The sequence below is a fragment of the Schistocerca piceifrons genome, chromosome 1 (genome assembly GCF_021461385.2).
Source record: "Schistocerca piceifrons isolate TAMUIC-IGC-003096 chromosome 1, iqSchPice1.1, whole genome shotgun sequence".
NCBI lineage: Eukaryota > Metazoa > Arthropoda > Insecta > Orthoptera > Acrididae > Schistocerca > Schistocerca piceifrons.
The window spans coordinates 265,846,252-266,411,556 of NC_060138.1; the positions used below are offsets into that span (position 1 = coordinate 265,846,252).

General features: G+C 42.8%; 1 protein-coding gene, 1 long non-coding RNA gene and 1 pseudogene across 3 annotated transcripts; 1 reads left to right on the top strand and 2 right to left on the bottom strand.

Moving 5' to 3' along the window:
- Positions 1-56,554: 56,554 nt before the first annotated feature.
- LOC124785867 lies at positions 56,555-480,431 on the top strand. 2 transcript variants are annotated; one of them, XM_047254217.1, is made up of 4 exons: positions 56,555-56,833; positions 463,992-464,159; positions 469,843-469,959; positions 478,460-480,431. In XM_047254217.1, exons 1-4 carry the CDS (start codon positions 56,687-56,689, stop codon positions 478,544-478,546), a joined length of 519 nt encoding a protein of 172 aa, XP_047110173.1. In that variant the 5' UTR covers positions 56,555-56,686; the 3' UTR covers positions 478,547-480,431. The 2 variants fall into 2 exon arrangements, with proteins under 2 accessions (XP_047110173.1, XP_047110172.1); XM_047254216.1 differs by lacking the exon at positions 56,555-56,833 and adding an exon at positions 201,094-201,356.
- Positions 435,645-435,761, bottom strand: LOC124727008 (annotated as a pseudogene).
- Positions 480,432-511,350: 30,919 nt separating the features above from the next.
- LOC124805165 lies at positions 511,351-535,887 on the bottom strand. The gene is made up of 3 exons (XR_007017400.1): positions 535,412-535,887; positions 520,181-520,391; positions 511,351-511,543 (listed from the first exon to the last, which is right to left on the bottom strand). It is a non-coding gene; the product is annotated as an uncharacterized LOC124805165 (long non-coding RNA).
- Between the last annotated feature and the right edge of the window lie 29,418 nt (positions 535,888-565,305).

A 565,305-nucleotide genomic window follows, 5' to 3' on the forward strand; every position in this document is an offset into this window, starting at 1 on the left:
TGCGGTTACCCTTGACGCTGCATCACAGACAGGAGCGCCTACGATGGTGTACTCGACGAGGAACCTGGTTGCACGAATGGCAAATCGTCATTTTTTCGGATGAATCCAGGTTCTGTTTACAGCATCACGATGGTCAAATCCGTGTTTGGCGACATCGCAGTGAAAGCACATTGGAAGCGTGTATTCGTCATCGCCATACTGACGTATCACCCGCCGTGATGGTATGGAGTGCCATTGGTTACACCTCTTGGTCACCTCTTGTTCGTATTGACGGCACTTTGAACAGTGGATGTTACATTTCAGATGTGTTACGACCCGACCCGTGGCTCTACCCTTCATTCGATCCCTGCGAAACTCTACATTTCAGCAGGATAATGCACGACCGCATGTTGCAGGTCGTGCTCGGGCCTTTCTGGATACAGAAAATATTCGACTGCTGCCCTGCCCAGCACATTCTCCAGATCTCTCACCAAGTGAAAACGTCTGGTCAATGGTGGCCGAGCAACTGGCTCGTCACAATACGCCAGTCACTACTCTTGATGAACTGTGGTATCGTGTTCAAGCTCCATGGGCAGCTGTACCTGTACACGCCATCCAAGCTCTGTTTGACTCAATGCCCAGGCGTATCAAGGCCGTTATTACGGCCACAGGTGGTTGTTCTGGGTACTGATTTCTCAGGATCTACGCACCAAAATTGCGTGGAAATGTAATCACATGTCAGATCTAGTATGATATATTTGTCCAATGTATACCCGTTTATCATCTGCATTTCTTCTTGGTGTAGCAATTATTAATGGCCAGTGGTGTATAAAACCACCAGTTTTACTATATGGGCTGGAAATATGGAGAATAGATAAGTAGACGGGGAGAAAGATAAAAGTTTTGAAAATAAAATCCTGCGAAAGATTTGTGGACCAGTGTGTGAGGGAGGACAATGGCGAAGAAGAAAGAACAGAGAGCTCAGGGAGCTATCAATGAACCGGATGTCGTTGCGGAATCAAAGACAAGAAGACTAAGATGGGTCGGCCATGTCTATAGAAGAAAGCAGGGATCTTTACTGAGAGAAGAGTCAGAGAATAAACCGGAAAGACGAAGACCTCTAGGCAGGACGAGAATGAGATGGAGAGACCAGGTTGCTAAGGATCTCCAGGTACTGGGGGCAAGGAAAGAAGATGCCGAAGATGGAATACTCTGTAAGAGGAATACTTGACGAGGCCAAAAACCGACTGCGGTTTGTGGGGCCAGGAGAGAAAGATTAAGAGTGAGACAAGCATTCTACCTATGAAACGACTAACGTAAGGAGTGGATGAAGGTAGTGGGTATAGCGTCCTGACGACGACTATGTTATTATAGATGAGGGGCAAAATGGAAAAGGCAGTCGGACGTATACTCTTCGGTAGGACTATCCTGGCTTTCACATTTAATGACTCATGGCAATGACGTAAAACCTAAAGTATGGATGGTGTAACCGAGGTTCGAACCCTTTTCCTCGAGATTATGCGTCACCTCACTCGGTGATTAATAATGCTCTTTCAGATATTCTGTGTCTCCACTGAGTTATAAATTCGAAAAATGTCTTATGTCCAGCTCACTAATAAGTAACATTGTACCAAAGAAAGAAGATTATTCTTTCATATTTTACTGTTACAACAAATGATTCTATAAGCTTTGTTCTTCGCTCTTTGTACTTTATTTGTTTACACTGGTCCTTTCTTGGTGACAGTGGTTTGCTGTCTCGTTAACAGTCACTGCTACACGCTAAAATGCTGCTAATAGTAGTGAAGATGCTGTAGCTCTAGCCTATGAAAGAAAGAAATCCTAATTATTGTGAGAAAAAGCCATAAACTTTAATATGCCAAATAACAACGACTTTTTGTGTGCTACTTTATGTGAATTTGTTCGTTCATTATTAATAAATATTTTTTTCGAAAAAGAAAAAGAATGCAGATGATCTCTGTACACATCTTGGCTCGCAGCTCTGGCGGTTGTTTCGCACATAGGATTACTTCTTTTGAATTATGATGTTTGATAATTGTCAGGCGCTGGGCTAACCAATGTCAAGCTAAACTTGTGTGTCGATCGAGTTTTGTCATCTTATTATGAATAACTTGTTGCAGCCTATAAAATGCTAGGTTATCCTGTTCGTCGAAGACAGGAGAAGGTAAAGTTTGTGTTATTGCAATAATTGTTATTAAAGTTACCAGGGCGATCTGGCTCTACTAAATTTCATGATTTCACTAAGAATTCTTCATTTCCAATTCTGAAGCGCCAAAGAAACTGGTATAGGCAATCAAACTCAAATACTGAGATATGTATACAGGCAGAATACGGCACTGCTGTCGGCAACGCCTGTATAAGACAACAAGCGTCTGGCGCGGTTGTTAAATCGGTTACTGCTGCTACAATGGCGGGTTATCAATATTTAAGAGAGTTTGTATGTGGTGTTATGGTCGGCGCACGAGTGATGGGACACAGCATCTCCGAGGTAGCGATGAAGTGGAGATTTTCCAGTACGACCACGTTACCAGCCTACCGTGAATATCAGGAATCCGATAAAACATCAAATCTCCGACATCGCTGCAACCGGAAAAAGAGCCTGCAAGAACAGGACCAACGACGATTGAAGAGAATCGTTCAACGTGACAGAAGTGTAACCCTTCCGCAAATTATTGCAGATTTCAGTGCTGGGCCATCAACAAGTGTCAGCGTACGATCCATTCAACAAAACATCATCGATATGGGCTTTCGGAGCCGAAGTCCCACTCGTGCACCCTTGATAACTGCACGACACAAAGCCTTACACCTCGTCTGGGCCCGTCAGCACCGATATTGCGCTGTTGATGACTGGAAACATGTTGTGGAGGCTCTGTAATGGTGTAGGGCGTGTGCAGTTGGAGTGATATGGGACCCCTAATACATCTAGATACGACAGGTGACACGTACGTAAGCATCCTGTCTGAACACCTGCACCCATTCATGTCCATTGTGCATTCCGAAGGTCTTGGGCAATTCCAGCAGGACAATGCGACACCCCACACGCCGAGAATTGCTACAGAGTGGCTCCAGGAATACTCTTCTGAGTTTAAACAGTTCCGCTGGCCACCAGACTCCCCAGACATTAACATTATTAAGCACATCTGCGATCCCTTGAAATTTGCTGTTCGGAAGAGATCTACACCCCGTCGTACTCTTACGGATTTATGGACAGCCCTGCAGGATTCATGGTGTCTGTTCCCTCCAGGACTACTTCAAAATTTCTTGGCGCAATAATTTACCAACAGAAAATTTGTAGAAATTTATTTTATGAATTTCTTATGTGCAGTACATACATACATTAATTTCTGCAATACATACGGCTGTTGGTAAATTATTGAATCAAGAAATACATGCCAGCCGTTGTCCCACAGTCCATAATGGATCAACAAAGACTTCAAACATTAGTTGAGTCCGCCGGCCGGTGTGGCCGTGCGGTTAAAGGCGCTTCAGTCTGGAACCGAGTGACCGCTACGGTCGCAGGTTCGAATCCTGCCTCGGGCATGGATGTGTGTGATGTCCTTAGGTTAGTTAGGTTTAATTAGTTCTAAGTTCTAGGCGACTGATGACCTCAGAAGTTAAGTCGCATAGTGCTCAGAGCCATCCATTAGTTGAGCCCATGCCACGTCGTGTTGCGGTACTTCTGCGCGTTCGCGAGGGCCTTACACGATATTAAGCAGATGTACCGGTTTCTTTGGTTCTTCAGTGTATTACAGACGCTTATAATTTCTTCGTTTCTTCAGTTTTCTTCTTATCAATATTTCACCTCTGTACAGAAGTTATCAGCTATGTACTGAAACAGTGAGCGTTGGGGACAAAGAAGAAATCACGCACAAATTCTCTGAGAAAGTTTCTAGTTAGCTGGCTTAGTCGTTAGCTTGTTCTGATGTGTTATGAACTGTCAAGAGTGTGTATCTTCCGGATGATTGTTGTGCTTACTTCTGTTTTATAGCGCAGATGTGTTGTTATGATTAATATGGAACGAAAGGAAGGGAGTGGATACTACACATATCCTACTTCTCTCCCTACCTACAGAGTCTAATGCCTTCATTCGACAGACGGGTCATCATCAACGATGTTGGTCCATGACTTTACAACATGCTGTAGAGGTGTTTACGATTTAATCCAGAAGGTGAGTAAAATAACTCTCCAAACCTCGAAGCATCTTTGTTCTACATTAAAGATACAAACAAAAGTGACAAAAATTATAGACCAATAACACTCTTCAACGTAACGTAAAAGATGTTCTGTACAATTATCGCCAACTACGTGAAAAAAGACATTGAAGTTTAATCAGACAAAGGAAATCCAGAATTTAGAAGTGGATGCAGAACAAAGGAACGTGGTGAATGAAATCATAGGACTGAGCAATGAGAATGAAATAGCATTTTTCTTTCGATTCACTGATTCTGAGAAAGTGTTGTACTGAGTTGTATTGCATTGAGTGTCGACATAGCGTGTATTATTAGCCTTTGACAAACAAGGCATTCGTTGAAGAATATATACCGGGTGAGTCATGAACTGCATAACTCCGAAAGTATGATATTAGCTGAAAAGTTTGTGGGACATATGTTGCATGGGACAACGGGTGCCATAATATGACGTTGGTTTTCTGTTGCTCGGTGGGATCGCGTCAGAGATATGAATGACAACTTTGTTTATTTTCTGATAGCAGCTATCGAGACGAATCCAATGATGTGTAACTGTAAGGTCTTTGAAGGTCAACGAAGGTCAAAAAGGTACCATGAACGTCCATTTACAGAAGGTGTTCGAACTGATCACCATTGGTATCAATGCAGTGCCCCATCTTCTTATCATGGACTGAGTGGTATTCCTTATCACTTCGGCACTTATCGAAGCACTTACTCTGACAGTTCTCTCTCGTATATTGTGCAAACAATCAATATTCGCCGAATACGGCGTATCCTTTCTAACGTGCCATTGACGTGTAAACACCATTCGACGGTTTCACAATACAACACCAACAGGAACGGTAAGACTAGCATCTTCGAATCAAGCGAATGTGAATTATGTATTCCTTCGAAGAACAAGTCGATATGCTTCTCATGTACCGAGAATGCCAATGAAATTCAGTGAGAGCTCGAGACGTACACGCTGAAGGATATCCTCAACGTACTCATCCTGCGCGTCGTACGTCTAAATATGTTTGTGATAAATTGGGAGCAACCGGATCTTTAACGCATCGGAAACATGCCCGACAAAGGAAAGTTACTAACGAGGAAAAGGAAAATGGTACTCTTGCCACTGTGGTCCGAGATCCCTGTGTTAGTTCGCGTCAAGTCTGAGCCAGAGTAGTGTTGTTCGTGTACTGCATCGCCATAAATATCATCCTTACCATATCAGTCTCCACCAAGAATTAACTGGTACGGATTGTATGCGTCGCATTTAATTCTGACGAGGGCTCAACTTCAGATTCAAAGGGGTGACACATCTATTAATTTGATTTTGTTTACTGACGAGGCTACATTCACAAACCTTGAAAACGTTAATTTTCATAACATGCATTATTGGGCAACTGAAAATCCACGTTGGCTGCGGCACGTTGCACACCAAAAACCGTGGTCGGTAAATGGCTGTGGGGTTCTGGAGGACAGAATTATAGGCCCCTATTTCATCGAAGGAAATCTTAATGGTAGGAAGTACACCACATTCTTGCAAGAAACATTAGGTCTGTTATTGGAAGAAATACCTTTAGGAACAAGGAACAGAATGTGGTATCAACACGATGGGTGTCCGGCATATTTTTCGATAATGGCCAGAAATGAGTTGCAGAGACAATTCCCAAATCGGTGGAATGGACGCGGAGGAGATGTGTCGTGGCCGGCTCATTCGCTAGACTTGACGCCTCTGGATTTTTTCTTGTGGGGATTCATAAAAGACATTCTTTATAAAGACGATCCAACCTGCAGATATGCCAGAGAGAATTGCCAGAGGATGTGCTTCGATAAGTGCCGATATGATAAGGAGTACCACTCCATCCATGATGAGAAGACTGTAGCATTGCATTGATACCAATAGTCATCACTTCTAACACCTTCTGTGAATGGACGTTCATGCCACCTTTTTGACCTTCGTTGAGCTTCAGAGACTTTCCTGTTACACATCATTGGATTCGTCTCGATAGCTGCTATCAGAAAATAAGTATCAAACTATGAAAGCACTCAACCAAAATTAAATCCTTTTATTCTGTGAAAGTACCAGTGATAAGATTGACTAAATTAATTATTCAGCAAACCTGCATCTGACTGCGTCTGTGAACTTGTTTCTTGCACTATTCCATTTTGCCAGAAGGTCAACATGTATTTGACTCAGCAATCAAGTCTAAGAGAATAATGCCGTTTGTGCACTGGCATTAAGATGGTACTGGAAAATTAACTTTTGGCCCTGATGTTTACTTGGTTCTTTCATTGGTGGGTAACTTTAGTTTACTACTCATTTTCTTATTCAACACAAGCAAAGGATGTGGATTATGATTCAACCAAGAAATTTCTGTCATTAAATAACAGGTTATTTGCCATTACTACTTTGCCCTTGACGGTTACTTTGCTTTCATCTTCTTATGAAAAACTGGTTTTTAAGTTCCATACATTTTGAACCACGTCAACAAGACGTTTCGTCATTTGAGACGAGTATCACAGTTTAATACATACAGCCACAACACTTCTGCTCATTTTTGTTATAAACTACGACAGCAGCGCACAAAGCGGACGGAAACCTTCACTTCTGAATACGATATTGAATGAGGGGGAATAGTGTCGTTTGTAGCGGTTTGTAACATAGTTTTTGCGAAAGGGAACATACGTAGTGCTACGAAAATCGGCCCGAAACAAAAAATGACATCACATTTGTCGCGAACATATGTAGTGCCATGAAAATCGGTTCTAAATAAAAAATGACACTACATTTGTCTCTACAGTTTGCTAAAGACGCTGATAGGTATGAAACAATACGTTACAGGACAGCTTATTTGCGATTCTCTTGTAACGTACTGGTATTTTCTGAAGAATGTTGTTTTCCTTCAGGAACAAAAGAATTACTAGTAAACGGTAGAAAATCTGATCTTTTACAGAAAGATGTCGCATCTCTGCTCAACAACGTGTTGTTTTCTTCCGTAGTGTTTCACCTAAACTGCTGATTGAGTGACATAGAAAACTTGTATGGAATGCAATACTTCTATTATGTAACATAGCAAACAAGCCACCACTACTGAAGCTGAAGGTAAAACCACACAGACGTGCTAACAAACGTCAAAAGAAATAAAACTGTTTCCCAACACAGAAGAAACAAATTCCGCAATTGTTTCTTAATCTGATGCACAAACGGCAAGAATATTCAACACATTCGCTTTGGAAGCAAAAGTAATTACATTTACAAAAACATTAGTGTAGAAGAAAGTCGAGTGAAGTGTCAGAAACTGCAAATAATTAGACTCAATACGAAATTTACGTGTGTCAAGGAAAGCGCTGGATAAGTTGTAAGTAACGTCACTAAATCAGTGACAGTTGACTCTTTTTACATTTATATCACAATCATTCATGTCACTTCATAATTTACTAAGGCTTGGAACACAAAAAATATAATACCACAATATCCTGTTAATTAAGCAAAAAATAATTAGAAACAAATAATGATCTTACGTTGGTTTTCTCGCCTCTAGTGTCGTTCCAACTGTCAGACGATAACAATTTCACAGCAGTGAGTGTGGCGACTGCATATGTCACGCTGTGCTAATATAGACCTACACATTATCAAAGAATTACAAGTACGTTTCAACGACACAGGCTTATTCGAACAAAGAGCCATCGCAGCAGAGAACGTCATAGAATTAGTTGTTGTAATTTTGTGTCTCATAAGGAACACTTCAGGCTACAATAGATGCAGTCACTAAAGGAATTCTGTGTCCCGAGAGCGACCAAGAAGACGAACGCTGTTCTCGTTTTTCCAGTGGTGACACGTTCGTTGCGTCGCCGATCGAAAGCTGTGCGCTGCCGCGCACGCTAGCTGTTGCACGAAGAGCTGGGGGTCCTTGACCCACAGTAGTTCACTCTTGAATCAATACACGCTCTTCCTTCGTTTCACCGTCACACGAAGTGTAGATAAATACACTAACTTCCACTCCTCCCTCTTCCTGTTTCTCACTCTCTGTATCTTTTAACCTGCCTTGGAATACTTGTGCAAAATTTTTAGTGCCGAACTATGCTTTTAATGAGAGCTTTGTGGCCACTAGATAGCAATATTGCCCTAGTCGTCATCGGTTATTCGGATGAGATGTCTTTTGATAATTTCAGATGCTATCCTAACGAAACTGGAGTAATTCCATTTCTGCTCATTGATTTTCTTGCTGTAACGGCTCGACACACACCATATTAAGAAACAATAATGCTTAAGTTAAAAGTGCATGTTACGGAGGGAGAGCAGATAGTTTAGAAAATTCTGCTCTTAAAACCGTTGATCTAAAAATATATGAAAGAATCTATGATTGCAACTGGGAGTCCACTATCACATGTAGAAACTCCAACGATAATATAGACACAAAGGTACATATATAGTGGATCTATATAAGCTACACTCAATCGGTCGCGAAATATACTGCATACATAATACACGAAGAAAAGCGGCACCGAAAGCAATAGAGCTGGAATGGCTTACACGCAAGCAACATAATACAACACCCTAAACTAAGAAAGTTATTAACAATAGCGTGCTGCGGTAGTAGCACCCAACACTGTAAATATACTGGGTGATTCAACGAGAAAGAAAAGATTTCAGGTGTTTATTACAGGAAGCTACGAAAAACAGAAATACATTGCGCATGTCACTGGATAGAGCAAGGTTCAAAATTTTATGTTCGCGCAGATACTATACCATACACCCAAAAAAACATCGAAACGGTAGTCCATTTCACTCTACACACGAATCAACAGATTCTCGCTTACTGAATCGACAGCTTCTAAAATTCGATTTCTCAGCCCTTGAAGAGTACCTGCCGTAGGTGGGGGAAAGACTGCCTTTTGTGTACGCCCACAGAAAAAAGTTGCAAGGTGCGAGGTTTGTTGACCTGGGAGGTCGAGAGCAATGAACAAGATCTTGTCCATCGCTTCCAATCCAACATTGTGGGATGGTGTTAAGATAACGCCGCACCTCTCCTAAATCATTTGTACAGATAAGGAACAGCAGAGGGTCTTCGACACTACCTTGGGGAACCCCAGAAATCACTTCTGTTTTACTTGATCACATTCCTTCAGTTACTAGGGAAATGTGACCTCTCTGACAGAAATCACGAATCCAGTCGCATAACTGAGACGATATTCCACAAGCATACAGTCTGATTACAAGCCGCTTGTGAGGATAGTGTCAAAAGCCTTTTGAAAATCTAGAAATATGGAATCAATTTGACACCCCCTGTCGATAACACTTAACACTTCGTGTGAGTAAAGAGCTAGATGTTTTTCACAAGAACGGTGTTTTCTAAATTTGTGTTGACTATGTGTTAATAGACCGATCTCTTTGAGGTAATTCATAATGCTCGAACATAATTATCTTCCAAAAGCCTACTGCATATCGACTTTAATGATGTGATCCCGTAATTTAGTGGATTACTCAAATGCCTTTCTTGAATATTGGTGTGACCTACGCAATTTTCCAGTATTTAGGCATGGATATTATGTCGAGCGAGCCGTTGTATATTATTGTTAAGTATGGAGCTATTGCATCAGCATACTCCGAAAGGAACCTAATTGGTATACAGTGTGGACCAGAAGACTTTCTTTTATTAGGTGATTTAAGTTGCTTCACTACTCCGATGATATCCACTTCTAAGTTACTCATGTTGTCAGCTGTTCTTGATTCAAATTCTGGAATTTTTACTTCGTCTTCTTTGGTAACGAAATTTCGGAGAGCTGTCTTTAGTAACTCTGCTTCAGCAGCACTGTCATCGATAGTATTTCCATTGCTCTTGCGCAGAGAAGGCACTGATTGTTTCTTGGTACTAGCATACTTTACATACCACCAGAATCTCTCGCGCGCGGGATAGCCGCTCGGTGTAAGGCGCCTTGCCACGGTTCGAGCGGCTCCCCCCGTCGGAGGTTCGAGTCCTCCTTTGGGGTTGGTTGTGTGTGTTGTCCTTAGCGTAAGTTAGTTTAAGTTAGATTAAGTAGTGTGTAAGCTTAGGGACCGATGACCTCAACAGTTTGGTCCCTTAGAACTTACCACAAATTTCCAAATTAGCATACTCTCTTCGGGTTTTCTACCAGGTTTCGAGAAAAAGTTTCGTTGTGGCAACTATTATAAGCGTCTCGCACTGAAGTTCCGCACGAAATTTCGAGCTTCCGTAAAAGATCGCCTATCTTGGGGATTCTGCGTTCGTTAAATTTGGCATGCTTTTTCGTTGTTTCTGCAACAGTGTTCTGACCTGTTATGTCTACCAAGAGGGATCAGCTCAGTCGTTTGTTAATTTATTTGGTATAAATCTCTCAACTGGTGTCGATACTACACTCCTGGAAATTGAAATAAGAACACCTTGAATTCATTGTCCCAGGAAGGGGAAACTTTATTGACACATTCCTGGGGTCAGATACATCACATGATCACACTGGCAGAACCACAGGCACATAGGCACAGGCAACAATGTCGGCACTAGTACAGTGTATATCCACCTTTCGCAGCAATGCAGGCTGCTATTCTCCCATGGAGACGATCGTAGAGATGCTGGATGTAGTCCTGTGGAACGGCTTGCCATGCCATTTCCACCTGGCGCCTCAGTTGGACCAGCGTTCGTGCTGGACGTGCAGACCGCGTGAGACGACGCTTCATCCAGTCCCAAACATGCTCAATGGGGGACAGATCCGGAGATCTTGCTGGCCAGGGTAGTTGACTTACACCTTCTAGAGCACGTTGGGTGGCACGGGATACATGCGGACGTGCATTGTCCTGTTGGAACAGCAAGTTCCCTTGCCGGTCTAGGAATGGTAGAACGATGGGTTCGATGACGGTTTGGATGTACCGTGCACTGTTCAGTGTCCCCTCGACGATCACCAGTGGTGTACGGCCAGTGTAGGAGATCGCTTCCCACACCATGATGCCGGGTGTTGGCCCTGTGTGCCTCGGTCGTATGCAGTCCTGATTGTGGCGCTCACCTGCACGGCGCCAGACACGCATACGACCATCATTGGCACCAAGGCAGAAGCGACTCTCATCGCTGAAGACGACACGTCTCCATTCGTCCCTCCATTCACGCCTGTCGCGACACCACTGGAGGCGGGCTGCGCGATGTTGGGGCGTGAGCGGAAGACGGCCTAACGGTGTGCGGGACCGTAGCCCAGCTTCATGGAGACGGTTGCGAATGGTCCTCGCCGATACCCCAGGAGCAACAGTGTCCCTAATTTGCTGGGAAGTGGCGGTGCGGTCCCCTACGGCACTGCGTAGGATCCTACGGTCTTGGCGTGCATCCGTGCGTCGCTGCAGTCCGGTCCCAGGTCGACGGGCACGTGCACCTTCCGCCGACCACTGGCGACAACATCGATGTACTGTGGAGACCTCACGCCCCATGTGTTGAGCAATTCGGCGGTACGTCCACCCGGCCTCCCGCATGCCCACTATACGCCCTCGCTCAAAGTCCGTCAACTGCACACACGGTTCACGTCCACGCTGTCGCGGCATGCTACCAGTGTTAAAGACTGCGATGGAGCTCCGTATGCCACGGCAAACTGGCTGACACTGACGGCGGCGGTGCACAAATGCTGCGCAGCTAGCGCCATTCGACGGCCAACACCGCGGTTCCTGGTGTGTCCGCTGTGCCGTGCGTGTGATCATTGCTTGTACAGCCCTCTCGCAGTGTACGGAGCAAGTATGGTGGGTCTGACACACCGGTGTCAATGTGTTCTTTTTTCCATTTCCAGGAGTGTATTTCTTTGAATTCAAACCACATCTGGTTTACACTTACCGTTAATTTGGAAGGAGTGGAGACTCTCTCTCAGAAAGGCGTGAAGCTATGATTTTTTGAACAGATATATTTTTTGTTTATTTTTGATGGTTTCGGCAGTTATGGTATTCATTCACGCTACGGCAACAATATTTTAAGTGATTAACATTGCAAGGTCATTGGTTAATGTAAGCGAGAGATAGGCTATTGTGAATGTGAAATGATGGTACATCAATAACCGGTGTAATCGCTAGAACGTTGAATTCAGACATGCAATCCCATGCATTGAGTTGTACAGCTGCGGGATTTCAGTTTGTGGGACGGAGTTCCATGTCTGTTACACTTCGTCGGTCAATGCTGGTTGTGGATGATGCTGGAGTTGTCGTCCAATGATGTTCAATATGTGCTCGATGCAGACAGATGTGGTGATCGAGCAGGCCAAGGCAAAATGCCTGCATTGAATTACAACAACGATATGTTGGCACCCCCCCCCCCCCCCCCTCTATGAACCATTGACCTTGCCGTTGGTGGAGAGGCATGCGTGCCTCAACGATACAGATAGCCGTACCGAAGGTGCAACCACAACGGAGGGGTCTCTGTTGAGAGAGGCCAGACAAACGTGTGGTTCCTGAAGAGGGGCAGCAGCCTTTTCAGTAGTTGCAGGGGCAACAGTCTGGATGACTGACTGATCTGGCCTTGTAACACTAAACAAAACGGCCTTGCTGTTTTTGTACTGCGAACGGCTGAAATCAAGGAGAAACTACAGCCGTAATTTTTCCCGAGAGCATGGAAGCTTTCGAAATGTGGTGCTACAGAAGAATGCTGAAGATTAGATGGGTAGATCACATAACTAATGAGGTGGTATTGAATAGAATTGGGGAGAAGAGGAGTTTGTGGCACAACTTGACAAGAAGAAGGGATCGGTTGGTAGGACATGTTCTGAGGCATCAAGGGATCACCAATTTAGTACTGGAGGGCAGCGTGGAGGGTAAAAATCGTAGAGGGAGACCAAAAGATGAATACACCAAGCAGATTCAGAAGGATGTATGCTGCAGTAGGTACTGGGAGATGAAGAGGCTTGCACAGGATAGAGTAACATGGAGAGCTGCATCAAACCAGTCTCAGGACTGAAGACCACAACAACAACATATGTTGGCAAGCATTATCCTGCTGGAAAACGCTCCCTGGAATGCCATTCATGAATAGCAGCGCAACAGATCAAATCACAAGATTGAGGTACAGATTTATAGTCAAGAGCGCGTGGTATAAACACATGCTGTCCTACGACATCGCACCCCAGAACCTAACTCCAGCTGCAGCTCCAGTGTGTCTAGCACACAGTGAGGTAGGTTGCAGTCCCTTATTTGGCCTCTTCCTAACCAACACATGGCCAGCACTGGCACCGAGGCAGAACCAGCTTCCATCAGAAAACACAACAAACCTCCACCCTGCCCTCCAATCAGCTTTCGCTTGACACCACAGAAGTCGCATTTGGCGTTGGTTTGGAATTAGTGGAATGCACTCTGCAGGGCATCTGGCTAGGATCTGTCCTTGAAGTAACCGATTTGTAAGAATTCGTTGTGTCACTCTGGTGCCAAATGCTTATCAAACTACTGCAGATGCAGTACGATGCGGCAGAGCCATAAGCCGAGCACGATGGTCGTCCCTCTCGATAGTGCTATGTGGCCGTCTGCACCCCATTCTCGTGACCACCGGTGCCAGCAATCATGTACACTGGCTACATTTCTGCCAAGTCTTTCTGTAATATCGCAGAAGGAACATCCAGCTTCTCGTAGCCCTATTACACGACCTCGTTCAAACTAAGTGAGGCGTTGATAGTAGCGTCTTTGTCGCCTTAAAGGCATTTTTGACTGATATCAACTCACCACGTTCAAAGGTAACTAACCCTCGCGACCGCTGCAGTGTGTATTTAAAGCAAGCCTAATTTGCACTGTACGTAGTGACGCTACTAGCGCAACTCTTATGCGGCGCAAAATATGAATAGACATCATCTTTCAGATAAAGAATCACGCCTACTAACTTCCGTTTATGTCGCACAACGTCTTCTTGGTGTTGAGATTTTTTTTTTCCCCATTAGTGTAGTTTGTAATAAACAGCTGAAATCGCCCAGTATGTCAAATTAGGTTCTCTATGTGTTCATAATATAGATGCCTCTTCTTTCCAAGATTAAATTAATTAGCCTGTTCATTGCACTGATTGCCCTGACAACGACATAAGAGCTGAAAGTGGCCAGTAGCAAATAAAAATAACTTTTACAGTCGTGAACTGAATCATGTTGTCCTTTCGAAAATCTTATACGCTTATTGTACCTTGCAGAAGACGTTCTAACACAGTGTCATTACGCAATATGTCAGTAGCACAGCGTTCTCTGGTAGCGGATATCTCTCGCTCGCATCCCGTTGCAAATCCTCTCCACATATAGGCAAAGGAAGTGTAGGTCTCTGGATCTCCTTGGAACAATTACGAGGAAAACGTGAGTGCAGTTCCTCCTACCGACACTCTTTTGTTTCTTGTCGTAGAGAGGCGCCAAGGACACAGGAGGCAGAAAAAACTCTCCGTAGCTGCGTCAGAACTGAAACGTACGACAGCATGATACGAGGATGCGATTTCGCATTCACAGCGTGCAAATCGTGGTCAGTAGATTTTGCGTCAATACCCCAAGCCTCCAACGTCTGGAACCCGAGCGAGGTGCCGCATTGGTTAGCATACTGGACATGCATTTGGGGGGGGGGGGGGCGGGGGTGGGGCCGAATCCCCGTCTTGGCAGCCAGTTTCAGGTTTTCTGTGCTTTCCTTAAATCGCTTAAGGCCATGCCAGCATGGTTCCTCTGAAAGGGCACGGCCGATTTCCTTCTTCGCTCTTCGTTGTCAAGTGTCTTAAAGAGTGGGAGTATAAAGCGCTGTTAACAACATATCCATCGTGTTCAGGCTTTGAGCCAGGTGGTGGTTTTGGCGTTTCGAGGCAGAAGTATCTTTTTAATGGAATGTGTGTAACACTGACGTCTTTAGCAGATGTTATTACTCGATCCAGTCATGTTAAGGTGAACAGCGCCTATGTTCGACGTCAATGTGCAATAACTACTCACAGATGGCAGCTGGCAACACTAGCAGTGGAGGGTATATGAAGTATGTCGGGGGAATGCGAAAAACTGTACATTCATTGTTGCAATGAGGAAACGGAATGATCTGAGGTCCAAAAGGGCATGATCATTGGCTTTCAGGCCAACGATGGAAGCTTTTCCGAAACGGCTAAGTTTGTAAACTGCTCGCGGGCCGCCGTGGTTAAAGTATATCGTGCATGGCAAAAGGGTCCTACCCAAAACTGACGCACCACGGGCCAAGATGGCAGGAGTGAACGACAGCTGTGGAGATGTGTCCGGGCGAACAGACGTGCAACTGATCACCCAGATCAACCAAGGAGCTATCAACAGTGTCACAACGACCATCCAGCGAACGTTGCTGTGTACGGGCCTGCACAGCAGACGCCTGGTTCCTGCCCCCCCCCCCCCCCCCCCCCCCACGCTAACTGCTGTTTATCGGCGATGAAAGCTGGAATTTGCCGGCCAGTACCACAACTCGACGTCAACAGAGTGGTAACGGGTGGCCTTTTTAGATGAATCACGTTTTGTGCTCCACCCGACGGATGACCGTTGGTGTGTACCGCGTGAAACGTTTGAAAAGAAAGAAAGAAAGAAACACCCTGCGTGCTTTATGGACTGGGAAATGTTTTCATGCGATACCCTGGGTGATTTCGTCATCTTGGAAAGCACAGTGGACCAAGATAAGTATGCCTCTATCCTTGCGGACCACGCCCACTCCTAGATGCAGCTTACGTTACCTCATCATGAGGGCATCCATCAGCAGGAAAACGCAACGTGTCACAGCTCGCATTGTACGTGCGTCATTCGAGGAGTAGCAGGATGAGTTTAACGTCCTCCTCTGGCCACCAAACTCTCCGGATGCAGACTCTGTCTAGAATTTGTGGAACCACCTTCTCGCATTTTGTATTCTCAACCGAGAAACTTAGCGCAACTGATCACGGCCCCCCTGGAGTCGACATGACTCAACATCCCTTCCAGCGGCTTCCTGCATATCTCGCAGAGGTCCTTGCTGCTAAGGTTTGTTATTCAGGCGGCTCTTGATAGGTGGTCACATTAACTTGTCAGCATAGGCACATAGGGAACACACACGACACAGATTTGTAAGTCCACGGTATTGATGACAAGTTGAGAAAACCGTCCCGAATCACATATGCTACAAAACGCCACTGTTTTCTGCGCATGTACCCCGACATCAATATGCACACGTATACAGGCCGCACAACGGGTTGGCATAATCGGATCAAGTGGTCGAGCAGCTGCTGGGGTGTAGCCTCCCATTCTTGCACCAGTGCCTGTCGGAGCTCCTGAACAGTGTCGTAGCGGTTTGAAGACGTGCAGCGATACGTCGATCGAGAGCACCTCAGATGTGCTCGATGGAGTTTACGTCTGGAGAACAGGCACGCCACTCCATTCGCCTGATATCCTCTGTTTCAAGGTACTCCTCCACGATGGCAGCTCGGTGGGGCCGTGCGTTATCATCCATCAGGAGGAAGGTGGGACCCACTGCACCCCTGATACACCTGACCTGTTACAGTTCCTCTGTCAAAGACATGCAGGGAATTACTTTCACCAATCATAATTCCACCCCACACCATCAAACCACGTCCTCCATACAGGTCTCTTTCAAGGACATTAAGGGGTTGATATCTGGTTCCTGGTTCACGCCAGATGAAAACCCGGCGAGAACCACTGTTCGGACTATACCTGGACTCGTCCGTGAACATAACCCGGGACCACTGTTCCAATGACCTTGTACTGTGTTCTTGACACCAGGCTTTACGGGCTTTTCTGTGACTAGGCGTCAGTGGAATGCACCTTGCAGGCCTCCAGGCAAATAAACCATGTCTGTTCAGTAGTCTGTAGGCTGTGTGTCTGGAGACAACTGTTCCAGTGGCTGCGGTAAGCTCCCGAGCAAGGCTACCTGCAGTACTCCGTGGCTGTCCGCGGGCATTGATGGTGAGATATCGATCTTCTTGTGGTGTTGTACACTGTGGACGTCCCGTACTGTAGCGCCTGGACACGTTTCCTGTCTGCTGGAATCGTTGCCATAATCTTGAGATCACACTTTGTGGCACACGGAGGGCCCGTGCTACGACCTGCTGTGTTTGACCAGCCTCCAGTCGCCCTAGTATTCTAGCCCTCATAACGTCATCAATATGTGTTCTTTGAGCCATTTTCAACACACAGTCCCCATCAGCACGTCTGAATACGTTTGCACACTTACTCCCTGCACCGTACTCTGACATGCACCAACAAACCTCTGCGTATGTGGACTGCTGCCAGTGCCACCGTGCGACGACCGCTAGTAAATTGCACCGCATGGTCATACCCAGAAGTGATTTAAATCCGGAAACCGCCCACCAGAGCGTTGTTTCACCATGTATCAGCATTATCCTTAATTTATGAGCATGAGTGTAGTAACAGTCTAGGCAATGAAAAAAAAGACGTTGCATTCTGTTTTCGGTGCGTGTATGAGCGATGTGTTACACAAATATGTGCAACCACACAGCGTAGATGACTTCAAAACACGAGTTATGGCTACGCGTTGTGTTATTTGACATTACTGGTGAAATGTTAACTATCGAGAAGGACACAACCGGATTCAAATTATAATCCGCTTCCATTCAAATATCAAGAATCTCATCGAGCACAGTGATACCGTCCGACTCATAGAACCACTTAAAAAGTGTCGTACGCTACTACTCTACTTAACGAAGGAAGGCTCTATAATTAAATATGGAGGTGGGTGGCAACGTGAAAAATAGAGAATACAATGAAATACAGGATTTGATTAAATACGCTGAGGGCGATAAAATTTGCAAGTCCCAAGTCACTGGATTGCTAAAGCAGGTGAGAAACATTGCAGAATGTCGACAGGGAGAAGGAAATCGAAGACATCAAGAGTCCTGTGACAGTTTTCATAGAGTTGTCGCTGTCATCCTTTCTTTACCGAAATCCTTAAGAGAATACACTACACTTAGAAAAGACTGGGAGACATGGGAAGATGTCAACTGCATGACGTTATCGTTAGTTGACAAAATAAAGTACAGCAAAGTATGCTTAGGACCACACACAGCCTAAAATCACAATACAAGAGTGATGAACTGTAGGCTGTAATTCCAAGATGGTAGAGAAAATGCAGTATACGACAGCAGTTTAATAGAAAATCAGTGGAATGTAAGAAGGAAGAAAATAATGAAGTTAGTACATGACAGTCTAGATACTGCGAGAGCAGGGTTTCGAAAGGCAAAGATAATTCTGGAAATTCTTCAGTTTAAGAATGTTTGAAGGAAATACAACAATGCCGTGAACGATATAGTATAGCCTGCTTACGAATGAATTTTATAGGTAGAGAAACTGGAAAGAAAATGAGCATAGTAAAAATCGACGCGTTTCAGGGTTAGTTTAAACGTGACTTCAGAGAAGTGAAAAGTAAAGACGAGGAAGCACTGTTAGGTGCAGGAAGAAAAGGGAAGGTAGATGGCAATAGCGCAAAAAACATCGTTACTGTGGATTATTACTGTGTGCTGGAAGAGGACGAAGAAGTTTATGTGAGGAAGTGGACAAAACAGTAACGCAGTCGACTACACTGAATCATTGGAGCTCCAAGTCAGCAGGGGAGCGCAAGATTCACAAGTGTTTACTTGTATTTTCAGTAAACTGAATAAGACTGGTGCAGTTCACAGCAGTCACATCTCAAAATGGATCAAATGGCTCTGAGCACTATGGGACTTAACATCTGAGGTCATCAGTCTCCTAGACTTAGAACTACTTAAATCTAACTTAAACTAAGGACATAACACACTTTCATGCTTGAGGCAGGATTCGAACCTGCGACAGTAGGAGCAGCGCGGTTCCGGACTGATGCGACTAGAACCGCTCGGTCACAACGGCCGGCAGTTACATCTCTACAGAATGTGCAAATGAACAGAGAGTCACAGAAATAACATACGTTATTCAGTTGGTAGACGTAGTCCTTCATCAAACACATAGAGAATTTCTGTTCTTATCATTTTCTAGATACAAGAATATGGCGGACGTTACGTATGAATCGGCTCTACCCCAATCAATTACAGCGGGTTCACCACATCCGAGTCGAAAGTAGACGATTGCAGTTTTGTCGTTGGCTCATTTCTAATTCCGTGAATATGGTTTACTGAGAAGCTACATTTCCTCCTAACTACATTCGTCGTTGCATCATTTGTAATTCACCGAGTAATTCAATGAATATAGTTTGCTGATGAAGCTATATTTATTTACTCGTGACGGTATCAATAATGCTCGTAATTCACATTGGTCATTCGGCAGAAGTTCACGTGCTTTTGTAGAGGCATTTACAAGAACGCCTCTCTGCAAACATGAGCTGTGGTATGATAGACAATCAGAGAATGAGCCTATTGTTACCGCCCAATCTTACAGATTCGTATTATCTAAAAAGTCTGGAAAACGAGGAGATTCCTTTGGCTACAAAAATTGCTATATTCTTCCAGCATGACGGAGCTTCAGCACAATCTAGTCATTAGGTGACCTGTTGTAAGTAGGCTGTTTATGTTTTCTTATTGGTAACGCCACGTAGCCCTCTGTATGAAATTCACTGGCTGTGCTGTGTGCAGTCTGTGGCTAGTTTGCATTATTGTCTGCCATTGTAGTGTTGGCAGCTGGATGTTAACAGCGCGTAGCGTTGCGCAGTTGGAGGTGAGCCGCCAGCAGTGGTGGATGTGGGGAAGTGAGATGACGGATTTTTGAGAATGAATAATCTGGAGGTGTGTCCATCAGAAACAGTAGATTTGTAAGAATGGATGTCATGAACTGCTATATATATTATGACTATTAAGGTAAATACATTTTTTGTTCTCTATTAAAATCTTTCATTTGCTAACTATGCCTATCAGTAGTTAGTGCCTTCAGTAGTTTGAATCTTTTATTTAGCTGGCAGTAGTGGCGCTCGCTGTTTTGCAGTAATTCGAGTAACGAAGATTTTTGTGAGGTAAGTGATTTGTGAAACGTATAGGTAAATGTTAGTCAGGGCCATTCTTTTGTAGGGATTACTGAAAGTCAGATTGCATTGCGCCAAAAATATTGTGTGTCAGTTTAAGCACAGTCATGTATAATTTTTCAAAGGGAACGTTTCAATGTCATCTAAAATCACATTCCCAGAAAGGTGCATCAGAGAAATGGTCATTTTTCTTAGCCAATAAGGTCCCCAGACTTCACCCACTTACATTTTCGCCTGTGCGCACGGTTAAAAGGCAGAAAGATACAAGGCAGAAGTAAACACAAGAGACGAATTGATCTATCGGTTTGTGAATAACATGCCCTTGGAAAAGAACGCCAGGACGACCTCAGACGAGGTACACGTGGGAACAGGAGCATTCGAAAATGCACTGTTGTTGGATGTGGAATTTACGCAAATGATCTTTGAATTCACTCATCTGTCTTTCCGTAACATCTTCTGTGACTATGTATCTCTGTAACAAATAAAAATAGACACATTTTGTATGGAATATTTTATTCGAATTAGTCTATACTCAGACTCCGTCCACCGGCCCAGACGGGTCCGTCGGTACCGACCGATCGCCGTGTCATCCTCTGCCAATGGCATCATTGGCTGCCGTACGGAGGGGCGTGAGTAACCGCTCTCCCGGCCGTTGTCATTTTTCATGGCCTGAAACCGTTACTACTCAGTCAAGTAGCTCCTCAACTGGGCAACTGGCCCCCTGAGGCTAAGTGCATCTCGTTCCAGTCCTTTCGCCAAGGAAAAAAAAAAGAATGCTTGGAAGAACCGGGAATCGAACTCGGGTCTTCCGAATAGCAGTCAGCCGTGTTGAACACTTTTTTTTTACATGCCAAGTTGGTTTATTTGTCACCACAGAGTACAAAATAATGCCACATATTATAAAGCTTTCAGCGGAGCAAAATGTGGTGTCACCGCCAGACACCACACTTGCTAGGTGGTAGCCTTTAAATCGGCCGCGGTCCGTTAGTATACGTCGGACCCGCGTGTCGCCACTATCAGTGATTGCAGACCGAGCGCCGCCACACGGCAGGTCTAGAGAGTCTTCCTAGCACTCGTCCCAGTTGTACAGCCGACTTTGCTAGCGATGGTTCACTGACAAATTACGCTCTCATTTGCCGAGACGATAGTTAGCATAGCCTTCAGCTACGTCATTTGCTACGACCTAGCAAGGCGCCATTATCATTTGCTATTTATCTTGTGATGCATGTACCGTCAGACCGATGTTCACCAATTATGGATTAAAGTTAAGTATTCCAGAAGCTACGTACTACGTTTGCTACTATAAAGACCTTGTGATTTGCCAGACCTCACGCCATCCTGCGTGAGCTTAAACGCGTGGCTTTCGGCTACCTCGTAGTGGCTTGGCTGTCTCGCCAAGTCACAACACAAAACATACACATAAACTGTATCGTGGCCAGAATATAATTAGTCTATTAATATTCAATCATTCATGTATTGTCTCTATGAATAATCATAATAATAAGGCTTCGGGCTCCTCCTTGCGTTGACCGTCGCCCAGGTGAACACTCAGTACAGTGAAGGAGAATTCCTGTACCGCGCGAAGAACGATCGTTAGCTTGTGTATCAATTGTCCTTCCGAGCTGCAGCTATAAAAATGTTTGCTCCGGACCGGAGATGGATTAATTAGTCTACGTTACCACATCCTAAAATGTACACAAGTGCAGAAATAAAAGAGGAATATATGCTGAACGAAGTGCAAAACAGGAACGGAAAATTAGATTTTGAAGTCCCTTCGACATGGATGAAGATTAGTTTGGTATCAAAAAATCAAAATAAACCAGAGGACAAAACTGATCACGCTTTCAGTTGGGTGCTGTCGCATCCGTTTCGCTCTCAAATCATGCAACGGACAAACACACAAGCTTAGTTTCAAAATGATGGGGCACAACAGCCAGTCGTCCTTTCCCGTCGGACTTTATTAAAGAAAATATGGATTTCGGTTTGTGGCTAGCTATTATCAATGCACTACTTCATAGTTTCAACATATGTCCTAGTTCGTCAGTCCCTTATTCGGGCTTCTGCCACAGTTCATTCAAGACGACATGGTAGTTTAGTCGCTCTATTCTTATTGGAACTGGGAAACCTTGTACGCGTAACCTGTGGCAATAATTTTGTCGAAAGATACATTAGGTAGTATTAAAGCCTTGTGTATAGCCATATTGCTTATGGGCAAAGCGAATCACAATGTTGCGGATTAGCGATGTCGCATAGAAACGTTTCCAATTTACGTTTCCATACTGCCCAACCACTATCCGACTGAACACCTCGTTATCTCCGTTGTAAATATTGTAAATGAGCTTCCACAGCATGAATGTACGTGTTCGCGACAGAAGATGTGTGGTGCCGGCTCAGACGTCATCCCCTTCCCAGAGCTAGTATCCAGGACATCGGGGACTAGTTCCAACAGGTGGTACGCCAACTTGTCTCAGAGGAGAACACAACTGCGTTCCCATGGAGTAAGTGCATGTATGGAAGCCAGACTGGTGCAATGTCATACTGATAACTAGGCTCATGAATTCAGAATGAAATTTTCGTTCTGCAGCGGAGCTTGCCTGATGTAAAACTGTGTGCTGTATCGAGAATTTTACTCGGGACTGAGCCGTGAACGGCTCGCGTTTAGCTCATTTATTGTTTGTCATCTTCTATTAAGGAACTGCCGCCTCGTTTTCTTAATCAATTTACTGGTGTCACTAACTTCCTGCCTTACTTGCCCGTGAGCAGCAGCAGCGTGTATCGATAAGTGCACTGTCGTATCATCTCTGGAGCGACAGATAGTATTTCCGGGTCGTCGTGTGTCTGGCAGTCAGTTGGAGACGGATCAGCAGTGCAGTCGGGACGTAGCAGCAGTGAAGTCGGGGACGGAGCGCCGGTGAAGCCCCGACAGCCAGTGCTCGACGACCGCTGGCGACACACATCAACTGTTCGACGGAGGGAGATTGGGGCGGGACGATCGTTGGTAGGTCGTTCGGTCGGTCGTCTTATCGGCCGACGTATACCTGGTCCTTTCACCGTTTCCGGGTCTGTGCAGTTGGTCGGTTGGCGTGGAGCAGTGAGGAAATCTCCGCGGCGCGTAGTTTGGCCAGGCCCGCTGGCAGCCTTTATGCGGTGTCGGAGTGTGTAGTGCTGTTCCATTGCTACGAGGTTCGTGGCTCACCGATCCAGGACATGAAAGTTGAGTTTTGACTTAATCTACCAGCAAGTCACGACTGTTCACATTGTGTTGTTTGGAGTTCGTTGTCGGCTGTTGGGATATTCCCGCGAGCAACAACGTGTGGTTTCAAGTTGGCAAATTTTAGCCGCCCTCCGGTGGAGCTTAACTGTACTTCGTTATTTGAATTGAAGTGCACCAGCGGCATCTTCTGCTTTGTTGCCGTTAACGTTCCGGTTACCTGGCCTGGCCGTTGACGTAAATTCTGGCAGTGTATTTTCCTCATCGTGTTGCCGCTGTCTAGCATGGTGTGTAGTTTGACAGCTCAATGTATAATTGGTGTGGGCGCCAATACCTTCTACGTTGTTCCATTGAACTCCCTGTTGTGTGCTGGTCGGGTGAAGAGGAGGTTATCTTGTCGGTGGGTCCGTTGATTGTCTGTCGGTTGGGTTGTCGTCGGGTCGACAATGGTTGGGCCGACTGCCTGTCTCACCTAAGCGAGCGTGAGTGTTTGAGTTCCAGGCCGACCCTCGGAACTTCTGAGCGCCCTTGGGTGTACTGCCTTTTCTTGTTTGTTCTTGTTGTTTGTACTTGTATGGCTTGTAGACGATTTTTAGATTAAGATTGTTTTGCCCTTAAGGCGTCATATGGTTTGGGCCTTCAGCCTAATTTAAGAACGGTTTTACGTAAAGCCTTTGGCATTTTTTTTTTTTTAATTAACGTTATTGAATCTTCAGTGTTGGGCCTTCAGCCGATTTTGAATTTAAGTTGTTTGCTCTTAAAGTGTCAGATTCTTTGGGCCTTCAGCCTAATTAAGGAACTGTTTTAAGATAGGGCTTTGCCTTTTTAATATCTGATTTCGGTTGAGCTTTAAGTTTTTGGCTTTCAGCCATTTTTAAATTAAAGTAGTCTTGCCCTTAAGGCATGAGATTGTACGGCGAATTCAGCCACTAATTAAGTTCCAGAACTAAAGATGTGTTTTTTTAAATTTTTCTTGGGTCTTGTAATGTTTGATCAAATAAAACATTGTATGTTCGAGTGTAACTGACAGCCGTTTGTTTTGGCCCCTTTCCACAACTTAAACTACCTGTCCTGTCCTGCGGGTTTATCGGGGCGTCTCAGGGTACTTTGCCTTTCGTGGGCAAGTGCTCTAACCGAGTCTGGAAGGTAGGAGACGAGGTACTGCCAGAAGCAGAGCTGTGGGAAAGACGGGTCATGAGTCGTGCGTGGGTAGCTCAGACGGTAGCCGGCACGGTAGCTCAGCGTGTTCGGTCACAGAGCTGGCTGATCTCTGTAATAAAAAAAAAAAATTGAGTGAAGGGATCAACAACGAACTTCAGAGGATGTTGTGGGACGTTCACTACGAGCAAATACAACGAAGAAAAAAAAAAAAAAAAAAAAGAAGCGGTAGAGCACTTACCCGCGAAAGGCAAGGTCCTGACTTCGATTCTCGGTCCGGCACACAGTTTTAACCTGCCAGGAAGTTTCACTTTGTTTCCTCCTTACCTTCTGGTGTTCCAGTTTTGTTTACTCAGGCCATGTAACACATATAGCGGCGGGCAAAAATATGGGAACACCATGCCTAATACGCAGTAGCAAAACTGTTGCATTCAAAATAGCTTCCAGTCGTCTCGGAATGGATAAATACAACTCCTGTATGGTTTTCAAGGAAATCTTATACCATTCTTCCTGCAAAATATTGGTAAGTTGAGCTAACGATGAGGGAGGTGCACAGCTATCACGCACAGTTGTCTCCAAAGTACGCCATAACGGCTCAGTAAGATTGAGGTCTATGTGGCCAGGTGAGATGCGATAGTTCGTTCCCGTGCTCAAAAAACGAATCCTGGTCGATGCAAACTATCTGAACAGGGGTTCTGTCGGCTTTGAACATAGCATCACCGTTGGGGAACAAACCCATGGGATGGACCTCATCATCAAAAGTAATCACATAATCTTCGGCAGTAAAGCCATCTTGCAGCGTACCCACGGAGCGCGTGGAATACCATTATACGTCTGCCAAAATTATCACCAAATCTCCGCCATATTTCACTCTTGGGACATGAACTCGGCAGGGAACTGGAAACACTGAAACAAGACCCATCCGACCAAATGACTCTCTTCCAGTGCCCCGTAGTCCAGGTTTTATGGCTTCGGCCCCACATTTTCCTGTTAAGGGCATTTGCATCACTGGTGTGTGGTTTTGGAATTCCAGCTCTCTTTGGAATTCCCAACTTATGGAGCTCCCTTCGTGTTGGTTTGGTGATGGCATTCTGTTCGGAAGTGACATTTGCAGCCGTCGTCCTCTTATGTTTGTTATAATCCTCTTCAATGACCGTCCGTCATGATTACTCAACATACACTTTCGTCCGCGCTATGAGTTCGGGGATAATTTTTTTCTGCTTTCCCTGTGAGCGGTATAAATCTTGGATACGGCGCCTCTGGAAACCGCAAACACTTCGACTAACTTGGTCGCGGAAGCACCAGGCGTGTGAGCACCCACAATTAGCCCACTTTTGAATTCACTTCGCTCCGACATAACGCGTAACTCAGATGTGACCACAAGTAACACTTTCAGCACACTGAGGTCACTGCACAGTGCCGTTTGTGGTCAAATACAACAGCGCAACCTGCAAGTTTGACTGACATCTGCACTTACGCTCAGACATGTATTTCTCGCGGTGTCGCCATGTTTACACTCCACCTCTGTAATAAAAACGCTTTTTAGGCAAATTCAGGATAGCAAAAGGAATGAAACAACCAAGCAAATTTTACCTGTACTAAATCCGTTTAAGCCGGCCTGTGTGGCCGAGCGGTTCTAGGCGCTTCAGTCTCGAAACGCGCGACCGCTACGGTCCAGGTTCGAATCCTGCCTCGGGCATGGATGTGTATGATGTCCTTAGGTTAGTTAGGTTTAAGTAGTTCTAAGTTCTAGGGGACTGATAACCTCAGATTTTAAGTCCCATAGTGCTCAGAGCCATTTGAACCATTTTGGAATCCGTTTACAATACTTTGCTGCAGTGTATCATTGACGAATAAAGTTATCTGTAAATGGTTTTCCCCAGCTTCAAGAGTTCCAGAATTCGCCTCTAGATACAAATCATGCTCTGGATGAAATGGCTTATGAAAGAAATCTGTTTTCCGAGAAATCTAACTCACTTCAAATTGCCAAAATTGCATTGACCACTCTTTTAAAAGCGTTTGACCGGGGATCACTGGGAATATTTGACACTAGAGAATGCGGGGGGTTGAGAAGTGAATGCTGATTTAATTCATACAAACAGCGCAGTGGGAAACTCAGTCGAATAAGGCCATATAGAATAACTGCGCCTACATCTTTAACGAGGGCCCTCGCTGCAGTATTAATTTTTTTTTTTTTTTTCATTTCAAATTTTTGTGTTGCGCACCGGTAAGTCATCTACTCATGGGACGTGAAAACACATGGTTCAAATGGATCGAAGCACTATGGGACTTAACATCTGATTCATCAGTCCCCTAGAACTTAGAACTACTTAAACCTAACTAACCTAAGGACATCACACACATCCATGCCCGAGGCAGGATTCGATCCTGCGACCGGAGCAGCAGCGCGGTTCCGGACTGAAGCGCCTAGGACCGCTCCGCCACAGCGGCCGGCATGAGGATGAAGAGCTGGTGAACCCATAGAGTGGAATTCCACTACGAAAGTTCACCGTTTCAAAATGGTCAAATGGCTCTGAGCACTATGGGACTTAACTTCTGAGGTCATCAGTCCCCTAGAACTTAGAGCTACTCAAACCTAACTAACCTAAGGACATCATACACATCCATGCCCGAGGCAGGATTCGAACCTGCGACCGTAGCGGTCTCGTGGATCCAGACTGTAGCATCTAGAACCGCTTGGCCACTCCGGCCGGCCCGTCGTTTCGATTGTACGATATAATGCTGGTCTATTAAGAGAGGGTCGTTTTGATACAGTTTGTCACACTCAAATAAAGACATTTGTAGATAAACCCTTTATACTGTGTGTACCATGTACGGAGGTCCAACTGTCGTGTTACAGCCGTTGCTTAGTTGATAGTGCCCATCTACTTGCAGTTTTTTCTCCTTTCTTTTTCTATAATATTCTGAGTCTTTCTTATTAATTTGATGTAAGTATTATTTGCAGCAGTTGATGTTATTTATTACAAATAATATATTTGCTGCAATTCTTGTTGCAACGGCCAGTGGCTAGACTGTTTCCCCAGTGGGCAGAAACCTTAACACAACTGCCAGTCCTTGTCAGAAAGTGAACACAAGGTACAAATTGGAGGTTTTTTGCTCTTACGAAGCTTTGTTTAAAATATACTGTCCCTTGGTTTTATGGATAGCCTCATGTTTATGTCTTGCGGGAAATATCTTTTTCAATAACGGTAAGCGGCTTCGAAAATGTCAATTCTTCCATTCACATGAAATTACGAAACGAATCTGGAGCTTGGAATCTATGTGATAAAATGTGTTACTTCATATTCGACAATATATAGATATTATGCATCGGCAAACTGACATTAGACACTATACTTTAACTATGTTCAATTTAAAACTGAAAATGGGATGAAGATTCAACTGAGTTAACGAATAACTTCATCTAGTACGTATGTCAGGTTACTGGTCAGCATTATTCGCTGTTCAAGCCATCGACAAGTCCAGAATCTTCTTCGTGATTTCCCCCGCTTCTCTTCGACAATCGCTAACACGGGCCCATTTTGGTAACTGTGTGTTTTACGCGCCACATGCTGAAGACTGGCGCTGGAAAACGCCGAAGTCGCAAATCAAGATGAGCAGCACGTTCCGTGATGTGCAGCAGATCGTTTCAGAGCTTGCAGCAACTGAGTCGGTCACCACGTCTGGCGCGCTTAGCGTTGAGAAACACGTCCCGTTTGAGGACGGCCTGAGACTGCGGCCCTGCATCGGGCTGGGGTGTCGGCACCAATGCAGAGCGCCCGTCCAACAGGTGCCCGCAGCGGCTGACCGTGCGCTGTAAACTGTACACCCACCGACAGACCAGACGCAGGCAGCCACGTGAGCTAAGAATACGCACCCAGCGGCGCTGCCAAATTTTGACTCGTGCTCCCGTTTCTCCTCCGTCTGCTTCTGCACACCTTCCTGCAACAGGAGCACTGGGGCAGCCGGCCGCATTCAACTGGCCCGCCACTCTGCTCTGCGAACCCCTTGGATGTACAGACGCTCGCTCGCTCGCACATGAAGAGGCTTACACCTCGGCTGGTATGAAGTATTAGCGCTACTGGGGGGCGCTTCACCTTCGGAGTTGGTGAGTTGTGTAGGAAATTTCATGGGGGCTGATGTTTTCATGATGGTGTGCTTAGTTTTTTTTTTTTAATAGGTGAAAGAATAGTTACAGGGATAGTAGAAGAAGCAGGAAAACGAACGGCCCAATTGGCTGGCCGGCGTATAATTTAATAATGACAGATGAAAGGATAGTAGAAGCGACAGTGAGAGAGTGAGGAAAACGAACGGCCCATTGACTAGCCGGTAGGTTATAAGTAAATGACAGAATAAAGGAAAGGAGGTGGGACAGTAAGAGATAAATGAAAACGAACGGCCGTTGTCCTGGCCTCATCTTCGTGGCGGCGTCGGTGACGGCGGTGGCAGACGGTCATGAGGTGAGGGGAGGGCGGGGGGGGGGGGGGGGCAAAGAGAAAGAAGTCAGATGTCAGATAGTGACAGACAGAGAAGTGAAATGGGAAGGGCCTGTAATGATTAAGCCGACATTGGGGGAGGGGATCTGCAGACGTGTGTGATATCGAGGTTTCATGTTCCTGGTGAATACATTAGAGACTTAAATTCTTGTAGAAGGTGTAGGGGCCTCTTAGCACGAGCTACAGTGCGGGGGTTCATATGAAAACGAAGTAAATGAGATTCTCCTACTGCGTCCACCTTCCTGTCCCCCCCCCACCCCTCCCTACCCCCCGGAAAATTTGAAAATTTAAACTTACTCCCCACTGCCAGCAATAAATTGGATTCAAAGAGATTCGAGCCATTTATTCCCTCAACAAAGAATTTTGTATCCGAATATGCAGTGTACTTGTTAACAACACATGAGAATTAATCATTCACCACAATGCCCTTTTTCGAAGTCCCTCTCTTTGATATTAAGAACAGGAAAAAGTCGTTTAACAGTTGAGAAGGAGGGAGGGGAGAGACTATTTCGACTCCATCACAACGGCTGATGCCGGCAGGCGCAATTTTCCGTTACAGGAGCACATCTGTTTTAGCCTCGCCCTTAGCCACAGGTCTTGGAGAGCAGACAGGGCGCATCTGCTGCAGTTTTATAAGGCTTTCATGCAATTGGGGCTAAACTAATATGCAAAGCGTGTGGGTAAGTGAGACCTTCTTACCTGAAAAATCATTGACGGTATCCACCAATGAGGGGATCAGACTGGCGGCACTTACAGGACCAGCACAAAACTCAGTCTCTGTGCTGCCGCTGGGTTAGTCCAAACTGCTCTGAGCACTATGGGACTCAACTTCTGAGGTCATCAGTCCCCTAGAACTCAGGACTACTTAAACCTAACTAACCTAAGGACATCACACACATCCATGCCCGAGGCAGGATTCGAACCTGCGACCGTAGCAGTCGCGTGGTTCCAGACTGTAGCGCCTAGAACCGCTCGGCCACCACGGCCGGCCTGCCGCTGGGGATCGACCGTTCACCATCTGTCGGCAACTGCCCATGATGCGTCAAGCATGGAAGATCCTCGCTGCTGTCAATTCACCAGCATACCACGCTGTTGGTCGTACAGCTATGGCACGCCTTTTGTCCAGTCGTCCACGAGTAGAAAGGACGTTTCGGATCCTCGTGGGGTTTTCCCCCCAAATTTAGGGGAAGATCGATGGAAAGGTTTTTTTTTTTTTTTTTGCAGGGGCTTCATTTTTACGGTGGGATTTTTTGGGGGGACTCTGTGAGAAAGACAGAAAGCACGCGCGAACGATAGTGGTTGAGATCACGGAGACTAGAGCAAATGAGTGTTCCGAGCGTGCTTCAGCAATGGACACGAAATCCGTGCCTCTTGTGGCGGCGCTGTGGTCGGCAACATCTAAGATTTATGTGTATGTAGACGGGGCTACGATGGAAATGGTTTACTCTAGTCTCCAAGGCAACGGGAAAGAGCTTCGTACCGCGCAAGCGTTGAATGATATTGTACTGCTATTGGCGGCAGAACACAGAACTATCGAAATAACGGATTTCCAGTACGCTGGTACTACGTATTCTGCTACCCTGTACACACTCCTTCACTCTATTCTCCATGGTTGAAATTCTAACGTGGGCAGGTACCTGATGGCTTGTGTAGCAGCATATTCTACTCTTTAAAATTACAAGGTAAGTTATAATTGCCTTTCTAAAGTACCACAAAATGAACAAGAACATTAATGAATAACAATTGGTGCTTATATTTATCTTAGAATGCCAAAAGAAAACACGAAACGATATCAACAAAAATATGCGAAATGTTGGGAGACTGATCGAGAACTCAGAGGTTTGTAGCTAAGCTTTTTTAAAATTCGTATAAAAATTTTACATAATATGTCGCATCCTAGTCGAAATATTATATTCTCCTTATCGTACTCTGTCCGAGAAAAAGAATAACCGAATGCGATCACGGAAAATCTAAATTGAAAAGTAAAATGAGGTTAGGGAGATAACCTAATTTCCGCAGTCAGATTGTGTCCATCGGTCATTGTTTTGCAGCAATACGTAATGAACAGTCATGTAAATGTTGATTCTTTCGATAAATATTTATTATGCAAGAATTTCTTCAAAGCTGCCAGATCAGGAGACCAGCCAAGATATTCGCAACTCTTTCTTAAAACAGGTAAAATAGTTTAAGTACGTCAGTTGTCAGTGTGTTTCAGTTCAGTTTGTGGAATGTCTTTGAACAGTAGCTTGATTTAGCAGTGATTGACTATTACTCCAGGTGCTGCACATTAATTTTGTTCAATTTACATGTACTTGCTTGCTTGTGTTTCTACATAAGTTCGTTAATCTGTCTAGCTTACGAATGAATCATGGGAATATTTCTATCGGCACGGCATTTTGAATATTTTCATGCTTGAACTCGTGACGTTTGATATGGAGGTGGTGTCAAAGTTCTTTTTAACTAATGTTTTTCATTTATTCCGTTCCCCAGGCAGTTGAGGTGGTCTTTTCAGCATTAAAAAATTGTCTAAAACTTGTCAATCTGGTTTAATTTTGTACCAAGGTATTTCAAGATTGTGATTCCGCTGGAGAAAAGCGTTTTGGAAATATAGCCAAATTTTCAATGGCTCTATTCACGCTGCCAATATCAAACGCAAGTGTCGAACGTGCTTTTTTGACGTACAGTGTAATTAAAAATAAATTACGCAATAATCTGTCTCTTGAAGTACTTCAGAGTATCATGATGGTAAGATCTACATTGCAAAGAGACTGCGGTTCATGTGTCAAATTCGTTCAGTTCACTCGTATGCTCTAATTATTCAACGTCAATATGTATGATCACAAACACGAAGGCAATAGTAAAACGCAACATGATACTCAATCCTTTGACGAAAATTCGATGTTTTGTAAGTCGAAATCGGAGCACATTTTTATCACTCCCGAAATATTTTTGTTTTATGTTAAATTAGAAGAATTCGTACTATGCGTTATTTTTTCCATTATCATTATTATCTTAACTTTCAGATTTACTAACCTCAAAGTTAGTTAACAAATAGCATTACTACGTTTTTCAAATAATGAATCAAACATCCCTACATAAAAATGTCTATTTTTATATCAATTGACATCATCAAAACGTTTAAGAATTAGTCGAAAAAATTCGCCAGTGTCTATCATAATAGGGTATTTCGATTATAAGTTGTGTTGTATAAAATACAATTATGTAAATAAAATCGTCATTTCATCCTACCCGATGTTTTTTATTAATAGTTCAATGTTTCTATCAAACGCAGATGTCTATTTGGAATTTTATGGGGTTCGAAAGAAAATTTAGGGGGATTTCGAATTGATTCTAGGTGGAACTTTGTGTAGGAGTTGGCAACACTGGCGATTGGAAAGCAGAGTGCGCTGGAGTCGAGAGCAGTGTGGAAGTGCAGCAGCGTAGTACAATGGCCAGCATGTTCTTCAGCTGCAGTAGAAGAGGATATCCAAAAGAAGATGGCAGGGAGGAAGGATGATGGAGAACTTTGGTTAGGCCAGTACAGTGCAGAGCATAAAGTGAGGTGTGCTTTTGTGTGTGTCATAATTGCAGACGGTGGGCATTGGTAGTTGTAAGACTTTTGACTGACGAAAATAGAGTGCAGCAGTGTGCTCAGGAGTCAGTGAAGTCATCCCGGTGTTCTTTGTTGTTGTGAAGAAGCACATCAATGCTGTGAGGGATTTCATTGTGCCAGAACTGTATTTAAGTTTATTTTCGTGGTATGGCCTTGGTGCTATCTGGGTGTAGCACTATTGTTTTGAATCTGAAATCACGACAAAACGGTTCTGAGGTCGTTATGTATTACTGAAAAGTCATTGTATTTTTGGCTGGTGTATGCGTTCTCATTGTAGATTCTATAGTAGGTTGTATATATGAGTGACTTGTTTTGTCCCTTCTATTGCCTGTCTGGGGAACAATGGAGGTGTTGGTAGCAGTGGACTGTAGGTCATGTTGGTCAGCCATTCCTCTTATTGCTATTTTATTTGATGTCCTCTTGTAAAGTCTTTTGTGGCTAGTAAAAATATTGTTTTATCTACATAATATTTGCCTGCATCTTAGGATAAGTTTTTACTACGTATTATTGTTGTCCACTTATAAGACAGCATTAGTTTATTACTGTGTGGCGAGTAACTTTTATTTTTATATGCCATTTTCTATCTATAGTTAATTATTGAAAGGGATTGGGTGGAAGGGTTTGCCATATTTGTATGTGCTCTGCTATTGTAAATTACTGTTTACTGAAACGAAGATTAACACAACCCCTAGCCAAACTTCACGCCCACCCAAATCCTGGGACATAGTGTTGGTGGCAGGCCATGGTTATGAGTTGTGCTGCGCAGTGCCTGGGGTTGCCTTAGTGTAATACTTTCTGGGAATCGTGTTTTTCACTCCTTTGTTGCTTTTTGGGCATGGGCGTGAGGCTACATAAAGATGAATGGCATATAGTTAGTCCTTCGAGGGAAGGCAAGTACTGTGGCCAACTATCCAGCAGCTATGCCAGGTGTTCAGGAATCCGCTAAAATTGCTGTTGGGTGAGAAGCTGGACGTGAGTGAAGAAATAAATAGTATTCAGTTGTCTCTGACTGAGTAGAGCTGGCGCTGAAATTTTTTGAGACTGCAGCATCCTCTCGTTTCCAGTCGTGTGGTTTATAGGCTGGGACTACGCCTTATGTGAATAGGTTAAATGATTTAATATTGAGCCGTGCGCGGCTCGTGTTCATCCAGTTTATTGTTTGTCATCTTCTCTTACGGCACTGCCGATTCGTTTTCTTATTCCATTTACTGGCGTCACTAACTTCCTGAGCGTCAGTCCGGAACCGCGCGACTGCTACGGTCGCAGATTCGAATCCTGCCTCGGGCATGGATGTGTGTGATGTCCTTGGGTTAGTTAGGTTTAAGTAGTTCTAAGTTCTAGGGGACTGATGACCTAAGATATTAAGTCCCATAGTGCTCAGAGCCATTTGAACCATTTTTAACTTACTGACTTACCTGCCCATGAGTGGCAGCAGCAGCGCTTATCGATAAGTACACTGTCGTGCCATCTCTGGAGCGACCGGTAGTATTTCCGGGTCGTCATATGGCTGGAGTGGAGTTGGGAACTCAGTCGGGGCGCAGCAGCAGTGAAGTCGGGGGCGGAGCGCCACTGAGCTGCGGACAGCAAATGCTCGCCGGCCGCTGGAAATGTCCGACGGAAGGAGATTGGAGCAGAACGACCGTTGGTCGGTCGTTCGGTTGGTCGTCTCATCGGGCGACGTGTATTTTGTCTTTTGACCGCTTCTGGGTCTCGTCACTTGGTCATCTTGCAGGACGTGGGTCAGTTCCTTCCTTGTGGAGAGATGTCGTGGCCAATGGGCAAGAGTTACCTCTGCATGGATGGATCCGAGTCAGGGTGCCCGGGTCGCCGTGTCCCCCAGTTCAGAACGGACATGGAGTTGAGTCGGATTGGAGCTGGAGTCAGCTTCTAACAGCCAAGACTCGCCCGACCGTCGCCGACACACGTAACTTGAGTGGGAACTACCTGGGTTGGTCGTTCTCCTCGGACGACGTGTATTTGGTTGCCGACCGCTTGTGGAAACTCTGTGTGTCGAATTGATTCGTCCTTGTTGTTCCACAGTGATTGCTTTTACGATTGTTCGAGTTCTTCTGCAAGTGTGTTTACGTCGAACTGTGTGTAGCTTCTGTGATTTCCACTGAGCACATGAATGCTATCTGCGTACTGGAATAGGCAGTTGGTCGGTTGCGACACAGGGAATTGATTAGGTTGTTGGTTGGTTCTTCAGCCGTTCCTAGGTCGTGTTGCAACGCGATTGTTTAGTGATACGCTTGGCTGCCTGTCTCACTTAAACTGTGGTTACAGTTTCCTCCCCAGGCCGACCCTTGGAACACTTCTGAGCACCACCTTGTTGATTGTGATTGTCATTTTATTGGTCGCAGGTACTGTGCCAGTTCTTCAGCCGCGTATTAATATTGTCTGTTTTAGGTTCAGAATAAGGCCTTCAGCCGAACTTCATGAGAACTATTTTAAGATCAGGCCTTCAGCCGTGTTTTATTTAAAATTCTTGTTGCTCTGTTTTTAGGCCTTCAGCCGCGTTTGTTTCAGAATCTGTGACTTTAATATGTAAATCCTTGTCTGTAAGGTTTCTCTTTAATTATGTTGAATTCTTGAAACGGCCTTCAGCCGTGTTCTATAAATGTTTATCTTAAGGTGGTCTTTAATTATTCGTGTGTAATTGTTTGGGCTTTCAGCCGACAAGGTACTTCAAGTTTTCTTTAGATGTTTTTCTGTGAAAAAACTTATCTTTAAAGCCTCTTTTTTTATGTAAAGAAATTTTTTTTATTGGGCCTTCAGCCGAAGAATTAACTTGAATTTTCCTTAATAATTTCTAAAAGCTTGGCTTTTAAAGAATTTCCTTAGCTGAAATTTTACTTAAGTAAGGCCTTCAGCCGTTACTCTAAATTCTGGTGTTTTAAAGGCAATCATTTAAACTTATTCTGGAGATGTTACTTGGGTCCTCAGCCGTGAATTGATCTTTGTTGTGTTAAAGAGAAAACTCTGCGTTGCCTTGAGGAAAAAAGTTGTTTGTGTTCTTGTATAACTAACAGAATTGACCTTGGCCCCTTTCCATAACCTGATCCGCACTGTCCTGTGAAAGCAGATTTCAAATATTCTTAAATAAAGGGGGGAGCAGGCAAGGAGGTCTTAAATGATATGTTGTCAGCGTTATCTTAACAGAACTGTGGACTGAATCTGACAGGGGTACGATACTAGGCAGGGGATCTATAGGCAGCATAGTTGGAATATAGAAAAGCTAAACAGCTTCGAAAATTACCTCATCCACTAGTAGATATCATGAGTGATTTTGAGTTCTCCATAGGTTTGGTAACAGGTATGGTAGAATGTCTATATTAACTAGTAGTTTTAATGAACAAAATCAGGCATTTGCATTGAGTAATGTGGAAATGTTTCAAATGGTATACCTACATTTTAGTGTAAGGAATAGTGAGTGTCTTTATTGGCAAGGAATCAATTGCAAGCTTCCCTGAGCCTTTGTGTAGTAGAATGATGCTGTCACGGGACTTGTATGTTCTTTATCTTGTCTTATGGATATGACGACTGTTTTTCCCCATACCTTAAATGACTTCATCGGAGTGCGAGCAGAAGATCGCGCCTTTGGTGACTGTTCTCTATAATTTTGTTTTAATTGATGCCTCACTGTCAGCTACAATTTTATTCTCATCGCATTTGTAAATTTTGTTTTATTTGGAATGAATGTCCAGGGGTTGTCCCTCCCTCGTGTGAGTTAGGGCTGGAGCCAGTTTGGTAGAGCGGAGTTGTAACAATAAAATTATTTTGCGGCACACTTCTCTTCCTGCCCCCCACCCAACTGGTCACACCTGCCGTTGGTCTTGTCTTACCAGGGGTGGCGAGAGAGCATAGCCGGCACCACACCAAGCTTTGTGGAGGTAGCACAAGACAGCAGTTGGCAGTTGGAAGTATGGAGCTGAATCTGGCACACCACCTGGATGCCAGCGCCGAAGACATAGTGCAGAAGTGAGTGACAATACCGAGCTGCATCGCAGAGTGCAAGTCATTATCTTGGCAGCAGAGGTTGTTTGCAACAGGTGGGCTGGCCCACGTTGTGCCGGACCGAGGGAGTTGCAGCTGTGGAGCGGAAACAGTGACACAGGCTTGAGCCAGCACCGAAGGCCGATGTGGGCAGCAACGGACAAGTCGTGGCTCACCAGCGTATCTATGTCGGGAATAGTTTTCCTAAGCTGCATCATACGTCATTGCTGACCCTTTATCTGTGTATTATAGGAAATGTGGTTCTGCCTTAATAGCGTAGGCCTGGCTGACTGCATATGACGACGAAGCGTGGCATGAGAACTTGCTTGACAGTATTTACACAGCAGTAGCCGGCTCTTCCCACATTGCACATTGCTTTCCAATTTTAGTACACTTCTCGGATTCTTTTGTGAAAGGTTTCACTGAGAATATTTACAACCGCTATAAAACGGTAATTGTCTTTCCAAGAGCCGGCCGGAGTGACCGAGCGGTTCTAGACGCTTAGGTCTGGGACCGCGCTGCTGCTACGGTCGCAGGTTCGAATCCTGCCTCGGGCATGGATGTGTGTGATGTTCTTAGGTTAGTTAGGTTTAAGTGGTTCTAAGTTCTAGGGGACTGATGACCTCAGATGTTAAGTGCCATAGTGCTCAGAGTAATTTGAATTTGAATCTTTCCAAGAGCTATTGAATGTATTTACAAAAAATGCACAGTTCCATTAAAAAATACACGTTTCGACGACTCGGTGGATACCAGATTTAAGAGCATAGTATCAAATGCGGAAAACCTCGTTTCGATATCTGGAACCGTTCACTGCTAACTGCGTCGACAATTGCTCACAAAAAACATCTGGTGTCAAAATTGATGATCTTTTACAGCACAGTAACAAACTGCCAGTGGATCACGTTTATATTAGCGGAGAAATTCATAAATAGGTCACTGAGCCAGTACTTCTCAGAGCTGCCGCAGTTTTCTATATTCTCAGCTACTCCACTAAAGCAAACGTATTTGTATTTAGAAATACGAAAATTTACTTGCTATGGCGATTCGTGCCAGGACCTAAGTGTAGGACACACTGGCCAGACCTCTGTTGCTTAAGTGTGACTGGCCCAAAGATTTATCATGGGACGCATTTTCGAAACGGCAGAGTGGACTGGCGGTTCATTAAAGCCACCAGGGAAAGCAGACACCGGGGAAACAGAGTGCCATAGAGCCAAAACCTGCGTGAAAGTGCAGCAGTGTTAGGTATGGGGTGCACCTGGCTGTAATGCAGACCTCATCATTCTGTGTTAGCAGCCGGTGTCTTGCTTCTGACGTCCAGTAGAAGATGGCAGCTCATAGACCGAAACCAGACTGCAACATTAAGTCGACGGATATGAAAGAGAAGTGGTGATTGAGAAAGGAGCGAGACGGACTTGTAGCCTACCCACAATGTTATTTAGTCTGTACTTTGAGCAAGCAGTAAAGGAAATAAAGAAGAAATTTGGAAGGGAAGTTTAAGTTCAGGGAGAAGAAATAAATAATTGGCAATTAGCCCATGACATTGTAATTCTGCCAAAGACGGAGACTTGGATAAGCAACTGAACGGAATGGACAGTGTCCTGAAAAGTGGTTATAAGATACACAAAGCAAAATTAATGGAATGTAGCCGAATTAAATCAGACGCTTCTTAGGGAATTAGTTCAGGAAATGAGACGCTAAAAGCTGTCGATAATTTCTTCTATTTGGGGAGAAAAATAATAGATTATGGCGGAAGTAGAAAGGATATAACATTTAGACTGCCGATAGCAAGGAAAACATTTCTATAAAAGACAAATTTGCTAACACCAAAAATAAATTTAACTGTCTGAAAGACTTTTCTGAAGATATTATTCTTCAGTATAGCCTTGTATGGAAGTGAAACGTGGACGATGAGCAATTCAGACAAGAAGAGAGTAGAAGCTTTTGAAATGTTGGGGTACAGAATAATGCTGAAGATTAGATGAGTAATTCGAATGAAAGAATGAGGAGGTAGTGAATAAAATTGGGAGAAAAGAAATTAATGGTACAAATTGATTAAAAGAAGGGATCGGTTGACGGGACACATCTTGAGATATCAAGAAGCAGTCACTTGGAAAATGAAGCGAGGTATGGAGGGCAAAAACAGTAGAGAAAGACCTAGGCATGAAATAGTAAGGAGGTTCAAGTAGATGTGGGTTGCGCTAGTTATTCAGAGATGAAGAGTCTTGCACAGGATAGAATGGCGTGGAGAGCAGCATAAAACCAGTCTTCGGACTGAAGACCACAACAACAACAACAATAACAACATTTTGTATCAAAATGTGGTAATGATAAGCTACTACGTTCTTAGCCAATGGAATTAAAATTGCGAAGTCCGACTGGAGAAGCGTAAGTTTACGCGAGAGACAGTTCTCCCGTCGAAATTCCAGCCCAACGAACGAGTTAAAATGGTTTATAAAATTTTAGTATCCGAGGGCGGATGCTGCACGAATACGGAGTCCTTTTCTCATATCCAAGTAAACATGCACTACAAATAATTACCCAAATAAAACAGTACAGACTTACATTAGTGATTTTAAGCTACAGTTAGGGATTTAGCAGCACACGTAAAACGCAGAAAGTCTCAAGCGCGCAGTTTCTCCCTGAACTCGATGACATCACGTCACGGGTTAGGGGGCCGCCTGGGAGCGGCTGTAATACGCCTAATGGCCTTCCCATCTCCCACCGGCTTGTCTCACAGTTACACAGCAGCACTGTGACGTGTTCGTGAAGGCTGGATCAATTAGACTTTAATAAACGAAAGGAACGCAAGGGATCCCGTTTATGGCAAAGGCAGCAAATGTGATCACTTCTACAGGCTAGTCATTTTATCTAGAAGCCATTAGCATGCATTATAATGACTTTGGAAACCCAAGTTCCTTACCACAAGATGCACCACAGGATTTGAAAGGAAAACTTTTCATTCTTAAAATGTCCACGGTCCATCGTTTGCGAGGGAACCTCTGATATTGCATGCAATGTGGCAACAGTGCAGGATTGGGGGCATGATTTGCGTTTATCCCACAGCTCACAAGCGTTCTGGGAACCTTGCTGCAGCAGCCGAATTGTAAAGTTGCAGTCGTGGTTGCCAATGCTTCAGAATTCGAAGCTTGCCAATTACAGTACTTTTATTTTTTAAGGATTTTCGTTGTAATTATATTCAATACTACGCATGAATAGATTTTGGTCCAGGTCTGCCCATCGCACAAACTTTTAGGAAACATTCCTCATACGTAGAGGAGTAAAGTGTGTTACATGGACTTAGGTCCGAAAACGCTTCTTCCCTTGTTAGACCTAATTTTATAGTTCATCTCCTAATCCCACAGATCACGAAAACACACAGAAACGGAACGTACCAGCACCGCATGAAACATTTTCTTACATTAAGTGTTCAAAATGCCTTCTTGGTTGCGTTTGGTTGGATCACCGCTAGTGTTTGCTGTTCCAACTGAACGAAGGTGATGTTGACATGTGACACACTTCTTTGATTGTGTTGACATGTGAGTAACTTCACTGCTTGTGCTTATATGCGACTAACGTCATTGCTCTACTAGCATCAAGCACACAGTATCATCTATTTTAGCCTTCATCACGGATTGTGCAATCATGTAGCATCAGCTGTTTAAGTGTTCATCAGCGGCTTGATTTCTGGTACATTGCAAAAGCAAGTGTACTCAAATGCGGTGTTCGCAGATGCTCATTTGCTCTACGGATTAACAGAAGGGTTACGGCCGTGGCGTTCAACGTTTGTATCGAGTTTTCCTGAGCTATGGTGCCCCGAAGTGAGGACGTATGAAACAGCTGATCGTTGTCTTAGGGAGCATGGGACGTTTAAGCCTACAACTCGCGACTGGCCTAGGACGAGGACACCTCAGCTGGAGGAGGAAGTCCTTCAGTTGACGACAGCCCTAGTGTCAGCGTAAGACAATTAGCTGCAGCAAGTAATGTTGACTACATGACTGTCTGGGAAGTGTTACACGAGAACAGTGTGAGGAGTCACTAGCATAAGCTGATTTTCCAGCACGAGTACATTTCTGTGAATTGTTCATTCAACAATTTATTTATTTATTTATTTATTTATTTATTGTTCCGTGGGACCACATTTAGGAGAAGTCTCCATGGTCATGGAACGAGTCAATACATGAAATTATAACACGATTGTAGAAACAAATAAAAGTAAATATAAGAAACAAATTCAGGCGACAAGTCGTTAGTTTAAATAAAGAAAATCAAGAATGTAACACTGGAATTTGCTTAACTTTTTAGCTCTTCCAGGAGCTCCCCGACAGAATAGAAGGAGTGAGCCATGAGGAAACTCTTCAGTTTAGACTTAAAAGTGTTTGGGCTACTGCTAAGATTTTTGAGTTCTTGTGGTAGCTTATTGAAAATGGATGCAGCAGAATACTGCACTCCTTTCTGCACAAGAGTCAAGGAAGTGCATTCCACATGCAGATTTGATTTCTGCCTAGTATTAACTGAGTGAAAGCTGCTAACTCTTGGGAATAAACTAATATTGCTAACAACAAACGACATTAAAGAAAATACATACTGTGAGGGCAATGTCAAAATTCCCAGACTATTGAATAGGGGTCGACAAGAGGTTTTCGAACTTACACCATACATAGCTCGAACAGCCCGTTTTTGAGCCAAAAATACCCTTTTTGAATCAGAAGAATTACCCCAGAAAATAATACCATATGACATAAGCGTATGAAAATATGCGAAGTATACTACTTTTCGTGTTGAAATGTCACTTATTTCAGATACTGTTCTAATGGTAAATAAAGCGGCATTTAGTTTCTGAACAAGATCCTGAACATGGGCTTTCCACAACAGCTTACTATCTATCCATACGCCTAGGAACTTGAACTGTTCCGTCTCGCTTATAACATGCCCATTCTGTCTGATTAAAATGTCAGTTCTTGTTGAATTGTGGGTTAGAAACTGCAAAAACTGAGTCTTACTGTGATTTAGCATCAAATTATTTTCCACAAGCCACGAACTTATATCATGAACTACATTATTTGATAATGTTTCAATATTACACACAAGATCCTTCACTACCAAGGTGGTGTCATCAGCAAACAGAAATATTTTTGAATCACCTGTAATACTAGAAGGCAAATCATTTACATAAATAAGAAACAGCAGTGGCCCCAGCACCGACCCTTGGGGAACGCCCCATTTAACAGTGCCCCATTGGGACTGAACATCATTACCACTCTCAATATTGCGGAGGATTACCTTCTGCTTTCTGTTCTTAAAGTAGGAGGCGAACCAATTGTAAGCTACTCCCCTTACTCCATAATGTTCCAACTTCTGCAGTAATATTTTGTGGTCAACACAGTCAAAAGCCTTCGTTAAATCAAAGAAAACACCTAACGTTCGCAACCTTTTATTTAATCCGTCCAAAACCTCACAGAGAAAAGAGACTATAGCATTTTCAGTTGTTAAGCCATTTCTAAAACCAAACTGTACATTTGACAGCAAATTATGTGAATTTAAATGCTGCAGTAACCTTGTATATACAACCCTCTCGATAACTTTAGCAAACACCGATGGCATAGAAATAGGTCTATAATTGTCAACATTATCCCTGTCTCCCTTTTTATAAAGTGGCTTCACTACCGAGTACTTTAATCGGTCAGGAAACCGACCACTCCTAAAGGAAAAGTTACAGATATGGCTAAGTACTGAGCTAACATACGTGGAACAATACTTCAGTATTCTACTAGATACCCCGTCATATCCATGAGAGTTCTTGGTCTTTAGTGATTTAATTATTAACTCAATCTCCCTCTTGTCAGTATCATGGAGGAGCATTTCAGGTAACAGTCTCGGAACACTTTTTTCTAAGAGCGCTATATGATTCCCTGTTGGGACTAGGTTTCTATTTAGTTCACCTGCTATATTCAGAAAGTGATTATTAAGTACTGTACATATATGCGACTTATCAGTAACACGGGCGTCCCCACTACGCACTGATTCTATATTCTCGACCTGTCTCTGCAGACCAGCCACTTCCTTTACGACTGACCATATGGTTTTAATTTTATCTTGAGACTTAGCTATTCTATCTGCATACCACATACTTTTTGCCTTCCTAATAACTTTTTTAAGCACCTTACAATACTGTTTGTAATGGGCTGCTGCATTTAGATTTTGACTGTTTCTAACGTTTTGATATAATTGCCACTTTGTTCTACAAGATATTCTTATCCCTTTAGTCAGCCACCCAGGCTGCCTGTTTGTGCTAGTACCCTGTTTTGAACGTTCTAACGGAAAGCAACTTTCAAAGAGCACGAGAAAAGTCTTGAGGAAAGCATTATATTTATCGTCTACTGTATCAGCACTATAAACATCTTGCCACTCTTGTTCCTTGATAAGGTTTACAAAAGTCTGTACAGCAACTGGATCAGCTTTCCTAAGAAGTTGGTAACTATATTTAACATGTGTTGCAGCACAAAAATCTTTTAGACTTAAAATTTGTGCATCATGATCTGAAAGGCCATTCACTTTTTTGATAACAGAATGCCCTTCTAATAATGACGAATGAACAAAAATATTGTCTATGGTTGTTCTACTGTTCCCTTGCACTCTCGTTGGAAAGAATACGGTTTGCACAAGATTATATGAATTAAGGAGGTCTTCCAGCATCCTTTTCCTTGCACAATCACTTATACAATTAATATTGAAGTCACCACATAGAACTAACTTTTTGTATTTCCTATAAAGTGAACCAAGAACCTCCTCTAGCTTTAGCAAAAATGTTGTGAAATCGGAGTCTGGGGATCTATAAATAACAACAGTAAGAAGTTTAGCTCCACTAAATTTAACCACACCTGCACAACATTCAAACACCTTTTCAGTGCAGTACTTTGAAACATCAATTGACTCAAATGGGATACCGTTTTTCACATACATGGCTACTCCCCCACACCGCAAAGAGCTCACCATCACGTTACTGAAAATGTGCTGTTCGTGGACGAAGCTTTGTTTCGTTGCGATCATCCTCACGAAATTGTGCAATCACCTGATCAACAAAGATTTTCTGTCAACGTTTGGGCCAGAATTTTGAACATTTCATTAGGTAAAGTGTTTCACACTGCGCTGAGACTTTCCTTTCCTGTGTGTTTCCCACGATTAATGTGTTGAAGAGTTGTAGAAACCGAGCTTTAACATGGAAGTAATGCGTTTCCGAACACATGTTCATATAACATATTTTGTTCCTACGCGTGTTTCCTAAAAGTTCGGTCATACCGTTTGGTTACACCCTGTATATGTGACACATAAAGATACAGTACAATACATATTTCAACACTGTTGTAAGTATAACCGCATATTACAATGGAACATACTGAAAGTCATGGGATCAATATTGAAACAAGAAAAATTAGTTTAACGTTCTATCAGAGATGACGTTATTAGAGCCGGAGCGCATGTTCGTATTTGGGAAGGATTTAGACTGGGTCGTTTTGAAAGGAAGCCTCCCGGGTAAGTCCTTCAGCAATTTAGAAAAAACCACGGTAAAGCTAAATCTCGAAAGGCAGACAGGGGTTTGAAGCGCCCTCCTCTATAATTTGCGTCCATTGTTTTCACACTGCTCGATATCGACTCACATTTAGCGTCCAGGATGATTTTCGTCGGTGTCAACAAATGCTACTGAACGCTGAATCATGTGTCTGCGAATATTGCGCGACGTGTCAGTGCCAAAGGTAGTCATGGCTACTTCGACGAGTTGTGTTAGCTCACATACAGTATCTGGTTGGTTTCTGACGAAGCCTCAGAAGTACTGGTTTCAGTTTTAAATATAATTTATTTTAGCTTTACTCGGCTCGACGTACAGCAGTTTTACCAAACTATTATCAGAGGTTTTCACGCAAACGAAAGATCGTTAAATATTTAGAGGAAGAGTTCTTTTGCTTTAAAATTCAACGGAACATCGCATGGCAAGAACTTGTGTGAAAATTTCAGAACATGATGTATGTAATGACCGAAGCAGTGCTGTACAAAACACTGTGTTCATATTCTACAGAAATTGATCTCAAGTGCTTACCCAGCCTTCCTGATTTCTGTCCTGTTTTTCTCTAAATCAAATCTATTAAATACCGAGGTAATTGATTTCACCAACTTTTTGGACATCACGAACCAGGAAATACGCGATCTGGTGTATATTATTTTCTTTATGTTAGGGATTGAAATTCCATGAAGTCAAGATCGCACATTACTAGTTTCGGCTAATAATCTAGCTGTCTTTAGATCATAAAACATTCTTGATTAGTGTTGGTACAATTACGGCTTCATACATCGTTAAAATCTTTCTTAAAATGACAAGATCAATACATGCTGTAATTAAAAACAGTTTTTTATCGTTCGTGGCTAGTGTAATTGAACAATAGTCACAAAAAGGCGTTATGCCATTACAACTTTGTATTTGACACAGTCACTATTTACATCGTTCCGTAACAGAGAGCATCATATACATGTTGCTGTAACGTGGGACATGTAAATGGCACAGCAGCTGATACCAATTACGACGTCGAAGAAACGCAACGTTCGGCATATATATAGTATACATACGTATGGCCGGCACTGTGGCGAAATGGGGATGCCACAGTCAATAGGGGAGTCTCCATTTCGCCCCAGTAACCGGCCACATATGTACTTGCTATGTACAGGGTGATTCTAAAGTCACTATACATTTCAGTGATGTAGTAAGTCACTATACATTTCAAATGGTTCAAATGTCTCTGAGTACTATGGGACTTAACATCTGAGGTCATCAGCCCCCTAGAACTGAGATCTACTTAAACCTACCTTACCCAAGGACATCACACACATCCATGCTCGAGGAAGGATTCGAACCTGCGACCGTAGCAGTCACGCGGTTCCGGACTGAAGCGCCTAAAACCTTTCGGCCACCGCGGCCGGCTACTATACATTTCAGTGACATAGTAAGTCACTATACATTTCAGTGATGGAATATTTGTTTTTTGCAGGTACTACGACAGAATGCTAACCATAGAAGAACGAATCGTTGTTGTTTCTGCTCGTCTTCGTGGAATAACGTATGAACAGGTGCGGACAGACTTTGCCCGTCAATTCCGAAAAAAATAGGCCCCACCAGGCTTGCTATCAAGACCCTAGGCAATAAATTCCAGCGTACTGGTAGTGTTGCAGATGAAGAGAGTCCAGCGAGGCCGGCCATAACGCCAGACACCGTGCAAAGTGCGCAGGATGCGATCACACGTAGCCCTTCTGCATCTACCAGGAGACTTAGTAGGGAGCTTGGTATTTCTCAAACTACCGTATGGAGAGTTTTTCGTTGCAAGCTGCACCAACGTGCGTACCATATCCACGTCGTACATAAGCTTGAAGCGGAGGACTACACAACCAGACAAGCTATGTGTCATGAGCTGCTACAAGCTGTGGAAAATGATAATTTGATGCAAAATGTCTTGTTCAATGATGAAGCTACATTTCACACCTGTGGACATGTGAACAGACACAACTGCAGGATCTGAGCAGACGAACAACCAAGTGTGCTGCAGGAGTGGCAACGGGACACAGCAAAAGTGAACGTGTGGTTAGGGATAACGAGGTCAACAGTGTACGGGCCCTTCTTCTTCGCGACCGTAGCAGTCTGCTCCCTTTAATCCCACAAACCAACTTTCTTCTTCGCAGAACAAACCGTTACTGGAACCACGTATCTAGATATGTTGGAACAGTTTTTGGAGCCCCAGTTGATATCTAATGGGATTATGGATACTATTGTTTTTCAACAGGATGGTGCACCACCCCATTTTGCCCTCGTTGTTCGGGATTATCTGAATCAAGCATTTCCCGGCCGATGGATTGGTCGTGCCTCTCCACGGATGTGGGCACCCCACTCTCCTGACTAGACACCCTTAGACTATTTTTCATGAGGGTTTATCAAGTCTAAGGTATACCTAGTGAAGAGCCGCAGCACTGAACACTTAACACAGCGGATTCGAGCCGCAGCTGGTGAGATTACACCAGATATGCTTGGGCATGTTTTTCGATCTACAGTGGAGCGCTGAGGAGGGGGGGGGGGGTGCCTAGACATTGGTCACATTGAAATGTACTGAAATCATGTCCTATTGTAACGTAAGTTGCAGTGCCATTTTACATATTGGTTAATAAAATTTGGTTAAGTACAAAATGTATAGTAACCTTAGAGTCACCCTATATATGCCGAATATTGCGTTTCTTGAACTTTGTAATTGGCATCAGCTGCCGTACTATTCACATGTACCATGTTACAGCAACATATATATTACTAAATGACGTAAATACTGACTGTGTCAGATACAAATTTGTAACATCATAACGCCTTCGTTTTATGACTATCGTTAAAGTACACTTGCCACAAACTATGAAAAGCCGTTTTGAATTTGTCCTGTATGGATTTTGTCATTTTAAGAGGAATTAAACAATGTGTGAAATCGTAGTCGCAGCAACACCAATCAAGAGTGTTTTACGACCTGAAGATTGCTGGATTGTTAACCGGAATTAGTAATTCCATCCAATAAAGAAAATTTCATGTACGATCTTGACTTCATGCCTTTTCAGCTTCTAACATAAATAAAAAATAATTTATTTTACTTGAGCACCCCTCTAATTTCCGGTATCCCTGGGTATTGAGCTATTGTTTGGTAAGGTAAGAAAGAATACATATTACTGCTCCACATGCTTCGACTAACTGTAAGGGGTCTGTGTGATATCTGTGCAGCGCACTGGGACGCACTGGGTGGCACTGTGTGATAACTTATCAGCTCACGCAGTTCGAGTGACAAGGTGCTGTGGTACTTGCTATCCATAATAGCGTTTACGTGGGCACGCCTGCGTGCAGCGAAACCGCAACGGATAGCAGCTGCTCGCAGCGAAATTAGAGAATTTTTCAAATAATATACAACTTGCTTCCCTGGGTTATCTTACTGCTTGCAATTACACTACAGTGACTTATCACTCACTTTCATGTTTTCTACTCTGTGCTCGTTAGCTCTTGTGTAGTCACTAGATTAACATATTGTATAAGTTTCCAATTGACTTGTATTGAGTTCATCATACATGATGAGTAATAATCTTATAACTGTAACTAACCCAAATTCATTCCCAGGAAACACTGCATGTCTCGTAGCGAAATTTGTGTGACCATGCAATTATCATTTACTTCACTGTCATTTACTTCACTGTAAGTCTCAAATTGAATCCATACTTTTACATTTCCAAAAGGTTTTAGACACCTTTCTCCACATGCAGTTTCTAATCAGATTGCGTGGCTATGGATTATCGTCAAAGGTGTGCGGCTGGTTTGGCGATTTCCTGTCATAAAAGACACAGTTCGTAGTAACTAACGGAAAAGCATCGACAAATAATGTCTGGCGTTTCGCAAGGATGTGTTACACGTCCTCTGTTGTTTATAATCTATATAAACGATTTAGGAGACAATCCGAACAGCCATCTTGCATTACTTGCAGATGATGCATTTATCGTCTAGTAAAGTCATCAGAAGATCAAGGTGAATTACAAAATGATTTAGGCAAGACATCTGCACGGTTCGAAGACAGTTGATTCTAATCAAGTGCGGGGTCATCCACATGAGTACTAAAAGGAATTACCCTGCGAAACTCCAAGTGTGAGTGAGCTTAACTGTATAAAACTAGTTGTAATGCAGGCACACCCTTAAGAACGTATATTGGAATAAATATACGCACCGGAATGATTAATGGTATGAAACATCACGGCCCTAGCAACGAATCGTAAGGCGGGAAATACGTATTTAGTCATTCAAAAATATGAAATATGACCAAGGAGAGATTATCTACTCGAATCAAAGAGATGATTTAAATGTACTCTTTAGTGTATTACGAAGGAGACATCAGAATGAAGAAGCAACTAAATAAATCATTAAACCACAAAAAATACCAACATTAACAAAGAGAAGTAGGTAAGTGAACTACCTGTTGGCAAAGTTACGTGGTAGCGGTCGGAATTAGCTCTAGATCGTATACCTGAGTTTGTGAAATTTAATTTGACCTGCCTACACACCAATTGCAGTGATTACTTTGTCTGACCGGAGATAACCAAGCCACGAAGAATGCGCTGACGAATGTGGGAAATTGAATCCGAACATGATTCTAAATGTCTTATTTGCGATGGTTCTAACATGCCGAAGCTGGAAGCTATGCTCACCTTCACCGTCGGTGCGATATGAGCAGATCAGTGCTACAGTGTCTGGCTGCCATCAAGTACGTTGCCAGAAGGGCTTTGCCGAGGACTCTACCACTGGACCGTACTCTGCTAATAGAGTTGTTCCAGTTGAGAATGAAAGCTGTGGAGTATCAACGTGTTCAGTGCGAAGGCGAGAGACGAATTCCTTCTCTTCCAGTCAGCAAAGAACTGACTGCTCTCTTATTCCCACCAGGAATCTCGGCAACTATACCAGTTACGCCAATGGCGTGTGGTTCCTTGTAACAAAATCTCCCGCCAGAAAGGCCAAACTTCGAAATCTAGTTCTTTCGATTTCCTCGCCACTTCTGCTAAAAACTTCGCACAACGCGTTATATTCTCCTGATGTCACATCAGTTTCACCAGTCTGTGCCCCCCCAAGCACCAGTTAGCCTCGCATCGCAGGCACAGGGAACAGCTATAAACCTGTGCTCAAGGTTTTCCGTCAACTCTGCGGTACCTTCTGAACCTGTAGCACATGAGATCTGTTTCGGCATGTTTTTTTTTCGACAGACAGAGTTTTATCAACTGACTGTACTTTTCCTAGCGCAGCCTGGACGCGCTCTGCCTGCAACTCATAGTCCGGAAGAACCGGTTTCAGCTAGGCCGACCAAAATGGATAGTGGGATAAACTGCGCAGTAGACTGGGTGCTAGTATGATGCTAACCTAGGCGACTTTACCCGAGACAACGGGAGGGGCCGCTTCTACCTGTCGATCCTCTTGCTTGTTACGAACGCACCCTCGGCCCTCAGGTAACTGGTCTCGGCGTGTCACTCTCCTGTCCCATATACTCAGTCCATCTTAATACAGAATGTCACCCAGAAAAGCAGCTGAACTAGGCAGCACCAAGTTAAATTAAACATTGTTGAAAAGAGGAGATGAAATCAGCGCATAGAACCATTGCAGTCGCATTTATCCGTATCAGAATTTATATTATCAGACCCTGTCTAAATCAGCTCGCATACAATCGAATTATTTATCAAATATGAATGAAAAGAGAGATGTGCCCAGTACCTTGGTGTTTTTCATCGTACAGAAAAAACTTCCTAACATATAAGTTTATATTCGATGTTAAGAAATGCCTCTCTTTCAGAAACGATTTTCTTGCTGTTGCCAATCTGCATTTTATATCCTCTGTACTGTGGCCATCGTCACTTATTTAGGTGTCCAAACACCAAGCCTCGTCCACCACTTTTCGTGTCTCGTTTCCTAATTTTAATTTCTCAGCATCGCCTGATTTAATTCGAGTACATTCATTTACTCTTGTTCTATTTTTATCTCTGTTCAGTTATCAATTTCTTTTGAAGTCACTACCTATTCCGTTCAATTGATCCATCAAGTTCTTAGCCGTTTCTTGTAGAATTACAGTGTCATCGGCAAACGTGGAAGTATTTATTTATGTTTCCTGAACTCTAATTCCCTTTCCAATTTTTTTCTTTCCGCGTAAATGTTAAAAAAAGAAGCACTGCATTATAATACGAGGTGCGACAATAAAGTAATGAGACTGATGTGAAAAAAAAGTTGCTTGCCGTTTTAGTCAAGTTTAGTGTTGTTTCCTACAAAGTAGTTCCCTTCTGATTGCACACATTTTTTCCAGCGCTTCTGCCATTGATGGTAACATTTCTGGAATTCATCTTCTGTAATATCCTCCAAGACCCTCGTCACAGCTTTTTGGACATCTTGTGTTGTTTGAAAATGATGTCTCTTGACCGCCGTTTTAACTCTTGGAAATAGAAAAAATTCGCACGGAGCGATATCTGGTGAATAAGGTGGCTGTGGTAGTACTGAAATTTGTTTTGAGGTTAAAAATTGCTGTACTGACAGAGCAGTATGGGATGGCGCATTATCGTGATGTACCGAATCCAATTATCAGCAATGTTGGCACGGACACGAAGAACTCTTTTACGAAGTCTTTCTAAAAATTTTTTGTAGTAATATTGGTTAACTGTTTGCCCAGGAGGCACCCACTCTTTATGAACAATTCCTTTGGAATCAAAGAAGCACACAAGCATGCGTTTCACTTTTGACTTTGACATGCGAGCTTTTTTTGGTCTGGGTGATCCCTTTGAGCACCATTGCGAACTTTGGCGTTTTGTCTCTGGATCGTACTGAAAGAACCAACTTTCATCACCAGTGATAACACGGCTCAATAATTGTGGATTGATTTCCGTTTGCTCTAACGGATCGGCTGCTACTTTTTTCCGTGCTTCTCGCTGTTGTGGTGTGAGATTTTTGGGGACCATTTTTGCACAAATCTTTCTCATACAAGATCTTCAATTATTATTAGTCGAACCGTTTCTCGACTGAAGTTCAGTTCTTCTGCAATCATTTTCACGGATAATCTTCGATCAGATCGTACAAGTTCACGTACCGTGGCCAAGTTGACATTCGTCCGTGAGGTTGATGGTCGTCCATTGTGGTCTTCATCTTCAACATTCGTTCTGCCTTCACTAAACATTTTATGCAAATGAAAAACTTGAGCTCTTGACATAACCTCTTCTCCAAAAGCCTTCTGAAGCTCACCGTTAGTTGTCATTGCGTTTTCACCCAATTTAACGGAAATATAAATGGCATACCGTTGCGCAATGTTATGTGATCCCATTTCCGTGACGAGAAACACAAACACGTGATAACTTATTACAGCACAACTCACGACTGAGCAGATGCATCGATGTGCTGCTTGGACTAGAAGCAGCTTATAGACCAAGGTCAAAGATATTGTGCCTACGCAAGCCTGCAGGGTTGCCACCTCTTGCAAAGAAAATCAGTCTCATTGCTTTATTGTCGCACCTCATACAAAGAGAGAGAAAATGTCATAGCTCACCTGACAACAAGCTACACTGCCAAATAATACAAATATCATATGAAGACTGTATCATTCCTGCTCTTGGCTCTATTACTTTATTCCTATATATTACACATCCTTTGAGCTATGCTGTAATCGCAGGTGTATGACGTCATAAGCTGGGAAGATGCAGCTGTGACCGGTGCTGATGCCTTGGTGCTGCGTTCGTGGAAAACTGCGCTAGCAGAAACTACTTGCATTCTGACTGGCTACTGCACTGAAAGCTGGTGGCGTTGATCCTCCTGTCTGCACGCGCAAGTCCGCTAATTTTCATTGGTTTATAATGACCAAATTAATCTCCAGATATAGTCTAAAATAGCATGGGAGATCGTCTCTGTACAGTGCTATTATGACGTAATTAGAAGTCGTTTCAGAGGTAATTTTAGGTAAATAACCGACAGAGTAAGGAGACACGACTCACCTCATGCGTCATTGGCGGTGTAGCGATTGACTGGCCAGCAGGGAGGTTTGTTCGAGCCAGTCAGTGTTAAATCTGATGGCACGGCAGTAGGAGCTGCGCGGTTTAAGTTCGGTTTTGCGAGCAAAGCAGATTATTTTATGGGTTCAGGAATGTTTACTTTGCCATGTGATACATGATAATGTGCAAAAGTGATAAAGGGCTAAGTTTTGACCAATGAGATTGTTAAGTGATTTATCACGGGTTCACCCAGCATTGTAGAGCTCAGCTTGATATTTTCTCTGTCAGGCTAGGTTTATAACAAAAAATAGCCGGCGTCCGTACAGACGTCCGGCTTACTTATTTAGATGAGATGAAAGTCTTAGCATCTTTCAATGTAATTCTGTAAAAGTCTCATCAAATGCAACAGACTCAAGACTTACGTGTTATTCCGCGCTGCGACAACATTTCGTATAGACGGAAGGATGAACTATCAGATTAGCAGTGTCTTGTACTAATGCGACAAGATACAAGTATGGCCATTACACGCCCTGCTACTCCAGTACAAAAGAAGGCAGTTATGTGCTATCTATGGTAACACAGAGCATGTAATAGCGTACTGCTTCCATAACCACGTTTCATAAGTAGCTGCGTATTTAATCACTGGTGTGAAAAGGTGTGCTACATACATAAATGTGCCGACCGACCGCAGTGTCATCCTTCGCCAATGACGTTGCTGGATGCCATGAGGAGGGGAGCGAGCTCAGCACACCGCCCTCCCGGCCGTTGTCAGTTGTTCTGACCGGAGCCGCTTCTTCTCTGTCAAGCAGCTCCTGAAATGGCCTCGCGAGACTGCGTGCACCCCCTACTAGTCCTAGCACCAAGGAAAAGTCCCTGGTAGTACAGGGAATCGAAACCCGATCCTCTGCATGGCAGTCAGCCGCCTGACCACTTTTTTCCACTCTCTCTCTTTCGTTCTATCCGTCTGTGTCCTCGTTATATGTCGTCAGCACTTCTGTGCGCATGTCGCGTGACACTTATCAAACGCCATTAATGAAAACTTCAGTTAGGTTTTGTTTTCTCAGAGGATGGCCAGTCGCTTGACCGAATATGCTGACCTTCCATGCTCGCAACCTCTCAGCTACGGAGGCGGACATATGTGCAGGCTACAAAAAACTAACACATACAAAATAGATTGTTTGGAGGAGGTAAAAATAAACACTCTTTTCTATGTGACATAAATGTCGCAGATGCACCTTTTCGCGGCTTGGGGTCCATGAAGGTTTTGACGTTAGTGGTGTTTGGAAATGGTTCTCAAATTGCCATGTGGTAATTATTGTTTCATAGATGTTGGTGAAAACGTCGTTCGTTAGATTAATGCGCCCTGGCATCTGCACGCTAATGATTGTCTGGCATAATCGAATCAAATGGGTTTCAATGGGTACAGATGAGCAACCAGCTCTTCTGGAATGTGTATCGGTGACCTGTAGACCGTATTTTTTTCCTAACAAGCTCGAGGGAGGAAGTTACCGTATCCTTCTCCGTGAAGTACTACCGGAAATGGCGGTAGGCAACGATTGTGATTCCGGCATGACGGGGGCGCACCACTCTTTCTTGATATGAGAGAACGTATATTGTTTTTCCGAATTGTTGGACTGGGAGGGATGCAGCGCTGTGGCCACCACGTTCTCGCAACCTTCCGAGCTGCGGAAGAGCTGGTTATCCGTTTGGCTGAAGCTCCAGCCGTTATTCGTGAAGCGGTTGATTGTTTTCAGCGTGTTAGAACGCAAATGCCTATTGTGCTTAATTGTAAACAGACGACGTTTTCAGGAACATCTCTGAAACTACAGTCTCTGAACATATGTAATGTCACAATTTACGGGCATGCGTGGTGGTAAAATGAGCACCTGTTGACATTTTTATCTCATAAAAAAGTTGATATAATGGAAATTTTCTTCATTAAGGATAGAAACAGAAGTAATTAATTAAAATTTGTGCCACGGCCAGAACTTGAACTCAAGTCTCCTGCTTACTAGGCACATAGTAAGCACTACACCACTGTAGCAAGAGACCTGGGTCCTGACCCTGGCACAAATTTTAATTCATTACTTCAGCTTATATCATCCGCCCCGATAACTGAGTGGTCAGCGCGGCGGTCTGTCACGCCAAGGGGGCCCGGGTTCAATCCCCGACTGGGTCGGAGATTTTCTCCGCTCAGGGACTGGGTGTTGTCCTCATTATCATTTCATCATCATCAGTGGAAGGCAACGGGAAACCACCACTGGAATCACTTCCCTAGACGCTCATGCGTTGGACCTCTCTGACGAGGCTTCCCCCATGACAAGACCTGCCGTAAGGCAGAACACAAAGTTTTTTCAGCTTCTATCCTCATCGAACATAACAGAATGCTAATTTCCTCTAAACACCCTAAAATTCTCTATAAGTACAGGGGTAATCCGAAAAGTAAGGTCTCCTATTTTTTTATATGTACATAGACCTGTTTATCTCTACAATGGTTTACATCAGTTTACAGCTTGAACATTTAGTTATTTTTCGACATAATCACCATTTCTGTGGATAAATTTTTGTAGACGCTGTGGCAGTTTTTGTATGCCCATGTCATACCAGCTCGCCGCCATGCTGTTTAGAAAGTTATGAGCCTCTTCTTTCACCTCGTCGTCGGAGCTGAATCGCTGGGACCACAATTAACGCTGACAGGTACTGTTAGACTCTGAAAAAACTCAAACGGGCAATTCAGAACCGGAGAAGATGAATGTTGAGCAAGGGCGTACACATTCTCCATGACAACGCTCGCCCACACTTCGCTCGGCAAACCGTTGCTCTCCTGCAACAGTTTCAGTGGAACATGATCACCCACCCACCCTATAGTCCTGACTTGCCGCCCAATGACTATCACCTGTTCCCTAGGTTAAAAGAACATTTGGCCAGAAAGCGATTCAGCTCCGACGATGAGGTTATGAAACGATGGCTCTGAGCACTATGGGACTCAACTTCTGAGGTCATCAGTCCCCTAGAACTTAGAACTACTTAAACCTAACTAACCTAAGGACATCACAAACATCCATGCCCGACGCAGGATTCGAACCTGCGACCGTAGCGGTCTTGCGGTTCCAGACTGCAGCGCCTTTAACCGTACGGCCACTTAGGCCGGCGGTTATGAAACGTCCCCTTAGAAAAATTATTGAATTACTGCGCTGATAAACCTCTTACATTATTTGCTTTTCAAACAGCTGAGCAAAACTGAACGTACTGAGACATATCTCTCTTTACTTATTCTGATCAACACTAAACTGACACACAATATTTTTAGCGCAACGCAATCTGACTTTTAATAATCCCTACAAAAGAATGGCCTTGACTAACAATAACCTATACCTTTCATGAATCACTTACCTCACAAAAATCTTCGTTACTCAAACTACTGCAATACAGCGAGCGCCGATACTGCCAGCTAAATAAAAGATTCTAACTATGCTGAAGTCACTAACTACTGATAGGCAACTACTGATAGGCATAGCTAACAAATGAAAGATTTTGATAAAGAACAAACAATGTATTTACCTTAATAGTGTTCAAAAGTCATAATATATATATCAGTTCATGATATCCCGTATTACAAATTTACTGTCTCTGATGGACACACGTCCAGATCATCCGCTCTCAAAACTCCGCCATCTCTCTCCCCACATCCACCATTGCTGGCGGCTCATCTCCAACTGCGCAACGCTACGCGCTGTTAACAGCCAACTGCCCAATGCTACAATGGCGAATATTCGAACAATGCAAACAAGCCACAGATTGCACACAGCACAGTCAGTGATTTTCAAATAGAGCGCTACATGGCGTTACCAACATAAAAACCTAAACAGCCTACTTACAAGGTGAAAGAAGAGGTCATAACTTTCTGAACAACATGGCGGCGAGCCGGTTTGACATAGGCATGCAAAAACTGCCACAGCGTCTACAAAAATGCATAGACCGAAATGGTGATTATGTCGAAAAATAGCTAAATGTTCAAGCTGTAATCTGATGTAAACCATTGTAGAAATAAACAGGTCTATGTACTTAAAAAAATAGGAGACCTTACTTTTGGGATTGCCCTCGTAGTTTTGTACACGCTTTACTTGATTTCGCCGCACCTGGCATCCCCTGCGGGAAAGGGGTGCAATACTGGTTGATTTTCAGCCGTAAGACTACAAGAAGCGCCGCTGATCACTTATTACTTGTTGCCTTCTTGGCGCCCTGGTGTCAGTGCAGCGATGCCAATTGTACTACCTGGGTAGTGGCGGTGTCGGTCTGGTGGTCTCAGGAGGAAAACACTAACAACCGTGTCGGCTGCAGCGGGCGGTTGCGCAAAAGCTGCCCCCTCCCGTGCCTTCCCTGCTGCTGGCCTAGGCAGATCTGGCTCCCCCCCGCTCGCAGGCAGTACCTCGCCTCCGCTGCTGCTGCTATCCTGCCCGCCCGCAGCGAAAAGCGTGTCCGCGAGCAGTGGGCCAGTAGAGGGCAGCCGCGCGCCGCGATAACCCATCCCGTCCGCTCGTCCCGTGTACTGCGTGTTGTAGTGTGCGCGCCATGATGGCCGAGACCAAAGTCACCGTCACGACGGGCACCGCCCAGGTGAACAGCGACCCGGGCCCGCAGGGCGCCAGCCGCCTGCCTTTCGGCATCAACGTGCCCTACTTCAGGACCACGCCCGGCATCATCAAGCTGGTGCAGCTGGTGAGTCCAACTCGTGCTGACGCCGGCGCAGCGGTCCCGAGAAATTCACGCCACGAACTTCGGTATCGATTAGCTGTTACGTGACAAATCTCACAATGCCATATTTCTGGTTGCCGAAGATGATCAGTGTTGAGGTAGCGTGAACAGTCCTCGGTCTAAAAGATTTTTTTCGTGCCTAAATGCGCTTATTTCTTGACGTAGTTCTGCTTAGGTCAATCGACGATGTAGAATAGAATTCAAGGGTTTTTGTACGTCCATCCTTTTAGCAGGAGGTCTCTGGGACGACAGCCGTTTACTATCGTGACAAGTAAATAAAAACACCTACAGCCGTCGTTATGAGTTTATTTTATTTTGTCGCTACCTGTTTCAACGCTTAAGTGCGTCATCTTCAGGCTGTTTATGGTGCGATACAGGTTGATATGACCCCAATGCATACCACATCTGTTGTCAACATGGGGGTATGCATGAGGTATGCATGGGGGTCATATCAACCTGTATCGCATCATAAACAGCCTGAAGATGACGCACAGAAGCGTTGAAACTGGTAGGGACAAAATGTAATAAAATCAAATCATAAGGACGGCTGCAGGTGTTTTTACTTAACTTGTCACGACAGAATTCAACGGAGTGGACCCCATTCCTGAAGAGTGATTCTTCAAAAATGGTTCAAATGGCTCTGAGCGCTATGGGACTTATCATCTAAGGTCATCAGTCCTCTAGAACTTAGAACTACTTAAACCTAACTAACCTAACGACATCACACACATCCATGCCCGAGGCAGGATTCGAACCTGCGACCGTAGCAGCAGCGCGGTTCCGGACTGGAGCGCCTAGAACCGCACGGCCACAACGGCCGGCAAGAGTGATTCTAGACGATAAACAAAATACTTACGTACCGTGCTTGTTTCTCAAATAATAACATTATAAGAGAACTGTATCTGTTACGTGTCAGAGACCGTTGGTGGTTCACAACAGCAACTATTTGCTATATTTTCTTAAAAAAAAACATCGTTACAGTTTTCATATTCAGATGGCTTACATGTTTTCATCAAAACGCGTGAACATCGGTTTAAAGATGAGCTGTCGTGAAATCGCCACCAGCAACATGTATTTTTATCGTCTGTTTAGAAAGAATAATACTTATGAAGTACTTCGTAATTACATAAAAACACTGCCGCCTATACAACTATTTACTGCTCAACAACACTTGTTTTGACTGACTCATATCAGATGGAGAAATAATCTACGTTGTTGCCCAACGAACCTGAATCATAACGAAGAACAAAGTGATTGTGTGCAAACATGAATAACAACAAAAATGTTATTGTTACAAGACAGACGATAAAAGCAAATGTTTCTGGTGGTGAATCCAAGGCAACTCATCAACCCAAGAACACCAAAGCGGGGAAAGTGTTTCATTGCTACTAAAGCGTCGTAGAGTGTGCTATTCCAAGTTTTATTCAAAGTAAGTCATAATTTGTACGTTATGCATTAGTTAATTACAATTATTAGATGTGCAATGGTTTGTTACGTGCGAAATTAAACACAAAATGCCCAGTTTTATGTCCTACAGCAATTGTCAATTGTACGAGGGTTCAGTAACCTACAGTTAATCCAGTGTTCCCGTGTATTGATAAAAACACGTACGCCGTGTGAAGGTGAATGATCAATTCGAAAACGACAACTGTGTTTTTAATAAACAAACCAAAACAAACTTGTGGCTGGTTCTTACTATATACAGTTAACATTTGGTACCTGCCACAGCATCTGGACTCATACTCGGATTCTTAACTTTCGCAGGCAGTGCTTTTACCGACTGAGCTAATCTATGTGCCGGCCGCGGTGGCCGAGCGGTTCTAGGCACTTCAGTCCGGAACCGCGCGGCTCCTACGGTCGCAGGTTCGAATCCTGCCCGGGCATGAATGTGTGTGATGTCCTTAAGTTAATTAGGTTTAAGTAGTTCTAGGTTCTAGGGGACTGATGACCTCAGATGTTAAGTCACATAGTGCTCAGAGCCATTTGAACCATTTTTTCTAATCTATGTGCTTGCTTTTTTGGACGGAGAGCCTCCGTCCGTCCAACACAACCCTTCCTCTCCCCAGGTTTACCAACAATGGTGCCATGCCACAGTTCAGTTCTCTCGAAGCACAAATCATGATTTCTCCTTTCCACACTGTTACTGCATATGAATTACTTCATTTAGTAGCTCTCAGTTAAGCTGTCCTTTCCTGTTTTTAGATCTCAGAAGAGATAAACCGTTAAATTTCTTGCATATGTTCATTATTTTTGTCGTTATTGATGTACAAATATTAACATGCTACTCAGAGTATAAATTTTAGTGTTCCACAATTAATTAGTACACAGCATAGGAGTATATAGTTCGTTAGCGTTACATCTACACAGGTGCAAACACAGAAATGGACTAAAAATGCAATAACATCGCAGGTAATGTAGCATCACCGATGAAGAGCCACATTGTCTGCAGGCAAGCTCTTCACGTTTTCGTAAATGTAGGAGTCACCTATGTCATCATTGACAGCCATAAGCTGTCAGTTTACGCATATATGTCTGTCCAACCATTGATAAGAACTACACATTTACGGATACACCAGTCCAAAAGACACGGGGCTGCAGTTCATAGGGTCGTGCTGATGCACGTTGAGGAAACATTTTGGATTACCACTTGTCCATGCCAGATTCCCCATCGTAAAGAGTAGTACCTAATCTGAGAGGCTTCTTCGACTGTCCAAGCAATACAGACTGTAGTTGGCAACTTAGCACCCAGCAAAGGTCCATGAAAAAGGCGACAGAGAACCGATTACAAGGTGACGGAAACAGTGGTACGAACGATTGGCGTTGTCGAATACGCTTTCTATTAGTTTTTGAATTTGACGCTATGAAATGATTTCAGCAGGTTTTAACTACTATTTCGCCGACTTCTCCCCGCTCCCTTATTCCCTCTCACCGTATTCTCTCCACGAAGTAGCTTTAGCATTATATAAAACAAATTATGGAATGGATTTTTGGTCGCTCACTGTCAAATTTCCCGTAAATTTATGACAACGATGAAAGCTAAAAATGAACTTTTTCTTTATCAGTCTCAGGACAGGAGGTACACTAAGGACATAATAGAGTTTCCTCTGTATGAGCAATTATGTTACTCTGACATTTCGACTACCTAGATACAGTCGAGAATTTGTTTATATACCATGTCAATCTTGACATATTTCAGTATCTGCTACAGATGACTCTCTTGTCTACGTTCTAAGAGTTCTGCTACTCTTAATGCCCTATAAGTAGTATCAAAATGCCCCCTTTCTTTTAAACTTCCCAATGGACGTGCTCCAGAGACATGCTTCTGCCACGTTCTATGTAACAGCTGTTCATGTCATCCTTCATCTATCTTCTTAATTTTCAATATAACTCTGTACTCCCACATTCATGTGGCTCATTTTTTCTTACGAGAGGAGTTTGAGTGACTACGCGATTGAAAGCACCATTAAGTCACCCAGGTCTAGGTTTCCTGTGCCCATTACAAGTTCAGGCGAATGCTGGGCCGGTACTTGCAACAAGGCCACAGCCCATTTGTATCTGGGTGAACTGTTGTTCCTCAGCCTCAGCGAGACGTTAGCTCCAAAGCTGCCTTCTGCCACATTGTCTTCATTTGGAGTACAGGGCCGTACGCCTGCTCCCGACATTCTATTTTACTGAGCTACCCATTTTTTTTTAAGCTGTTCTCCGTTGCGCTGTAAAACGAGGGAATTTCCTTTTTCATTAACTGACTTAGGAACTAACGCAGGCATCTCATATTTCTTCTTTGTAAGACTTCAGTAGACATTGTATATTGAAGAATCTAGTTTGATGAAAGGTCTGCGTCTATACTGTTGTGGCCGAATTTGGGATAGTACGAAGGTTGAAGGTAAAAATCAGTGCCAGCATGCAAGAAGTGCCGATCTTGAAGTCCGCATTCAACAAATGGTTCATCAGGAGCAATCTCTAGTGACCTCTCTCGATAAAATTGGCTGATAACTTTGACCCAGCTGACACCAACTTGTGCTGACTGTGGTGGTGAGCGGCACTTTAGACTTCCAACCTGTTGCCTCTAGAACAATGAATATCTGAAGGCGCTCTCATCTGATGAGCGAAAATAGTCAAATAAAATAATACGCTTCCTCTGGCTATTTATCTCTAAAGTCTTTCTTCTTAGACGCTGTTTCACGCTTCTCTGCGAGGTCGGCGTTGTTATATGGCTTTTCCCGATGTTAGTGGTAGATGGTGGCCAGATTCCCTTCCATGACGTCAATACTACCCCCCTCCCCCAATAACCGCCCTCCAAAACACACACACACACACACACACACACACACACACACACACACACACACACTACGGAATTCGTGTACCCCATCCGTCTGCATCAGGAGTAAATGGCATGTTCAACTGAGAGAAAGAGTTCTAAGTGTTTACATGGCGTGTATCGGAGGCGAGCTATGTCGGCGACTGCTGCGCAAACACTTTCTCCGCTGACGTGTATACCATAATTACTCTACCACGCAAACACTGGGGTTACACTCGTCTGGTGTGAGACGTTCCCGGTGTGTGTGTGTGTGGTGGGGGGGGGGGGGGGGGGGGAGGGGGGGGGGGGAAGGCACTGGGGGCCGAACCGCACAATAACCCTGGGTTCGGTGCAGGGCGGCGGTGAGGTGAGTGGACTGCGGTGTGGGGCGGGGACGAAGCCTTTCCGTCGTTTCTGGGTCCCCAGTTCCACACAATACAATGCAATCGGGCGCGAGACGCGGATAACAGACCGGTAGTTACCTAGTTAGACGTTCGAAACAACCTAAAAACAAAAGCCAGGCTTGTCGGCTCACACAAGCGCCCATCCTTAAATAACGAGTCGGACTTAATACGGGGCAGTCGCGCCTCCCCGTAACGTGAAATCGACGCTGTGATCTATTTTGTTCCTGGGCCGCTGAGATAACGCAGAAGAATCCCACACCGTAGTATTCACCCACCGTTTGCAAGACGGAGGGTATGGCTGATAGAAGTTAAAAGTACGGTCACATGGGATACCAAACGAAATTTGTGACTGGATTGATGGTTTTTTGATAGGAAGGATGCAGTACGTTATCTGAGACGGACAGTAATCGTCAGATGTAGAAGTGTGTTAGGACCCATGCACTACATGGCGTGTATTAATGATCTTCGTAACAATCTTAATAGTAACCTCAGTCTTTTGCAGAGATTATGCAGTTATGTGTAATGAAGGATTGTCTAAAAGAAACTGCCTAAATATTCTCTAAGATCTTGACAAGATTTCAAAGTGGTGCAAAGATTGGTAATTTGCTTTAAATGTTCAAAAATGTAAAACTGTGCTACTGTGCTCTTCATGAAACCCTATAACTATAATACCAATGAGTCACGGTTGGAATCGGCCAAAATATGGTGTAGTACTTCGTAGGGACTTTTTTTTTTATTTCGTGTTATCAGTCTTCTGACGGGTTTGATGCGGCCCGTCACGAATTCCTCTCCTGTGCCAAACTCTTCATCTCAGAGTAGCACTTACAACCTACGTCTTTAATTATCTACTGGACGTACTCCAATCTCTGTCTTTCTCTACAGTTTTTGCCTCTAGTTGCCCCTCTAGTTCCATGGATATTCCCTGATGTCTTAGCAGATGTCCTATCATCCTGTCCCTTCTTCTTGTCAGCGTTTCCCACATATTCCTTTCCTCTGCGCAGATCTTATCAGTCCACCTAATTTTTAGCATCCGTCTGTAGCACCGCATCTCCAATGCTTCGATTTTCTTCTGTTCCGGTTCTCCTACAGTCCATGTTCACTACCATGTTCCAGACGTACATTCTCAGATATTTCTCCCTCAGATTAAGGCCTGTGTTTGATACTAGTAGACTTCTCTTGGCCAGGAATACCCTTTTTGCCAGTGATAGTCTGCTTTTGATGTCCTTGCTCCGTCCGTCATTGGTTATTTTACTGCCTGTGTAGCAGAATTCCCTAACTTCATTGACTTCGTGACCATCAATCCTGGTGTTAAGTTTCTCGCTGTTCTCATTTCTGCTACTTCTCATTACCTTCGTCTTTCTCCGATTTACTCTCAAACCATACTGTGTACTCAGTAGACTGTTCATTCCGTTCAGCAGATCATTTAATTCTTCTTCACTCTCACTCAGGATAGCAATGTCATCAGCGAATCGTATCATGGATATTTCACTTTGAATCTTAATTTCACTCCGGAACTTTTATTTCCATCATTGCTTCTTCGACATACAGATTGAACAGTACGCGGGAAAGACGACATCCCTGTCTTACACGCTTTCTAATCCGAGCACCTCGTTCTTGGTCGTCCATTCTTATTATTCCCTCTTGGCTCTTGTACGTATTGTGTATTGTTTGTCTGACCCTATAGCTTACCCCTATTTTTCTCAGAATTTCGAATATCGTGCACTATTTCACATAGTCGAACGCTTTTTCCAGGTCGACAAATCCTATGAACGTGTCTTGATTTCTCTTCAGTCTTGCTTCCATTATCAACGGCAACCTCAGAATTGCCTCTCTGGTGCCTTTACCCTTTTAGAAGCCAAACTGATCATCTAGCACATCCTCAGTTTTCTGTATATTATTCTTGCAAGCCACTTGGATGCATGAGCTGTCAAGCTGATTGTGAGATAATTCTCGCACTTGTCAGCTCTTGCAGTCTTCGGAATTGTGTGGATGGTATTCTTCCAAAAGTCGGATGGTATGTTGCCAGACTCATACATTCTACACACCAACGTGAATAACCGTTTCGCTGCCGCTTCCCTCAATGATTTTAGAAGTTCTGATGGTATGTTATCTATCCCTTCTGACTTATTATTTGACCGTAAGTCCTCCAAAGCTCTCCTAAATTCTGATTCTAATAGTGGATCCCTTATCTTTTCTAAATCGACTCCTGTTTCTTCTTCTATCACATCAGACAAATCTTCCCCCTCATGGAGGCCTTCAATGTACTCTTTCTACCTATCCGCTTTCTCCTCTGCATTTAACAGTGGAATTCCCTTTGCACTCTTAATGCTACCACCCTTGATTTTAACGTCACCGATGGCTATTTTGACTTTCATAAGAGCTAAGTCAGTCCTTCCGAGGACCGAGCGAGGTGGCGCAGTGGTTAGCACACTGGACTCGCATTCGGGAGGGCGACGGTTCAATCCCGTCTCCGGCCATCCTGATTTAGGTTTTCCGTGATTTCCCTAAATCGTTTCAGGCAAATGCCGGGATGGTTCCTTTGAAAGGGCACGGCCGATTTCCTTCCCAATCCTTCCCTAACCCGAGCTTGCGCTCCGTCTCTAATGACCTCGTTGTCGACGGGACGTTGAACACTAACCACCACCACCACCACCAGTCCTTCCGACAATTATTTCTTTTTCGATTTCTTCACTTTTCCTGCAGTCGTTTCTCTTAGCTTCCCTGCACTCACTATTTATTTCATTCCTCACCGACTTGTATTTCTGTAATACTGAATTTCCCTGAACATTTTTGTACTTCCTTGTTTCATCGAGGAACTGAAGTATTTTTTCTGTTACCTACGATTTCTTCGCAGTCACTTTCTTTGTACTTATGTTTTTCTTTCCAACTTCTGTGATTGCCTTTTTTAGAGATGTCCATTCCACTTCAACTGTACTGCCTATGGAGATGTTCCTTATTGCTGTGTCTGTAGCGGAGAGCTGCTCATGACACTTTTTGAATTACAGGGCACATGTCCTGGGGATACACGTTGTGTCTTTAATGCAATGGTTTCCATTGCCTTCTGCATCCTCATGCCGTAGACCATTGTTGATTCCTCGGCCTTTAGGGGCAGTTTCCCAATCGAAGGACAAAACGACGCCCTGAGCCTCTGTCCGCTCCTTCGCCCTCTTTGACAAGGCCGTTGGCAGAACGAGGGTGACAACTTATGCCGGAAGTCTTCTGCCGCCAATGCTGATTATTAATCAAAAAGCAAGCAGTGGCGTGTTTCAAACCAAGGACTGAGGACGTTTTGGTTACTGATCAAAGACGCTATCCCTATACCATGGTTAATGCAATCGAAAGATCAGATAGGCCCAGTCGTGGATAAAGCAGGTGGTAGATTTTGGTTTATTGGTAGAATACTGGGGAAATGGAAGCAGTCTACAAAGGAAGATTGTTTATAAATTCTAGAATATTGCTCAAGTGTGTGGGACCCGTATCAAATAGAACTAGCGAGGGATATTGAATGCAGACGGAGAAGTGCAGCACGAGTCATTACAGGTTTGTTTGACCCATGGGAGAGTGTCGTAAGATGCTGACGAAACTGAACTGACAGACCCCCCCCCCCCCCCCCCCACGTAGACATAAACTATCCCTAGAGAAAGTACTAACAAAGTCTCAAGATCCGGATTTGAATGATGCCTCTAGAAATATACAACCCCATAGGTATCGCTCAGAAAGGGATCGGGAGGACAAGAGTAGATTAATTACAGCAAGCACAGAGGTATATAAACAATCACTCTTCTCCGTAGGTGAATGGAACGGGAATAAACCCTAATAACTGGTGCAATGGGACGTAACCTGTGCCATGCACATCACAGTGGTTTGCAGATTACAGGTGTAAATAACAGAATTAGCAACGCGGTGCCAAGTAACACGTGTCCTGACTCAGTAGCAGAATGGCCCGAGGCCAGCAGATGGGCCATACCGCGCTACTGTCGCATCGCTTGGATGCGCCGGACGCCTTCATCTCTGTTTGACAGACACCCCAGCCGTGCACAATTTGCGCCGCTGACACGCATTACAGAAGCAGAGGTGACGCGCCGCATGGGATCGTTTGCCAGGTCCCTGAGGCAACGATCCAACCAGCCCGCGGCTCTGACGTCAGAAGCGGCTAGGCACACCTCTCCTGGTAGCGTCCTGCTGCGTAAGACTGACACTCCCTCACTTGATACCGTGTATTCTTGCGCGAAGCGGGATCTGAAGACCTGCAAAACGGTTAAATTAACCAAACAGTGCAGAAAGCCAATAACAAAAATATAGTTGATTACTATTTCTCAAGAAAGGGTCGCTGTCATCTTCCATTTCATTTACGCTTATTTCAGTACCGGGCAACGGCCTTGCCGAAGTGGATACATCGGTTCCCGTGAGATCACCAAAGTTAAGCGCTGTCGGGCGTGGTCGGCACTTGGATGGGTGACCATCCAGGCCGCCATGTGCTGTTGCCATTTTTCGGGGTGCACTCAGCCTCGTGATGCCAATTGAGGAGCTACTCGACCGAATAGTAGCGGCTTCGGTCAAGAGTACCATCATAACGACCGGGAGAGTGTGTGCTGACCCCACGCCCCTCCTATCCGCATCCTCCACTGAGGATGACACATCGGTCGGATGGTCCCGGTAGACCATTCGTGGCCTGAAGACGGAGTGCTTTTTTTTTTTTTTTTTTTATTTCAGTACCAATCTTCGTAGTCGAGGTCACCAAACCAAGCCATTGGTGTGATAACTGACCACTAGGTAACTGGGTCGATCCTCTTGGAAGAATAAATGTTAACAGTGTGAAACTTCAGTTCTTCCCGGCTTATACAACGTACAGGTATCTAACAGGAATTCAGCCGGGTGACGACTAGACAGTCGCAGAGCTTTCAACAGGTGCACACCCTCTCATTTTCAAGACAAAACTGCAGCGAACAAGCGCTGTGAAAGTGAATTTGAAACGTCGTTTTGCATAGTAATTCCGGAGAGATAAACACACACACACACACACACACACACACACACACACACACACCAAACGCTCGCGCCACCACACAACCAAATATGACTAACGCAAGAAGTTATCGATAGTAAAAATTTCCAAGCAACTCGTGGGACAGCATTAACTCTGTCCCTCAGTCTTTTGACAAGGGAGAGAGCAGGATTACACGAAGAATCTCTGCCTCTATGTACAAGGTGACTTGCTGATTTAATCTCGTCTGCTTCATTAGTAGCTCTATCCCAATAGCTTGAAGTGAATGCCAGAATCTCCGTGTTACGTTCCATAGGACAACCGGTAACAAGAAAATTTTCTGCAATTGCAGCTTTGCTCGGCTGTTGTGTGAGTGACGCTTAAGCTCAGTGTACCGGTCCTCCACTGCCCTGATAATCTGACCTGCGGTATATATGACATGCCACAGCTAAAAGGAATACGATAGACACCTGCCTGACGCCAACCAAGATCATCCTTCACGGAACTTTATAGGACCCTAATCTTAGATGGAGCTAGGGAAACGCATTTCACGTCATATTTCCGCAAAATACGACCAGTCTACTTAGAGATTCTCCCCGCGTAAAGTAGGAAGGCGCAGTCCTTGGTGCCAAATCGGTACTGTCATCACTCATCCGGCTGACCAACTCTGACGTGGCCGAGGTACGAAGTACACCTTCACACTGAACCGGATCGTGACAGCTGTTAGCCTGTAGATAGAAATCAATGTGAGTAGGTGTCCTATAAACAGCATGTCCCAATGTACCACGAGCCTTTCATCTGACGAACACATCAAGGTAGGGAAGCAACCGTTATTTTGCATCTCCACCCTGAAACGAATATTCGGGTGGAGGTGAATTCACGTGTTCTAAGAAGTCGTTCAAGTTCTCACTGCCATGAGGCCAAACGGCATATCCCCCACATATCTGAGAAAACACGGAGGTTGCAAAGCCGCCGATTTCAAGGCAATTTCCTCGAAATCTTCCACAATAAAATTTGAAGTAGTAGGTGACAAGAGCTTCCCATCGCAAATCCATCTGTGTACACTTTGTAATGGTTATTGATTAAAAAGTGAGCACATGTCGAAATTGGTTCGTGTGTGTGTGAGTGTGTGTGTTTTATCTTGTGGAATACACTTGCACAGCATTTACTTGCTGGAGTTTCAGGTTGTGCACGTGAAGGAAGTGACGGCATTCCAGTAAGTTATCTGAAAAGTTAAAAGGACATCAGGCATTTTCAGTGATCATCCGTCTGTTAAGATGTTCCCCGCGAAATAGTTGCGTCAGATGTTCCACGAAAACGCTGTCTTGGCCTTTCATTTACACAGAGTGATACGTTACGCAGAACATACACGTAAAGGATGAGATATATGTCTGGCTGAGACAACCATGTCAACATGATCTGTAGGACTTTTGACAAAGTCTGCTGCATCCAAATTCCTCAAGACGGTGGTCTGTGAGAAAGAGGAAATGAAATCATGTCGCCACTGGCGGAGCAAGTGGTTATTCTGTCTTTGGCTCCAATAAGGGAACCAACTTATGCCGCAAATGACAGCAGAGCCCATTGACGATACAGTCAGGAACATAAACCCCGAGAAACATTATAAATTATTAAGTAGACGCACGCATGAAGTACTTAATTTCCACACTTAGTCGAGTGATCTTGCTTCTCGTCCCCCCCCCCCCCCCCTTTCGTTTCCTTCTGACACCAACAGAGTTCTATCATTTTTATTTCGAAGTTAGAACTGGTAGCTGAAGAATCGTGCTCATTTCCTCACTTCCTTTTGCCCCATTGTGATGGGATTTTTCTCTGGAAACTCAAAAAGCAACTAGTCTTTGTGCAAAATGTGATGAGGGGAATGCTTTCCTCCCGGTTCATTCTACTACGCGCACCAAGTGACGAGGTTTACACTGCGCGAAACGAGAGAAGCGAGGGGATTCTACACGCACCCAAAAACAGACTGTAGTCTGCCTCGTCATGAAACCGCCACGCTATACACGTTTCGCGGTGGGGATCACGTTCGCAGTACACGAAACTGTTGCGCGAGACTGCTTCGTACATTCTGAAAGGACTTACAGCTCGAGAGGAGCAGGCTGTACGGCACAACTGGGTTTCACTGTTTTCCTCCCATTTTTTTAGCACATCATCTTTACTTCAAGCATTGGGCCCTTATTTGTTTTGCCTGTTACAGTTCCCATAGCTTCCCCGGTCCCAATCGTTCTTTCGCCTTCTCCCAACAGGCTTACACCATTCTTTCAAGTTGTTCATTCCTGCTTGTATTTTATTGACGATATTAAATATATTCCGCTCTTACTTATTTTCCAGATTTCGAAATATTTTGGATCTTGTGCATCCCTCTACTGCTCTTAGAAACCTCATCTCTGTTGCTTGTATCGACTTTCTTGATGTTCACTTATACAGGGTGCGGCAGCGTTCATAGTAGGATGTTAAAAACACACCATCAGGCAGTAACTGTAATTTATTTATTATCTCTTAGGTCAATTAATAGTTAAAGGTATCCATTTACCAACGTGTAAGGCATTGTCCATTGCGTGGATTACTTCTTGAATATGACTACTGTCAAATGATGCCCCCTCTGCGCAACACATTCATCTAGTCGGCGTTGGGAGCTTTCCATAATTCGGCGTAACGTATTCCCTGGGACATTGCCGACGGCAGTTCTGATGCTATCCTTTAACTCAGGAATGGTGGCACAACGCGTTCGGAACACTTCTCGCTTCAGGTTGCCCCAAAGGAAAAAGTCTGCACATGAAAAGTCAGGTGAGCGAGGCGGCCAGGAAATGTCACCAAAACGGGAAATTACTCTACCGGGAAATGTATGTCGTAAGAAATCCATGAAAATTCTGGCCACCATTCCTGAGATGAAGGATCGCATCAGAGCTGCCGTCGGCAATGTCCCAGGAAATACGTTACGCCGACTTACGGAAAGCTCCCAACGCCGCCTAGATGAATGTCTTGTGCAGAGGAGGCATCATTTGACAGGAGTCATATTCAAAAAGTAATCCACGCAGTGGACAATGACTTACACATTAGTAAATGGCATACATTTAACTATTAATTGACGTAATAAATAAATTACAGTTACTGCCTGATGGTGTGTTTTTAATGTCCTACTACGAACGCTGCCGCACCCTGTTTAAACAAGCATTGGAACTGTCACTGTCTTGTAAAATTTCAATTTTTTTTCATTCTTCGTCTTATTTTTTAGACATCTGTCTATTGCTCCACCTATATTCCTGAACTTAGCTAATTTCTTCTGCCTTCGTCATACTCATGTGTGATGTCGCAGCCTAAAGCGTCAAAATGCTTGTCCTGTTCTATTATTAATCATAATTTTTGTCTCTACAGGACGGTTTTCTTTAAAAGCGACTGATTTTGTCTTTTAATCTGAAATTGTCAAATGATACTCGTCACAAATCTTACTTACTAAACCTATTCCCCGTCCTAGGACATCTTCATTCTCCGCCAACAATGTATAATTTTGCATGTAAATGATGCTGTAACATAGCTTGTAGTCAAAAACAAACAACTTACACAAGGATGCAGCTTTTCGCCTACACTTCTTAACAATTATCAAGATGAGGCAGTTCGATAATTGAAAGAGATTTTTAACGATGGAATTAAGATCAACGGAAATTCTCCCTTGAATTGTCTTTATTTCACACACATGTAAAACACAAGCATAATTTTAAACTGTGTAGCGCCTCTGACGAGTATTCAGCGCTGGATACTGATATGCTGATGTAATAGCTCGACCAAGAAGAGGGTATTCCCGGTTTCAAAGCACTATTGACGCAGAATGAAATACCATATACCATGCTTGTAAGTCACTAGCGTCAATGTTTTCTCACCAGTAGTCATTCTAATTTACCACTGTTCTACAATTACTCGCAGCAACAGTTCTGGTGTGCCGGACGAATACCGGCACTACATACAGTCACCTCTCCCCGTTCTTAACGGGGTTGTAGGTAATTTCCACATAGCGGCATTCGGCTATGGTTCGTCAGTCGAGCTATACAAAGCGCTCACTCATAACAGGCTTACAACTGAAGCAGATACACATTCTTCACCCTACACTGATGAAAGGAATGGCGGCCTACCAATGTACTTCAGTATCTCTCATTACTACCCGCGAATATTTGACGGAATTAGAGTTCGACCCAATAATTAAAAATAACTGCAAGGGGAATATCTCACTTGTATAAAGAGAAGATGTTGCACCATTGCTGCCATTCACACACTATTGTACATTTTACAATTATGTAGTTTACGGAAGGTGTTAGGTCTGATAAGAGAAGTGATATATTCGGTTAAAGCTGAAGGATACGAAACTATTGTTAACGTGGATTCGTTTCTCAGAAACGAAAAAAAGATGACACATCGGGTGTATGATTACGAACGCAATCGAACTGGATTTTTCCTGAGTGTTAAATGATTTTCATGATTAACATCAAAAACTAATTTCAGAGTTGTAACAATGTGAGAGTACCTGCTTCGAATGTACCAAACTGTGATCGAGAACATAAGGTATTCCCATCACGATGAGATGTCTCAAATTTGATCTCTCTAAATGTGTGGGTGGGAAATTAGGGAGAAATTATTATAGCAATGAATCCCCATTATTGAGGTTTAATTTTTATATAACGATATTTATTGTGACCCTATAAACAGATTTTTAAATGGTAACTGTACATATCTAGTTTTTTTTTCTTTCCTGCAGCATCTTCAGGGGCCTGCAACACATGATTTACTTATATAAGAGATGTGTCTACATAATTTTAAACATTTATTTAGTTTTTAGTGTTCGTCTCTTTTCATAAGCTACACCACTTCTTTGACGAGCTTGAAATCTTATTAATTCTACTTAAGACTTTTTACATCGTCTATTTACATCCGTGATGTAGTGCACTGTTTGTTGTTGGTTTGTTCAGTCTAGCAGAAAGTTCCTTGACCATTTGCTCAGTATTTTAAAAACTTTTGCATTCCACGTGCCACCAGCTATGTCTATATCCATGAGTTTCTTGTTATTTTGCTGGCAGTGCTGCCAACTGTCATATTTCGGTGCGCTGACGTCCATTGTTGTTTACGCGGAGCGAATTTTTTGAAAACTGGAAATTTGTGGTAAGGGCTGTGGGACCGAATTGCTGTGGTCATCGGTCCCTAGGCTTAGCCTATGAACGCACTCGAATTTGTTGTTCGCATTGCGTTATGTGTGTGTGTGTGCGCGCGCGCGTGTGTGTGTGTGTGTGTGTGTGTGTGTGTGTGTGTTGGTGAGATATCTTTTTGTTTAGTAATTTTCGTGTATTGGTAAGAACTTTCTTTTACGATTTATTGTAGAAACTAAGTGGAAGTACCCTATAATAAAGATAACGACAGTATACTAATTTATGAACAAAGGTTAGACAACTTACAGAGCGCTGTGTGATTCAGTATAGCTGTGATGATTCCTCAAAATCTGATACTGGCACATCTTGTGTTTCTTGTTCATCTAATAAGTTGTTGGGCCATATACATCATCGACGTCTGCATCAGCTACTTAGTTTTTATTCTCGAGATTGAAACTTCTGTTTATTGCTACATTTCTGTCTCTGTATGGATTTTATTTTGTGGATTTTGTTTTACATCCTTCAACTCTGTAATTTATCCGTGCATTTTCAGTAGATTTTGCCTCCGTTTAAGGTATGGTAGCTGCTTGAACATATCGATGATATCGGTAATCAATTCAGTGGGAAGAACAACGTTCGTTCGTTTATTTAAACATGTACAAAATGGTGCGATAATGCAACTTCGGTGACGTTTCCTTTGCTAAACTTCAGTCAGTTCGTTGTGCCATGATTTGATGTTGACAGATGCCTATGTTACATGGACAGGAAGGAAGACTCTAGGATGCACACTGATGCTTTTCGCGATTGTAAGTTTTGCTATACGGTCATGTAAGCGAGTCTCAGTCGACCTATGAGGCTTGACAACAGCTGGCACTGCAGAACGGAGATAATGCATAAAAGTTGAGTGGGAGAAAGGAGGGGGGTGGAGGTAGGGATTATTCTAGGCTACGAGTGACTCACGACAGTACACGCGCCGAGTCTTCTCCCAGAACGACAGAACTCGTCACGAGGACGACCTTGCAGCAACACGGAGGCTTGGCGAAAGCTGCTGCCTGTTGGTACCAATGGTAGGAAGAGTCACGTGGCAGAGCTATCCCTGAACAATAATTACTGTATTTATAATCTCGCATCCGGTACAACATCACGCAGCAATGAAAATATTTCAACTTACGCTCCAGTCATAGCTTTCTTATTTTAACCATTACGGGTTTCAACGATTACGCCATCGTAATGGCGTGGAAAAGCCTCGTTAACATAACTGTTGTTAATGGAAATTCATCCCATCAGTATGTAGTGTACGTCGTATCTTACACTAGTAATTAGCCCACCAGAAAGAAATATGGTTAGCGTCTTAAAAAAGTGATCGCAACGGAGCTCTGTAGGTGGTGTAGCAGTGGTGCTAGAGGGTCTCGTGATCCTCCACCGCTGACAGTGATGGAGCGACCTGGGTGTACGTGTCAGTCAAAAAATGCTTCAAATGGCTCCAAGCACTATGGGACTTAACATCTAAGGTCATCAGTCCCATAGACTGATCTAAGGACATCACACACATCCATCTCCGAGGTAGAATTCGAACCTGCAACCGTAGCAGCAGCGCGGTTCCGGACTGAAGCGCCTAGATCCGCTTGGCCACAGCGGCCGGACGTGTCAGTCGGTTGTGTGGAGTCAGTGTCACCATGCAGTTGACCGTCGAACGTACCAAATGATTCAAATGGCTCTGAGCACTATGGGACTTAACATCTATGGTCATCAGTCCCCTAGAACTTAGAACTACTTAAACCTAACCTAAGGACATCACACAACACCCAGCCATTACGAGGCAGAGAAAATCCCTGACCCCGTCGGGAATCGAACCCGGGAACCCGGGCGTGGGAAGCGAGAACGCTACCGCACGACCACGAGATGCGGGCTCGAACGTACCGTGTTCAAAGATTTGGATGTCAGTACGCCCATGCTACATTAAGCTTCCTCACACCATAACACGTACACCACCAGTACGATCATGCTTGGTAATGTTCCAAGGTGCACACCTCTTGCCACGCAAGAGTAAGTCCAGCATTGTGGAACATGGTCGTTTTGGTGGTTCAGGTTGTTATCGTACGGGGGAGCATAGTGTTACATGGAGGTACTGGTCTACAAATCTTCCTCCTTTCCAATGTGCGTCTTTCGAGGGGTGCATTCGCCCCTGATCGCATATTAACGGCTGACAGTGCGCGTTCGTGTAGCGCAACACAGGTGCAGGAGCTGTGGCAAGGCAACTACTTTCGGTGAATGGGCTGACCTGCCCGTTCTTCCGCTTTAAAACCCATCGAGGACGTGTGGGATGCCTTGGGGAGACGTACAGCAGCACGTCCAGATTTACCAACCAACAGTGGTCAACCGCGCTGGTGAAGGAATGGGACGCCCTACCAAAAGAATCCCATACCAACCTTATGGCCATCATGGGAGCACGTTGGAGCGTAAATACTGCCATCCATGGTGATCACACACCCTCTTATGAACCACGCCTCGCCGTTTGTAATGTTCTTTGAATAAAAATGACGTTTCTGCTCGTCTCATTGCGTAGTTCTTCGTTACCTTCTGTTCTATATTGCAGTAGCTCTTTCTATGTATGGCTCAAGTTTCATCGAGCTATTTTACCTGGCAGTGAAACATCAATCGGAAGTTAGTTTTACTGTATGTTGCACGCCAGGGTACTTCTTGATATCAGACTAGCGAACCCGACATTGGAACGGCTTTCCCAAAAACCTCAGGATTTACATACCTTTTGGTCTTCAGAAGACGGTTAATGGTGCTCCCACACATCACGACAACAACACTATCCTTAAGCGAATCGCTTCCATTTCCACTTCCTTACAAAGCTCATCACTGTTTTTCTTTGGAGAGAAATCATTCGATATGATCCTGATTATTGCAACTTTGTTTCCTGCCATATTCCCTTTAATTGTTGCAAACTGTAACAGGCTTTCAGGAAACTAAGTGTGTCATGCAACGAACATTTGCTTCCTGTGGTCGAGCTACAACGTTGCTGTCTCAAAGCCGATGTTCTAGGTTACAGTTCAGCAACCAAACATTCCTTTACTATGTTTATTCGATGCAGTTACTGCAGTTTAACTCATGACTTGTGTTCACGCGATATACTGAAAACAAAAAAAAAAAAACTAAGTCAATTGATTATTAATTGAAATCCTCAGCTGCCGACAAGTGTTGTTGATATACCTCGATGGGGACAGCTGAAAATGTGTGCCCCGACCGGGACTCGAACCCGGGATCTCCTGCTTACATGGCAGACGCTCTATCCATCTGAGCCACAGAGGACACAGACGAACACCGCGACTACAGGGACTTATCCCTTGCACGCTTCCCGTGAGACCCACATTCCCAACTGTCCACGATCAATTGGTGTAAGTAAATACAGTGTGCGTGATGAGCGAATGTCTAGATGGCAGAGATACAAACACTGGTGTGCTGTCTGTATGGCGAAGTGGCCAGCTGACGATCTAAAAAAAGAATGGTGAAAATAATGTCAAGAATTTGCACCTGAATACAGAGAATTACATTTGTTTTTTTGGAAATTCATCGAGGATATAGTGAGAGATGGAAAAGATTAGACGAGGACAAATAAGTGCTAAAGTTATAGAGGAGGAACTTGGTGACGCGTCATCATGTTGATGGGGCCTATGGATCATGAAAATATCATTTGATATGTGATAAAATACAACATTTTATTGTGATTCTATTCGATCGCGCCATACGGTGTTCTACGAACAATAACAGTTCATATTATTAGGAATAGAATTATATTTAATGCGTTATCAGGATCTGAAAAAAGCTTCAATCATGTATGTGCTACATCAAGCGATGGAATCGATTCTGCTTACTTCCCACGTCACAGTTCGAAGTTTTTAGTTTTAACACCGACTACAACAATGGCTGTTAGAGAGCCATTGTTACCTAAGGACAATTACAGTACATCGGTACATCGGGAACTGCTGGAATGATTGATAAGGGGTATACTAGCCGTAGTGCTATATGATAAACGTGTCGTGTACGAGTCAAGAACCGTCTGCTTTGAACGTAAGACACAAGGTAAATATTGTACTAAGAAGGAAACATCACCAACTTGACCTCTATTTTTAAGAAGAAAAAAAGACACTACCAGGATATCAGCCGCAGAAACCGATCCTTCTCGAAAATTAGGGCCATAATTCTGATGGTACGCAGCTGACCTTTTGAACGTTCAACTTCTTAACTTTCGCGTGCCGTTTGTTTGTCGCTCACACCGCTCCACTGCAGCTGCCTACCGCCCGAGCGCGAAGTACTGCACAGTGTAGTGAGGAGTTGGTTTGTGAACTACGGCTCTGACATTCGTAACATGCTTTGCTCGTTGTGCCGAAGTGAGCGGTTTCTAACTTGTAGCTGGTGCCATAGGTTGCTTTGCTTTGGACATTTTTATGTTGCAATTCACAAATGAGGTGTAAATATTCGAAACGAATGAGTGTATAATTAAAGAAGCAGCGCACCACTGTTTAATTACTAACATCGCTGTTGTACGTTACCTTCTTTGGCTTTTAAAGCTGGCACTGTCAAAATGAAGTACATCTGTAGAAGATGCGTTATTCTTCAACGCGATTAGGGTGATTAAATTTTAAATCGAAAATGACTGGCTTCATTTCATATTAATTCATCAGCTGCTTACGTTTATTCGTTTTGATTTTGAAACATAGTATAGCTGCACAGTGTCAGTACCTGAATATTGTTAAAATACTATTTAATGTGCATTCTAAGAAAGAAAAAAAAGAAAGAACGTCGCACTACGAAGGAATTATCCTAATGGGACGGAAATCAGTAGATGTGGAGTACATTTACGTACAATCATATAATTACAATGTCAGAAAAATTGGAAGATTTATTAAAGAGAAAGAGCTTTACAAATTAAGTCAAGCACGCGTTGGTCCACCTCTGGGCCTTATGCAAGCAGTTGTTCGCTGGGCATAGGCGCTCAGTTCGAAGTGGAAATCATCACTGAAGAGCTGCTTCACTCAATCAGATTTCAGGCCGAAGACTTGTCAGGAGATGATCCGGACAGCGGTGGGCTGCCAACCTGACTGTCGCCTGCCATAAGGCCCAGCAACCAGGAGTGATGGTTTAGGGTGCCATTTCCTTTCATGGCGCGACCTCTCTGGTTGTCTCCTGCGGCGACCTAGCAGTACAGCCACATTTGCTGCCCTTCGTGACAAGCCACCGTGGGCTTACATTTCAGCGCGATAATGCCCGCCCACACACGGCAGGAGTTTCTCCTGGTTGTCTTCGTGCTTGCCAAATCCGACCTTGCTCAGCAAGGTCGCCCGATTCCTCCCTATTTAAGAACGTTTGGAGCACTATGGACAACCGGCTCGGGATTTTAACGATCTAAAGCTCCAGTTGGACAGAATTTGGCACGATATGCCTCTGGAGGACAGGCGACAACTCTGTGAATGAATGCCCAGAAGTGGACCGAGGCGTTGTTGACTTGCTCAGTTTGTGAGGTTTTTCTCTTGAATAAACTATCCAAGTTTTTCTGAAATCGTAATCATTTGTTTGTCCGTACATGTCCACCACATTTACCGACTTCCACCCCATTAGGACAATTCCTTCGCGGTGCGTCGTTCTTTTTTCTCTTCCTTTTTTGTCTTAGTGTATATGTGCTTAATGTTGACGTATTACGTGCTCATATTACTATTTTTGTAAAATAGCGTTTGTTCCCGAATAAAATTCCAAAATGCGTTGGTCAGATGTCTCCTCCTCCTCTTCCCTAGGTTTCACCATCCTGCAAATGAGAGAGCTCTGGTTCTCTCTCCAATGTACAGTACTTCGTGCTCGGGCATTTGGCGGCTCGAGCGGGACAGAGTGAGTGACAAATAGTGTGCACGAAGTTTAAATACTGTACATTCAGACGATCATAAATGCTTACTGTCAGAATTATAGCCCGGATTTTCGCACCGGATAAATATCTGGGGCTTATATCTTGCTCGAGCGCTTCTTTCTCCTTAAAACATGAAGTCATGTTGTAAGTGAAGCGGAGTCAATGGCCAGCATCTAAGATGTATCGAGCACTGCAAAGTCCCGGAAATGTGAGTCTTTCTCGTGGAGGTCTGTTCTCTAAGACCTGCTGTGGTCCTAGTATATTGTGCTTGAACTGTAGCAGTGGTTAGCAGACTGGACTCACATTTGGGAGGACGACGGTTCCAACCCGGGGCCGGCGGTCCTGATTTAGGTTTTCCGTGATTTCTCTAAATCGCTTCAGGCAAATGCCGGGTGGGGCCTTTCAAAGGGCACGGTCAATTTCCTTCCCCATCCTTCCCTAATGCGAGCTTGTGCTCCTTCTCTAATGACCTCTACGTCGACGGGACGTTAAACACTGATCTCCTCCTCCTTCCTCCTTGAAATGTACCGATATAATGTCTTGGATTTCAAGGGGAGCATATGTTGGTTATTTTCGCTAGTGTGAGTAAGAACTTCTGCTAAAGTGCGGAACTGACGGGCAGTATCAGCACTTAAGTCAACCTCTGCGATATGATATATTTACGCCCTATTTTCAAGCAGTGGGATGGGCATTAGAATCGGATGTGGGACAGACATATGTGGAATGATATTCCTGCCTATCTGAAGACGAGTGGTTATCAATTCTAAACAGAAGTTGTAGCCGCGCGGCCCGTGCGGTCTGGGGGCGCCTTGTCACGGTTCGCGCGGCTTCCCCCGCCGGAGGTTCTAGTCCTCCCTCGGTCATGGTCGTGTATGTTGTCCTTAGTAAGTTAGTTTAAGTTAGATTAAGTAGTGTTTAAACTCAGGGACCGATGACCTCAGTAGTTTGGTCTCTTAGGATCTTACCACAAAAATCCAAAAATATCCAGAAGTTGTGAATAAATAACAACAAATAAACAACTAACATCGTGGTAAGTACATTAATATTCTGATATTGTATACCACAGTAACGCCTACTTCAGTATAGCCTGTAATGGTAAAAACTAATTTAATACTTCGTCTTTTTCAGTTTTTAATATCCATCACAGTACAATTTACACTCTTGTTTCTTCCAACAGTTTTCTCACAATCTGCATTCCGAACTCATACAACGCTATAATCCACAGATTCGCTTTTAGTTGCCTCTTTATCTATCTCAAGTCAGTTTTTGATACAATTAAAGATATTTTGTTATGAAAAAGCTTTCTTTAGCTGCTTGACTTCACGTTCTTTTTGGCCGCATTTTGTAATGATTCTTCAGTAGGCGAACTCTTAAGCTTCATTAAATTGACATAATGCAGGTGTAAAAGGTATTCCACGTTCAAATGCGGAAGTTCGGTTACAAAAATAAGCATCTCACGAAAAATCTTATGTAGTATGCCCACCGCTGAACAACGCTGCAGAAATGATTTTGGCATGTTAAGCGAGAGCCTTTCTTACGTTGCACACCATTAAGTTAATTGTGCAGTCAAACTTTTAGGATAACAAATGATTGCCTATTTTGGAGATCGCAATGTGACTGTTTCGTTGTTTCGTCATTTCATCTAGTTAAAGAGGAATCTCGTGTTTACCATCATGTGCTATTTCGAAACTTTCGCGGAAGTGTGTAGCAGGCAGACGCCGAGAACACAGCAAGAAATACGATCATCTGCATTTAGACGACGTTTGTTTTCCTGTAGAGTGTACTGTGGCCTTGAGAAGGCACGTCCGAACCGTTTCTGCTAACAAATCCAGCTACAATAGCCAAAGGCATTTCCTGCGGCTAGTTCGGCAAAATTAGACCCATTGTACCGATGCAGGAACGTGGCAAAATTGCTAGTCTTCCGTAGTAGGAGAGCACTAATGCAATTCGGTAGTAGAAACGTATAATTTGTAAGTTAAAATTCACAATGATGCGGTGTGACAAGGAGCTGTCTTTTGCTGGAAACATTCATCAGAGCGTCAGTAAAGAAAAAGTGAGTTCCATCTGATACGAATGACGAACTGCAGCTGACAGAGTTGACGAAACATTCTCGTACTTGGTTTCTTGCCTTTCAACGTGACCACTTAACGATTCTGCGACCAAATAAATCTGTAACATCACATATTTCAGATTTCTGTGGAGGAGCAAAAGAAAGTTTTAAATCTAGCGGGAAATAAAAGTAAAAGAGGTGACAGTTCTACTGTATGATGTCAACAGTTCGAATGTGCTCCGAACACCTTTTGACTGATTGTAAGTTTGATTGTACATTACTGCTTTATCACGCATTACACTGTTGTTCGAAACAACGCCATGTGACGAAGAAGAAATCCGTTAGATACTACAGCAGCGGACCCGGCACTACCACGCAATTGCTAAATACGTGTGGGAATTGGATGTACTTCCTAATTTCTTTCTCCCATCCCTCACACTTCTCTTTGCCCATCTTCCCCTCCCCCGTCTCTCTGTTCACTTCCGCTTGCCACCTCTCTCGAACCTTCACTGTTGTTTATTGGTATTGCAAACTGAACCTTGATTGGAAATTGAGGCCGTTTGAAATGAATGGGTAAATCATTTGGGATCGTTGGTATGCAGAGTATGGGAGAGACCACTCCAGCTGCTGGGCATGCGAGGATAGTACCTTCAATGACAGTACTTCACATAATTTTCATCTCCGAGCGGGTAGAATTAAAAATTTTTGGACAGTTCAGATTCCGTGGTAGTATTCTAATAAGCTGATAAGCCATAAATACAACTTTAGTATTTTGTGTTACAACTGATAGCGAGGAAGAAAAAAAATAGCACATTCTTATGTCCACAATTTTTGTTTAGATTATATATAAGGAGAAAATGTATATAGGAGAAGAATTTGTCTAATGGTAAATGCTCTGATGTCGTAGTTAAACCTGTCTGCGAGAGAGAGAGAATGAAACCACCCATTTTCACAGCAGAGCACAGCATTTTTATCTGGCAGTCAGTTTTGACTGGAAGCCTCCCATTGTCGTTTAAAAAATTTTTAACCTATAACTTTAAACATAGCTGTGTGCAGCAACCGTGAAAATATTTTTTTCAGTAAAGACGGACCCCTGGCTGCAACGGATTTTATAGTCGAATTCGACCACAAAATCCATTGCAACCAGTGGGCTGTCTTTACTACGTAAAAAAAAAGTAAAATTTAACCTATGTCCATCCAAATGTTTCTTAGAGCACCTTGTAAAAAGTTGAAATAAATCGATCAAGAATTTTCTAGGTTTTTGGTAACAACGTTAAACGTAATCTTGTCTATAAACAGTAGTAGCGTCTAACCAAATATTTCAGTGCATGTAATTCATAAAATGAAATATCCCAACAGTGCAGAGGCCTCTTGAACTTGGCATCATTTGCTCAGACGTGCCACTACGGATGATAAATGACGAATGATTATGTAAGTACTCCGAAAGTACAAACTGATGTTTCCGTGTACAAATGCACCTATTTATCAAATTACCATTACACATTTTCTACGTGAAGCGAGGTATTGCTTACCAAAATTATTTGTAGCCACTCAGTGTTATGGAGACACTTGCTGTAAATATGACATTTTATTGCTCTCAACAGGGAATTAAACTTAGTGTTTTAACAAGATAGTATACACTTCTGGATACTACATGCGTCTTATTTGGACAACAGAAAGATGTCTACAACGTAAAGAATAAAATTACAAATACAATGTTGTTAATGATACTGCTTTTGCTGGAAGATATGTGTATACTAAGTGCGCTTTCATTATTTTGATTTAGTAAAACAATCAATATTATCTGTTACCACTGCAAGAACAAAATCACAAGAGAGATGGCCAAATTGGTAGTTTATGTGAACACATCTTTCGGTTACATCGGAGTTACCTAAAGAAGTATTGCAGTACTGTGTTGATCTGATAGATAGTTGCTTCAGAGACTGTTTGTGAATGACATAGAGTTCATAACTAGAAAAAATAAATACTGCTCGAATGACGTACAGATCAATGAAACCCCTAACTCCAATATGGCGCACAAAGAAGACCTGCAGGCACGCTGAACAGAGGCCAGAGTTTTACATCCAGATAGTATAGAGCAGGGATGGCGGTTATCGGTGAAACAACGGGTTTTCGGGTACATCGTTTTTTTCTTTTCAGCGCCAGTTTAGCACCAGTTTAAAAACCGCACAAAATAACCGATTTATGAACTAACCGACTTTGGATTATTTATTCCCATTATTTCCTGTAATATACGTAGAAACCGAACAAAGACTAAAAAATTTTGGCTTCCTCGGTTTCAAGATACATAGAACGAGAATATTAAATTAAATACGAAAGTAAAAGAAAACTTAGTCCAACCACTGTTTGCAGCTTTTCGCTATAAGTCATAAGTGGATGAATATCACGAATATGACCAGTATTTTGATTCTAATTTTTTGAAATTCTGCTCAAGATGGTGCTATAATCGAGGACCATAGCACTGTTTGGGTATTACGAATAGTCAGTGCTCAAGGATGAAAACAAGTCTGAAGAACTATATTTTTCATGATAATTCGTCCGTTTCCAAAACAGCACAGACAGGCATATTATGTAGACACAGGGAAAAGATCAGCTACTTTCTACACTCCTGGAAATGGAAAAAAGAACACATTGACACCGGTGTGTCAGACCCACCGTACTTGCTCCGGACACTGCGAGAGGGCTGTACAAGCAATGATCACACGCACGGCACAGCGGACACACCAGGAACCGCGGTGTTTGCCGTCGAATGGCGCTAGCTGCGCAGCATTTGTGCACCGCCGCCGTCAGTGTCAGCCAGTTTGCCGTGGCATACGGAGCTCCATCGCAGTCTTTAACATTGGTAGCATGCCGCGACAGCGTGGACGTGAACCGTATGTGCAGTTGACGGACTTTGAGCGAGGGCGTACAGTGGGCATGCGGGAGGCCGGGTGGACGTACCGCCGAATTGCTCAACATGTGGGGCGTGAGGTCTCCACAGTACATCGATGTTGTCGCCAGTGGTCGGCGGAAGGTGCACGTGCCCGTCGACCTGGGACCGGACCGCAGCGACGCACGGATGCACGCCAAGACCGTAGGATCCTACGCAGTGCCGTAGGGGACCGCACCGCCACTTCCCAGCAAATTAGGGACACTGTTGCTCCTGGGGTATCGGCGAGGACCATTCGCAACCGTCTCCATGAAGCTGGGCTACGGTCCCGCACACCGTTAGGCCGTCTTCCGCTCACGCCCCAACATCGTGCAGCCCGCCTCCAGTGGTGTCGCGACAGGCGTGAATGGAGGGACGAATGGAGACGTGTCGTCTTCAGCGATGAGAGTCGCTTCTGCCTTGGTGCCAATGATGGTCGTATGCGTGTTTGGCGCCGTGCAGGTGAGCGCCACAATCAGGACTGCATACGACCGAGGCACACAGGGCCAACACCCGGCATCATGGTGTGGGGAGCGATCTCCTACACTGGCCGTACACCAATGGTGATCGTCGAGGGGACACTGAATAGTGCACGGTACATCCAAACCGTCATCGAACCCATCGTTCTACCATTCCTAGACCGGCAAGGGAACTTGCTGTTCCAACAGGACAATGCACGTCCGCATGTATCCCGTGCCACCCAACGTGCTCTAGAAGGTGTAAGTCAACTACCCTGGCCAGCAAGATCTCCAGATCTGTCCCCCATTGAGCATGTTTGGGACTGGATGAAGCGTCGTCTCACGCGGTCTGCACGTCCAGCACGAACGCTGGTCCAACTGAGGCGCCAGGTGGAAATGGCATGGCAAGCCGTTCCACAGGACTACATCCAGCATCTCTACGATCGTCTCCATGGGAGAATAGCAGCCTGCATTGCTGCGAAAGGTGGATATACACTGTACTAGTGCCGACATTATGCATGCTCTGTTGCCTGTGTCTATGTGCCTGTGGTTCTGTCAGTGTGATCATGTGATGTATCTGACCCCAGGAATGTGTCAATAAAGTTTCCCCTTCCTGGGACAATGAATTCACGGTGTTCTTATTTCAATTTCCAGGAGTGTATTTTAATTATAAGCTATGAATGAGCTGTTAAGTTGTTCTTCTGTTATGATGTCACAAGTTTGTTGTGGCTCACACTGTTCTTAATCTTCCAAAGCAAATGAAGTATTGTGTTTCCTTGATACCGCAGTTCGTAAAATACTGCCAGACAAGGGATGGTGCGATCCTGTAATAATGTCCGACTACGACAGCGAGAAACTACCATATAGACAAACTGCCATATAGACCAGATGGAACAAGTCTCACACATAACATGTAAATGCGTACCATTCATTAGACCACGTCACATGGTAACAGGTACATTACTGTCTTAGCATAGCTGTACCAATTCTTATGCCTTGTATTTGTTGCTCGTTTCTGTCAGCATTGTTATTAAAATGGCAATGGTCGCTTTTCCCATTTTCGATAGTAACGTTAATATTTCAAATCAGTGGAAATTTTGCGAATAAAAATTACTGGCCTTTTAAGTGTATCTAAAAACCAAAAATTTTAGTTTTTTTACCCGATGACACTAAAAAATACATGTTATAACCGAGACCAAACAAATACCTAAAAATAACGATTATTCAAAACGAAAATACCGGTATCGGATTTATTCAGTCGGTTTTTCCCAGCCGTAGTACAGAGATCACTGCCCACATACCAAAGAGCGAGCAATTGTTGCTTTACAATCGACATACAGAGAAAATTATCTTACATAACATACTTTTATGGAAGTAGTGGAAATTAAAGTAAGTGAACCAAACCTACAAAACTATCATATGCACTAAAACTTCCTGACAAATTAAAACTGTCCCGAGTTCGAGTCTCGGTCCGGCGCACAGTTTTAATGTCAGGAAGCTTCATATCAGCGCACACTCCGCTGCAGAGTGAAAATCTCATTCTGGAATCATATGCACTGCCTGACAAAAAAGTAAAGCACCCAGAATGGCAAGAGGAAGCTAAATGAAACTTCACGGGCTGAGAGAATATGCGATGTTATCTATTAAAAATAGAGTTCAATTTACTAAGAGCTTGGCACTATGAACCATCCATTAGTATGAAGTTGCCATCCTTTCTGGTCTGCAAGCACACACTGATTCAGTTGGGAAGTCGTTACTGAAAGTATTTGTATGGAGTGTAGCCATGTATGGAAGTGAATCTTGGACGATAAATAGTTTGGACAAGAAGAGAATAGAAGCTTTCGAAATGTGGTGCTACAGAAGAATGCTGAAGAATAGATGGGTAGATCACATAACTAATGAGGAGGTATTGAATAGAATTGAGGAGAAGAGGAGTTTGTGGCACAACTTGACTAGAAGAAGGGATCGGTTGGCAGGACATGTTCTAAGGCATCAAGGGGTCACCAATTTAGTATTGGAAGGCAGCGTGGAGGGTAAAAATCGTAGAGGGAGACCAAGAGATGAATACACCAAGCAAATTCAGAAGGATGTAGGTTGCATGAAGTACTGGGAGATGAAAAAGCTTGCACAGGATAGAGTAGCTTGAGAGCTGCATCAAACCAGTCTCAGGACTGAAGACCACAACAACATGAATGGAATCGGTTTTCACACGCACAGAATTCTTTTCAGTTTCAAATAAGTGATGTGGCTTTGAGCTCAGTAGCACATTTAGGTTGTCAGTTTTCTTTGCCAGATTTGTATTTACGATAAAACATACAAAAGTGAAGGCTACTCACTTACAGTGTTCTTTAAGTTTCGGAAACAGAGACAAATCGGATGGGGCCAATGGAGGATGATCGACGACAGTGAAACGAAGTCATCGGATTGTTGCAGATGTCTCAACTCTCGTGTGTGGTCTGGCACGAGAGAGTGCTCCATGTGTGGATAAAGCATTCAAGGCCCCCACCGTACACACGGTTTTGTGTACCGCAGTTCTGCAGTGAATCCCTGTACACGCTCTCTTTTTATAACGCACTTACCCGAGAGCTGCGTCTGTGTTATCAGACTGTTTTCTCTGAGAAGTTCATCAACCCGTCGTGTGCCGGACGCTGTCATCCACTCCGAGCTGTGTCACACACGTCGAGGTTGGCACCAATTTTTTTTCATTACGATCACGAGCAACCCAATGTTGGATATTACTGATGTCGAAATGGTCATCATAGTAGACAGCTTTAATTCTTCTATAGATTTCAGTGGGAGGCAAGTTCTCTGCAGTTCGAAACTCCCTTACAGCGCGCTGTTTCTCTCGCACCGACATGGTTAACTCACACACTGCCAGCTTACACTTTACAGCTCTCAGCCCTCTAGCGGTAGAGGGTTTAAAGTTGGATCAGCGAAGAGAGAAAGTCGACCAAGTAACCAGCATGAGATAATACCTCAACCGACATTGAGAACAAAATAAAAAATACTGAGGCATTACTTTTCAGATCGCCGTAGTAATTAACAGCATCCCGCTACAAATGTGTGTGACTGTAAGGTAGTGCTTGTAACGAAGAGGAAGAAACGGATAGTATCTGATTACAAGAGACGTGGTGGACACCTTGAGCATGTCAAATCCTGTAAGTCTTTAGGGGTAATACTAAGAAGGCTTATGAAATGAGACTATCATGTGCAATCAGTATTAGGGAAGGCGAATGGAAGACTTGCGATTTGTTGGAAGGGTTATGGCAAAATGCAATGCATCTGTAAAGGACATCGCTTACAAGACGTTAGTGGGACCAAATCTAGAATACTGTTGCAGTGTTTGGGGTCTCTATGAAGAATGCAGACAACAGACACTGAATGAATTCAGATACACCCAACTAGGGTCGTAGAAGGTCGGTACACACGAAAGCATAACAGAAATGTATGGAGAACTTAAATAGCACTCCTTGGAAGGAATACGAAACAATTCTAAAAAAAAAAAAAATCTTGTTGGATACATTTAAAGAAAATGTATTCGAAGAAGACACTGTAATGACTAAGCTGTCACAATCGTATACATCGCATACGGATATTGAGTGTGAAAGAGAGTAGGGCACAGTCATTTTTGCCTCGTTCAGCACCTGAGTGGAATGGGACAGAAAATCGAAAATTGGGAGTCTGTACCCTCCGTCTCGCAGAGCACAATGTCTTGCGGAGTATGTATGTAGATGTAACGCATGACACGAACACAGAAAATGTGTACGAAAAAGCTAGACGCTGTTATTTTAATAAACAGGCCTAATGAAAACATTCGTAAATTGGTTTGTGATTGCCACGTGCTACCATACAACCGTTGCCCTCGAAGGCTTCTAGAGTCTGAGACTGTTTGGCTATCGAAAGCAAACGTTAAACATGTCGCCTTAGACTGAACGAAATTGGATAGACATAGCTAGCCTTTGCAGACGGTCGCCGCCATGCTGAATACCAAGTTAGCGGAGAAAATATTACTCACTTCGCCAAAAAAGCACTGAGGATGGTGAACAACAGGTAGCAAGCGGTAATGTGATACTCCACCACTAACCTAAGTTACTGCAGAGAAGTGGTGTGTGTACGTATGCCAGCCCGTTGTATGCAATCAGCGCAGTAAGATGGATGAACGTAAAATGGCTCTGAGCACTATGGGCCTTAACATGAGGTCATCAGTCCCCGGTGAACGTAAAGACGTGACAAAATAACAGAAGGTTATGCAGACTCTTCTTAACCTTACAAACGAACTTTGGCAAGGGAAAGTTTACTAACAAAGTTTAAAGAACCGGCGTTAATTGATTTAATTCATCTGTATATGGACACATACACAGGTGGCGGTAGTATCGCATACACGAAGTAAAAAAAGGCAGTGAATTGGCGGAGCTGTCGTTTGTACTTACGTAATTAATGTGAAAAGGTTTCCGAGATTATTATGGCCGCACGAAGAGAATTGAGACTTTGAACACACAATAGTGATTGGAGTTAGACGCATGGGACATTCCATTTCGTAAATCGTTAGGGAATTCAATATTCCGAGGTCCACAGTATCAAGAGCGTGCAGAGAACACCAAATTCCAGCCATTCTCTGTCAGCATGGACAACGCAGTGGCCGACGGCTTTCACTTAACGATCGATAGCAGCGGCGTTTGCGTAGAGTTGTCAGTGCTAACAGAAAAGCAACACTGCGTGAATTAAACGCAAAAGTCAATATGGGACCTATGACGAACGTATCAGTTAGGAAAGGGTAGCGAAATTTGGTGTTAATGGGCTATGGCAGCAGATGACAGACGCGACTGCCTTTGCTATCAGCACGACATCACCTTCAGCCTCTCTCCTGGGCTCGTGACCATATCGACTGAAAAACAGTGGCGTGGTCAGATGAGTTTCAGGGAAAAAGCGTTAATAACCAATACAGTGGGACATTCCCTCTGCCATGCACTTTCCGGTGATTTGCAGAGTGTAGCTGCAGGCTTCATGCGTTATAGTGGTGATGCACGGTATTCGCATTATGTCTCCTGGAGTGTTTAATGGTTTCTCCATCGTGCTTAAATTTATAATGGCGGAAGACAGCAATATGGAGGATTACTGGCTGAGTGTGGGAGAGGAAAGAGCGTCAGCTACCGATGAGCCACGGCTAGGCGGATTGTCGCACACTCCACACAATCGGCGTGGCGGCAGCGGCCGGGTTTAGCTGTCTATTTATATCAGCGCTGACCACAGTCTGGATACACGCCCACCCGGCGCCACTCGCGGTTCAACGCCCCTTCTCTATTATCTCGTCGTCGATTCCTTATTTCTACGCGAGCAGTAGTTCACGGCTCTGGAGCTGTTTGCTAATACTTTCATCTTCGCGAATACTTTCCTCTTATTAATAAATCCTGGCGACGAAAAGTTCTTCTACCAATTGGATTCGAACGGGTTACTCCAAGTCCAGCACCAACAACTTGCGGGACTAAGGCTGCACATGCAGGTCCACATACTTACAGCTGCTCCGCATCCTTACATTTGTAACATCCGTCCAAAAAGACCATGTCGGAGGTTCATACGCTGCTACAAGACATATTATGTGCCAACCTACCGTATGCTTACTTCATGAACTCCTCGTGTCCACACAACCCATTGCCTCACAACAGAGATTAAGTATTCTAATCGTGGTTGTTGTGTGTCCCAGCCCAGTCAGTGTTCATTTGTACACCAGAGTTTGGCGCCAAATTTGAATATTGTTTACATTTGATCTGTGTGTGTGTGTGTGTGTGTGTGTGTGTGTTTTTTTCTATACGCTTCTGAGCTGTTTATGTTGTCTTCTACGTGATGTTCCTTTAGTGTGTAAGATGGTGAGCCCTTTGCAGAGCATAGTGTATTCATTTACCTTGGGACACCACGTAAAAGACTACGCAAACAGTTAAGAAGCGTACGAAACAAACACACACACACACACACACACACACACACACACACACACACACACAAAGAGAGAGAGAGAGAGAGAGAGAGAGAGAGAGAGAGAGAGAGAGAGAGAGAGGAAGGGAGGGAGGGAGGGAGGGAGAGAGAGAGAGAGAGAGAGAGGGAGAGGGAGAGGGGGGGAGATAAAATGTAAACAAAATTCAAATTTGGCGCCAAACTCACTAGTGGACAAATTAACATTGACTGGACTGGGACACACAACAGCCAAGATTACAGTGTGTGTTTGGTGAAGTGTTAAGTGCTCTTTACGACCAAATTTCTGATAATATGTGTTATATTAACGTGTGCTTCACAACCCATCAGGATGCTGAGAAAAAAGGGCTTGCCACACAAAAACGCAAATAAAAACGAATACATGCGCGAAATATCACGACAAAAATGGTTCATATGGCTCTGAGCACTATGGGACTTAACATCTCAGGTCATCAGTCCCCTAGAACTTAGAACTACTTAAACCTAACTAACCTAAGGACATCACACACATCCATGCCCGAGGCAGCATTCGAACCTGCGACCGTAGAGGTCGCGCGGTGCCAGACTGAAGCGCCTAGAACCGCTCGGCTACTCCGGCCGGCAATATCACGATAAACTGATAGGTTAACTCCCAACAAAATTTCTCATTAACATCGTTCGGTTACAGATGACAAACTACCAGTGCGAAATAATACACAAATGTCCCTGCAAAACCATGCAAACCGAATGTAAAGTTATTAACTAACAGAAACAAATAGTTGTTTGAATTAAATATTTCCGTAATTTTGTAATCATTCAGTAAAAATGTTCACATTACAGATTAAATAAAACAGAAAGCCTCTGATGGCGGCACAGAGGTGCTGAAACATGTTTGGGAACTTTGACAAAACGGTGTTTTGCATAACTGGCGAATCTTACATCCAACAATTTTAACTTCAAACACGAAAGATACTAGAGCTTCAAATCAAAATGATGAATAAAACGATTGCACTTCAATCTTCTGAAACCTAACTGTTCGGAGGTGGGACCAATCACAGTGACCACAGCAGCAGTAAATTAAAAACACTGATAATCAGAATTTCAACGTCAATTTGTGTTAAGATTCCTACTAGGCCAAAAACGGCTCCATTAGCTGTTATCTTCGGATATCTTTTAGAGTCAGGTGCAGAGTCGTCGTTGATAAGCGGTAAAGCTTGGTGACTGTGGACCTTGGTAATGTGAAGTATAATGGAACAAATGATTTGCATTATACAGAAACAGGTATCGTACCACGTAATAAGAAATTTATGTTACAAGTTTCGACTTACAAAACCCAAATGTGTATTTGATGGCGCGATGACGATTTAGATAACATTATTACTATAAGCAAAATTACAGAGAATAAGGAAATGCATCTTTACATGAAGACGTGAGACAAAAGATTATAAGAATGAGATCTTGCGTGCATGAATTACATTGAAAAATATGAAAAACAAAATTACATAAGCGATGCTAATCATTTGCAGCGATGCAGATTATAAACTGATCTCTAACACAATGAGATACATTACTTTGTTACAGTACTTGTCGATTCCTCATAATCCAAACACAATGCCTAACTCACCTATTACCCGTTCTGTGCGTTTCCATTAAACAAAAACATTTTACTTTATTTTTACTCGTGCTGTACCCACCAATTCTACCGTCGTGAGGAACAACCCCACGTGACGAAGTAGAAAATTATGAATTAGATACTGTATTAATGAAATATTTCAGTGAAAGTAATTCGTAAAATAAAGTGCCCTAAACAATAAAGTCGCCCGTCGAACAAAATTGGTAAGGTTTGTTCAGTCATACCACATTGATTGAGAGAATTACTAATGAATTACGTAAGTAGTCGTTAAATAAACTGCTTGACAATTGCTGAGCAACAACTGTAAATTGCTATGTGCCCATGTAAGGCGTGTCGTTCATACGGGTGTGTCCAAGCGTACCGCGGCGTGGTGGAGAGCGCTCTTGTGGATTAAATAAACCAGTAATTATCAGGTTTACTTCAGCATCGCCGGACAGTAAACATTTTTGTTTTATTTTTAGTCTTCCAGAAAAGTTCATACAATTTGTAATTTATTTGCTTCAGTGATTCATTAAATTTGTTTTGAGCAATATTGTTCACTAATATGGTTCATTAAATTAATATTATTTAATAAAGCGTCATTTTTATTAAACCTATTCACAGAATTATAACATTTGGTAAATACACATTCAAAACAGTGCGTAAAAGGTAGGTTTACAGGAGGGAGGCAGGTGATGTAGGGAATAGTAGCTTTCGCTGTTCAGCAAGGAACTCTGGTTTTAAGTGTGCGCCGGGATGGCGTTAGGTGGCTTGCTCAAGTCGAGCACTTCCAAGAATTTCAGATTAAATTTCAACAGACAGTATAATGAATGATCATTTGAAAGTTACTCATTAAATTTTCCCATGCTCTCGCCTTGTTATATAACTGAGAGCCGAGCAGCAGCCTAGAAGAGGTGCAATTCTAAATGTAGTGTGGGGGAAAAGGGTCTCATAAACTTTATCGAAGGCTGCCTGAACCCTATGTAGACTATGTGCGCTACATTCTACCAAAAAACTGGACTTTGCCCGAGACATAAATTAACACAGAATTCCCCTAACAACGACAAATCTCGTGCTGGATTTGGCTCGGAAACAGACCGTTTACTCTGTCGTCCTTATATTCCGTCGGTTATGGATCAGTGTGGCTTATTGTGACACTTCGTACACTGATCAAATCGTAATACATTTAGCCGACAGCAGTGCTAAAGAAACGATGTGCGAGCAGCTACTTCCCTCTGTCATTGTCATCTTATGAAAAGCTGCGCTCCCGCTAATTTACTAAAGAACACCACTCCGTGCAATAGTATTAAAGAATGAGGATTGTATGTCTCAGAAATCATTAACGAGGTGTGTTAAATGCTAAAGAAAACCTATTAGTGAAATAAAAATTTGCTGTAATTGAAACAGAGCAGTAGGTCTAATATTGCTCGGGCACTCAGCACCAACGACAACTGTGGCACATTGATTAGATTTGCTATCTGTCGCTCGTTGTCGGAAATTGAAGAAGTGAAGTTCTGCCGCGATGAGGGGGTGACTATGTTCAAGGTGAGTTCCGCAAGGCACCTGTTCACCAATTACTGTGCGCTTCCGCAGCAGTGTCTCGTTATTCTTTACCGTATCAAATACGCTTTGTGTTTATATCACCAGCGTTAAATTTTACTGTTAAATTCAATGACTTGGCTTTTTCTTTTAGGTCCACATGCGGTATTTAACATCCGTACCTGAGTGTACATCGAGCTCCACACTTCCGCCAAAAGCATCGTTAGTTTCAAGTGTACTTTACTTCCTGGTGGTGATGGGATGAGCAGCAGGTCTACAGCGAATCAATCAGATGCTGACGTGACTGCAGTCTTTTCACTGCTGCAGTTATAATTTTGAAGGAGAATGCTCCAAAGACAGAGCAACAAAGTCTGAGTGAAACTTCCTGTCAGATTAAAACTGTGTGCCGGACCGAGGCTCGAACTCGAGACCTTTGCCTTCCGCGGGCAAGTGCTCTACCGACTAAGCTACCCAAGCACGACTCACGCCCTGTCCTCCCAGCTTTAATTCCGCCAGCACCTCGTCTCCGACCTTCCAAACTTCACAGAAGCTCTCCTGCGAAACTTGCAGAACTAGCACGCCTGGAAGAAAGGATATTGGGGAGACATGACTTTGCCACACCCTGGGAGATGTTTCCAGAATGAAATTTTCACTCTGCAGGAAGTTTCAAATCAGCGTACACTCCGCTGCAGAGTGAAAATTTCACTCTGGAAACTTTGAGTGCTTTCGTCGGAATATAACTATATAAACTGTTGGACTTTTCCATAGCTCCTTTATGGAACAGTTTCGTGTATATATGTTCCTCGTGATACATAACTTGTAAAAGTGTCACATGCCTGATTAAATTTTTAGTTGATATTATCGCCCAGCACCCAACATTACGAGCACGTTCGTCTCGCAGAACACGTACCAAAGTAGGAAGTCACAAGAGTTAAGTAAAGGACACAGAGCCATGCGCGTGCATATGGAAGTGGAACATCATCATAAAAGGCAAAACCGCCTAAACGTGTGGCACCAGTAATCTAAATGGACTTGTGGCGGAGATCCTATCTAGGTGTGTGATGTTATCGTGTGATGCCATAAAACTGTAATAACACAGATTTATGCATTCAGGCTACATCTTTTTATAGAAGAAAATTAACTAAGACATAGATTGCCTGACCATACTGGAAAACCAGGCTCTAGTTTTCAGGTGAGCAATCTGCAGCTACCTTCAAGAATCTACGTTCAGTATAATTTTACCCGATCCAACAAAATTCTTACGTTATAGTGTCAGAAGACTTAAATAATGCTCAATCATAACGAGACTGAGCCATGAAAATTCTCACTTACAGCTATGTCTGTGACCAGATTTACGAACATACCTTAACAATGGTGTACGAAATGCCCTTATAAAAGAAATTTGTTGTTCACAAGGGACAAAGTTGCCATCCAAACGGCTGTGCTTCTCCTGTAAACGTCATAGTGAGCAGTGGTGATAGAACACATCCATAGACTAATAGTCGAATAACTGCTTTACTGAGGGAACAGAAATTAACTAATGGTAAATACCAAAGGAAGAGAATACCACTTCAGCCCAGATACATATAAGTGATACAGAGGAAATCAGACAACAGGATACAATTGTTGCAAAGACGTGCGAGATAGTATTGCTCAGACAAACATCAGTAATCCGAAGAACAAAAAGCTTTTCCTGGTACGTTTATAAATAGTGCATACAGTTCTTCCAAAAATGAAATCATAATGAAATTACGAGGGATGGAACTTAAATAGTGGCAAGTATTTATTCACAACCGATACAAAAGGGTTACATGTTTGCACCTGTTACTGTTCTTCAAAACGTCACCAGCGTTGTGTACAACCCGTTGCCAGCGATGTGGAAGGCGTAGTACACCGTTAGCAGAGCCTGTTCTGTTTATGGTGCGAAAGGAGCGGTCTAAATTTATGGTGATCCTCGTGTACGACTGTGTTGGTGTTATCCTAATGCATTACGTGCCTCCACGGCAGACAGTCACTGCACAGTATTACTGTTCGTTTTTGGAGCATCACCTGCGACCAGCTTTGCGAAAGAATCGGCGACACTTTCTGCGCAAACCACCCATCATTTTGCACGACAATGCGCGGGCGCATACAGCGCAAGATGTGGCGGAGTGAAGTGACAAATCCTGACCTTGGTACAAATTTCCATTTGTCGCTTCAGTTCACAAATTTACTTCAACTACTTCTGCTTTTGTCTCTCTTAAAAAATATGTGTTATGAACAGTATGTAATTGAATTAAAACGTTGTAACATTAACAGTGAGACACCCTATCACACTGAATACTTATTACTGACTCCAGCCTGCATAAAGTCCGGACACGTCACACAGTCAGAAAATTTCAACGGTTTAAGTACAAACAATTTTTTTTTTTACTGTTACATAACTAATCAAGCAGTTTAAACATCGAGAGTAATTATTCAACACCAAGGAGCTTTATCAATTATCCCTATCGTTGGCGATTGTTCGCTTCACTGTTACTATTACTAAGAGAAAGACGTTACGATCTTGAACCTACAGTTGCTGTCATCGCCTGAAGGTTCACTGCCGAGATACTGCCAAGTTTTCTGAACGCCACCTGTCACAATTCCCGAGCGATTCAGCGGTAGTACAGAGTTTGCGGACTACCGAAGTAGAGGTCGAGGACTGTGTTTTCTTACCACCAGAATAACCACAAGCGGCATAGATTGCATTCTAAACCACTGTGCGCGGGCGTCCTGGGACCTCTGCTGTTCCTGATCTATATAAATGACCTGGGTGACAATCTGAGCAGTTCTCTTAGGTTGTTCGCAGATGATGCTGTAATTCAGTGTATAGTAAGGTCATCCGAAGACCAGTATCAGTTGCAAAGCGATTTAGAAAAGATTGCTGTATGGTGTGGCAGGTGGCAGTTGACGCTAAATAACAAAAAGTGTGAGGTGATCCACATGAGTTCCAAAAGAAATCCGTTGGAATTCGATTACTCGATAAATAGTACAATTCTCAAGGCTGTCAATTCAACTAAGTACCTGGGTGTTAAAATTACGAACAGCTTCAGTTGGAAAGACCACATAGATAATATTGTGGGGAAGGCGAGCCAAACGTTGCGTTTCATTGGCAGGACACTTAGATGATGCAACAAGTCCACTAAAGAGACTGCTTTCACTACACTGGTTGTCCTCTGTTAGAATATTGCTGCGCGGTGTGGGATCCTTACCAGGTGAGATTGACGGAGGACATCGAAAGGGTGCAAAAAAGGGCAGCTCGTTTTGTATTATCACGTAATAGGGGAGAGAGTGTGGCAGATATGATACGCGAATTGGGATGGAAGTCATTAAAGCAAAGACGTTTTTCGTCGCGGCGAGATCTATTTACGAAATTTCAGTCACCAACTTTCTCTTCCGAATGCGAAAATGTTTTGTTGAGCCGAACCTACATAGGTAGGAATGATCATCAAAATAAAATAAGAGAAATCAGAGCTCGAACAGAAAGGTTTAGGTGTTCGTTTTTCCCGCGCGCTGTTCGGGAGTGGAATGGTAGATAGATAGTATGATTGTGGTTCGATGAACCCTCTGCCAAGCACTTAAATGTGAATTGCAGAGTAGTCATGTAGATGTGCGTTTCCTCGCTGGGGACGTTATGCTATCGGCAGAGATGCGGCGAGAGGCAGAGAGGCCGTACAGTGCTGCATAACAGGACTAGGTTAGGCCTGGTCAGACAGGCTTCTGCGGCCGCGCGGTCTATGAGTGCATCTGCGAGGGGCAGAGGGATAATGAGGAAGAGGAAGATTGTAGCCGCACGCCCAGAGAGCACGACAGTACTCACACTCCTGTTCCGCATTAACAACGGGGCGAGGTGGCACAATGGTCTCTCTTTTATGACGACTACGTTTCACGTCTTCGGCCTATTCCTCTGTTGAGCTACTTCTTCCAGCGGTTTACCTAAATCGTTTAAGGGAAATGCCAGCTCGGTTCCGTTGAAAATATTACGACCGATTTTCTTTCCCACTCAGAATTTGTGCTCCCTCTCAAATGGCCTCCTTGTCCGTGGGATGCCAATCTTACTTTTCCTGATAACTGCGTAGGCCATCACGGCCAGAATCAATTGACGATGTACAGAAAACTATCGTACCGCGTCGTAATGTAAAAAAACTGTTATAGTTTGTCATTGCTGTTCACTGAGCATGACGTTTCATCATAATTTTAAAAGATGGTTGTTATGATTGGTCACTTGAGACGGAAGGAGCGGGAACTTTATTATAATAGGCTGCTACGCTGGAGGGAGTGGAGATCTACATTGTCTATTGCTTCTTGCATTATTTCCTATGATTGTTGCTCAGCGGCGAATGAGGCATGGGCTCCTGTTATCCCCCTGCTGGAAGCAGGCGGCGCGGCGGTTATTTTCTCGCCGGCAGAGCAACGCGCCACATGTTGTTGGTGCGGCCTGTCGGACTCTGAGCGCTGGAGCCAGGATGGGGCAAGCCTGTATCCACCCTCTCTGTTCTTGTTAGGGTGTTTTATTACTTCCATGACTTCTCTGATCGTCTGTTTCGTCAATGCCGGCTGCTTAGTTAGTAAGCGGGTTTCTTTAAACTTGATTTCCTTGCTGCAGTCTTGTCGGTGGTAGGTCACTACAGACTTGCTATGTCGCCCAAGATGAATGTAGCGTTCATGTTTTGGTATGCTCGTTGCTATCGGACTGCCGGTCTCACCTATGCATACTTCTCCATACTGACATTCCACTTCGTACACACCTGAAGCGTGTAAAGCATCTACTTTGTCTTTCTCGGCCTTAAGGCTGTACATCGACCCACGAAGGAGTTTACCAATTCAGTCGCCGGCCGGGATGGCCGAGCGGTTCTAGGCGCTACGGTCGCAGGTTCGAATCGTGCCTCGGTCATGGGTGTGTGTGATGTCCTTAGGTGAGTTAGGTTTAAGTAGTTCTAAGTTCTAGGGGACTAATGACCTCAGAAGTTAAGTCCCAAAGTGCTCAAAGCCATTTGAACCATTTGAACTAATCCAGTTAGTGAGATAAGTGCGCTGTACGCCCAATCCAACCACTACTCAGCCCAGAAAACTCAGCTATTCGCTCTTTGGCCATCTGTGCACACCGCCTAAGTGATGCTAAAACAACGTACGTGACCAATAGCTACAACCATAAATCGGTCCAGAGAGCCATGGTGAAAAAGAAAAGGAAGCGATGTAGGCAAGACATCGACAAGCTGCAGCCAGCAGCGCCTTTACCTTACACGAAAAATGTCTGACCGGTCTGTTAAATTCCTTCGCTGGGTTCGTGTCCAAGCTGTTTACCACAACAGCTGCAAGATCCAGTATGTGCTAGGCTCCTCGAAGAACAACATGGTCAGACAGGGTGGACACAGGCCTGCCATCCTGGCTGCCAGAGCTCAGAGTCTGACAGGACGCACCAGCAACGCGTGACGCGTTGCCCTGCCGGCGAGAAACTGCCGCCGCGCCACCTGCGTCCAGCAGGAGGAAAACACGCCTCATTCAAGCAACAGTCAGAGGAAACAATGCAAGAAACAGTAGAAAATGCAGATCCCAACTCCCTCCAGCATAGCAACCTATTATAATAAATTTCCCGCTCCTTCCGCCTCAAGTGTCCAATCGTAACAACCATCTCCCAAAATTATGAGGAACCGTCATGCTCAGTGAGCAGCAATCACAAAATATAAGCAATTCCACATGGCTAAAGCATATGAGCAGATCCAGAAGAAGGCCACTGTAATCATGGCCGAAACACTAGTTTCTCCATAATAGTTTTTTTACATTATGACACGGTGCAATACTCATAAAACTTTTATGTCAATTTACTATGCATCGATAAACAATGCCGGCGGGTTCTCAGGATTACCCCCACCGCCGCCCCTCCCCACCCCTCACCACCCTTTTTTCCCACTGCACATTGCATGAATCATGACAACGGTCACATAATAACAACAATCTTACCTTCTACGGATTCAGTGGTAAAGGAAGCTTTATAAATACGACTAACAGATGCTTAGCTGGAACTGGAAAGGGAACTCCATTTAAACCTATATTTAGTCTTTGTCTCTTAGCTATTTCCTAGCCTTCGCTCTCAAAGTAATTGCTATTCTGTCTTCACTGAATGACGCTCGTATCTAATGGTTCTTGGTATGAACTCTGCACTCTTAGTTTTATCTTTAAAAAATAAGCTTTGTCAGTGACGCGGTTTTTCATTTGTGACGTAAGCCAGTTCCACTGCTAAGTAGGGGTACGTATGACCACCACCATCGCCACCACCACCTAGAGAGGTGGTGGTGGTATGACACAATCTAGTCGACTCAACGAGTAAAGTGACATGCTTTCACACTTCGAAATCATCTGCTGATTCTTCTTTCCAATACCTGTAAGTTATTAAAGAACATAAGAGGAAGTAATGAACTTCCACATGCGTGCTTAAAAATAATGAAATATTCTAACTGCCAAGAAAACTTCAAGAATCAGTAATCAAGTGTGCCACCTAGGCCCGGATGATCCCTCTATACTACTCTACGTGCAACCCCCTCACCCCCTCACCCCCACAAAAAAAAATCACCGCACTCCGTTGCACAATACTGTCACCAGGTCCCACAGGGCACGTATAGGGCATTTGCTCTTTTGGAAGATCCTGAAACGATAACATATATTTCTTATTGCATGGCCCCACCACTATTTTTGTGTCTTAAGATGAACAGGTCTTTGCTGCGGAGCCCCAAGGGTAAATAGATATAATCAGCGGCGGGTGTGCCAATACGTCTCTGTCTTCTCCATGAATTTTTCCGCTTTCAAAGCACACCATTTTGCCACCTACTTCCTGTTACCGAGGAACCAGCTTCCGACATCAAAGTTCACGGAGAGATTACAGCTTCCAATGCTATATCCCTTACAAACGGTAAGCGTCACTGTTCATCAACAGACCACCTCAACATAAATGCGCTTTGTGAGGGCGGGGGTGTAGAGATACAGAAACGAAGTCGATTGACTACCGGATTGGTGGTCAATCCGTGAATCCGTGGAGGTGTCAAGCATCTATGACTATCTTTCCGGAGAGATTTAAAGTAGAATGATTATAAAATACATACTCTCTGATCAAAGGGATGTGGACACCTATTGCTGGACAGCAATATGGGTGATGTTCGCAATTCGCCTCTACGACGTCTTGAACTCTGCTGGTGGCACATTCAACGAGGTGTCTGGATGTTTGTTGAGAAGTGGTTGCTCATTATTCCATAAGAGCCGAAACATGAGGATGAAGTGATGTTGGACGTTGAGGTCTGAAGCGAAGCCGACGTTCTAACTCGTGCTAAAAGTGTTTCGTTGCTTTCAGATATGGCCTGTGGACAGGCTAGTCAGTTTAACCAATGTTATTTATCCACAAATCATTCATCTGCTTTGTGACAGTGTGCATTGTCATGTTACCACAAGCAAACACCGTTTCTGAGCTGTTCCCAGTACACAACGCTGTAAAATCTGTGCCTATCCTTCCGCATTTAGCGACTTAGGCGCAATAAGGGAACAACACCCTAATCACGAAAAACACCCCCGTATCGTAACGCCACCTCCGTACTTCACTGTTGGCTCTACACAAGATGGCAGGTAACGCTCTCCAGGCAATCCCGAAACACAAACCCTTTCATCGGATTGCCATGGCTTGACAACGCTCGACGTTCCCTGTCCATCAATTCGTCAGGATTGCCTGCTCTTGGCTTATCTGTGGTTGTTCCTTGGCGTTTCCCCTTCCCAACCACATCACAACGGTCGTCTTGGTCAGCTTTAGAAGGGTTGCAATATCGCTCACTGATATGTTTGCACAGATGACGCCCCGTGACCAATCCACGTTCTAAGCCACCGAGCTCTGCTGACCAACCCATTCTGCTGTTACTGATCCTCTGCTGATCATTTAACACTCCCCACCACATTTAAGACCTGCGGATCTTCCTCTCGTGACATCCAGTGATCAGTTTCGCATTACTTAGGAGTGTCTCTTTACTTCTCATCAGATGGTGTAGACAGGAGAGGGAAGATAACATACTCATGGTTATACCGTCTGGGGTTGATGGAGGAAATGCAGCGCTCTTCGTCAATGATTTTTTTAGCTCCAGTGTGTGTTTGGGGGGGGGGGGGGGGGGAATGTCGCACAGCTCAATAGACGGCAATGGGGAATGGTTACAGGGGTTACTGGAAATGCAGTGTGCATCGGTGAGTGGTCAATGCATTCCAAAATTCCAGCGGGCGTTAAAGTACGTTAAGAGACAGTTTAGTTTCTCTCTAGGACATATTTGGGTTTTTACGCAGGGTACCAAAGTTTTCTTTCCGCGTACCTTCCCCAAACAGATTAAGATTCACAGACTGAAGGGGAGAGGGGTGGAGGGAGGGGGGAGGGAGGGCGGTGAACCTGATGATACAAATTCCCTGCCGCAGGAAGTTCACAGTTCGTCCAAGTGGCTTAGATGGGCAGTCTTCTCATTCTCTTCACAGTAAATGACCCTGTATGCAACGTAAGTGTCCTTATTCAGACGGTAGCGGATCAGTGGTAATGCTCTTTCCTATCATCAGCGATGTTAGACAGTTTTGGATCACGCATCCTCTCAATTACAAAGAACAGCGCTCGCATCGGCCATCATTCCTTAATGCCTTCACGGCGTAAGTTCGCCCAGAGTTTACCAGGGCCGACAGGAAGTCATGACTGACACGTTATCAGTTCCAGCCACTCGAACGCTAAACTTTCTTTCCCGTTCCCCCCACACCCCGCCTACGAGTTATCAAGAGAGCGGAACCGCAAAAAACGACCGCCACAACTTCGCTAGTAACATGCCTGAAATAGCCGCTACGTTCAGCTAGGGCGGACGATTTTCTTTTGCTGTGTCCTCCTGTGCCATACACCTTTATCTTCTCGAAACTGTGTTACCCTGTCGATACGTCTGTGTACAACAAAAGAATACGAGTTATGTTTTACTTTACCAGTTATAAACGATCGGCATCGGTTAACCAGCACTTACATGCAGCATTTTTCATTCAACTTTGTCCATGTAGGCTTTAAACAGTTACGCTTATTTCCGGGTTAATGGATGTTTTATCACTTACACTGATGAGCCAATACATTCGACCAGCTTCTAAATAGCGAGCTGGTTAGGCACTCGAAGGCAATATAGCTCTGATTTTTAGTGAAATGGATTCGCCAAGTTCTTCGCAAGTTTCCGGCGGTATGTGACACAGATGCCGATGCACCGCTTACGCAAATCCCGTAAATTATGGATCGGTGCTTCGTGGGCGCGGCGCTGGCGCCCGATAGAGGCCTGGACGTATTCCATGAAGTTCACATCTGGCGAATTTGATGGAGAAGAAGTGGTGGTGGTGGTGGTGTGTTGGGGCTTATGGACGCTCAACATCGAGGTCATCAGCGCCCTGACACACACTAAAAGGAACGAATGTGGACAGACCTAAGAAAACTAAAGCACACACTCAAAGAAAGCAGGAAAAGAAGGAAAATGCTACATAAGAAAGTAAAACCTAAGGAAAGGGGAAACATAGCAACAAGAATGTCACAGGAAATTGTTATTGGCTGGCCACTTACATAAAATATGGGCGAGCTTGTCACACAGTGAGCAAATTAAAATCCTCTCCCTAAAATCTTTCTAAAAATATTTGACAGGGCACAGAACTTTAACCACATTCGTCCGAGTGTTGCCTAAAAGAGATGGCAGGTCCGCTGGCAAGTCAGCCGCGACCCGCTGGTCAGAAAATAAAACGCAATCCAATAAAACGTGGCGCACAGTAACCTGGACGCCGCAAGCACCACAAATTGGAGGGTCCTCTCGCCGGAGCAGGAAGCCGTGCGTCATAGGTCTGTGGCCTATTCGAAGCCGAGTGAGGAGAACCTCGTCCCGTCGATGGGGCTGAAAGGAAGTACATCACACACGCGTTGTGGGCTTGACTATACGGAGCTTATTGTCAGTCACTTCCAGCCACTCATCCTCCCACCGACGCATGACCCGTGAGCTCAACAGCGAGGTGAGTACGTGCAAGGGGATAGCACACTGAAATACTTGTGGGGCGAGACACGCCTCCTTGGCTGCGAGATCTGCCCTTTCATTCCCAGCAATGCCAACATTCCCCAGAACCCAGCAGAAAGACTTCAACGCGAGTTCACCATCATGCTCATGAAACCACTATAGCACATTTCCGGCCTTCGGATGCCGACAGTAAAGCGATGAAGGAGGTCGGCAATAACGGTCACGCAGTCCACAGCTTTCGTGGTGCCTTCGATTATCGTCACAGATCTCATGGAAGCCCAGGTGAATGTCACACATAGCACAATACTGATCCTACCCGCCTTTTGCGTGGCACGGTTCATGTTTCGAGCAGACGTTCAAATGTGTGTGAAATCGTATGGGACTTAACTGCTAAGGTCATCAGTCCCTAAGCTTACACACTACTTAGCCTAAATTATCCTAAGGACAAACACACACACCCATGCCCGAGGGAGGACTCGAACCTCCGCCGGGACCAGCCGCACAGTCCAGCAGACGTTCGCCTAGGCGAAAACGTAACAGGACACCCTCCACGCCCCTCGACCAGGTAACAAGAAATGAGAGTCATATGACTAATTGTCACGTTTCCACTGATCCACAGTCCGATCTCAGTGATCCCGTACTCATTGCAATCTTAACTGAAGATGTCATTGGGTCAACATGGGTAGACATAGAGGCCAAGTTGTACAACATGCTCTGAGCGATGTGTTCTGAAACACATGTGTTCACACCAGCGTTCTACTCTGTCGTCATATCTCCGCCTGCCCTGCTTTCCAGAACTGGCAAATATCAGAGAATCCAGTGAAATTTTTTTAAATGCTTTATTGAAAACTACCTTGAGCAGTTAAACAGAGAACCGACTAGTGGCGATAACAAATTACACCTTCTGGTGACAAATAGACCCGAACTATTTGAAACAGTTAACGCAGAACAGGGAATCAGTGATCATAAAGCGGCTACTGCATCGATGATTTCAGCCGTAAATAGAAATATTAAAAAAGGGAGGAAGGTTTTTCTGTTTAGCAAAAGTGACAAAAAGCAGATTTCAGAGTACCTGACGGCTCAACACAAAAGTTTTGTTTTAATTACAGACAGTGTCGAGGATCAGTGGACAAAGTTCAAAACCATCGTACAATATGCGTTACATGAGTATGTGCCAAGCAAGATCATAAGAGATGGAAAAGAGCCACCGTGGTACAACAACCAAGTTAGAAAACTGCTGTGGAAGCAAAGGGAACTTCACAGTAAACATAAACATAGCCAACGCCTTGCAGACAAACAAAAATTACGCGAAGCGAAATGTAATGTGAGGAGGGCCATGCGCGAGGCGTTCAATGAATTCGAAAGTAAAGTTTTATGTACTGACTTGGCAGAAAATCCTAAGGAATTTTGGTCTTCTGTCAAAGCGGTAGGTGGATCAAAACAAAATGTCCAGACACCCTGTAACCAAAATGGTACTGAAACAGAGGATGACAGACTAAGGGCCGAAATACTAAATGTCTTTTTCCAAAGCTTTTTCACAGAGGAAGACTGCACTGTAGTTCCTTCTCTAGATTGTCGCACAGATGACAAAATGGTAGATATCGAAATAGACGACAGAAGGATAGAGAAACAATTAAAATCGCTCAAAAGAGGAAAGGCCGCTGGACCTGATGGGATACCAGTTCGATTTTACACAGAGTACGCGAAGGCACTTGCCCCCCTTCTTGCAGCGGTGTACCGTAGGTTTCTAGAAGAGCGTAGCGTTCCAAAGTATTGGAAAAGGGCACAGGTCATCCCCGTTTACAAGAAGGGAGTTCGAACAGATGTGCAGAGCTATAGACCTATATCTCTAACGTCGATCAGTTGTAGAATTTTGGAACACGTATTATGTTCGAGTATAATGACTTTTCTGGAGACTAGAAATCTACTCTGTAGGAATAAGCACGGGTTTCGAAAAAGACGGTCGTGTAAAACCCAGCTCGCGCTATTCGTCCACGAGACTCAGAGGCTATAGACACGGGTTCCCAGGTAGATGCCATGTTTCTTGACTCGCGCAAGGCGTTCGATACAGTTCCCCACAGTCGTTTAATGAAAAACGTAAGAGCATATGGACTATCAGACCAATTGTGTGATTGGATTGAAGAGTTCCTAGATAACAGAACGCAACATGTCATTCTCAATGGAGAGAAGTCTTCCGAAGTAAGAGTGAATTCCGGTGTGCCGCAGGGGAGTGTCGTAGGACCGTTGCTATTCGCAATATACATAAATGACCTTGTGGATAACATCGGAAGTTCACTGAGGCTTTTTGCGGATGATGCTGTGGTATATTGAGATGTTGTAACAATGGAAAATTGTACTGAAGTGCAGGAGGATCTGCAGCGAATTGACGCATGGTGCAGGGAATGGCAATTGAATCTCAATGTAGACAAGTGTAATGTGCTGCGAATACATAGAAAGAAAGATCCCATATCATTTAGCTATAATATAGCAGGTCAGCAACTGTTGTTGTTGTGGTCTTCAGTCCTGAGACTGGTTTGATGCAGCTCTCCACGCTACTCTATCCTGTGCAACTGGAAGCAGTTAATTCCATAATTATCTGGGAGTACGCATTAGGAGTGATTTAAAATGGAACGAACATATAAAGTTGATCGTCGGTAAAGCAGATGCCAGACTGAGATTCATTGTAAGAATCCTAAGGAAATGCAATCCGAAAACAAAGGAAGTAGGTTACAGTACGCTTGTTCGCCCACTGCTTGAATACTGCTCAGCAGTGTGGGATCCGTACCAGATAGGGCTGATAGAAGAGATAGAGAAGATCCAACGGAGAGCAGCGCGCTTCGTTACAGGATCATTTAGTAATCGCTAAAGCGTTACAGAGATGATAGATAAACTCCAATGGAAGACTCTGCAGGAGAGACGCTCAGTAGCTCGGTACGGGCTTTTGCTGAAGTTTCGAGAACATACCTTCACCGAGGAGTCAAGCAGTATATTACTCCCTCCTACGTGTATCTCGCGAAGGGACCATGAGGATAAAATCAGAGAGATTAGAGCCCACACAGAGGCATACCGACAATCCTTCTTTTCACGAACAATACGAGACTGGAATAGAAGGGAGAACCGATAGAGGTACTCAAGGTGCCCTCCGCCACACACCGTCAGGTGGCTTTCGGAGTATGGATGTAGATGTAGATGTAGATGTAGAGGTCCATGTTCGGTGTTGCAGCGTGGGTATCCAACATCTCTTCGCCCTCTCGTGGTTTCGCCTTCCCTCAACCAATTTTCCGAAGATGTTATGACAGTACCACGAAAACAGTCTACCAGCCGCTCCCTCTCTGAGGTGCTCGCCGCCACACGCCGCGTAATAAGAGTCTGACCTTTGTCAAAGTCGTTTGTGTCAGTGGATTTCCTCACTGCGGTCAGCGGCGTTCCTACGCTACCAGGCGACATTCAGTCTCGGGATGGGCAATGGGCATAATGTTTTTGCACCTCAGAGTAAGGCGTGTGTTATGACTTTTCTGCTAGTTTTCCTACTTCCAGCATTAGGACAACTGCATTCGCAGTTTTCCGCCATATTGCAAGGTTTAATTGGATCGATTTGCAAAGGAGAAGGACTGAACGCACTATCGGCGACGAGCTTACTATACACTAAGCTCGTACTAGAGGTGTATGCGGAAGGAAATCGGCCGTGTTCTTTTCAGAAGAACTATCCCACGATTTGCACCAAGCGAATTAGGGAAATGACGGACAAATCTAAGTACGGAGTGCTGGATGCTTATTTAAACATCCGTCCTCCGTATGTGGAGACACGTATCTTCCACTGTGGCACCTTGTACTTCTCCCAGTGGAATGCTTCGATACATCCTTTTAATCCGTCCTGGTACGGAAATGATGAGGCTCAATCGAAATGCTTAAGCTCAGTCTAGATATAGTGGGGTCAGAGAAGTGAAACAGGAAGAAGACAAGGCTTTCCGGTCAGACGATTGTAGGATAATAGCAGCAGCAGCAGCAGCAAGTAGTATAAAGGGAATAGGATTCGTTACGAATAGGAAGGTAGGGCAGAGAGTGAGTTACTGTTAACAATTCAGTGACACGATGTTCTCATCATAATCGGCAGCAAATCAACACTGACAATAATAGTTCAGGTATACATGCCGACGTCGCAAAGAGAAGATGAAGACATAGAGTAAGTATAAGAGGATACTGAACGTTTAATTTAGTACGTAAAGGAAGATGAAAATCTACTCGTAGTTGTGGCCCGGGAGGGGGGGGGGGGGCGGATTGGGAAGCGTTTGTTGGAGAAGAAGTAGAAGAAATGGTCGTAAGAATGAGAGAGGAGATGGACTGACTTCTGCGATAAATTTCGTCTAGTACCACTACACAACAAGAGAACATATACTTGGAAAAGGCCGAGAGGTACGGAAATATTTCAGTTACATCACATTATGTTCAGGCAGGAATTCCGAAACCACGTATTGGATTGTAAGGAGTACCCAGGAGCACACGTAGACTCCGATCAAATGTGTGTGTGTGTGTGTGTGTGTGTGAGAGAGAGAGAGAGAGAGAGAGAGAGAGAGAGAAATCTTATGGGACTTAACTGCTAAGGTCATCAGTCCCTAAGCTTACACACTACTTGAACTAAATTATACTAAGGACAAACACACACACCCATACCCGAGGGAGGACTCGAACCTCCGCCGGGACTCCGATCACAATTTTGTAATGATGAAGAGTAGGTTGAAGTTTAACCCCAAAGAATCAATGCATAAAGAAGTGAAATATGAAAGTACTTGTGGCTGAGATGGTACGATTTCAGTCAACTTTTCGGACAGTCATTTTTGTGGACTGGCCAGAGCGCCAATCCACAATGACGGGTAGCCGAAAGGCACGCGTTTAAGCTCACGCAGGCTGGCGTGAGGTCTGGAAAATGACAAGGTCTTTATAGTAGCAAAAATAGTACGTAGCTTCTGGAATACTTAACTTTAATCCATAATTGGTGAACATCGGTCTGACGGTACATGCATCACAAGATAAATAGCAAATGATAATGGCGCCTTGCTAGGTCATAGCAAATGACGTAGCTGAAGGCTATGCTAACTATCGTCTCGGCAAATGAAAGCGTAATTTGTCAGTGAACCATCGCTAGCAAAGTCGGCTGTACAACTGGGGCGAGTGCTAGGAAGTGTCTCTAGACCTGCCGTGTGGCGGCGCTCGGTCTGCAATCACTGACAGTGGGGACACGCGGGTCCGACGTATACTAACGGACCGCGGCCGATTTAAAGGCTACCACCTAGCAAGTGTGGTGTCTGGCGGTGACAACAACAGTCATGTTATTAAAGTGTTCTTAAAGTTTGAAGCATTTGAGTAAGGTGGTCAGTCAGTGCGTAGATTCCAGGTTTTGTAGAGCCTCGTCGCCGGTTTTGTAAAGGCCTTGTCGCTACGGCAAGTGGAGGCCGAGTTGCCACTATCGTTACGATAGTCTGAGTTAGAGAAACGGCTTCTGGTGCTGTACACCACTAAGACAATTTCTTCCTGCCACTATTACATAGCTATGCTCGAAGGCCAGGTAACAGAATAGGAGAACGAAGATTCTACAACACTCCAACAGATTAGCAACAAAGTCACACAGATCGGTTAAAGGTTTACTTATCTTTGTGACTTTTTGAGTAATGAAGTCTCTAACACCGCATGTACCCTAATGCTCATAAATTAAGGATAATGCTGGTACATGATGAAACAACGCTCTGGTGGGCGGTTTGCGGGTTTAAATCACCTCGGGGTATGACCATGCGGTGCATTTGACCTGCGGTCGCCGCACAGTTGCGCTAGCAGCAGTCCACATACGCAGAGGTGTGTTGGTGCATGTCAGAGTACGGTGCAGCGAGTAAGTGTGCAGACGTTTTAAGACCTGCTAATGGTGAATTTGTGTTGCAAATGGCTCAAAGAACAGATCTCGATGACGTTATGAGGGGTAGAATACTAGGGCGACTGAAGCCTGGCCAAACACAGCAGGTTGTAGCATGGTTCCTCCGTGTGCCACAAAGTGTGATCTCACGATTATGGCAACGATTCCAGCAGACAGGAAACGTGTCCAGGCGCTACAGTACGGGACGTCCACAGTGTACATCACCACAAGAAGACCGATATTTCACCATAAGTGCCCCAGACGACCACGGAGTCCTGCAGGTAGCCATGCTCGGGACCTGGAACAGTTGTCTTCAGACACACAGTCTACAAACGACTGAAAAGACATGGTTTATTCGCCCGGAGACCTGCAAGGTGCATTCCACTGACTCCTGGTCACAGGAGAGCCCGTAAGCCTGGTGTCAAGAACACAGTACATGTTCATTGGAACAGTGGTCCCAGGTTATGTTCACGGACGAGTCCAGGTATAGTCTGAACAGTGATTCTCGCCGGGTTTTCATCTGGCGTGAACCAGGAACCAGATACCAATTCCTTGAAAGGGACCTGTTTGGAGGTCGTGGTTTGATGGTGTGGGGTGGGGTTATGATTGGTGCACGTACACCCTTGCATGTCTTTGATAGAGGAACTGTAACAGGTGAGGTGTATCGGTACGTCATTTTGCACTAGTATGTCCGCCTTTTAAGGGGTGCAGTGGGTCCCACCTTCCTCCTGATGGATGATGACGCACGGCCCTACCGAGCTCCCATCGTGGAGGAGTACCCTGAAACAGAAGATATCAGGCGAACGGAGTGCCCTGCCTATTCTCCAGAACAAAACCCCATCGAGCACGTCTGGGATGCTCTCGGTCGCCGGCCGCGGTGGCCGTGCGGTTCTAGGCGCTTCAGTCCGGAACCGCGGGACTGCTGCGGTCGCAGGTTCGAATCCTGCCTCGGGCATTGGTGTGTGTGATGTCCTTAGGTTGGTTAGGTTTAAGTTGTTCTAAGTTCTAGGGGACTGATGACCTAAGATGTTAAGTCCCATAGTGCTCAGAGCCATTTGAACCATTTTTTTTGCTCTCAGTCGACGTATCGCTGCACGTCTTCAAACCCCTAGAACACCTCGGGAACTCCGACAGGCACTGGTGCAAGATTGGGAGGCTATACCCCAGCAGCTGCTCGACCACCTGATCCAGAGTATGCCAACCCGTTGTGCGGCCTGTGTACGTGTGCATGGTGATCATATCCCATATTGATGTCGGGGTACATAGGCAGGAAACAGTGGCTTTTTTGGCACATGTGTTTCGGGACGGTTTTCTCAGCTTATCACCAATACTGTGGACTTACAGATCTGTGTTGCGTGTGTACCCTATGGTGCCTATGCTGTTAGCGCCAGTTTTGTATAGTGCCACGTTGTGTGGCACCACATTCTGCAATTATCCTTAAATTATGAGCATGAGTGTAGTATAACACAAAAAGGCCCTCAATGGCTAAGTGCAAATATAGGTAAACTTCACAGTACATAGCAAATGCAATTTGCAACAACAGTCTGTTGACTGCTAAGTGTTCACTATACGACGTTCCCTTTCTAAGTCAGCTGTGGACGATAATATATAACCACGTGGGCGAGAGCTGCTGTTCTATCTTCCGAGTAGGCTCCTGTCCCTTGTCGTTCGGTCATTGGCGAATTGTACTCGTCCGGCAGTTGGCCAAGGCGAAGTCGACATCTTCATCCTCTGCGCAGCCCGTGGCGCAAGTGGCGAGTCTCTATGGCACTGGCAGCAGCTCACATCTTTGCGCCTGTGGTTCTTTTGCCCTGGCTGCGTCTTGTTCGGACGACACAGTACCAAGTATGTGCCGGCATATCGGAATGTAATTCGCTAATCTTCCCAAAGACTGTGTAACCTCCCCACAAAATTTTTAAAAGTAATGACAATATTATTTATGAATACTAATGGACATTGCGCTAAGTGTAACCTCCCCACTGAAATTTTAATGACAGAAATAATAAATGAATAGGAGCCAAGAATAACCTCCCTGCAATGAAATGTACTGACAAAGGCAACAGAAATGTGAAATTCGCAATCTGACTCTGGTATAAGCTCCCACAAAAATAATGAAAAACAATTCAGTGCTAATGAAATTCAATTAAACCGAAATATCGGTCTTTGGCCCTGTGCAAAAATCAGAATTAAAGTCTTACCTCATTGTAACTGCTAGTCAAATTTCTGCTCTTATTCTTGCGCACGGCTTGGAGGAACTGCATTGCAAATAATAATATTCCCTTTTTTCTGTGATTTTACTGAAATTTTTCTTTAAAGGAAGTGGAAGTGCAACCAAATCTTTAGTTCAATAAAAAATAAAATTTTTTGAAAAATGCTTTTGAAATAAAAATTATTATTGGGGCACTTGTTGGAGATTAATTACAATAAATAAACTTTACATTATCTGAAGATTACCTTAATTAACAATATACCTCATTCAGCATCTTGACCAGTGTTGCCGACAGACTACATCACACAACCGCACTGGGCTGCTACCACTGACCGACCGCTCTGCATGACGACTACTAGCGTACTGCACGCCACTGAACAGAGCTACTGCTCGCAACAACTACTGACAGAGTACTCGACTGCATAGCGACAACTAGCGAACTGCTCGCAACACTCGCGCGGTCAAGCGCATACTCTCTGGTCAGAGACGCTGCAATGCCTCGCCATCGCTGCTACGTTACATACGTGTTTCATAACCCTCCACTGGGGGGGCAAAAATTTGGCAGCGATGGTGAGTCATTTGGACTTGCCAAGCGCGGCAAAATTTTTCATTAATTAGTCAACTTGTATAACTTACAGAATGTTTAGATACATGAATTAAACGTGGTGCACATGCACAGAGTACAAAACATTTCAGACAAAGACAAGATATGAGTACAAAACATAGTAGCAAATCAGAAAACTGTATATAAAAATTATTTGACAGATAACAAAGTGCACAGGCACTGAAAAAATTCTTTAGCATATTCAGAACAAATAAACAGACTGGCAGAAAATCGTGTTGATAAGTGACATGAGTGTACTCGCACTGGAGTTGAGAACATATTAGCAATTGACGAAATGTATATACAATTAGTAACAAATGACATAAGTGCATACGCACTGAAGTATTGACTATACAGAATAAGTACAAATCATATTGAAAAATGAGAAAAATGCACAGGCACTGAAGTTCAGTAGAAAACATATTAATACCTATCATAAGTGCACATGCACTGTAGTTCAGAACATATCATCAAAATATAAAAAATGTATATACAATATAAAAGACAAGAGTGTACATATACTGTACTTCAGAACAAATCGAAAAAATGTCTTTAGCATTTTCGCAATAAATAAACACAATGGCAAAAAATCATGTCCAAAGTGCACACGCACTAAAAAAAATGTCTTTAGCATTTTCACAACAAATAAACATAATGGCAAAACATCATGTCGACCTGTGACATAAGTGTACTCGCACTGGAGTTCAGCGAAGCGAAAAAAAATGTATAACCCACGAACATAAATGATGTTACCAAAAAATGATTTTCATTATGTGACAAGAATTAGGATAGGAAAGGGAAGGATTGCATCATGGTTGTAGCACTTTAGATTGCACACAGCTGTTCTGAAAGTCCATATCTTTCCACAGAAGTACAACACCAAGTGACACAACTTGAAGTTCTTTTCCCATCAGAATTTATCAGTGTAGCCAAGACACTGAACTGTCGTAGTAATGTTCCATGTTTTCATTTTGGCAGTACATTAGGTACACCAAACAGTGGGACCATAATAACGTCTTCATCGCTCACGGTGGTGGACAGCATGTCGTGTCAACACCACGCTCTTACAAGGCACACCAACGTAGAATTAGTGCAAAACCAAATATAGTGCTCCATGATCATGAGGATGGACAGGACAAATGGACATTGCAGTAATTCAGGGTAGTTAGCCTATGAGGAGAAGGACATTATGTCACATAATATTGACAATTACAGTCTTCATTAGTAGTTTGTGGCATTCATAGCCCAGTTGTTGAACATTTCTGTACCAAGTATGTAGTATTACAGAAAAATGTTCATGAATTATTTTACATAGAATCAGTAGCCTTCTTTTCTTAGTTACAAAGCATTATTAAATAATCGCATTCTTTTCCAGTTACAAAGTATAGCATAGTTAATTAATCATTTGTCATTCCAATAGTATTAATCATTAGCCTTTTCCTAATTACAAAGCATTATTAAACAGTCATATTCCTTTCCAGTTACAAAGTATGGTATCGTTAATTAATCATTTGTCATTTCAATATAGTAAGAATCATTAGCCTTCTCCTAATTACAGTTAATTAATCATTTGTTATTCCAATATGGGAAGAATCATTAGCCTTCTCCTAATTACAAAGCATTATGAAACAATCGCATTCTTTTCCAGTTACAAAGTATGGCATAGTTAATTAATTATTTGTCATTTCAATATATAGTAAGAATCATTAGCCTTTTCCTAATTACAAAGCATTATTAAGCAATTGCATTCTTTCCCAATTATAAAGCATAATTAAGAATCATTAGCCTTCTTCTAATTACAAAGCATTAAGAAACAATCATATTCTTTACCAGTTACAAAGTATCAACATTGAAAACAAGAGCTAATTAATGGCATAATTAATAACAATTCATCGGGTGACATTAATTATTGGCACTCAGTGGCCAGCAAGTATTGAATAGAATCATCATTCAGTATTATTTAGATCATTACGAAGTCATTATTAAGAATCAGTTAATTACAGTCTTAGCATTAATAATCATGGGCATTATAAGTAGTCTCATTACAATAAACAGTGGCAGTTATTAGCCAGTTACAAAGCATTATTTTTATATATTCTTTTTTGTCTCATTAAGAGGTCATTACCCAAGTGACATACTATTCAGAGCTAATCAGCATTACTCAGAACTTTCTCAAACTGGTATCACTACTTGGGACTGGTAATACATTTTTTTTTTTTGTTAGCAATGCATTGCGTTGGGATCGATAATTAATTGCTGAGGCATAACACTGTTTGCTTTTGACCTATTGCTGCAAATGAGGATAGGTAACGTCATTCGTCATGAGTCAGCTGTAGCAAGGTTGTGTAACAAGGCAGTATATGTGATCACATTTATAAATGGTAAACACAAATGGGTAAAAAAAATAAAAATGCAAGTACTGGAACAGGTATAATAAGTAACAGGTTTAGTAAGTATCATGAAAAGCTTCTCCTGAAAAAATACAAAATGGATTATTGACCTGAAAGAAGAAACGCACACTATGCTGAAAAGTAGTGAACTTCGAATTAACAGGTAGTGAAATGTGTATAAAATGTGTTCCATAGCTGTCCTTTCCAAAATTTTCCGTCATCCTACTATGCAATATAACACCTGCTGTCAAAACAAACTGCAACAAATACTTAAATAACTACATAGCATAAACACATAACTTCAACATTATCCTCATCTTTAAAGAAAAAACTTCATTATCCATCACTTCATTATCCATATTATCATAACTTCATTATTATCATCACCTGTAAAGAAAAACTTCATTATTCATAATACCATATCCTTCATCATTATTCATCAGCATTCATTATCATCTGCAAAAAATCACTTCATTACTCATTATACAACTATTCCTTATCTCTAGCATAACAGCATATTCTTCATCATTATTCATCACTAAAACTAAGATGTGTAGTTCAGTCTGACAGCCTGCATCAATCACTTTGTATTCTGAAAGAAAAAATTAGTTAAGACTGCTATTCTATGATGACTATAGTATATTCTTGTTAATGCTTGTTAATCCTGATCCATTTACTCTTCCTCATAAAGTTATTGCGTCTTCTTTCGTTTATTCCGTAGGTGAAATTCCCATTTCTGTTGAATTTATTTCTTACACGCATCATTTCTTTCTGAAATTGATGAACAAAGATTAACCTCTTGCATTTAAATCATATACCCACTAAATAATGACTGGTTTATGGTGACACAATTAAGCATACAGCATAACATGACAGAAAACGTAATATGTCAAAGACATTGACAGTGTTCAAAGTCAAAATGTACAGACAATATCACAATGCAGCAGCAAAATGTAAAACAGTCACGATCTTGAGGTGTCATAGGGCAAAAAAATATGTCAAAGTCGACTGGTGTGTGTTATATCTTAACTATTTTGCAGTGCATACAAACAAAACTGGAATACAATCGTATACACAAAAAATATGGAAAATGTGCACGGTCTGATGTGTAACGACAAGAAAAGCGACCTGCTAACCTTACCTTGCCGGGCACTTGCCAAGAAAAAATACGATAATCGTCAGTAATTAGTCAGGTGAAATAATTGCATTAGTAAATGACATCATAGTGTGTTGAATCATAAAGTGTCTTCATTCAATAAACGGTTTAATGTTTGAGATATGGTGGTTGCCTTTCGATTTTCTGGTTCTCAAAGTTTCGACGTGTACAACATTGGGGTGAGGGATGCTGCGAATCCGATATGGACCTGCGTATAGAAGTTCAAATTTACTGCACTTACCTTTTAATTTGCTGGATAAATAGTGTGTACGTACTAATATCTTCTGTCCAACGTGAAAGTCTCGGCGTCTACAAACCTGTTTTTGCTGTCTTCTCCGGCGCTCTGCGGCACGTTTGATGTTGTTCAGCGCAATGTCAATTATTTCGTGGTGTCTTAGTCGACGACATTTAGGGAAGTTTACTAATTCTTTAATTTTGTTTGGTGGTTCAACGTTTTTCAGTATAACAGACGGAGATAGCATAGTGGATTCATTTGGAATGGAATTAATTACATCTTGGAATGAGAGTATGTGTGTATCCCAATCAATATGTCTTTTGTGGCAGTATATTCGGCACAGCTTACCAATTTCTTTCATTAATCTTTCACAGGGGTTCGAAGAAGCGTGGTACTTGGATATATAGATCGGAGAAATGTTTCTGGCTCGTAACATGCGTGTCCATACGCTACTACGAAATTGAGATCCATTGTCAGAAATTACTTTCATCACATGCCCTACATGAAATAGAGAATGTTTTACAAATGCTTTCGAAACAGTTTTAGCAGTAGCTTTGCGTAATGGAGTGAAAGTAACAAATTTTGAAGTGAGCTCAACAGCGACAAAGATGTAGCAAAAACCTCTGTTAGTTCTCGGAATCGGACCAAAAATATCTACTGCGGCCATGTGTCTTAATTTAACAGGTATAATGGGATATAAAGGAGGAATATGTGAAGTGGTGTCCGATTTAGCTTTCTGGCAAATTTTACAAGACGCTAAAACTCGTCGTATACGTTTCTCCATGTTGGTAAAATAACAGTTCTGTCTCAGTATAAGAAAACATTTTCGTGCTCCGTAATGTGCGTAACTTAAATGAGTGTACCAGATTAATTTGTTGATCAGTTCGTCAGGAATGCATAATAACCAATTGTTGCTGTCAGGATGAGAGCGGCGAAACAGAATGTCATTGCGTACAGTGTAGTGGTTCCTAATCGTAACATTTTTCCTATCTTGCCAAAGGTGTTTAATTTCTTTCCACACATTGTCTTTATTTTGCTCCTTTGCTATGTCCTGTAATGACGATGAAATAAAGTTTTCAAATGCAACTTGCTGAATGTACATGACACTGAAATTTGTTTTGCAGAAGTTGGTTGCTACGTCTTGCTGATTGTTGCCGAGAGAACGCGATAGTGCGTCTGCTATAACATTTTGTGTGCCGGGAATGTGAACTATTGTAAAATTAAATTCCTGTAAATAAAGTTTCCATCTGCTTAATCTGTCGTGAGTGAATCTGGCCGAAAGTAAAAATGGTATCGCTCTGTGGTCTGTGTAAATGGTGGTATGTCTGCCATAAAGAAAGTGCCGAAATCTCGTAAAAGCCCATACAACACATAATGTTTCAAGTTCTGTAACGGAGTAATTTCGTTCAGCAGGTGACAGAATGCGGCTTGCAAATGCGATGTTTTTAATTACTGTAGAGCCATCTTCTTCAATTTCCTGGAAAATGTGTACGCCTAAAGCCGTGTTAGAACTGTCGGTGGCAATGGAGAAATTTCTGGTAAGATCTGGATGCGATAACAGTGGAGCATTCAACAAAGCATGTTTCAAATAACATTCTCGTGAACAAAATTCTGCGTGTCAAAAGTAATGTTTGCGTTTCTGTAATATGCAATCTGTGCTGTATCTGGTTAAAATCTATCGTACGTGTTATTATTTACGGGAGAATGTTGTGGCATATCCACTATATGAACTGTTCTGTTATTTCTTACTGACGTGTTACGCTATGGATGACACCTATTGTCTGTTTCATTCATGATTATTTGTTGTTGCTGATGTTGTTGCTGCTCATAAGATCGACTGTTATTAAATGTACGCTGAAAATTGTGCTCATCATTTTTTTTTTTACGTCTGTCATGATAGTAATTTCTATACGGCGCATTGCGATACGAGTTGAAATAGTGTGTTATCTGTACGTAGTTATTTCTTTGCTGCCATGCGTTACTATTTGTTGGAGCTGGGACTATACGTGCACGCGGCGAAACATTAAAGTTTGCTTGACCTTGTAGACTGCATTGTTGGTTAGGTATGCTAAGCGGTTGACTTTTATGCTATTGTAGCGAAAAACATATATTGTTACCAAAATGTGGTTTGCTATTGCTGATAATTTTACACATACTGATGATTACGATTTTATCTGTAATTTAAGTTCTCGTGATTCTGGAGTGCCTAATGAAAATTGTCACATTCGGTAAAAGATTTGTCACATCGGGTTTTCATTACATATTCTTAATTCTAGGTAGAGCAATAGTTAAAGAGCTATATTGATAGATATAAAGGATAGTAGAAGAAAAGGCAGCAGTGCAGAAAACTAAAGATGAAACAGCACTACTACAGCTCGGGGCCCTATGCTCGCTACGGCACATATTCATTAAAGCGTAATGAATCCCCTGAGGTCAATTACGCACTGCAAATAATTTTTAGCTTTTGTGTTATAGGCAATGGCGGTACAAATTCAGAAATAAATTGCTGTCTGCATGCTAATTCTAGTTTCTTCATTATAGGCAATGCTGTTGTAAATACAAAAATAAATTGTCGCATCTGGTTCAAAGCTAGTTTCTGCATTACGGGTAGTAGCGGTGAATGTACAAAGATAAATTGTCGTATACAGTGCAAAGCGTGTACCTGTGTTCTGTCATTATTAAATTCTTTACATTTTCTGGCGGATAAAAATTGCTCGTAATCTACGTTCTCGTCATTGAATTTGAAAACACGTTCGGGTTTGTGTGTGAATCTGTTTGTCTGCGTCATTTCGGATTTCAAGTTGCATAGCTTTTCAGATTTTAAGTCGCGTGGCTTTTCGGATTTTAAGTCGCGTAGTTGCTGTAAATTGCTCACATTATACACGCTGCGTGAGTCAGACAAATGTTCGCAAAGTGGCGGATTCTGTGACGTATTGGTGACTGAAATAGTTTTCAACTCTGTTACTGTAACACTTTCGTCAATTTGGTTGATCTGTCGTGCAAATTTCTCGTCATCTTCCGTATTCGGAGTGTGTGAAACTTCCACTGACTCTAAATTAATTTCGTCGCGAATCTGTACTTCGTTTTTAGGGCATTCTTCAGTGACTGCATTAATTTCGTGTATCAGTGTTGCGTTTGCTGAACATTGTTCAGTGACTGCATTAACTTCGTCTTTATGTGATTCTGTTGTGCCTACACGTGTGCTACTTAATTCTTGTGCAACAGTGCCAACTTTTTCATTACTGTTATTAGCACAAGTCTTAGTATTCACACGTAATTGTTCTTTAATGTCCTGACATTCCACGGTAACCGTTGTAATCTATTCACTAACTTGTTTGTTCTGTTCGTTAAAGTTGTCGTGTTTTTCTTTCGGCTGTTTAATACTTTCACAAAATTGTTTCGTATCTTCACTCTGTTGTTTGAAATTGCCTGTTTTCTCACTGTTGTTTGATATCTGCACTAAGTTGTTGTTTGAGATCTTCACTCTGTTGTTGTAGCAATCTTACCATAATTTGTTCAAAGCCAAAGTTAGCGTTTATACTCTCTGTGCTGTTTAGTGGTGGATCTGGAACTCTCTCGCTTACTGTAACCATTTGGTTATTCTGAGATTTACAAAAAGGTTTGTCAGTCGGATGTACACTGTCAGACATTATTTCGGAATTAAATAGATCCGTCGTACTTTGAGTATCCTGTTCATTTTCATTAGACAAATTTGTCTGTACGTTACTTGAGTTTTCCAAATCGGGTGTGTTAAACTGGGCAGCGCTCATTACAATAGAGCGTTCTGCGTCATCAATTGTCGTCAAATTAACAGAAGAGACAATTGAGTTCGTTTGTTCATCGTTAAGATAAAAGTCATCATTAATGGTTGGAATGCACTGATTGTTAGTGGACGCAGGATTGTCATCATTACACTGCGTGTCACTAGTACTATTGGTGAAGTTATTTAATTCGCTTATTTCGTTCATAATACCTCGCGATACACTATTCACAGTCTTTCGCGGCATTTTTACAACAGTCACAATTATTCACAAAACAATAAGCACAAATGCAAAAGCAACACACAAATACAATAGAGCAACGAATTGCCGTTGACCTGTAGAAAGAAAGTCACAAGATTAATAAAAGCGTTGCGCCAAATCCTAATTATACTTAAGCAAATAAGAGCAGATATCTGACTGTTGTTCAAAAGACTCTCAACGAAATACGATCCTGGACTGGGTGTCGCCAAGTGTAACCTCCCCACAAAAATTTTAAAAGAAAGAAATGACAATATTATTTAGGAATGCTAATGGACATTACGCTAAGTGTAACCTCTCCACTGAAATTTTAATGACAGAAATAATAAATGAATAGGAGCCAAGAATAACCTCCCTGCAATGAAATGTACTGACAAAGGCAACAGAAATGTGAAATTCGCAATCTGACTCTGGTATAAGCTCCCACAAAAATAATGAAAAACAATTCAGTGCTAATGAAATTCAATTAAACCGAAATATCGGTCTTTGGCCCTGTGCAAAAATCAGAATTAAAGTCTTACCTCATTGTAACTGCTAGTCAAATTTCTGCTCTTATTCTTGCGCACGGCTTGGAGGAACTGCATTGCAAATAATAATATTCCCTTTTTTCTGTGATTTTACTGAAATTTTTCTTTAAAGGAAGTGGAAGTGCAACCAAATCTTTAGTTCAATAAAAAATAAAATTTTTTGAAAAATGCTTTTGAAATAAAAATTATTATTGGGGCACTTGTTGGAGATTAATTACAATAAATAAACTTTACATTATCTGAAGATTACCTTAATTAACAATATACCTCATTCAGCATCTTGACCAGTGTTGCCGACAGACTACATCACACAACCGCACTGGGCTGCTACCACTGACCGACCGCTCTGCATGACGACTACTAGCGTACTGCACGCCACTGAACAGAGCTACTGCTCGCAACAACTACTGACAGAGTACTCGACTGCATAGCGACAACTAGCGAACTGCTCGCAACACTCGCGCGGTCAAGCGCATACTCTCTGGTCAGAGACGCTGCAATGCCTCGCCATCGCTGCTACGTTACATACGTGTTTCAACTGTAATACCGTCAACGTGAGATCTAATGTTATTAATTGTATACCGAAATGTTCAGGAAGAAACACTCCTGGAGTCCTACAATTTTTATCTTACTAAGAGTTCATGTTGTTCAATTAGAGCCGTGAAAACTTTATGTAAACTGATTGTATTTTTCCAAGCATTCAAAAGCAAGTTACCTTAAGGGTATAAGAGTAAGTGGTGGTATACATTGAGAGCAGGAGCGAGCGGTCTGAGAAAGTACACGACAGGATTTCGACAGAATTTAAGAAGTTAAAGAGAAACACTGTCAGATTTGTTCTATGAGAGAGGCCATGAGGTGTAGTCGGATTTTTCGATTGGTAAAAGTAATGCCCGCAACGGTCACTGCACATGCTTCTAATCTCTTATGAAAGATTACGTTTTGATTTTATTTTTACCGCCATCCCCAGGCATGTGCCTGTAATGTACATACCTTAAAGAGAAGTACGATTGATTTGGGTAGTAGGAGTGAAGCACGGTGTACCCGTGGGTAGGTCAGGCGTGCCTTACGACCGCAGGCGGGTCGCCTTCCGCCGACCGCTGACCACATCCCTGTAATTTGGCGGCCACCTCCCATCGATCTGAGTTAAACACGCAGCGCCTCCCACCTCCCTGACATTTCATGAAGTTCGCCCCCACGGGGTAGCCTACCTCCAGAATGGACGAGTCCCGTCGATATCCGCGCCGGAAGCTTTTAGACTCTCGCTCTCCGAGACGGTTGCCCGCCAACAATGGACGCTACTCGCATCCTAGAGTCGAACTCATAATCGGGAGTCTTCCGCCACTAGAAACCAAAGCGGAAGGGTGGGGCGCGGAAATTGGAACTAGGGTAAAGCAAGGAGAGAGGAAACTGCTCACAACTACAAGAATACAGATTTACGTAAATAGCAGGTACTTGAATAAACAAAAACAGTAATCAATATGAAATTGCTTCGTACATCAAACAGCTTTGGTAGCCCCTGGCGATAACAACCCGCTGAGAGGTAAAACGAAATTTATTGATAGGTAAAAACAGGAGGATTGTGTTTCTGCCACGAGACTAAATTATTAAAAAAATCGTTACTGTTACCATTATTTCCTAAGACTGTAATACTGATTACATAAGTTACTCATGACTACATTAATAAGCGAACTAACTGACAACACAAAAACTATGTAACGTCTACTACATTGCTGAAGGGCCTACTCATTATTATTATTATTATTATTATTATTAGAGGCAGTGGTCAGCAAAGCATTGGCATCCTAAAGGCTTCCAGGTTCCGCCAGTTCAGAAGTAGACCAGCGATCAAGTTATTTACACACTAAGTATAGCGCACACATTTTAACTTAGTTGCTTTCAAATGGAGGTGCTGGCTGTGAATGAGGAAAATAACAATAGGGAGAGGAGTGGTGCAGAGGTAAGTTTGCTAGGTAAGTTTGGCCGGCGGCGGTGGCCGTGCAGTTCTAGGCACTTCAGTCCGGAACCGCGTGACTGCTACGGTCGCAGGTTCGAATCCTGCCTCGGGCATGGATGTGTGTGATGTCCTTAGGTTAGTTAGGTTTAAGTAGTTCTAAGTTCTAGGGGACTGATGACCTCAGATGTTAAGTCCCATAGTGCTTAGAGCCATTTAAACCATTTAGGTAAGTTTGCAACAGAGTAGTCATGGTGTGGGGTGGTTACATCGGATCGGGTGATGTTATTTCACGTCTATCCTACCTCTCTGACATGTTGGAGCCTCATTCACGTGTCTTAGAGTGTTACAGCAACATGATTGAGTACATGTTTGCCGAATACACTGACATGATCCTTCTGGATGGCGCAGCTCACGGTAATGGAAGAGAGACCAACTCCATCGCGTACCCTTTTCGCCACAATCACGCAATAGCTTCGAGAAAGGGTACCTTCACGGTCAGCAGGCGACTGTTTTGTTCCAAGGGGACGCCGCAAACTCGAACTAGAAGAGGCCGTACCACATGACGTTGAAGAAATCCCATAAACGAGCACACGAGCAACTTCTTTGGCTATTAATGAATGGAACCGTAAAATAAGTGATGTACTGGGTCACGCCTAATCAGTTGCTTGTAAAAGTGGTCGCATCACCAGCGTATTACCGAGCGAGGTGGCGCAGTGGTTAGCAAACTGGACTCGCATTCGGGAGGACGGCGATTCAATGCCGCGTCCGGCCATCCTGATTTAGGTTTTCCGTGATTTCCCTAAATCGCTCCAGGCAAATGCCGGGATGGTTCCTTTGAAAGGGGACGACCGACTTCCTTCTCGATCCTTCCCTAATCCGATGAGACCGATGACCTCGCTGTCTGGTCTCCTCCCTCAAAACAACCTCAACCAGCATATTTTCAAATGGTTGTAGCACGAAAATGGTACGTTTCTGGGTTCCAGTACAAAATATTACCTAATCACACCCTTCCACAAGTCCTAGAAGTTTGTAATGGGAGTTCCCGAACACCCCGCTATGAAATATGTAAAGGCATAAAATTGTAGCGATATGCACGAACATCTGCCGTTTGCTGTAGGAAACATATATAACGTACTGAATACAAGTAAGTTGAAAGATTTGCGATTGTTCGATTACATGAGTGATGATCAATCAAAGAAAACAATGATAACTGTTAAACTTTAGGAGTATGCCATCCGTGAGACGTAACATGGAACAGCCGTACAAAACGAATTATGAGGAAATCACACGCCAGAACGAATTTTCAGAAAATGTAGTTCACTTACGAAAGAATTGGTTTCGTGCAGTCGGTTCTGTTGTCAGTCCGAGACAGAGAACAAAGAAGAGCGACGCGTTTCGTCGTTGGTTCGTTAACCAGAATGCAAGCGTTACCGAGATGCTCGGCAAACTCTAGTGGCATTGTTTACAAGGGAGATAATGTGCGGATCACGGAGCGTTATACTATGACATTCGTAGTGTGTACGTTCCAATACTGTTCAAACACGTTATTTCATAAGTCCCATGGTGCTCAGAGCCATTTGAACCATTTGATATTTCAACATACGAATGGAATTCAGAAAGACAGCTGCGCAGGTCGTCCCACGCCAAGAGTATCACGCCACAAGAGTGACACATAATGAGAAAAGAGTACATATTCTGTGTTCCCTACAGACACAGTTCTGCTGCGGTGAGGTTAACAGGTTCGTGAAGCTGTGGGAGCGGAATGGTGCCGCAACTGGAAACGTACTCCAAAATTGTAGTTTACGAGACAGTACGATTCTCGGGGAAAAACATGTAAACTACTTATACAAACACCGTGAAATTTCAGTGGTATAGGGATCAAACGGAACATCGCGTCCAGCCATAGTCAAATGCTGCCAGCTGTTTGACCAAGGTTGCACAGACGTAGATGGTGATGATGGGGAAGTCCAGATCTTGTACCATCAATTCAGCAAGTTAAAAGAACATCTGGGGGTGACAGAGATTTTCCATCGATGATAAGGTTCACACAGCGGTTTCCAACTGCCCCGTCACTACCGTTTCAAGTATCTTTGTCTCTCTAAAGCATTCAATGAAAGTTACCTGGCGCGCCTTAGCAATGTGTACTTATTTTCTGAAGTTTTCTCGTACACTTCGTGAAATGGCCATGACGGAAAAATCAGTGTATTACAGACCCTGAGACTAATCGACAGCCGTTCTTTCCGCGGATTATTCCCGAATGGATTAAGAAAAAAAGGGGGCGGAGTGGGGATGATAGTGGTATCTGAGGTAACCTGGTCACAAACCGGTAAGTTGTCTTGCGAAATGTCAGTGTAGGTTTAGATATAGATTGCTTTCGAAATGACTAACTTTGGTATATATGAAACACACTTTAAGAACTTGAATACGAAGTATTAATGTTCCACAATAATATTTACTAGTTCGTTATGAACCGGCTTTCAGCTTCTTAGGCCATCGTCAGATAACGTAGATAGATATTCCACACATAGCTGTACAAAGGTATGTGGCATTTTATGACAACATCGGTACAAAACACAAGCGTGATGTAATACCTAAAGAGCCTCTGAACAAATAAATGGTATATTACTGTATATTCAGATATTAAAACTATGTAATGGCACAGGCTTCTATGTCATATGAACAAACTGTTGAATGTGACGAACAGATCGAATAAATGGAGGGGAAGAAAGAAGTCTATGGAACGTAGGTGTGGAATATCTCTAACAAGCTTATTAGCTAATGGTGAGACGAATAGTAACTGCCTACTACTTTAATAATGGTGAGTAATTGAACTGAGTTTCGTCATTAATGACCAGGTGAGGATTGTTTGATTGGTGTTTATTAATGGCCAGAATTGTAAGCAGTGTTAGTTTTCTCCCTTTAGTTCCTTTATGAAGAACACCACATTTCGCATCATAGGAATGACATTTAAGGCGGAATCTTTCTTTTACAGTCTCCAACTCATTTCATACTCAGTCAGCCTAGTAGTTATAGCCATACCTGATTGACCTACATGTAATTTGCCACACAGATTGCAGATTCTATAAATTTTACTCTGTTCCAAAACTAGAATCTTATCTTTGCCGTTAAACAGAAGGTGGGCAGCAGTATTCCTAGTGTAAACAGCTGGAGTATATTTCATGGCAAGAACCTGTGGAGTCCTACCCACATGCAGCATGGGAGCCCATTGTGTTGTCTGAGATGGATAAAGGAAAGCTGTTATCCTCTGTCTCTTCTTTTTACTATGCTGTCAAACAACGTAGGATTATAACCATTACTGTAAGCTATTTCTTTAGTTATTTTCAAATCATTTTCAAAATCTGGTTTGGTTTGGGGTACAGATAGTAGGCGGTGCACCATGGAGTGGAAGGCTGCATGTGTTGTGTCTAGGAGTCTTGCTTTACTCGGTTCGCTAGACAATCAATCAAACAACTCGTTTGAAAGAATTTTATTACAATTAATCAGATACGATACTTAACTTTGGCAATTACACAAATGTGTCACAAGCAAAGGGCGACATACGAAATAATCAGTCTTTGCAGTGACTGCTGATCTCTGGCAAAAGTCTGTCCTGAACTGCTATCGAAGTGGCTACCGTTGACGCTGCTATCCAAGTCGCTAATGTTGAAGCCGCTATTGAAGCGGGTCGTCATCAGTTGGGCGACGCGCTTACATCCTCTTCACGTAGCGGTCGCTGCTGTCGTGTTGTCGTCCTGGAAGGGAGGTCGGTCAGCGTGCGATTGGCTGACTTCTTCTCACAGCCTTCTCTTCCATGTCGTTCCCAACTGGCGTTCCGGCGCCGTAACAGCATGTTTATGTGTTACACTTTAGCCTGGTGTATAAACCACGCCCTCTGAGAGAGACCACTATGATATAACGAACCCCTCCGTTTCCTTCAGTCATTGGAAACGATTAGTATTACTCCATTCTTATTGACGCAATACTTTTCCTCTTCTTTCTTCTGAGTATTACCGGACCACGATATTATAGCACTTTGCCTCCGTGACCGTTAGCGGAAAAACGCGGTAAAGTGACAGTAAACAAGAACATAGCTGACTAAGAAAAACGCGTCACATTTTGAATGATTTCAAGACAGTTGTGCATATACTGTCAAGTGGTTCAGCGCAATGTCGCAATAAAAACTAACGATAAGCCGACCGAAACGCTCTCACTACTACGTGCAATAATATTATGGTCGTATACGCTAAATACTTTCGAGAAATACAGAGTTACATACAAACCACAATGTAAATTTCTTTTTTTAAACACACACGAAGGATACATCAAAAGAAAGTTGCATTCAAGACCAGAAAGACACTACAGAGGATCGAGGAGCCAATCTTTCGATTATTAACGGCAAAATTTTGTAAATTGTTAACCCGCGTCGTGTTCCTCTTCAGATTTCTGCTTCACAATCGTCGTTTCTACCCTTTTCCTAAAGTCTTCAGTATCGTATGTTTCCGGTTTGGCCTATTACTCTGAAAGTTAAACAACTGAGCGAACGGACAACAGGTATCGACTATCGCTTAAATCATCAAAGTTTAGTGAGAAAAGTTAATGGTTACGAACAACAAATATTATGAGGGTAGCTGAGTCAAGAAATACACGAGGCGCTGATTTCCACTATAATTATAATATTCTTTCAAATCTGCAGATTAGGAATATGGTCTTGGAGAGGAAAGGTTACACGATAGACGAGAGCTGAAAAAAATATTAAATTTATGCAATTCCAATGTTATGTTGACCTGGTGTATGAACAAGTCTTTCCTACATCAACATACATACTTCGCAAGCCACGTATGATGCGCGGCGGAGGGTACTCTGTGCGACAAATAGTCACGTGCTTTTGTTCTGACTGTCTATTTAGTGCGAGTACTAATCTTATCTTCACGGTCCTTACGCGAAATGTAAGTTGGCGGCAGTAGAATCGTCTGTAGTCAGCTTGAAATGCCGGTTCTGAAAATTTTCTCAATAATGTTCCTCGCTTCCCTCCGGTGATTACCATTTGAGTCCCCGAAGCATTTCTGTTTGTTCGAACCTAACGGTAACAGATCTAGTAGCCCGCCTCTGAATTGCTTCGATGTCTTCCTTCCGTCCGACCTGGTGCGGATCCCAAACGTCTGAACAGTTTTCAAAAGTGGATCGCAGTAGTGTCGTATATGCGGTCTCCTAAGAATGAACCACACTTTCCTAAAATTCTCCCAGTAAACCGAAGTAGACTATTCGCCTTCCCTGCTGCAGTCCTTACATGTTCATTCCGTTTCATATTGCTTTGCAACGTTAAGCCTAGACATTTAATCGACACGAATGTGTCAAGCAGCACACTTGTAGAACTGTATTCCAACATTTTTTTTATTTGGTCTATTAAGTATCGCATGAAATAATTTATATACTTCATTTCTCCTTTCGTTCCAGTAATTTTTCATTCTTTCCCTATATTTTTCTCTTCTTCCTTCTGTCCGTATTGCATCCGTCTTTTTCTTTGTCTTCTCCCGGAAGCCCTTCAAACCTTTTACTTTTACTCTGAACCTTTCTCTTTCTCCTATTTCTTCCTCCATTACCTCGATTTCCCCGAGCTCTGCTTTAACTTCTTTTATCCGCGTCATTGATGTTTTGGGGCTTCTGTCAAAGAAGCTAATAATTATTTTTGTTGCCCTGTTTTCATCTAGCCTTTTTAAGTGGCCATAGAATGCGACTGTTCTCTTCTTCATCCCCAGTCTCATATTTTGATCCCAAGATTTTCCTGATTATTTTTCTTTCCTTCTTTTCTGTTTCACCTGACTGTTTGGCTGTACTTAACGTTAGGCATTCTGGTTTAATGACAGTATTGTAGTGCCGCAGTTTTGCATTTATGGAAATAGATTTCTTGTTATACAGATTTTTTGTTAGCTGAAAACCCACGTTGCCCTTGCTTGGTTAGCTGGTTTGTCTAAAGCATTTGGTTGTGTTATTACACCTAGAAACTTAAATATTGTAGCCTTTTTTATTCTGCCATAATCAGTTTACATATATTTCGGTGCTTCCTTCACACCTATCATGTACTCTGTTTACTCAAAAGATCCATGTAGACCTGCTTTTGAAGCTGTATTGTAGGAGATTTATCTGCATTGTTGCGTCTACTATAGATTCAGCAAAGATGGTAAGATCATTTGCAAAAGCCAGACAATGAAAACTCAGATTATCCCCCTTTCTCCCAGTTGCGATTCTCCTAATTCCTTCCTCTGTTCTTTTGCTCCATTCCTTGATTACCTGTTTAGCACACAACTGAACAACAATGGGGACACTCCATCCCCCTGCCTTACACCACTTTTGATCTCAAAAGCCGTGGAGGTTTCGCCTAAAAACTTACTTTTGCATTTTATATTTGCTAGCGTGTCTTTTATGTTTGCCACCGATTTGTTGTCAGCGCCAAACTCTTCAGGTGTTGAATAATGTTTTCCTGTCAATTGAATCACGTGCATTTTTGAAGCCTACAAATGGTTTTTGATATCATTCTCCTGTATCTGGTTATGAATTTCAGATTTAAAAACTGTTCCACACAGGATCGTCCTTTTCTACACCCTCCTTGGTATTGTCCTACTTGTTGACCCACATGACTTCCCAGGGTGTTTTGTAATGATTTTGAAAGAATTTTATAAATCACTGGAAGAATAGATATTCCTCTATAGTTGTTAGGGGCAGTTTTTGTGGATTAGATGAATTAATGCTGTTTTGCAATCTTCTGGTATAGCTTCTGTTTCCCAGATTTTTTGAAAGACTCCATGTAGCTTCTTGACTGTTTCCACTCCTGTAATTTTCCATATTTCAGCAGTAACTGAATCTTCCCCGGGTGCCCTGTTATTCTTCAGACCTTTAATGACATTTTGGATTTCATCCATGCTGGGTGGTCCTGAGTTTGTGTGAGTGTATCCTGGACTTTGTTCTGGAAAGTTTGCTCTTTGTTCCTCACAATTGAACAACTGATTGAAATAGCTTGCTAAACTTTCATAGTTTTCTTTGTTGTTTAGGGTTAATTTTCCCTCTTCTTTCTTGAAGCACAAGGTAGGTGGTTGGTATGTCTAGAGTCTTTGTTTAAAAGTTTTATAGAAATTCCTAGTATTATTCTTTTGGAAGTCGTCTTCAGTTAGTGATAGCTGGTTTCTTTCAAACTTCCTTTTGATTGCTCTTACTGTTTTTGATACTTGAGACTTTTGTTGTTTAAAGCTGGTAAAATCTTCACTTGTTTTTGTGGATTACCATTTCTGCCGGGCTGTTTTTCTTAGTAGGAATGCATTTTAACACAGTTCATTCCAATATCTGTGCTTTTTGCGTCTTTTGAGTTGTGCTATTTCAAGTGCTGTTGCTTCTCCCAGTCTTCTGAGATTATGTTTAGCCGTTCGTGAAGTTTTGTTTCCTCACTTTCAAAGTATCGGTATCCATTTTATGAATCCTATGTCCTTGTCTTGGAGTTCTTGTTTGTGGAATATATTTGATTTTTGTTGTTGTTAAATAGTGATCTGTTTTCAACATTTGGACTAGGTTAAACAGTCTGCTTAGTTCTAATGATCTTTCTACCTTTTTTGTGTGCTGGACTGTCTCCAAAAGTTTTCCCGAACCTTCTTTCTTTTCCAATCTGCTCACTGTAATTCCCTAACAAAATTATAACGTTATTCAATGGAACCTTTGATAGTTCGTGTTCCAGTGATTCCCAGAAGCTTTCAACTTTATCTGGATTCCTCAAAGAGTAAGAATTGAGAGCCTTTCGACTGGGGAATAAAAATCCGCGACCGAATTTACTATTGTTCTGTTTACAATGAACCCTGTTCGTAGAAGTGGAATATTTTTTACCATCTGACTCCAGTCTTTCTTTCATTTGAGAATCCTATAACCCTCTGATTCTATGATGGCTTCATCAGTGAATCTAGTTTCCTGAAAATCCAAGAGCTGTATTTGGTAATCATGTAATCCTTTTATTATTTATTTTAGTTTCCCTATTTTCGAAAGTGAATTAATGTTTAGGGTATCTAAAAAGTACTTCCTTTTTGTTCTTAATTGACATGAAGGGCTTCCCGAGCATTGTGAGTCCTTCACTTTGAATGCTGTTACGGGCTCCCCGGAATCCGATCGCCTGGTTGCGCCGCTTTTTGCGACAGAGGATTTCCTTTTAAGGTTACTTCCTGGGGTAGTTCCATTTGGAGAAACTTCCATCATACCCCTCACATGTGGCACACACGCTGACCGAAAGCCGCCCGATACAGGAAGGGTCACGTCTGGATTTTAATCTGTGGCTTTTATATTGACCCTAAAACCAGGGTTGCCTCTTCCGCCAGTTCTGCCATACAGACGATCTTCATCTCCGTCTTGACTGTCGTTAAAGTCTTCGCCGTTTCCCTGGCAAGGGGTAATCACAGGGTACTACCACCCGGGGCCAGGTGAACCAAGGTCTTATTCCTCCTACCCTGCCCCCCCCTCCCCCCCTTCCTCTCTCAACCAGGTTTGGGACCGGCTATGGAGGAGTTTGTTTTTTCTACTCTGCTGCATTACCTTACATTTTTCTACCTTTAGAGCTAGCTGTCATTCATCGCATCAACTAGATATTTTGTCTGTCTTGCATCCTCGTACACACACTCAACTTCGACATCTTCCCGTTCACCGCAGCAGCATTAGCAAACAGCAGCAGGCTGCTGCTCACCCTGTCCGCCAGATAATTTATATATATAGAAAGTAACAGTGATCCTATCACACTTCCCTGGGGCTTCTTTTTTTCCCATTTTGTTCGTTGTTGATCGTTGTGTTCGGTAGTTGCGGACGTCTCATGACATCCGTTAAAGTTCGTTTGTTGCTCGTTCCACTAAATTTTTTTTATTACAGAGGCCAACCAGCTCTCTGACCGAACACGCTGAGCTAGGCAAGGGCTCTACTGACGATACCCCTGTCTCTGATGAATACTCGATTTCAATATAATATTTGAATTACGCATAATCAAACGTATGAAATGCAGGCAATGGTTTAAGAAAGAAAATAAGCCTTCGAAGTTAATCATAAAATAAGTGCAACTGTGATGAAAACGTAAATAAATAATAAATTATATATAATTTCGCGAAAATGTAAGTGGTCTGTCGGTGTAATATCTAAAGTCTCTAAATACTGCATAAGACAAGGGAAGATGCGGCACTGTTAGAGAATAGTGAATGTAGGCTTCCTCGGTCAAATTCGTTGATGAATTCTTCATGGGTAGCTTCACTACAAGATGTCAAGTTAAATAAGATACTGGCTGTAACGCCGCGCGTAAATATTGCGTTGGCGAGAAAAAAGAATGTGTATCTCTTATAAATATCTGCGACAGAGCGTTGCGATTTGTTATCGGTTAATTCATTCTGGATCTGGCTTTATCATTGTATAAATAGATCTATCATGCCATCTACTATCATAACTTTCTGGAAGTACCGCATCCGGTATTACATTAACACAGTCGGCTGAAACTGTGGCAGAAACACTTGACTGTAGCGGTTTCGCTGGCCACGAGAGCCTCTCTACTTTGAGGAAGTTTTCCAATCTCGTCTGGCCGCTTCCAGTATCGCTAACTAATAAGTACACTTCTCTCCCTCTGAAATAATTCTTTTTTCCATTTCCTCGTCTAATTTCTTTTTAATCCGACGCAGAAGCAGACCAGCATTTCTCTTGACTTCAAGATCCAATTTAGAAACAGCGTGACTTCACTGAACGCCATTTCCTAGAAGTAATAGCTAATACAATGAAGGCTTTCGTAGCCAGACTTTACTCGATTTAAAACTTCCTGGTCATGCTCCATTCACCGATGTTTCATCCTCGTCTAAAGAAGACATCCTCAAAGATAAATCGGCAACTCCCGTTTGCTCTCCATCCACACCTACATTCTGCGAATCACTGTAAATATATGGCGGAGCATCTTCTTTACTGTACAAAAAACAGTTTTTCTTCTCATTTCATTCATGAATGGACTGTGGGAATAATTGCCTTTATGCTTCTGCGCAAGCTTGTATTAGGTAATTTTACCTTCGCGATCACTATTCAGTCCTTACGTAGCAATCTGAATAATATTTATGGAATCTGTCCTGATATCTGGTTCTTATTTTCTAACCGGCTTTTTGACAGATATGCGGCATTTGCTTTGAATTCCTAGAACTTCGAATTTTTTTCAGCATTTCAGTCGTATTCTACCGTCAGTCTAACAAATCCGTAACCATACGTACTGTTCTTTTCATATGCTTTGATGTGTTCTCTGTGTCCTACCTGATATAGGTACCATTCACTTCAATGTTACCGCAGCATCGACAAATGTTTTGTAAGCTATCTCTTCCAGAGAGAAACTGGATTTTACAGATATCTTCCCAAGAAATCACTGCATGCCATAGATAGAGTAAGCAATGTTCACTTTTTTTCCATCGACGAGAAAATATTCGAATTGCATTAAGAATCGTGTGATACCCTCTGTTCAGCTGTTTTCATTGTCTAACAGGCCCTTATGACCCTAGTTGTTTTTGCGCCCTGAAACAAAACAAGCAGTTATCTAACAAGGGGACCAGCAGACGTCTTAATCACGGCTTTTGATGAGTTTTTGATCTGTTAGAGACGGAGCTATCCTCAGGACATAGCTAGCGACTTTTCATGCGAAGGACCCACTTTCCGAGTAAATAAATACACTATGTGATCAAAAGTATCCGGACACTCCAAAAATCATACGTTTTTCATATTAGGTGCATTGCACTGCCACCTACTGCCAGTTACTCCATATTAGCGACCTCAATAGTCTTTGAACATTGTAAGGGGGCAGAATGGGGCGCTCCGAGGAACTCACAGACTTCGAACGTGATCAGGTGATTGGGTGTCACTTGTGTTATATGTCTGTACGCGACATTTCCACACTCCTAAACATCCAGAGGTTCAGTGTTCCCGATGTGATAGTGAAGTGTAAACGTGAAGGGAAACGTACAGCACAAAAGCGTACAGGCCGACCTCGTCTGTTGACTGACAGAGACCGCCGATAGTTGAAGAGGGTCGTAATGTGTAATAACCAGACATCTGTCCGGACCATCACACAGAAATATCAAAATAACAAGGATCCATTGCAAGTACTATGACTGGCGGGAGGTGAGAAAACTTGGATTTCATCGTCAAGCGGCTGCTCATAAGCCACACATCACGCCGGTAATTGCCAAACGACCCTCGCTTGGTGTAAGGAACGTAAACATTGGACAACTGAATAGTGGAAAAACGTTGTGTGGAGTGACGAATCAATGTGGCGATCCGATGGCACGGTGTGGGTATGGCGAATGTCCGGTGAACGTCATCTCCCAGCGTGTTTAGTGCCAACAGTAAAATTCGGAGGCGGTGATGTTATGGTGTGACCGTGTTTTTCACGGAGGGGGCATGCACCCCTTGTTGTTTTGCGTGGCACTATCACAGCACAGGCCTACATTGATGTTTTAAGCACCTTCTTGCTTCCCACTGTTGAAGAGCAATTCGGGGATGCTCATTGCTTCTTTCAACACGATCGATCATCTGCTCATAATAGACCGCCTGTGGCGGAGTGGTTACACGACATTATATCCCTGTAATGCATTTGCCTGCACAGAGCCCTGATCTGAACACCTTTGGGATGTTCTGGAAAGCCGATTTCGTGCCAGACCTCACCGACCGACATCGATACCTGACCTCAGTGCAGCACTTAGTGAAGAATGCGCTGTCATTCCCCAAGAAACCTTCCGGCACCTGCTTGAACGTATGCCTGCGAGAGTTGAAACTGTTATCAAGGCTAAGGGTGAGCGAACACCACACTGAATTCCTGCATTACCGATGAAGGGCGCCACGAACTTGTAAGTCATTTTCAGCCAGGTGTTCGGATACTTTTGATCACATAGTGTAGATGTTGAAATTTTATGCATACCTCCTGTATCCGCGTGGTCAAGTGTCTTTCAACTGAGAGACCCTAATGCAGGAGCTACGTTTCACAGATAGTACGCTGGCGGAACGGGTTCGGAACTTGAACGTGTACCGTCTTCTTTTAGTTCTTCGCTTTCATCGTACAGAGTATCATTAAATACGAATACAATATGTCATGCAAAATTAGTCAAAAATAGTTATCTTCACCGCAATAAGTACATTAATAAATAAATTATAGCAAACTTTCTTAAAGTGTATATTCCGTTTATTACGTAATGGGTTACAGAATAGTCTTGCTATCGCTTGCTGTGTTAAAACAGAATTTCAGATGGTATTTGTCACAGAAGCAACCGAAACACAAATTCTTGTACCGCCATGCCTTGCAGGCTTACGGCCGGGCGGTGTGGCCGAGCGGGTCTAGGCGCTTCAGTCTGGAACCGCGCTACCGCTACGGTAGCAGGTTCGATTCCTGCCTCGGGCATGGATGTGTGTGGTATCCTTAGGTTAGTTAGGTTTAAGCAATTTTAAGTCTAGGGGACTGATGGCCTCACAGTTAAGTCCCATAATGCTCACAGCCATTTGAACCATTTTTTTGCAGGCTCGCGATTTTTCAGATGAGACACCGGAAAATACACTTGGTTTACATTCAGAAAGATCAGTTTCGATGCCAACCACGCGTATTTGAAAATTTTAGTGAAAGCAGAATGTATTTTTATGGATCTACTCGCCAAGCGATTTCTCTGTTAGTCTTTAGCAAGTGGGGAGCATTTTGATTTTTTTCGTGATAATATTAACCTGCCTCTAAAATAAACACCATGGGATTAGCAATGTGAAGTACATTTGGGTGGGATAGCTTTTACGATGCAGGTGCGTGCCTGTCTTTCGTCTACAAAGATTTTGTCGTAAAGTGTCTGATCAGTCTACGCTCCAATCAAATCAATAATGTTAAGAAATTTTCCTTGTCCTACGTACGAAGGAAAGATTTTAAAAACTCTTCATACAGCACGTTCCTGAACGTCCTTGATTTCATGTAGGCCACAATCAGACTTTTTTTTTAAATTTACGAGTCAACGTGTCAACTCTTTTCGAACAATGTGACCAAATTTCTGGAATGGTTCTTGCATACAAGAAAACGTAAGGGAATGTCTTTCGTGACGCATTTAAAGTATACTCTGCTGTGAAGAAACGACTAATCTTGTTCAAATCAGTTTTCGCAGTTTGTTCGGCAAGGGACGTATTGGCTGCCGATTGGCACTGGTAGCCGGTTTGATCGGTATGAATTACATAATCGAGGTCAAAATCAGAGATGAGTACTTTAGCAGTACCTGACACCCGCAGCTAATAATATTTTGTCCATCGTTGAGAACTCCTTGGAGCCGTCCAAATAATTGGAATTACGAATAACCAACGAAATACACATTTGAAGGAAGAGTACTGTAATGACTGATCTGTGAATGAAATTACTATGGCGAAAATAACTACTTTTGAATAATTTTGCATGACATTGTACCTATATTCAATGACATTCTGTACGATAAAATTGAAGAAAAAAATATTGTACACGTACAGGGTTTGGACCCGTACCGCCAGCATGGTAGCCATTTATGATACCTTCCTGCACTAAGCTCGCTCGGTCGAAACTCATTTGACGTTACGAGTATAGGAGGTACGCATAAAACTTCAGCATCAATTTTCTCGTAAATTGGAGGCCGTCGCATGAAAAGCTGCTGCCTTGCTAGCCAGTTAGTCAGGACAGAACCCTCCTCACCGTACAAGAGTTGACCAGAAAGTAAATGCATCGCATTTTTTTCTCAGCCCAAAACAATGCCACGAATGCGAAACGTCAACGCGTCAAGTTTCCGTCACTTCCGACAGTTAGCGTAGTTGCAGGACAGTTTCAAAATGGTCAAAATGGCGTCTGTAAGTGATGTGCGTTAAAAGCAACGTGCCGTCATTGATTTCTTGCTGCAGAGAAAGAAACTGTGCAAAGCCTATGGGGCATATGCTGTAGACAGAAGTGCAGTTATTTCTCGATTCAAAAAAACTTTACCAACAGCCATATATTTTTTTGAGTTATTTTATTTTATATATCAAATGCTAACAGTTTCGGCAATTCAGTATTGCCATCTTCAGACCCCATGCGCTCTATTAACAAGCTTATCGTATGGTGCCACAAAACTGGAATCGTAAATTCGAACTGTTATGCAACTGATTCATGTGAAACGGTGACATAGACTGGTCCACAATATGCAACGGTTGTGGAGACTATCCATGGCTTTCACACCTGACACACCTCGGACTTCAACTTGTTTGGGCCATTAAAGGATGCCATACTTTGAAGACATTTTGAGGACGATGAGTAGGTGATTCACACAGTGGAGCATTGGCTCCACAACCAAAATAACGATTGGTACCGACAGGGCATATACGCCGTTGATTGCCACTGGAGGAAGGCCATAGAACAGAATGGAGATTACGTGGAAAAATAGGGTCTGTAGATAAAAAACCATTTTTTCGTGTGTGTAATTCCCAGGCCGGCCGCTGTGGCGGAGCGGTTCTAGGCGCTTCAGTCTGGAACCGCGCGACCGCTACGGTCGCAGGTTCGAATCCTGCCGCGGGCATGGATGTGTGTGATGTCCGTAGGTTGTTCTAAGTTCTAGGGGACTGATGACCTTAGCTGTTAAGTCCCATAGTGCTCAGAGCCATTTGAGCCGTTTGCAGTTCCCATTACGTACAATAAAGAATTGTTGAAGAAAAAAAGTGGTGCATTACTTTCTGGGCAACCCTCGTACTTATAAAGATCCATGATTAACAGGTCTGATGGTCGCCTTGCAAGATACACGCTATGTCACCTTTTCCCGCGGCGCGCATTATTTTCATCTTCAGTTCTTCTGTTAATAACGTCGCGACTTTCTGTGAACGCATTTCCCTTAGTTGCCTGTTAGTATAGACCATTAAATGACAGCGTGTGTCAATGGAGCTGGATTTCATACGAACCTAATCATATAACGAAGTCTAATTTCTGCTACGACCTAGTCCACACTGCTCTTTGTCGATTGTAACCACCTTTGTGTTGGTCCACCTTTGGAACGCTGTATACCAATGATTGTATATTGTGTGGATTCGCCAAGTCCTTGCCAGGTTTCCGGAGGTATCGCAACCAGATTTCAACGCACAGGTCACTTAATTCTCGTAAATTATGGGTAGTTGTTAATGGGCGTGGTGGTGTTAGTGCCCGACTGCGTCGCAGGTGTGTACCATCGGGATTGGCGAAGATGAATTTCATGATAAAAACCTCAATTTGAATTAACTTTGATGCTCCTCACCCTGCTGTAACACGACTCACGCGCCTTGTGACACGGACAGCTATCCTGCTGGAAGATACCATCGCCGTTGGGGAAGACATCAAGCTTGAAGGCTTGTTGTTGGTCCTTTATAATGTTAAAGTAGTGCACAGCCGTGACTGTGCCTTCGAGTACTAGCATGGGTCTCATGGAATCCCACGATAGTGTCTCCTATGGAATAATACCGCCATCACCGGCTTATATTTCGTGCAGCGTTTCCCCTGAATGACGGCATATCCGGACACCACCATCTACCATGTAGCATAAAACGACCAGGCCTCAAGTTACCACCGACATACGGTCCAGTCTCGTTGATTTCATGTCCACTGCAATTGTGGTTGACGAGGTCGTTGGATCAACATGGCGTCATCTGCTGTGGAGACTCATGTTTGGCAATGTTGACTGAACGGTGCGCTCCAAAACCCTTTTGTCTGCACTAGCATTTTATTCTGACATGATATGTCACAGATCACTGCTGCTTTACACAACGGAAAAGCCACTGAAAACCACGTTTTCTGTTCTAAAGAGCGGACATCCGACATCTTCTCGCCTTTTCGAGGTTTCACCGGCCTCCGACCACTGCTGCAGATATTAGCATCCGAACAGTCGGCAAGCTTCGGATACCCAGGTGCCGTGCCATAACAATATGTCCTTTGTCAAAGTCGCCCATGGCAGCGGATTTCCCACTTCGCGGACAGCAAGAATGACTCTCCATTCGTCTCGGTTCCGCTTACTTTCCTTACCACTTTACCTGTCAGCAAGATTACCGGCCGGCATTCATTCTTGCGATGGGCGGTAATAACAATGTTTTGGCTGGTCACAGTATGTTTCGTATGTACGCTCTCTAGAAATTGGTTTAGAAGTATTCACTGTGTTGCAGGCAGAGCCGGCCGTTGTGACCGAGCGGTTCTAGGTGCTTCAGTCCGGAACCACGCGACTGCTACAGTCGCAGGTTCGTGATGTTCTTAGGTTAGTTAGGTTTAAACAGTTCTATGACCGATGGCCTCAGATGTTAAGTCCCATAGTGCTCAGAGCCATGCGAACCATTTTGCAGGCAAAGATATTCTATAGTCTCAGCGAGCGGGTGGGATGTCAGATACCGCACTGGTAGTAGGCATGATATACTCGTACAGGATGTGGGAGACGACGTGTATCAACACATTTAATCACAGCCAGATGGTGGGTGTCCAGCGTGTGCGACACTGTCTCTGAGGTCATGTAGTTCCTGATCGCATATTGTGTCTCCATGTCAAAGATGTACCATGCCAGCTTTAATTACGTCACCTCAGTCAGTTACAGTGCACTACAACTGAGCCGTGTTTCAGCTTGCGTTCGTAGGTTGGCATCGTGTAATAGGGATAGTGGCGTCTCGTTTTCTTTTCCTGTTTACTGGCGCCACTATGTTTGCTAGCGTTATCTGTCCGAGAGTGGCAGCAGCAGCGGTTATCGATATCTAGTACCCCAGTACTATCTTTGGAAGGGCGTCAAGTGTTTTCCGGATCGGAGTGTATCGAGAGTTCGGTTGGGACGGATCAGAAGTGAGATTCGGCAGCGCGGGGAAATGCCGGGACCGCTGGTGGCACGCAGGCACTGCCGGATCGAGGGGCTGTAGTTGCGAGAGCCACAATCTCGTTCTCCACCGGACCCAGGACATTTGAGTTGAGTGAGCATTAACCCAGTAGTGAAATCTCCACTATTTTGAGATCACACCGTTTGTTCGCGCATTGCTGCTCGCACGGCCGCTGTGACGAAGAGCAACGAGTGGAGTGTTTGGAGTTGGCGAAATTAATTAGCCGTCCTCCACCTTTTATTATTAATCATTGAATTCCTAGTGTTTAGTGATGAAGTTCAACCAGCGCTATTTTTCTGCCTAGTGGCCGCTAACGCCCCAGTTACCTGCCCTGGAGGTTAGCGCATTTTCGCGGCAGTGTACCTTTCCTCGCGTTGCCGCTGCTGTCCGGTAAGGCGCGTAGTTCGACAGCCTCCTTGATTATGGTTCGGATATTTTGTTTCCTTTGGACTACTTTGGTCGTAGTGGTTCCTTCTGCTTCTGGATGTTCTAAACACCGGATTCTGAAGACGCAGTGCTATCTGCCAGTTCTGCCTTGCCTAGATTATTCCATTATTGTGTTGGTTATCAGACGTTAGGTAGGTTTTGCAAGGGTGGTGGCCTGCGTTTAAACTGTCACTAGTTTGAATTTCCATCCGGTTAAGTGAATACAACTCTTGGCTACCTGTCTCATCGTTTACGAAGTTGAGCGACTTTCCCAGGTCGATCCTTGGAGCACTGTCTGAGGCCCACTTCCCTCTTGATTTGGTCGGATTGTTATGATTGTTAGTAAGTCCTTCAGTCGTGAATGCAATCTGCCTGAAGAATTTTTAGTTAGATATTTTCTCTTAATAGTGAAAATTTGATGATTGTCCTTTTTATAATATTTTAGTATTTTTTGGAGAAGATTAATTCGTTCTTAAGAATTTGCTATCCAGGCCTTCAGCCGTAAAATTGTTTTTTGAGTTATTACTATTGGGGCCTTCAGCCGACAAATAAGATGAATTTCTGGTCAATAACCCTTCAGCCGTGAGTGCAACTTGCTTATGAAATTTTTTATTAAACATTGTGTCTTAACAGTCAAATTTGATAATCATCCCTTACTGTCAACCTTATTTGCAATTGTTTTCAAATAAAGTGTACCTGATAAAAAAGGAAAAAAACTGAGCAACCAACGATAACTGAGTAAGACCCCGCCCACACTGAATCCCGCCTTTCCCTAAGTACCACGTCTCAACAACGTGCTGCTGAGAGCGGTCGCTGTTGAATATTACGGATTCCTCACTTCAACAGGCAGGGCGCAATACAACAAATCATTTATTAATTCAGTACTCGACAACAACAACAACCAGGGAACGGTCACGCAGTTCAGATTCTCCTCCTCCTCGTTTTGAGTTATAGCATTTAAAGTACCCCTCGTTCACATACATTGCTATGGGAAGATAAGCGCCACCATTGGACGCTTGAAACAGGAGTGAAAGTCATCTGGACTGATGACTTGCTGTATAGGTCGATAAGCGCCAATATCCTGATATGAATGCATACAAAAGTACGTGGGGACGATGCATCCCGTTAATCAGCATGTCTCGCCATTTCGGCACGTAGTGGAAACATGCTCGTGTGCGGGTTACTAACTGCGGCTGATGTGGAGCCCCTAATATGTTTTGTATGGTCTCCCTCCGTCTAACGATGTCTTGCCCAACGCGTTATTCACTGCCTTGCGTAGTAGTGATGCGGAGGAATTGACATTAGCAGCGAAACAGGCTGTGGATTGGAAGTGGCTGAGAATTCTGAAAGCATAATTGTAATATAGTAGGCATAACATTTATCAAAACCGTCAGTATCGAAAAATCATTAAAATATTAACTAAACTGTCTCGAAAAACAATTACTTAAAAAGAGCACAATAGTAATGAGAGAAACCTTACTAGTTCAAATTCACTAATAACAATATCTAAACACTAATGCCCAAAAACGTGCAGTGACATAAAAGTGAAACTAAATTACTCGTCACCGCATCTTACATCATCTCACGATTCATAAGTGAGTCCTGGCTGTGTGCATTCTAGAAACAATCAACAAATAACTCAAAAAGTTGCTACTAAAATACTAACCTAAGAGGCATATCACATTCAAAACATCAACTACATACCTTAATGTAACCAGAAAGCTATCGTGATGCCAGGCTCAAAACTTGGTAATTTAAGAAGCAATGTTGCAACAGTATTAACATGAATCTGCCTTAAGGCCGTCCCAAAAATAAGCTGCGATCAGGCAGAAGGTAGGCAAGACCTGTGTTCTAACGATAGTGAGTCTTTAGTCGCCAGTCAGTACCCCAACAATGAGAATAAAGGGTGTAAGTAGGCTGTTTAGGTTTTTATGCTGGTAACGCCACGTAGTGCTATGTACGAAAATCCCTGACTGTGCTGTGTGCAGTCTGTGGCTGGTTTGCATTGTTGAAATATTCTCTATTGTAGTGTTGTGCAGTTGGATGTGAACAGCGCGTAGCGTTGGGCAGTTGGAGGTGAGCCCCTAGCAGTGGTGGATATGGGAAGAGAGATGCCAGAGTTTTGAGAGGTTGCTATGAGCGGAGGATCTGGACGTGTGTCCGCCAGAAAAAGGAAATGACTGGATGTCATGAACTGATATATTATGACTTTTGAACACTATTAAGGTAAATTCATTGATTGTTCTCTATCGAAATCTTTCATTTGCTAAGTATGCCTATCAGTAGTTAGTGCCTTCAGTAGTTAGAATCTTTTATTTAGCTGGCAGTATTGGCGCTCGCTGTGTTGCAGTAGTTCGAGTAACGAAGCTTTTTGTGAGGTAAGTGATTCATGAAAGGTATAGATTATTGTTAGTCAGGGTCATTCTTTTGTAGGGATTATCGAAAGTCAGATTGCGTTGCGCTAAAATCATTGTGTGTCAGTTTAGTGTTGATCAGATAAGTAAAGAGAGAAGTGTCTGAGTACGTTCAGTTTTGCTCAGCTGTTTGAAAATCAAACAACGTAAGAGTTTTTCCGGCACTATCGTTCTTAATTTTCTAAGGGGGACGTTTCAGGCGTAGAGCTTCAAACACACAATTAACACAGAACTAAACAGTCACCAAAAGACACCATGGAATCCGTATCAAAGATTGTTAATTGAACGCTCCAAGATCTGAAAGCTTCCTAGTGCAATCCTGTGTATGGAACACTCTTCAAACACAGTCTTCCTGCGATCCAGAAAATTATTGTCTGGGCCCCTCTTCACGTGTCTGGCACCACGCTCTCGGTGTTGACTGTAGTCAGCTGCCACTCAGCTCCGGAGGTGTACGCTTCCAGTCTGGACTGTGCCGCTGCTCTCCAGCAGACTCCTCGACCGACGTCTCGGACCCAAACAACATCACACACCTCACGCTGGTGCGCTCGGCGCCGCTGCTGCCCGCAGAGAGCAGACCATTTGGCAGACAAGACAGCACAGGCTGGCGCGCCCCAGAGCATTCGACACCGCTATATCTCACTAGGGGTAAGATAGATACTGCCTACAGGGAAATTAAAGAGTCCTTTGGAGCAAAAAGAACCACTTGCACGAATAACAAGAGCTCAATTGGAAACCCAGTTCTAAGCGAAGAAGGGAAAGCAGAAAGGTGGAAGGAGTATATAGAGGGTCTATACAAGGGCGATGTACTTGAGGACAATGTAATGGAAATGGAAGAAGATGTAGATGAAGATGAAATGGGAGATACGATACTGCGTGAAGAGTTTGACAGAGCACTGAAAGACTTGAGTCGAAACAAGGCCCCCGGCCGGCCGCGGTGGCCGTGCGGTTCTAGCGCTGCAGTCCGGAACCGCGGGGCTGCTACGGTCGCAGGTTCGAATCCTGCCTCGGGCATGGATGTGTGTGATGTCCTTAGGTTAGTTAGGTTTAAGTAGTTCTAAGTTCTAGGGGACTGATGACCTAAGATGTTAAGTCCCATAGTGCTCAGAGCCATTTGAACCAAGGCCCCGGGAGTAGACAACATTCCATTAGAACTACTGACAGCCTTGGGGGAGCCAGTCCTGACAGAACTCTACCATCTGGTGAGCAAGATGTATGAGACAGGCGAAATACCCTCAGACTTCAAGAAGAATATAATAATTCCAATCCCAAAGAAAGCAGGTGCTGACAGATGTGAAAATTACCGAACTATCAGTTTAAAAAGTCACAGCTGCAAAATACTAACGCGAATTCTTTACAGGCGAATGGAAAAACTGGTAGAAGCCGACCTCGGGGAAGATCAGTTTGGATTCCGTAGAAATATTGGAACACATGAGGCAATACTGACCCTACGACTTATCTTAGAAGAAAGATTAAGGAAAGGCAAACCTACGTTTCTAGCATTTGTAGACTTAGAGAAAGCTTTTCACAATGTTGACTGGAATACTCTCTTTCGAATTCTGAAGGTGGCAGGGGTAAAATACATGGAGCGAAAGGCTATTTACAATTTGTACAGAAACCAGATGGCAGTTATAAGAGTCCAAGGGCATGAAAGGAAAGCAGTGGTTGGGAAGGGAGTGAGACAGGGTTGTAGCCTCTCCCCGATGTTATTCAATCTGTATATTGAGCAAGCAATAAAGGAAACAAAAGAAAAGTTCGGAGGAGGTACTAAAATCCATGGAGAAGAAATAAAAACTTTGAGGTTCGCCGATGACATTGTAATTCTGTCAGAGACAGCAAAGGACTTGGAAGAGCAGTTGAACGGAATGGACAGTGTCTTGAAAGGAGGTTATAAGATGAACATCAACAAAAGCAAAACGAGTATAATGGAATGTAGTCGAATTAAATCGGGTGATGCTGCGGGAATTAGATTCGGAAATGAGACGCTTAAAGTAGTAAATGAGTATTGCTAATTGGGGAGCAAAATAACTGATGATGGTCGAAGTAGAGAGGATATAAAATGTAGACTGGCAATGGCAAGGAAAGCGTTTTTGAAGAAGAGAAATTTGTTAACATCGAGTATAGATTTAAGTGTCAGGAAGCCTTTTCTGAAAGTATTTGTATGGAGTGTAGCCATGTATGGAAGTGAAACATGGACGGTAAATAGTTTCGACAAGAAGAGAATAGAAGCTTTCGAAATGTGGTGCTACAGAAGAATGCTGAAGATTAGGTGGGTAGATCACATAACTAATGAGAAGGTATTGAATAGAATTGGAGAGAAGAGAAATTTGTGGCACAACTTGACTAGAAGAAGGGATAGGTTCGTAGAGCATATTCTGAGGCATCAAGGGATCACCAATTTAGTATTGGAGGGCAGCGTGGAGGGAAAAAATCGCAGAGGGAGACCAAGAGATGAATACACTAAACAGAGTCAGAAGGATGTAGGTTGCAGTAGGTACTGGGAGATGAAGAAGCTTGCACAGGATTGAGTAGCATGGAGAGCTGTATCAAACCGGTCTCTGGACTGAAGAGCACAACAACAACAACATCCTCTTGTCGGACAGTAGGCACCAGACACTGGCATCAAGCTCTGATCCGTCGGCAGCCAGCACAAAGCTCCGGAACCAACCACTCCGGAACGACGACAGCACAGGATACCGCTCCCTCTACGCTTCCTCAGCTGTTTACGACGTCCCGCCAGTGAGCTGCCGCCTCCGGGCGCGGCACTGGCTTCAATTTCCGGCTGGTGGCTGGTCCGACCCCCGTTCGAAGCAAGACTTCAACGCTGTCGCGTTCGCCCGTTTCCCACCTCCCGTCGCGCTGAGCTCGGCTGCTTTGTTGCTTCCCCGCCTTCTGCTGCGATTGACAGCCACCCGCTGCCTTGGGGTCAAATGCGGAGCGGGGCAGCAAGTTATCTACGCCACGTAATCACAGCACGGTGAAGTATCCGTCGGATGAGCATACTCCCACTCTGGTTACGTTTACCAGAACTTGAATGCTTTTTCACAGTTTTCATAGTTCCAGAACAAATAACCATGTTTATAGAAGCTTGCGCGTCTCGCGTTTTAATGTGAAGTACTGTCACATAGAAATCCCGACCTTAATAACGGAAACACTGTAACAAGACTTTATTCGGGCACTCTTAAGTCAATTTGGAAAGTTACAACACTGTCTCGGGCTCTTCTAAAACCGTCGAATCACAATAATCTGACAGTCTAACGAGATAACAGTGAGTAAGAGAATAGCAGTGTGCTAAGCGTCATATCGCCCAGCAAAATCGAAGTCCTGGAGTGAGCGGCATGACGATCATCTTGTATGGCTCATGCCACGAAGAAAGCGAGACCCTGACTAAAGTAGAACTTAAAGCACTCGGTGCTTGGCCCAGTCGCCTCGCTCCGAGGGAACTGGCTCACAGTGGGTAGTGCGTCGACTTAAATAGTCGCCGGGCAGCAGGATACATGGCGAACTGTTGGGTCGGTGCGTAAGTTCGCATTGCTTTTCCATAAGTACAGGGTGTTTACGTGTGAATATCGGGGTTTTAACGCTTTATGATATTTATTATATTAAACTTACAGTTGTAAATGATATGTCAAATGAAAGAGCAACTCAGAGTTTTACCAAGAACCTTATAAATGTTCAACGTGAGCGCCATTTGTCACACGGCACATATCAAGTCTATAGCAGAGTTCTTCCCAGACATTGTTAAATGTGTCTTTAGTGATTGTAGCAACAGCTGCTTCAATCCGGTTTCTTAATTCAGGGAGGCACGCACGCACAATCCTTGAAGAAGCACAAAAGGAAAAAATCGCATGTCGTTAGGTCGGGTGAACATGGAGGCCATGCAAAGCAAGCCCTGTCATTGGGCCCCTTGCGGCCTATCCAACGCTTGGGTACAGTGAAGTTCTACCTCAACCAATTGCGTACTTCGCTAGGCCAGTATGGTGGCGCACAATAAGGTTCTTGGTAAAACTGTTTGAGTTGCTCTTACATTTGACATGTCATTTATAACTGTTAGTTTAATGTAATAAATATTAAAAAACGTTAAAACCCTGATTTCACTCATAGACACCCTGTATAATAAACACAGCAGATACACACAACTCTGAACTTAGTCAGCAATAATATATTCACCTTCACTATCTACAACAGTCTGAAAACGTTGGGGTAACTTTTAGTTTCCGCGACTGTAGAAATTACGTCGTTTTGAGGCGAAGAACTCGTCGACCCATGTTCGGAGTGCATTTTCAACCGGAAGACGGTTGGTCGACAGAGAGCGGAACCGGTGAAAATCTGAGGGTGCAAGATCACGACAATAAGGTGCGTACGGAATGATTTCACAACCCTTGTATAGTGTGTTTTTTTCAGTCTAGCAGAATGCGAGCAGGCGTTATCATGGAGTACCATCGCTTCACGCAATCTTCCTGCTCTTTGTTCTTCGACTGCATATGCAAGAACGAAATTAGAATTACATTAATACCTTCGGCTGCTGACGGGCGCTGGTATATATCAACGGGGACAGGTGAAAATGTGTGCCCCGATCGGGACTCGAAACCGGGATCTCCTGCTTACATGGCAGACGCTCTATCCATCTGAGCCACCGAGGGCACAGAGGATAGTGCGAACTGCAGGGACTACCTCGCGCACGCCTCCCGTGAGACCCACAGTCTCTCCTTATATGTCCACACACTACATTCGTAGTGTCCCACCCCAACACACTCATTACTCGTGGAAGACATTCTTACCAAGTCCCGTAAGAGTTCGGGGAATATGTGTGCATCCGCACAGAAGGTGAAGGTCATGGCCGGTATTGCCAGACACCATATCCATATAAGTATATGCGTCTGCAAGACGTCTCATTTGTTGAAAATAAATGTCAACAGCCATGGTTACACCTCGGGTAAGTAATTCTGCACATTGTTTGCCGCTGTGAGGACAATCCTCAATATTTCCGTGCCCGCTTTCATCACGTAACTGCTTGTCCACAGACTAACTGTACTGCGATCGACAGCAGCATCTCCATACACCTTTTTCAACCTCTTGTGGATGTTTCCCACTGTCTCGTTTTCACAGCACAGGAATTCTATGACAGCACGTTGCTTCTGACGAACGTCAAGTGTAGCAGCCATCTTGAAGACATGCTGTGACGGCGCCACTCACGGGAACAGGTTGAACTAAGTTTGAAAACAAGCGGGAAGGATGTATCTACACATTGTAAAACTTTCACACACGCGAAATGAAAACTGTATCTTTACAAAAGTAGTGTGCATTTCTTTTGGAGTGACCCTCGTACATCGTCGCTGTTCTACCAGATGCATAACATTACCTTTAATTGATGCGCGCCGGTCTTTCTACGCGGAATGCTGCTCTGTTTGGGCTCAACCACTCCTTTCGTTTCCTTGGGTTAACGTAAAGACACCATTTCTCGCCACTACTAACGATACAGGATAGAAATGGTCGGTGTTTTTCACAAGCCAGTTAGTGAGGAGCAAGCGGAGATGCATAAATTGCCACCCAGTAATTTTTATGATTTTGGCTTAGAGCATGCGGTACCCATACACCCAATTTTTGAATCGTCCCCATTGCATGCAAATGTCGCAAGATCGTGGAATGATCACAGTTCATCACATTTGGCAGTTTTCGAGTACACTGGCGTGAGTCATCGTGGATTAATGCATTTAAACAATCTTCATCAAACCTCGAAGTTTTTCCTGAACGGGGAGAGTCACTAACGTCGAAATGATTCTACTTAAAACGAGCAAACCATATTCTTGGCGTGCTCTGTCCAGCGACATTATCCGCGTACATTGCGCAAATGTTTGTCTGCCTCTGCTGCTCTCATCCTTCTAATGAGTCAAACAGAAGAATACGTCGGAAATGTTCCGATTACTCCACTTGGCACTGCATTTTCTGGAGGCGGAGGCGATCTTTTGCTGGACTTCGCTGTCGTAGCTGTGCCGCCGGCGGAGGACGACCCGGTATCTCATTCCGTGCGGCGGTCGTGTTGCTAGCTGACGAAGCTGGCGCTTCGGGGCACCACAGCGCACTGCTTGCCTACTTGCGGTCTCCCAGCGTGCAAACTCACGTTTGTTGCCGAAAGGGCGTCCTGGCCGCAGGCTTTGGCCCCTACAACTTGTACACTGTGTGGCTTCGTTGCATGACGTTCCTGGCTATGGTTGCGTTTTATAAATTATGCGTGTCCTTTGTAAGTCAGGTCTGGAAGCTGGAGAGACTGAATAAGAGTCCCTAACTTGTCGTCTTCTAAAGTTGTGTTCCCAGCGCAGAAGACAGCTCGTCGGTCGTGGGATCTTTTTCGGCGGATCTTGCTATGCTGTCAACTTGAACCTGTGATTGTGCTTTTTATGGGATGCTACCTGCCCAGGTTAGTTTCCATATCGACAGAGGGCAAGATCTGTAGTACTCACAATGATGGTAGGCGACACTTTTCAGTACTGTATCCTGTTTGCTTATTATTTTAAATAATCACACTTTTTACACTGTCCTTTACAAAACTAGACATAGTTTTCTTAATTGTACAGTAACCTTTCTGACAACTTCCGATACAGAGTACGACATGTCCGGCTCTGATGAACGTCCGAAACAGTCGTACACGTCCGGCCCTCCGAAGGACCGAAACAGTCTGACTAGTAGACTTGGCCACTGTTTCTACGTTTCGATACAGTGTATCGATACGTGGAACTGTTTCAGTGTTTCGAAACGGCTGTGTTAAACTGCTTCGAAACAGTTGTGTGTCATACCGCTCTGACTAGGGTAACAGGACCAGATTCGATCTCGAACCAGACACAGAAACTGTATCGCTGGTTCAGTCCACTTATGCTTGGAACGGACTAATTATATCGAAACGGTGGCGTTTCATTCCGCTCTGTCTCGGACGAGATTCGGGCACGGTACAGATACTGAAACACATTTAACGTCTCACTTCATGAAACACATTCAAGTGTGTCGAAATGTTCTTGACACACAACAGCACGAAGCTTAAGGTTTCCGAAAATAAAGCTACGTTTCTAATTGACTGCCATATTCAGAAATGGCGTAATATCTGCTTTATAGAAACCAATAGCCGGCCGCGGTGGCTGAGTGGTCCTAGGCGCTTCAGTCCGGAACCGCGCGACTGCTACGGTCGCAGGTTCGAAAATGGTTCAAATGGCTCTGAGCACTATGGGACTCAACTGCTGAGGTCATTAGTCCCCTAGAACATAGAACTAGTTAAACCTAACTAACCTAAGGACATCACAAACATCCATGCCCGAGGCAGGATTCGAACCTGCGACCGTAGCGGTCTTGCGGTTCCAGACTGCAGCGCCTTTAACCGCACGGCCACTTCGGCCGGCCGCAGGTTCGAATCCTGCCTCGGACATGGATGTGTGTGATGTCCTTAGGTTAGTTAGGTTTAAGTAGTTCTAAGTTCTAGGGGACTGATGACCTCAGATGTTAAGTCTCATAGTGCTCAGAGCCATTTGAACCATTTTTTTTTTTTTGAAAAACCAGCAAACAATAAAATAATGCACACTATTCGCATTCAAAATAATAAAAGTGCGACAAACATCAGTCAAATGACACATCTCTTATAACATACACGTGCTGCAAATATAGTCGAGCTTAATAAATGTGTGAAGATGCCACTGATACACATATCACAAGATCCATTGCTGTGGTGGAAAGAAAACCATGCGTTGTTTCCTACGCCGTTTGAAATAATGAAATGCGGTCTTCGTTACATGTGAGCGCATATTTTCAAAGCGGGGGCAAGCAATAACAGACAGACGATCCTGTCTTTCAAGCTAAGAAGTATCAAAAATGATATTTCTAAACTACAACTTAGAATAGGTACAGTAGATCTGCTCAGAAATGAAACCGTAAAATTTCAGATGATTTTGTGCTTCTCTGACCAATGTGCACTGAATTTGTATTTGACTGTATTTTGTTTAGTCCACTAAATCTTACGTGTAGCTACCTTACAAGAACATTTTTCTCAGATTTGTTGCACACAGAAGACACTTAAGTTCTTGCTCACCGTTCAGTGAGTGTAATTTTTTTGAGAATGTTTATTTATTTATGTGTTCGAGAGTAATCATCTGATTTATGTATGTATATGTTTGTGTGTTGTTATTACACAATATAGGCATCTTAATACTTGTGTATCATAGATAATTCTCAGACAAATCAACAACGGTACTTTGATACTTTTGTTTTTGGCTTTCAGATACTGCAAATGGCATTTCAACAGCAACTTAACTTTATATCTGATTTCCTGGGGAAGTTTGTAGTAAAATGATAATATACCTGTTTGCTCTGAGTACTTGAGGGAACTCCGTATCCCTGTACATCGAACAAACTTCCTTAACAAGAATTGTAAGTGGTGTAGAGCCAGATCTGCCATGATATAGGTATCACAAAGGCATTACACTGTGTTAATTGTTTTTACTCTGGATTTTATACTTCAAGGAAACATACCGAAAACAATGGAAAATTTAACAGTGAGTAAGAAAAGTGTGAGTAGGACACCCATAAATGTTAATTCAGTGCCTCGCTTCCCAGAATGCTATCTCAGTAAATTTTATTCCATGATATGCCTTTTCAAGACCACATTCAGATCATCACTCATAAAACCTATCAAAATGAGGCACTAGAATACTGGGAAACTTGTTTGGCAAAATCTGTTATGTCAAACATACAAACTCTGACCTCAGCCAATTGGAAAATATGAAAGTCACATGACACGAAAGCAGCGCATTTGCTGCAGGAAGTACGAAACTGCCAAGACACCTAAGTGAAATTTTCATACATTCTGCGATATGATTGGCGCTCTCGCACCTCATTTGTGTTTATATGACAATATTTATACAGTAGACACTCTATATGATATAATGTTTAGGCCTATACAATTACGAAACACAAACTGTTTCCTGTTTCGAAACAGCTTTTCGAAACATTGTTGTACTGTCTCATTTGTTTCGAAACAGTTGTGTGTTTGAGTTTGCCCATGTCTACTGACTAGTGCAGCCGAAGTACTTCGTCTCTCGGGCGCGCCAAGGCGACCCGAATGTGTCCAAAGCACTTCGGTTGCAGTATCGTTACTCTTATGTTTCTCAAAACTAGTGAAATTTAATAAACAAAAACGATAAACTCGCAGGGTAACCATGAGAGACTGTCATACTGATAACTGGGTTAAATACAATGAAAAGTATGTAAATAATTATTAAGAGAAGTTAAGCATTTTGGCGCCTAGCACTCGAATGTGCCGACCAAGCAGAGGCAAGTTCAGTACGATTGGCGGACTCTCACACAGGAACGGTACATACTGTACCATCTGTTGCTTGTACCGCACTCCAGTTTTGTACCATATACTACTTCACGTATATTAAGCCACATCAAGCTTGGTCGGCACATGCGGGTGTTAGGCGCGAAAACCATTGTAATGGTAATACAAATACGAGTCATAGCGTTTGAGAGAGAACAGAAGGTAGAAAACATACCTCAACTAAGCGAGGTGAGTGAAAACATAGCTAATATGGAAGTTGCGTTAGAACAGAAACTCAAAACGTGGATTCAACAGGAAAAACATATGGGTGTTGTTCATATTAATGAAGTAGTCAATAATGCTTATGCTTACAAATTTCATAACTTTTCCAGCAAAGGTAGTTTACATCTCCTTGCTTTCATTCGTCAGTTTGAGGGCATCATACCTGACAACATGTCAAAAGAGCGGGAAATCAAATCTGTAGCCAGTCAGTTTGAAGGGGACGCAATATCATGGGAAAACAGGAGCAAGAATTTGTTAGAGATTTCTTAAACCAATACTGGTCCACAAGTACACAAAACACTATAAAAACAGAAATATTTGAAGCTAGGAGCTTTGAAAAACAATGGCTGCAATAGTTATACGGAGTTCTTTCAGCACTACTGGGAAAAGAAACAGTATTTAACTGATCCTTTACGTGAATGTGACTTAGTAGAAATAATAGGTCTCATGTTTCCAGTGTCTGTACAGGAGAGACTAACTAATGTCAACAAGAGTGAAGTTAACAACCTGCTGCATATTATTAGAACAGCTGGACGCGCTTTCAGGCAACAGGCAAGTGCCAGAAGGCTGGCATAAAAACAGGTGGCGTGCAGACTGGCGCAGCGAAATCCTCAGGGGGCAACAGCACTCTTTGCGTTGCTGTGCAGCCGACGCAAACCAGGTACCCGAGTTAACTGACAGTTTACTTCCTTTCTTTTCACGCTGTTAGTTCTCCCCTCTTCGTCATTCTCAACTTAAATCTGTTATCTATCCTTCTTCTCTATTCAAGATAAGAGACAAAAAAAGGACCAACTGAAGTAAAAGACATACTAATTGAACAGTTATGCAACCGATCATAGACTATACTTGTGTATCACAAAAGATAACATGCAACATAAATTTTGCAAAACAAGTACATAATCTAGGCTGTAAGATCTGAAATCATCATCCGTACAGGCAGATGTTAAGAAACACAAAGAAGTTACATATGTAAATATACAGAGAAAACAATCTTCTGCATTTCTTCATTCAGCTAGCTTGCAGCTGACGGAGAGAAAAAGGATGGCGCCAAACCAAGTAAGTGGGCGCAATTAGAACAAACAGTACACAATGGTTCTGAGATGATTACATTAAACTTTATAAGCAACAGTTGGTAGATGGTATTCGAGTGATTACAAGCAGTGATGAGGTTTCCGTTGCAGTACATATAGAGGGTTTATACGGGGGTGATGTACTTGAGGACAATATTATGGAAATGGAAGAGGATGTAGATGAAGATGGAATGGGAGATACGATACTGCGTGAAGAGTTTGACAGAGCACTGAAAGACCTGAGTCGAAACAAGGCCCCGGGAGTAGACAACATTCCATTAAAACTACTGACGGCCTTTGGAGAGCCAGTCATGACAAAACTCTACCATCTGGTGAGCAAGATGTATGAGACAGGCGAAATACCCTCAGACATCAAGAAGAATATAATAATTCCAGTCCCAAAGAAAGCAGGCATTGACAGATGTGAAAATTACCGAACTATCAGTTTAATAAGTCACAGCTGCAAAATACTAACGCGAATTCTTTCCAAACGAATGGAAAAACTGGTAGAAGCCGACCTCGGGGAAGATCAGTTTGGATTCCGTAGAAATATTGGAACACGTGAGGCAATACTGACCCTACGACTTATCTTAGAAGAAAGATTAAGGAAAGGCAAAGCTATGTTTCTAGCATTTGTAGACTTAGAGAAAGCTTTTGACAATGTTGACTGGAATACTCTCTTTCAAATTTTGAAGGTGACAGGGGTAAAATACAGGGAGCGAAAGGCTATTTACAATTTGTACAGAAACCAGATGGCAGTTATAAGAGTAGAAGGGCATGAAAGGGAAGCAGTGGTTGGGAAGGGAGTGAGACAGGGTTGTAGCCTCTCCCCGATGTTATTCAATCTGTATATTGAGCAAGAAATAAAGGAAACAAAAGAAAAGTTCGGAGGAGGTACTAAAATCCATGGAGAAGAGGAGATTAGTGTTTAACGTCCCGTCGACAACGAGGTCATTAGAGACGGAGCGCAAGCTCGGGTGAGGGAAGGATGGGGAAGGAAATCGGCCGTGCCCTTTCAAAGGAACCATCCTGGCATTTGCCTGAAGCGATTTAGGGAAATCACGGAAAACCTAAATCAGGATGGCCGGAGACGGGATTGAACCGTCGTCCTCCCGAATGCGAGTCCAGTGTGCTAACCACTGCGCCACCTCGCTCGGTCATGGAGAAGAAATAAAAACTTTGAGGTTCGCCGATGACATTGTAATTCTGTCAGAGACAGCAAAGGACTTGGAAGAGCATTGATCGGAATGGACAGGATATAAGATGAACATCAACAAAAGCAAAACGAGGATAATGGAATGTAGTCGAATTACGTCGGGTGACGCTGGGGGAATGAGATTAGGAAATGAGACGCTTAAAGTAGTAAATGAGTATTGCTATTTGGGGAGCAAAATAACTGATGATGGTCGAAGTAGAGAGGATATAAAATGTAGACTGGCAATGGCAAGGAAAGCGTTTTTGAAGAAGAAAAATTTGTTAACATTGAGTGCAGATTGAAATGTCAGGAAGTCGTTTCTGAAAGTATTTGTATGGAGTGTAGCCATGTATGGAAGTGAAACATGGAGGATAAATAGTTTAGACAAGAAGAGAATAGAAGCTTTCGAATTGTGGTGCTACAGAAGAATGCTGAAGATTAGATGGGTAGATCACATAACTAATGAGGAGGTATTGAATAGAACGGGGGAGAAGAGGAGTTTGTGGTACAACTTGACAAGAAGAAGGGACCGATTGGTAGGGCATGTTCTGAGGCATCAAGGGATCACAAATTTAGCATTGGAGTGCAGCGTGGAGGGTAAAAATCGTAGAGGGAGACCAAGAGATGAATACACTAAGCAGATTCAGAAGGGTGTAGGTTGCAGTGAGTACTGGGAGATGAAGAAGCTTGCACAGGATAGAGTAGCATGGAGAGCTGCATCAAACCAGTCTCAGGACTGAAGACCAGAACAACGACAACACATATATATTTAGGTTAGGAACAACACATATATATTTAGGCTAGGATGAGTTCAGCCACTGTTAAAATGATCAGGAAAGAGTTTTGGATCGACTGGAGGAGTCGACCACTTGTACATAAATGATAATGAAACATTTTTGAATCGACTACAGAACTCTACCACTTGTATGTGATGAGAGAATAGGAAGGAAATAAGCAACGTGGGAGTCGGCCACGCATTAAGCGTTATTATTAATCCTATCACGATGCAGAACTGTTACTCACACAGCTAATGAACACATGACACGATTCTCATATAGGACACAGACGACAAGTGGTGAGATAAAAATACGCAAAGTACATGAGAAATTTTTGTTATTTTCATAGTGTTTGCTTGTTGGAGCAGCAAAATCCATAATAATCTACAAGCGAATTAAAGCAATAGGATTTGTTTCGTTATTTTTCTCTGCCATCGCGATCTATGGTATCTTTAGTTCTCTCAAAAGACCTGTGAATCTAGTTTGAAAGCCTAGTGAAGCTATTGAATGAACTGCAAATAAAACCTGAAATATAAAATGAGAGCTATTCTCATATCATTTCCATTTTCAATACATAGACGTAAGATAGCGGTGCGTCTAGCGCCGTTATTAACTTGAATGAAAGTGAGCGCTGATTGGGATGTCTCGTCAGATGGGTAATGGCAAAATAGTAATAGGCGAAGCGAGAGTGCACTGACTGATGAGTCAACGTTAGGATCATTAGCCGCACGAGGAGACAATTAAAAAAATGCCCTGTAGTCACCGTAGCAGTAACAAAGACTGTGTAAATACTATTGTATTATGTTCAATGCAACATTGTTTATATTGTAAAACTATGTAACATTTATGTATGAATATTACGTAAGTAAAATCTTGAAGGCAAAGGGTTTCTCTCTGTTTTTCTATGTCTCCCATACAATATGTAGTTTGTTGTTCAATGCAAGAGCCATCACAAAAATTGGGGTTTATAAAATCACATGCTGCGAGTGTCAGTCTTGCTACATTGGACAGACGTGGAGGTCAATCTGCACCAGTCTTAAAGAACATCACAGAAGCTGGAGATTGGAGAAGCCTGATTCAGCCTTTAGAACTTTGCCTGAACAATAACCACAAATACATAATAGATGTACAAGTCTTTCATGCAGAGGAAAAGGGGGCCAGACCCAACCAATTAGAAATTTTAAACATTAAAAGACGTATGTGTATATCCCCAAACCTATAATTAAACGAGAAAACCCAATTCAATTATTCACCTCCTTTACATGAGATCACAACCCCAGGATAAGAGCAAGACTTCGGGCCCCAGTCCATCGTAGTTAAAACGTTCTTGGCTGATGCATAATTTTAGTCCTGTCATTGTAGTGTCATTGCTGAATTGTGTAATAATGTATGTAATCTGTTAAAAAATTGTCATTGACGTAATTGTACATTAAGCTATGGATCGATACCTTAAGAAGCTGAGATGATTATCTTTGCCTTGTCATCATGTTTATCTGTGCAGTATCATCTTTGGGAAACAGTAATATACTTTAAAATAAGCTTACAACACGAAACCGAGGTTGTGCAGTAACATTAATAATAAAATTGTGAAACAAAGCAAAAAACAGTGTTTGTTGAGTTAAATGTCATTAAATCGATCGCAGTAACAACAGGGCATAATAGATTACATCTTAAAAGAAAAAAATCTCTCAGAAGTGATCGACATTGTGCTACGACCTTTCCGCCCACAGTGAGAAATTCATGCGCTTTCCCTTCTTGGAAAATGTTTGTTATATGATTAAACGTCTTCTGTTGCATAGATATAACTGTAATGTCTCCTTCTTTGTAGACTATAGTTTGCAAGGGCAACTTTTAGATCCAGTGAAAAATAGTGGCTACTCGTTTTCCAGTTCAGATGTCTATAAATTAACCTGCATCAATTGCCCATGCTATCCCACTGGTCAAAGAGACAGAGCTATGGGTACAAGTTATAAAGAGCATCTGTTAGGAAAGAAAGGAGAAAACATACACTACCGAGCGAGGTGGCGCAGTGGTTAGCACACTGGACTCGCATTCGGGAGGACGACGGTTCAATCCCGTCTCCGGCCATCCTGATTTAGGTTTTCCGTGATTTCCCTAAATCGCTTCAGGCAAATGCCGGGATGGTTCCTTTGAAAGGGCACGGCCGATTTCCTTCCCCATCCTTCCCTCACCCGAGCTTGCGCTCCGTCTCTAATGACCTCGTTGTCGACGGGACGTTAAACACTAATCACCACCACCATACATAACTCTAAGTTTGCTGAACATTACTGATTGCCAGTCACACTGCAAAGAATATGGAAGGCACAGCTAGTCTTCACAGAGAAGTCAATGGGGTTAGGATGGACTTATGCGAAGAATTAGAGATATACAAACATCTAGAGCGCAGAGATGGAAATTTACTAAACGACCAGTTGCAGCTCACTGGTAGACAATTTTTCGATGGTTTCAAACCCATACTGTTCGTAAAAAAAACTTCATACGACTGCCGGCAGCCTTTGTGAGTGGTTCATTTCCTCAAAATTCTGTTATACCATTTTTGTGCACGCAGGTTCGTTTGTCAGTTTTCGTTCTTCTAATATATTGATGCCAGCCACTGTTGCTACGTTTGCCACTATACAGGGCCCTATGAATTTTTGCTCTTTACTGTCACTATGTTTAATAGCGTGCTTGTGCACTGGCTACTATTTTTCGTACGATGATTTCCTGGAGGCCATATTAATCTGTTTATTGTCATTATACTTGCATTAACGTACTTATATACAGACATCATTATCTTCGTACGATATTGTACTGATCGTCCTATAAGGATCTTGATGTATGCTAGTATATTTTATTTTGTAATTGTCTTTTTCAATAGTTTAATCTATACTCATTTATTCGCATGGTGTATTTCCGTGATTTTGGTAGTAATTTCAATGTGGTTACGCTTGTTGGTTGTTTATGCCGCTAAGTGTACATGTTTATAGGCACATGCGCCTCAGGATTTGATTTTATGGTCCACCCACTGCACTCTCCTTCATGTAGCTATTAACATGGTCTGGTATTTTATGTGACTGATTTTAGTGATGTGACAAGTCCTTGATTCTAGGGGCCTTAACGTCTACAAAGCATGTACAGATCGTTGCCGACACATTTCATGTAGAGATATTAGATCCCTGTACTGATTGACTGGTAAAGTGAAGTTTGTTAGTACTACTTTCCTTTTTTGTTATATATCATGTTGTTTGTGATATCCCTACACTTATTGTTTGTAGTAGTTTCTGTATGACACGTAATATTGGTCCGTGATGTTTTGATTGTGATTTATGTTGTCGCACTGTATGCAGGTTTCTTGTCTTCCTGAAGAATACGGGTTTAAACGTGTTAAGGTTAATTGAGTACAACCATTTACTGCAGCTGATTGGCTGTCTTATTCATCGGCTAGACTAGGTTGTTTTGGTAGATGTTTTACGTAGCTGTAGTAAGTTACTGGTGGAGCTCCAGGGTAGCAGAGGAAGGTCCTGTTGCGATGTTATTCGTTTATTGTACTGTGTTTATATTATCTGATTTTTATGTGCTAGAGATGGAAAGCGTGAATATTGTTCTTTCTGTTGTGTGTCTCGTGCCCGCCTCTATGATACAGGAGCTGAAACAAATTTGAGTTGTAAATATATTCTATTGCTTCGCAAGTTACTTACTTTATTATTGTGTTATGGCCATTTTTACTGAAGCACTAGCTCTGTGCACAACATTGTTTACCTGTTGTTACTAACTGTCCAACATTCTACGGATGCCATTATGTGCGGTGAAAATTAATGATCTTAATAAATGCTCTCATACACTGTCCACTCGCATTAATGTGACCACTTGACAAAAGTCCGAATAACCGCATTTTGCAGCATGGAAAGGTGCGAGACGTGCGGGAAGAGGTTCAGTGAGGCTGCGGAAAGTAGAGACAGGGGTGTGCAGCCATGCCGAGTTCAGTCCCGTGGCCAGCAGCGCTAGGTTTATCAGTTGAGGATACATGTCGCGAACAGCCTGATCTAGTTGTTTTCACAGATTCTCGATTGAGTTTAAATCCATATAGTTTGGTGGCCAGAGTAGTATGCAATGTGGCCCTTCTTAATGTACGATGGCTATTCGGAAAGTAAGGAACGATAGGTCGCGAAATAGAAACCACTGTGAAAATCAAAACTGTTTTATTTGAAACAGTTAGCTACATCTTGCAGCTACTTATCTCCATAGTCACCGATCTCACTTTGACGTTTGTCGTAGCGTTGTAGCAACTTTCCAATACACTCGTTATAGAAGGCAGCCGCAAGTGCTTTCCGCCAATTATCTACGCTGACCAACAGCTCGTTGTCTGCGCCAAAATGTTGTCTTCATAGCCAGCGGTTCATGTGAGCAGAGATGAAACTCATAAGGAGACAATTACGGGCTGTATTGTGGGTAATCCAATTGAAAACGGTGCAGGAGCTTCTTCATTGCCCCTGCAGAATGCGGATTAGAATTTTATTGAAGAAGAAACCGCACGACAGTTATGTAATGTTGGTTGCATAGCTTCAGGCGAAATTTCTCACCAGGCCCTCGTACTTGGAGGGAGACACTATAGTTCTAGGTATCTTTAGGTGCTCCCTGAGTGCTCAGAACTAAGAAGCACGACATAACGCGATCGACGGACATACTAGAGACACCACCCAGCACACCTGTGCAAAACTTCACCGGATTTTGACCGTGGTTTCCATTTCGCAACCGATCGTTCCATACTTTCCGAATAACCCTCGTAGAAGCGCGCGACGTAAGGTAAGCCAGACTTGCTTCCCTACACGCTTAAGGTCCAACCAAGTGCACTAATTTATCGTCCACAGAGCCCTTCAGGTAAGTTGAGTCTTGAGCAAAGCAGTGCCTACCGAATCGAAGCATGTAGGAGAATAGTTTGAGGAACACCGGACTGACATAACAACGCATGCACTCCGCCCTCCCCCCCCCCCCCCTCGCCACCTCCCTCACTCACCCCCCCCCTTACGCTCAGCTCACTTTATCGGGTAGAATCCTAATGTAGTCGGCAAAATACACGGAAAAAAGTAGGGTTCAAATGTGCAAAGGGAAAAGAACAAATAACATGAGCGAAAGTAAAAAAAAGAAAGAAAATTCGTTACACTGCAATACATAGGAAATATTTCTAATATAACATCTCTACATCAAATGTTCAAGACATTCTGCAGAATGTTCTGAATAAGAAAAAATTGTGTGCCAAGTTTATCCCACATACCTTTGGTTCCCGAACAATAACGACGATCGTGGACGCCTGCCGCGACTTGACTGATAAGCAAAAAGCGGACAGTTATTTTCTGAGGAAAAAAAAAATACACGACGGGTGACGAGACTGTTGTCAATATGAACCGACCACAAAATGACAAAGTGCAGAAATTCACGTGAAGAGCCAACGCTGTGATGATCAAGCCATCGTGACGTGCGACTTGAAGAACACCCCAGATGGTTCAAATGGCTCTGAGCACTTTAGGACTTAACATCTGAGGTCATCAGTCCCCTAGACTTAGAACTACTTAAACCTAACTAACCTAAGAACATCACACACATCCATGCCCGTGGCAGGATTCGAACCTGCGACCGCAGAAGCAGCGCGGTTCCAGACTGAAGCGCCTAGAACCGTTCGCTCACATCGGCCGGCGAACAACACCCCAGACAAGAAGAATTTCACGTGGTTATATGAACGATCTGTGCCCTGTACTCGGGTTTCTCACCACCTTAACTTTCTTTTTATTAATTCGGCCTCGCAATTTTCTGGACCGACGGGGTACACTGTGCAAATCTTACACCATATTACACAGAGACTACGCACGCCTCATTTTCTGCTGTGTTACTGTTTGAAACAAGCGTCCATGTCATTTGGCGAAGGACAAATGCTGAGGTTCTGTTATTAAGCGTTAGGCGAAGAGGCGGCATCAGTTACAGTTTTACTAATTTATAGCTGAGATCAAACTCTGATTATGACAGATGAAGCCCGCCCGATTGGCCATGCGCTCTAACGCACGGTTTTCTGGGCGGGAAGGAGCGTCGGTCCCCGGCACGAATCTGCCCGGCGGATTTGTGTCGGGGTCCGCTGTACGGGCCAGTCTGTGGATGGTTTTTAGGCGGTTTTCCATCTGCCTCGGCGAATGAGGGCTGGTTCCCCTTGATCCGCCTCAGCTACAATATGTCGGCGATTGCTGCGCAAAGAAGTTCTCAACGTACGATACACCACCATTACTCTACCACGCAAACATAGGGGTTACACTCGTGTGAGACGTTCCCTGGGGGGGGGGGGGGGGTCCACTGGGGGCCGAACCGCACAATAACCCTGGGTTCGGTGTGGGGCGGCGGAGGGGTGAAGTGGACTGCGGTAGTCGTCGTGGGGTTGCGGACCACTGCGACTGCGGCCGGGACGGAGCCTCTCCGTCGTTTCTAGGTCCCCGGTTAACATAACATAGCTTGTCAGATGAAACAATTATTAGCATTACATAAGTAGTAGGCCTAGAGTACCCCAGTTTCTGCAAAATCCCCGATGTTAATGCGGTGATCATTTTTACATTTGACAAGGTGAAACGTTAACAGACAGTTCACTCTGTGCTGACAGTTTTTCAGTGATTTGGTGCATTTGTCACACTGAGAGTTATTTAATTCATTGCTCCCACAGGAGAAGACAATATATAGTTTAGTAGGCTGCATTTAGTTTTCTGACGATTTTCGACAATGTTTTATTGCGCTTTTCGAAGGAATGGCGGTCGTTCCTGTCCATAATGTCCGGTTCTAATACACAATATTCGTTTGTATTTCATAGCTTTTGTTTGATCTGTTACCTAAAAGACATCAATATAACCTGCATATTACATTAAAAAATGCTGAATATACAGAAAAATTCTTGCAGTGAGCAGTATTAACATGCAGTTGTCTCAGAATCTTTCTCATTCAACGGAGGACCAACCTACTCTTACCATTCAATTAGTAATATTTAGATGCCTACAAACATGCTTGAATACGTGTAGAAGACCATTGGCATCGCCGGCCGGTGTGACCAAGCGGTTAAAGGCGCTACAGTCTGGAACCGCGTGACCGCTACGGTCGCAGGTTCGAATCCTGCCTCGGTCATGGATGTGTGTGATGTCCTTAGGTTAGTTAGGTTCAAGTAGTTCTGAGTTCTAGGGGACTGATGACCTTAGAAGTTAAGTCCCATAGTGCTCAGAGCCATTTGAACCATTTTTTGAACCACTGGCATCTGCTTGCTAAAGATACCCCAAGTTAACTTCAGTCCGTAAATTCGTTGACTCTCGACAATTATTTTTGTGAATTGCTTTTAATACAACTTTACTTGTAGAACGAAATATTACTTCCTCTTATATGCAAAACTGTGGAAGCACTATGAGATCATGCTAGAGCATAAATGCTGATGCTAATCAAGGTGGCAGAGTTGTATTTGACTACAAACGGCACGTATTCGATGTGCTCAGTGCGTTGCTAGTGTCTGTCGTGGTCACAACAGTGATCTGCGTAGTTGTGACATCATTACGTAGGACCAAAGCGAATTCGAACGTGGGCAAATTGTTGGTGGTCGTATGGTGGGTACTTACGTAACCAAAGGCGTCGAGGTGGTTGCTTTTGAGTGTGGTATCGCATCGAAAATTTATATCACATATAGGGGAGGCAGAACATCATCTGATAGTCAAAGCGCGAACGAAACTGTGTGTTCAGGATCGTTAAAGGTGGTCATTGAAGAGGACTGTGACGAAAACTAAGGAGACGACAGCCGCGGAATTCGCTGCAGAACTAAATGTCGCACTCGCGAAACTTTTCAGCATCGAAACGACACGAAGGGAGCGCCATGAACAGGGACTGGCAGGGCGGTGAACTGGAATTTCAAGTGACTTCTTTATATTGAACTCAACGATACGATCACATGACTAGTCGCGGAATTTATTTCCAGCTGACTTACTGTTCAGTTTGCTTACTCTTCAATTTATCGCCATTGCAGTATTTCAGGTAAGGGTAACTTAATACAGTGTTGAAATCTCGTGTAGCGTTTAATTGCGTCGAAAGATACCGAGGGTCGACAAAAATAGGGAACCCAAAAGCACTTTACCATGCCTAATACGGTGTAGGAAAACCGTTGGGATTCATAATAACTTCCAGTCGTCTTGGAACGAATAAATACGGGCCCTGTATCGTTTTCAAGGGAATTTTGTATCATCCTTCCTGCAAACTAGTGCCGAGATCTGGTAAGGATGATAGTGGTTGCCGATTATGTATTCTTCTCTACAAAGCCGACGACAAAGGCTCGATAATACTGAGATTTTGTGACTGTGATGCCCAGGAGATAATGTAACAATTCATCATCGTGCTCACAAAGCCTGTCTTAGGCCACGCGAGCTGTGTCAACAGGGACCCTGTCGCCTAGGAACACAGCATCACCATTGGGGAGAAACATTGTACCATAGTACGCACCACAACAGCCAGAATGCTCGCATAATCCTTGGCAGTTACGTGACATTTGGGAAGTAAGCATGGGGCCAATGGATTACCACGACATGGATGCCCAAATCGTCACCGAACCGCCTCCATGTTTCACTTTTGGGACGTAAACTTGGTGAGAAGTTGGAAACAGTGTAAAACAAGACTCATCCGACCAAATGACTTTCTTCCATTGCCACAGAGTCCAGGTTTTATGGCTACGGCACCACATTTTCCAGTTAGGGGTATCTGCATCAGTGATGGAATATGTGTTTCAAAGTTTTACTGGTCTTCAAAGTAGTCACCAACATTGTGTATAACCCGTTGCTAGTGATGTGGAAGTCGTACGATACTCCTAGCAGTGCCATTTGTGTTGACAGTTCGAGCGGCGCGGTCTATTGCCCGTCGTATTTGTAGCAGTTCTGAAGCGAATCCCGTGAAGTATTTCCTTCAGTTTAGAAATCGAGTTGAACTCACGAGGGCTTAAGTCAGGGGAGTGCAGTAGGTGGTACAGCACTTTTGCAGCCCCATCAGTGAAACAAATCAGTAACAGCTTTCACTGTACGTGCTTGAGCATTGTCCTGCAGTGTTCCTTAATATCAAATCTCCTACTTGGCTAAAATGCCTCTTATCTCCTGTTATAATTTTTTCATGGAGCCAGGTGCAGATTCGACATTGGGGAGAGGAAAAGCTTGGTAACGGAGGACCTTGATAACATGATGTATAGTGCAACGGAATGTTGTGCATTACACAGAAGCAGTAATCGACTTCTAAGGAATGCAGATGTGCATATAATGGCGATATCTCAGCTTAATTACTCTTATTATTATACTAATATTACAGAGAGCAAGAATAGTGGCGCGCTTACGTGTTGCAAGACTTAAGAAAACCAATGAAGAGCACGAGATGGTTCATGCCTCAATTATTTAAAAAATGAAAAACGAAACTACTTAAAGTATGAAACACGTTAGTTTAGCATAGGATATAATTTGATCTCTGATTCTGAGAGAATTTAATTTTTTACAATGTGGATACTCCTCCTCAGCCAGTGCTGATGCTATCGCCCTTTCCATTTAATTCTTACGCTCACAGGTAGATGGCACTATTACCTTTTCTCTCACAGGTGCACAGTAGTGGTTGTTGGAATGGGAAACAAAAGTAAAAGCGGGGCTTAGTTTCCACTTCCTTAACTTCTACGTAGCCTAAGAATGAAACGTTAATTTTTTTGTTATAATATGTCATGTGTGGAGAACTTAGATGATAATTGTTCTGAATTATAATACGTGCAGTTTACATCAGATTTTCCAACTCCTTTTTAAAAAGCCCAGAAATAGTGTTACCTTACACAGTTTTTCTTAACTATCTTCAAGAGACAAAACTAACACTTGCAGTAAACACCTTGTTAATTGTAAGACAAACAACTTTCTTATTGCCAGGAAGCAAATGTGAAAACAGAATTCTGTTAGTGGAAAGATTTTGTTACTACTTTCGCACTAGTCCGTAACTAACGTAATTCCCGGAGAACGTCTTTATAATAACATCGTTTTCCATCGATAGCACAGCCACATTGGTTAGCCTCTCCTGTCAAGTATTCTTAAAATAGCTGTGGATTCTTTCTGTGAAAGGAACGGTTATTACAGCAGACCTATCTTTCGTCTTAAGCTAGAGATTTGTATGAAATATTTATTAATTATTGACAGAAGATAACAGCAGGCTAATGACTGCTATAATTATTACTGTCATTATCAACATCATTATTATCAGCATAGGACTTTGACTTCCTCGTTCGTGTCCAAACAATAAATACGTATTTATATTTACGTAACTCGTGTGACACGGGAAAGTTAAATAAGACACAGTATTAAAAATGTGCCTGGTGTAGACGATTACTGCAGCAACAAGTAATGTGACACTGAAATGGTTAGGAGGAACTTCAGTGGTAATCTACTTTTTAACACATCGCCGAGATTGTTCTGTAGCCTAAACATTCTATGTGATTTGACCATAGTACAGCTGACATTCCTCAACCAAGAAAACTGAGAAAAACCACGAGTAAATACGGACAGCATCAGGAAAGTTGCTCGAGATAGGATGACAAGTGGGCCACTTTTACTGAAAAATGATAATACTCTTCTCTTTGGTCAGGCAAAAATCAAATTGTACTTTAAACGTATAAGGAAGGATGTCGGTGCCTTGCTTTAGTACCGGTACCCTTTAATGGACAAATTCGATCCATCGGCAGGCGGGTTGACGCGATGCGCCGTGTGTATAGAAGCTAGGGATCCTTAATATGGATAGCAGCCTCGATAACATCGTGAATATTCATTGGCAAATAATCGAGCAGGACCATAATTTAGAGGGGGCGAGCTTCTGCCATTTGGTGACAAACTGCCACCAGCCACAGTTAATGGAAATATACAACTCCGGCGTTAAGTTATTGATTACATTATCGCTTCTATTCGAGATTACGTCAAACTGCGTCGGTTTCTTTCCATCGCGCTTGAATTCCTTGGCAGGAATGGCAGAAGCAAAGCAAGCTTCTAGGTAGTAACGCTTTTGTAGGTTCAGCCAAGAAACTTCCAAACGGTACAGGCTCTCTTTTCGGCTGAGCCTTTGCATCAAATCTTCTGCTGTTGCTATTCAATCTCCTGCTTGTCATCAACTGGCACGGCATGTGAACAAACACAGGATTTTTAACTGGGTCGCAGAGGCAAAATGTTAGATTGTGTGTGTATTTCGCCTCACCTAGATTACAGCTTACCCTTTTATTTCATAAACATTACCTTCACGCTGAGAAGTAATGTAAACGAAGGTCTGACTCATTTCAGATGAAAAAAAAGAGAGAAAGGGACGCTTGTACATAAATAACTCTTCTTTAACTGTCACAAAATTCGTGGAATTTCAAAAACAGAAGCACAAACGTTGGTTTTTATTGCTTTTCTGAAGTTCTACAGAAGCAATCAAGTGAAAGATTATTCGTCATGAATTGACTCACTATGTATAAAGTGCACAAAAATATGGTTAAAACAAGAAGCACGAGTAATAAGAGATTTTCGTGGACGTGTAAGTACTAATTTCCAATGAAAGTCTCGAAGTTATTGTGATGAACTCCTTAGCGCATTAAAAGAGAGTGACGCAAAGAAAATTTCTAAAATCTACATGCTTTCGCTCATTTTACCTCAATTTATTGTGAAATGCCATTGAAAACGGTATTTACAGAATAATGCACAGATTTCTTTTCAGTGATAAAGGGATTCTTAGCCAAATGGCTACCGTATCTCTCTCTAGAGTTTAGATCGCAGCACTGCTTTTTTTCCCCCCTGAGTTGTCCCATGTTGTGAACTACAAATCCCATGAGACGTTATACACTATACACTGAGAGCAGTGCTACGTGTAGTTGCCAGATGCTTGAAGAGTAGACACCATGAAGCTCAGGTCTAGCGCTGCAAGTCGTACTGATAGCGTTGTTCTTTTTCCATAGTATCCTTCGTGAAACCGCAGTGTTGCCCCAAAAACGAGGACGTAACTGGGAGAAATCACAGAACGTGAATAGGAAAATCGGCAAATTAAACAATCTTTCGAACTTTAGTATGCAACGTATTTATCAAGCAGAATATCATGTTTATATGCTACTTGTCCTGTCTCGTGCTAATGTTCGTAGATAAATCTGACGTTATTGCAATCTAAGTTGAAATGAATGTTCGGAAAAAATCTACTCCAAAGTTGCAGGTTCAGTATCGCGAAGCAATTTGATGGCTACATACTAATTTAATAATTGACCCCACGCTCTACAACATCAGCTAAATAAAGTTCCCTATCGTGCCTGTTTTCAATTTGCCACTTTATTTCTGTTCAGCATTAGTGTTTGCGTTATTTGCTGTCATATACTCAGAAATAATCTGAATTCACTTCAACATCATTTGTTAATATGTAAATGATACAAACGGATTTGTCAAATCTACATTGCGCAATACAAACGATCACTTTTCGAAACCCTCTGGTCACCTCCCGTTGCAACGCGTAAGTTTGGAATTCAGCCCAAAGGTGGCTACAACATTCCTTTGTAATGCTGCAAAAGCGTGGCACCGTGCAACGTCACTCCAGGCCTCGGCCACGCTTCAGAAGTCAAAGTGTCGACATATGCGACAAAAAAGGCCAGAGTTTGGAAGTTTAGTGACGTGTAAGGTGGGTTAATGATGTCGCATTGGGACAAATTTTCACCAAAATTCTGTCAAACGCAGCAGTGGACCTATCGTACGATGGGGAGGCCATCGCAGCAACTCTTACCCACAATATATCCCTTCTTCTGACGCTGACGCGATGGAGGTTAGAACCGCGACGCCCAGTTTTGTATTCCCGCGGTTGTCTTACGTGCGGCCTACCTAAACTTCTAAGACGCATCGCCGCTCAGAATATACACGAAAAGGCCTCAGGGGGTAGCATAAAGCAATGAAATCATCCCTTCCCTTGAGGCGCCTGCGGTCGAAAACGACAGTTCGCAGAGTGACGAGCAATAGGACAACATTGTTGACTATCTGTCACACTGCTGACGGCCCGTGGCCGCTTCAAACCTGGTATAATGACATAGCCATATGGAGCGCAATGCTGCTGCATTTTTTGCTCTGCTGTATAGCGTGGAACACCTAGGGAACGCTCAAAACCATCTCACGAAATTTGAACTGGTAAGAAACAGCAAAGGATGCTTATGCTTTCCCAGCTCTCCTGTTTTGTGGCCTCCTGTAGCGTGTTCACGGTCGCGTTCCACGTAAATGTAGTGGAATTTGGTACCAATGTGACACCATTAATCTGTAACATTTCTAAGTGTCCTGCCAATAAAACTCAGCCTTTGGTTAGCCTTCCCCACATTTTCTATGTATTCCTTCCAATTTAAGTTGTTCGTAATTGTAATTCCAAGGTGTTCAGTTGAATTTACGGCCTCTAGATTAGATTTATCGTGTAACCGAAGTTTAACGGATTCCTTTCAGCACTCATGTGGATGACCTCACATTTTTCGTTATTTAGGTTCAACTGCCAATTTTCGCACCATTCAGATACGTTTTCTAAATCGTTTTTCCATTTGTTTTGATCTTCTGATGACTTTATTAGTCGATAAACGACAGCGTCATCTGCAAAAAACCTAAGACGTCTGCTCAAATTGTCCCCCAAATCGTTCATATAGATAAGGAACAGCGAAGGGCCTATAACACTACTTTGGGGAAGGCCAGAAATCGCTTCTGTTTTACTCGATGACTTTCCGTCAATTATTACGAACTGTGACCTCTCTGACAGGAAATCACAAATCCAGTCATGTAACTGAGACGATATGCCATAAGCAAACAATTTCACTACAAGTCACTTGTATGGTGCAGTGTGAAAAGCCTTCGGGAAATCCAGAAATACGGACTCGATCTGAAATCTCTTGTCAATAGCACTCAACACTTCATGCCAATAAAGAGCTACTTAATCCACCTTACGGGTCCCGTGCGCTTTTGACCCCCCCTCCCCCCCCCCCCCCCCCCCGCCGGCCTTTTTTTGTCGATACGTCGACACCTCGTTGTTTGAAGCGTCACCAAACCCGATGGTGACGTCACAGTGCACCATTACAGAGGAAGTTTGCAGGCACTTTTAGCCAAATTTCCCCGTCGCAACGGGAAATAATCACTGGGTACAGAAAAAGTGATCTATGTTTTTTTTGTTGTGCAGTGTAGATGCTGGCTTGACCGATAGACAAAATGGGGTCTTTTTGGCATGCGACTACCATTTTATTAATTCCTTTATATAGCTTTTGGAAAAGAACAGCTGCAAGGAATCTTATTTTCCTGCGCATACGTGGAAGGCCCTGAAGAACTGCACTGCTTTCAGGTGCTGTTTTCTTTATAGTAAAGAGCTGTTACCCTAATTCCAAAATTCTCTGTGACATCTATTTCGTAATGAAATCATGCAGAGATCGGACATCGACATCGTCAGTTAAAAAAGAAATAGAAATAAGAACACACGAAGAACACAGGCAGCAAAATAACTGACGACGGCACAAGTTAACGCAATACAAAATTCTGACTGGCAGTGGCGTTTCTGAACAGTGATTTGTTAAAGTCGAGTAAAAATTTTAAAGTAAGAAAATTTTCTGGAGGTATCTAGCATATGACATTATACAGATGAGAATCGTGTTCATCACACACAAGAAAATTATTTTGAAATGTAATATTTGAGAAGAAAGGTGAAGGTACAGGTTGATCGAGTAACGCATGAAAATCGAACAGTTTGGAAAACAGTTTTATGGCACAACATGATTAAAAGACGGATATTTGATTTAATGTGTTCTCAAACATGGAAGAATAATTAATTTTGTGTTGGAAGGTGGTGTGGTTTTGGGGTTGGGGCAGGGGTACAAATTTATGTTTTATAGAAATGAAGTTGCTTGTACAGATTAGAGTTGTATGATAAACTGCATTACCAAGTCTTCAGACAAAAAGAACAAGATCTACTGCACATATTTTATTTTTAATTCGTGCAGCCATTACTACAATTTTATTATCTTTTCTGCAGATTTTTCAATTTTTTTGGATTCTCCAATTACGAATGTTAAATGTTCTCATTCTGGCAGTGCAAATAGGTTTATTTTTCGATGCAGTTCCCTTTGGATCAATCTATAACGTCCAACTTTTTACAGTAATGAAGTACGATTATTGAAAGCCTAAACAATACGTATCTACTGCTGGCACAGCTTACTCGATTCAAGGCCTATTTTACTCAGGATGTTGTTCAGTCCCAACATTCTTTAGATGATGAAACGGGACGACGTCAGAGTGTGTCAAAGGTGGCGCACAGTGTGGACGTGACTGAAAAAAGACCGCATTCCATACCAATTGCACTCCCAAATTCTTCTAGACTTAAGATCTATGTTCATAGTGATAAGTGAAATACAGTGTGTCCATAAAGTCAAAAAATGATAACTTGGAAGTTATCAGCTCTCGGTCCGCGGCTCGTGGTCTCGCTTCCCGAGCACGGGGTCCCGGGTTCGATTCCCGGCGGGGTCACGGATTTTCTCCGCCTCGAGATGACTGGGTGTTGTGTGTCCTTCATCATCATTTCATCCTCATTCACTCGCAAGTCGCCGTAGTGGCGTTAAAGAACTTATGGATCGGCGGCCGACCGCCCCGCGAGGGGTCTCCCGGCCATCAATGCCATATGCTCATCATCATCAGCTCTCGAAGTTTTTCTTTTCCCTTTGTTCTTTGCTGCAGACTAACACTATGGTTTATTACCATAAGACATAAAAACAAAATCATTTACACTCTGAATATTTAATAAACGGGCAAGAGATTGAAAATACGGACAATAGCCTTGGCACCGGTGGGTGGACACAAGAAGGCACAATATCAGACTTCATTGTCGATACGGCCAATGACTGTGAAAAGGGTCAGTGAGTTAAACTAAAATCCCTGGAAAAGCAAGAATGAACACAATACATTCTCCGTAGCGCATGATAGGTACAACCAGCTAGCTGTGAATATTAGATAAGCGAAACGAAACCCTGAGGCAAATTAAATAGCTTCGCGTCCCCCACAACTCTGTGGCTGCTTCGAGGGCTCGTGCTTGGCACTTTTATGTGGTGCGACTGTGGAAGGACTTTTCGTTCAGCAGCTACTCACGCTAACCACGGACCACGGCGCTCCCAACTCTCATTGTCCTTGAAGTTGCCTATCTTCGCATGGACTACTCCGTTAGTATATTTTACTTATTTTTTTCATAGTCCCACACAACTTCTTCCTTTTTTCTCGATTGATCTGTGTTCAGTTTTTCAAGGCCTATCCACTGTGCCAACTTATAACTAAATCTGAGGGGGGTGCGATGGGGAGGTTCCCTTGTCAGTGTTGTAAGGTGAAGAATGTTTTGACTTTGCTCTATGAAACTTAGCTGGTTTTGCCAAACTCAGAATATTACTGACCAATTTTAGCAGACCTTGAGAATTCTGACCAAAATAATTTTCGATATTACAGATGCCATGGCGTTCCGAATTAAGATGCAATGTTCCTTCGGCCATGCATTCATATCCGAAGGAACACGTACTGCGGCGACTACAACCTTTATAAAATACAAGAAATGTGTTCACAGTTGCGATAATGGACGCCCATCAGCTGTACAATGGATTGACGACAACGAAAATTTGTGCTGATTTGGGACTCGAACCCGGATTTCCCGCTTATCGCGAACGGTCACCTTACCATTTTTTTTTTTTATATATATATAAAACCTTTATTAAAGAAAACAATGTTACACATTGCAAATACATACTAAGTTATACATACATGAAGTTATTTGAACAAAGCGGTTTGATCATTTCAATTGCGCTGACATTAAGGAAAGACAACAGAAGATTGTGTTACTGACTAAATCACCAGAAAGAATTAAATTAAGCATAAATACTTGAGAATGGCGGAAAGGAGATATATAATAAAGTTGACTAGCCTTCCAACTACACTTACTGGACATTAATTGAATCTAAGTATTTGAAGTGATCAGATTTATATAATCAGTCGTTCACTGCAAAAATGAACAGGGCAATGTGCCAGCCATTGAATATTACATTTATCGGATAGAATCTTATGGTTTTAACCAATCGATAAGGAGATTTCTATAAAAACTGTCTATTTCCAAATTTCTAGTATAATCCAATAATGCACCTTTCATGATTTGTGTTTGGCACTATTAGACACACAATCTCAATGTCACATAAGTTCTGTACATTAGCTTCTAAATTTCAAAAAACTACTCTCTGAAGTACAGAAAGCACACATCATAAATATACTGTAAAATCTTAAATAGTATCCTTAAGGTAACTACAATACATCACTGTCAACACAGTCTTCTTTTTTATATTAACCAATGCCCATTCTTTCAAATACAATTTTTAGCATATTACCGAACTTTTTCTTGTGATTCGAATAGCTTCTAATTTTGTGGAACTCACACAGCATGTGTACCTTGAACTCTATGATGCTATCGGATCCTAATTTGTTAAGGACGTAGTTAACAAAATTTCCCAGCAACCAGTACACAGCGTTATTTTTTGCTTCTGGGAAATAGCGTGCTTCAGGCCTGTTTATCAATGACAGCGATATATACTCAGGGGATGTTCTTGTAATCAGAGCTATTTGCTCCCGGATCCACTTCCAACTATTCATGTGACCACTGCAAGTATATCGATGAACTACTGTGTCAACTAGATGGCATTGTTGACATAAATTTGTTTCACAGAGTCCGATTGCGTGCAGTCTTTCATTGGTGCTATTTGGCTATGCGCGCACGACTCACGGCCAGACCTACACTTCCATATGTCGTCAACTAAATGTGTACCACCTGCACTCGTACATCCATAATGTATATTCCCATATAGGGATGACATTTAATTTGAAAGTCGTTTACCTGGTGTCGCCGGATAAATGTGATATTGCAGTGCCTTTCTTATTCCAAATTACGACGCAATGTTCCCTTGGATATGCGACTTTCAATTAAAATGTCTCGCCTGTACGGGAACACAGGTAATGCATGTACGAGTACGTGCTATAGACACATGGTTGACGACGTATGGAAGTCAGGGTCTCGCCATGAGTCGCGCTAGGGTAGCCTAATGGCTCGTGATAAGCGGGAAATCTGCGTTCGAGTCAAGGTCCGACACAAATATCTGTTGTAAATTTGTTGTACAGCCTGTGGCTGTCCATATTCCAACTGAAAATACATTTCTTGTAATAGTAATTTTGTAAACAAGTATAACAATTACCTATTCACACGAACATTGTCATGGTTAGCCAATAAGATACGGTGCAGGAAAGAAGGCACAAAATCTCTCCGACTACGTGAGAGAGTTTCAGCGATATATTATTGCCATAATGCCAATATCTCAGGGAGTTCCGAAGTTGTGAAAAAGTATTTATCTTGTTTCATGATTCCCTAGAAAGTTTTAGTCTAGATGGAAAAATATATCAAAAATCCGAGCTAAGTGGTGCAGTGATAAGACACTAGACTTGTTTTTGGGACCATCGCGGCTTAAATCCTTGTCCGCCTTCTAGATGAAGGTTTTCTCTAATTTCCCTCAGTCACTTACGGGATAAATTTCGAGACGCTTATTCGAAAAAAACACGACCGATTTCCCACTCATCCCTGTCTTGTACGTCTTTGATCACTTCGTCATCGACGGGATATTATAACTGAGCTGTGGTCGATTTACTCTAAGATTTGGAATCCGCTTACGTTGTGCTCTGGTTATGTTACTCGACTCAAATTACTTACCTCAATTAATCACAAGCACAACAAAATTACTTAAGGCAAAGAATAAACACTTAAATAGAAACGCAGAATTAATAAGGAAAAGTGATTAAACGAATTGTGTTTTGAATTAAAAAGAATGGTTATATGAAACATTTACAAAATTGATTAAAGAAAGGGAACTCATGAAATTAAATGATTAAAACACTGCATTCAACAAATGATTCTAGATGCGGGAGCAACCAGCTACAGGCTATCACTGAACCTCAACACCCGTCGCACCCACCCCTTAGATCAACATTACAGAACAATTTACTACAATATGGACAGAAATTTCTATAAAAACGGAGAAAATGAGCTGGCCGCGGTGGCCGAGCGGTTCTAGGCGCTTCAGTCCGGAACCGCGCGTCTGCTACGGTCGCAGGTTCGAATCTTGCCTCGGGCATGGATGTGTGTGATGTCTTTAGGTTAGTTAGGTTTAAGTAGTTCTAAGTTCTAGGGGGCTGATGACCTCAGATGTTGAGTCCCATAGTGCTCCGAGCCATTTGAACAGAAAATGAAACAATTACCACACATAAAGTACGGGGTGTTCAAAAAGTCTCTCCGCAGTGCCGTATGATTGTTAGCCGCCCCTGCCGTATGATTGTTCGCCTGCCTGGATTACTTCCCTTCAAGTGGACTCTCCCAACATTCCACTGTTTAGTTTATCTCAAAAACAAAAAAAAACAAAAACAAAAAAAATGGCTCTGCGCACTATACGACTTAACTTCTGAGGTCATCAGTCGCCTAGAACTTAGAACTAATGAAACCTAACTAACCTAAGGACATCACACACATCCATGCCCGAGGCAGCATTCGAACCTGCGACCGTAGCGGTGGCTGTAGCGCCTAGAACCGCACGGCCACTCCGGCCGGCAGTTTATCTCAGCCAGCGTCAGTAGCATCGATGGTGTGTGTCGTTACGTGTTGACGTGAACGTTTTAGTTTCTTTGTTAGTTTGTTTCGTTTTTGTCACTGTTAAAATGCTAACCATTGAAGAGCGTGTGTTTTTAGTCTAACAAGTGTTCAAAGCTGGCGGTAAATACAGTTTCAGTTCGTCAAACATTTAATTCAGTTTTCCCGGAGACAACACTCGCACATCGCGATACTGTTCGAGATTTGATTAACAAATTTCGAAGTACGGACTCAGTGACAGATGCAGCGAGAAGTGGTCGTCCTAGAGTTTTGTCTTAGGATAAACTACTCGATATTTCCGATAAAATGTCCATAAGTCCGAACAAGTCAGTATAAAAACTCGCCCAGGAAATTGATGTTAGTGTCGGAACGGGCCACACAGGTGTAAGGAAAAAATTAGAACTTTTCTTCCCATACAAAGTGACATTCGTGCAAGAACTGAAAAGTACTGATCATGGCAAGAGACTGCATTATTGTCAATGGTTCAAAAATTTCGTTCAACAAAATGGAAGGGATATTCTTAATGAAACGTTTTTCACTGATGAGGCGTGGTTTTATTTATCCGGGTACATGAACTCGCAAAATTCTCGTATGTGGAGTACTGCAAATCCATTGTTTATTCATGAGGAACCACTACATTCTGAGAAAACAGGCGTTTGGACTGCAATTTCTAGACGTCGGATTGTGGGTCCCATATTTTTCAACGTAACAATAAACGGACAACGATACTGCAGTGCCGGCCGGAATGGCCGAGCGGTTCTAGGCGCTTCAGTCTGGAGCCGCGCGACCGCTACGGTCGCAGGTTCGAATCCTGCTTCGGGCATGGATGTGTGTGATGTTCTTAGGTTAGTTAGGTTTAAGTAGTTCTAAGTTCTAGGGGACTGATGACCTCAGAATTTAAGTCCCATAGTGCTCAGAGCCATTTGAACCATTTTTTGATACTGCAGTGATATTCTGTACCCATTCATAGGAGAACTTGTTAAGTGAAATACTGAACGGTTATTTTCAACAAGATGGTGCAACCGTGCATACACCTCGCGTTTCAATGTCACTGCTTGTTGCTGTTTTTGGTGATCGCATAATTTCAAAGAAACTTTGGCCTCCACTGTCGCCTGATCTTACACCACGTGACTTTTTCTTATGGGGTGCAGAGAAAGCAACTGTCTATAAAAACCGTCCAATAGCCATCGATGAATTGAAAACTGCAATATCCACTTCCACTGCTTCCGTTACAGAAGAAATGTTACAGCTTGTGTTTAGAAACATGATTAGACGAACTGAATTGTGTATTCAACAACAGGGGGGAGACTTTCAACATATAAGGTGAAAATGTGTAAGTAAAAATGAATATTCAATGAATTAATAACTTGTATTTCACTGAGTTTCATTTCTGTATATTCACTGTGGCATAAACGCACGCGCGGCTAACTATGATACGGCACTGCGGAGAGACTTTCTGAACACCCCGTGTTTCAGTAAGCCACTGATTTAATTTAAAACACCCTTTAAAAGAAAACCCATCTGAGGATGGGACGGTATGTTGTGGTTAGGTTGTTTTGGGGGAAGAGACCAAACAGCGAGGTCATCGGTCTCATCGGATTATGGAAGGATGGGGAAGGAAGTCGGCCGTGCCCTTTCAAAGGAATCATCCTGGCATTTGCCTGGGGCGATTACGGGAAATCACGGAAAACCTAAATCAGGATGGCCGGACGTGGGATTGAACCGTCGTCCTCCCGAATGCGAGTCCAGTGTCGGACTGTATGTGACGTTGAACCAACAAATAGATAAATAATGAACACCACTTAAACGTGTTAAAATACATGGATTGCCCAAATTTGCAGAGACTGGCATAAACTTCAAAGACGTATCTATAATACGAAACCTTAAACCAGCAATTAAAATTAACAGCTCAAATCTAAACTTCTAAACACTTACACTGTTAGCCGCTCTGTTCTCAAACGAATTACAAGTAGGCACAGTTGTGAATTAAATGTGCGAGAATATTCGTTAAATTCATAACAGGCAAATAAAGTTGCACGCAGCTTGGCGCCCGCTGCTTTACGAGCGTATAATTCAAAACGAATAACTCTGCACAAGTGTCATAACAGCACACAGAAGTATTTTTCTAGCAGCTCATTACAATTAATGCGTAACACTGATTACATTAAGGGCTAGCATCACTTTCAACGAGCTATCTCACGGCGAAGGCGAGAAGTCATTTGCGTGTAAACTGGTCGATGCTCGCCGGTTTCAAAATAGAGCGCTGCATAAGCTCCACCAATAGGTTCCATGAGCCATTTGTCCGTCTACTGTGAGTGATGGACAGCCGTGTAGACAGAATTTAACAGACGTCCCCATTTATTCAAATCCAATCCATCAAACCCGTTTTGGACCGTGAACGCCACTGCACACAGCAGCTATACCAGCCGGCCCCATCAACGTTCGGTGTGGCAATGGACCGTGCCCTGTTTAAGGCCCCACATCATAACTAGCCTGGTGCGACTTCACCCACTCAAAACAGAACTATTAGAGACTGGCTAACATATCATCCAAGCACGAGACAGAACGTGCTGACAGACTCTCCCCGAACCAGCCTGCATACCAAATTTAACTATCGATGGAAAAATTCGCCCGCCTCCTAGCGACCAGCGATACTATGCATTCTAGAGGTGGATGCAAATCTTTGGGATGGACTGCAGACCGGCTCAAAACCATAATCTTCTTCATTTCCTCATTTACATAACAAACTGGCAACGCCCCCTGATATATATGGTTCCGCAGAGATATCCACTAAAGATGGAGGTAATCACAGTAAAACAAGTCTATTTCTCTGACACACAGTTAACAAAATCCTCGATGTATTACGGAGGAAAAATTCCTTTAAGCCTGAAATGAAACAAAATTCGTTCAAAAGCGAACAAACAAACAATCGTTCTTCAAATATAAACGAACTTGAAGTTATCGACTCCCAAAAACGCGTAATTAATCACATCTCTCTTCAAAGACGAGCGAAATCTGAATAAAGTTCAGCATGAACTAAGTTCCTCAGTTCTTGGGTTTGATAACAAATTTAACAAATTCCGCACTCTAGCTGAAGTCATGGAAACAAGATTCAACGTATCTTACAGTCCTACTTCACAGCAGAAACATCGACGGTCAGACAGAAAATCCGGAATGAGATTTTCACTCTGCAGCGGCGTGTGCGCTGATATGAAACATCCTGGCAGATTAAAACTGTATGCCCGACCGAGACTCGAACTCGGGACCTTTGCTTTTCGCGGGCAATTGCTCTACCATCTGAGCTACCGAAGCACGACTCTCGTCCCGTCTCACAGCTTTACTTTTGCCAGTATCCGTCTCCTACCTTCCTAACTTTACAGAAGCTCTCCTGCGAACCTTGCAGAATCTGCCAGGAAGTTTCATGTCAGCGCACACTCCGCTGCAGAGTGAAAATCTCATTCTGGAAACATCCCCAAGCTGTGGCTAAGCCATGTCTCCGCAGTATCCTTTCTTTCAGGAGTGCTAGTTCTGCAAGGTTCGCGGGAGAGCTTCTGTAAAGTTTGGAAGGTAGGAGACGGATACTGGCAGAAGTAAAGCTGTGAGTACCGGACGTGAGTCGTGCTTCGGTAGCTCAGATGGTAGAGCAATTGCCCGCGAAAGGCAAAGGTCCCGAGTTCGAGTCTCGGTCGGGCACACAGTTTTAATTTGCCAGGAAGTTTCAAGTTAGAAAATTTTCTAAGTCGGGTTGGGTGGACGTAAAAATTAAAATCTGGTCACCGTCTGATCGGGGAAGAAAGAAAATTGCAGAAATTGTACCAATTCCAGCCAGTACGTCGTCGATCACACTTAGAGTCTAGGCGGAGTCAACGTGTTGTCCCGGAAGATGGTGGCAGTCCAGAACGAGATGTAGCGGAGATCTCTCTGTCGGTTGCTCGCTGCGGTGGAACAACTCTGCTAAGCTCGTGCGCCAGTCCAAACAGCTGCCGTGTAGGAGGATCCATGCTGGCGTGTTTTTGGCACAGGATCTTGCGGATGCAGGAAAAGGTGTGGTACGACGACGACAACGACGACGACAGCGGCTTCTACTGCCGTCGCGCACACCTCCTGGTGGCCTGGCTTGAATGCTACTGTACTGCTCATTATTTAGTTGCATGCTTGGGTAGCATTCACACAGTGAGGGCCAAAGATATCTGACTCTACCAAGAAGACACCATAATGTTTACAACTGATATGATCACACAACAGTAGTAATTAGTAATTGGTATTGCAGCCACTTGATGTGTTAGGAGTACAGTGAAATTTATTACCTTGCTGTTTAGTCACATGGTTCGATTACTAACAAAATAATGACGCAGAAATCACCGTTAAGATACTTTATTCCGGGTCTGATAATTAACACAAACTAATGTTCGTTCGTCCTACCGATGCCACCAATGATTTTATGCGAGTGTACCATAAATGTTTCGCTACGCGGGTGCCTGTTGGTCTCACGGTATCATATGCCAGCGAAAGTATCTCCAGTCGTGAATTTTAGTCTTAGAGGTTATAATTGTCCTTTAATTAAAATTGTCACTGAATTATGATAAAATCCACGTTTGTTGGTCCTGTAACCTTACCGACGCGACTAATTGATGATCTCGTGACACGACAAACGAATGCAGAAATTTCAGTTGCCATAACACATCACCAGTTTGCACCCGTGGTCTATGTGTAGCGTGTTTGATTAGTAACCCAAAACGACCTGGATCCGTGTTACGAAACTCACCACCGCTTAAATTTTGATTCGCCACTGGTGGCGGAAGACTTCCGGCATAAGAAATCACCCTCTTTCTGCCACCGGCCTTGTCAAAGAGGGCGAAGGAGCGGTGAGAGGTTCAGGGCACTCTCTTGTCCTAGGATTCGGAAACTGCCCCTAAAGGCGGAAGAATCAGCAGTGATCAACGACATGAGGATGCAGAAGGCAATGGAAACGACTGTATTAAAGACAGAAAACGTTTATCCACAGGACATGTGGCCTGTAAATGAAACAGTGTCATGATGATCTCTCCATTGGCAAAAGATTGCAGAATAGTCCCCCATTCGGATCTCTGGGAGGGAAATGCCAAGGGGGAAGTGGCCATGAGAAAAAGATTGAAAAAACATCGAAAGGATAACGTTCTACGAGTCGGGGCGTGGAATGTCAGAAGCTTGAACGTGGTAGGGAAAATAGGAAATCTAAAAAGAGAAAAGCAAGGACCCAGTCTAGATATAGTAGGGGTCAGTGAAATGCAGTGGAAAGAAGACAAGGATTTCTGGCCAGATGAGTATAGGGTAATATCAACAGCGGCAGAAAATGGTATAACGGGAGTAGGATTCGTTATGAATAGGAAGGTAGGGCAGAGGGTGAGTTACTGTGAACAGTTCAGAGACAGGACTGATCTTTCCAGAATCGACGGCAAAGCAACATCGACACGATAGTCCAGGTATACATGCCGACGACGCAAGCTGAAGATGAAGAGATAGAGAAAATATATGAGGATATTGAAAGGTTATTACAGTACGTAAAGAGAGAGAAAAATCTAATAGTTACGGGTGACCGGAATGCCGTTTACGGGAAGGAGTAGAAGAAAAAGCTACAGGAGAATATGGGATTAGAACAAGGAATGAGAGAGGAGAGAGACTAACTGAATTCTGTAATAAATTTCAACTAGTAATAGCGTATGCTCTGTTCAAGAATCACAAGTGGAGGGTGATACGGGAAGATTTCAGTTGGAGTACATAATGGTCAGGGAGAGATTCTGAAATCGGATACTGGATTGTAAGGCGTATCCAGGAGCAGATATAGACTCAGATCACGTAGCAGTGATGAAGAGTGGGCTGAAGTTTAAGAGATTAGTCAGGAAGAATAAATATGCAAAGAAGTGGGATACGGAAGTACTAAGGAATGAAGGGATACGCTTGAAGTCCTCTAAGGCCATAGACATCGCAATAAGAAATAGCTCAGTAGGCAGTACTACAGTTGACGAGGAATGGACATCTCTAAAAAGAGAAATCACAGAAATTGGAAAGACAAATGTAGGTACAAGGAAGTTAACTGGGTAGAAACCATAGGTAACAGAAAAAATACTTCAGTTGATCGATGAAAGAAGAAAGCGCAAAAACGCTAAAGGGAACTCAGGGATACATAAATACAAGTCGCTGAGGGATAAATAGGAAGTGCAGTGTAGCTAAGACGAAATGACTGCCGGAAAATTGTAAAGAAATCGAAAAAGAAATGATTGTCGGAAGGACTGACTCAGCATGTAGGGTAGTCAGAACAACCTTTGAGGAAATTAAAAGCAAAAGTTGTAACATTAGGAGTCCAGCGTGAAATGGTTCAAATGGCTCTGAGCACTATGGGACTTAACTTCTGAGGTCATCAGTCCCCTAGAACTTAGAACTACTTAAACCTAACTAAAATAAGGACATCACACACATCCATGCCCGAGGCATGATACGAACCTGCGACCGTAGCAGTCGCGCGGTTCCAGACTGTAGCGCCTAGAACCGCTCCGCCACCCCGGCCGGCTGCAACGTGAATTCCACTGTTAAATGCAAAGGAGAGGCGGATATGGAGAAGGAGTACACTGAAGCCCTCTGGTAGCGGGAATATTTGTTTATGTTGTAGAAGAAGAAACAGCAGTCGATGTAGAAGACACAGGGAAACCAGTATTAGAATCAGAAATTAAGAGAGCCTTGGAGGACTTAAGATGATATAATGCAGAAGGGATAGATAACTTTCCATCAGAATTCCTAAAATCATTGGGGGAAGTGACAACAAAACGACTGTTCACGTTAATGCGTAGAATATATGAGTCGGGCGACATACCGTTTGACTTTCGGAAAAAATATCATCCACACTATTGTGAAGACTGCAAAAGCTGTCAAGTGCGAGAATTACCACACAATCAGTGTAACAGTTCATGCATCCGAGTTGTTGACAAGAACAATATAAAGAAGAACGCAAAAGAAAATTAGGGCTTGGATGATGATCAGTATGGCTTTAGGAAAGGTAAAGGCACCAGTGACGAAATTATGATGTTGCAGTTGATGATGGAGGCAAGACTAAAGAAAAACCAAGACACGTTCATAGCATTTGTCGACCTGGAAAAGGCGTTCGACAATGTAAAATGGCGCAAGATGTTCGAAATTCTGAGAAAAATTGCGGTAAGCTACCGGGAGAGACGGGAAAATATGTAACATGCACAAGAGCCAACAGGGAATAATAAGAATCGGGACGGTAGTCCCATGACACTCGTTCAAGTTCATAGTTGATCCATTCACTAAGTTTGTTTATAACAGAGAGTAGCTAACTCTAGCAGACCCGTGGTCTAGGGGTAGCGTCTTTGAATCAAAATTAAAACGTCTTCGGTCCCGGGTTCGATCCCCGCCACTGCCTAAATTTTGATAAATAATCAGCATTGGCGGCCGAAGACTTCCGGCATAAGAAGTCAGCCTCATTCTGCCAACGGCCTTGTCAAAGAGGGCGGAGGAGCGGATAGAGGTTCAGGGCACTCTCTTGTCCTAGGGGTGGGAAATTGCCCCTAAAGGCGGAAGAATCAGCAATGATCAACGACATGAGGATGCAGAAGGCAATGGAAATCACTGCATTAAAGACACGTAACGTGTATCCACAGGACATGTGGCCTGTAATTGAAGAAGTGTCATGATGATCTCTCCATTGGCAAAAGATTCCGGAATAGTCCCCCATCCAGATCTCCGGGAGGGGACTACCAAGGGGGAGGTTACCATGAGAAAAAGATTGAATAATCTACGAAAGGATAACGTTCTACGAGTCGGGGCGTGGAATGTCAGAAGCTTGAACGTGGTAGGGAAACTAGAAAATCTGAAAAGGGAAATGCAAAGGCTCAAACTAGATATAGTAGGGGTCAGTGAAGTGAAGTGGAAGGAAGACAAGGATTTCTGGTCAGATGAGCAGCAGCAGAAAATGGTACGTATAACAGGTGTAGGATTCGTTATGAATAGAAAGGTAGGGCAGAGGGTGTGTTACTGTGAACAGTTCAGTGACCGGGTTGTTCTAATCAGAATCGACAGCAGACCAACACCGACAACGATAGTTCAGGTATACATGCCGACGTCGCAAGCTGAAGACGAACAGATAGAGAAAGCGTATGAGGATATTGAAAGGGTAATTCAGTATGTAAAGGGGGACGAAAATCTAATAGTCATGGGCGACTGGAATGCAGTTGTAGGGGAAGGAGTAGAAGAAAAGGTTACAGGAGAATATGGGCTTGGGACGAGGAATGAAAGAGGAGAAAGACTAATTGAGTTCTGTAACAAGTTTCAACTAGTAATAGCGAATACCCTGTTCAAGAATCACAAGAGGAGGAGGTATACTTGGAGAAGGCCGGGAGATACGGGAAGATTTCAATTAGATTACATCATGGTCAGCCAGAGATTCCGAAATCAGATACTGGATTGTAAGGCGTACCCAGGAGCAGATATAGACTCAGATCACAATATAGTAGTGATGAAGAGTAGGCTGAAGTTCAAGACATCAGTCAGGAAGAATCAATACCCAAAGAAGTACTAAGGAATGACGAGATACGTTTGAAGTTCTCTAACGCTATAGATACAGCAATAAGGAATAACGCAGTAGGCAGTACAGTTGAAGAGGAATGGACATCTCTAAAAAGGGCCATCACAGAAGTTGGGAAGGAAAACATAGGTACAAAGAAGGTAGCTGCGAAGAAACCATGGGTAACAGAAGAAATACTTCAGTTGATTGATGAAAGGAGGAAGTACAAACATGTTCCGGGAAAATCAGGAATACAGAAATACAAGTCGCTGAGGAATGAAATAAATAGGAAGTGCAGGGAAGCTAAGACGAAATGGCTGCAGGAAAAATGTGAAGACATCGAAAAAGATATGATTGTCGGAAGGACAGACTCAGCATACAGGAAAGTCAAAACAACCTTTGGTGACATTAAAAGCAACGGTGGTAACATTAAGAGTGCAATGGGAATTCCATTGTTAAATGCAGAGGAGAGAGCAGATAGGTGGAAAGAATACATTGAAAGCCTCTATGAGGGTGAAGATTTGTCTGATGTGATAGAAGAAGAAACAGGAGTCGATTTAGAAGGGATAGGGGATCCAGTACTAGAATCGGAATTTAAAAGAGCTTTGGAGTACTTACGGTCAAATAAGGCAGAAGGGATAGATAACATTCCATCAGAATTTTTAAAATCATTGGGAGAAGTGGCAACAAAACGACTATTCACGTTGGTGTGTAGAATATATGAGTTTGGCGACATACCATCTGACTTTCGGAAAAGCATCATCCACACAATTCCGAAGACGGCAAGAGCTGACAAGTGCGAGAATTATCGCACAATCAGATTAACAGCTCATGCATCGAAGCTGCTTACAAGAATAATATACAGAAGAATGGAAAAGAAAATTGAGAATGCGCTAGGAGACGACCAGTTTGGCTTTAGGAAAACTAAAGGGACGAGAGAGGCAATTCTGACGTTACGGCTAATAATGGAAGCAAAGCTAAAGAAAAATCAAGACACTTTCATAGGATTTGTCGACCTGGAAAAAGCGTTCGACAATACAAAATGGTGCAAGCTGTTCGAGATTCTGAAAAAAGTTGGGGTAAGCTATAGGGAGAGTCGGGTCATATACAATATGTACAACAACCAAGAGGGAATAATAAGAGTGGACGATCAAGAACGAAGTGCTCGTATTAAGAAGGGTGTAAGACAAGGCTGTAGCCTTTCGCCCCTATTCTTCAATCTGTACATCGAGGAAGCAATGATGGAAATAAAAGAAAGGTTCAGGAGTGGAATTAAAATACAAGGTGTAAGGATATCAATGATACGATTCCCTGATGACATTGCTATCCTGAGTGAAAGTGAAGAAGAATTAAATGATCTGCTGAACGGAATGAACAGTCTAATGAGTACACAGTATGGTTTGAGAGTAAATCGGAGAAAGACGAAGGTAATGAGAAGTAGTAGAAATGAGAACAGCGAGAAACTTAACATCAGGATTGATGGTCACGAAGTCAATGAAGTTAAGGAATACTGCTACCTCGGCAGTAAAATAACCAGTGACGGACGGAGCAAGGAGGACACCAAAAGCAGACTCGCTAAGGCAAAAAAGGTATTTCTGGCCAAGAGAAGTCTACTAATATCAAATACCAACCTTAATTTGAGGAATAAATTTCTGATGATGTACGTCTGGAGTACAGCATTGTATGGTAGTGAAACATGGACTGTGGGAAAACCGGAACAGAAGAGAATCGAAGCATTTGAGATGTGGTGCTATAGACGAATGTTGAAAATTAGGTGGACTGATAAGGTAAGGAATGAGGAGGTTCTACGCAGAATCGGAGAGGAAAGGAATATGTGGAAAACACTGATAAGGAGAACGGACAGGATGATAGGACATCTGCTAAGACATGAGGGAATGACTCCCATGGTACTAGAGGGAGCTGTAGAGGGCAAAAACTGTAGAGGAAGACAGAGATTGGAATACGTCAAGCAAATAATTGAGGACGTAGGTTGCAAGTGCTACTCTGAGATGAAGAGGTTAGCACAGGAAAGGAATTCGTGGCGGGCCGCATCAAACCAGTCAGTAGACTGATGACAAAAACAAAAAAAAAACAACAAAAAGAAAGCTAACCCTCTGACCGAACACGCTCAGCTAACGTGCCGGCTATTCCTAGACCACCGGTGATCCGTACCAAATAAATTAACAAACCACGGAACTGATCCCTCTTGGAATACAAAAGGGTCAGAACACTGTCGCAGAAACAATGAAAAAAAAGGATGCCAAATTCAAACGAACGCAAAATCTCCAAGCTTGAAGATCTTGTACAGAAACTCGAACTTTAGCGCGGACATCAATGCTAGATGCTTATAATAGTTTCAACAACGAAACCTTATCTCGGAACCTGGCAGAAAATCCAAAGAGATTCTGGTCGTATGTGAAGTATGTTAGCGGCAAGATACAGTCAATGCCCTTTCTGCGCGATAGCAATGGAAATACTGTCGATGACATTGTTGACAAAGCAGAGTCACTAAACACAGCCTTCCGAAATTCCTTCACCAAAGAAGACAAAGTACATATTCCACAATTGTAAACAAGAGCAGCTGCCAACGTAACTTAGAAGTTAATATCCTCGGAGTAGTTGAGCAACTTAAATCACTTAATAAAAGCAAGTCTTCCGGCCCAGACTGTATATCAATTAGGTTCATTTCAGAGTATGCTGATGCAATAGCTCCATAATTGACAGTATATACAACCGCTCGCTCGACGAAAAGTTTGTATCGAAAGACTGGAAAGTTGCACAGGTCACATCAATTTTCAAGTAAGGTAGTAGGAATTATCCACATAATTACAGGCCCATGTCATTAACGTTGATACGCAGCAGGATTTTGGAACATATATTGTGTTCGAACAGTATGAATTACCTTGAAGGGAACGATCTATTGATACACAGTCAACACGGATTTAGGAAACATCGTTTTTGTAAAAAAGAAGCAGCTCTTTACACACACGAAGTGTTGGGTGCTATTGACAAGGAATTTCAAATTGAGTCCGTAATTGTCAATTTCCAAAAGGCCTTTGACACTCTACCACACAAACGGCCTGTTGTGAAATTGCGTGCTCATGGAATACCGTCTCAATTATGTGACTGGATTCGTGATATCCTGTTAGAGAAGCACAGTTCGTAGTAATTGATGCATAGTCACCGAGTAAAAAGAAGCGATTTCTGGCGTTGTCCAAGGTAGTTTTATAGCCCATCTGCTCTTCCTTTTATATCGTCGTTTATCGTCTAGTAAACTCGTCGGAAGGTCAAAACAAATTGCACAATGATTGCGAAAAGATGTCTAAATGGTGCGAAAATTGGCAGTTGACCCTAAATAACCAAAACTGAGAGTTCATCGACATGAGTGCTAAAAGGAATCCGTTAAACTTTGGTTATACGATAAATCAGTCTGATCTAAGGGCTATAAATTCAACTTAATATCGTGGAATTACAATTACGAACAAATGAAATTGGAAAGAACACACAAAAAATGCTGTGGGGAAGGAAAACCAAAAACTGCATTTTATTGGCGGAATACTTAGACAATGTAGCATCTACTAAAGAGACTGACTACACTACGCTTGTCCGTCCTCCTTTGGAGTATTGCTGCGCGGATTGGGATCCTTACCAGGTATGATTAACGAAGTGCATCGAGAAAGTTCATAGAAGAGCAGTATGTTTTGTATAATCGTGAAATAGGGGAGAGAGTGTCACGGAAATGATACGGGATTTGGGACGGACATCATTAAAACAAAGACGTTTTTCTTCACGGCGAATTCTTCTCGCGAAATTTCAATCACCAATTTTCTACTCCGAATGTGAAAATATTTTACTGATGTCGACCTACACGGGGAGAAACGAACATCATAATAAAATAAGGGAAATCAGAGCTCGCAAGGAAATATATGGGTGTTTGTTTTTCCGCGCGCCTGCTCAAATAGCTCTGAGTACTATGCGACTTAACTTCTAAGGTCATCAGTCGCCTAGAACTTAGAACTAATTAAACCTAACTAACCTAAGGACATCACACATATCCATGCCCGAGGCAGGATTCGAACCTGCGACCGTAGCGGTCGCTCGGATCCATACTGTAGCGCCTAGAAGCGCACGGCCACTCCGGCCGTCTCGCGCTCTGTTAGAGAGTGGAATAATAGAGAATTACTGTGAAGGTGGTTCGATAAACCCTCTACCAGTCACGTAGATTTGCAGAGTATCGGTGTAGAGGTAGGACAATGAAATGTTAGATTACGTACAGAGAGGCGAGTCACCGACATTGCTACAAGCTAGCCGCTAACCACTGCTGTAATCAGCGCGTGATAGAGGTGAAACGTTGACAAATAAGAACCGAATCAGGAAGTAAATGGAGCAAGAGAATCTCGTATTCGGATTCAGTATGCAAGTAGGATAAAATGTGAGGAGAAAGGACTGAAACAGGCCGCCGTCTCACAACGGATCAAAATGTTCGCATTACTAAAGAGGCACCAGATGTCCTCCACACCAGGCTGAAGAAATACTGTAAACAGTATGACATGCCCTCGTTCTACACTGAAGAGCCGAAGGAACTGGTTCATTTGCCTAATATCGAGTAGGGCCCCCGCGAGCCTGCAAAAGTGCTGCAGCACGACGTTGCATGGACTGGACAAATGCGTCAAGTAGTGCTGGAGGGAAACACCGTGAATCCTGCAGGAATGCCGATAAATCCGTAAAAGGTACGAGAGGTGGAGATCTCTTCTGAACAGCACGTTGCAAGGAATGCTCAAGAATGTTCATGTCTGGGGAGTTCGGTGGGCAGTGGCAGTGTTTAAAGTCAGAAGAATGTTCCTGGAGCTACTCTGTAGCACTTCTGGACGTGCGGGGTGTCGCATTGTCCTGCTGGAATTGCCCAAGTCCGTCGGAATGCACAACGGACATGAATGGATGCAGGTGATCAGACAGGATGCTTACGTGTCCCCTATCTAGACGTAAGTGTCGTTGTTGTTGTTGTTGTGGTCTTCAGTCCTGAGACTGGTTTGATGCAGCTCTCCATGCTACTCTATCCTGTGCAAGCTTTTTCATCTCCCAGTACCTACTGCAACCTACATCCTTCTGAATCTGCTTAGTGTATTCATCTCTTGGTCTCCCTCTACGATTTTTATCCTCCACGCTGCCCTCCAATACTAAATTGGTGATCCCTTGATGCCTCAGAACATGTCCTACCAACCGATCCCTTCTTCTAGTCAAGTTGTGCCACAAACTTCTCTTCTCCCCAATCCTATTCAATACTTCCTCATTAGTTGTGTGATCTACCCATCTAATCTTCAGCATTCTTCTGTAGCACCACATTTCGAAAGCTTCTATTCTCTTCTTGTCCAAACTATTTATCGTCCATGTTTCACTTCCATACATGGCTACACTCCGTACGAATACTTTCAGAAATGACTTCCTGACACTTAAATCAATACTGGATGTTAACAAATTTCTCTTGTGTCGTATCTAGACAGAACGCTAACGTACGTGTCACCTGTCAGAGTCGTACAGTATCTAGAGGTATCAGGGGTCCCATAACACTCCAACTGCACACGCTCCACGCCAATACAGAGCCTCCACCAGCTTGAACGTCCCCTGCTGACATGGAACGTCCATGGATTCATGAGGTTGTCTCAGTACCCGTACATGTCCATCCGCTCGATGCAATTTGAAACGTGACTCTTCGGACCAGACAACATGTTTCCAGTGATCAACAGCCCAATGTCGGTGTTGACGGGCCCTGGCGAGACATAAAGCTTTGTATCGTGTAGTCATCAAGGGTATACGAGTGGGCCTTCGGCTCCAAAAGCCCATATCTGTGATGTTTCGTTGAATGGTTCGTACGCTAACACTTGTTGATGGCCCAGCATGGAAATCTGCAGCAATTTGCGGAAGGATTGCACTTCTGTCAGGTTGAATGATTCTCTTCAGTCGTCGTTGGTCCCGTTCTTGCAGGATCTTTTCTCGGCCGCAGCGATGTCGGAGATTTAATGTTTTACCGGATTCCGGATATTCACCGTATACTCGTGAAATGGCCGTACGGGAAATTCCCCACTTCATCGTTATCCTGGCGATGCTGGGTCCCATCGCTCGTGCGCCGACTGCAACACAACGTTCAAGCTCACTTAAATCTACCTTTGTAGCAGCAGTAACCGATCTAACAACTGCGCCAGACACTTGTCTTATGTAGGCGTTACCGACCGCACCGCCGAATTCTTCCTGTTTACATATCTCTGTATTTGCATAAGCTTGTCTGTATCAGTTTCTTTGGCGCTTCAATGTATAAGACACGGTCACGAGCTTCGGGATGTAGCTCAGAACTGAGAAACTCGACGCCTATGATCCCCTAGCTGGCAAAATACGATGGTGAAATTTTTGTCGTCCAGCAGGAGTCGCACGAGCTACTTCAGAACTGACAGTCGCTGCCCTAGCGTAGGTTAACGGCGCCTGCAGCGGAGGAGGGAAAGCACGCTGACACAAAATTACAGCCTGCTGGGCTTCGCTGCTTTACTGTAACGAGACAGCTCTCGAGGATGGCGGGAAAGATAAACGCGCCTTTTAGCACGCTCTTTCGCGGCCTGACGGTACCCAGGTGGGCCAGCAGCCGATGTTTTACTGGTAGGAGAGCGGCCGCAGCAAACAGGGCGCTTCTCTCCTTACCTCCACGGAGTCCCGCTCAGTGCCGCTCTCATACGAGGCTGAAGCAACTGGCACTTCAGGCGAGTTGTGCCGAAAGAAACATAAACGAAGCAAAAGGGAAATCTAATAATGCAGTTCACCTACTCTCATTTCAACATTGTTTTTACTTCCCCACGTTGTATTTCGAAGCACAGCTTCACCGTCAGGACTTCACTTGTTACGGAAGGACCCCCATTCCGATGTCAACATATTAGAAACTTATCTCTGTGGGAGTTATGGTTCTATTTTAATTGCTGTTTACGAAGGTGTGGTGCAAGATTCACAGAATATATGTAGAATTTTGTTAAAACGTATAGTGTGTTTGCGAATCTCGATGCTTTATATTGTATATGACAACACACTGAAGTAGTTTCCACACGCTTTTACGCGGCTACACAAGTATACGAAGTTTTCAAATATTAATGAGAACCATCGCAGCTGTATTAATACACATTTGTTGTGCCATATATACCTCAACTACATATCTTATATCGTGATGTAGACACAACTTGGCAAACTAATGATGTTCTACCAGGTCGAAACCGGTACTGACATAATAAAAGATGTATCAATACAGCTGTGGTGGTTCCAATTAATCATTAATATTAGTATCAATCAGCTGTCGACTTCAAGTATGATGAAGGCAGTTTTCAAAGATGACATGGCAGTTTTAAGGAACACCACGAGTTTCACTGATATTTACGTGGTACAGAGATAATAAATGACTTAGATGTTACACAGTACAACTAAACCTTTACAGACACACTAATTAAGATACTTTAACAGTTTACGCCATTTGTGTTTCTCTCCCAACCATTTGCTCTCTCTTACGAGTTACAACGTTTCTCCTACTACTCCCTCTTGTTACATGTATGCATTCATTATTAATATGTGTGTTAATTTCTCATATTAATAAACTGTTATTGTATAAAAAGTTTTTTGATCATTGTACTCCAACAACGTAAACTATTGTTTGTTCTTGTACGGAAGCTACATGCTTGTTAAATAATTCACTTTGGTTTTGTGACAGATTCATGTTTAATTCCAGCCATTCACGAGAACGGCGGATAATACTACTTTTTTCACAGAAAATGTAACTAAAAGCACATTTTTGAAGTTGTGTTGCATAACATGTAAATTATCTATCACCTTTGCATTATTTAAATATCTATGAAATTCACGATGTTCCTTGAAAATTGTCACTTCATTTTTGAAAACTATGCATATTTATATAATAATGTATACAACATGTGGAAACTGTTTAAGTGTGATGTCATATACAACAGAAATCACCATAATTCGGAAGCATAAATTTTAAGATAAAGCTGTATACTGCTGTAATTCTTCGTAAATCGCAATTAGGAAGGATCTATAACTCTAACAGATTAGCGTTACTGGTGTGTTGACATCGCAGTGAAGGTCCTCCGGTAATAAGTGAAACCCAGATGATGCAGTGATTCGGAATATTTATTGGTGAAATAAAAAAGATATTGAAAAATTCAGTAGAAGCTTTTCATTAGAAAGCCTTCCATTCATTTCAGTGAACAGAGTTCGACAAGAATAGCCAATAAGGCTACCATAATAAATTAAATAAGACTTTTATTTCCATAGTCACGCAGTTACCATGCTAAAGTGGAAGTGCTGAATGTGAAAAAAAAATTAATGGCACAACATGACTAAAGGAAGGGATCAGTTAATAGGACAACTCTTGAGCCATCATGGTACCAGTCTGTTAATGAGGGGGAATATGAGTGTTAGAAATTTCAGCCCTGTTTGCAGCCTTCCTGGTATCATTCCAAATTGCCTTTACAGAGACACCTTTCATATCCAGAACACCTGAACCAATTTTAGGATTGTCTTACTCATTCCCAAAAAGTGAATAAAATTGTATAAATATAGCTCTTAAAATGCTCAGAGATTTTACTGAAATGTGATTTTACCGATGAAAGTCGACCTTCTGATTAACACTTCATGGCATACAAAATGTGACTTAAGCAACTAGAAAGGGCATGTTACATGTTTTGGGGCGCCAACAAATTTTTTGGTGCATTTTTGGAGCTGTTCCCGGCTGATGTCTGCTGGGACCATTGGATAGATACAGGAAGACCAGTTGCATAGCTTTGCACATTCGTCCACTGCATTTCAATCTGTTTGGACACCTGAGAGAGTTTACCGCATTTCGTGTTCCTCATGGAGAGACTATCAACGATTCATGAAAATCTGCGAGATTATAAATACCATTTGCAATTGTCAATTGCTTCACAAATTAATGTGTTACTAGTAGTAACAGGAAGACGCTTTGAACCTTTACTGTGAGTTGACATTTTGAATTAAACAGACGAAAAAAAAACACCAAAAATAATTAATATTGCACTTGGTCAGTCAGTAGAGGGGCGGTTAATGCTGGTCGTGGATGACGCAGGAGTTATCATAAGGTGAAGTTTCATATGTGGTCGATTGGAGGCAGATCTGGTGATCGAGCAGGCCAAGGCAACATGCCGACACTCCGTAAAGCATGTTGGGCTACAACAGCTGTACTGTGGGCGAGCGTTATGCTGTTGAAAAACCGCCCCCTGAAACGTTGTTCATCAGTGGCAGCCAACAGATCGAGTCACCAGGTTCAGTCTGGGTGCGTAGGATAACCACGAGAGTACTCCTGCTGTCATACCAAATTGCACCCAACACCATAACACCAGGTATAGGTCGAGCGTGTCTATCACGACTACATGTTGGTTGTAGGCCCTCAACTGGCCTCCTTCACTGGCAGCGAGGCAAAACCAACTTTCATCAGAAACACAACAGACCTCCACCCTGCCCTCCAGTGAGGTCATGTGTTGCAAAATGGCGGTGGTTTGGGGTCAGTGGAATGCACACTACTGGGCGTCCTGCTCGGAGCTGCCGTTGAAGCGGATGTGCAACATTTCATTGTGTCACTGTGGTGCCGCTGGCAGGTGTGGCCGTGCGGTTCTAGGCGCTTCAGTCTGGAACCGCGTGACAGCTACGGTCGCAGGTTCGAATCCTGCCTGGGGCGTGGATGTGTGTGATGTCCTTAGGTTAGTTAGGTTTAAGTAGTTCTAAGTTCTAAGGGACTGATGACCTCAGATGTTAAGTCCCATAGTGCTCAGAGCCATTTTTGAACTGTGGTGCCAACTGCAGCTCAGATTACTGTCGCGGATGCAGAGCCATATACCGAACACGATGGTCTTCTCTCTCGGTAGGGTCACTTGGCCTTCCGGTCCCCAGTCTTCTTGTGACCTACATTTTCCTGACCACTGCTGCCAGCAGTAATATAGAGTGTGCTACATTCCTGCCAGATTCTAGTAGCTGTATTACGCGACCTCATTTAAACTCAGTGACGTACTGATAAAGGCGTCTTTGTCGCCTTATAGGCATTCTTGACTGGGTTTGTGGGACGGAGTTCCACGCCTGTTGCACTTGGTCGGTCAATGCTTGTTGTGAATGACGCTGGAGTTTCGTCCGATGATGTCCGCATCGAGCAGGCCAAGCCAAAGTGTCCATATCCTGCAGGGCATGTTGAGTTAAACAACAGTATGTTGCCAAGTGTTACCCTGTTGCAAGACGCCCCCTGGAATGCTATTCATGAATGGCAGCACAGCAGGTCGAATCACCAGACTGACGTACAGATTTGTAGTCAAGAGTGTGTGAGATAAACACATGAGTGCTCCTGCTGTAATACGAAATCGCACCCCAGAACATAACTCCAGGTGTAGATCCAGTGTGTATAGCATGCAGAAAGGTTGGTTGCAGGACTTTAACTGGCCTTCTCCTAACCAACATATTATCAGCACTGGCACCGAGGCAGAACCAGCTTTCATCGGAAAACAACAAATCTCCCCCCTACTCTCAGATGAGCTCCCGCTTGAGACCACCGAAGTCGCATTTGCCGGTGGTTTGGAGTCAGTGGAATGCACGCTACAGGGCGTCTGGATTGGATTTGCCCTTGAAGTAACCGATTTGTTAGAGTTCGTTGTGTCACTGTGTTGCCAACTACTTCTCAGATTGCTGCTGGAGATACTTTAAGATGCGCCAGAGCCGTATGCCGAACACAATGCTCTTCCTTGTCGGTCACGTGACATCTGGAGCCCAGTGTGCTTGCGACCGCACATTCTGGTGACCACCGATGCCAGCAATCACGTACAGCGCTGCATTCCTGCCAAGTCTTTCTGCAGTATCGCAGAAGGAACATCCAGCTCCTCGTAGCCCTATTACATGACCTCGATAAACTAAAAAAAAAAAAAAAAAAAGTTCAAATGTGTGTGAAGTCTTATGGGACTTAACTGCTAAGGTCATCAGTCCCTAATCTTACACACTACTTAACCTAAATCATCCTAAGGACAAACACACACATCCGTGCCCGAGGGAGGATTCGAACCTTCGCCGGGATCAGCCGCACAGTCCATGACTGGAGCGCCACAGACCGCTCGGCTAATCCCGCGTGGCCCTCGTTGAAGTCAGTGAAGCGTTGATGATGGCGTCTTTGTCGCCTTAACGGCATTTTTGACTAATGTCAACTCACCAGGTCCAATCCCAAAGGTAACTAATGCTCACGACCGTTACAGCGAGTATTTAAAGCAAACCTGATTTGCATCCCCATAGTTGCGGTACTAATGACACTAAAATGTAGACTTTCACGGCCGGAAATTCATATCCATTATAATTATCCGGGCTGTTATGCCGTGGTCGGTTGATGAATTCTGTGTCGATTCCCAACGTTTCGTCTCCGACTGCGGGAGACATCTTCAAGGGGGTCCGTAGCTTGATGGAAGGTCCAACACACACACTGGCTCACTACTGACTGCCGCTAAATTCCGTGTCCGCTGTGGTGATGTTTATGTGGGTACCACTAAAAGAACGGTTTCTAAACATTTGGAAGAGCACAAGGGAAATTGTAGAAGAGGAGAAACGGAACGATCAGCTGTTGCGGAGCATGCTTTCCAGCCAGGGAACCACAATATTCGTTTCGAGGAGACGCAAGTACTAGCGGCCACAAGCGGATATTACGAAAGGCTCTACAGGGAGGCAATCGAAATCGCTAAACACCCAAATAATTTCAACCGAAAGGAGGAGGGTGTGAAATTAAACGGTATACGGATGCCGGTGTTAAAGAAGATGTGTACCACCCGTCCACTACTGGGTGATGGCAACGGCGATCGACGGCGACGGACACCGGCCAATTGCACTGACGTTTTCAAAACACGTGACGTCACACCGCAGCGTGGGAGCGCGCGGACACGGAATTTAGCGGCAGTCAGTAGCGAGCCAGTGGGTGTGTTGGGCCTTCCATCGAGCTACGGACCCCCTTGAAGATGTCTCCCGCAGTCGGAGACGAAACGTTGGGAATCGACACAGAATTCATCAACCGACCACGGCATAACAGCCCGGATAATTATAATGGACACTAATGACACTCCTACGAGGCTGGAGCGAAATCTGAATAGACATCATCTTTTAGATGTAGAAACATGCCTACCAACTTCCGTTTACGTCGCCCAGCTCCTTCTAGGTGTTTTGATTTTTTTCCCTTCGGAATATTTCTGTGAGCTGTTATCTGTAAAAAGTAATATGCTTCCAGTGCTAACGAACAAAATGAGAAACATTCACGGTCATACAAAGATCACTCGAAAAGTAACACACATTGCACCGCAGCTGGCAAGAAATAGGGAAATAAATTTTGTAAATATAGCATTGGTACTTCATCTCGTCACTTGAATCTAATTTGTGTTTCATATTGTTTCAGGTAAGCCATCGCGGACGATCAGTGACAGCTACTTCTCCAACGTGCAGTGAGTTCCACCACAAATACGGGGACAGCAATACCCAGTCACAGTCAGCTGTTCCCAGTCTATAAGAACAATCCAGTGCAATGAAGTAATGTTTCCGATGGCTTCAGACGTTACAACCTGTTGATATTAGCAGTTGTCTGCGTTAAACTCAGTCGATGAAAACGCCTCCGACATTGGTAAATGTTTTCAAAACAAAACTTTCATTGCCGCGTGAGAGATCGTGGAGCAGACAGGAACAGCAAAAAGATCAGTTTATATTTATTTATCCTAGTTACGGACCTCGATATTTCATACCAGATACTCAATTTCGGTCTCTAGTGACAGTATTTTTTCAGTGTTTATTGGCTTCGGACAAGATCTGCTCAGCCAGCCTTTGATACATGAAATGCAACCATTTAAATGACATATGCATCCTCACCCATGAATCACATACAATACTGACATATGCTGGAAACATAGTAACCATATACTGATATGCTCAGTCGATAAAACCTTATATATGAGTTTGTACAGTGACATATCAAGCGTTGTGAGTAGTGTCTTATTTCTCGTGGAAGAAATTGGTCGTCGCGTGGTGTTTCAGTTGACAGCAGAAGACAGGGAGGTCGATGTCCTCCTCCGTGCCACAATCACGTAGGGATGAAGCAGTCACACGTGGCCAATAGAGATGCAGCAGGAAACGTCCCTGTTTAAAGCGAAGGCAGAACGTGGTGACCAGAGAATTTCTGTGGTATGTATCAAGCGCTCGGTAGTATGGTTACATAACAACCCCGTAGTTGAGACATTAGGCGCCACTAATTGGTTAGCTGGTTTGGGGAAGGAGACCAGACAGCGTGGTCATCGGTCTCATCGGATTAGGGAAGGATGGGGAAGGAAATCGGCCGTGCCCTTTCAGAGGAACCATTCCGGCATTTGCCTGGAGTGATTTAGGGAAATCACGGAAAACCTAAATCAGGATGGCCGGACGCGGGATTGAACCGTCGTCCTCCCGAATGCGAGTCCAGTGTCTAACCACTGCGCCACCTCGCTCGGTGGCGCCACTAATTGTTCCGTAACATTTTTATCTGCCGCCTCATGTCTTGCAGAAGGTCCATGGTCATGGAAATGGAAATGCCGTGTCGCTAGGGCCTCCAGTTGGGGCCGGCCGGTGTGGCCGTGCGGTTCTAGGCGCTTCAGTCCGGAACCGCGTGACCGCTACGGTCGCAGGTTCGAATCCTGCCTCGGGCATGGATGTGTGTGATGTCCTTAGGTTGTTTAGGTTTAAGTAGTTCTAAGTTCTAGGGGACTGATGACCACAGATGTTAAGTCCCATAGTGTTCAGAGCCATTTGAACCTCTCGTTGGGTAGACCGTTCGCCTGGTGCAAGTCTTTCGAGTTGACGCCACTTCGGCGCCTTGCGTGTCGATGGCGATGAAATGATGATGATATGGACAACACAACACCCAGTCCCTGAGCGGAGAAAATCTCCGACCCAGCCGGGAATCGAACGCGGGCCGTTAGGTATGACATTCCGTCGCGCTGACCACTCAGCTACCAGGGGCGGACAAGGTCCATGGTAAGGAACATGTTCATACTTCTTCGTCCCATGGTTGATAACAAGAGCGTTGACTATTTCATTGCCCCTGGTTCCATGGCACCCCTTTACTAGTGATAATATTCAGACCTGAGTTCAAACAATTTTCGAATCACACCGAGCGAAAATACAGGGTGTTACAAAAAGGTACCGCAGGAAACATTCCTCACACACAAATAAAGAAAAGATGTTATGTGGACATGTGTCCAGAAATGCTTAATTTCCATGTTGGAGCTCATTTTAGTATCGTCCACCTACGCTCAATGGAGCACGTTATCATGATTTCATACAGGATACTCTACCTGTGCTGCTAGAACATGTGCCTTTACAAGTACGACACAGCATGTGGTTAATGCACGATGGAGCTCCTGCACATTTCAGTCGAGGTGTTCGTATGCTTCTCAACAACAGATTCGGTGACCGATGGATTGGAAGAGGCGGACCAATTCCATGGCCTCCACGCTCTCCTGACCTCATCCCTCTTGACTTTCATTTATGGGGGCATTTAAAAGCTCTTGTCTACGCAACCCCGTTATCAAATGCAGAGACTCTTCGCGCTCGTATTGTGGACGGCTGTGATACAATACGCCATTCTCCAGGGCTGCATCAGCGAATCAGGGATTCTATGCGACGGAGGGTGGATGCATGTATCCTCGCTAACGGAGGACATGTTGAACATTTCCTGTAAAAAAGTGTTTGAAGTCACGCTGGTACGTTCTGTTGCTGTGTGTTTCCATTCCATGATTAATGTGATTTGAAGAGAAGTAATAAAATGAGCTCTAACATGGAAAGTAAGCGTTTCCGGACACATGTCCACATAACATATTTTCTTTCTTTGTGTGTGAGGAATGTTTCCTGAAAGTTTGGCCGTACCTTTTTGTAACACCCTGTATATAAACAGTCAAAGTAATAAGCTAAACAAGCTTCGTGGCCTTTCTATAAAAATGTAAGGACCATGCTCTATTCTAACAGACATACTGATTCTCCAGGGCACTCTTAAGAAATGTTTCATAAAGTCAAGGGAACAAAACTTCACGATGTTATATATATATACACGACATCTGTCTGCAGAAGGTCATATCTTCTACTGTGTACTAGCCACTTCGTGCTCCTAAGAATAAACGTAAACTTTACTAAGTGAGAGTTGGTTACAAGGGAATCACAAATAAACAGTGCTGTAATGTGATGCTACATACCTGTCACGGTAACCTAAAGAATAGCAGGTGCTCCATTCTTAGCGCTACATACGCCGCCTTTTGGAAAAACCGTGTTACAGATCAGTAAGAACGATGGTAATTGCAGTCATCGGACGTCGTATTCAACAGTGTAGCTTACTGGTCACAGAACACCAAAGTATCAGAAGTGCAAGGCCCGTCTTACGACACGGACACAGGACGACAGTAGCTCTGCAAGTGGCGTGGCAGTGAACTTTGAATGTGAGCAATATGGCGTGGAAATCCATATTATTGCTAGATAATACTTTTCATTTATACTTTATGTGTGGGCGTGGTAGTCTGGTGGTTGAGTGTATTTATTTGTAAAACCCAATATTGCAATTTCGTGCGTGTGGCTGTTATCAAGTAGAAATTTTACTCCTGATTACCACCGTCTTGCGCGTATTGCATTTTTGTAATTGCTACGTAAATATGCTCCTCGTATTCTGCTTAATTTTTTTCTCATGTGTAATACTGGGTGGGATAAATGATTCCGTATCCGTTTTTATTTCATATGAAACAGAAACTGGTTTCATCACACGGTATTCTGTGCACTCATGTGATTTGTTACTGCTTACGAGTTCGTTTATGAACTGTTCGATTTAAATGCATTGTAAGTATATTGCTCGTATTCTATGTTTTTTTTGTTATTATCTGTTTTTATTATTCTCGAATTTAATGAAGGCCATCGAAATTTTCATCGACATCTGCTAAAATGCATTGTTTGCAGTATCTGTTAATAACGTGTGAAAACATTTGCGTAACTACTGTCGCATTTTTAGCTTTTGCAAGGAAGAATGTTCTGGTCACTAAGACTACAAAGCGTAGGGCTTACTCATCTACATCTACATCCATACTCGGTAAGACACGGTAAACTGCATGCTACATTATTCAGAGCAATATACAATTAAGCTGAATACCAATACCGTCAAAACCTACTAATATAGAAATCTCGGAAAACGGTTGCGAACAAAAATAAAGTAGAATGAAATTTTCACTCTACAGCGGAGTGTGCGCTGATATTCTAGAAACATCCCCCAGGCTGTGGCTAAGCAAGCCATGCCTCCGCAATATCCTTTCTTCCAGGAGTGCTAGTTCTGCAAGGTTCGCAGGAGAGCTTCTGTGAAGTTTGGAAGGTAGGAGACGAGGTACTGGCGGAATTAAAGTTGTGAGGAAGGGGCTTGAGTCGTGCTTGGGTAGCTCATTCGGTAGAGCACTTGCTCGCGAAAGGCAAAGGTCCCGAGTTCGAGTCGCGGTCCGGCACACAGTTTTGATCTGCCAGGAAGTTTCAAAAATAAAGTAGAATACGAGCAATATACTTACAGTGCATATAAATCGAGCATTTCACACTGATTCGTAAGCAATAATAGGTACACGTAAGTCCGCTGAACACCATGCAACGAAAGCAGCTTCTGTTTTACACGGCACCAAAAACAAATTTGGAATCATTTACCCCACCCAACATTACGGATGCGAGAAGAACTCAATCAGAATACGTGTAACACATTTACAAAGGAATTCAAAGAGTGCAATACACACGCGAAGTCGTAATCGGAAGCACATTGTGATGAAACCTATTTCTGTTAACTATGAAACGAAAACAAGCACGGAGAATTAAAAGTTAAACAATAAGGAAGCAATATGAAGAAATGATAAACTTGCAGTGCTCCATGTAGCGTGACAGCGAACTAAGCGTGTGTTACCAGAAATCTTTTTGTGTTTCACTATCGTCTTATCGGCCACTGGGCGCGCTGCTGTAGCTGCGTATAACAAATATTAGCAGGAGCGTCGCGACGGTATGTGTTAGGCTGCGGTCACAGTGACTTCGACATCGGTGGATTCCGCCGTTGATAGACATCGGCCGGAGATGACCGATCTTTTCAAATCATTACGCCACCATGTGCGCTGTCACACTATAGCCGATCTTATCTCCCGAACGTTCAGACTGCGGACGACAATCGTTGAAATTCAAATCAGTTCGTTTTTTTCGGTAAAATCGACCGACGTTCTCGCACACGAAATATGGAGCGTGAGAAACTGAAAAGCTTAGTCCAAGAAAGAGTGAGTTTGTGGCATCCTGAGGATGAAAATGTCATCATCTGGATATGGTTCGGAATCTGTGGACTGAAATCCCATGTTTATTGGAAACCTCAAATAGACGAAATCTCTATTGGAAACATTAGGGACAGAGCATAACCTAAAAAAATAATTTGTTCAAGTGAAAAGGTGGCGTATGCTATAAACTTATAGCTACTGTACTGCATCTTTTTGTGGTAGGTTGTCATTAGTTGCCTACTAATTATTATTATTGCTGCTTACTGTGATTTTGTACCAGTAGGGTAGTGATTACGTTGACAAGTGGTTTACAAATTTGATGTACGGTACTTACTTCCATTTTTATGTGCTGTAGGTTATCAGAGTATCTTACGCTAGTCGCGCGACCGCTACGGTCGCAGGTTCGAATCCTGCCTCGGGCATGGATGTGTGAGATGTCCTTAGGTTAGTTAGGTTTAAGTAGTTTTAAGTGACTGATGACCTCTGACGTTAAGTCCCATAGTGCTCAGAGGCATTTGAACCATTTACGCTAGTCTTTATGCTTGTCTTTCACTCGTGTGCTAAATAGCAGTCATTGAAGGTTGACTGACGTACGTCTGCACAACTTTAAACAAATACAGCGAAACACTGTTTATAGCTTTCTTTTCAAGGGCACCACGAATTATCTCGAGTAAGTGACAGAACCCGGGATCTCCTGCTTACATGGCAGACGCTCTATCCATCTGAGCCACCGAGGACACAGAGGATAGTGCGACTGCAGGGATTTATCTCTGGCACGCCTCCCGCGAAACCCACATTCTCAACGTATTGTCCCGCACTACATTCGTAGTGCCCCCGCCCATTATACTCATTACTCGCGGCGCGTTGCCGATTCCCGTAAGAGTTCGGGCACTGCATTCGCACAGAAGAAGAAGATGGTCAAATGGCTGGTGAGCCTTATATATATATATATATATATATATATATATATATATATATATATATATATATATATATATAAAGATGGTATCTGTTTTTTCGGACATGTCCGAAAGAACAGATACCATCGGTGACCATGCAGCTAATTAGAATGAGCGTCTGTCATGTAAGCAGGAGATCTGGGTTCGAGTCCCGGTCAGGGCACACATTTTCATCTGTCCCCGTTGACGTACGTCAACGGCCTGTTAGCAGCTAAGGGTGTTCATTTCATTGTAATTTCATTCTAATTAGCTGCATGGTCACCGATGGTATCTGTTCTTTCGGACATGTCTGAAAAAACAGATACCATCTTAATATATATCGAAAGTATAGTACTCGTCACGTTCTTTACGAGATAGGAAAGGTCATTCGCATGCATTCTGCTTCTCTTCAATATCAGAAGCCACTATGCAGCACTTGTATCCAAACACAGAGGCGTCGTGGTATCCACCCCATCCTAAAAGATTAAAATATAACCTACTTCGTGCATAGAATAGATTCTAACCTAACCTAATCTCCTTTGACCCTGCCAAAAACTGACAAAGGAAATCGGACGCATTATGACCACGCTAACGGCCGACCTCTGGCGACGGCGTATGACGCGAGTTGTCGGTGCCACTGTGAATGCGGCCATAGGCTGTGGAGTATACCTTCGTTATAACACGGCTGCAAAAAACGCTGTCAGAGCAGGTCTCGAAAGTGCAGTGGGAGAATTAAAAGTGCGCCCTGCCACGCCCTTCACTGAGGTGTGCAGAGTAAATACGTAGAAGCAGAGTTATTCTAGTACTTAGTACCGGCCCAGGCACTCGCGCAAAAGACAGCCGTTATACGGCTGCGGGTATCTGGCCGTACCTGCGTGCGCCGCTCAACAGGTGCAGGCAGGCGTCCGTATGGTCGCGTTTACCTGCTCGCCCGTCTCTCCAGTGGGCGGGGTATGAGGAGGGGGGGGGGAGGGGGCTCTGCACCACCCCTCCCAGTAGCTGTTGCTGGTGGGGCGCGCCGCTGCGCGACCAGTCGCTGTCCAGACGCGCTCCGAGGCTCACGCAGTCACAAGAGCAGGCGCCAAACATGATGACCGAAACGACGGTAACCGTGTCGACGCAAGATGCGGCGCCGGGCCACAACGCGAACGCTCAGCAGCAGCAACAGCAGCAGGTCCCGCACGTGAAGACGGACCCCGGCCAGCAGGGGACGCCCATCTTTTCGCTGCAACGCCTCAACCCCAACTACTTCCGCACCGTGCCCGGCATCATCAAGCTCGTCCAGCTGGTGAGTTCGTGCTCTGTGGCGCAGCCGCTGGCTGTCTGCGAGGCGGCGCCAGATGCTTTCAGCAGGTGTTGTGATGTGTATATGTGGGTGGTACCACAGGTGTGCCATTGCATCCACCAAAGGTGTTGTGCACAACTACCAAATATAGGTCATTAGAGGGAGCCACTACAATGATGAACAGAGCGCAGTGATATGACAGGTCACGTTTTCTCGACGTGCTTGATCAATGCTGTGGTCTCAAGTGTTCAGCCAGGTTGTTGACCCGTTTCATGCACAGTACCTCGACGACCGTCCCAGGTCGTCTTCTTCAGGTGCTGCAAGTCGTGCTGTTATTTGTACCCACTTCCTAGACGCCAACCGAGCAGTGAGTCCATAAAACAGCACAACCTGCAGCATCTGAAGAACGTACCGGGGTCAGACATCGAAGGACTGTGCATAAAACGTTATCAACAACTCGTCTGAGCACCCTGGAGCACGCCTTTAAAGTGCACTAAGGATCGCCAGAGGCAAACACTGGTTTTGCACTACAGGATCTTACCGTTTGTCGGGCTGAATACCTGCAGTAGTGCAGATAACATAACCCCTGGGACGTATTCAAACGAGACTGCTACACGATCAAGCGGCCAAGATCGATGGTGAACTCGACAGTAGTTAATTTTATCAAAGATCCTGAAACTTAGTGGACGTAATTAATTTGGTACTCGAGCGTAAGTACAATACTTTCTACAGTAAGCAGCAAAAGTGCAAGTGTTGTGTCAATGTTCGCTCTAAGACACTTTCGGTACTCACAGAGCACACGCGCTGCAGTGAACAAAAACGCAGAGTCAGTGTTGGGATCTTGGTTAAGGCGCATAGTTTGTCTGTCGTCTATCTTAGGATGGGGGTCTCTATCTCTATCCATCTATCTATGCATCTATCTATCTATCCATCCATCTATATACCAATCTGTCCTACCCATTTTTAACTTTCCATCATCCCCACTTTTCTTGCATCACAGATGTCTACAGTTATAATAATAAAAGATATATACAAGTTTAATATGAAAATAATAATTTGCAGCTGCTGTCTGCAACGAACTTTGTACAGTTCAGTAGCGCTTGGTAAACCCCTTTAGCGTAACTTACGAAGAACTGCAGTTCAAAGAAATAGAGCATATGAAAAGCATTCATCCGAAAATTTGAGAAGTACACGAATCATGCATTTGATTCAAGAACTATAATACCAAAAAACTATCCCGACTTTGATAACTCGTCATTGCCAAGTCTTCAGAGTACGGCTGGGAGAGCGAGTAAATGAAGAGTATTCATTCAGTATTTAACGGTTCGGGAAGTCAGTCTTTGTACCATTTTAGCGGGGGTCTTTCCCCATCTGCTTTGATGTACTCAGCTGCCTGTGGTTTGCCTGTCCTAACTGTTGAATGCTTGAACTGTAAAGAGTTCCTTGCAGGCAGCAGCTACCATCCCTCTATGAATGGGCGTCTATAACTGCTTTCACAGACGGTCAGAACGCAAGCGGATATACCTGGGGGAGGAACGTAAATTGTTGTGTTACGCATAGCTTGTAGTTTGTAGAATTGCTAGTCATGTTAGTTGTTCTGTTACTCTATTCTTCGTAAATTATCTGAGAATATATAAGCGCTTTCACTAAAATGTAATTTTGGGGAATGGGGTGCAAATTGGTCGTGATTCTTACGAACCCTTCCTCTCTCCTCCACCCTCTCCCCCTCTCCCATTGGCTCTGCACCTGGTCAACATTTGTGACAAGGTACAATGCATACCGAACTGAGATTTGTAGACTTCAGTTTGCCACTAATCTCTCACCATACCTTCAAATGACGCAAAAGCTTTTCTGCAATATTGCATAACTAGCATACTGGAAGAAAGCATATCCGACAGTTACACTCTAACTGCATCCTGTATGAGGTTTGGAATGAATGGAGAGAGATTAGTGGAAAAACAGAAGATACTAATCCGTCACAGAGGCGTGTTCCAATTGAGAAGCTAGTGCATGCATTACAAGCGAAAGACAAATATCGGGCTACGACTCCTATTCTGGCACGCACTTTTGCCACAAATTGTGAATGATGACAGAATGGCGTTGCTACGTTGAATCAACAGTGAATAAACACTGTAAGATACATGACGATTAAGAATGCCCGTCTACAGCTGAACATGCTACAATGGTCTGGTTAGTATCAAGGTATCGTGGCGTAATGTCTTTCCCTTACAGATTCCCAGGCTTTCCAACCTTCTCCAACTAGATGCCTTATCTTGTGTATGAGCGTACTTGTTTGTATCCTTCTTTGCCAACGCAAATAGCTTTCATGGAACTTTATAATTCTGGCGGCCACAGCCGTCAGACTTCATGACGAATGGAAGTAAAATGAACCGCAAGATAGCTGTGATTGATGATTTCTTTATCCTCACGACCGGCATCACTGCATTAAAACAGCATCCACAGATGAAAAACAGCATCACGTTAGCCCACCAAGACGGCCGCAACGTTCGCAGTCAAAATTCAAACCCCTCAAGAGGGAAAGTCAAAGTAAGTAAAGCAGGACATCGGGGTGAATACTGTGGTGGCGCATCTGTTGTGTTCGCGAGGGTTGGGTGCGAAAGACGGTCGGGTGTGTACTCACCTCCGGTACCGTTGCCTTGCAGCCACCACGGATGCGCCATCGCACTATTCGTCCCGATATCCTCTTCAGGGCTCTCATTTTTGACTATGAACGGTGGGGGGGGCTTCTTGGTGCGCTAATGTGACACTATTTTCACTTGACGCTGCTGTTTGAAAGCAGCGAAACCGGTTGTGATAGTAAAAAAATCATCGATTACAGCTGTCTTGCGGCCAATTTTCCTTCCATTCATTATGCAAACAGCTTTCTTCTCTAGAGTGTATTTGACTACCTGATATACAGATACATTGTTTAACGCAACAAATTGAAATGTAATTTCCTATCCTAGTCATCTCACATATTGATTATTATCAAGTAGGCTACTGGATGGTCTGAATGCCTTTTCTTAGGCTCTCTTTCTTTAGCGATGTGATCAGTGATTTTGAGATGGACAGGACGAGTGAATGCTTGCCTGTGTAGCTGAAATCTCTGTTTTCAAATTGATGGCGTCATTGCTCTATTTAATTTGGACTCATTTCGCCTCATTGGTTCCCAGAATCCGGGGCCATTGGCACGTCTGTGTTACAGCTCGCGAATACTGTGTCAGTAATTTTCAGAACTGTAGTTCAGACAGAGAGGTCTGTTCTTAGGTCCTGCTCTATAATTGTACTGCAGAATTCTAACTCAGGCAATACATGTACCTGGTGGACGCAGATGAACATGATATATCATATCATGGACAGCGTCCCAATACATCGCAAGAGGTGGAAGGTTCGTGATAAACCAATATCATGCAAGTAGCAGAAAGTTTCTGGAAGTCATCCAGAAGGCCGTGGCATAAGTAGTTTCCTTTCAAGTACAACGGGGCATTTTTTGCGGTCAAAGTCACAGACAGCGTAAAACATAAACATAGTTCTTTGCTTCGGAAACCTTGACTCGTGCATTGTATTTATCTCTGGCAGGACATTTCTTTCCTATTTAACTTAGCTGTGTTTAGCAGTCATGTAAAAATACTTAAATGAAATCGTGAGCGCCTTTGGCAGCAAAATCCTCACTGCAGTTCCGGACATGTGGCCATTATCTGATGGAGTACTAGGAAATTGTGCCTCCACACCTGTCTGAATCTTAAATATCGCAGATGTATTTGTCATTATCAGTTCAAAATGTCAGATACTTAATGTTACTGTTCTTTGACATAAAGCACGTCAAACCATTTCATGCACTGTACATGAGTTGTGGTTTGACGTGATTTATGCAAAAGACGATAATAACGTCAGCATTAAATACCCAACATAACGAAGTGCTAGTGACATATATAGGATGAACCAGAACTCCACGGAAAAACTTTCAGAGGCTTTTAAGCAATGCCTTCTGGGTATTTTGGTACAAGGGACCCACGGTCTCCGGCGACTCGTTACAGACTAGTAATGTAATAACGGTTTATTCGGTTTGCTACTGCAGTCACCATTCTTTCTATGAAAATACCTACACAACAATGAAGAATCCTGTAATATCTAACAACCACAATCTACAATACACAGTACAGAGTAATGCAACAACACTCACACAAAACACTCTTCTGCAACGTGGTTGCCGTCGCTGCGGGAACAGATCAGCTTTGTGTCGTTGTTCCATTGCATTCACGTTACCCACACACGAGGTGCATACTGCCGTAAACGTACTATTAACACTCCAGTAAAAATGAACTCAACGCAGAACCAAGAACAACTGAATGCTAGCTTGAGGACGAAGAATAAAATGGCTAGTACTGTTGTCAACAACAGTTACACTGCGTGAATGGAAACTAGGCACACAGCGCATACCGTCGACATCTGCACTGATCTGCACTGGTTCAAGTACAATAAAGGTAGAAAGCGAGACACAGTGACTCTGTAAAGAGCTGCCAGAGACCATTGTTGTCTTATACGAGTGCCAAAATACTCAGAAGGCAGCCCTGAAACGGTCTGAAAGTTTGTCGGTGGAGTTTGGGTCAACCCGTAAATTATTGTAGGACAGTATATGTATATAAGAGCCTACGCAGCCTCATAAATGCAGAAATCGTATTAGAAACACTTGTAAAGGTATCCGTGAACATCATCTGAAAGTTTGTCGTTGAATAACTTCTCATGGTCGGGGTTCACAGTAAACAGTGCACATGCGAACAGTGTATTATAATATTGATTAGTAGAGATTTATGTGAATGATGTTAATATTGGCAACATTTCACGTAATTTACATCATTTCCCAATGTACAGAACTTTGCACTGGCCTGATGTTACTGGGTTTCTACAGTGGAAAGGCTTATTTTTGACGATTACATGTGTACATGTCGGAGGATTTTGAAGTGGTGATGTGCTGAAGCAAAATCTGTACTTGGAAATGGCCCGAAAGGTCGAAACTACAATTGTGAAATAAATAATTGTTACAGTCAGCCGCAAACATGATGTCCTTTAAACAATTTCTCTCTGAAGTTCTACACGCTGTATACATGTCCAGTATTGTTTGTTTTGGCATGCTGAAGCACAATTTCGCAGTACTTCATTTGATAATGAAATTGTAATAGTATTATAAATTAATAATATTATTCAAAGGTGTCCACAGTGACCTTTAGGAACTCTTACCTACTTGATGGCCAACAACATACTTTTTAGCGGTCTAGCGGTTCTAGGCGCTCAGTCCGGAACCGCGCGACTGCTACGGTCGCAGGTTCGAATCCTGCCTCGGGAATGGATGTGTGTGATGTCCTTAGGTTAGTTAGGTTTAAGTAGTTCTAAGTTCTAGGGGACTGATGACCATAGATGTTAAGTCCCATAGTGCTCAGAGCCATACTTTTTAGCTCTCCCACATGTGACTGGCTATACCAGTAGTAGCGAATATATAATGGCCACATTTAATTCTTGACGTAAATAAGAACAACACAGAGATTCGATAACCGATGTACATTGATTTTTCTTGTTTCTACACTAGAAAGAATGGAAAATCGATAAATAAATATAATTAATGTTCTGTTGGAGCTAATTCGAATTAGCAGAAAAGTGCCTGAAATTTCTTTTATGGGAAGGAATTGGTAGAACTGTGATCGATTATCCAAGTGGGCGCCACAGGACGTATTCGACAAACACCTTGTCTTAATGGACATTTTAAAGAGCGCCTGACGATGAGGCTGCTTATTAGCATCGACTCGTTATACAACAACTTACGGTTTGCTCGGGAAGCTTCCGAGAAGGTGGTTAAGATGTCTTTCGTTTAGGACGTACACACGGGTAAAAGTGGCGCCGAATATCTTCTACTTATTGATTCATGAGCAAGTTATGCGTATTCCATGTAAACAGTCAATATAATTTTGACGGGCTGAAACTGTATTAAAATATGACTTTTTGGTTTACTATATAACTTGTTGCCAACGGCCTTGTCGCATTGGTAACGCCGGTTCCCATCAGATCATCGAAGTTCAGCGCTGTCGGGCTTGGCTAGCACTTGGATGGGTGACCATCCGGTCTGCCGAGTGCCGTTGGCAAGCGGGGTGTATTCAGCCCTTGTGAGGCAAGCTGAGGAGCTATTTGATTGAGAAGTAGCGGCTCCGGTCTCGGAAACTGACATACGGCCGGGAGAGCGGTGTGCTGACCACATTCCCTTCCATATCCGCATCCAGTGACGCCTGTGAACTGAGGATGACACGGCGGCCGGTCGGTACCGTTGGGCCTTCATGGCCTGTTCGGGAGGAGTTTCGTACATAACTTACATAACTTAACTTATATAACAAGAAATTATTTCTCTCCAACATTGGCGATTCAGCCGTGTGGGACAGAGTCTGAGAAAGTTCGCTATAATGGAGATGATATAAATGCTTGTGGAACTGTCTGCTGTGTCGGCTGATTGGTATTCCCAACAGTCGAAATTTATTGCTTCTTTCAACCAGCTACGTACACACGTTCTACATTTTTACATTCCGCTGTAATTGATCATAAATGTCTCGTTCCTAACTATCTCTAGACGTTGTAACGCGCAGGTGTAAAAGTTTGCAGACGTAAAAAAGTAGTTACATATTGTGGTTTTCTGTTTTATTGCTTTACGGAGGAGAAGGTGACGATTTCATTCGTTGGTATGCATTGCTCTTACCTGCACAATCAGAATCAAAATGACGATTTTCGTTGAAGTTGGATTTCTGGTGAAGCATATGATAGGCAGTTCCCATTTTGGCTTGTCTCCATTCATTCATCACGGAAACGAAATTGAAAGTATGTAGAAAACGCCAGATAAAAGGTAGCTGACGACCCTTAAGAGCAGCACCGGTTCTTGTGAGAGTGAACACTGCGTGCAGTAAGAGTTCCGCCAAAGGGGCTCAGTCAAGGTCACGGAAACGAGACGTGCAAAACGCAATACGTCCAGCAGCAGGTTTCAGTGACTAAGAAGCGCAGTAGTGCAATAGCAAATTGTGCGCGAGAGCCACAAACAGCATTCTATCCTACACCGAAGCTGAAACATACTGTTTCGAGAAGTTGATATCTCGGTGGACAGGGTTACGAAATGAATCACCTGGGAGCTTTTCATCTGTACTTCGGCATCCGGATGTTACAACAGCCACTTTTCGTAGAACTACGCTTCGTATCTCCCTCCGCTCGCCCATCCCCCTCCTCCCTCCTGATTTCCATGAAGACCACTTACGCAATTTCATTCGAATTATTTCGTTGTTGTAAATGTTATGCTATCTAGTCAAGCTCTTTCCCGATATTGATATGTCGCCTTATATTTTATTACCGGAATTGTGTTGGCGATTCAGTCTGGAACCGCGCGACCACTACGGTCGCAGGTTCGAATCCTGCCTTGGGCATGGATGTGTGTGATGTCCTTAGGTTAGTTAGGTTGAAGTAGTTCTAAGTTCTAGGGGACTGATGACCTTAGATGTTAAGTCACATAGTGCTTTAGAGCCCTTTCAACCATTTTTGAGTTGGCGAAGCTAAACTACAAAATACTTTTTTTTTACTTTATTAATCGCAGCAGTACTGACAACGATGTGTTACCACTTGATGCTTTAAATGTAAGCAGTCTTTGAATATATATTTATGATAAAACAGTTTGCATATAGATCTTTAGCTTGAAGCATCCTTGTAAATAGATGTTATAAACTACTAAAATAAGTTGAAATACTAAATTTATTATTCTTGGGAATTTTAGTTAGTAGAGCCATTTCATGAAATGGAAAATAATAGACTGCGAGTGTTCATAGAATAATTCATTTGTTTTTTTTTTAACCAGTTCTCGGTGTACGAGATGTTAGAGGGCAGACTAACGTCATCAAAACAGTATAGATTAACAGCACCTGCAAAGGCATTACAAACTGATGGTTGTTGCATAAAACTGAGTGAAAATGGTATTTCTCCGTGAGGCCATGAGATGGCAGAAATAATTAAAACTAAGTAATGAATAAATGACGTAGATGGGATATTGTTGGGGGAGGGTATAGAGCGAGGAAATTTAGGTTTAGTTTAAAATTCTGTTGCAATTAAATCGAAATTTAAGAGTTAGTACGTAACTACTATTGTAATAGAATAGAACAGATGTATACAAATTAATGTGAAGAATGTTGTATAACTGCAGAGGAGATGTACATGTGGTAAAGAAGCACACTGCTTTGAAATTTGGAAAAGAACACAGAACAAAGTCGGTGGGCTTGATGGGACAGACAGTATGTGGAATTGGTTCAGGCGATTAGGTGTAGTAAGGAGAGAAGTGATCAGCTAAGTTTGCTCCTTCAATACCATTTGACCTAAGTTTCAGCCAATACAACCAACATTTACTTCGTACATTAAGGACGACATCGTGGAAACTGCATTAGCAGCAAGTATTTGCTTTATGAGGCAGTTCAACGGTCGTTTCTTATCACCCCTCTTCGGTTCTTTACCTAGGTATTTGCAAATCAGTTGTCAGAGTACAATGATTGCCTCATACCAGGCGATCCTGCTGCCACAGTCAAAAATGGTTCAAATGGCTCTGAGCACTATGGGACTCAACTGCTGAGGTCATTAGTCCCCTAGAACTTAGAACTAGTTAAACCTAACTAACCTAAGGACATCACAAACATCCATGCCCGAGGCAGGATTCGAACCTGCGACCGTAGCGGTCTTGCGGTTCCAGACTGCAGCGCCTTTAACCGCACGGCCACTTCGGCCGGCCACAGTCAAATGATATTGTGGTTGCTACGGTCATGCGGAAGAGCATAGGACACTTGAATTGTACATTCGATATATTATGTGCCCGATAACCAGAGCCTTTGGTAAATTAATAGCTACAATAGTCATTCTGCTCGGTACTGGATGGCGAGCGTTCGCTGAGGTTCGATGTAATGGAATGGTAGCTGGGTACTGTGATGCTCGGCGCCGGGCACTATTTCTGATGCCGTGCAGCAGTGTTTTGATAGGAGCGAGTCGGCTTCAGAGTACAGTGGTATGCTTCCATGCAGTCCGCAATTTAAGTGGTATTTTGAATGAGGAGAAGCCTACTGTCGTAAACTGGACCAGACAGGAAGTGTTGGAACTATGTCCATTACGAAAAACAATCCACGACGCAGTTTTCTGTCCTTCAGTCTTCACCAAGCATGTTCAGTTTGTACACTGCTCTGGCTCACATAAAGCAGTTGAACCCAGTATATGTCGAGGACGTCCTCAGAGGCTTTCGCAATCGCTCTCTTGCCACGGACGTTTTCTTAAATCGCTATAATTGCTTGATGCAGAAAGAAACGTTAACGGGAGTGCGCAGTGGAATCCAAGCAGCGTCATCTGTATGCCTTAACTGAACCAAGGTCAGCAGCTTTCCGACAGTAGTTTGTCAGAACTCTTTCTGACAAGCGAGACGGTGGGCAGGTGGAGTGGTGGTTTTGTGGTGGTGGTGGTGGTGGTGGTGGGGAGGGAGACTGTTGGTGTTGGTCGCTCTGTGGCAAAGTTTTCTATCGTGCATAATAAGGGCAAATTGTATTAGGTGGGTGGCTGGGTCTGCTGCATCCTGCTACACTGGGATGGCGTACTCGTGGACGCACTGGGAGCAGCGACTTGCACCTGAGGACGCCGAGATGTTTAGATAATGGTGGTATTGGGTTCAGTAGAGATGCAACTCAGCAAGTACCCGACAGTTTCTGTACATTCTGGAGCCACAGTACATGAGTGTCCAACGTGGCTAATGGACGTGGAAAAAACACACACTTGAAAGCATGTGGCAGAACCTTCATTGATGTTTGAAACTGATGATGGTGAAGCTGTTCACAGCCCGAAGGCAGTGCTTTACTAGACATTGTCCTGTTGGTATTCCGTTGCCTAGCTCCCACTTGCAAACTGACTCACCCAGTCAGTGATAGGTGGACCTACAATTTAGACTATGAACTACAGTGCTAATCGGCATTGCTCACATCCACGGGTCATCGCCAGAGTTGTAAGAAGCGAGCAGTGACACACAATCCTTGGTGTGAGAGGGTTTTTAACCCAAGACCTTCCTATTCATAACCTGACACTTATCCACCGTGACATCCAGCCGGACATTATACTGACAGAGTGCGTTAGAGCCAATGACTATAAACGCCTTGCTGTAAAGAGGTTAGCAATCACGTACGTGGATGCCCGAAACACATTATAACTGTGATATTCTTGTCAAGTCTGCAACTGATAGTCAGTCATCTAGGTACATTTCCGAGATCCATCTAGCAGCCATCTTCATGGGAGGAAGCTGTTTGCTATTGGCGCCGGAACTGATTCGTACCGTGAACGACGGCCCCTTAATACGCCACGGAAGGCGATCAGCGCGTGCGCCATTTATCGTGGCTGCTACCCCGAACGCAAGTAAATGTACGGCGCCCGAGTGGTGAAAGCTGTCAAAAACGATTACTCCAAAAAAACAATACCAATCGCTGTTATTTAGGACGTATTTTTATTTTTAGTCTACCAGTTTCGACGATACATTAGGACATAAGACTTAAATAACAGCGATTGGTGTTGTTTTATTGGATATTGACCAGCCGTAGTCCCACAGTCCACCCAGAAGATGGAATTACATTCATTAAAACGATTAATCGCTGTCGGGTATCACTGCCAGTACATTCTGCTACCCGAGTCAGCTAAAACAGAATTCCAGATTTTATCTTGAGGGTAACTCTTGTCTCCATTTATAACGTTGTCTACCAGTCTAATTTCAGGTAGTTCCTTTAAAACAAAGTCCCAATAACGGGACATAGGGACAGTCATGTGCGGCTCATCAGATAACGTTGTGTCCCTCTGTAAGATACTGCTGCGCCAACGTAGATTTCTCAGGCTGCAGCAACCGTGTGTGGCAAAGGTGCTTAGCATATGTCATGAAGAGTGGTAATTGTTTGACCAATAAACGTTTTCCACAGTGACAAGGTATTTAGTAAACGCCGGGCTTCCTCAAACCTAGGTCATATTTTAGAGTGCCTAGGAACGCTCTGATTTTGGTTCAAATGGCTCTAAGCACTATGGGACACCAGTCCCCTAGACTTAGAACTACCTAAACCTAACTACCCTCAAGACATCACACACATCCATGCCCGAGGCGGGATTCGAACCTGCACCCGCAGCAACAGCGCGGTTCACGACTGAAGCGCCTACTACCGCTCGGCCACAGCGGCCGGCTTCTGATTTTGGCTGGCGGACCAAATACACTCTCGCTGTTATCTCTTTGTAAAATCTGCCCTATCTTTGAACATATGCCCTCAACAAACAGTACGAAAGCCATGTTCTAAATACATCTTATACTGGTTTCGGCGAAGGTGCAAACTGGAAGGCATGACGGATCGGTTTGTCTGTTTATGCCTTGTGCTTGAGCACGAGCCTAAGATGCTTCAGCTCTATTGCCAAGCCTTATTCGTCTGAGGTGGCATAAGTCTCTTTGCCAACGATTGTAGGACCCCACTCCGTTGTAACGGTGGATGAACATTCATTGCATGGAGATACCAGTCCATGTGAATCGGTTTTCAAAATGGTTCAAATGGCTCTGAGCACTATGGGACTTAACATCTTAGGTCATCAGTCACCTAGAACTTAGAACTACTTAAACCTAACTAACCTAAAGACATCACACACATCCATGCCCGAGGCAGGATTCGAACCTGCGACCGTAGCAGTCGCGCGGTTCCGGAATGAAGCGCCTAGAATAGGTTTTCGATAAACACTCTATCCCAGAATCCCAGTGTCCTTTCTGTAAACCAGCAGTCTAGAAACAGAAGCTTTCTGTTCGTCACAAAACATTCATATAACTATATTTGACTTTCAGAAAGAATCCATTGTTGTTCCGAGCATGAGACTAGATTATTAGACATTGTGGACTTGTAAGAACGCAGAGGAAGAGCACAGCGCGTGCTGTTTACTAAATTTCAGTGACCTGCATGAGACTGGTTGGGCTTTTCTGAGGATCGTCCAAGTCGATGGAGCAGAGTGTCAGACGAGCCGCCATTACTAACCACACGGCGACCGCATCCCACATTTGTAACTATGTGGCACCCGGAGGTACAGCTGTAACTACTAGGAACTGTTTTCTGGGACAAGAGCACTGCTGACTAGGCGTACTGTGATAAATACAATGGTGTGGCGTAAGAAACTCTCATATGAATGCGTGGTATTTGATCTTTCGGATGTGAGGATTGGGGATAGGTGGCTCATGGTCGAAGTGTGGATCAACCGGGGAGCGTGCCGAGATAGTCTGCACATTTCCGATAAACACCACGTCCAGATGCCGCACATTGGTTTACGCAGCTGACCAGTGAGCAGGAGCTCCTAGGTTCGACTCCTGGTCTGGCACACATTTCCATTCGTTGCCGCTAATTCCGCGTAATGCCTCGATGCAGCTGGTATCATTAGTTCCTTTCCTTTCCTTTTTCTATCTTTCCACCTTCAGTTTAAATAATATGAAAGAAGCGCATCACAAAGGGATGGAGTCACAGTCTACTTGGACAGGAGTATAGCGTAGACCAGGGGAGCGGTAGATACAGGGTATTGTAGCAGACACATGCAGATGTATCTCTGGCGTCATGGTGTCGGAAGTAATAGTCTACATCTGTGGTGCGTCTCGAGGAAACAACATAGGCTTGTTGAGCGCATGTGAACGGACCGCTAGAAGCGTCCTGTCGCTGATGAGGTCATTCATTAGAGCGCAAGCTCGGGAAGGGCACGGCCGTGGGATTCAGGTTAACCGATGTACAGAAAACATAGATCGCTATACCTAGAAGAGGATTAGAACTCTGATCCTCTCAAAAGCCCAGTGCGCTAAGCACTGCACCAATTCTTTTGATGAGAAAGGGTAAGATGGGATGGGACGGCGTCTGGCCCGATCTGTGTTACCTGTAAAACCCTATTTGCGATCGCAGGTAGACGAAGTCTAGATTTCCGAATGTGATAATGCACTGACTATGAAGGGTTGCGGATATATACATTTACAGAAGGATATGCCGGTGAGTCGGCTCGTGCTCTTAGCTGTCTGAGGGATGGTGACGTCACAGTCGTGGCGCCGCTGACTGAAACCTGTCCAGGTATGCCAAGGAGCGGACGTGATGTCACAACATACCTCCGCTCCACGCACTTTCATCACGATCGCGCTGTATCTCTGCGTTCTCACGGGTCTGCCCTTTGCGACGCGTTATCTGCAGATAGCGAGGCTAATAACTTCCTGTGCTACGCGTGCTTTGTCTTATCTCTAGGCGTCAAAAGATTTAAGCGATTACTGCTCGTGACTTTGGGTGAGATGGACCACTTCTCGTTATCGGGACTCTCTCGCGAAGTAAACACCAAATCAGAGCAGTGTGATAATATCGAAAGAGCACCTCCGCCTATTGATTCAAATTTAACTTCACATTCAGCGTATTAGAATCCAGAATCACATTTTCTCCAACCAATAATAAAGCTCCACTGTGAATAATCTGACATTTCCGAAATGATGTACCATTGACACATATCGATAGTAATATAGGCTCTTACCTGTTACCTTTGAAGTGTTTGTTATCTGCTGCGAATGGTTTTGGTTGGGTTACCTTGCGGAAAAGATTATGTGAAACTGAATATATTTCGAACAGTTTCTAGATAATTCTCGACAGGAATTGACCTTTCGACGTACGTAGAAAGAGTCATAAAAATATGAAATTTGATTTTTCTTAAGATGTGCTGTGCTTTGTCGGCAGAGCAAGTGTCATGACTTAAAATCAATAAAACTTCGCCTTGTATTAGCCGACGGTCTAGGAGCTATTTCTGCCATACACGGTGACTTCGAAATCTGGTCCTGCATATATACAGGTATATACAGTGAGGTTAATTCCAAATTCTATTGTAAGTACTTAAAGTTTCTGAATGTGCTGGTTCACATATTGTAGGAAAACAAGGATCTCAAAATAACCTCCTGATATCGTGTAGATCTGATCTATTCCATATCGAATGCCACATTCTCAGTCAGTCATCTGAGGGGTTCTATTTCCAGTTTTGGTCTGCGAATCACTCTCTTTGATGTGAGTACGTATGACCGTGCTGTACTTAAGCTCTTGACACTGTGTGGCTGACTTCCGCAAGTGCCAGCAGGGCTGGGGTACGTATTATGATGTGAGGCATAGAAGCGAATGACGTGAGAATTCTGGATTGGATACCGGACTCTTCAGTCATGGACAAGACAACGTAATTAATTATAGGGGCAGATGCATTTCGAGTTCAAGTAAAACTGTAGAAATTATGTTTGGACTGCTTCGCGCCATGTTTAGATTGGAAGAAAGAAAACTTCTGGTACATTTTTTATTCTTCGAAACAAACCTTAACATCCGACGTACTCCCTCCGCACTCACCCCCCTCTTCATTCCTCATTCACTGTAATCAGCAGCTCACTTACTGCATTGCTTCTTCGTAGCGTTAAAAGTCCATTCATTATCAACTTTAGAGTCTTACTGTTCTCACACGCAGCTTAGCGGCGACTATGGTGTAATACGGCGGTTGTCTGGAATGATCGATTGAACAATACACGTCTCGAAATGCCTGCTTATTAAAGAAAAGATTGATACCGATGTACCGGACGGTTACAGTTAAACGGACGGTGTTCAGTGCTGCAGTGCATGCTGTATACATCGTAGGACGATGAAAAATAAGTATGTTCATTAATCGGTGCGCTCGCTAAGAATATTGAAAAAAATAGTTTCAATTTCTGCCATCAGGTGAAAATATAGCGCTGTAAGCAGTCACAATGCAAAATGTTTCCGTTTAGACGTCAGTATGCTGTTTGTCGTTTGGCGACGCGTGTTGATTTACTTTGCGAAATGGCTGTGGGTGTAAAGGGGAAGAATGTTGAAGTTTTCCGTACAAACGCAATGGCTGTTAAGAAGAAATACCGTTTTGTTTTATCAGCACGACAGCAATAGCAGCGCTGCATTGCGGGAGTATCGCGGACGGAAGCAGCTGCGGAGACGCCCCATGCCAATTAATGGGCTAAAGAATACGATCGAGAAATTTGAAGAGACAGGTGAATTAGGCGGTGCAGCAAGGAGAGGGAGGCGGCCATTTCCATAGCAGTTGTTGACGAAGGTGCTGTAGCTATTACCGACTGTGCAGCATATATCTCAAATTGTGCAGCCAGTGCTCGGGCTGTGTTACAGCAATTCTTTCTCCCATGGCCAATAGTTCAAAAGATTTTGGGTATAACTACAAGATTCAGGATGTGCACCGAAAGAAGCCCCAAGATAGGCTACTACCCGTGACTTTGCCCTTCGTTATTTGGCGTACATGGAAATGGATGACATGTGGCCGATTGGTTGGAAGAGGCACATTCTGAAACGTGTCAAGAATGCACAAAACTGTCGCATATTGGGTTCTAATCCGCCGTATGTTGTCCAGGAAAATCCACTGCACTCACCTTATCTTACTGTGCAACACATGATTCGAGCTGTGCAAGAATGCAACTGTGTCCACACCACTACTTTCATCCAAGATGGGGCGATACCACACGTTGCTTGCCAGATGACAGATTTGCTTAGAGAAACTTGCAGTAAGGACCGCATCATCTCTAGGCAATTTCAAGATGTGTGGCCTTCCAGATCCCCCCGACCTAAACCCATATGACCTCTGGTTGCGGGGATATCTGAAAGATCGCGTCTATCAGGGATGTATAAAGATTCTTCCTGATCCGAAGGACAGCATACGACGAAATATTGTCTTGATTACAGCGTATATGCTGTGAGCAAGTGTCGACCACGCCGCGTTACGGATGCAGTATGCTGCTGAGTCGGGAGGCCGTATTAAAAACATACCGAAGTTTGTGACGATACCCTAATAAACGTGCCAGAACCACCGTTATCATGTGTTCGATCGTTCCTCTACTTTTCATGCACCCAAACCACATTCTGACTGCTTACAACGCCGTGTTCTCACTTGGTAGCAGGAAGTAGAATTATTATTATTCGCCGGCAGCTGTGACCGAGCGGTTCTAGGTGCTTCAGTCTGGAACCGCGCTGCTGCTGCGGTCGCAGGTTCAGATTCTGCCTCGGACATGGATGGGTGTGATGTCCTTAGGTTATTTAGGGTTAAGTAGTTCTAAGTCTAGGGGACTGATGACCTCAGATGTTAAGTCCCATAGTGCTTAGAGTCATTTGAACCATATTCTTCTTCTTTTTTTAAGCATACTCTGCGAGCGCACAGATTGATGAGTATATCTACGATGTTTCGCCGTGATATGCACTGCAGCACTCGCAACACCGTGTTTAATTATAACTACCTTCTATATGCTCATTATGAATTCGTCAGCAAGAGCATCAACTACCTGCGGCACGTGTACACTAACAAAAAGAAAAGCATTATTCTGGGCGCACATTAATGATATTTTGAAACTAGACTCCGCATAAGCAGTCTGACTGTCCATGACTCTTTCCTACTTTGCGAGGTGTATTGAAATATGTTACTGCTGCGATTACCTGATTAATTTATTCTTCAATGGAGACGGGAAAAAGTCTTCATTTCATGTAAAAATCTCTCTTCGTTTCTTTTATATATTCATAATTCACGAAAGTCAATTTGATTATCAATGAATTAATGCTTTACTCTTCTGGGGAGTGTCCTGGTTGAGTCGTGGGGAGGGAAAGGAAAAGAGAATGTGAAACTCTGTGCCGTCACATAGCCTGCTCCTCCTCAAAAGTGCCAGGGACACTGCTGAATCTGACGCACCTATACAGGAGGAGGATCGCCATCAGCATTGTCTTGTGGTCCCACTCCATGATTCTCCGTAAAAAGCTTCGGAATTTAACCCAGCACATTGGCAATAGTGTGGTGAAAACTATACGCCGATGTCTTCCTTTGATCATAAAATAATGGCCATGAATTTTTTTTTTCTCTGACCAATATCCGAATCAGCTACACTCAGGTTAAGTACTGCAACTCGTCCATCAACGATTCGAACGCGATTGGTTTATGCAAATATTGTGCATATTGCTTATGCGCCTCTTTCCCTGAAGACAAGAGGCTAGTATACCTGAATGCTGTTCTCACGACATAACCAGAATCCTCTGTTTCGGTGGACTTCTTTAATTACCTGCTGGGAAGACTGATACAACATCCACTCGTATTTATTACGATAGCCGAGAAGCTATTTGAATAAAAAGCAGCGGCTTTGGCTTCGTAAGTGGATATTAAAAGTCCAGAGAGCAATTTTCTGATAATCTGCCTCTGTAATAATGCCGACCACTGCCGTAAGGGCAGGGTATGATCGGCTGAGCAGTGTCTTTCATAGAAGATTGTGTCAGGAGCTTCAGTCAGAAGAGACTTAAATATATTTTGCCATCTACTAGTATACCAAACTGCTATGAGTGTTTTGAAGCATTGAGTGTATTTGCGAAAGACCGAGACAATTACGATATCAACAAATCTAGTGATCTAATCTTACTGCCGAGTGGTCAGCGGGACGTAGAATCTCCTTTCCTCTGAGTATTATCAACGCAACAGTTCTCATTAGCGTCTCAGCGCGATGTCTATATAATTGTAAATGCTCGTTCGTACAAAATCATAAATCTCCGACAGCTCTTTAATGACAGCTTCGAAATTATGACACAGCGTTGTATTTTAATACGGGCGTGCTTTTCTATACCTCATTTTAAAATGTATATTCTATAGAAGTAATATGTAAAGATGAAACCTATTACCAAAAATCTCGAAAAGTTCTCGACAACTGTACTTCATATTTTCACACAATAATGAACATTCCGACGGACATGGGCTATATATTTTTAATATATGTAATATACACTGAAGACCCAAAGAAATTGGTACACCGGCCTAATATTGTGTGAGCTCCAGCGAGCACGCAGAAGCGCCGTAACACGACGTGGCATGGACTCGATTAATGTCTGAAGTAGTGCTGGATGGAATTGTCACTACGAATCCTGTAGGGCTGTCCATAAACCAGTAAGAGTACGAGGGGTGGAGATCTCTTCTGAACAGCACGTTGCAAGGCATCATTTACCGGCGTGGTGTGTGGCTTATGAGCAGCCGCTCGACCGTGAAATTCACATTTTCTCACCTCACGCCTGTCATGGTACTTGCAGTGGATCCTGATGCAGTTTGGAATTCCTGTGTGATGGTCTGGATAGATGTCTGCGTATTACACATTACGACCCTGTTCAACTGTCGGCGGTCTCTCTCAGTCAACAGACGAGATCGTCCTGTACGCTTTTCTGCTGTACGTGTCCCTTCACGTTTCCACTTCACTATCACATGGGAAACAGTGAACCTAGGGATGTTTAGGAGTGAGGAAATCTCGCTTACAGACGTATGACACAAGTGACACCCAATCACCTGACCAAGTTCGAACTCCGTGAGTTCCGCGTAAAGCTCCATTCTGGTCTCTCACGATGTCTAATGAGTACCGAGGTCACTGATATGGAGTACCCGGCAGTGAATGGCAGCACAATGCACCTAATATGAAAAACTTATGTTTTGGGGGTGTCCGGATACTTTTGATCACATGATGTACCTGCCGTTCTCTCTTGTAGAATTCAGTGTGTTCTTAGGCACTAAATGTATGCTGTCAAAAAACAAACATGGTGTAGTCACACTGTAACAGCATCACCATCAAATATCGCCATTCAAGATGGCTGATTCAGCCATCTAATAACATCTTCGTCCGTCTTCTCCGAGCGAAGCAATTTTATTCTGTCACGTTATGGGTACTACATTTTCATGTACGTGATTGGAGGACCACTGCTTTATATGACCATCTACAACTACCAAAACGACACAAAATTAATATTCCAGCTGTAAAGACAACACAAGATATACCTTAAACGTGTTCGATAGTATTAATATCTGGTGAATTCAGTGGGACGGACATCAATAGGTATTGAGAGAGCGTAGACTGCCGCGGCCGTTGTAGTCTTTAGTGAAGCATTTCATTTATGTTAATACATGAGCCCGGTAAAGCTCACTGCCAACAATGGATGAAAACTGTTTTTATTATCAACATCAAGACGCGGTCCGACACTCGTAAACGTTTTCTTGAAAACCAGGTGGTATTTATCACATACTCCTCGACCACTGTAGGGCAAATCTGACCTTGCGACATGTGGGAAAGAGTCTGTTGTGGACTGGCAATACAGCCAATCCACTAGGAGGAAGCCGAAAGCCACGCGTTTAAACTCACGCAGGCTGGCGTGAGGTCTGGAACAGGTAAAGTAATTGAGACTAGCAAATAAAGTACGTAGCTGCTGGAATACTTAACTTTAATCCATAATTGGTGAACATCGGTTTGACGGTACATGCATCACAAGATAAATAGCAAATGATAATGGCGCCTTGCTAGGTCGTAGCAAATGACGTAGCGGAAGGCTATGCTAACTATCGTCTCGGCAAATGAGAGCGTAATTTGTCAGTGAACCATCGCTAGCAAAGTCGGCTGTACAACTGGGGCGAGTGCTAGGAAGTCTCTCTAGACCTGCCGTGTGGCGGCGCTCGGTCTGTAATCACTGACAGTGGCGACACGCGGGTCCGACGTATACTAACGGACCGCGGCCGATTTAAAGGCTACCACCTAACAAGTGTGGTGTCTGGCGGTGACACCACAGAGTCAGTAAGAGTTTATGTGTCACAGAAGGCCGATGCTTACGCACGCGTGAAATGCGGGCGGTCTATATCTGTGTCAGGTTTGTTTACATTGGCAGCGCGCTTCGACCTTGACAAATGAGGAAGTTTTTTTTTTTCACGTGAAAAATGTTTTTCACCCATTTTTCAGTCTGGTTTCATCCCCGGAATAGCTCTAGAAGAGGACCACTGTATCTGCGGACATGTTGCTTTATTTTTAGCAGCAAATGTTTCAAAACAAAATGTTGTAGAGATTCAGAAGAGGTCGGTCGATTGTGTGCGGGCATTATTCTTCTGCACTTTACCATAATTATCAGCCGACTGCCATATTTCACCTGAGAGGGAATTCGTCAGTATAGGATAGAGTTTGTGTTTTGTAAAATTGAAATTGTTTCGGTATTACATTCTCGTTGATTTTTTTAATGACATGTTTGCAGTCGACGACATTATTTATTAATATCTACGGTTGCAATTTTGACCTTGTCATTTTTAAGTGATAAAATGCCGAAAAAATAGATGTTGTCCACATTAATAATATGAGTAAAATAGATGTGAGCCGCTATGGCCCACGTCAGCATTCGTCACATACACCATCGGTACGTAACAGATGGAATTAAATCGCTTGAGACTAGATCCGTGGCTTCTGCACGTGTCAGTAAAGTATACCGTACAGTACGGTATACGTTATTGACGTGTGCAGAAGCCACGACTCTGTTGTGTGGTTTTAGTGTCTCCGATACAACGCCACCACGCTCTGTGAGTGATGTTTGCGGTTACATAGAGAAGCGGTTACATTCTCTATAAATTTTTCTCTCTGGAAATGAGCAATCTATTTTTGCAGATCAGTTCTACTGAGCCTCTGTAGATGTGTTTTCTTCGAAACACATTGAATAGCAGTGTTGTCAAGGTACCTGCTACAAATTTGCGATAATACATCTAAATAAGAAACAAATTCTGCATGGTGAATGTTACGTAAGGGGACAAACTTTAGGGGATGATATCTGACAAGAAAACGAACAATAAAGTTCGTATCGATGCATGTGTGATAACGGACTTTTGAGTCCGAACTTAAACAGTCGGTACTGGTAGATTGCATTAAAATTGCATGGTATAAATTGCTTCCATGTTAAAAAGAGATTCGAGTGCAAACGTTTACGCGTCGCATGGTGGATTGATTCAATCTTTCGAATGTTCTAGGCTGCATTTGGGCTACACGGACACGCTGTTACGATGTTGAAGGGTTTTCATACCAGCAAGTGATTAAGCATACACAACACTTTGTAGAAGCCCCCTTAAGTAAAAATCTTAGGGATTTAAGCCTGGTGTTACAAATGGTCAGTTACAAGGCCCTCCTCGTCCCATCTATATCCTGGGGGAAAAACGGTGTTGAGTTGTTGAAGAACAGTGAAAAGGAAGTAGACAGGTGCTCCACTGGCCATATTAACTGTCGTATCACTAGGAGCACGTTCTCCAGCAAAAAATCGGTGCAGTCTCTCGACCGGTTGCAAGTACTTGAACGTAGATGAAAAAATCTCGCCTTGCTATGAAAAACTATTGTGCTTAGGCTTGGATGAAACCAAACGGATAATAAAGTCGGCAACCATATAAATTAACACCATGTATTGTGTAAATTAATATGACAGTCCTAATTGTTTTACTGCAAATTCACTGTCCATTTATGGATATATGTTGGTACGAACATTTTTTCTTCGTCTTCTTGTCAGGAACACCTCCCTTAGTTCTCATTCATCATGTATATACCGGGTGATGTTGATAAATGGGGACTGACTGCACGAGGAGGTACATCCACTTGACGGTGGAGATAAAAGGTGTTGAACACTGTAGGATCTGACCTCGGTATCAGCACCAGGCAGGTGGTTCGTCAGCACGGGGTAACACAGACGGCAGTGCGGAACATTCTCCACAACTGACGCTGTCCGCATCACTTAAAACGCGCGTAGACCTTACCGACCATGGACATGCCTCTGTGACGAATTTCTTGTCGCTGGTTCATCGCACAGACCACCACGGCGCTGGGATTTCTGTCATCGGTTCTGTTTACGGATGAGGCTACCTTTACGTTGAGAGCTATCTTCGGCCGACCGCTGTGGCCGAGCGATTCTAGGCGCTTCAGTCCGGAGCCGCGCTGCTGCTACGGTCGCAGATTCGAATTCTGCCACGGGCATGGACGTGTGTGATGTCCTTAGGTTAGTTAGGTTTAAGTAGTGCTAAGTCTAGGGGACTGATGACCTCAGATGTTAAGTCCCATGGTGCTTAGAGCCACTTGAACCATTTTTTTTTTCTTCAATCTTCACAGCAGTCTCCTGTGGCTATACAGAGTCCCTGTAGTATTGGTGGTAGCGAGCCATCAGCACCGTTTCAGTCACAATGTGTGGTCGATGATTGTTGGTGTCTGCCTCTTGAGTGTGATGCTAAGACAATAGTACAGACATCATGTTCCCATCTGCCTAGTGTTTTTTCATGTGTGGTCTGAATCATTGAAATCTACACTGTCAAAGATCTTTTATCTTCACTTTCAAGTGGGTGTACCTGCCATGGAACACATTGCGTCCCAGATGTCTATATGACCTTTTCTGCTCCTTCACCTCTCACGGGTAGTTTCCTGTATTTGGTCCTCATTTAGCAAAATCGGCCTGCAGAAGGTGACAGGTGAGGTAGTTGGTTCTCCGCGGCGCGTGGGAAGTGGCACAGTGGGTAGGCCAGCGTTTACACGGGGAGGAACAATCGCAGCTGCAGACGCGTATTTCGGCGCCCGAGGGCCCGCTCGCCCGCTCGCTATAAATATCGAGCAGCGGCACCCTCGCCCCGCGTCGGCCTGTGTGCTGCCGCTGCCTGCTCTCTCCTGGTAGTTCTGGTCACTGTGCCGAACGTCACAACGGAGGCTACCCCAACGTTTGCCCCACTCGCCTTTAACGGAGAATCTACGGAAGCATTACGCAGTAGTGCTCGTACTGTAATACAAACCCATTTGTGACAAGTAGTTTTACAACTAAGTCTATACGTTGCAAGTCTATGTAAAGTATGGGATAGAGGGTACCTTTTATAGCATCAAACACTGGGTAAGAGACGCCACAACAAATACACCCCCTGACTATTTCTTCTTCTTCTTCTTCTTCTTCTGGTAATCCAGGATTAGCCATTATGGCTTGTTCTGGCCCCATCATCTCTTAACCGGCCTTCCCATTATCTTTTTAAATTTTTTATTATTATTTGGCACTTGCGCGAGTATGGTTTCGAAAAGACAATTTATATTACTTATAACCTGACACAATGTTATGATAATTAAATGAACACCCTAGCTGCAAGCAGACGTCGATTTACTTCATTCGGGACGTGTTGAAAATGTGTGCCCCGACTGGGACTCGAAACCGGTATCTCCTGCTTACATGGCAGACGCTCTATCCATCTGAGCCACCGAGGGCGCAGAGGATAGCGCGCCTACAGGGAGTTACCCCTTGGACGCTCCCCGTGAGACCCACATTCCCATGTCCATACCACTACTTCCTAGTGCGCCTAATAGATGTTTGCCCATCACACTCATTACTCGTGGCTCAGATGGATAGAGCGTCTGTCATGTAAGCAGGAGGTCCCGGCTTCGAATCCCGGTCGGGGCACACATTTTCAACATGTCCCGAATAAGGTACATCAACGCCTGGTTGCAGCTAGGGTGTCCATTTAATTATCATTTCATTTCTAGCAAAGCTGCATGGTCATCAACGGTAACTGTTCTTTCGGGAACAGATATTACCGTCATATATATGATACACTGCTGTTTGTGCTTCTGCTTGCGAAGGCGGATATTGAGAATTAAGTCTAGCAGGCCGCCAGACGCGGCGTCCTACGGGAGTGCAGGATAGACTAGTGAAGGTATGGTGGTAGTAACCTGTGGATGATTCCTTTATGCAAAATTTGCAGTTCTTGTGTCAACCCTAGTGGAGTTACAAAATGTAGCCTAGTTACAGAAGAGTGTTGTCTGGCCTGCAGTGTTGTCTAAGTGCTGAATCAGGGGTTCCTGGCTTCCTCTCTCACACATTCAGATGCAGTAAGTCCCAACCGGTTTTAACAAAATTTTATTCCTAGACTAAACTACTATTCTCTTGTGCAACATATGATATTGAGTATGCCTACATACAGTGCGTGTTTCGATACCTACGACAGAAGAGAATGGCGTGTAAGATCGAAATTAGCCAATCGTGTAATAAGCACTAAATAAAAATACCTGCAAATCAAACAGTAACAGCCCAGAAGTTAATCATGTTAATGTTAAATATATCCAGAAAAAATCAACATATCGAGAAGCTGTTTTCGATAAGCTGTAGCGAACATAGTGGCGAATTTTCTGACACACGCAAGCAATCCTTGAAGTTTATAGCTGGCAGCACATTGACTTCTTTTAAATAGAAGTTTACAGTTTCTTCTATGGCGTTGGAAACGGCATTCGAAGCAAAGAAGGAAGGAACACTGGGTTTAATGTCCCGTCGACATCGAGGTTATTAGAGATGTAGCAAAATCTCGGATTGCGTCATGGATGGGGAAGAAAATCGGCTGTGCCCTTTCAAAGGAACCATCCCGGTATTTACCTTGTGCGATTTAGGGAAATTATGGAAAACCTAAATCTGGATGGCAGGACACGGGTTTGAACCGTCGTCCTGCCCAATGCTAGTCCAGTGTGCTAACCGCTGCGCCTCCTCGCTCTGTATGAAACAGCTTTCGAAGATGACTTCAGTAGCATATCACGTGTGGAGCTTGATCAAATAGTAACAACAGCGCCGCAAACAACTGTTCCGCTGCCACGAGAAGAACTGTTTTTTCCGCTGTAGCGTTGGCAGTTCTACGCACAGGACGTGCACTGTAACAGCAGTGGTCCGAGAACGAAGCCACGTGGGACTGGCTGTGTGTTCCGGAACTGGACCGGCCACGACGCGCCGGTCGGTGTTTTGTGTCGGGAGGGGGCGTTCCCGGAGGCTGAGCCCGAGGGAAGGAATGCAGCCGGGCGGGCTCGTGACCTTCCTGCTCCCAATCTGCTGCAGCCCTACCTCTGTGTCTGTCTCTACCCCTGTGGCTCACCTCTACCTGTTCCTGCGCAGAGCCTACGCCACCTGTCTCGCCACGGACCACTCCGTACTTTGTCTGGAGGACCAAAACTGTTGTCAGTCGTCTGGAATTGCAGATACTACAATCTAATCGATTCTGTCCTGGCGTTAGTTACCGTTAACCATAACAACCATCGGTAGGAGTGGCCCAGACTGCGAGTTTACTAACCATCTTATCTATTTGGTACAGAAGCCCCCATCTAAAAGTGACATCTGACTTCACAACAAATACTACTCTTTGGCGTCACGTCCAATGCTACAGTATCAAAAAACTCAACGTACGAAAACTACGGCTTCAAAGATCAACATGGAGCCCAAAAATCTTTAGCCTCTTTAGTAATCCGAGAAGAAAGAAAGGAACTGTAATTTTTGCGTGTGTCCTCCCTCGTCAGAGGTGAACGCCAGATACCAAGAAGATGAGCGTAAGCAAGTTGGCTGGTAAATAACGAGGTGGTCTGAAAAGTTCTCGGAATGGAATAGAAAAAAGTACTTGAGTTACTGAAACTTTTTTCATTTTTCAATGTAGTCTCCATTTAGATTGATGCACTTTGTCCAACGATGTTTCAGTGCCTTGATCGCATCACTAAAATGAGTTTCCTCCAGGCTTGCAAAATAGTTGTCAACTCCGGCTATCAATTCTTCGTTGGAAGTGAATTTTCAGTTTTGGGAACAGATGGAAGTCTGACGGAGTCATATCAGGTGAATACGGCGGGTGTGGCAACTATTCATACCTTAGTTCGTGTTATTTTGCCATGATGACGGAAATGTTTTTGATCCAGCGTCAAGAGTCGCGGCACCCATCTTTTAGATAATTTTTTCTTTTGTAATTCTTCAGTTAAAATGTGATATGCCTTTTCAGATGACATTTGGCAATCCTGAACAATTTCACGCACTTTCAATCGGCGATCCTGCATGGCCGTTTTGTGCACTTTTGCAGTGATTTCTTGGTCGACCACCGCGTGGATCATCACCTAAGCTCTCCCGACCAAATTGAAATTCATTTGTCCACTTGGCAACAGTTGAATATGAAGGAGCAGAGTCCCCCAATGTATTCTGGAATTCGGCATGAATGTCCTTTACTTTCATACCTTTCTTTACGAAGTACTTAATCACTGCTCGAATCTCTATTTTTTCCATCTTCACAACGGGAACAACAGCAGAACCACGTCACAGCCACAGCTCTCTTCTAAGAGCACTGCCGTGGCACGTGTTTACAGGTAACTGTTCAGTGAATATCACGTGAACAACTTGTTGCCATAGCACTGACCTCTCGGGGTGATTCCGAGAACCTTTCAAACCACACTTGTGCGATAGTAGATTTACCTAAATATGGTAACAGTTTTTACTAGTCAAAGAATAATATTTGAGGGTAAAATGCACACAAATTTTGATCACTCTAGTAGTATTTATTTCGTTACTAATCTGTTTAAGCGCATAGGCAAGCATTAGTTAAACTTGAATCTCTATCCACTGCTGAAGAGGTCCCTAAAGTAACTAGTCTCCTTGTTGTTCAGAGGTGATTTGTTGACGCATTTCGGGCTCCGCCCATCGTCAGAAATATCAAAATTAAGGACAAAGTCTTCATAGAGAGTGTATCAACCACTAGTATCAGAAGACTTTGTTCTTAATTTTGATATTTCTGGTTAAGAACAGAGCCCGAAATGCGCCAATAAATAACTTCTTAACAGCAAGGTGAACAATTATTTTAGCGACATCTTCGGCAGTGGACAAGGCTTAAAGTTTACAGAATAGTCGAGTACCTCCTACGTGACGAGGGACCTTAATTGACTGGACAAACTCGCGCGCACTAGTTTGAAAGTGAACGAAGCACTGAAAAGTGATAATACTACAAATCCAGTATCTTCGTTCTTAATAATAAAACATTAAATCGTGAGCGCTTTAAGACTGTAAATGCATTGACCTATGTTACAAGTAAACTGTAGAACTATTTTTGCATATTACTGCATTGTAAGTATATATAGAAAACATGGAAGAGCAAATTAAAAGTCTGCGCTTTTCTAAAGCATATCTGATGTCACTTGAAGAAAAACAGCAACCAGATACGTTTTTGTAACCTTCATTTTGGCAAGATATATTTTAGATTATTACTTATTTGTCAAGCTCAGTCAGCTAAACAAAAAACTAGCAACTTTAAGATCAGTAGTTACCCTGACACTGTCAGTGTAGAGAGAGAGAGCGATCTTTCATTTCAATGAATGTTGATTTTTTGTAAAATCTTTATTAACCAAGATCACATAGGCCTACAGAAAAATAAATAACTAGTTTCGACCGCTTCCAGTCATCTTCCGATCAGAATATAAAAAGCTGTGACTAAGATAAGAGACCACGTTTTAGCAGCCAAATAACAAATTGACCTCTTGTCTTAAACATGCCTTTTTATATTCCGACCGGAAACGATCCACATTAGTTATCTATTTTCCTGTATGACATCTTGGTTAATAAAGATTTACAAAAAATCGGCGTTCATTCCTTTAACAACTACTGAAGCAGTAAACCTTTTACATGGTTTCATATTTAGATAAGGTATGATCATTTATTAATTTATAAAAAAAGATTACTTAAAGTAATCAGGAAAATATATTTTTGTAAATGCTGTTACTCTTTCCAGTCAGATACCGACATGGTGTTTGCATGTCAAAATGATAGGGCTAAGATCGGGCATTTGGGAATTATCTTCGGGTCAGTACGGATCGAATTGTGGAAGTGTGTTGGATAATACGCATGTCTAGGCGAATCAGTTTTTGGGTTATAGAGCATCTTCAACTGTCTTACTGGCGTTTTTCATTTCTCCTTCATTTATCAGTTGCATTCTGAATGCTACAGATGACTTGTGCTGCGGTTCCTTCTTCCACTGTTGGGCATATATTAAATAGCATTCATCATATGCAGAAAGGATGGATGGATGGATGGATGGATGGAAGGAAGGAATGAGGGAAGATTAGGGTTTAACGTCCAATAGACATCGATGTCATTCGAGACGGAGCACAAGCTCGGGTTATCTCAAGGGCGCGGAAGGAAATCGGTCGTGCCCTGTCAAAGGAAGCATCCCGGCGCAGTGATATTGGGAAATTACAGAAAACCTGTATCTGGATGGATTTGAACCATCGTCCTCCCAAATGCGAGTTCATTGTGGTAAACACAGGGTGTTTCATAAATTCTTTTACAGACTTTGGTGGTAGGATACCAAAACAAGAAAAAGTTTGTATAAAGATATATCCGAAATTCGTTTTGTAGTTATTAATGAAAGTTTATAATTTAGGTTATTGCAGCTCATTAACAGATAAACTCATAATAAATGCTCGAAATGTTACCTGTTGCTTCTAAACACTCACGCATTCGGCGAATAATGACTGTCGCACCCTTTCAAATACTTCCTGACAATTTCTAGGTCCTAGTAAGACGTACTGGAAGAACTATAGGTCTTCCACGCTGATTCTCGAGGTGTGTCACATGCCAGGGCCATTTATCTTGCGCTGTCTTGCGCTGTCGTGCTCTTACTCGTCCGACATAAGAGCAACACATGGGTCGTCCTCGATCCGTAGTGTGTGGTGCTACTGATCGTTTCTCGGAAATGCGACGATACACAGCATTGAGGATAGGAGGACTCGGCTGTCTGCGATCTGGAAACGCCGTCTCAAACAGCCATGCAGCGTCGTGTTCATTACCATTCTCTATGTCTTACCTGAAAATCATGTCTGCCGACTCACGAAATAAATATCCTGCCATGTTTGAACTCGCTAGCTGTAGTACATGTATACAATTGACACGTTGAAGACAAACGAATGTAAACAAGTTTCGCTGGCAACACAAAGGAATCTGGGGTAAAACGAGTTAGACGAGTGCATACCTCAGCACACGCCAAGTTGTCCATTGACACGTTTCTTCTCGTCCGAGAAGCAAGACAAACTATTATGTCAGTCACATGGCACGTGCGGAGCTGTAACCAAAACAAACCTGTAAGCAGAGTACATGTCGAATGGTGCACTACAAGTTTTCATGTACCTGGAGAGCCATTTGAACGTCAACTTTCATCAATAACTTGATGATTTTCAAAGATATGTTTATATAAACATTTTTTCTTGTTTTGGTGCAAGTGTTTCTGAAGCTCTCTGTATGCACTGATCCTCCCTTGGGCATGGATGTGTATGTTGTCCTTATCGTAAGTTAGTTTAAGTCAGATTAAGTAGTGTGTAAGCTTAGGGACCGATGACCTCAGCAGTTTGGTGCCATAGAACTTACCACGAATTCCCAAATTTTTGTGTGTACTGTACACTGATGCACACACTCTTTGTTTACAATTGCAGTGCACCATTCGACATGTACTCTGCTTACAAGTTTGTTTTGGTTACAGCTCCGCATGTGCCATGTGACTGACATAATAGTTTCTCTTGCTTCTCGGACGAGAAGAAACGTGTGCCGAACTAAAGCTAAAACAAACACGTAAGCAGAGTACAAGGTGAATGCTGCATTGCAGCTATGTATAGTGTATGTACACTCCTGGAAATGGAAAAAAGAACACATTGACACCGGTGTGTCAGACCCACCATACTTGCTCCAGACACTGCGAGAGGGCTGTACAAGCAATGATCACACGCACGGCACAGCGGACACACCAGGAACCGCGGTGTTGGCCGTCGAATGGCGCTAGCTGCGCAGCATTTGTGCACCGCCGCCGTCAGTGTCAGCCAGTTTGCCGTGGCATACGGAGCTCCATCGCAGTCTTTAACACTGGTAGCATGCCGCGACAGCGTGGACGTGAACCGTATGTGCAGTTGACGGACTTTGAGCGAGGGCGTATAGTGGGCATGCGGGAGGCCGGGTGGACGTACCGCCGAATTGCTCAACACGTGGGGCGTGAGGTCTCCACAGTACATCGATGTTGTCGCCAGTGGTCGGCGGAAGGTGCACGTGCCCGTCAACCTGGGACCGGACCGCAGCGACGCACGGATGCACGCCAAGACCGTAGGATCCTACGCAGTGCCGTAGGGGACCGCACCGCCACTTCCCAGCAAATTAGGGACACTGTTGCTCCTGGGGTATCGGCGAGGACCATTCGCAACCGCCTCCATGAAGCTGGGCTACGGTCCCGCACACCGTTAGGCCGTCTTCCGCTCACGCCCCAACATCGTGCAGCCTGCCTCCAGTGGTGTCGCGACAGGCGTGAATGGAGGGACGAATGGAGGCGTGTCGTCTTCAGCGATGAGAGTCGCTTCTGACTTGGTGCCAATGATGGTCGTATGCGTGTTTGGCGCCGTGCAGGTGAGCGCCACAATCAGGACTGCATACGACCGAGGCACACAGGGCCAACACCCGGCATCATGGTGTGGGGAGCGATCTCCTACACTGGCCGTACACCACTGGTGATCGTCGAGGGGACACTGAATAGTGCACGGTACATACAAACCGTCATCGAACCCATCGTTCTACCATTCCTAGACCGGCAAGGGAACTTGCTGTTCCAACAGGACAACGCACTTCCGCATGTATCCCGTGCCACCCAACGTACTCTAGAAGGTGTAAGTCAACTACCCTGGCCAGCAAGATCTCCGGATCTGTCCCCCATTGAGTATGTTTGGGACTGGATGAAGCGTCGTCTCACGCGGTCTGCACGTCCAGCACGAACGCTGGTCCAACTGAGGCGCCAGGTGGAAATGGCATGGCAAGCCGTTCCACAGGACTACATCCAGCATCTGTACGATCGTCTCCATGGGAGAATAGCAGCCTGCATTGCTGCGAAAGGTGGATATACACTGTACTAGTGCCGACATTGTGCATGCTCTGTTGCCTGTGTCTATGTGCCTGTGGTTCTGTCAGTGTGATCATGTGATGTATCTGACCCCAGGAATGTGTCAATAAAGTTTCCCCTTCCTGGGACAATGAATTCACGGTGTTCTTATTTCAATTTCCAGGAGTGTAGTATGTTTCAACAGTAGAAGGAAAAAGTATTTACAGCAATTTGGAAAAAAGGACGCAGTGTTCAAAATGCACACGAATAAAGAACGAAAAATAGATATGTACTGGCTGGAGATGGATGCGGCTGGTCGCTACATTTCGTCAAGAGACTTGTTACGTGGGCACTTTCCTCCACGACAATTATCGTAACTAAAATGATGCCTGAAGGTTGTTGTTGTTGTGGTCTTCAGTCCTGAGACTGGTTTGATGCAGCTCTCCATGCTACTCTATCCTGTGCAAGCTTCTTCACCTCCCAATACCTACTGCAACCTACATCCTTCTGTATATGTTTAGTGAATTCATCTCTTGGTCTCTCTCTACGATTTTTACCCTCCACGCTGCCCTCCAATACTAAATTAGTGATCCCTTGATGCCTCAGAACATGTCCTACCAACCGATCCCTTCTTCCAGTCAAGTTGTGCCACAAACTTCTCTTCTCCCCAATCCTATTCAATACCACCTCATTAGTTATATGATCTACCCATCCAATCTTCAGCATTCTTCTGTAGCACCACATTTCGAAAGCTTCTATTCTCTTCTTGTCCAAACTATTTATCGTCCATGTTTCACTTCCATACATGCCTACACTCCATACAAATACTTTCAGAAACGACTTCCTGACACTTAAATCAATACTCGATGTTAACAAATTTCCCTTCTTCAGAAACGCTTTCCATGCCATTTTCAGTCTACATTTTATATCCTCTCTACTTCGACCATCATCAGTTATTTTGCTCCCCAAATAGCAAAGTTCCTTTACTACTTTAAGTGTCGCACTTCCTAATCTAATTCCCTCAGCATCACCCGACTTAATTTGTCTACATTCCATGATCCTCGTTTTGCTTTTGTTGATGTTCATCTTATATCCTCCTTTCAAGACACGGGCCATTCCGTTCAACTGCTCTTCCAAGTCCTTTGCTGTCTCTGACAGAATTACAATGTCATCGGCGAACCTCAAAGTTTTTATTTCTTCTCCATGGATTTTAATACCTACTCCGAATTTTTCTTTTGTTTCCTTCACTGCTTGCTCAATATACAGATTAAATAACATCGGGGAGAGGCTACAGCACTGTCTCACTACCTTCTTAACCGAATGGGTCAAATGGCTCTAAGCACTAGGGACTTAACTTCTGAGATCATCAGTCCCCTAGAACTTAGAACTACTTAAACCTAACTAACCTAAGGACATCACACACACCCAAGCCCGAGGCAGGATTCGAACCTGCAATCGTAGCGGTCGCACGGTTCCAGACAGCAGCGCCTAGAACCTCTCGGCCGCTCCGGCCGGCCCTTCCCCCCACTGCTTCCCTTTCATGCCCCTCGACCCTTATAACTGCCATCTGGTTTCTGTAAAAATTGTAAATAGCCTTTCGCTCCCTGTATTTTACCCCCGCCACCTGAAGGTATGGGGTCGCAAATACAAGATTGTGCTCCTGCTGCGTCCATGAGGCGACAGACATTCTAACTTAAATAAAATTTTACTGCTTTAACACCAAGACGTGGCCCACAGTGTTATTGTTAAACTGTCTACTGCATTATGCAATGTATTCTTGTTTTATCAAAGGTATCCAGGAAATAAACAATAAATAAGTTATTTTTGTGGAACGGTGTTTCCGAGCATGATTCTACGTGCCATTCCAAAATCCAGTGATATACTTTCGTTACTTTTCAATGTCACTAGTTTAAATCTACCTCTGTGACGCTTCCTTTCGGTTTGCCACCACTGCATTATCTTGAAAAGGGTCGGTCGCTTGCCTGTGCGGTACAAGGCTGGCAGGCAGACCGCTGGCGCCGTTCCTGGGAGAAAGTGGCAGCACATCGCGGGAGAAAACGAATCGTACAGATTTAAACGCTGATGCGAAAAAAACAAAAACAGGGCGCGGCGAGGTGAGGTGCGGTGCGGACCCAAAGAATAGAAAGCTGCGGCGGTCGCTCCCCACAGACCGCGCGCCGCGCCGAAAGAAGCACGCAGAGAGGCGAAACCCTTGTAAGGGGGGTGGGGGGGGGGGGGGGAGGGGGAGGTGGAGTCGTGTATGTTTTGTGACATGGTGGTATGATGACATCTGAGATAAAATTCGTTATTAACGTGTCCACTTTTCATTTGGCGCGGTGATAGGGCTGCTTCGATTTGATAAGTGCAGTTTCGATGGTTGATGTTTGAATCGAAAAAGGGTGTAGTTTTATGTCGACGGTTTGCGGAAATAAGTGTCTAAAGCAAAGGCACACTTCTTTGCACATACTACTATTTCATACGGGTATTGTATTGGACACGCTCGTAACCTCTGGCAAGAAAACTGCGTTCAGTTTCTTAATTGGACGGGACTAACATGAGTTTACTGGTGTTTACATCGAAGTTTGTGGAACTGGTACAGTTTACCTATACACAATTTTTTTTTTTGTCGTGCATCTGAACCAAACATAGACGCAGTCAGAGACATTTTGAGTCGGCAGAGTGTAATTTTATAATAAGGAGCGAAATAATTCACAACGTATTGCTGTTCAATATACTAAAGAATCTAGCCGTTATCACGTCAACAGGGCTTCCATCATTTTCATAGTCAGCGCCGAGATATTGTCGAACGGTGCGGAAACTCGCCCATCCAAATTTTGTTGACGGTCAAATGCTTACCCCAAATCATTTGATCCGTGCTGTTCACTGATGAAGTAATCAGCAATATAGCCCGCCCGGTTGGCCGTGTGGTCTAACGCACGGCTTACCGGGCGGGAAGGAGCGCCTGGTCCCCGGCACGAATCCGCCAGGCCGATTTGTGTCGAGGTCCGGCGAACCGGCCAGTCTGTGGATGCTTTTTAGGCGGTTTTCCATCTGCCTCGGCGAATGCGGGCTGGTTCCCCTTGTTCCGCCTTAGGTACACTATGTCGTACGCGTACACCAACATTACTCTACCACGCAAACGTAGGGGTTACACTCGTCTGGTATGAGACGTTCCCTGGGGGGGGGGGTCCACCGGGGGCCGAACCGCACAATAACCCTGGGTTCGGTGTGGGGCGGCGGAGGGGTGAAGTGGACCGCGGTAGTCGTCGTGGGGTTGTGGACCACTGCGGCGGCAGCGAGGACGGAGCATACAATCAGCAGTAGTAGTAACTCTCATCTGAAGTTCGGAAAAACTTTACATACTGTTGTCGAGACAAATTCTCAACGTCACCTCACTGTCTACAAACGATTCAATGGATGTGTCGGTTGTGCTTGACGAACCGTCTGTATAAACCTCACATACAAAGGTGCCCGATTTCGTCCTCACCTCTATCCCAGAGCTTATTCTCCGTCAATTATGAACCAAAAGCAAGCGGTATCCAAAAAATCCATTTCTCCTCCTACTATGGAACATCTGCTTTGCTATCAACAGAAAATACCAAAGAATAGATCTTAAAATCCCGTAGACGTCGAGGTTATTAGAGAACAACCTTTAGCTCTGTTGGACAAGGATGGGGAAGGAAACAGCCATCCCGGTATTTGCCCGAGGCTATTTAGTGGTTGCCGCCATGCTAGTGTGTAATAAAAAATTGAGTAAACTTGTCGCCGTTGCAGTTTGAGAGATGTCACATGACATCCGCACAGAACTGGAGAAGAAACAATTTGTTTAGGAGTCCACTCAAGGTGTAAATGGCTGCGAAAAAATATTTGACCTCTTAACAACAAATAATCCTGAGCAAATAGGAAGCATCATGACGGATGCAGGAATTAATGACAGTAAGGTTATTGTAGCGAGACTGAATACCACATCCAAATTCACCTAAAGTAAACGCAAAAAAACCTTTTTTTTTTAAAAAAAAAGATAAAAATTCTCTTAACGCCTTCTTAAGAGACAGTCTCCACTCCTTCCTAACTAACTACGTAAGTATACACCAGATGCGGCTTAAATTCAAGGAATAATATATGCGGCAACTGAGAGACATATACCAAATAAATTAATAAGAGATGGTACTGTTCCCCCATGGTACACAAGATACGACAGAACATTGTTGTAGAAGCAACAAGAAAAGCGTGCCAGATTTAAAAGAAAGCAAAATGTCCAAAATTGGCGAAGTTTTACTGAAGCTAGAAATTTAACGGAGACTTGAGCACGGATTTTTTAAATTGTTTCCACGACGAAACTCTTGTCAAGAAATGTGTTAGAAAATCCAGAGAGATTCTGGTCGTACGTAAAGTACACCAGCGGCATGGGTGATGCCAATGATAATATTACCGTTGACAATGGCCCTAAAGTGGAGTGACTGAACATAATTTTCCGAAGTTCCTTGACCAAAGAAGACGAAGTAAATGTCCAGATTTCGAATTAAAGCTACTAACATCAGAAATTTAGAAGTAAAGGTCGTCGGCATAGCGAAATAGCTTAAATAACTGAATAAAGGCAATGCCTGCAGGTCAAAATTGTATACCAGTTAGGTACAATAGCTCCATAACTAATGTGAAGGTACTGAATAGAATTGGGGAGAAGAGGAATTTGTGGCACAACTTGACTAGAAAAAGGAGTCGGTTGGTAGTACATGTTCTGAGGCATCAAGGGATCACCAATTTAGTGTTGGAGGAGAGCGTGGAGGGTAAAAATCGTAGAGGGAGACCAAGAGATGAATACACTACGCAGATTCAGAAGAATGTAGGTTGCAGTAGGTACTTGAACAAGCTTGCACAGGATAGGGTATCATGGAGAACTGCAACAAACCAGTCTCTGCTCTGAAGACCATAACAATAGCACCTCCATATTTAACAGACATACACAACCGCTCGCTCGTCGGAAAATCCGTGCCTAAAGATTAGAAAGCTGTACTGGTCACTCCAATACTCAAGAAAGGAAGTAGAAGTAATTCCAAAGATCGATATGACTGACGTCGATTTGCAGTAGTCTTTTGGAACATATGCCGTTTTTCGAACCGTGTGAATTACTTCGAAGAAAACGATCTATTGACAATCAGCACAGATTCAGAAAATATCGTTCTTGTGAAACACAACTAGCTCTTTCTTCTCACGAAGACAGTGTTTGTCAAATTGATTCCTTATACGTAGATTTCCAGAAGGATCCTGACGCCGTTCATCACAAACGACTTTTAATCCAATTGCGTGCCTACTGAGTATCGCCTCATATGCTGAGTAGCCATGTAATAGATGTAGACGATGAAAGAGGCAAAAAGAAAAGAACAAGAGGGAAAAAATATAACAGCGAGTGTGGCTCCCATGCGGAGCACCCGGGTTCAGTTCCCGGTATTGTCATGGACTTTCCTTGCTGTTAGGACCGGTATGGGTACACACAGCCTCGTGATGCCAATTGAGTAGCTATCTGACCGAGTAGTAGCAGCTCAAATGGCTGGAAAGTCGCAACGCCCGGGAGAGTGGTGCGCTGAGCACATGCCCTTCCATACCGCATCCTCTTCACGTCACGTCACATGTTTATGTATGCATATGCACTTTCCATTCCCTAGCACATTTGTTAGCACAGGCCAGGACAAATCAAAGAATTTCAAATCTAAAGATGCTGCATTTCTACAAAAAAACAGGGGTTACTATTTCAAAGAATATACAAAACTGTTATATTATTGGTTACACATAGATATCGTTCATGAAACAAATATTTGTGAGTATGTCAAATGCAATTGTGTTATCAAATGGTTGTACTATTTAGTATTTGTTTATTTAGGAAAATATAAACTTTTAAAATTACTGTAATAACTGTGGCTATTATACTCAGTTTCTTCATTCAAAATGTTAACAGAAGTTTTTTCTTGTGTAACATTATTTCCAATTGCTCTAGTAGTTCAAGATTTTTTTATCACGATTTTCTGTGTGAAGTTCAGTTAGGCTGTTGTGGATGTAACTTAGTCAGTGTCTATTGAATTACATGTGGTTAGCTATTGTAGATTTATCGAAGCCTAAAAGCATCAGTGTGTTCTTTGTAATGTGTATGGAAAGCTCTTTCTATTTTGCCTCTGTATAATTAGTAATATAATAACTTTGTATAAACTTTGAAATCATAACACCCGTGTATTTGTAAAAATGCAGCATCTTTATATTTGAAATTCTTTAACTTGCTTTGACTTACGTTATAAAATGTGCTTTAGAATGGAAAGTGTATATATGTCTTCTCGTATCATAATCATAACCACGTATCAACTGCTGGAAACAGTAAGTTGTTTTCCAATTTGTCTTAGTTTTGTAAACTTATATTCACAATGTTCCACTTTGTACTTCGTTCATCATTGTAATCTTACCAGGACCAGAATTAATCTGAATATGAAAAAAAGTGATGTAGATTATCAAAGCACCTGAAGATGAGATCCCAGGAATCGAAACGCATCGTGCATTGAAATACGATCACGATTGTGACTGAAGGCGGTTGTTCTTTATTTTAGGACTTGTTTCACAACATTCCGAGCGTAATATTCGATTCGTTCAGATTTCACATTCAAACCAAGTCAGACTTAATCAACAAACTATCCCCCGAGTTTTTAAACAGTGACTGGGTTCTTTTGTAGCTACGACTTAAAGAAACCAGAAAGCTTTATGCAACGGTCTCACAATTAGCTGCTGGACAAGTGTTCTCAGGCCCGTATCAAACAGATTATTCAAAAAGAATGAAGTCTTAGTTTCAGTTTTCCAATTGTCCAAGTCTTTCTCAACTAGGCGTTCGATAAAGCGTTGCTTGTTTGGCTGCGTGCCGCTCCTCGGAGCGATCCCCACATGAATGATTGAAGGCGGCGTGCCCTACTTGCGCCGTAATGAGCAGCAGGTACTGCGGCGCCGTGGGAACCGCTGTTGCATAAGCGGCCGGTCCCGTTGTCCCCAGACCCGCGAGTCCGTCCACCGACACTGTCGCCTCACCTCAAGGTGCTGCGTGGCGCACCGCCACAGGCCGGCCTGAAGTACCGAAGGAACCGCCGACCCGACTCACAGATTAAATTTCTCTCATTTAGTCTGCAAATGAAGTGTGACACTTCCTTTGTACATAAACTCGATAAAATGGGATTCGCATAGCAAAACTCAATGAAGACTAATTTACCCTGTCACTGTCAAACGACAAGTAATCGTTTATAGACGAAGATGCTATCTGTTTTTTCGCGCAGCACTCTTAAATAAAATGATAATTAAATCAAGACCCTAAGCTGTCCGAAAGAACAGATACCATCTTCATATACAGTTAAGGCTAACCGGCCATTGGTTGGTTGGTTGGTTTGGGGAAGGAGACCAGACAGCGTGGTCATCGGTCTCATCGGATTAGGGAAGGATGGGGAAGGAAGTCGGCCGTGCCCTTTCAGAGGAACCATCCCGGCATTTGCCTGGAGTGATTTAGGGAAATCACGGAAAACCTAAATCAGGATGGCCGGACGCGGGATTGAACCGTCGTCCTTCCGAATGCGAGTCCAGTGTCTAACCACTGCGCCACCTCGCTCGGTACCGGCCATTGACCTCCTCCTTCTGTGCTGGATGCACACGCATTGCTCGAACTCTTACGGGACAGATTGCCTGCCGCGAGTAATCTACACTACATCCATACTCTGCAAGCCACCTGACGGTGTGTGGCGGAGGGTACCTTGAGTACCTCTATCGGTTCTCCCTTCTATTCCAGTCTCGTATTGTTCGTGGAAAGAAGGATTGTCGGTATGCCTCTGTGTGGGCTCTAATCTCTCTGATTTTATCCTCATGGTCTCTTCGCGAGATATACGTAGGAGGTTGCAATATACTGCTTGAGTCCTCGGTGAAGGTATGTTCTCGAAACTTCAACAAAAGCCCGTACCGGCCTACTGAGCGTCTCTCCTGCAGAGTCTTCCACTCCAGTTTAACCATCATCTCCGTAACGCTTTCGCGATTAGTAATGATCCTATAACGAAGCGCGCTGCTCTCCGTTGGATCTTCTCTATCTCTTCTATCAACGCCGGCCGGAGTGGCCGAGCGGTTAAAGGCGCTACAGTCTGGAACCGCGCGACCGCTACGGTCGCAGGTTCGAATCCTGCCTCGGGCATGGATGTTTGTGATGTCCTTAGGTTAGTTAGGTTTAAGTAGTTCTAAGTTCTAGGGGACTTATGACCACAGCAGTTGAGTCCCATAGTGCTCAGACCCATTTTTTTCTTCTATCAACTCTATCTGGTACAGATCCCACACTGCTGAGCAGTATTCAAGCAGTGGACGAACAAGTGTACTGTAACCTACTTCCTTTGTTTTCCGATTGCATTTCCTTAGGATTCTTCCAATTAATCTCAGTCTGGCATCTGCTTTACCGACGATTAATTTTTTATGGTCATTCCATTTTAAATCAGTCCTAATGCGTACTCCCAGATAATTTATGGAATTAACTGCTTCCACTTGCTGACCTGCTATATTGTAGCTAAATGATAAGGGATCTTTCTTTCTATGTATTCGCAGCACATTGCACTTGTCTACATTGAGATTCAATTGCTATTCCTTGCACCATGCGTCAATTCGCTGCAGATCCTCCTGCATTTCATACAATTTTCCATGGTTACAACCTCTTGATATACCACAGCATCATCCGCAAAAAGCCTCAGTGAACTTCCGATGTCATCCACAAGGTCATTTATGTATATTGTGAATAGCAACGGTCCTACGACACTCCCCTGCGGCACACCTGAAATCACTCTTACTTCGGAAGACTTCTCTCCATTGAGAATGACATGCTGCGTTCTGTTATCTAGGAACTCTTCAATCCAATCACACAATTGGTCTGATAGTCCATATGCTCTTACTTTGTTCATTAAACGACTGTGGGGAACTGTATCGAACGCCTTGCGGAAGTCAAGAAACATGGCATCTACCTGGGAACCCGTGTCTATGGCCCTCTGAGTCTCGTGGACGAATAGCGCGAGCTGGGGTTCACACGATCGTCTTTTTCGAAACCCATGGTGATTCCTACAGAGTAGATTTCTAGTCTCCAGAAAAGTGATTATACTCGAACATAATAACATAATGAGTGTAATGGGCAGGGCACTACGAATGTAGTGTGTGGGCTTTAAGTTGGGAATGTGTGTCTCACGGGGAGCGTGCAAGGGATAAATCTCTGCAGTCGCACTATCCTCTGTGCCCTCGGTAGCTCAGATCGATAGAGCGTCTGCCATGTAAGCAGGAGATCGCAGGTTCGAGTCCCGGTCGGGGCATACACATTTCCAACTGTCCTCGTTGATGCACATCAACGCCTGTCGACAGCGTAGGGTCTTGATTTACTTATCATTTCAGTAATGGTTTACGTCGCCCCTTCAGAGAGGCACTGCCGTATTATACAGGGTTATTCATAAGCACCTTCTAAATTTCAGAAGACAGTTGTGCGAAAACAATATACAAAAAATACACACATTTGTGGATGGACATCTTGGTACAAGGTGTCTTAATTTATTTACTCGAGTCAAGAGCATACCCGTAGGATTTTATAAATTTACAATTTCTAGTTTCAGGTAAGGAAACGGAAGGAGTTTTTACGTATGCGCACATACAAAATTGAAATCAATCTTCGCCCACAAACAACAATATGTTGTGTCATGAAGAAGTCGTTCTCGTTGCAAGAATCATGAGAATAAAAATACAGACACAGACGTTTGTATTTCTCCAAATTCACACAGTGTTGACCCTTTACCTAACTTCATTTCATCAGGTTGTCAGATTTGTCAACGCCCGTTCGTAACGTGTTGAGTAACCATCATCCTGCCGGCTTTATCCCTGCTCGGAGAGGACTTATTTTGGCTGCCACACGTTTTATGTGGCTTTCTTGGTTGCAGTATCTAGTACAGATGCTGACCTTGAAACGATCTTCCTAGACTTCAGCAGTGGCGGTAAGAGCTGAAGCCGACCACACAGTTAAAATAAAATAAAAATTCTCAAATCCTGAGAAAAACTTACCCCATACAACACGATAACCAGCCGGCCGGGGTGGCCGAGCGGTTTTAGGCGCTACAGTCTGGAACCGCTACGGTCGCAGGTTCGAATCCTGCCTCGGGCATGGATGTGTGTGATGTCCTTAGGTTGGTTAGGTTTAATTAGTTCTAAGTTCTAGGGGACTGATGACCTCAGATGTTAAGTCCCATAGTGCTCAAAGCCATTTGAACAGGATAAAAAACGCTAGGGAGGACACACACAGAGGGGAGAAAGAGAGAGAGAGAGAGAGAGAGAGAGAGAGAGAGAGAGAGAGAGAGAGAGAGTGGGGGGGGGGAGGGATGGGGAGTGAACTCGTATTAGGCCGAGAATAGTAATAGGTGTTGTGGCATAAAGATCTTGATCGGAAAATGTGCCACCAATTCCGCAGTCTCTCCAATTGCGCACTGTCTCATATAATGACATCTGAAACTGCTGATGCAGTGCTGGCGCTCGCTGGCCCCCATCTGATATTCGAGAGGAATATATTATGTCTCAGCTAGAACTCTCGTTCTCTCCCTACAGTTGCCACCATCATCGTCATTAAGTTTTGTATTACGGACATCCACAGGTGTAGAAGTGAACCGTGATGAACAAGACCGCTTCAGCTGTATGATAAATCTTTATTTCTGATCCAACTAGTTTCGCGGCGCTAGAGCCACATCTTCATGGTTACAGATCTATTTCACAATTTATTCCAAACGTAATCAGTATATGACCCATCATTCTTACTCAGTTGTGATTAAACTTTTTAAGCATCAAGAGACCCGTAGTCCAATTTAAAATGTTCCCTGTATTCTGCTCTACTTTAAATTGGAGTATCGACATCTTGACTGTAAACAGTATTGTCAAATTGGATAAAGAATGTTGAGTATCTACTACTTATGGTTTGGAATAAATTACAAAATAAATCTGTATCCCTGAAGATGTGGCGCAAGCGTCGCAAAACTAGTTGGATCAGAAATAAATATTTATCATACAGCTGAGGCAGTCGTATCCATCATTGATCTTCATCATCAATAGCAGCACCACCATCCTCACGTCACTACAACACACGTGCATAAATATCAGTCATATAGACGAGCCACTACGTTCAAGGCTCCTGATGTACAAGGCACCCTAATGGTATCAGTTAAAAAAAAAAAAAAAAAAGAAGAAGAAGAAGAAAATGAGCCTGCACTAGACTATGGGCCACGCAAGTATATTGATTCAGTTTGCTGTAAAATTTCTCTCTCTGATTTCTCATTTAGGATATATGTCCGTCATATGTCTGTAGTCGTAACCTCTTAAATGCCCGCACATAGCTATGCATAATTTTCGTGGCCAAGGCAGCTCCGTTGAGGTCTTGACGAGAGTTAGAATAGTTTGATTTTGGTCATCGCGAAGTTTCTCTTTCGAACTTTATAGAGTATATTCCACTTCAGACCCAAAGATTCCACTATTTTCAAATTCTCGAATTTCATTGTAGGGTGTATAGCGAGCCAGTGAATGCGTAATGGCTTCACTGCGGGCGAAACATCAAATGGCTATGTGAGAATAATAAGAGACTGCCAGAAACACTCATGGGGTGCAGAAGGCTAGGATTGTGACTGTTGCAAGAACAGAGGCTAGCAGGGAAGGGTCGACTCGGCAGTTTAGATTCGCAGCACGCGACGCATCGATCTCGGCGTTATCGCAGCCCCAGCATCAGCAGAGTGAACGAACTCGCCACAGGTTGCACGCTCGCCAACTACTGTGCTGCGTTCTGTGGTGCCCAGGCTTCTCCTGCCGACTTTCTCTTGTTCCTTGTTTCCAGATAATGGTTCACCCCTCCTTCCGTGTAACTCATGTCCCGGTTTCACCAGCGCAGTCATTAGCGGTCCAACTCTTCTCAGCCCGGTTGTCACCGTATCCTTTTAGTGGACGATGTTGCCATGACTCATGATAACGTTCAATTATGATCAGAGGTATGCTTTCATGCGTTATCACATTTACACTTCTGAATACAAGGTAGACACAAGCTATCTACAAATTTCTCCTCTTTTTATTTTCACTGAGAGAGAGATCACAATTACGTGGTTCTACAGCCATCTCAAAGGGACTTAATCGTTGATTGTGCAGACTATGCAAGACATTGGCGTAAATTGATCATTATGGGATTAGGGGAAAAAAGCTCAACCAAGCTCAACAATGGTTCACTTCATAACTGGAAAGTAAGGAGCGGAAGTACCCTATATGCCCCCCAGTTTCAACAAGCAGGGAAGAGGTTTGAATCTGTCTGTACAGAGGAGGCTGCCGCAGGGTTCTGAAACCGTTACTTTCGGTGATCTGCCAGTCTAGATTACTTCCGTGTCGCTAGTCGGAGCCGAACGTTAAACCAACTTGATAGCTAACTCTATCGGCAAACATTCAGTGTACTTAGATGCACCAGTTGTCAAAAATGTAGCATTTCTTCAGCCTCAAGATGAGTACATTATATTTATTTAAAGTGCACTCGTGTCAACCAAACTTTTGCTTGCCTGATCAGATTGCTACAGTGAAAGTTCCTTTTGCCATCTACCACGCGCGTATCACTGGCAACGAGAACATAACATTTGGCTTTCGTAACATAACGGTTACCGACTCGTACGATAACATTCAGTACTTAGTATTGAATGCTGACAGAAAGTTTTCTTGGAAAATCAGATTCAGTGTGGGACTCTGTGCGAGCCATTCCGTTTCAGGGATGTTGTTGTTGACAAATTATTGCCTCGCAGATGGCGCTTTGTGACTGTGTGCATTGTCACGTCGACACATACTGAGCTCTATTACCTTCACTACAGGCGTAATCTCTATCTGAAACTAAAGCACGAAGGCTTGTTCCACTTATTTTTATTGTATTATCTCATATGGTGTATTTCGGGACAACTGTGTGCGGTCGTCAAAAACATAATTAGATCATAAAAGAGCGGTGATAGTGGTCTTTAGTATCCGTTCACTCACTTCGTGTAGGGCGTTGTTCAGCTGTCGCGGAATCCCAGCTCGGCCGTCTCTTTAGACACATTCCCTCGACGAAGTTTCAGCTAACAATAGTGACTCATTCAAAAGAAATTGCGAAATTCATTTTGTGAACGTTGGACAGAAAATCTGGTATGCTTGTGGATAAGACTTCCTTAAGCACTGTACTGGAAGTTGTGCACTGTTCGACACGTTTAGTTTTCAAAAGGTTTCCACAGAACTGAGAAAATAAATGATGAATCCCAAGTATTCAAACCCTAGCCGAAAAGTTTGCTTGTGGCGTGCGTACTCCTCCTATTATGTACAGCAGTTTCTCGCTGTCGTTCGCAACTTTCCCCTGTCGTGTATTATTTATTCGCATACTCTTAGAAATTTTTTGTGTTCTTAATTCTCTTATTAATTTGTTGATAAACTTTTTAACCAACATTCTATAAGATACCTACTGAATAGATAACAAATAAAGCTGCATGGTTCTAGAGACCTTTTCAAGTCTCAAACATCTGCGATGTATGTATGCAGACTTGCGAGCTAACACTCCAAAGATGTTAGAGCTGACGTGCGGTTCCTCTTCGTCGAAATGTTTTGGCTCAAACTCGTCGAGAGTTTGAACCGCAGGTGTCGCATTACACGCCCGAAATTAGACACTTGTGACCCTTTGGTTAAATTGTCTGGTCGATGGCAAGTTTGCGAAATACGAATATAACATATAATAACAGTAATAATAATAAATATCGGGAACTAAATTAACGACCCATAAATGATGTAGGCCACACAGTTGCTATTTGGTTAGAATAATGTTTATTCAGAAAGCAAATTACGTGTAATAGCGAAAGTGGTCGTATTTAGAGTTACTATTACACTCGAGCGCATATGAATTTGATACTGTTCGATCATTCACAATCTCATCGCGAAACACAAGTCCAATACTGCACCTCCTTAACTATATGAAAAGTTAAGAGTTCACACCAGGCGCGCGGCTGCTCACCGCTCAAGAGACTAAGTCCCGTGTGATTTCCCTAAATCGCTCCAGGCAAATGCCGGGATGGTTCCTTTGAAAGGGCACGGCCGACTTCCTTCCCCGTCCTTCCCCAATCCAATGAGACCGATGACGTAGCTGTTTGGTCTCTTCCCCCAAACAACCCAACTAAGTCCCACGATACTACACAACACGAAATTTTCTAAGTCGTTTCACTTCCTAGCTGCCTAGGGACCGACTGTTCGCTTTCTTCGAACCGTTCCTCTACTATTCGCCTTCTAAAATTGTGGAAAATGTGTTAATGTTATTCCGCATTTAGTTCTTTGTTAAGCGCACTAAGAGGACCACACCCCAACCACGAAAAACAGCTCCATAGCGCAACATCACCTCCTCCGTACTTGACTGCTGACACTACACTTGATGGCTGGTAACGTTCTCCAGACATTTGCCGACCTAAACCCTGCTACCGGATTGATATGAGGCATAGCGTGATTCATCACTCCAAATCACATCCCAGCTCAAGCTTCATTCGCTGTTGACTACAGAAAAGTGTGATCCACGACGAGCAACTCGATCAGCGAGTGTGGTGGCAGCACTTAGTAACTCCCGAGTGATTCGTTTCGCCTATTTCGGGCGATTTCTTAGAACCGGCCTGAGCAGTGCTCCAGTCCATGTCTGTCAGTACGTGAGGTCTGCTTGGTAGCAGTTTAGCTGTGGTTCTTCTTTCGCGTTTCCACTTCACAATCACATTACCAACAGTCGACTGGAAGAGCTTTAGAAGGTTTAAAATGTCCCTGATGCATCTGTTACTCAGGTGTTACCGAACGAGTAGTCCACTTTCTACGTCACTGAGCTCTCCTAACAGACTCACTCTGCTGTTATTGCTCTCCACTGACAAAACAATACTCTCCGACCTTTTATGTTGGCAGGCCTGTCTCTCATGTCATCTACGAGGCGGTTCAAAATGGTTCAAATGGCTCTGAGCACTATGGGACTCAACTGCTGTGGTCATAAGTCCCCTAGAACTTAGAACTACTTAAACCTAACTAACCTAAGGACATCACACACATCCATGCCCGAGGCAGGATTCGAACCTGCGACCGCAGCGGTCGTGCGGTTCCAGACCGTAGCGCCGTTAACCGCTCGGCCACTCCGGCCGGCGAGGCGGTTCCGCATTACATAGGTATGTCCGGATATTTTTAATCAGGCGTTACATACTCCGAAAGCCACTGTAATTTTCTTGGCTGGGGTTCTTTGTATAAATATTACTGATTTTTCTGTCATATTCCATTCGCATATTGAGGCAGAAAAATTTTGGAAATTCATGGTGAGGACTATGGGACCAAACTGCTGAGGTCATCGGTCGCTAGGCTTACACAGTACTTAAACTAACTTAATCTAACTTACCCTAAGGAGAAAACACACACACACACACACACACACACACACACACACACACACACACACACACACACACATAGGCCCGTGGGAGGACTCGAACCTCCAAAGGGGGGCAACCGCGCGAACCGTGACAAGACGCCCAGACCGCGCGGCTACCCTGCGCGGCTTTTGAGAAAGACAAAATAGCTATATGCAACATAAACTCTCTTAGTCTCATGATTCCAACACAAGATATGCGCTAGAGGCAGCAGAATTGTTTCGCTGTCTACCTCGAACACCTGTTTTCTAAATTTACACAACAGGGTTTCGCTAAAACAACGCAGATTTTCTTCCATGTGTTCCTGAGTATTTCTGTAACACTTTCAGACATCTTGTACGACCTTTTATAGACTTAGCAGCGTGTCTTCGAATAAATTCGCTGTCCTGCCGTGCCTACCTCATATGACGGGCTTATTTCAATAGTGGTACAAGTCCATTACCTCCACTTTTCTGTCTATAATTGCTTCTGAAATTAATGGTCGCAACAAACAGAAAGAAAGGTTCATCTCTAGCAAGAAGCCATATGCTTTAATATTTGTGGTATCTCAACTGCAGATTTTTCAGCGCTCATTTAACTTTAGGACTCTGTATCTCAGAATGAACAAAAATGGACTTGTACCACTATTGAAATAAACCCTTCATATGGAGTGCAACTGATGGATCAGTTTTCTAGAAATGGCCGGAATAGCGTCATCTCCACCGTTTCCTCCATAGGTGCACTACACTTCTCAGAACCCTTCCAACAAATTTCCGTTTCCTCTTGCCGTCCAAATTATACTGAAGAAAATTGTAAAATATTCTAACCTGGTATGTCCGAGTCGAGAAATAACGTGGCCTCAAAAGTAGAAAGTATCCACAGGGATCATGTGAGCGGAACGACCACACGCTGTCAGTATAGCTCGCGGTCGTCCAGTCCATCGCCCATCACGTGTAGGTTTAGGTACTTCCGAACACCCGTATGACAGTTGATAGAAATCGGTGGAGAATCAGTCTTCCGAAATTCTTCCTCCCCCACCAGGGGTTGTGCTGTTAGCGATTGTTCCTAGATGACCAGGCACACGTTATCTGCCGGTTAGTTACGTTTAATTAGTTCTAAGTAGTTCTAAGTTCTAGGGGACTGATGACCTCAGAAGTTAGGTCCCATAGTGCTCAGACGTACTCGTGTATAGAACAGTGATCCAGGAAGTGTGGAATAAATTTCTTTTATTTCCGTCTGTCAGCACAAAATTGTTTGGTCCTTAAACTATCGGTTTTGGTGAGTGATCACCACCTTCAGATTTGTTTTAAAACATGTTCTACTATAATGAAGCCATAGTGGCATCTTCCAAAAAAGAGTCACATAAAATCAACTCGCATCGCCGCACATATGTAAAATATGGTGTAAACTAGACCACAGTGCAGGCAAAGTCTTATTGTTAACGGCGCTACTGTTTGTAATGATTGCAATTATTCTCTCGGCAAATATAAACGAAACGCGTACGCATGGCTTAAGAACAGCATTATTTTACAGTGCGATGTTTCTGGGATCTTAGTATCAGAACATTGTTATTATTGATTTTCACATAAAAATGAAATATCGGATTCTCACTCGTAATGCAGTTCGGCAATGGCCATAAAAATTGTCCTAAAATACGCTTCTCACGACGGGACAAATAGCCTGTTACCGGTTATTACTGATATGTTGTGATCATATCTACAGAACCCCTCGCCCTGTCGCTCTTCATAAATTTTACTGTTGGCTGCTCTGATGTCTGCGCGCTCTGGATGAAACTTTCACATACACTGTCGAAAGACGGTTATACTGAGCGTTCCGCTGCCTACTTAACCTTGAGTGTGTGATGTTACTGTTCGTATCCCTTCGGCCGGACAAGAGTTTTTGCCGTCTAAATGACTGACGAACTGTTACAATACAGCCTCTGTGAGCGCACTCGGGCGTGCACGAGCTGTAACGGTGGATGGGGCTAGCGTTTTTTTCAAAACCGACAATACACAGGAAATGACAACATCGTTCCGCCTATATCTGTAACTAATGGCCAATTTCAGTTGCGAAGCTATCTGAAGTGCATGAGCGCAAGTCGAAAGCCATCCGGTCTTCAGGATATACTAGACAATCGTTAATACCTATCAGAAGCAGACGCGCTTAACGTCACAAATCATTACATGAATGGTGATATTAGGTAATCCACGCAAGTTAAAGTTCTCATGTTAAAGCGGAGACTATAGTTACAAAAGCAGTGGGTAATGAGCGATGATAGTGGTACGTGGATAGGATAACTTTGTGCCCGTAAATATTGCTCTAGTGGAAGTTCGTAGCCAATGGCTACCGGCAGCAGGATAGGTATTCGGTATGTTGGCGGTAAGTTTCCGAATAACTGGTGCGGTCGCAAAGAGGGCTTGTGAAATACGGAATTGTATGTACGCCGTTTGAGATATGTGAGGAGGAGTATGATATCGAATTTAGAAAATAAGCGAGGTTAGACTTTAATGTCTGACCGATGCCATTCGCATACTGAAGCAACTCATATAGTTGCAATTTTCCTCACCTAGAACACCTTCGCCATTTACCACAAACTAGAGTCCCAACAACTTTTATCAGCCTTGCTCGAGAGTCGTAGTCTTCTGCTGCGCTTATTTTGAAATTATCGTTTCCCAGCGTAGCTTCCATCGCCTCACTTCTATCGCCTCACCTTCCCAAACCATGAAATTATCCCCGAAAGCTACCCATCTTATCAGCCAAAACTCTCCTTGTTTCTTCCGTTTCAGTAAAGGCCTCCAACTGCCACCAACCCCTACATCCGCTCATTAAGTCTTTCCAATGAACACACATCATCTTTCCTTTAACATTCTCTTAAATAGCCGGCCGGTGTGGCCGAGCAGTCCTAGGCGCTTCAGTCTGGAACCGCGCGACCGCTACGGTCGCAGGTTCGAATCCTGCCTCGGGCATGGATGTGTGTGATGTCCTTATGTTAGTTAGATTTAAGTAGTTCTAAGTTCTAGGGGACTGATGACCTCAGATGTTAACTCCCATAGTGCTCAGAGCCATTTGAACCATTCTCTTCAATCACACAAGTTTTCCTATCCGTCTCATCAAGTATTTTGCGGAGTCCGTATCATCTTCATTTCCAGATAACAGAATGGTATGTGGAACGAATGACTGTCTGTAAACCAGCGTATGTAATCGAATTTCTCTCACGATCATTTTTTGGCTGTGTGTAGAAGAAAGTAATATGTTACTCGATTCCCTTTGGAACGAAAGTACTCGAAAATTTGGAAATAACCCTTTCCGTGATGCAAACGCTCCTCATGTAGCCTGTCACTGGAGTTAGATGAGCATCTTTGTGAAGATCTCGTGTTCAATAAATGAGTGACGAAACTCGGTGGTCTCTGTATTATTGCCAATTGGTAAGGTTCCCAGACTGACGACCAATACCCAAGAATATACCGAGAGAGTGCTTTGTTAGATAACTGTTTCGTGTGTCAGTGAGTGATATTTCCTAATGGTTCTTACGAGGAATCTTTGTCTGACATCTGCCTTTCGTAAAGCTAGCTTTATTCGGTAATTCCACTTTAGTTCGCTCTTTAAGCATACTCCTACGTCATTCACAAGACACTTTAATTGTTGAAGCTGGATCCAATAGTAGAACTTGTCACTGAACCGCACTGAAGTTCGTAATGGTGACTGGATTTTGTTAATAATTTTATTAATTATCATGTAATTTTATTTGCACTTGAGCACGGCATTTGGATAATAAAAGGATTGGGAGCTCCAGCCGCAGAACTGATAACTGACAAAAGGCCTAGGTCTGACCGGAGGTCTAACCCCAAACGTACAAATCCATATTTTGGCGCTTACTGAGCCACCGAGCAACGTGAAAAGAAACGTGATTTCCGTACGCTACAGTCAGCTTCAAGAGAACGGGGTTCCTTTCTACACAGTGTTTGGTTTGTGTGCTGGATAATGACTTTCTGTCCTGCTTCGGGACGCGTTGCACCTCCCGGTGTCGCATCCATCTTCTGAGCGGGAGATTTAAAAGCGTGACGCGTTTTAAAGGGAAGTTGCAGCGAGGTGAGACTGCACTAAAGAGGGCGTGATCCTCCGCAAGGTGACTCACAAAGTCAGCTCTGCGGCCACTTCTGCTTTTGGCGTCTCGTGTGCAAGCGTGGGCTGCGGCGAGTGTACCTGGCCGGTCTGCGTGACGTAGCGGCTGGCGGCTTCTCTCCTTACACAGCTGGGCCGCGGCCGCCAGGCGCCGGCAAAGTGACCTTGCGGCACACTTACGACTCTGCAGGCGGAAGCCGGCATACCAGTGTACCGCGCAGTCGTCTAGAGCGTTTCTGCAGCGCTCTTTGCTTTTGCTGGAGATAGTTACAAACCAGCACCTCACCATTTATAGAAATGAACAACTGAGATATATTTTTGCCTGTGTGGCCTTGCATTTGAAACGGCGTCAAGTGAATTTCGAAATCTGGAAAGCAGATACAGGGAAGAAGCATAAGCTACGTAATCTAACACAGATAAACGTTTGTTTCGGCTAGTAAAACCTATAATGGAAAACAGAATTCTCAGCCACTTTGTTGTCACTACACGAAAACAATGATCTTCTGGATAACATCGGAAGTTCACTGAGGCTTTTTGCGGATGATGCTGTAGTATACCGAGAGGTTGTAACAATGGAAAATTGTACTGAAATGCAGGAGGATCTGCAACGAATTGACGCATGGTGCAAAGAATGGCAATTGAATTTCAATGAAGACAAGTGTAATGTGCTGCGAATACATAGAAAGAAAGATCCTTTATCATTTAGCTACAATATAGCAGGTCAGCAACTGAAAGCAGTTAATTCCATAAATTATCTGGGAGTACATGTTAGGAGTGATTTAAAATGGAATTATCATATAAAGTTGATCGTCGGTAAAGCAGATGCCAGACTGAGATTAATTGGAAGAATCCTAAGGAAATGCAATCCGAAAACAAAGGAAGTAGCTTACAGTACACTTGTTCGCCCACTGCTTAAATACTGCTCACCGGTGTGGGATCCATACCAGATAGGGTTGATAGAAGAGATAGAGAAGATCCAACGGAGAGCAGCGCATTCTTCCAGTGGAAGATTCTGCAAGAGAGACGCTCAGTAGCTCGGTACGGGCTTTTGTTGAAGTTTCGAGAACATACCTTCACCGAGGAGTCAAGCAGTATATTGCTCCCTCCTACGTATATCTCGCGAAGAGACCATGAGGATAAAATCAGAGACATTAGAGCCCACACAGAGGCTTACCGACGACCTTTCTTTCCACGGACAATACGAGACCGGAATAGAAGGGATAACCGATAGAGGTACTCAAGGTACCCTCCGCCACACACCGTCAGGTGGCTTGCGGAGTGTGGATGTAGATGTAGATCTTCCAGCAGGATAACTGTCCGTTGTCATAAGGTCAGGATCGTGTTGCAGAGCTCACGGTATTGTCTTGGCCGTCAAATTCACCTCATCTGAACCCGCTTGAACACATCTGGGACGCTACCTCGCGCCAGGTCCGCTACCACAAACCGCTGTCCTGCATCACCCTGTGAGTTGCGAGACGTGTGTGTAGGTGCCTGGTGCCAAACGTTTCTGAAAATCAACCAAGGACTTTTCGAATCCATGACATGCAGAATCGCTACCGTATTGCGTTCCACTGATGGACCAACTGCCTGTCATAATGTTCTAGCTCATCGGTGTGCGTTTCGAGTTCAGTCCGGTGAAGATGCTTCACAACAAAATTAGGTGAAACGTCTGTGGAAAAATATAAACATTGGACAAACATAACGTCAAAATAATTTATATATAGTTATTAGCAACAGAAAATAGACAGTTCAACAACGTTAAAAATCTTTCACACTGAAATCGCTTCATGTGCAGCAAGTATATCTTGCCTATTAAAGCATCCAGTTAAAAAAAAAAACTAAAAGCATCTCTCATTAGCTACCCTTCCTACAATTTACCCGATAATGTTGAAGCAAGAAATGAAAAGCTCTTCTAGCTACATGGATAGCAGTAGCATTCATTCCAAAACTGCTCGGCAAGCATTAATGTTCTGTGTGAGTTGGCTTCCATCTCCACCAGTTAAAATATTGCAAAATTTTACACGAATGAAGTTTTCAAGTGTCCCAGATTGGTATTGCGGGCGGCACAACACAGGATGAGGACCGGTTGAATTTTAAAAAATGTAACTTGCATATTGCGATTTGATAGCCGCCCTTTGCCGTATGATTGATTTGAAAAACTCGGACTTATTTTCTGTATGACTGAAGGCTCTGGTCGTACAATAAGTAAAAAATGTTGTTGTTGTGGTGGTGGCCTTCAGTCCTGAGATTGATTTGATGCAGCTCTCCATGCTACTCTATCCTGTGCAAACTTCTTCATCTCCCAGTACCTACTGCAACCTACATCCTCCTGAATCTGCTTAGTGTATTCATCTCTTGGTCTCCCTCTACGATTTTTACCCTTCACGCTGCCCTCCAGTACTAAATTGGTGATCCCTTGATACCACAGAATATGTCCTACCAACCGATCCCATCTTCTAGTCAAGTTGTGCCACAAACTCCTCTTCTCCCCAATTCTATTCAGTACCTCCTCATTAGTTATGTGATCTACCCATCTCATCAGAAGAATGCTGAAGATTAGATGGGCAAAAAATAAAAAATGAAAATTGCAAATTAATAATGAAATCACGCCGATGGTGGATCGGTGCCCCACGAAGTGTTGTGTCTTCCCTGCGAGAAAGCTCAAGAATAGAACTCGTAACACATTAAATACAAATGGTTCAAATGGCTCTAAGCACTATGGGACTTAACACCTGAGGTCATCAGTCCCCTAGACATAGAACTACTTAAACTAACTAACCGAAGGACATCTCACACATCCATGCCCGAGGCAGCATTCGAACCTGCGACGGTAGCAACAGCGCGGTTCCGGACTGAAGCGCCTAGAACCGCTCGGCCTCAACGGCCGGCCATTAAGTACAGAGATAAAAACGCGGCCTGGTGGGTTAACTCAAAATAAGTTAGTATATTAGGAAGTATATACAACTACAGCCCACGATGCTTACATTAAGATAGCTGGAAGCAGAAAGGCAAAGGCGAACAGCCATGCTTCTCCTAGCCACTCTATCAAAAATTGGAAGGCTGCACCTTCTTTTATTACATAGATAATGCAAATATGAGGCCGATTCTTTGTGCGCAAGTCCTTACGCAAAATCTTACATAAAAAAATCCTTTTCAGGATTTACTAATGAGGTATTTACTTTGAAGAATATCAGTGTAATCAAATACATATTGAGCTACCAATAGGGGATAAACAGCAGCGACTTTTTCTAGTTTGTGTGATAAAATGCAGCTGATATCAGAATTAACATCATAGCAATAATTAATTGTTAATACAGTTTCCACTGTCCAGGTTAAGTTTCTATAATTTCCTAGCTTTTATTAATACATAATTTCATTCTTTCAAATTCTAAAGGTGGCAGGGGTAAAATACAGGGAGCGAAAGGCTATTTACAATTTGTACAGAAACCAGATGGCAGTTATAAGAGTCGAGGAGCATGAAAGGGAAGCAGTGGTTGGGAAGGGAGTGAGACAGGGTTGTAGCCTCTCCCCGATGTTATTCAATCTGTATATTGAGCAAGCAGTAAAGGAAACAAAAGAAAAATTCGGAGTAGGTATTAAAATCCAGGGAAAAAAAAAAAAGACTTTGAGGTTCCCCGATGGCACTGTAACTCTGTCAGAGACAGCAAGGGACTTGGAAGAGCAGTTGAATGGGATGGACTGTGTCTTGAAAGGAGGATATAAGATGAACATCAACAAAAGCAAAACGAGGATAATGGAATGTAGTCGAATTAAGTCGGGTGATGCTGAGGGAATTCGCTGCTATTTGGGGAGCAAAATAACTGATGATGGTCGAAGTACAGAGGATATGAAATGTAGACTGGCAATGGCAAGGAAAGCGTTTCTGAAGAAGATAAATTTGTTAACATCGAGTATAGATTTAAGTGTCAGGAAGTCGTTTCTGAAAGTGTTTGTATGGAGTGTAGCCATGTATGGAAGTGAAACATGGACAATAAATAGTTTGGACAAGAAGAGAATAGAAGCTTTCGAAATGTGGTGCTACAGAAGAATGTTGAAGATTAGGTGGGTAGATCACGTAACTAATGAGGAGGTATTGAATAGGATTGGGGCACAACTTGACTAGAAGATGGGATCGGTTGGTAGGACATGTCCTGGGGCATCAAGGGATCAGAAATTTAGCATTGGAGGGCAGCGTGGAGGGTAAAAATGGTAGAGGGAGACCAAGAGATGAATACACTAAGCAGATTCAGAAGGATGTAGGTTGCAGTAGGTACTGGGAGATGAAGGAGCTTGCACAGGATAGATTAGCATGGAGAGCTGCATCAAACCAGTCTCAGGACTGAAGACCACAACAACATCAACAACAATTTCATTCTTCCCACATAGCTGAAGATTCTCCTTCTTGTTAAGGTCTGCGAAACACAGTGATTAAATGATGATAGGAATATCTGAAGTTTAACCGAGGTAGGCAGGGCTAAGATTAAACCTTCGAATCGAAATCACGAGAAAGTTCTGGCCATCACGATTTAACTTTTCCTTCATTTTCGTAATTATATTATGGCGAAAGGCGGGTTAGTTACTTTTAGGAGGGCCGGCCAAAATTCTTTCTCACTCCTTCTTTGTTCTCCATCTTTCATGGCCCCATTCTCGATGGGGATCTAAACGTGTTCCGACAGATGCCAATGGACTGTTTAACATAAAATGACGATAATAATCTAATCTAGAATAAAAAATGCAGTATTTATTTAAAGTCAGGAGATTTCGCGAAGTTTCGAAGAAAAACAGAATTTTTCTAGTGGAGAATGTCCGGAATCGTCATTTAACCTTACTTCGACATTGTGGAACACAGAATACTCGCAATTTTCATCGCGGTGTACTCTGATGGTAAACTGCTATCATCGTAAGACTCGGAACAGAAATTCTCGTTCTTCCAATGGCACAGCTGATGTCAGCCAATTTATTGACTTCTGCCTGCGATCTCGCTTATAAATCCACTTGTTGAGCGGAAAACTGAGTTAGGGGCGGCAGAAACCTTGGGAGTGGTTAGCCCACTGGTAACTGGATTACGCCGCAGCGCCTGCTCTCGATGGAACGGTAATTCCTCCTCCTCCTCCCTTCTGCGTCTTTCTCGCAACATCCATTTCCTCCACACAAGCTTCCAGCGAGGCACATCGCGTCTTGTCTCTCTTCAGTTACTGAATGTTCGTGAGTAACTTGTAATTCGGTTTCTTTCTGTGTCGCAGTGCGAAGCGACAGAGGAATTATATTGGATCGCAGATCGCACCAGATGAACAGTGCAGATTTTATCGAAAATCCTAAGTTTGCGTGAGAGTTGTGTGAATGGCAACATTTTATGGCCATTGCTTATTTCCGCCAGCTCCATGGACCTGTGTCATCAATGCTCGTTGTCTAATTCGTTATAGGTATTCTAATAGTACCAATAAAACACGTATCTTAGGTACTCTCAAGCTGGATTCAAGTCTCGCATTACCTAAATACAAGGATATTATGTACCTTCGTTCGACTTGCCTTCACCAAAAGAAAAAATTCGTGTTTTCAACTGCGCTAAATCTTCTAAATATTCGAGTGTAAAAGTAACGAACTGGTCTCAACAGCACTGCACCTCGTGCATGATTAGACAAAAAACTGAATTAATCGTAATTTTGCGGCTAATGATAATAACTAGGAGGGTCCTCAATAATTGCGTAGAGTTATCAGTTTTGTAGCCGAATTTTAACTGTTCGTTCTTGCAGACAGTATAGCTGGAGCCGGTTCTTAACATATACGCATCTGACACCAGTGGATGTGCTCTGTCTGATGTATTTGACATCTGTGTCTCTTGCAGATACAGTTATTGCTTTTATTTTAGGGTACTTAATGCTGCATGGAGATGTCTTTTCTGTGAGTTACCTCCATGTTTTCGATGACCAGATGGCAATGTGCCACACGTGGGGCCTTATAAGTCACGTGTACGCTGCTGATCTGAAGGTGGAAATATAACTTTGCTGAAACTTATGACCAGAATACGAGTCAACTACGATCTGGGCAATAAAACTTCTATTTTGGAAGCTTCGTCACATTGATACAGAGATCGCGCTCCTTCTGAAAATGTCAGGTAATTTAAAAGAAATCTTCTGGATACGAAAAAGTTAATGTTTAACTTCTATAAAAGACGCAACAGTGTATAGCGTTGAGTAAATAACAAGAAAGACTCGAGCTAGTAGCTCGGGTTTCTTCGCCACTCAAATATCACACCATAAAATGCACCCAAATAATGTTACATTAAGACACTGTGGAATAGGTTCCACAGTGCTCGTTAGGACGAAGAAACTTCACACTAGCATTACCCTAACACTAAGTGAAATCCACTGGAAATTGTGGTGATCTGAAGTAGTTTTCCAGGATCTTCGGTTCTCACTTCAGTTACCCGTTTCACAACTACAAACAATAATGGTTCAAATGGCTCTGAGCACTATGGGACTTAACATCTATGGTCATCAGTCCCCTAGAACTTCGAACTACGTAAACCTAACTAACCTAAGGACAGCACACAACACCCAGCCATCACGAGGCAGAGAAAATCCCTGACCCCGCCGGGAATCGAACCCGGGAACCCGGGCGTGGGAAGCGAGAACGCTACCGCACGACCACGAGATGCGGGCTACAAACAATATAACGGTTTTATGTAAGAGTATGTTTTGCCTAACAAGTAGGAATTCCCCGCTCCTCCAATAAATTACACCCGAGTTACGTAGTCCGGCTGTGAGATGACGCATTCGGATGACGCGTAGTAGACGTTCTGTCTTAAGGCCCGTGTCATCAATCTTCCTGTTGTGTACTGAACGTCCTTTGTTGCGTACAAACATTACACTAGCGCGTGGACTGATAGTTTCTCAAGCAATGTTATTTGTCAGGTATGAAGAATTTTTAAGCCACTCGTCGTTCAAATGCTGACACCGTGCGAGGCGATGCACTGCTAAGACACGGGCCTCCCTTCCGGGAGGAGGGCTGTTCAAAATGCGTCCCGCCACCCAGATTTAGTCTTTCTGTGTTTTCCTTACATCATGTAAGGAAAATGCCGGGATAATTCGTTAGAAAAGGTCACAGCCGGTTTCAATCCCCACTCAGAACTAGTGCTCGGTTTCTAATTACATCATCATCAACGGGATATTACGTCCGAATATGCTTTCCTTTCTTCCATTTGTAATGGTACTAAAACATTTATTTCTATAATACCCTTCTGAATACCAGCTAGACATATCGTCGTTAGTAAGACAAGTTCCTGCTATTGCAGTTTGTTTCGCAGCCTCCTACTTCCGACAACACATAGTTCACTAGTAACAAAATAGGAAGACGTAATTGCGATCGTTGGTTTCTTGACTGTGTTCGTCCTGTGAATTGTATTTTTGACAATCGATAAAATAAGATTTCGTTATACATTATAACATTTCTGTGTGGTGTGGAACTGACCACCAGGTGTCGAAAGAGGAATAGGAAACGAGTAGTTCGTTGTCAGTATAAAAGGAGTAACAGCGGAATGAGTCGTAGAACCCACTGAGTTCGAGCGTGAACTAGTCATTGGATGACACCTGAGCAGCAAAATCGATCAGGGGGATTTCAACCCTTTTAAGGTTGTCCAAGTGGACTGTGATTGTGAAGTGGGTACGCAAAGGAACGAATACCGCTAAACAAACACCAGACAGACCTCATGTGCTAATAGACGGACGCCATCGAGCATTGTGGAGAATGGTTGTGAAAAATCACGTGAAATCGACAGAAGGTGGTGGTGGTTTTTGGGGGAAGGAGACCAGACAGCGAGGTCATCGGTCTCATCGGATTAGGGAAGGACGGGGAAGGAAGTCGGCCGTGCCCTTTGAAAGGAACCATCCCGGCATTTGCCTGGAGCGATTTAGGGAAATCACGGAAAACCTAAATCAGGATGGACGGACGCGGGATTGAACCGTCGTCCTCCCGAATGCGATCGACAGAAGGAATCACTCGTGAATTGTAGAGTGCTGCCAGGAGTCTACCTAGCGTAGGAAGTTAAAAAGAACGGGGTACGATGGTCGATCAGCTCCTCATAAATCACACATTTCTGTTGTTAATGTCGGGGACGCTTGAGGTGGTGTAAAGAGCGATACTACTGGGTAGTGGATGGCTGTAAACGAGTGGTCTTGGATGACGAACCGTGCTACCTCCTGTGACAATCGTATGGAAGTCCTGGGGTTTGGCGAAAGCACGGAGAACATTACCTTCCTCCATGTGAAGTGTCAACAGCGAAGCATGGAGAGGTGGTGTTAAAGTATGAAGGGGTTTCTCGTGATTAGGGGGTTGTTTCGTTTTCGCGCTAATTGCAGAAGGATATGAAGACACATTTCAGCATTGTGTACTGCGTACAGTAGTGAAATAGCACAAGATTATTGATAGTATCGCTATGACACTACACATTGTCATAAAGCAGAGTCTGTGAGGCAACTGTTTGTGGACAACAACATTCCCGAAATGGACTAGCTTTTGCACACTTCTGTCTTGAACCCAATGGAATACCTTTGGAATGAGTTAGAACTTCACTGCACTCTAGACGCCAGCCTCCAAAATCACTAGCTTCTCTGGTTTCGGGTCAAGCAGAAGGATTGACTGATGTTTGTCTACGGACACTGACACCACATTAGTTTCAGCAGAGTTCAAGCCATCATAAAGTCGAAGGGTGGACACATCCCATGTTAATGTCGACTGAGAGGTGGCAGAGTAGTTCTGATGAGATGCAGTGTGGAGTGTCACTATGATACTAATTAAATGAGCAAAGGTCCGCAATAGCTGTTTTAATTTTAGCAGCTGCGAGGCTATAAAAGCAAAAGCGAGATCCATACTGCTGCGCCTAGGAAATTGTAAGCGTATACTTCCTTTCTTTTCCTCATTCTTTCTTTCAATTGAAATGGATTTTTTGCTAGCGTTTTATGTTAAAGGGAGCCGGAACGATAAAAATGACAAAACTAACGTTTTTTGTTTTTTTTATTATAAAATTATTTGGAGGCCTCTGAGTAAAACAAATCAAGTTTCACCCTTCTAAGTGTGTTTCTTATCGCCGCAAAGTTGACACGCCGCGTTTTATGTTAACTTGTCATCACTTATCTTGATTGAAAGTTTTGCCTCTGGCCTTCTGTTGTATGCAATAACTGCTGTGCCTGCTTAGGCCTAATATTATTTATCCCGTCAATCTTCATCTGTTAAAGCTAATCTTTCATTCTTAACTTTCTTTTTATTTTAACTTATCATTCTGTTCGTTTATATCGTCAGTACCCTTCAACGTCTATTCTATGTATCTTCTGCGCACACGTTTTTCATTTCAAGTTTTATTTTCTTATTTATTCTCTACTTATGGTACTCTGTCATGCCTGTTTACTTTGTCTTTTCCTTTTCGTGAATGCACATGCTGTGAATTTATTTAATAAATTATTGCACTGTAGGTCTTAGCTTCAGCAGATCACTTTATATGTTGCCCTTTTTGTAGAACAGACTTTAGCGCAGAGCCATTTACGCTACGCCTACTCTTAGCTTGTGACCTTTCCACAGTAGTGAGGACGTTTTAATACTGAAGTCGCCTTCATCGAAAATAAGTTTTGATTGCGGAATTTCTGCACAGTTGCTCAATCATTAAGTCCTCCCTGTCAGGAATGAGAGAAGGTTTTGTATTTTATAGCCAAATTTCAGTCCCCAGTCTCAAATCAGGAAGCTCTTCTTGTCTGGGTTTCGCCAGCAAGTCCGCGTTGTCGTCTAGCGGAGAAAACTACAAGGTAACGCTGTAGTTGAGACACAGATCTCATCTACAAGATGAGTGTGGCTTAGACATCCTTCCGACGTTCCTGATACGGATTCCTCGAAGTTCGTAATTACTTCATGTGAATTCTGCAGTGATCACACAAGCTGCTACACAATTTGCTTCCGCATCCTCGTCTAAACAAAGATCATGCTGCGCATCTAGTGATCTCGGTGGCAACGAGACGTTACCTCTTATCCTACCTTCGCCGCGTGGTCTTGGGCGCCTTGTCACGGTTCGCACTGCTCTCCCTGTCGGAGGTTCGAGTCCTCCCTCGGACATGGGTGAGTGTGTTGTCCTTAGCGTAAGTTAGGTTAAGTAGTGTGTAAGTTTAGGGACCGATGACCTCAGCAGTTTGGTCCCATACTTCTTACCACAAAAGAATTTTTACCCTTCCTTCGTTGTTCGATGGAGGTAACCAGTAGCAGTCCAGAGCGAAGGCAGTAGTGCGGGACTCACAGCCTCGCAGAACAACACACGTTCGAAAACCACACACTTTAAGTGCCAGTTACAGCAATTCTTGCTCTTGCCTTCATTTACCTTCAGAGGCGCAAACATGTTTTGCGAGCTCTCACTTCAGTGCAAGAAACATAGAGATAATTCAGTTCGCGACTTTCACCTCTCTCTTCCGCCATTCGCCAGCGGGGAATTCTCCTCTGTCATGTTACTGAATACAGATAGTTAAGAGTAAAAACTTGAACCGCTACTGTTGAAGACAATTTGAACCTGAGACTATTTAAACATCACTTAAGGACACCAAATCTTGAACTTTGGTTCAGGAATTCTAAAGCATTGCAATATCTAAAGCATTGCAGTATTCTAAAGCAATGCATTATCCGCGTAGTATTAATTATTCATGATAGCATATACAAAACGATAGCTGTAACAAAATGTTGTAGCTGAGGAAATGCTACATTATTCTGAATTGTTCTGTTCACTGCCCTGACAGAACTACGGAGTGAGGTGGAACAATTGTTAACACAGTGGATCGAATTCCTCAAAACAGTGGTTCAAATCCTCTTCTGGCCATCCAAATTTCTGTTTTACATGGTTTCACTAAATTGCTTGAAGCAAATTCCAAGAAAAGGACGCGGCCGATTTTCTTTTCCCAAGCCAAGCTTGTACTGAACTTCTTTTTCTGTAACAGAACTACAGAATTTACACACACGCACACACACACACACACACACACACACACACACACACACACACCAGAATCTTAAGACATTTTCAAAATACCTACTTGACGTACAGAGAAAAGACAAGGAAATACACAAGTGCTTAATAACGTACATGTCAGTGATTATTATTATTATTGTAATTATTATTATGTTTGTTGTGAAGTACGCTGCTGTGCAAAACTTATGAACGAGAATAACTTTCGCATAACGAGTCACCGCCAAGTAAAATAGCTCGATGAAACTTGGACCACACATAGAACTATGGTGTAGCACAGAGGGTAACTAAAAGAAATACGCAATGAGACTGAAATGACATTTCTATACAAAGAAGATAGTCCATTGGACACTGAAAAACACGGATATGGTTGTTAACAGGATTTGTGATCACCACAGACAGTAGTACGTGCTCTGTTAACGTGCACCCACGTCGACCATGAGGCTGGTAACAGTTCTCGTGGTAGGGCGTTCCTTTCATCTACCAGCGCGGTTAACAATTGCTGGACGGCGATTGGTTCACGGAAATGTGCTGCAGTGCATCTCCCCGACACATCCCACATGTTCTCGATGGGATTTAAGTCCATTCGCCGAATATCCTCTCGTTCCAAGAGCTCCTTCACCTGTACTGTGCAATGCTGTCTCACTTTTTCATCCATATAATGAAGTCAGGGCCGAATGCATCCTCGCCGTAAGAGGGTACTTGCAGTACTGCAGGACATCATCATTTTGGTGGTCCACGTGTTACGGTGAGGGGAGACCTAAGTTGTACCGTCATACAGACCTCCAAATCTTTGAAGACTCTCTGGTCAACGTTTTGATGACACTGTGTTCCTTCCTCACTGGCATCTTTACAGGTATGCATTCGGCCCGGACTTCATTTTTAAGGGTGAGATGTGCGACTGCTCTTAACTGCGCAGGTGGCGCAGCTCGTGAAACACCTTGCGAACCTTGTGGGCAGCGTGGGAGCACACTGGATATTGCCGTCCGTGGTGATCACACATCCTGTTAAGAAACACGCCCCGCCTTTTGTAATGTGCGGGGGATCCTATAAATCCCGCTGATTTCATTGTGATTTTTGTCTTTGAATAAAAGCATCAATCAATCCTGTTCGTCTCGTTGTGTGTTTCTATCAGTTCCCTTCTGTTCTTTGTTTTTGTGGTCTTCAGTCCTCAGACTGGTTTGATGCAGCTCTCCATGCTACCCTATCCCGTGCAAATTTCTTCATCTCCCAGTACCCACTGCAACCTACATCCCTCTGAATCTGCAGTGTATTCATCTCTTGGTCTCCCTCTACGATTTTTACCCTTCACACTGCCCTCCAATGCTAAATTTGTGATCCCTTGATGCCTCAGAACATGTCCCACTGACCGGTCCCTCCTCGTCAAGTTGTGCCACAAACTCCTCTTCTTTTCCTTAATCTTTCTTCTAAGATAAGTCGTAAGGTTAGTATTGCCTCACGTGTTCCAATATTTCTACGGAATCCATACTGATCTTCCCCGATGTCGGCTTCTACCAGTTTTTCCATTCGTCTGTAAAGAATTCGTATTAGTATTTTGCAGCTGTGACTTATTAAACTGATAGTTCGGTAATTTTCACATCTGTCAACACCTGCTTTCTTTGGGATTGGAATTATTATATTCTTCTTGAAGTCTGAGGGTACTTCGCCTGTCTCATACATCTTTGCTCACCAGATGGTAAAGTTTTGTCAGGACTGGCTCTCCCAAGGCTGTCAGTAGTTCTAATGGAATGTTGTCTACTCCCGGGGCCTTGTTTCGGCTCAGGTCTTTCAGTGCTCTGTCAAACTCTTCCCGCAGTATCGTATCTCCCATTTCATCTTCATCTACATTCTCTTCCATTTCTATAATATTGCCCTCAAGTACATCGCCCTTGTATAGACCCTCTATCTACTCCTTCCATCTTTCTGCTTTCCCTTCTTTGGTTAGAACTGGGTGTCCATCTGAGCTCTTGATATTCATACAAGTGGTTCTCTTTTCTCCAAAGGTCTCTTTAATTTTCCTGTAGGCAGTATCTATCTTATCCCTAGTGAGATAGGCCTCTACATCCTTACATTTGTCCTCTAGCCATCCCTGCTTAGCCATTTTGCATTTCCTGTCGATCTCATTTTTGAGACGCTTGTATTCCTTTTTGCCTGCTTCATTTACTGCATTTTTATATTTTCTCCTTTCATCAATTAAATTCAATATTTCATCTGTTACCCAAGGATTTCTACTAGCCCTCGTCTTTTTTACCTACTTGATCCTCTGCTGCCTTCACTACTTCATCCCTCAGAGCTACCCATTCTTCTTCTACTGTAATTCATTCCCCCACTGCTGCTGATTGTTCCCTTATGCTCTCCCTGAAACTCTGTACAACCTCTGGTTTAGTCAGTTTATCCAGGTCCCATCTCCTTAAATTCCCACCGTTTTGCAGTTTCTTCAATTTTAATCTGCAGTTCATAACCAATAGATTGTGGTCAGAGTTCACATTTGCCCCTGGAAATGTCTTACAATTCAAAACGTGGTTCCTAAATCTCTGTCTTACCTTTATATAATCTATCTGATACCTTTTAGTATCTGTTCTTTAGTATCTGTTCTTTAGTGTAACAGTTTTTTTCTGTGGCTGGTCAAAGTTTCATCAAGCTATGTTACTTGGCAACTACACTTCATACGAAAGTTACTTTCATCGTTAAGTTTTTCACACCAGCGCACTTGTCACCACGAAAGAACCCCCCACTAACAGCAAGAAAAGGAAGAAAAAAGATCAGGATTATCACTAGCAAATTTCATAGAATGAAACGTAGGCATTTATTTAAAAAGGCTTGAATCGAAAACTAAAACTGTGAGTCTGAAAACAACCAGACATTTTAATAGCAATTTCGTGAAAAAGTTACTAAACCGTAACACACTGTCGGATACTTGCGTGGGGCTGCTCCTGTGAACTGCTTCTGTAATGTAGGCCGAAAGTAAAGGAAGCGAGTAGGAGCAGGAGAGTGAAGCACTTCGGTACTGCATGTAACTTTAACACTTTTAATAGAGTCAAAAACACAATTAAATATCAAATGCATACATGCATACATGAAGCCGTAGTCCATGTCTAATCCTGTGAAGTTAGGATGACTGTTCTGTATAATCTCAAAACTAACAAATGCTCGTTGCTGTCCAAACTTTAACTGAACGTACTAGTACAAAGTCTCAGTAGCAAGCTAGCCCAGTCGGTAGTAGAAGCGATATTTCCAGACCGTCTGCTTTTGATGAAATGAGTGATCAAGACGGCACTCCCTGAGCTCCACAGCGTCGGCCAGAGGTAGATGTGGTCGGCGTATTTAGTCTTCTCTCGTAGTGCCAACTTACGAGGGCGTGCACCTACGTTGTGGCATCGTAACTATCGATGCCACAGATACCAGTTCGCATTCAAGTAATTTCAGTTTTGGGATAAAATTTTCTCACGGAAAATATGTTAATATAAAAATATTTGGTATTAGTTTGCGCTTGAAAACTCAGAAAAAATACATCTGGACCGTCTAACGTAGGTCACATAAACTTTCTAATCTGGACATAAACATTTTCACAGATGGCGATTATATCCATTTCAAAGCGGCATCAGGAATGAACAAACTTTATTTATAGGTAATGTGTAGTAGTGTTTCACTTACGCGCGGCCGATTTTACCTGTCTGTGAAAGACACTAGCTACGGTCGCAGGTTCGAATCCTGCCTCGGGCATGGATGTGTGAGATGTCCTTAGGTTAGTTAGGTTTAAGTAGTTCTAAGTTCTAGGGGACTGATGACCACAGTAGTTAAGTCCCATAGTGCTCAGAGCCATTTTATTAAAAAAAAATAAATAAAAAAATAAAGACGCTACAGATCACCCCCCCAGTAACAGACTCGGACGACCCAGTCGTTAAAATAAGTGTAACGTTGTAGTCATACGCGTACGTTGAAGAACAATGAACCTCCTACGGCTGAAACGGACTAGCGCCCTGTACATACTCTGGACTCGCTGGCAAGAGGCAGCCACCAGGCAGAGCACTGTTTTCTGGCGCAAGTACCAGCGGGAAGGGTAGCGCTGGCGGCCTCCGGCAATCAACGTCGCCCCAGGAGGCGCCAGTTACCCGCCGTCCTTAATTAACACTGGCGCCAGCAACGACGCTCTTGCGTCGAGAGGGAGTTAGTAGCAGCGCTACTGTACGGTACAGCAGCCTCACACACACTTACTCTGAGCGTACGTTTGCCATCCAAATACGGCGGACGGTCGTTGTACTTCATGCAGTATTCGAGCCAGTAAACCGAAATGCCCATCTCTCACTACTATCACAGACAAGTGACGTGTCAACCAATATTCCGCGTCCGTGCAGAATTCAATAATCGCCGACGCGCTAAGAATTGTATGGAGCGTGAATAAGGACCAGTAGTAATGCTGCTGATTGGCGACACTCAGTATGTTCAGGAAAGTTTATATTGTGGATATCCACAGCCGTAGAATGATATCGTCATGAAAAAGACTACTTCTGCTGTGTGATAAATATTCATTCATGTTCCAACTACGAGTCCTTTTCATGGAGTTAGAACCACATCTTCAGAGATATATACCGGGTGATCAAAAAGTCAGTATAAATTTGAAAACTTCATAAACCACGGAATAATGTAGATAGAGACGTAAAAATTGACACACATGCTTGGAATGACATGGGGTTTTATTAGAACAAAAAAGAGTTCACAAAGTGTCCGACAGATGGCGCTGGACAGCAAAACGTCAGTGACTGCGCATGACAATCGTGTATTAAAGGAGCTGTAATGAGAGAGAGAATTAGATGCGCCAGCAGTCGCAGCATGTTGACATTACCTGAAAAGGCGATTTTACTGAAGCTGTATTATCAGAATGGGGAATGTGCGACTTCAGCGTTACGATCCTATCGCCATAGGAAGGGGATTCGAACGGGTAAAGGTCCATTGACAAATGCAGCTGTGGCGAGAATGATTTCGAAGTTCAAAGCCACGGGTTGTTTAGACGATAGACCCCGTAGTGGCCGACCGAGCACAAGGCGTAATGCTGATGAGACAGTTCAGGAAGAAATGGAGACTGTACCGGGTTCGTCTACGCACGGGGAAGTCAGCGCTCGTGCAGTTGCACATCGCACCGGCATTCCATACACTACCGTTTGGTTGGCGCTTAGGCGTACCCTCCGATGCTATCCGTACAAAATCCATCGGCATCATGAATTGTTACCTGGGGATTTAGTGAAGTGGAGGGCATTTGCGGTGTGGGCGTTTCAAAAGATGGCGGAAGATGACGATTGGTTGAGTAACGTGTTGTGGACCGACGAAGCTCATTTCACGCTCCGAGGGTCTGTCAACGCCCACAACTGCAGAATTTGGCCTACCGAAAATACTAGAACTGTCGTGGAAACTCCATTGCACGACGTGAAAGTCACGGTATGGGTTGGATTTACCACATCTACCGTTATCGGGCCTTTTTTCTTCGAGGAAATGCGTGATTCTGGTTTTGTAACTGCTACCGTGACGGGTGAGAGGTACGCAGATATGTTACAGAATCGCATCATCCCCAGCCTGGCTGATAAACACCTGCTGGAACGTACGATGCAGGATGGCGCTCCCCCCCATAACGCTAGACGCGTGAAAGGTCTCTTGCGCGCGTCGTTCGGTGATGATCGTGTGCTCAGCCGCCACTTTCCTCATGCTTGGCCTCCCAGGTCCCCAGACATAAGTCCGTGCGATTATTGGCTTTGGGGTTACCTGAAGTCGCAAGTGTATCGTGATCGACCGACATCTCTAGGGATGCTGAAAGATAACATCCGATGCCAATGCCTCACCATAACTCCGGACATGCTTTACAGTGCTGTTCACAACATTATTCCTCGACTACAGCTATTGTTGAGGAATGATGGTGGACATATTGAGCATTTCCTCTAAAGAACATCATCTTTGCTTTGTCTTACTTTGTTATGTTAATTATTACTATTCTGATCAGATGAAGCGCCATCTGTCGGACATTTTTTGAACTTTTGTATTTTTTTGGTTCTAATAAAACCCCATGTAATTCCAAACATGTGTGTCAATTTGTACCTCTCTATCTACACTATTCCGTGATTTATTCAGTTTTCAAATTTATACTGACTTTTTGATCACCCGGTATTTATTTCGTAACTTAGTTCAGACGATTACCATTAGATGACCAGAATTCAAATGTTCAGAACACTTGTATTACAATTGCACATGGTGTATTGGATCGTTTACTGCTACTCGCTTGAAGTAAGTTATGAAATAAATATATATATATGTATCCCTGAAGATGTGGCTCTAGCGTCTTGAAGCTATCTGGATCATAAATACTTATTTATCTTACAACTTTGGCGCACGGACCAAGGAGGCTGCCTTCTGGGTCGTGTCTCTCACGTATGCACAATCTCCAAACATAGTAGCAGTCTTCAGGGATTCGCTCGAATGTAGCGATCTAATGCAGGAAGGGCAGATGTTGAAGTAAAGAGGTAACAAATGTGTACAACAACATCAGTGAACGAGAAAGTAGCTTTAGTTGATAGCACCACTGCCCACTTCTTGGGCTCGAACCTGAATTTTTACTTTGATACTTTTCATTCTCTTCCCTTAATGACAGAGCGATCTATTGGAGTGTTGATCCGCGGCAGGGTAAGGATCTTTTAACTACTTAGTGAGCTGAAAGTGGGGGAGGGGCAGTCTCCATTGGAATTATTTGCGGACGGGATTCTCGGTTCCGACATTTGCCTTACAGCCAAGGGTAACCTCCTGAAAACCTTGATCAGAACCAGGACTGGGAAGTAATGGAGACGGTTGACTGAGAAAGGTCTTCTTTTGCGTTTTCACAGTTTTTTTCCACGGGGTTGACATTGTTATACGTATGGGTTTTGGCAGTGTTATCGACAGCTGGTGGTCGCACGCTCTTTCTGATGCCATCGCTTACCGCAAGAAGGAATCTGTGTATCCCATCGTCTGCGTCTAGAGTAAATCTATGTTGAAGCATGAGAATGTTTCTCTAAATGTTTGCATTTATCTAAGATGGAACGAGGGTACCAGCCAGATATTTACCTTGTTGGATTGGGAGACCGCCTAAAAACCACATCCAGACTGGTCGCCCGCCTCACCAGCCGTCGTCGTTCATACGCCGAGACGGGTTCGATCAGGGGCAGGCTTACCTCCCGTATCCCGGAAGCGATACTTTAACGTCCTCGGCTATCCTGGCGGGTCTGGCAATTCAGTGTTTACGGTAACCATCCGGAAGGACATACGGTGAAATGACCACATAAAACATGAAAAGTAAATACCAGGCTGAGATTTATTGAGAGACTCTGAAAGGAACTGAATTGTTACACGAAAGAAGTGACTCACAAAACACTTGTAAGGATGATTCTTGAGGTTTGAATATCAGTCTGAGACTCTTGCCACGTTGGGTTAATAAAAGAGATAAGGAAGATCGAAAGAAGAGCTGCAATTTTCATCGTGATTTCGCATAGTAAGTATAACAGAGTCGCGGAAATGCTCGTCAAACTGCAGTGGTACATTCTTAAAGACAGGTCTTGAGCATTACAAAGAAGTTTACTGTTAATATCTCGAGAGCGTACGTTCAAGGAAGAGTCTGACAACATACTAGTTCCTTCTAAATATGGCCGGCCGCGGTGGCATAGCGGTTCTAGGCGCTTCAGTCCAGAACCGCGCGACTGCTACGGTCGCAGGTTCGAATCCTACCTCGGGCATGGATGTGTGTGATGTCCTTAGGTTAGTTAGGATTAAGTTGTTCTAAGTTCTAGGGGACTGATGACCTCAGAAGTTGAGTGCCATAGTGCTCAGAGCCATTTGAACTATTTGAACCTTCTAAATATGAACCGAGAGAGGTGGCGCAGTGGTCAGCACTTTGGAGTCGCATTCGGGAGGACGACGGTTCAAACCCGCGTCCTGCCAGCTTGATTTAGGTTTTCCGTGATTTCCCTAAATCGCTTCAGGCAAATGCTGGTATGATTCCTTCGACTGGGGCACGGCCGACTTCCTCCCCCACCCTTCCCTAACTCGATGGGACCGATGGCCTCGCTGTGTGGTCCCTTCCCCCAAATCAACCAACCAACCAAAATACGTCTCGCGAAATGACCACATCGAAAAAATTAGAGAAATTAGAACTCACACGGTCACCGACAATCATACTTCTAACGCGCCAAGCACGAATGGAACAGCTAAGGGGAAAAAGATAACAGTACCACAGGCACAGCTGAAGGTGGCTTTTGGATTAGTAGATGTAGATACAGATACATATTATTTAATTCGCGGAGGGCATGTCACGGAGGAAATATAAGATAGTGTTCGTGTGGGCGCTGTTCTAAAAACATTTTCATGAATACAGCTAGGTGAAATTGTGACTGAAGTGGCAATTTCGGCTCTAGCTGGTTCGCAACTGACTCACTTTGTTTACCTAATGGAGGGAGTAAAATACCTACGTTAGCTATACTAAGTAGCAAATTTCCTCCCTTGTCATGTCGTGCTCTTTGTAGTACGGATAAACAAAAACTTCAGCATGTTTGAACATCTTATAAAACAAAAGGGATGTTCCTTGTCCAGTCAGTAGGGACATCAGCTTATAAAAATGCCATATGAAGTTATGATAATCTTTCACATGAGATAAAAATTATTTCATCATTCTCACACGTTGGTAAAGCTCTGAGGTCATTCTTACTTGATCGCTGTTTCGTGATTGAAGCCAACAGAACAAACTAACTTCAGACAAAGAGTGCACTTATATTTAGATAATGTCATATTTTACAGAACATACTCCTATTAAATTAACAGGAAAGCCCCTGAACGTTTTAGAAAAAGCGAAGGTTAACGAAAAAATTAGATTTAGTAAGAAAAAACCCAGCTACACAGCTCACACATCACTTGGTAACTCTGCATCTCTATTCATGACATCCTCTGAACTTCCTAAACATGCGAACAAGTATTGTATCTTACCATTTCCGGAAATGTTGAATCGCTGATATTAACTGGCACTGAATTACAACAAATCGTACCAGGAACAACGCATTTTTTATGAATCGTCAATGCCTTAAAACGATATGCTTGCATAACACGCAAGTGTGAATACGAAAATTTTTTAACCGCAATATGGCATTTCGCGACATTTTATTACAACAAATCGTGCCAATAACGAAGCGTTTTCGAGATATCTTCAATGTACTAGTGTTTTGAAGAGTCATGTATACTCAGGACAGAAGTTGTTATAAAAACCCACCAAATCTTGGCTTCAACTGAAACGCGATATTGCCTCTCCCACCTCTGAACTGGGAAGAGAGAGGGCGTTGTTCCTTGTCACTGACTTGCGTACGGGCGCACATGCACAATATCTGCGATGTTTGATATTGCACATGTTGAAAAGATTCCGCAGCGTGTTTTTTTCTACGCACTGGTGCCAGAAATTCAGCACACTCAACGTTGAAGTTCGGTTCCACGGTTCGTGTGACGACGGCGTAAGGCAATGTTTTTCCGATGACCAATAACAGTGTCCATGGGCAGTTGCGGTGTGGAAGAGAGCGAGGGTAAGGACAGATTCCTCACTCCCCACCTCACCATCGCAGGCATTCTGAGCTGCCTACTGCGCCTACGACGCTGACAGTCGCTGACGATGCGACGAACTCCTTATGTGGCAATAGCCGGTAAAATCAGCGTCGAAAGAGGCTGTAAATAACTGCGGGGTGAGTCTGAATGGGCGAAGGTCCTTTGCTATGGGTACACGTAAAGAGCAAACACGGCGATGTTATTTGTGGGGCCGTGTTGCCTTCGTTTACTTTGTACACAGGGGCCGGTGCGGCACGTGCGCTGCCGGCGTTGCCTCAGGGAACGCCCCCCGCCGGCCGGTTACAGAGTGCGGAGCCGTGTTTACGCGCCGGCCTACGGTGCTGTAGCGAGCGCCTGCCAAAGGGCTGAAGGGCTGACGCCTGCTGCTCGCCGCGCGGGCCCTACAGGGGAAGCTCCTTAGGGCACTGAGGCGAGCACAGCAGGGCGCAGTTCGCCGACTTTGAGCACAACCCCGCCCCTGCCACCAGCCGCAAAATCCCTACAAAGAGAGGCAGCGTGTGCGCATGTGTGTGTATAATAACCGCCGGTGATAGCTTGCTCCTGATACCCTAGATAAGTTCCCCGGTGTTCTCCGGTCATAGCTGTCACTCACTATCAGACGCGGTTAGTTTCCTCTGCCTCTCAAACGCATCTAGCGAAGGGGTTTAATCTCCTTTTAGCAACGCTCTTCCTCTGACGCATCGATCGCGAGTTTTATACGTCGTCTAGGCAAGGAGTAATAGATTGAACGGTTTCTTTGTGTTTGTAAATGACGTGTGCTTTCTCCAGCTAAATAGACGAACTGATTGTGCGAATGTGTCGCATCCCGGCACAGCCCGAAGCCACCAATATAGTGTGTGGGACAATCAGGACGCTGAGGACAATATGATTTCGTTGTCCTTTCCTCTAATCAACCTTTATAACGGAGTCGAGCGGAAGTAAAACCTTATGCCGTCTCTCCGTTTAAATAATATTTTTTCTGTAAAGTGAGATTTGAAAACTGTTAATTGTTGTTGGTGATTTTTGTATGATCACAGTAACACAGTTAATAATGAATATTATTAATTACCAGCTAAGCTCAAGTATATTGCATTTAGAATATTACATATTACCATTTTATGTAAGGTGTAGAGAGGCATAAATATTTGGAGAGAAGCATACGAGGTTATTTAAAAGGGAGGTTGGGCCCGAAGCTAAATCGGCTGTGATTGGCTGGCGCAGTGACGTCACTGTAGGACTAAGGACTAAGGACAAGCAACTACTTATAACACCAATAAGTTCTCAGGAAATTATTTAAACAGTTGATTTACCTGTTTAGATGTTTGCAGTGGAAGAAGAGTGCCACTGTCTTGATTTCCGCTTCTGTGCTGATGCTGCTTTCTGCATTTTATGTTTCGTATTGAGGAACCGCATAAGAATGAAAAGTCGTGTTCTGACATACAGTTTTATAACTTGTGAAGAAAATTCCGGATATTTAGTTTGGACAGCAGTGCATATTGTTTTTACTATATTTTTTCCTTGGAAATACTATCCAATCCATTAAATTCATTAAAAATTAGTTCAAACTGAGACACCTTACGTAGCCACTCATGTGTTGGAACTGTAAGCCCACCGCGCGATAGGAATTCAATCCAACCATAATTTTCATTTGTTGGAGGACTTAAAACATCAGCAGACGGCGTTCCCAGTGTCTTGTCACAGTTCTTTGCACGATATGCAATGTAGCCAGCCAGGTAACGGAATCCTTCTGCAGAGCAGTCACATTCCTCTTTGACAGCAGATTCTTCTGGTGCAGGTTGAAGAGGAAAGTTAATATCTCGTAGCTCTTTTTCACCATCTATCATTTGCAGTGCTTCGCTCATGTCAGGCAAAATTCCTGTGAACAGATGTGATGTCAAAAATCAGTCACACTCATCTGTCTCTACTGATGTGTCACTTGACAGAGGAATGTCATGAGCATTGTGTCCCAGCAGTAACAGCCGTAATCGATAGTTTACTTCTGTTGGAGAAGGGTTCAATGGAAATGACCAATTCCTCTGATCTGTGAGAAAAAATTTTCCAGTGCATCCTGGTTCAATCTTGCAGTTAAAATATATGTCATTTGTAGTGGCTGAAGGTCTGAAAACAGTCCAAATAATGACCGGACACTTGTCATAATGCCTTTCTGGAATGGGAGCAAGTGATTTGCATTGCCTACGCGCATTTTTTCAGCACACGTATACAGTTCTCTCAATATTCTTTCTTGAACATCCTTATATATCCCATAATCACATGATAATGCATTCTTATTGTACCTCCGAGCATTTTGAATGTCAAATGCGTCGTTTGCTAACTGAAAAAAAATTGCTGCTCCCTCTTCTTCAGGCATTAGGCACTTTATGGCATTAGCTGTGGTACTCGAAAAAAGTTGCATTGCCAAATAAACCCTTTGACGCTCTCTCCCCTCGACGCTGATATGAAGCTGTGACAGTTTAGGATACAACTTCATTTCACTCCTATCTAATGCGAGCAGTCTTTCTACAATAGATTTATTAACAATTTTCCAACTTGGAAGCTTTAGTCCGTCCTCCAGAAAGTGGTTCCTCATTAATTTAAACAAATGCAGAACATCTGAAAACACCCAGATTCGTTTCTTTTCATACTGCGGATTGGAAAAGCAGGAATCTGTTTCTGTCACATTAAAATCTTTCCACACAGATCGATTTTTTGTTCCAAGGTCGCACACTACCGCAACAACATCGTAACCAACATCTTGTACAGAGCAGATAATACTGCTTAACCGATCAGCTGTTATTTGTTTGTCAAAATCATAGCCGGCCGGTGTGGCCATGCGGTTCTAGGCGCTTCAGTCTGGAACCGCGAGACCGCTGCGGTCGCAAGTTCGAATCCTGTCTCGGGCATGGATGTGTGTAATGTACTTAGATTAGTTAGGGGACTGATGACCTCAGATGTTAAGTCCCATAGCGCTCAGAGCCGTTTGAACCATTCAAAATCTTAGTAAATGGGTTGCTACCATCCAGAAAACAAACCACGCGCCATAACAAATAGCATGTTACTGTGTGGCCCTACAACAAGATCTTCAACAGTTTCATAAGTAATATTACTATCTACATTCATTTCGTCGAATGATAGCACACACACACGTTCAGTATTTGTCAGTACTGATGAGAAGGCTTTCATTAGTTGCAAAACATCTGTCAGCACACCAGAAAGCATCTGAAAGAGCGTGACGTCCATCTCTTAAGTGTTGACAGCCCTAGAAGTGGGAAACCGACCTGATTTCTTAAAAACAAATAACACTCCCTAGACACAGCACGAAGTGTAACCGCTTTACAAATATTTGCCATTTTGCTCGTTTCTTGCCATTTTGCTCGTTTCTTTCCACTCAACAAGGAGTTTATCTGTGTTTTTGAAAACAATTTGCCTAATATTTGAGTCACTTTCTCTTGCACTTGCTTCTTTTGACACTTTTGTTGATATTTTATTTTCTCACCACATGCTTTCACTTTGAGTTTCAAACACTTCTCACTACACCTGAGGTTTGTACACATAGCTGTCAGTCTGCGGTTCCTGTATTCTAATTCTCCGATACGTTTACAGAGTTCGCTGATCTGTTTACTATCAGTGTCACAGTCATCTGTCACTGTTGACTGGTCTATTTTTCTTTTTTTTTGGAGACACACGAGCCATGTGCTCAACTGCATTTTTCATTGTCTTTCTTGCCTGCAACCTGTCTGCCCTATTCGGAGAAACTGTGTCATCAGGGCCTGAATTTCCACTAACACTGGGTACACTTCCTGGTATATTTACACTCGGCATTGCGTCTGGTTTAAGTGTTTTCTTCGGCGGTAGATTGAGAAGTTCTGCTCGCAAGTCACGTAGATAATCATCGGATGTGAAATGCAACGAACAAACAGTTGACGTCGCATCACTGAAGCGATCTATTCGGTGGCACTTCATTATCCAGCCCTTCTGCACTTTAACGTCTTTTGGGAACGAATGATAAATTAGATCCGTGCCTTTTGTCTTTCGGCTGTACGACAGACACTCTGTTACAGCACACCCAGGCATTTTAACGCAAAACCTCTGCAAAGCACCGCAACAACACCACAAACTAAAGCAAAACAACAACACCGATAAAAAAAGCTCTTTTGGCGACTCGACACAATGTGCTCCTATGCTGACGTCATGCGCAGAACGACGAAATATTCGCCGATCTGCGCGTGCCATTTGAGCCCCCCTTGGAAGCATACAAGTTGTGCATTGGCCTGCCTAGTACTGATTTATCATCTATAGTAGTACTGACTGCGAGAGAAATACTTTACTGTTTCATTGACTTTATACAGAAAAACCCTTTGCTGTCCACGAAAATATTGTAAGTGCCTACGTTAGTCCAGGTAAAGTCTCAAGTTGGACTTTAAAGTCAAAATTCAGTACGAAAATGTTTAAAAATTGTGCTGCTCAGCTTCTCTGCTGTTTTGAAAATGAAAGATTAAATAGTTAAAGGTTGTGCGCCATTTGCACGGTTAGTTTAATTCATATTTGCCGCGTAATGGAAGCGGCTGCAGCTCGTAAGCGACGATGCTCGAACAGCTAAAAATGCTAAATGCTGAAAAATCTTAATGACTCCTACATAGAAGAGTATTTACAATATTTAAATAATCATATGTTGAAATATTTAACAGATTACCGCGCGCTAGCGAGCGCCCGCGCGCACACACACACACACACACACACACACACACACACACACACACACACCTCTGATTACTGAAATAGATGCAGTTAGGGCATTAACAGCGAAAGCAAATAGAAGAGAGAGCGCAATCTGTAATGGCGCTCTTTCTTTTTTAATAACGAAAAATTAACATGACCTCTGATACCTTTATAATGTAACTCTAACATACATCTTTAATAACATACAGTTGTTCTTTAATACACTACTGGCCATTAAAATTGCTACACCACGAAGATGACGTGCTACAGATGCGAAATTTAACCGACAGAAAGAAGATGCTATGATATGCAAATGATTAGCTTTTCAGAGCATCCACACAAGGCTGGTGCCGGTGGCGACACCTACAACGTGCTGACATGAGGAAAGTTTCCAACCGATTTCTCATACACAAACAGCAGTGGAACGACGTTGCCTGGTGAAACGTTGTTGTGATGCCTCGTGTAAGGAGGAGAAATGCATACCATCACGTTTCCGACTTTGATAAAGGTCGGATTGTAGCCTATCGCGATTGCGGTTTATCGTATCGCGACATTGCTGCTCACGTTGGTCGAAATCCAATGACTGCTAGGAGAATATGGAGTCGGTGGGTTCAGGAGGGTAATACGGAACGCCATGCTGAATCCCAACGGCCTCTTATCACTAGCAGTCGAGATGACAGGCATCTTATTCGCACGGCTGTAACGGATCGTGCAGCCACGTCTCGATCCCTCAGTCAACAGATGGGGACGTTTGCAAGACAACAACCATCTGCACCAACAGTTCGACGACGTTTGCAGCAGCATGGACTATCAGCTCGGAGACCATGGCTGCGGTTACCCTTAACGCTGCATCACAGACAGGAGCGCCTGCGATGGTGTACTCAACGACGAACCTGGGTGCACGAATGGCAAAACGTCATTTTTTCGGATGAATCCAGGTTCTGTTTACAGCATGATGATGGTCGCATCCGTGTTTGGCGACATCGCGGTGAACGCACATTGGAAGCGTGTATTCGTCATCACCATACTGGCGTATCACCCGGCGTGATGGTATAGGGTGCCGTTGGTTACACGTGTCGGTCACCTCTATTCGCACTGACGGTACTTTGAACAGTGGACGTTACATTTCAGATGTGTTACGACCCTTGGCTCTACCATTCATTCGATCCCTGCGAAACCCTACATTTCGACAGGATAATGCACGACCGCATATTGCAGATCCTGTGCGGGCCATTCTGGATACAGAAAATGTTCGACTGCTGCCCTGGCCAGCACATTCTCCAGATCTCCCAGATTCTTGATAACGTCTGGTCAATGGTGGCCGAGCAACTGGTTCGTCACAATACGCCAGTCACTAGTCTTGGTGAACTGTGGTATCGTGTTGAAGCTGCATGGGCAGCTGTACCTGTACACGCCATCCAAGCTCTGTTTGACTCAATACCCAGGCGTATCAAGGCCATTACTACGGCCAGAGGTGGTTGTTCTGGGTACTGATTTCTCAGGATCTATGCACCCAAATTGCGTGAAAATGTACTCGCATGTCAGTTCTAGTATAATGTATTTGTCTAATGAATACCCGTTTATCATCTGCATTTCTTCTTGGAGTAGCAATTTTGATGGCCATTAGTGTACTATATTAATTACAAAAATAATTTTTGATAAATTGATATTACATTTTCAACACACAATGATTCTTACCATTGTGCGAATGTTTGTTGGAAAAAGGTTTACGTTATTGTCTATTATTCATCGTTCACAAGGACGTGTTATAACCTTCTTGATTGGTTAGGGTAGGTGTTGGAGACCAGAGAAGGGTCTCTAAAAGGCATCGTTATCTCCAATATGATATGAATTCTTTAATTATTTACCATTAAATATAGTTGTATGCTGACCAATAAATACCTTAACACATATGCATCAGCCTCACTTGATGCCAAATTTGATTGTCGAAAACCTTTCCCTACGATTCCATCCTATTACATGGGCTTTCCATTCTCAGGAGACAAATCTTTCCTAATGGTCCATAGCTACGAGTATAACGCTTTCACGGATGTAGTCGCTCCTCCAGGGCGCTCTGTTGGTGCTATGGATTTTTTATTTATTTTCTGATCTGTATTTTACAAGCCAATTTGGCGCCTTTGTTTATAAATGGGGGGTGCTCTCGTAACGGTTGTGCGATTCTAGCACAGTATTATTTTTAGAAGTTAAAGATCTGTAAAAATTCTTTATTTCGTTTTCCGATTTTTTATTTGTTGGCAATCGGTTTCGACCCTTTTCTCAGACCATCTTCACGCTTACATTGCCATTATGGCTGCTGGAGGTTGCAGACGGAGCGAGATCCATAGAAGTATGTTTGTCACTACTCAGCAGCCATGGTGGGGGCTTAAGCCTGAACATGGTCTGAGGAAAAGGCCGAAACCGGTTGCCAGGAAACAAAAACACTGAAACACAATCAAGACTGTTTTCATTGATTTTTTTAACATTTTATACTGATAGCTGTGCTCCATTGAAGAATGCTCTCTAAAATTTTATTTCCAGAAGATCCCAAGAAGAAAGCTAGATGCTGTCGAAACCAGTCGGTGAAGATACAATATTTCAACCCGCGATCTCGGCTGTAAACAGTCTTATCTGTTGCTGCTACATCTCCCAGAGTGGCACTGTCTACTCGTGAAATATTGCTGCTCCGTCATAGGCTACTGCCTTCAAAGACATCCCTCTCTCTCTCTCTCTGTTATTATGATACTCTGTTATTCCGCTACTCTCCTACTGACTTGATAACGGCTGCGGCCGTCCTTTTATAGTATATTAACGACCTTTTCCACTGGGGTCTGAATGTGTATGAGGCTCTTCACTATTTTTCTGGCTTGCTGGAACATTCCGTCTCCACGTGACAATCTTAATTTTCAGTCTGACAGCCAAGATTCTTAGTCGGATTTTTCTTATCGTGCGCGTGGCCTCGAACTTACACCTCCTTGTCGTTTCGACGAGGTGACCTACATGGTGCTGCCTTGGCTGATCTTCAAGTGATAACTCGTTGCATGCTGTGTCCAAACGCGTTACCTTTCTCAAATGTCCTGTCTGCCATTGTGTCGCCTCCCAGCACGTACAGACCTGTCCATCCAGAACGAGCCCGCTGGCGTGTCTGCCAAGAACTTGACTCTGAATCTTTTCTCCTTATAATAATAATCCACGCTCATGACATGTGTTCACACATTTCGAACATATGCTACGCAAATCTGAGAGCAAGTGATGTAGTGCTACGGTATTCGGGAGGTGCAGTGATCAAAACCTGGTTCAGCTACACTTTACATATGTCTCGTAGGTTGTTGTGATTGTTTTCGAAAATAACTCTGTTTGTTGGCGATGAACTTTGAACACTGGTGTGTGTGTGTGTGTGTGTGTGTGTGTGTGTGTGTGTGTGTGTGTGTGTGTGTGTGTGTGTAGGGGTAAGGCCGGGAGAAAGGTTCTATTAAATTCAAAAAAAATGGCTCTGAGCACTATGGGACTTAACATCTGTGGTCATCAGTCCCCTAGAACTTAGAACTACTTAAACCTAACTAACCTAAGGACATCACACACATCCATGCCCGAGGCAGGATTCGAACCTGCGACCGTAGCAGTCGCGCGGTTCCGGACTGAGCGCCTTAACCGCGAGACCACCGCGGCCGGCTCTATTAAATTCGCTTTACTTTCTCTTTGTACATTTCCAAAGCTAAACTCGTGTACTAGAAATTGAACCTCGAGATGAATAACTCGGAGTCAGTTATGTGGTGTCACCGCCAGACACCACACTTGCTAGGTGGTAGCCTTTAAATCGGCCGCGGTCCGTTAGTATACGTCGGACCCGCGTGTCGCCACTGTCAGTGATTGCAGACCGAGCGCCGCCACACGGCAGGTCTAGAGAGACTTCCTAGCACTCGCCCCAGTTGTACAGACGATTTTGCTAGCGACGCGATACTGACAAACTACGCTCTCATTTGCCGAGACGATAGTTAGCATAGCCTTCAGCTACGTCATTTGTTACGACCTAGCAAGGCGCCATTACCAGTTGATATTGAGATTATAATTCATGTATCAACACGAGCGATGTTCTCCAATTATGGATTAAACCTAAGTATTCAAGCAACTCCGTACTTTATTTAGTAGACTCAACTCCTTTAACTGTTCCAGACCTCACGCCAGTCTGCGTGAGCTTAAACGCGTGCATTTCGACCTCCTCTAGCAACACGGTGTTGGCTCTTCTGCCAACACATCAAGTTAAGCACGAGTAAGAAAGCGTTAGTCATCGCTTTTACATTACCACGAGAGCGTAAGCCACACGCGACTGCCACGCTCGCTGGCGCCATTATTTACGGCACATTGTAAATTGTGTGCGAGTGTGGCGCGACAGAGTTGGCCGTGTCTCTGAAGCAGGATGCGGTGCGGGCCAACGAGTCGACTATACCAGCGAGTGATTCACCCATCACCACCCGCTTACCAGCCAGTGGCGGGAAATGAACCCCTCCAAGCAAGTGAGCGATATCGGGCTTCCAATGCACAGTGGCAGAGGGCGTGCAGGCTCAACGGCTCGAGGCGGGTGCTGACAAGGGAACCTCCCCAACGCACCCCCCTCAGATGTAGTTATAAGTTGGCACAGTGGATAGGCCTTGAAAAACTGAACACAGATCAATTGAGAAAACAGGAAGAAGTTGTGTGGAACTGTGAAAAAATAAGCAAAATATACAAACTGAGTAGTTCATAGGAAGATAGGCAATATCAAGGATATTGGGATCGCAGGAGCGCCGTGGTCTCGTGGTAACGTGAGCAGCTGCCAAACGACAGGTCCTTGGTTCAAATCTTCCATCGAATGAAACACAGACACTAAACTTATTACAGTGAATAGAGACGTCAATGAACGTACGGACAGATAATCACTATGCCAAAATAAAGAAAGTAAAATTTTCACTCAAGGGAAGACTTGAACCAAGGACCTCTCGTTCCGCAGCAGCTCACGCTACCACCGGACCACGCCGCTCCTGTGCTCAGATCGTCCATTATGTTGCCTATGTGGCCCATGGACTACTCAGTTTGTATATTTTGCTAAATTTTTTCACAGTTCCACACAACTTCTTCCTGTTTTCTCAATTGATCTGTGTTCACTTTATCAAGGCCTATCCACTGTGCCAACTTATAACTAAATCTGAGGGGGGTGCGGTAGGGAGGTTCCCTTGTGAGTACGAAACGGCTCCGACCGTATCAACTGCAGGCAGAAGCTGTAAGACCAGGTACGATGTACTCAGATTAAAAAGCGTGTGAGAGAGGGATTCAGTCCTTCGCCGTTACTGTACAATCTACGCATTGAGAAAGCAACGACGGAAATAAAAGAAAGGTGCAGGATCGGGACTGAATTTCACGGTCGAAGGATATCAGTGATCAGATTGGCTGGTGACATTGCTATCCTCAGTGGCGGAAGAGTTACAGGACCTGTTGAAAGGAATGAAGGCTAATGAACGCACGCTTTGGGTTGAGAGTAAACAGGAGTAGCAGAAAAGATTTTAGCGATACAGCAAAGTAGGAAGCAATTCTGCCACCTTGGAAGCGAAGTAACACGTGTGGGACGAAGGTTCAAATGGCTCTGAGGTCATCAGTCCCCTAGAACTTAGAACTACTTAAACCTAACTGTCCTAAGGACATCCATGCCCGAGGCAGGATTCGAACCTGCGACCGTAGCAGTCGCGCGGTTCCGGACTGAAGCGCCTAGAGCCACTCGGTCACAGCGGCCGGGACGGACGAAGCAATGGAGACATAAGAAAGGAGAATAGCTCAGAAAACGAGGACATTCATGACCCAAAGAGTTCTACCAGTAACAGACATCGGCCTTAATTTGAGGAAGAAATTTCTGAGATGAATGTTTCGAGCACAGCACTGCATGGCGGTGAATCACGGACTGTGCAAAAACTAGAGAAGAATAGAATCGGAGACTTTGAGATGTAATGATAAAGAAGCATGTTGAAAACTAGGGGAACTGGAGAGGACGGCGAGAAAATCATGTAGAAAAACATCGACAAAAAGAAGGGACAGGATAACAGACCACATCTTAACATCAAGGAATAACGCCCGTTGTGGTTGTACGTACAACAAGTAAGGACGAAGGGTGCAAGCGTTGCCCTGAGATGAAGATGTTGGGACAGAAGAGGAATTCGCGGCAGGTCACATCAGACCAGTCACAAAAATGATGACAAAAAAGCATCACACCGCCTGTAACATATGGTGCTAGTCAGACTGTGAACGTAGTCATTTAAACAACATTGTTATGGCAGTAACAAAACGGCACTGCGCCTGCAAACGGAAAAGGAAGAACGTAACGAAGGTACTGTTAAAAAAGATTTTCAAAAGCTACAAACAGATAAGAAGAACAAACATCTTGACTCTCTAGAAGAACCTAAAGTTTGTGCGGCAAAAAGAAAGGAACCTGATAAGGTCTTAGAGGGCAAAATGAATTCTCCATACTGCTTACTGTAGTGGTGAATTCGAACTATACAAATCCATTTCCAGAGGTCGTTCATTGGTATTTTCTGAATAGTTTGGGGACCCATAGTCTCCAGTGGCTCGTTACAGAGTAATTACGTTTGATTTCTCAACAACATTTATCGTCATGAATATATATGCGCGACTGGGCAAATATTCACCGTATACTCCGCATTTGCGAACAACTGTGTTCCATTCACAATCGTTACTCCCTGTTGACAACAGTAATGGTTACAGTACTCATCGCCCTCTAAGTTTGCATTTATGCTCTGCTCTGTTCTGTCTCGCGTTTGTTTTTCCGTCAGTGTTTGTAGCATATTAAGTTTTGTGTTAGCAGAAGAGCCAACACCGTGTTACGAGTGGAGGCCGAAATGCACGCGTTTTAGCTCACGCAGGCTGGCGTGAGGAGGGAAAAACTATACTGACGTGAGGTCTGGAACATGACAAGGAATGAGAATTCAGAAAGCGGACGTAATTAGTTTGATACATAACTTTAATCCATTAATGATGAACGTCGTTCTTGACGGTATATGATTCACAATATTATCTGTTCAGAATACATTCTTGAAGATAGTAATTACAGTAAGTGAATAGGGCACCTTGCTAGGTCGTAGCAAATGACGTAGCTGAAGGCTATGCTAAACTGTCGTCTCTGGAAATGAGAGCGTATGTAGGCAGTGAACCATCGCTAGCAAAGTCGGCTGTACAACTGGGGCGAGTGCTACGGAGTTTCTCTAGACTTGACCTGCCACATGGCGGCGCTCGGCCTGCAATCACTGATAGTGGCGACACGCGGGTCCGACGTATACTAACGGACCGCGGCCGATTTAAAGGCTACCACCTAGCAAGTGTGGTGTCTGGCGGTGACACCACATTAACAGTGGTACACGTAGTGTTGACAGGTGTTCCGATGGTGACTTGATCGATATGCACCTCCTGTTTGGTTTCAGCAAGTGCAGTGGAGATTTCCGGCCGGGTCGGAGATTTGCTCCGTTCGGGGACTGGGTGTTATGTTGTCCTTGAGTTCGTACCATCGATATTCCACTAATGAGATGGCTGAATGGACACTGCCCAAAGGCCAACAAATTGAAAAAAAGTGCAGTGGAATAGTGGCACAGTGCGTAGTACAGTCGTTTTACTGTATGTTTGTAGAGGCGCCGGCCGCTGTGGCCGAACGGCTCTAGGCTCTTCAGTCCGGAACCGCCCTGCTGCTGCGGTCGCAGGTTCGAATCCCGCCTCTGGCATGGATATGTGTGATGTCCTTAGGTTAGTTAGGTTTAAGAAATTCTAAGTTCTAGGGGACTGATGACCTCAGATGTTAAGTCCCATAGTGCTTAGAGCCATTTGAACCATTCTTTTTTTTTTTATAGAGGCAACAGTAACTGACGTAACAAACCGAATAATTCATAACTACAGTATTGCTCTGTAACGAACCAGGGTAAACCGTGGTTCTCTTATCTCGAAATACACAATAAATGTCTCCGAAATTTCGTCAAATGAGTGATTGATTGCTTCTAGCATCTTCCTGAGTTAGCAGAAGTTCCAGACCTTCCGCGGCGGCATCGACGAGCAAAACTCTTGCAATTTCCTATCCTTCGGCCAACATATATTGCGAGCACGTGAAACGCCCGATGGTACTTGCGAAGAACAGCCCAACTTGGTTAAACATGAGGTGTCAGTCGTGTGTGATACATGGTACTAGTGGTTCAAGTGTGGTGTAGCAATATTCTGATTCGTCACCACACAGTTGAAGGTACGATATTGAGGCAGTGTTACGTATCTACAATTTTAAAGGAGTCAGTGACGTGAACGAAGGATATAACAGGGCAACAGTATGCTGTATATTTGGCGATTCTTGGCTCGTAGTTGAGTGTCGAGGGAGGGGGCGGGGAGGGGGGAATTTTGGACAATGGCCACTTCTTGAGAAAGGAAATGAGAGCGAAGTCGTTAAGTTCTCACCTGGAGAGGAAGAGAAAGATAATGTATCCACAGCCCTCAAACAAAACTGAATTTACAAGGGAACTCAGTAGTGAAAATTTCTTCTGTCTGTCTCTGGCCAATTAAATTGCGAACGTATGAAAAGCCACTACGGGGCATTCACTGAAACTATCTGCCGTAGAATGTTCGTCTTATCGTAGTTTGTGAATTGCAAGCCATTAAGAATACAAGCAGTTTTTAGTAGAATTAGTGTGTTCAGCTGAAACAATAGAGTGTGTTGCTGCCCTCACCCATCTTGCAGCTATGGAGTCTACCCACTGTCACAGTGTTGCTGCTCAACCTTGGCAGTAGCATCGAGCCGTTGCCTTTTGATCCGGAACGTTTCTACGAACGGTATTTCGATTAATGTGAACTGTTGCTATTTCAGAAAAATCGTTCACAGTTATTTATGTGAAGATTGAATAGCACTGATGAAGGGGAATAAGGCAGTTATTCAAGGGGGAGGGTGGGGTGTACGAAGTAGTTACCAGATATTCAGTATGAAAACGCAACTTTGTTTTAATTTTTAAAAAAAACTACTGGTCGCTTGTTTACCTCTTCTTATTGACTTAACAAACGTTTTAGATGTTCCACGATTAGTACAATTTCCCTTTCTTAAGCTAAGCCGTGTTGTGGGGCTGTGAAAAGACGGGTGATGCTTCCGAAGAACTGCCCAACTCTTTGGACGTGAGGTATCACATCCAGAAACTGGTGGTCCAAGGCGTGTAGGCGTACCAGTCACCAATTCCGGAGGAGTGAGGTCTGGATGTTTATTGGGGAGCAGTCATTGCTGATGGTACAGCGACCACCACGTAACGTCAGTTAACGCAAACAAGCACCGGAAATGATGTGTCACGTGTGTGTGAATTTCTGTATGGTGAAAGAACATCAGTACCTTGAGAACGTAAGGACGGTAAGGAAAGGTAAAAGAAACAACACACTAGCAGGTACCATATCCAAAAATGATGTGAATTCTGATAGCACTTAAAGGTTCAGGTTCAACGATTTTATTTAAACCAAGATGAACTTTTGCCTCGTTTCAATTAATGTGTTCTTTCTGCGTAATTCATTTAAGAATGGACTCCTGCTCGGTATAGCTTTAGGCTGGGCTAGTGGACGCCACGAGTTGCTGACCTCCAGCGATACTTTGTATTCGCCTGCGTCGCGTCGTCCCGTTCCAGCTGGCCGCTGGAAGCAGGGCGCGGTTGCCCCACATTCCAGCGGCTGGGCCGGCCTTGCCAGCACCTGTCTGTCCCTCCCCTCCCTTCCTTTCCATGTCCGCTGTCGCCCGAACGTACTCGCGGAACTTTATAACGGGGATCCTTGAAAGGAAGACACCATAGTTATTGCGAAATCCTTTTGGATAAATTCAGAAAAACCAGTGTTCGAAGAAGACGGTGCGATCGTATCTTCTACAATCTACACGGATAATGATACTTACGGTGCGTTTACACCTGAACTCCTTGCGGCTAGTCATCGTGCGGCTGTGCTTGCTGCGCACGCAAGTAGAGGCACGGGTCACCCCCTGGGGTAAGGGGAGACTCCTGTGCGTCCGTAACCACAGTTCAGAGGCATGCGCGACTTCCACTGGCGCATGAACCTCCTTGCTTCTTCGTGCAACGGCTGCATGCGCCTAGTGCGCTCAGAAGGTCGCGAATATGTAAGCGCACTCTTAAATACGAGAGATCGGTACACATGCAGTCGCACATAGTCGTTATTCCCTCGCTCGACACGTCAATAGAATAAGAAAGGAAGTCGATAATTACGTTAAGGTATACCCTCCACCATTCGCTCTTCAGTGTCTTGCGGATGTAGATGCAGAATTTCCTGGCAGCATAAACTGTGGAAGATGCAAGTAATGCAGATTTACTCGTTAGTGTAAACGATGAGGGGTGGAGTTCGTAAGACGATTACAGCCTTTTGAGCAACCATCTCTCTATCCACTTCGAAGAACTTAACATTAGAAAGGCTGAATCTATCGGAACGGCTTGTTGTTACAGTCTGCATGTGGGAAACACTGAATTGCTCAAAAAAAAAAAAAAAAAAAAGTTCAGATGTGTGTGAAATCTTGTGGGACATAACTGCTAAGGTCATCAGTCCGTAAGGTTATACACTACGTAACCTAAATTATCCTAAGGACAAACACACACGCACACACACATGCCCGAGGGAGGACGCGAACCTCCGCCGGGACCAGCCGCACAGTCCATGACTACAGCGCCTTAGACCGCGCGGCACTGAATTGCTCATTAGCTAGAATAACAGAGTTATTAATTGTCCGCAGTGGCTTAGAGAGTGTCCCTTAGGCGGCTGAGTACCACTTCACCTGCAGCGGCGCCATCTTAATCCTGTGGTGCATGAATTTCACAGCAGTGGACAACTTGTCAATTCTCTGGCTTTTTCAATCAGTCATGAGGCTGCAAATGCATACAGGATACAAGACCAATAGGGAGCGCCCACTGTAGTGAACTGTGTGCATTTTCAGCCTCAGGACTGATTGAAAATGCCAAAGAAGCGACCATTAACAGCTGTCCACTGTAATGGACACTATGCGCCACCGGGTTAATTCACCACACTCGTATTCACAAGTAACGGACTACGTATTCCATCTGCCGCTTTGACTTAAATCTTGGGTGGTTTCACCAAATCACTTCATCTTTGTCGTTCGGATAACTGTGGTGAGTTCTTGTGTTGAGAAGTCTTGTTGTCATTAAAATATAACAAGTACACTGCTGGCTGTCCGAGCTGTTTTGAAATGTACTACATGCTTTGATTTAAATGCTTATCATTTCAGCATAACCTCACAAAGTAGGTAGCGGAAACGGCACCTACATTGCGTATATAAGAAGTAGTTCTCAGTCAGAAATCATATTGTTTGTGAGAGGAAAAATGGCTCTGAGCACTATGGGATTTAACATCTTAGGTCATCAGTCCCCTAGAACTTAGAACTACTTAAACCTAACTAACCTAAGGACATCACACAACACCCAGCCATCACGAGGCAGAGAAAATCCCTGACCCCGCCGGGAATCGAACCCGGGAACCCGGGCGTGGGAAGCGAGAACGCTACCGCACGACCACGAGATGCGGGCTTTTGTGAGAGGATCGTGTCGTGGCACGTATCTGTGAATTCTACAGCGGCCAAATAGTATTTCGTAGAGACTGCGGTATATCGTTCTGCTCTATCGCTGATCGCGTTAGTCGGAATCCGATGACTGTCACGGGAATATAAAATCGATAGGCTCAGAAGGCCCATAGCGAACGCCACGCAGGATCTCGACGGCAACTGGCCACTAACATCCGAGAGGACAGACATATTCTCTGTTCTACCGTGCAGTATCGTACATCAGCGACACGTACTTTAAGTCAAGAAACGGTTTTGTTTGCCGCAAGACAAGTATCCACACGGACGTCTCGAGCATCAGTCAGTATGGCGGCCATTGGCGGTAAATGGGACAACATGCGCTAAATTTCTACCCTGTTAAGGGCGTTGGCTATGGCCAGTCTTTGATGTAGCCAATGTGACCGCAGACCGTGTCCGTTCGTGTATGTGTGGGCATATCAATCGATCTTCGTGATTTCTCCGCAGACCCAGGACTCCAGTGCACGCTCGATAGGCCAGAGACCATGGACGATGAAGTTCGGGGTTGCGGTCGTGTCTTGCCTCAAGTAGAGTGTACAGTGCGTCGTTTCACAGGCATTTTATTTATTGTAGTAAATTTTCGCAATTTGAGAGGTGTTTAAACTCAGAAGAGTGTTCCTGGAGCCACTCTGTAGCAATTCTGGATGTGCGGAATGTTGCATTGTCCTGCTGGAATTAGCCAAATTCCTTCGGTATGCACAATGGGCATGAACGGATGCAGGTGATCAGAAAGGATGCTTACGGACGTGTCACCTATCAGTCGTATCCAGACATATCAGAGGTCCCTTATCCTTCCAACTGCACACGCCCCATCCCATTACAGAACCTCCAACAGCTTTAACGGTCCCCTGCTAACATGCAGGGTCCAAGGATTCATGAGGTTGTCACCATATCAATTGAAGACATAAAGTCTGAAAATGAGTCCGTGATCATGTTTTTGACACTTTGTTTTACAGGTCCGTCTTGATCACATATATTTTTACATTTCACTATGACCTGTCTCGGCTACTGCCATATTCAGATCATAAAATATTCTGATGCAGTATCGATTTCAAACTAAACATGTAGGTGGCTATGTACAAGTGGGCCTTCGGCTCCGAAAGCCCGTATCGACGATGTTTTGTTGAATGGTTCGCACGTTGGCACGAGCTGATGGCCCAGCACTGAAATCCGCAGGAATTTGCGGAAGGGCTGCACTTCTGTCACGTTGAACGATTCTCTTCAGTCGTCGTTGGTCCTGTTCTTCCGGCCGCAGCGATGTCGAAGATGTTTTAACCGATTCCTGATATTCACAGTACACTCGTGGAACGGTTGTACGGCAAAATACCTTCACCGCTACATCGGAGATGCTGTGACCCCATGCTCGTGCGTCGACTATAACATCACTTGAGACTCAAATCTTGATAACCTGCCATTTTAGCAGCAGTAACCTGTCTAACAATTGCGCCAGACACTTCTTGTCTTATATATGCGTTGGCGATCGCAGCGCCGTATTCTGCGTGTTTACATATCTCTGTATTTGGATACGCATGCTTGCACCAAATTTTTTGACGCTTCCTCTACTTCTCTAAAGAAAAACCGCACAAACTGGGTAAAAAATAAATTGGCGAACGGCAACATTTCTGGTATACAGAAATCATGGGCATTCCTCTGAGGATCATTAAGATTCAATATGCTTGGAAGAGGGAATTCTTGAGTATTTGCGAAGTACAGTAGTCCGTAGTATCCGTAAAGTAACGGATGTAACTTAGTTATGGATAACAGGCGCTCACAGTAATGAACGTACGTACGAGTACAAGCAACATTTTACTGGCGCTCACTGGTTTGAGAGGCACCCACATGCCTTGCTCATACTGTGGCATCAAGCAGTCAGGCCTGCAAGATGAGTGGTCTGCCAAGCGAGTGGATTCATTCTTATTTATCGAGTAACATGAACTCTAGTACTCACACTTAAGTTACAAGTTATCTTCCCATATGATTAATACGCAACGGAAACACGCATCTGACTATCAGTAATTTACAGAACTCTGACTGTACACTACGCACTGGCAATACCACATTTTCTTTTTGTCTTTTATTTAACGGCTTTTGTCAACACGTGGCCACTGCACTGAATTTGAATGGCGCACACACTATAAATTCGGGACATTATGGCAACATACAATTCGAAGGAATAGTCCACCAATTTTTTTTTTCACTATCTTATTTATTCTGATAAGTTCTCGAACCTAAACACACAAATTCTACAACCTACAACAATAACACATGAGAAATTCCGCCCAGTGGGCATGGATTTACAATGGTGAATCTCTATATTATGGTCTCGTAATTACTTTTAACGCTACAGTGCACTTTCTGGATAGGATGGTGGATCTTTTATTATACCTCACACTTCGACTCTCACAATCATCATCACTAAACTTTCCTCCAGACCGAGCGGTACCGAAGGAACAAGCATAACCCACTAATCTTTTGAAACTACCTCGCTACTCTCCCATGCAAACCACACATACCCAAATTACATGACATACACCACACTACAACATGAAATACTACACAGAGAATGGTCACAACATTATCACTTTCAGCTTTCCCACTTCAATTAATATTTATCCCAGTTTCACACGACACTGCCCCACTTCGTAATTCTACTTTCCTACTGTGAACTCTGGAGATATATGCACGTCTTCCTGTGCAATGCAAGCCAAGTGGCTTTGTTGGATAGCCGGCCGACTCACCTTGATACTCTCTCAGAGTTTAAATCTAGCGTCACACGGAATCATATCACGCAAAGTAACATTAAGAACATATTCATCACACACGCGAGTCCTCAACTGATACCATGGACGAGTACTTCTCTTTATCTTTTTGTCTCATACATAGTTTGAGACTCACACAGTACTCACCACGTGGAAGTACTCGTCTCTAATTTCAAGTCCTGCACACGCCATTTCTTAAATATTTCAACTTATGGTACACACGCTATTTCTTAAATATTTCAACTTATTGTACACACGCTAGTAATTCAGCTTAACTTAAGCACACGGAAGTATTTCAACTTATTGCTACACGTGGTTTCCTTGTGACCGTTGGTCACTTCCGAAGATTACTACAATCCCATTAATATTACCTGCCTGACATTTAATTCTCCCCACAAAAGTTCCTGAAAAAGAGAATTAATATTTCAAACTACTCTTAAATATTCCACATGCATACCATGTCTCCACTCTTTCGTCATTACGGACCACAACTAAAACAGGTCTTAACAGCACAGGATCCAGCGGCAGAGTGCTGAAACATGGCCGTTCTCTAGGTCCTCTCCCATCTCTGTCGAGGTGGGGGAAGCACCTTGCTATCGTATTGGTCAGCCACATTTCAGGCGCTCAAAGCTCTGGTAAATTTCATCTCTTTGGTCCCACCAAAGGTGGCCAAAGGATCGACTCAAAGATGATCATATATTCACATTCCCTATCTGCAGTTAGCAGACGACCATACATTCATTCATTTCACAGATCTCACCAAACTGGATGTAGGGATTTACTTTGTGGGAGTGCACATGTGATCAATTAAATAAATAAATTGTCATTCTTTCCCACACTGGTATCCAGCTTCGCTGTATTAATTGAAATTGAGTTATTTTACAAAAAAAATTGTATTGTTCTGACAAAAATAATGAAGTATGTTGTACCTATTTTCAATGTCGGATGGTACTGTACCCTTTCAGGTTTATAGATGTCGTCATCCCCTCTTCTCCCTTTTACATATCTTTCAAGAGGCGTACACCTTTCTGACATTATTTATGAAATCACTGAACGAATTTTAAATGCGTGTTTGCAACTACAATAAAATATTTATTTTTGTCACTAAATGGCTCTGAGCACTATGGGACTTAACTTCTGCGGTCATTAGTCCCCTAGAACTTATAACTAGTTAAACCTAACTAACCTAAGGACATCACACACATCCTTGCCCGAGGCAGGATTCGAACCTGCGACCGTAGCGGTCTCGCGGTTTCAGACTGCAGCGCCTAGAACCGCACGGCCACTTCGGCCGGCCTGTCACTAAATGGGTTTCGTTGTATTCAAATGAAGCTTCATCAATGGTCTGCACTGAGACACACTCAAAATTTGGTTTTATTTCTACTTCTAAAAACAGTTCCTTACGAAAGACATAGATGTTACTGAAAAACATTTATATAAAGGGAGTCAGATGTTGCAGGAAAACAAAAGCGATGCAGATGCGTGTATTTGCACGTGCGTCTGTCGTTGCCATTGTACTCTCCAAAATTAAGTGCTCATTGAAAGCTGTTTGAAGGCACAGCGAGTAACGGGAGGCATTTGGAGAGGAACTGGTTTGGTCCGGTTTCTCCACTCAGGTGTCGTTCGACAAGCACAAGCATACAGTAAATGGAACCGAGTCCAGACGGACACCATTTCCATAGTTGATAGCTACGCGGTGAACGACCCAACATGGAAAGTGCCTCCACTTGTCTTGCAGTGTACACACACACACACACACACACACACACACAGCGCGCGCGCGCGCGGCGCTGCTTTTCATTTAACGCTTAAAAGATCTTTTAGAGCACTCTGGAGATACAGTTCTAGCGATGTATTTCCCCGCACTCATTATATGATACTAAATGACAGTGTGTAGAAAATTAAAGTCAGAAGACATTCATGTGCAGTCTCCTGATACATAAAGCTTGAGACAATATCTACAGAAGCAAACGTCACGTGAAGTGAATATGTTGATTACGCTGATTCAGTTCAATAACAACTGCAACTTCTAAATATATACAGTTGAAAAAATAGTTCTACGGAGCTTCTTTAAGTAAAGCAGCAATGAATGAACGGCGAATATCTGTAAGACAATTGTAATAAATACTTTGGCTCGTGCTGGAGCTCAAATACAACAGTGGCATCGGCAAAAAAGGAACAGGATGTCGGTCTTCACTAGACGAAGAATTTGATGTGCTCTTGTCGAAGGAACCACGAAAGCATTAGTGTCGTATGAGAGAGACACCATGAAAGATGTGACGGTATCTCAAGCCAAGTTCTTACATTACGACGAGTTTTTCGGGAATTAACAGCTTCAGCCGCTCATGTATTTTCAGACAGCATGCCAAGTAGATGACTATCACACTTAGGGAGATGTTGAATATTTGATTCTTTCGTTAGCTTATTATTTAGTTAAGAGAATAATTATTCGTTGTCACGTTACTCTTACAGCGCATGACTCCGTATTTCCGCCTACTTCTTGTCGTTGGCCGGCCGCTGTGACGGAGCCGTTGGCCGGCAGCTGTGACGGAGCCGTTGTCGGCGCTACAGTCCGAAACTGCTGCTGCGTTCGCAGGTTCGAATTCTGCCTCGGGCATGGATGTGTGTGATGTCCTTAGGTTCGTTAGGTTTAAGTAGTTCTAAGTCTAGGGGACTGATGACCTCAGTTGTTAAGTCCCATAGTGCTTAGAGCCATTTGAACCATTTTTGTCCTGTCGTTGGGGACTATCGATTGTATCAATTTGTCATGACAGCCCTACCGACTGGAGTGTGTATCTTGCAATAAAAGTAGCGCTGTTCACAGTTGTGGTCTGGACGGAAACAAATCATGCTGTTCAAGCACAGACAATAAATAGAAACTGTCAACTAAGTGGAATTGTTCACAGCGAATACTTTTCTCTTATTTGGAGAACAGAATATCAAAAGAAAGAAACCTATGACTGTGCAAACACTGTCATGCGGTGCTTGCAAGCTAACATCCCAAAGATGTTCGGGCTCACATGCGGTCCCGCTTTGTCGAAATGTCTTGGCTCAAACTCGTCTAGGGGTTGAACCGCACGTGTCGCATTACACGCCCTAAACGAGAAACTTGTGACTCTTTGGTTAAATTGTCTGGCTGATGGAAAGTTTGCGAAATACAAAGCTAATACAACATATAATAACAGTACTAACAATATCGGGAACGAAATTAACGACCCGTAAATGATGTAGGCCACAAAGTTGCGATTTGGTTGGAATAATGTTTATTCAGAAAGCAAACTAATAGCGAAAGTGGTCGTATTTAAAGTTATTGTTACGCTCGAGCGCATGTCCGTTTGACACAGTTCGATCATTCACAATCTCATCGCGAAATACAAGTTATCTACGCGAAAAGTTAAGAGTTCACACCAGGCGCGCTGCTGCTCGCCGCTCAGAGGCTAAGTCCCACGATACCACACGACGCGAAATTTCCTACGTCGTTTCACTTCCTATATGCTAAAGACCGACAGTCCGATTTCGCGTCTGTATCCGAACTGTACCCTTTGGTGTCTCCAGCCGAACTGTTCGCTCTCGTGTCTTCACTGGCACTGGCACTCCATTTGTCCGTCCCCGGCCGCGTTTCCCGCGCGCCGAACACCCTCGCTCAACTGACTAGGGCAGTTCCCTTTCCTGAGGCCGTCCATTGGCTACAGCTTATTCTACATTAATTTACATTTTAACGTATTTAAACAAGCAAAGCTTGACCACTTTCACGTTCTAAATAAAGTAACAATAATATCCATTAGATAATAAACGTTAAATTTTTTTACATAAAACCAATACAATTTCCTTCTTAACTTTGAATGTCACGGCCAGTAACCTTGCACCAATGTGCTTTCTGATAAATAAATAAAGAACAAAAGCAACTATTGTGCACTAAACTTTACAACAAATATTCTATTACCTAATGATTCAATAAGGTGTCGTGCTGTCATCGTTCGATGTGTTTTATGTGGAGGAAATAATGATCCAAAGCTTAACTGAAAATACGGATGATTTAAATTTACTATATCTTTTAAAGAAATAAAGTTACAGAGTTCATATTCATAACATTTGTCATTTTAATGATGCACTTATAAATGAAATGTCGATCGTTAAGATCGACCAAAGCGTTCAGATTTTAGCATTCAGGTCTTTGTTACAAAACTTGTTAATTTCACTTTAACAGTAAATCCTAAACTATTATAGGTCTGATCTGTATTCAAGTTGTATTGGAATCACCATGAAAATTTATGCAGGTTGACAGATTAAAATTATTGTCGCTTAATTCCTTGAATTACTACAGAATTAAATACACTCCTGGAAATGGAAAAAAGAACACATTGACACCGGTGTGTCAGACCCACCATATTTGCTGCGGACACTGCGAGAGGGCTGTACAAGCAATGATCACACGCACGGCACAGCGGACACACCAGGAACCGCGGTGTTGGCCGTCGAATGGCGCTAGCTGCGCAGCATTTGTGCACCGCCGCCGTCAGTGTCAGCCAGTTTGTCGTGGCATACGGAGCTCCATCGCAGTCTTTAACACTGGTAGCATGCCGCGACAGCGTGGACGTGAACCGTATGTGCAGTTGACGGACTTTGAGCGAGGGCGTATAGTGGGCATGCGGGAGGCCGGGTGGACGTACCGCCGAATTGCTCAACACGTGGGGCGTGAGGTCTCCACAGTACATCGATGTTGTCGCCAGTGGTCGGCGGAAGGTGCACGTGCCCGTCGACCTGGGACCGGACCGCAGCGACGCACAGATGCACGCCAAGACCGTAGGATCCTACGCAGTGCCGTAGGGGACCGCACCGCCACTTCCCAGCAAATTAGGGACACTGTTGCTCCTGGGGTATCGGCGAGGACCATTCGCAACCGTCTCCATGAAGCTGGGCTACGGTCCCGCACACCGTTAGGCCGTCTTCCGCTCACGCCTCAACATCGTGCAGCCCGCCTCCAGTGGTGTCGCGACAGGCGTGAATGGAGGGACGAATGGAGACGTGTCGTCTTCAGCGATGAGAGTCGCTTCTGCCTTGGTGCCAATGATGGTCGTATGCGTGTTTGGCGCCGTGCAGGTGAGCGCCACAATCAGGGCTGCATACGACCGAGGCACACAGGGCCAACACCCGGCATCATGGTGTGGGGAGCGATCTCCTACACTGGCCGTACACCACTGGTGATCGTCGAGGGGACACTGAATAGTGCACGGTACATCCAAACCGTCATCGAACCCATCGTTCTACCATTCCTAGACCGGCAAGGGAACTTGCTGTTCCAACAGGACAATGCACGTCCGCATGTATCCCGTGCCACCCAACGTGCTCTAGAAGGTGTAAGTCAACTACCCTGGCCAGCAAGGTCTCCGGATATGTCCCCCATTGAGCATGTTTGGGACTGGATGAAGCGTCGTCTCACGCGGTCTGCACGTCCAGCACGAACGCTGGTCCAACTGAGGCGCCAGGTGGAAATGGCATGGCAAGCCGTTCCACAGGACTACATCCAGCATCTGTACGATCGTCTCCATGGGAGAATAGCAGCCTGCATTGCTGCGAAAGGTGGATATACACTGTACTAGTGCCGACATTGTGCATGCTCTGTTGCCTGTGTCTATGTGCCTGTGGTTCTGTCAGTGTGATCATGTGATGTATCTGACCCCAGGAATGTGTCAATAAAGTTTCCCCTTCCTGGGAAAATGAATTCACGGTGTTCTTATTTCAATTTCCAGGAGTGTAGTTTTCGTAAATGTTTCCCTTTACGGGTGATCTTAGGTCCGCCATATTTAACACTGCTATGCTTCCCTGTGTTTCCCTATGACGTAGGTTCTCGTCCGTCTCACTCGCGCACTACAGCGCTTAGGCCTCAATAGACAATAGACGCCTGTGAGTTTCCCCATCTCGTAGTGAATCTGCGCCCTTTAGGCACGTGGTCCTGGACGACAGGGTTCGTGTCACAATTCCTGAAAGGCTGACTCTTTCGGCCGTATACGTAAATGAGAGCGCAATGCTCGTTAACTCACATGCTGATGGCAGTATCCTTGTCGCACCAAGCAAACACTGTGCTTGGCTCGTCTGTCGGCTGTCAGGGGAAACAGGATCGCTCTCATGAAATTTCCAAGGTCGTTCCAAGTGCCACAAGATTTATCCTTGCTGATCAAGAATCGTGAATTTCTTCTACGCTCCGTGATTGGTCATAAGATGCGAGAGGTGCGAATCTTCTACAGAATCACAGTCCTCGCGATGGTCGATAGGTGACGAGTCGCAAATTGAACCGTAACCAAATGCCTTGTTGACGTTGCACGGTATTGTACGCAGTGTATCAAGTGGCACGCGTGACAAACCGCGGCGGTAGTGAGGGCGGAGCACGTCCGCAGCGGTGCGTGTCCGTGGGAGGCGTCTACAGTAGCTGGCGCTCACGTGGCGCTGCCTGCAGTGGCTCGTTGAAAGGCCCTTCGGGCGGCTGGCTCTCAGCTTTGCGCAACACCAGACGCCACTCTGTTTCCTGATCGGCTGTCGGCGGCGCAGCGGGGGATTTCCCTCCACCGTCACTGTTGCAACCTCACGAAACTAAACCCCTGGAATGAAACAAGAATATTTTGTTCAGTGTTCAAGCGTCAGAAATATCCTTGACATTTCCTATGAATGCGGGACAAAACTGTCGAATAATGGAGGTTTCTATTTGATGGAAAACGGTAATGTAATAGAGGAAACTACGTACAGGCGTGTAGCAGCCACACTCCCCCTCACGACGGCAGCGACGTATTTTGATATAAAACTTCGAGAAGTATCGAAAGCATCGGGGAGCCATCTTGATCCACGGCCGCTCAACCATCGCTACTGTTCGTGGTCGGAATTGGAACCTGGGCGCACTCTTCCCTCCACGGCGACCCAGATGTGCTCGACAGGTTGTGTGGCCCTCGAGTTCATATCTATGAACTATTCCTCGAACCCCTCCGACCCGCTTCGGCAGTGAGGGATTGTGCCTTGTATTGCTGAAAGTACAGGACGCCTGTGGATTGCTGTTCGCGAACAAACAAATTCGCATGATGTGACACAACGTTACTCTATCGTTGGCGATTGGGAGATGATAGTAGATCTCTTATGGCCCTCATTTGATGCTATGTAAAAATCTCCTCACTTCGCTAAAAGATACATCGTTGCAAAAGCGATAAAGCGATACATTATTAGAAATAAAATTCTTCGCAACGTGAGTGGAGTCAGTTGGGATATACAACCACAGTTCCTGAGAACTACTATGTGCTGCTGTGGCGCAGAGTATGCTTGCCCTGTGTGGTGCAGATCCAGTCACGCTAAACAAGTTGACGCTTCCCTGAATGAAACGTGTCGAGTTACCGCCGGCTGCTTGAGACCGACACTACGTATAAAGTTTACAGTTTGTTGGGAATGACTCCACCAGATATTACTAGATCCAAAACAGTTGCCTCACAAGCACGCCCGTTGTATGGTTATCAGTTTGCCCACCAATCGACGCCTAGGTGTAGTATTCTCCGTACAACCGGTGATATAACCGAACCTCCTGACACTACAATGGTAAGATTATGGATGACGAGAAACTCTCAGCCGGCCGCTGTGACCGAGCGGTTCTAGGCGCTTCAGTCCGGAACCGCGCGACTGCTACGGTCGCAGGTTCGAATCCTGCCTCGGGCATGGATGTGTGTGACGTCCTTAGGTTAGTTAGGTTTAAGTAGTTCTAAGTTAGGGGACTGATGACCTCAGATGTTAAGTCCCATATTGCTCAGAGCCATTTGAACCATTTGAGAAACACTCACATTGCTGTTTGTATACTTCCAATCGAACATTTCACCCCTCACTGCCTTTTCCAAGGACATGAGGAACACTGATCCACCTGGAGATCGTTAAACAGGCTTCAGATTGGTGTTGGTACATACGGAATAAGTACCTTACAGTGGGGCTTCCCTAGTTCATATATGATCAGCGAATGTGGCGAACATCAACCCACAGGCCACTTCGTGAATTGCAGCAAGTGCCCTTTGAGATGCACAGTGAAGGTTCTGATGGCAGCGACACCTAATGCCCGTGATTTTGCAAATTGCTTGTCGGACACTATTTGATAAATTTTATGTATTTTGTCACTAAGAACCATTACGTAATTCAATTTTGTATTTGTATCACTGTTCACTTTTGATACGCAAAAATAAATAAACTTTGCCGTTAAAGTTAATTGCACGCAGGAATGCGGATGGTGGGTGATATGCAGTAGAATGGCAGTATACCACTTGAAACTCTAGCCAGCAGCTGCCCCCTCTGTCGGTAGGGTGCGCTTCAGGATGCGCTTAGGGTATTCAGCGTTAATTGGTTGGTTCAAATGGCTCTGAGCCCTATGGGACTTTACATCCGAGGTCATCAGTCCCCTAGAACTTAGAACTACTTAATCCTAATTAACGTAAGGACATCACACACATTAATGTCCGAGGCAGGATTCGAACCTGCGACTGTAGCGGTCGCGCGGTTCCAGGTTGAAGCGCCTAGAACCGCTCGGCTACACTGGGCGGCCAGCGTTAATTGTTATGTTAGTTTATGTACGACGAAGGTACTTAGACACTGCATTGTTCATCATGAATGTCTTATAACAAAAAGTGATAAAAAGTGACACCGATAGTTCTGTGAACACTCATTTTTATAGAGAGAGCCGGAAGCAGAACCAGTGGCACAACGTGGCTCTTACTTCATTGTTCCCAGTTACCATAGTAGGCTATGTCTGGAGCGTGGAGCATAGAACAAACACTTGCGACGTCGCGAAGTACCTCCACCTCTCTGCGAAGAACGCATCGCGCATCCTGCTTCTTATTTGCACACCACTCACAGCATGTAGCAACATGCACAACAACACATTAGCATTGGCGAGACTTGTCCATGCCTCTAGCGTTCAATAGAGGAGGTCCAGCGTCCAAGCAGGTTTCTGTCTCCTGTGACGGGTGTTGAGTAGCAGTGCTCATATGGAGCTCCTGACTTATGAGTTATGGTTGCTATCCGGTGGCTGATAGCTAGTTCTGAATTCACGATACATTGCTGCCCTGTGGGCCGTCTCTCAGATCCGCGTCAAGGTGTTGTGCGACTTCCGACTGTCGCAGACTGGTCTGCGCGCTCTTTACACCAGTTGACGAGGACGTGCTTCTGATGGACCGCGCGGTCTTGAGGCGTCTTGTCACGCTCCGTGCGGCTCCCCACGTCGGAGGTTCGAGTCCTCTCTCAGGCGTGGGTGTGTGTGTTGTCTACAGTGTAAGTTAGTTTAGGTTAGATTAAGTAGTGTGTAGGCTTAGGGACCGATGGCCAAAGCAGTTTGGTCCCATAAGACCTTACCACAAATTTCCAATGCTGCTGATGGCACGGAGCATGTAATACGGTCGAGCCCTGCGGCATTCCACAGTTGGCATGTGAGGTGTACACATTCCGCTTTTAACCTGCCCATGCTCGCCTGTTAACTAATCAGGAAAGGTGCCGCACGGTATCAGCAGAACGGGCAAGCTACTTTACTCGCATTCAAGCCAAGCTATGCTCAAACCACGAAGGCTTAAGGAACCTTGCTTCCCTGCCTGCCTGTCCGTGCTCTTGCTGTATTACGCAGCAGTAGGGTTTGGGAGTTGATGAAAAGCGTTTTTCGTCCGAGTATCACAATTCGAGATTCAATGAAAATATTTTCATTTTGGGTCATTGTAGGCTAGAATATGGATTTTATATGTCTCTCTATCATTTCGGCATATTTCCGGCTCCTTTATTTATTTCGATGTAAACCATTTTCTCTGCACCTTCACCTTCTTTCGACTATTGCTGGCTATTCTCAATTCAGGTCACCTCTAGTACGTCTTCTGTAGTAAGCAGAACCATCTCTAAAGGCACCTAAGAACCTGAAGATGTCTATTATACTGCAATGCCAGCTAAAGTACGGTTTTGGAAGTCTAGTTTCTATAATCTTTAAGTGTTTCAGCCAAATATGAACCCTGTGATACTAATTTTAATTAATTTTTCCAGGGTGTGTACTGCGGGTTCGCTGAATTCATTCTAAGTTGCCAAAATAGTTCATTCTAAATGCCGCAAATCCATTTTAGCAAACACGAAGTTCGTTTTTCATGTGATGTTAGTCTGAAAAGCGCATGTCTGGATGAAGAACCTTTTCTTTCTTTCTAAGGTTTCTTCGCACTACGTTCCATACCACAAGAATGTGGTTTTTAATATCCATTAGCCTTATTTTTTCCTGTTTCAGTCAATGTTTGCCCTAAATATAAAAGGCCTATATACTGCTAAATGGCCTCAGGTCCTTAGCCCGAATTTAGACACACTAGTCAGTCACTAAGCCTTTGTCTTTTTTAAAATACTTATGGAGAAAGGAAACTGCTGGTCAAATTTATACACAAGTTGTAACATACTCGAGGTTCCCAAATGAGTGTTTTACGAATTTTTTCACAATTTGCATTGCAAGGCACTTACCGATTTCTTTGAAGCTACCTGATAAACACAGAAAATCTTTTCCCCTGCTGGACTTTCGCTGTGTTTCGTGACTGGTGTATATTCCTCAAGTCGTAATTTCTCCTCAATCTCTTTTAAGTTTGGTTTGTTCTCTTTGCTGTTCTCACCGTTATAGTAAATGAGCTGCAGTTGAAAGTACCTACGCAAACATGTGTCTGGCTAGTGACGATGGACTGATAGCGCAACCTGTTGTCAGGCGCAGCAGGCTGAACGGGTCCCTTGAAGCTTATCAGGCTTTCGGAAATCCAAGCTGGCCTGCTTTAACCAGTTTCCTTCAGTACACGTGTACTCCGGTGCGGCAGGTAAAACTGCTTTAATGGTTACGGTGGAGATAGGGGCAGGCAGGCTGGAAGGACAATTTGTAGAACTCTGGTTTGCATTCCATAGAGGGTACAGCTACTGCAGTCTCCTGGCTATTGCGACTGACTATAAGGACTTACATTCAGCCGCAGATCAGCAACAGACACCAGACATGAGATCCATGTTTCAAACTTGCCATACAGTCGAAATTTTTTAACCGTAGAAGGATGTGCACCGTTACCTTTCCCAGACTTCGGGAAATTGTATTTTCATAGAAATAAAAATAGTTTCTTCATTTGTCGGTTCACAGCATCAGCGTACGTTTGGAAGGTTAAAACCGTTTTAAATATCCACCGTATGCTGTCAAATTCCTAATACGAGATGGCCTTGACGGCATCATATATTACGCTACATTACTGGCCAGTTTCGGTTTATGGCCATTTTGAAATGCCTTTAAGGGGAGGTTTACTATCTTTTGGTTCAAAAAATCGATTTTTTTTAAATTGATTTTTGGATCCATAAAAGTGTTTAGAATCCATCCCTGAAACGGTTTTTCCGAATACGGAACGGACATGTTTGTTATTCGCGGTTGAACAAGATAATGCACCTGCCTGAAATCGGCCTTTCTCACGCATCAGTGTTTTTCTTTCGGAGGACGAGTTATTGTACCGGTGCTTGGGAGGAAACACACAAAATTCAAATGAAAGTTTGAACGCGTGTGTTTTGAAGTTAGCCCCCAAGCATTTGCATTCTGTTGCGAAGACTGTGGAGATTGCGACTTTCCTGGCAGTGAGCAGCTTCAACGAAGGGTATTCAGCAATTCTGAAGACCATGACAACGATGGAAGTCACCCTGGGACTCTAATCGACGCAGTTCGCCAAGCATTCGGACGACCGCCGGATTCAAGCGGTAGAACTCCTAAAGAATCTTATATACTTCGCTAACGTCAACTCAATTTTGATTTCAGACGAGCCAGCTGAATTGTGACATACCACGCGTGGAGGTCTACATCGAAATTTTGTTTCGTTCCGACGGCACTTCCGCTTTTGCTCTTCGACATTTCCGGTCGAAAAAATTCCAGTTTGCAGAGGAAATATCAATAAACATTTTGACCAAATTTGACATTGATATCTATAACACATCCAGAGAAAAAAAATCTCAAAGACATTGCTTTTTCGGGCCAAAGATAGTTAATCTCCCCTTAATACCTGTAGAAACAAATTAGAAAAGTAAAACACTTTTTCTGACTGGTGTTATACTACTTGCATTTCCGTCTGTGATATGTGCCCTCATTTAAAAAGTATTTATCGGTACATGGGAGCAGCGGGGAGCACTAAATAGCTTTCAGCTGTGACGGGCTTATCACTGACGCAACTGTAATTAGTGTAACACATATTAAAACGTAACAGTATCAAAGGAGTGCTTTATTTTCTTACTTCACTCGTATCCGTATTACAGGTATATGTAAATGACCATAGACCTAAGTGGGCCAGTACTATAATGTAGCGCATGGTGCCTTCAAGATCGTCTTGTAAAAAAAAATTGACAGCCTATATAGAATAGTTAAAACGCTTTTAGCACTGAAAGACAATTATCACATCCTGAGTATGTAAAAATATTAATAAGCACAGGGAAGAAGATTTTAATCACGAATATCTAGAAGGGACGATGATCCATATCTGAGACTAGACGGCTGTTACGATGTTTCGTTGAGGCCTTTACTGCTATAGTTACTTATTTAATTAGATGGCTGAAATTTCATATTTTTATCGTAAACGTGTTAATCCGGACTCGTTCTAACAAAAAAAGTCATCTTCATAGACCCCATACAACTACTAACATGTTTTTCTATCCATTAATCAAGCGCTCGGCGAGATACGTGTGACGTATTGTGTGCAAACCATGGCATGTGATTGAGAGAAAGGGAAACGAATCACATACTCCGCTTCTTACATGTAGAAGGGGTAAGAGGAATATACGATTGTGTGTGAATAGTGCTGAAAACGGCTTGTATTGCGCTGTCCAGCGTCAGTAGCAGTAATTCAGTGCACTGAATAAGGATGACAGAGAGGAACTGACAGTCCCCCTCCGCGACTCCAGAAGGCTCGCTATCTTAATTACTGACCCAGATGCGTCGACACTGCTGCCTTCCATTCCTGGTCAGAGGTCACGCGTCCTATATGGTCATGGCTGACGTCATTCCCATGTCCCGGGAAATATGCGCCGCTGCCTTAAAGGATTGTGTTGAAATATGTGTTTTCTGCGAAAGGAGGCAAGTCTAATCATTTACACATTGCTAAACACATTATACCCGTATTTTTGAGTGGCGAACTGTAAGTATATACACAGGAAATGTCTTTATAACTGTAAAGTTTATATCAGTCCGTGTTCACACAGTTTTTATTTACTGGTTTTTTATTCACTGGTTTTTACCTTGCAGCCATTATCAGTATAGATAACAGAAAATTCAAAACCGTTCTAGTCAATAAATAAAAATTGTGAGGTGTGGGCTGATATAAAATTTCTAGTCAAGAGTTAATGATTTCACGGATGCTCTCTGCTAATAACATGGCAGATATGAACAAAGAAAGATTCTGTCTACACCTGTCATCCGGCGTCTTTCGTGTGTCTGGTGTGTTTACATTCGCTACGTTGATTATTTACTAGGATGGACACCTAAAGATGCATAAACCATAAGCGCCACAATTGTCAGTTCAATACTAGAAACAAATAAGATCACAAACGTGAATTACAGGTAATTCAGGACAAGAACGACATAATAATACAGAAAAGTACTAAATTACTGGAATACGATTTCTGTAAATCAGCTATGACACGCCTGGCGAAACGGTAATGTGGACAGATCGAGTGTGTGACGTCCGGAGTACTACTCGTGTGGAGCTGTAATGTGCTGACATATCTTCGCACACAGAACACTGCAGGTAATTCTTGTTTTCACATTCGTTACCTTCGGCAACTCACAACCAGAATGCCACATTCCAACCTAACCTAAACCTCGGGCTGTGCTACAGTTTAGTTTGTGGCAACAATCAGGTTTTCTGATTTTTTTTCCTTTTTTTTCATTTTGTTCGTTGTTGATCGTTGTGTTTGATCGTTGCGGACGTCACAATGACATCCGTTCAAGTTCGTTTGTTGATCCATCCACTCAGTTTTTTTTATTACAGAGGCCAACCGGCTCTCTGACCGAATCACTCAGCTACCGGGGGCGGACGACGTTGCACAACTTGTTGGCAGGTGTAGAGCGAATGTACGGAGCTCATTTATGACCTCTAGCGTGGACCCGCAATGTCAGACACAGGCACCCGCAGTACCTCGAAGACTTGATCCGCTGGTCCGCGCCACGCCACTTATCTGCTGCTGGCCCACAGCAGAACGGGCCATTCATGTGCAGGCCTGCTCGTGACGTCACGTCGGAGGCAGAGGGCGGGGACCCCGTTCCGCCGGGCAGTCCGCGTCACGGCGCCTCCCACGCCGTGACGTCATCCGCCGCGATCTCTCCTGCTTCCCGGTGGGGTCCCAGAAAGGAAGGCTTTCTAGAGCGGCGGGCTGCAGTCGCAGGAGCCTCTGATTCGTATTCGAGTATGACCAGTTACGTACAGCATCTTTGGCCCCTGGATTTGACTACATTACCTCATAATTATTGAGATTCTTGGAGGAACCATCTGGAGTGCAAGATATTTGACACAGGGGAAATATTATCAGACCTCAAGACGAATGTAATAATTATAATTCCAAAGAAGACAGGTGCTGGTACTTATGAATGTTATCGAAACATAAATTTAGTAAATCACTGATGCGATATACTAACACAAATTATTTATAGAAGAATGGAAAAAATGGTTGAAGACGACATTGGAGGTCAGTTTGGGTTTCGGGGGTAATGTAGGAGCTCGCGTTGCAATATTGAGCTTGCAACATATCTTAGAAGATAGACTGAAGAAAGGCAAACCAACGTTTGTAGCACTGGTATATTTGCAGAAATTTAGAAACTAACAGGGAGCATAAATTTTACATACCACATGTACATAAGCTAGACTGCTGCCATTAGAGTGAAACGAAATGAAAGGTAAACAATACTTCCGAAGGGTGTGTAATAGTGTTGTATGATATCCCCCAAGTTGTTCAATCTATACATTGGGCAAGCAGTGAAGGAATAAAACTCGGGGAGACGAAATAAAAGTTTCGAGATTTGCTGATAACACTGTAATGCTGTCAGACAGCAAATGACTTGGAAGAGCAGCTGAATGGAATGTGTAGTACCTTGGATTTTAGTAAAAGTAAAACGACTTTAGTGGAATGTGGTCTAATTAAAGGATGCGGTTGTAAGTTAGGCTAACTCTACGTGCTTGTATTTTTCTATGGCTGAAGATGGTCAATACTGATCAAAATTAGTAACCTGATTTTAAATAAATATCGTGATCGAAGATCGGAATTATAATAATGTAAATTAAATAAGGTGGTGCTGATGGACTAAAACTATGAAACGATATACTACAAGCAGGAGATGAAAATTGTTGTTTTGGGCAGGAAAATAAGTGACGACGACGGAAGTAGAGAGTATATGATATGCAGACTGGCAACTCAAAGAAGTATTTCTGAAAGTGGGAAATTTGCTAACGTCGAATATAAATGTAAATGTTAGAGACTTGTCTGGAGTACAGCCTTATACGGAAGTGAAACGTGGACAAACAGTTCAGAGAAGAAGAGAATAGTCGCTTGTGAAATGTGTTGATGCTGAAAATTGGATGGGTAGATCAAATAACAAATGAGATGAGCACGTACTGAATCAAATTTGAGTAAAAAGAAACTGGTCCACTTGAATAAAAGAAGGGATAGTGGGAAGTCTGGGGGGGGGGGGGGGAGAGGAATGTCATAGGTTTGAGTACAGTAAAAAATTCAAATGGGTTTAGATTGCAGTAGTTATGAAGAGATGAAGATGGTTTAAATGGCTCTGAGCACTATGGGACTTAACATCTGAGGTCATCAGTCCCCTAGAACTTAGAACTGCTTAAACCTAACTAACCTAAGGACATCACACACATCCATGCCCGAGGCAGGATTCGAACCTGCGACCGTAGCGGTCGCGCGGTTCCAGACTGTAGCGCCTAGAACCGCTCGGCAACCCCGGCCGGCAGCCCGTCACCACATGAGGTCTGCGTGGCCTTAGATTATCTGTGATTGCTCCTTCGGGTTGAAATGTCTCTGGTAGGTTTGTTACTCAGGTGACATGCAACGACTAATTCACATTCGAAGTCAATGAGCTCTCCGATCCAATCTGCTCTTACCGCTTCTCTTCTGACAACACAGTACTCCTCACCTCCATATATGCTGGCAGGTCCACCTCCCGTGACATTTGGTGGTCAATTCCGTATTACATGGGGTTTTTCTGGCCACTTTTGACCAGATAGTGTATGAAGTCTGTCCTACGAGACACCCTGATAGCAAATAAGTCGCGCGTATTACGGAGTAGGCTACAGTTGGCGGACAACGAAACGGTGTTATCGAAGCGTGCTACCGTAAACTGTTATGTATATTACAGGGGAGTCTTTCTGAAGCCCGCTGGTAACGTCCCTTCTCACTACTGTAAGAGCCGTCACTTGCAAGTGTGAAACCGCTGTAACCGCTGTGGGGAGGCGTCCTGAAGTGAGAAAACAAGGGCAGATGTAATGTGTGTGGTCGCACTGTAGTGACTCCCGCTGTTCGGCCGTGCGTGCAGGATGGAATAGGGCGGCCATTGTGTGGCCGATACAGGCGCGGCGTCTGTGGTGTGGCTCTATTCTCCTTATTTCGGCCGGACGCTGAGCCTCCCCGCAGGAAATTGCCTCGGCCCGTAAGATTACGTCCTCCGCGTCGTTACGGCACGGTTTTGGCGGTAGCAGACGGTCGGATTCAGGACATCACGACATAAAATTTCATATGCGAATTGCTCCTATGGGCGTGACCCTTCTGACTGCGACCGATATTACCGATCGAGGCGGTGCAGCATTTGAGATGCGAGAGTAGGATCGTATTGCCTCCATATACCGATACGGCCATTATGATTTTGGCTTTCGGTGGTGGTAAACAACCAGGTTGAATGTGAGGAAAGATCTTTCAGCAATTTACCAGAGATTTATTGTCTAGATCGCATTAATTTTAAGAATGTCCCTATGAAGAGTTTCAGACTAATCTGTTGTTTCAGTTATATTTTACGATATTCAGTTGACTCTTATCTGTGGACGGCATTATTAGCTTTAACATATGTTGTAGCTGTAGTTTTGTGCCTTATAGTTATTGCTATGTATTTTCTTACAGTATCATTTCCTTTCCGGTGTCCTACATTGTACTACTTCCTTCTTACATGTGTTTTTCTAGTACACAGATCTGATGACGGCGATGCGAAGTGGGTCACACGGTATAGTATTAAATAAAATAACTGCTGCTCGTTTAAAAGTTCTTTGTGTGAGAGTTAAGAACGATAGCTGATTACTTCACGCTTTCTTTTTCCTTCCGTATCGTCTTTCAACAAAATCATGCGAAAATCTTTATATCGCGATGCTGTGCCTTAAATGACCTCCATTTCGATGTAAGTTAATCCGCTCTGATGCTATCAATATCGTCACATTTAAACCACAGTCAAGTCCAAATCCGAAGACAGGAGCCGTCATCGAAGTTCAACACTTAGTACTGGGAGGACATTTATTGTTGACACCAACGTACAGCCAGATCAGGACAAAAAATGGTTCAAATGGCTCTGAGCACTATGGGATTTAACTTCTGAGGTCATCAGTCCGCTAGAACTTAGAACTACTTAAACCTAACTAACCTAAGGACATCACACACATCCATGTCCGAGACAGGATTCGAACCTGCGACCGTAGCGGTCGCGTGGTTCCAGACTGTAGCGCCTAGAACCGCTCGGCCATTTCGGCCGGCAGATCAGGACATCTGCACGGAGAGTGCAGCTATTAATACAAATATAGTCTATTGCAGAATATGCAAACATTACAAATATAAGGCATTGCCAGAACCTTCCAGAATAGTTGCTTTTGCAGGGAGTTGCTATTAATGACAATATATGATTATTTTTGTAAATACACTCGTTGTTGTTGTGGCCTCCAGTCGGAAGACTGGTTTGATGCAGCTCCCTATGCTACTCTCTTCCGTGCAAGCCCCTTGAGCTCCTAAAAACTACTACAACTTTAATCTTTTTGAGTGCGCCTGCTGTATTCACATCTTGGTGTCTCTCTAGTATCTCTCCCCCTCCCCCCCCCCTTTTCGCATTTTCCTCAGATAATAAACTGGTGATCCCTTGATGTCTCAGAATGTGTCCTATCAACCCTACCCCTTCTTCTAGTCAGGCTGTGCCACAAATTTCTTTTCTCTCCAATTCTATTCAGTACCTCTTCATTAGTCACGTGATCCACCTATCTAATCTTTAGCCTTCTTCTGTAGCACCACATTTCAAACGCCCCTATTCTGTTCATTGCCCATGTTTCACTCCCGTACATGGCTACACTCCATACAAATACTTCCAGAGAAGACTTCCTAACACTTACATCTCTTCGTCCTTTCTTTGATGCCTCAAGATGTGTCCTATCAATCGATCCTTTCTTTTCGTCAAGTATGTTACAAATTTCTTTTCTTCTCCCAGTTCGATGCAGCACCTACTAAGTAGTTATTCGATCTACCCATCTAATCTTCAGCATTTTCCTGCAGCATCATAGAGCAAAAGCTCTTAGGCTCTTCTTGTTTGAACATTTTATCGCCTATGATACACCTATGTAAAAGACTGCACTCCGGAAAAATATCTTCAGAAACCATTTCCTAGGACTTAAAGGAATTTATTAGTGTCTAAATATATATTTATTTGGTGTTGCCAATCTTCATCAATATCCTTTCTACTTCGTTTCTCACCCTTTATTTTGTTGCCCAAATTGTAAAACTTAACTACAACTTTTAGTGTCTCATTTCCTGATCTAATTCCTTCATCGTCGCATGAATTACGGGGATATTCTGTTCTCAGGGCGTTAAAAGCACGCGTTTGTTTTTCTTTTTGCATATTTTGACTCCTTGAAGTCTTACGAATATGTGATCAAAAGCATTTTTGCGGGAAATTGTTCTTTATCTGTGAAAATCACGTTGCAATGGAAGCACACAACCGCTCATTGCGCCAATTCTCTGGGTTTTGGCCATTTGCGATACCGATCGGTATCTCTTTCTCTGTAAAGCTATTGTAACGTTATGGTTCGAAGAAATTATCGATATAAGTGTTGTACTGGGCCACCAGATGTCTCAAGTATCTGCTTTCGACAAAAGTGAGATGAAAAACGCAGTTATGGCAACACTTTATCAAAGGAGTTCAACGAGTGACAGTTCGCAGCACGATTACTATTAGAGAAGTTGATGTAAATGGAAGCGAGTTGAGATGGCGCGCCCGGCTAGCCGCGCGGTCTAACGCACTGCTTCCCGAGCGGGAAGGCGTGCCACTCCCCAGCACGAATCCCCCACCGCAAACATTTGGGGTTACACTCGTCTGGTATGAGACATTCCCGAGGGGGTCCAGTGGGGGGCCGAACCGCACAGTAACCCTGGGTTCGGTGTGGGGCGGCGGTAGATTGGGTGGACTGCTGTAGCCTGTTGTTTGTTTGTGAACCACTGAGGACTACGACGGGACGACACCTTTCCATCGTTTCTAGGTCCCCGGTTTAATACACAATACAATACAGGTTACCATGCGAAAAAGATCGAACAATCAACAAAATAACAACACTCTACGAGTCGGGGCGTGGAGTGTCAGAAGCTTGAATGTGGTAGGGAAACTAGAAAAATATGAAAAGGGAAATGCAAAAGGTGAATCTAGATACAGTAGGGGTCAGTGAAGTGGAAAGAAGACAAGGATTTCTGGTCAGATGAGTATAGGGTATATCAACAGCGGCAGAAAATGGTATAACGGGAATAGAGTTCGTTATGAATAGGAAAGTAGGGCAGAGAGTGTGTTACTGTGAACAGTTCAGTGATAGGGTTAGTCTTATCAGAATCGACAGCAAACCAACACCGACAACGACAGTTCAGGTATACATGCCGCCATCGCAAGCTGCAGATGAAGAGATAGAGAAAGTGTAAGAGGATATTGAAAAGGTAATACAGCATGTAAGGGGAGATGAAAATCTAATAGTCTTGGGGGACTGGAATGCAGTTCTAGGGGAAGGAGTAGAAGAAAAGGTCACATGCGAATATGAGCTTGGGGCAAGAAATGAGTGAGGAGAAAGACTATTTGAGTTCTGTAATAAATTTCAGCTAGTAATAGCGAATACCCTGCTCAGGAATCACAAGAGGAGGTATATTTGGGAAAGGCTGTGTGATACGGGAAGATTTCAGTTAGATTACATCATGGTCTGACAGAGATTCCGAAGTACTGGAAGCAGTTAACTCCATAAATTATCTGGGAGTACGCATTAGGAGTGATTTGAAATGGAATGATGATATAAAGTTGATCGTCAGTAAAGCTGATGCCAGACAGATTCATTGGAAGAATCCTGAGGAAATGCAATCAGAAAATAAAGGAAGTAGGTTACAGTACACTTGTTCGCCCACTGCTTGAATACTGCTCAACAGTGTGGGATCCGTACCAGATAGGATTGATAGAAGAGATAGAGAAGATCCAACGGAAAGCAGCGCGCTTCGTTACAGGATCATTTAGTAATGGCGAAATCGTTACGGAGATGATAGGTAAACTCCAGTGGAAGACTCTGCAGGAGAGACGCTCAGTAGCTCGGTACGGGCTTTGTTGAAGTTTCGAGAACATACCTTCACCGAGGACTCAAGTAGTATATTGCTCCCTCCTACGTTTATCTCGCGAAGAGACCATCAGGATAAAATCAGAGAGATTAGAGCCCACACAGAGCCATACCGACAATCCTTCTTTCCGCGAACAATACGAGACTGGAATAGAAGGGAGAACCGATAGAGGTACTCAGGTACCCTCCGCTACACACCGTCAGGTGGCTTGCGGAGTATGGATGTAGATGTAGATGTAGAAGTAGGATACTGGATTGTAAGGTGTTCCCAGTAGCAGAAATACACTCAGATCACAATATAGTAGTGATGAAGAGTAGGCTGAAGTTTAAGACATTAGTCAGGAAGAATCAATACGCAAAGAAGTGGGATACAGAAGTACTAAGGAATGAGGAGATACGCTTGAAATTCTCTAAGGCTATAAATGCAGCAGTAAAGAATAGCTCAGTAGGCAGTACAGTTGAAGAGGAATGGACACCCCTAAATAGGGCGATAACAGAAGTTGGGAAGGAAAACATACATACAAAGAAGGTAACTGCGAAGAACCATGGGTAACAAGAAATACTTCAATTGATCCCTGAAAGTAGGAAGTACAAAAGTGTTCTGGGAGACTCAGGAATACAATAATACAAGTCGCTGAGTAATGAAATAAACAGGAAGTGCAGGCAAGCTAAGACGAAATGGCTGCATGAAAAATGTGAAGAAATCGAAAAAGAAATGATTGTCGGTAGGACTGACTAAGCATACAGGAAAGTAAAAACAACCTTTCGTGACATTAAAAAAAAGAGCAAGGGGGGAAGGGGGGAAGGTCCATTGGGGGTCGAACCGCACAATAACCCTGGGTTCAGTGTGGGCGGCGCTGGGGTGGGTGGACTGATATATCGTCGCGATACCTGGCAGCAGTTAAACCTTGCCGATTCACACGTACAATTTCATGAAGAAGTGTTAGAGTGGTCAACATAATCCCTGCCCACACCATTATGGATCCTCCTCGATATTGGTTTCCTTTCACAATGTTTGGATTCCGAAATCTGTTTCACGTTCCTTCCAGAAGCTGTCGTGCCCTTACGGCCAAATAACGCTCCCCTCTTTTTGATAGCACACGTGGTCGGCCCTGTCCTGGTCTTCGGGATGTTGTTTCGATTTCTATAAATTGTCGCCATATCCGAGAAACAACAGAACGATTCACATCAGCCCTTCGGGCCACATCAGTTTGCGGCAGTTCTGCTTCCATTCTTCTTATTGCCCTTCACCGCAGTGTGTGTGGTAGGCGACTTCCTTGTGCCATACTGCGCCATTTGTGACCTACGCAGCGATTGTGGATTTGGGCGAGTGTGATCGAGCGGATCTAGGCGCTTCAGTCTGGGACTCCGGGACCGCTACGGTAGCAGGTTCGAATCCTGCCTCGGGCATGGATATGTGTGATGTCCTTAGGTTAGTTAGGTTTAAGTAGTTCTAAGTTCTAGGGGACTAATGACCTCAGATGTTGTCCCATAGTGCTCAGAGCCATTTTTTGTGGATGTGGGACTACTCGGCAAACACTAACCGGTTTGACAGGTGCCCTGCCATCGTCGTTGAGGTGGTTGTCCATTGACCGGAATGCCACCTTCCATGCAGAACACGACTGTACGGACATTATATTGAGACTTCTATGATCATACTGTGAATTAGACGCAACATGGGAAAATAGCGGTTTGATGCTTTAATTTTGGACATCAGAGCAGTGTTTCAGAATATGTATTTTTGTCTGGTACGAGATTCATACTAAAAATAGTTTTTACAAAAAAAGAAGAGCATGAGCATAAAATACGGATCAGAGACCGGAAAATCCCTTTAATTCGGCTACATTTCATTACCCTTGTTTTACTTTTGTTCATCTTAGATTTACACTACTGGCCATTAAAATTGCTACACCAAGAAGAAATGCAGATGATAAAAGGGTATTCATTGGACAAATATATTATACTAGAACTGACATGTGATTATATTTTCACTCAATTTGGGTCCATAAATCCTGAGAAATCAGTACCCAGAACAACCACCTCTGGCATTGAGCCAAACAAAGCTTGGATGGCGTGTACAGGTACAGCTGCCCATGCAGCTTCAGCACGATACCACAGTTCATCAAGAGTAGTGATTGGCGTATTGTGATGAGCCAGTTGCTCGGCCACCATTGACCAGACGTTTTCAATTGGTGAGAGATCTGGAGAATGTGCTGGCCAGGGCAGCAGTCGAACACTTTCTGTATCCAGAAAGGCCCGCACAGGACCTGCACATGCGGTCGTGCATTATCCTGCTGAAATGTAGGGTTTCGCAGGGATCGAATGAGGGGTAGAGCCACGGGTCGTAACACATCTGAAATGTAACGTCCACTGTTCAAAGTGCCTTCAATGCGAACAAGAGGTGACCGAGACGTGTAACCAATGGCATCCCATACCATCACGCCGGGTGATACGCCAGTATGGCGATGACGAATACACGCTTCCAATGTGCGTTCACCGCGATGTCGCTAAACACGGATGCGACCATCATCATGCTGTAAACAGAACCTGGATTCATCCGAAAAAATGACGTTTTGCCATTCGTGCACCCAGGTTCGTCGTTGAGTACACCATCGCAGGCACTCCTGTCTGTGATGCAGCGTCAAGGTTAACGGCAGCCATGGTCTCCGAGCTGATAGTCCATGCTGCTGCAAACGTCGTCGAACTATTCGTGCAGATGGTTGTTCCCTTGCAAACGTCCCCATTTGTTGACTCAGGGATCGAGACGTGGCTGCACGATCCGTTACAGCCATGCGGATAAGATGCCTGTCTTCAAGACTGCTAGTGATACGAGGCCGTTGGGATCTAGCACGGCGTTCCGTGTTACTCTCCTGAACCCACGGATTCCATATTCTGCTAACAGTCATTGGATCTCGACTAACGCGAGCAGCAATGTCGCGATACGATAAACCGCAATCGCGATAGGTTACAATCGGACCTTTATCAAAGTCGGAAACGTGATGGTACGCATTACTCCTTCTTACACGAGGCATCACAACAACGTTTCACCAGGCAACGCCGGTCAGCTGCTGTTTGTGTATGAGAAATCGGTTGGAAACTTTGCTCATGTCAGCACGTTGTAGGTGTCGCCACCGACGCCAACCTTGTGTGAATGCTCTGAAAAGCTAATTATTGGAATATCACAGCATCTTCTTCCTGTCGGTTAAATTTCGCGTGTGTAGCACGTCATCTTCGTGGTGTAGCAATTTTAATGGCCAATGGTGTATATCTTTCAAGACACTGTGCGTTCCATTCAAATGGTATTCTTTTATTACCTTTTAGTAACTCATCACTTTATCCCATGACAAACAGTGAATACAGTCCAGATTTGAGCATTGGTTACGGACAATCTGTTGGGATCCGCGCTCCAGTAGACCACGTAGGCGCCTGCTTACCTCATTGGTCGACAGACGCGCAGAGACCGATTTTTCCCGCAGAGAGTGTAAAAGGAAGAGGGCGCCTGCCGTAACGGTGGCCGCCTCCAGCAAATTGAGCGCGCGCAGTCCGGTCCGGCCGGCACCAGGTTCAAGGAACCCGCGTCCACACACAGCAGGACCTGGCCGGCGGCTCGCAGCGCCAACGGGACCTCGCTGATCGCCCGCAACTCTCTGCCGTTCGCCGTTCCAGCGCTCTCCTCCAAACCAATACCGACGGTATGGTGAGATAGGGCCCCGCCAAAGGCGTAGGTACAGAGGGAGCGCTGCAAAAGCTGGCCGAAAAAAAAAAAAAGCTAGAAGAATTCACCGTAAGAGGTACGCCAGTTCCCCTATCGTTGTTGTGGCTATCGCCTTCCACCTGAGAAGATGTAAATACACACTGTTGTCACAGTGTCATTTCTACAGATTCAGTCAGCACACGTAGCGTCCTAACGAAATTATACTACCTAACAGACGTATATGTCGCTAATAGTGCTCCTGGTTCACACCGTTGGCACCTACATACCTCGCTCGTCTTCAGCAGTGGAGATATCGCTGCAACTTCACTACGGTACTGCAAGATCTCAGAGGTCGGCCAGCATACGTTACTTAACTCTAGGTTTCTGATTTTTGGCAATTTATGCCGACTAAGAACCGAACGAGTCGCAAAGGTGGGAGAAACAAGTTAAAAAGTTATAGAGAATATATAATTTACTAGGTCCTCCAGACAGTATATTTAATGATCCTAGGTGTAAATAAAAACAGAGCCAAGAAGAAGCCTTCAATTGCTGATTAATAGTATTACGAGACTTCTCAGCCGTTGTTCTTATAGACAGTTAAGCTCTATTGACCTATGTTGAATCTCTTTATAAACAAACGTATGCCATGCCACTCACCACCAGCTACGCTGCTCTAATATATGGTGTCATAAGACAGCTAAAAGTAGACTTTGCTTAGTACTGTTTCGCTTTATTCTAGTGTGACACTTGCGAAAGCTTCTTTGATAATCATATTGATAGACAGCCGTCGTAATTCTTGTGTCAGTTCTTAATGAACAGTCAGGTTTCCCGTGCTTCATTTTTGTTAAACCTAATTACAAAAATCTGCTAAATATGTGTAGGAAAAATGCAGAATTTCCGGAGGGAGGGCAATTCTGCCAAGGGTGCAGGGTCATCTCGGTACGGTTCTGCTCTCCCCCAACGCTTTCCACACATCACGAAGCTAATCTACGAATACAAAGCACAGAAAAATGAAAGAAAAAGAAAAAATCGAGCTCTGAATGCGTACCTACCTAACGTTTTCGATTAGTTTGCGCTTCATTCATAACTAATAAAAGCAGTCCGGTCACCAAAAATATACCCAAAACGAGTCAGTACATCGAGGTGCGGTCCTTGTGTTCACTTGCGCGCTCGAAGCCTATCATTCTTCGCTCTGCTGGTGTAGCGAACACACAACGTGCTCCTGAAGCTGTTCAGACTTTCACCATACGCACGATAGAAAAAAATGGTTCAAATGGCTCTAAGAACTATGGGACTTAACTTCTGAGGTCATCAGTCCCCTAGAACTACTTAAACCTATCTAACCTAAGGACATCACACACATCCATGCCCGAGGCAGGGTTCGAACCTGCGACCGTAGCGGTCGCGTGGTTCCAGACTGTAACACCTAGAATTACTAGGCCACTCCAAATAGTCAGAAAAGTGGATATGGTTTTCGTTTATGGCTAATGTCACCAAACTGTTAGACCAACTGTGCGATTGTATTCCTTACATTTGGTTTAGTACGGCTGAGTTTTCGGGAACTCTTCTCCTGATGGCAGGACAGTGGTTTGCAGTGCTATTACCTTTTTACTATTTGATTTATTCCCACACATATTCGTCTTCGAAGGGTGTTTATAACACCACAGGTAAAAAATATAAATCAACTTAAAAAGCCAAGTAATAATTCAGCAGCTATAGACTTGAAAAATGACATGCAATGTGAGAAAATTCGCCATATTGCTTGCCATAACTTAGCGAAAACTTCCTCTCGATTCACGTACTTCTGGGCAAATTCGGGGTGCTCAGTATGAGATGCCTCATCTGTAAAAAAAGGAAATCGACAGGAGACTGAAACCAGAAACCTACAGTCTCACCCTGAATTACACAAATGCTGAATGGTTCACCGCCCCTTCCAACATTTACCTTCGTCTCAATGTTCTACAACGTCCTGTACCAGCCAATTAATTTATTACGCTTCCTCAATCAGGTTTAATACTTCCGCTAGCTGCTGCTACTGCCGCTAGTAGTGTTAATAGTAGTAACAGTAATAATGACATTAATAACAGTAATGATATTGGCAGATATAAAAAGAATTTATAGGTGTACAAAATAGATGTTACTGACGTAGCGAGCTCTGGGGCAAGAAAATTTAAGGAGACTGGACCAGCTGAGAATAGTGGGAGAAAGGAACATCTGGTTTGAAAGAATGGTGTACAAGGGTAACGAGTGCGTGCAAGGACAGTAGTCGTTGTCTAACAGCTTCCGTGGTGCTAGTGAGTATGTCAGCAGATAAAGATTTGACGGAAGAAGTATGAATATTTCTTATTCCCCTCCTTTACCTGATGCCAGATTTACATGTTGAAGTTCTAAGATGCAAATGGGACCCGCCATGTTAGCCGAGAGCGCTAATGCGCTGCTTCCTGGACTCGGCTAGGCGCGCCGGCCCCGGACCGAATCCGCCCGGCGGATTACCGACGTCGGTCGGTGTGTCGGCCAGCCTGGATGTGGTTTTTAGGCGGTTTTCCACATACCACTAGGTGAATACCGGGCGGGTCCCCACGTTTCGCCTCAGTTACACGACTCGCAGACATCTGAACACGTTCACACTATTCCATGGATTAAACTAGACACAGACAGTTGGGGTACACCAATTCCATCCCAGGGGGTACGGGGTGGCGACAGGAAGGGAATCTGGCCACCCCTTAAAACTAACTTTGCCAAATCCGTTCCTAACCGTGCCGACCCTGCGAAACCGCGGAACAAGGAACCAACAAAAGAAAGAAAGAAAGTTCTCAGATGCAAATGGATTTATTTTCAGGTACCGTAAATCAGTTATAACGGTAGCACAATTGCGAAAGTAGAATGATGTCTGTGTCCTTGCGAGGTGCCTGAATCTGTAGCCATTGGTGCCTGCGATTAATATCATGAAAAACCTGACGTCAATCATTTCCTTTTTACGGTTCTGTACATCACTCGGTAAAAACGGAACCCTTTATGAGGGTGTTCGGAAATTCGCGTTACAAACTTCTAGGGTTTGTAGAGGGCAGTGAGTACAGAATATTTTGCACAGGAACCCACGTCCGCAAACGTACCTTTTCAATTCGGTTGTGTAACAATTCCACGTCTGCTAAGGGAAAGAGTGAAGTCTCAAAGTTGATTGTCCTGTTTTGCGATAGGGTAGGAACGATGACGTGTACTACGTCAGACGGTCACTTGATGTTACTTAACGTCCGACTTGCTGCGAGATACGTGTATTGACAGAAGATGATCTGCTGGTACGATTTCCGCCCGCTGAAGTACAAATAGAAGAGACACCAGGTGGGATGGAGAATGTATACTTGGATGTGCGCGACGTTGGTGGTCGTCACATCGAGCCGCCGTTGCAGTGCATCAGTACTGTTTCTGTACGTACAGTATGCTGGGCTGCAACGTGGAGTTTACGTGCAAACCGGTGACAAGTGAAATAATAACAAGTACAGAGGACTTGCAAGATACAACTAATTTATTACTGATCAACCGTTTAACCCAAAGGGCACAGTATTTACCGAAAATTATCTACAAGTGTCTCTTATTCACAAGTCAGAAAAATACATAACACAATACCTTTCTAATTGGATTAGGTGCAAACAAGAACTTCTTATAACTTCTGTACTAACTAAAAGCACTTCAATAATAAAAGGTAAAGTCAGTTTCATTTAACAAAGGGCACTTGAATAATAAAGGTGAAATAAGTTTCTTTTAAATAGATCACCTGGGCAAGCGCAATAGAACAATTCACATAATTTCCAATTTCCGCTACCCATCAAGTATTTCTCTTCAACATGTACATAAGTTCAACTCCCGCTGCACGTAAGGTATAATTCAGAAAACTAGTCTCCTTCCTTTATGGTTTTGAAGGTAAATACACTCCTGGCCATTGAAATTGCTACACTACGAAGATGACGTGCTACAGATGCGAAAATTAACCGACAGGAAGAAGATGCTGTAATATGCAAATGATTAGGTTTTCAGGGCGTTCACACAAGGTTGGCGCCGGTGACGACACCTAAAACGTGTTGACATGAAGAAAATTTCCAACCGATTTAAGATAAACAAACAGCAGTTAACCGGCGTTGCCTGGTGAAACGTTGTTGTGATGCCTTGTGTAAGGAGGAGAAATGCTTGCCATCACGTTTCCGACTTTGATAAAGGTCGGATTGTAGCCTATCGCGATTGCGCTTTATCGTATCGCGACATTGCTGCTCTCGTTGGTCAACATCCATCGACTGTTAGCAGCATATGGAATCGGTGGGTTCAGGAGGATAATACGGAACGCCGTCCTGGTTCCCAACGGCCTCGTATCACTAGCAGTCAAGATGACAGGCATCTTATCCGCAAGGCCTTAACGGATCGTGAAGCCACGTCTCGATCCCTGATTCAACAGATGGGGACGTTTGCAAGACAACAACCATCTGCACGAACAGTTCGACGACGTTTGCAGCAGCATGGACCATCAGCTCGGAGACCATGGCTGCGGTTACCCTTGACGCTGCATCACAGACAGAAGCGCCTTTGATGGTGTACTCAACTAAGAGCCTGGGTGCACGAATGGCAAAACGTCATTTTTTCGGATGAATCCAGGTTCTGCTTACAGCATCATGATGGTCGCATCCGTGTTTGTCGACATCGCGGTAAACGCACATTGGAAGCGTGTATTCGTCATCGCTATACTGGCGTATCACGCGGCGAGATGGTATGTGGTGCCATTGGTTACAAGTCTCGGTCACCTCTTGTTCGCATTGACGGCACTTTGAACAGTGGACTTTACATTTCAGTTGTGTTACGACCCGTGGCTCTACCCTTCATTCGATCCCTGTGAAACCCTACATTTCAGCAGGATAAATCACGAAGGCATGTTGCAGGTCCTGTAGGGGCCTTTCTGGATACAGACAATGTTCGACTGCTGCCCTGGCCAGCACATTCTCCAGATCTCTCACCAATTGAAAACGTCTGGTCAATGCAGGCCGAGCAACTGGCTCGTCCCAATACGCCAGTCACTACTTTTGATGAACTGTGGTATCGTGTTGAAGCAGCATAGGCAACTGTACCTTTACACGCCATGCAAGCCCTGTTTGACTCAATGCCCAGGCGTATCAAGGCCGTTATTACGGCCAGAGGTGGTTGTTCTGGGTACTGATTTCTCAGGATCTATGCACCCAAATTGCGTGAAAATGTAATCACATGTCAGCTGTAGTATAATATATTTGTCCAATGAATACCCGTTTATCATCTGCATTTCTTCTTGGTGCTGCAATTTTAATGGCCAATAGTGTATATAAGCAGTGTAGCATACGGAACAGACGCCTTGGCGTCCCAATGCAGAGGAAACTTAACTTAATGCAAGGTCCCCACTCACTGCAACCCGAAGAACTCAGTGGCCGCCGTATCGGTTTCCATTTTCCCCCGGCCAAAAGAACCTCCCGTTCCCTCTGGTACTGGTCGGCCAAAGCGTCGTACTCCGGACATCGATTTAGACATGGACTAGGTGCCCGCTGCAGTGGTGCAACAGAAAAGCACAAACACACAGCCACAGCCAAAAGAAACAATGGTAACAGCCCGAGAATATAGCATAAAATTCTGCAAAGATAGATCACATCAAGACAAAGGAAAATTAAAATGGTTAAAAGAATTAACTGCAGACCTCAAATTTCAAAAGATGTAAAATTGCCCCAGCACAAAGAGACTAGTTTTTGAAGGTCAAAGAGAAGACAAGGCATAATATTATTACACCAGTACGTCGCATTTCCAATACAATATAGACACTCATAAGAAAAGGTAGAAGCTAGTGATAACACGGGTAGGCCCGAGCGCAAAACCAGAAAGGTTGAATGTCTACTTCTTCAACAGACAGCTGCGTGGTACATAGTTCAACTCCACTAACCAAAATGAATAACACATTTGCTCAGCGTCCGGTGTAGAAGACCATGGCCCAGTCACGCCTCAAGAACTTGGCAATAACAGTCCCGCTTCCGCACTCCGAGCAACATACACCGGTCAAATCCAGCTAACTCCACGCAAACACAAGTTTCACCCTCTGAGCAGCGACACGTACCGGCCGTTCCGAAGCCAAAACCCAGTCTCGCGCCAGCCCACCAGCACCACCACCGGCCAACGAGGCAAAGATAAGCAACGCCAGAGGGAAACAATCGATCCGGGTGAATCTAACGGAGAAAGCGACTAGCGCCAGCGCCTCCCCACGTATCACGGCTGTTTTCTCTTTTGGAGTAATGTTAACAGCTAATGTTAAAGTTTAATACAAAAAAATGTGCTTAAGTGATAAATGGATGTTTCATTACGTTTCGTTTTGAATTGTTGCTCAATAATTGTACTGCGTCACGTCTAATTCAGTTGCGCAAGCAGAAGTGAATGAGTTAAACATCTGAACTGAAGCCACCGTAGAACGAAAACGATACGTCTAAAATATTATGTACTCACTCCTCTCTAAAAGTCCTTAAGGTTGTAACGGTAATTTCCGAACAACCTGTAGGATCTCTTTTTTGTCCGTCCACCTGTCTGTAAGTCTATCCGAACGTTAAGACCACTCTTCCTCATCTATGGGTTGACGTATCAAGTTGAACTTCATGTCATGTACCAAGGTCAATGGTCCCTTGGCGATGTAAAAAAAAAAGTAAGCTTCTAAATCAATTCAGTCAAAACGTACGGCAATTTATGTGACATTTTTATAACCACAAACTCACTCATCAAAAGCCATATCGTACGTCTCGTTGACCCAGAATCGTGAAATTTGGGAAGAAACAAGGTTTTCCAGTACTTTTGAATACCTAACCGCTCTCGGGATACAATTGTCGTAGTTATGTTTCCAGGTGCAACGTACGGGGGTTTATTGTAAAATTATCGATGTATTGAAAAATATCTGTTGGTAGTCTTAGTCGACCATGAGTTGCTATCTGACTTAAGTTGGCTCTGTTTAAACGCACGGTTATGTCCCCAGTATCATTTGCATCGAAATTACCATTACACTCTAATTATTAAACAAAAATATGGTGATTGCTAGCTACGAAATCAATAATGCGGTGATTAGCATATGATACCAAATTAAGATTTATTGAGAAAACAGGATGAGCAATATTTCTAGCTTAACATGACAATTCAATACACTCGCTAACCTTACTAGCCTATCATTGGCACAATGCATCCTCTTTTCCTAACTACTTCAGTCAACACTGACCCCGCAAGTGACTCAGAGAGCGCCAGTTAAAGAGCTAGCGGAATACGAACTCATTTAGAATTACAGTGCCCTACTTTGGCTGATGATTGCTAATATCACCGTAATTCTCCGTGATGATTACGACGGTCGGCCCAGCCAACGTCGTGATGCCGTCTTTCCCGTGAGCGGGCTTGGCTTTAATCTCCAACGTGGACGTGGTTTGCGTCCGTGAACTCCTGTACGCAAGTGTTCAATTGCGGAGTCCGTCACTAGTCAATACTCAAGCTACTTGCACACATGCCAAGAGTAGTTGGTCGACTCAAGTGCGCGGCAGCAAAGGTACACTTCAGATTGCATATGAACACAACAAGTTAGTACAAATCTGTTTCTCTCCTCAGAGGAACAGATAATGCTACGTGTGGTGTCACCGCCAGACGCCACACTTGCTAGGTGGTAGCCTTTAAATCGGCCGCGGTCCGTTAGTATACGTCGGCCCCGCGTGTCGCCACTATCAGTAATTGCAGACCGAGCGCCGCCACACGGCAGGTCTAGAGAGATTTCCTAGCACTCTCCCCAGTTGTACAACCGACTTTGCTAGCGATGGTTCACTGACAAAATACGCTCTCATTTGCCGAGACGATAGTTTAGCATAGCCTTCAGCTACGTCATTTGCTACGACCTAGCAAGACGCCATATTCAGTTACTATTGATATTGTGAATCATGTACCGTCAAGAGCGACGTTCATCATTAATGGATTAAAGTTAAGTATTCCACCAGCTACGTCCGTTTTTCTAAATTCTAATTTCATTGTCCTGTTCCAGACCTCACGCCAGCCTGCGTGAGCTAAAACGCGTGCCTTTCGGCCTCCTCTAGTAACAGGGTGTTGGCTCTCCTGCCAACCACAACACTACGTATGTGGAGTCGTATGCTCTAAACTATTCAGGCTTGGAGAGTAACCACTGGACTCAATGCCAGTAACTTCTCTCCACGCTCTCCAACCAGGGCAGCCAGACACCGCGACTGCTCTCCTCCACAGCCGACCCCAGAGTCCTCCTTCAGAGTTTTTGCAAACCTGGCCGTTCTTCACCGCATGGATCCGTGCGCGTTGGTAGCCAGTCACGACACAGACTTCCATGTATCCGAGCGCGTTTGTACCCAACCACGACACAGAATTCTCCCGCGGTTACTGTTGTCGCCAAACTTTTAACACGTATCTCTACGCGCTCTGCGCCAATCCCGTCACAGTCTTCCGCAAATTTTCCACTGTGGCGCGAACTCATCTTTCGCATATAGCTTCTTCTCGCTTCTTGTTGTGATGGCCCAGCGTCTCCGAACGTCTTTGGTGGTCTGAAGTGCCAGCCGACAAAGGGGTGCGGCCGCGGCCATCCCGTTAGTTTGACATGACATAAACACCTCCCTTAGGGGTTCCGGCCGTGTTCCAGCCTCTCAGCCCATCTCGTTAGTCTGACATGACACACGCAACTTCCTTTTCTGTGTCCATTCTCTCCTACCGGTGGGCCAATTATCAATTATTATTCGTTGTATTAGTACTGATTTAGCATCATGTAAGGTTCAAAATCTGCTACCTTACACAGGATCGGGTCGGATATCTTGTGCCGTATCGATGTCAGTAACAAGCAAAAATCGTTGAGATTTTCGATACCCGGGTTGGATGAACTATCTAAATGCATAATTAAGTCTGCGCGGTACCCTCAGAGAGCGAGTCCTACAGGTTTTCTGTCTCCTGACGCTTGTCGTGAGGGGAAGCAAAACTGTTTATTTTCTTCCTCGAAGTTACCAGCCCAGTCAGCTGGTGAAGGCACGCAGATACGTGGCTGAGTGACCAGTGCAGACGACAGCGTGTGCTCAGCTCGGCAGCGACGCAGGCCCCGTCCGAGGACGCGTGTGTGTCTGTGTGGTAGGCAGCCGCCCACCACACCTCGCTGCAATTGGCCGTGATTGCCTTGCAGCGAGCGCGTAGGACAGCGCAAGGGCCGCGCCGGCGCGTGGGACTGGCTACGAGCAGGCACAGCTGCGACACTGGCGCACGCATGCGCACTGCCATCCTATATCTGCGCCGCTGTCTGTCACGTCCCAGCTTGTACATTCTGCCCTTCTCTCAGAAGGATAACTGCAATTATCACTGCGCACACAAATACTGCATTTATTATGAATTCGAGTCAGAAACAAATAAAATGCGTGGTTACTATCATTAAAAGCAAATGAACTGGGAAGTGTTGTATACTGTGTATTAAACCGGAGACCTACAAACGACGGAGAGGCTTGCTCCAGCCGTAGCCTTTAGTGATTCACAACCCCACAACATGCCACAGCAGTACACCGACCCCGCCGCTGCCCCATACCGTACCCAGGGTTATTGTGCGGTTCAGCCTCCAGTGCCCCCCCTCTCCTACAAGACGAGTGTAACCCCAGATTTGCGTGGTACAGTAATTACGAGGTTTGTCCGGAAAATACGTATAAAAGTTGAATAATGTCTTTATGTTACAAGTTGCAGTCACAGCCAGGTGGGACTACTGCTGTAATCAATCCCATCAACGCTCAGTTCGAGTCAGAGCACTCTGCGTGAAGGTGGGAGTGTGCGGCAGCTTGTTGACAGTTACCCTTTTTCACCTGCCGTCCGCATGGAGCTCTCTCTGATTGAGGAACAGCGCGTCAACATCAAGTTTCTTGCAAAGCTAGGCAAGAATGGCCGTGAGATTTTTGAGTGTTTGAAACAGGTTTACGGAGACAATTCTCTGAAGGAACCAACCGTGAACAAGTGGCTAAAAAGGTTCCGGTATGGCCGAGAAGAAGTGAACGATGACCCTCGCCCAGGACGCCCGTCGACATCGAGTTCCGATGCAAATGTTGAACGAATTTGGGCTTGTGTTCTTAAAGACCGTAGATTGATAGTCAGAATGATTGCTGACGAGCTGTCAATCCCCAAAACAATCGTTCACGAAGTCCTGACACAAAAACCTAAAATGAAGAAATTGTGTGCGAAAATCGTACCGAAGCTCTTGACGCCAGAACAGAAAGCATAGAGGGTTGAGTGTTGTGAGGATTGGTTGGAAGCAGAGAAACGAGGGGACTTTCTCAACCGAGTCATCACTGGAGACGAGTCCTGGTTTTCCGAATTCGATGTGGAGCTCAAATCTCAAAGTAAGGAAAGGAAACTAGCAGGAGAACCGATAACAAAAACGTCGCGAAAATCTAGGTCCAATGTGAAGACAATGTCGATTGTTTTCTTTGATTCTAGGGGCATTGTTCACAATGAATTTGTCCCTCCCGGCCAGAGAGTGAACGGAAATATTTACGTTGAAGTTCTGACGCGTCTCAGAGCTCGTGTGGCCCGAGTTCGACCGGAGTTGGCAAAAGGGGGCAGGTGGATCCTTCATCACGACAATGCGCCCGCTCACACGTCGCTCATTGTGCGCGAGTTTTTGGCCCGAAGCTCAATCACCGTGACAGACCACCCGCCTTATTCACCCGATTTAGCCCCGTGTGACTTCTTCATGTTCCCGAAATGCAAAATGGTGCTTCGGGGGCGGCACTTGGGAGATGTGGAAGCCATCAAGGCGGAAACGACACGGCAACTGAACAACATCACAACTGAAGACTTTCAGCAATGTTATCAACAGTGGAAACGGCGTTGGCAGGAATGTATCGCGTCTCAGGGCGAGTACTTTGAAGGAGACCATATTGTAATACCTGAATAATTGTAAAATAAAGTTATTATTCAACTTTCATACGTATTTTCCGAACAAACCTCGTATGGTGTACGCGTACGTGGAGAAAATGTTTGAGCAGCAATCGCCGACATAGTGTAACTGGGCGGAACAAGGGGAACCAGCCCGCATTCGCCGAGGTAGATGGAAAACCGCCATAAAAACCACTCACAGGCTGGCCTCTTCATATAAAAACTTTTTTGAACAACCTGACTTCAATAACAGCATAACACATTGAGCAATAATAACACTTACTGTGCACCGTCTTACTGGAAACTTTACTCACCACTCAGATGTTGGTTGTCTTCAGGGGCTTGGCAGCAGCTTGCATAGCGGCATCGAGTAATTCTTCCGTCGCTAGCAAATGGTGCACGCTTGACTGACACAAAAGAAAGAGCGGACTACGAAAGCGTCACAGCTCGTGGAACTCCAACGGCGAGGCGCGACTTGATGTCGAGAAAACTGCTGGTTGCCAAGTAATATATTTCCCTGTTACGATTTTCTAACGGAAAACCATCCTCTTTTTTTACACCGAAGCTGACAACAACCTTTGCTGGAGTCAGCATGCTGGCCACTTTGTTTCTGACCAAGCATTCAGAATTTTTCTTCTCGACATGTGTTACCGATGCTTTTCTAAATCGTAATTCCATGCTACATGAAAGTTATCGCAATGTTACGTTTCTTTCTTCGTGGAATATCTCTTTAAGTTACATTGTTAACTGAAGGAAACCCAATCTATCCAGAATATGGAAAGAAAGTAAAAGTGACGTGGGTGTCTAAAACAAGTTTATTAAAAATGCGGTTGCATCTTCTTGTTTCATTTTTTGAATTTTGATTTAGCACTCTGAGGCATCAAAGGACGCAAGTCATCCGATCTCCCTTAAGAAAAAAAAAAGGATTTACCGTTACGTGTGCATTATCCAGCTGGATAGCCGCGCGCATTAGCACGCCTCTTGCGGGATACAGGGAGGCCTCCTGCCGCCCGGCAAATAAACCACGAGGACCGGTGTGCCGGCGCGGCTTAATAAGGTTTATAGGTGATTTCCCACATCTCACTGGGTGAATATCGGGGGTGGTACCCACGTCCCGCCTAACAAAACACGTTCCATTATGCATAAGCACTTTAAGCAGCTGTTGTATAATGTTTAGATCTTGGGGTGCGCATTTTCGGAGCCGGTTTTATTTCTGCCACCGTGTACAATAGCAGTTGCATAAACTTTTAAATACATTCACTTGTAAAAAGTAGGCACCTCTTTAAGGCGAGAACCAGTCAAATGGGTAATGTGAAGCATTACACCAAGTATGAGGACAGTGTGCACATGAATGCGCTGAAACTTGTCTTGGCGACTTAATTAATGAAGAGGAATGATACGGAGAGGAAATTATTCTCATTTATCACCAGTTGTGACGTTCGCTTGATGTATCCAGGAAGATTTTTACACTTTTCGCTTTATTTGGAAGCCGCGTCTTTGCCGTCATGACAATGGCAATCGACTGAGTAAACAGTAAAAAGCTTTTCTGGTTAGTTTTCGACTTTTGTTTGCGAGTAAAAAACTAGAAACAAAAGCGCCATTTAGGAAGCGCAAGCAGAATGGAACAAATACATCGAAAGAGAAGGAGTTTTGTTTGATTTGCAATTCACAAAGATCGCCGGAAGATTCGATAAAGAAAAATACCGGTTGTTGTTGAAGAGGAAAAAAGTAAAGAGAATTTTGGATGCCCTGTGGATAGCTGAGCCTTTTCCGTAATCGAGGTCACCAACTCACGAGAATATTCTGTATTCTATCCTGAAATAGCCGGTTCGAATTCTCTTATGGAGGTGAAACTGTTGAGGGCGAACTGTTCATCTTGTAGGGACGTTAGCCTCGACATCCCGTTTTTTGCTGTTAGAGAGTATCAGGCTGTATGCTAGCACCTGGTCTCTATTCTCTCTCTCTCTCTCTTTCTCTCTCTCTCTCTGCCTCTCTCCCTCCCTCCCCTCTCCCTGCCTCCCTCCCTCCTCTGTCCCCTCCCCCACTCTCTCGTTGATCCATAAGAGCATAAACACTGCACTGCTCTATACACAAGCACCTTTCATTAATACGCACGATACAACTGATAAAGGGTTAAATTTGCTGATAAGAAATGAATGAAGATGAATTGAGTGTAATGCGATGATATGAAATGATGTGAGTAGACTCAGAAGTGCTGATCTTCATTGTGTGAAATATGTCGTGACTAATGGAAATTTGCTCTAGCCGCAACTCTAACAGGGTTCTCCTGCTGAGGTTTCCATTTCTTCCGGATAATGCAATGCTCACCCGTGATGTATGCCGCAGTAGCAACACTGGAAAAACGGATCTAATGGAGGAACGTGGTTTCCCTGTCATAACGGTGTATACCAACTAAATTAAATTCACTGAAATCAAAACGAGTCTTTGTGGCCGTAATCAATTAAGATGCAATGAGTTGAAGTGACATCAGTGCGAAACGGTTCAAAAATGCTGTACCTCCAGTGTAATAAATATTACCGTATATAGAGGATGAGATATAATTCATGCAAGATACGGACTTTACTTCGATGCATTCATTCAGTTGGTAGAGCGGGACAAGGAATACACGGGCAAGTTTCTGGCAGTTTTTCCCGGCTTGGCGCTGATGTCGCATCGGTTGTGAAACTTCAGCACCTCACTTAGAAGGGAGTGTTTAATTTGTGACACGGGCGATGATATCAAGGCAGCGTTAAGCATTTTAGGCGCTTCGTCGGAACACATACAACACGTGGAGTGGAAAGGGGAACACACAGCTACCAGAGTGTAAACGCGTCAGTTACCGCATAACCGATGTTAAAGAACAGAAATAAATTTTTCCTTTTTCCGCCTTCTTCTTTACAGCCCACACAATGATATACAATGATACCTGCATACTTTCTCCTAGTACATACTAATCAAGTGGCACTTTTTTCAGGAACGGTACATAACGATTACTATGATCTCCTTCGTTACGTTTTAAGTGATATCACCGTCATAATAAATACAGAACAACGTACTTGTATTTATTACCTTGATCTTTTATGTCTTCCAGTACTGATCTGCGTGTTAATATCACTCACCGCTCATAAATTCGGAATTTTATCCATTTAATTTCACTTTTTTGAGTGACTCAGTGCCAAGCATAGCACACTGTCTTCAATAAAAAATCAATTTTGCTAATGAGTGAAACACAGTGTCTGGATCACGATTTTTTTTATTTATGGGAACCGGTTTCAGTCTCAATAGCAGATCATCTTCAGATCTGAGAAAAGGAAAAAAAGAGTCGTGAAGGCAGTTCGTCAGTAGTGGAAACAATAACATAAAACTAACAAAAAATACATAGCATGCAGTGGGAAAGATATAATTTCATGTCATTGATACACAATAGTGACAAACTTCATCTCTTAGGACTAGGTATGAATAAATTCGGGACGTTTTAATGTTATTTCTAGAACTACTGTTGGAGTTTTTCATTTTTATACTGTGGCGCCTCCTTTTTCCTTTTCCCAACATAGATCTGAAGATGGTGTGCCAGTCAGATCGAAAGCGGTCATCATTAACCAAAAAAAGCGTGATCCAGGATGCGACTTCTAATAATTATATCAACGGAGAATGCCGTTTAGTGAGGCATGCCGTCAATATTATGAGAGCATTTTTATTGTTTACAGCAGCTCTTTGCGGTTTCCAAATATGATCATCTTTCAAAGATTGCACAAAAAAGTATTGATTGTTTTTGTCGAACTGAAATCAGTAGTTCCGACTCTGGACTCTTATCGGGGAGAGGGGGGTTCAAACCCTCCATCTACAACTCAGATTTAGGTTTTGCATGGTTTCTGAAAATCAGTTAGGGGGAATTTAGGAGTAGTTCCTACAAAATGGACACTGCCGATTTCCTTCCCTAACTTTCTTCTTCAACCTGAGTAACCTCGCCATCGGTGAGACAAACCGTAGTCTTCCTTTAGATTGTAGAGGACTGACTGCGAAATGTGAAAACGTGAGAACCATGGTATGGATGGGATTATTTTGATTTCGTCACTGTGGAAACACTTTTTCTTTGTAAACAAACATCGCAGATGTTGTGTTGTCCTTATCATCATCATTTCATCCCCATCGACATGCAAGTCGCCAAAGTGGCGTCAACTCGAAAGACTCGCACCAGGCGAACGATCTGCCCGACGGGAGGCCATAGCCATACGGCATTTCAATTTTAATACGGCAGTGTGGATTTGTTGAAATTGATAGGGAGCCTGGGAAATGGAAGGTGCGGTTAACCAGAGGGCTGTTCCAGAAACGTACTGCACGCTATCGAAATTGTAATGTCAACCTTTAGGATTAAATGTTTCTGGCCGGTGCTTTTTTTGCAGCAAATACCTCAAGAATCTGCTAGATGTTTGCCAGTGATCTTATTAACATTCCATAACGTCTCTCGACTACTTCTTTTAATTTGTTTGTCATATGAATTCCCTGTGTTCGGACCGTACTGCCCGCTGTCAAGTTACCAGTTTTCAGCCTTTGGTTTTCGTATTAAAGGGGGACAGGACATAAACATTATGATAGGGGAAATTATATAAATGATGTGCTGGTGTTTTCGCGTAGTGGAGGTGATGGTGCTGTTGGAGATTCTTGATAGCTGTTTGGTAAAGACTCTGAAACATGAAGGTAATGAGGATGTTCTATGTAAAATAATGTAGCAAAGTAGGATGTACATGAGGGAAGGAAATAATGAGTAGTAGCAATTACGAGGTGGCTGGATTTCAGGCAAGTAGAGGATAAATTTGATACTTCATATGGGATGAAATTACATCTATATTCCGCAAACCACTTGACGGTATTTGGCAGGCGGTACTTCTGGTACCGCTGTCATATTCTCCCCACCCCTTGCCCCCCATCCCCCAGTTATTATCATTGCAGTCTTTCTTTTGTGTAATTGATAAATGAGGACGTGAAGTCGGTGCCAAACTGAGTGTTAGTCGGATGCATTTCGGTTAAGTGGACTGAACGCTTGTGGATTGTTAGTCCTGGGGTCAGAAACACTGGCGGTCTTTCCTCTCATTATTGCCTATGTTTCTTGCATGGGTTGATGGAGAGCTGTTAATGATTACACTTAATTGTAAAACTGTTGAGGTGGAGTTGAATTTACGGGTATCATTAGTCTGAAAGCATTGTGGTGGACAGCTAGGAAGGCAGTGTAATGAGCATATTGGAGTAGGTACGCGGGAGGAGAAGGTTTTGGGATACTGGCAGTATGTAGAAGATAAAAGAAACGTGAAGAACAGATGATTGTGGCACGTCTACAGTTGGGGTGAAAAATGGCGCGGATGTCGTTTATAATAGCGTAGGATGGGTGACTAGCCAGCTGTCTCAATCTGAAGTACGGAATCAGCAAGCACTATCCAGTCCACGTCTTATGAGCGGTAGGATGATATGTGTATAAATGTTGTGGGAATACAAAGAGGCACCAGTTAATTTTGATATGTCAGGGCCATAGCGTTATGCAAGCATAATTGGTGCGTTGTTTGACACTACTATATCGTAAAATTATTAGCAATGTGTTGTCTAACTTTATCGTTCGTGCTGGCGCTATGTCAATGAACAGCTCTGTTTACATTTATGTCGAGCAAGTCACAGCGAGTTTAAAGCTGAAAGTGGCCAGCGAGCTAGTTCACGCGTATTTAATAAACGCAGTTTAGGCTGTAAAGAAATTTCAGGCGAGACTTTGAAACCGTTTCCCTCAGGTCTCCATGGGGAACGTCATCTCGCTTCTCGCTGATATCTGTTGGGCGCCAAGATATACACCAGAAGCTGATACAGAGTAAACGCAAAGCTCCAGCTTCTCTCGTTAGGTGCTTAATTAAACGGGGTGTTCGTCTTAATTGCAGGCAGTACGTTGCGCTTAGCAGCTTCTGTTCTGAATATGTGGAATAAAGTCGACATCTATAGTTCTCCGATATTACTGGTAATGACAAAGTCGTGCCAAACTCCCCGTAAGTTTCCAAGGAAGTTTCTGACTGTCAAAAATGACACGTGTTACAAACTCTGACATATCTATGAAGCAGCTATCCTTCGAGAATTAAAGGTGTGCAGAGAATCTACTTGCTGGAAGGAACTTCCAGAAGGACTTACACAGTAGTTTCTTCCATCCAAAATCTAATATTTCAGCTAGAGGTAACAGCAGGTGAATCGTTCCAACTGGCCATTCCCTTCCAACAGTACTGTAGTAAAGCAGGCAGTAATATATGGAAATAAAGAACTGAAAGTATTCTTGTCTTACGAATTATTGTGTGTGTGACAGAAAACGAAAGAAGGGAGGAAGAGTACAGTTTTACGTCCTGTCAACGATTAGATTATTAAAAACTATGTGTTAATAAGAGGTAGAGGATGAGGCTGAAGTTGAAATAAAGGAGCAATATTATTTTCAAAAGAACTGTGTCGGTGTTTACCCTAAAAAATTTAGAGAAGCCAAGGGAAACACAAATGTGGACAGCCAGATGAGGAATGTATGTCATGCTCCTTCTGAATGCCGAAACCACTGTGCCACCTGTGATGTTACGTATTGACGTAATTGAAAATTAAATACAGTCTTCATCTGAGTTGGATACCTACGACCAAATCTTATGTGAAAGTGAAGTATGTGTACTGTTATTTACTACATAAAACGAAGGAAAGAAGATTTGGAATTAGAGTACTGCAGACGACGAGATCATTAGAAACGAAGCTCTAGCTTAGATTAGAGAAGGTTTAGGAAGGAAAACGGCCGTGGCTTATACAAAACAGCCACCTTGGCACTTGCTTAAGTCATTTAGGGAATATATGGAAATCCTAAATTTGTGTGTCTGGACTGGGATTTTACCCCCATTTTCCACGTGCGGGTACGGTATTTCATACACATACTTTTCCAAGCTACGTTCTACAAACCAGAGGGATCCACTGTTTTGAATAATAGCCTAAACAGTGATACCCCTCTTGGTGCTGTACAAAACGGCAACTTTCATAACAGAATTAACTAGTCTTCACTTTTTAATTTTTAACATTTTTTTAATCACATAATAGTCGCCGTTGCCTGTAGAAATTATTTATTTCACTATTTCACTGTGGTGCCACCTTGAGGATGCCATGTATACATGAAGACACATGGATACATGTCGGAGGATTTTGAAGTCTGACGTGTTCTGAAGCAAAATATTTTGCAGTACCACTTGAAAATGGCCCGAAGGCCGAAACTGCAATGGTGAAACAAATAATTTCTATAGTCAATGGCGAATATGATGATCTTTAAAAAATTCTACATGGCTGTGAACCCCGACCATAAGAGTTTAATTAGCCTTTTGCTGTTTTTGTCTACTCCGGAACAAATAACCCTTTTCCTTTGAATTCACTAGCGTGAATTTGCTGAGATCAATCAGTACATGACAAGTAGGTTCACGGGGCTGATCTTAAAGCTGCCTTTTCTGATGAAGTTCTGAAACGGTCGGTCATTAAAAGAACTCTAACCTCGCGAGAAGTTAGGATGAGTCATTCGTTTCCTCCTCTCTGTCAGGGTTTATTAAACGAAAAGAAAGGGTTCCTCTCAGGAATATCAAATATGCGGAAAAGCGTCTAGAGATTCTGACAGCAGATCGTCATGAGGAGTGTGGCTATGAATATAAATTATTGGTGCTACCAGGCCCATCTTAAGATAGCTAATATTTTCAGTTACATAAGAAAAGAACATACTAAAAACAATTTCTGCTATTATCATCTTAGAGTGCAAACATTTTTCTTTTATTAACATGTTGCAGTTTGCACTTCCCACAAGTCATCGTTGCTCTGTCTATATCCTTGGCCAGTAACAAATGAATGATAACATTATATCTTTGAATCTTTGCTTAATGACAATCTTTGCATTGTAAACAAAAGCATCAAGAATATAACATATGTGTGATGTTCAGCATTGGCATTAAGAATATTATGAGGTGTGCCACAGTAATTTATTTACAATACGTGGAATACAAAACATACACATCCACCTGGAAAACAACAACGACCACAACACAACAAATCGCCGTCTACTGGAATTTCTGTAAGTGAACACAACTATTACTTATCATATCTGAGTAAATGCAAGCACCCTATCGTGTTTTAATTAACGAAACAACTTATAAAGTGACACTAAATACTAAAATATTCTTGTGCAGTGTGGGAACAGACGACATACTGTTGATCAAAACGTCTATGTAACTGAAAATATTAACCATCTGAAGATGGACACGGCAGCTCGAATTGGGCTATGGTACTAGAACAAAACATTTAGAAGTATTTTTAGCAGGTTGCGTCGTTCACCAACTATCTTTCATTTAGGCTTCATCGTTGTCACAGATTCCATTTTTCTTCCACAAGGATTTTTCAGCTACTGTACCACTCAGGTGTCCACCCTCCAGCCCGCTATATTTAAATCCAAGTCTAAATTCATGACATGCAACCAAACTCAGAAAAACCAAAAGGAAATTTTCATGTTGTTCCAAAAAAACTTAATCCACACCGCCGCCTTTGATAACTATCGCCACCATTAATGAACGGAAAATGATGCCAACATCAATCATTATGTAGTCAGTCAAACATCGTCCTGAATGTGGACGGGAAGCCTTGCCGGTTGTGCCTTGTACGCTCTGTCATCAACCACACCTCTTTACTTGGCTTCCAGCGAGTTTAGTTTCCGCCGAGGTGAGGTTAGCAGCAGTGGTGGCATTCGTTACGAGTCGTGAAGCTTGTCCGGCTGACGGATGAGCGGCGGAGATGGAAACGTCATCCGCGCTGAGGTCCCGGCGCCACATTACTCTTTCGAAATGAGTTAGCTGGCCTTCGCTGGTGGGTTTTAGCTCTCCTATTTTCTTATAGGCAAGGATTAATTTTCCTCTACCAGAAAGAGAGAGAGAGAGGAAGCTAGTTAATGATGTACAAGGGTTTCAATAGCAAAGTATCTGTGTGTCGTGCTTTGGTGGATGTGTTCTTTCCGTAAAAATTGCTCCAACATGCTATAAGTAATGTGAAACGGCAGACACCTTTTGTAGATCGCTGTATCAGATCTCTGGTAATTAACCCTCTAAATACTGAAGAGAGTCTAGTCCATTCCTGACATGGGGAAGCGACAGAAAAAGTGGTTATCTTTCTACTACGAAATTAATTCACCGATTGCGAAGTATTGGACATCAATTCGTATGAGTTGTAGATATATTACCTGTTATTACACATGAAAATTTGTGTCGGACCCGGCCTCGAACGCGGATTTTCCACTTTTTGCGAACGGTCGCCTTAATCAATTTGGCTATCCGCGCACTCTACCTGGAGCGATCTAAACTTGCATATACCACTCTGTCTACATCCCACCCTCGCAACATAACTTGGATTCCCGCAATAGGGAGACTGAGACTACGTGTTCAACGGTATTATCCTCATTTTGCCCGTTGAGGCTTGTAATACTTTATTTTGCAATGTCTGCAGGGAAGACATTGTAAAATAAGGGTTATCTTTCTATTGCTTCTTTACTTGCCTGCTTCAGTTAAAGACACAGCAATTATTACATCGTTACAAATGTCGCAAGCCATTTCGATTACGACGTTAATGTATACGGACTTTTATCGCACACTTAATAGGTCGCTGATGACTTTTGAATCGCCTACATAAAACTGAAACATCGTTTATTAATAGCGCTGTGATTCGCTTGGACATTATGAATTATTGATACCACAATATCAGCTAGTGAAGAACTTTTAGATAGAATACAACGTCGTTCAGCAGTGAGATCCTCTTGCTCGCTTGTTATCGCTACCCGATGCTAGTGACACAGTGCAGAACGAGGCAGCGATTTTCTTTATTCTTCGGTGTGCTTGAACAGAAATCGTCAATACCGGAATAGGATTCAAGCCACTACTTGGCCATTCTGATTTAGGTTTTACGTCAGAAGTGGTTCCTCCAACAAATCCCCGACCGATATTCTCTCCTATATCTGTCTAATGGAGTTAATGCTCTGTCATTAAAAACCCTGACATCGATAACTGTTGAAGTGAAACCTTCGTTTTTCCTTGTTAGAATGCGTGGTCAGTGATATTGTTCGAGAATGAGACTTCGCCAAAGTGGGTGGTTTAGAGTACTTTCAGGTCGATGTTGCCGAAGACGGGCACTGATTTTTACTTGCAAGTATCATGTACAGGGTGTTTCAAAAATGACCGGTATATTTGAAACGGCAATAAAAACTAAACGAGCAGCGATAGAAATACACCGTTTGTTGCAATATGCCTGGAACAACAGTACATTTTCAGGCGGACAAACTTTCGAAATTACAGTAGTTACAATTTTCAACAACAGATGGCGCTGCAAGTGATGTGAAAGATATAGACGACAACGCAGTCTGTGGGTGCGCCATTCTGTACGTCGTCTTTCTGCTGTAAGCGTGTGCTGTTCACAACGTGCAAGTGTGCTGTAGACAACATGGTTTATTCCTTAGAACAGACGATTTTTCTGGTGTTGGAATTCCACCGCCTAGAACACAGTGTTGTTGCAACAAGACGAAGTTTTCAACGGAGGTTTAATGTAACCAAAGGACCGAAAAGCGATACAATAAAGGATCTGTTTGACAAATTTCAACGGACTGGGAACGTGACGGATGAACGTGCTGGAAAGGTAGGGCGACCGCGTACGGCAACCACAGAGGGCAACGCGGAGCTAGTGCAGCAGGTGATCCAACAGCGGCCTCGGGATTCCGTTCGCCGTGTTGCAGCTGCGGTCCAAATGACGCCAACGTCCACGTATCGTCTCATGCGCCAGAGTTTACACCTCTATCCATACAAAATTCAAACGCGGCAACCCCTCAGCGCCGCTACCATTGCTGCATGAGAGACATTCGCTAACGATATAGTGCACAGGATAGATGACGGCGATATGCATGTGGGCAGCATTTGGTTTACTGACCAAGCTTATTTTTACCTGGACGGCTTCGTCAATAAACAGAACTGGCGCATATGGGGAACCGAAAAGCCCCATGTTGCAGTCCCATCGTCCCCGCATCCTCAAAAAGTACTGGTCTGGGCCGCCATTTCTTCCAAAGGAATCAATGGCCCATTTTTCAGATCCGAAACGATTACTGCATCACGCTATCTGGACATTCTTCGTGAATTTGTGGCGGTACAAACTGCCTTAGACGACACTGCGAACACCTCGTGGTTTATGCAAGATGGTGCCCGGCCACATCGCACGGCCGACGTCTTTAATTTCCTGAATGAATATTTCGATGATGGTGTGATTGCTTTGGGCTATCCGAAACATACAAGAGGCGGCGTGGATTGGCCTCCCTATTCGCCAGACATGAACCCCTGTGACTTCTTTCTGTGGGGACACTTGAAAGACGAGGTGTACCGCCAGAATCCAGAAACAATTGAACAGCTGAAGCAGTACATCTCATCTGCATGTGAAGCCATTCCGCCAGACACGTTGTCAAAGGTTTCGGGTAATTTCATTCAGAGACTACGCCATATTATTGCTATGCATGGTGGATATGTGGAAAATATCGTACTATAGAGTTTCCCAGACCGCAGCGCCATCTGTTGTTGAAAATTGTAACTACTGTAATTTCGAAAGTTTTGTCGGCCTGAAAATGTACTGTTGCCCCAAGCATATTGCAACAAACGGTGTATTTCTATCGCTGCTCGTTTAGTTTTTATTGCCGTTTCAAATATACCGGTCATTTTTGAAACACCCTGTATATTTACAGTACGACTGATCTCGAATGTTTAGCCAGTTATTCAGTTTGTTGCGTTGTTTCTTCCGTGAATATCTTAGTTTTTTACGTCTAACTAATTCTGTAGTATGGGTACAGACAGCATCATTGAACGATGAGCTAGTTCCCAGTGACAGCTGACGAAATGACAGCTGACGAAACACAGCACTGCCGACGTGCCGCATCCACGTATAGAATGTGATCTCAGTGACACGCGCTCCTCTTTGTCGACATTAACACTAATTTCAGCCTGCGTGTAGCTGAGAGACTCTCACTCTCTCCCGGTGTGTGTGTGTGTGTGTGTGTGTGTGTGCGTGTGTGTGTGTGTGTGTGTGTGTGTGTGTTTGCGCCCCAAGGACTCCCGTAATTACGAATAATTGCCGCACTAATGAGGCGGTCATGGAGACTGTTGGCGCGTGACCACGCCCACAGGGGCTTAGACTGTCAGCCACAGACACGCGACGCCTACGGGAGTTCTGGAGCTGTTGGTGGTGGCCGATGTTGGAGCTGACGGGAGGCATGCGCGCTCTGACCCCGGGTCAGGGTGTCAGGTTAACCGGAAGCACGTCTCGGATTACCACCGGCGTCTTCTTCGCCTGCCACTCTCAGCAGGTGGTCGTATACCGCTGTCTGAGCCGGCCATTATCGTCTCTAATAACCGTGATGTCGACAAGGCATTAAATTCTAGCACAGCTACTACAGTCACGTAGCGCTGTACTACAGAAGAGAGAGGCTGCTTTCCGCAGGTCTGCTGTAAGAAAGTAAGAAAGGGCGGAAAATTTCACGACCTATTGACGACGAATTTAGTTAAGATAGAACACAGGCTTGGAATCCACAAAAATTGGGAAAGACATCAGCTGTCTGCTTTCAGAAGTAACCAAACACTACTTTCTCTAAGTTAAACTAGTTATTGTTTTTCCATACTTTGTGTTTAATCTTGAGGGGTGTAGTCTCATCAGTACAAGCAACATCCGTATTATCAAAAGGGGTTTTATTTTTATCTACGCTCCACAACTCACCTTATGGTGTTTGGAGGAAGTCACTTCTTCCCTGTACCGAGCGAGGTGGCGCAGTGATTAGCACACTGGACTCGCATTCGGGAGGACGACGGTTCAATCCCGTCTCCAGCCATCCTGATTTAGGTTTTCCGTGATTTCCCTAAATCGCTTCAGGCAAATGCCGGGATGGTTCCTTTGAAAGGGCACGGCCGATTTCCTTCCCCATCCTTCCCTCACCCGAGCTTGCGTTCCGTCTCTACTGACCTAGTTGTCGACGGGACGTTAAACACTAATCTCCTCCTCCTCCTCCTCCCTGTCTAATTCACATATTCTGCGTATCCTCGTTGTTTGGCTCGTATGGGACGAATTTCTAATTGAAATTCACGTTGAGATTGTTAGCCAACAATAGACAAAAAGTAATATTCCCCTTTGCTTTTGCCACAAGCCTATTTGCAATGGCTTATATATACTTTTATTTATTTTAATGAAGTCTTTATTTACTTGAAATTCTCTTTTAGTGAAATATTCGCATTCATAGCTAGGTTCATCATATTTTTGGCATCGATTCGTTTTGTAAGGGCGTCAATTGCAGCTGACGTTCGTGGAGTCCGTAACGCCCGCTCCGTTCGGCGCTGCCTTCTACCATCATGATATGAGGTCTGAAGACTGTCAGAAACTGGCCGAAACCGGTAACTACAAAAATAAAATCTTATTGCGGTTGAAACTGTTTATGTTCATTTCAAGAAAATGAAAATAGAGCAAAATGGCGCCTAACAAATACTTTGTTAAAACTGTGAATCGATTCAGTTTATGAAAGACGACCACGTTTACATTTACTCAAAAAATTATTGATCTGACAGGGAAGATAAATTTAAATCAACAACTCGACACATATTTAACAATTTGATTGTTACTTCAATAATATTAAGGATGATGTCCAAGACAATACGCGAGGCTAATCAGCTTCACAGCCAGTCAGTGACAGCTCAACATTGACAACGTTATAGGTTTCATAAGTCAAAAACAAAGATCATTTTTCGTGGTGTAATCACACGTACTTTGCATTTCTGTATCTTTGTGGGTATATTATATTAATTATTGTCGTTCTATATTTGTATTATAAAATATATATGTTATACATGAAAAGGAATGCTTTAGTATGAAGAATGATAACTATTGGTAGCGTCTGTTCCAGCTCTAATTTGTCTGATATTATCGTCATGGTCATTTCGTGAGAAATATGTGAGAGGAAGTAATACTTCCAACTGTGATTGGAACTTAACTTTATCTTCATTTTTACAGTAAACTTCCGTAGTGCAATATTCAACTCTCGTAGCGACTGCGATTGGAGCATCATCGTAAAACTTCTGCGATTGTTGAACGAACCTGTGACGAAATGAGCCACTCTTCTTTGAATCGTACGTTAGTCCCCAGGCTGACGATCAGTACTCTAGATTCGGTTGAACGATTACTCTGTAAACCACTTCTTTTGAGGACGAACTAAATTTCCGTAAAATTCTTCCAATCAGTCTGTCATCTAGTTTTGGTAAAACTAATTTTATGTGGTCATTGCGCTGTAAACCAATCAGGGCGGTTGTGTTCCACAAGTGTTACTGATCCCTGACGTTTACCAAGATAATGTAGTCTCACTATAGTCGACATAATCGGCACATGATGAATCAGTAACTCTACTGGTACGAATACAATAGGGTGCTGACGCAGCTACCTAGCTCTGAAGACAATCCACGAAGATGGAAACTAGCCATAGTGTATAAAAATTGTGCCAGTGAGACTGGCAAATAAACGATATATTTAAATTCTTTTAAGTGATGAATGTCTTCGCCTTTTTTATTTCCATTTAATGTGAATTGCATATTCTGTGGTTCTTTTATTTCTATACGTTTTGTGGTATCTCTGGGCTGTCTGCCATTGTTGCTTTGCGGAATTATTTATGATAACTAGTAAATAATTAACGCCATGCAATTAACTTGGTTTACAATAATATGCATGTTACGGCAAGTACGAAGTTTTTGACCACTTATTTCCTTTAGGACACTAAAACTTGTTGATACGTTGTTAGCAGTATAGGCTTTACAAATCCTGCTTCTCTTTGTTTCAGGTGAGTGCCTCTCCAACTTGACTTGTAGTTAGCAGCAACCATAACTGGATCGGTAAGACACCTTGCACCCCTTTGTGTTTCCTTTGTAACAAACATAAAAGTTTTCAAGTGGTCGTAAATGCCCTCCTTATTTCAACGCAAAACATGAACAATGAAAAAAAGACATCAGAATTCAGGATTTAAAGTTGGTGTGAGCTGTCGAACATGGAGAGTATCATCAGCAGGTATCAAAACACCATGAATGACACCATGCCCAGACAGCAGAGCAACTACCCTCTTTTGCAACGAAGACGCTTGGTCACACACTGAAGAGCCAAAGAAACTGGTACACCTGCTTAATATAGTGTAGGGCCCCCGCGAGCACGAAGTAGTGCTGCGTCACGACGTAGCATGGACTAGACTGTTATCTGAAGTAGTGCTGGAGGGAATTGACACAGTGAATCCTGCAGGGCTGTCCATAAATCCGTAGAAGTCCGAGAGGGTGAAGATCTCTTCTGAACAGCACGTTGCAAGGCATCCCAGATATTCTCAATAATGTTGTCTGGAGAGTTTGTTGGCCAGCGGAACTGTTTAAACTCAGAAGAGTGTTCCTGCAGCCACTCTGTAGCAATTTTGGACGTGTGGGGTATCACATCGTCCTGCTGGAATATCTGAAGCCCGTCGGAATGAATGAATGCAGGTGATCAGACAGGATGCTTCCGTACGTGTCACCTGTCAGAGTCGTATCTAGACGTATCAAGGGTCCCATATCACTCCAACTGCACGCGTCCAACACCTTTACTGAGCCTCCAGCAGCTTGAACAGTTCCCTGCTGACATGCAGGATCTATGGATTCATGAGGTTGTCTCCATACCCTTTCACACCCATCCGCTCGATACAATTTGAAAGGAGAGTCCTCCGACCGGGCTACATGTTTCCAATCGCAACAGTCTTATGTCTGTGTTGACGGGTCCAGTCGAGGCGTAAATCTTTGTGTCGTGCAGTCATCAAGGGTAAGCTAGTCATGAAGGGTACACTAGCGGGCCTTCGGTTCCGAAAGCCCATATCCATGATGTTTCGTTGAATGGTTCGGACCCTGACACGTGTTGATGGCATTGAAATCTGCAGTAATTTGCGGAAGGTTTGCACTTCTGTCACTGTGAACGTTTCTCTTCAGTCGTCGTTGGTCCCGTTCTTGCAGGATCTTGTTCCGGCCGCAGCGATGTCGGATATTAGATGTTTTGCCGGATTCCTGTTATTCACGGTACACTGGTGCAGTGGTCATACGGGAAAATCCTCACTTCATCGGTACCTCGGTGATTGTGTGTCCCATCGCTCGTTCACCGACAATAACACCACGTTCGGACTCATTTAACTTGTGATAACCTGCCATTGTAGTAGCAGTAACGGATCTAACAAGTGCGCCAGACACATTTTGTTCTATATACGCATTGCCGATCGCAGCTCCGTATTCTGCCTATTTACATATCTCTGTATTTGAATACGTTTCTTTGGCGCTTCAACGTATAAACCATGTTACTCAGCTGAGTTCACAATAGGCTCCAAATGCGAGAAATACACTAAAATCTGCGTATCTCACTGTGTTTGTAAAGTTGGTCTTGCATCTCATCATTTGTGAAATTAGGTACAAGCAAACACAAAAATTTACGTTCTCTGCGTTGGTAAATTATTAACATATATCTTTATTTCATTTCGACAATCGCAGTCGTAGAATTCTTTAGCAGTCTTTCTTAAATGGGTGCAGTATAACCCTGATATGGTTTATGGTCTGGGCTAGGACCACTGCTGTGATGATTAACTGCCATCAAGTAAGAAAAAGTAATTAAATGTTTATGGTATTTGTCGAAAGACGAAAGATTTTCAAGATGATTAATTTTAACAACCCATTGATCTCAGATGTCTAATTTTGTATTATTCGACCGGGAGAAAAATTTTCTAGGTCTTTAACAAACGTGTACCGTTGCCATGTTTTCTTAGAGTCCACAAAAAATACTTAGCTTATCGATTACAGAGAAAAACAGATATACCACTACTTGAAAACATGTCTTTAGCTTGTAGCCAAAATTGCAGCCTTCATCTTGGTTGTGAGATTTTGAACGTATTTCCGCATATCTTAAACGATATAATCTTATGACTTTTTTTAACGTGAATCAACATTTGTCATGACTTTCACAAATGACGGCATGACGTTCCGAAATAGCTACTCTTTGCTACTCTTTGCTAATTTTCGCGATATTGCACAGTTTCGGCACATAGTCGTCCGACATCTCGTACGTCCCTTAGTCTTTAAGACAATTACTCTTCTTGACAGTTATCTTGAGAATGAAATTTTACTGGACTTATAAAGAATTTGTACGTTCGGTTTGTTGTGCAGTAAAATGATACTTCGTTGTTATTATTTCTTGGACAGTCTGACGGCCGTACTGTCTCAGTTGACAGTGTTGTGCCGGCCGCGTTGGCCGAGCGGTTCTAGGCGCTTCAGTCCCCAACCGCGCTACTGCTACGGTCGCAGGTTCGAATCCTGCCTCGGGAATGGATGTGTGTGATGTCCTTAGGTTAGTTAGGTTTAAGTAGTTCTAAGTCTAGGGGACTGATGACCTCAGATGTTAAGTCCCATAGTGCTCAGAGACATTTGAACCATTTGACAGTGTTGTGGTGTAGGAAACCCTCAGTCGTATCCTTGAAGCAGCGAACGCAACATTCACGGCGAGTCGACGAAATCTATGGCGCTCTCAGATCGCAACGGAAATTTGGATACTGCTCCAGTCGATGATAGATTCGATACTTCACAGATATTCCATCTCATTCCTCGCCCCATTCACACATTTCATTCGAATCTTCCTCTTCGATTCAGAATCCGAGAGCTACGAGTACTGCTGGTGTTCTAGGTGTCGTGCAGTCGTGGTATACCTTCGTATGTGCTTGCCTTTCCAGTTTCCGCCACACTTGTGGTATAACGAGGGGACTTCCAAGAGAGCATTCAGAATCTGCTGAGGAACTGCTTAATGACAGGTATTGATCCACCATGAGCTCATCGTTCAAATCACATTACGGGTGGAAAACTACAAAGACGACCCACGTTTCGTCATTTCCTGCTTGTGTATGGTAATTTCCACGCGAGATCCAGATGATGTAACATTTGGATATTTACCGTGTTTATCAACTATGCGCCGGTCGGAGTGGCCGTGCGGTTTTAGACGCTACAGTCTGGAACCGAGCGACCGCTACGGTCGCAGGTTCGAATCCTGCCTCGGGCATGGATGTGTGTGATGTCTTTAGGTTAGTTAGGTTTAATTAGTTCTAAGTTCTAGGCGACTGATGACCTCAGAAGTTAAGTCGCATAGTGCTCAGAGCCATTTTATCAACTGTGCGTTAGTCTCAACTGCTCTTTTGCCTTCCACGGCGCACTTTCACTCTTAGGGTAAGGTATTTAATATTAACCAACCACCTCCAGCCAATTAGTTTTTCGCTTCCGGGTTGACATTCATTCCGCTTTTTAACAGCAGAACTTCTTTCAGATTGTTTTAGCCTTTGAGAACGCTTCAATAATGCAAACGTATTTTATCGTTTGCGTGTATTTATAGAGGATATCTACGCAGAAACAGGGAAGTCACCAATTGCCGACCTAATTGGTGGCCACGTCCGGCCAGCTAGGACGTGGAAATCAATCCGTAAATTGGTGCTTAACTATAATTTGTGCAATTATCACGCTGTTAGAGTACGCCCTTATTAGCGAATAAATTCTTCGAAAGACGCGATAAAAGTTGATAAGGTGAAACTGTTGCCTACGAAATCGCCGAGGTATATCAGTATTATACGCCTAAAGGCAGTCGGAAAGTTCTTGGAGGATTTAAATACTTTTGGATCAAAGGCACCTTGTAGGGGGACAGGTGAGTGTGTTTGTGTGTGTGTTCTACTGTAGCTTGTCAGAGGGTAACTCCGACAGGTAGCAAATTTTCTGTTTTGTGTGTGCCTCTCGACAACTCAGGGCGTCTTAAGTATTTGCACTATTGAAGGTGAGTCGCGAACGTCTTTGCTCGACTACTTCACGTACTTAAGACTCTTACCTTTGTGGACCTGGATCGCGGTCAGCAGTTTGTACTTACCACAAATTTCCAATTTTCTCACGCTATCGATGTATGGACAAAGTATGGTCGCAGAAATGAACCAATAAGGTAATTTTCTCAAAGAAAAAATTTAAACGTGGTATTTTACCTGGCAGGAGCACTGATATGTTTGGATATCGTGATATTGGTTCCCCATCCTGAAATCTTGGGTGTGGTGACCAGACAGTAGCGTAGCCCGAGTTCCAGGTTAGGTTGAAAGTGATAATTCGGTTGAGAGCAAGCGAGTGCCATCGAGGTTACGGAAACATACTGACCTACAACGTGACGTAAAGTTTACGGTACGTTTTGCGAACAGTCACGTGGTTTATGTTGGAGCCACACCAGCCGTATAGCTTCTGCACAGCAAGGCCAGTCTACTAGCATCTATGGTCGAAGGATTGTAGACAGTGACAAATCGCAACTAAAAATCGCAGTTACCCGAAAGTAGCAGTCATAGAAATCAGTGATTTGGAAAGTCACAGTTCAGTCCATCCCTACGACGGGCTGCTACGACAGCGCAACTTGCGGAAACAGCTGTAATTAAATTTGAATACAGACGGGAAGAATGTTTCTGTGGCCTCCGTGAAAAACAAAGAAGCAAAACAAAAATTGGATCCCGAAAAGAAATTTGTACGTCGCTTTTGGAGTGACCGTCACAGTGTTTAAGACTTGTAAGTGGTGGCCACGTGTCGCGGTAGATAAGAGGTCGCGAGTCGCGCAGTGTCGTGCAGGCGCGAGCTGTGGGCCAGGCGGCCGCCGTGACCCGCTTCTCAGGCGGGCCGCAAGATGAGACGCAGGCCCGTGAGGTGACGCAGGGGGGCTCACGCCAAATTCCTCACGGCAGCTTGAGTCACGGCGACAATCATCGCAAGTTGGATCGCAGTTTCAATACGCAGTTTGCTGAGGAACTTTGGCTCTGGCAGAGATGGCGACTACTTCTGCTATGTTAATAGACATAAGTTCAGAATCGGATTCCGATTCTGAGTTCGAAACGGTGTGTTACATCGCTTTGATGAAACTGGCTACAGGTTCTCACGCCGAAGAAGGCACAAGGTGGACCATATGGCGTGAGTCAGAAGGGGCAGAGTAGCTGGTGAGAAAAGCTCTTGCTGTCGCCGGGGCTACTGTATATATAGCGAGAAGTCGGCAAATTTCATTATTATCAAGTAACAGAAACCGTATTTTCCTAGCAGAAACAGAATCCTATTAGTTATAAGGACTATCCAACAACAAATCGATTTAAACAGTGCTCATAGAACTTCGTGTCATCACTCGGACGACAGTTTCTACTCTATATTGATATCAAAGACGTGGTTAAATCCATCTATTCCGTTTTCACTGGTAGATATGGAGGACTACACGCTAGTAAGGAACCTAGGCATCTTTTTTGATAAACATTAACCAGGACAGAGCACATCACGAAAATTTGCTACAGAGTTTTAACAATGTCAATGTAGAATGTTAACAACGAATTACAACGCAACTTATCATTTCGTATGTCCGTTTCCTTGGCCACTCCCTCCCACTTCTCAGCTTTCAGCTTCGTTTTCAAGTAATCTTCATGGCTTGTATCATACAGAACTTTGCGAACACGTACGGCTTCAATTAGCTTTTCTTCCATTTCGAACTACCAAAAGCCAGAACCACCGCGAGCCTCGCAGTAAACTGCGTACAGGAAACTGCGGTCCGCAGGGTCACCAAGCGCAGGAACTGTGTCACGTCACGCTGCGCTCTAACGTGCGCAGGACCATTCAGTTGTGTGGTTCGCAAAAACTCTCGGCGCTTGTTGGTGACGTCACGTCAGCTAGGCACGGCGAACGCCAGGCCTGTTGCATGCAGAAACGCCTGGGCGTGCTTATCACTATAAATCACTTATTTTTGGACTAAATGTTTGGTATTGTTTTGGATTCTGCGGCTTTATTTAGATGAAAGATTTTCTTACTATCGTAAAGCTACAAATGAAGATCATAGTTCTGTATTCCTGAATCCTGTCGAAACAAACGCAGATCAATATGAGAAGATACTTTGCCCCATTGCAAGCTTCGGAAATTCTACATTCAAGAAACTATATTTACTTGATCCATTTTACTATCGAAACTTACCCCAACCCCCTTACAATGAACTCGTTTCTTTTATTTATTTTCGTTTGACATCGTCACTGGAAATGTGAACTAATTTACATGCGTAAATGTCCAACTGTTGCTAGTCATTAGATTACAGTCGTTTTCAACGAAAGGAATTCTAAGCAGGAAACCAAATAGCTTCATACATCGAAAATACTGCTGAGCTTAACTTTTTTAAACATGCACATTAGAAAAGATAAATATTCCCCTCTTGCAACTGAAAGGAGAAACTTTATAAGATTAAAAAAAAAATGATAAAACAAGTATCTCTCTTTTGCCTCTTCTTCTGTCCCCCACCCCTCCCCCAACGTGTACAATCGCATGATATTTCATTAACATTCAGTGCTCCTCACCCCATAGTCAACCAAGATACCTAAAGAAGAGCACCAATATGTTCACAGTTTCTTGTAAAAGCAACCCAGTACAAACGTAACTTCCTCAGATTTACAAATAAGGTAAAGAAGCACGAATTCTGTTGCTCCTGGACCATGAAGTTGTTTTTGTATGTCAATCCCTAAAACAGGTGGAAATTTAAGTTCAGGAGTACACTATTTGTTAAGAAGTGTAATGAATTGTACAATTAATTGATTGCAGAAATCTCTCAGAACAATGTGTGTTGGTCAACTACCGCCAATAGTTTCACATTTTCCTGTGTTAGGGAGGGAGACACCACCATTATGAGTATGCCTGCAACAGACCTGGCGTTCGCCGTGCCTAGCTGATGTGACGTCACGAACAAGCGCCGAGGCCGTCCTTTGAGTCGGTGTTGCCTCGAGGCCCACTCGCCTTCGGCTGATAGCAGGCTCACGCAGCTGGTCGACACGCTACACTTCCACGATGCTGAAGCAGGAGACTTGACTAGGAATCAGCTTTCTGAATCACCTCTACACTTTCGGCATCAGTCGCTTGTTGCCAAGTGTACATCTACGTCTATAGTATGCAAGCCGCCTTATGGTATGTAGCGGAGGATACTTTGTGTAACAATGTCACCCCCTGTTTTTCCCGTTCCTGTCGCGAACGGTTCGCGGGAAGAACGGCTGTTGCTGAGCTGCCGCTCGAGCTCGAATCTCTTCAGTTTTCTTGGTCTATTCGCGTGATACACGTAGGAAAAACCCAGGCTCTCGGAATTTTCACAGTAAACTACACGATGATGCGCAACGTCCCTCTTGCAGCGCCCGCCACAACAATTGGTTGACCATCTCCGTGACGCTTTTGCGCTTGCTTAATGAGCCTGTAAAGAAACGCACAGCTCTTCTTTGTATATTCTCTGTTTCCTCTATCAGTCGTAACCAGTTCGTATCCCATACTGGTTTTGTAACCCACCTCGTTCGTGAATTTAACAGACCGTCCTGAAAAATCTTCCAGTTACTATGAAACTTCCTCGCAGATTAAAACCGTGTGCCGGACCGAGACTCGAACTCGGGACCTTTGCCTTTCGCGGGCAAGTGCTCTACCGACTGAGCTACCCAAGCAGGACTCACGCCCCGTGTTCACAGCTTTAATTCCTCCAAAGCTGTGAGGACGGGGCGTGAGTCGTGCTTGGGTAGCTCAGGCCGTAGAGCACTTGCCTGCGAAAGGCAAAGGTCCCGAGTTCGAGTCTCGGTCCGGCACACAGTTTTAATCAGCCAGGAACTTTCATATCAGCGCACACTCCGCTGTACAGTGAAAATTTCATTCTTCCAGTTACGGTCTGCCTGGCATCTGCCTTTTAGTTTTGTGTGATAGCTCTACTTTAAACAGGTCCTTACGCATATTCCTAGATATTTTATGGACGTTACTGCTTCCAGTGACTGTTTCAAGGTCGTGGAAGAATTCGACAAGGGGTCTTTCTATCTTTTTACTCGCAATAGGCTACATTTGTTTGTTCTGAGAACTGACTGCCAATCACTGAACCAAGCGTCTATCCATCGTATGTCTTCCTGCATTTCACTACAATTTTCGCGCGTTGCGATAACAGCACCATCTGCGAAATATGTCGTGGAGTTTTCGACGTTATTCACTAGGTCATTTATATATACGAGGGCTGACTGAAAAGTAATGCCTCCACCTTCGTAGCTCTTCAACAGTTGCCAGCATTGGTATGCGGCAGGTACTGACTTGTTCCGTAGCCTCTTGTCCACAGTTCCAGATGGCGGGAAGCCTTAGCATTGAACGGTTGTGTTGTTACATGTAAAGTATGGAACCCTGCGCAGACGGTCGGTCAATGCGATTTAAGCAACGTGCAGTCATTGAATTCTTGACAGCAGAAGGTGCCACCCCAAAGGAGATTCATCAGAGAATGAAAGCAATTTATGGCGATTGTATTGATGTGAGTACTGGGCATCGCTGGGCGAGTAAGTTTAAAGACGTTGAGGCGGGAACATCTGACCTGCGTGACAAACGAAGAGCTGCACGTCCTGTGACAGCAACCACCGAGTTTCACAAGCAAAATGTTGACAGATTGATTCAAGACGATCGTCGTATCACAAAGAGAGTGCAAGCACAATCGGCATTTCACAAGAACGTGTGGGTCACATTATTACTTTGCTTGGCTATCGGAAGGTCTATGCACGTTGGCCACCCCGGATGCTGCCTCCTGAAATGAAAGCGCACAGGCTTGAAATTTGCCAGGAACTCCTGTCGCGTTACGAGAATGGCGGTGACGCCTTTCTCCATTTTGCTTCTGATGAAGACGTTGAGAGAACTGTGAGACTATGGTTGCGGAAACAGTGTGTCGACTTCTTCGGTGACGGCTTCAGAAAACGTATCCAATTGGCTGGTGATTATGTGGAAAAGTGAATATTGGTAATTAAACATCACATTCTAGGAATTATTTCTGCATTAGATTTATTAAAATATTCCCGTCCAAACACAATTAACGAAGGTGGAGACATTACTTTTCATTCAACCTGCGTATTATGAAAAGTAACGGTCCTACACCACTCCGTCGAGTTACACCCGAAGTTACTTTTAAGCGTGAAGATTTTCCTCCGTTGAAAATGCCGAGTTCTGTTTGCTAGAAACTTTTCAGTCCAGTCACACAGGTGGTCTAACAATCAACACGTTCATGTTTTGTTTATTAGGCGTCAGTGCTGAAGTGTATCGAACACCTTCCGAAAGACAAGGAACGCAGCATCATCCTGGGCTCCAGTATTTATTACTTTCTGGGTCTCGTGGACGAACTGAACGAGTGGGGTTTGACACGATTGTTGTTTTCAGAGGCCACGTTGATTCCTGCAAAGACGTAAATGGAGCGTTTCGGGATCATTCTGTCTACTTCACGTTTCGACATATGTATTTTATATCGAATTGTAACGCAGTCACGGAGTCTGTGTTTAGTCGCAGTAATTAAATCTGTCGCCCATGTTACGTCTTAGCTTAGAAGATGGACTAGGTACACAGCATATGATATCATTGGTATGAAACCAACATGTAAATTAGCTGTTATGAATACCACTTACGGAAACTTTCAATGCAAAATTTAATGTTTCTTTATTGTTCTTTCAGGACATACATTTCCTTCTTTTTTTCTTTTTGGAAATACTTACCCCCAAGCTATGCATAGCACAACACTGACACCTCTTCCTCTTTCTGAGCCAAAAAACTCACTCATTATGGAGGGATGCTACTCAGTTTTTCAGGATAGCAAATGGAAAGTTGCGGTACAGAAAATGGCGCAGAGATCACGCGTGTGTGTGTGTGTGTGTGTGTGTGTGTGTGTGTGTGTGTGTGTGTGTTTGTGTGTGTGTGTAGTGAGTGAAGTGTTATGAAACAATGTGCGTATAGTGTGTGCGGTGACTGATAGTGCGATATGAGTGAACAGTGTGGCATTGCATTATTTAATAAGTTATTTGTGAAAAAAGTATTGTAAATCTAATGATTGCCTCTAACTAAGTCTGTAAATATATATGTATACGAATTTTCAAATTGTTCTAAACATGTAAATACTTTGACATGTCCTACATCCTTGTAAAAAGAGATCTACGGATGAATAAAGCTACTACTACACTGAAACAGTATTATTCACATTATAACGTAACAGGGCGCGAGTGTAGGCCACTATTTGGTATCAAACAGGCATTCCATAAGTGAGCGAACGTACTTAGGACACGCACATCATATCAGATAGGTTCTCCACGAATGGGATGATTCACTCTAGAGGCGTAACACACGCCGCCTACGTTATCTCTTCCTGATGTAATGCTGCAATGGACACGTCACCTTGAAACTTCAAGCTGTAGCAAACACCTCCAAAATTTCTAGTAGTGTCAATGTGTCAGATATACGGAGACAGTTCAGAGTTTTACGGCATATTGAAAACGTACTACAAATACTGCTTTAGCTTCTGTGCAGCGTAACCGACTTAGAAAACGAACGTGACACTTATTATTGATCACGTATTCTTATTGACACCAAGGATCGATCGCTCTCAGGTGAAGGCTAAACGCTTCGTGACGGTTTGATGTGATGACCTGAGAATGTTGCACTGCGTGAAGTTACGTAATGTGACGCTGCGTTGGCTGTATGTCGATTAAGTACGACCACTAAGAGTTGGATTTGCAATTTCCGCCGCCACAAAGAAACGCAGAGCCCGAAGTTTATGAAAAATGAACACCCTCTAAAAAATGTAATAGATAATTTCGTACCGAATGCTGAATTTGTGAACTAAACTAGAAATGTAATAACACTGGAAGAAGAAAACTCTCTCTGGACCGAAAACGGAGTAATTTCACAAAAATATCACTAGGTGAGCGGGTAGAACAGTACAGAACTGGCCGAGTACGGTACATTGTCATTACGGGAGGAAATTACAACAGTACAGCGAATTCAAACCAAAGTATGACAGATTTCATAGATGCTTCTGAAGTCGGCGTTTATTGCGTATGTTCCAAAAGAAACAGCATTAGAGCTTTCATGATACATTACTGTACACCAGGGTGTCAATTACAATTTGTATACTTTCGAAATTGTACTTTATCCATTATATAAAGATTATGGGGAAGCGACAACTTGCATGAATAAAAACTTAGTGCACCGAGAGACTAAGTAATTTACCTCACATTTTTTTTTACTACATTGTGGTTTTTCGTTGCAGAGTAAAACAGGGATGCAACATACGAAGTAGTATTTCGCTCGTAAAAACGGGTCTCGTCGACAATGTAATGTGATAGGGTAAAGCCTCAAAGCACTTGAAAATGAGAATAAAATGCCCTAATTCTCCGTTATTAGCGCATTTAAGCAGTAATTACAAAGTAAATTGCACAGAAATCGTTTGTTCATAACGAGGATAAACGTACTGAGAGTTTGAAATTATCTTCACTTGTCAGTTATGCTCGGGAAGAAAATTTTGTGCTGCTCTAGCGTAAAAATAATGGAAAATTACCCGAACGATGTAGTATTTTATTTTTTATTTTTGGTGCACTAATGTGCTGCAGAAACAGATGGGAGCGAAGTAAAGGTGGGTCTATGCTCACACGGAACAAAAAAAGACGTTTTGTGTAGGATTCAGGGTAGCTATGAAAATTTCACTACTGAGTTATCGTCCAAGGTGTAACAGAATTCAGCCGTCAATACCGAAATTCTTAAATTTCAGTCTGAATAACTCGAGATAATGAGAACATTAACAATTTTTCGCTATGCTATTCAAATGTCGAAATACCTCAGTTGCATATACACTACGTAATATGATGTACGAATCATTCGATGAACACGAAGTACGGAATTTCGTAAGCTACAAACCGTGGTTTGTGGACATCGCTAAGTGGATTCATTCACAGTCGCAGCGGATGTATGGTCCAGTTGTACATCAGGAGGAATCTGACGTTAATTGTGTGGGCATTAATTGTAAAGGAGTCAAGTGACAGCAGTATTCCCTAAACGAACTCGACCTACTCTGAACATTAAAATAAATTTCCTCCCACAGAGAGACATTCTTGTAAACTGGAGGTGACACTCTAGTATTTGATAAACAGCACATCCAGTCTCAGTTACACAGTGTCGCAAATCTTTGAGGTCAAAATTATATGGACGACAGAGGACCGTAAACTCAATGTTTTCAACCAGCGGCACTTCGCGTCTGTGGCCGGACACTCATTTACAATACGTTGTGAGGAGCGAGATAACATGTGACACTCTCGATCAGAGTTGCGTCGCGTCCCGCTTTCAGAGGAGGAGGAGGAGATGTGTGTTTAACGTCCCGTCGCCAACGAGGTCATTACAGAAGGAGCACAAGCTCGGATTAGGGAAGGATGGGGAAGAAAATCGGCCGTGCTCCTTCAAAGGAATCATCCCGGCATTTGCTGAAGCTATTAGGGAAATCACGGAAAACCTAAATCAGGATGGCCGGACGCAGGTCTGAACCTCGTCCTCCCGAATGCGAGTTCAGTGTGAAACGTCCCCTTAGAACAATTAATGAATTACTGTGCTGATAAACCTCTTACATTATTTGATTTTCAAACAGCTGAGCAGAACTGAACGTATTCAGACATTTCGCTCTTTACCTATTCCGATCAACACTAAACTGACACACAATTTTTTAGCGCAACGCAATGTGACTTTCAAAAATCCCTACAAAAGAATGGCCCTGACTAACATTAACCTATACCTTTCGCAAATCACTTACCTCACAAAAATCTTCGTTACTCAAACTACTGCAATACAGCGAGCGCCACTACTGCCAGTTAAATTAAAGATTCAAACTACTGAAGGCAGTAACTACTGATAGGCATAGTTATCAAATGAAATATTTTGATAGAGAACAAACAATGTATTTACCTTAATAGTGGTTCAAATGGCTCTGAGCACTATGCGACTTAACTTCTGAGGTCGTCAGTCGCCTAGAACTTAGAATTAATTAAACCTAACTAACCTAAAGACATCACACACATCCATGCCCGAGGCAGGATTCGAACCTGCGACCGTAGCGGTCGCTCGGTTCCAGACTGTAGAGCCTAGAACCGCACAGCCACTCCGGCCGGCCCTTAATAGTGTTCAAAAGTCATAATATATATAGCAGTTCATGACATCCAGTCTTACAAATTTACTGTCTCTGATGGACACACGTCCAGATCATCCGCTCTCGAAACTCCGCCATTTCTCTCCCCACATCCACCACTGCTGGCGGCTCACCTCCAACTGCGCAACGCTACGCCCTGTTAACAGCCAACTGCCCAACACTACAATAGCAAACAACAATGCAAACCAGCCACAGACTGCACAGAGCACAGCCAGTGATTTTCATATAGAGCGCTACTTGGCGTTACCAACATAAAAACCTAAATAGCCTACTTACAAGTGTGCTAACCATTGCACCGCCTCGGTTGGTCCCCCGCTTTCGGAAGTTTTCAAAGACAGAGTTAAAGCTTGATGTTCTCGATCTTCACGATGTTCAATGGATTCTTGAGACCGCGTTGAGAAAGACTCGACAATTTCCTAGGCATTTTTATTCATAAACAGAACGAAACCGAAAGGTGATAAATAAAGCAAACTCAATAAATCCATTTTTCCTACCCAAGAAGTCAAATATAAATTAAATCTATCGAAACAAGCAAAGTAGTCTCCTTAAATTTTTGATACACAAATCGAAATTAGAAAATCTGTATATCGTAGCCAAATAAATTTAATATTAGTTTGTATTCGTAAAAATAAGGTTTCTGCCCTTCATTCTGTCACCAACGTAAACTTCCGAAAAGACTTCTTTCGCTGAGGTAAAAAAAAAAGAAAAAAAGAAATGCGCCATCTATTGCTTTTTTCTACAGTGTGACGATCGTGTGACAGAGGAAAACATCCGAACTGCTAAGCTGAGCAAACTCCTAATACACTGAACTAAGATTTTTCATGTGTAATCCGATTTTGATGAAATTAAGAAGGTATATCGCCCTCAATCTACGTTCAAGTTACCTATGAAAACGAAAGGAAATTCGGCTAGCAGTTTGGAGATCAACTTGTTCAGGCAGACAGACTAAATTTTTAAAAATAATCGTATTGTATTCTGTTACACTCCCTACATCACCCGCAATCAGTTTTTGGCAAATATTTTCAGTGTACAGACACGACGGTTTTAGATTTTTATTATTAGTTTAGATTATGGTACCAATGCTTAAAAGTGCCTTGAATGAACAACACCTGCGAAACATGTGCCTGAGACTGCTTAAATTTCAAAACAAATAGTGTCACCGACGTTAACGACGTTACTTGGAAAATAAAATTTGCAGTCGCAGTTTCCTCCACTGTTTACAGCTGCCGACCGGGGTGGCCGAGCGGTTCTAGGCGCTACAGTCTGGAACCGCACGACCGCTAAGGTCGCAGGATCGAATCCTGCCTCGGGCATGGGTGTGTGTGATGTCCTTAGGTTAGTTAGGTTTAAGTAGTTCTAAGTTCTAGGCGACTGATGACCTCAGAAGTTAAGTCCCATAGTGCTCAGAGCCATTTGAACCATTTTTGTTTACAGCTCATGATTCGTTGTCGCAGATGGATCATTAAGCGTTACACGAACTTACGGAGATGCGTTTAAGCCATGGTACAGCATTACACAGTGTAAAAAATGAAGCCGAACGAGTGTACAGAGGCGCCATCCTAATTTGAAGAAATAGCGACCGCTGTGGATAGAAGCGGACGAAAAACTTGATCGTTCAAGCGACAGAGAGCTGGACAAGGATCTCGACAAACAACTGTTCGCATAGTAGAATTTGAGGAAGCGAGAATCATTCTTTAGCACCCGCCAACTTGCCCGTGAAACGCCCCCTTCAGTTAATACAGCGTGTACAGTTCTGGTGGGTCATCTATTACGCCACTAACGTGAGGAAGCATTGTGGCCAACTTATTGTGAACCAAGAGTTGTCTTTTAATGCACGAGTTGAGACTGACGGTTGACACTGTGAACAATGAGAATGAAATTAGCGTATGGCATCGCTGGCTGGGAGGCCCCATTCGGGGAAGTTCGATCGCCAAGTGCAAGTCTTCTTTCGGTCGACGCCACATTGGGCGACTTGCATGCCGGTGGTCGGGATGAAATGATGATCAGTACAACACAATACCCAGTCCACGAGCGGAGAAAATCTCCAACCCGGCCGGGAATCGAACCCGGGCCTGCTGCATGGGAGGCTACGCAGGCGGACAATACAGTAGAGAAAGTAAGTGATGTAAAAATGCGATGAAACAAACAGAAATGGCACTTTTATTCCACGATATTAAAGATACTGATGTCACTGCTGTTCATGGTGGCCTTATGGGCATTTCAAACTGTGGAATATGGTTCTTAATAGTGTGTCTGAGCACCACGTTCTGGAGTGTATATTCTGAAACGTGCTGCCAACCTGACCACAAGGTAGGTAAAGAGTTCTTTTGAGAGGGAATTCTGTTCGTCCACCAGCGTTATTGACAACTACTGAACGGTCGCCGGTGCATATGAATGTGCTGCAATGTGTCTCCCTAACGCAACCCACTGCTGCTCGATGGGATTTAAGTGGAGGGGAACGAGATTCCTGGGCGCGTTACGTGCTCTCATTCGGCGGGAGGCGTGAACAGGTAATGCACACAGGAATGTTGTCTAACATGATCGTGGTCCAGCTGTTACGGTGTGGGAAGGCATAATGCTGCTTGGGCGTACGGACTTCCAAAATCTTTGAACACGGTGCGCTCACCCCACGTGCGTTTTTACAGGCGTGCATTCGGCGCTGACTTCATTTGTATTGATGACAATGCGCGACAGCATCGAACAGTACAGGTGGAGGACCTCTTGGAACAAGAGGATTTCGGCGACATAAATCGCTTCGAGCACGTGTGGCCACGTTGGGGATACGTCACATGCACCAACGACCATACACCAACCGCGCTGGTGGAGAAATGGGACTCCCTATCACAAGAACTCCTGGCCGACTTTGTGTCCAGCATGGGAGCATGTCGCAGGGCATACATCGGCGTCCGTGGTGATCACACACCCTATTAAGGACCATGTTATGCCTTTTTCAATGTCCAGGGGACTTTGCGAATAGCTGTCACTTTAGTACAATTATTGCCTTCGAAAATAAGTGTCATTTCTGTAAGTCTGCAGGCTTTCGTGGCCGTTGTCACTGAAGTTAAAATCTTCTGGGTCATTAGGCCGCGTCATGTTTCTTCTAAAATGATGCATCAGAGCGGGAATATTAGCCTATGACTATGGTTCACCAATGGTAGCTATATGAATTTTAACCAATACTATCACTTCTCCAGCACGAACGCGCGAAAACTCCCCCTTTATAAGAGGACGCGACACTCGTCTAGGACAGTGTTCTATCAGTAGTGGACACCAGGAGAACCTGAGTAAGATCCCAGCAGAGGGGCCGAAACGTCGATCATTTTAGTAGAAACATGACGCGCCCTAATAACCCATAAGATTTTAACTTCAGTGTCCTTTCTGTTCGTCTCAACGCGTATTTCTTTCAGTTACCCTCTGTACTGTACCGTTCTGTAGCCTTCTATGTGTAGTCAAAGTTTCATCGAGCTATGTTTCCTGATAGTGACACATCATGTGAATGTTACTTTCGTCCATAATTTTTGCACACCAGTGTATTAATTTCCGTCTTTACGCTCTTAGAGATAAGGACTTACTTGCGAGGTCAATAAGAATACGTGATCAATAATACGTGACACGTTCGTTTTCTAAGTCGGTTATGCTGCACAGAAGCTAAAGCAGTGTTTGTAGTGCGTTTGCAGTACGCCGTAAAACTCTGATGTGTCTTTCCATATACTTGACACAATGACACTTCTAGAAATTTTAGAGGTGTATCCTACAGCTTGAAGTTTCAAGGTGACGTGTCCATTGTACTTAACACAAAATTCTTCTAGAATCTTCATATGGAAATGATGCTCTAAGCCCCCCCTTTTCCAACTCTGACTTTTTCTGTTGCACATGGATTAATAAGAAACGCGAACTGACTGTAATCGACCCTGCAAGTTGAGTAGAAAAGAGTTTGGCACCTGCAATAATTTAATTTGATATAAATTAATTTGATAAACGAAAGTTTCATTAACGTAGTGAGAAATGAAAAGGTTGCTCTACCGATCAATAGAATGAAAGTTCTGTCCAAAATAACATTTACAATACGTCAAACTGGATACTCAAATAAATGCTGTGAAGGTGAAGTTGTCGATAAACTAGATTGTGACATTTATGACCAAGTAGTATGTGGAGCAAATTCCTTGCAACGCAAATCTTAAGAGAAACACCCAGTCAACCCAACATTAATTGCTGCTACAGTAGTGAGAACTCAGACAATGAACACCCAAAACAGAACCACGATAGAAAAGACGGGAACAGGCGCGCTCTGCTGAGCTCTGATTATCACATAGCAAAATTCCCTAAACTGCCTGTGCTGCGGACATACATTACCAAGCGGTCTTCGTAACTGCAAGGGCACGATCTGGCATACCGGAGGCGATGGCTGGTTGCCTCGACGTCCCGTCGTGGTGATGATAATGTCGCAAGTATAGCCCGAAACAAATTATCCTGGTCTGCTTGTTCCAGACTAAAGACTTCCTAGCAACACAAATGCGCCTCTGAGGGAGACGAAGAAGGCTCGCTACACAATCACTGACGGTACAGTGATTGGTTTTAACAAGCGAAGTCACACAGTAACTCCGATGCCGCCAACTTTAGCCAAAACTGCTCAAGATGGACAACATAGGCTGCTTGTACGCAGAACGCTCAATTGTCGACTGTACTCGGAAAGTTACGTTGAAGTCGAAGCTTCCGCATCTTCGTCAAACAGTTACAATTAAATGAAAATATATTAGACAGCCAACGGAAGGCATGCTGTCCAGAGCAGCGAGAGCTCAGTCTTGTAACCTACTCCGACCAAAAGGTGAGAGCCGACCCCTCAAGAGCACCCGTACAAGTAGAACACAGAACATTCCCGCCCCCACGACAGTGGCCGTTGTTAAACGTGCCAATCAGCACATCGAAAACCGGCGGAAAATTCCACTCTTGCCGAAGCACTACTATTCCATCAATGGAGATACTTGGCGCCAATTTTTGCGCCGGTTTTGCTACGTCATAGAGCTATACCCTGAGAAAGCCGATCACAGTTATGATTTTGCAGAAAACGCGGGAATTTGCCCGCCAAGACTTCCTGGGAACACAAGTCATTCCCACGCCTCGCTGGTAGCCCGTCAGAAAGTGTTTTCACTAAGTTTCTGCGAAATAACGGAATCTCTAGCCCCAGCAGCTTCTTCAGGCCCTGTGGGCGTGTCGCCCCCGCTCTTATGACAATGTCGGCGTCTGGACAGCATCCACTCGACTCCCTCACATCCATTGGCATAACCCGGGTGACGAGAGACACTGCGTGGGAAGTCTGCGTGTGAAGGTATAGCAACTTTTCACCGCATGCAATTAGAGAGAAAAATATTCATATCTTCTGAGTTCTCAATACTAGCCTTGTTATGACCATACTCAGCTATACTTCCCCAAATCGAATTACTCAGAGTAAGATAGAAATATGAGAAGGGGCTCATGCCATGCGCATTGTTTTAAAATGAGGCCGCGGTCATTGTCAATACATCCCAGAGATGGCAGCACAGTACGGCAGATGGAATTTTACCGCCAGTGGCGAGAATGAGAACTGTTTTAAATACTTAAAATGGCGACGTTTTTCTTACTTGAACAGCGTGCAATCATTCGTTTTCTGAATTTGCGTGGTGTGAAACCAATTGGAATTCATCGACAGTTGAAGGAGACATGTGGTGATGGAGTTATGGATGTGTCGAAAGTGCTTTCGTGGGAGCGACAGTTTAATGAAGGCAGAACATCGTGTCACAACAAACCGAAACAACCTCGGGCTCGCACAAGCCGGTCTGACGACATGATCGAGGAAGTGGAGAGCATTGTTTTGGGGGATCGCCGAATGACTGTTGAACAGATTGCCTCCAGAGTTGGCATTTCTATGGGTTCTGTGCACACAATCCTGCATGACGACCTGAAAATGCGAAAAATGTCATCCAGGTGGGTGCCACGAATGCTGACGGACGACCACATGGCTGCCCGTGTGGCATGTTGCCAAGCAATGTTGACACGCAACGACAGCATGAATAGGACTTTCTTTTCGTCGGTTGTGACAATGGATGAGACGTGGATGCCATTTTTCAATCCAGAAACAAACCGCCAGTCAGCTCAATGGCAGCACACAGATTCACCGCCACCAAAAAAATTTCGGGTAACCACCAGTGCTGAAAAAATGGTGGTGTACATGTTCTGGGACAGCGAGAGCGTAATCCTTACCCATTGCGTTCCAAAGGGCACTACGGTAACAGGTGCATCCTACGAAAATGTTTTGAAGAACAAATTCCTTCGTGCACTGCAACAAAAACGTCTGGGAAGGGCTGCGCATGTGCTGTTTCACCAAGACAACGCACCCGCACATCGAGCTAACGTTACGCAACAGTTTCTTCGTGATAACAACTTTGAAGTGATTCCTCATGCTCCCTACTCACCTGACCTGGCTCCTAGTGACTTTTGGCTTTTTCCAACAATGAAAGACACTCTCCGTGGCCGCACATTCACCAGCCGTGCTGCTACTGCCTCAGCGATTTTCCAGTGATCAAAAGAGACTCCTAAAGAAGCCTTCGCCGCTGCCATGGGATCATGGTGTCAGCGTTGTGAAAAATGTGTACGTCTGCAGGGCGATTACGTCGAGAAGTAACGCCAGTTTCATCGATTTCGGGTGAGTAGTTAATTAGAGAAGAAATCGGAGGCCTTAGAACTTGAATGCACCTCGTAGTTTAACAATCTACAACATTATTTACTTAGAGGTGTGGGACACGCTGTGTAAATCGGTTCCGCTGGCTGTAAACCTCTCGGCAACGTGAGGTACGGCCTGGGCGTTTCACCGGCGTCGCCCACTCGTCGTCTCGTTGCTTAAGACGGGGGCCGCCGCCCACCCACCGTGACGTCACGCAAGGTCGCGGGCGGCGACCCGTTGCGTCCACGGGGGGCAGAGAGGCTGGGCCGCGTCTCAGAAGACACACGTTGTTGGTGGTTCCAGTAAAACCTGCACAAAGTACGGCGTGCTACTGAACATCTGATACTGCGGTTCGAGAAGTACTGAGATACACGTTTAAGTGCACCATGAAGGAGTTACTAAAAATGGACTGAAATTACAAAACATGCAAGTAACCTGACGTAGCGAATTAAAGAAGCATTTTAGAAGAACAGCATGGGAGGTATACTAGATGATGACTTGATGCCGAAGAAGCGTATCACACTTAACTTTTTAACCACATGGGGAATAAAGGAAAGACACAATTTCTTCATGGCATTTCTAGTTCTAGTGAGACCTTCGCAAATGTATTGTTGAAGTAGGTATTCGAAATACCATGAATAGTGATACACAGATTAACGATTAATTTACGTGAATGTAAGTTGATATAGAGAAATATCCTCTTATGTGTCTCGTCAAGAAATGATGCAACGTTGTTGTTGTTAACGAAACACTAATTAGAAGTGAGCTCCAATTAAATCGCTAACGTGTTCTTCTTTAGGTTCTGTCTTTGTATTGTAAGTAGGCTGTTTAGGTTTTTATGTTGGTGAAGCCATGTAGCGCTCTGTTTAAAATCGCTGACTGCGCTGTGTGCAGTCTGTGGCTGGTTGGACTCATTGTTGGAATATTCGCTTGTGTAGTGTTTGGCAGTTGGATGTGAACAGCGCATAGCGTTGGGCAGTTGGAGGTGAGCTGCCAGCAGTGGTGGATGTGGGGAGAGAGATGCCAGAGTTTTGAGGTGTTAAAATGAGCGGAGTGTCCGTTAGATAAAGGCAATTTGTCAAAATAGATGTCAAGAATTTACATATATATTATGACTTTTGAACGCTATTAGGGCAAATACATGGTTTGTTCTCTATCGAAATCTTTCATTTGCTAACTATATGCCTATCAGTAGTTAGTGCCTTCAATAGTTAGAATCTTTTACTTTTTTATAGGGCCATTCGGAGGAAAAGATGTTGACCAAGCGGATATTAAAGTGGAGAAGACTATAGCGATATAGTGGCGCTCATTCTAGGAAGCTGTACCTAGTGGCGCTTTAAAGGGCCTTCTTTATGAGACTTTCTCAGTAATACTGCTCCTCTGTAGAGACTCATCATGTCAGAATAATTAAAGAAACTTAAAAATTCAAATCAGGGCTGCACGAGAACTAATGATTTACGTAACTTCAATGGCCTGAGCGAGGGACTCAACAGAGAAACATAGTGACGTACGTTTTGTGACAAATGGATCATGAATCTGTGTTGGGAGGAAGGCTGCACAACGGCCGCTTCTGCGGAGTGGAAGACAGAACGAGGCCAGTTATTTCAAATCCGGCGAAGAAGACGCAGACCCTGTCACTCTACAAGCAAACTTTATCATACCAAGAAACGCATTCTTCGGTCGTTTCTGTGGGAAGACGGTGCATACGACTCCAATTGGACTGGCAACCCGGGACTACAGTGTGTAGCAGATTCTTTGAAGTCAACAGCCAAAGAAAGGAGAGCTATTTTCGGTGTGGAACAAGAGCTCACTTTCAGACGGACAGCATGAGAAACGTTGTGTATCGTGTGGTCAACCCCTTGAGAAATGTGCATGTGCTTCGGGGTTACCATTGCCGTAACAACCGACATAGTAATATAAAATGTAACAATAAAAACAGATTCAGCCCTTCCGTATTTTGTATGTAATTTATTCATGCGATTAGGTACAGCATGTCATTACGCCATCTTCAGGCCCCGTGACCAACGTGGAACTCAGCCTGACGTGCAGTCGGAATATGGGTCAGAATTAAGTAAATGGTGTCCGTAGACTCCTGATTTCAAAGACGATATCCCTTCGAAGAGCGAAGGAATGGCGTTGTCGAAACCAGACGTCTACTGACACCAGTTACTTAATTCTGACCCATATTTCGATTGCCCATGAATTTTGACTCCTCCTACACGCTAGTCGGGAGGCCTGAAGATGGCGTAGTAAAACGCCGAAACTGGTCGCATAAATACATTCAACGGCTAAAGATCTTCTAATTTTATATTTTATACTGAACAGCCGAATTCTGTCAACCATGTTGTAAGAAAATGAACTTACAGATTCACGTAGCAGTATGTTGTTCTCTCTCTGTGCACACTAATGCCGTGGAACAACTATTCCTGATATGTCTCCCATGCTCATGAGATTTTTGAGCGTTTTATCATTCTAGCTTGTGCACTGAAATGAATTAAGAATATATCTAATAAATGAAAAGCACTAATTTGCTTTTCTTCTATAGTATTACTTTTATTGTGTTAACGAGTTTTCGGCTTACAAGACCATTTTCAGACGTTTACTGAGCATTCTCAGCAAAGATATTGCAATGTTTGTAAGCAACATTGGAAGAGAAGAAAAAAAACGTTCTCAGTTTTTCAAGCTGCGTCAATTCGAATAAAATCCTCGAGCTTTCGATGACCATCTCGGCCATCGTCGTGAGGAGTTCACTGACTGCCGGGGGCTTCTACGGTTTCTCGCTTATATAGGCATGATGACATCATCAGCAGCCAATCATTTAGACCCAATGTGGTGCGCGGATATAAGTCGACCCGGACAGCTAGCGGAGCTATTGCCCGTGGCAGCACCGGTGACGTCGGGTGGCACCAGGGGCAGGCGCCACGTATGAAACTGCCGCTGCCGCGTCGCTTTCTTTCGATGTCCAACGCCCGCCCCCGTGCCCTGCAGAGTGTGTACCCCTGGACTCTGCTGAAATTGTTGTTGTTTAAACGAAACTCTGCCGCTTCCTTTATTCGAAAACCGAGAACGTTTTATTCATGTTTGCCGTCGCGAAAGATTCGAAGGACACATTGGAAGAGAAGATACACGTCTACGCTGAAGCAGAAACACACAGTAAGTAACGTCTCTGACAGTGTGATGGTAATGCAATGTAAAAAGTAAAAATTGAACGGAAAACAAATAAAAAAATAAAAACGAAGTAGACAGGAAAAACTTTAACACAGAAGAGAAACAGAATGCCTACATAACAGTTCCTATTAATAAACAAAACTAATAAAATAAAATTAGTACTTGACAAGGCTATTTCAGGAGGTATAAAACATGGAGAGTGCTATGCAAACCAATTAAAAGAAGGAAGTATTATCACTGTATCACTACCGATGTACCGGTGTGTGACAGACGTCGACTATCAAGTAATTTTAATCCGACTATAGTTAAGCCTCTTTTCTATGCGGGTTGCTTCTGTCTCGTATGTCGAGTTGCACTGTGTGTTATACGATTGGTTCAAATGGCTCTGACCACTATGGAACTTAACTACCGAGGTCATCAGTCCCCTAGAACTCAGAACTATTTAAACCTAACTAACCTAAGGACATCACCCACATCCACGCCCGAGGCAGATTCGAACCTGCGACCGTAGCAGTCGCGCGGATCCAGACTGTAGCGCCTAGAACCGCTCGGCCACCCCAGCCGGCTATGTTATACACCTCAATGAGAAGCGCCCCTTTGTCACTGAGGCTCTGTTGTATTCGGTGTCCAGCCGGTTAGACGATCCATTGTTGCTAGAAGTACCAGCTTTAGGCACTACATTTCGCACCGTGCGTGTTTCCAAATCACTTACAAATTTAATAATACATTGTTCCTACTATACGGTGTGCGCACAATAAGCAAAATTTCGTTTCTGCTGCCCTTCGTGGTACTGCAGTTGCAGTGGCCGCCATCCAGCAGCTTCGGGCTCGTGGCCGCAGTGCTACAGCGGCACGGCGCAGCTTTGTTTGTAAACAAGCGCGGCGTGCAGAGGCGCGCGCAGCCTGCCGCCTTCCGGCCGGCCCTGCCCTGCCTAGCCCCACAACAACGCAGCGGAACAATTGCGCTGGGAATGCAGGCCCGCGCCCGCGCCCTGCTCAGCAAGCTGCTCAGCGCCGGCCTTGGCGCGCCTCTGCCTGCTGCGCAGTTGCACGAACAACTGCGCACGCGCCTGGGGCCGTGAAGTCCGCGCCGCGGGGCCAAGTGTAGCATCCTCCTACATATATGCACTGGATTCACATCGGCACCAGTGTTGCTTTTCCGATCTTCAGTTTGAAGGATTGTTCCGTGCAGGCAACCACGCTACTCGCTAGTGTATCTGACGCAACTCTCTTCAACTCTTTTGTAACACAAAAGAAAAAAATGGTTCAAATGGCTCTGAGCGCTATGGGACTTAACTTCTGAGGTCATCAGTCCCCTAGAACTTAGAACTACTTACACCTAACTAACCTAAGGACATCACACACATCCATGCCTGAGGCAGGATTCGAAACTGCGACCGTAGCGGTCACGCGGTTCCAGACTGTAGCGCTTAGAACCGCACGGCCACCCTGGCCGGCTACACAAAACAGCAGCAGCTGCTGAATAATCTTTCTTTTATTAGTACAACCGGTTTCGCAACCTGAAGTTGCGTCAGACTGGACGAAGAATTAGAAACAAAAATTGACAAGACTTCAATTGAAATCATGTAACTTCGATGGTGCTTCAAGACACAAAGAAATTACGACTTGTATCTGCTGGTGGGCATTGATTTACATCAACGGTGAAAGTCGAAAATTTGTGCCAGAGCGGGATTCGCACCCGGGACTCCTGCTTACTGGCCATATGATCTGACCACTTTTTTTTAATCTCATTTTGTTCGTTGTCATTCGTTGGATTTGTTCGGGGCGGACGACCCATGACACCCATTGAAGTTCATTGTTGATACATTCACTCACTTTTTATTATTATTATTATTATTATTATTATTATTATTATTACAGACGGTAGCTATCCCTCTGCCAGACACTTTGGTGATCGCAAGTGCACTGACTACCCTAGCACGTCTCCCGTCAGTATCAACTTCTCAACTCATCCTCACACTACTGACGTAGTGCCCTTACGCACTATCCTCATTACTCGCGGCGTTTGGCCGATTCCCGCAGGAGTTCTAGAGTGGTGTTCACCTTCCCCGAGGGGAAACTCGGCTAGTCTCGCTTTAATTATATAATGGGCAGGGGTACTACATCAGTGGTATGCAGATAAGTTGAGAATTTGGGTCTGACGGGAGGGGTTCGAGGGTAGTCTGAGCAGTTGCGATGACCACTGTGCCCGAATGGCTTAGTGGTCGAGAATCTGCCTCCTAAGCGGGAGACCCGGCCTCGAATCCCAGTCTGGCAGAAATTTCCACCTTTTCCCACTCGTGTACATCAATGCCCACTAACAGCTACATGTTGTAATTCCTCTGTGCCCTGATTGATGATGGCTCCAGGATCAGAATGGTGTCTGTTCTTTCGGACACACACATGTATCAATGATTTTAGATATGAAATGTCCGAAACGGGCAATAACTCTGAAGAGAATCTGGTATGGAGTAAGAAGAATGGTCACACTCGAGTGGTTTACAGCGAAACGTAAAAATTATTTGACACCCACGTCACTCTATGAAATAGTGCTAAGATGTCCTTAAAAGGAGTGGTGGTCAAAATAAGAGTAGAGAAATGAAGGGGCCGTCCAAAGCAACGCCTCACGTTCTAAGAGGAAACATAATAAAAATACATCAACCGGACTAAGGAACGGGTAAAACCCATAAAATTTTATTGTGACATGCTCACCCGCAAAAATAACCATAATTATCATGTAGGGCCATCAAATCGGCAATGTTGTAAAAGTACTAACAAGGGGAGGCCGCCAATTGTGAAATTCAGATTCGATTCGTACTGCGCATAATAAAAGCTCATGGCCAGAGGTGTAATGTGGCAAAGCACTAAGATGCACTTCTCAGCCGTTGTCGAGAAAACCGATAGTTAAAAAGAAACCGTTGCGGTGAAATACTCTCTACGATTTACAATTTTCTAAAGCGTTGTGGCGCAGCGGTAAACGCTCGGGTTTGTGATCCGAAAGTCGCCGGATCGAATCTCGCGCCATGCAACTTTTTTTTTTAGTATTTGTTTTTTGTAATTCAAATGTGTATATATATATATACACACACACACATATATATAATTCCCGGCAATCAGTTGCAACAATTATACATATAATAAGTTGTTGAAAGTCGTTTGTCGTGGAAAAACTAGCGACTTCGAACATCATTATGTTTTCCGCAAACAAAGTTGTATTTCACAAATGTTATTAATTGTCTTCATAATGTTTACCACGTATAGTTAACGGAAGACGTAGAAACGATATTCCGAAACGAATTCGTATAGCGTAAGTCAAACGTTCGAACTGGAATAGAGACCCCACGAACACAAATTTGCTGTGGCAGGTATGAAATATAAACTCCGTTACTCGCTCGTTACATTTGATGGACAGATGTTGAATGGGCCGAAACGAGCCGCCGCATAACAGCGTAGTTGCCTGCTAACTTCGAAAGAAGGTAGATGCGGTCCCTAGCGCAACTTATAACATCGTCGAAAATCAGTGCGGGCGTGAGAGCTTTGGTACACCCTGTTAAACAAACGGAAAAATGGAGGCGGTACAATTGGAGAGCGATCCCCCTTCACCAACATGCATAAGCAATTCATTAATTCGCGGCATGCAACTTTTTTTTATTATTAGTTTTTTGTAATTCAAATATATATTTGAATTACAATATATATATATATATATATATATATATATATATATGAATTACAAAAAACTAATAATAAAAATAAGTTGCATGCCGCGGGATTCGATCCGGCGACCTTTGGATTACGAACCCGAGCACTTACCGCTGCGCCACGATGCTGTAGAAAACCATTAACCGTAGAGAGTATTTCACGACAACGGTTTCTTTTAACTGTCGATTTTCTCGACAACGGCTGAGAAGTGCTTCTTGGTGCTTTGCCACATTACACCTCTGGCCATGAGCTTTTATTATGCGCAGTATGAATCGAATCTGAATTTCACAATTGGCGGCCTCCCCTTGTAAAACGTATAAACTGTAGTGAAATACAGGAACCCATAAAGAAAATCAGACAGATGGAAGATAAAAAGAGTGGCAAAGGAAATAAGAGAAGTAGAAGGATAAAAATCCTGGGTGTTGCCGTATGCATCGGACTTACCACGACGAGAACAAGCAAGCTTATGGGTTGTTCAGAAATGGAAAGTTTCATTGGTGTCTGATGAATGAGAAGTTCTGGGACTTGAATATAGAGTGCCTCGAGTTCAGAGAAAGCTGCATGTACTGGTTATTCGAGAGATGTTATAGTGAAACTTTATCGAGATAGATATAACATTTAACAAAATAACAGGCTGTTGGTATACATGTGGAGAACAGTGGGAAATTATTCAGAAACTGGACAGCTATTTAGCCGGCCGGTGTGGCCGTGCGGTTCTAAGCGCGTCAGTTTGGAACCGCGTGACCGCTACGGTCGCAGGTTCGAATCCTGCCTCGGGCATGGATGTGTGTGATGTCCTTAGGTTAGTTAGGTTTAAGTAGTTCTAAGTTCTAGGGGACTGATGACCTCAGTAGTTAAGTCCCATAGTGCTCAGAGCCATTTGAACCATTTTGACAGCTATTTACCAGCTCAAGCGCCAGCACAACAGTGGTTTATGTGAGACTTCCCTGATGACCAAGCTCTATACTGTTGCACAGTGAGCTGTTTCAGCAGCAGACACTGCACCACATGATGATGATTCTTCAGGTGCAGTGAGTGCCTTACTTACAAGGGGAGGCCACGACGTGTGGAACGCGGATTTACTGTTAACTTCATACACTCGTAGTACTCCATTAGGACAACAAAATGTGTACGCAGTAGCGCGTACTTCTCAAGCGTTATTGAAAAAATCGCAAGATAATTTCGGTCGTCAAACATATACATCTGTGGGTGACTACTTTTATCCTGAGGCATCGGCAGCCGAGTGGTTAGCGTTCAAGCTCCGTTATCGCTGGATCGAGTCCCGCTGGTCAGTTTTTTTTATTTTAAACACAGCCAATTTCTTTACTATTTATATTACAATTGATGTAATGGGAAAAATATTTGTAATCGGATGAACTTTTATTAAATTTACAATGTTATTTGGCAGTCTTCAAATTTTTATTATCACAAATAATATAATATTCATAACTACCGACTAGTAAACGACCAAACGCATAAAGTGATACTGAAAATGTATGCTTGTCCGTGTCTTCAAAATTGTTCGTGTTTAATCGAAAGAGAACGAGAAACTGTTTCTCGTGAAGACGCTATTAAAATACACTCGATACTGCATGACCAATGATCAGCGCCGATATTTAAGGAAATGCTGCATTATGCATGGTTTGCTTCCAAATTATCGGCTGAAAGAGAGGTTTTTGAAAATGTTAACGAGGTTTGTTTCTCCACGGAAAACCTCAAAAAACCTTGCGTGTGCGGAAACATAGCATTTATTCAATGCATCTGGTGCCGTTTAACTATGTTTTTCATGTTTTTACAAAAAATACCATCCCGCAACTTGTACTCGTAATGTCGAAAGCGACGATTAGTTGTACATCTTTCGAAAGCCGTCTGTGCCGGTCAAAACTTGGAGGTAACAAGTCGTTTTGGGCTTCTTCCATGTATAAGGGATTTCTCAAATTACGGACAAGCATGCATTTTCAGTATCACTTTATGCGCTTGGCCGTTTAATAGTCGGTAGTTATGAATATTATATTATTTGTGATAATAAAAATTTGTAGACTGCCAAATAACATTGTAAATTTAATAAAAGTTCATCCGATTACACACATTTTTCCCATTACATCAATTGTAATATAAATAGTAAATAAAATGACATTTAGAAATAAAAAAAACTGACGATCGGGACTCGATCCAGCGATAACGGAGCTTGAACGCTAACCACTTTTTTTTTTTAAATCTTATTTTGTTCGTTTTTGTTCTTTGCATCTGCTCGGGGCGGGCGCCGTAAGACATCCGTTTAAGTCCCTCACTGATCCATTAACTCAGTTTCTTTTTATTACAGAGGGCAGCTAACCCTCTGACCGAACACGCTGAGCTACCGTGCCGGCTAAATTCACGTTCCAAACATCGTGGCCTCCCCTTGTTAGACAGGTGGACCAGTGTGCGTGTCTTTTAGTATCAGCTGACTGCGGCTATGGATCCGTCGTGTGTGGTGACCAGAATGGGTGCTAGCGACACCAAACGAGCCAAGCATGTACTTACAAGGGAACCTCCCCATCGCACCCCCCTCAGATTTAGATATAAGTTGGCACAGTGGATAGGCCATGAAAAACTGAACACAGATCAATCGAGAAAACAGGAAGAAGTTGTGTGGAACTATGAAGAAAATAAGCAAAATATACAAACTGAGTAGGCCATGCGCAAGAGAGGCAACATCATGAATAGTCTGAGCCCAGAAGCGCCGTGGTCCCGTGGTTAGCGTGAGCACCTCCGGAATGAGATATCCTTGGTTCAAGTCTTACCTCAAGTGAAAATTTTACTTTTTTTATTTTCGCAAAGTTATGATCTGTCCGTTCGTTCATTGACGTCTCTGTTCACTGTAATAAGTTTAGTGTCTGTGTTTTGCTACCGCACCGCAAAACCGTGCGATTAGTAGACGAAAGGACGTGCCTCTCCAATGGGAACCGAAAACATTTGATCGCAAGGTCATAGGTCAACCGATTCCTCCACAGGTAAACACGTCTGATACAGTCTATGCGACACTGGTGACGGCATGTGCGTCACATGACAGTAATATGTTGTCGACCCACCTAACTTGTACACTTGGCGAATGGGTAAAAAGATTCTTCTACTTTACCCGATTTAGGTTTTCTTGTGGATGTGATAATCACTCCAAAAAAAGTGATGAAAACATGAGACTTTGTCAGATAACAATTGTCTGAAAATAAAAAATTAAACTTTTCACTCGAGGGAGGACTTGAACCAAGGACCTCTCGTTCCGCACCTGCTCACGCTAACCACGGGACCACGGCGCTCCTGAGCTCACACTATCCATGATGTTGTCTATCTTGTCATGGACTACTTAGTTTGTATATTTTGCTTATTTTTTTCGTAGTTCCACACAACTTCTTCCTGTTTTCTCGATTGATCTGTATTCAGTTTTTCAAGGCCTATCCACTGTGCCAACTTATAACTAAATCTGAGGGGGGTGCGATGGGGAGGTTCCCTTGTTAGTAGAACATCTTGTTATAGCGTATATACAATGAAAGACGGAAGTTTTTCAGATGACTCACACGCGTGGTATTCTACCGCAGGTTGCGCCACTGGCTGTAGGAACGCTGTAGGTCTCTGATAGGCACATTAGAGGATCGTTCGGTAAGGCTATACTTCCTGCTCGGTCTCTGCCGGCAGCGGTGTGGCGGCCGTAAGCAGAGCGCCCTCCGCAGCGTCGGGTTGCCACTTGACCTCTGGCCCTGGAGGTCGCCGGGCTGCCCACGCTGCTCGCGCAAACACGGCTCCGCTCATTGGGGCCAGTTAGGCATCCAGAGCGGTCGGCACGCGTCGCTCGCCTCGCGCCTCATTACCACACGCTCCACCCTGAGCACGCCCGCAGGCCCACCCGACTCTTGCTCGAGGCTACCGAGGCCTCCGTTTTTTTTTTTTTTTTTTTTTTTTTTTTTTTTTTTTTTTTTTTTTTTTTTTGGGGGGGGGGGGCCCTCCATGCCCACACCAACGTGGTGACCAAACCAAAAGTTCTACTGTCACCTCCGTATAACATGTTAGTTTTTGAATCAGGAGTCACAGGATGCGGGCTGTGATGTTATCCATGCGTCTGGGTAAGATTACTCATTAACATGGTCCATCAGGAGATAGAAAGTGGACGAAAGCGATCGAAGTGTAGCGGTTGTAAGGGCAGAGGAAAAAAAGTGCCAAGGCAAGCGCCAAGGGAAAAAAAAACCTCTGCGACAGTAGGACGGGTAGTAAGGGCAGTAGCAGCTTGCTATCTGCGACAGTGCATGCAAGGTGTGGTTATGTTAGTGCGAGGTATCGTGCATCGTTACCTTTGTCGTTGCTGGAGCTCGTTGCGTGCTGCAGTTGCTGCGTCCCTGCAACAGTTCAAGGTCGTTGTACATTAGTGGACGATCGGTCATAGATCGGCTCACAGACAGTGTAGGGGGGGGGGGGGGGGTTGTGGGTTGGTTTGCGTGCTGTGTACAATACGGTTTCCCTGCGGTTGCCTGTTTTTCGGCTGGTCGAACATCTGGGGTTACCAGTAGTAGCTGTGTTGCAGGGGCTCGCCAGTACTGTCGTGTTAGCGTGCTATGGACCATAGATGTTTAGTTCCTAGCCTCGAGGCTTCCGAAGCCTCCAGTCGCAACATTAACTCAGAGTGTCCCAGAAGGTGTGGCCATAATTCAGGTATATGATAGGAACGATAATTCTAAGTAGAGAAAATGTCAAATGTGGGCTCTAACGTGCATACAACATGAACTATGAACAGTTGTTCAGCACAACAAATGTGTTTCACGGTAGCAAAGATGAACAAGTGCTCATAGCCCTTACGGTATGCATTTTAGAACCCGTATTTACCAGACGTTTTGCTTATAATGAACATTCTTGTCAGATCCCTGAATGCTGACCATTGCTCCCGGGGACTCAGTATATTTAAATTAATTTATTCGTATTACTTCAGCCACAGCCTTTGTGTGATGCTTCCGTTAATCAAGAATGGTTTGAAAACCGCAAAATGAAGGGTGTGACATTGTAACCTCTTTATTTAAATGTGTGTGTCTGTACTTTTAAACTGCTGAATGACTGAGAAGATGAAACTTATACGTTATTTGATTCTGAAAGAGCTGAGTAAAACTGAACGTACTGAGCCTACTTTCTCTTACCACGTCAACACTGACCCACAATATTCTAGCGCAACGCAATTTGAAAGCTCAAAAAAAAAAAAAATTACAACCTGACTTCAAATAATTAATACAGAAGAATGGCCCTGAATAAGAAGCACTCCTGACAATAACCTATACATTTCACTAAGCACTTACCTCACAAAAATCTTCATTACGCGAACTACTGCAATACATCGAGCGTCAATACTGCCAGCTAAATAAAATATTCTAACTACTAAAGCCACTAACTACTAACAGGCATGTGGTTAGCAAAGGAAAGGTTTTGTTGCAAACCAAATAATGTATTTTTTACCTAAATAACGTGACATCCAGTTCAGACACGACTCTAAATCGTCATTGACATCCAGTACAAAGGTATATAATCATGAATAATTTTCAATCTCCAAGTCGGATACTTCTAGGTCGTTAGCCTACGCTAACACTTCAGACCTCTACCCTCCATCAATGCTAACTTGTCACATTTAACATCCATCACTGCTGGCTGTTCACCTACAACTGCCCAACAGTACTTCCATCACTGCTGGCGACTAACTTCCAACTGCCCAACACTACTGGCGATTAACTTCAAGGAGTCCAACCAGCCACAGAGTCTCTTACAAAGAAAGCGCAGTCAGAGGTCCAATGCAAAGCGCTACACAGCGCTGCCAAAACAGAATCAGCCCCCTTACAACATTCATATCTCTCCATTGCCTATGATCCGATTAATCTCTCACCCCTTGTGCATCTACATTCTACACTATAAGAAAAGACTGCACATTAACGATGGCTGTCAGAGGTCACCTCAAAAACAACATGATTTTTGTATGTTGTATTCACCAAATTTGCTTGATGTCGAACTTATAAATGTGGCAGAAAGAGAACCTCCACCACCAAACAAGATGTTTTTATGAGGTCGCTTGTATGCACGCAGCAGCTGTAAAGATACGTCACTTGGCCAAATAGGGTTCAGCAACAGGTATGACACACAAAAATGGGCGAATGGCGGGGGGCTCCCCTCCCGCGGTGTTCGACCGCCTGGTGCATTTCTTATGCGATGCCACTACGGTGACTCGCGCGTCGATGATGATGAAATAATGTTGAGCCCCCCCCCCCCCCCCACACACACACACATACACGGTTTGGAGCGGAGAAAATAGCTGGCCCGGCCAGGAGTAGAACACGGGGCCCCGTGGTCGGGAGTTACCAACACTAACCACAAAACCACAGACTGCTGACTTGTGGCACAAAAATAGGTGCTAACACGGATTAGTAACAATTTACAATGGCGTAATAAAATAGCTTTACAGTACTTAACTGTATTCAGTCACTTACGAAGACGGATGATTTGAAAATGGACGCTAGTCTGAAGCTGTTCACCGTCAATAAATAAAGGAGACTTCCTAATACAACTTACGACTGCATTCCAACCAAGTCTTCAATCAGAGATAATGTTGCGGACCGACTTCACCTCTGCCACGCTGGAGACTGGAGACCTGTAAAAAGTTTTATAATACTTAACTCGAGCGCAAAGGTGGTGCGTGGAAATAAATTTGAATGTTCATTTGAAGTTATTTGTCTTTAAACGCTGATGTAGTCCCAAACACAGTGAATGGAGACTAATATCACTTGCTTAATGTCCAGTTTGGGTCTTCTTGATGGTGGCTGTGAATAAGTCCTGAGACTTTCGCTGAGACATTGCCCTGACACTACCTTAGGGGACTGTCTGGTCAGTGCATCTGCGTGTCTGATTATATTCACATCTGGCATATGGACGTCCACTTGGGAGCTATGTGAGTGATGTAAGCCGGCCGCGGTGGTCTCGCGGTTAAGGCGCTCAGTCCGGAACCGCGCGACTGCTACTGTCGCACGTTCGAATCCTGCCTCGGGCATGGATGTGTGTGATGTCCTTAGGTTAGTTAGGTTTAATTAGTTCTAAGTGCTAGGGGACTAATGACCACAGATGTTAAGTCCCATAGTGCTCAGAGCCATTTGAACCATTTAAGTGATGTAAGGCAGCAGTTTAGCATAGTCCTCGTCGCGCCCCCCCTCTCTGGAGTCTGACTATAAATGTTACTACTGAGTCGTAGGTAGTTCAGCGTTTTTCTGTGTAGGCTGTGTCCCGTATCTTCTGGAGGGCAAAGCATTTGCGAAATTGAAAGACGGAAGAAGTAAATAGCAATATCGAAAAATTGCCTACCTCAGGGAAGCATACTGCCCCCAGTGCTATGAAATATTTATACCAATGACCAGCCATTACCAAATGATATAAGTATGAACTCTTCCTTCTGGTTCATTAGCCTGCCTTCTGTCCAAAACGATTTTATAGAAAAAAAGCGAATGACAAAATAAATTTCACATACGCTGATGGCCAAGCTTTGGCTGTCCAAGGCAGTCGGTTTGAGCAGGCTGAAACGAGGCTCAGTAAAGCTAGATAGCAATACGAACAATATCACGCCCGCAACCAACTGAAACCCAACTTAAAAAAAAATCTAAGTTTCTGCCTTTCTTTTCGGCAACAAGCATGCGTCCAGAGGACTCCATATCACTTCGAGAGGGACGCTGCTGAAACCACTCATGTTCGGCAATATAAGGAAAATTTTGGAGCAACCGATGCTTCAGTCGTAGAAACCATCACTCGAAAGTGAGATCATTGGCCGGTGTAATCTCAGAGCCGCATGAAACAAGATAGAAATCCGTCTTGCATCACGATAATCTTGCATCACGATAATCTTGCATCACGGTGACACCTCAGAGTACCGACTAAAATTTTGTCCTTGATATCGATCTGCAATGGGTTTCAAAGATCTCAAGCTCCGTCCGTGTATCATAGGGTTTAACTTGTTCGGTTTTCAACTGGAGCGTACCGGTAACGAACCTAAGAAAGTGGAACCGCAGCATTCGATTATGAGTGTTTTAACGCTCTCCTCTCTGGTGAGGTGAATCTGAAATAAAGACGTGCTTCAACTTCACCTATTCATCCTCAACAGTGGAAAATATCCCTAACTATGGCGCACTTATTAACTTTGATGATACAGAAAAATTTTAAAGTTCAAGCTCTCTAAAAAAAATCCTTGGACGATTTAACATTCTTATATTAACAAATTATTTCTCTCATTACAGTATTAGAGACTGTACGAGTGTAATGCAACTTCTTGTATTCCTGATTCAGAACTCTTTCATTATACATTCAGTCAATTGAGTCTGCCGCACTACTACTTCACGAGGTCGCTGCTAACTGGCATTTTGATCTTGACACGAGAGTGGCCTGTCCACCAGAAAAGGCAGGTGACTGAAAGATGTTCTACAAGCTAAGACTCGCCAGCCAACGCTTGCGGCTAGGCTGCTCACTGGAAGAATATGGATTACGATGCGACCGCTACGGTCGCAGGTTCGAGTCCTGCCTCGGGCATGGATGTGTGTGATGTCCTTAGGTTAATTAGGTGTAAGTAGTTCTAAGTTCTAGGAGATTGATGACCTCAGATGTTAAGTCCCATAGTGCTCAGAGCCATTTGAACCATTTTTCGAATACGATATTCTTACATTGTGTCCCGGAAGAAATGCATTGTTGTTTAGTTACGAAAGACGAAGTGATGCAGAGAGCGGAAATTATAAATGGAGCTTTTAGAGCAGTTGACCAGACGATCAAACGGATAATTGTTTACACGTAATTACGAATCTCATCGCCGGCCGGGGTGTCCGAGCGGTTCTATCCGCTACAGTCTGGAATCTCGAGACCGCTACGGTCGCGGGTTCGAATACTGCCTCGGGCATGGATGTGTGTGATGTCCTTAGGTTAGTTAGGTTTAAGTAGTTCTAAGTTCTAGGGGACTGATAACCTCAGCAGTTAAGTCCCATAGTGCTCAGAGCCATTTGAACCATTTTTTGAACCAACTCATCATTAATAACGAAACATTGAAATTAATTAAAATCTAAAGAAAAGTCCATGAATTATTTCTAAACTTTGCTATATCACTTACTTCAGTTTACTATTTACCTTTTGCTCCTAATACTTTTCAATTTCGAAATAAGAATTTCAGTTTTGTATTTAAAATTATTGGAAAGTAAAGAATTTGCGTTATTGGAGTACGCCTGTCTAGCCCTGATGTGTTAAATTTTTGTGTAGGAATTGGAGGAATTTGCGCCTGTTCTGGAAAATTTTAGTTCTACACAATATGACACTTGTTTAATGACACGCCCGTTGATTTCCACTACTTTATATTCCAATCTTTCTCCCCCTACAATTTTCCCCCATTACTGTAAATATTTTTTTTTGTTGTTTTTCATAGTAATCCATTGCTTAGACCTACTGTAAGTAAAATCTATAATGAGTTGGAAAGTCTCATTTCAAAAGTCATAACTGCGTTCTCTTGGGTATGATTTTTGAAAGCCGCAGAAACTAAAGAAAATGTGCGAACAGAACCGAGGCGCTTTCTTGCGCCATCAGTATGCATAAATGAAACGGACAACACTTGCAGCGAAACAAGAGCGAGCAACAACGGAAACAAGCTGGAGAGAAACGCCGTTTATCGGTCCCTTAGTTGATAATGGCCGTGATATGCGGCCTTAGTGCTACTGAAGGCTAGTGGCAGTGGTTGCGTGCCGGGCTGACATGCTAATGCAGCGTGCAGTCTTTCCCAGGCGCGACCTCTGTTGCGTGCCGCACGCGGAAAGCACTCGCGAAACAAAGCAGGCGTGCCGGCCTTCTTAGCAGACTGCCATGCGTTCACTGCAGGATCGGTAGCGACCGCTGTCCCGCTGTAGAGAAAGAGTGACCAACAGAGAAGAGAAGCTCTCACCGAACAAAAAATTTCTCACCTCATGGGAGACCATGCTCGTACCGCGTAACACCGTCTGTAGCCTTGGTAACGCCTCGATTAGGCGAGGAAAAGTAGCCACACGTTGCTTCGCGTATGCTATATGCAGCTGGAAGTTACTGATGATTGGCTACCACATTGTGGGATGTTAAAATCTTAAACAGGACTGTAAATTCAGCCACTGTGCGACGGTAAAGTTGGAAATGTTGAAAAATCAGTCAGCTAGTTGCAAGTTGCAAATAATGGTTTATTTTAACCCTTGATCTGGATTTCGACAATTTAAAAATTGCCTTCTTCAGGAGGTGTAATAGGTACTAAAAATTACATTAGTGATTACAGAAATATTTTGAACAAAATAAAGAAGTAACAACTGTAGACGGAAATTGAGACAGCGTACTCACTTGTCACATCACATGTCGATAAAGTACAGTGAAAAAAGTCAAACGACTTATGTCATGTGAGACATTCATCTTACGGAAACACGTAATCACAAGCCATGACAAGACTGCAGCAACATAGTATTTCTGGTATAAAGATTAAATGCCTAGTGTAGCGACCATTAACATGAGGCTTTGCCCTCTGCATATAGCTTTCCACAGCGACAGAATTTTTACATTTCGGCAGTAGGCTTATACTATTTGTCATATGCACACGGTTTTTAACGAGTGCCATTATTGTGTTTTACTGTGTGTAAGTCAACTTTTACGTCGGCAAGATACGGCAGCGCGGTTCCTTTCTGGGATTAAACCAGAACTCGTCGCAGCAGATCGCCGGTAGGAAAGCCGCGCAGAAACCTACCGTACTGCAACTCGCACCATGCTGCGTACGACGTGACTATTCTAAAAATCGGGAAAAGGTCTTAATTTTGAATGAAAGTTGGAAATAACGGCAAAACTTTTGTATATTCTGCAGTTTAGAATTACAAGTTCACTGCCAAGCCGATGATAATCCTAACACAGTCATGCACAAACCCTTTCAATCACGTTCGCAAATTTATGGTAACGTATTTCCCGAAATCTGAACAGCTACTAAGCACTGATTGTTCTTAAATGAAAATGCTCGCCATACTATTAAGTTTATCAGTGTCTAATGCACTCAAGTTTTTAGTCACCGATCTGCTCAAAATGCCACGTCTTTTCTCATACACAAAATTACTTTAAAAAATCCATACTTCCTAAAAAAAAACACACCGGAATAAATATGCCTTCACTTTAAAGCACTTTTGAGGCATGCTGCACAACTAAAACCGGCAAACTATAACCTCCTTCAGAGCTCATACTACACACGACCGTACCATTGAAAGGCTGGGCTCCGACTACCTTAGACTGCTGTAAGGATTCTCTGTCTCCAAAAGAAAAGACGCGCGAAGAATACTCGGTTCTGATTGGTCAGTTTTCTTCAAGGGCAATAGAAAAATATTATTCTCCTGCGTTAGTCCGCGCTTTTCATGACTAATCAATCAACAAATAACACACTTTCGAACTGTACTTTTTCCCGAAATAAATATTTAACATACTGATATATTGTTTATACGTTACGTTATTAACTATTTTCATTTGCACTCGAATTTGCTTTCCTTTTATCATAAACTTACTTAAGATATTATGATACAAAATTTCCCATCGTCTGCATTCACACTGTCTTAAAAATTTCTCACGCTAGTCCGTACCGCGTCAGTATAACAACAATCTACATATTTACTTTAGACCACATTCACGTATTATTCACACTACGAAAACATTCACAAACACATTCTCTTGACCTGTTTATTGAATGTCTGTCCGCTACTGTAGAAAATTAGAAATACGTACTCTACTGAACCCGCTTCAGACCTTCTGTCACTGTCCACGCATGAGTAGAGATGGGGCCCCTCCACGCACGCACCAACGTAGTGACCAAACCAAAAGTGCTACTGTCACCTCCGTCAACATGTTAGTTATCTAATAGGTGGATCACAGGATGCTGGGCTGTGATTGTATCCGTGCGTCTGGGTAAGACTACGCATTAACACGATCTATCAGGTGATAGATTGTGAACAAAACGCGAATGAGGGTAGCGATTTGAAGAGCAGAGGGAAAAAAGTGCCAATACTCGTGCCGAGGGAAAAAAAAGCCTCTGCGACAGTGGGATGGGTAGTAAGAGCAGTAGTGGCTTACTAGTTGCGATAGTCCATGCAAGGTTGGGTTTGTTAGTGTGGGTATCATGCATCATTACCGTGGCAGGCGATGGCGATGTATCCCGGTTTGCTGCAGCCGCTGCATTCCTGGAACAATCAGGATCGTTATATATTAGTGGGAGATCGGCCATAGATGTGTGTGTGGGGGGGGGGGGGGGGGGCGTGTATAGCTTATCTGCATGTAGAGACGGTACGGTTTCCCTGCGTGGTGCCAGTTTTTCGGCAAGTGTGTTCCAACTGGATATCCAGTAACGGTGGCTGATTAACAGGGGCTCACCTGCACCATTGTGTTTACGTGTACTTGGCCATAGATGTTGGGTCCTTGCAAGTATGTCTTTTGGTCTGTTATGTTTCCATCTATGGTTTTGGTCGTAGTTCCCCAGATTCAGAATGAACGGGTTCTGCGAATATCTGGAGTTCCTGTATAGTCTTGTGGTGAGTTTGTGGATTACCTCCGTGAGAGTCTCAAGTCGGTATTCCCGGTGAAGATCCGCGATGCGTGTGTGTCGTGGAGCATTGCTTATGATTTTGAGTACTTTGTTTTGTATGATCTGCAGACGGCGCAGGAGTGTGGGCGCAGCGTATCCCCAGACAGGGGCTGCGTGCGTCATCAGGGGTCGAATAAGTGTCATGTACATGGACCTCTACACCCGTCTGTTCAGTGTGCTATACCTGTTGAGCATAGGGTAGAGCTGTTTGAGCCTCGCTCTTGCTCTGTTGGTCATGTGTTGTATGTGGTCCCCAAAGAGTAATTTCCGGTCCTGCCAGACATCAAGGTATTTGACTTTCTCGCGGAAACGTATTGGGCGTGGATGTAGATGAGTCATTCTCCCGATACAAAGATTACAGACAGGAGCAATATGAAGGCGCTACAGCTCAAAGAGCCTGTGGACTGTCCACTTGCACACCAGGTGACGACCTTTCACGACTGAGCTGCTTGTTCGTGGCCGAGTGATACCGGCAATTTTGCTATTGACAGACCGATTAAGATGAAACTTTGCCTCATCAGACATCACAGGATTTGTTAGAAACGCGTCCTCCTGGTCCATAGTAATCTTGTGCAGAAATTGCGACTGCTCGCTTTATCTCGCGGCCATAACAGCTGAGCGACTTGCAGCTTGTAAGGATGGAAAATTAAATCCTGTTTCGTAATCCTCGGCAAAGAGGGATCTGTAATGTTCTGAGTTGACGACGGACAGATTAATGTGACCTTTATTGCAGACATGAACGAACTCGTCAGACATTTTCCGGTACTAGAACTGTCATTTCAGACCCCTTATGCTTCACGTTGGTTACAGAACCCGACTGTTTCAGTGTGGAACACAGGAACGGCGGTCTCTTCCAAGGCGATGGCGTGTTGTGAGTTAAGACAGCCGCAACGCTCTGCACACGACGTAACACCTCCACTGTCTCAGCACATCCCCGGACTGGCCAACGCTCCTTACTGAACTGATTGGCATCCCTTGTGCGTGTGGCTAGATGCAGTAGATGGCGCGAGTACATCTACATCAAGTACTATTTCCCGCGGGCTATCCTGTATTTTTAAGCAATTCTTTTTTGTCGAGGAACCGACAACGACTGTATCATTATGAAGGGTACTGGTGGTTCGTGTCTCGTCCGTCTTTTTAGAGAGGGCTAGAGCTTTTACTCAAATTAGACAAGGATGTGGGAGAAAAGTAGACGACATCACGTCTTGTTACATACTGTACTACTGATTTCAAATGTGATCTCCCCCTCCGTCGGAGGTTCGAGTCCTCCCTTGGGCATGGGTGTGTGTGTTGTACTTAGCGTAAGTTAGTTTGAAGTTAGATTAGGTAGTGCATAAGGGACCGATGTCCTTATCAGGTTGGTCCCGTAAGAACTTACCTCAAATTTCCAATTTCAAATGTGATACCATCTGTCTGCATTTGTTGATATGCTGAGTTTCACACTATTATTGCGTATACACTGTGCACAACTATTCCACCCAAGAATGTTCATTTTCCTACAAATCTCCATGCCAGTATACTGATTTCCCCTACTTTATTTTCTAATCTCTGCGTTTCCTGACAATTTACGTCCTCTTCTACCGTTGATGTTATCCTACCATTCTGACGGTTCTTCTAGTTATTGTTTTCAGCATGTTTCCTCCTGGTCAATTCTGCGGGAAACCCCATCTCTTATCTTACGAGTCCACTTAATTTTCGTTGAAAGGCTTTCGAACAAATAAAATGTTTTAGTTGCTTAGGAACTTTGATTACAGAGAATGGAAACTGTATGAAGGAAATAAGAAGTAGAATGTCGCAGGGTAGAAGAGCGTTTGAAAAGGTGAAGTGTTCGTTGACGACAAAAAGAACCCCCTAGAAGTGAAATACTGATTCATCAAGTGATTTTATGTGGCGTGTGGTATCGTATGACAGCGAATCGTGGGCGTTGACAAGAAAGAGGAAAAATATTTGTATTTGTATTGAATGAGGCTCTGAAGAAAAATGCTAAAATAGATATGGACTGAGAAAATGACGAATGAACTTGTGCATCTACGAACAGGAGAGAGATAAAAAGCAGCGGGAATGAGGAAAACGCCTTGTCTGGGACATATACTGCGAAGAAATGTTCAAATGTGTGTGAAATCTTATGGGACTTAACTGCTAAGGTCATCAGTCCCTAAGCTTACACACTACTTAACCTAAAGTATCCTAAGGACAAACACATGCACCCATGCCCGAGGGAGGACTCGAACCTCCGCCGGGACCAGCCGCAAAGTCCATGACTGCAGCGCCTAAGACCGCTCGGCTAATCCTGCGCGGCTACTGCGAAGAAACTGCCTCCAGTGAAGAGATAATGAAGGAAATATCGCAGGGAAAACAGAAAGAACAAGTAGAGTTGGAATGCTGGACGACATTAAAAAGGGACTAAGTCAGAAGCAGGGTAAGGAACTGGTACAGGACGGAAGAAAGTGGAGAGCGTCCAGTCGGTACCTTTCAATACAATTATACTGAAGAACAAGAAGAAAAGAAGAAGAACTGATGAAGAACAAAAATTTTCAGCATCGTTCTGTAACGTATTTCACAAATGCTTACAGTCTCTTCTTTCCAAGTTTGGTCCATGATCCAATACATGTAACGATGTCTTCCAGACGTACATTCTCGGACATATACTTTTTAAATTGCGCCCTGTGTTCTGTGCTAGAGCTGAGACTTTTTATGGCGAACGATGCTTACCTTGCATGTATTAGTGTGCTTCTTATGTGTCCTTGCTCTGTCCGCCCCGAATTGTTTTGCTGTTGTTGGCATTGCATGTTACAGACCAACAAAATGAGCAGATGAAGGTTCAAATGGTTCAAATGGCTCTAAGCACTGTGGGACTTAACCTCTGAGGTCATCAGTCCCCTAGAACTTAGAACTACTTACACCTAACTAACCTAAGGACAGTACACACATCCATGCCCGAGGCAGGATTCGAACCTGCGACCGTAGCTGCAGCGCGGTTCCCGACTGAAGCGCCTAGAACCTCTAGGCCACAGCGGCCGGCCAAATGAAGGAATTGTCAGCTTTCTTGGGACGCTACATAACCTGCTGACACCAATTTCAGCGCGACTGCACAGCAGAAGCTTGTTTGGCACGTGTATTCGCGGCTACGGGGACGGAGCCGCGGAAGTGTGCAGACGTTCCGGAAGGCGGCGCCGCAGCAGGGGCGTTAGGCGGAAGTCGCGCGCCTGCAGGAAGCGGGGCCCGCTCAGTAGCTGCGTGAGCGGTCGGCGTGCCGTACGCCCCCGCCACTCCCCGCATTGCTGTTCCCTGCCGGTCACTGGGCGAGCCCTACTAACGGAGTGGCTTAATTAACTCTACAGAGAGACCTCGTGCGCGCTGTTGGCTGAGATATAAACTGGCGTTTGTAGTTGTAGCCGTTCGGAGGGTACACGCCTCTGGTATTGGCTCTTGGCCCTAAAGCATGCAGCGTGCAGATCAGGATATTGCTGTGATAACATGCAGTGGGATAGAGAATCGTTAGAGTACCAAAATCAGGGCTCACCTGTTTGGTATCCACTGTAACGCACCTTTCTTACCGGCAGAACAAAACTGGAAAAAATATTTAGATGTTACAAATTCGTATGCAATGCATTTAAGAACGGTTTGCCTCCGAAAAGGTTCGTCACAACAGCGATGACACAATGCAATTACCACTCTAACGTACACCAAGTAAAAATGAATTATCGTGAATAACTTTCGTCAGCTTATTATTTACCACACAAATGCCGTCGCATTCACCTTTCGCTTTTGGTGTATCGGCCTCCAGTACCTGTTGTACTTCTTAATTGTATGAAAGCATTCTTTGGTCGCGAAAATTCCATATTTACTTACACGTAATGTGGTAACCAGTATTAGGTCGGTCTTCAAGAAAAAAGATATGTAGGTTCGACTTTGTATGAAAATAATATTTAAACGACATGATGTGGCATAGTATTCGGTCCTTCTGCTCTCCAACAATGAGTGCACAGTCTTTACCCATGTACCTGAAACGCAGGAAAAAAATCACACAACAAACTAATGTGATCAACTATAGGATTCTACAAATGACTTGCAGACACCGTTGTTGTTGTGGTCTTCAGTCCTGAGACCGGTTTGATGCAGCTCTCCATGCTACTCTATCCTGTGCAAGCTGCTTCATCTCCCAGTACGTACTGCAGCTTACATCCTTCTGAATCTGCTTCGTGTACTCATCTCTTGGTCTCCCTCTACGGTTTTTACCCTCCATGCTGCGTTCCAATACTAAGTTGGTGATCCCTTGATGCCTCAGAACATGTCCTACCAACCGATCCCTTCTTCAAGTTGTGCCACAAACTCCTCCCCAATTCTATTCAATACCTCCTCATTAGTTATGTGATCTACCCATCTAATCTTCAGCATTCTTCTGTAGCACCACATTTCGAAAGCTTCTATTCTCTTCTTGTCCGAACTGTTTATCGTCCATGTTTCACTTATAGTGCAATATACAGAGAGACAGCAGAGGTGACATAAGAGAACAGGAAGTCTTCTTTACACTATACGGTCTAAGGCGCTGCAGTCATGGGCTGTGCGGCTGGTCCCGGCGGAGGTTCGAGTCCTCCCTGGGGCATGGGTGTGTGTGTTTGTCCTTAGGATAATTTAGGTTAAGTAGTGTGTAAGCTTAGGGACTGATGACCTTAGCAGTTAAGTCCCATAAGATTTCACACACATTTGAACATTTTTTTTACACTATATTTTCTTTAAAGAAAAATGAAACTGTCGCAGAGAATGTGTTTGCAACTTCTCGCTTGCAGTATCTATGCACGACATTTAATATAGACTCCTAGGCTTTTAATATATTGCGTGTTTCATGAAATATTTCTCCTTAAACCGTAATTGGTTCATCTTAAGAATGTACCAAAGAAGTGAAAAATTAACACATTTATTATAAGATATACTTCATCATCAGCGAATAAAGGCCTCCTTCAAGCTTATCCACCCACGACAATCTTCAGCTACAAAATCATCATAAATGACTGATGCAATTTGACAGATTTGCTGAAGCTATATTATTAGAAATATTGCCACAGGACTTGCAAACACACAGAAGAATTCAAAAAGCTTTTTTTAACATATTTAAAGTGCTCCATATGTGCCCCTACTGATTCTGCAGATATCAAGTCGATCTTTCCACGTTTGGCGCAGCATGTCCCTATCAATCTGTTCAAAAGCACTGTTGATACGAGCTCGCAATTCTAGTAGGAATCTTGGTAGATGAGGCGTCAACATTGAATCTTAGGCCATGGCATGAATTGCTGATCATCAACTCCACATCAATTTCATGTTTAAGAGTTCACGAACGTCGTGATAGAAGTGAGGTCAGCATAATGCTGTTGGTAGATGAATTCCCTACTATTGGTCTCCAGTTATGGCACGAGGCAATTTTCCAGGATGTCAGATACACGTGTCCTCTAACGGTCTTTCCGCAGAAGGAAAAGAGACTGTAAACTATAAACCGTGGGACTGTACAGAACACACGATAACGGGGCGGTTCTCTCTTCCCCAGATTCGCACATTGTGCCTGTTCAGTGTCACTTTGCTTCAGCACTGAAAGTGAATTTCTCACAAAACCGATCCTCTTCCATAAGCTGTTGCAACTCTGTCTAAAACTCAAAGCATTTGAGCCGGGCGGGGTAGGCGCGCGGTCAAAGGCGCCTTGCCACGGTTCGCGCGCCAACCCCCGCCGAAGATTCGAGTCTGCCCTCCGGCATGCGTGTGTGTGTGTGTGTGTGTGTGTATGTGTGTGTATGTGTGTGTGTGTGTGTGTGTGTGTGTGTGTGTGTGTGTGTGTGTGTGTGCTGTCCTTAGCGTAAGTTAGTTCAAGTTAGATTAAGTAATGTGTAAGCCTAGGGACCGATGATCTCAGCATTTTGGACCCATAATCTTCCAAACGGTCGGTAGTGTTATATTCACCTCTTGTTTGTTCTGTTTGTCGATTTCTGTGGGCTACGTGCGAAACTCGCCCGCACGCGGTCATTCGTTTCTTCAATTACTGCAGGCCGGTCCGTTGATTTCTCCTTGCAGAGGCGTTCTGAAACTTTTACCCGCGCAGACCATCGCCGAATGGAGTTGTCAGTTGGTAGATCGTTGTTTGAAAGTGTCGATGCACTGCAACGGCAGACTGATGTGTGCACTTCAAGCATAACAAACGCTTTCTCGGCGTCTGTCTCCATCTTGCCTAACTTCTCACTGCTGCGACCTCGTGGCAGAGATCTGAAGTGCGGCTGTAACATACAAAACTCTCTGAGTTTTCGTTTATGGACGTTGAGCAGTGTGACAATATACCAGCTAATGTATCTACAGTGAATTAACGAAATCTCTTCAATCATTTATAATAACCTTGTATACACCATGCTCTTGCATGTTATCAATCCACTTTCCTTTAGATAGACTTCCCGGTTTTTACTAAGCAGATCCACTAAAATAGTCCAATTATCTATCATTCACATGGCTACATGTCCTACCCACTTGCATTTGCTGTTTATTTCAGTCGTCATTACGTCAATCTTTCCAATTTGTTCACCGATACATTTAGTTCTTTACAAGTCTCTGACAGTAAACCCCGTATAACATCCCTCTACAGCTCGCCGAGTTACCCCCACAAGGTATTAATTTTTAAATTTGATGTCATACATCCTAACCCAAAAACTGTGTACAAATTGTTCATTTGCAACGCGTTCGCACTTTGTAGTTCTGAATGTATACTTCCACTCAAACAATAATTCAGGAAACAAATTATCTGACAAGATAAATCACTTCCATTCTGACAAATGGCAAGATATACATATTGTATTCTACTCGCTGCAGCGCATATCCTGTTGAGACACTACTGCTCGCTGTGGAGTCTCGGAACTCGCTGCCTGCTACCGGTCGGCAAGAAATCACGCATGTTACAAATCGTAAGTGAATGAGTAGTCACAGTTTTCACAATAACAACTTTTCACTGTCTGTCTGTGATTTTAGTCACAACTAGACGTAATGAGTAACAGCGAAAAGTTGCGTTTAAAGCCGTGTGTCATCTGATATCCGAAGTTCGTTCTTCTTTCCAAGTGCCTTGTGTCTCGCTAACGAGTCTCGTCTCTTATAGTAATATTTCGACCCTTCCCAAGAACAGTAAAAGTCACGAGTAACAAATAAAAGTATCATTATAATATGCAACACTGTGCGTCTTCTGTTGATCGACGTTCGTACTTCGCTCTAAGGATCTTGTGTGTCACGTTATCGATGTGTAACCTATATGTGGTCGAAGAAATGAAGCAAGAAGTAAATTTGCCATGAGAAAAATTTCATACTTCATGTTTTACCTGCCATGAAGCACTGGAACGTTTGATAGAGAGGTATATCGGCCCCCCCCCCCCCCCCCCCCCCCCTCCTTGAAATCTTGGTTGTGGCGACAATGACGTGTAGCACTGCGTAGGTTAGATTGAATGGTTGGTAGTGAGCTACCGAAGCTAACAAATGTGAATGATAAGTAAGGGGTTTGGTAATAGACTGACCTGCAGCGTAGCCTAATGTTTACTTTCGGGCCACATTGAAACATATTTAAGGAACTTATAAAAACTAAAACTGTACGGTAAATGCAGAAAAGGTATGTATGTTTGACAACGTACAGGACTTCGTCGAGTAGTTTGATGCACATTATGTACATACATCGTACATAAACTACAAGAACTATGAGGGGGTCGCCAATATATAACTTTTACCAAAAGCTTAACAGTAATGTGTTAACAAGACTTTTTTTTAGCAGTACCATACACAAGTAAACATTAGTGTGTATATCCAGTTATTGCACTTAAACTAAACTTTTCCCGATGTCAACTTTTGACTGGAAAATCCATATTTCCGACTCATTTCGTTTATATATTATCAGCCTTAAAATACATAACCAAGCTGTTACCAGTAACCACATGGCAGAAAATTTTGGATACAAGAAACTGCTTTCACAGAAGAGGAATCGAATTTTCATTGTTCAGTCAGTGAAGTTCACGTTTATTTATCATCCCCTTCAGATCACATAATTACTTCAATCACACACAGTTGATAGACTTAGTTCGCGGCGAGATCATACCACTTCCGTTGCATTCGCACGGTTCTTATGGCCAAGTATACCAGACTGCAGTAACAATTTTTCAGTGTGTATTAGTTGTTACTTGTGACTAATCGCAGTATAACAGGTGCGGGGATCAGTAACAGGAAGAACATTTTACAGGTGGCAGAGTGCGGAGAGATACAACCTGTGATTCGTCACGGTTTAAAATCGCGTGTAACGAACTCACAACTAAAAATATCAGCAACCGAAAACAACTTTCACAGAAATTGCAGATAGCAGGAAGTCACAGTCTAGCCCATCCCTATGGCTTGAGACAGGCAGTCGTACACAAACACAGTTCCAAAGTACCCGAGGGGGATCAGGCAATAGTGGACAGGCTGACCTACCCAGTTGCAAAGTGGCCACCAGGAGCGGCCGCAGTGACTGGCAGAACATAACATAAACTTCGCTTTTGAGACATGTTATGGGTTTAGTTTAGAAAATGGTACAAATGGCTCTGAGCACTATGGGACTTAACTTCTGAGGTCATCAGTCCCCTAGAACTTAGAACTACTTAAACCTAACTACCCTAAGGACATCACACACATCCATGACCGAAGCAGGATTCCAACCTGCGACCGTAGCGGTCTCGCGGCTCCAGACTGTAGCGCCTAGAACCGCTCGGCCACCCCGGCCGGCAGTTGAGAAAATCCAATTAAGTTTAGGAAAAGCGTTTCGGATAAGTTTTAGTCTTCACTGATCTGAGCAACGTGGTAAGGCAGTCCCCTTGCTGTCGGTAGGACTGAACTTCCGACATTTCCCTTAATCGGTCATGAAGTATACTGAGATGGTTCCTTTCTAAACGACATGGCCGAGTTCCTGTCATATCAGGGATCGGGCTCCCTCTCTAGCGACCTCGTTGTCGGTTGCTTATTAGATTCTAATCTTTCTCATTTTTCCGTGACCAGCGACGAAATATTTCCGGGATCATCTCGAGCATTTTCCATTCATGATTCAGTGCTGTCGCATCGTCCTCCGTTTGTTCCTTATTATTGTATGCACCAACATATTTGGTTACTAGTGTTGATGCTTGCCTTGTTTATTACAGGTGATCTTTTTAGACAATCTGAAAAAAGTAGAACTTTTAATATAGGACTAAAGCCGTAGTGTTACCTATCCTCATCCTTCTATACACTAGCTTTGACTACCAGTTGAAAGTAATTGCACCGGTCCGAAAATGAAAACTTGGCAGAAATCTAAATCACGGCACTGCCATCTGCGAATGTAGAAAATAATGGAGACGTAACAAAAACGCAATAGATCATGAAAGGATATAAATTCGATAGTGGAGCAATTCGAGCGAACACATCCAACGCTACTGAATACAGCCACATAGGGGCCACGCCAACAAGGAAAGCGGTCAGCTAAATCTACAACCAAGGACGCAGTCGGGAATATACATTGAAGCACACCTCAGCAAACATGGCAGTCAGGAACTTTTCACATTATCTTAATGTTGGCCGCTCTCGTGGAACATAAGCTGCTCAGTTTTGATAGAATACTTCTGTCCTAAATTTCATCACATAGCGGTACTTTCCCAGTCCCCAATCAGGTAGCTAGGAGATTGCTACCGGCAGTGAATTAGTTCGTTTGGACCTTCAGCATTTTCAGCGAACCACATTGCAAAACGCACACACAGCAAGGGTAGGACTTGTTTTAAGAAACTCAAAACATTTTAGCTTGATGTTACTAAAAAGAAATTACAAGATTTTGATATATGCAGCTTTAACAACGAAGAAACTTTTTAATGTCAGGCTCAGTCAAAAAGTAAGGCTTATTTTTTCACCTTAAATAAAGTTTGTCAATTCAAAATTTGAATTTGGCACTATTCCGCAAAGCTGCTTCTCTAATCCACTGCAGTGGTAATTTTATGCGTCAACAGATGGCAGTATTGCAGTCACTTGCAAAATGGTCGACATCGGCGTTCTGTGATACAATTTTAGAATGCAGAAGGTGAAACGCCTATATGCGTTCATGGAAGACTTAAAATGATGCAACAGTGGACATCAGCACTGTTAGACGATGGATTCATCGCTGTAACGAAGCTGAAGGACAAACACTGATCGCTGACGAAACGCGGAGCGGCATGCTGGTGACTGCAGTGTCTCCACACAACATTTAGCGAGTCGATGACATCATTCGTGGTGACCGCCGGGTGACTGCAGATGATCTGTGCGGCATTACTTTCCTGAGTAAAGTAGATACTGAAAAGTTTTGTGAAACATGGGTACCAAGCATGTTAACCGACCAGAATAATGAGACAAGAAAAACAATTGCCTCCAAAATCTGCAGGGAGAAGAGAGTTTCTGGAAAAAATTGTAACCGGAGATAATTCACGGGTACATTTCTTTGTACCATAATCAAAGAGGTGACCGATGAAATGGAATCACAGAAATTCACCGAAGAAGAAAAGTTCAAAATTGTGCGAACGGCGAGGAAAATTATGGCCACAGAAGGTGTGATTATACTTGATTTTTTGAAGCAAAGGGATGCTCAATAAATACTGTATAATACATCAGAACCGTCGAACGGGTTAAAGCACGTCTTCAGAGAGTTTGTCCAACAAAAGCTATATCGGATGTTCTCAATTTGCATGACAGTATTAGTCCATAAAGCAGTCGTCACTCAAGAGATTGTGAAAATTGGATGGGAAGTCTTGCGTCATACCCCACACAACCCTGACACAGCACCAACAGACATCTACCTATTCGGGCCGCTAAAAGAAACTCATCGTCGGATTCACTTTGAAGATGAGATGGTAGAAACGTCCGTGCGTCGTGGCTTCCGGCGCAAGATCGTGCGTTTTACCATACTGGAGTATATGTCCTTGTTAAGAGCTGTGCCAAAACTGTTCATGGAGATTATATTAAAAATCATAAATTAGTAATTAGTCGTCAGTGTTGGCGTATTCAAATGATATAGTTGGATTTGAAAGTCTTGACAAATAAAGAAAGTAAGATGCATTACTTTTTGACTAACCGTTGTAATTTTAAGCCATACGACTTGACCGCCCGCCTTCCAAACCCACAACATACGAGGTGCGACAGTAAATTAATGAGACTGAACTGAAAAAAAAAATGTTGCTTACCGTTTTAGTCAAGTTTAGTGTTGTCTCCTTCAAAGTACTTCCCTTCTGATTGCACACATTTTTTCAGCGCTTCTGCCATTGATGGTAACATTTCTGGAAGTCATCTTCTATAATATCCGCCAAGACCCTCCTCACAGCTTTTTGGACATCTTGTGCTGTTTAAAAATGGTGTCCCTTGACCACCCTTTTGACTCTTAGAAATAGAAAAAAGTCGCACAGAGCGATATCTGGTGAATAAGGTGGCTGTGGTAGTACTGAAATTTGTTTTGAGGTTAAAAATTGCTGTACTGACAGAGCAATATGGGATGTCGCATTATCGTGATGCAGAATCCAATTATCAGCAATATTGGCACTGACACGAAGAATTCTTTTACGAAGTCTTTCTAAAATTTCTTTGTAGTAATATTGGTTAACTGTTCGTCCAGAAGGCACCCACTCTTTATGAACAATCCCTTGGAATCAAAGAAGCACACATGAATGCATTTCACTTTTGACTTTGACATGTGACCTTTTTTTGGTCTGGGTGATCCCTTTGAGCACCATTGCGAACTTTGGCGTTTTGTCTCTGGATATACTGAAAAAAAAAACTTTCATCACCAGTGATAACACGGCTCAACAATTCTGGATTGATTTCCATTTGCTTTAACAGATCGGCTGCCACATTTTTCTGTGTTTCTCGCTGTCGTGGTGTGAGATTTTTGGGGATCATTTTTTCACAAATCTTTCTCATACCAAGATCTTCAGTTATTACTAGACGAACCGTTTCTCGATTGAAGTTCAGTTGTTTTGCAATCATTTTCACGGATAATCTTCGATCAGATCGTACAAGTTCATGCACCCTGGCCAAGTTGAGATCCGTCCGTGTGGTTGATTGTCGTCCACTGCGGTCTTCATCTTCAACATTCGTTCTGCCTTCATTAAACATTTTATGCCAACAAAAAACTTGAGCTCTTGACGTAACCTCCTCTCCAAAAGCCTTCTGAAGCTTACCGTAAGTTGTCGTCGCGTTTTCACCCAATTTAATGCAAAAAGAAATGGCATACCATTGTGCAATATTATACGGTTCGATTTCCGTGACAAGAGACACAAACAAGTGATAACTTTTTACAGCACAACTCACGACTGAGCAGTTGCATCGATGTGCGCAAGGACTAGAAGCAGCTTATAGACCAAGGTCAAAGATATCGTGCCTACCCAAGCCTGCAGGGCTGCCACACCTTGCAAAGAAAATCAGTCTCATTACTGTATTGTCGCACCTCGTAAATCCCGCAACACTAGCTTCCGATATTTGAATAGTTATCTCCAGAAGAAAACTTTCAACACTTACCCAACAAGCGCCATCACAGTCGTTAGAGGAAACATTTTCTAAGAAATTCTGAAAAACCATTTGGAACAATGCATATTTTCGATGCCTCCCAAGCAGTGTAAGTGCCTTTAGGTGTGAGGTGGTGAGCCATACGATGCCCACAGGGGAGCGGCTGTTCGAAATACACTAGGCACCAGACCTAAACTCTACTTCCTGCCAGTTGCGTGACATAATTGGATGCGTTCTGATTTTTACAGATAAAACAAAATTTTAAATTCTGTAAGAAAAATCTTGCAGTTACACGTCAAACCGCCCAGGAACAACCAAGCCTAGAGTATGCCTTGCTCCTGCATTAGTTCCTGTTTCCCCCGGCGAAACATAGAAGTAGTAACTTGTTGCTGGGAGGGATATTTTGTGCACTACAGCGTCTCATCCGAATTCTCGGATCCAAAGGACTTCCACGTGCCACAGCAAAAAAAGGAGACAACTGCACTCAATAATTTCAGAGATACCTGTGTAACATCGTATCATCGACACAACACTAAAAGAAAAAGGAAAACAATACGCTACGACATGATCGTTATTTAAATTTGTTTAGCTAAAGATAATTAGAAAGTAACTTTAAAGCGACGATTTTTTAAATTTCGTTAGTGTAGTTTGTTTACAAACATGTTTGGAAGTTTTTTGACAGCTTTGCTAATGAAGAAGTTCTTATGTTTGTAACAAGATGCTACTTCTCAAGAAAAGTCTCCTTTTCAGCTGAGGAACACTTTTGACTTTAATGTAGTGTCTGTAGTCTCTCTAGACTTCCCGGAGAGTATGAAATGCGATCGTAAATTGCGAATACAGTCGTACAAGGCCGTAGGATGAACTAGTAACTTACGGAACTGTGTGACGGAACGGGACTGGAAGCCGATGTCCCGCTTTACGCGAGCGGTCGCCGTAAGCGTTTCGGCCATCTGAAGTTCGTATGCCTCCAATGCAGACCCAAACTTCCATATGCCCTAATGGCTACGTTCCGTAACGCTCGCATACAAATTGTATGATTCCTGCACAAGGTGGGACGTTGTTTTGCTCGTCAGATGGCCTTTCTTTCGCATGGAAAGCAGTAGGGCAGTGTCTGTATTTTACAAGGTCCGTATACTTCGATGTTACGGCGACCGCTCGTGTAAAGCGGGAAATCCGGGTTTGAGTCCCAGTCCGGCCCAGATTTTCAAGTGTTACTAGTACATCGTATACCTGATGTACAATCGTATTCGCAATTTGCGAATGCATTTCGTAAATTAATACGGCTGCCAATTGTCAGGAGTGTCTGTTCCTTCGGTCATGAAGTACACACACATTGTAAAGTACAGACACTGCCATATTGTATTCTCGGATAGTCCGCATTTTCATTTCAATTTTTCTTAAACTTTTACTACTTCAAATTTCATTTTTTAAATCAGGAGCAGGAACAGTTTCATAAGAGAAGGATTTAAGCTTGTTCTGAAGTGCACTGGTTGCCTAAATCCTTTTTATCCTGGCGAACGAGTGCAAGCTATGTTTGTTTCTCTCTCTCTTTCTTTTTTTAAAGCACATTTTTAGTGTCAAGAAGGTTTTCTAGGAAGTGTCGTGTAATTTATCCCCACAAAGGAGTGGAATCTTCGTATTTTTAGTCTAAAAACAGTTTTAGTTCCAGGAAACAGTTTCCCATTCACTTCGCTCAGGACAATCCTCAAGACAGGATCCTCTGTACAGCCAAAGGCTTGAGCCGAAGAAGGTAAAACTGGCGACATGATATCTTGCGAACCATGGATGAAGGGTATCAGACGCATGCCATATTCCTTGACTTCCGGAAAGCGTTTGACTCGGTGCCCCACTGCAGACTTCTAACTAAGGTACGAGCATATGGGATTGGTTCCCAAGTACGTGAGTGGTTCGAAGACTTCTTAAGTAATAGAACCCAGTACGTTCTCCTCGATGGTGAATGTTCATCGGAGGTGAGGATATCATCTGGAGTGCCCCAGGGAAGTGTGGTAGGTCCGCTGTTGTTTTCTATCTACATATACGATCTTTTGGATAGGATGGATAGCAATGTGCGGCTGTTTGCTGATGATGCTGTGGTATACGGGAAGGTGTCGTCGTTGAGTGACTGTAGGAGGATACAAGATGACTTGGACAGGATTTGTGATTGGTGTAAAGAATGGCAGCTAACTCTAAATATAGATAAATGTGAATTAATGCAGATGAATAGGAAAAAGAATCCCGTAATGTTCGAACACTCCATTAGTAGTGAGCGCTTTATACAGTCACGTCGATTAAGTATTTGGGCGTAACATTGCAGAGCGATATGAAGTGGTACAAGCATGCAATGGCAGTTGTGGGGAAGGCGGATAGTCGTCTTCGGTTCATTGGTAGAATTTTGGGACGATATTATTCATGTCTAAAGGAGACCGCTTATAAAACACTAATACGACCTATTCTTGAGTACTGCTCGAGCGTTTGGGATCCCTATCAGGTCGGATTGAGGGAGGACATAGAAGCAATTCAGAGGCGGACTACTAGATTTGTTACTGGTAGGTTTGATCATTAAGCGAGTGTTACGGAAATGCTTCAGGAACTCCGGTGGGAGTCTCTAGAGGAAAGGAGGCGTTCTTTTCGTGAATCGCTACTGAGGAAATTTAGAGAACCAGCATTTGAGGCTGACTGCAGTACAATTTTACTGCCGCCAACTTACATTTCTCGGGAAGACCACAAAGATAAGATAAGAGAGATTAGCTCGTACTGTTTGGGAGTGGAACAGGGAGAGAAGATGCTAGTTGTGGTACGAGGTACCCTCCGCCACGCACCGTATGGTGGATTGCGGAGTATGTATGTAGATGTAGATGTAGATGAAAGCTGCGTGGGGAAGACGAAGGCCCTTAAGGGGGAAAAATATCCAATTTAGTTGAGAGGTCAGCATGCCTGACTGTTATGTGGAGGATCCGGTATAAATTCTCGGTACTGCTGAAAGTTTTTCGTCGGTGGCTGGACCGGAACGGGATGCACTCAGCCTCGTGAGACCAGCTGAAGAGTTGGAAATGCCGTGTCGCTAGGGCCTCCCGTCGGGTAGACCGCTCGCCTGGTGCAAGTCTTTCGAGTTGACGCCACTTCGGCGACTTGCGTGTCGATGGGGATGAAATGATGATGATAAGGACGACACAACTCCCAGTCCCTGAGCGGAGAAAATCTCCGGCCCAGTCGGAAATCGAAACCGGGCCGTTAGGTATGACATTCCGTCGCGCTGACCACTCAGCTACCAGCTGAGGAGTTACTCGAATTGAAAGCAGCAGGTTCAGCGCTCGAAAAGCTCACGACAACGGTCGGGAGAGCGCTGTCTTGACTGCCTTGCCTCTTTCTACAGCGTCCAAATGACGGTGTTTGCCGGAGGATGACACCGCAGGCGATTGGCGTATCGCGCGATTCTCGGTACTCGATCGGGAAGTTACTTTCTTTGGTGCTTTGCGGCTAGAGGAATTCACTTGGCTTCCTGAAAGCCCACCAACGGCCGTGGATGCGGTCACGAGCAGTTGCGCAGCGCGCGCAGAGGAACGCATTGGCGCCGCTCGGCGCGTGCTGGAGACTGGAAGCTGGAGGCTCCGTTACGCAAGCAGAGGCCGCGCCGCACGACCCCGACACCTGACGGCGTTCGCTTAACGGCGCCCCGGGACTCGACTGTCGTCTTTCGCAGTCCCTCGCCGTGTTTCATTACTGCTACCGGTGACTTTGCTCTGACTACACGGCCCAGTCACTTTCAAGCGACCACCGCCTGTGTTTAACATCAGCTTGCAATAACCACTCACAGATGGCAGGTGGCAGTACCAGCAGCGGAGGGTACATAGAGCGTTGGCTTTCGGGTCAAGGTCGGAAGTTCGTAAACTGTTCGCCCGCCGCCATGGTTAAAGCATACCGTGCATGGCGAAATGGCCGAGGCAACTGTGATGCATCACGAACCGGTGAGCCTTAACTATATATATACTAAGATGGTATCTGTTCTTTCGGACATGTCCGAATGTAGTGCGGGACAATACGTTGAGAATGAGGGTTTCGCGGGAGGCGTGCCAGTGATAAATTCCTGCAGTGGCGCTAACGTCTGTAATAAATGATGACTAACTGAAAACCTCTGCTGCCGACAGGTGTTGTTGATATACCTCGATGTGGACAGCTGAAAATGTGTGCCCCGACCGGGACTCGAACCCGGGTTCTCCTGCTTACATGGCAGACGCTCTATCCATCTGAGTCACTGAGGACACAGATGAATAGCGCGACTGCAGGGACTTATCCCTTGCACGCTTCCCGTGAGACATACATTCCCAACTGTCCACAATTCTACATATGTGTTGTACCTTATAGAGATTTGCCCACCCACTCATTACTCGCGCACGCTTTGGCGATTCCCGTAAGAGTTTGGGCAAACTGTGCGTATTCGCACAGACGAAGGTCAATGGCTAGGTAGCCATTAACTATATATACGAAGGCAGTAACATGTTCTCGAAAGAACAGTTACTGTTGATGACCGTGCAGCTTTTCCCTGGAATAAATGACGACTAACTGAAAACCTCAGCTGCCGACAGGTGTTGTTGGTATACCTCGATGTGGACAGCTGTGTCCTCGGTGGCTCAGATGGATAGAGCGTCTGCCATGTAAGCAGGAGATCCCGGGTTCGAGTCCCAGTCGGGTCACACATTTTCATCTGTCCCCGTTGACGTATGTCAACGCCTGTAAGCAGCTAAGGGTGTTCATTTCATTGTAGCGACCTGCATGGTCACCGATGGTATTTGTCCTTTTGGACATGTCCGAAAGAACAGATACCATCTTAGTATGTTTATAATATAGTTCTGTGGCAATATACCTCATGATTGTCCTCATATTAACAGTTTTGTAACAAAATAATTATATGTTTGTGTTTACGTAGTTAAAGTTCACTTGCTCCTTCAAGTTGATTGCGGCACCACACACCACGCCATCCGGTGGTATCGGTAGTTTCAGTAGTCCGTTACATTACAACGTGCAACTTAATTGTAAATAACGTAGTAGGATGGTAATAGCGATATATTCTTCATGATCAATTAGAAAAAGAAGTCAGGATCGAAGGTGACCTCATTTCTTAAAATGACAGGTTTCGGCACGTTTAAACGGCTGTCTTCAGATCATGAGCACTCTAAGATATTAAAGTGCTTGTTAATTAGGGAAATCATCCTTTACATGACGTGCTATTTGACTGGAGCTTTACATAGTGTGTATAAAAGATGAGAAATACTGTAGCATGATGTTTACCTATTTGGTTAGCTGCCGACGTGGTGAACAGCTGCCTGTCGTCACAACGGTAATTGCTCCTAGTGGCTTTTCTGCTACGCGTTAAATAGAGTACGAAGCATTACGTCAGCGGTAGCCAATGGGAACTTACCTTACGTTAAAAAGCATTATAACTTGTGAATAAAATGTAAAAACAATAGGACAATTGTATGTATAGCGTTATACAAGTGCATCTGTTTAAACAGATAATACAAGTCTTTAATAACCTTTTATGGCTTTACGAAAGGTTCTAAAATACAAAAGCCAATAGAAACAGTTGTAGGATCTTTGAACGGCAGCTGGAGACGCTTCTTGTTTACTTCTAGCGACGCCATTTGAAAGGAAATATCCAGAGATGGCTATTCGTAATCAAAGATTGTGGTGTAAGACGCCATTTCCATGATGTAAATCTCGCGGACCCCGAGGAATCGCTTCGTGACGTCATTATAAAGGCTGAAAGCGTGACAGCGCTACCTGATGACTAGACATATAACTATCTCTGTAGACAAAAGTGACGTCATCACCTGTTGGCCACAGCGTTTATACAGAATTGCCTTCAGCTATCGTTTTGGAACGTCAGGTCAATTCAGATTGTCTGAATGAAGCTTCCGTTAAGAATTAAATGTAGTAACAAGGTTCGAATGCGAATAATCTCGATTCAGGTGACATAATAATACGCAGCGTAGTCAGTGTTCAGATAAGAGTCTTACGTGATTGATTGATTGAAGCCAACTGATTACAAATTATTGGTTGAATGGCAGAGTGATTTATAGCATAACGCATATTACGCATTTAAAACAATGTGTCTAAATGTTTTTAACGCATTAAGTGGAGCTTACTAACGTAACTACCACATACGTTCGCAGCACGAATTTGTCTTTGAACCCATACCAGCAGTAGCAAATGTGGAGAAACGAATCAAATATGGTAAAGGATATGTAGTGGAACACCCATTTAATTTTTCCAGTTTGTGTACGATATCTGTACGTAATATCCATCAAAACACGTCAGATGCTTGTTCATTTTCCAATATATGTTTTTGGGGATGACTTAGTAGTTTTATTTTTCATTGTGAGAAATGCGTTGAATATGGGAAAGTGCATTTAAATATTCCTCAAACAAAATATTAGGCAAAGCCACATGTCTGTCTGTTACCACAACCTTTATTTCTCATTCGCTAAAATTATCGTTTTTCAACCTAATGTAGACCACAGACTATGCTACAAATAAACTTTTTACTCCAGCCAAAGTTTCTAGTGAAAAGAGGGGAGGGAGTGGGGGGTGGGGGTGGGGGAGAAATCCAGTATAGTGCTCTAGCCCAGATATGTGCTCTTGCCCAATGTGTGTTACTGATATGCTTAAATTGTGATCGTTATTTTTCTGTAAACAAACAGCTATATGCCAATCGCATCTTCATATATGTAGTTTCTCGAAAATCCAGTTTATTTTTATGTGATATTTTCATGAAAAGAGCTGAATGAGGGATTATTAATAGATCTAAGCAATACTGACATCTCAAATTGTAAGACTGCTATAGATGCAAGTGACTGATTGTCAGTGTGTATCAGGTACAGATAAATGTGCGACAAACATTTTAATGTAGTAGGGAGTCACAATTTTCTTCCGTATTTAAATATATATACATATTACACAAGCAACCAAATGGTGCATGGCGGAGGGACTTCCAATTCCACTTCATAAACTCTGACACATCCATTACAAAAACAGATTACACCACTCACAGATCTGTATTGTGTCACTGCAATCCATTGCTATTTTACTGTAAAAAATACTGACTATGGTCACTGATGTAATTTTGAGCATTCAAACGTTTTCAACTGTGCAGGTACATGTTACTGAAACCAAATATTTGAGTGTTACTGAAGTTAGAATATAGTTAATACCCTATTTTTGACCAAGAAAAAGTTACAATGAATGCATCTTAAATACCGAAGCCATTTCTTATGAGAATACGCCGTTACCACAAATACTCCACGTAGATGAATTGAAAGAAAGTTCACAGTGTAACATAATGCATCAGAATACTATAAGCACAAAGAATGAAATTCTGTAGATTTACCAGACACTTTACTTTTCTTGCGCATCATAAGATTACTCTCGGAAGTTACCGTCCATTGTCTGGAATATAAACTTTCCTTTCTCCTCTGCAACCATCTGCTTTTGCAGCACGTGTTCTCAAATTATTTTCCGTAATTGAAATGCTTTATCGCACACAAAACACAAAATCCGCCATTATACACACACCCACAAGGCATCAGCAAAGAATAGCTTGGTTCAAAGAATATCCGCTGTTTGAAAAATACCAACGATATTGGTTAGCGTGAGAGACGAGGTCATGTCATGATTCCTCAGGGCCCGCGAGCCGCTTCTATTTCCATGGAGACTCTCCATAACGGTCGCAGGCGACCAAAGATGTATTTTGAGGACGCTGTTATCATGCAGACGTTAATAGTTAAAATATATATTTATCGGACGCTGTTCCCATGGAGATGTTGTGGTTGCAATAGCCGCCGGCTGCCGTAGACGCACGTAGAAAACGACAACTACGATGAAGACACTTTGTATTTAATAAATAATATGTTCCGCAATCTTGACTTTGTTTTGTAATTGAGACGTGCAGCTGTTCAGCAGCTGACCGCCCAGATGAACCAAGGGGCTACCAATAGTGTCTCCTCAATGATTGTCAACGAACGTTGCTGCTTTTCGGCCCCCACAGCAGTCTCCTGATCCACGTACCCATGCTGGCTACCATACGTCGCCAACAAAGGCTTGAATCTGCACGGCATGACCTTTCAGATGAAACACGTTTTATGCTCCGGATAGATGGCATTTGGCGTGTACGGCAACAGTCGTCGGAGCCTTATGGTCTGGGAAACGTTTTCGTTGCATCCGTGGGTAATCTCGTCATTTAGAAAGGCACAGTCGATCATCACACGTATGCATCTATTCTTGGGGATCATATCCACCGTTACATGCAGTTTGTTTTCCCTCGGCATGATGGCATCTACCAGCAGGACTGTGCAACTGTCACACGGCTCGCAGTTTATCTTACCTCCCCTAGCCACCAAAGACCCTGGATTGAAACCCAATCGAGAATTTGTGGAACCATTTCGACCGGGCCTTCGCGCCATGGCTCCTCAACCGATAAATATAGCACAGGGTGAACAGAAATGTGCAGCTTTTTGCTTACGATACTGTGGTGTACGGGAAGGTGTCGAAGCTGAGTGACTGTCAGACAATACAAGATGACTTACGCAAAATTTCTAGTTGGTCTCATGAATGACAGCTGGCTCTAAACGTAGGAAAATCTAAGTTATTGCGGACGAGTAGGGAAAACAAACCAACAATGTTCTGTTGACACAGTCACGTCCTTTAAATATCTAGGCGAACGTTGCAAAGCAATATGAAATGGAATGAACATGTGAGGATTGAGGTAGGGAAGGGGAGCGGTCGACTCCGGTTTATTTGGAGAATTTTAGAAAAGTGTGGTTATCTGTAAAGGAGACCGCATATAAGACGGTAGTTGCTACCTACTCTTGAGTAGAAATTCTTCCAATCCATCTGTGGCATGAATCAGCAAACCAGTGTTTAGTAGTATTAGTTGAAAACAGTCTTGGTTGCAATTTTAGTTTTTTATTTATCAACTACGCATTTCATCTTATTTAGGAATCTTCAGGCTGATCTTAATTTGGTATTTCTTAGGATGATCCTTTAGACAATGTAGCTAAAGGGCATCGTCGAGTACATCAGGCCTACATCGCCTTCGTTAACCTCAGTAAATACTTCCTAGATGGAGGTGAGTGTCTCCAAGACCTGCATAACGCGTACACGTCAGTACTAGCACACGACGCTGTGGTGCAGTATGCTAGCTACTGAAGTCCCATCTTGTTCTATAATTTGCTCCTGTGAACGTGTACGCGTTATGCAGGTCGTGGAGTCACTTATGTCCATCTAGAAAGTGTTTATTGAGGTTAACGAAGGCGATGTTGGCCTAATGTACTCGACGATGCCCTTTAGCTACATTGTCCAAACGATCATCCTAAGAAATGCCAAATTAAGATCAGTCTGAAGATGCCTAAATAAGGTGAAACGCGTAGTTGATAAATAAAAAAACTAAAATTGCAGCCAAGGCTGTTTTCTTGAGAACTTCTCGAGTGTTTGGGACCGGATTAAAGGACGACGTCAATGCAATTCAGAGTCGGGTTCGTTCGAACAACACGCAAGTAAGTGTTACAGGTATGCTTCGGGGATACAAATGAGAATCCCTGGAGGGAAGGTGACGCTCTTGTCAGGGAACACTACTGAGAAAATTTAGAGAACCCGCACTAGAATCTGGCCGCAGAACAATCCTATTGCTACCAACATACACTGCACATAAGGACCACGAAGATAAAATTCAAGATAATAGATCTCTTACGGAGGCGTATAGATAGTCAGTTTTCGCTCACTCTTTCTTCGAGTGGAACAGGAAAGATAACGACTAATAGTGGTAAGGGTGCCCTCCGCCACACACAGCACGGATGTTTGCAGAGTATGTATGTAGCTCTAGAAATAGCAGCAGGCATCTAAGCTCTCTGGCTTTTCTATCGTAAACAGCAACACACCATTACCGCACCAGCGTTACCTTTATAACTCAAGGGATCTCATCGTGGGCTATTATTTAGTTCACATTCTGATATTCTCAGTAGTTTCCATACGCGGTACAGAATAACTAGTTACAAGCAATGGCGTGTGTGCGGCTAGAACATGGAAACGTCTGGTTATAAAGTTACACGAGCTAAGACTTTGTTTCGCAGTGTTCAACCAGTCATCCATAACTCCACTTCCCTATTACGTAAATGTATTTGCATACCCCCTTTCCTCCGCTAGAATCATCAAATAACGGATTTGTTTGAATTTGGAATGTAAACTGATATGAATAATTTTTGTTACGCACAATAACATTGCTTTAAGTGTTAGAACGTTTTAACATGAAAGATAATACTACTGTTACTTACTAGTGCAACTTTAAAAAAAAATCATGCTTCCAGTAACGAATTAAACATTAGACTTCTATAACTACGAAACCTTTATTCCAAGAAGAACTGCATAACTGCGACTATAGACACGCCTAGGTCCACGATCGGCAATGGTGAAACGAACACACACTTTCGTGGGATCGTGACGGATCGCAGTTGTGTTTCTGGATCATTATACCAGCACATAATCAGGTTCAAATCCTTCATGTGAAAAATACTTCTTCTATCTGAATTCTTAGAGGATATAAAAATATTTATTTCTCTAGCCCTGCCTGCATACAGAGGCACCGTAATAAATTTAGACAAAATGCAGTACTTATTGAATTGGACACCCAACGTTATTGAATGGAATGGCAGGTGTCGTTATTATGGCGCACGATTATCACTATAGTGTAAATGGAGATGCGATGTAATATTTCTGTACACTATTCGCTGTCAGTTCTCGCCGTGTGCTTGCATTATTACTATTAGCATATTTCCATTTTTATCGGCGAACCTGCGAGTGCTGCGTTAATTATGTCGCAACCCTGGAACTGATTGCGTTTCCCTGTGCCAGGAAAAGAGCCTGCCAGGTTTATTTTGAGAGCAAATCTTCCAGCCGCTGTACGCTTAATCGCTCTGCGTGGGAAGCAATAAAAAGTTATTTTCTACCTTTCCGTTCACGTGGAGGAAGAAGACACACAGTGTGTGATATCGAGCAAGAGAAACACGTATGTGAGCGATCGAAGAAGTCAGCTGTTCGGGTCCTGGCGTACAAATTTTTTGCATAGAGCAGGAGGATAAATAACATTACAAGGGAAATAGGTACCACTGCAATGGTTTGTATATAACAAACGTAAAGACTTCTCAGAAGAACTGATGAACGAAATGGGTAGGTTGCATAACAATGAATTTAGAGTGGGAATAAATGAAGTTAAGGCGAAACTAAAGAATAACGATGTGGAATAGCCACTCGGTACGCACAAAAACTAGAAGAGATATAGTGCCAGACATACAGAAAGAATCTTCTTATTTTGGAGAGAATATCATACAGGTTAATACAAGGAAGGAAACAATAAGTAAATAACGCTAAGGGATCAAAATTTTCCTTGCTGAAGCGCTCTACTGCTACTAAATATTGACGTGTTTGGTTCTTGTAGATTCTTGTACTGGAAGGAAGCAAGGGAGAGGATGTTGTTATGGGTGGCCGGTATCCTCTTTCTAAAACACAAATGCACACGTGGATTAATAAGGTTCTTTATTTACATGAACATTTACTTTACTTGAATAGAGTCCACACGTCATGGTACATGCTCTTCAGTAATAGTCCTCTTGCAAACTGATGTGAAGCACTAGCCCCGCTATCGTGACTAATCTGGTCGCTATGTACTGTCGTAGTCTGTGACGTGAACTGAGCCTGCTCAGTAATATACCTGACAGATGCCAAACTGGAAGAGTGAGTCAGTGAGGCTCTCTGGTCAGCGGCGGCGGCGGCGGCGGCGGCCTAAACGTGCTGTCGAGAGGACGTTGGTGACGTGTTGCTTGTCGGTGTGTCTGTGGCCTCTCTCGTGATAGGAGCTCTCGATCCAGCGCCTACCATCGATCTTCGCACTTCATCTTTGCCGACCGGTGTGCTGGCGACAGCTTACACCAGCACACTTCTACTATCAGCTTTGTTGTTAAAAAAACAGAAATTTGGTGACTATGTATATAGGACCACGTGCGAGTTTGATGTCCTTCTCTAATGGGAAACAAAATATTTTATTATGCATGTGCTGTAAATTGTCATACTGCACCAACGATGCAGGCAGGCAATGTATTCTACCTATTCCTCCACTGCCGGCATGCACTGCACTGATATAAGTAGTAAACTGAGGTGACAAAAGTAATGGGATATCGATATGCACATATACAGATGGCGGTAGTATAGTGTACACAAGGTATTAAAGGTCAGCGCATTGGCGGAGCTGTTATTTGTACTCAGGTGATCCGTGTGAAAAGGTTTCCGACATAACTGTAGCTGCACGATGGGGATTAACAGATTTTTAACTCGGAATGGTAGCTGCAGCTAAACAAGTGGGACATTTCACTTCGAAAATCGTTAGGAAAGTCAATATTCAGAGATCCACAGTGTCAAGAGTGTGCCAAGAAAGCCGGCCGGAGTGGCTGTGCGGTTCTAGGCGCTACAGTTTGGAACCGCGTGACCGCTACGGTCGCAGGTTCGAATCCTGCCTCTGTCATAGATGTGTGTGATGTCCTTAGGTTAGTTAGGTGTAAGTAGTTCTAAGTTCTAGGGGACTGATTACCACAGCAGTTAAGTCCCATAGTGCTCAAAGCCATTTCAACCATTTGTGCCAATAATACCAACTTTCAGGCATCACTTCTCCTCATGGACAACACAGTGGCCGAGGGCTTTCACTTAACGACAAAGAGCAGCGGCGTTTGTGTAGAGTGCGTGAATAACCGCAGACGTCAATGTGGGACGTACGACGAACCTATCAGTTAGGACAGCGCAGCGAAATTTGCCGTTAATGGGCTGCAGCAATAGAGGACTGACGAGAGCGTCTTTGCTGACAGCACGACATCACCTTCAGCGCCTTTCCTGGGCTCGTGGCCTTATCGATTGGACCCTAGACGACTGGAAAACCGTGGCCTGGTCTGATGAGCCCGATTTCAGTTGGTAAGACCACCGAGCGAGGTGGCGCAGTGGTTAGACACTGGACTCGCATTCGGGAGGACGACGGTTCAATCCCGCGTCCGGCCATCCTGATTTAGGTTTTCCGTGATTTCCCTAAATCGCTCCAGGCAAATGCCGGGATGGTTCCTTTCAAAGGGCACGGCCGACTTCCTTCCCCGTCCTTCCCTAATCCGATGAGACCGATGACCTCGCTGTCTGGTCTCCTTCCCCAAAACCAACCAATCAGTTGGTAAGAGCTGATGGTAAGGCTCGAATGTGACGGAGACCTCACGAAGTTATGGACCCAGGCTGTTAACAAGGCACTGTGCAAACTAGTGGTGAATCCATAACGGTGTGAACTGTGTTTATATGGAAAGGACGTGGTCTTCTGGTCCAAATGAAACTATCATTGACAGGAAATGCTTATGTTCGGCTACTTGGAGACCATTTGCAGCCATTCATGGACTTCATGTTCCCATACAACGATGGATTTTTTATGGATAATAATCCGCCATGTCACCGAGCCACAATTGTTCACAATTGGTTTGAAGAACATTCTGAACAATTCGAGCTAATGATTTGGCGGCCCAGATCACCCGATATGAAACCCATCGAGCGTTTTAATTTCACAAAGTGGGCATCTGATTAGTGAAGCTGAACAGTTCAAATTTCTAGATGTTCAGATAGAAAGTAAACTGTCGTGGAAAGCCCACGTTCAGGATCTTGTTGAAAGACTTAATGCTGCCATTTTTACTATTCGAACAGTGCCTTAAGTAAGTGACAGTTCGACACGAAAACCGGTCTACTTTGCTTACTTTCATTCGCTTATGACGTTTGGTATTATATTTTAGAGTAACTCTTCCCATTCTCAAAGGATTTTTTGGTTCATAAACGGGCGGTTCGGGCAATGATTGGTGTAAGTTCGCGAACCTCTTGTCGACTCCTGTTCGTTAGTCTGGATATTCTGACATTGGCCTCGCAATATATACATTCTTTACTGTCATTTCTTGTAAATAATATCAGCTTATTCCCAAGAATTAGCAGCTTTCGCTCAGTTAATACTAGGCAGAAATCCAATCTGCATTTGGATCGCACTACCTTGACTCTTGTGTAGAAAGTTATGCGGTATAGTGCTGCAATCATTTTCAGTAAGCTACAACAAGAATTCAAAAATCTTAGTAGAATCCATTCGCTTTCAAATCGAAACTGAAGAGTTTCGTCACGGGTCACTCCTGTTCTGTCGAGGATTTCCTTGAAAAATTAAGCTAATTTCTATGTTATATTGTTGACTGCGTTTACATAAAATTATGGCTTGCCTTTCTTTAGGTTAATAAAAATTTTATTTTATCTCATATTACTTTTATGTTGTGGAAATTTGCTCCTCAATTTGGTCCTACGCAACTAGTCGAGTAAAAAAATAAATAAATAAATAACTGAGACCTAAAGGTCAGTTCGTACACTAAATTCTGCACCGGCAGCACATTGGAAATTATGAACTGCTTTTGGGGCAGCATGGCTCAATATTTCTGCAGGAGACTTCCAACGACTTGTTGACTCTATGCCATGTCTAGTTGCTGCACTATCCCGGGCAAAAGGAGGTCCGACACGATATTAGGAGGCATCCCATGATTTTTGTCATCTCAGTGTAAGTTACATAGAGCGTTTCATTTGCTGTTATACTCATTTGTCACTCATGTTAACTTTGTTATAAAATTTAAACAAAATTTGTGTCATGGGACAGTGATATCAAAGTACAGTTTGTGACGGCTACTAAGTTCACCATTGTTATGTTTGTCTGACTAATAATATGTGACATGCTATAAACCGTAAAATCTTACTGCTGTTAAATAATAATAAATAACAAAATATTGCAAACTGTTTTAGCACATGCAAGTCAACTGATCATGAGTTCTTGTTTCAGTTCGTACGTGTCCTTTCGTGTCGTCGATAACTTCATTGTGGAATATTTGTAGCGGGATCGTTCAACTAAGACCTTTACCTACAAAATGATACAAGAGCACTCACTGGACGTATACCACATAATTTTAATTTTCCAGAAATAGCTGGTAGTAGGCGTGGTAAATATATATATATATATATATATATATATATATATATATATATATATATATATATATATATATATAGTTGAATTTACAGCCATTAGATTTGACTGATTCATCGTAAAACAGAAAAGCTTAACGAATTCCTTTTAGCAGTCATGTGGGTGACCTCACATTTTTCGTTATTTAGGGACAACTGCAAATTTCCGCACCATTCAGATATCTTTTCTAAATCGTTTTGCAATTTGTTTCGATCTTTTGATGACTGTTAGTCGTTGAGCGACAGCGTCATCTGCAAACAACCTAATACGGCTGCGCAGATCGTCTCCTAAATCGCTGATATAGATAAGGAACAGCAAAGGGCCTATAACACTACCTTGGCAAACACCAGACTGACATACAAGTTTGCAATTAGGATACATGGGATAACCACGAGAGCGCTCCGGCTTTCACACGAAATCGGATCCCAAACGTCCATAATTTCTACAGAGTGGCTCCAGAAACATTCTTCAGAGTTTAAACACTTCCGCTGGCCATCAGACTCCCCAGACATGAACATAATTGAACATATCTGGTTTGCCTTGCAACGTGCTGTTCAGAAAAGATATTTACCATATCGTATTCTTGCGGATTTATGGATAGCCCTGCAGGATTCATGGTGTCAATTCCCTCCAGTACAAATTCAGACATTTGTCGAGTCCATGCCACGTCGTGTTGCGGCATTTGTGCGTGCTCGCAGGGGATCCTACACGATATTAGGCAGGTGTACCAGTTTCTTTGGCTAATCAGTGTGTAAGGTACATGGAACCGGATAGTGGGTAATTTTTTTGACCCGCTATTCAAAAATAGTGAGCCATGCGTAATTAAAAAATGCCGAAGGCATTAGTCCTCTATGGCTTGTCTCAAAACACGTGTTCCTATCGTCTGAAATGTCTGCTGGGTGAAATAACCCTGGAAATAAAAGAACTAGCGACCTTCGCGAGAATGAGAACAAGACGTGGGCAACAGAGATCTTCATGCAGGTAGGCGACCTGCCGGATGTGGTGTTGCTGCATACATGCATGAGGTACACTTGTTACCGTCTGTTTTTCAACCGCCTCTGCTTTATTTACCGCCAGTCTCTTTACTAAGTAGCATGGAACTGGTATGCTTCTCTACTTCTCTGTCTGTGTGGCGTGTCTCTTCTCGACAAATGCAATCATCGTTGAAGGAGTATGAGGTGCGACAGTAAAGTAATGAGACTGATCTGAAAAAAATGTTGATTACCGTTTTAGTCAAGTTTAGTGTTGCCTCCTTCAAAGTAGTTCCCTTTTGATTGCACACACTTTTTCCAGCGCTTCTGGCATTGATGGTAACATTTCTGGAACTCATCTTCTGTAATACCCTTGAAGACCTTCGTCACAGGTTTTTGGACATCTTGTGTTGTTTGAAAATGGTGTTCCTTGACCGCCGTTTTGACTATTGGAAATAGAAAAAAGTCGCACAGTGCGATATCTGGTGAATAAGGTGGCTGTGGTAGTACCGAAATTTGTTTTGAGGTTAAAAATTGCTGTACTGGCAGAGCAGTATGGTATGGCCTATTATCGTGATGCAGAATCCAATTATCAACAAAGTTGGCACGGACACGAAGAACCCTTTTATGAAGTCTTTCTAAAATTTCTTTGCAGTAATATTGGTTAACTGTTTGTCCAGGAGGCACCCACTCTTTATGAACAATTCCCTTGGAATGAAAGAAGCACACAAGCATGCATTTCACTTTTGACTTTGACATTCGAGCTTTTTTTGGTCTGGGTGGCCCCTTTGAGCACCATTGCGAACTTTGGCGTTTTGTCTCTGGATCGTACCGAAAAAACCAACTTTGATCACCAGTGATAACACGGCTCGACAATTCTGGATTGATTTCCGTTTGCTCTAACAGATCGGCTGCCACATTTTTCCGTGTTTCTCGCTGTTGTAGTGTGAGATTTTTGGGGACCATTTTTGCACAAATCTTTCTCATACCAAGATCTTCAGTTATTATTTGATGAACCGTTTCTCGATTGATGTTCAGTTCTTGTGCAATCATTTTCACAGATAATCTTCGATCAGATCGTACAAGTTCATGCACCCTGGCCAAGTTGACATCCGTTCGTGAGGTTGATGGTCGTCCACTGCGGTCTTCATCTTCAACATTCAGTCTGCCTTCACTAAACATTTTATGCCAACGAAAAACTTGAGCTCTTGACATAGCCTCCTCTCCAAAAGCCTTCTGAAGCTTACTGTAAGTTGTCGTCGCGTTTTCACCCAATTTAATGCAAAAAGAAATGGCATACCGTTGCGCAATATTATGCGGTTCCATTTCCGTGACTTCCGTAACTTATTACTGCACAACTCACGCAACTCACGAGTGAGGAGTTGCATCGATGTGCCGCTTGGACTAGAAGCAGCTTATAAACTAAGGTCAAAGATATTGTGCCTACGCAAGCCTGCAGTGTTGCCACATCTTGCAAAGAAAATCAGTCTCATTACTTTACTGTCGCACCTCGTATTACGGTTATCGTTGTAGCAATGATCGTTTGTACCCACACGCAGCATTCACGAGCAACATTTCATCTGAATCTGCTCTGTGGTAATGTCTCATCCCACAAACGTTGTGGCGGTTTAACCATATGAAATTGTCGATAAACACAGGAGGCCATCAAAATTACAATAGAATGAAAGTGGAGTGAAAGAAACTTAAAAATGGGCTGCTTATATTTGCAAACGCTTAGCGATTCAGTGCAACTGTGCAACGTTTCTACAGGGTGTTTCAAAATTCATATTAGCCACTTCTAGATGTTGTAGATCGTTTTACACGGAAACCCATGACCGGAAACGTCATCCAACGACGCTACAGACCGTCAAAGATTCCGTGATGAGGTTTCAGACCTTCTAGGATAATGGAGAAGGAAAAATATATGAATTTGAGGTAAGGGTTCCTATACCAGAAACAAGCGACTCTGAAGATATAAGCGATAAGCCATTATGATGTCTGTGACAATGGAATACATGTAGTGGTATTGTTGTTGCTAAGACTGTAGGGTAGGCAACTTACAGAGGGACGAAAACAAGGAAAAAATGTCTGGTTAACATTGGCTCTAATATGCATACCTTAAGAGCTTCGAGCAAAAGTGCAATAGAGAAAATGTGCTTAACAGTAGCGAAGATAACAATTGCTCATAGTTATTGAATACATTGAAATTATCAGTTTTTCTATCATTCTTTTAGATTTCCTTTTGTTGTTCTAACGTAAGAGAAATTTGAATTAATCGGAAAATATAGTTTTAAGGACACCCCGTTGCGAAACAGTGTTGCTCCTTAAGTTGCTACATGAGAGTTTCATCAGATGATAACTTCGGTATGGTGATACACTATAGCATGTATCAAGTAATAAACAGCGCATTGATTTACGACTTGAATGGTGCCGGTGTTGCAACATGTACGAATCCTTCTTCCAGTTGGTCAGTAAATCTGGGAAAAACTGTCTTTAGTGCAAACACAATTGTCAGTTGCGAGGCGGACAGCAAAGTGAAAGTTACTCTCTGCTTAGATCTCACGGTTAAAGTCGCAGTTTCCTTAAGGTCGAACAGTCGTCCCCATCTTATGCTTTACGTAACTCGCAAAAAATAAAAAAAATAAAAAAACTGCTAATAACAGACGCTGCAGATTACGTGTTTATGTTGCAGAACTTCACATACCTAATGATGTCGTATTAGTGTGTAGTTTCATTGTCGTTATACCCCGAACAATGTCTAACCCACGATCGATCCAAACAACAGTTCTCTTGCAGAATATAACACTAACTGCCCTATATTACTGCCATGAAGAGGAAGACCTAGACGAAACTATGATTTTAGTGTTGCAATCAGATTGAAATCGCTTTTACTACGTTTATGTACACAAATTCAGCTACTATATCTCCGTTGTGCATCATTTTCATATATTTGGGACACATCTATTATACTCTGAGATGACAAGAGTCACGCAACAGCGATTTACAGGTATACTGATACCAGTAGTATCGCGTACACCAGGTATAAAAGAGATCACTTGCACTCAGGTGATTCATTTGAACAGGCTTTCGACAAGATTATGACCGCACGATGGGAATGAACAAACATTGAACGCGAAATGGTAGATGGAGCTGGAAGTACGGGACATTCCATTTCGGAAATCGTTACTGTCTTCAGTATTCCACGATCGACTGTGTCAAGAGCGTGCCGAGAATACCAAACTTCAGGTACTGCCTGTCATCATGGTCAACGCACTTAATGACCCTACGGCAGCGGCGTTCGTGTAGATTCGTCAGTGCTAACAGACAAGCAACATTGCGCGAAATAACCGCAGTAATCATTGTGGGACGTGCGACGAACGTTAATGAGCTATGGCAGCAGACGACCGACGCGAGTGTCTTTGCTTTCAGCACGACATCGCCTGCTGCTCCTCTCTTGGGCTCGTGACTAGGTAAGATGAGTACCGATTTCAGTTGGTAATAGCTGATGGTAGGGTTCGAGTGTTGCAGAGCGCGCGAAGCCATGGACCTAAGTTATCGACAAAGCACTGTGCTTGCCAGCGGTGGCTCCATAATGGCGTGGGCTGTGTTTAAATGAAATGGAGTGGGACCTCTGGACGTTTAGCTACTTGGAGACCATTTGCAGTCATTTAATGACGTCATGTTTCCAAAAAACGATGGAATTTTTATGGATGATAATTCGCCATGTCATTGGGCCACAGTCGTTCGCGACTGCTTTGAAGAATATTCTGGACGTTTCGCGCGAATGGTTTGGCCGTCCACACCGCCCGACATGAATCCCATCGATAGTTTATGGGACATAATCGAGAGGTTAGTTCATGCACAAAGTCCTGCACCGGCAACACTTCCGCTGTTATGGACTGCTATAGAGGCAGTGTAGCTTAGTACTTCTGCAGAGGACTTCAAACGACTTTTTGAGGCCGGCCGGAGTGGCCGAGCGGTTCCAGGCGCTACAATCTGGAACCGCGCGACCGCTGCGGTCGTAGGTTCGAATCCTGCCTCGGGCATGGATGTGTGTAATGTCCTTAGGTTAGTTAGGTTTAAGTAGTTCCAAGTTCTAGGGGACTGATGACCTCAGAAGTTGAGTCCCATAGTGCTCAGAGCCATTTGAACCATTTGACTGGGTCCATGCCACGTCGAGTGTACTACCCCGGGCGAAGGAGGTCGGACACGATATTAAGAGGTATCCCATGACTTTTGACAGGGTAGTCAGAAACAGTTCGAAAAGCTGGTTTGGGTGCGATCCTTGCTACCGTCCTACGTCCAGTTTTTGTGTCGCTGTCTTATTCGGTTTTATAGGAAACCACACGAAGCACACGGTTGGCGACACCGTCTCTGGCGGGCCGCTTGAATTTACTCGCGCGACTGCTTGAATGGGTAACTTCACTGTTATTTTTCTGACTACGCTTTACATGCCTGTACCTGAATGGGTTCACCAAAAACACGAGAGAGAGAGAGAGAGAGAGAGAGAGAAACCTGTTACGTCAATTGCTTTGTTTTCTTGAGTTATTGTTACTTATGTGAATTTCCTTAATTATAGGCAGTGTAATTGTGAAACTCTTTTTCGCAGTAAGGAAAAAAAAACTTTAGATATTGTGTATATGAGAGGCAGTCATTCCTATCAACTTTAAATAAAATTTCATAGCTCTTTTCCACTTGCCTATTAGATTACTTAGGAGAGATTAGAGATGGTCTCGATGTCAAAATCACAGAAAGACGCGACGCAGGAGACGGGGTAAGAAAGTCTGGTGGCTTCGCACGCGAAGAACAGATTAAGAGCCGTTCCAGACGCTTGGTTCCGCGTGTTGGACGGCCAGGTGCGCGTGACCATATTACCTCATAAGGCGGCAGTGGCGTGGGGGGACGAAAGCGTGGGGCGTGGCTGATGAAATACGAGAACTGCTTTCCTCGTACTGTGCAAACGGCTCCTGGATATCTAGAGGCCACAATGTTGTTTTTCGCAGAAATAATGCTTCTTGGGAAGCGCGACCTTACGGAAATAGAAGACACATGAAGAAGAATAAAGGCTATACTGTATATGTTACCCAGGAAAGAGAAATCATGGAAAATCAAATAGCTATGTTTAGTTCATAGTAGCAGCTTCAGCTGTCCATCTGTTAGAGGACTAAGAGATAGATGAATGAGAAATATGAAAATGTAGGGAGCACAAAAAATCTGTAAACACTGATCAGGGTGAGGAATTTTTCATCTAACTTGCCCATTAATATTTTGTTTAGATGCAGCGTAAACCGATACAGGGTTTGAAACACTCGGATTTAATTTCGTGTTACCTTCCTAAGAGTAATTACGAACACTTAGATAGATCAGACTTACGCCTCCTGCAGCTTTTTGTTTATTTATTAACCAATTTTTAATTTTGTGACTGACGCATTTTACCTAGCTCATCTTCAAACGCGCTATTCTTTGTGATTTAGTATGCACCATCCATTATCTTGTTTACACTCTAGCCTGCCCACTTTCTGTAACTTCGTTAATTCTCGTAATATAACAATTTCCAACAGTCACGGGATTCTGCTGTGTATATTAAAATGTTTATTTAATACATGAAGGATGGTTAGAATAGATAAGTTTTCTCATTAAGATAAGCGACTAACTTTTGTGCTTGTCGTACTTCCTTCCGCAATTACTGTTCTCAGTGGTACACCTGCTTTGTTGATGGTACCATACTGCAAGAAGATATTAGGATTTGTATATTCGATACTTACTATTTGTTTGAATAAAATTTTTATTCACATTTTATTTCTGTTTTTACACATATTTAAGCTTTCTACAAAATACGCATCCCCTATGTCGGAATTACACACTGAAACTGCCGCCAATAAATGACATGTGATAAGAGCTCAGAAGTTGCACTCTCAATTAATTCAGAATTTGACGCCATAATTAATTTCTAACATAAATACTGTTGTATTAATTTTGTTTACATAAATTATTATTTCTTTTACTTTAATCATGCAAGTTTGATATAACTGATGCCAAACGCAAAAATTGTGGCTCGAATAGTCATCAGTACCAAACATACTCCCGAGTAAATTAATAAAAATATTTGAATTTTAATGAGTTCGTGTGTCAGACAATTGAATGTCATCATTATTACTTCAGATGTACCTGAAATTAACAGCAATAAAGTTATACAAATTTACCGTACAAATGGCGATTTCATTTAAGATAAAACGTAATTTTAAATACAACATACTGATTAATTTTGTTCACGAAAATTGATAGTTATTTAAACAACTTGATACAAATACTCTCTAGATATGTAGTAAATTGTTCACTTGACTACCCGTGGAGAAATACACAGAACGTACTGTTTTTTCAATGTAAGGTAAATAATCAATATCTTACGATGAAAATATACAAAATGCAAGCAGAAAGTGTTTTGCACATAGCCGGCCTGAGTGACCGTGCGGTTCTAGGCGCTCCAGTCTGCAACCGCGCGACTGCTACGGTCGCAGGTTCGAATCCTGCCTCGGGCATGGATGTGTGTGATGTCCTTAGGTTAGTTAGGTTTAAGTAGTTCCAAGTTCTAGGGGACTGGTGACCTCAGAAGTTAAGTCCCATAGTGCTCAGAGCCATTTGAACCATTTTTTTTGTTTTGCACATAGAAACAAGATGTACATATGTGTAGCAAAACGTCCAGTTTCATTACAACATTACCATACCACACTTCTAATTAACCAGCTGCTTTAACCGCAATCGCATTACCTTGGCGGCTACCTAAAATTGGCCGTTGCTGAAGTGGAAAATTATGAAAGACAAATTTGTGTTAACAAAGACGTATGGCGCGATTACGACTTACAGCCATTGTTGTTTAGGTTTTATGCCAAAGGAGCAATCCGAGAAATCCAGAATAAGATTGTCACTATCCGCAGCTCAGAGCTCGGCGTATGGGATTGCGTAGCTGGGGAGTTTAGTAAGGAGATCACTGGTTACTCTTAGGAGCTGACAAAGTATTATTACCCGTCATGCTTGGGAGATACCGACAGCACACTTAATTTACACAAAATGACTATTCAGAAAGCCGCTACCGGTTCTCGTATCTTTAATCGCTCAATAATTCTATACTTTAACGAATTGAACGGAATGCCCTGTAACTCCCGAACCATTTATACGTTTACTTTTTGCGAACACAGTTTTCATTAACAATAGTCAGTGATGACAAGTATGTCAGAGGAAATGATTCTTCCTATTACCTCACTGCCACATGAAGACAAAGAGCGCACACATTTATCTATGTACGAGTAATTGGTTATGTGTCGTGTCATAAGACGACTTTCGGTTCCTTTCTCATTTACGGAGAACACACCACCCACACCTTCGTTTGACTGCTCAGTTACTTAGCAATCGGGACATCACATAATGGCGCATGCCGCGTGTGGCCTCTGTCTCAACACTACAAACATAGGTTGGTTCTAAGAGGAATCACAGCCACTCAAGGTTTCTGCCAGTCGATGTCTTAAAAAACTCGTCTGCTATAGGAACCCTGAGAGTAGCATTCATGTCCTTAATACGCCTGTTTCAAATGAATATTTCTTAAAATTCTTCTACCATGTGAACGACTAGGGAGTTGTGCCAGCTGTGAATATTCTAATAGCACGTCATTCATTTAAATTTATTTACCTGACACCTACCTGATGCTAAATTAGCGAAGGAAAAAAACATAATTTAGTTTTGAAATCTTAAATACGCATTAGAATGTTAAAATTTGAGAAAAAAGTACAGGACGTTCTGTCAGATTTTCAAGTTGGTGCAGACCAAACGAAGTCCAAGTTAATAAGTAACAGCTGATTTCAACGAAATTACTAATCAAATGATTAAGAACTGTCATTTGGTTGAAGCTGATCTTCATGACTGAATCTATTTGGGAGTTTTTATCATGGACTACTCGTACAGCAGAGATAAACTGGTTTCAAATAAAGTGAAAAGATACGTGATACATAAATTCGATCGTGTTGCACATTTGGAGATTCATATCTCATTTAAGCAAGCCATCGCTTTTGAAATCAGTTGTCAGTCGCTTTATGTGGATGCAATATCCCGCAATTATATTAGTTTTGTGGGGCTATAAAGTCTTCAATTCACCTCGATCATGTCCTGTTAACCTCTATTTCATTTTCATCAGAGTTGTAAATCGTCTTCTATTCCTATGTGTGCCCTGGTATCTTTGTTTTCTTGTGTCGCCAAGTAATTATCGTCGCTTATCTTCGCAGCGCTTTGCGTGTACCTATCAGTTTGTACCTGACTTTCACGCTGAAAGCCAGAACTAAACGCTGATTGTAAACTTTAAGTTTCAGACACACTGGAAGCATAGTTTTCAACACTGGTAACATGGTGGTAAAGTGCTTTTATTTGTAGGACCCAATATTGCAATTTCGAGGATGTGGCTGTTATCAAGTCGAAATTATGTTCCTCATTACCTCTTTCTTGTATGTGTTGCTCTCTTTGAATTGCACTGTAAATACGTTGCTCATATTCTCTTAATTTTTACTCTCGTCCGTAACGTTGGACGGAGTAAATGATTCGATATTTGTTTTTGTTTCATATGAAACAGAAGCTGGTTTTGTCACATGGTATTCTGTGGACTCGTGTCCATTGCTGCTTACGAATTCGTGTATGAACTGCTCGATTTAAATGCATTGTAAGTATATTGCACGTGTTGTAAATTATTTTTGTTCCAATCCGTTTCTCGTTCTCTGTTATTTAACTGAGGCCACCGAAATTCTCATTAAGTTCTGCTAAAATGTACTGTTTGTAGTACCTATTAATAACGTGTGAAAACATAACGTGTAACTACTGTCGCGTTTTTAGTAGTTGCAAGAAAGAATGTTTTAGTCACCAAGACTATAAAGCTTACTTATCTACAGTTACTTCCATACTCTGCAAATCACTGTGAAGTGCATGGGAACAAGCGACGCCGTGACAAAATATAACATACATAATCACCACTACTGTCAAAATCTACTTACAAGGAGTTCTCCATTAAATGCGAGAAAGTGCGGTAAACATGACATATAACACCGATATCGCGGCGCAGCACCACCTACCAGTAAAAAGTGCCTGTGGCTCTCGTTGTTGCTATAAACCGAGCGTAATGGGTCAGTGTCACTTGAGGAGACGTGCAGGATCCCTTGCAGACGTATGCGTGAACCTTACCGTAAAATCAGTGAATTTGAAAGAGAGCGCATTATTGGCACGAGATAATGTGACGCATCCATCCGGGAAATTGTTACTCGTGTGGGGCGAAGTGTTTCGGCAATGCGACGGATGTATGCAGAATGGTTCACGGAGGGCCGCAGTGTACGACAAGGTGGGTCAGGTTGATATATATATATACGGAATCAGATATTGATTGAATTTAGTAACAAGTCACTAAATACCTGACATTCTTTGGACATGGAGCAGCAGATTATTTAATTTGAGATTGGTAGGAAGCAACGTTATCATTTCATCGCGTTTTCATGACTGCCATGTAGTCATGCCCAGATCGACACTAAGAGACTAAAAGATTTGCTGACTTTATAACAAATCAACACGAGACAATTGAAAAGGATGTTTCAGAAATGATAGGAAAACGATAATGTTCCTCCTGCCTCAATGGTGCGTTCGCTCCATCAGCGTGATCGTAATTTCTGGAGATAAACTGATACAAAATGATTAAATGGTTCAAATTGCTCTGAGCACTATGGGGCTTAACATCTGAAGTCATCTGTCCCCTAGAACTTAGAACTACTTAAACCTAACTAACCTAAGGACAGCACACAAATCCATGACCGAGGCAGAATTCGATCCTGCGACCGTAGCGGTTGCGCGGTTCCAGACTGAAGCGCCTAGAACCGTTCGGCCACACCGGCCGGCGTACAAAATGATTAACAGTCAAGTAATGAGGAGATGGAGATACTTAAGGATATCTGTCTAAATAAGCACGTTTTTTAATGGTACGTACCTTTTTATATTACAATAGCTGGTACGTATTAACTAAAGCTTTGTACATCACAGGCAATACTTGAGACTAATGCCCTCTTGATGGTGCTTGCTCGTAATTAATTACATAAAACTATATGTTTTCTGATTGAGCAGACAATTAGCACATTTGCAGACTATTTTGCACAGATTATAAAATACAGATTGCGGAATGCAGCAAGTGCGCGTCCACCGTTCATGGAATAGAAACAGTAAAAGGTGAAGCGCTCAGGGCCTCATTTGTCTTGAAGAAACAGAATTCTTTTTATATCATTAATCGATACGTGTACATAGAGATTTACAGCCACCGCGCAGGAGCGGCAAAGATAAAGAATAACAGATTCGGTCGCTGATATGCGACGGTTCATTTCTTTTACATTAAAATTGTTTGATAACTTCAGGCCATCAGGCTTTTACTAATGAGCGTATACTAATGTTTGTGAGGCGAAAGTTACCAATATTAGAGGTTGCACCACCCAGGCTGCCCCCCCGAGAAGATCGACACCTCATCCGAACGACATTGCAGGACTGAATTGATTCCTTCTCGGCTTTGGTGCAACAGTGGAACTGTGTACACCGTCAGGGGTGACTGTCCGTTGCCGTTTATTACGGCACGGGTTACGTGCGCCTCGTCCATTTCTCCGCCTATCTTTGACGAATGTGCAGAAACATGCCAGATGGCAATGGTGTACGGAGTGACGGTTCTGGGACAGGAATGGCATCAAATAGTTTTTTCGGACGAATCCAGGTTCTGTTTGTTTGAAAATGCTTGGATTCGCCGCAGACAGAGGAAGCAGTTTCACAGTATTGTACGCGCACCATACATACAGCGCCAACTCAAGACCTTACGGTGTGGGGTGCTATTGGCTACAACCACATATGACACTTGGTGCGTGTCCAGGACACTATGGCCAGTGTGACCTACGTGGATGACATCCTGCGACAAGTAGCCAGATCCTTTCTGCACAACATCCCAGGTGCCATTTTTCGCGTACGGCCACTTCTTGGTGCACGAACACGTGTCTTCCTGATGTCACAGGATAACAACCTTTTGCCCTGGCCCACAATCACCACACTTGGCGCCAATTGGAAATGTGTGACTGTGACTGTGACTGTGAATGGTGAAACGACAGGTGCAGCGCTGTGACCCAATGCCAGCCACCACACATGAACATTAGAACCAGGTGAATGCATGGTGGATGGCTATACCGTAGGACACCATTCGTGTCGATGCCATAACTCATGGAATAAGTTATCAGGGCCCATTGCGGACCCTGTGCCTACTAGGCACCAGGGCACATGCTGAACTGAGGTGACTGAAATGCTAATCATTTCTGCAGAACGTACTAATGTATCTGTCCTGTGAATATGAAGTCCTATCTCTAGTCGTTCCAGGTGATCTGTTTTTTTTTCTGCACACGAGTATATAAAAGCAATTTACTTAACATGCACGTAAGTCGAGCAGTTCACACATGGATTCGTAAGCAGTAACAAGTACACGAAAGTTCACAGAACACCACGTGACGAAACCAGCTTCTGTTTTATACGAAACAAATTGACAACGCAATTCATAGAATGCAGTAGACACGAGAAGACGTAATCAGAAGCACGCTCTGTTGAAACAGTGTCTGTTAACTACGAAACTGAAACGAATGTGGAAGACCAAAAATTAGCCAATAAGAAAGTGAAATGATGGATTGACAAACTTACAACACTGCATGTGATCTGGCAGCGAACCAAGGTCGTGATACAGAAAGTTCCTATTTGATTTTCACTCCTGTGGTTTTGAATGTATATAATTATCAAAGGCTATAATTATCAACACGGCTACAATCAAAGAGTAAACCAACTACGTAAGACCTATCTGATCGAGTCTGAACTGACAGCATCGAACATTCACTATCCGATCGACGTGTTCTCGAATTTTCATTATTTAAATTCAGTTTGTAGACTTGTGAGTGTCAGTGTATACCACTGGCATGAATGTACTTGTAAGGTAGGACGTTATCAATAAACAAGTGTCAGTAATCTGCAAAAAGAACTCTAGTGCAGTGAGACTACACTGTTTCCTTGTGAATGAGACATATGAGCAAAGATCAATGTCTCTGTCGGCAAACTCTGATGTATCACGTCACAATCTGCGGAACTCATCTTGTTCGTCTAAGAAAGAAAGAATGCCGTAGACAAGGGCGTGAGTCGAAACCGTTTCCGTGACTTCCGAAAGGCATACAGTTCCGAAATTCCGTTAAACGAACAAAATACGAGCTTACCGAGTGTCGGGCCAATTTTTGACTGGATTTAGGAGTTCCCAACAGACAGAACTTAGGACGTTATTATAAGGGACAAAATTTATAAATACGAGGGTAATTCAATTATTATCCGCAATTTAGTTATATTTTTGTTTATTTTGGTAGTACTGTCGTTTTACGTTGATGACGCATACTTTGTTTAAATGTTGTTATACCTTTGCAATTTTCAAGCTGCTAGGTTAGTTTCGTTATCGCTGCCGTAAATCATGGCTGCTCCACTGTCTATTTGCACCAAAGAAGAGCAATGTTCAGTGATCCGCTTTTTTTGTGGTCGGAAGGCGTATCAGGGGCTGAAATTCAACGATGACTTTGGGAACAGTACGGGAACAGAGTTTTGCCACAACGGAGTGTCTACGAACGTATTGAAAAATTCCGAAATGGTCGCACAAGTGTTACGGACGATGAAGAAGCCGGACGACCGTTTACCGCCACAAATGAAGAATCCATTGAGCGTTCTCGAGGATTGCTATCAAAAGGTGTTGTGTTGATGCACTACAGTGCCCGTCCGCATACTGCTGCCCACACTGCTGAAACGCTTCAGAATCTCAAATTTAAAGTACTGGATCATCCTCCATATAGTCCCGATGTTGCCCCTTCTGACTATCACTTCTTTGGTCCACTCAAACAGGCATTAAGGGGCCGTCGATTTGCCTCGGACGAAGCAGTGAAAGAAGCTTTGCATTCCTGGCTCGCAGCTCAACCGAGAAACTTCTTGTATGAGGGAATCAGGAAGCTTGTACAAAGATGGGGGCGTTGAAATGCAAAGAGACTATGTCGAAAAATGATGTTCTTGTAAGTTTCCTATTTGATTAGAATAAAATTTTATAACTGCTTTGCGGATAATAATTGACTTACCGTCGTATGAAGGTAAATTTCATGAATACTACAAGGGAAGTTACAGGTATGGCGTTGTTTACAGTACACATGAATGGTCTACTGGGTAATACTTTAGGCTCCGTGAGGCTATTCCGTATGATTCTGTTTCTCTGTTCGAAATTTTCAACGCTAGAAGATTGTAGTGAAGTGCAAGAAGGCTCGACTATTTTTCTATTACACAATTGATGGAAAATTACTGGAAGATTAGTATCTACGATGATATAGCAAGGAGTAACGATGCAGAGAGATGTAATGCGGAACGACAAGAAAAAGAAAAGTTGATGCCAGACTGAGATTCATTAGGAGAATCTTAAATATATGTAATTCATCCACGAACTAAATTGCTTTAAAAATACCTGTTTGACCTGTTCTTGAGTAATACTCATCAATCTGGAACCCTTATCAAAATCGTATTAGTAGAAGGGAGAGAGAAGATCTAATGAAGAACGGCGCGTTTCGAGTCTGGATCACTTAGCAAGCGCGAGAGCGTTACGGATATGGTGAGCAGATTACATTGGCACATACTGCAAGAGAGGTTTAATGTTGAAATTGTGAGAGCGTACAGCCGAAGAAGAGTAGTGCTACATATTATTTCCATCTACGTTTCGCGAAATAACCACGCCGAAAAAAATCATAAAAATTGAATCTCCATGCGTAAGTGTATCGACAGTATTCTCCCCAAGCAGCATTCGCGAACACAACAGGGATCATGGTACCATAAGTACGCTCCGCGCTGTAACAAGCAAAGGGGAAAGCTTCGCTCATTCCCGAAGCTGTGTTTTTTTAGGGATGACCTCTGCACGCACTCCCAGCGAGTCGGCGTGGCGGACGTTGCCTTCCTGGTGTTCGCTTTCCCTGTGCTCCGAATCGCCGCCTTGTGCGTCTCGTCCGTGTCGCAGAGAGGCAATGTGTGTCACGCTGACTAGAGGTGCGCCGCTTTCTACGTGCGCGCTGCGTGCGGAATGATGCATGCGACGTATGCCTCCAAGATACCATTTAAGCTTTGAAGGATCTCGGCGAAAAATTATCTACCTCCGTAGTCGAGTTCATTAAAGCTGTACTCACGTTCCCTTGAACGCGAAAGTAGTTGCATAGCGTGACGATTGCGGTTGCGCCATAACGCAGAATGTTAACAACAGAAGTAAAAGAAAGTTCAGTTTTCTAAACTTTTACTAATATAGCGTGGACCAATACGATTTCAGATCGATTTCTGGGTCACAGACAGAACAGAGCAGACGCCATACTGGAGTACATCGTTGTGAAGTGAATGTGTATGCCTGTATGGTGCATTTGAAATACACCCTACAGTGCTACATAATTAGCGATACGATAAAGATACACCGATAACGCTTTATTTCGGATATTGTCTGCTACAATAAAATGTCAGGAAATGGTATTACGGTGGTTCAAAGTACTGCTGGCCGCAGTGGCCGAGCGGTTCTAGGCGCTTCAGTCTGGAACCGCGCGACCGCTACGCTCGCAGGTTCGAATCCTGCTTCGGGCGTGGATGTGTGTGATGTCTTTAGATTAGTTTGGTTTAAGTAGTTCTAAGTTCTAGGGGACTGATGACCTCAGATGTTAAGTCCCATAGTGCTCAGAGCCATTTGAACCATTTTTTCAAAGTACTACAATATCTTAAAGTTCAAAGTTGTTCATAGGAGTATGAAGTTTTTTAGGTTTTTTAGCGAATCAGTTATCGCATTACAAAATCCAATGACTTTCTGTATAGCTTTACTTGTAAGAAGACACGTTTCGCACTTTCACCCATCTTCGTAATACGCAATACGTCAGTTGAAGATGGTCGAAAGCCCTAAAATGTACTGGCGTAAGTAAAGCTATCCAAAAATCTCTGGTTGCTGTATTTCATAAGGCATGTGATTCAGCCCGCAGCTACGGTGCCCAGCAACCATCAACATGGATAGATTAATGATCTTGTGCATCTCACTGATTATGTAAAAGTAAAAACTCAGACGACATTGGAAAACTTGGTAGAAAGAATAAAAAGTTATTAGTCTAATTTGGTTTATGAGTTGTGCATGGACAGTGTAATTAGTTGCACATGAATGGTGGCACCAATTCTGACATACATCGTGCTCCGTTACCTGTAATACTATCCTCCATTACTATTTCCTTGAAATAATGTACGTCGGTTTTAAATGACTATTGACTCTTATTACAAATGTAAATACCAACCTTGGCTTGAGCACTGGCTAGGCTCAAACTGAAATTAAAGCTTTTATATAATTTCATATTTTACGTTTATTTGATGCTGTCACATGGAATACCCTGTGCTTTTCGGCGTTGGTAGCCCCATGCTGCACCTGCTGTGACGTAACGATGTCTGTCGAAGACAGCCATCCGCCGCACACTGCCCAAGAAGTGTCTCTGATGCTTACAGAGAAAATTCCAGAATTTAATTCAGCCAGATTCTGTACCTGCATTCACATTATCTGCGAAAGACAGGGCTCCGCGTTTGAATTCCTGTCGAGCACACAAATTTAACGTGTCACATATGTTTAAAGCTCTGTTAGTGTAAATCTATACTGCCATAGGGATTTTTTTCAGTGGAAAGTTGGAATATTTTATATTCACCCTTTCAAGATGATAAATACTCTTGAAACCACTAACGAATCTTCCTCCGATTATATTGCATAACCGTTCAGGAGCTTAATTGCTGGCTGTGTATACTGGATGGACAGGTGAACGGCCTTACTAAGGAACATCAGCCGTCTAAAACAACAACCAACGACTTTTGTCCCTGTACTATCAGTATCAAAAGGCATTGCACTGTATTTAACATTAATTACGCGTTTAGTCGATGTGAAAGTCGCTGCATACGGGATAATGTGTAGACTAAAACCGTGACTTCAGTGATTACCTGATGTTGACAGCAGGACAGCGACTTCTTATTATGGTTCAAATGGCTCTGAGCACTATGGGACTTAACTTCTGAGGTCATCAGTACCCTAGAACTTAGAACTACTTAAACCTAACTAACCTAAGGACATCACATACATCCATGCCCGAGGCAGGATTCGAACCTGCGACCGTAGCGGTCGCGCGGTTCCAGACTGTAGCACCTAGAACCGCTCGGCCACTTCGGTCGGCCGGCCGGTGTGGCCGTGCGGTTCTAAGCGCGTCAGTTTGGAACCGCGTGACCGCTGCGGTCGCAGGTTCGAATCCTGCCTCGGGCATGGATGTGTGTGATGTCCTTAGGTTAGTTAGGTTTAAGTAGTTCTAAGTTCTAGGGGACTGATGACCTCAGTAGTTAAGTCCCATAGTGCTCAGAGCCATTTGAGGCAGCCACTTCGGTCGGCTCTTATTATGAAAAATACAGTATTGTTGTTAGAAAAGTCTTATGTGCCCAGTTCTCGGTAATTACACATATAGACGACTATTTCGGCAAATTTTAATTGCCATCTTCGGATAATCTACATACATCAGATATTGTACTAGTACTATACACTACATAGAGAGGCACAATATTTGATGTAGGCAGGTGATCTGAAGAAGGCAATTAAAATTTGCCGAAACTAGTCGTCTGTATATGTAATTACTAAGATCTGGGGTCCGCAGCTCGTGGTCGTGCTGTAGTGTTCTCGCTTCCCGCGCCCGGGTTCCCGGGTTCGATTCCCGGCGGGGTCAGGAATTTTCTCTGCCTCGTGATGACTGGGTGTTGGGTGATGTCCTTAGGTTAGTTAGGTTTAAGTAGTTTTAAGTTCTAGGGGACTGATGACCATAGATGTTAAGTCCCATAGTGCTCAGAGCCATTTGAACCATTTGCCAACTAAGATCTGGGGAAATAAAATTTCTTTAACAAGAAGAGTACGTTTTAATGGCTTTAGTGTTGTAATCGGATTTTAGTAGTTTTTACATAAACAATCCTGTTGGAGGAACATCCGCAACATCAACCAGAGGTTGAAAATACCGCTACAGTTGTAAGGTTCTTTAATTTAACACACGACCGGTTTCGGACCCTTATACGCCCATCTTCATGTGTCGTAATTTGGTGCTGTGACCCCGAGCGCCGCAGTGGACGTGTACACGGGCGTATAAGAACCAGAAACCGGTCGTGTGTTAAATTAAAGTACCTTACAACTGTAGCGGTATTTTCAACCTCTAGTGTTTACTATGTTTACACACAAATTATTTAGCTACGAGGGTCGTTCAATAAGTAATGCCCCGCATTTTTTAAATAAAAAGCCATTAATATACATAGACATTGTTGGTGCTTCACATCTGATATTTGTTCTGTGCGCCGGTGAACTTTCGAACCGTTCTGGCAGATGGCAGAGCCGTAGCACAGCGTTAAAACGGCGTCTACATATGAATCACGTTACAAGCAGCGTGCTGTTATTGAATTATTGTGTGCAAAAAAAGAAACCATGGTGAACATCCATAAACATTTGTGTGCAGTGAATGGCGATGCTGCAGTTAATAGGTATACAGTTGGACGATGGGTAAACAAAGTTACAGCCTCAGGAAATGCAGGAACAGAACTGCATGATCAGCCACGCTCGGGACGTCCTGTCACAGCCACTGCTCCAGACATGCTGAATCGTGCGGACGCCATTATTCGTGCCGACCGGCGCATCACAACTCGACAGTTGGCTCTACACTTGTCGATCAGCATTGGAAGTGCGTTTGTAATGATCGAGACTCTCGGCTATTCAAAGAGGTGCTCGCGATGGGTTTCACGAATGCTCACAGCGGACCACTAGATTCAAAGAAAGGCCATTTCATCTGAATTGTTGGAGCTTAAAGATTCTCTACGGGGAACACGCTTTGAAGATGACGAGAGTGTCAGTCATGCAGTGAAAACATGGCTACGCCTACAGGACAAGAGCTTTTACCAGCAAAGAATACATGCTCTTCCACAACGGCCATAGAACGTGACGGAGACTACGTAGAAAAACAGGATATGGACAAGATATATTGATATAGATTGTCACCAAATTCTGACTCTTAACAATAAATATGTTCTGAGAAAAAAATGTGGAGCATTATTTATTGAACGACCCTCGTACTATGACTAAGCCTCTTTTATACAGGGAAATTCGGTTACAGACTTCTTACGGACTCGAAAAGGGGACTGAGTACATGCTATTTATGAGTAGAATGGGACCCATGTCCGGAAACGCACTGTTTCCGTTCTTCAACAATTTCAGATCACTGTGATCACTTTCGGAAACAAAGTGAGTATTAAACTTCCTGGCAGGTTAAAACTGTGAGGAGGGTCGTTAGTAGTGTTCGGGTAGCTCAGTTGGTAGAGCTCTTGACCGGGAAATGTAAAGGTCCTGAGTTCGAGTTTCGATCTGGCACACAGTCTTAATCTCCCATAAAGTTTCACATTAGCGCGCAGTCCACTACAGAGTGCAAAACTCATTCTAAAATCTGTGTGGTTTGTACGCACTAGATATTTGCCACCAGAGAGCGCTGTAGTTGTAGAAAACGTTGACGTGCATGGGCCGTATGAGGTGATAGATAGCTTCTGAGCGTGCACGAGGTACATTGGGAAGGATGCCTGTACGCTTTACGCTGAAGCCCTAGTTCCGTGTGACGCAGCTCGGAATCCCGGCGATGGAAGTTCTCTACAGTGTGGCCGGTAAGGGAATACGTGGTGACTAAAGGTCGTGTTAATGCCGTGTGCTGGTGCATTGGGGTAAAATACAAATCTCTCCACACTATATTATGGAGTGGAGGCATGTGACGCGGTTGGTCATGCACCAAACGAAACACCACTTGTGAAATATTTTAATTGCGGTTCGATAGTAAGCTAAAATAGAGTCAACACAAAGACAAAACAATTCCGAAGCCTAATTTCCGATTCTTTAGGCTTAAAAAAATATCACCCACTGTGTTGACCTACAGACGAGCGCGTTAACAAATTTCTCAATATTTCATTCCTTATTTTCTTCTTAAATTATCTTCTGCGGCAGTGTAGCGGGTATAAATAAATTGTTCACTCAGCAAATGCGAGGAAAATGATGAGATGAAAGAAAAATGTATGTAGTAAAGTAATATAATAAAATATTTTGTAATTCTACCACTCACTCACCAGGACATTTATTCCTTAACGGAATTTGTGGCAAACAATAGAAATAAATCACTTTCGGATTAAATGCAGTTTACATAACTGCAACCAAAGATAAATATAATTTCTATGTAGTTTATACACAATGTTTAAGTTTCAGAGACAAATTTTTTTATTCTACTTCAAAGGTCTTCCAGAATCTCCTACCAGCATAAGGCCAGAAGTAATCTGAAAGTCTCTAAATTCAAACTAAAACAGAAAACTGATCTTATTAGCTTCTCCTTATACAAATTCTCTGAGTATCTACATTCAAGTATCTATTGACATAAATGAGAAGTAACGATGTTCGATATAAACAGGGTTCTACTCTTACAACAAGCCGGCCGTTGTGGCCGAGCGGTTCTAGGTGCTTCAGTCTGGAACCGCACGACCGCTACGGTCGCAGGTTCGAATCCTGCCTCGGGCATGGATGTGTGTGATGTCCTTAGGTTACTTATGTTTAAATAGTTCTCAGTACTAAGGACTGATGACCTTAGATGTTAAGTTCCATAGTGGTCAGAGACATTTGAACCATTTCTTACAACAAATACGTAATTATTTTTACTTGAAAATCATGTTTAATCATGTAGATATCAAGCTTGTGCTAGCACAAATGATACGTAGCTGTAGGTAATGCGGTAGTTCATTATTACTTTAGAGAAAATAAGTTTCTAATAATAACTTCCTTTTGTTAAAGTACATCTTGTTTCATATCCCTGAAGGTTGTCTTTCATGGTTGGATATACAGCATACAATGAATGAATGAATGAATGAATAAACGAATGAATGAATGCATAGCAACTAACCAGTAAAGTCTGTGTTAGTATGTCTGCACAGTCGACTAGCTACAGAATGTTATCAAGTTCAAAATAAGCACTAACTTGACTTCAATCGCGCTGTATTTATAATTTGTTTGCGAGCTTGTAATGAATGAAAATCTGTCGCCTATCGAAAGAAGGTAATAGGATACCGAATATCAGGAACTACGTGATGCTGTCAGGTTACTGCAGACAATATACTTGAGTAGTACGGCTTAGAGGACCTGCCAGCTTGGCGCCGTGCTTCGTCGTTCTCGCGTGGCTTGTGGTTCTTACGCCCTAGTTTGAAGATAAGAGCTGTTTGGTGGAACGATTTACGACGGAAAAAGGCAGTGCGCTGCCGCTATCACCGCCGCTTATTTTAAGCGCTGCATGAGTCGTAACGAGGCTGTTCCTTAATTGCTTGTTGGTTGATCCTCTTCTCACCGGTAACAGATGGGCGAAGATAGTGACTTGTCGAGCGATGTTCTATCAATGATTATTCTGACTGTGACGGAAAAATATATTCTGATCAGTAGATGCCGTGACTGATTCTCAGTGATAGGAATCAGATTAGAAATTTAGATGGGAGTACTTTCGCAAAGATATAACTAGTGGGCTATTGCTAACGTACCCTCCAGATGACTGATAAAACCCCATCGCTCATCACATTTTGCAATTCGGAAGCTGATTCCTGTTGTCGACAAAGAGTGGATGTTGTGGGAAATAGCCAAAGATCGTGAAATGATTGTTGATGGCCACGTAAAACTATAGTTCTGGGTTAACTTGTGTGATTATTCTGTTACGGTAAACACATCGTGTTCTCTTTTCTTAAACAATTGGTAAAAATTTAAAAAACCAACCGATGAGAATCATTATTTCCCGTAAGTGGAAAGGTGATCGTGACGGGCGGCCATTGAGGAGCACTGCCATGAAAAATAACCGAACGGCATACGCAAAAGTCACTGCAGAAATGTGTCACACTCGCCAACCCAATCAGATCGAGAACAACACACAGCTCCATAAGCAGGAAACTGCAGGGCGAGCTGGAATTAAAAGGCCACTCATCAGTGATGCAGATGCCCGAAACAGAAACACTTGCTGCCGAAGGCATAAAACGTGGACTCTGGAGAAACTGAAGGAGGTCATTTGCTCCGATGAGTCCTGTTTCACATTGTTTCCAACTTCTGGCCGAATTTACCTCGAAAGAGTGAAACATGACGGGGCTTCGGTGATGATTTAGGCAGCCGTATTGTGGTATTCCATGGGCGTCATGGTTACTCCACAAGATTTCGTTACTGCCAAGGATTATGTGACCAATTTGCTGATGAGGTCTATCCCATGGTACAATATTTGTTCCCCAATAGTTTTGCCGTGGTCCAGGACAACAGGGGCGTCCGTTCACACAGCTCGCATCGTCCAGAACTGGTGCTGTTTGCACGAGGATGAACAGTCACATCCCCGTGGCGACCATACCAGATCTCAATAGTACTGAGCCTGTGTGGTCTGCTCTGGAGAGAAAGGTTCTTGATTGCTATCAACCTGCATTATCGTTACCTCAACCTGCCGCTATTGTGCAGGAAGAACGACGTAAAATTCCCTTAGAAAACATACAGAACCTGTATTTATACATTTCGAGACGACTGGAAACTGATTTGAATGCCAGCAGTTTTCCTCGTCATGGTACAGTGTTGTGTTTCTGGTGTTTCTATATTTTTGTCCACTTCTTGCATGTAGGAGATGATTATACACAATTGGTAGAGAACGAAGGCCGTCCTGGCTGGTAACGTTGCCCGATTTTAACGTCGAGGTGTTTTATTTCGATTACCGGCGACCACTTTAAATTTTTCTGTGATGGAGATGTCTAGAACGGGGTTTACTCAGCTACGTTACACTAAATGAGAATCCTCTTGAATAAATAAGGAATAACTCGCACGACAGCGAGGTGGCGTCAGACACAAAGAGACTTGCTCCAGACTGGCTTCCACACGACTTTGGAACGACAGGTCAGTGGAAATCAGCAGATATCAGAGTGCTGTAAAGATTTTACAGCCAGAAACGCGTGACGTTTTTAAAATCATATACTGTGGTTGCAGAAACAAACGTTAAGAAAAAGGTAAGAAGCATTACGAAATACAATTACCTGTTTCCACCAGAGAGTGGTCGTCAACAGACTGTGTAAATACGCCTGCTGCAACGGATGACGTAAGTTTTCAATTACACTGTCAACATAAATATACGTACCTCACCAATTGCAGCATGTGAATTTCAAATGGCTCGGAGCACTATGGGACTTAGCTTCTGAGGTCATCAGTCCCCTAGAACTTAGAACTGCTAACCTAAGGACATCACACACATCCATGCCCGAGGCAGGATTCGAACCTGCGACCGTAGCGGTCGCGCTGTTCCAGACTGTAGCGCCTGGAACCGCTCGGCCACCCCGGCCGGCGGTCAGTTGTTCACTGGTCGAAAACGGTTACTGTATTTTGAAATGTTTTATGAATGTTATCGGAAGAAAATGAAAGAAAATAATTTGTCGATCACTTCGTCTACGTTAACAGAACGTCATTTTTTCCAAGGGTGAGAAGGTGCCAGAGAGCTCGTAAGGCATGGAAGGCAGACAAGTCTTACCGGTGGGATGACCTTGGCATTTGCGTATCCTGGTTTTGGTAAACAAGGAAAACTAAACCACACTGGCTGGATTGGAACCCCTCTTCTCCCAAGTACTCCTCCGGTGCCTTCAGCAGTGTTCCCTGTTCCGCCGGCAGTCTCCAGGAAGCGAGGTGCGATGTACGCGACGAGTGATAGCGCAGCACACACACCGTCCCAAGGTCGCCCCCGGCTTCTGAGCCGGTAGCAGACTCGCTTCGCCCGAAGGCATCCGCCTACCTGCCGACGGACTCGTAAACACCCGACAGCGTTACCCTACAGCGGGCGCGTCACCTCCACTGGCCGTAGATCGAGTTCGCCTAGTATACGAGGTACTGCTTCATTGATCTAGGACCCTACATCTACATCTGCACTCTGCAAGCCGCGTTATGGTGTGTGGCGGAGGGGACTTTGTGTACGACTGTTACCTCCGCCCTTTCCTGTTCCTGTCACGAACGGTTTGAGGTAAGAACGATTGTCGTTAAGCCCCCTTGTGAGCTGTTCCAACACATTATTTTCGCGAGATGTACGTAGGAGGAAGCGGTATATCGAATGAGTCTTCTAGGAACATGCCGTCGTAATTTTGTCAGTGAACCACACAGTGAAACAGAATACCACTCTTACAGCGTCTGCCAGTGGAGTTGGCTGAGCATCTCCTACAAAATCAACCTATGAGGAAACGTGCGGTACCCCCTCTGGAACGGATCACACACTGACGATCAACATTCATGCATTGCTCGAACGAGGGTTTTGTAAGCTACATCCTTTGTAGGACTACACTTCCTGAGGATTCCTGAAATGGATCTGTCTGGCATCTGCCTTACGTGCGATTAGTTTTATCTAATCGATTCACTTTAATCTGCTCCTTATGCGAACTCAAAGATATTCAATTGCTGCGTCTGCATCGTCTAATCTTGCAATAATTACCTTTCCTGCCTGTTTACGCGCAATGCATTACATTTGTTTATATCGAGAATCACCTTACAATCCCTGTACGAAGTGTTGATCCTCTACAGGGCTTCCCTCATTTCCTACAAATTTCTGGCTTTGCAACTTCTCTACTTACAATAGTAGGATCCGCGAAAAGCCTCATGGAACTTCCTACATTATCCACCATGTCGTTCATATGCATTGCGAAAAGCATGGGTCTATAGCATCCCTTTGCGTACGCTCTCACACACTTTGAACATGATCAATTGACTGGGTGCCTCCTGTGTGACTAGAGCTCCTCGACAGAGGATACTGTTGTTTTTGTTGTTGTTATTGTTGTCTTCAGTTCGAACTCTTGTTTAATGCAACCCTCCAAGTACTCTAGCCCATGCAAACCTCGTCTTCTCTGCATAATTACTGCAATCTACTTCCATCTGAACCCGCGCATTGTATTCATCCATCGGTCCCCCTGTGCAATTATTTTTATCCCTCCATTTCCTAAGTAATAATTCCTTCAGATCTCAGTAAGTTCAAAATGTTCAAATGTGTATGAAATCTTATGGGACGTAACTGCTAACGTCATCAGTCCCTAAGCTTACACACTACTTAACCTAAATTATCCTAAGGACAAACACACACGCCCATGACCGAGGGAGGACTCGAATCACGATGTGCCATAAATTTAGTCACTTTGTGCAACTCAGTACCTCCTTTTAGTTACTTGATATACCTTCCCAATCTCTAGCATTCTTCTGCAGCGTCATATTTCAAAAATTTCTATTTTCTTGTTGTCTCAACTGCTTATCGTCCACGTTTCACTTACGGACAAATCTACACTTCAGACAAGTATCTCCTGAAAAGACTTTCTGACACCTTCATGTTAAATGTTAATAAGTTCCCTTTTTATGGGACACACTATTTGTGCTATAGCCGGTCTGTCTTCTCTACTTTGGTCATCATCAGTTATTTTGCTGCCACTAGTTGTAGTGTCTCATTTTCCAGTCTAATTCCTACTGCATCCCCTGATTTCATTCTACTGCTTCCCATTATCCTTGTTCACCTTAAAATGTGTTTTCGAGGCACTATTCATTCCATTCAGCTACTCTTCCAAGTCATTTGCTGTCTCTAACAGAACTACAATGTCATCGGCAATCAAATTTTGTATTTCTTCCCCCTGAATTCTAATTTCCTCTCCAAATTTCCCTTTCATTTTCTTCACTTTTTACCACGATACGGCTCGCCAAATCATCACCGAAACCCGACATGTTTCACTATTGGGACGTAAACTCGGCCAGAGGTTGGAAACGATGTGAAACGGGACTCATTCGGCCAAACAATATTCTTCCTATGCTCCGTGGTGCACATTTTATGGCTTCGGCACCACATTTTCCTGTTACGACCATTTGCATTCCTCCTGTGTGGTTTCGGTATTCCAGTTTGCCCTGTAGTTCCCTTCTTCTGGAGCTCCCTTCGAGTCTATCTGGCGCTGGCAGGGTTCGCGAATGCGACATTATGTTTTGCAATGCAGTCACAACACTCTTCAAATGGCTTCCTACTAACCAACACATGGCCATCACTGGGACCGAGGCAGAACCAGCTTCCATCAGAAAACACATGAGACCTCTACCCTCCCCCATCCCCCACTAAGCTGTCTTTTGACACCACTGAAGTCATTAATGGCGGTATTTGGGGTCAGTAAAGTGCACGAAATAGGCGTCTGGATCGTAGCTGTCTTTGAAGTAACCAATCTGTAAGAGTTCGCTGTGTCACTGTGGAGCCAACTGCTGCTCATATTGCTGCTAAAGTTGCAGTACGATGCGCCAGAGCCATACGCCGAACACGATGCTATTCCCTCCCTGTAGTGCCACGTGGCCGTCTGGAGCCCGGTCTTCTTGCGACGATATATACTCGTGGCCAGCGCTGCCAGTAATCATGTAGAGTTTCCTGCCAAGTCTTCCTGCAATATCGCAGAAGGAGCATCCATTTTCTCGTAGCCCTAGTACACGACTTCTGTTGAAGTCAGTGAGGTGTATATATAAATGACCTAGTAGATAGTGTCGGAAGTTCCATGAGGCTTTTCGCGGATGATGCTGTAGTATACAGAGAAGTTGCAGCATTAAAAAATTGCAGCGAAATGCAGGAAGATCTGCAGCGCATAGGCACTTGTTACAGGGAGTGGCAACTGACCCTTAACATAGACAACTGTAATGTATTGCGAATACTTACAAAGAAGGATCCTTTATTGTATGATTATATGATAGCGGAACAAACACTGGTAGCAGTTACTTCTGTAAAATATCTGGGAGTATGCGTGCGTAACGATTTGAAGTGGAATGATAATATAAAATCAATTGTTGGTAAGGCAGGTGCCAGGTTGAGATTCATTGGGAGAGTACTTAGAAAATATAGTCCATCAACAAAGGAAAAAACACTCCGTCTTCAGGCAACAAGTGGCCCATCGGGACCATCCGACCGCTGTGTCATCCTCAGTGAGGATGCGGATAGGAGGGGCGTGTGGTCAGCACACCGCTCTCCCGGTCGTTGTGATGGTTTTCTTTGACCGGAGCCGCTACTATTCGGTCGAGTAGCTCCTCAATTGGTTGAGTGCACCCAGAAAAATGGCAACAGCACATGGCGGCTGGATGGTCACCCATCCAAGTGCCGGCCACGCCCGACAGCGCTTAACTTCGGTGATCTCACGGGAACCGGCGTATCCACTGCGGTAAGGCCGTTGCCATCAACAAAGGAGGTGGCTTGCAAAACACTCGTTCGACCTATACTTGAGTATTGCTCATCAGTGTGGGATCCGTACCAGGTCGGGTTGACAGAGGAGATAGAGAAGATCCAAAGAAGAACGGCGCGTTTCGTCACAGGGTTATTTGGTAAGCGTGATAGCGTTACGGAGATGTTTAGCAAACTCAAGTGGCAGACTCTGCAAGAGAGGCGCTCTGCATCGGGTGTAGCTTGCTGTCCAGGTTTAGAGAGGGTGCGTTTCTGGATGAGGGGTCGAATATATTGCTTCCCCCTACTTATACCTCCCGAGGAGATCACGAATGTAAAATTAGAGAGATTCGAGCGCGCACGGAGGTTTTCCGGCAGTCGTTCTTCCCGCGAACCATACGCGACTGGAACAGGAAAGGTGGCAATGATAGTGGCACGTAAAGTGCCCTCCGCCACACACCGTTGGGTGGCTTGCGGAGTATAAATGTAGATGTAGATGATAATGGCGCCTTTGTCGCCTTAAAGACGATCTTGGCTAACATCAATACACCAACCACATCCAATGTCGAAGGCAACTAACGCCCGCGACTGTTACGGCGTGTATTAAAAGCAAACCTGATTTAAATCCTCATAATGGCGCTAGTAGCTATGCGACTGAAGCTAAATCTCAATATGCATCGTCTTTTAGATTTAGAAAGACACTTTCCAACTTTCGTTTACGTCGCACAACTCCTTCTTGGTTCTGCGATTATTTTTCTTATTCAGTGTATAAGTGCACTCTTTATGAAGCCTGCGTTTGTTGAATTGGCTTTATGTAAAAGATACGTTGCTCTGTTTGCTATAAAATATTTTGCACTTTGTTGCTCCAAGCTTCGTATTCCACATGTTGCAAGAATTCTGCTGTTTATCAGGAGCAGTGATGAAGTAAGAATGACGTTAGGGTTTTACTAAAAAGTGAGAATGATGAAATAATTTTCATCTAATGTGGAGAACTACTGCAAGTTCGCATAGTGCTATTTGTAATGGAACAAGTTACATATGAGGGGCGACAATAAAGAAATGAGACTGATTTTCTTTGCAAGATGTGGCAACCGTGCAGGCTTGCCTAGGCACAATATCTTTGACCTCGGTCTATAAGCCGCTTCTAGTCCAAGCGGCACATCGATGCAACTGCTCAGTCGTGAGTTGTGCAGTAATAAGTTAACACATGTTTGTGTCTCTCGTCATGGAAATGGAACCGCATAATACTGCGCAACGGTATGCCATTCCTTTTTGCATTAAATTGGGTGAAAAAGCGATGACAACTTACGGTAAGCTTCAGAAGGCTTTTGGAGAGGAGGTTATGTCAAGACCTCAAGTGTTTCGTTGGCATAAAATGTTTAGTGAAGGCAGAACGAATGTTGAAGATGAAGACCGCAGTGGACGACCATCAACCTCACAGACGGATGTCAACTTGGCCAGGGTGCGTTAATTCCTGGACAAACAGTTAACCAATATTACTACAAAGAAATTTTAGAAAGACTTCGTAAGAGCGTTCTTCGTGTCCGCGCGAACATTGCTGATAATTGGATTCTGCATCACGATAATGCGCCATCCCATATTGTTCTGTCAGTACAGCAATTTTTAACCTCAAAACAAATTTCAGTACTACCACAGCCACCTTATTCACCAGATATCGCTCTGTGCGACTTTTTTCTGTTTCCAAGAGTCAAAACGGCGGTCAAGGGACACCATTTTCAAAGAACACAAGATGTCCAAAAAGCTGTGACGAGGGTCTTGGAGGATATTACAGAAGGTGAGTTCCAGAAACGTTGCCATCAATGGCAAAAGTGCTGGAAAAGGTGTGTGCAATCAGAAGGGAACTACTTTGAAGTAGACAACACTAAACTAAAACGGTAAGCAACATTTTTTTTGACATCAGTCTCATTACTTTATTGTCGCACTTCGTATATATTTTTATTGACAGGATGTGGTACTTTTTGCCTTATACCATGTTCATGGACATTGAAATTTTTATTCGTGCACACCATAGGTAGAAAAATATGACTATCATGTAGACTAGGGAGTAAATAATAGAGCTAATACAGGATAGGAATTTGACGCCCGTCTAATTTGCGAGCCAGTTACAGTCTGCAACTGCCGCTGGAGCGCGCTTCGATCGCGTATACCACGTTGAGCCACACGTACCGTATGCAAAAGTCGCGTCGTTTCTGAGCTGACTCGGCACGCTAAACGTTGACGTTCGAAAGCACGGTCGGTGTGCCAATGGCCTCAGGTGAGCTGGTGAGACAGGCGGCGGCGAACTGTGCTTGTGACCGCGCAGCGCCTTCCACGGGGCTGTAACGGTTTCCGCTCGCCCCTTGGCGCACACCGTTCTACTCGCTAGCGGAACCGAATACCTCTACACTTGCCTCCTCCTGCTCTTGTCCTGAGAGACGGACGCGAAGTACCGTAATCAAGCTGCGTGCTTCTCGGAACGCAGAGGCGCGCCGCGAGCGCGACACGCTGGAGATAACGACCGGCAGATACGCGCGGCAACAGACTACACAGCAACGCTCCCTGCGTGCCTCAGCGCCTCCGGGCACACATTAAGAAGTTCGTTCTGAAGAACCCGACCACGTAACTAACACCGTGTAGACGTTCCTTAATCTGTGCAGTCCAATCTCGACAGGCGAGAATTAGAGGAACCAGGAATATTTTCTCCTTTATACTCAATAAGTATCCATGTGATACCATGCCCTACCTGATACACTAATAGCCATTAAAATTGCTACACCATGACTATGACGTGATACAGACTGTTTACAGCATCATGATGGTCGCATCCGTGTTTCGCGACATCGCGGTGAACGCACATTGGAAGCGTGTATTTGTCATCGCCATACTGGCGTATCACCCGGCGTGATGGTATGGTGTGCCATTGGTTACATGTCTCGGTCACCTCTTGATCGCATTGACAGCACTTTGAACAGTGGACGTCACATTTCAGATGTGTTACGACCCGTGGCTCTACCCTTCATTCGATCCCTGCGAAACCCTACATTTCAGCAGGATAATGCACGACCGCATGTTCCAGGTCCTGCACGGGCCTTTCTGGATACAGAAAATGTTCGACTGCTGCCCTGGCCAGCACATTCTCCAGATCTCTCACCAATTGAAAACGTCTGGTCAATGGTGGCCGAGCAACTGGCTCGTCACAATACGCCAGTCACTACTCTTGATGAACTGTGGTATCGTGTTGAAGCTGCATGGGCAGCTGTACCTGTACAAGCCATCCAAGCTCTGTTTGATTCAATGCCCAGGCGTATCAATGCCGTTATTACGGCCAGAGGTGATTTTTCTGGGTACAGATTTCTCAGGATCTATGCACCCAAATTGCGTGAAAATGTAATCACATGCCAGTTCTAGTATAATATATTTGTCCAATGAATACCCGTTTACCATCTGCAGTTTTTCTTGGTGTAGCAATTTTAATGGCCAATAGTTTAGGATCCAAACCGCCGCACATGAAAACGAGATTTTTCCGGGGCTCATACCTCGGGTTCTGTAGCTGACAGAAAGGTAGGGGCAAGTGTTGTGGTCAGAAGAATCGTCTTACTGGTTGGTTTGTTGATTTGGGGAGGAGGGGACCAAACATCGAGGTCATCGGTGCCATAGGATTAAGGAAGGATACGAAAGGAAGTAGGCCGTGCCAAGTAACCACCCGGCATTTGCCTGAAGTGATGTAGAGAAGTCACGTAGAACCGGGTTTGAACCGTCATCAGCCCTAATGCGAGTCCAGTGTGCTAACCACTGCGCCACCTCGCTCGGTCTTACTGTACCACAGTACCACACAACCACGATATTATTGCACTTGGCCTTCCCTGACCATTGTCGGAAACATGCGGTTACGTCAACGCAAACGAAAACCATGACCATTTTTTTTTCTACTGTGGGACTCCGAATATCTTCACGAGCGAGTTGGCTGGTCGTTACGGTTGCTTAGATGAGCTTCAAATGCACAGGGAAACGCACGAGTCGACCGAAGCGCCGTCAGTCCCATGTGCAGTAATACTTGAAACCTCCCCTTAGAAAAATCGGAACTTTAGGGAGAATGTTTCTTCCGAGCGAAACTTTTGCAGCTTAGTCAAAACAACTTGGCAACAAAATGTGCGACACATCAAGGTTGCTTCGATTACGCTACTGAAGTTTCGCTAGACAGGAAAATTATCCGTAAAGTCGCGATCCATCTCCATGCGGTTTCCATGTAATTGGAGTCCTGAAGAAGGACGTTTCTGGCCGTCGATTTGCTTTCGACGAAGAGACTCCTCGGTACAATCACGGTTCCCTAGGCAACTGCATACACTCATCCACGAAGGCACTGACCGTCTTGTCTCACAATGGAATAGATGCATTAACAGTTACGGCTATTACTTTTGAAATAATAAAGTTTACTTTTTTCTGCCTGATTCGTTTTCATTTGACTGCTTCTTATAATATCACCGTACCTCTCTCATTACCTCTGTATGTCGCTGAAGCCGCAGGGTATTACATTGATGGAGGTGGATACTTTGTGTTTCGTCCAGTCTCGTCGTCAATCTCGTAGTGTCTAGGAAGCATGCACGCTAGACGCACAATCAAACAAGTCGTATGAATGAGTTTTATTACAATTAATCAAATACAATAGTTAACTTTGGCAATCACTTAGATGTGTCGGAAGCACGGAAATAATGACTCTTTGCTGTGACTGCTGATCTCTAACTGACAAAAGTCTTTCATGAACTGCTATCGAAGTGGGTAACCGTGAAGCTGCCATCGAACTGCGCCGTCACCAATCGGGCGCGGCGCTCATGTCCTCTTCACACAGCGGCCACTGCTGTCGCGTTGTCGTCCTGGAAGGGAGGTCGGTCAGCGTCCGATTGGCTGACCACTTCTCATAGCCTTCTCTGCTCTGTCGTCACCGATCAGCGTGCCGGCGCTTGACTTTACGGCGCAGTACTTTGTGCCATTGCTAGTCATTGCCTTTCAGGTACTACTTGCAAATGGAGAGAGGGGAAAAGTGACTGCCTATGCGTCCTCGGCCAAAACCTAATCTGCCTTGTCCCCCCCCCCCCCCCCTTTGCGAGATGCGAACACTGCAGTCAGTAAAATCGTTCTGCAGTCTGTAGCACTTCCTGGCTCTTTAAACTTCCTCTATAGCGTCTCGCTGGAAGGTTCCATTTCTTCTTTCAAGGGTTCCCATTGAAGTTCAAGCAGTACCTCCGTACCAATCGAATCGGCCATTACCATGTCTAGCTGTACGCTGTACGTTACTTCGATGTCTTCCTTTAGTCAGCTCTGGTAGGGATTCCAGACACTCGAGCAGTTCGCAGTAAAAGGTCGCACCAGGTTAGTATTCGCCGTCTCCCGTAATATGTGTGCTGCGATTGCCGCGCGGAGTGGCTGTGCCGTTTGAGGCGCCATGTCACGGATTGCGCGGCCCCTCCTGTCGGAGGTTCGAGTCCTCCGTCGGGCATGGGTTTGTATGTTGTTCTTAGCATAAGTTAGTTTAAGTAGTGTGCAAGTCTAGGAACCGATGACCTTAGCAGGTTGGTCCCTTAGGAATTCGCACACATTTGAAGATTCGTTGCTGCGTTTCCTTAGAAATCTCCCAACAAACCGCAGTCAGCCATATTCCTTCCCTACAGCTGAGTTAAGCAGCATATTATTTATGTTGTACTCCAGGAATGTTTTCTTTCCCACCCGCGTCAATTTTCATCTATTCAGATTTGAAGCTTGTTGCTTTCATCGAACTAGATGTAAAATCCGTCTAAGTCATCCTGAATTTCCCTACACCCATTTAACGATGATACTTCCTAACGCGCGCGACCGCTACGGTTCTAGGGGATTGGTGACCTCAGAAATTAAGTCCCGTAGTGCTCAGAGCCATTTGAACCATTTGAACTTCCTCACAAAAAAACAGAAAAAAAAATATTGTTAGAGATGATGGAGGAAATCATAGGCGCAAGGCCTCTTCCCATCTCTCCTTCCCCAGCCGAAAAATGGTTTATGGATGTGTATATGTGCCCTGTCAGCCCCAAAAGGTTCCGAGGTCGATCTTATTCCCGGCATGTAAGCGACGTCAGAACTTTAATTACGATGGCAGCTTGAACTAAGAACTGGAGGACGAGCTTCTACACCTCAGAAGGCTTTTTGAAGCCAACGGGAACTCTCCACAGCAGATGCGTAAGGCACTACAAATGAAACCAACAGTGGGTATAAGAAACGCAGAAGAAGACACGGAAAGTTTTAAATCCATGGCTTTTCTGCCATTCGTGGGAAGCCTACGGTCAAAAATAGGACGGATGCTTAGTAAACACGAAGTGAAAGTGATTTTTCGCCCTCCGCCAAAGACAGCAGCACTCCTGGGTTCCGTTAAAGATGATTTGTTGCTTCGGTAGCCTGGGGTTTATAAGATCCCCTGTGAGTGCGGTCGTTCATACAGCGGACAGACGACACATACAGTCCAGGAGAGATGCACAGAGCACTGTATTGACACTGGCCACTCTGTGGCGTACGATAACACCGAAATTTTAGCCTGGGCCTCATCTTTCTGAGACTAACAGTGACAGAAGCAATTGAAATTCGGTTGGCGACGAATTTAATTAATAGAGAGACCGGCTTCAGCTTAGACAAATCATGGAATCCAGTAATTTCTGTAATAAACTTAATATCACCGCGTGGATCAACCGCGCAGCCATAGATCTAATTCCATGCATATGTCATACCTCTTTGCCGCCGTTCACCGTCTCTGGCACCTTGAGTATATGTGGCCGCATGCGCAGTAGTGCGTTCTACGGATTTAAAAGGACGGAGCAAGTGCTGGAGCATCAGTGACCTCGGCTCACTCTGAAGATGGCTGGACGGTATTCAGCCGAAATATTACAAGAAGAAGTCGAATCTATGCGGCTGCACGCCCGAAATTTTATGGAACTGTCTTGGCGCCGCGAAAATATGAAGATGCACAATAGAAGATATGAATAAATACTTACCATGGCGACGCCGGTACCCAGCTACTTCAGTTAATAAGCGTTATGATGTTAACTGACAAGGGAACCTCCCCATCGCACCCCCCCCTCAGATTTAGTTATAAGTTGGCACAGTGGATAGGCCTTGAAAAACTGAACACAGATCAATCGAGAAAACAGGAAGAAGTTGTGTGGAACTATGAAAAAATAAGCAAAATATGCAAACTGAGTAGTCCATGCGCAAGATAGGCAACATCAAGGATGGTGTGAGCTCAGGAGCGCCATGGTCCCGTGGTTAGCGTGAGCAGCTGCGGAACGAGAGGCAGGCACTTGGTTCAAGTTTTCCCTCGAGTGAAAAGTTTAATTTTTTATTTTCAGACAGTTATCAAAGTTCAGGCACTCCCACATAATCAACTTCGCTCTCCAAAATTCCAGGACATGTTCAGATTTGCTTGGACATATGCAGGATTTGACGGTCTACACACGGAAAAATTTGGAAACGTTCAAAACATATGTTTTGACAGAGCACAGGGAAAACTGTGCGACTGTGAAACTGTTGCATTCTTTTGTTGTAGTTTATGTGACCAACTCTTATGTTTTCATCACTTTTTTGGGAGTGATTATCACATCCACAAGAAAACCTAAATCGGGCAAGGTAGAAGAATCTTTTTACCCATTCGCCAAGTGTACAAGTTAGGTGGGTCGACAACATATTCCTGTCATGTGACGCACATGCCGTCACCAGTGTCGTATAGAATATATCAGACGTGTTTTCCTATGGAGGAATCGGTTGACCTATGACCTTGCGATCAAATGTTTTCGGTTCCCATTGGAGAGGCACGTCCTTTCGTCTACTAATCGCACGGTTTTGCGGTGCGGTCGCAAAACACAGACACTAAATTTATTACAGTGAACAGAGACGTCAATGAACGAACGGACAGGTCATAACTTTGCGAAAATAAAGAAAGCAAACTTTTCTCTCGAGGGAAGACTTGAACCAAGTACCTCTCGTTCCGCAGTGCTCACGCTAACCACGGGACCACGGCGCTCCTGAGCTCACACTATCCATGATGTTGCAAATTTCGCACATGGACTACTCACTTTGTATATTTTGCTTATTTTTATCATAGTTCCACACAACTTCTTCCTGTTTTATCGATTGATCTGTGTTTAGTGTATCAAGGCCTATCCACTGTGCCAACTTATAACTAAATCTGAGGGGGGTGCGATGGGGAGGTTCCCTTGTGAGTAACATGTGTCTCCGTCTCGCAGGAGGCTTGGAACGTTCAGACGGCCACGGTGTACGCTGAAACAATAACTAATACTACTGAGGCACTTTCACGAGCGTGTGCGCCTACCGTGCGTGGGCGGGCCCGCGGCCGGGCGTGTCCGCAACGCAACGTAACGAAGCATTGTGGCGCTCTGCCGCCGCGCCCTCTCGCTGCTGCCCTAGCCTCTGGTCCTAGCCGGGCAGCGACGAGTCGGCTTCCCCCGGGGAAATCTGCAGCCGCCGGGAAATTGAGACTCCGGCGCAGCGCCGCAAGCAACCGTATGTTGTTAGAGTGGTCAGTGCAGGGCCGTTCACTGGAACAGCTGCCGGAGCGAGGGCCCCTTGAGACTGCACGCACACTACTTTCACTGCCTTTTCTTTTTAAAGTTACCAGTCATTCAACTTGTTTGACCTTGCCCTGTACTGTGCTAGTCTTTCCATCTCTGCGAAACTATACGGGTGGTCATTAAAATTACACCACCAGAAAAGGATAGCAAAATGAGAAGTTTCACCTACTGTTTAACTAACCTTTTCCCAGCAGCTTCACTCACATCTCCGTTCGACACATATATTGGACACTTTCCTCCTCCTTTTCTGTGTCCACCTCTTGCTCCATCTGTCTGTCCACGTCGTCCTCCATCCGTTTATCTCCTCATCCCAACTCTCTCTGTCTGTTCATCTCCTCCTCCCCCTTTCTTTTTCTCTCTCTTTCCATCTCTGCCTCACCCTTTTCCTACCCCTCTACACTTTCTAACTGCTTCACGCATCTCCTGCTCCTCCCCTCTCTATGTTAATTTCCTCCTCCCCCTCACTCTGTATCTACCCTCTTCTATCCATATAGACCTATCTGCAGCCACACTCATTGGCAGGTGTAACCCTTGCAATATACTGTAATTCAATAAAGCAGGCTGATACTACTCCTACAATACATGTCATTCAAGAAATCTCTTTCTTGTCCCTGACAGGCTGCCCTGCAAAGCAGACTGATTTGGCAGACCAATACTGTTCCCACACAACATACCTGTCACACAGGGCAGCCTATATCCCAGGGGATAGAAAAAAGTTTTTGCCTCTATCTCAGCTCCTGTTGGAGCAAGGAGGTTATAAACCCCACCGTGCTGTTACTCCATATTAGATCTGTAACAGATTCCTCATCCTACATGCAAATAAATGCAGATAAAAATATAGCATGTAATTTTCAGATAATTCAAACATTGTTTCTGTGTCAATTTTGGTTGGAATTGACTTAGGAGTTTTAGAGGAGATCCAAGAAATACACACATACACTTTCCTTTATATATACAACAGTTACAGTAAAGCAGAAAAAAATGATAAATCTTGCAGGCGAATTTGGGGTTTACAGGATGCAAAATTTAATATGAAGATCTGCCATTTGTCACAGCAAAAATGGCTTTAGTATGGCTAGGCATCGAGTCAAACCCAGGTGGGATGACAGACACAGGTACATCATTCCATGCTGCTTCAGTTCCATGCCAGACTTCATTAATCATTGTGACTGACAACTAACGGCATGCCAGTCTTTCAGCAACCTGTGACCAGATGTTTTCAGTGGATGAGAAATCTGGAGAATGTGTGGTCAGGGCAACAGTTGAACACCCTCTGTACCAGGTTATGTTAGGACAGCATGGTCTCATGTTATCCTGGTGAAAGACAATGTTATGGAGAAAACAGAACACAGCCAGAAGCCTTAACAATACTGCTGTCCAGATTACCACCTATGTGAAACAAACATGATCTTCTTGTGTAGCCAATGGCACTTCATTTATCAACAAGCCAGGTACTCGATCCATATGACAATGACGTATGCTACCGGGCAATGTTCGTTCTGCTGGTACATCCATTGTGACACTGTACACAAAATTGAAACTCGTCTGAAAGAATGTGGGACCATTCCTGTGTCCTGTTTTCTCATCATTGTCGGCGCTCTTCTCTGTGGCAAGGGACGCCACAACTATAGCTGTTGCGTTGACAGCCCAAGGTGCTTCGGATGTCCTCCTGCTGTCCATACTGGTGTACTGGTCCTTACAAACAAATCCATTTCCTGACTCAAGGTGTTGACGTGACTGTACGATACTGCATTATTGAACAGACGATATGCCTGTGGTCTTGGGACATTGAGAACAAATATGGCGCTGAATATGGGATCCAGAAATTAACTTAGTCCTCCGTAGAATCCAGGCCAATATGAGTGGCAACATCGCGGAACAATAAACCACAGTCTTGATAGGTCACGAACCATCCGCTTTTGAATTCCGAGAGTGAATGAAAAATCCGGAGAATCTGCTGTTCAGTACACCTTCTGTACCAGGATAGGCCAACACAACATGGGCAGCATGCGGTCTAGCATTATCCTGGTGCAAGACAACGTCATGAAGAACTCGAAAGTAAGACACAGCCATAGGCTGGTAGATGTATCTCATTTTTACACTAAACATAATGCGTTCTTTACGCAAGGAACAAAAATTCAAATGCACAAAACTATAGGCTTGTATCTCTGACGCCGGACTGTTGTAGAATTCTAGCACTTTTTGTGCTCTGACTTATCACATTTCCGGAAGCCGAAAGCCTTAGGACTCAACATGAGTTCCTAAAACAACGATTGTGTGAAACCCAACTGACTGTGTTCGTCCACAAGACCCAAGAAACAGTAGATACTGGTGCCCAGGCAGATGCCGTGTTCCTTGACTTCCGGAAGGCGTTCGATACAGTTCCACAGTGCTAATCCAGTAGACATAGCATTTTGTCTTACAAAAGGTGGAGTAATTTTGATTTTCAGGTAAGTTGTATGTACTGCCCCTCTCGTGAAAAATCCAAGTCTTATATCGTCTTCCTCTTGTGAGTTAGCCGCCATCTGGAAAAAACCACTACGAAATGTCACTTTTTTCAGCTTTTCTTCAGTAACTCGCTTCCAGTGCATGTTAGGTAAAAATATGCCATCATCACTTAAAAAGAGCACTAAAGTTCCTGCAAGTTTCATATATAACACGTTGGAAAATTCGGAACAGCTACGAAGATACAAAGCTGTGAAAATCTGCAAAAATGTCAGGAAATCGCAAAAACTTAGATATGTCAGTGGTTTCGCCGTAATAAAGCCTTGACGGAATTTCATGATATATCTTTGGATGTATTGTGCGACAAGTTGAGAATTTGAGCTCGACGTGAAGCGTGCTCGGATAGCGGAAGCAATTAAGGCCAACGCTCGTGTAAAGTGGGAAATCCGGGTTCGAACCTCGGTCCGGCACAAATTTTCACTTGTCCCCACTGAATTATTTCGGTGCCCTCATGCGGCTGACGTAGGTATCTCACTTTCCTCATGTATGTATACGGTCGCAGAACCATGAATACGTCGTGTATGTTGTGTCGAATGCGACAAAGATGTCTTAAATACTGTGTCACCTCACTCGATAAATTACGTAAGTGAAAATTTTCAAGAAAAAAGTGTTGTCAGTTTTATCCGTATGTAAGTGACCAACATGAGTTGTAAAATCAACAATTTTTCCACTCCAGTCAATAATTATAAGAAACAAGTCAAAATTTCTGTAATTAAGCAATATTTACTAAAGCAGAAGAAAAGATTGAAACCAATTAACCAAAGGAAATTGAGAAAATTGACTTTGTGTCGCTCCGCTGGATCTCACATTTCATGTTCTAGCGTTATACCCGAGATTTAAACTGCTGGTCATAAACATTTGTTCGGAGTGAATAATACTGCATCTTACGAGTGTAGATACAGGCTTTCCCATTCATCCTTCATTATGGAAATTCGTCTGAATCACATTAATAATTATAGCAATACTAATGATAATGTTTTATAGACGGTGGCGAGCAATCTTGTAGGACATTGTACGTCGTTGACCCTACGGTTTTACCCAGTGAACTGAACTGAGCTGGTGAAAGAAGCCATGCAGTCCATATTTTAGCAGTAATGATAGCGATTTCTCTCAATTACCGCTTAATGGTCGGGTCTTGTCGGCACATCAAAAGCCATAAAGAATACTGAACCATGACGGCTTTAGCGTATTTTCAAATTTTCTGCTTCGGGCTGTTCGAGCACAGGCTACTGAGGTGTAAATATTGCTTAATGCAGTCAGACTGCATAGCTTTTCCACATGAAAAATACGCAATGACACGCTTTTAATTACTTTTGTTTGAAACTGGCGATCAACTACTTCTAGTTATTTTAGGAAGACGCATTCAGTTGTCACATCATTTGCACGCAAATAATTATCTGTGTTACTGTTTCAGCAAGTAGCTAGGATACACACGTAGTAACAGCACATTTAAAGCCTACATCCATTAAGAGACGGAACACGATCCTGCAATTCACAGTTTACGATTTATGAGCGTTTTAGTTACGTCTTATCAGTCTCTCCCGGCATCAACAAATATACCAATAAATGCAAGCGTGACTCAAAAACTGAGATAACTAGACCTCTCAAACACAAACTCTATCCCGCTCCGATATTGTAATGTGGTAGTTATGCTAATAGCTTTTCAGCACATCACCATGCTTCCCCAAATATTGTTTTTTTTTTCGTTCGCCGATGCCCTACTCGCTGTATACATGGCGAATTGAGCACTGTGACACACTGAACAGTTGTAGAAGACAGCAAGCAATAAGGAACAAACGACTTGGACTAACATTTTACTGCGCTATGAAGCCCGACAACACAATATGATAACTAACGGGCGTTGGTATCGCTAAATCTTTGGCACTGAGACCAACCTTTCGCGCTGTTACAAACTGGAGGCTAAAAGTTCCATCTCTGCAACACACCCGATACGAAATTTCAACACATATTCCTGACGAGCCTGTAGGGGCTTCACACAACTCACTTTTACACAGGAATCGGCTCCTTGGTGTACCAATCGTTTCGACAAGCATAACTAATGAAGGCACTTACGCATATACTTTCTAACTGTGTTCCTGCTCACAAAATAAAGTTAATCTATGAAATCATAGCTTCTTGAATCGTTTTTGTACTTTCGTAATTTCTGTTTACGATTTTTACCGCTTACGTGTGACGCAACATATACATCCAGACTATTTCAAATATGTAAAAGTACATTAAAAAATACTACATTTTTGATTCCCTATCTGTGTGTGATCAAATATAACATCCACACGATCAAGTATAACATCCACACAAACGCATAAAGTTCCAAATGACTCATTTGCAGAATTTTTGCAACGTTTCTTCCGTTCTGAAAGTGTACAACGGAACATGAAATTCAATGCAGATAGCTCTGTCCAAGCCCGCCGAATATGCTTCGTACTGATAAGCACTTTCACACTATTCTCTTTCGGAATAATGGCTCTCGCTGTAGCGAAAGGCTGCACGGGAATGTTCCAACCAGAGACATTAGGGGCCACTAGCGTTCTCACTTCCCCGCCCCCCTTTCTCCTACCCTCCCCCGCCGCCCTCACGTCACACAGTGTATGTGTAGGGTACGGTATGGGAAGGGAGGGGTGGGGTAGGGATCAAGCAGACAAAGAAATGTGGGACCCCAGACTTGCAAAGCTACATTCACGTCACGGGCTTGGGGAAAAAAATTGCTGCACTGTTAAAATTAGGTATGTTTTTCTGGCGTTGCGCATCCTTCCATTCTGGCCGCAGGTGTGTTTTTCCCCCCGTACATCTTTTCTTTCTTTCTCCTTTTCACTGCATCTGCATCTACATCAGTTCTCCGCAGATCGCTCTATGGTGTTCGGGGAGGAAAGAGGGGAGTAGCAGGAGGGGGCGTATAGTGTCCAATACAGTTTTGTCTCCGTGCTGTTACATTCGTGGATAGGCAGGAGCTGCTGTTGGTACTCCTCCCTATTATCCCGAATTCCTCTAATTTTGTCGTCACGGTCGTTACGTGATACGCGCGTCAGAGGATGTAATACTACCTTCGGAAATATACTGTCGGTATTTTAATAGACTGCCACACATAAAAAATGGTTCAAATGGCTCTGAGCACTATGGGACGTAACTTCTGAGGTCATCAGTCCCCTAGAACTTAGAACTACTTAAACCTAACTAACCTAAGGGCATCACACACATCCATGCCCGAGACAGGACTCGAACTTGCGACCGTAGCGGTCTCGCGGTTCCAGACTGTAGCGCCTAAAACCTCTCGGTCACTCCGGCCGGCACTGCTGCGCATATAGTCTTCAATATATTTTACTGGAGAAAGTTGAGAATTTTTATGTTGCGATTATCAAAATAAAATAAGGAGAATCAGAGCTCGCGCGGAAAGATGTAGGTGTTCCTGTTTTTCGACCGTTGTTCGAGAGTGGAATAACAGAATTATTGTGAAGGTGGTTCGTCAAACACTCTGCTAGGCATGTAAGTGTGATTTTCAGAGTAGCCATATGGATATAGAGATCTAGAACTGTAGAGGAAGACACGGATTGGAATATAATCAACAAATAGTTAAGGAATTTGTGTGGAAGTGCAATTCTGAAATGAAGGGTTTGGCATAAGAAAGGAATTCGTGGTGGGCCGCACCAAACCAGTTAGAAATTGAAAGAAACCCGCGTCCCACATTGACAGACAATAATCTAGATTCGAGTGGACGAGTTGTATGCAGCCTCCTTCGTGGACGTATTTCACTTCAGCATTCGTCATATAAATTTCAGTCGGGTACCTGACATCTCCACGATTAGATTTGTATTGTCATTTCACCTTTTATTGTTCCAGGTGGATGTTGATGTTTTGGTAGCCAAGACTGGTTTGATGCGTTTCGAGGCTTTCTGAACGTTTTATAACAGTCTTACCTATTGTCTGCATTTGGCTCTCACAGACAACTGCGCTCAAACCCGCTTTCATGACTCTTTTTCTAGTCTCAAAATTTTCATTTTTTGATGTCAGCAGCTGTTTCACTTTATAGAAAGCCCTTTTGCCTTGTGCAATGCTTACAACTATCTCCTTGCAACCGTCTCCTTGTAACCATCTCCTCCTCGCATCTTCCCTCTTTATCTGTTGTACTCGCCAGGTAGCAAAATTCACGTATTTGTGACGTTTTTTTATTGACTTCAGTACATACTGGATTGCTGCAGTCAAACAATGGCGGGTTTTTCTGCTTGTTTATGCGCGTGACAGCACTTACGTTATCCATTTTGCATGCTTTCTCTAACATTTTGAAACAATACCAAGGTGGGTCATTCAACAATTAACGAAGTTCATTGTTGAAATATTTGAGAGAAACATATTTTTCAGATAACTATATTCCAGATTTGCTCTTCAATAAAATGCGCGCTGTCTTTTCTGTACACGCAAACATGACATACGGACAAAACTTAAGTGCCATTGTTATTTTTTCTCCTCCTGTTTTAGTAAAATTATCCAGCGCATAACAATCTCTGTCGTAAGAAGCATGCACCGACACTTTACGTAGTTCAAGGGAATACTTAATTTCACGACGTCTGACTTGTAGAAGTTTATCAGTTAAACTAAGGGTTGCAGGGTCTCTGGCGATGATACCTGGCTACGCACTTCTCCAAAGTTCCTTCTTATGATTGCTTAGGTTAGGGGTGCATGACACTCTCCGGTCTCTAACACGCGAGGATTCCGTCATCGGACCCTTTGACGCGTGAACTGATGTCAAGCTGTATACGCGTGTCAAGTTAATATGTAATTTTGTTTGACAGCCGCACCATTGTTTCCAAGATTGTGCACCTCAGCAGTCTTGCTTGCGTGCACAAGGCCAACTGAGATTCCTCTACAAAACTAAAACTCGAAACTAGCGTCAGCCGACGTATTATTATCTTCATCCAGATTGACACAAGTAAACTTACAGCAGGAGCTGGTCTTGTTTCATCCGTTGTGGATACGGAAACATTGCTTATGGTAGCTATGTAGTTCGTCATATATGTCTCGGCTTTAAGTCCGTTTCGGATATCATGAGTTACAATTTAATCTCCCAGAGCCACTCGTATAGGACCTCATAAAAGTCTTATCTCTGAAGTTTCCATTCTTCTCTTATCTTGCGCCTTATGCTCATGATTCACTTCCATAAATAAAAGAGTAGATTTTGAGATGAAGTCTGCTTTTAAGTTTTAAGGTGTTACACCCTGTATCTCCTAACGTTTCTTCTAATGCATTAACTGAATTTGTTGTATTTTGTAGATATAATAGGGTTACTCAAATTTCTTTACAGACCAAAATGGGCCTGTTTAAAGGACTTTCCGTGGTATTTGCATGGTGACCGTTGTTTTAGCATTCCACAAGCATTTTCCATGGATCACCATTATTTTCGACTTGTTATCCGATTTATTCATGATTCCTAGTACTCTGTTGTGCTACATTCCTCTGCAGGTTGACCTCAGTACCGCTACCGGAACAGCACTAGATCGTCCGAGGACGAGTTACTCGTAATGAATCTGATGTATACGTTTTGAGTACGTCTCCTTCTAGTCACGTAAAATATTTCTTACACAAAAATTTCAAACAATAAAAGTGTTCGGTCACAACCAAGGTCATAAAATTGTCATATTTTTGCAAAAATTCTCGAACGTTTTGAAAAATATTGTATTTGTAGTATATTATAAAGCACATGTACTGCCTGAAAAAAAAATTGCTTGCAAGAGAACTAGAATAAAAACATCAACAAGATTTTCTAGCTACGATTGCCTGCCGGGGTGGCCGAGCGGTTCTAGGTGCTACAGTCTGGAACCGCGCGACCGCTACGGTCGCAGGTTCGAATCCTGCCTCGGGCATTGATGTGTGTGATGTCCTTAGGTTAGTTAGGTTTAAGTAGTTCTAAGTTCTAGGGGACTGATGACCTCAGAAGTTAAGTCCCATAGTGCTCAGAGCCATTTTTTTTAGCTACGTTTAAAATTGGAAATATACTTCTCCCTTTTTGGTTTAATACAGAATATCCGTTGTTTTCTGGATCCTCTTTAATACATTCTGAGGCAAGAAGTGCTCCATTCAATGTGCTGGCGTCAATCTGTTTTTGATTTTAGTTTTCATGAGGTTTACCTGAAACTTAACATTGCTACGATGGTTGTTTGTATTTAGCAATTTCACTAGGGATTCCAGAGTATTGTAGGGCAAATTACTGTTAATTGTTTGCCATACAAGAGAATATTGTTTGCAACGACATTTTAACACTTTGAGATTCAGGTGGTTCGCTCTACTTCTGAAACTTAATAATCCGAACTGAGTGTAAAATAAAAGTGATTCGTTATAGTTAGCTTAAAAAAAAAATTCCAGAGTCAGGCTTTGGAGCCTCGTTCTCGACTTTAATTGCTGAGCCATGGTCGGCCGCTCGGCACTCAGTCTCTCCGAGAGACCACATTGTCCTTAATCAAGAATCCGTCAAAACTTACGTGCATTTCGTTAAATATATCCAGTGTATTAATTATTTCTAAAACAAATGTGTATAATGTATATTTGATGAACATTTAGGGCTTAGACAAAATTCTCGTATGTTTGCGTACGATGTTTGCTTTTGCCTCGTACCTCGCACAAACGATGAAATTCTCGTCTGCGTTCGAGAATTCTCGTACGTATCACAACCCTGTTCATAACACCGTCTTTGTTTTATTACTATGAAATCCTTACCTGTAAATAATTTTCCAAACGTTCTGGCTTCTGATACATTTAATTCAAAAATGGTTCAAATGGCTCTGAGCACTATGGGACAACTTCTAAGGTCATCAGTCCCCTAGAACTTAGAACTACTTAAACCTAACTAACCTAAGGACATCGCACACATCCATGGCCGGCCGCGGTGGCCGTGCGGTTCTGGCGCTGCAGTCCGGAACCGCGGGACTGCTACGGTCGCAGGTTCGAATCCTGCCTCGGGCATGGGTGTGTGTGATGTCCTTAGGTTAGTTAGGTTTAATTAGTTCTGAGTTCTAGAGGACTTATGACCTAAGATGTTGAATCCCATAGTGCTCAGAGCCATTTGAACCATTTGAACACATCCATGCCCCAGACAGGATTCGAACCTGCGACCGTAGCGGTCGCGCGGTTCCAGACTGTAGCGCCTAGAACCGCTCTACATTTAATTATATTAATTTTTTATTTTTGTGGTATCTTCCACAGTCTTGATCGTATGATCCTGTTGTATCCTCCTTCACAATCCAAAAATGACATAATGTGGTTTTTGTAATATGTACTTAACTGTAAGGATACATTATTTACTTTTTGAAAAGTTTGTCGAGGCTTGAGAAGTATGTGTTAAGGGCTACAGTCTGGTTTACGTAACTGTTGTACAAATTTTATTCACGGATTACATGAGTGACATTGCCTTACAGTTGCCGGTAATATTTTTATATCATTTCTTTTTAGTATTGATCGTATTTCCCACTACCCATTCGTTTGGAATCCTTTCTATATTCCACTCCTCAATGACAAAAGCAATGAATGTCTTCAGGTCTCTGCTTGGTGCCAACCGTTGGACTGAACGCCACTTCGGCGGATTGTGTTCCAGTTTCGCTTCTGATTTTATTAGACAGGTACTTGGATTTTATGATGTTGACTGAACCCCTTTCCCAAACCTTTCCGCCACATAGAAATCCGAGGTCATCTTGATTCCAGCCTGGGGTCTTCGCATGACTAGGCACAAAGCTAATCACGGGGGCAACCTGTCTTAGTGGTGGTCTGTACCATCCATATTTTCCCTCAATAACTGCTATTCACTCCGTCTCATTTTACATTTTTCATGTTTATTTTAATGTCGGTGAACCCTGTGTCTTAGTCATTTACTGAAACTGCGTTCCATTGACGTGTACAACTCTCTGTTCTTCAAGTGGAACAGGTTATATCCTCGTCTTCATGTCCCCTGACTATTAAAGTTTCCAAAACGTTTAAAACCAATATATTATCATTTCCTAAATCTAACTGCTCTGCATCTGACTGCTCATTACTCAGAGATCTTCCCGTCCTGTTTGTGTCTATACAGATAGTAACATTGGAGATGCGATACCGTTTGTAGTTGAGGCCCTGTTTGTAGCGCAATTGATTGCAGTTCCCTTCTAAGATGTCAGCCCGCACCTGTTTTTTTTTTTTTCAGAAATACGTACGTTCTCAGGCGCCGACTGCATGGGGCCTTGTTTGACGATAGTTACCTTTTAAAAAATATTCAATAATGAGTTAAAACAAATAATTATTACGGTAGTAAGGTAAGTGAAAACGAGTGGTGTGAATCATGATAATGTTACGGTGCTACGGGCACACTTAGAATTTGTCCCGGTGCGCGAAGTTTCGGGTGAAATCTGGCGCCGGCGGGCCAGCGCTGCGGCCGCGGCGACATCAAAAGGACTGGAGTAGAAGCACCTTGACGTTTCGAGACATTACGACGCCGCGGCTATATAAAGCCCACTCTGCTGTCGCAGTCATTCAGTGTGGATAGTTTCGTTCAGTGCATACTGCAGACGTGTTTAGTATTCCGACTTTAGTGTCTAGTGGACTAATTTGTAGGACTGTATTTTATTCGTTTACTTTAGTCTCTTAGAGTATTGTGAATTAAGTTTGGACGGATAAATTTGTTACCAAAAAGGCGCGCTTGGAAGCTGATGATACTGCAAGTCAGCTTTCAACAATTAATGTGTCGCCAATTGCTCCGTTGTCTTTAGGCGAGAACCGTTCATAGCCGAAAAGTGGACAATCCAGTAAGGGAAGATCATTTCAGAAGTCTTGCTTGATCAAATATACATGGCTAGAATATGAAGCATCTACCGAAGAAGTTTTTTGCAAAACCTGCAAAGAGGCAGATGCTAAAATCTATTAAATTTTTCTCCAAAAAAAGAAGATGCAATTTATTTCCGTGGGTTTTCTAAATGGAAAAAGGCTTTGGAAAAATTCCGTCTTCATGAAAATACGTTTACTCATAGAGAAGATGTTCTGAAACTAAATTCTATCACTAACCGAAGTGTGGCCTCCCAATTGAATGAACAGTTAGATAGTGATATGAAGAAAGGCCGTTTAGCTCTTGAAACAATTTTTACTATCGTGCAATATCTATGCCGACAAGGACTAGCAATTAGAGCGAACTCTGAAAGAATGAAACACCTGAGTTTAAAGATTGGTTAGGGCGTTCGGGGTATAAGTGACGTCCCACGATATTCAAAACAAGATTATTGATCGACTAGGAAAGTCTGTTGAGAAAGGTATTGGTTTCAGTCAAGAAGACTGAACATTTTTCTATTATGGTTGACGAAACAAGTGATTCTTCGATTCACGAACAAGTGTCATTTTGTACTAGTGCTGTCGATGATTCCTTAATCATCAAAGAAGACTTTATTGGCTTATACGAGACCCCCGACACTGAATCAAAAACTCTGTTTAGTATTTTGAAAGATGGTTATGCTCGTACATACATACATGCATACATACATTAATCCTTGTTCCACAGATCATGAATGACATGTCGTAATTATGTGGAACATGTCACTTTATCTTGTTTTCTTTACACGAAATAATTAATTTTATTTTTTTTATTTATTTCTTTTACAGTTACTACTTCATATCTAAGAATTCATCTATTGAGTAGAAGGACTTGTCATTCAGAAATTCTTTTAATTTGCTTTTAAATGTTGGAGCCCTCAAGAGCTAAATTATGTCAGACTTTTAATACTATTTGGCAAATGACCAAAGATTTTTGTGGCAGCCTACTTCACCCCTTTCTGTACCAAAGTGATATTTAATCCAGAATAGTGAAGATCATCCTTTCTTATAGTGTTGTCGCTATGCACTTCGCTGTTATTTTTGAATTGGGATAGGTTATTAATGACAAATTTCATAAGTGAATATATGTATTGCGAAGGTACTGTGAATATTCTGAGTTCCTTAAATAAATGTCTGCAAGGTGGTCTTGGGTGGGCTCCAGCTATTATTCTGATTACACGCTTTTGTGCAGTGAATACTTTCTCTCTTAATGATGAATTGCCCCAAAATATGATGCCATTTGAAATTAATGAATGAAAATAGGCATAGTAGCTTAATTTACTGATATGTTTATCACCAAAATTTGCAATAACCCTAATAGCATAAGTAGCTGAACCTAACCGTTTCAGTGCAGACACCCAGGAATTTGGAGTATTCTGCCTTAGCAACAGACTTCTGTTCATAGTCTATATTTATCAATGGTGTTATGCCATTTACTGTACAGAATTGTATAAACTGTGTTCTCTCAAAATTTAGTGTAAGTCCATTTGCAGAGAACCACTTGATAATTTTCTGAAAGACATTATTTGCAATTTCCTCAGCTAATTCTTGCTTGTTGGGTGTGATTACTGTGCTTGTATCATCAGCAAAAAGAACGAGCTTTGCATCTTCATGAATATAGAGTGGCAAGTCAAATATACACTCCTGGAAATGGAAAAAAGAACACATTGACACCGGTGTGTTAGACCCACCATACTTGCTCCGGACACTGCGAGAGGGCTGTACAAGCAATGATCACACGCACGGCACAGCGGACACACCAGGAACCGCGGTGTTGGCCGTCGAATGGCGCTGGCTGCGCAGCATTTGTGCACCGCCGCCGTCAGTGTCAGCCAGTTTGCCGTGGCATACGGAGCTCCATCGCAGTCTTTAACACTGGTAGCATGCCGCGACAGCGTGGACGTGAACCGTATGTGCAGTTGACGGACTTTGAGCGAGGGCGTATAGTGGGCATGCGGGAGGCCGGGTGGACGTACCGCCGAATTGCTCAACACGTGGGGCGTGAGGTCTCCACAGTACATCGATGTTGTCGCCAGTGGTCGGCGGAAGGTGCACGTGCCCGTCGACCTGGGACCGGACCGCAGCGACGCACGGATGCACGCCAAGACCGTAGGAACCTACGCAGTGCCGTAGGGTACCGCACCGCCACTTCCCAGCAAATTAGGGACACTGTTGCTCCTGGGATATCGGCGAGGACCATTCGCAACCGTCTCCATGAAGCTGGGCTACGGTCCCGCACACCGTTAGGCCGTCTTCCGCTCACGCCCCAACATCGTGCAGCCCGCCTCCAGTGGTGTCGCGACAGGCGTGAATGGAGGGACGAATGGAGACGTGTCGTCTTCAGCGATGAGAGTCGCTTCTGCCTTGGTGCCAATGATGGTCATATGCGTGTTTGGCGCCGTGCAGGTGAGCGCCACAATCAGGACTGCATACGACCGAGGCACACAGGGCCAACACCCGGCATCATGGTGTGGGGAGCGATCTCCTACATTGGCCGTACACCACTGGTGATCGTCGAGGGGACACTGAATAGTGCACGGTACATCCAAACCGTCATCGAACCCATCGTTCTACCATTCCTAGACCGGCAAGGGAACTTGCTGTTCCAACAGGACAATGCACGTCCGCATGTATCCCGTGCCACCCAACGTGCTCTAGTAGGTGTAAGTCAACTACCCTGGCCAGCAAGATCTCCGGATCTGTCCCCCATTGAGCATGTTTGGGACTGGATGAAGCGTCGTCTCACGCGGTCTGCACGTCCAGCACGAACGCTGGTCCAACTGAGGCGCCAGGTGGAAATGGCATGGCAAGCCGTTCCACAGGACTACATCCAGCATCTCTACGATCGTCTCCATGGGAGAATAGCAGCCTGCATTGCTGCGAAAGGTGGGAAAGGTGGATATACACTGTACTAGTGCCGACATTGTGCATGCTCTGTTGCCTGTGTCTATGTGCCTGTGGTTCTGTCAGTGTGATCATGTGATGTATCTGACCCCAGGAATGTGTCAATAAAGTTTCCCCTTCCTGGGACAACGAATTCACGGTGTTCTTATTTCAATTTCCAGGAGTGTATGATGCTACTCTTGAATACGTTACTTTTTTCAAGAATTTTGGATAAAGCTGTCAGAAGTGAAATTGGGCGGTAGTCGTTAGCATCAGATCTATCCCCTTTTTTATGCAATGGTTTAACAATAGGGTATTTCAGTTTATCTGGAAAAATGCCCTGTTTCAGTGAGCTACTACATTTTGGCTGAGAATCCTACTTATTTTTTGGGAACAAGCTCGTCTTGATTTGTCAATGGATAACTTAAGAGGACAATGCTATGATGGTGCCTCGAATATGAGAGGTAGGCTCAAAGGACTAAAAAAGTTAACTTTGGATATACAACCAAAAGCACGTTACGTGCACTGCACTGCTCACAGTTTAGACTTGGTAGCTGTAGACAGTCTCCGCCATCTTACGTCTATGAGGGATATTATGGCTTAGCCAAGGACTTAATAAACACCATAAGGAAATCCAATAAGAGGATGGGACTTCATACGCTGTGAGGGTGCCAACAACCAAGCTGGTCTACGACCCCTTTGCCCGACTCGATGGACTATGCGAACTTCTGGTATTTTGAGAATATTGAAAAACTTTGAAGAACTTCTAGAGTTTTTTGAAACATTTTCGGCAGAGGGCAAAACAGAGGCAGGTTACAAATGTGCAGGCTACCTTGAGTCAATGTTACAATTCAAGACTTATTTCTTTTTAGTTCTCATTTCCATGCAATGAAACCAGTAGAGGATGTCAATGAAAAAATTCAATGCCCTCATCTAAGTATTGCTGATCTGGAAAAAATATATGAGGGCTTGATTTGTATGTTGAATGGAAGGCGTGAAAAGTTCTGAACACTTTTGGGAATCGCATTTAAAAGAAAAACCTTCACAAGTTGATGATCCTTCACTCCCTCGGAATCGAAGTATACCAAAGAAGTATGAAAACAACGAAGCCAGCTCACTGCACACTTTCAAAAGACCAAAGGAATACTACAAAGCTATTTACATTGAAGTTTGTGAAACGGTGCAATCTTGCATTACTGAGCTGTTTGCTTCAACTGGACTCACACAGGTCATTGCAGTTGAACAAGAGTGCTTGCTTTTAGTAAACAGAGGCGAAGCAAATTTGGAAAAATCAACTGAGTTTTTCAAAAATGAGCTAGACATCGAGAGAGTGCGCTTACACTTGAACATGTTAGCCGATATCGCTAATAAAAAACAACTGGTCTTCAAAACATGCGTGATATAAGAAAACGCATTACACAAGAGCCTGCAGTTGGACAAATGTTAATGGAAATAGCGAAGTGCATTAAGCTTCTCCAAGTAGTTCCAGTCACGGTAGCAACAGCAGAGCTGTCATTTAGCGCCCTTAGACGTTTGAAGTCATATCTCCGATCAACAATGGGACAGAAGCCAGTGAACAACTTGGCTGTTCTTCATGCCCACCGAGATGTTTGGATGAATTGGATATGCGACCAGTCATCAACGACTTCATATTCAGTAATCCAGTCAGACGGTCGACATTTGCACCTTTCTAAAGACACTCTAGGTCAAATAATGATATTTAGAGTAATATTAAAAATCTTTATAAAATAGAGAATTAAATACATACATAATATTAAATTTTCATTTTTGAAGTATTAGTACTAGTTTAGTTCTGTATTACTATAGTACTGTATTAGTTATTTTCAAATACTTAAATATTTTTAGGGTGTAAGATCCAATTAAAACCCGCTATTTACATACTTTTTGACTGAAAGTATTAGGCATACTGTATTAACTTTATTCACTGTATTAAAGCATTAACTTTGAGATATTGTTTTTATTTAACGAACCCTGAGCTTTATTCAGAGTAAGCTTAAATTAGTTATTTCACTTATTAATCAAAGTGCCATTACTGTGTGACAGCAATATTTTGTTTTATTCTTTTAATGATATAGCGCTATATAGTCATTCCTCTGTAATACTCTATAAGCATGATTATTACTGTAAATTAAATTAGCTTTTTACGAAAATTCCTTGCGTGTTTATGTTTTGTTTCTTTTTTCAAAGCCAAAAAATGTGTTAGGCTTGTCTATTTTCCCGGAGTGTCGAGTTATCGAGAGTCCATTTTTCGGGGTTCTAATGTTGATCATATGACTCTATAATGCTTAAAAAAACTTTAAAACTCACTATTTTTCATCTAAAATTTATAAAATTTCCCTGGTCAAGACCACCAGTATGTCCTCCCCCCCCCCTTCCCAGTATTTTTTATAAGTCGGCGCTCCTGCTTACATTGGTAGGTATCAGAGCATAGTGATATCTGCTAATTTGCAAGAATCGAATTATTTGAGCTGCTTTGTAGATTACTATACTATTACTTCGTGAAAAGTCCTTGCGTTGTCCTAATAAGGCTCCTATTGCAATGAGTTCTTTAAAATATAGGAACGCTATTCTTAGCAAAATCGATTTTTTGTTTGCTTTAAAAGCTTCACCGAGCGTTCAAGAATGTTTAAAAATGAATTACTTGCACACATTCGCTTATCGTGTCATCGAGGCCAGCAAACTACTTGGCCCCATCTTAGCAAAATCGTACTGTAATTATTGATAACGTTACGTGTATTTCGATCGATACTTTACAAATTATAGCAGAAAACTGGCATAAAAAGCTTACACAAAAAATATGTCGGTAGTTACGGGATAAATAAAACTGTTTTAAAATCATCTGATAGTCAGGAAATTAAGGGTGGACCACGGCGATGAAGTAGAATTAGACACTACCCATACAACACATATCGATAACAGCTATTTCCTGCCACCAAAATATGAGTTCACTCGTAACATGGAAATTGTGGACGAGAGTCAAGAGTAAAATGGTTGTTCATCCGCAAGCTTTTGATTCGAAAAGCGACAATCTTTTGAAGGTTTACAAACCCTAAGGACAGCGTCTTTTTTGACGGTTCCTGGTGTTTCCGAAAGAGACCAAATGATGAGTTTGTCAGCTCAGTGGCTTGTTTACTCCTTAATTAACAATGTCGTTAAGGTTTTTCTCTGAGAGGTGCCCGTTTCTTCGATTTTGACGTCGCTAGACGCTAATTAAGCTGATTAGGAACATTTTTCCAGCTCACTTCATAATTGTCTACGTGAGCGCGTTCGCTGAATTGGTTTGGTTCTCAGCAGAAGTTTTCCCAAATCAGATTACAACATCGACTTAACTTTTTCCAGTCGAATGAACGACCTGCGACCTTAGAGTTCCTAAAAACCAACCTGGTCCCCTCTTACACTATGGTCCAGGTCGTGTGACTGACGTACCCGAACATTTTTGAGCCACAGCTGTGATGGGAAGATCCACTTCTCAGACCCCAAAACCGTTGAGCGTATGAAGCAATAATTCCCACGACACGTTGGGATTAAAAAGCACAACAGTGCATTTTCTGGAGATGGGTCTTGAGGTTGGTACCAGACCTTAAACGCCAATAAACGCCACAAACTGAAGCCCGAAAAAATTAGATGAACGAGCACCGATGACATGCGAGCTGTGTCATAGAGTTCGGAAGCAATTATGATGTAATAACCCGTTTATTACAGAAATACAGCTGCTAAAGTGTAGCCCAGACAAATACTAACAGAAGGTTGTTAGCCAAAGCCAAATGGTTAAGTAGACTTTCATAAATTCTAACAACGACTTCAGTGTGCCTTCATATTCTCTTGAGAGTATTATGTGTAGTTCTTCTGAGATAGGCTTGGAGTGCTTTTATGAGGACAGCACTATTCACAGTCCGAGCGATCAGTGCATTTGTTTAGACATCGCCTTTCAACCACCTCCAAAGGCAAAACTCGAAAGGGGTAAGGTCTGGAGAGCTTGGTGGCCAAGAACGTGACCATTTCTGCCAATACATCCGATCCATCATCTAGACCTAGCATGCCCCGTAAGATGGATCGGCAGAAATGGTCGCAAAATTATCTAGAACATTGTCGTAAGGAAAAACAGAGATCGGTAAAATTATATTAAAATAATTTCGAAAAACAATAATGATTGCATGTACGTTGTATATTTAGTTTGGTGACCGGTGTCGGTATTTTATAAGACCATCGGCAGACCATGGTGGCAGCAGGAGCCAGTGTTCCACACGCCTCCAGAGCGGTCTGCTCCACGCCACTGGCTTCTGCTGTCACCAAGGAGTAAAAAATTGTCTGATGATTGTCTTATAAATGACCGAAACCGGTCCCAAACGAAATACACGACATACATGCGATCATGACTGTTTATAGGAATAATTTTAATAGAAATGGTAACGTTTCTTGGTCACCACGATTAGACTTTTGCCTGTGGGAATGGTTGAAAGGCGAAGTCTACACAAAGGAATAATAAACACAAGAAAGGGACCGATGTGCTACCCTCATAAATTAACTCCAAGAAGACCTCAGAGAGAATTAGAAAGTGCGTTGTAGTCAGAGGTGAAATTTATGAAAATCAACTTTGAACTCAATCGCCGGCTGGAGTGGCCGAGCGGTTCTAGGCGCTACGGTCTGGAACTGCGCGACCGCTACGGTCGCAGGTTCGAATCCTGCCTCGGGCTTGGATGTGTGTGATGTCCTTAGGTTAGTTAGGTTTAAGTAGTTCTAAGTTCTAGGGGACTGAAAACCTCAGCAGTTAAGTCCCATAGTGCTCAGAGCCATTTGAACCATTTTTTGAACTCAATCGTTTGTCTTTGCTTAAGCCGCCTCCATAGGGTTTAGCGCGCCTGACTGCTATGGAGGACTCGTGTTCGATTTCCAGTATTGCCAGGTATTTTTCCTGGCTGGAAGGACTGGAATGGGGTGCACTCAGCCTCGTGGTGCCAGTTAAGGAGCTACTTGTCCGAGTAATAGGGCTCCAGGTTACAAAAAGCGGCAATGGCTGGGAGAGCCCTACACCCTGCCACACCACATCCGGTGACAACATTGGCTGAGGATGATACGAAGGTCGATCGATACCGATGCCAGAGCCTGTGGTCGGAGTTTATGTTTACAGTACGCTCTTTATGCCTGTTACATTGTAAAAACTGGACAAATGTTATATGGAATGTTAGTCTATACTGCCACTTGATAAAATGTTTACTCTTCCCCCTGAAATACCTTACACGTAAGAATGAGGATGGAGGCACTCGGAATGTTACATTTAAGACACACCATTAACTGGTCCACGTATAGTCAACATGTCACACTGGGTACATCATGAGCTACACGTGTGTCTCATATCAGCTTGCAGAGGACGGCTTATGATGGAGCGTGACCAATGTTGCAGGTGCTGGGCATCGTGTGCATGGCATGCGCGTCACCCGCCCTGCTGTCGGGCACCCACTGGTTCCTGTTCGTCGCCGCCGTCAGCTTCACAGCCACACTCATCTGGGTCTTCGTCTACCTACTCAACATACGCGAGGCCCTCAAGCTGCCCATTAACTGGATACTCACGGTCAGTTTCACTGCCCTGCAGATCAGCTCATTTACGCCTTTCCGTCTCTGTGTACCTTTTGAACTCGATTGACAATAGAAATACATCACCCGGGTTGACGAACATACGAGGTGTCCTTTTCAAACTGTGCACGTTCAGCCAGTCACAGAAACGGAAATGTGGAACATATCCATACATATTATAAAAGTGTATGTATGTTATACATCTCCTCCTAAATCATGGGATTGATGTCCATGAAACTTGGTACACGTATCACTTACTGTCTGGAAAGCACAAGGTATAAACCACCTTCCTCCCAAAAGGATAGTGGTAAAGTGCAGTTAAACTGCCGCATGAGGCATGACTTTTTAATTTATTACTTCTTTACTACCAAGTCTGCTTGCAACACATTTTACAGTATCCAAATATACTGCTGGATATATCTGCAAGATAATATAATTGTACCACATACAGTCCAGCATGCGCTATGTAAAAACGAAACCACAGAGCGAAATTCGCTACAGGTAGAGATGATGTATGTGTACAAACATGAGTGAAATATGTTACATACACTACTGGCCATTAGAATTGCTACACCAAGAAGAAATGCAGATGATAAACGGGTATTCATTGGACAAATATATTATACTAGAACTGACATGTGATTACATTTTCACGCAATTTGAGTGCATAGAGCCTGAGAAATCAGTACCCAAAACAACCACCTCTAGCCATAATAACGGCCTTGATACGCCGGGGCATTGAGTCGAACAGAGCTTGGACGGCGTGTGCTGGTACAGCTGCCCATGCAGTTTCAACACGATACCACTTTTCATCAAGAGTAGTGACTTGTGTATTGTGACGTGCCAGTTGCTCGGCCACCATTGACCAGACGTTTTCATTTGGTGAGAGATCTGGAGAATGTGCTGGCCAGTCGTACATTTTCCGTATCCAGAAAGGCCCGTACAGGACCTGGAACATGCGGTCTTGCATTATCCTGCTGAAATGTAGGGTTTCACAGGGATCGAATGAAGGGTAGAGCCTCGGGTCATAAAACATCTGAAATGTAACTTCCACTGTTCAAAGTGCCGTCAATGCGAACAAGAGGTGACAGAGACGTGTAACCAATGGCACCCCATACCATCACGCCGGGTGATACGCCAGTATGGCGATGATGAATACACGTTTGCAATGTGCGTTCACCGCGATGTCGCCAAACACGAATGCGACCATCATGATGCTGTAAACAGAACCTGGATTCATCCGAAAAAATGACGTTTTGCCATTCGTCCATCCAGGTTCGTCGTTGAGTACACCATCACAGGCACTCCTGTCTGTGATGCAGCGTCTAGGGTAACCGCAGCCGTGGTCTCTGAGCTGATAGTCCATGCTGCTGCAAACTTCGTCAGACTGTTCGTGCAGATTGTTGTTGTCTTGCAGACAACCCCATCTGTTTACTCAGGGATCGAGATGTGGTTGCACGATCTGTTACAGCCATGCGGATAAGATGCCTGTCATCTCGACTGCTAGTGATACGAAGCCGTTGGGTACAGCACGGCTTTCTGTATTACCCTCCTGAACCCACAGATTCCATATTCTGATAACAGTCATTGGATCTCGACCAACATGAACAGCAATGTCACAGCACGATAAACTGCAATCGCGATAGGCTACAATCGGACCTTCATCAAAGTCGTAAACGTGATGGTACGCATTTCTCCTCCTTACATGAGGCATCACAACAACGTTTCACCAGGCAACGCCGGTCAACTACTGTTTGTGTATGAGAAACCGTTTGGAAACTTTCCTGATGTCAGCACGTTGTAGGTGTCGCCACCGGCGCCAACCTTGTGTGAATGCTCTGAAATTTGCATCTTCTTCCTGTCGGTTAAATTTCTCGTCTGTAGCACGTCATCTTCGTGGCATAGAAATGTTAATGGCCAGCAGTGTATATATAAAATATATGTGACAAGTGTGTATATGGGCAAAGCCTTTGGTAAAAGGGTCCTTTTAAACTTCTAGATAAACAAAAACTGAGATATAAATTCGTTACATATAACAGACAAACAATAAAAAGTACTTCTAATATACTGCATTTGTTGCAGTCTTCACACCAAAGGCTGGTCTGATGCAGCTCTCCACACTAGTCTACTCTGTGTGAGCCACTTCATCTACTTAGAATTAGTCCAACATACAATTCACTTGAACGTTATTACTGTAGTAAAGCCTCAGTCTATGATTTCTACCTCTGACACTTCTCTCCGTTACCAAATTAACTGTTACTTGATGCCTCAGGATGTATTGTACCAACCTGCCCCTTCTGTTAGTCAAGCTGTGTTGTAAAGCCCTCTTATACCCAATTCAATAAAATACCTCCTCATTAGTTACTTGATCAACCAAGCTAATTGTTGTGTGCAACGTCATGCACAATGGTAAGGAGAGGTAGGCTACAGAGTGGTGCAGCAACTGTCATCATAGGAAAGCTGGACAGCAGCAGAAATGATTAGTAAACAGGTTAACACGGCAAACAGGAGATTTACTTAATTTGCATTTCTCCAAGTGTAGAAAGACTCTTTACAAATAATGTAGCAGCAACAAATAAGAGTCCAGTTCTCAATGTCAACAAGGATGAGGCTTCCTGAACTAAAGCACAAATGATGGCATCAGAGCTGTGACTGTGTAGTGAAGTGGCTGCCAGCACGAGTGGGCTGTGTGGCTGCTCCCGGCCATCTTGTATTGTGGTGGAAGAGGGCACTCATAGTCCGTAGTTGCTGGAGGTGTGGCTCAGTGGGCGGGCATCTTTGGGTCCACTGGATCCTGCACTATTGTTGTTGACATATGACAGAAACTCACAGATCTGTTGCCAACTACAGGATGCCGACAGGGTGGCATCGATATGTGATACCACACTAATCTTCAAAATTATTCTGCAGTGCCACATTTCTAAGGCTTCTGTTCTACCCTTTCCTGTATTGTTTATCAGCCTCATTTCACTCCAATTCCAAGGATACTAGCCATAGACTTTTTGAAAAGACTTTCTAACAATTAAATTTATACTAGAAACAAAAATATTCCTCTCTTCTAGAAATTATTTTCTTGAGATAGTCTGTCTGCATTTTACATCCTCTCTACATTGGACATCATCAGTTATTTTGCTGCCCAAGCAAAAAAAAATTGAACACTGCTCTTAGTGTGTCATTTTGTACTACAATTCCCTCGTTTACTGAATTAGTTTGGTCATTACACTAGTCTTTATTTTTGTTGTTTTCGTCTTCATACCACTTTTCAAGACAATGTCCTTTCCATTAAATTGATCTTATCAGTCCTTTGGCATGCCTGACAGGATTACAATTTCAGTGAATATTAAAATCGTCATTTCTTATGTCTGAACTTTAATTTCCTTTGTAAATTATTGCTTACTCAATGCATTTCTCTATAAAGTATTTAATATGCAAGTGGTATTTTTAGAGTTCTATTGAAAAAACTTTTCTGCACTAAGTGAAGTTCAGCAACATGTTCTTTGTTGTACAAAGGAGGCAGTATGTGTACAGTAATTTCATGGCAGCAAAAGTAATGCTTTTACATTATACTGATAAGGTGGTAAATGTGTAACATTGTAAGTGGACAACAACCTTGCCTGCAAAAATTTTCTGTAAGTTAACCAAAAATTTGTCACACCTCAAATTTCAGCACATAAGACATGTTCCTAGTTTCTCTGTATAGTTGAGCTGACTTGACCACAGTGGTTCAAGGATATTCAAATCAGGGAGTTGTGTAGATTTAGGAAGCGCATTATTATTTTATCCTTGTCAGAGTAACATTGAACATTGCAAGCCATGTCAGGAGGGGCATTATCCTCTTGGAAGAAGTCCTACTGGGAACAGTGCCCTCCTTGCTCACTAACTATGGCCACAATAAATGTTTTTATGGAATGTGCCACTTATCTTTACTTTCAACATGACTATGTAACCAACTGAAAAATTCTCTGTGACCACCTAGATAGCTACAGAACTTCTTTAAAGGTTCATAGTTTAAAGAATACAATTTCAACTTAATTCTTCTCCTGGAAGAATTCTTGGATCTTTGCAGATGTGTCCTTACAATCTCAAATCCTTGTGTTTGTGGTGTTACTTCATTGTTCTTGTACTCTTTCACATACAAAGGGTGTTTAGGAATCATGCTGACAAATTTGGTGGACAATAGGTTTTAGGATAAGTGGCAGCATCAGTTGGCATCATAGTGCCCTCAATATTCCAGAGCATACAACATGCAGACATCAAATACAACAAAGACCATCAAGCGAAAATGGAAGCTTACATAAAAAGTAACCTTTAAAATCACATGACGATTTTTACTGTCAGAAGTATTAGAAAAACTTTAAAAATGCAATATAGGCATAATAACTTTTCTGTATCTGTTATTAAGAAATTACTTCTGCTTTTACATTACATATACTCCCATAAAATTTTATTTTGTGCTTTACTTGAAAGGGTGTAACTTTATTGTATTTTTTATTATGCCTGTACTGCATTTTTAAAGTTTTGCTATGACTTCTGACAGTAAAAATTGCCATGTGAGCTTAAAAGTTATTTTTTATGTAAGCTTTCATTTTCTATTGATGGTGTTTGTTGTATTTGTTGCCTGCATGTTGTACACTTTGGAATATGGAGGCCTGTTTCTGCAATACTGAACTTAGGTAGTTGGCTGTGTATGCAACAAGCTTGCTGTATGTTGGATTGGCACTTGCTAAAGTTAACAGCTAAGGTTACAAGGTAGACTCCTCTGTAAATCCGGCCATGCTAACAAGAACTTGCAAGGAACAGAACAAAAATGGCCTAACAGTTACTTTGCATTCTATTCCACAAAGAATACATGTTTTTGTAAAGGAAAACATCCTCTTTAATCCTTCATTTATGAGATATACAGTATATATAGTTTTTAATCTACCATTCCTGAAACATTTTTCCCTGAGGTACTGAAACATCCAAAAGCACAGCCTGAAGTGACACACATTATGTTCTGTGAGATCACATAATGTACACCCACAAAATGATAGGTGTTAAACTTGTTCCATGTAGTTGTCTGGTGCTATCGTGTTGTATTCTTTGTGTAAACTAGAAGCACAGAAATCCAGTCAGGGTGCAAATCCACAAAAGCATTGACAAAATTAATGGAATGGTGTGAATTTGAGAACATAAATAGTTTCAAGCCTTTTAGCTCCACCTGCCGTTCATGTAGATGAAAAGGACATAACACCTAATAATCTGCTACTCGGAAAAGCAACTGTAATATACCTAAATTATGACATGAAACAGTATGCAGACAACAGTTTTTTTTATTTCACCTAAAAACTGTAGAGTTACAGCTTTCTAAGGGAATGATACACGCAAGGAAAGAATATTGCTGTGTCTTGTTTTGGATGATACAGCTTTATTTTTAACTTTGTTCCAGATTTACTTCCTTTACCCTTATTTTTTTGCTAGGAAAAAAGTGAATTAATAAACTAATGTTTCCATTAGTTTCTCACTCACTTCCTTCACAGTTTATTGTTTGAACATTTTTCTGTGAGTGTACGGATGAACGTGAGTGCTGAAACTTAATGAAATGTGAAACAAACACACTTGATTATGGAAGATAAGAATTTGGTGCCTAGTAGACAATAGTAGCTCTTCATGTTTGTAATGTGAATATTATTCATTTCCAGGAACTGCTGAACACTGCACTGATGACACTGCTGTACTTGATTGCATTCATTGTGCAGCTTGCCATCTGGTCTGAGTTTCACTACTCCTCCTGGAAATCCAGTAATATTGCTGCTGGGGTGAGTATTTCTAATGCATAAGCCATACAGATATTAAAGGAGAGGTTGTTGCCTCTCGTGATAGTGTACAACTGGTTGTTGAGCTGTTACACACTGTGCAACCATAATATGGGTCCAGTTTAATGTGAGCAATTGGAAAATAGGTGAAAGGTTCATGGAATAGAGTAGAAGTGAATTGCTGTGCTTCCTACATTCTAAACCTCACCTTTGCATTACTCAGCATGTGACTCATCATAACATAAAATACAATAAGTGGAGGTTATATCACTGTCGACATAGTATATGGTTGTATTGTTTACTACATGTAGTGTGACAGATTAAAAAGTAAAACACAGCAACTGACTGCCATTATGTTATTGGGACATGGAATCTTTGAGATGGCATGCATCTATACCCGGTAACATTCAACATGTTTAATGAGTTAGAGCATGTTTTGTGCTGATGACAACTTTGTGGGGTAATGGTAACAAGGGAAGAAGGCATGTGTGACCTTATCAGCTATGTATAACTAACAAAAAGATATAATTAATGTTCTGTGGGTGAACAAATTCTCTCCAAGTAGACTTCACACAGAAATACTTCTGGGGTGTGAGAAAACAACATGGACCAAAACTTAATCTCTAGGAATGCCTGTTCCTGTTTATAGGTCATGTCAGCCTTTACATCTACATCTGCACCCATACTCTGCAAAACACTGTGAAATGCATGGTTGAGGGTGCTGCCCACTACACCAGTTATTACAACTTCTTCCCGTTTCATTCATGTATGGAGAGTGGGCAGAATGATCGTTTCAAATGCCCCTGTGAGCACTGCAATTAATTTAATCTTGTCATTGCAATCCCTGTGGGAGCAATATATATGGGCTGCAGTATATTCCTAGTTTCAACATTTAAAGCTGATTCTTGAAATTTTGTATGCAGGCTTTCTTGAAATAGGGCAAAGGCCTTGCCGCAGTGGATACACCAGTTCCCGTCAGATCACCAAAGTTAAGCGCTGTCAGGCATGGCCGGCACTTGGATGGGTGACCATTCGGGCTGCCATGTGCTGTTGCTATTTTTCGGGGTGCACTCAGCCTCGTGATGCCAATTGAGGAGCTACTCGACCGAATAGTAGCGGCTCTGGTCACAGAAAACCATCATAACAACCGGGAGAGCGGTGTGTTGACCACATGCCCTTACTATCTGTGTCCTCAGCTGAGGATGACACAGCAGTCAGATGGTCCCGATGGGCCACTTGTGGCCTGAAAACAGAGTGCTTTATTCTTGAAATAGTTCTGTCTTTCTTCAAGAATCTGCCAGTTCAGCTTTTACTCTGACATTCTGCAATGAGTCAGACAAACTGGTGACCATTTGTGCTGACCTCCTCTTTGTACATTCAGTCCCCTGTTAGTCCTATTTGGTACAGGTTCCATACATTTGAGCAATATTGTGGGATGGATTGCATGTGTGTTTTGCAAGCAACCTGCTTTTTGGACTGATAGCATTTCCCTAGTATTCTACCAATGAACCAAAGTGTGCCACCTGCTTGACCTTTGACTGAGCATATATGATCATTCCATTTCACAGCCCTATGAAGTGTTACACACAGGTATATGTATGAGTTAACCAATTCTAAGTGTGACTCACTGATATTGTCATCATAGAATACAACATTTTTTTCATGCTTTGAAGTGTACAAATTTACATTTCTGAATATTTAAATCGAGCTGTCAATCTTTGCATCACTTTGTATAACAATAATGGAAATTTCTGGATGGAGCAGTACATAAAGGGAAAGGCAACCACTCACCTATAGTGGACCAATCTGTGGGGCACAAAGACTGTGGGGCACAAAGACATGAAAGAGGGGAACAAAGACATGAAAGAGGGGACAGCATTAGCTTTCAAGATCTTTGTGTGTGTGTGTGTGTGTGTGTGTGTGTGTGTGTGTGTGTGTGTGTATGTGTGTATGCACGCTTCCATTTCTGAAAAAGGCTTTGGCTGAAAGCTAATGTGAAAGTGTCTTTTGTTGTGCCTGTCTGCAACTCAATGAGTAACCTTCATGGTGAGTATCAGTCTAACTTTTCCATATATTGTTAAGTTAAAGAAAGGCAAACCTATGTTTATAGCAGTTTCAGATTTAGAGAATGCTTTTGACAATGCAGGCTGGAATCTACACTTCGAAATTCAGAGGGTAGTAGGAATAAAGAACAGAGAGTTAAAGGTTATTTATAACATGTATAGAAATGTGTCTGGTGTATAAGAGTAGAAGAACATGAGAGGGAAGCAGTACTTGAGAAGAGACTGAGTGTTGTAGCTTATGTACAGTGTTATTCAGTCTGTACAGTTTCACTGATACCAAGGAGAAATTGAAACAGGGATTAAAGTTCAGAGAGAAGAAATAAAACTCTCAGTTTTACATATGACATTGTAATTTTGGTCAGAGATGGCAAAAGACTAGGTAAAGCAGTTAATTGGCATGAATAGTGTCTTGAAAAGAGGTTCTCAAATTAGCCACAACAAAAGTACAAAAAGTGCTATTGAATATAGTCATGTTGAATCAGGTGATGCTGCAAGCATTAGATTTGGAAATGAGACACTAGAAGTAGATCAGTTTTGTTATTTGGGCACTAAAGTGGCTGATGATGGCTGAAGTAGACAGTATATGAAGCACAGATTGATAATAATATGAAAAGAATTTCTCAAAAAGAGAAATTTGTTAACATCGGATTAGATTTAAATGTTATGAAGTTTTTTGTGGAAGTATTTGTCTGGAGTATAGCCTTGTACAGAAATAAAACATGGACAATAAACAATTCAGGCAAGAAGAGTATACAGACTTTTTAACTGTGATGCTACAGAAGAATGCTGAAAGTTAAATGGGTAGAACATATATCTAATGCAGAGGTGCTGAATAAAACTGAGGAAAAAAGAAATATATAGCACAACTTGACTAAAAGAAGGAATAGATAGATAGGACACATGCTGAGGCACAAGGAATTTTCAATTTGTTGAAGGATGGAAGTTTGAGAGTAAAAATCATAGACCAAGGTTTGACAACAGCAAGCATATTGGTATGGATGTAGGTTGTAGTAATTATGTAGAGATAAAGATGACTACACATGATTGGCTAATGTGGAGAGATGCATCAGACCAGGCTATAGACTGAAGTCTACTACTACTGCAGAAATTAATTTTGCGAAACACAAATTAGTGAATCAACTGGTTATCAATGTAAACATTTTGGATTACCTTCCGTGTAATACATACACTCCCAATATGGCTTTTAACACAAAATTCAACCATCAATTAGAAATGATTCTCACTATGGCTGACAAGATTTATAATTTCATATAAAACACTTAGCCAGTGCAAAAAATGCTGTGTTCTAATAATAGTCCAGAATAGGCCTTTCAGTTTACCAGCATGTCATGTCTCACTGTTGTAACAGTTACTTATGTCAAACATTACTTAATCACTGTCCTGATTTTGAAATTACTTTACTCCACACAATTAAAAATAATTAAATTGTATGATAAAGAGAAGCAATACTGACGTACAGTGAAATTTGACAAACTACATGAGGGGAAAAGAGAAACAGATAGAGAATGCAATAGACTGTCAACTAACAAAACAATCTTAATAGTTTTATTAGCAGACTAGATACTGATCCTCACATAACTGATTCTCACTATTCTGGCATGTATGGCATGTCGGCGGTTGGGTTGGGTCCTGGACTCACATGACCTATTGGCTCCATGTCAGGGGGGCTTCCACCAGGGTTGCTCTACCACTGATAATCTTGTATCGCTCGAGTCTGCCATCCGAACAGCCTTTTCCAGATGCCAACATATGGTTGCCATTTTTTTGACTTACGTAAAGCATATGACACGACCTGGCGACATCATATCCTTGCCACATTGTATGAGTGGGGTCTCGGGGGCCCGCTCCCGATTTTTATCCAAAACTTCCTGTCTCTCTGTCATTTCCACATCCAAGTCAGTGCCTCCCATTGAGTGTCTCTCTATTTTTAGTGGCTGTAACAGTCTAGCAGCAGCTGTATGGCTGTTGGTCTCAGCTTCTCTGTATGCGGATGACTCCTGCATTTTGTACTGCCCCTCCAGTACTGGCAATGCTGAGCGGTACCCACAGGGAGCCATTCACAAGGCGCAGTCATGGGCTCTAGCCCACAGCTTCCAGTTTTCAGCCGCAAAGTCATGTGTCATGCATTTCTGTCAGTGTCGTACCGTTCATCCAGAACCAGAACTTTACCTTAATGATGATCCACTCACTGTAGTGGAGACATATCGGTTCTTAGGACTGGTTTTCAATGCCCAATTGACTTGGCTATCTCACCTTCATCAGCTTAAGCGAAAATGCTTGCAGCACCTCAATGGCCTCTGTTGCCTGAGCAACACCAACTGGGGTGCCGATCGCTCTACACTGCTGCAGCTGTACAGAGCCCTTGTTCAATCCTGCCTTGACTATGGGAGTCTGGTTTATGGTTCAGCGGTGCCTTCAGCATTGTGTTTACTTGGCCCAGTGCACCACTGTGGCATTCGCGTAGCAATGGGAGCTTTTAGAATGAGTCCGGTGACCAGTGTCCTGGTGGAGGCCGGAGTCCCTCCATTGAAGGTTAGGCATGCACAACTGCTCACCAGTTATGTTGCACACATACATAGCCCAGGTCAGGGCTTACGATTGTGGTTCACATCCGGTCCCTTCTGTCTGTACTGGTGTCCTTCATGTTACCACCTCTCCTAGAGTTCCATTCACGTACACCTCCATGGTGTACAACTAGGTCGCAGATTCTTCTGGACCTTTTGTATGGCCCTAAGGACTCCGTTAACCCTGCAGCTCTCCGCTATCCCTTCCTCTTGATTCTGTACCAGGGCCATGAAGTGGTTTACACCAATGGCTCGATGGCTGATGGTCATGTAGGCTTTGCTTATGTTCATGGAAGATGTATTGAACAGCACTCCTTGCCAGATGGCTGCAGTGTTTCCACTGCAGAGTTGTTGGCCATATCTCGTGCTCTTGAGCACATCTGCTCATGCATGGTAAGTCATTTCTCCTGTGTACTGACTCCTTGAGCAGCCTACAAGCTATTGACCAGTGCTATCCTTGTCATCCTTTGGTAGCATCCATTCAGGAGTCCATCTATGCCCTGGAACAGTCCCACTGGTCAGTGGTGTTATATGTGGGCCCCAGGACACGTTGGAATCCCAGGCAACAAACTCGCTGAAAGGCTGGTCAAACAGGCTAAGCAGAAAGTGCTTCTGGAGATGGACATCTCTGAAACTGACCTGCAATCTGTCTTATGCTACAGGGTTTTTTGGCTTCGGGAGACGGAATGGCATAACAGTATGCACAAAAAATTGCATGTCATTAAGGAGACTATGAATGTGTGGAAGTCTTCCATGCGGTCCTCCTGCATGGAATCAATTGTCCTCTACCGGCTCCACATTGGCCATACATGCCTAATGCGTGGTTACCTCCTCCATGACTTGGACCCACCTCGGTGTTGCTGTGGCTCACAAATGACGGTCGTTCACCTCTCATTGGATTGCCCACTTTTAGCCGCTCTGTGGTGGACTTTTTACTTTCCCAGCACCCTACCTTCAGTGTTAGGTGACAATGCCTCAACAGCAGCTTTAGTTTTACACTGTATTTGTGAGGGTGGGTTTTATCATTAGATCTAAGTTTTGGCGCATGTCCCTCTGTGTCCTCCACCCTTGTGCTTTTAGGGCGGAGGTTTTAATGTATTGCAGAGTGGCTGGCTTCTCATTTTTATTCTCATGGTCAGACAGCCATGGTAATCTACCCTCTTGTTTTGATCTCTTCTACTTGTTTCTTGCATCTCTCTGGTTTACTTGTCCGATTTTGCCCATTTTAGTGTTTGTTGCTCTTCTGTCATTCTTGTGGTTTTCACCTTTCTTCCAGCTGTGTTTTGTATGTCTCGATTATTTTACTCCCATCCTTGTGGAATTATTTTAATCAAAATGAGGGATTGATGACCTAGCAGTTTGGCCCCTCCCCCCTGTTTTAAACCAACCAACCACTATTCTAGGTTAAATCTGATTTTGGCACAGAAAGCTGTCATTTATGCTGCCACAAGATGAATTTTTAGATATGAAGTAGTAATTTTGTGTGTGTAAAGTGACACATTCCACATCATTACAAAATGTCATATTCATTATCTATGGAACAAGTATTAATGTAATATAATGCTAGTTTATTCACATGAAATGGATTTTGAATTTCTATCAAATAACTTTCTTAACATTATTTCTAGCTTTTGATTGTGTAATGGGTATCTATGTAATTGTGGAATCATTGAGTTTAGACTATAAATAAAGTTAAATAGTGTAAGTAATTATTAATATTTAAATAAAAAATGTTGTCATTTCTTTTGACGAAGTAATTGACACTGGTCTGCTGTAGCCAGTTCCAGACTGTTTTTATGTTAAGGAATTGCTATTCATTTACAATCCAGTCCACTCCTGCACTTTAGAATGCCATGGTATGCAGAAATTGCTAGCGCCATCCAACTCTGTCATGTGATATGTAATTATATAAACAGTCAATCTGAAGGTGATAGATAACACAGGGCAGCACCAAGAAGGGTATACTTCTTTGTACTCATTTCAGAGAGGTAGAAAGATAACTTCCTCCGGCAGTTTGCACATTAACTTTTTCTACAGTAGCCCTGACATAAAACAATGAAGCATGGATGTTCCATAATTCATACAAATGTAACAAGGTATATAACTTTACAATGTAAAACAGTAGTAAATATGTTGAATTATTACATAAAAACATTTATATAAAATTACTTAAGATTCGCACAAAATGTACTTCACAGAAGAAAGCTGATGCATTATTCACAACTACAAATATGTTGTGGTGTTAAAATAGTAGCCAGCCCTTACATTCTGTAACCATCAGATACTGTCTATGTTGAATTCTTTGCATATTGAATGTGTGGCCCACACACACACACACACACACACACACACACACACACACACACACACACACACGAGAGAGAGAGAGAGAGAGAGAGAGAGAGAGAGAGAGAGACTGAAAATGTTCACCTGCTCAACAGTAATTCCCAGCCCAAAAATGCACCTTCTGATCATATTAAGATTGCAGCACTTGGGTGAGAGGTGCACCAGCATCCAGTACACTAATCTGATTTTAAACAATCAGGTTCTCATGTGCTTCATTCACTACTGAAAGCCACATTTTTAACCCAATTCCAAAGTTACACGGGGTGTGCCTACAAAGCTATATGCTTAAGTCTACGCAGTTCAATGAACAGAGATTTTTGAAATTCATTTACCACTAGGAGAAAAAGAAAAATGTAATACATAGATTGAAAATAGCTAAGAAGGTGAAACTACACATACACTAGTGTTTCATCAATTACTTCTCCAGTACAGTATACTTAGATTTCCTGCATATTAATTTATTGCCTTGAAATGGTATGTTATGAGACAGTAAACTTCTATTCTATTCATTTGTTGTCCCTCTGACATACTGCTTATATATATTAGCCATTTTTATGTCATCCTATCTATTTTTCTACTTCATTCCTGTCAATATTTTGCCCACCTTTCATAGCCACTCTGTGATTCTTCTTTGTCCAATGGTTTTTGAATCATTCCATTTCCTTGTGAGTTCTCATTTTATGTTTATGGAATATTCCTAAGACACCATTGTAGTAGGCGCTTCATAACTGTAGTACACATATGGCTCACAGATAACATGATATTTAGCATAATTTGTGTCCTGCATTCAATTACCACCGATAACAGGTTAGCCTTTTAGCTTGGATGTTTGTATGCATTGTTTCTTTTCCATGGTTTGCATGAGTCCAGTGTGATTTAGTGAGTGGCAGTCTTTAACGATAAATATTTATTTGTACAAGCCAGTTTTGAGATTTCATTTGTTTATAATGTGTGCTCATTATTTTACCCATGTCATTTATTTAAATCATATAAAAGCACCAGTCAGTAAGTTGGTTAACAATGCAATATAAAATTAATATGAAATGCACAATCAGCTACTTGGTTCACAACAGCCATTGACAAGCAGACAAATTTAATAAAAGCAACTTGAGTGTATGATTTGCTGTCATTTAATTTAATACCATTTTCCACTGTGTTATTCAAAATTGGTTTGTGTAAACAAATATTTTAGTTCATAATTGGTAAACGTATGTTAGATATTATAATGAACCTCGCTCAGGAGCTTAGCTAAGAGAGAGGAGGACCCTAAAAAAATTAAAAGAAGAAATGTGTGATATACTTTTGTGCAGCTATCTCTGTTGTAGCATCAGTAAAATAATATAAAAATTATAAATGGCTTTTGATTTGGTAGAAATGTAAATCAGATCAAAATTATTGTAGTAAGTGAATATTTGAATAATTGCCTTTTAGTTGTTATCATTGAGACTTTTTTGACAACTGTAGAAAAATCATTCACTAAAATGAATAACTAATGAACTATGATTGCAGGTGTTTGGATTGTTCAACTTCCTGGCCTATGCTGCAGGAGTTTACTTTCTCTTTGTGGAGTGGAAGAACAGCAAGAGTGGCAACTAGTAAGATGATGGTTGCAGTGACTGAGACAGTGCTTAGGCTCTGTGAGCCCCAGATTTGCTGCCTGGTCTGTACAGATGCTAGCTCCAAGGGAGTCAAAGCCCTCATTAAGTAAGCTATTTATTGTTCAAAGAGTGTGGGCTTGCTGGAAATGTATGACCATAACACAGTGACTGTTTTAGCATTCTCATTAAATCTTGTAATGCTCTTTGCTGCATTTTAAACTGTTAAAGGAACAAAACATATTACAACAGCATAAGTAAAATCATTAAGATAAGTAAATAAAGTATATCAAATCAAAATAATCATTTATTTCACTTTTAAAATGTAATGCATATCAGAAATTCATGTCACATATTAATCAATGTTTAATACTTGGCTAGTTATGTCTCAGTTAAGTACACACATCAGATATTCCATCTTTAAGCATATGTAGGTGTCAGTGTTGCACATTGCTGAATTATTTTGTACATATTGTTAAAAAATTATGTTTCATTGAGGCAGTGGTAACAAGACAAACTGTAAAAGAACATTAATACATAATGTTGTATCAGTTTTCAGACACATCATGTACAATGTAAATTATTGTTACTTGTGTTGTAAAATGGTATTGTTTACATAATTATGAAAAGTGGCTTTATTCTTCACTTTATGGCTCTTGTGAAGTCTGTAGAAATTTAAATGCCATATAGGATTCTGTTGTCAATGATATGTAATATGGAACCTGTTATCACCTTGCTAATGTCTAGAAACACTTTTTTTATCAGACAAAAACCATCTACATTTTTCTCAGTGTTTGTGTGTCTGTTGCATACAATATGATTACATCTTTGGTTATGATATAAATATTTAATGTAGTAATTCAAAAACAGTATTTCAGTCAGTCAATCAAGCCAGTATTTGTGTTAATACTTGTAATATGATAAGAGCAATCACACACATACATATTTGATTTCATTTAATGCCAGTGTAAATAACTCCTGTTATACTTATGTATGTAAACATTATGATAATTAAATTTTTTTGAACAAATCAGTAGTGCCTTATTCTGTCAAAATAAAGTAAATATATGTTAACGAATAATATGCATCATCTTATGTGATAAACATACAGTTAAAACCATGAACTGTGTAACATTTTAGGTCTAGAGAAAAATCATATCAATAATTTTCTGTTGAAATTTTTTCACATAATAGATGAAAATGTCAATTTGATGCACGTAAGTTACAAGACAAAAACTATAGTCAAATGGCAGAAGAAAAGACTATGTTCATTGTGACCTACTTTGGAAAAATTAAATATTCCATTCAGATCCATGTGGATCACAGTCCCAATGAGACATGTTCCTTGTTATAGTTCATCAAACTTTCTCTCTCTGAACCAACGACACCACTACCTGATGTTGATCTCATATATCCTTCAACAAAGGTAATGAGTGAGTGTTCAAACAAAAGTGGAAATTGATTTCCACACTAAAAGCTCCTAACTTTCATTATTATGGTACATAAAATGAAATACTGTTAATAACTTCACAGAAGAGAGTAGGTACTCATGTTGCTACAGGGAACACTGCCAAACAAATACAGTGACAGATGAAGAATAAAAATGTACAAATATGTTATCAGCAAGGACTTCTTTACATATTCAGTTGTGACTTGCATCATCCCTATGCATGCCTAAAATAAATCTTTAATATGAAAGGATACCTGTTACTAACCACATAGAGGAGGCACTGAGCAGCAGATGGGCACAATAAAAAAGTCAGTTGGATGTTATTCAATTGTCAAGTAAGTTCTTCATCAGACACAGACAAAAAAAAAAACTCACACACAAATGCAACTCACACTAACATGGTCACTGTTGTCTCCAGGCTCAAATCTGACTGTGTCTAAGGTGAGCAGCATTCTTTGCTGGGTTGGGTAGTGGGGCTACAGAAGAGGGATGAGGCAGGAATAGGGGAGGATGCAAGGTAGGGATGGGGTAGGATGCCTGTGGGAATATGCAGGGACATGGTGGGAACAGAATACTGGACTTCTAGGCGCAGCACTTAGAAACTGTGGTGGCAGCAGGAGGAGTGAGGAGGGCAAGGAGAAGAGAAATAACTAAAGGAGGGGAAAGGATTATGCAGGTGCACCTGGTGAGGTAGAAGCTGTGTGTAGGGCTAGAATGTGATCGGGTGTTGGGATAGGCAAATGGAGGATACAGACCAGTGAAGGTTGAGGCCAGTAGGGATTAAAGGAACAATTTTTATGTTGCATGGAGGATCTACGGCTGCCCAATTCAGAAAAGTTAGTGTTGGTGAAACAACCCATTTGGTGCAGGCTGTGAAGCAGTTATTACCATGAAGCACATCTTGTTGGGTAACATGCTCAGCAACTGGGTGGTCCATCTGTCTCTTGGTCACAGTTTGGCTATAGCCTCTAATGCAGCTCTGTGCTGCATTTTGTGTGAGTGTGGTAACTAACAAGCTTCCTGTCTGCACAGGAACCTTGTTAGTTACCATGCCCACGCAACATGCAGCACAGAGTTGGAGCTTGGTTGATAGCTCACACAGCTGACTTCACAGATTGTCATGCATTTATGGAGTGAAGTTGCCTGAGAGATAACTCAAGTAGGTGGTTGTGGAAAGATGTTTGGGACACCTGTCTATGTCTAATATCTGTTCTGTTGAGGGCATCGCTTACAAATAAATCTATGATACACCAATGGGCACTCACAAAGCAAATCATTTGCTACCCTATTCAAGGATCATCCAGAGGAGTCCTTCCTCACCATCCAGAAGCCCACACCTGTCACTTGGTTCACGTTCATTGAAGACATCTTGATGATATAGATTGAGGGTGAGGTTCTCACTTCTCCATGTGCTTTCTACATGGCATGACAGCTAAGAAACTGTCTGCATGAATGGCCACTGCCTAACTGTGGCCAAGAGACAGCTTGAGTTGATGAACACACCACCCAACATAACGTTCTTTACTTCAATGATGACTTCACAGCCATTTGGATCTTATCAGCTACACTAGCTTTTTTGAAATGTGTATGTGGAAACTCTCCAGGCAAAATATCCCCTTTCCTTGGCCTTTACTATGCCCTGTCCTTCACACACCTATCCTCTTCCCTGCTCCCTCTCAAGCCCTTATACAACCATTCTATCTCAGCGCAGCCTCCCAATGTTGCACTTTGCAGCCCACCGTCCTCTCCTCACCTTTACCTGCTGCACCTCATCAATCCATGCATTTTCTACACCACCAAAACCCACTCAGTTCAAGACTGTTGCTCACATCAGATGTAGCCACAGTTAGGCCTCAGTGCATAGTGTGCTCATGTGTATTTGAGTCATGCTTGTGTGAGTTTTGTTGTTTGCATCCAATAGATGTTGATAGTTAAATAATACCTAGAAGCTTTTTTCATTGCACCTGTTTATCACTGATCTAGAGGACTATTTCTTAACCATCCAGAATCCCAAACCTGTCACTTGGTTCAGATTCATTGATTCATGAATGGCCACTGCCTAACTGTGGGAGAGTGACAGCTAGACTTCCTGAACATGCCACCCAACATGATGTGCTTTACTTCAGTGATGACTTCACAGCCATGTGGATCTTACCACCTACACCAGCTTTTTTGAAATGCAATTGTGGAAACTCTCCCTGCATGATATTCCTTTCCTCAATCTTCACTAGGCCTTGTCCTTCACATGCCTATCCCCTCCATACTGGATTTGCCACTGCTTAATGAAAATCCTTCCATCCCAGTTCTCTTCCTTCTGCATCAACATATCTCTCTTGTTTTGGCAGAAATGTGTCCTATTAGCCAGAGATATTTGTACATTTCCTCTGTTTTTTAATTTTTTCAGTCCCTTAATTACAAAATTGCACATCTTTATGTCCTAGCAAGTACCTCATTCTGCTGTTTATCCTAATTTAAGCCAACTTCAGAAATGTAAGGCGAAAGATATCTGTGTCACAAGTATACATGAATGAATCATAGCTACAGACAATTGATTGCATAATTTGTCCATGAACTCTAAAAAGAAAGTCTAATTCAGCTTCTCACACTGAAACCAGAATATTGAGGAAATTTGCCTTCTGTTGCATAGTTTTATATTGTGTTGCTTAAAAGTAAAATTTAGATGTAAATTTGATGCAAGATAGTGGACAAAAACAGGAAAATGAACTGTCATGAAAGATAGAAAAATTGTGCATATTAGTATTATGCATATAGATATCACATGGAATTAATCATCCAACACACCACTGATGGAAAGATTTTGGATTTCCAGCAGATGACAGCTTAGAAATTTCATGGTCTTTTGATGAATGTCATACCCATAATTTTTTGTATAAGTGTCAAGACACCCTAGCCATCCTCCTATTTATATGTCAACACAGGAAGGTGTGACACTGCCACACAGGTAGAGTAAATGTCTATGTCAAAGCTATCATTGGCTAATATTTTGTTTTGTTCGACTTCCTTAATAATGCAAAGTCATAATTGTCATAGTATGTATAGTCCATTATTGCATTATGTATTTTTTATTCTTGGATGCCTTGTAATAAACTTATTTATTATTTTATTCATAGCTGTAATTTTCTGCAACTGTAGTATATATTTCAGAATAAAATTCAGTTGTCAGTTGCAAACATTTTTATTTCACTTCACTGGTTTCAACAAATTAATCTGTTATCTTCAAAAGCCTACAAAATAAGAGATTTATAAATTTTTATACCTTGGCGATACATTTATGTCAGTTATAAGAAGTATGATGATGTATATTACAGAAACTTACTTAGTAAAGTTTTGCAGAATGTCTTAAAATCAAAAAACACTCTCTTCCTCTTCCATCCTTGCTTAACATGGAAATTTCACACATAGTTGGTAAGGGCTACAAAATGAACCTTTTAGAACAGTTTGAAATGTATAAACATTCCCATCTAAAGCAAAAGATTAAGTGAATGATAAACTTGCATTAAAAAAAAAGGCACTATTTTGATTGCATAGCATCTCTTATAAAATGTAAAAACTAGCCCATTTCTTTTATATATTACAACTGTGTGCCATGTTTTTTCCAAATTTATTTTATATAACTCTTTATATACCTTAGTTACAATTTTATACAGGGTGGTCAATTGATAGTGACCGGGCCAAATATCTCACGAAATAGGCATCAAATGAAAAAACTACAAAGAACAAAACTCGTCTAGCTTGAAGGGGGAAACCAGATGGTGCTATGGTTGGCCCACTAGATGGCACTGCCATAGGTCAAACGGATATCAACTGCGATTTTTTTAAATAGAAACCCCCATTTTTTATTACATATTCATGTAGTACGTAAAGAAAAATGAATGTTTTAGTTGGACCACTTTTTTTGCTTTGTGATAGATGTTGCTGTAATAGTCACAAACGTATAAGTACACGGTATCATGTAACATTCTGCCAGTGCAGATAGTATTTGCTTCGTGATACATCACCCGTGTTAAAATGGACTGTTTACCAATTACGTAAAAGGTCAATATCATGTTGATATATGGCTATTGTGATCAAAATGCCCAACAGGTGTGTGCTATGTATGCTGCTCAGTATCCTGGATGACATCATCAAAGTGTCTGGACCATTTTCTGGATAGTTACATTATTTAAGGAAACAGGAAGTGTTCAGCCACATGTGAAACATCAACCATGACCTGCAACAAATGACGAAGCCCAAGTAAATGTTTTAGCTGCTGTCATGGCTAATCCGCACATCAGTAGCAGACAAACTGCGCAAGAATCAGGAATCTCAAAAACGTTGGTGTTGAGAATGCTACATCAAAATCAATCGCACCCATACCATATTTCTATGCACCAGGAATTGCATGGCAACGACTTTGAATGTCGTGTACAGTTCTGGCACTGGGCACAAGAGAACTTAAGGGACGATGACAGATTTTTTGCACGCGTTCTATTTAGCGATGAAGCATCATTCACCAACAGCGGTAACGTAAACTGGCATAATATGCACTGTTGTGCAACGGAAAATCCATGATGGCTGTGACAAGTGGAACATCAGTGACCTTGGTGGGTTAATGTATGGTGTGGCATTATGGAAGGAAGGATAATTGACCCCCATTTTATCAATGGCAATCTAAGTGGTGCAATGTATGCTGATTTCCTACATAATGTTCTACCGATGTTACTACAAGATTTTTCACTGCATTACAGAATGGCGATGTACGTCCCACATGATGGATGTCCGGCACATACCTCGCATGTGGTTGAATCGGTACTGAATAGCATATTTCATGATAGGTGGATTGGTCATCAAAGCACTATACCTTGGCCCGCATGTTCACCAGATCTGATGTTCCCGGATTTCTTTCTGTGGGGAAAGTTGAAGGATATTTGCTATCATGATCCACCGACAATGCCTGACAAGAAAGAAAATATGTTATGTGGCCATGTGTCCAGAAACGCTTATATTCCATGTTAGAGCTCATTTTATTACTTCTCTTCAAATCACATTAATCATGAAATGGAAACACACAGCAACAGAACGTACCAGCATGACTTCAAACACTTTCTTACAGGAAATGTTCAAAATATCCTCCGTTAGCGAGGATACATGCATCCACCCTCCGTCGCATGGAATTCCTGATGCGCTGATGCAGCCCTGGAGAATCGCGTATTGTATCACAGCCATCCACAATACGAGCATGAAGAGTCTCTAAATTTGGTACCAGGGTTGCGTAGACAGGAGCTTTCAAATGCCCCCATAAATGAAAGTCAAGAGGGTTGAGGGCAGGAGAGCGTGGAGGCCATGGAATTAGTCCGCCTCTACCAATCCATCGGTCACCGAATCTGTTGTTGAGAAGCGTATGAACACTTCGACTGAAATGTGCAGGAGCTCCATCGTGCATGAACCACATGTTGTGTCGTACTTGTAAAGGCACATGTTCTAGCAGCACAGGTAGAGTATCCCATATGAAATCGTAATAACGTGCTCCATTGAGCATAGGTGGAAGAACATGGGGCCCAATCAAGACATCACCAACAATGCCTGCCCAAACATTCACAGAAAATCTGTGTTGATGACGTGATTGCACAACTACGTGTGGATTCTCGTCAGCCCACACATGATGATTGTGAAAATTTACAATTTGATCACGTTGGAATGAAGCCTCATCCGTAAAGAGAACATTTGCACTGAAATGAAGATTGACACATTGTTGGATGAACCATTCGCAGAAGTGTACCCGTGGAGGCCAATCAGCTGCTGATAGTGCCTGCGCACGCTGTACATGGTACGGAAACAACTGGTTCTCCCATAGCACTCTCCATACAGTGATGTGGTCAACGTTACCTTGTGCAGCAGCAACTTCTCTGACGCTGACATTAGGGTTATTGTCAACTGCACGAAGAATTGCCACGTCCATTGCAGGTGTCCTCATCGTTCTAGGTCTTCCCCAGTCGCGAGTCATAGGCTGGAATGTTCCGTGCTCCCTAAGACGTCGATCAATTGCTTCGAATGTCTTCCTGTTGGGACAACTTCGTTCTGGAAATCTGTCTCGATACAAACGTACCGCACCATGGTTATTGCCCCATGCTAATCCATACATCAAATGGGCATCTGCCAACTCTGCATTTGTAAACATTGCCACTGACTGCGAAACCACGTTTGTGATGAACACTAACCTGTTGATGCTATGTACTGATGTGCTTGATGCTAGTACTGTAGAGCAATGAGTCGCATGTCAACACAAGTACCGAAGTCAACATTATCTTCCTTCAATTGGGCCAACTGGTGGTGAATCAAGGAAGTACAATACATACTGACGAAACTAAAATGAGCTCTAACATGGAAATTAAGCATTTCCGGACACATGTCCACATAACATCTTTTCTTTATTTGTGTGTGAGGAACGTTTGCTGAAAGTTTGGCCATACCTTTTTGTAACACCCTGTAGTGTTAGAACGTGAACGAATGGGGACGATTTATAGATTCTACCAAAAGAAACCTCAAGACCATACTGGAAATCATTATGACTCAATGCCACTAGCATATTTTGTGCACTTAAATGATAGCCATGAAAACATGTAGATGTTGCTGAAGGCATTAAACTATTCATAATACCAGTGGGTTGTATGTGGAGATGTGAAAGAAATAGGAATGCTGCTGGGACAACAGTAAGGCTTACAAAGTTTCCTCGTTTCCTGTGCCTCTGGGGTAGTCATACCTGTGAATCACATTAGAATAGAATAGAATATCCTACCAGAACAACAATGAATCCTGGGCAGAAAAATGTGATAAGAGAATCTCTGGTGAAATAAGAGAAAATCATCCTGCCACCTTTTGGTATTGGACCGGGAATCATGAAGCAGTCCATCGAAGCATTGTCTAAAGATGGTGATTGTTTTACGTGTATAAGTTGGAAATTTTTTTCTGTCTGTGGCTAATCTTAAAGAAGGAATATTTGTGGGACAGAACTTAAGAAGTTTGATGAAAGATGAAGTATTGGAATATGTACTTACAAAGAAGAATGACTGCCTTTGACAGGATTTAAAATGTGGTTGACAGTTTCTTAGGGAATAGGAAACAGCCAGATTTCAAAGCCATGGAGGAAAATATGTTGATAGCTCTGATAAATTTAGGATGCAATATGAGCCTTGCAATCCATTTTCTTCATAGCCATCTTGACTTCTTCCTCAAAAGTCTTTGAGATGTTAGCAGAGTGTATGGAGAAAGGGCTCATGAAGACATGACAGAAATAGAATCATGTTATCAAGGCAGGTGGGATGAAGGGATGATGGCTGACTGCTGTTGATTTCTAAAAAGAGATAATGTGGAGCTACAGCACAGAAGAAAATTTCAAAGACAAAATTACAACATGAAGAGGAAGTGGCATTGGAAAAGTACAGTGTCTCTGTAAGACTTGGTATATGTTGAACTTAAATTTTGATTAGGTCAATGATCAAATGAGTGAGGTTTGATTTTGTTTACTGCATATGTTTGAAAACAGTTTACAGGTTACTAGTACAGCCATAAGTGTCTGGATTAGTATATTAAAATGTCTTAACATTCTAAAAATATGAAAAATTTGTATAGTACAATTACAGTTTTCTCATATGTGATAGCCAACATGTGACTTTGCATTCTGTAACAGAGGCTAGCAGTAATAAAAACCACCCTTCAGGATTAAAAGCCTGGAATGAAAATTTAATTTTGCTGCCATGTGTTATTTGTGCCAACTCTTTCAATAGTAAGAAGACTTTAGTAAAACATACCAAATATAAATAGGTTGACTCTAATACAAAATTCTGTTACAGCAGACACTCAATTCTTAGAAAAGTTGGTTGTTTTTCTATTAAGTGCCTAATTTGAATGCTGAAAAACATGTTACCCACAGTAGCACAAGTTGAAATATCTGTCATAAGTGGGAGGCTAACATTTTTCGTGTGAGTGAATAATCATGTGCAAAATCTAAATATAAATAACTTTCAAATAAAATTCAGTTATCAGTCACAAACGTTTTTATTTTGCTTTACCAGTTTTGACAAATTAATTTGTCATCTACAGACGCCTACAAAATTAGGGATATTATAAATCTTTTGACCTTGGCTGTATATTCATGTAAAAAGAAGTATATTACAGACACTCACTTATTGTTAGTTTAGCAGATGTCAATGTCTTACTCTTAGAAGCATACCTGCACGATATGTCCAAAAGTCTGCATAGTGTACCAGTATGTTGTTATTGTAAACAAAGATTGACAGTTTAGTGTAACAAAATCACAACTATGTACATGTCAAGCTGTTGTGGCAGCGGCAAAGAACTTATACAGGGTGGTCCATTGATCGTGATTGGGCCAAATATCTCACGAAATAAGCGTCAAACGAAAAAATTACAAAGAATGAAACTTGTCTAGCTTCAAGGGGAAAACCAGATGGTGTTATGGTTGGCCCACTACGTAGCACTGCCATAGGTCAAAAGGATATCAACTGCATTTAATTAAACGGAAACCCCCATTTTTTATTACATATTCATGTAGTATGTAAAGAAATATGAATGTTTTAGTTGGACCACTTTTTTCACTTTGTGATAGATGGTGCTGTAATAGTCACAAACATATGGCTCACAGTTTTAGATGAACAGTTGGTAACAGGTAGGTTTTTTAAATTAAAATACAGAACATAGGTATGTTTGAACATTTTATTTCGGTTGTTCCAATGTGATATGTGTACCTTTGTGAACTTATCATTTCTGCGAATGCATGCTGTTACAGCATGACTACTTGTAAACACCACATTAATGCAATAAATGCTCAAAATTATGTCCGTCAACCTCAATGCATTTGGCAATACGTGTAATGACATTCCTCTCAACAGCGAGTAGTTCACCTTCCGTACAGTTTTATTGACTGTATGAACTTTCATAATGTTGTATTTTCCATTTTACTTCTTTTTTTGGTAGAAGTATGATGAGTACGATTATGAGTAAGGGTGGTAGACCTTAGGTAGCCACTTTCGTATTCCATGTCATGTAATTAGTGGTTGCACATGACATATTTGCAATAGTCGTAGGTTCTGACTATATATAAGCATTTGAGGCTGTCTCTCTCTCTGTGTGTTTTTTTGTGATTTATACCACATAGTATTTGCCTCTGTCATACGTGTTTTATCATTTAGTCACTTACTTATTTGAGTGTTCCCATTCATACAGTATCACAGCACTATTTTGCTTGAACTTTACCTAAAGTAGGTAACCTTAATAAATATTAGCCTTTCTTATTTTGACATGTATGGCCGTACTGCTGTCATGAATTATTACATATTATTTGCCCCATTCCTTAAAGCACTAATGGTGATTAGCAATGACATGTCCTCAACCATTACTAAAAATAGATTACATATGTCAGTGTGGTTTTGATGTTATTGGTCTTGTAAATTGTAAATTTGTATGGCTTTACTGCCTATGGTACATCTATTGTTATAGTACTGCACATGTAACAGAGGGCCTACGTTCCCACATGATACTCAAATCATTAGGAATGCTGCATTTTGAGTACTTTGAACAGATTACGTAAGTTTCTTGATGTAATCTGACACGATATAATGGAACCACTCTTACTGACTCCATTACCTTCTCTAGTCGAGTACATGGTTTTTCACCTTTGCTTCTGACCCCATATATGACATCTCTCACGTCATGTGCTCCCCCTTTCTACAGAGGATACACACCACTTGGGTCTCCACAAGTTTCATAGAACTGCCAATTATCATTTAGACAACCTTATGATCTCTGTATCACTTTATGTGCTGATGATATGGGTCTCTCATTTTAGTTTAAAAATTTCACATTGAAACAGTTTATTATTAATGATTTCTAATACAGAAATCCTGGTAACACATGATGTTCTCAATCTGATATGGATATACTTTTTCTCTCTCTGCTTTTTCCCCTTCATTTAGTCTATGCCAGTGTGTTAAACATTCTTTCACATAAGAGGTTTTACACCATAACTGCAGTCGATGTCTTGTACAAAACAGTCTTTCTTTTTCCTTTTATGATTAATCTATTCGAAATATAGAGGTTAGTTTCCCATGTATAGTTTTATACTAATGTACAACATACTGGAGGTTTTAAATGTCTGATCATTTTAGTCATTGTCAGTTAAAATGGGGTACCACTTCACAGTTATGTGTGCCTGTATATTAAAATACATCAACATAGTTTCCTGGTTATAACTCAGTACTGAGTGCAACGCTTTTGTGTGTACTGCACTTATGAGACACCACTTTAGGAGGAACACATAATTGTATTTGTGACTTTCATACTTTTCACTAACATTTCTTACAACAAGCATGTAACGATACACAATACTGTTTTTACTGATCTTCAACATGTATTTTCTTTACACATACTCATTAATTGGTGACTTTCATACCTTTCACTAACAATTTCTTACAATAAGCATGTAACAACACACAATACTGTATTTACTGATCTTAAACATGTATTTTCTTTACACATACACATTAATTGGTTGCAACATCACTTTTCTAGGCTACACGAGAGATGTCATTAGCTTTATGGTAGCTTTCTAGTTTTTTGACAAGTCTTGGGCGATGTCGGTAAACGATGCCTCCACCTACCTGCTTGCACACCTTCATTCTTCAACATGTAACCACATCAGTTGTTGCACTACATTGGCTGGTGTTATGGTGTTAGTGTTGTGAGTGAGTTTTTTCCCTCTTTACGTTGTTTTTATGTTACATGATGAGTGTTAGTTTTCACACAGTTACTAATTTCATTACTTTACGTTGGTATCTATTCAGGTTGCTCACCTGCCTTGATAATACCTGACGCAGTGTTCTGATGTATTCCTCGATATCATCATTCTCAATTAACCATCTAATCACAAAGGTCCTATGTGACATATTACACATTGTATTGTATACTCCAGCACATGTTCTCTGGGGGTTTTCTGTCGTATGTCACACTATCTTTTCGCTTTTCTTGTTTAAGGGCTACATGACATGTAGAGGCAAATGTGTTTGGTTATTCTGATTGTAATTGTCTTTTTGATATACTGCATATGGACTGCAGCACTTTTCTTTTATGCTTATTCCTTAACTTATGATTTAGTATCTCACATAGCCACACGCCTGTTACTTGCTGACTTATCACTTTCGTGATAACGTGGTTTTATCTCTTCCAGATTTCAGTACTTACTGCTTAGTGAGAATTCGTTACAGTATATTACATTAGATTCATAATTATATTGACAAGAAACGTTTTATTAAATTGTTGCATCTTATGAGTTGTGATTGATAAATTGCACTGATGCAGTTTTATTCTCCTTTTATTGATTACTAGTTATGGGGTTGTCCTCCAGTAAGAGGTTTACTAGTATATGACAGAGTTTGACTAGTAAATGGCAACATGTAATCAAACATTTTATGCTCAGTCTGAACTCGTCAGTATATAACTACATTATTTTACTCTAGTTGTTTCACGAGCATTGCCTTAGCATTATACCATGATTCTTTACGTCTATCATGAAATATTGACCTCCATTTAGTAGATTCACTAGTTTAAGTTAATATGGTGTGCACTGTTCTCTTAGCTTGTTTTATTCCTTAATTTATTCATAACTATACGTAACTTACCATACTGGATGATATTGGTATTGTTATTTTATTACATATCACCACTGTACATAGGACTTGTACCACATCGTCTTTCTTTGGTTATTTATTTCATACTGGTACCATTGCTGTCTGTACACAGGACCTGAAGATGACATAATAAAGTGCCAAAACTGGTTGCCTAATAAAATAAGGTTGAAAATTGGTGGAGATAGGTGTTTAATTTGACATCCTCAATCAAACAGTCGAGTCCCGCGACCATCGCTAAAAATATGGACATACAGAGACTCACATAAAAACTATCTGTGTCAAGGGAAAACAGATTACATTTTCATAATGAGCATTAAGAAGCCACTCTAACTGGCCCGCTTTCATGTAAAGTGCTGAAACATTGCAGCCCTGTGTATTTACTGTCCAATAATTCATTGTGTTCCTTTTAAGAGAATTGTAACAAGTAGTTCAAGCTCTGTAAGTTACACATATTGTAATTCATAGCTACATGAGAAAAACAATTTGTGTTCGTATGCATATTTTATTTGTCTCATAACATTCATTTAAAGATCAGCTGATCATGCTGTATAGGATACAAGTCAGTTTTAGCCTTAGGATGTACATAATTACATAATTCCCTAACACCACTTTTTACCAGTACAGGTTGATATCAGGCATAGTAACATTATTAAATTGTTTTTCTTATGAAGTAACAGTGCATTATCTTTATACACGAGGGTGGTTTGAAAAGTTCTCGGAATCACCACAAGAGGTCACTGCTGGCACAGCAAGTTGTTCACGTCATATTCATTGGACTGTTGCCTGTAAACAAATGCCCCATCACTGCTCCTGGAAGAGAGCTGTGGCAGCGATATGGCTCTGTTGTTCTGACATAGTGATTTGCAAAGATGGAAAAATCAAGATTCAAGCAGTAATTAAGTACTTTGTAAAGAAATGTATGAAAGCAAAGGACAGTCATGCCAATTTCCAGAATACACTGGGGGACTCTGCTCCTTTATATTCAACTGTTGCTAAGTGGACAAATTAATTTAAATTTGGTTGGGAGAGCTTAGATGATGATCCACACAGTAGTCAGCCAAGACGCATCACTACTCCAGAAATCATTGAAAATGTGCACAAAATGATCATGGAGGATTGCCGATTGAAAGTGTGTGAAATCACTCATGCTTGCCAGATGTCATCTGAAAGGATATATCACATTTTAACTGAAGAATTATAAATGAAAAAAATTGTCTGCAAGATGGATGCCACCTCTTGACGCTGGTTCAATGCATGCCCACACACATGTGCCATCATCATGGCAAAATTACACAAACTAAGGTATGAATTGTTGTCACACCCACCTTATTCATCTGATATCGCACTGTCAGACTTCCATCTATTCCCAAAACAGAACATTTTTCTTGGTGGACAAAGATTCACTTGAAATGAAGAATTGATAGTCAGAGTTGACAACTATTTTGCTGGCCTGGAGGAAACTCATTTTCGAGATGGGATCAAGGCATTGGAACATCATTGGACCAAGTGCATTAATATACAAGGAGACTACATTGAAAAACAAAAAAAAGTTTCAGTGATGTGAGTACTTATTTTTCTATTCCATTCCAAGAACTTTTAAAACCACCCTTGTATGTATACAATATCATATGCAATGCAATAATATTAAACAGTCACACTATTCAAATGATGGCCATAGTAATATTATTAAACAGTTTTTCTTATGACATAACAGTACATTATCTTTATATATGTATACAATATTATACACAATGCTACAATAGTAAACAGTCACACTATTCAAATGATGATTTCATGATACATAAATTCCTCAATTGAATAGTAGCATTTTTCCACCAGGAGATCATATAGTTTTCTCTTCAGTGAATCTATCGCCATGCTCAGTACATCTCTACCCATGAGTTTATTGTAAAGTTTCTTTCCCATGTGCTGGGGTGCCTGTTGGTAGAGTTTTAAGCAATGTTGTGGAAGCATCAAATTTTCTTTGTGTCTAGAGCTGTACATGGGATTTGAAATGGTTTTCTTCCATTAGCTCAGGGTTAATATGTAAAACGATGATAATTTCAAATATGTACAATGCAGGGATAGGTAATAATTTTAGGTTCTTGAATAATGGGTGACAGGATGTTTCTGGATGGACAGCACACATTTTTCTAACAATTCTTTTTTTCAAGTAGCAGGATTCGTGACATGTAGCTTGAATTTCCCCATAACATTAAACCGCGTCTAACTATGGATTCAAAATAACTGTGGTACACCAGTTTTCTGCAGCTTATGCCTGTTATACCAGAAAGTACATCCATTGCAAAGGCAAGGCTGTTTAATTTTGTAGTTAAATAATCTATATGTACTTGCCAGCTTACGTTTTTGTCCACGTTTAGTCCCAAGAATTTAAAGGACTGAGCTTTGTCCATAACTTGATTTTTATGTACAATATTGATGTCACTGATTTTTGATTGTTTGGTTCTAAATGGTCTAAACAAGGTCTTTGAAAAGTTAAGTTTAAGGCCATTTTGTTGAAACCATGTATCTAGGTTGTTTAGTGTGTTTATAACACCATTCTGAATGTCTCCCACATTTTGTTTTTGGAGAGGTACTGAAGTATCAACAGCAAACATGACGGGCTGGGCAATGATATTAAGACGTAAATCATTTATGTAAAAGAGAAACAATATTGGCTCTAAGATTGAGGCTTGAGGGACTTCTTGTGATATTGTATCCCACTGAGATGCATAATTTATGGTGTTAGTTGATATAATTATTCTTTGCTTCCTGTTTGGCAATGGAGACCTGAGCCACTGCACAGCATTTTGTCTGATGCCATATCTGCCTAGTTTATGAAGCAGCATGGAGTGATTCACAGAACTGAATGCCTTTGTAAGGTTGCAGAAGATACTTGCTATTTTGTTGCTTTTGTCTATTGATGAACAGTTTTTTTTTTCAATGAATTCATTATTAGCACTCATGGTGCTTTTCCCTTTTTGGAATCGATATTGGTATTTAAGAATAACACCATGTTTCACAATAAAATTTGTTATTTGGACTGCAGCTATTTTTTCAAATACTTTGAATAGCACTGGGAAGATAGAGATGGGGCAGTAATTTCCCATATCCTCTCTTGATCCATTTTTTTGTGTAGTGGTTTTACCTCTGCATACTTAAGCACATTGGGGAAGTTGGCTTGCTCAGATAACTAATTTATTATTGAGGACAGAGAGTGTGCTATTTTATCACATAGAAATTTAATTACTTTGGTGAGCATTTGATCCCATCCTGCAGCGTTTTTGTTTTTTAAGGACATAATAGTATGTTTTACATATTCAGCTGAGACTTTACTAAATGTCACATGGATGTCACTATTCTGGTCCAGGGCGAAGAAATTCACATTGTTTTCATAGTAGTCACATTTACATCAGAATATGTAACATTTATGAGAAACTTATTAAAACATTGAGTTTTGTTTGATTTTTGACATTTCCTGATGGTTAACTGGTGTACTTAATTCTGATTTAATAACAGACCATACTGCTTTAGACATATTCTTGTGTCCTAAAATGTATTTATCATTAGATATTCTTTTGGCAGCTTTAACGGCACTTTTAAATACAACTTCATAATGTCTCATATAGTTAACAAATTCAGGGTTTTTATTGTGTTTCATTTCCTTATGTAGCTCTCATTTTCAAGCACTAGACGCTTTTAAGCCTGGAGTTATCCAGTTCAGTTTACTTCTAACTTTTTGGTGCCAGATCCTAGGTGGGAACAATTAATTGAATACCTCTAGAAAACTTCTTAGAAAATTATTGAAGTTCTCAGTACTTGACACACTATTATATATGGGCCATTTCACTGCATTTATCTTGTCACATAATAAGTTCAAGTTATTTTTACTAAAGTCACTTTTCATGAAATCTTTCTTATCATTTGGATTATTTTTTCTGGTAGCTGAATAATCAGTGCCAAATGGTCAGAAATTCCTAAGTCTAAACAGGACTTGTTTTTACTGTTGAACACATAATTTTCTAAGATGTTGTCTATACAAGTAGCTGAATTGGCATTTTCTCTAGTGAATTCACAAAAATTTAGTTTAAAACCAGAGTTCTGAATTACGTCAACTGTTTTCAGCCACTGTCTTGACTTGTCTCATTTACAGTAAAATCAGCTGCTATGATGATATTTTCCCTCCTTTCTTTCTAAAGTTTATCAAGAAGACACTGGAGTTTGGACAAGAAAGTGTTAGTTACTGCATTCCCAAAATTCTGTAAATTGATATGACTATTGTGTTCATGTCTTTTAGTTCAACATGACTTCATTCAAATCTGTCATTATTTCATATGTTATGCAGGTATCGAGAAGTATGGTTTAGTGATAATGCCTTGATTATACATAAGGATAAAACGGTATTGACGAATTTCAGTAACATTAAAAGTAAAGCTGGAAGAAGAGTAAAAGCAGAGTTAGGAAACTACGTCATTGCATGAGCTCCATACACATAATTCTTAGGTATATGGGTGGATGAGCACTTGAGATGGAAAAAGCATGTAAAAGTTTTGAGTAAAAAACTAAGTAAATGCTGCTATGTGCTAAGAATGCTTCGGGACTGTTGCAACATTGAATCATTGCTGTTTGCCTATTATGCTTACATGAACAGTTTGCTTAGATATGGTGTGATCTTCTGGAGAAATACAGGTATGGCAAAAAACACTTTCAAACGTCAAAAAAGGGCTGTTAGAATGATGAAAGGGGTTCCCTGTAGAGTGTCATGCAGGGAATATTCAAAGAATTTAAAATAATGACTCTTCCTACCTTATACATCTATGAATGTGTCTGCTTTCTGAAAACACACCAAGAATTTTGAACATTAAATAATCAGGTTCATAACCCTGAAACAAGGAACAGAAATGATTTTCACAGACACCCACAAAGGAGCACTCTACCAAAAAAGTATAAACTACCACCACAAAATACGTTTTAGTGCATTGCCTGCTACAATAAAGAAAATTAAATAATTTCATAAATTCAACGTAGATCGTAAACAATTTTTACTAACACATAGTTTTTATAACATTGAAGAATATCTGAATATGGAAATGTAATATTGTCACATAGAAGAAGGTGTAATTAGATGAATGACGAACACTAACTTCACTTAACGAAGGTTTATTCAGCACTTGCACATTCAAGCGCATGGAGCAAACTGCCTCCAGCAAGAACACACATGGTATAAATTCAGTTACAGAACATTTCAGTACAATGATTCTTGATATTTGTGGATACTTCTAGAATGTACTTGAACCGAATGTAGAAATTAAAGTTTTACAGTTCAGGTGAGTTTTGAACTCATGAACATCCATGCAACAGTCTAGTATCATAACCATTACACCATGGTGACTGTGCTACTCAGCTTCTTCTGCAACGTTGCTCCCTCCTTAAGAGAACAGCATCTCAGTGTTACGTCCTCCTAGTCCAGGAATGAGTCAACGGTCCTGCATACTCCAACTCCCGATGACTGATGTTCGCTCTGGTGGTGATCTTCTTAGAACTTCCTTTGCCGCCACACTCTTCATCACCTTTCATCTTGTTGCTTGTCGCTAGAGCTCGAATTTACCCTGGGTTGCAGGATCCTGATAGGGCTTCATTTGAAGGACATGGACCGTATCTCTGATCTTTCATCATCTTGTGTCAGGGTCAAAATCTTCATAAGTAACGTCAGACAACTGTTTTACAACCTTATAAGGTCCAAAGTAGCGCCTGAGGAGCTTCTCAGAGAGACTAACCTTCCGAACAGGAGTGAAGATCCAGTCAAGGTCACCAGGCTGGTAAACAACAGGGCGGTGTCTCCCGTCATACCTTCGGCGATTGTTTTCTTCAGCCTGCAGTGTGTGGAGTCGAGCCAAGTGCCGAGCTTCTTCGGCTCTGGTTAACACCTGGCTGATGTACTCATCGTCCAAGTCATCAGGATATAATGGAAACACAGTGTCCAATGTTGTAGTCGCCTCACACCCATGCAGCAGGAAAAATGGCATAAATCCTGTGGTGTCTTGTTTGGTGGTGTTGTAGGCAAACGTCATGAAAGGTAGCACCTCATCTCAGTTGCTCTGCTCATCATTGACGAACATCAATAGCTTGTCGGCCAAGGTCTTATTAAGGTGTTCAGTAAGCCTGTTAGTTTGTGGATGGTAGGTGGTCGTCATGTGATGAGTAATGTTGCACCAATGGTTTATCTCTGTTACAAGATTCAACTGAAAAACTTTCTCTTGATCCGTAATTAACGACCTTGGGGCACCGTGTACTAGTACAATGTCTTCCATGATGAATTTGGCTACCTTGGATGCTTTGGCTGTTTTCACAGCTATTGTAATGGCGTGTCAGATAAACAGTGCAAACAATAATCCATCTGTTGCCACTAGCAGACGTTGGAAATCGTTCGAAGAGGTCAATCCCAACATGCTGGAAAGGCGTTTTGGGTGGAATTGGTATGAGTTGGCCAGGTGGAGGAACTGCCTTTCTCCTCTGGCACTCTCAACAGTGCGACACATAGTGATGGACAGTCCTAAATAAATTTGGCCAGAAAAATCTCTTGCGGGTCCTATCGTATGCCTTAATAAATCCTAAATTTCCGGCCTCAGATGTGTGATGGAATTTCTGTAGAACATCTAAGTGCATGTGTTTAGGAATCACTGGTAGCCACCTCTTTCCAAACGGATCAAAGTTTTTCTTGCAAAGTAATCCATTAACTACCTTAAATTGTCCTTTCACGTCCTCTGACCGATTTAAGGCAAGCATAATTTGAGACATCTTGGCATCCTCCTTCCGCTCAGCAGAGAGATCCTGGAGTGCAGCGAGACTGTCACTAACTTCATCAAAGTCTTGATGGTCTTGCACAGGGTTTCTTGTGATACAGTCAGCATCTTGGTGTTTTCTTCCACTTTTTTACACTATGATAATGTCATACTCTTGAAGACATAGTGCCCACCTGGCGAGTCGTCCTGTTGGATCCTTAAGACCTGTCAACCAACAAAGTGAATGATGGTCTGTAACAACTGTGAATGGTCATCCACAGAGATACTGTTGAAATTTGCACATGGCCCAGATCACAGCAAGACATTCCCTTTCTGTAATTGAGTAGTTTCTCTCGGCTTTTGTAAGTGTCCTAGAAGCATAGACTATAACCTTCTCTTTTCCATCCAAAATTTGCACCAGAACAGCACTGATCCCATACTCACTGGCATCTGTGTGTAGTTCTGTAGGTGTTGTCTCATCATACAGACAAAGTACATAGTACAGGGTCAGTCGTCAGAGCTTTTTGCAGCACATCGAAAGAATCTTGTTGAGCACCACCCCAGATAAATTTAGCATTTGCTTTTAACAACTCCTGGAGTGGCCTGGCTTTGATACAAAAGTCTTTGTTAAAACGACAGTAATAAGAACATAATCCGAGGAAGCTTCTCACATTTCTAATACTTTTAGGAATAGGAAATTCCATTATAGATCTCACCTTTTCTGGGTCTGGCCGCACACCTTGACACAGGGTGTCCAAGTATTTTGATTTCTCTTGCTCCAAAGAGACAGTTTCTTGGATTAAGTTTCAGTCGGCCCTGTTGGAGATACTTAAGAATGGCCCTCTGTCTTTTTACATGTTCATCAAATGTCTCTGAGAACACTATAATGTCATCTAAATAACAAAGACATGTCCTCCACTTCAGGTGACTTACAAGGATATTCATCATCCATACAAAAGTTGCTGGTGTATTACACAAACTAGACAGCATTATCTTACTCATACAGGCCCTCAGAGATGATGAATGCAGTTTTCTCATGGTCAGCCTCGTCTACTTCAATTGCCAGTATCCTGAGTACATGTCCATGGTTGAGAACAACTTAGCCCCCTTCAGACCATCTAGTGTATCATCAATTTGTGGAAGGGGGTAATTGTCCTTTTTAGTTATCTCATTAAGCTTCCTGTAATCAACATTTCGCCAACTGCCATCCTTCTTCTTGATGAGAACCACTGGTAATGACCATTGGCTCTGCGAAGGTTGAATGATGTCATTCTTCATCATTTTCTCTACCTTGTCGCAAATTATTTGACGTTCCATTGCTGACATATGATATGCTCTCTGGCTTATGGGCTGATGGTCTCCAGCACTAATCCAGTGCTTCACCCTTGATTTGTCTAATTTGCTCTTCACCTGTGGATTGAAGCATTCAAAGAACTCTTGAAGATTGGCAAGTAGCTTCTTCTGTTGTTCCTTAGTGAGATCTGGTGATAGTCGAGCTAGAAGATCTTGTCTCATAGTGGTAGCGCCAATTTCGCCTGCAGACTCAGCATGGGAGATTTCTATGATGCTCAGCTGTTCAGCAATCAATGGCTCAGTGATTGCTATGCACATGCGTCTTGGAAGGATCTGCAGTTCTCGGCGACAGTTAACTAGCCACAATTCACTGAATCCTTTCTTAAATGAGACGACAGAGGCTGGGATGACCAAGTTATTATTCAGGGGTATGCTTCTCTTACATTCCACTACAAGATCCATGGGCTGATGCGTGGCATGACACATGACAGTTACCTTTCTAGCACTGACTGCAGGATTGATCACTTCATCCAGCACACATAGCCTCCACACACTCAGATGTGCATGTTCCTGTCCACAGTATTTCATCTTGTCTAGCATAATCTATGAACGACCACTATCTGTAATTGCCTGAAAAGCTTTCAAAAAGTCCCATGCGAGAATGATGTCATGACTACACTCTTGTAAGGTGATGAATTCTAAGGGCTGCATATGGCCACTTATACCCACATGAATGACACATCTTCCTATAGGTTTTACATATTTCCCAAATCAAATGGCTCTGAGAACTATGGGACTCAACTGCTGTGGTCATAAGTCCCCTTGAACTTAGAACTACTTAAACTTAACTAACCTAAGGACATCACACACATCCATGCCCGAGGCAGGATTCGAACCTGCGACCGTAGCAGTCGCACGGTTCCGGACTGCGCGCCTAGAACCGCGAGACCACCGCGGCTGGCCATATTTCCCATTAGCCACCTTCACCAGAGAGGTTTTGTTGTCGATGAATACAGTTTTCTGCAACTGGTGACAGTACTTCTCCAAAATGACTGAATATGATGCTGCAGAGTCCACAAGAGCTTGGGCTCGTCAGCCATCCATGAGGATACTCACGTAGTTTCCTATCATTTTTGTAGTGATCGACAGCGGAGGATTTTTCTCTTTGGTGGCCTCACTTCCAAGGAAGGTCGTACCCTTTAGTTTTCCAGGTTGTGGCAGCTAGGTGATCTGCTGGAGCTTCTAAATGACAATGGAGACCTTGATCAGTGTGCTGAGGAGCATCCTCTCCAGTGGCTAGCTTGTGGTTTTGGTGACCTAGGTCGTCCTGTACTCACATCTTCTTGTTCGTCTTCGTTGTCCCAGAGTTGGCGTTGGCTAAGATCGATCTGCTGTCTTCTGGTGTGGGCGTCATCCATTATCTGCTGGCTTTCTCAACAATACCGCACCACATGTCCCGGTCATCCACAGTGGAAACATACTGGTTGGTTATCCTGTGACCTCCAGACATCAGTCTTCCTTGGTGCCCAAATAGGTTCCTCAGGCGGCATTGTTGGACCATAACTTCACCTGGCTCTCGATTTTTTCACTGTTTTAAAGGGAAATGAAGGACGAGAGATTGGATTCAATGTCTCTTCCAGTTCCTCCCTTATGACCTCTTGAAGCATCTCTTTTGTTTGCTTGTCATGCAATCCAAGTGCCTACTGAACTTCCTCTCACTATCTGACAAAGAACACTTGTGAAATCAGTTGCTTCCTCCATCATAGACATTGATACAAGATTTGGGAGTTGTTCAAACTTCTTGCGTGTAATTCTTTTTTGATGCATTGTCTCCATTTACTGGCACCATTTTATGAAGTCGTCTGCTGTCGAAGCCTCCTTCAGGAGTAGGGCTTGATACATGTCCTCAGAAACACCTTTCATAAGATGTGCAACCTTATCTTCTTCCTTCATTCTAGGATCCACTATTTTACACAGCTCCAAGATATCTTGAATGTAGGATGCTGTAGTTTCTCCTGGACGCTCTGCCCTGCACTTTAATTTATCTTCAGCCTTGCACTTCTGTCGTGTGTTGCCGAAATACTTCCGCAGTTCCTCCTGGAATAATTCCCAGCTTGTGAACTTCTCCTCATTGTTCCAATACCATTGCTTGGCAGTGTGCTCCAAGTAGAAAAATATGTTAGCCAAACACAAGGTGTCATCCCATTTGTTAAATTTGGTTGTACGCTCATATACCTTCAACCATTTGTTAGGATCTTGGCCATCATAACCAGAGAACCTGGAAGGATGTTTCACCTGATGGCACACAGTTGCTGTCATTGTAACATCCTCTTCTTCTTCTGTCTGATTGAAATCTAGTGAATATGGCTCGAACATGGGTTTCTCACCACATAAACGGCGGCTCTGTCGTGGCCTGACGGAAGCCACTGTGTCGTCGATAATGTGCACAAGTTCCAATACCCAACATCTCCACCAGAATAATGTCACATAGAAGATCGTGTAATTAGATGAATGATGAACACTAACTTCACTTACCATAGGTTTATTCAGTACTTGCACATACAAGAGCATGGAGCAAACTGCCTCCGGCCAGAACACATGCAGTATATAAACAATTACAGAACATTCCAGTACAGTGGTTCTTGACATTTGTGGATACTTCTAGAATGTACTCAAACCGAAAATAGAAATTAAAATTTTACATTTCAGGTGAGTTTTGAACGTACGACCCTCCATGTGTAACGTTCCCTGGCAAACTCACACATTAACAAACTAAAATTTATTTGTACCATATACGCCGCTCTGAGCATTTGTATATAATGTAATTATTTAACAAAAAATATTATTGAATTTTGCGTAAAAGACATTTGTTATTATTGTAATATTTTTTGTAGTAATATTCTCTCTGTATTTAGGATGGTAATATTTCTATATTAATAATGTAATTGCGAAATGTGTCAATATCTGTGATAACAGAGACGTGAAATTCAGCCAGAGGGAAATAATGTCGTGAAATTACAAAGAAATGTTAATAGTCAGCAACACTATAAAAGCACAATGCACTATGTATTCTTTGGTCTTCCTCGTTTAGAGCTGAAAGCGGTAGGAAGCTGTGTCGATGTATTTGGTGAATGGGTAGACGTCATTTGTCTGTATCTAGATTTAGCCGCCATTGAAGGAGAAATTACGAACTAATGTGAGTTGAATATTTGTTGTGGTAAAAATATATTGAAATTTATAAAAAGTGTGTATTATTAATGTAAATTAGCTTGCCCATGTCATCTATAATATTTCTTTAAAGAGTTTTCAGCATTTTTTTAGCGGTGTTGCTGGGCTGTGCCGCGACCGATCGATTTGCAGCGGCGGCACATTTAAAAAATTGTTCCGTTAAAGGAAAAATCAACCAAACCCGTAAATCGGGAACAGATAGATAAAAATTAACAGTGAATTAAGAGAATGTTCTTCTTTTACAGCGATCCAGAGACTGACTGAGATTTTAAAAATAGTTACACATTTGTGCATTCTTAGACGGATAGTTAACATTGTAATTTAACAATTTTGGTTCTTTCAAATAACTTAAATGTATAGCGAAGTAGGTTTGATCAGTGATAATTAAATGTCAGCTTGGTAATAATTAACCATTTTCTGCTAATAGTGATAATCTTGTGTTCAAAAGCTAACGCCGGGAAAGAATTCAGTAAATATTTTAACAAAACAAAAAAAAAAAATCCACTGCATTTAGAAAATGTGTGCCAAGGCCGAATGATGTAAAGAATTTAATTTTCAACTAAATATTCTTAGTCAGTCAATATGAGTTCATGTAATTTTTAAATGTACGTAATTCTTTTGAAAGTGAAAAATTTTTATTACCACACGTAAATAAGAGAGAGGTTCTACAACAAAGTTCGTACCTACAGAAAAGAAAAATTAATTAACTTAAAAGCAAATTTTATTCTTTAACGAAATTTAAACAGCAAATTTCGTTAAACATGCAACAGTTTATTATCAAAACCACTACACCACAGTAACTGTACTACTCAGCTTCTTCTGTGACAATATTATTTATATATACTGATGTAAAATATTTGTATTTATTATCCTAGTTTTCGAAACAAATTAAATATCAGAAATTTCATTGTAATTGCCTACATCCATACAACATATTTTGTTAACTGATGAATAAAGAGATTGATTGATTGATACATATGAGCTCCCATAGGATCTTTCTTTTCTGCAAAAGCTGCTTGCTACGTTGAAATGTTCCAGTTTATTTAAAATTTTTATGGAGTCACTAGTTAGCCAATGCTCATTTAAACAGACAACTTTGATATTTTTGCTTTAATTGAGAATAATTTGCAGTTTTTCAATTTTGATAATATCTGCCTTCAGACCATTTATATTCAATGTGTTAAATAGTTTTTTTCACTTTTCTTTATCTGTCTAAGAACAGATTTTCGTAGATTTTTTACCTCCATGTTTTCTTCATACCAGTTACTAATAAAAAACCCTTCAGATGGGCTGGTGTTGACACTCTTCTCTTGTTAAGTAGACAGGTGTTGCTTCTGCTGTTGTTGATGTAGTCTCTGTTACTGGTGTTGTTTTTTCCTTCAGCTAACTTCATTAGACACTACAACTGGTGCTGTTTCTTCCTCACTTATTTCCACAGGAGAAGCTGGAACTGCTGCTGCTGTTTTCAGGGTGCTAGCATTACTTTTTGTGTGACATATCCCTTGTATGGTATTGCTGTTGACACTATATATATATATATATTGTCAATCTCTGAGTGATCTTTTAGTTCTGTTTCTGAGGTTTCTGGAACAGAGATAAATAGTCCACTTTCAGTGTTGAGAGACGTCACTTCTATTACCATACATTTCTTTTTTATAGAATTAGACACAACAAATTTGTTGTTGAGAGGTGTGGCGACCGAGATGTCCTGCTTTAGGCGTAATTTTTATCCTACTGCTTCTAAAATCTTGCAAATAATGAATTTCTTTCCCACTCTGTTGAGATGGAGGCCGTGATTTGTGTGGAATCTTTTTCCAAGTTTACTTATATCCACAAATGTTGTATTTTTAAACTGTCTGCAGATATTTTGAATGTCTTGTTTGCTTTTCATACCTCTTCATTTACACAGGACCAGTTTGGTAGATCATGACATTGTGCAACTGAAAACTCATTTTTGTGTTTCTGAACTCAAGCAATCTTTGCTTAGGAGAAATTGCGAGTTCCTTTGTATTGTTTGTTGCTATGTCATATGTTCCAGTGAGGAAAACAGAGAAATCATCACCAGCTGAGCATAACTAACTGGGACAAATTATTTCAAAACCGTGATTCTACAGCCCAAACAGTTTATGAAACATTCCACAATTACTTAATAGGTACTTTAAAAGTCTATCTTGTTCAAAAGAAGGAGCATAAAACAAGAAAGGGTAAATTGTGGTACACCAAAGAACTGGAGAATCTAAAAAAGAAGCTACTGCTGTTGAAGTGCCAAGGCAAAGTAAATAATTCTAATGAAATTGAGGATCTCGAAAAAACCACTAAGAAACTATATAAGAAAGAGTTACAATTGGTGAAACAAAAATACAACACAAATCTCAGAAAAAATAGCAAAAACCAATGCAAAACAGCCTGGTCAATAATTAATACTGTTAAAGGTGAAGTCAGAAACTTTGACAAGACAGTCTTAATACCAGCAGATACATCAACAAATATTTTGTAAGCTGTGCTGATGATATCAAAAAGTTGATCAGTAAACCCAATGTAACATATATCGATTATCTTAAGAGCGCAAACCTAAATCATAATAGGGCCAGATCATCATTGAAACACTTTAAAGAGGTATGCCAACATGAAGTTCTTAAAACAGTCAAAGAAATGAAAAATTCATACAGTACAGATATTTTCAATATGTCAAACAATCTACATTACATTGCAGCACCATTAACATTTTCTATAAACTTTTGTCTCATAGAAGGGGTTTTTCCTGATCCTTTCAAACTATCCAAGGTGACTCCCATCTTTAAGAAGAGTATCAAATCAGATCCTGCAAACTGCAAACTACAGACCAATTTCAATAATTCGAGTGCTACGAAAAGTCTTTGAAGGCATAATATATCAGCAGATGTATGAGTACCTAGAACTAAATGATATATTAAGTGCATCACAGTTTGGTTACAGAAAACGAAGGTCAGCTATACTTGCCATAGAGCTCTTAGTCAGAGACATTTTAGCAGCATTCGAGAACCATGCTCACACACAGGTAACCTTATGTGATCTGAGCAAAGCCTTTGACTGTGTTGACTACTCACATTTGCTCTCTAAACTTGATTACTATGGAATATGTGATAAAAGTTTAAAACTCATCAAATCATACCTCAATAAAAGGAAACAGGTGGTGAGTTCAGGAAGTCACCTGTCAAACACACTCGAAGTTCAACAGGGAGGGCCACAGGGATCTAAATCTACATCTACATTTATACTCCGCAAGCAACCCAATGCTGTGTGGCGGAGGGCACTTTACGTGTCACTGTCATTACCTCCCTTTCCTGTTCCAGTCACGTATGGTTCGCGGGAAGAACGACTGCCGGAAAGCCTCTTTGCGCGCTCAATATTCTCTAATTTTACATTCGTGATCTCCACGGGAGGTATAAGTAGGGGGAAGCAATATATTCGATACCTCATCCAGAAACGCACCCTCTCAAAACCTGGACAGCAAGCTACACCACAATGCAGACCGCCTCTCTTGCAGAGTATGCCACTTGAGTTTGCTAAACATCTCCGTAATGCTATCACGCTTACTAAATAACCCTGAGACGAAACACGCCGCTCTTCTTTGGATCTTCTCTATCTCCTCCATCAACCTGACCTGGTACAGATTCCACACTGATGAGCAATACTCAAGTACAGGTCGAGCGAGTGTTTTGTAAGTCACCTCCTTTGTTGATGGACTACATTTCCTAAGGACTCTCCCAATGAATCTCAATCTGGTACCCACCTTACCAACAATTAATTATATATGATCATTCCACTTCAAATCGTTCTGCACACACACTCCCAGATATTTTACAGAAGTAACTGCTACCAGTGTTTGTTCCGCTATCATATAATCACACAGTAAAGGATCCTTCTTTCTATGTATTCGCAATACATTACATTTGTCTTTGTTAAGGGTCAGTTGTCACTCACTGCACCAAGTGCCTTTCTGCCGCAGATCTTCCTGCATTTCACTGCAATTTTCTAATACTGCAACTTCTCTGTATACTACAGCATCATCTGCGAAAAGCCGCATGGAAATTCTGACACTATCTACTTGGTCATTTATATATATTGTGAAAAGCAATGGTCCCATAACATTCCCCTGTGACACGCCAGAGGTTACTTTAACGTTTGTAGATGTCTCTCCATTGAGAACAACATTCTGTGTTCTCTTTGCTAAAAACTCTTCAATCCAGCCACACAGCTGGTCTGATATTCCATAGGCTCTTACTTTGTTTATCAGGCAACAGTGCAGAACTGTATCGAATGCCTTCCGGAAGTCAAGGAAAATGGCATCTACCTGGGAGCCTGTATCTAATATTTTCTGGGTCTCATGAACAAATAAAGCGAGTTGGGTCTCACACGATCGCTGTTTCCACAATGTTGATTCCTACAGAGTAGATTCTGGGTTTCCAGAAACGACATGATACGCAAGCAAAAAACATGTTCTAAAATTCTACAACAGATCAACGTCAGAGATATAGGTCTATAGTTTTTTGCATCTTCTTGACGACCCTTCTTGAAGACTGGGACTACCTGTGCTCTTTTCCAATCATTTGGAACCTTCCGTTCCTCTAGAGACTTGCGGTACATGGCTGTTACAAGTGGGCCAAGTTCTTCCGCGTACTCTGCATAGAATCGAATTGGTATCCCGTCAGGTCCAGTGGACTTCCCTCTGTTGAGAGATTTCAGTTGCTTTTCTATTCCTTGGACACTTATTTCGATGTCAGCCATTTTTTTCATTTGTGCGAGGATTTAGAGAAGGAACTCCAGTGCGGTCTTCCTCTGTGAAACAGCTTTGGAAAAAGGTGTTTAGTATTTCAGCTTTACACATGTCATCCTCTGTTTCAATGCCATCATCATCCCAGAGTGTCTGGGCTATTTTGAGCCACTTACTGATTTAACGTAAGACCAGAACTTCATAGGATTTTCTGTCAAGTCGGTACATAGAAATCTACTTTCAAATTCACTGAACGCTTCACGCATAGATCTACTTTCAAATTCACTGAACGCTTCACGCATAGCCCTCCTTACGCAAACTTTGACATCGTTTAGCTTCTGTTTGTCTGAGAGGTTTTGGTTGCATTTAAACTTGTAGTGAAGCTCTCTTTGCTTTCACAATAGTTTCCTAACTTTGTTGTTGAACCAAGGTGGGTTTTTCCCGTCCCTCACAGTTTTACTTGGCACGTACCTGTCTAAAACGCATTTTACAATTGCCTTGAACTTTTTCCATAAGCACTCAACATTTTCGTTTTGATCTGTTAGGTAATCTGAAATCTGCCTTCTATTACTCTTGTTAAACAGATAAACCTTCCTCCCTTTTTTATATTCCTATTTACTTCCATATTCAGGGATGCTGCAATGGCCTTATGATCACTGATTCCCTGTTCTGCACTTACAGAGTTGAAAAGTTTGGGTCTGTTTGTTATCAGTAGGTCCAAGATGTTATCTCCACAAGTCAGTTCTCTGTTTAATTGCTCAAGGTAATTTTCAGATAGGCCACTCAGTATAATGTCTCTCGATGATATGTCCCTACCACCTGTCCTAAACATCTGAGTGTCCCAGCCTATATCTGGAAAATTGAAATCTCCACCTAAGACTATAACATGCTGAGGAAATTTATGTGAAATGTATTCCAGATTTTCTCTCAGTTGTTCTGCCACTAATGCTGCTGAGTTGGGAGGTCAGTAAAAGGAGCCAATTATTAACCTAGCTCGATTGTTGAGTGTAACCTCCACCCATAATAATTTACAGGAACTATCCATTTCTACTTCACTACAGGATAAACTACTACTAACAGCGACAAACACGCCACCTCCGGTTGCATGCAATCTATCCTTTCTAAACACCATATGTGCCTTTGTAAAAATTTTGGCAGAATTTATCTCTAGCTTCAACCAGCTTTCCGTACCTATAACGATTTCAGCTTCGGTGCTTTCTATCAGCGCTTGAAGTTCTGGTACTTTACCAATGCAGCTTCGACAGTTTACAATTACAATACCGATTGCTGCTTGGTCCCCGCATGTCCTGACTTTGCACCACACCCTTTGAGGCTGTTGCCCTTTCTGTATTAACCTGAGGCCATCTAATCTAAAAAACTACCCAGTCCATGCCACACAACCCCTGCTACCCGTGTAGCCACCTGCTCACCTGCTGTGTGTAGTGGACTACTGACCTATCCAGCGGAACCCAAAACCCCACCACCCTATGGCGCAAGTCGAGGAATCTGCAGCCCACACGGTCGCAGAACCATCTCAGCCTCTGATTCAGACCCTCCACTCAGCTCTGTACCAAAGGTCCGCAGTCAGTCCTGTCAACGATGCTGCAGATGGTGAGCTCTGCTTTCATCCCGCTAATGAGACTGGCAGTCTTCACCAAATCAGATAGCCGCCGGAAGCCAGGGAGGATTTCCTCCGATCCATAGCGACACACATCATTGGTGCCAACATGGGCGACCACCTGCAGATGGGTGCACCCTGTACCCTTCATGGCATCCGGAAGGACCCTTCCCACATCTGGAATGACTCCCCCCTGGTATGCACATGGAGTGCACATTGGTTTTTTTCCCCTCTCTTGCTGCCATATCCCTAAGGGGCCCCATTACGTGCCTGACATTGGAGCTCCCAACTACCAGTAAGCTCACCCTCTGTGACCGCCCGGATCTTGCAGACTGAGGGGCAGCCTCTAGAACAGGACAAGCAGTGATGACCAGCTGAAGATCAGTATCAGCCGGAGACAGAGCCTGAACTGGTTCATCAGACAAACTGGAGAGTCCTTCCATTCAGCCCTCAGGAATGTCTTTCACCCCCTGCCACACCTCAAGACGACCTCCCACTCTACCACGGGTGAGGGGTCGGCCTCAATGTGGGCAGTATCCCAGGCAGCCACAGCTGTAGTCCGATTGGGGGATGCGTGGGATGAGCTGGCCCTCCCCGACAAGCCCCCATCCGGACCCCCACAGTGATGCCCATTGGCAACAGCCTCAAGCTGTGTGACCAAAGCCAACACTGCCTGAAGCTGGGAGCAAAGGGATGCCAACTCAGCCCACACCCGAACACAGCAGTCGCAGTCCCTATCCATGCTAAAAACTGTTGTGCAAAGATCGTGAACTAATCTACAGAGAGCACAAACAATTTGACACAAAATTTAAATGGTTATTAAAATACAAGATTGCCTAGTAAATGCAGTAATGCTGCTACTTGCACATTGCTGACACACTGCTCGGCGGCAGAAGGAGACTACGCGATTTTACTCTATTCAGGTACTAAAGCGCAATGCTACAACTCTCAAATACTACAATACGCCCGAAATTTATTAATTAAACAATGCAAGTACCCAAAAACATGCAAAGAAATTAAGAATTAAACTATATAACAAATAAGTGAGCTAAGAGTATATGACTTACTGCTGGCAGCTGCTTATCCAACGGCGGCAGGGACCACTTCTCTTCCTTGTCAACATAAATGACTTACCAGGAAATATAGATGTAAAGACGTATATGTATGCAGATGACACAACTTTTCTATCTGTAAACCATGTATTTGATAACCTTGTAAGTGGCATGAAATTGGCAAAAGAAAATGCAACATCCTGGTTTAATGCATTTGGTCTATATTAAATGAGGAAAAGACCCAGAATATGTGGCTCAATCTATCAAAGGCTACAAAAATAGAAAAACAAAAGGCAAAGTTTTTAGGTATCATACTTGACAACAGTCTAACATGGAACTCTCATGTTGATCACATAGTGGTTAGGTTGTCAAGAGTTATATATTTGTTGAAGAGACTGATGTGTTGTGTGACATTTGAGTATGTAAGGACAGCATACTTTGCATTTTTTCGATCTGTTTTAAGGTATGGGTTAATACTCTGGGGAAACAGCAGAAAAATAAATGAAATTAAGAAGAAAGCAGTCAGAGTAATGGCTAAGGTAGATAATAGGACACATTGTAAACCAATGTTTATTAAATATAGAATTTTAACAGTTATTAATTTATATATTCTTGACAGTGTTAACTACATATTTGCTGAACTACCTAATTTAAGTGCTACAAATCAAAGGCATGACTACTATACAAGAATCTGTACTTCTCTGCTGTTGTTACAAAATAGATTAGCTAAAACTAACAACAGTCATAAGTATATGGCAATTAAAATATATAATAAATTGTCAAAGTATGTATCAGTCAAGCATGAAAAATTATTTAAAGAAAATGTACATAACTTCTTGTTAATTAATCCATTCTATTCATTAGAAAGATTTTTAGAAATGCCCAATATCAACTTAAATATGTAAAAATTTATTTTGTAAAATTAATAGCTTAAGTGAACTGACAAAGTCTATTGCCTGCAATAATACTGAAAGACCAATAAAGAATCTGAATCTGAATCTGCTCGGCTCTGATGCTTTTTCACAGCTCACTGCAGTCACAGCTTTGAAACTGGCACCTGCTTTCACAGTGGTGTTGATCTTGTAAGTGGCCAGTGCAGTCCTTCTGCAACATCCTTGACCTAGCAAGAAAAAATGCATATGTAGCATTTGGGGCTGTTACTGAGAAGAAGATCAAAAGAAGACACTTTATTCAGCTTGCAGAGGACCTAAGCTCTGAGTATGTGAAGAGTCACTTTCCTCAATGACCACAGATGAGTATGAAAAGAATGAAAATAAAGATGAAGACAAAATGCCACAGAAATGCAATAAGTGTCAAGTTCTTAAATTCTACAAATGCAATAAAACTATTTCCAAGCGCAGTGTTTGTAAGAAGATGGTTTGTGGAAAATGTACAAAGGAAACTGAACATAAATGTGCCATTGTGTAAAACAATGAAGTAGCCAAGATTTCTGTACACATGAAAAGTTCAATTTTTTATGAATTTAGAAAAAGAAAAGCCTGTCACTATCTTACACTTTGGGTGTTACCAGGTTCAGTGGAATTTGTTTATACGTCAATAAATAATATAATTTGTGTCTGTTTCTTTATTCACAACTCTGTATCTGAAATGGCTATAAGTTGTTTAAACATTAAAATATAATGAATGCTTAAAATTTCAAAATAATAGTTCAGAAAACTTTTTATAAATGGTAGGGGTCAAAATGACCCCTCTGAGCATTCGAGGGATCAGGTAAAGTCTGGCATGCAAGCATTATTATACACCCCTTTCTTGACACTGCCATGAAACACTGTATTATGCTAGTCCACTTTATTGTGTCAATATCATGACTGCGATAAGGAATGTTTAAGTTGAGACGTGCTATTATGATGAATGTCACTAATGTTTTGTAATGTCAATTTGGTTCACAGAAATATTCATATGATTGACTTAACACTCAAGTATGCATGTACACACATAAATTCTGAAACAAAAGAATCGCATTATAGTCCAGCAGTTATCACAGTGGAATTTGTGAAGTTTTTAGCTCTGTCTCATACTGAGTGCATTACTGTAAAAACTGAATGTATTACTTGCAATTTTTCTTATACACTGCTTTTATTCACAGCTACATGTCGTGAATTAAGACTACTTGCAAACATGTCTATGCATACAGCAATTACAATCAACAATCTCAGTTATAGTTAGTTATGCTACACTATACTTATGTTAATTAACATTACACAAACATTTATGAGTTAATGCTTCACTGTAATTTTATGATGAATGAGACCAGATTACTATGTTACCTTGGTTCAGATTTATTCCTATTTCTTCGAGGCCTTGCATCGCTAGCTCACTGATTTGTAATGTGTCCCATGTCACTATATAACTTAAGCTTTTGAATGCAAATACCTGTTCTGCAGCATAATATTCTGTGAATGAAATTTCATACTACATCCACTGTGATGTCAAGCTACAAAGATTATGAAAAGCTCATAGCCGGCCAAGAATTTTTGTTTGACCATACACCATCTGACCAAAAAAAATATTTAAACAAGTATACATTATGACATGCAACTAATCAGAATTTACTGCAAACATATACAGTATGGTACCAAGTTAACTCTAGTATGATGCTTTATACTCACTTTTACACGTCATTATACCACGAATACCAGAAAACATTAAACCACACACACACATGACATCTATTCAGCACTAAATATATGGAATTATGAGCTACAAAATATACACTTCATTATAACTGAAGTATGGTGTTCTTTTGCAATGACTGAGCTGTCTTATAAGTAGAAATTAATGTGAAATGAAATTATCATAATATTTATTTATGCATTTAAAGAAGCAACCGAGTGATGAGAGGCCGGCCGCGGTGGTCTAGCGGTTCTAGGCGCTCAGTCTGGAGCTGCGCGACTGCTACGGTCGCAGGTTCGAATCCTGCCTCGGGCATGGATGTGTATGATGTCCTTAGGTTAGTTAGGTTTAAGTAGTTCTAAGTTCTAGGGGACTGATGACCATAGATGTTAAGTCTCATAGTGCTCAGAGCCATTTGACCCATTTTTTGAGTGATGAGAGTGTTGTTGTCAAGATCAAATCTACGTGTTACTGAAGGAGTATGTTCAAACTTTATTTGTAGCTATTCTAGTCAACTCTAGAATAGGGGTACCTATCCAATGGTTTGTAAGGGGAGGGTTATGGGTTATTTTGAATATTTTGAAGATGAATGGTTTAGATTACATTTGATGTATTTTTCATTCCAATTGGTCCATAATGAGTAGACCTTCTGGGGTGTGGAACATGTCAGAAAACAAGAATACACAATAAACATTTAAATCATAAGAACAAATACGCTAATGTACCTTCCACAGACCCCAAATGAGATTGCCCCTATGGATGTAGAATTGGTAAAAAAAATATAAAATACTTAACCATATTTACATTTAAAACAGCATAAAACTGCCACCAAAATTAAATGTTCAATACACTTCGATGCATATGACAGTTCATAAGCCGTTGTTGCAATGCTTCATCAAATAAAAAGAAGATAAAATAAAAAAACATTTTACAGCACTCATTTAGAATGATTGCATTACTGCACAAAATTTTTACAGAAGTCAGATTATATTCAATATTCACATTATGTGATATTAATAATAACTTACACACACCAATTGGTTCTGCTAAGAAATTCATGAATGAGATAGAAGGAGCTGACCACCAAAATATCCTTTGGACTCTTCTCAAACTTAATTTTATTATTAGTTAAACTTTTTATGGCAAATGGTGATTTGTAAGTAGCCATTAAGAGGTTCCTGTTCCTTATTTATATAAATGATATGCCCTTTAGTATTACAGCTAACTATAAAATATTTCTGTATGCTTATAACACTATATTGGCAGTAAAGGATGTTGTGTGCAACATTTGCTTTGTTTCAAATAGTGCAGTTTGTGACGTAAGTTCATGACTTGTAGCAAATAAACTAACGCTAAATCACAGTAAGACTCAGTTTTTACAGATTCTAACACACAATTCAACAAAACCTGACGTTTTAATTTCACAAAATGGGCATATGATTAGTGAAACTGAACAGTTCAAATTTCTATGTGTTCAGATAGATAGTAATTGTCATGGAAAGCCCATGTTAAGGATCTTGTTCAAAGACTTAATGCTGCCATTTTTATTATTTGAATGGTATCTGAAGTAAGTGTTTGATTGACATGAAAATTAGACTACTTTGCTTATTTTCATTGGCTTGTGTTGTATGGTATTATATTTTTGGGTAACTCTTCCCATGCTAAAAGGATATTTTTGGCTCAGAAATGGGCAGTTCGTGCAGTGAGTGGTGTAAGTTCATCTATCTGTTTTTGGCCCCCTTTAATGAGTCTGGGTATTTTGACAGTGGCCTCTCAATGTACATATTCCTTAAGGTCATTTTTTGTTAACAAAATTAGCTTATTCCCAAGAATAAGCAGCTTTCACTCAGTTAATAATTGGCAGAAATCAAACCTGCATTTGGGTTCGACTTCCTTAACTCTTGTGCAGAAAGGTGTGCAGTATACTGCTGCAACCATTTTCAATAATCTACCACAATAATTCAAAAATCTTAGTAGTAATGCATGTTCTTTCAAATCTAAACTGAAGAGTTTCCTCATGGGTCACTCACTATATTCTGTTGAGGAGTTCCTTGAAAAATTACGCTGATTCTTGTTGTATTGTATATTGCGTGTACTTAAACTTATGGCCTGAAGCTTTTTGGGTTCATAAACATTTTATTTTTAACTGTTATTACTTTTTTATGTTGTAATTTCACATACTGACATGTTCTATGACCTTGGAGATTTGCTCCTCAATTTGGTCCTACGGAACTTGACGTGTAAATAAATAAATAAACAAAGCTTTTTCTAAAGGGGTCAATATGACACCTCTGGGCATTAAAGGTAAAACTGGAAATAAATGATAATCAATTAGGCAAAATGCACTGTTTTTTAATGTAATGAAAGTACATTCCAAATAAATAAATGCAATGAAAGTAATTATTGCTTGAATCATTCTTCAAATTCATTCATTCTTAAAATCCGAAAAGGGTCATTTTGACCACTCTGAGAATTCAAGTTTTAAACAGAACAGAATTGAGGACAAAGAACAATGTGACTCCAAAAATCAAAAAGTTTTAAAAGAAGACTGACGTGGCTAGAAATCTATACTATGCTACACAAATGAAGCATTTAATGGGTAAAGATGATGCATCCCCCTAAGTGTTTACTATGACATTCAGAAAAGCATGCAAAATTTCTTATATCCATTGACATAAAATTACTAATCTTTTACGATAACGCAACTAATTTACCAGTTTTAGCTTGAAAATTATATGTTTCCAGCTGTATTACACTTCATAGTCCAAATAACTTTCTTGGTTTAAAATAAATTAACCTATAAGCTTTTTCATGAGGAATCTTGAATATTTCAATTTTTTTTAATATATATGTCAAAAAAATTATTAAACTCTCCACTACTTGCCTATGTTCATTATTTTTCACAAGAAACAGACCTCCCACCCTAAATTCTGTTATTTTTACCCTCCTATCATGTGTCTGCTTCCTAATATTATACTGTTTTTCCACATTTTTTTCTGACTATCTCTTCCCTTTATTGTACAGTAACACTTCTGTATGCAGAGAATTCTATAATTTCATTTACTAAATTAGCAGATTCCATGATCTCATAAGGCAAAAATCCAGTCACTGAATGTTGAAAACTATTTAATATAAACTCTAAAACCACTTATATATTCAACCCAATTTGAATGTTCTTTACTGCAATATGTCCTACATAGTCTACCAATTTCTCTCATACATTTTGTGGGGTTGTTTGATGGATTATATGCTGACATTAATATGTGATCTATGTTTTCCTCTTCTATGATTTACAAGTAAACTGAACTCCATTATAGGAAAGAATTGCTTTCACGATTCCTACTTTTTGAAAGTAATCATTTTTAATTCTTTGTATTTTGTTTTTACTGGTTACTTTCTTTGTATGATGTAACTTCATGAATTTAGAAAATAAATCTACCACAGCAAAAATATAACTGTGTGGTAACTCTCACTGGGATACCCCCAAGACATTGGGCACCACCCAATGTGTCTGATGATGGCTATCATCATACAACTGGCACATACGAAACGACAGTCTGCATCAACTATGGTGAAACATGGCCACAGATATAGACACTGTGGCCAAGTCACCATGCATAATGGCTGTGCAGGTGCCTCCCAATGCCACCTGCCTTAGTTGATCAACTAAGGCAGATATATGTTCAGTCATCAGCACCAGCAACCCAGAATACAAAAACTCACCTCCTACATCAAAGATACCAACCATTTCCTAGATCGTCTGAAATCCATGCCCATCCAACTCTCGGCACACACCTTGCTTGTCACCATTAATGCCACCTCTGTCTATACCAACATTCCCCATGTACATAGTCTGTCTGATGCTGAACATTATCTCATTAAGTACCCACCTGATTCCTACCCTATGACATTCTTCCTACTCACCTTAATCAACTTTTTATACTTTCAACTACTACTTCACTTTTGAGCGGCAGACATACAAACAGATCAGGGGTACGGTCATGGGAACTAGGATGGCTCCTTCCTATGCCAACCTTTTCATGAATCATTTGGAAGGGGCTTTCCTGGGATCCATGTCTTCAGCCCCTGGTTTGGTTTAGATACACTGATGATCTTTACCATATGGACTCATGGTGAGGCTGACCTGCTAAAATTCCTGGAATCTCTGAATTCTTTCTTCCAATTAAAATTCACATGGTTCTGTACTGAATCCCATGCCATTTTCCTTGATGTTGATCTTGTCTCCACCAAAGGCCAGCTACACATTTTCGTCAACATTAAACCTACCAACAAACAACAGTACTTACATTTTGACAGTTGCCGTCCTTTGTCAAATGTTCCATCCCATACAGCCTTGGCATCCGAGGCAAACATATTTGTTCAGATGCAGACTCTTTTTAGCAATACACCACCATTCTCACCTCAGCCTTCACTGCACGTAATTATCCCACCAGTCTAGTTAAATAGCAGATTTCCCGGGCCATCGCATCCATTCCTGGTACTGCTGATCCTTCCACAAAACAGCTTCAGAGCGCACCATTGGTGACTGAGTATTATCCTGGTCCCTAACGTATTAATCAGCTACTTCAACAGAGCCATGACTTCCTAAAATCATTGTCTGAAATGAGATCCATTCTATCTGAAATTTTGCCCACCACACCTAGAATAGCTTTCCGTCATCCTCCCATTCGCCGCAATATTCTTGTCAGACCCTATCCTCCTTCTGCTCCCACCTCCCATCTCCCTAACTTACCCCTGTGACCATCCCCACTGCAAGGCTTGTCCTATGCATCCTCCTACCACCACCTATAATAGCCCTGTAACTGGTAAAACATATACTATCAAAGGGAGAGCAACCCGCAAAATGACACTTGTCATATACCATCATATACCAGCTATTATGTAAACACTGTTCAGCCCTCTACATGGGCATGACTACCACCAAATTATCAAATAGGATGAATGGGCATAGGCAGAGGGTATATACTGGGAACTCACATTATCCTGTTGCAGAGGCTGCTCTACAACATGACATTCATGACCTCGGTGCCTGTTTCACCACAGGTGCCATCTGAATTCTTCCCCCAGACAGCAGTTTCTCAGAACTACCCAGGTGGAAACTAGCAATAAAACTTGTCCTTGGTTCTCTCCACCCTCCTGTCCTTAACTTACGTTAATTTCTTCCATCTCAGCTTTTCTTCACTGTAACTACTGTTTGCTTCACTCCATTTTAGTTTTCTACATCTTTTATTGTCTTTCCCACCTCTGTTATGTAAAATGCATTTAGCTTCTTACTCTTATTAACATGTGCATGATGCTTTAGTAGTAATGTCTTTCTTGCATATTACTCTATCTTCATCTTTAAGTTCTCAGGTTTTCAAATCTGGTACGATGCAGTCCCCAACAATCAGTCTTTCCTTCCCATTCTGTACAGTAAGTCTCCATTGAGCCACAGTTCTGGGTGACTTTCCCAAAATCTACCCCTTTTCCTAGACCTCTCCAGTTCTTTTCCTTCACCTTTCTTCCTTCTGCCTGAAAAGGAGCCACTGGCTCCAAAAGCTTGCCGAGTACAACAGTCTTTTATGTGTGTGTTCTGCCACGGCTTGGTGATAGACTTTTTTATCCATCCAATTAAATTATTTTATCAATAATTGATTGTTTTCAAATTACTATGCTAGCTAGAACAGTACTTCAATGGTCTTGATATGTGACTATGCCATATATTGTACCATTGTGAACTATTGTTCTGTGGGATTATTAAACGTAGTTATTCTAGAGGTGTACCTAGTCTCATTTTTTTTTTTTTTTTTATGTTGTGAGTTAAGACATAACTGGTGATGATACTGAGCATTCTCAAATTTGTTACATAGCCATGCACACTGGGCAACAGGCTATCTTGCCAGGTGTGTTGATGGAAGTCATGCTACAGTAATTTCTGAAACATTAGTTAGAGGGGCAGAAATGTCAGGAAGCCTTGTTGTCTACTTTGCTCTCTAGCACTTCGCACCAAATCCACAACCTTAAGATGAGATGGTGCAAGAGTTGGAAGCATATGAGAAGCAGCACTTTGCTGTCTTCCTGTAACAGTCCAGTCATTATAAAATCATTTTTCCTCCCATGGAGTTCTCCCAGTAGTATCAGCTTTTGTACAAACTGGTACCTCTCACAGAATCAGCACACCACACACCTGACCTTTGGTGAAGTGTGTGCTCTGTTAACTATCTATGGTCACTGACACTGCCACGTCATTGCATCCTAGTGGATTTTACCAGTGTCATAAACAGCCTAATCAGTCAGATGGGCAGCTGAATGGCTGGGACTCAGTAGGAAATGCCATTTGGTGAGTCCTGTAGGTAAGGCATTGTATGCAGAGGAGATGATTAGGGATACAACCACTTGAGTGACTCTGGATAAGGAGGTGTGTGAGAAAGCTCTACAATTTGAGGACCCTCTCATGGAGGATATTTTAAATTTGGCCATATCTTTTGAAGTTTCCCAGGCTGCAGTCCATTGATTAGAATTCTGAGATGAAGCAGTGACTGTCACATCAGATCTGGGAGAGGGATCCAACTATTATGAGACAGAAAATGTGGTAACAATAAAGCACAAACCCCGCCACATTTGAGCTCCATCTTGTAAAGGAGGAAAGAAGTTTCAGCCCCCCGATTAGCACTAGTTTCTATCATGCCTGGACTGTTTTCAAACATATGTCAGAGAAGACTGTCCAGTAGGTGGGGATGCTGAAATGAAGGGCATTTCCCATCTATTTGCCTTGTTCTGAGGGAGGGTGTTGGGAGGGGGGGGGGGGGGATGGGGGGAGGAGGAACCACTCATCTCAACAGGAACTAATGGACATTAATGTGATTTCATCTGAGTCTCATATCATAGTGGTGTCACCTGAGAAACTGTGCATCAAGCTTGATTTATGAAATAAGCAAGTTCAGCTGCAGATTGACACCATTGCCTTTGAATCTCTGTTAAACATTCAAACATATCTTCAGCTGGAAGCACAACCCCTTCATCTCGCAGCTTGACACTTAATGGCATATAACAAACAACACATTCCACTCAAAGGAAAACTCACAGTCACAGCAATGTACAAAAACCTTGTATGGCACCTCACCTTCGTTGTCATTCACAGCACAGGTATGGAGAATCTATTTCATTTCAATGCTTTTCCAGCTTTTGGATATGTCATCAATGACTTAGTTCACCTAGTCTTGGAACAAGTATGTGTTGTTTCAGCTGCACTGCAAGAGTTTTACTGCGAGGTCCTTACACATCCCCCATACTGTCCCAATCTCTCTCCAAGTGATTTTCATGTTTTTGGAGTCCTGAAGAAATACAGGGACTCCCTAGCTGCAAACACATTTTCAACATGTCCCCAATGAAGTACATCAACGCCTGTTTGCAGCTAGGGTGTCCATTTAACTATCATTTCATTTCTAGCAAAGCTGAATGGTCATCCACGGTAACTGTTCTTTCGGGAACAGATACTACCATCATATATAGTTAAAATATGGCTTCCCGGCCATTGACCTTCTTGTGCAAACGCACACGCTATGCCCGAACTCATACGGGACTTGGTAGATTAATCTGCCACGAGTAATGAGTATGATGGGCAAACATCTATTAGGCGCACTACGAATGTAGTGGTGTGGACATGTTGGGAATGTGGATCTCACAGGGAGTGTGCAAGGGATAAGTCCCTGCAGATGCACTATCTTCTGTTCCCGCGGTGGCTCAGATGGATAGAGCATCTGCCACGTAAGCAGGAGATCCCAGGTTCGAGTCCCAGTCGGGGCACACATTTTCAACATGTCCCCAATGAAGTACATCAATGCCTGTTTGCAGCTAGGGTTCCATTTAATTATCATTTCACAACTGCAGACATTTTTCATAAAGGTATTAACTGCTTTGTTTTACATTGAAATAAATATACTAACAGTGATGGCAATTACTTTTGAAATAATAAACAATTTTTTTAATCTGCTCATTTTCATTTGGCACTCCTTATATTAATTGTTTCCTTAGACATGTCACTATTGCATTGGATAAATATTCTGTAAGTGCTTTCAGTGTATATCTGATCTATTAAGGGGATGCTACACCTAAGACCCTCACAAAATGAATGAAATCTTCAGTTTAAGCCTTTCACTCAGCTTCAGACCAAAGGTCCATGGTCAATTCCAGAGCCAGTGCTATAAATTGTGAACTACATTTTCATTTCATACTTGAGGAGTGATCTTCTCCACTTCTGAAACCTGGGAAACAGGGGATCATTGGTGCCAACATGAGCAACAAATTGCATTCTGCACTCAATAGCTGCTGGAAGAGCTCATGCACATCTTGGATGAAGCATGATGGCAAGAGAATTGCATTTTACTCTAAAATTCCTTCCCAACCTATCTGCATTTTCATAAGGGGGCTTCATAATTCACTTAGCCTTCAAGTTCCCAATAATGAACAACCATCCCCTCATGCAGGACCAGACCTTCCAAAAAAGTTTGGTGTTAGTCCTAGCACCTGAAGCGAGTTATGCTGACACAGAGGTAATTTTAACAACTGGCAATGCTTAATTTCTGTGGTTAAAGGGGAAAGCCATACATTCAGTATTGCTATTTTTCCTCTACCTAAGATTCTCAGCTGCATTGCTAGCTGCCATTTATCCTAAGGTGATGTTGAACTGCCCGTATTAAGCACATCAGAAGATGCAGTGATGTTAGTGATTCTAGGGAACACTAACAACATTAGAGGTGCTATGACCTGCACTGCAGCACATGACAGTAACATGAAGATTGTCAGTCAGGGCCAACACAGGTTCTAGATATTTGTGTTCAAGTTGGTGTCCATCTGTCCTGCATTTACACAGTCCATAGGCATCTTTCACTATTAAAGAAAACTAACCAAATATGTGAAACAATTAAAATGATCTAAGGCTGTGTCATATGATAGTCCATGAACTGACAAGGAAATATAACCAGCTTAACCTCACATTTTAAGAAGAGAAAACCACACAAGCAAGAAGTCAGTCCCAGTGATCAATCCCAAGCAAAAATTTGGGCCATAATTCTGACTTTCTGAAAGTACAGCTTTTAAACAGCTATGTTAATTATTGAATAATGGTATGTTACTTCTTTAATGACACACTCAGTTGTTTAATTCATTTACACTGTATTTACACTGTATTTAAAAATGTTCAAAGCAAAGAAATGTCTGCCACCAGTTACAGTTTTGAACCCAAGCACTTTGACAGAATGAACAAAGCATGTTACCAATCTCAAAATTTCATTTCAAAACCTCATACTCATTCCACTGTACAGTATTACACTGTATGGCATTAAATGACTGCAGTGGAATCCAGAAAATGGCAAACAAATGGTGACTGTAAAAGTTCAAAAGCTGTATTCTTGAAAGGTCATAACTGGGTACTTGCACAATTATGGCTCAAATTTTTATGTGTGATTGATTGTTGGGGCTGATTTCTTGCTAGTTGGTGATGTTCCCTTGTGAAATACTGTAACTATGACTAAAAAACAGTAACTATGACTAACAACAACTGAACAACTGTACATATCCAAGATCTGACGTACTGCCTTAACACTCCTAAAATATACAAACAAGTAGGCTAAAAAATTAAATATTACTACTGAACAGTGACAAAAGTAACAGTGACTTAACTTACACACAGAAGCACAAACTAAAATAATTAAACTAAATGCTCTGTACTATCCAAGTGTCAAAACTACTGATTATTAGTCACTGATTATGAGCTAGTACATTATTGACAATCTAAAAGAGTCACTACTTCATACAGAATCTGAAATGGAAAAAATCCATTGAAGAAATCCTATTGGATATCAGCCAAAATATCCTCCCAAAATTCCCCTGTTTGATACATCTCAAGCATGAAATACGTATATAGAAAAATGCTCATTCAACTATGAGACTACCTTTTTTTGCTTACAAAGCTTCACATTTCGTTCAACAAAGTTTAAAAAAGATGTGTTTTGAAAGCTACATTTCTTGGGGAATTGTTTGGATAAGATGTAGCACAAGGTCAGCATTCGATGAAATGCATATGAGAAATCTTCCAACCCTCAAACTGATCAGTGGAACTGACTCTCAATGACCTATGATAGCACCAATGTAGGCCTCATCTCCTCAGTGTAATGCATTGTGCAGTCATGCCAAATGGACTGTGCAGTTGGGAAATGATACCTGCATGATGCACAGTGATATGTTATGTACTTATGGCAAATGAAGTACACAACTGGCAACAAGATGCCTGCAAGTCGCACAGTGTTGAACAGATTGGAGACTATGACCAATGTTCTCAAAAGATCCACATCTGCCACGGCTGAAAAACACCACTGAAACCACCTACAGCCATGGAAATCCTTTAGTTTACTGTGAACAGCCTGAGATTCAAACACGTAAGTTATGTAGAATGTGCTAAAGACACAATGTTTCTTGTAGCATTCAACTAAACTGGCATCCTGTTTGGTTTGAAGATGGTACTTACAGTACTTACAGTAGAATATCTTTGGCTTCCCTCTGACACCCATGCCTCCATCTTTGCTACCCTCCCTGTTTACCTTTCCCCTGTTGCTTCATAACCTGGGTTGTTAGTAACTGAATCCACTTTCCTTCTTCCCCTTTTTTCCCCCTCTCCTCCCTGACGAAGGAATGAAGTTCCGAAAGCTAGGATACGTAAATTTTCTGTTCTGTTTTGTGTTTCTATTGGCTGTACTGAGCTGAGATAAGTACTGGCCAGCCCCTCTATCTCTTTGTTAGTATTTGTTTCACATCTTTATATGAGATTTTCCATTAATCATTTAGATCACCTATATAAATATTCCCAAACTAAAAGTATCCTGCTGTACAAAATCACCTGAAAGTTGAAGATAGAATGTCTCTGATTGACTTAAAAACTACATATAGGGTAGGAGAACAGTTTGACTGCCTTAGGAAACATGAAAAATGAGACAGACAGCTGGGGTAAGTATTATCACCACATAATTAACCCCACACAGAATGCTGAACCCCCTACTTGCTTGTAGGTCTTATTTCTGGTTCAATGCACTTTATAGTAAGTTCCTCCTCTCTTTTTACAGGATAAACATTGCTATGCACACCATCATTCTATATCTTACTAGAATTAGAAACTACAAATGTCTTACTACTATCATTTACATTACCCTTACCTGTGATTACAGCACATTTATATACAAGTGGCTCTTCATCGCTACCTGCTTGAGTATGAGCCAAAACTGAAGCATTATCTATTTTAAATGGTTTGACCCAGAATTAAAGTCACCGCCTCCATTTCTTTTACTTGAATTTCTCCTACCACTTCTGTGCCCATTCTGACTATCCTCCACCCAACCATTCCTTGAATTTCTACTGTAATTAGTCCTGTTCATCCTATTTACCTGAAATTCTGTCCCTGATTGGATATTGTCATCTAAATTCCTTCTATAATCTTTCACTGAGTGCTTCCTCCTCTCCATTTTATCAACATAATTCAAGCAATTCTCTAACTTTGTGAGGCAACTTAGTTTCTAAACCAATAATTATTGATTCACTACCTAGCTCTTTGTCCAAATACTTCAGCTTGTTTATCCAAAGCTGACAGAAATGTTTCACAGTACCCTTCCTAGAGTCAAATCTCTCTCGTCCCCAAAATTCACTCAAAATTCTCTGCTGCTTCTCTTTGGACCAGTATTCATTTAAGAATGCTTTCTCAAAGCTTTGCCATGAAGTACAACTGTCAGCTACCTGGGCTGCCCATCCATAAGCATCCCCCTTCAAAAAGCCTCTCACAAATGACATTTTCTCTTTGTCATTCCATGTTTCCGGCAAATCATTAAATTCTCTGATCAAATCCAGTGGATGCACATCCCCACATGGTTCAAATTATTAAATTTCTTACAACATACTCTATGCTACATATGCTGTGCTTTTGATTTTGTACCTCTTCCATCTTTTTCTCCATTTCAGCCAATTTGGAATCTACATTTTTATTTACTTTTGCCAGTTTTTCCTCTACCACTACTGCACACTTGGTTCTACCTCTTTTTCTAAATCATTTTTAATCTCATCAATTTGGCTCTCAAGTTTAACCCTGTTATCAGCACAAAATTTCCTGGCAGCTTTGACTTCATCTTTATGCTGTTTTTTTGGAAGCCTCCACCATCCCACTATGGTCATCGCAAAGCTTCTTTCTCTATTCTACACATTTACTACTCATTAATATTAATTTCTCATTAGTATTCTGTTCTACTTTCGTTATCTTTCCATCACAATCTTCAACTACTGATTCAACCTTCTTATTTAATTCTAAAAGATTAGAGCTGACTACCTTAATATTCTTTTTAATTTTTTTCTTTAGTTCATCCTTTAAGTAAATATGTCAGTACTAATGCTATCAGTTTTCTTTTCCACTCTGCTAATGTCTTTTTCATACTACTTTCCACCGTACTAATGTCTTCTTTCATACTATTAATGTCTTCTTTCATACACGTACTACTAATAATTTGCATTAACATCACTTCCACTTTTCCATCTGCCATAAACTTTTACCCTTGCTGATTTTTGCTACTAGGTTCCTCCTCCATAACCTTAATGATTTCATCCATTTCAGTACTTTTGCTCACATCACCATACAATGTATATGATGCTTTTATCATTCCGTCTACAATAGGACTTTCATCCCAATCATTCAAAGCTACATTCATATTTGATTTATAATCACTATCATCTACAGAACCAGTCCCACTTAGATCTTTCTGTTCATTTAACAACTTGACCTCTACAGCTTTGTTCTCAGTCACACTACCTTGTTCATTAAGGTCACTCATTATGTATCACTTAACACAAAACAGCTTTTGCAATGAATTACCTTGTTTTTAATCACTCATCTGTTGCTACCAAGAAGTAATTGCTGCTCTTCCAGTTACTTACTTGATGCAAGCAGAGCCTGAAGAAATGGTTACTTCTATAGCAGCAGTAGGGGTGGAAGCAGCAATTGTACCTAAACACATAACAAACACTGCAGCAGCAGTACCTACCACACTTCATCTACAGGATTCAACAGCAGCAGAAGATGGAGCAACATCCAAATCTCCACTGTCACCAGTTGCCACAACAATGTCTACAGCAGCAGTACCTATCACACTTCATCAGCAAGATTCAACAGCAGCAGAAGAAGAAGCAACAACCTTATCTCCTCAGTCATCAGATGCCACAACAGTGCCTCCACACACCATAACAGCAGTTCCATCAATTCCTGTAGTAGCAGCCTCTTCTACAATATCATCACAAGGAGGGAAGAGTAGGCATACAACAGTAGATGTGCTACCACTCCAAGTGAACAATGTTTTAGTAAAAGGCAACAAGAGGCAGAAATCCAAAAGATAAGCCTTGTAAAAGGTTTGAAAACCAATCACCATAGTGTTCAGTGTGTAAGCAATAAGAGTGTGGGTCTTAAAATATGTTACCTTAACATTCAAGGACTGAAAGATAAAGAACTTATCATAAATGAGTTTGGTCTTGATAACCAGTTTGATATTTTTTGTCTGAGTGAACACTGGGCTAATGAGAAGGAACTTGCAGTTACCAAATTTGACAATTTTAGTATAGTAAATAGCTACTGTAGGAAAGACCACATTAGAGGTGGTGTGGTAATTTATTCCAACCAGTCACTCAATCGTACAATAACCAAACTAGACCTAAATTCCTTGTATGATGAACAGCACTTTGAAGTTACAGGTATAATCATTAAGAGTCATAAGCTAATAGTAGTATCCATGTACAGATCACCAAAGGGAAACATTAACATATTTTTAGAAAAATGGACATGCTACTGAGTGAATTAAGTAATATTAAATGGCTAACTATGATATTGCAATAGGAGGTGATTTGAATGCTGATTTTGATGTTACTAAATGTAAGGGTAGTGTTGCAGATCTGGAAAACTTACTAAGACAATACAATTTACATCATGTCAATAACAGGCCCACAAGAAACAAAGCATGTTTAGATAACATCTTTGTAAACTTCAAGACCACTGAAAACACATGGGAAGTTGTAGTGTTCCCATTCTCTGACCATGACTCCATATCTCTAAATTATGCAAGTAAAACTCCCTCAATAGGAGCAATTCAAACAGACCTGTCCCAACAGTTCTGATTACCAGACCTGTAACTGAGGATAAAATTAACACATTTCGTAATTCCTTTGCTGACAGAGACTGGTTTGGCCATTGTAGTGTCAATGGACATTACACATCAAGTAATGACCTGCCAGCCAAAATAATATTTGATAGATTTTTTAATGCATTCTTGACCCTATTTAACCATAGTATTCCCATAAAGAAAATCAAAATAATGGACAGCAGGCACAAATACAGATCTCAAAAAAGACAAAATATATGGTACATTAAACAGCTGACAGATCTAAAGAAACAAGTTTTGTTACTGTACAACATATACAATAGTATGAAGTCTGACTATGCCAAATCAGCCTATGTGGAATGCAGGAATAGATACAAAAAAGCCATCCTGAAAGGCAAAAAAACCTACAATGCCAACAGCATACATAATTCCACCAACAAATGCAAAACCGCTTGGAAAGTAATTAACAGTGCTGCCACAAATACTAAAAAAGACAAAATTAATATCCCACCTCAAACACTCAATGAGTTTTTTATTAATTCAGTGAAAGAAATAGGAGATGCAATTATCAAACCAGACATTAGTTCATCAGAGTTACTCTCCCAAAATTGGGGTAGACAGTCAGTAAATACAAGCATGCTAACCTTCTCCGAAGTATCGCCTAGATTTGTACAAGGGGTCATAAAACAACTGAAATCATCTGATAGCTTAGATGTATATGGCATATCATGCAACCTGCTAAAACAAGTGTGTGATTGCATTCTGTACCCTTTAACCCATAGCATAATCAAGTGCTTACTTGAGGGATATTTTCCTGATGACTTAAAACTGTCTAGGATTGTCCCAGTATACAAAAATGGAGATAAAGGCTCTCCATCTAGTTACAGGCCTATTTCAATAGTACCCGCATTCCCCAAGGTAATAGAATGCATCATGTACCAACAATTATCATCTCACTTTGAGAATCTAGGAATAATTAATGCTACACAATAAGGGTAAGGAAATATCAAACATAAAAAATGTTTAAGTAGGTGTGTCTCAGGGATCTGTACTGGGCCCCTTCCTGTTTCTGATAATGATCAATGACCTCCCCTCATTTATTAGATCCACCACTGTATTTTATGCAGATGATATGACTTTTCTTCATAGCAGTAACAATCTTAATGATCTTAAAACCTGTGCTGAAAATACACTCACTCACGCAGCATATTGGTTCAGAGCAAATGGTTTCCTGCTAAATGAAAATAAAACTCAGCAGATAATCTTCACTCTAAGAGACAAGCCACTATCTGATGACCCTAGTTCTGCTAAATTCCTGGGAGTTTATTTAGACAAAAATTTATCCTGGGGCCAACATGTAAACTATATTAGTAGTAAGCTATCCAGAGTAATTTATTTATTAAGACAACTCAGAAATTGTGTACCTGAAACATACATCAGATCATCTTATTTTGCATTTTTCCAAAGTATAATATCCTATGGCATTATCTTGTGGGGTAACTGTAGTCATATACATGACATCCTATTATTGCAGAAGAAAGCCATTAGGATAATTACAAATTATTCACATAAGGCTCACTGCAAACCCTTATTTACTAAACAAAAAATTATGACAGTAATAAACCTCTATATATACAATGTCTTAATCTTTACAAAGAAGAACCTACAAGATGTGAAACGTAGAGGAAATGTACATTGTTACAACACAAGAAGCATCAAACACATATACACGCCTTACCACAGATTATCAAAATCAATAAATAGCTATGAAGTGACAGGGCACAAACTATTTAATAAGCTGCCACGTGCTATACAGGATCTTCCTGAACATACATTCAAAGAAAGACTGCATGAATGGTTTATTGCCCACCTGTTCTATGATATCAATGAATTCTCCAACTGTAAAATGCAGTAATCAACAGATGACCCACTGTACAATTATTGTAATATAAGCTAAAATATTTCAGTAGTCAATACCTTATCACTCTGTATTATAAATTGTATCTTCATTTGACGTTGTCAATTGCTGTAATGGCCTAAAGGCAATAAAATCTTTATTATTATTATTATTACTCTGCTGTGGTTGTCATATCAACTCATTGTTTGCTGCAAGTTGTAATTCACTTGGCGGGGCATCTTGTTTATCTCGGTCAGCTGTGCCCACCTGTTTGCTGCTTGGCTGCTCCTGTACTCATTGGCTGCTTCCATAGAACCCACTTGCTGATTGGCTGTAGCATCTCTTCATTTGAATCACTGTAAACTGCTCGACTTCACACTTCACTGTCAAAATTCGTGAGTCCTAGTTTATTGTGCCCACATACAATGTGATGCTTTGCCTTCGTTGTTGTCTTTGGACTTGACGTACTGAATTGTGATACTGGCAGAAAAATGAGGTGTGAAAGTACAACATTGACTACTAAAGTAGTGGCCGACAGGTGCACATTTGTCTTTCTCAGTTGTTTACTTTCACTTTTCACAACCCCCCATTTACACATTTAATATGGTCAGTGCACTATTGTTTAACTTTTGATAAGCGTCTTTAATAGTTTTCAGGTGAACATCCACATACTGTTGAATATCTATGAGCAGTAAAAAACATAACCACATATTTCACAGTTCTTTGGGAATAATCAGGTATGTATGGAACAGACACTGTCATTGTTTCACAGTTACATTCATGCATTGTCGTTCTTCTAACCAACACAAGTTTCTTGTCTGAAACTCGGTCACGGACTGACAGTCTTGGGACCAAAAATCAGGTCCTTATATATCCCCTCAGTAATAGGTGCTGAAACTACACATTGTTCAATGTTTAATTTACAGAAATTACAATTAAAACTTAACTCATTAAATTAACTGAATACATCGAAAAATTCATTCCTTTTAACAGTTTCTTCTACTACAAGGATTAAGCCAAATTATTTGTTTAAATCACAAAAGTAACATATATAGTTCCATAAACAATACTTTTGACAAAATTGTTAATTACTCTGGAATTAATTAAGGGCTAGCTTTGAACACGTTTTTGAACAGAGCCAAATAAATACTTAAAGAATGCTAGTATTTCGTCTTCCAACTGTTTATAATTGCTACAGAATTTATATTTGTTCATAAGTTAACAATAGAATTTAAGTTACAAAACAATTACTGATTTCACCCTGCAACAAAAGAAACTAACTAGGCATAATCAAAATAAAATAGAAAATCAATTACATACACAAAACTAAGCTCCAAATTAGATCTGGTGTTAAATTTCTTAAAACTGAGGGCCAACCTTTCTCTTTTACAAAAATGCAGATTATACTCACATACGTTAATGGTGATTAATTCAAATATGAAAAAATGAATTTTAAGGAGGCAGCTGGCAAAACAAGAGGGGAAGTAAAAATATCCCAGCTGGCTTTATCACAACTTCTCTATGGAAATCAGCATAGATTTATAAAACATAAATCATAAAATTCCCAATTTACAGGAGAAGTTAGGATTAACTGGACCTTTTTCTTGTTCCATTGAAAATTTACTTAAAAATTGGGTATTTTTAAAATTTTTATTCTCGAAACTGGAGAAAAACATATGCAGAAACTACAGACACATCCATTTTTTCCAGTATTTTACACAGATTTTACACAAAAAAAAAAAGAAAATTGTAGATATGACAAAACTAATGCACAATGAATTTAGTAACATCAGGTTGGAATTAAATTGTGTGTCCATAGCAAGTCCTTGTGCTGCATATTGGGTTGTATAGTTTGGAAACTATTTAATTTGAAACTACAAAGGTATTATCTTCTTCTGTGGCTTCAAGTTTTATAGTAGAAACAACTCCCTAATAAAATTTTACTTTACAGCCATTATCATAAATTTTAATGACATGAGCAACATTATTGCAACTATTTGTGGCAAATTTCTCTTGTACTTTGACTATAATAAAGTCTCCTGTCTGCACTGTTTCAACATTTTCATCAGCACTTGACAAGTCAGCATCAGAGGCAACAATGTATTTGACATGATCAGAATCTTCAGAGTCGTTGCTGTTCTCTTCCAATATTTGGCAACTGACTGGGAGCTTTACTTCATTTATTTTACACTTTTTTGACAACTACTTTGGTCTTCTATCTTTTGTTGCTGCCTCTATTTGTTGTCTAACTATTATAGTGGTAAGGACAATTGACTTCCCTTTCTTTCTACCTCTTGTTTTTCTCGGAACAGTCTTCAGATACAGCCAGACTGGAACGGGGTGGGTAATTTCCGTCTGCTGTTCTTCTGACTGATGCCCAAGATTCTCCACATTGTCATCTGCTGGTTTGCTTGCATCTCCTCCCAGCGAGTCATCTGCTGTTTGTTGCTGAACTGGCTGAGGTCTGTCTGTTACATAAGGTGACAAAAGGTCTTGGTCAGTAAATATGTTTGAATTGATAGGTTCATTACCACTGACACTAAAGCCTTTCAAGATGTTGAAGACAACATATTCCAAAGGATATGCGACACCTACAATGTCATAAATGATAATACTTAGGGCAGTGGCAGGTGTTCCTGTGAAGTTAGTCATGAAGTCAGAGCAGGCACTGTTATATTTGGCCTTTAGATGTCCAAACATAGTCAAATCTAATGGGTGCATTTTGTGACTGGAATGAGTTGGAAAGGTTAACAAAACAATACCATTGTCTTTTGCATAGTTCAAGAAAACAATACTGCAGTGTGATTCTTGATTGACCAGAATTATTAATTTTGGCCTGGCAGAGTGGCCGAGCGGTTCTAGGTGCTACAGTCTGGAACCGCATGACCACTATGATCACAGGTTCGAATCCTGCCTTGGGCATGAATGTGTGATGTCCTTCGGTTAGTTAGGTTTAAGTAGTTCTAAGTTATAGGGGACTGATGACCTCAGAAGTTAAGTCTTAACATGTGGAAGCAATCTAAACAAATTTTATCTGGATCTCTTTATTTTTTATTAGCAATTGTATATATTCTATTCTATCATTGTTATTCTTCCTCACAGCTTTAGTCAGTACACAATATTAAAAACGCACACATAATAAAGTAAGCTGTAACACTTAAAACATGGAAACTTTTGTATTTCATTGTACTTTCTGTCACAACCTATTAGGGGCGTAGAAAAAGAAATGAGCTGAAGGCATAATTACAGAAACCAGTACTTGTATGTTAAAAGTATTGACCCTGTTTATTGAGACACTAGTCCCACTGTGACACAAGGTGGTTAATGGCTGTCTCATAAAATTCCCTGGGCTGCGATGTTAACCAGTTCTGCACATACAGCTGGACGTTGTCGTCTGAGGTGAATCGTTTGCCCCTCAGAGCCTTTTTAAGGGGACCAAAAGTGATGTAATCACAGGAAGAGAGGTCCAGACTGTATGGAGGGTGGCTGAGAACCTTCCATTTGAATTTTTGCAAGAGTTCCATGACTGTGTTGGCCATATGAGGCTTTGCAATGTCGTGGAGGAGAATGATCCCATGGGTGAGATTGTCTGGTCGTTTTGATTTGATCGCTTGGCGAAGGGTGATCAAGGTTTGCAAGTAACTCTGGGCATTCACTGTTGTCCATGCTGCAGGAAGTGAATCAGAAGTGGGCCATCTTGGTCAAAGAAGAACATCAGCATAACCTTTCCTACACTCTTGTGAATGACGATGTCCAGCTGTACATGCAGATCTGATTAACATTGCAGCCCCGGGAATTTTATGAGACAGTCATTCACTGCCTTTTGTCACAGTGGGACAAGTGTCTCAACAGCCAGGGTCAATACTTCTAATATAGAGGTACAGGTTTCTGTAGTTATGCCTCCAGCTTGTTTCTTTTTGAATGCCCCTTATAGTACCATATTTACTCGCAGAATGAATCTTACACTTTGCTGTGGAGTGTGCATTGCTGTGACACAGTATAGAACAGATAAAGCATTTTGCTTTAGTCTGAAGAGACAGTACAGGTCAGGTATGAGATTAACTAAATTAAGGCAAGTGATGATTACATTGAAAACCCTAATAATAATAATTGGGCTGTCATTAACACAGTATTCGGTAGAAGTAGAAACTGTCAAAAGTTGCAGATGATGTTAATACTACTGCAGATGAATTTTGTCTTTCTTGTGTTAATGTTGGAGGTGCCAGTTCCCCAACTCATAACGAACTCTGCTTATGATGATCAGTTTTTACTAAATACTGTGATAGCTTGTACATGGAACAGAGTAGAGGTGTATGATGTCATTAAATCAATGGCAAAACCCAGCTGTTTGGAATATAAAGACATTTGTGGCATGTCAGATTTTATGATTAAAATATAATTGGATTGAAATATGTTCTTTTTGCACATTAGCATATTGGATTGTTGCAGGTGGTTATTTTATAGATTGCTTAAAACAGACGGCAGCTTTTCTCTTGCGCAAAAAGGGTGACAAATTTCGTAGGAACCATTATCATCCAGTTTCTTTATTTCCTATATTTTCCAAAGTAATAGAAAACCACATAAGAAACCAAATATGTCTGCATTTGTTAAACAATAGTATGTTGATGAAGTCCCAGTAAGGTTGTTCAATGAACAGGCCAAGCTGTTAAAAAAGTTATTTCTTTTGTCTAAACCTCTTTTGAATCAAAGTTATCTGTTGAAGTCATATTTGTTGATGTGGATAAGGCCTTACTGGAGGAACAATGGTGTTATGATATCTAGAACATGAAAATGTTGCTCACTATTTATTATCTCAGTAACAGAAAACATGTTGTAAATTCTGATAATCAAAAGTTGATATTTTTGAATGTTTCTCTGTGTTTTTCCCAAGTATTGGTGCTTGAGTTACTTCTGTTTATAACAATATAAATGATATTCCATTAGGATGACATGTAAATCCATGCCTTATGCAGATGACACAGCTTTCATAAATTCTGAAAAAGATGTGAGCAAACTGAAGTCACAAAATGAAGAGTACCTTATACTATCAAATATCTTATTTGAAGCTAATGAATTAAGTGTGAAAAGACTGGACATTATTTTCTGTTTTCCAATGCTGACTGTGAGTGCACATCTGTCAAACCCCATAGTATGTACCTGAATATTTATTTAAAAAGTTATTTATCTGTTGTACAAACTACAAATACATGTTTCTGAAAAGTTGGGTGTTATGCTTTGTTTCACTCCACATTACATATATTTTGTGAGATATTTCTCCTGAGACCAGAAAAAAATTGTACTTGGTAGAAGAAATCCATTAGGCACTTACTTGGAGTTTCAAAAACTAACATTATCCTAATAGTTTCACCTCTATGAATATAAAGAAATTTTTGTATGCAAAACGAAACCATAACAGATACAGCTGAAGGAAGTCAAGAGGTATGCTTAATATGAGTCACCACCTATTGCCAAAAATGGAATGGCTGCTGTCATGTCACCTTTTAGCACATGTATTCGCAATTGTGCTGCTAGTTGGTGAAGCCAGTGGATGTCTTTCACATAATAAAATAAAAAAAGAACTGCTTATAGTGACACACTAATCTCTAGCTTAGCCTGAGGTATAGCTTAGGTTCGAAGGCGACAATCTGGTTATGAATTGGTAAAGGCAATGAATGTCGTACTAAAAAGAATCTAGTTATGGTGACAAACTGATCTGTATCTTAGTTCACTTGAAAAAACTGACAATAGCATCATGCTATAGTTACCATTTGTTTATGGCATTTGTCACATATTTCCAATGTCACTGGACAAAGCCGACAACTCATATCAAACATTCCTTTATGTCTGCCTAAGGCAGTCTGTTCCTCACTGTAATACTCATCAAACATTAAAGAAAAATATATGTAGCTGTGGGCAGACTTAAGAAAACACAAGTAGTTATGAATATCTACATATAAAGCTATGAAAAACATCAGAGACACTTCACATCCTACCAAACATCATAAAAATAAAACTCAAATATAGCTGAAAGGATGGGTTCCTTACATTTATTTGCCAAATTGTTTATACTTATGAAACCACTACCTCTGCATCTTTACATGTGCATTTTTTACTTTATTGTATATATTTTAGTAAATAATTTGTAGCATTATACACTATGGAACTGCATTTTTGTACCACGCCAATCCCTACTATAAAAGTCATTTGTAAATTACTCATGGCAACATTAATTGCATGCACATGCTTGAAGATGGCTGAATAAATAAAGGAATTAACTTACTGTGATATTAAAAGTGTGCTCCAGACTGGGACTGAAGCCTAGAGAACTGCCTTTCACATTCAATCTCTTGTACCAACCAAAATACCCAAGCACAATTATTGTCCCACTGCAGAGTCTTCATCTGCCTGCAAAAACACATATTTTTCTCACATGACATCCTGAATACCATGGATTAAGGTCATTAGATGGATGCAGTAATTCTTAACTTCCAAAAAGCATTTTGCTGTGTTGTCTGAACAAGAGACAGCCAGGGCAAAAGCACCACAGGTGCAATGATGTGAACTGGTGCCAGTGCCATAGGGACTCACAACTTGCGTGAATTCCACCAGCGCCAGGGAGGCCTGAGGACAAAGATATTGACTTAGCCTCGGCAAACTGCCAGATCAGTGCAATCCACCAATGACCAGATGACAACTGACAGAAGCCTACTCAGAAGACAGAAGAGCAGCTCTCACCCACTTGGTTATAGATCATCATCCAGGGCTGACTTAGAGTTATCTAAAATCTAGGCATATCTTGATAATATTACAAAGTATATTTGTAACTTGTTTTGAATGTTCTGAAATGTAAAATTGTACACTTCAGCAAATGCAGAAAAGGTAACAGCTTGTGATTGCAACATCAGTGAGTCACAACTAGGTCCAGTCAACACATACATGTACATGAATGTAACAATTTGTAGGGATATGAAATGAAATAGTCACATAGTCTGCACTGTACAAAAGGCAGATGGTAGACCTGGGTTCACTGGCAGGATAATAGGAAAATGCAGCAAGTCTTTGGAAGGGTCTGCTTACAAATCGCTTGTGCATTCTATCTTAGAGTATTGCGAAGGTGTGTGGTATCCATAACAAATATGACTAATAGGAGATATTGAATATATCCTAAGGACAGTACGAGTGCTCACAGGTTTGGCTGACCAACGAGGGAGTGCCACAAAAATGGAATTGTCAAATGCTTGAAGGTAGATGCCAATTATTACACGAAAACTACCAGAACCATTATCAGGTGAGGAATCTGAAGGTATTCTTCATTCAACTACACTCTAAGACAAAAAGAAAGCACTGATACACTACAAAGGAGATATTCGAATGGGCCTGCATCATTAGACATATGGTACATGTACAGACAAACAACTGATGATAATTTCAGAAAAGCTGGATGATTTATTTAATAGAAAGAGCCTCACAAATTAAGCAAACCAGTAATGTGTTAGTCCACTTCTGGCACTTATGCAAGCAGTTTTTTGGCTTAGCATTGATTGAAAGAGTTGTTGGATATCATCCTGAGGGATATCATGCCAAAGTCTGTACAATTGGCATGTTGGATCGTAAAAAGTCACGAGATGGTTGAAGGATCCTGCCCGTAATGCTCCAAACGTTCTCAACTGGGAAGAGATCCAGTGACCTTGCAGGGCAAGATAGGGTTTGGCAGGTGGAAAGACAAGCAGTAGAAACTGTGCCTGTGTGTGGGAAATTTAAGCTCAGGATGGCTTGCCGTGGAGGACAACAAAACAGGGAACAGAATATCGTCAATGTACCGCTGTGCTGTAAGGGTGTCACAAATGACAACCAAAGAGGTCCTGCTATGTAAAGAAATGGCACCCCAGACCATCACCCTTGGTTGTCGTGCCACATGGCGGGCGACAATCAAGCTGGTATCTAACTGTTATCTGGAGCATCTCTTGACATGTATCTGCTGGTCACTGGGGCTCAGTCTGAGGAGTGACTCATCACTGAAGATAATTCGACTCCAGTCAATGAGATTCCAGGCTGAAGACATTTCTGGAGATGCCCCAGACAGCAGTGGGATATCAACCAATCTGACTCTCACCTGACATACAGCCTGACACCCAGGAGCGATGAAGTGGATCAACACACTACTGATTTGCTCAATTTTTGAGGTTCTTTCTCTTAAATAAACCATCCAGCTTTTCTGAAATGGACAGCAGTGGGAAACCAGCCAGTCTGACTCTCACCTGCCATACAGCCTGACACCCAGGAGCTATGATCTGGCGTGCCATTTCTTTCATGGCAGGATCCCTTTTGTCGTCATCCGCGGCACCCTTACAGCACAGTAGTGTGTTGACGATATTCTACGCCCTGTCTTACTACCTTTCATGACAAGCCATCCCGGACTTACACTTCAGCAAGATAATGCCAGCCTGCACACGGCGAGAGCTTCTACTGCTTGTCTTTGTGCTTTCCAAACCTTACGGTGGCCAACAGTGTCGCCGGATCTGTCCCCAGTTGAGAACTTTAGAGCAATATAGGCAGGGCCCACCAACTAACTCGGAATTTTGATGATCTAACACGCCAATTGGACAGAATTTGGCATGATACATTTCAGAAGGACATCCAACAACTCCTTCAATCAATGCCAGGCCGAATGACTGATTGCATCAGAGCCGGAGATGGACCAATGCGTTATTGACTTCCTCAGTTTGTGAAGCTCTTTCTCTTGAATAAATCATACCATTTTTTTTCTGAAATTGTGATCATTTTTTCCGAATGTATGTATCGCTTCGATAGGAACCTAGAAGACAAAATTAGACTAATTACAACAAAAGCAGGCACATTCGAGGAGTTGTTCTTTTTCTGCTCCATACACAGAATTGGAGGGGTCACCCATGGTACCACTCAAGGTGTTTTCTCTCATGCAGTACAGGATGGTTTCCAGGATTTTGATATAGATGTAGAACAGACAGGAGGTTTTTCATGACCGTGCAGGCGTACACTCCACTGCGTAGTGCAGGCGTAGTGCTCCAAATTACATCTTATTTATGAAAAACTACACTACTGTCCATTAAAACTGCTACACCAAGAAGAAATGCAGATGATAAACGGGTATTCATTGGACAAATATATTATACTAGAACTGACATGTGATTACATTTTCACGCAATTTGGGTGCATAGATCCTGAGAAGTCAGTACCCAGAACAACCACGTCTGGCCGTAATAACGGCCTTGGTATGCCTGGGCATTGAGTCAAACAGAGCTTGGATGGCGTGTACAGGTACAGCTGCCCATGCAGCTTCAACACGATACCACAGTTCATCAAGAGTAGTGACTGGCGTATTGTGACGAGCCAGTTGCTCGGCCACCATTGACCAGACATTTTCAATTGGTGAGAGATCTGGAGAATGTGCTGGCCAGGGCAGCATTCGAACATTTTCTGTATCCAGAAAGGCCCGTACGGGACCTGCAGCATGCGGTCGTGCATTATCCTGCTGAAATATAGGGTCTCGCAGGGATCGAATGAAGGGTAGAGCCACGGGTCGTAACACATCTGAAAAGTAACGTCCGCTGTTCAAAGTGCCGTCAATGCGAACAAGAGCTGACCGAGACGTGTAACCAATGACGCCCCATACCATCACGCCGGGTGATACTCCAGTATGGCGATGACGAATAGACGCTTCCAATGTGCGTTCACCGTGATGTCGCCAAACACGGATGCGACCATCATGATGCTGTAAACAGAACCTGGATTCATCCGAAAAGATGACGTTTTGCCATTCATGCACCCAGGTTCGTCACTGAGTACACCATTCAGTGTCAAGAGTAACCGCAGCCATGGTCTCCAAGGTGATAGTCCATGCTGCTGGAAACGTCATCGAACTGTTCGTGCGGATAGCTGTTGTCTTGCAAACGTCCCCATCTGTTAACTCAGGGATCGAGACGTGGCTGCATAATCCTTTACGGCCATGCGGATAAGATGCCTGTCATCTTGTCTGCTCGTGATACGATGCCGTTGGGATCCAGAACGGCGTTCCGTATTACCCTACTGAACCCACCGATTCCATATTCTGCTGTCATTGGATCTCGACCAACGCGAGCAGCAATGTCGCGATACGATAAACCGCAATCGCGATAGGCTACAATCCGACCTTTATCAAAATCGGAAACGTGATGGTACGCATTTCCCCTCCTTACACGAGGCATCACAACAACGTTTCACCAGGCAACGCCGGTCAACTGCTGTTTGTGTAGGAGAAATCGATTGGAAACTTTCCTCATGTCAACACTTTGTAGGTGTCGCCGCCGGCGCCAACCTTGTGTAAATGCTCTAGAAAGCTAATCATTTGCATATCACAGCATCTTCTTCCTGTCGGTTAAATTTCGCGTCTGTAGCACGTCATCTTTGTGGTGTAACAGTTTTAATGGCCAGTAGTGTAGCTTAAACGTTTCTGTTCGCTTTTAAGAAAATCGGATGAACCGAAAAACTCGTTCACGCTTAGTTTTATCTTCGCTGTACGAGTGTGCGGACTTTCGTTACGCTAGTTCTCAATAAGAGTTCGTAGAAAAGTCTTCCAAAGTACTAGCCGTAGATCCGTTGCAGGTTTCCTCACACAAATGGCAACTGAGATCGTAGTCTCATCTCCACGAATGTGGGCGAAAATTATGTGCAGGTACGTCTACCAGAACATCTGGCGGAAAACAAAAGGAGCAGGCGATGCAGTAATCCGGATCGCGCTTTGCATTGGCGCCGTTGCCCGCTGAGCGCCATCGAAGGCGAGAGGCAGGCCGCGACCGTGACCAACTTGCTGTGCGCTGCGCCGACCGGGGCAGCCTCTGACGTCATCTGGGACAGCAGCAGGGCGCCTCCAGCAGTCACTCACTCTCACGCTCGAGCATCTGTAACCGAGAGCTGTCTCGTTGCAGAGTTTGCTGACGTCTGAGAAAAATACAGATTGCTGCTTATAAATACACAGTGGTCACATTCTCTCATTTTACACTTCTTACAACAAGTAACATCAAAGTCTTATACCAAACACCTCGTCATATTAGGAATATTGTAACCTGTAATTCGAGGAAGTTTACAGGAATACTTCAAGTTTACATAAATTTATAGGCAAATAATAACAGATATAAAGGTTTTGACATGACATCGTGTTACTCCTAGGCATGACCGTCCGGGAAAAATTGCATTACGAAAATTATCTTGACCGTCCTAAGCTACTTCTGACCAATTATAATTAATACAGGGTGCAAAATACTAACGCGAATTTTTTACACACGAATGGAAAAACTCGTAGAAGCCGACCTTGGGGAAGATCAGTTTGGATTCCGTAGAAATATTGGAACCGTGAGGCAATACTGACCCTACGAATTATCTTAAAAAATAGATTAAGGAAAGGCAAACCTACGTTTCTAGCATTTGTAGACTTAGAGAAAGCTTTTGACAATGTTGACTGGAATACTCTCTTTCAAATTCTGAAGGTGGCAGGGGTAAAATACAGGGAGCGAAAAGCTACTTACAATTTGTACAGAAACCAGATGGCAGTTATAAGGGTCGAGGGACACGAAAGGGAAGCAGTGGTTCGGAAGGGAGTGAGACAGGGTTGTAGCCTCTCCCCGATGTTATTCAATCTGTATATTGAGCAAGCAGTGAAGGAAACAAAAGAAACATTCAGAGTAGGAATTAAAATCCATGGAGAAGAAATTAAAACTTTGATGTTCGTCAATGACATTGTAATTCTGTGAGAGACAGCAAAGGACTTGGAAGAGCAGTTGAACGGAATGGACAGTATCTTGAAAGGAGGATATAAGATGAACATCAACAAAAGCAAAACGAGGATAATGGAATGTAGTCAAATTAAGTCGGGTGATGCTGAGGGAATTAGATTAGGAAATGAGACGCTTGAAGTAGTAAAGGAGTTTTGCTATTTGGGGAGCAAAATAACTGATGATGGTCGAAGTAGAGAGGATATAAAATGTAGACTGGCAATGGCAAGGAAAGCGTTTCTGAAGATGAGAAATTTGTTAACATCGAGAATAGATTTAAGTGTCAGGAAATCGTTTCTGAAAGTATTTGTATGGAGTGTAGCCATGTATGAAAGTGAAACATGGACGATAAATAGTTTGGACAAGAAGAGAATAGAAGCTTTTGAAATGTGGTGCTACAGAAGAATGCTGAAGATTAGATGCGTAGATCACATAACTAATGAGGAGGTATTGATTAGAATTGGGGAGAATAGGAGTTTGTGGCACAACTTGACTAGAAGAATGGATCGGTTGGTAGGACATGTACTGAGGCAACAAGGGATCACCAGTTTAGTATTGGAGGGCATCGTGGAGGGAAAAATCGTAGAGGGAGACCAAGAGATGAATACACTAAGCAGATTCAGAAGGATGTAGGCTGCAGTACGTACTGGGACATGAAGCAGCTTGCACAGGATAGAGTACCATGGAGAGCTGCATCAAACAAGTCTCAGGACTGAAGACCACAACAACAACACATGCAATATCAATAGATCATTTTATGTCTTAACATCTTAATTACATACTTCCTCTACACAGTATCCTGAATATAACTAGCGAACAACTATGGATCAGGGCAGTCGGGTAGATGAAGTATTTCATTGTTTCCGAAAAGCATTTGACTCGATGACACAGCAACGCTTATTAACGCAAGTACGGTCATATGATAGTATACGTATCGTAAAGATACGAACGATCCACAACTGCACCACAGCGTGAATGGTAACAGATATGTTCAATCAGCGGAAATGACGCAAGACACGAACTAGCAGACCGTTGATTATAGGCGCCGACTATCCCGCGAAACTTCTTGGTGTAACAGTTGGAAGGAGGAACCAGTGAAGAACGAACCACGACACTTAGCAGCAGCCGTAGCGTGGTTTACTGACGGGTCGAAAGCAAACGAAGGCTCTGGGGCCAAGGTTAATGGGATACAGCCACTCGCGAATGACACAGGAACTGAAGTTGAGGGTAGCAAAGCAAAAGCTGCAATGCTTAACTCCCGTTTCAAATGTTCCTTTGCAATGTTCCAGGACAGTTGCCCCGATTTAATCCTCGTAACACTGAGAAGATGAATGAAATAAATGATAGGAACCTCTGCCTGGAACGTAGCGAGGGAAACTTGGGAGCTCTTCTAAGATATATGCGATTGCAGTCTTTCTCGGCGTATTCCACTGATGAATTTTTCTCGGGTTATCTGCCGAGTGGTGGCGTCGCTTTGTCGCAACGTTTCAATGAGTTTTGTACCCATCATGTTCTGGCCAAGTCTCTTCTTCTAAGATTTAGAATTTACGCTGGAGACTTGCAACTAAAACATAAGCTTGAGACCACTAAAGCGAACGCCACTTACATAAATAAAACAACGTGTAACGAACTTATTTTATGTTGTGAAACAGTGAGGTTATCGATAATACTGGAGGAAATCAAAGATTCTCGTTATTACAGCATAATCTTCGATGAGGCTACGGACGTAGCGCACATCGCCCAACTGAGTTTAGCTGCAAGATATGTTGATTGTGACGGCAGATTTCACGAATGATTTTTGGGTTTCATTGACATCCATAAATACAATGATTGTACTGGAAACATTGGCGATGCACCTCAAGAGAGTCAAGATGAAGAGCGTAGCGTTACTGGTGAAATATTGGGTACTACGATTCTAAGGAGAATGGAAAGCCTTTCTCTGTCACTGGAGAACTGTGTGGGTATAGGCTGTGATGATTGCTCAGTTAATATGTCAGAACTGCTATGGATATAATAAAAAAGAAAGCTATCAACGCCCAAGTAGCACCGTGTCGAAGTCATCAGCTCAACCTCGCTGTCTCTCGCAGTTGCAAGTTACAAGCGTGAGAAACCCACTTGGTACTATTGAAGAAGTAGTATCGTTGTTTAAAGCGTGCAGCAAGCGGTTCGCAACGTTGAAGAGTCACCTAAAACACTCGCCGCAGTCACATTGTCAAACGAGACGGGTTGAGCGACATGATGCTGTTATTTAATTCGCAGCTGATCTCGCAACAGTCTGGAAAGTTCTTACAGAAACACAGTGTTGGAGGGATGTAACGGCGGCTACCAAAGCCAATATTCTCCTTCGAGCTCTCTCTAATTGCGAGTTTATTTTCACTCTGTTTACACTGAGCGACATTATGAGCGTAAAATACCCAGTCAGCAAAATCTTACAAGACCCTAGCTTGGACATCGCGATGGCAAAAGCAAAATTACATTCGACGCTCAAGGTGTACGACGACATGAGAGCTAATGCTGTTAGCCACTTTTCTCGTATTGTTGAAGAGGCGAAGGCAGTTATGGAAGACTTAGACGTGGAGATGAGTGTTCCTCGTCTTCTCGTCTTATAGGCAGACAAGGACACAGTGAAAACTGGGAGCATGATGATGATTCTATGACATATCGCAAAAGAATTGTTTTTTATTCCAACACTGGACCATGTTACGACTGGCATAAGAGAACCTTTTGCTGAAGAAAATATTTGTCATTTAAAATTCAAAATACTTTTGCCCTCACAACTACTGAAACACGACGGTAATGATGTGGCACATAAATTGAATCAGTGCTTAACTGAACTACCGTTCTTTGAAGAAGAATCACTCCTTGTGATTAAAAAGAAACTAACGGGAGAGAATCTATAATACAAGCAAACGAGCATAAACGATCTTACTGATTGTGATTCTGTTATGCAAGCGTTGTCTGTTTGCCTTACCCTACTTTACACACGCTGTACAAAATACTTGCCTGTTTACCTGCATCTATTGCTAACGTAGAAAGAAGTTTTTCGACATTGCGGCGTACAAAGACATGGTTGAGGTAGACAATGAAGGAGAATCGACTTAATGGCTTAGCTCTGTTGAACACACACCCTGACATTGATTGTCCTATTGACGATGTAATTAACCAATTTGCCAGGAAGAATAGGCGCATAGAATTCATCATTTAGGGAAGAGAACCACAATCGTAACTTTTTTATATCACAAGATGCTATTGTCTTGTATGTGTGTATAATCAGTTTCAATAAAACTTTCTTAAACTTTGCATGTGACTTGATTATTTTTTATCACGGTAAAAGTAAAGGTAGCTCAAGATACATTTAGTGCCCCCTCCTTGAGGTTTTTCTGTATCTGCCACTGAGCTATATACGATTCTTTTCTGTTCAGTTTGTGTCGAGGTGACAGAATCTAAAAGCTGAATCATCACGTAGTAGGTACGACCTCAGGATCTATTGCGTGTGCACGTTCTACACGCTGCTGTGAGATTAAGTGTCATACGTCTCTTTTTAAACTAACAGCTTGGATATGCTATCCACTGTAATGGCAGACATATCAAACGAAATTATATGGTTTCAGAGATCTCTTCAATTTTCAACATCTACAATGTATATATGCAGAACGAAGTGACGAATAAAAATTTACGCCAAGGCCGGGATTCGAACCCAGGGTCTCCTTCTCACTCGGCTGATGCGCTGACCACTACGACACCCTGGCTCAGTGGTGGACTTTTTAAGATAGACAAACAGCACAGTTAAACAGACTGTGCGACATTTATCACCCTACTTCACGGGCCAATCCGAAAATTATATTAATTTAAGTTAGAGCTAAAAGTTAATGTTACCATGATGCTAGCAAAATGTTAAACGACGAGTTATGCAGATCACATTTAGAAGACTTATTCTGTCCCCTCCATTGCTCCTTTTTTTTAAACTGAAAGAGGGTGCGAATGAGTGACGTGCTCAGTTATTTTAGACGTAACTCGGGAAGAGAATTGATGTGGAAAATTCAGCCCAGCGACGTCGTGAGAATGGGATGCACGCATCTATTTCAGATGTAGCTGAAGAAAACAATTGGCAAGAGCAAAACAAAAGCTGTGCGCCTGGGCAGTCGACATTTCTAGTATTAACGTAGTGACAATGTACAGAATGCGACGAATCGTCGATAGTAGATTATTTATTAGTCAACGTAAAAGACTCTTTATTTACGCGTCTTTAAATTATTTTTACTGGGTTTTCTGTCTGAACACACTGTTATGGTGGGTTGGTGGGGTAGGATGAGGGATCATTAGTCTTCTGACGGTTTCATGCGACCCGGCCGCCACGAGTACCTCTCTTGTGACAATCTCTCTACAGTTCCTTCTAGTACCATGGAAGTGATTCCTTGTTGTCTTAACACACGTCCTACCATCCTGTCCCTTCTTCTAGTCAACATGGACACGGAAAATGTATCGATTCTTCTTGGTAACGGGTACATTCATATCGGTACCAATACTTTTTTACTTGATACTGCCCAACTGATAATTTTACTCATATCGTTACTTCACTGCAGGTAAGGTATCGAATGGACCTAGTAATGATTTATTATATATTTATTATTTACGCAAAATTTGGCTGCATGACTCTGTTCCAACTATTATAAACACTGAATGCGCAAGCACGAAAAGTCCTACAAGTGAACGAGAAGCGTGCGTGCGAGAGACAGAGCGAGAGTACTCTTCATGACCCTTGGCAACTTGGAATTCCTTTGTATGCACGACAGGACGTGTTTCTTTGATTTGTATAGTTGCTTAAAACGGTTTAAGAAATTGGAAATTTGTGGTAAGGACTATGGGACCAACCTGCGGGGTCATCGGTCCCTAAGCTTACGCACTACTTAATCTAACTTAAACTAACTTACGCTTAGAACAACACAACCACACACACACACACACACACACACACACACACACACACATGCCCTAGGGAGGACTCGAACCTCCAGCGGGAGGAGCCGCGCGAACCGTGACAAGACGCCTCGGACCGCACGGCTATCTCGCGAGGCGAAACGGCTTAAGTGCAAGAATACTAAACAGCAGACAGAATGACGCCTACCCCTTAAGTGGATCTTATATGTGAAGACTCGTTGCAATTTTGTTTATTATATGCTTGAGAGGTACACTGAAATGGCTCCTCTCGTAGACCGATTTTGATGTTAAATACAAAAGCACGACATATTCTCTCAGTTTTAGAAAAAATCTGAACGTTAAACTGTTGCTTAATATTTTGAAGCCACTAGAAGACGTCGCCAAAAGAGTTACGAGGTGAGCAGTGTGTGACTATAAGCAAAATTAAGTCAACGGTCTACTGCTTGAAAGAGCAGATAAATGATTTAAGTAAGCATTACAACAGTGTAATAGAAGCAAATGTTCTTTCGTTTTAAACGCTCTAGTTGCCCCACCCCCTATCTGCGGACGTCCATGTCTAAACAGCCAACCAGAATGCATATTTGGACAAACTGAAGATAATAGTTTGACTAGGATATCCTGCTTGTTTAACCCAAGATTCAAAAACATACATTTCAGGATCCCATAGCTTGTGCTGGGGCAATAACTACAATAAGGTGCTTATTAGTGACTAATCTTGCTGCTACTGCTAACACCAGCAGCAACGGACCAGATAGTGAGTCATCTCTTGAAACGATATACAACTTTTGGAGTCATCATCGTAAGACATTCGCACACAGCAAACATAGGAGAAAATACGGGGCAGTCGCCTCTTTCGAACCCGCTCTGGTTGATCAAAAAGATATAATGGACCTATATTTGACAACAACTGTGTCACCGCTGTGAACTAATCCTTTAAGGAAATGGGCGGGTATGTAAGTTTTATTCCCCTAGTTGAACTGGCTAACCAACGAATACCTGACGATTCTAGCGACATCAGTTTCCTCTTCTTTTTCAGAGGCAGGCGGCACATCATCGAAGTCACGTAACATATTATCAGGGCAACGACCGGGTAAAATGTCGCCTTTGAGTGACTGTAAGGAGGAAGAATGGGAAATTTAGGCATGATTTAATTTATTTGCTTTTGGATACTATTCGAATATTTTTCTGGTACTGTACTCTGCAATTTCATATTGCAAGTTCCAAATTTTAAAAAAAAATTGTAACTAAAATAAAAAAAACCTTGCTTTATTTAAAACTTGTATTGTTCTATCTAAAACTTGTGAAAATGGACTGCCTCTCTATTATAGATGGATTTTAAAAACAAAGATGGAGACTAAAGGAAGGAAAGAGAATTACGGTTTAACGTCCCGTCGAAAATGAGGCCATTAGAGAAGGAGGGGAAGGCAATAGGCCATATCCCCATCGAGGAAACCATCCCAGCATTTGCCTTAAGCGATTTACGGAAATCACGAAAAACTGAAATCTGGAATACAAGTCTACAGGGCTAGCCAATGTACCACCTCCTCGGTCAGATCGGCACAGATTGTAGCTGATAGGAAAACCTCAAGGTATCGATACATTTCTTTCAATAATTTCATGAGAACAATATTTTTCTTGGTATACCATTCTTGAGTAAAGTATAGATACTTTTCATTCGATACCATTCCTTACTTGTCTGTTTACCGCACATTTCTCTTGTCGCTAATTCTGCGGAGAATCTCCTCATTCCTTTCCTTATCTATCCACCTAATAATCAATATCTTTCTACAGTACCACATAACAAACGCTTTAATTCCCTTCTTTTCCGATTCTCTCACAACCCAGGCGACCACGTAAAAATAAAAAATTCCTCGAATTAAGGACTGTGCTTGATGCTATTGATAACGATAAATGCTCTCTTCGCCTATGCTAATATGCTTCTTACATCCTCTTTGTCCCGTTCGTCTTGCGTAATTTTGCTTCCAAGGTAGCAGAATTTCTTCACGTCGTCTACTCATGGTCCCAAATCTAATGTTAAGTGTATTACTAACGTTATTGCCGCTGCTCCTCATTGCTTTCAGCTTCTCTGGTTTACTTTCTAGCTACACTCTGCGCCCATTAAACTATTCATTCCGTGGTACGACCAGCTAATTCTTCCTCATTTCCAGTACACAGTTCATAAATCAGCCCATACTTAAAACAGCGGAGAAATGCTCCTATCGGAGAACAAAAAAGGCGAATGTGGTCCCATTTAAAAGACTGTGCATAGTGGAATACCAGCTGCCTCATTCTATTTTCCTCAGCATCTTTAAAAATTTTCCCACGAATTTTGGAATTCGCTCTCATTTTAACAGGCAACTCGTCTCTCACTCCCAGAAGCTTCCTTAACTGTAATTCGCTCACACGCTGTAGGTCTCTCATACTGTTCACTCCCACTCGCTCTTCTCACTCTCTCATTCAGCCCAACTCATTATCGTTATCTGTTTGTGTCTCCCTAACTGTTACTGTTCCCTGTCTCACAGCCACTGTCACCTTCGTTCTGTACTATTGCTACTGTCTCTTGTCACCTTCACATTCTTGCTTTTGCTCTGTGTTACTGCTACTGTCTCATTACCTCGTTCCCACCGCTGCAGTCCCTTCTCTGTTCACCTCTCTCTTCCTCGTTGTCATTGTCATAGACTTTGTTTCTCACTATCACTGGCTCTCAGACACTTCCATTTGCTCCTTTTTCGTTGTTTTTTGCTCACACTGGCTCTTGTCTCCTTCACTCTTTTCCAGAGCTGTTCTGTCACTATCAACTGTGTTCCAATGCCACTGCGTCCCTCTCTTTCTCTGACGTTGCCATTGTCTCCTTCGCTCTTTCTATACCACAACAACTGCCTACGATCTTTCAGTACTTATTACTTTTCCGTCTCTTTCCAACTACGATCGTCTCCTTCCCCCTCAGCATAAAAAGGCGCCGAAATGTTCGTATGCCAGAAATTTTGGGAAAATTTTTAAGATGCTGAGGAAGGTAGAATGAGACAACTGGTACCGCCCTTACCAGTCAGAGTCCTTTGAAACAAGAGCTTAGTCGCTGTTTTAGATTTTTACAATCTTTCTATTTTTACACTCAAGAGCGAATTTTACGTGCAAAAAATTTTTGCATGCGCTTCAGTATTACAGCATCGTGGGGTCCTCAGAACCCTTCTGATAATAACATATTTCTAGATCACTTTATAAACTACGTTTTCGCCTCACACCGGATATCACGTCTGTATTTTACGTGTAAAAATAGGGTAACTTTGAACCTGTATTCTCGGAAACGGATAAAGGGTTTTTCGAGATCTTGCTCTTGGGAGTATATCGTAAAAATTATATCCATTTGTTCTACACTGCCGACTTGGAATCTGTTGATCGGTTAGGTTTTGGTGGTCAAAACTCATGTTTTGGGGTGTTTCTCGACAACGGATAATGATTTTTGAAAAGCGAGAGATGGCACTTCTAGTAAATGCTTAAAGAATATACCGTTAAAATTTAAGCTATTGTCTGCGGTTAATTGTTTAGATATCCACTGCTGACGGTGAAAAACGCTTTTTTAGGGTTTTCCCGGGAAGCGTCCATATACTAAATGGTACCTTTATAAGCCCCTTAAGGCGCGCCGTACACTACATCTAACGCAAAAAGAACCAACCAATTTTCTCAATTTGCCCGACTCCTTGGTTTCGCTGTCATCGATCATCCTCCATACAGTTCGGACACGGCTACTTCCGATGTTCACCTATTTACGGAACTTAAAGAACACCATCGAGAACTTCACTTTGCTAGTAATGAAGAAGTGAAAGCTCAGGCCAAATATTCCCTACAGTGACGGTATTAAAAAACTGACCATGTACTGTAGGATAGCTCAGTTAAATGTTGCTTCTGTTGGATATAAAAATTGTCCGCAGGCAAAGGGCTATCCAAAACACTTGACTCTGCCTTCGTGTCACCAGTGGAACCCGAGGTATGAGCCCGTAAAAATCCCATTTTTGTGCGCGGCGTTTTGGAACATATTGGTAGCGCATGATGTCGCAACTGTGGTCAAGTGTGTGAGATACACGTCGGGTCGAACCTATGGCTAAACATTAGCGTATGAAAAGAAGGTCCCTAAGAATCGACTCTTGTTTGTCTGTCGAGTGAGAAACAGGAATATTGAAACACATTAACTGGCACACACTGAAGAAAGACGTGCATTTTGCGGAGACTTGTTTAGAATAGCCGTCTTTTAGGACGCTCACTACTCGGCCGAAAGCGTGTGTATCTCGTAGAGGTGCACAAACAGTCTTCCTCTGAATTTCTATCCCTGAATGTGATTCGCAAAGAACAGATATAGTTATTGCTCCAGACTACTTCCTCATGTTGTCGTTATCGGTCGAGTGGTGTTGCTGATAATGCAAACAGTGGCAGACTGTCGATAATGCAAACAGTGGCAGACACCGTGCTACGATGTCATTCACATATCTAACGCGGAATAGGTGTTGTATTTTTTTAATGAAAGACCCTTCTCTCGACCTCTGACCACAGGAAAGCGCTGCTTGCATCCACCTATGTGGTGGAGGTAAATTTCTCTGTTCAGTAGAGTGTTTGTGAATCCAGTCGCGACACGGGCAACAGATATTGTACACACCGTTAGGTCTGCTAGTATCGTTCGAATAGTAATTTAAAGCTTACAGTAAGCAAGCATTGTCTGATACGGAAAGGAAGATTACCAGTGTAGAAAGTTTCCCGCCGAATTGGTCTTTTGCAAAGCGACGCCATTAAAAAACTCAACAACTGTTGTGAGATACAAGACATTCAAGATCTGCCTCTGCAGCGGTCGACCGCACTACCTCATGACCGCTAACTAACAGTTACGATGATCAAAAGTATCCGGACACCTATTAATGGACATTGCTCTGGAATATACCCATCCTTCGTATTTATGACCGCTTGAACTCTGTTGGGTACACTTTCCACGAGTTATCTGAGTGTCTATGGAACAACGGCAGCACATTCTTCCTCAACAGCCGAAACCAGAGAAGATACAGAAGTTGGTCATTGGAGTCCAGAGGAGAGTCGATGTTCTAATTCTTCCCAAAGGTGTTGCACTGGGTTCGAGTCAGGACTCTGGGGGGCCACTCCATTTGAGGATCGTTATTGTCCATAAACCATTGCCGCACAGGTGTTCCTTTGGGGCAGGGTGCATTATCATGCTGATGCGAACAATTATCGTCTCCGAACTGTCCCTCTACTGTAAGCAGTTCGCATTGCTGTAAACTGTGTTCATGTCCTTTCGTATTTAGCGTTTTCTTAAGCGCAGTAAGGGAAACACGTGAAACACTCCCACACCGTAACACTATCTCCTCTGTGCTTCACAGATGGCTGTACACATGATGGCAGGCGATCGTCGAACCCAAACCCTGCCATCGGACTGCCGTGGCGTATAGCCTGATTCATCACTCCAAAGCACTCGTTTCGAGTAATCCGCTGCCGAGTGGCGTCGCTCTCTACGGCTTCGATAATGGGTACTTTCACCGTCAACGGGCGTGACTCTTGTACGCCAAGCAGATGCCGCACACCCGAATTGGAAGAGTTCGTACTGTGTCACGTTGAAGAGAACTCGTCAACGAGTACACGACCAATTTCTTTGGCTATTAATGACTAGAACTGTAAAACAAGTGATGTAATGGGTCACGCCTAATCAGTTAAGTACAAACATATTTTCAATTTATTGTATTATAAGAGGGCGTGGTGAAAAGTAATCCCGGGTTCCCGGGTTCGATTCCCGGCGGGGTCAGGGATTTTCTCTGCCTCGTGATGACTGGGTGTTGTGTGCTGTCCTTAGGTTAGTTAGGTTTAAGTAGTTCTAAGTTCTACGGGACTGATGACCATAGGTGTTAAGTCCCATAGTGCTCAGAGCCATTTGAACCATTTTTTTGAAAAGTAATGCCTCCGAATTGTTTGTGGGAAAACTCTTAAAGCTTTTTAAATAAAACAAAAGTTAGTAACATTCTGCATCTTTATTCTTAATGTCTACATATTTGCAACCGAGCGAGGTAGCGCAGTACTTGGCACACTGGACTCGCATTCGGGAGGACTAGGGTTCAAACCCTCGTCCAGCCATCCAGATTTAGGTTTTCCGTGATTTCCCTACATTTCTGCAGGCAAATGCCCGGATGGTTCCTTCGAAATCGTACGGTCGGCTTCATTCCCAATCCTTGACACAATCCGAGCTTATGCTCCATCTCTAATGACCTTCATGTCGACGGGACGTTCAATACAGTCTTCCTTCCTCCTACATATTTGCAGCTCTCTTCCGGTAGAGGGCTCTGAACTGTCACGTGTAACATAGATGTGTGTACTGCACCTATGCTGGTTCATGAAAAACGGCGTGCTGTAATCCACTAATTTGAAGAGTTCGTCCACATACGGAGCATCCTTTACTTCAGGATGACAATGCCAGGCCACACATGAGCGCTGTGACATCAGCTGCAATCCGACTCCTTGGTTTCGCTGTCATCGATCATCCTCCATACAGTTCCGACACGGCTACTTCCGATGTTCACCTATTTACGGAACTTAAAGAACACCATCGAGAACTTCACTTTGCTAGTAATGAAGAAGTGAAAGCTCAGGCCAAATGTTCCCTACAGTGACGGTATTAAAAAACTGGTCTCTCGAAGAAATGTGTACGTAGGGTGACCATGTTGAGAAATAAATATGAAGACATGAAGAATAAAGATGTAGAATGTTAATGAAGTTCGTTTTATTTAAACAGTTGTAAGAGTTCTCACATAAAAAATTCTGAAGTTGCTTTCAGACACGCCCTCGTATTATTCGAATATTTCTTCTAACTTTCCAAAGCCTGAAAGTTAAATTGACAATTAATTAAAAGCTGTAAGCTTGCACGAAATATTAAGTGTTAGTGGAAATGTCGGCCAACCAAACTTTGCCCAAGCCGGTTATTTCAGTTTGTTCGATATAAGACTCCTCCATCTGTGCACTAAAAGAAAAACTTGTTGATAACATACAAGGGTTGGGACTTTCATAGTGGGAACTATTTATTTACAGCTCGTACCAAATAGATACGTGTTCAAGGTTTTACTGACCTTCAAAGTAGTCGCCAGCATTGTGTATAACCCGTTGCCAGCGATGTGGCAGTCGTAGGATACTCTTAGCAGTGCCAGTTGTGTTGACAGTTCGAGCGGCGTCGTCTATTACCTGGCGCATTTATAGCAGTTCTGAAGCGAAGTGAAGCGTTTCCCTCAGTTTAGAAATAGAGTTGAGCTCACGAGCGCTTAAGTCAGGTGAGTGCAGTAGGTGGTATAGCACTTACCAGCCCCATCAGTTAAACAAATCAGTAACAGCCTGCACTGTACGTGCTTGAGCATTGTCTTGCAAAATGATGGTCAAGTCCTGCAGAAACTGTCATCGCTTCTGTCTCTAAGCTGGTCGTAGGTTGTGTTCCAAAAATGAACAGCATACAGACAGAAGTAATGACACTTTCTGCAGGACCTGACCATCATTTTGCAGAACAATGCTCAAGCACGTACAGTGCAAGCTGTTACTGATTTGTTTGACTGATGGGGCTGCTAAGTGCTATACCACCGAGTATCCTACGACTTCCACATCGCTGGCAACGGGTTATACACATTGCTGGTGACTACTTCGAAGGTCAGTAAAACTTTGAAACACGTATCTATTTTGTACGAGCTGTAAATAAATAGTTCCCACTATTAAAGTTCCAACCCTCGTATAAATATTGTACTCATTACTTTGAGTCACATAGTGTAGTACATATCAACCAATAAAAGCATTTTCATAAATATGATAAAGATCCAAAGTTACAGAGTAAATAGCTTTTTCAAAGAGTAAATACTTTCCCAAATTCGCGTAATATTCTTCAAATCAGTAAGTATCTTGTACTACACACTTTCTAAAACAGCCTATGTTCTTCCTTAGGGTTCAAGCAATCTCCATACCAAATTTGATCGAAATTGGTTCAGTGGGTTAGTCGCGAAAACGTAACAGAGTTTCACATATATAATATTAGTATTTGTAAAACTTTCAGTTACGATGCCTTTCTTTTCCGTGATCCGATTTTGATAAACTAAGGCCTGTACTGTGCTCCAAGTGAACAAGTTACCTGCGAAAATCCCACGAAAATTCGGCTCGTAGCTTTGGAGAAACGTGTTGAGACACACAGGCATGTCAATTTTACAAATTTATTGTTAATATAGATGATTCTTGCAGAGATTAATTAAACAACGTATAATCTCATTCCATTGAATATTCATTTGTTCACTCATCAGTACTAATTATATTCATATGTTCAATTTTTATTGAGAAGAGGAACATTTACAAAGTGGTGTCCTGCATGGACATGATCTCAAGCAACTGCAAGAGAGAAAGCAATAAGTGAACAAATATTTCCATCTGCGCAGAATAGCTTGATTGTTTCTACTCAGAGATCCTGCCAATACACAGAATACAAGTGTTTCATTGCTGTTGTCAGTATTAGTGAAGCATTGAAATATTATTCCTACTATTACTGTTAATGTTATATCTGTACTGAACGGAATGGATTGTCTTGAAAGGAGGATATAAGATGAACATCAACAAAAGCAAAACGAGGATAATGGAATATAGTCGAATTAAGTCGGGTGATGCTGAAGGAATTAGATTAGGAAATGAGACACTTACAGTAGTAAAGCAGTTTTACTATTTGGGGAGCAAAATAACTGATGATGGTCGAAGTAGAGAGGATATAAAATGTAGACTGGCAATGGCAAGGAAAGCGTTTCTGAAGATGAGAAATTTGTTAACATCGAGTATAGATTTAAGTGTCAGGAAGTCGTTCCTGAAAGTATTTTATGGATTGTAGCCATGTATGGAAGTGAAACATGGACGATAAATAGTCTGGACAAGAAGAGAATAGAAGCTTTCGAAATGTGGTGCTAGAGAAGAATGCTGAAGATTAAATGGGTAGATCATATAACTAATGAGGAGGTATTGAATAGGATTGGGGAGAAGAGGAGTTTGTGGCACAACTTGACTAGAAGAAGGGATCGGTTGGTAGGAGATGTTCTGAGCCATCAAGGGATCACCAATTTGGTATTGGAGGGCAGTGTGGAGGGTAAAAATCGTGGAGGGAGACCAAGAGATAAATACACTAAACAGATTCAGAAGGATGTAGGTTGCAGTAGGTACTGGGAGATGAAGAAGCTTGCACAGGATAGAGTAGCATGGAGAGTTGCATCAAACCAGTCTCAGGACTGAAGACCACAACAACAACAACGACAAACTAAACTCTGTCCAAACAGGCCTCGGAGTGCCCAACGGTACTGACTTATCGTCGTGTCTTCCTCAGCCGATAAGCATCATTGGTTGCGGAAATGGAGGATGATGTGGTCAACACACTGCTCTCCCGACAGTTTCCAGTTCCCGCGACCGGAGCCGCTACTTTTTCGTCAAGTAGCACCTCAATTGGTCTCACGAGGATTGATTGTACCCTGCTTGCCAACAGGGCTTGGTAGATCCTGGTGGTGACCAATAAACCGTGCAAGTTCTAGCCAAGCCCGACAACGCTTAACTTCGGTGATCTGATGAGAATCGGTGTTACCACTGCAGTGACGCTATACCAACTTGTGAGTATCTTCCTCGAGGAGGCAGACGTCACTCGAATGAATGACCCATGTTAACTGCTGATATGAACTTGTCTTAGCATGCTGGGGATGAGTTCAAAATTGCAGTGCTCTTCGCGGAAACCCTACTCATGCACTGGATGGCCTTAGGAAGGCCGCATCAGAGAGTGGGACAGGCTCAAGTAGCAGTGTCTCGACAGCCTCCTGGACAGAGTGCCAAAGAGGATTTGAGCATTACGTTTCCTAACATACTGTTGGAACGCTGACCAACAATTTCAGAAAAAATAAGTGCTTTAGTGTATGCTCATAATTTTTATTTTCCCTACGTCTCTGAATACCACCATCAGCCTCTACTTGGGAACACGCCTACTTGGGAACACGCCTACTTGGGAACACGTCTACTTGGGAAGTGAGCATGACGACTGGGATGGCCTGATGACGTTATTTAGTATTGCAACCTGTAACCAGTAGCTAAAATAAAAATTGTGACCGTAGACTAAAGCATATAATTTTTTTCTGTTTCCGAGCATGTTACAATGGGTAGAGTGTAGCATTATGCTATCGAATATTACCCAGCAGCAGATTTTTGTTGCACAGATGTGCAAAAATGAGCTCTTTCGAACAGACTACGTCCCAGATATGTCCAAAAGAAAGGACACCACATGTATAATTCAGATGAAACGTCCAATTGATCAATTCAGTGCAGATGCACACCACACTCGAACTCTTATGGAAACTGCGGCGAAATGCAACAAGTAATTAGGATAATGGGCAAGGGGCAATGTATTAGAAGTGTGTGGATAGGTTGAAAATGAGAGTCTGACAATAGTAGGGTAGTCCGTGTGGTTGCAATGACTGCTGTGCCCAGATGGTGCAGTGGTCACCGCATCTGTCCAGTAAGCAGGAGACCTACACTATGTGATCAAAAGTATCCGGACAACACCAAACCAAACGTTTTTCATATTAGGTGCATTGTGCTGCCACCTACTGACAGGTACTCCATATCAACGACCTCAGTAGTCATTAGACATTGTGAGAGAGCAGAATGGGGCGCTCCGCGGAACTCACGGATTTCGAACGTGGTCAGGTGACTGGGTGTCACTCGTGTCATACTTCTGTACGCGAGATTTCCACACTCCTAAACATCCCTAGGTCCACTGTTTCCGATGCGACAGTGAAGTGGAAAAGTGATGGGACACGTACAGCACAAAAGCGTACAGGACGATCTCGTCTGTTGACTGGCAGAGACCGCCGACAGTTAAAGAGGGTCGTAATGTGTAATAGGGAGACATCTATCCAGACCATCACACAGGAATTCCAAACTGCATCAAGATCCACTGCAAGTATTATGACAGTTAGGTGGGAGGTGAGAAAAGTTGGATTTCATGGTCGAGCTGCTGCTCATAAACCACATATCACGCCGGTAAGCCGGCCGATGTGGCCGAGTGGTTCTAGGCGCGACAGTCTGGAATCGCGCGACCGCTACGGTCGCAGGTTCGAATCCTGCCTCGTTCATGGATGTATGTGATATCCTTAGGTTAGTTAGGTTTAAGTAGTACTAAGTTCTAGGGGACTGATGACCTCAGATGTTAAGTCCCATAGTGCTCAGAGCCATTTGAACCATTTTTTTGAACCACGCCGGTAAATGTCAAACGAGCCTCGATTGGTGTAAGGAGCGTAAACATAGACATTCAACAGTGGAAAAACGTTGTGTGGAGTAACGAATCACGATACACAATGTGGTGATGCGATGGCAGGGTGTGGGTATGACGAATGTCCGGTGAACGTCATCTGCCAGCGTGTGTAATGCCAACAGTAAAATTCGGAGACGGTGGTCTTATGATGTGGTCGTGCTTTTCATGGAGGGGGCTGCACATCTTGTTGTTTTAGGAGGCACTATCACAGCACAGACCTACATTGATGTTTTAAGCACCTTCTTGCTTCCCACTGTTGAAGAGCAATTCAGGGATTGCGATTGCATCTTTCAACGCGATGGAGCACCTGTTCATAATGCACGGCCTGTGGCGGAGTGGTTACACGACAGTGGACTGTCCTGCACAGAGCCCTGACCTGAATACTATAGAACACCTTTGGGATGTTTTGGAACGCTGACTTCGTGGGAGGCCTCACCGACCGATATCGATACTTCTCAGTGCAGCACTCCGTGAAGAATGGGCTGCCATTCCCCAAGAAACGGCCCAGCACCTGATTGAACATATGCCTACGAGAGTGGAAGCTGTCATCAAGGTGGGCCAACATCGTATTGAATTACAGCATTAGCGATGGAGGTAGCCACGAATTTGTAAGTCATTCTTAGCCATGTGTCCGGGTCTTTTTCATCACATGGTGTAACTTCGAATCCTAGTCTGGGACAAATTTTCGACTTACTGATTTAAATCATTGTCCACTAGCAGCTAATGCCAATGATTCCTTTGTGTCTTGAAGAAACAATTTACTTGCTTTTCTCCCTATATGTAGTTTTCATCCGACTGGTCCTTATAAATTATCTGAAGCGACTAGAAATGTTACATCGTTCTTCCGTCGCCATTGTAACTTAAAACACATGTCACTTCCTTCAGAATGTTGAATTTTTCGTACGAGTTACCGTCTGTAATGACCTCGTCATCGACAGGACGTTGAGCAATAATCATTTTTCGCACGAATTCTACATCTACGTGATTATTCTGCTACGGCTTATTATTGCGGAGGGGGTTCTGCAACAATCCGGCGCCTTGGGTTTTCTGTCATCGATCATCCTCTATGCAGGCCCAATTTGGCTCCATCTGATTTTCATCTGTTTTCAAGACTTAACACCTTCGAGGACTTCACTTTGATAGCGATGAAGTAGACGTGAGGTTATAGCTCCGTCACGAAAGGCAGTCTATAGTGACGGTATTAACAAACTGTTCCGTACTTAGGGTAAATGCGTTCGTCGCCAAGGTGACTATGTCGAGAAATTAATACGTAGATATGAAGGCCAACAGTAACATGGACTGGTAGTTCTGTTCTCCTCGAGTGTGAGATATTGGCAAGTAAGTATTAAATGAACCAAGGACCTTGCCGTTGGTGGGGAGCCTTGCGTGCCTCAGCGATACAGATAGCCGTACCGTAAGTGCAACCACAACGGAGGGGTATCTGTTGAGAGACCAGACAAACGTGTGGTTCCTGAAGAGGGGCAGCAGCCTTTTCAGTAGTTGCAGGGGCAACAGTCTGGATGATTGACTGATCTGGCCTTGTAACACTAACCAAAACGGCCTTGCTGTGCTGGTACTGCGAACGGCTGAAAGCAAGGGGAAACTACAGCCGTAATTTTTCCCGAGGGCACGCAGCTTGACTGTATGGTTAAATGATGATGGCGTCCTCTTGATTAAAATATTCCGGAGGTAAAATAGTCCCCCATTCGGATCTCCGGGCGGGGACTACTCAGGAGCACGTCGTTATCACGAGAAAGAAAACTGGCGTTCTACGGATCGGAGCGTGGAATGTCAGATCCCTTAATCGAGCAGGTAGGTTAGAAAATTTAAAAAGGGAAATGGATAGGTTAAAGTTAGATATAGTGGGAATTAGTGAAGTTCGATGGCAGGAGCAACAAGACTTTTGGTCAGGCGAATACAGGTTTATAAATACAAAATCAAATAGGGGTAATGCAGGAGTAGGTTTAATAATGAGTAAAAAATAGGAGTGCGGGTAAGCTACTACATACAGCATAGTGAACGCATTATTGTGGCCAAGACAGACACGAAGCCCACGCCTACCACAGCAGTACAAGTTTATATGCCAACTAGCTCTGCAGATGACGAAGAAATTGAATAAACGTATGATGAAATAAAAGAAATTATTCAGATAGTGAAGGGAGAAGAAAATTTAATAGTCATGGGTGACTGGAATTCGGTAGTAGGAAAAGGAAGAGATGGAAGCGTAGTAGGTGAATATGGATTGGGGGGAAGAAATAAATGAAAGAGGAAGCCGTCTGGTAGAATTTTGCACAGAGCATAACTTATTCATAGCTAATACTTGGTTCAAGAGTCATGAAAGAAGGTTGTATACATGGAAGAAACCTGGAGATACTGACAGGTTTCAGATAGATTATATAATGGTAAGACAGACATTTAGGAGCCAGGTTTTAAATTGTAAGACATTTCCAGGGGCAGGTGTGGACCTTGACCACAATCTATTGGTTATGAACTGTAGATTGAAACTGAAGAAACTGCAAAAAGGTGGGAATTTAAGGATATGGGACCTGGATAAACTGAAAGAACCAGAGGTTGTACAGAGTTTCAAGGAGAGCATAAGGGAACAATTGACAGGAATTGGGGAAAGAAATACAGTAGAAGAAGAATGGGTAACTTTGAGGGATGAAGTAGTGAAGGCAGCAGAGAATAAAGTAGGTAAAAAGACGAGGGCTAATAGAAATCCTTGGGTAACAGAAGAATTATTGAACTTAATTGATGAAAGGAGAAAATATAAAAATGCAGTAAATGAAGCAGGCAAAAATGAATACAAGCGTCTCAAAAATGAGATCGACAGGAAGTGCAAAATGGCTAAGCAGGGATGGCTAGAGGACAAATGTAAGGATGTAGAGGCTTATCTCACCAGGGGTAAGATAGATACTGCCTACAGGAAAATTAAAGAGACCTTTGGAGATAAGAGAACCACTTGTATGAAAATCAAGAACTCAGATGGAAACCCAATTCTAAGCAAAGAAGGGAAAGCAGAAAGGTGGAAGGCGTTTATAGAGGACCTCTACAAGGGCGATGTACTTGAGGACAATATTATGGAAATGGGAGAGGATGTAGATGAAGATGAAATGGGAGATATGATACTGCGTGAAGAGTTTGACAGAGCACTGAAAGACCTGAATCAAAACAAGGCCCCGGGAGCAGACAACATTCCATTAGAACTACTAACAGCCTTGGGAGAGCCAGTCCTGACAAAACTCTACCATCTGGTGAGCAAGATATATGAGACAGGCGAAATACCCTCAGACTTCAAGAAGAATATAATAATTCCAATCCCAAAGAAAGCAGGTGTTGGCAGATGCGAAAATTACCGAACTATCAGTTTAATAAGTCACGGCTGCAAAATACTAACGCGAATTCTTTACAGACGAACGGAAAAACTAGTAGAAGCCGACCTCGGCGAAGATCAGTTTGGATTTCGTAGAAATATTGGAACACGTGAGGCAATACTGACCCTACGGCTTATCTTAGAAGCTAGATTAAGGAAAGGCAAACCTACGTTTCTAGCATTTGTAGACTTAGAGAAAGCTTTTGACAATGTTGACTGGAATACTCTCTTTCAAATCCTGAAGGTGGCAGGGGTAAAATACAGGGAGCGAAAGGCTATTTACAATTTGTACAGAAACCAGATGGCAGTTATAAGGGTCGAGGCACATGAAATGAAAGCAGTGGTTGGGAAGGGAGTGAGACAGGGTTGTAGCCTCTCCCCAATGTTATTCAATCTGTATATTGAGCAAGCAGTGAAGGAAACAAAAGAAAAATTCGGAGTAGGTATTAAAATCCATGGAGAAGAAATAAAAACTTTGAGGTTCGCCGATGACATTGTAATTCTGTCAGAGACAGCAAAGGACTTGGAAGAGCAGTTGAACGGAATGGATAGTGTCTTGAAAGGAGGATATAAGATGAACATCAACAAAAGCAAAACGAGGATAATGGACTGTAGTCGAATTAAGTCGGGTGATGCTGAGGGAATTAGATTAGGAAATGAGACACTTAAAGTAGTAAAGGAGTGTTGCTATTTGGGGAGCAAAATATCTGACGATGGTCGAAGTAGAGAGGATATAAAATGTAGACTGGCAATGGCGAGGAGAGCGTTTCTGAAGAAGAGAAACTTGTTAACATCGAGTATAGATTTAAGTGTCAGGAAGTCGTTTCTGAAAGTATTTGTATGGAGTGTAGCCATGTATGAAAGTGAAACAAGGACGATAAATAGTTTGGACAAGAAGAGACTAGCAGCTTTCGAAATGTGGTGCTATAGAAGAATGCTGAAAATTAGATGGGTAGATCACATAACTGATGAGGAGGTATTGAATAGAATTGGGGAGAAGAGGAGTTTGTGGCACAACTTGACAAGAAGAAGGGATCGGTTGGTAGGACATGTTCTGAGGCAACAAGGGATCACCAATTTAGTCTTGGAGGGCAGCGTGGAGGGTAAAAATCATAGAGGAAGACCAAGAGATGAATACACTAAGCAGATTCAGATGGATGTAGGTTGCAGTTGTTACTGTGAGATGAAGAAGCTTGCACAGGATAGAGTAGCATGGAGAGCTGCATCAAACCCGTCTCAGGACTGAAGACCACAACAACAACAGTTTTCAGTTGTGCCACTTTTCTTGCTTTTTTAAAAACTTTCTTGTTCTTGTTATGGCCTCTCATCTAATACTTTTGCCACTTTTTTTAATTTTTGTGTAATATAGTACATTCGATTTTATGTCAGGCACATTATTTAGAATAAGAAATGAAAAACAAGTTAAAAAGTGTTTTATCTGAAAAATACAAAATATTACAGTATATTTTATGAAAATTAACAGAATTTAATAAGGTCTATCAGGTACAACTTAAGGAACACAGTTTATGGAGACATATAAGCATAAACGGGCTTATGCACTGAAGTGCCTAAGAAACTGGTAAAAAGGCAGAAGACGGCACTGCGGTCGGGAACGTGTATATAAGATAACAAGTGTCTGGCGCAGTTGTTACGTCGGTTACTGCTGCTATAATGGCAGGTTATCTAGATTTAAGTGAGTTTGAACGTCGTGTTATAGTCTGCGCAGGAGCGAGACACAGCATCTTCGAGGTAGCGATGAAGTGGGCATCTTCCCCTACGACCATTTCACGAGTGTATCGTGATTATCAAGGAAACGGTAAAACAACAAATCTCCGACATAGCTGCTGCCGGAAAAAGATCATGCAAGAACGGGACCAACGACGATTGAAGAAAGTAGTTCATCGATATGGACTTTCGGAGGCGAAGGCCCACTCGTGTAACCCTGATGAGTGCACCATACAAAGCCTGGGCCTGGCAACACCGAAATTGGATTGTCGATGACGGGAAACATGTTGCCTGATCAGACGAGTCTCGTTTCGAATTGTATCGAGCGGTCTAACGGGTATGGAGACAACCTCATGAATCCAAGAGCCTTGCATGCCAGCAGAGGACTGTTCAACGTGGTGGAGGCTCTGTGCTGGTGTGGGGCGTGTGCAGTTGGAATGACATGGGACCCCTGATATGTCTAGATACGACTCTGACAGGTGACACATGCGTAAGCATCCTGTCTGATCACCGGCATCCATTCATGTCCGTTGTGCATTCCGACGGACTTGGCCAATTCCAGCAGGACTATGCGACACCCCACATGTCCAGAATTGCTACAGAGTGGCTCCAGGAACGCTCTCCTGAGTTTAAACACTTCCGCTGGCCACCAAACTCCCCAGACATGAACATTATTGAGCATATGTGGGATGGCTTGCAGCGTGCTGTTGAGAAGAGATCTTCACCCCCTATTACTCTTATGGATTTATGGACTGTCCTGCCGGATTCATGGTGTCAGTTTCCTCCAGTACTACTTCAGAGATTCGTCGAGTTCATGATACTTCGTGTTGTGGCACTTCTGCGTGCTCGCGTGGGCCCTACACGATATTAGGCAGTTGTATCAGTGTCTTTGGCTCTTCGGTGTGTAATGTAGGAATACATTTCGCCGAGAAAATGGATTCAGCATGAGCTTTCTTTATAGCTGAAATTTCCTTTTTTCCTTGTAAGCTGCAACGAACTGGGTTGCAGAGACGTTCAGTTCTTTTCTCCTGGTATTGCTGACGATGATCTGCTCTCTTTCTTTTTGCTAGTATGTGGTTCTCACAAAAAGAATGCCTGGATCACTCTTTTGCACTTTGAGTACTTTTATGTCACTTGTTTGATGTTTCGTTATAGTTTCATTCTACCAATTATGAGAGTGTTTCTAAGTCCACAAAATCCTGAAAACCCGAATGTGTTACTTTATACGAATTTGCTGGCTTTTTTTTCCGGACCGAATTAATCTGACGTAATCAATGGGGATATAAAGGGGACATAATTTAAGAGCTCGCTTAATTGACTTCTCGATAACGGAGAACGGTATGATCATTGTCTCCTTCGTTTTCGGTATGACCTGCAGTAAAAATTTTCTGCGTGATCGATTTGAAGTTAAATTTTTATGTCTCATAGAGGTACATTCCCATTGTGAATTTGTTCACCTGCTTCCTATATTATTTATTATTACAATGTCTGTGTTTATGCAGTGTCTGTATCACACATTAAATTGGCCAGCAGACAAGTGTGCAAGTCTGAAAGCCATTGTAATGTAAGACACAATATGGACATTATAATAAGCACAAAACAAAAATTACATGGAAAAATTCTGAGTATGCCGCTCTTCTTGAATGATCTCTGCACACCTGCTGGCAGCAACGCTGAAGCGACGCTCTTCTTCCGTGGCGGATGATGAAATAGCTTAGGACAAAACTGACACAACTGCCCTCAAAAGGATAAATTACGAAATAGAGATGTGAAATTTTTTGTGTACATTGGGGCAATTAAACGTATATTTCAATGACATAAACTAAAAATTTCAGTTCTTCGACTTGCGTCATTTTTTCGACTTGCGTCCCTTGCCGGGATGCGAAATGAAGATGTTGTGTAGTTGCTAAGCCTATGGGTTCATACTTGTAGGAGGGTTGATCTGTGACCCGATCATCCACATTTGTTTACTGCGGTTTTTATTTATCAGTTCGTGCAGACTAACATTCTGCGTGGTGTCTGTTTGTTCTAAGTCGTGTCTCCCTACCACTTTCGCGCAACGACGCTCTGAGCGTGTTTTTTAGGGAATTACTAGTTTGAACCTGGGACCTGTTGCTGGTAAGGAGATGCCAGACCACACATGACACGTAGTGTTCAGAAGAGTTCAGTGAGACTAGCGATGATATAATCAAATACTTAATGATTTCTGCGTCAGCTCCACTGCACTCCCTGTGAAAGAATCTTAATACTAACTAAAATTAGTGGAAGGGGTTCAAGTCTTTCCTATTTTTAGTTAGCTGGTAAAATAACGTCGAAAAAGCAGTTAAGTTTACCATTGGAATTTTTATTCTACTCACAAAACATTGTTTATAAATTGCACTATTGATAAAAGGAAATATTTTAATACAGGATGATAAAAACCAACTGTGTTCAACAAAAATGTGAACGAATATTCCCTGAATGGGTTTCCAAGTACTATAATGGATCGAAGGATGACCTATGCCATATCACATCTATAATCTAGGTTTAAATTAAGTTTCATAAATGAGAAAACTATCAAAATGGTCTACAGTGACCCTCAATTATCTTCAATTAGTTATTTAACTTGTCATAAATTACAGTGGCTGATGTGGCTTCTCAGTAATTATATAACAGAAAAATCATCGCATTTCAGATTTTAACTTCTAATAGCAAATGTGAATACCACGAAATTTAATTGACGATTGACCCTAGTATTACGTAAAAAGGGGGTGTAACAGATGAGACTTCTGCAGTTCTGAGTGAAGCATGGCGTGCGTTCATTACCTTGTCGGTGGTTAGTCAGCGTCAAGGGGCGGCGGGGGCGCAGCTCCACACACCTCGCCGTCTCGGAAGCAACTCTCTCTCTCTAACTTCTCCTTACTGCAATTTACTGAAGTTGGTTTAAGAAAAGCTATCTGGCTGTGTTTTCGACTGACCGATCAGGGTCTCAATGTTAACCTTAAGCTCCGCCTACAAAAATTCTGTCTATCCTA

Bases quoted from the DNA above. Each gene is read 5' to 3' on its own strand.
- LOC124785867 (XM_047254216.1), top strand. From the start codon at position 201,156: ATGATGACCGAAACGACGGTAACCGTGTCGACGCAAGATGCGGCGCCG. The intron at 201,357-463,991 runs GTGAGTTCGTGC...CCAATGTTGCAG, and splicing joins TCATCAAGCTCGTCCAGCTG to GTGCTGGGCATCGTGTGCAT. The intron at 464,160-469,842 runs GTCAGTTTCACT...ATTCATTTCCAG, and splicing joins CCATTAACTGGATACTCACG to GAACTGCTGAACACTGCACT.